General features: G+C 46.6%; 2 protein-coding genes, 2 long non-coding RNA genes and 1 other non-coding gene across 8 annotated transcripts; 2 read left to right on the top strand and 3 right to left on the bottom strand.

The window, feature by feature from the left end:
* Positions 1 to 38,542: 38,542 nt before the first annotated feature.
* Positions 38,543 to 318,044, bottom strand: LOC135914223 (A disintegrin and metalloproteinase with thrombospondin motifs like). 2 transcript variants are annotated; one of them, XM_065446973.2, is made up of 9 exons: positions 317,841 to 318,044; positions 140,090 to 140,176; positions 79,600 to 79,890; positions 75,820 to 75,927; positions 73,154 to 74,045; positions 70,261 to 70,505; positions 68,168 to 68,272; positions 55,262 to 55,568; positions 38,543 to 42,123 (listed from the first exon to the last, which is right to left on the bottom strand). In XM_065446973.2, the coding sequence occupies exons 2-9, from the start codon at positions 140,159 to 140,161 to the stop codon at positions 41,984 to 41,986; spliced, it is 2,160 nt and encodes a 719-aa protein (XP_065303045.1). In that variant the 5' UTR covers positions 140,162 to 140,176; positions 317,841 to 318,044; the 3' UTR covers positions 38,543 to 41,983. The 2 variants fall into 2 exon arrangements, with proteins under 2 accessions (XP_065303045.1, XP_065303046.1); XM_065446974.2 differs by lacking the exon at positions 317,841 to 318,044 and adding an exon at positions 201,393 to 202,001.
* On the top strand, positions 58,397 to 64,115 carry LOC139060777 (uncharacterized). Its single transcript, XR_011515031.1, has 2 exons — positions 58,397 to 60,270; positions 62,098 to 64,115. It is a non-coding gene; the product is annotated as an uncharacterized lncRNA (long non-coding RNA).
* Positions 318,045 to 349,488: 31,444 nt separating the features above from the next.
* Positions 349,489 to 467,025, bottom strand: eya (eya transcriptional coactivator and phosphatase 2). Of its 3 annotated transcripts, none has more exons than XM_070539889.1 (14): positions 466,855 to 467,025; positions 438,873 to 438,943; positions 433,533 to 433,785; positions 432,242 to 432,444; positions 431,624 to 431,733; positions 430,516 to 430,665; positions 429,450 to 429,692; positions 422,954 to 423,031; positions 422,156 to 422,307; positions 395,126 to 395,215; positions 366,314 to 366,372; positions 364,243 to 364,536; positions 362,903 to 363,125; positions 349,489 to 352,760 (listed from the first exon to the last, which is right to left on the bottom strand). In XM_070539889.1, the coding sequence occupies exons 1-14, from the start codon at positions 467,008 to 467,010 to the stop codon at positions 352,680 to 352,682; spliced, it is 2,163 nt and encodes a 720-aa protein (XP_070395990.1). In that variant the 5' UTR covers positions 467,011 to 467,025; the 3' UTR covers positions 349,489 to 352,679. The 3 variants fall into 3 exon arrangements, with proteins under 3 accessions (XP_070395990.1, XP_065303047.1, XP_070395991.1); XM_065446975.2 differs by lacking the exon at positions 466,855 to 467,025 and adding an exon at positions 448,945 to 449,146; XM_070539890.1 differs by lacking the exon at positions 466,855 to 467,025 and adding an exon at positions 447,642 to 447,671.
* On the bottom strand, positions 425,059 to 425,140 carry TRNAL-AAG (transfer RNA leucine (anticodon AAG)). Its single transcript has one exon. It is a non-coding gene; the product is annotated as a tRNA-Leu (tRNA).
* Positions 467,026 to 470,548: 3,523 nt separating the features above from the next.
* Positions 470,549 to 472,441, top strand: LOC135914214 (uncharacterized). The gene is made up of 2 exons (XR_010568252.1): positions 470,549 to 471,265; positions 471,363 to 472,441. It is a non-coding gene; the product is annotated as an uncharacterized lncRNA (long non-coding RNA).
* The last annotated feature ends 53,380 nt before the right edge of the window (positions 472,442 to 525,821 follow it).

Genomic DNA, 525,821 nt, shown 5'->3' with positions numbered 1-525,821 from the left:
AACCGAACCATTATTGCGCGGTTAGGGTAGGCTCACTTTCATTTGACTCGCCCTCGTACATTAGAAATGCAAAGATACAAAGGGATATACAAATGCGAAAATACGGCTTGATAAAGGACAAAAAGTGTCATTGGAAACAAAGTTCACTGCATGTATACACAAAACCTCGCAACAAGATATTTAGGTATACGTATAAGTCTCCAATCAGTCTATGTATGTAAGAAGAAGTAACTGTATATAATGCGTCAAAAAAGGCAAATAAACATGTTGCACAATCATAGATTCACAGAATCCTAGATTCCGCACCCATTCCATTCACTCCCCCCGATGTATTGCGCGCGACGGAAGGCGGCGCGCTTGCTCCCCGCTTTTCTCCTTTGCGCACACAAGACTGAGCCACCATCGTCGGCTCACCCATTCCACCTCCCCTCCTAGGCTTTCACTCGCACATACAGCATGCAGCGCGTGGTCACGATGTTATCACCCTTGGACTTTATACGAAACATGAGGGCGACGGCGATGGCAGGAATGCGCCTGGAGTGTCCATATAATTGCTTTCGCAATAATATAATAAACGTATCCGGCAACTGAAGCGTCCCGTCGCCCATTACTTTCCGCAAAAGAAGTATCAAAATCGAACTTTCACCATGCGACAATTCGCTGCGCCGCAATAATGTATTTTTTTCTGTGAGGCGGAGGCACCGAAATGAAAAAAAAAAAACGCATAGGAAAGTATGTTGGCCAGAATCGAATGCCTACTTCGGGCACCTAATGGGGCTACGGAAGGAATACCGAAGAAAACATGAGACGCTTGGTCCACTGAGAACCATACGCATACTGCTCAGTATCCTACAGCGGCGAAACAAGACTTTCCGGAAAGGTTCCGCTCAAGGAATGCGGTGCAATCCTTCGAGTCCCCACAGTGATGGCGGCGAGCGACCATTTTTTCTTTCTCGTCTGCTAGCCAGAAGGCGTCCAAAACTCTGTCAGGTGAAAATCCACTCGGCCAGAGCAAACCGAACGCGCACCGAAGTGCATCGCAGGGTGGTCGGGGCCATACGAGAAAAACGTATGCGCTCTGGCTGGCTCTGGCAGCCCGCGGGTAGGGTAGCGAGAACAAAAAAAAAATTGAAGAGGCTCAATGTGTCCTTGCGAATAAAAGTCAAAGTAGGAAAAATAAATAAGAACGTAGTAACTTTGGCTGGCTTTAGTGTCTTGACATGGATGTTCTGGCGTAGGTTAAAAAAAATGTTGATATATTTTTATGTGACATGACGGCACAAATGAACCACCCCAACACTTCGTCTCATTGGACATCGCTGCCTGTTTTGTCAACTCGTCTGCTAGTGTGTTGATTTGGCTTGTCTCGTTGTATGTTCCGATGTAAGACTTTAGAAAAGTCAATAGACCTTTGGCGTCATATGTTTATAACAACACTAAACCCACAAAGTTCCGCAATTGAAAATCTAAAGCACAACTTTGGAAATGTCAATGCACCTTTCACATCAAGAGCTTATGAGATTTATACCCATAAAGTTTCGCACTTGATATCCATGCGCTCCATAGATTCCGTGGCCTCAGTAAGATGACGCGGCGAGCCCGCTCACCATCAAAGCGCCCTTGAAACTTTTTGCTCGGATGGGGCTGCTTGGCGTTATGTGACTCCCGGTGTATGGGCGTTGCCACGAAATCCAGCCCGAGTTTGCAATCTTCGCGGTTAAATGTCTTTTCGAGCGTCAAAAAGACATTCTAGACAAAATCCAGAGTGATTTCCGGCGCCGGGAGTCGCTTTGGTCGGCGGTGCATGGACAGCACGAAAAAATTTCGGGGGGGGCTGAAGCCCCATAAGCCCCCCCCCTGGCTACGCCCCTGATATATATATGTTCGAGCCTTATAGACAACCGGACAGTCACATGGTGGCGCCTTAGGTTAGTGCCGTGTGTTATAATTGTACCATTGTACCAAAGACCAATCACTACTTAAGGCAGGTGACTTGTATATATACCAAAATTAAATTCAGCAGAAAGGCACAGAAAGTTGCATATATAAAAAAATACAGCAATAACAAAGAAAACCATTGAAAATTCTTAACCCACATGTCACAATATCAAACGTCAAACAAAACCGTGCATTGATAAGAGTGGCGAAATGGGCTTGTTGGTTCATCTCGAATGGCAGTAGTTGAGCGCTTAGTAAAGGCGATAACAAAAAAGGGGACACATGGGCGCTGCTCATAGCAATGAAGTTTAATTCCTTGACAGAGCCGAACAAAAGTGCCTTCGAATACACGTCACCGACCACGTGAACCACGTTGTCACCGGGGAGCAAGACAAGATAGTGCGTACAAATAAAAAGAATGAAAATTTAATTACACCTGAGCAAAAATTTCAGTCCTTTATCGGACAACGCTGACGAAATCTTGCTAATACAGGAACCACAGTAATAGAAAATCTGCTCACTCTCAAATATTAGACAGTTGATTTCACACTTGCTGCTTCCTACTATCTACGTTTCATCGAAGAGGGACGCACACACGCAAACATGGCAATGAATAACTAGAAAATCACCTGAAAGCGTTTTGCTAACTTCGTAGTTACGCTCCTTAAGCCGTTCATTCATGCACCATCCCGTTTGCCCAATGTAACAAGGGCCTTGTAATTCATCAAAACTGAGAGCTGGGCGAGATGGTGTGGTTTCATCTTAATGAAAAAGTGCGCGAAAAAGACGTAGACGAGAAAGAGAGAAACGACAAACACGGGCGCTTGTGTTTGTCGTTTTTCTTTTTCTCGTCTACGTCTTTTTCGCGCACTTTTTCATTAACATGTAACAACGGTCGCAGCCTAACGGAATGCGATAGACGACTCCCGCTTTGCACTTAACGAACCTCTTTTTGTGCATCTTTTTACAACCTTACCTTCTCCTGTCGGATCAGTTGCCCTTCAAAAGCTACCCAGCTTGCTACGTGCTGAGAACGCAACCTCTACGTTGTCTCGAGCAGCTACTTTCTTTAGATTGTGCGGAACTTGGCGGGTATACGGAATGACGGTTACATTACACTTCTCAAAAGGAGGCCCGACGTTCGGCGAACACGGTGCACACCAAGTCTATCAGCACTCGGCGCACTCTGTCCCCTCCGCAGATCGCTTTCAAGATAAGGCCCGCGCGACCGCTCCGTATACGCAGCCGCCGCCGGAGTAGAACGCCCCCACCCCTTCCTCCCCTCCCCCGATGCCTTGCGCGCGACGGAAGACGGCGCGCTCACTCGCCGCGTTATACGCGCTTGCTGCGCGTGATATCGAGCTACACTCGTCGGCTCACCCTCGCAGGCTTTCACTCGCACATACAGCATACGGCGCGCGGCGGTGATGTTATCGCCCTTGGGCTTTATAGGTAACATCACGGCGATGGTGATTCCGGCTGCGGATAATAAGTCTAGAGTAGCCATATAATTGTTACATGAATAAAATGCTAGAACGAAAAGCACGTATAGCATACCTGATCAATTCAAGCAGGCTAGGTGACTTTATCGTCGCACTGTTTCAAAGCGGACGCCAATAAATCATCATCACCGTCATGTATGCAGTGTTTTCCCCCCGAAAACTTCATTTTAGAGCCAGCGCACTCTCCTGCTGTTTCGTTTCTTCGTGTTTGTTTTCGGCGCTGTTTCGTCATATTTTTCATCAACTCTCTAATGAATTCGATAGAAGTTTCGCCTAGGGGCACCTGATATAGCTTTCTATTCCCGGTGAGTTGCTCAGAGCACATGATGCGCCATCGTCGACACTTTCATCATTACTCATGAAGCGTCAAGCAGTCGTGCCGACAGCTGGTGCCGAGCGGGGAATGTACGAACCGAGACTTTTGACGAGTGGTCTCTCGCGCGTGTCGCCGTTGCGGCATTGACGCCGGTCGGTATTCATGTCACGTTCAGATCCTGAGGCTATAACAGCAAGTTCCGAATCGTTGTTGAGTTGTAAGTGTCGTTTTATTTCGTTGTTATGGATACTCGCACCACGAAGTGCGTGCAAAGGTGTACGAATTCAGCGTCGGTTCACATAGGGCTAGCGTCGCTTTCTTTCTTATGTTGCCATACGAGACACCGCGACTCGGTCACGACAGAGAGCGGGCTACGCCTCGGGACGCCCTCGCTCGCTCTCTTCTGCGCACGTGCGATACGCTTCGTAACCGCGCAGTTGTAAAAAACGAGGCGTCGTTCGATTCGGCCGCATGCAGAGCGAAGGAAAACGGCGCCGGCGAGCAACGGGGTGAGCGTATCGCGTCAGCACTGCGACGGCGAGCGCGTGCCGCGTCGCCCAGGGTCGCGTGCTGGTGGGTCAATGGCCGCACTCGCTGGCTTGCTATAGTCGCACGCCTTCTTGAATGGCCGCGAAGCTCGGCGTGCAGAATTCTGCACAAATATCGCCCGGCTTCTTCGGACCCCTTTTTCTCCGCCCTCTAGAATCATCCCAAGAGTCACGATATTAATAAAAAGATCTCTCTGACTTGAAGGCAAATGCATGCAGCAACATGTTGCGCTGTACTAGACATGTTGTCGCTGCGGATTATCTCGAAAAGTGACATTAATTTAGGCTGGGCCATCGTATCGGTAGCGACGATGAAAAATTAACCTGGATCGTACCATGGAGTTTACATTTAGTAAGCCGCTAAGCAACGTCGCAAATCTTTGTTGTGACGTTAATAATAATAATAATTATTGTTATTGTTACCACTACTACTATACTATTTCGTCTTTAGCGGAAGTAAAAATGATTGCTTACACACACAATACGAGGAAACAGCTGCAACTTAGCGGTGAACCTTATCTTAATTCCTGTCTCGAGTGGAACAAAAGCAGGTTAATCTGACCAATTTTAAGAATTAGGCCGTCCCTTTGTCCCCGTGAACACTGCGCGTGCATAACTGCGTGAACTGAGTGAGAATTAACAAAAAATCTCCTAACAGAATATTGGGTAATAAGGAGAGAGTTCGAAAGGTACTTCGTCGCTGTCCTTCCTTTTTACCGGAATGAGGAGACGAGAGAGCCGACCTGCGCTGCAATTTTCCAGCCACCATTTGATTCGTGGATAGATCATGCATGTGAGCCATGTGTATTACTTAATCAAAGTTTTGGTCTTGAAATTCGAACGTTAACATTTGTACACCAAAATTTGCTTGGCTTCTTAATCTTCAATCATGTACCTGATAAAATTCTGGCAACACAGTTCACTAGTATTTCTGGCTAGTAAACTTGTAAATATTGTGCTAGTTAAACTAGTACTTCACTGATTGATTGATTGATTGATTGATTGATTGATTGATTGATTGATTGATTGATAGTTTGGTTTAGATTGATGGAGCTCAACACCCTGAAGAAACCACGGCATTTCATTGGGGGCCGTAATGGAGGGCTCCGGGTTAATTTTGGTGAGTTGAGTATCTTCAGCATGAATTCAAGCTCACTATGCGACCTTCTTTGCACCCCCCCCCCCTCCCCCCCCAATTTAAGTGCGTGATGTCGTGCTCAGTTGCAGAGCCCCGTAGCAGCAGCGGTTAACTAGTTTTACCCGCCGGGTAATACCGGTTAACACGTTAACGCGGGATAATGCAGCAGACAACAAGTATTTGCTACAAAACGTTGTTGCATCTTACATAGCAAAATAGAACCGGACACCTAGGACTTGCGAAGGATGTGAGAGGTGTTTTACAATGCTTCGCTGTAACTTATGATTAAGTTCCCCGAATTCGGATACATCCGCGAACGATATTTGTTAGTTATTTCATTTATCTCTCTATGGTATTTTATTCCCTTTACCCCTCTTTTCCAGCAGGAGGTAGCCCTTTATTATTTCTATCTTGTTCTCCAATAGATAGATAGATAGATAGATAGATAGATAGATAGATAGATAGATAGATAGATAGATAGATAGATAGATAGATAGATAGATAGATAGATAGATAGATAGATAGATAGATAGATAGATAGATAGATAGATAGATAGATAGATAGATAAGAACGTTTATATATATAAAAAATAAATAACCCGCTGAGATGTTTCCGGTAAGTTGCCTATTTGAACTGAAGAAAGGAATCACAAGTATTTTCTGCTCTGCTCGGCCGTCTAAACAGAGATCGCAGGCACTGTTCTCGCATCACCCTTTGGTGTTACGTAATGTTCGCCTCTGGTGCCAGCTCAATTTCCAAAGCGGGAATAGTTCTGCGTGTAAAACATTTCTCCGTGCTTGCGTTTATGCACTTTAGAGAGAGGATAATTTATTTCAGGCAGAGAAGGAAGCTCCGTCTGAGGTAAAAATCTTATCGCATGCTACTCTGCTTAGAAGTAACGGGAAGAGAAAAAAAAAGAGGCATACGATGGCTATGCTTCTTGCACAGAATAGAGCGCTGCAAAGATAAATATAAAATAATGGAGGGTTGTTTGACCCATTATGAGCGCTAGCTTTCGATTTCTAACTTAGCTACATGATTAAATTAAGGCACTGTATATTGGGGAATGCAATAAATTTTGCAATTTAGAAGACGGAGTTTTTCCTCAATTGCAATTAATTCGGCAAACCACAATTTGGGTGGTGTTAAATCATCTTGTGAACGGAATCGCTACGTATCTATATTTTTATTTTGCCACAACTAACAGGCAGCTGCCGCATTCCGTTGTGATGGTATGGTTGCCCGAACTATAGCCGGCGCTTTGTTAGCGAGGTGAAGCTTCTCGGCGCGACGCTATACTTGAGCGGGAAAAGTTAACTTCCAGGCAGCGTCTAGGCATTAAGAGCGGTGGCGTCCTCTGGAGGGGTGCAGGTCAAACTGGCACAACGCTCCGCAGGCCAAACGTGTACAACTTGAGGTCGGTTTTTGAGCGAATCCTCGTAAAAGTGTACGATCACACGTGCATGTGCACAATAGCTGGTATTTTATCGTCCTAGTAATTGTTATGTATTGGTTTAAAGGCTTTTCTGAACACAAGAAACCGTTCCGTAAATACTGAAGGAAATGTATGAAAGAAGAAATATGTATGCGGGGGCTTAGGACCATGTGTAGGTGCAGGCAACCAGGAAAACGCTCAGGCATTTCGGGCAGTTGATACCTGTTGTCGCATCCGCTTTCTTCTATTGATCAAAATATATGAACTGCACAAGCTAAATTTTTTAAGTTACTTAACGTATAAAAAAATCATAAAGAAAGAACGAGATCTGAAAAGAAACGAAAGGCTGGTACAGCGTTAGTGGTGCAATTTTCGACGCTGCGTAATTCTGTCTCCTCTGATATTTTCGAGGTGAAAGCTACCCTAGTCGCTCCGGAACAGTACGATCTTTCTCTTTATGCTCACTGTTGTGAATTCTAGTTGCTTTTATAAAATAATAGTATGTACTTAATTTCCTGCTCTTATTTCTTTATTCTGCTAACTCATTATTTTTTTTTTGTAACACCTCGTATCTCTTCAGTCCATTCCTTTTCTAATTATGTTCTCCTTAGCCGACGAAATATCCATAAGAAGGCGAGACAGTCAAGATGCCTGCTGCGTCTCGTTTTCCTTTTGACTTCTTAAATAAGAACCAACTGCTACAACAGCTACCAGAACCGACCCATCATTAGCGCATAGCGCCCGCCGGCACTGATAACTCGTACAACGAAAGCGCCACAGCAAAATGACTTAGCGAAAGCACAAGTGGTCACACACGTAGCACATACAACATCAGAAAACATCTTGCACAAATCGCCGCTGGAATTATTAGCTGAACAAGAGAAAATCTTATGTCTGGTCGGAATCATAGGATGCCACTCCCCCATTTTATCTTTGTATTCTTCTTCACCTAGTGTTAATATTCAGAAAAAAAAAACCTAAAGAGAACTGTTAATTAATACACATTGGTGGTGGACGGGTAGGCATCGCTAGAAACGTAGACTAGGGTAGGCCGATCGTGGAAACAGTGCAAGCGTAAACTAGGCTGATTCTGGCTGATCGCGGAGATAACGTTATAAAGAAGTGGTCTGGAGGCAGTAGGTCCATTTGAGTCACCCTGCACTGCGTGAACTGGTTCGGCAGTTCAGTGCCAGTTCTTGTTCTTGCTGAAATGGCACGATACCTTCTCGGCGAACACTGTACTACCTTTCTGATGAGTGCCTGCACGAATCCTGCATTGAGTGGAAGGCGGTAACGACGTGCGGGTGCACCAACGTTGAACAGCGGAAATGAACGGCTAAGTGTAGCACCTCGAGTTCAGATAGTACAGGGGAATCGACTAACACTGTGGCCGCGTGGATCACATGGAACACGTGGTGTCGCTGATTTGCCGGGCAGGCACGAAGTCACTGGGCCACCGCACCTCTCATGCATGTGCCGCAACCGCTGCTGCAGTCGCGCCGGCACCCACAATGCGCGTATCGTTATCACCACAACAGAGCCCATGCAACGTGCACAGGGGCCGTCGCCATACCCTTTCCCCCTCTCGTTATTCGTCAAACAGGATTTAGCGCATGAAGACCAACGTACTATAGTAAGTGTATTTTCTAATTTTATATATATATATATATATATATATATATATATATATATATATATATATATATATATATATATATATATATATATATATATATATATAAACGAGAAGAAAGGGGGTTAACCGAGGGACCCGATAATTATTAGTCATATAATGAGAAGCCAACAAACACTGACACCAAGTACAACGTAGGGGAAATTGCATGTGCTTAATAAATGAAATAAAGTAATGATAAATTAATGGAAATTAAAGTGGATGAAAAAACAACTTGCCGCAGGTGGGAACATCCGGCAACATTGATGCCTTCAGGTAGCATATGTGGGTTTATTGACCAGTTGCCTTCACCCGAAAAGATCACGTTCTCGTGACGCCTGCGGCAAAAAAGACGTTCCACGTCCGCCGCCAAGGTCTGTGAGTGGTGGCGCTGGCTAACACTCCCAGGGTTCTACTAGTACACATAAATACCCAAGAAAGTGGATGGGGAAACGCCGCCGCGGTAGCTCAATTGGTAGACATCGCACGCGACATGCGAAGGTTGTGGGTTCGGTTCCCACCTGCGGCAAGTTGTTTTTTCATCCACTTTAATTTCCATTAATTTATCATTACTTTATTTCATTTATTAAGCACATGCAATTTCCCCTATGTTCTACTTGGTGTCAGTGTTTGTTGGCTTCTCATTATATGACTATATATATATATATATATATATATATATATATATATATATATATATATATATATATATATATATATATATATATATATATATATATATACATATATATATATATATATATATATATATATATATATACATATACATATATGACTATATATATATATATATATATACATATATATATATATATATATATATATATATATATATATATATATATATATATATATATATATATATATATATATATATATATATATATATATATATATTGTAGCGTTCCTAACTAGAACGGCAACAGAAATGACATCATCTAAGTGAGACGGGTGTCGTCCGCCATTTTATTCCAACTTCTTCCTTCTCACTTCTCCCCTAGCACCTTCCTTCGTCTTCTTTCATGCGTCCAGCGCAGACCGCTTCACTCTTCCGGATTTCTTTTAATTACACCTCCTGGGGTAATACTTGAATACGTTTCCAATAGCGGCGCACTCCGTTTGGCCCGAGGCTCCGGTGTACCAGACATTCTTCAATATTCCATGCTGGCATGCAGTCTTAATAACTTGAAATGGTCCGCAATATTTTGAATTTGAGGGCACAGCTCCTTTCCTTACAAGGACATAGTCTCCAGGCTGTATGTCCGGTATCTCGCTACTGTGCCTTTTATCAAAGTTTCGCTTCATGCGGCGCTTGTAGATCTCCTGTTCTTTGACAGTTTTCCTTACTTCCGCAAGTTCGAGGTTCTCTAGGAGACCTAGCTCACGATCTGCAGGAAGTATGGGCGCTGTACCTGAAGTTACAAAATGAGGGCTGCAGCCTAAACTCGTGGTGTATGATCTGTTGTGATGCTTCACAGCGGCCTCGAGACAGCACTTCCAGCCACCGGCAAAGTCTGGATACATCTTCAGATACTGTTTGATGTCTCGTATGGCACGTTCCGCTAGGCCGTTTGCTGCCGGGTGGTATGGAGAAGAATACTTTATCATGATGCCGTGCTCCTGGGCCCACTTTGATAATTTGGCACTCCGAAAAGCCGGCCCGTTGTCGCAGACGAGCGTCTTTGTGTGTTTAAAACACTCAGCTTTGAGGAGGTCTATTACGCTGTTTGCGTCTTCTTTGCCAGCTTTAGCCGCAATCGTCCGTGTGCACTCATCTATGGAGAGCAAGAAAGCTTGCGTTCGCTTGACTCCTTCCCCCTTCTTTTTGAGCTCCGCGAAGTCCAAATGAATTACTTCGAACGGGATGCTTGAATATTCAGGGTTTGTCATAACGTCTGTCGATTGCTTGAATTTAACTTTGTTCACCTGGCAGAGGTGGCATGTGCGGATGTAATGGCTGATGTCGTTTTTCATGCCCGGCCATGTGAATCTCATGAGCAATTTCTTATAAGTGCGCCAGAAGCCATCATGTCCACCCGATTCAGGGGTGTCGTGGTATAGATGAAGAATCCTTGGAATCATAGTTGGTGGTACGTGATACCTTCCATTGATAAACTGGAGCTCTTCTGTACCTTCCCATAGCTTAATATGATTGATTGTATCTGGATTATTGCTTGAATCCTGTACAAGTAATCTTGATAGTGCGTCAGCGTCAGTGAGGAGTGGGCCAGGACGGTGCGAAATTACGAAATCAAATTGTTGCAGATAGTTCACCCATCTAGCAATGCGGCCTCTTGGCTGGGCCATGCTCAGAAGTTGAGTCAATGCTTGATGGTCCGTGAAAAGTATGAATTTGGCACCTTCCAGGTAAGTACGAAAGTACTGCACAGCTTTTAAGACGGCCAGAGCTTCCTTTTCTGTGGTACAGTAATTGATTTCGGCGGGTTTCAGGGTATAGCTGTAGTACCCCACGACGTAGTGTTTGGTTTGATCAGCTTGTTTGGATGGCTTCTGGTATAGAACTGCACCGGTAGCATAATGTGATGCGTCCGTGTTCAGCACGAAAGGCAAGGAAAAATCCGGTATTCGCAAGATGGGGTCCGACGATATTAGTTTTACAAGCTCACGATAGACAGCTTCGCACTTCTCGTCCCAATGAAAAGGCACGTCTTTCTGAGTTAAACGTGTGAGGCACCTTGTTCTCAGTGCGTAGTCTTTGATAAACGCCCGGAAGTGTCCTGCAAGGCCAAGAAAAACGCGCAGGGAGTGCACATCATAAGGCTTTACCAGCTTGGAGATTCTCTCTACCGATTCTTGCTTGGTGCTTTTAGTCTGTCCATCAAACACCCTGCCAAGAAATACTACGGTATCTTGAAAGAACGCACTTTTCTTGAAGTTGACTTTGAGTTGGGCAAGACTGAGGGCATGAAGAACTTTTGAAAGATGACTACGGTGTTCGTCCTTTGTCTTTGAGTAGATGATGATGTCGTCGATGTACACATTGCAAAATGTGCCCAGGTAAGGTTTCAGAATGTCCGTCATAATCTTCTGAAACCACGCAGGGGAGTTTTTCCAACCAAATGGTAGGCGGTTGTACTCAAACAAGTCAAATTGGGTTATGAACGCGGTGTACTTCTTCGTTTCTTCACTTAGTGGAATCTGCCAAAAGCCCTTGCAGAGATCTATTCGTGAAAACCAATGGCAACCACCGGTTTCGTCAATGATGTCGTCGATTCTCGGCATTGGATAAGGTATCAATTCAGTTTGACGATTGAGAGCCCGGCAGTCTGTGCAGAGGCGGAATGTCCCGTCTTCTTTAGGTGCAATAGTGAGAGGAGAAGCAAATGGGGATACAGAAGGCCGGATGATACCTGCGTCTAACATTTCTTGCAACTCCTTTTTCAGCCACACCTTTTTATCTCTGGACATATTATAGGGGGTTCTACGAACCACTGTTTTATCTGCGAGCTCGAAAGGAACGACATGGGATTTCATTGCTGGAGGGTAGCTTCCTATGCATATAAGCTCTGGGTACTTAGTCTTGATGTCTTCGTGGTGAAAAATTAGCCTTGATACACTAGGTTCTTCACCAAGGTCTTCTGTTCTTATCGTGTCTTCGGCCATTACCTTGTCATCCCAATAGAGGTTCATCTTAAGTTTTTTCATGTCTGGACGGGACAAAAGAAAATCGTAGGTGACATTGGGAATGGCCAATACGTCACTGGTAATAGCATTTCCTTGAAATTCAATAGCCAGGGTTACCCATTCGCTATGCATGGTCACTGACCCATCGTAGGCTTGGACACGCAATGTTCTACCAGCGTGCAGACGACTGGCATCCACTCGAGTCTTGTTGATAATAGATACCGAAGCTCCACTGTCAACGAGAGCCTTCACTTCAATGCCATCTACCTTAAAGGGGGCGTACAATAAGCTTGACGACACCAAATATACTGTCTCACTGAAGCTCTTTTTCTGGGGCTTGTGATGCACGGTAGACAGATTATGTGGAAGTAGGTTGCCGTGAACTGCGGTAATTGGTTCTTCACCATCCTCACAGTCATGATTTACGCTTCCCAGAGATTTGTTTATGAAGCTGTGTTCACATTCAGTTGACGGCAACGACTCTAGATTGGAATCAAGTTGCTCTGTTCTACCATCTGGCTGTCTTCTCGATGTAATTCTTGGTACTGAGGTCTGTAGAAAGTTCAGAAGGTCATCAAACGTTCTTGGACCTTTGAGCTGGACATGACAACGGATCTCGATACACAACCCTTGCGTTATCAAAGCTACAACAGCAGAAGACGACAGCTTCGGTTCTGCAGAATACAACAGGCGACGCTTCTCAAGACAGTACTCAAGCAGAGAGCCACCTGTATAATTGAACCGCAGTGCCGCATCCCATCTTTCTACTGCGTTGCCTTCGAAAGCCCCTAAAAAGTTGCTTTTCCACAGTTCCCAACATGTTGTTCCATAATCCATGAGTTGCACGTCATACCATTTTCTGGCTATACCGCCCAAATAGCGGCGCATATGCAAAATCTTTGTGTCGTCGGAATGCCACAGATTCTTGTCACAGGCGTACTCGAAAAAACACAGCCAGTAGTGTGCATTTTGCGATTTTCCTTCAAAAACATCTGGTTCAACAATACTTCGTGCTGACTGCTCTCGACTAAGCGCTTGGACGAAAGTTCTCATTATTTCGATCTGTTGTATAATGTTCCTTTGCAGTTCCATAACACTCAAGTCTAGGCTCACCTTCCCGGCAGGCGTTTCCTCTTTGAGGGTGCCACGTCGTATGGGTTCCAGAACGAGTTCGCTCAGTGTCTGCAGTTGTAGATTCACTGTCACCGATCCTGTTTGCACGAGGGCTTGGCGGCTGATTGCAGCTTGTTGCAGTACCACGTTGATCAGCGCGGCAGAACTAACTTCAAGAGGAAGGTCCGTCGCTGGCTCACCGTGCACTTGGTATCGGGTGAACACAACAGACTCTGATGACGCCTGGTCGACGAAAAACGTCACCCGCATCGCTGGTCTTCGAATCCTGTCGACTGCGCCAAAATGTAGCGTTCCTAACTAGAACGGCAACAGAAATGACATCATCTAAGTGAGACGGGTGTCGTCCGCCATTTCATTCCAACTTCTTCCTTCTCACTTCTCCCCTAGCACCTATATATATATATATATATATATATATATATATATATATATATATATATATATATATATATATATATATATATATATATATATATATATATATATTCCGTCTTCCGTGACAACTGCGCTCCCACGCGGCAGCCGGCGCCATGAAATTCTTCGGAATGAATTGAGGTACTTGGGGTTATTTGTATTTTCTGGAACAAGCTTGCATTTTCGGGTTAAGTGTAGTGCAGTTAATTGCTCAATATGAACAGAACTTATTAACCCTCCCTTGGTCTTACTGTCTCTCTTTTCTTTCGGACTGTTCAAACAGTAATGTCTTTGAATAGAATATGAATATTCGTGAAAAACCAGCTCCGAATATCGACTCGAATGCAGACTATTCTATGAAATTTATAAACAAAGATACAATAACGTTTGCGCCGCGTAATCCGCTTCGTTAAAGCAAATTAGGTTATTATTATATGCATGCATTCAATACCGTTCGCAACTGGACGTCCGGACAACTAAAAAACGTACGAATGAAAAACAACGGTTTTCATTTATCTGGGGCGCTAGAAGAATTTTTAGTAACGAAACAAGAAAATGGCACGTTATCATACGCACCTACGGTGTTGTGTTCGTTGAAGGTGGCAATTGTGATACACTACAGAGCCACATGCTGTTTTAAATGATTGCAAGCATGGCAAGATCGAGAAAATAAATAAAAAGAACAGATTCGTACATAGGCTTCCTAATATCAAGCCGTCCTTGTGGGTTTACTGGCGGGAAATTACTGAACAAAGGTTGTCTGTCTCGTGGGCTCCCTCGAACGCGGGGCCTCAGCGCAACAACTTCTACACTCTTGGAGCAGAATAATTCGGAACAGTCCGCGACAAGTATGGTTATTCCTTATGTTCGAGAGAAACGAATATCCGTATCCGAAAATTTCGAATAGTAAATTCTCGAATCGAAGACGAATCGAAGAACAGAGGCCTATTTTATTCCTATTCAAAATTTCGAATATTCCCACATCCTTACATTTATTTTTTTACCCGCCGTGGTTGCTCAGTAGCTATGGTGTTGGGCTGCTGAGCACGAGGTCGCGGGATCGAATCCCGGCCACGGCGGCCGCATTTCGATGGGGGCGAAATGCGAAAACACCCGTGTGCTTAGATTTAGGTGCACGTTAAAGAACCCCAGGTGGTCAAAATTTCCGGAGTCCTCCACTACGGCGTGCCTCATAATCAGAAAGTGGTTTTGGCACGTAAAACCCCAAATATTATTATTACATTTATTTTACGGTACTGCATGTACCAACTAGCCCGCCAACGTGTTTTAACTGCATGTATCTTTCAAGCCTGAAAGTGTGGTTGCTAGTTTCCGTCAAGCTTATCTTAGCTCACGCTAGCCGCTGACGTGTCGATTTCGCACATTCGCATGAGCTTAGGGGCGTAAGTCAGTGTGATGTATGAATATATGAAAGCTTGCTGTCGAGAATCTTTACGAGCCTTCAAGACACGGAAAACATATCAAGCCTTTCGCCTAATGAAACATCGTCCAATCAAACGGTCAGGCCTGCCAGTTTGGTGGTGTTTGAACGCCGGACAGAGCGTCATTTGGCGTCATTCGGTTTCAGTGAAGACTGGTAAGCACGAATTTGTTTTTTTCCGGCTTTCTACCCACTTTCTCCGGTCTTTCTGTGCAAGCAGCTAGTTGTCTTGCGGTAGGCAAGCGCTTTTGAATAGTCCAGCAGCATTCTGTGAAACCTTGAGATACCTCGGTTCAGTTTTGTCTAACCGTCTTTGATCTCCCCATAGAGACGTCATTCGCCCTTTCGATGCAGCGTAACATAATTGTTTAGTGTGCTCATATTCGCGCTATTTCGTACAAGCACGGTTCACATAACACTGACTATCTTTGTCAGCTTTTGTGCAGTCTTGCAATTTTTTACCTCAACTCGGGAGCATCAGCCGCGCAGCATGTCAGCGCAACACAAAGACGGGAGATCGGCGACAGTGGAATCTCTTATGCGAATGTTTTCTGCAATGTTGTTCGCTTCAGAGGTTCGCACGCCCTGCCCTGGTTATCTGCGAAGTGCCATCGCGCACCGTCACAATAAGCTAGGACACGCAGCGGCAGGTATTCGCAAATACCGCTTCTGTCTTCTTTCTTTAAGGGTATACCTCGCACGTGCTCATAAATTCTTTTTTGTTAATGCGTAAGCATCTCTACGCCTAACTAACGAAGAAACCCGTCCGTCCGTCACGTCAGATGGTCGCTTTCGACATGTAGGGCCCGCAGCAGCCAGCGAATTGACTTCACGCGAACTAAGCGGCGAGAACACAGCGCGCACGAAGCTCTCAGTACTCGGCGCATTGTCGCCATCGCAGATCGCGTTCAAGATGAGGCGCGCGGCCGCGCCGTACGCAGTCGCCGCCGGAGTGCGGTTGATCACGGTTGATAATGATTCACATCGAGCATAGGCAGCGTCACCGGCCACGTGTACGTAGCTTTACTAAACATGGTTCCAGCGCACAAATAAAAACGGACGAGCAGAGAGTTATACAACACGAACGCCAGTTTGTTTCATAATGCTATTCACAACCAAGTAGCCCAGCTGTACGCTTAGCACTTCTACGTACGAGTTCGACCAAGCGTGGCACTGTTCAATAAAGTGCCTTTTACAGCATGAGGGCGAAATGCGAAAACACCCGTATACTTAGATTTAGGTGCACGTTAAAGAACCCCAGGTGGTCCAAATTTCCGGAGTCCCCCACTACGGCGTGCCTCATAATCAGAAAGTGGTTTTGGCACGTAAAACCCCATAATTTAATTAATTTCTACAGCATGCATCGGCCAGTGCTCAACTTTCACGAAGCAGCGGCATCAGTCAAACGACTATCAAATAACATGAGTAACTTTGTTAATACTCGTTTCTTCGTCGTCTCTTGCTGGTCTCAGTAAACATTTCGGTGTTGTAACCACGCTTTTACGTTCCACAATTCTTTTGCGGTGTTTCTCGCGATTATACCAAACGCAGCATCATACGACGACGAAACAGCGGGTAGCGGATGCTTACGCATCGTTTAGATAACTGCCACAGGAGATTCTGCGTGTAATGTTTTTTTTCTTTATTGCCTAGCGCTTGCATGGGTCCTAGTAATTCCAAGAAAACATAGAAAAACGCATCTCAGATGCATGTTCATTTATGTCTGTTCTTGGATCAGCTTTTGTCGAACAGGATTGCGCAGGTAGCTGTGCCAGAGCATGTGTGCTCCTTATGCGAACAACGTACCAAACGATGCCTGCGTCGGAGAATGCATTGTGTGCTTGCGCATTGTGTCGCCGATTCCATCGCCATTACAATGGTTACAAAGCCGCTCACACGCAGAGCGGTCGACGCTCAGGCGATACTATAACAGAATTGCAAGGGTGTACAGCCGTGCAAGTTTTTAACCTGAACGCGCGAACGTCGACCGCACTAGAGTTACTTTATGGGCTCCCTTTAGGGCTCAGCCTACACAATAACTTTAGGCCGCACGGCATGTCAGCGCTTTGTAACGGCGAAGGGTGGCAAGATTGGCGATAGTGTGTGCAGGCACGCAACCTGATTTCTTCTAGTTCGAGTTCCGTGCGCTGCGCTGTTTGCTTCAATAGCAGCCCCGGTTATGGATAGAAGACGTCTGACATGCAAGCCGTGCTGTCGACGCTAGCGCAGTATTAGAAAAAAATTGCAAGGAGTGCTTACCCGGCTGAAAGAACGACAAAGGAAATATCACTATATTCTGTTGTAGAATAGGTTGGTACCAATTCAAAAACCTAATGCACGCGAAGATTTACGCAGAATTTAATTAAGATGTTCGGTGAAGATGCACGAATACTCCGGATCCGGGACAGCCGCTAGGATTAGTTAAACGAAAATAACCTGCGTGTACATTTGTGTCAGGATGACTGAAATTACTTAAATCCGCCACTGTTCCTAACAATAATCTGCATATTGTAAATGCGAAATTCCTTTGCTTAGTCAGAGCCAAGGTCAAACGCGAGGCAGTCCAGTGTCCGTTTGTGGCCGATGCGTGCACACCCAAGTGCGCCCGCTCGCTCAACGCCGCCACTGGCTTGGCGCCGCTTCTATACTCGATGATCCACTTGCCGGAACTGCCATAATGGTACTGCAGCACTGCGCGCCACAAATGGCCGTGGCTCGATTGCGCTAGCTGCGCTATTTTGAGCGTATGGCTCTGTTTGCAGATACACCAATGTGCTATCGAAAATATCAAGCAGAAGAGAGCAAAGGCTCTGCGGAGACGCGTACTTTCAGGAGCACTTTGTCGAAGACGAATTTGTTGCGGCTTGTATAGCGTATGCGTCCACCTTTGGTTCCAATCGCACGTCGTCACGGTATCGCGACCCACGCATGTATTCTTCGGGAGGTCGTCAGTTGCTTGGAGTTTCGCTTCACGTGAAGGGGAGAAATGCATTGCATTGATTTCATCTAGGATGGTATCTACCGTAATTTTATTGTTTGCTTTGGTTGCGCATTCGAGGGAAACACCGAATGTTCTGTGGCAGAAATATGGTACGTGAGCGCAACGGAGCGCTCTGTTGTGTCCGTCTTCTAGATGCTGTATATTTTTTGTGCGCAACGTTGTTTTACAATACGCTTCTGAAGCAGCGCTGAGTATTTGGGCTAATAGGTTCGTAGCTTTCTTCAAGGCGCTCCATGCAGCTGTAATCATTTGACGCCATTTTTTTTTCTCATTATGAGTTGAGCGAACCTGTCACCACGTGAATCGGAGAAATTAACACGTCCGTTCGTCCTTGAAGTCACTTGTTGTGTTGAATACTGGCTGAGCCTTGTACAGGTTCCTTTCAATATTCGCCTGCAAACTTATGCGTCTTCAAATTTCGGTGCTTAGAGTGCGAGCATGGAAAGCACTGTCGCCTGTCTTTCATGCAGCAACCGGTCTTTTTATTAAGAATAGATTTGTCGTGTTTTCTTGAGGATCTCATGACCTAGTTTGTGCTTTGTTTTCGCTTGAGGGCAAATGTTGTTTCCCAATTAGCGGCATGCTATCACCTTGAGCGCTTAGTGGCTGAAAAAAAAAAGACGAAAAAGGGGTGCCCTCACAGTTCCCTGCACACACCTCGCCCTCATCATCAGACCAAAAAGTAGCATATGTATACTCATAGTCATGCAGCACTCGGCTAAGAGGCTTGAATCCGCCATTTTGGCAGGGGAACCCGACTGTATGATTGTCACAGATGAACGCTCAGACATTTCGCATCATTTCGCAGAATGCCAATTACTACACCGGCGACTATCGACAACGAGGTGGCCGATGTCACCCTTTTGCGCTCTGACTCAGTCCTTTATGACCGAGTCAAGGACGTTCTCTTGGACAGCACGGTGTCGTCACCTGAGCGCTCTCGACTTGAGCAGCTCATACCTCGAGCGAAGAAGTAGCATTCTCGATGACTTATCTGGCTTTTGAGGCGTGCGCACTCCGAAAGGATAAAGGAGCACGGCGCTTGCGATGCGGGAACATGGCAAAGGCGACAAGTGCAGTCTTACCGCACCACGACGCTACCGGCATCGTGGCGCGCGTGTTCCCGCCACATCGCGAGAACTTGCTCCGTACCGTTGTTGCGAACAGGGCGATGACTTCTCTTGCACGTCGGTTACGTGCTATCTCGCAACGGGGAGCGCAAAGCCCGTCCGAGAGAGAGACTGCGGAAGCACGTGAGCGCAAGCGGCGCCACACGCACGTACGTGCACTCTCCTTCTTCCAGAGGCTTTGCACGAGCATTGTGATGACTGTTCTGGAAGGGGGCGATGTGACTTGACTTGGCTATAACAGCGTCGCGCAGTGGAGTGCGATACCTTAGAGGCTAAGGTATCATCGATAAACGCTCGGGTTGGAGGATGCAAGCGGCTGAAGCGAGAGGGCCCGTCTGAGGGGCACCGAGGAGGAGGGATAGAAGTCGGAGCAGTGTCTTAGCACGCGATGCGGCTCTTCGGCTTGGCAAGGGAGAGTGTTGTACGTGAGGGCCGGGGTGCCGCGGAGGCCAGCTGAGGTCAGGGAGCGGCGACGGTGCGAGCGAAGGCGGCTGCTGTGGTGTTTCCACCAGGAAAAATGAGGAACCAGTGGGCCATTCTGTGTCGCCGTCGCCCACTTTTCTCGAAGTGGCCCGTCGCGCGTGCACCATATCTCGCGAAGAGACAAAAACAAGAAGAGAGTCTCCTCGTGGCGCTCCGTCTTGTTCTTCGGGGCCGCGCTGCGTTAGCCGTCGCCTTCGCTCGAAATCGCATTCCCTTCGCCTCACCGGTGTTCTAAAATGGGCGCCTTTTTCCTTTTCTGACAGTAGGTGTTCGTTGATATCAAAATCATTCCGAATTGATGGCTTCTGTTGAATCATGCTGATCGTCATGCTATATCTGCAATCGATCCTGCAATCTCTGCACCGATTGTGTATAAGATTCGCGGATAAAACGGAGTAGTAGTAGTAGTAGTAGTAGTAGTTGTAGTAGTAGTCGTAGTAGTAGTAGTACAAGACCTTTATTCAGCCCAAAATTACAGGCCGAGCATATCGACCGCCTGGGTGACCAGTCGACGCTGTTCCTCTTCACCTTCAGCGCCAAGCCAATCGAGCCAGGGGGTGATGGAAAGGGAAGGGGGAGGATATGAGCTTAATTGCTGAGCAACCGGACAGTGGAATAGGCAATGGGATAGGTCTGCGTAAGTAGAGGGGCAGTTGGGACAGGAGGGGTCGGAGCTATACCGATAGAGAAATATGCGGGAAGGGGTAACCAGTGCATGCATTTGGATGTGCCTCAGAAGGCGAGCCTCCGGCACAGTGAGGGATGGATGAGGCGGAGGGTAGAGGCGCTTGTCGAGACGGAGCTGGAGGTAAACTTCCTTGATAGTGCCGCGCAGGGAGAGTCCCCCAGAATCCTCCGAGGGCCTGGACCAGGGGATCAACGGTGCCCGGTTAAAAGCGTCACGGGCGAGCTGATGGGCCAGCTCATTGCCGTCAATCCCCGAATGCACAGGGACCCAACGGAGGAAAACGGTGGAAGGTTGCAGTGGGGAGACCGCTCGTTCGACCTCCAGTTGGAGTGAATGAGGTAGGGTGCGGTTCTGTATGTGGTGTATGGCGGCTTGGGAGTCGGTGTATATCATGTACTCTGGGAGCGAGCGAAGGGAACGGGGCGTAGATACCTTATCTTTCATCTAACCGTACGGAGGCAAATGAGGGCGGGATGCAGATCAGGCTAATGCGTGTTTTGTGGAAAATACGTTCCCAACCCCGCCCACTGTAACCAGGTTGGTGCACATACAAAGCGTTCTGCTGGTCTTTGCTGATTTTTTGTTCCACATTATAGAAGGCGCTGTACACTTTCTCAACCATTTGCACGAATTCATTAGACTGCAATCCATCCCATGTAAGCTACGTGGACGTTGGCTTGCTGCACATGATCGGTGATCAATGTTGCGTCCACGTATTCGTCCCTTTACGCATACATGGTGTGCATTTTTGAAGAAAAGTTCACCGTGGCTCCAGCTTCTTTTCTCTCTCTCTTTCGTTCTCGTTCCTATTCGCATGTGGGGAACCAATATTGTAGCTGCTGAGCACGAGGCCGCTGGTTCGGTTTCCGGCTGAAAGCTCAGCAGTGCTCTGCTTGTGTGTGCACGATAAAGAACCAACGCTGGTCACAGCTTTCACTGCGAGAATCTCAAACTGGGCTTGTGCCCATCCTCTCCGTTATGCTGACAATTACCGTCGCATACGGTTACGCCGCCTCGTCAGCTTCGCCATCTGACGTAGAAAAGTAGAACTTGGCCCACCACATCAGCATTCAAACTCATGCACTGTCCTATCATCGCGTAGCCTTGGCGCTTGCCAATTTATGCGGTGTGTTGCGCCTCACGCATGCTCTGAAATTGCTGGTGTCATGCATGTGTTTTAGAGCGCACAGCAGCAAATATTGTAGCGAACGAGGACGACTTTAGGTATTGGCAGGGTTAGGTCAGATTCAGCTACAGATAGGCTGGAAGCAGTACGCCTTCGGCAACTCCATTTCAATTATAGGGAAAAAATGTTTTTCATAAGGTGGCCGTGCACACTGTGAGAGTGGGTTATATTGTCGCTGTAACTGAATTCAGCGCCGGAGAATTCAGTGCAATTTGCTGATTATTTCCTTTTACTTTTTTTTTTAGCTCCCGTACAGTATCTTCCATACCTACATGTTACTTTTGGACGTTATACCGAGTTAATCAATTAATTGCAAGTCTGCCAATGCACCTGAATAGGTTAATTATGTGTGATAATTATTTATTTAATTGAATACTTAATTATCAAATTACGTAGATTTTCTCTGCATAGGTCGGGCCAATTTGAGTCTGCAAGAGCTGCGTTTGAGTCAACCTTACTGGTACCACTTTAAGTGAAGGTACACAGGGCATCCCAGCTAACTTGAGCCAGAGTTTTAAAATATGCCAATGCCACGTCGCGGGACAGAACCAAGGTACTGTTGTTTGCCGTCGCTTGGAGATGCTCAGATTATTTCTTTCATTCTAGCTAATTACATGATTAGTCCTAAATAATTAATCAGCTTCTCAAATATTATAGTTAGACTGAAATTGTGAATTAGAAAATTGTAGAGTAACATGAAAAACTCCCGATACAGCTTTCTGTTGCTCAATACTTGCTACATAAAGGTGTTTTTCCGAGCGTGAAAGAAGCCCGCAAATGCAGCCAAAGTACTTCGAGCAGCCAGTCGCACATCAATTTTGCGTGCATTTGCGGGATTCTTTCACATCACATGTTTGCGGAGCGTTTCAAGCTACGGCAAGGGCTCAGAAAGAATGGCTCTGGGTAACTGGATCACTAAATGATCGGACAACTAACCACATTCTGGGAACTGGAGTGAAAGGAGACAACGATGCGCAGTATTCTCGCCATCGTCTCGTACCTCATTTCTGTAAGCGTCTGCTCGAAGTTGATTGAACTTTCTGTGCCATCTTGCAGTCATCCAGTTTTCCGTTGTGGTGTAAGCACATTATGCTCGTCTTCTAATTGCTCTGAGACATTCGTATTCCCCGTCAAATGTAGCATATTCATTTGGGACAATGACTTGCTTCGTGCAGACCTTGTAAGGCTCACACAACTTATCTACAAAACTTTGAACGTTCGGATTTTCATCCAATGGGTTAGTTAAATAGGGACGAAAATTTTGCCAATTAGTATATTTTGAGTAGCGCGGGGTCTCTTCACTGTGTATGAGACGTTTTACCAGGACTTGAAAATAATCACTGCCGTACGTTTCTATATCCGTTGACCATTCAATACCATCAGGAAGGTCATGTGAGCATAGCGTAACATCTATACAGCTGGAGTAATGCAATCCCCGCAAGAAACATTAGAGAGCTCTAATTTAACATGGTCAAATTACACTTTTCTGCTGCGCTCTCGATAACGGTTCCGCGGGAATTCTTATGTTCACTAGTCTCCACAAGTCACAAATCCCCATAAACATGCACATATGAGTTTGCGATGCCAAACACATTCACCAAGCTGTCTACAGATATTCTGCTAGAACCTTGTAAAGACTTACCACAGTGATGCATGTATATCTAGAAAAATATCTTGCATGCTATGAACTCCGGTATATCTGAATCACTCGACTGTATGACTGCTACTTCCAGCATTGCGCGTTGATTCATATGTTACATCGTTTGAAAGACGAAAGTCACCCCGTACGCCTGCCTCCTGTATACATAAAACAGGAAGCAAGAGTCTCTACGGTCGCTCAATGGAATGAGCGACCACAAAGTAATTCACACACACACACACTCACACACACGCACGCACATACACACACACACACACACACACACACACACACACACACACACACACACACGCACACGCACACGCACATGCACACACACGCACACACACACACACACACACACACACACACGCACACACACACGCACACGCACACGCGCACACACATCGTAAAGGTGTATCATTTCCTTGTACATTTCGCGCTTCCGTGGTCGCAAAGGAAAAGCGCCGTGAATTACTTTGTGGTCACTCATTCCGTTGAGGTGACGGATGTGTGATAACCTTTCAGAATTTTTGGTCAGTAACCCGCCGCGGTGGCGCAGTGGCTATGGCGTCGAGCTTTATATATGCTCGAGGGCGCGAGATCGAATCCCGGCCGTGGCGGCCGCATTTCGATGGGGGTGAAATGCGATAACGCCCGTGTGCCGTGCATTGGGTGCACGTTAAAGAACCCCAGGTGGTCAAAATAATCTGGAGTCCATCTCTACGGCGTACCTCATTATGAAATCATGGTTTTTGCACGTAAGACTGCAGATTTTATTTAGTTTTTTATTTATGGTTAGTATTAGGTCCAAGGCATTGTATGTATCCTGAGAAACACATGTTGCTTCAGAGAAAAGCTGTATTATATTAATACTTAAAGAGATATCGAGAAAGTTCCTAGCTTCGGTTAGACCTGTCGATGAAAACAAATTGTCAGTGCGCCAGCTTGTTTCTCAGAAATTAAAATCCCTGAATTGTGTGCATTTGGGTGAGCAGCAGTTAATTGACACATGATTTGGTTAAGTTGGGCTACAAAACTTGGTAGTAGCATGGATTGGTTGGTAACAGACGCCTAGTTGTGCGGTCTGTGGACGTTCTTGCATAAACACCCATGATATTTCCAGCGACGATTGCATATTGAACACTGAGCAAGAGACTCGCTCGTGGATTGCACTGAGTACACCGCCACCGTGCGTAGATACGCGGTCATCGCCCGTGCATACGCAAAATTGGCAAGTCCGATAGCCCTTCGTTGTCGCTGATGTCACCAGCGAGCTTACAATTTCATTCGACAAGGGCGTAAGCTTTGCACATGACACGGCCATCAACGAGCAGACCGCTCCGGCTCCCTCTCTTCATCTTGCTTTTTGTCGGCGAAGACAGACTGCGCTGCCGATAGAGCGAAGGCGGCTGCTCTCGTGTCACAGCAGCTGACGCGGTTTTGCAGAAGAAAGTGTGCCGCACGTACACCGATGCGGGGCGTGCTTGCTCTTCGAGAAAGCGAAGGACTCTCGGACCAAATCTGTCCGCCCTAGATCTCCGGCCTCTCGGGCAAAGCGCTGAGAAGGACGCTGTGGTACCGCAGATATGCCTTGCATCTCTACGCCCTCCCAATTTGCTATATATGTATTGTGTAGAACTAACCTTCTGCATTTTTTTTCGAAGTGAACGACGCATCTGTCATCCAAGAGAATCAAGTTGTAAACAAGTTCGCTTGCAGGATTTCACCTAGCTTCGCACATGTACCTGTGAACGCATGACTTCCATGTCATGCTAACTAGAACGCTCTGGTGGTTTTCTTTTCTTGTCCTCCTTTTTTTTGTGTGAGTAGCATCGACGGAGAAAGTGTAAGTAGACGCTTATAAACAAACTACATGTTTGTCAACAAAGGAGAAGCGGCGAAGCGAGTGTAATCTCAAGCGGCCGCCGCATAGAACACGTCTCCGACGTATTTCTTTTTTTACAACGCTTCCCCTAAACTATATATAGTCTGTTTCCAATAATACTCTTTTGTAATATCCGAAATTTTTACATTTTTTATATACGAATAGGATTCTTTGCTAGTTGGCTACTCCACACGGGGAAAAAAGGGATGGGGGATTGAAAAAGAAGGCAAAAGAAGCAACACATAGTCTCCATGAGCGTATATTAATCCTGATAACTTAAGAGAAGTTGCTAGAACTCGGTTAGTGTTTTCGCTTGATGACGGTTGAGGCTAAGCACCCAGGATTTTTTGTCTCTGCAAATGGCAGGCCATTTGCAGGCCAAGAGAGCGCCATCAAACGAGACGAAACAAGGAGCACACAGACATGGCGCTGAACGAACGACTGTATGAATTTATTACCGTGGCCTGCCTTTTCTACATACAGATAAGACAAGGCCAACAACAAAAGACCAAAAGAGAAGGCGCGTTTGGCATTCCCTTCACGCATTCACCTGACTGGTCAAAGAGCAGCCCCTGTGTGTGCCTCCTATAAGCGGCGTATCTTACACTATTCTATTAAACCATGCTTGGCAACGCCATATGCCAACTAGCCCCCTTTGAAGCACTTATGCACTTAACTAGAACCTCGAGTTCCTTTAATGTGTTTCGCATTCTTTGAGAACTGATGGCGACTTCTTGCGACTGTCTAGCCGTTTTCGTGGGCTGATCCCGAATATAGTGCAGACTGATTAACACAGCGGTAGAAGCCTTAAGCGCGGTAGTGTGGAACCACCATACGGTGATGCCGCATGGTGTTAAGGGGAGCGTCCTTGAATACTTTTAATCGCGACAGCTAGTGTTCTAAGACATTCGCGTTCGCAATTGGCAAGAAATAAAAAAAATTCAGAAAACGAAACTTTCAAGTTTACAACTCTTTAACTCAGCAAGAAAAAATATATCACAGTTCTGTGAATTGCATCTGATACATATAAAGGTGACAACATTGATATGTTACATACGAACCTAAAATAACTCAGTAATATAGAAATACAGCTTTTGCAGAACCCTTGTACACAGCGCAACAAATTCACGTAAGATACAAGTTGACATATCAAATTTGTCCTCTTTGAACGATCTAATGGATGCCGTTTACAGAACTGCGGTATCTGTTTTTCATGCAGAGCTATTAATTTATAAACTTCGTGCGTTTGATCTTTCTTTTTTTCGAAGTTCCGAATTTTTGAAAATATTTTTCACTAAATCCAGGCCATAAATCGAAATCCTGCTTCCAACAGTCACTAGAATTTAACTTTCTCTCTCTATTGCAACAAATTTCATTAGAATCGGTCCTAGGGTTATCTCGGAAAAGCATTCTTGCGTTTTACATGTATATGAATAGGCCGCGTCGGAGTTGGACCCGAGCTAAAGCTTCCTCTTAAGGGTTATTGCAGGGCTTCATGATGGACGCTGTTGCGTATTATTTTATTTTCTGCCTTATCTAATCCATATCGTGGTTGTATGGTTCCGAGGATCTGCCACCGTAGCGGCGAGCCGTCACTCGAGGAAATAATGAAGCAAAAGGACAAGTTAAGCGCAACTGGCGTTTTGTCCGGCCGCTCCTCGTTTCTCGTGCATACAGACCAGCCGACTACGAACCGAATACCTTTCCTGGTCGCTGGATCAGTCTAAACAAAGAAGGTTGAACTAACGAAGCAATAGCAATGCGCTTGACCATTGAACAGGTGGTGACAACTGAACGCATCTCGAGTTAATCGCGCTGGCACCGAATCTATGAGAAAACTGGCCTTCACACCCCAGGAGATGCCGATAACTATCGCCATCCAAAAGGAGTGAGAAAGGCAGAAAAATGTTGACCGCCAAATATCTGTCGTCTCAACATTAATTTGGCGGCGCTTTAGGAATGCGTGCGAGGAGTGGTGGCGTGGGCAGGGAGGGGGGGTATGCCGTTTAATTTCGAAGTGGGGGGGGGGCGGGCCCCCCCGGGCCCCCCCCTGGGTACGTGCCTGGTCAGGACACATTGGAATGAAGGCTTGCGGAGTTCTTCATATGAAAACTGCACACAGGTTACAGACAGGAGGATCGACGGGACATGAATACGACTACAACAATGACGCGACAGATCGAATGGTCTTTTAGCAATTTCTTTTTACTTTCTCAAGACAATGCAAGCTTTTTAGATAGTGTTGTATTTGCAGCTGGTCGACGTGCTGCATATTTCTGGCTGACTCACAATTGATTAGCGTGTATGCAGTGGCGTATATATGACAGCCTTCACACAGGATAGAAGTGCCGGGAGATTGTTTCGCCAGGTCGTCGTACTGCATCGTACCTGTTGCGTACATGTATAGTAGTGTTACTGCTAGTACTACTACTACTAATAATAATGATAATGATAATCCTACTTTATGTCCACTGCAGGACGAAGCCCTCTCCCTGCGATCTCCAATTACACCTTGTCCTGCTCCAACCGATTCCGACTCGCACCCGCAAATTTCCTAATTTCGTCGCACCATCTAGTCTTCTGCCGTCCTCTACTGCGCTTCCCTTTTCTTGGTACCCATTCTGTAACCCTAATGGTCCAACGGTTATCCAATCTGTGCATTACATGGCTTGCCCAGCGCCATTTTCTTCTCTTGATATCTATTAGAATATCGGCTACCCGTTTCCTCTCTGATCCAAACCGCTCTCTTTCTGTCTCTTAAAGTTATGCCTAGCATTCTTCGTTCCATCGCTTTTTGCGCGGTCCTGAACTTGTTTTCGAGCTTCTTTGCTAGTTTCTGCCCCATATGTCAGCACCGGTAGAATGCACTGATTGTACACCTTCCTTTTCAATGATAGCGGTAAGCTTCCACTCATGAGCTGACAATGTCTGCCACATGCGCTCCAACCCATTTTTATTCTTCTGTGAATTTCCTTTCATGGTCAGGGTTCCCTGTGATTAATTGACCAATATAAACGTAATCCTTCACAGACTCTATAGAGGATGACTGGCGATCCTGAACTCTTGTTCCCTTGCCTGGCTATTGACCAATATCTTTGTCTTCTGCATAATAATCTTCAACCCCACTCTTATACTAGCTCTCTCTGTTTAGGTCCTCAGTCATTTGTTGTAACTCGACCCCGGTGTTGATGAACAGAACAAGGTCATCGGCAAACCGGAGGTTGCTGAGGTATTCGCCGTCGATCCTTACTCCTAAGCGTGCCCAGTTTAATAGCTTGAATACTTCTTCCAAGCATGCAGTGAATAGCATTGAAGAGATTGTGTCTCCTTGTCTGACCTCTTTCTATATAGGTATCTTCCTACTTTTCTCGTGAAGAATTAAGGTAGCTGTGAAATCTCTTTAATTATTATTAAAGAACCAAATCAAATACCCACATTACCCATGCTACTCAATATTTTCACATACGTATTTAGCCCCGCTGCAACCACCCACCAAGCCCACCAAGTACGTTGTAAAGACGGCCACACCTGCATAGATCACGCCTTCACTTAAGCGCGTAACCGCAAACGAAACTCAAGCACTGACATGTCTCCACCTTTTCTATGAAGAAACAAACAGACAGACAGAAACCTACTCTGCGATCATCCAACCGAGACAACTCGGCGCGCGCAGTGAGCCGCGTGGGTCACACGTTTAGTATGTATATAAAATCGAGGTCGGTTTTCTTTTCGCGCCAACCTCGTGCGCCCCTCGCCAAGGCTGCGAGAGATCCTCTCTATATAACGACCTGACCTCCGAGTGTGTGTGTGTGTGTGTGCGCGTGACTCGACTGCGCGACGCACGAGCGTCGTCGGTGCGCCTTCTTCAAACAGGGGCACCCGCCCGCGACGTTTCGGCTTCCGCGTGCGGAGCGGAGAGCAAGTCTGCTTGCGCTTCGGATGATCTTCGCTGGCTCGCTCTCTCCTTGTGGCGGTCGCGCCGAGTTACAAGTCGAAGAAGAGGAGGAGAAGGCGTGCCAGGTTATGTCACGAGGAAGCCCTAATAAGTCGACCCTCGCCGTACGCGCGGCCCCGTCCTGGAGGGGAACTTTCCCCCATGAACTCCGTCAAGGAGGTCCTTGCGCCCATGCCCGGCCTGAAAAGCCCGTTCCGGCGAGCGAGAGGAAAGTTTGGCGCCATAACATGGGTGTCCCGTGACGTAACGGGGAACCACCACGCCGCCTGCTCTACTGTATATATTTCGACTCTGTTGCTTTTACTCGGTTGCCTATGCTGCCTGGGGAACTTTAGAATCAGTAGCTAAGGTGTTGTGATGTTCGGGCCAAGAAAGCGCTGTTGTACGTATGTTTTTTGAAGACTGAGCTCTACGATCGCCTTTGATCGCGCGGTCAACACTGTTGTGTGAGCGAGCGCGCACCACTTGTTCTTCCTTGCCTCTTCTCTTCTGTCTGCCCGCCTCACCCTGCCCCAGTACAGGGTAGCAAACCAAGTGCAACTTGGTTAACCTCCTTGCCTTTACCTCTCTCTCTTTTTCTGTTGTGATGTTGAACACGAAGTCGAGGCTTCGCTTCCTGCTATCGGTGGCTACGGAATGCAATAACGATCGTGTATTTAAATTTTGGCGTGAGTTGTTTGTCAAATCTGAATATATTTTGGGACTCTCAAACTGGCGCAATAGGTTATGAGAGAGGCGCCACTGGGGAGTACCCCCTGCGGTCCTTAGCATGCACATAAAACACGCTAAGCACCAGAGCTCCTGCATTCTGTTTCAATCGGAATGTGAGCGCCGCGACCGGGAATCGAGTCCTCGACCTCTTGCTCAGCGGTATGTTTGTGACATTTATTCGGAGCCCTCCACGATATGGCGTCTCTCATAGACCGAGTGTTCCTCTGTGACTTTAGTGCCATTGGCTCTTCTTGTTATCTGTTAACATTAGAACAGCGTACGAAGGCAAACTTAATGCCCTTACTTACAGTGCTCAGAGATTGAAACTCGCTGCTAGGAGCGCATGGCAGCCGGCGGTTTTTGCACCGCCTGTCGGCGCTGGCAACAAAGAGCTGATTTGCCGTGTAAAGCACGATAGCGAAGGCCTTTGTGACGCATTGCGACTGCACTTGGATGGATGGATGGATGGATGGAATGACTTTAATGAAAGGTCCTGCGTATGGGGCGCAAGGTCCCAGAGAATGGACTACTCCCACGTTGGGACCGGGAGTTGTAATTCCCTGGCCGCATCGTGGGCTCGCTGGACGGCCCAGACCTGCTCTGCCAGGTCCGTGCTGAGTAATGCTTCTTGTAGCCTGGCGGAGTCTTGATTCTTGTTTGCGTGGGTCCGACCACACGGCCAGAACAAGTGATATACGTCTAGTGTGCCATGGCAATTTTCGCAATATGATGTTGTGTATAGGTCAGGCATGTAGTGATGTAGTCTGTTCTGCGTGGGGTACGTATTTGTTTGAAGCATTCTGAACGTGAGGGCTTGAGGCCTGGTGAGCTTATTGTGAGGTGTGCTGTATATTCTGCGGTCTAGATAAAAGTGCTTTGTGATCTCGTTATATGTGGAGGGAGGGTCCCGATTCTCGCTGGGATGATCACAACAAGAATAGGTGGCGTCGCGGAGGGTTAGGCCTCGCGCGCTCCTGTCAGCTATCTCATTGAGATTGGGAGGGGCGCCCTCGATCTCTCTGAGGTGTGCCGGAAACCAGCAGATGGTGTGATGCTACAGCGGTGCGGATCTATTGATTATATGTAGTGCTTGGCTTGCAACGACTCCTTTCTGACAGGCTTTGACGGCCGAGCGTGAATCGCTGTAGACGTGGGCGGTGGTCGGGTCTGTGAGCGCGAGTGCGATGGCGACCTGTTCTGCTATCTCGGGCTTGTGGGTCTTGACTGTGAGAGCGTTTGTGACTTAACCTTGCTTATTGGCCGTGGTGGCAACGAAGGCCTTCATGGACGGGTACTGTGCCACGTCTACGAAACAGGCTAGGATCTTATCACGTATTTCGCGCAGGATGAACGATCCGCGTACCAGCCTTCTGGGTTGATGGTGCGCAGGGTTCATGTTCCGCGGGAGAGGGCAAACCGTGTAGGAGTTGCGTGTGTCCGTCGGAACGCTTTGATATAGATTCTCGATTACTGTGGTGTCATGACCTAGTTTGGCAAGGATTTCTCTACTGCACTTTGCTTACCATCGATTACCCAGCGATCGATCCCGGTGGCGCAACAAAGCGGTGGCCGCCATGTGGTGAAAATATCGCGTTTGAACCGCTGAGCACCTTACACGAAGAAATTACGTTCACTTACCTGATCTAGCTTGTTCATTAAACAGGAGTATTATTTACCTTTTGTTATTAACAGCCTTGTATTTATTATTATTGCACTGATGTTCTTTGATCATTTTTTTCAGATGTTTTATTAAGTTACCGTAATCACTGTTGATGTAATTTATTTGCTGTCTTGTTCTTCTATTGAAGTTCCCTAGGCACTTCCTAACTTGGGGGGAGGGGGCTCCCTGCGTAATAATAATAATGAATGTACTTGTAGCACCCTTCTCCGTCAGGTTAAGAAGGCGTCCAGAAGTAGCCATCATAAGACGATGAAGAGAACAAAGAGTCGTGGTTCGTGGCGTCACCACAACAAGGCTTAAAGAATAAGAACTACATGGCTGGAAGATAGGTATCCGAGAACAAACGAGTAGACGACTTGTCCTGGTGTGCCGTTCCTACAGTGGGGACTCGGACGCAGACACGAGCGCACCCGATCTTTCACCAGCAGGTGACCTGCAACCGCTTAATGTGCCATTCCTACATATTTTGTTTTTATAAATGTGTCTTCTTTAGTGAATAAACTTGAACTTCACTGCGCATGCTTCGTACTTTATAACTGGTTGCTTAGCTGCGCTATGCTAACGCATTCTGTTTGCGTACGCAAAGGAACACCGCTCGAAAACATGGCGACACCCATGACTTCCACATCAGTGGAAACTGGCGTGATGTGTGCTCTCACTATCGTCGATCTATGCAACAAACGTTGGATTAGTCTTCCGCTTCTTCTCAGATCATCTGAATTGCCAACTATAAGTGGCTAGTCTGCCCAGCTTGAGATAATTTGGCGCTGCCGGCTAAAGAGGTTTAGCCCTGCCTTGCATACAGCTAAGTCGTGCATACGCGGGTCTCGTACACAAATAAATATCCAAGAATGTGAACGAGAGAATGGCCTCTGCCGTATCCCAAAAGATAGTGCAGTGCACACGTAATGCAGAAGTTGTAATGCAAGTTGTTTTGTTGTCCAATTTGATTTCCATTTAGATTATCATTTCTACACTTCAAATAAAAATTTGGAATAATGTCCCGTATGCTTACCTTGGCTTTATCTGTTTGCTTCATATGGTTGTGACTAACAAAAATCTGACTCCTTGGTTCTCGTTCATTGCTGTTCTTGTGCGAAAAGGCGTGTCGATGTTGGCTCCTTTCAACATGACACATACTCACTAGAGGGATTGATCGCAGAAGTGAGAAATTACATGAGTAACTATAAATAAAACAATGTTCTGAAAAATCTAGTAGATAAACCTATTTAAGACAAAATACAATCATCAGCCTATTTTTATGTCAACTGCAGGACGAAAGCATCTCCAAGCGATCTTAAGTTACCCCTTTCTTGTGCTTGCCGATTCCTGCATGCTTGCGCCGGCGAATTTCCTACTTTCATCACCCTACCTTATTTTCTGCCGTCCCCTGCTGCGCTTCCTTTCCCTTGGCACCCATTCTGTAGCTCTACCAGTCGACCGGTCATCTGCCCTATATACGTATTGCATGGCCTGCCCAGCTCCATTTTTTTCTCTCTCAATGTCAACAAAGATGTCGGCTATCCCCCGTTTGCTCACTGATTCACACCACTGCCTTCCTTCCTCTTAACGTTACACCTAAAATTTTTCATTCCATCGCTCTTTTCTCCAGCAGAATACAGATGCTCACTGACAATCATGAATTACTGTTCTCTTGTCAGGTTATTGAGAAAATATAAAGCGCACACACACACGCCCATACAGAACTGATTGCGTCGGTTTATAAATGCATTGGGCTAATGGATTATTTTGACTTGGGCTGGTTAGACATCGAGCCCCAGATCATGCAATATCCGTTGCATGTCTCAGTAATGTATTGACATGGCTCAACGCATTATAATGGCACAAAATGATATCCATTGTAGTCACAACTGTGCGGAAAACGCTGGAGTTCAATGAGTTGAAAGCTGATGGGAGCGTTAACTTATGCATACGGAGTTATGAGCTAGAGACGATTAAAGCGTGAGTAAAAAAATGCTGGGAGGAGACTGAAAGGGATCATCAAGGTATAGGTAACTGTTTGCGAGACAAATCAGCGATAGGCAAAGTTCAAGATTACGATATGTCAACACACAAGTAGCTCACGGAAGCTAGAGGACTATTTGTCGCCACCTCGATGCAAAAGAGTTGACATTAGCAAATTACCACCACCTACTCATCAATTCGCAATTTATCTTTGGGTTTGCGTTCGCCGTGTGTTGAATTAGAAGTCGAGTCGTGCACACCGTAGATTTACGGGTACACGTCTTGCACACCGCAACGTTGAGCGCATACACGAACCCCGGTGCGCTGTAAATATAAATACAGAGTTCTTTCGGAGAGCCTTGGGGACACTGGCGTTGGGGCGCTTCACGAATGCCTGCATTGGCACGTATGCATTCATGATCCTTCGGGTTTTGTTCCGAGCGAATCCTCCCTGACTTTGCCCTCCCTTGTTACTTCAGGAATTACGCCATGTTAATTATCTCTATAAGAGATGATTTCAGGCGTGAGACAATTTCTATAAATGTAAATAACCACCTAGCCTGCTTGAGCTAATCAAGTAATGGTTTTTCATCCATCCATCCATCCATCCATTCATCCATCCATCCATCCATCCATCCGTCCGTCCGTCCGTCCGTCCGTCCGTCCGTCCGTCCGTCCGTCCGTCCGTCCGTCCGTCCGTCCGTCCGTCCGTCCATCCATCCATCCATCCATCCATCCATCCATCCATCCATCCGTCCGTCCGTCCGTCCGTCCGTCCGTCCGTCCGTCCGTCCGTCCGTCCGTCCGTCCGTCCGTCCGTCCGTCCGTCCGTCCATTGCAGTTTAGAAGTTTACTTATTTCTCCTTGATATTTTCTCTCTTCATTCAAAATCTATATCACTCTATTGTAAAGTTACTTACGCATTTAACGACTCCGTGTGTGTCAAATCCTTCAGAGCGCCCTAAAATATTTATCATGGTACTTAACTTTATACGAGCCAGTTACAGTGCGTACGCAGGTGGACATGTCATGAGCTCGGAGCGCATTGGCTCGCTCAGTATCTGCGCACAGCTGCGCCACACACGTGCGCAGTCAGAATAATAAGCGGATGATGATGATGATGATGATGATCCGCTTTAATGGCACGTACCCCCTGAGGTGGTTAGTCCAAGAATCCAATGGGAGTAAGTGACTTAGGATAATTCTTGTTTGAAGAGGAGAAACGGCAAGTTCAAGGGAAAACAAAACAAAAAGAAATATTGCTAAAACCCCAATAGTATGTGAAAAAGCAGTCAGATTAACTGAAAGAAAATTATGAGAGAAGTAACAATGAATGAAAGTATAAAGGCAATGTCAATAAAGGTGTTGGTGAGCGAATTTCTGTGAAATGAGTACTGATCAGAAATTACAATAAAGCTACAAAAGTTAACGTAACAATCATTTCGTTTTAGTTCAGAAACAAACACTGGGCAACAAACATCTTCGTGACTATAGCCGATTGTTGACGCTTCAAATGGTATACCGGAATAGTTAAGCCTAACCCTATCTTGCTGAGTGGCGCTCCGAGTAATCTCTTTGTTTGCTTTTAATATCGTCAGAATGATAAAAACATGTGGTCTATTGATTATATTTCATTACAATAATGGCAAAGAGCTACTCTCTTAAGTGTGTCCCGGAATTTTCTCCCTACAGCCTTAAAGAGAAATATTTACTATCGTACCAGGCCACCGTAATTTATACGTAAACGAAATGGCAGATTTATTAGCCACGACGTCGTTAAGTGGACATGCGATTACTATTTTACCTGATGCAGCTTACGGCATTGCATTGAGATACAGAAAATCTTGCCTACAAAATGAGCAAAACAAGTTATAGCTGGATACATCTCCAGATATCGAACATCTACGTTTTTGCTGGTATAACTTCTCGACAATCCAAAGTTACTTACACTATATTACGCTGTCGTATCCTACAACTGAATTTTTATTATAAAGCTGGTCTGATGATAGTGCCATACCCAACCTTATTGCTACACGGCGTCAACAAATTTCGCTCTACTTCGCGACGCCTCAATAATGCCGATTTTGATAGGCCCAGCGTTTAGGAACCCAATTTAGCGTACGAAACACGCGCTTCGACCAAACGCAGCTACTCGTCCTTCTTGGGGAATTGCTGAGAGTTGTTTACGGGTTACGATGTCCATGCGCAGACTCTGAAGGAATCAGAAACACGTATCAAAGTAAAATGTCTTTTCATGTTTCACGTTCCGCCAAACTTGGTCATATTCTTTAAATGATATTAGTCATCATCATGGTCTTGATCACAATCGTTGCTATATTATTATTATTATTATTATTATTATTATTATTATTATTATTATTATTATTATTATTATTATTATTATTATTATTGTTCCACTGTAGGACAAAGGCCTCTCCGGCCAGCAATCTCCAATCACCCCTCTCTTGTGCCAGCTGATTAAATCTCATGCTTGCAAATTTCCTGATTACGTCTCACCACCTAGTTCTCTGCCGTCCTCAGCTCGGAGGACGGCATGCATTGGAAAGAAAGGATACTTTGTTCGCCGACTATACGCTGAATGAAAGGCCGACCGTAGAGTTTCCTAGTAAAATTACTAGAGGGTCCCATCGTTCAGATGGCATGGGAATGATGGTTAGTACATTTGTTTGTCTGATATTACTGCTTGTGGCCTCAGATGTCTTTGTGGCTTTATTTACCAAGCTTTGTCTGCCTTTATCGGCCTAAATTTTCGAGTTATTCTATACATCCAAGCGCGGAAGGTCAACAATAATTTGCGCACATGCAGAATTGTTGAAAATAGCTGCATTTATAACGTAAAGTTTTTTTCGGGAATGAGCAATTTACAAAGTTACAAAGCAATTTGAAGCCAGAAGGAGGAAGTTTATAAAACTCCATGTATGCACTATCATTTCCACTTTGGCTGGATAGCTCCCACAGACATTAGCACCAGAGTTGCCTCTAGTAATCTGAGTAGGAAATTATATAAGCCGGATAGTTACTTTCTATGGGTCCTTGTTCATTACCTGTGAAACAAGCCTACAAGCGTTACCACCGAGTGCTTACTCGAGAAGACACAAGTGCTCTTACGAACCGAAGCCCGAAACTTTGTGCGCTATATGCGTGCCCTATAGCGCTGTGTTCCCTCTATTTCGTTCGTCCATGTGCTTCTGCGCTTATGTGTAAATAACGCTATATGTTATTTCGTCCCTTTTCCGCGATGATGTGGATTTCGCTTATCTGATGAAATACACTCGCAAATTTACAGCCGTGTGTCCTGCGCTACAAGCCTATAGACATGTTATTTTCGCAATTGCACCATTCATTGCTTTGTCTCTTGAGACGGATGACGAATCGGGCTTGCAGTGTGCAAACGACATCGTAGCTTTGTCAGAGCGTAAAAAAGTGAGCGAACACTATAAATCCTCGAGGACGTCCCACGTATAAATGGATGAACAGCTTTCTTTGTCAGGATTAAAATCTTGCAGGACCTGCGTGGATGGTAGGCGACAGTGACATCTACTCGCTTTAGAGCTTCATCACGTCCACGGCTCAGGGCAGGACATGGTCCTGCAGACCAGGCTCGGAGCTGCCTAGGTCTCCACACTCTGAATCCGGGAGGGAGGGCGGTGGTCGGGGCATTCTAAAGTATGTGATCACAGCTAGCTTAATGGGCTGCGCAACGATAACAGCTGGGATCGAAAAATTGATAGGGTATCGTTTATTCAGGAGTGACGGAATAGTGATGGTGTGTGTGTTTCCACAAGATTTCCAATTCCCTCGAGTTGGGACGAGCGAGAGTGGGTAAAGTACGTCGAGGTGAGGACTTGTAGTGTTGACAGATGTCGCGGTATGCAGTTAGTCTGTCATGTGAGGCCTCAACCCACCCTCGTGTCGTCTGCGTTCGCTTCATGAAACCTCGGGCACACGCCTGGGCGGCTTCGTTGCCTGGCACGCTCTCGTGCCCAGGAGCCCAGACGAGTGTAATTTCTGTCTGAATTACGGATTTGCGTGCGGTGAGTCCAGCCAGTCTGATGATACAACCTGCTCCATAGTTATTGATGACATTGTTGTGGCCGAGGGGAACGCCCGACAAAGCCCATACGATAAAACTGCAGCTAAAGGAATACATAAGTATCAGTACTTGCCTTTCTGCAGCCGACGGAGACGCTGAAGCCGAAGCGTTCGCAGAAATTTGCGAAGCCTAAGTAACAACCGAAATCACTCTACAAATAAACCAAGCAGCTAAACAAAATTTACTTTTTCGTTTTACTTCCAGGAGCCAGTCGAAAAAGAAAAAAAAAGCCGTAAGTGCATTGCTGGTGGCTAATCCTGCTCCACAAATAGATAGCTTACACGTGACTTCACGGGCGCAGTTGCTCGTCACGCTGCTTCGCCAACACGGCGCCTTGGATGACGTCAGCGCAAGCCATCTATATGTGTAGATTCCAGCTATAGGTGGACAAACTTTGGCAACATTTTTTTACACATATCGAACGGCGTTCGCCCCATATATTGGACCTACTTACCTTTAAGGTTCCTGTAATAAGTACGCGGAACTATGTGCCAGTGTATAATAACCACTGTTTTCCAGAGCACTGTTCCATATGTTCTTGAACGTTCTTCCACGCACTTGTAACTGAAACCAAGTTTAGGCATGTGCGAAGTGTACAGATATATGGAACACGGTTCCGTGTAACAGTGCCATTTACTGGAACATAGTTATACATAGCGATTATGTTAATTGAAAAATTATGATTTCAAATACATGGAAAGCCATCCCATATATTTTGCGATCTATGTAGGACGTTGTTTCATTTAAGTGAGCCAAAACCTCTGCAGGAATTTTCGCTTATCACTGGATCATAACTAAAATAAGATTACCACTCTATCTGTCCTCAAACAAAGCAGTTCACAAGGGTATTTTTGGACGTGTGAGGAATCGTTCTTCGAGCACATTGCACAAACATGTAAAACAGAAAAAAAACAAGTTTTTATTCTTCTTTTTCGTGTTTTTTTAAATTTTTTTTCTCGCGTCTTTTGGTAATGGTTTATAAATACTCTTCCGTGAGAGGGAACAGAAGCTTAACAGACAGAAAACATGCCTCAAGGGGGCTAGGCGCGATACGGGCGTGAACACCACGCTTCTTCGCGGCTGCCTCAAAGTACCACGGGCCGCGGAGTTTGTCCCCAAAGATTCTTCTTCTTTTTCTTTTTTTTTATTGCGGGACAAAATCCGCCACCCTGTGCTCGTACGTGTGCAGTGACGTCAGGGTGACGACACAGCGCACTGCACTTTGGCTAAGGTTTCTCGGTAGACGACTCAGTAGATGCGCAGTCGGGTGGCGGCAGTTACATAAGGAGCGCAATTCCTGTACATCGCTCCTTGTCACCTTCCCTGAATCCTGGTATGAGGAGTACACTCAGTTTTCTTGATTACATTGGAAAAAGTTGTCTGCATTGAGCGCAAATAAATAGAAACTTGATAGTGTGTTTGCAGCATGTTCCAAGCTTTCTTCTGGCTTAACGGCAGTAGAATAAGTATTCGCTCTCGGAATATTTTAATCTTGAGGAAGGCTCGACTAAATGCGACACCTCGACGTGCGCCCACAGTCACGCTCCTCTTCTTGAAAACAGTAACGCATGTAGTTTAGGCGTGGAAATTAAACATTCATCATACTTAAAAGGGCAGCTGCACTTGTAGGTGCTCTGCCAGCCTGTTGACGTTAGGGCTAGATAAATATCTTGAGACGACAGGTGCGCTTATAGAAAGCGGTTTGAATTTTACAATGCTCACTACGTACCAGTGCCGTTCCATGTAACAATATTTCCGGTTAACGCCAATTTTCGGTAAACGCCGCAAAAACGTTCACAATGACCAAGATCAGGATTGTAAACAGCGGCGTCGGCTAAGCGTCATCTACAGGGAAGTGAGAATGGTCACTATTTCTGAGAAGCAATGTGCGCGTAAGGTGTCATCGCCCCTGATCGCGCATTCGACGTCTACCGAGAATCCTTACAGAACAACGCCACTTAGATAACGGAGGGAGAAAAATACGCTTGAACACTCTGCTGGCTCACCTAATCACTTTTGTCTAAGGCCAGACGCAACCGACTAAATAAATGAAATTTTCGTGAGTTTGAATGATTAGAAGAAAGAAAACAAGAACAAATACAATGAAATACCATAGGTGATAGCTCACGAAGTGCGACATATGGAGGTGTTGACAGAGGCCTTCTGTTATCTAGGTGGCGATGTATTAAAAAAAGGCCGCTTCGAACATTCGGTCTGGCTGTTTCGCTGCACAGAAGGTATGTACAATATCACTGAACGCGCACCATCCCGTCTCGTTGTCGCAGTTCGTAGATCACCACTGTTGGCCGGAAGTGACGCTGGCGCGTGCACGCGCATGCGCCAGCAGCGAGTCACGCGGGCTGCTCGGGGTCGTCCCATCGCTTTGGCGAAGCAGAATATGCACCGACGAACGCGTCGCTCCGTCCTTTGAATGCGGAGCGCCATCTGTCGCCGCTCCTTCGCTCGCAGGTGGAGTGCAGACGTGATTCCTGCGCGCACTGTTCACAGAGGGAATGAACACGTGGGCGCCGATTCAGCGGTTTCACTGTGAAAAGTAGAAGTGAGTCACTACGACTTGAATGTTGCGTTGGGTTATGGCGCAGTGGTTTCAGTCGTTCCAAACGTGACGTTTTTTTTTTTGTGTCCTTGCGCCGCTTTTGCATTGAGGCGACTTAAGCAGCATTCGACGTTGAGGCTATGCGAAACAAAGTCAGAGCTGCATGGCTTGGAATGGCCAATGGCGCATTTCATTAAACATCACTTCTCTACTGAAGCGAGTCGAGATGTGCGGCCTACAAGCAAAAGGCGGCCTGCACACAATATAGATTTCTTTCTTTCAGAGTAAACATAGTTTTCATTCGACAGATATTAAATATGGAATGCTGCATGAAGCGCGCTTAGAAAGAGAATTATCTTTTTTTTTTTTACGTCACAGGCGGTCTACCCGTCTTACTTAATGATGCCGCCTAAGAACCTGTCGTTATGTGAAAACTTCAGTGTGCATAGTGAGGCCGCGGGAGAACTCAGTTAAGGACCTTTTCTAGTGCTGAGGACAAATCAAAGAAGTCCGGAGCGTGTTGGGACCTTGAAACGAACTATACCTTCCAACATTATCACCTTGAAGTTTCCTTAAATGGGCGTGTCTCAAGTACGGAAAGACATGCGGTGAGGTGAGCTATGCCTTTAACAGTGGATCTTTCTTCATGCATAACAAAAGAAAATAGAGAAAAAGGTCAGCAATGTCTAATGGAATGAAGGAAAAAATTCTGTTTTCTACATTTTCTGATGCTACCGCATCCTTACGCCATTTTGATGTTTGCCTCAGCATTCAGAAGCACGTGTGAAAGCTTAGTAATTACCGTCGCGGAAACACAGATGAAGAGCCAACACTAATGAAATGACGACTGTGTAGCAGCCAAGAGCACAAGATAACAAAATAACAAGAATATATTTGTGCCTTCCTGTCTTTTGCTATTAACTCCGTGAGATTAAAGCAAGACATTCCTGGCTAGCCGAAAGGACGAGCTCGTATGCTGATCCCATTTTTTCCCACTTGAAAGACAAAACTCGACAGAACTTGTAGCCTTGTCCCTCGTGGAAAGCAGCTTGCCTACGAACGACGGAATGCAGACAACTGGCGGAGAGCATATGCCTGCTTCTCGCGTCAGGTTGTCGTCAAGTTGCGTACCTATCCAGGCGTCAGACATGTTCACAGCAAGCAAGGCCAGGCCCACTCAGTCGTTCCACGCTATTGGCACACGATTCCGCAGCTGTGTGTGTTTGGTGCATTCGATCATCTTCGTTTCCCCCGCCGCCGCCTTGTGGGCTGTGAACATTTCTAAGCGCCGACACCACCAACGTTACTACACTATAACACCGTCCTTCGTAACATCTGCCAACGTATATCCACCGGTACCGTGCACGTCGACGTACTGCGCAAACTCCGACGCGCTTGTCGATGGGCTCAAACTACCACCTCTTGCGTCAGAGGTCCACCGTTGAAAGTCCTTGCGAGCTGCGTTCAACACTCTTCCCCGATACGAGGCTGTTCGAGCAGTTCAACAACGTCCGTAAAACAAGTATAAAAACAACAAAAAAACAGGAGGACTCCATCGGAGCCTCAGAACGCTACCAGCTTCTGACTGTGGGCCTTTTCTGCACGGCCACTGGTCTGCGCACATAACGGCTCGTGGAGGACGAAGTGGTCCTCTCCCCTGGCAACAAGCAGGGCTGCCTTCTCCGGTTCCGAGAAGGAAAGCCAGTGCACTTCGTTTTCTTTTTTTTCTTTTGGTGGCTGAGGTACGTTCGCCTTGGGTGCGCGTCACATCACAGGCTGTCTAGGAGCAGTAAAGGCTCTGCGAGTAACAGCAGTGCCTCTGGATGTAGCCGTGGTTGCAGTAGCGGTTGCCGAACTGCTCCAGGAACTGGGCGCACGTCATGCGGCCGGCGATCAGCTCCGTGCTGTCTCCCACGCAACCTGCGCGAAGCGACAATTTATTCCATTTAAATACTGGTTTCAGTCCATTGTCTTATTGGTTCGCTGGTGTGTAGCTAACGAATTATATTTAGTTGCTAAACGTTACTCTGCGGCACATAGGGGCACTTAAATGAAAACGTGGAGGCCCTTTTCAAGTAAGTATTGAAGTAATTATAGAACTTATTGTGCATAAGTCAATGCGTGCAATTGTGTCTGGTTAATTTGTAACTTGGAAGCCTTGCGAATTTTCCATCTTGCTGTGGCCCTCGTTCCTGAACAGAGTCGCAACAGTTGACAATTATCCTTTACCCTTATTCTTTTGTCCCTTTTAGCTGTATTAGGCGGCGTACCGCAAAAGAGCGTATTAAGTTCGTTATTATATAACAGTTATATTAGCAACATCGCTAGTATTCGTGATACTATAAGTTTTGTGGCGTGCTCCTCTCATGAATAGATGTAGATGTCTAAATTGATGAAGTGTAACATGTTACTACATAAATTATTTTTTGACGTAGTGAAAACTTATACAACGTTAATCATTGAAATCAAAAGCTATAATTTTTAAATAAAGATTCTCAGTTAACACAGCTGCTTCGTATGCCACCCAGGAAACTGATATTGTCAGTGAAGACAAAAGTTTGTAACCCTTTCTTCTCGCCTGAGTTAAGGTCAGCATTTCGCCAATGTATGTAAAAAACACTCCTCTTTAGTCGGCGTTCTAGCTCTCTGTCGATGGCTCCTTCGGAGAGAGGTAAATACAAAGGGTTATCACGCCCTGTTCATCTCCGACATGAAATATGGTGGTTTGGAATGTGCAACTACGACTAAGACAAACGTAGCAAAACATCGGTTAAAAAAAAAAATAGTCGTCATATCGCTAACAAAGGTGAGGCGTGCAGACAGGACACAAGAGAAGAAAAGTGGACAACACGAACGCCGTTCGTGTTGTCCTCTTCTCTTGTGTTCGTTCTGCACGCCTCACCTTTCTTGCATAATGAATCCTTACCGATTAGCTCAGCTTCCTGTCGTTATATCGCTAACGTTGATTACGTGTCGTCAACAAAACCTGCATTCAAGAGTGACGGTATACTTTAAGTTGTACAAATGTATGAACAAAATGTGTTTCAAAGTTTGGAAATAATTATAGACTTCAAGCATTGCACTACACCTTAACTAGCATAGTTAATCAGTATAAGGATGTAATAAGTTATGCATTCAATGCTTGTACTTTGTACACATACAGTAATAGTGTTATTGTTTATGTGACGTTTCAATCTATGATTTTATCCTGTTGTACTGTTGTACTTCATTCTTTGTCTTTAGTCTCTGTGGCCAGAAAACTTGTTTCTTCCTTTCCTCTTTACTTACCTTCTTCCTATCTTCAGCTCCCTTTTCTATCCCCTACTTCCTAAACAGTAAACAGGCGTTGTGCCCCTCTGAGTGGCAATTGTCAGTCTACCCAGTCAAAAATTCCATCAAGCTACCGGCTTACATGTCTGATGGCTATACGTAATTTCGGACCTTGAAGGTCTACCAGTCTGATGGTCTACCGGTCTGATGGTCTACCGGTCTGATGGTCTACCGGTCTGATGGTCTACCAGTCTGATGGTCTACCAGTCTGATGGTCTGCCAGTTTGATGGGCTACCAGTCTATTGGTCTTTACCAGTCTACTGGTCTACCAATCTATCGGTCCCTATTAGTTTGTCCATTAATGGCACAAATGCATGATTGCATCAATTTTAAGACATATTGGCACAGCTAGTCCTACGCAGGCTGAAGAAATAACATTCTTGTTGTGCGTCTCAACCACCCAGGCAGCACACCAGCATTGGTCCAACCATGGCCCAATGCTGGCAGAAATTGGTACCAATGTTTGACCAATGTTGGCATATTGGCAAAGTGCAACCCAATCCAATGCTGGCCCAGCGTTAAAGCCAAGATTGGACCAATGTTATGCCAATGCAGCAGCCATCGTAGGACCAGCGTTAAAGCCAAGATTGGGCCAATGTTATGCCAATGCAGCAGCCATCGTGCTGCCAGCGTAGTACCAGTGTTGAGCCATATCGTTGCCATTCTTAATGCCAGCTTTGAGCCAATGCCCTTTGCATGACGAATATTCTAGATATGCTGGCTTTAGAGCACGCACATATTCTTACCGCAAACATTTTGCTAGCGGCATTTTTTGTAGCAATATCCCCTTTCCGTCTTCCTCAATAGTAGCTAGGAAAGCTCGACAAAAAGATGTCAAGAAGCAGAAGTCATATATGATTGCAAATAATAATAAAAGAATACTGAAATTGACGTTTATGACAGTTTATTTGCGAATAAATTTTCACAAACAGGCATTTTTCGTGGACCTAGATGGGTGACGCTCGGTTATCTTCAAACAGTTCATTTACAGGCACTGCCCTCAGGACAGGAATTGGGCAGGGTGTCGAGGACGGTGGGCTGGCCAGGGGTTTCAGGGCAGGGAGCTGACGTCGGTAGGCAGGTTTGTCAGTGCTTGGATGACAGCGGGCTTATCAGGCCCCCGAGGATCACGATAACGCGCTGGTTTCGTTGATATTGCTACAATATCCCATAGCGACTTCACCATTACTTGGAAGCAATGTTTGCACTGTAAAATGAAAAGAAACATCGTCAGAGATGTTGGTATGACAAATGTATGTGGGAGAGTTTTCATTTGAAAAATCGCCATACTGCCACAATATTATAAGTCTGAGCAGAGAGTTCGAAGGGGTGAATCAAGAAACTTTCTTGCAAGAGATTTGTCAGGTAACACTTCTTGATATTTCGACATATATGGCATACCTTGTACAAGGTCTAACGTAATATTTAGAACAGACATAAAATGCGCAGGATCCGTCCGCTTTGTTTACAGCTCACACCTAGTCAGCGTAACACTTTAAAATTAAAAATTGCAGCAAAACCTGCTGCAGCACAAAAAGCCTAGTTTCAGACTGTGTAGACACAATGCGGCCTTCGTGCGAAATTTTTAATGTGGAAACCGAGAAGTTCCGTCAAGAAACACTAGTAAAAGAAGCATTTATTATACGAAAAGAAAGAAATACTGTCAGCTGGAAATGATGCTTGACCTATACCAGTGAGAAGAAGCGCGGTTCCTCGGTATCACTAGCAGGATCAGGCCGCACGCGTGGTTTGATAAAATCACAGTCCTGGAATTTGGGTGAAATTCACAGATTTACACGTGGTTTTACTCCAGGCACTATTCAAAGACTGCAAATAAAAAGAGCTATTTAATTACAGGCACTCTACATTAGCCAGGCCTGTTTCAGTAATATATATACCGCGTGATATTGCTTGGGTGATATAGCTTGGGTGATATTGCTTCTGATAAAACTTATAACATGCGCAAAACAAATGCACTCACCATTGTATGATCCATGCTTCTTTGTATCCGAGTTCATCCCACATCGAAGACGGTGGCCACGAGCGCCGACTTTTTTTCTAATTGTTGTTTCGCCTATATTAATTCTAACACTCACAAAAATTCGTGGCCATATTGCTGCGTATTTCAATATGTAGGCGTCTCAGTAGGAATGACGAGCGCAAGCGAGCATTTTTCACGAGAGGAGTGCGCTGGCAAGAACGGACGGCAAGCACTCAGGCGGTGTTGCACCCAGTCGGCGTGCTAGCGACGCATAGAAGGAAAGAGCGAAAGGAAAGGGTGAACGAAGAATGCGGCGTAAACGCCACTTTCCCCCGCTGAACCTAGCCCGACCGGGTTTTGGGGTGGCAGCGATGGAGGGCGACAAGGAGGACAATAGTGACCCCACGGCATTCCCCCATCCTTCCGAGAGCACCCAATTCGACACAGCAGCTTATGGCTGTCTGAACGCTTGACTGATAGCATTGACCAGGCTCACCTGGGTGCGTGGGGGAGAGGCAATGGGGGGCTGAAGGACGGAAAGCTAGGCCGAAAAAAAAAATCCGGAATGCGCCGTGCCTACTAAAGGCAATGCAAGAGGTTGTTGACACGCAAATGCCAAAACGTGCAATTAATTTTTTTTCTGTCAGGGGCATTCATACAAGGAGCTTACTACACATGCACGAACAAACAAATATATTAGAATAGGAGCATGATGTCGCCGCAACATGCCATGCATGCTAAACAAACAAACAATAGTTTCACTAATGCATATGCGCTCATTCTCGATGCAATATAAAACGGTTCCATCAGCTCTGAGGCACTGTAATTCTCGATTCTCCTCAGAATCTTGACCCACTAAAGCCGCGGAGCGTACATGCAGAAAATACAATGCGCAGGCAAATTCGCAATACCGTTGCTTCTTATGTTAAGCTCAAGTTCTTATTCACGATCAATAAAGCAGCGGCTAGATTTATGCGACTTCCCCTGCTTGCTACGTGGTACACTGGCTTTTCTCTTTAAGGGACACATTTCGGTAAAGGAGAAGTGCAATAATGGCGGTGTACCATTCATGGAGTTGACATGGGAGAACATATTTTTGGTTCCTGCGCAGTGTGCCTGTGATCAGTGCGTTAGTTTTCAAAACACGTTGTTCAATCTCAGCAAGTCGTAGAGCACTAAAAGCCGACAAGGCGAAAATTAGCTTATTACGGGCCAATGTCCTCCAAAGAAATCCAACTAGTAACCCATACTGGCAAATCCATACGAAAGTCGGTCCAATAATTCCCGCCTTGTTGAACGGCAGTGCCAATATTGTTTACTGACTGTGTAAAATGGGCCAACATTGGATCTCTATCAGAATGGCACAGCCAATATTGTTTACTGACTGTGTAAAGTGGGCCGACATTGGATCTCTATCAGAATGGCACAGCCAATATTGTTTACTGACTGTGTAATGTGGGCCAACGTTGGATCTCTATCAGAATGGCACAGCCAATATTGACACCACGCTGTTAACCTTAGGCCAACATTGGGCCAGGAACCAGAATGGCACTGCCAATATTGGAACCACGCTGTTAATCTTAGGCCGTCATTGGGCCAAGAAGTGCCAATATGTTTCCAACGTTGGCCCAACCTGACGTGCCACCTGGGCAGCTTGTATGCCAGTCAGTAGGCAGGCATGTGCGCATTCCACACTCCATTTTTAACAGGACAAATTAATGAAATTGAAGCTTTAATTGCACTCGACATGACCAGTTCGGTTTTGTCGTTACATTGATGAAATCAGTGGTGCAAAAGAGCAACGCATAGATGCATGGTGTACTGCTCGGCAGCCACAAAAATAGAGTACGAGATCTTAATCACCCGCTGAGCTTATGAGTTGATGACAAGTCACCGAAAAATATTGTAGCGCAGCCTTCATTCCGCTTCTAACTGGCCCAAGTTTGTGATGTCGCTTATGTATACTATACATAATATACTCTCGCGGTAGCTGTGCTAAAATAGCGGCAATTAGTTTCTGCTCTCATCGACACTCTTAAGGTAGCGCAACTCATGCTATTGTGTAACCGTAATTAACATGAGGTGAAGAAATATCATTCACCGATGTACTGCGGAAAGCCACTCGGTTGCTAGTTGCCTCATGCATCTGCCGATTTCGGCACCACAAAGGCTAAATAAAAGTAAAAGCACTAAACAAAGACTGATCGCGGTTTCGATTACTGCAGATTTTTCATGAGGTTTTACAGGTTCAACTCGGTTAATCGGCTGCGCGGACGTTTTCGTTTCGGACGGTCATGATGCCCGTAGAAATATATCTAACCTTTAAGCGCCCTACTGGTGTACAAAAGCTACATGTAAAGGATCTACAATAAACGACAAGACTCTTAGTGGCATTGGAGGGTTGCCTGTAAGAGTTTTTACATGACTTTTAAGAGGCCTGTTTGTATTGGGAGGGTGCATATAGACACTCTTGACTGACCTTTAAGAACCCTAATGGTATTGGGAGAGTACCTGTAGGAATCCCTGACTGACCTTTAAGAATCCTATTGCTATTGGGAGAGTGCCTGTAGGAATTCCTGACTGACCTTTAAGAATCCTATTGGTATTGGGAGAGTACCTGTAAGAATTCCTGACTGACCTTCAAGAATTCTACAAGTCCATTAAGATAGCCCTGACGGATTTTTTGACCGGGTACTCCCTCCCTATTACCCTCTTCGCCCAATATGTATGTGGGCTTTCATATCCACTAATAATAATATAGTTGTAATCGTTTCTCATTCTCCTTTCATTTTTAGTTGCCAACTTCGTCTAGCATTGTTGCTATTTTTGTTAAGTCAGTGTATATTGTCTAGATACACTGCAAAGCTACGTATATGTACATTGCAGTCAGTGCTTTTGTTGTTTGTAGTTTGAAAGGCAGCTAGAATAACGCCTTTAATTTTGTCATCGGCCCAGTATGAATTCCCCGGCCCTTTCAAGATCTTGCTAATAGCAGCTCAGAGGTGGCAAACCCCTCAAGAAAGTTTTTTTTTCTTCCTGGGAAGTAAAGCGAATTGAATTGTTCAAGCGCTTTCTGAAAACATAGCAAACGCATGTATCCACGAGTCTATAAGCGAAATGCCAGTAAGGCGAATTATGGTAATGCAACTGTTCAACAAACCAACAGCAGTTTACCCCTTTAGAAAGATAACTGCAGATGAATACGCATAATAATTGCATATGAAGATCATAAATGGTAGCACTTTATAGAAAAAGGCAACGGTATGATTCAAAATATTACATATTTTCGGTGAATCAAATGTGGAAAATTAATACGTGGTAGGCAAAACGAAATACGCGCACTTGGAAACGAAGGTGTCCATAAGAAAAGAGCAGAAATCGAATCATCGTATCAAACATGTTAAGGAGCAATGGCACGTACGCACCATGTGACGGCGACGGGCACCGATGTACTACAAAATAGAGCATTCGTACAGAAATTAAGCGTATAGTTTAATCTTGTAAGGTCATTTTTTGCCTGTGTGTGATCTATACCGGTAAACTATTTCGAATTCATGCTCTCGGCATTCTTTGTTGGGGGAAAGTTGCTAATGTCAAAAGTTTTGTTTCTGTTGGCAAGATAAGTAAAAAATGAACAGATGCAACGGTCCGTCGTACACAAGAAACACACATATTACCTTTGTATTGGTGCAGTAATCACATACACAATATTAGCCATGCACAACTTCTACAACAGATTGAGATGACATTCTTAAAAGAGGAAAGAAAGAAAGAAAAGAGAGCAAAAAAGAAAGACGGATACAAAATATAAATGTAGCGACGACTGCCAACTTGAGTTGGTTTTCTTAAGCTACGCGGAGGAAAATGCACGTGCGTTCGATTAATTTGATTCAACGTCGCATGCCTTTCTAGCAGGACCAAAGGAAATCTCTACTACGAAGGCCCGAGAGGATTCTCCTGCCCTCCTATTGCCATTTTATTCAACATTCCTTCTTCCTTTCCCTATACCTGGGAGAGCTATGCACCTCAATCACGATACCTACGCGGGACGGCTGTCATTCATTGACTGTCACCCACGTGAATAGAAAGACAGAGAGAGAAAGAGAGGTTGAACAAAAAGGCAAGGAGGTTAACCAAAGCTAGTTCCGTTTGGCTACCCTGCACGGGGAGTAGTAGTATGGAAATAAAGAGAAAGAGAGAACATGGAAGAGTGAGAGAGAGAGGGGGGAAGAGGGGCGAGCACAAGCAAACCACGTACACTATAGAGCGACAGAGGGCGGTGTTCTTAGTTGACCATGAGGGCCCGTAGACCGCAGGAATCTTAGTAACGCGAATAAGGTCTTCTGCGTGGATGTTCTTCGGGAGCCCTGACCTAGAACTTTTAGTTCTGGTAGTGGACGATTGCCTAATTGCTACATCACTCTTCACATCACTTGCCTCTCGGCACTATAGCGCGGGCAGACACAGATAATGTGTGCGAGCGTCTCTTCACGGCTGCATTTGTCGCCCGTGGGGCTGTTGGCCATTCCAATAAGGAAGGCATAAGAGTTGGTAAATGTGACGACTAGCCACAGACGGTAGGTACAGCACGGTCTGTTCACGTCGTGGCAGCCCAGGCGGTACGTGCGCCTGTATGTCCTGAGACAACGAATGCAAACGACACATGGTGAAAACGTATGAGTCCCACAGGGGCAAGGTACATTCACGGGACATCAATCGTAGCCCAGCCGCAGCGTCTGTTCGCTAAGGCGGCATCAAGATGCATTGACTCCCTTCATATGCAGATCGGGCGGCTTCGTCAGCATGGTCATTCCCGTTGATGTTGCAATATGTCCTGGAAGTCACTGAAATATTATGTTCTGTTCCGTGTCATGGCTGCATTGACATATCGGTCGAATTCCTGAGGCCACTTGTTCATTGGGTCCATGGCTCATTGGGCTTTGTATGCACTGAAGGGCTGCCTTGGTATCGCTAAAGACTGTCCATTGATGTGGTGGTTCCTGATTAATGAAATCAAGAGTAGCATGGAGTGCCGCAAGTTCTGCACCCGTCGAGGTGGTAACACATGAAGACTTCAACTTGATTTCTGCAGATTCTGCCGTGATGATGAGTGCAGTAGCACAGCTGTTGAGTTTTAGCGAACCACCTGTGTATACGTGTTGTCGGTATCTGTGGACGTTGTAAATGTATTCCAAAGTTGCTTGCTTCGAAGCTTGCAATGCGCAAGTAGAGCTGACAATTCCGGGCATCAAAAAGAAAAAGAGAGAAATGCATCCTGTTATGTTTGTTGGAAATGTGGGCCTGGCCGCACGCCTGGCCGCACGCCTGGCACGCCACTTCTAATGACTAGGCTGCTGGACGAAGCGACATTTATACATATAGTACACAGGCACACAATATACACAACAACACACGATTACACGTAACTTGAGTGTTTAGTCGAGGTCAGTTTCCTGTATAGAAAGACCAAGAGCTGCTCCTTGCTTTATTTGTTAAAAATTCTTTTGGTATTTATTTTTGCAAGTGATGCACTGAGAGAGAGAGAGAGAGAGAGAGAGAGAGAGAGAGAGAGAGAGAGAGAGAGAGAGAAAGAGATAGATAGAGAGAGACAGAGAAAGAGATAGATAGAGAGAGAGAGAGAGAAAGCAAGGACAGGAAAGGCAGGGAGGTCAACCAGAAGAGCATCTGGTTTGCTACCCTACACTGGGCGTGGGGGAAAGGGGAATAGAAAGAGGACAAAGGGAGATAGTGAGCACTGAGTGCGTGTGGGCGGGACACTATGCACATGGACACTATAAACGGTCTCTTAAACCGGTGCACATCAAGTATTGCACTAATGCACGATTCGATTTTCGTGCCAGTGACGGGTGTGGCCACGGTCCGAGTATCTTTGACTCGGTTAATGGTCTTAAGTCCAGTCAGTGCAAAGTTTCCCGCAGAGAGAGGCGTTGTATATCGTAGCGGGGGCAGGTACACAATAGGTGCTCGATGGTCTCCTCGCACCCACAGGAATCGCACATCGGGCTCTCGGCCATTCCCAAATGATAGGAGTATGAGTTTGGGAAAGCTACTCCCAGCCACAAGCGGTACTGTAAGGTTGCTTCGCCGCGGAAAAGGCTAGATGGCAGTTGTAGCCGTAGCGTGGGGTTCAGTTTATATAATCGGCAGCTGAAGGCACCTGAACTCCAGAGATCTTGCGACTTTTTGCCTGCATGTAGGCGAAGTTCCCTGGCAGCGTCCGACTTCGCCAAAGGTATTGAACGTGTCTGGGTATCTTCGTGGGCAGACCGGGCAGCCTTGTCCGCTAGGTTGTTGCCGACGATGCCACAGTGAGCAGGAATTCATTAAAATATAATGGTGTGCCCTCTTTCCAGAGCGTGGTGGTGCACTTCCCTGATGTCAGATATCATCTGCTCGTATGTTCTGTGACGTAATGCAGACTTGATGCTGTGAAGGGCTGCCTTAGAGTCACAAAATACGACCCATTTCTATGTTGGCTCTTCGGTGACGTACATCATAGCGGCATGGAGAGCTGCAAGTTCTGCCTATGTTGATGTAGTCGTGTGCGACAATTTGAATTTAACTGTAACCTTCTTGGCTGGAACGACGAATGCGGCAGTTGAGCTGGCACGTGAGGTCGAACCATCGGTATATATATGTATGCGGTCATGATACTTCTGGTGCAGTAATAGGAGCGTAAGTTGCTTGAGAGCCGGCGATGGATGATTGGACTTTTTTGTAATTCCAGGAATAGCAAAATTCACTTGAGGCTGTCGTAGGCACCACAGGGGAGATGAAGGCTTCGTCGCCGGTGTAAAAGATGACGGTATGCACTCATGATGAGCGTTAACTCTTGAAAAGGTCGCTTGAGGTCTCTCGGCTGGTAGGGAGGCCAAATGATGGTCGGGATCCTTGACAGATGGCGAATGTGCACTGCTCTAAAGTGCTAGTTTATGGTGCTGCTCAACGTAGCTTCCGCGTAAACTTGAAGCAGATTTTACCTTTTAAACAGCATGTCGGAACGAAACTCCTTCGGGTTAAAGTTCATGGGTAACCATGCGCGGGTGAAAAATAAAATGCTGTAAATCCACCAGGGGCGTTCTTGTAGCCATTCGCCGATATTCCGGCAAAAGGCTTGAGGTATATTCCTGTAGCCGTCTATTTACTTTGATTCTTTGAGCGCTGCAAACGAAAAAAGGTGCGATCAGCGATGATGAAGGCAGAAGGTAGGGGTGAATATGTGCAGCCGCGGCGGGTGAAATTATTCGCAGTAGCTATTCAAAGCCTGCATTGCATCAACACTGAAATTAAGAACTGATGGCTCTATAAGTTGCGCAAAGCGAGATGCCGTCTTTAATGATAAGCTGCATTTGTTTACCTGAGTGACAGCTTGGCATGCTGCTCCAAGCGCTGTGTTGTAAAAGATGCACAGGGATAAAAGACACGCAGACACCACCGATCTCCCACGCACAAGCGCACTCAAGCTTTTCGCAAAGTCCCTTAGTTTTCAAAAATACGAGAAGCGCTTTCATTTGCACATGCGCGCAAGCAGTTTTTCTCCGCGAGCCAAGAATGTCTCGCAGTTTCAAGCTTGAGGTCAGGTGTAAATCCAGCGCAACCTTCACAGATTGGTTATCTGATATCAAAGTTGACGAGTGAGCCTGACGAACCTATGTTGGATGCTGCCATAGTCGCCAACAAACCGGTATGCCATCCATGGTTTCTATAAATACCTGCAGATAACTTCCTCATTATTATTATTATTATTATTATTATAAGGTTTGAACACACACACACACACACACATATATATATATATATATATATATATATATATATATATATATATGCGTGTGTGTGTGCGCGTGCGGAGGAAAGGGACAGCTGGCAACTGCCACGGGCCAAGTACAATACCTACCTAATCTTCAGAAAGGAGGAGACAGAAACATAGAAATGAAAGATAGGAAGAAGGGGAGGAACGAGGAAAGAAAGCGGAAGACGACAAATCTAAACTAGTAAAGTAGAACACACACAGCACAGGTCGCACCCAGTAAGGTCGGTCACTGCAGGTCACGCTACTACAGAATGTTAAAAAATAGCATAGTGCCCGAGGTATTGTCATTTGAAAAATAGAAATAGACTACAAACGTGAACCTGAGTTACTTTCTTTTAGGAAAGTAAGAAGAGCGCGATACTCCTGGTCGCGTCGAGACACACAACGGCTGGGCTACAAAGATTTGTGGAGTGTTGTACGCCGCAGGGCAAGGAGATGATAGTCCCTTACCAGCACCTGCGATACATTAGTGGTGCAGGTGGACGCACCTCTTCTTGCTGCTTCTCTCACTTTCAGTCCCTTACCAGTGACATGCGCTGCGCAGTGAAAGCGGGACACTTCAATATCATCAGCTGAAGTGCCTCGCAGTAGCCGGAAGACGTACACGATAGGCTGAGTTCACAGTAGTAAACCATGCTTTTTGCCAACGTCTATGTTTTTGTTTCGATGTTTCAGAAATCGTCTTGGAAACTAAAGAATTGCTATTCGTCCCATTCTCATGTGCCCTATTTGGAAAAATCATACTAAGCGATCCAAAATTCTGCAATGGCTATTTTGCGCCCCTAGTAGACGCTTTGCGCCAAAAGCAAACGGACGTTAACAGCCTTTTGTCCCTTTTTTTTTATCGGCTTCTCCGCATTCTACCTACGGTTGCAGTGAAGCCAGGCTACCCGAGGGATACGTAAATGATCGCAGCAAAATGATCGTTTTCGAGCAATTATTTTGAGTTGGCTCATCCGTAAGTTGTAAAAGTCATTCGAAAATTGGCAGAACCAATTTCATGATCTAGATATTGGCCAACTTGGGACTTTGAACCTGACGTGTACATGTAACCGTCTACCATTACCGTCCCCTTATTGTCCTTCTTTTTAGCTTTCTTTCATTATTTCGCGTTCCTCCCTCAGCTAACAATATCGGAATTTCTCGTTGGTCGTGGGGCTGGTGCTGACGCCAGAATCGCTGCAAGACTCTTACAGCGGTAACCAGCTATTAAGTTTTACATCTCTTGAATTATCTTTTGTGCCACGCACGATCTCTGCTTTTTGATAATTTTAGCTTTCACTTCGATTTTCGTTTCCCGACCAGCAGACTTGGAGTCACGCTTTTATGTCTGCAAGCTTGTCACTAAAAAATACGAGCGCGAGTGTGTAGGGGAGCTTGCTGTCGTGAGTGATATCGGCCACACCCTCTAGCTTATAGTAGCCACAACTATCTTGTTTATAATTTCTTGCCTTCCCGTCATCTGCGCTGTTCTCCATACTGTACGGCGTTAAAGTGTTCAGTCTTATTAGAAACAGAGTTCTAGGCTACTTTCTTTTTTGCTGGTCACGAAACTTCGGGTCAAGTTTGCTATAGGTACAGAAGCTGCCGCTAGGGGCATCAGTGCAGACACGGACTCTACTATGGAGGAAGTTTCCTTCCTCTATGGACTCTACCGTCGACACCGGTGTCGGCTTGCTTTGGCGGTTTCCGTTGCAGTCTCGCTCACGTGATTTCGCGGTCATCAAGAGTGTTAGAGGACTCTGTTAACAGTAAGGGAGTTACGTGCTCCCGATAAGCTCATTTCCCACAATTAATTACTTAATACTTAATTAATTATTAGCTTAACTTATATTTAATTTGATTCGTGCATCAAGGAGGTATGCTGTCACGAGCTCAGCCGCTCAGTCGGCCGGCCAATGTCGGTGCGCACCTTTGTCGTTGGCCACCAGGGCGCGCGGTTTTCTCGTGGTGCGCTGTTGGTGGGCGGGCCTCAGGTGCTGCGGGTGCCGGGCTCGGCTCACGGCCGAGTGGTGCGACGGCGGCGGGGGCGGGGGCGGCGCCGGCATCAGGTGCGGCCGCGGTCCGTCCACCACCTCGGACGAGAAGTCGGCCCGGCGTCGGGCCACGTCGGTGCCGCCTCGCGCCACCGAGCGGCCGCTGGCGAACGACGGCGTCACGTGCGTGTAGTCCGGGATGATGTTTTCGATCTCGGCGATGCAGCGGCCGTTCTTGCACGTCTGCATCGACGACGGACGGTATCAGTAGATAGACAAGTAAATCAACTTTATCTCCTTCAGACACGGGGTACACATTTGCGCGCGCGGTGTGTTTTATGCCATTTCTGCCGAGTCGATGCATGAAAAAATTTAAACGGACATTGGACGACGGGTACCCTGCATCAAGAGTTTGAACAGCTGGGCAAGTCGGTCGGGTTACATTTTTGAAAACTGTGCTAATTAACGACGATAAACTTAGGCGTTAAACACAGTTAGTAGGTGAATATTTCGAACAATCATACTTGCCAATCTTCTTACGCTCGTCCTGTATTTAATTGCGCGAACTTAAAGAATGCAAATTGTACGTCGTGTGTAGTGATTTGGCTCTACTACACTGCTCCGTTCGTATTATTCCTTGACGCAACCACATCTCTGAAGGCAGCACCATGTGTGACGGGATGTCGAAATTCAAGGTGCCGCGTTCTGTCAGTGCCGTAAGAAAAAAAAAAAGCTGTTTCTTTCTCGCAATGTTTGCTGTCACTAATTAACTTGTGCTTGTGCTTCAACTCGACCTGATGATTTAATTATTTTTATGCAAAAACTTGACGCGACTGACTGCACATTACATAGAGCTTTGATAAAATGCACACAAGGCGTCATCCTACCTTGTGGCGTCTTCGACGCCAAGCAGAATCCCACAAGAGCAGGACACACAGCGGCGCTTCTGTCCTTCTAATTTTGTCTTCAGCTTGGCACCCAAGACACCACGATTAATGTGCAATTAACAAGACTCTACAGCTTCAATACAGTCTGCAGCGCCTTAGAATGAATCATTCAGCTTTTGACACGTTTATCAACACGCCACCGTACTTTGTGACTGAAGGGGTTATTTAACCTGAATAAAGGCCTCATTGTGCTCTATGGAGAAAGCCACAGCATATAAAAATAATAAATGCCTATTTCTCAGGACGATTGAACACCTCTTGGCCCTGGCTATCCCTCTGTGAATGTTGCCAAACTTGATAACAAAAACAGCGTTGTGGCGTGACAGCTAGAGCTTGAACTAATAAACATCAGCCTCCGGTTGGGAAAAGTATTTATGGTTTTTATAATCCTACAACAATGTATATATTCACCAGAGTCCCTCTTTGCTACAATATCTTAACGCATGTCTCGTTAACTGTATCTTGCACGGAAATCCGTTTCTTGTTGAACATTGCGTAAGATTGAAAATAATGACAAATGTGCCTAAGGAAACAGTGTAGCATAAACGAATAATATTCGGTAATATGTTATGTTCAAGCCAACAGGCTTGCTGCCGACTCCACTTTATACATCAATTTGCGCAGATGATCTGTGAATATTCGGCTCGGACGAGCACTGCGTAAAAGTGCCGAAATACAAAAATGTCTTTCAGGAAGCCGTTGACATCACGTTCCGTTTTTTGTTTTCTTTACTGAATGTGCCATGGATCTGTGAATGGATGAGTCAGTTGTATTGGCCTTCAGAACAAAGTGTCTGCTCAACCTGAGAATTACAGTAAGACAGATTTACCTGTTGTGTGGATTTTTCTGAGAATTGTCTTGACCATATTCTTTCATGGCGTGCTCACATATATTATCTCGAAGAGCGCATTGATTGAACTCCCAATGCATTACGATACATTGCAGTCACTAAATGGGGTAGCACATCAGACTCCCTGCTTAAAATCCGCGTTGCTATTGTTCACCACATTATCGCCCACTCACTGCCATTTATGTATGGCCTATCTGAGTCCCCTGATCCAATGCTAACTAACCTGATTACTTGGAGCTTAAAAATATGTTTTCGACTACCTCATTTGAAATTGAGCAGCCTTATCGTACTGAGGCCAGCGAACAACCGGTTCAAGGTTTATGTGTTCAGGAAACCCTTCCACATATCATCAGGCTGTCAACACAACGTTATAATCATTTATTGCAAGCTAATCATCTTCAGAGGACTCAACAAATAGGGGATGCATTGAGTTCTGATTATCAGTCGATTACTTCCTAGCAACGTCAATTTTCTCGCCCGGAAATAAATTTTACACCTTGGCGATTAATCACACCCCATGGGGCTCTGAAGATTCTAAGGATTGAGAAAAAGTCATCAACGCATCCACTGGAGGCTGAATTTATGACACTTCTGCACAGGAAACGATTTCAAAATAATAGCACGCTCATTTTTACTGAGGTATCGATGACTGAGAGTAGTTCCACGTCTGCTGTTCTCTCTCCAGTGCACAATGAAAGCAAAAACTACCGTTTCTCGACCGAGGTATCATCTACTTCAGCGGATCTGTTTGGAATTCGCCAGGCTGCAAGACACATTGCTGGCAACGAATTCAGCTACAACTGGGTAGTACGCTCTGACTCAAAAGCACCACTAGAGTAGTTGGCTCAATGTTCTTTTCATGCTAATGTAGTTGCGTCAGAATATGTGGTATCAAATACATTGACAATCGCTTCATCGTCTCGCCACCGAGTTTCATTTTATTAGATACCTACTCGCATTGGCATAACTGGAAAAGAGCTAGCGGATAGTATAGCTATTAGTGCTCAATTTTTTATCATGATTACTCATACGGAATCCATACCATACGACTCCAAAAACGCTCTACGGAAGCTACATAAGACACTATCTGAAAATGTGATTCAACCATCAAACCAAGACTGCACTACGGCATCGAGTATACACTGCCCTATGGTTAACCTAGAAAGGTTACCATAAATTAGATAGCTTTCTACACCATCGACGACTGGACGTAGCCTGCAAACCTCATTTTGAGAAAAACGGAAAAGTAAATATCCAACTTCTCCTACTGAGACACTACAGACGTTTCTGTACAATGTTTGGTTATGAAGTGTCCGCAATACTTTCATCAGAGTTCCCTTGCACAATAACTTGAGGCACATGGACAAACATAATGTGCTTGTGATATGCTAATAAGAGATGTGCGTTATTAGTCCCAAGTGCTTTCCCTTTGGACAGCAATCTAATTAATTTGCTTTGATCTGTGGATTATTGAGAACTCTAATTACAGTTTGTTTGCTTTTAGGACTCCGGCAAAAAAATAACATAAGTGTATGCGTATATAATAATGTCTTTCTTGCACTGTTCGCCTGAACCCCTATTAACCTGAGTGCATATATAATGTTCGTTCTTGTTAGCATTTTTGTATTGTTGATACTGACATACTTTTTTTTCAGTATAAGTATGCAGCTGTGTCTGTGGAATGTGTATGTGGTAAATGGGTTTAGGGATATATTACGCTTTTTAATTGTGCAATGGGATAGCCGGCTCAGATGCAGCCTTCCTTCCCCGTTCTCAACAGTTATAAAGAAAGCGAAAATGTATTCTGTAGAAACTAGAAAGATTAAAAGAGGTTAGCTTAACATCAAGGTGGTATGACTATCTGAACACAATCTAGGCCGCTTGATAACTTTACCTAAATTCTCGAGCACCTTTGAATGCTTAGAATATTGCTTGTGAGGATTTGTTTGCAATATATAGCCTTCAGATAATCGTCTGTACTGTTTCAGCTGAGCCATTTCTGCAATGGCGCATTTTCAGCGACTTGTTTGTAGTTGTGTGCTGGCAACGACCTGTCATACTACAGTCTCTGCTGTGACATGGGAGTGAGCTGTGAGCCACGTAATCCTGGCACTTCAGAATGTACTCGAGAGTGAGAATGCGCATGGTCAATGCTCCAGCGCCGAGAGACACGCAGCGACAGAACACGTGCATTTATGTGATTGCACCCGTGATTGGCAATCGCGACTTAGAGATAGCGCTGCATTGTAGTGAAACGGCTTAGTTACAAGTTCGCTCCATATATAAGGACTCTGCGTGGAGTTTCCCTGCCTCGAACCGGTGCCGCCTTTTTTGATTATCTACAACATTCCTCTTCACCCTGCGCCACCCCACCCCCTACACACTTACACTCAAAAATTTAAATGGAAGAAAGCAGCAATGCGGAGGCTGACCATGTCTGGGCAAGTTGACCAACTAGACACAAGGCAATGCTGATGACGCATTCGAAACTGACAGCTGCCTTCATGAAAGTGCACATTGTCACATTTAAAGAAACTCGGGCAGAACTCTTCTGTGATGACTAAGTATGCGGATAGTTGAAACGCATCATGAGGCGAGTGTTGTATCCTTCTTTCTTGTTTCAGTTTCATTTCTTTCAGTGTACATATCGTCATCGTCATTCAATATGATTTCCTATATAAGTTGCTTTACTGTGACGAATAAAGAGAGTTGCAGACTGCGCTTGCGTGGTCCCGTGTCATGCGTCTGGTCTGAGCCAGACACCACATATTGGCGACGAGGGTCAGTATCGGAGCCATGCCGCTCGGGTGTTTCCCAGTACCGCCCCCTTTCTTGCCTGCACCCGGTGACCCGGCTGTACCTTGGCAGCAGTGGAAACGCGTATTCCTGAATTTCCTGGAGGCCATTGGAGGCGATGAACTGCAGCCGAAGCGTCGCAAGGCAATTCTGCTCAACTCGCTCGGGGTTGAAGGCCAGCGAATATTCTACAGCATCCTTGCACAAGGAGCAGACGTGACCGCGGACGCCAAGGCCGAGGACAAGGTGGACCAGTTCAAGGACGCGCTTGCTACACTGGATACGCATTTCGCAAGCGCTACGAATGATTTGGTGGAGCGGCGCCGGTTTCGCCAAAGAAGACAACTGCCTGGTGAGACCTTTCAAGCATTTACAAACAGTCTTCGGGACCTTGCGTCTACTTTCAATTTTGGCAGTGCTACCGATAGCATGATTCGAGACCAATTACTGGAAGACACTTCGTCACGAACAACCCGTGAACGCATGCTTTATGAAGGGTCTTCGCTTACACTGCAGCGTGCTGTTGACATCGGGAAGCAAATTGAGCAAACGCAACAAGCGCTCGGGGAATTCGCGCATAGCACTGTGAACAAGATTCAAGATGTGCGAAAAAGGTCAGACTCTGAGCAAGGAAGTTGATACAGGTGCGGCTCGTCATCGCATATGGCTAACTCGACTGCATGTCCGGCGAGGAACAAGCGTTGCCACTCTTGTGGAAAAATTGGTCACTTTTCAAGCATGTGCAAATCGAAGAAAAAGAAATATGCCGTTCGAAAGCCCGAGAAAGCCAACGCCGTCACGGTACTTCAGATCGGTGACCGTAATGCGTCGGCGAAAGATATTCGAGCCAACATTTCTATCGGGAAGATAAGATTGTCGTTGATTGTCGACACGGGCGCTACGGTTTCATTGCTCAGTGAAGAGCACTACCACAAATATCTAGCCAACACCTACTCATTGCGACCGCCGACTGCCAATTTGTGTAACTATTCCGGAGAACAAATCAAGTTAAGCGGTTGCTTTCTTGCTGACGTATCTTACAAGGGAAACAGAGCCAGTGTGCTCTTTCATGTCACAACCAAGGGCACTTCGCTGCTGGGGCTTGATGCCGTTCGGAGCCTGGGAATCACTATCAACGGCTCAACCTTGAATTGCTGCCAGGTGACATGCCCTGATTCACTGCCTTCAGAATTCACGCAAGAGTTTGCGCACTTGTTCACGGAACAGTTAGGGCATGTGAAAGGCTTTGTTCACCATGTTAAATGCCGTTCATCTGTGAAACCAGTCGTCGCGAAGCTCCGACACCTGCCACTCACGCTACGGCAACAGGTATCGGTAGAGATACAACGACTGCTGGCCGAAGATATAATTGAACCTGTCGACGCATCGGAGTGGATTTCACCGATCGTCGTCGTTAGGAAGAAGGACGGTTCAATTAGGTTGTGTGTGGACCTACGTGAAGTGAACAAGGCAGTAATTGCCGATGCTTTTCCTCTTCCGCATACAGAGGAACTACTTCATGAACTAGCTGGAGGAACGTGCTTCTCAAAGCTCGACTTAGCGTCGGCATACCACCAGCTAGAACTGACTCCGGAAAGTCGGGGACTAACCACCTTTATCACACACGAAGGATTGTTTCGTTTTAAGAGAGTGTGTTTTGGCCTTGCATCTGCCCCTTCAGCCTTTCAGAGAATGATGCAGCATATTTTGAAAAATTGCAAAGGCGTACTTTGTTACATTGATGATGTGATTGTGTGGGGCAAGACACGTGAGGAGCACCACAAGAATCTACACCAGGTGCTAAAACGCATCAGTGATTCAGGTTTAAAGCTCAACCAGAAATGCACATTTGCTGTTTCAGAACTATCCTTTTTAGGGCATACGGTGAGCTCAAAAGGGCTTACACCATTGCAGTCTAAGGTTGACGCTATTGTCAAAGTGCCTGCTCCTCACGATGTTGCCACTTTGAGGTCATTTTTGGTTCTCGCTGGTTACTATGCTCGGTTTGTGCCGCGATTTGCTGATCTTGTCGAGCCACTTAGAAGGCTCCTGCGGTCTGGTCAACAGTTCACGTGGGATGATGAGGCTGAGCGTAGCTTCCAGCTTGTTAAGACAGCTTTGTCTTCAAGCCCAGTCATACAAATGTTTAACCCAGACCTTGATGTAATTGTTACGACAGATGCTTCTGATAAGGGACTGGGAGCCGTTCTTCAGCAACGCGATGGTGACAGCGTACGCACGGTGGCCTTCGCATCGCGTGCCCTGACTCCTGCTGAGCGGAAGTACTCCGCTGGGGAACGTGAGGCCCTTGCTTGTCTCTTCGCGTGCGAGCGCTGGCACGTCTACTTGTGGGGTAGAAAATTTTTGTTGCGTACGGACCATCAGGCACTAGTGACGTTACTTTCAGCTGCCGGTACAGGACGCCGACCTTTGCGTATATCCAGATGGTCAGCTCGACTTTTGTATTATAACTTCGACATAGAGTACCATAAGGGATCGCAAAATATCGTGGCAGATGCGCTTTCACGCCTACCTCTTGACTGTGATTCGCTGCAGACGATGCAGGAAGAAATTGTGTCCGTTGTATCAGAGTGCCTAACAAAGGAACGGCTGCAGGTGGCCACTGCTGCAGACAGCACACTGCAACAGGTTGTTGTACACGTGGTACATGGTTGGGCGCCTAGAAAAGCTTTGCCAGCAGAAATAATGCCGTACTTTAACGTGCGGGAAGAGCTTTCTTTCGTTGATGGCCTTTTGATGCGCGGCGAGCAGGTAGTTGTTCCGAGTGAATTAACCTCGCTCCTTGTTGGTTTTGCGCACGAAGGTCACCCAGGAATTGTGAGGACGAAGCAGAGACTACGTGATCTTTACTGGTGGCCGCGTTTGAATAAACAAGTAGAAGAAGCGATCCATTTTTGTCATATCTGCCAGGCCGCGGACAAGTCCGCTAAACCGTCGTTTGCACCGCTGCAGCCGCTGACGTTTACAGCGCTACCATGGCAGAAGTTAGCAATGGATATAGTGGGACCGATTGACTGGGCCCCTTCAAACTGTAGGTACATGATATCGCTGATCGATTATCATTCCAAGTGGCCTGAGGTTGCCTTTTCATCTACAGTGACGTCACAGAGCGTGGTCGATTTTTTGCAGACTGTGTTCAGCCGAGAAGGCTATCCGGAAGAAATTGTCACAGATAATGGGCCTCAGTTTAGATCGCAAATGTTCGAAACATTCTTGAGAGAGAGGGGTATTGTGCATCGTTGTTCTTCTCTGTACTATCCACAAGGAAACGGCGCGATTGAACGCTTTAATCGCGTGCTGAAAGATTTCACGCAGGTTGCCCGACTGGAACAACGGCCCCTCCAGGCTGCTGTGGTTGACTATCTCGGCATATATAGGTCGACGCCGCATGCGACAACGGGTGTGTCGCCAGCCAAGTTGCTTCACGGGCGCCAGCCAAGGACAAGACTCAATACAGTGGGTTTGCCGACAAGAGAGGGCGTCCATGCCAGTTCGAATAAGAATGTTCCTGCTAGGGTTAAGGCGAAGCAGACGTATGCAAAGCACTATACGGACAGGAGGCGAGGTGCGAAAAGACCAGCCTTTTGTGTAGGGGACTTCGTTCGTGTACGCAAGCCAGCAGGCGGTGGGAAAGCGTCGGTAAACTACATGGGCCCTTTCAAGATTGTCGGCAGAAAAGGCAAAAATAGCTTTTTGATGAGCGACGGTCGTTGCTGGAACGCGTCTAAACTAGTTCGGGTTCCCTGCAATCAATCGCAGACAACAGAACAATGGGCATGGGAATTGCCTCACGACTACTCGGGTACCGCTGGGGCTGAAAGCCGCGCAGACGCTGAACATGGTGAACTGTTGCGATCGCCGGAAACAAGGGCTGAAGTTAATGAAGAAGTGGTCGCTCCTTTAGAGGATTCGGCGGAGCAACCTTTGCGTCGCAGCACTAGGGTACGCCGACCCGTCGAAAGATTTGGGTTTTCTTTACCTGAACAATAAGTGTTTAGTTCGTGTTATTTTGGTTGTTGCAAATCACTATGTTGTATTTCAAGCGGGAGGTGATGTTGTATCCTTCTTTCTTGTTTCAGTTTCATTTCTTTCAGTGTACATATCGTCATCGTCATTCAATATGATTTCCTATATAAGTTGCTTTACTGTGACGAATAAAGAGAGTTGCAGACTGCGCTTGCGTGGTCCCGTGTCATGCGTCTGGTCTGAGCCAGACACCACAGCGAGCACTGAGGCCTGGCTCCTATCTCGCGTTTCTGATGATGATGATGACGACTTACTGGCATTCCCTTTGAAACGGGGTGGTGACAAACACCTAGCCTGTTTGAGTTACTCAGATACGCTATACATTCTTTTCATTTTAGCATTTTTGCATACACCTCTTTAATCCTTTTTTTATTTTCCTCAAAACTTCTGTATCTACCTTGTAAAGCTACTTATGCCTTTAACTGATCTGGTCGTATCAATTTCTCCCTTAATTTTTTCTCACCGATACTCCAAACGTCTCTTCCTTATCTCGACTGCTGACCGGTTGATGCTTCCGTCCACTTAAAACCCAAGCGCTTCTGGAAAGTGTAGGTTACCTACTGCTCTTTCCCACTTTCCACTTTTCTACTTTTGCTGCAGCATACGCATGTCTCATCTTGTTTTGAATGTTTGTTCCAGTATGTTTTTCTCCTTAGGCAACCAGCTAGAGCCACAAATAGGAAGGCACTTCCTTTCGTGTTATCACACAGGTTTCCCCATTCTACTTTCTTCGTATTCTTGTAAATCTCCATGGTAGTTTTTGTTTCCATTCTTTGCATCCAGTTCACTGTCTTTTTTTCTCTCACTTTCTTTCTGATGAGTCCTGGTTGCCTGTTTATACTTTCAATTACCCTGTACTTGCTTGCCACATTTCTTGACCTCTTCCTCCATTCTGTGTCCACGTTTTTCAGATACAGATACTTGTGCACTTTAATCGTCCATTTATTTTGATCCACACTTCTGAGTCTTTCTTCAAAACCAATCTTGCTCTGCACTTCTCTGACTTCAAACGAGTTCCAACCCATGGCACCTTGCACTGCCTCATTCGTGGTTTTACCGTGGGCTCCCAATGCCAACCGCCCTACTGATCTTTGGTTCCCCGACATGACATCTGAGTTTAAGCACAGAATAGTACTTGCGAACGTTAGCGCTGGCACCATTACTCCTATCCGGATTCCCCGCACCGCCTCAATATTTATTGAGGCTCCAAAGTGCTCCGTTTCATTGTTGCTGCATTCCGCCTCCCCTTTATTTTTGGATTATCTAGGTGGGTGCTTGAGTAAGTCTTTTCTTCGTTTATGTATACACATTGCTTGACTAAGGGTATAATTCTCTGCTCAACTGACACCACGTAATTACTCGTCTCTTCATTGAAGATCATAATTCTCAATTTCTATGAGCTAAACTTAAGGTATAGGTTTGCCGCTGCGTTGTCACACGTATTCGCAAGTGTCTGTAAATATCTTGCATTGTTCGCTAGCACAGTGTCGTCCGCGTACATAAATCCTAGGACCTTCTGTTGCGCCATTTGTCCATTACGCATATATGATAAATCGAACCCTAATTTACTGTTTTCCAGTCGTCTTTCTGTGCCCTTAACATAAAGCATGAACAACAATGCAGACTGAGGACATCCTTGCTTAAGCCATGGTGAATTTCCACCACTTCATTGCATTTTTAGCCTTCCGATACAGTTTGTAACCGGTTATCTCTATATATCTCACTTAGCAGTTCCACGAACTTGTTATCTGTGCCACCGTGCTTGAGAATATCCCATAACAATTCACTGTGTACGTCGTCGCAGGCTCCCTTAATATCCAGAAATGCTATCCGCAAAGTACAAGAATGATATCCACATTATTATAACGAACTCTTCAGTCACTACGGTATCTGTCATAAAGTTGGTGCTCTGGTTATTTTACCAGCGTCTCAATATAATGTCGGCGATGGAGGAGCATTTCTGAGACGTGATGCCATGACACCTATAAAAAGGCTCCTGGAACCCAGGTTCTTAAGAACTGCTCCTGTAAATTGTATTCCGTTTGATATCTCACTTATACCTCACAAACACTAGCTAAAATATCAACGCTAATACAACTGCCTTTAAAAGGACCGCGGTTACCTTCAAATGCGACAATGTGCACCTTTGCAATCTTACTGTGCTCTTGCAGAGTACAGAACAAGAAAAGTGATAAAAATAGCAGCAGGACGCTGTGGGACAAAATGTTACGGCATTGCTCTCCGTAACGCACTTTATTCTACCCTTTTCTTTCCATGTGCCCGACAACGACTTTTAATAAGCACTGATGTGCACATGCCGCTGCGCTTCCTTCCGAGTGATAGATGCTAGAGCTATCAAGATGCTGTGTTGTTTTTTTATTAGCATTCTTTTCCTGCGCTTCCGCCGTCGATAAGGTACCCAAGGTTGTCAGTTCTACGCAGCCCATGGATCGTTAAAGTGCCGGAAGACGGGAAACGGAAGACGGGAGTTCCTTCTCGAAACTCGTGACTTAGTCAACTACTCCTGCATGAGTTTTGTCGTTGGTATCTTTCTAGGAAAGACCAATAATTGTTTCCAAAGTCCCTTGATGACTTATCAAGCTTCTTACTGGCTTCCTTCCAGATTTCGCTAGTTGACGAGTTCGACGGTAAAACATACTGCATGTGCATCTGAACTGGCAGTTTGCTGCAAATGTGGAAATTGTATTTGTGTGTGTAATTTTAGAATGTGGGGTTAGTTTATTATTGGTAATAGAAACAAAGCGTAATTCGAGGTTGCGATCGCTTCTTTTGACAGCCGTCAGCATTGGTGATTGTTCCTCCCTGCTGGACGACGTTCCACGAATTAAACTCATCAGTGGTCTGCCTAATTATCTTGGCTGACTCATGTACGCCCATAAAACACAGTTTGGTCTTTTAATGTATGTGGTTTCCATCGTCTCGAATCTCTCTGTTCTGTCCATATCATTTGTCCTACTCGATATTGTTTTTCCTAAATTGGTTCCAGGCGATGCTTATTTTCCACTCGGCATGTCATAAACAACAAAGTTTATTCAAAAACGTCATTGAAGTCGTCTTTCAGTTATACACCTGACAGCTTTTGACTAGAGATTCACTTCGTGCTGTCTTGAATAAGCTGGCGCAAGTGTTAAACGATGCCTCCAAAATGAAAAAAAAAACAATAAGAACAATTTTAGTGCGTGAAAATTACTCGGACGGTCAATTGGCGATTACATATCAGTATTCGCAGATCGCACCTTTATTTCCATCTGGTGTGCCGCTGAAAAGCAAAAATAAAAAATAAATGAAATGATCACTAGGCTTGGAATGTAGCCCTGTAAGTTAGGGTTGAAAATTTTCGCATCCGCTTCACTAATATCCCTCATTATTCCACGTTAAGGTTTGGGAGCCCTGCCGACTACTGGTGCATTGCATGACTAACTTCTCTAAAAGGTTAAACATTTGCATATGTATTTTCGAATTGGCAGAACTTGTAGCAAACTTGAAATTAATTTTGTATTTAATACATGAAGGATGGCTGGAATAGGTAGCAGTGAAGCAGTTTAATTGACGTGGATTGTTTACTTCGTTAGACTAACTCACACCAATGTGTCTGGCCTTTGGCTTTTTGTGTTTTCTCAAACGTACGCCAATGCTGATTAATGAAACGGCTGTTGATTCAATTTCTTGGTCTCATATCCACAGAAACCACTTCTATGCATAAACAAGATGTTTAAACAATATTGTTTATGCAACTTTTGTATTGTTCTGAAAGGGCGTATTCATGTGCGTGACTCCATCCCAGGCGATTTTCTGTGATGCACCGAAAGGTGATTTCGTGTTATTGAAACTGTAATTGTACTGGGGACGGGGCTTTCATCGAATACACTTTTTTCTCTTCTCACCTCTCACAGCACTAATAGAACCAACCTTACTGTAAACCACAATGTAGTCGATGAACTGTGGCTGTGGTATTTTCCATATCGCGTGCTAACGCCGTTTCCTTTGTTTTGTGCGAGACATGTACAGACCAGCTCAACTTGTTTCTTTGCTTGTTTGTTTACGGTATGCCGAACTTAGCAGACTGCTCACGTGTCGTGTACACAGCTTTGTCGATGCGTCACAGTGTAAATCATAATGGGTCATAACATTGACCACGAGGCTTCCGAGTGTGATCCAGCTTGCCAGCGTGCTGCACTTACTTGACCGTCTCCGCATGGTGAACCCTCGGCAGCTGGTCGATACGAAACGCAGTATCCCGACGAGCTATCGTAGCAAAACAGCTGGGCGCACACACGGGAGTCCTTCTGCAAGTTGCGGATCAACAGACGATAGACTTGAGACACACAGACGCACAATTCTATAAAACACGCATGCCCCACATGCATGAAATCCTACACAGAGATGAGTTTCTTTATTAGAACCAAGAAGGGTGTCGTATCGCTTTCTGAATGAGACCTTCCAAAATAAACGCGAGGCACATTTGTGCTGCTGGACCTCGTATGTTTCCACAGTGAATTTCAGATTGAACATTGGTTAACAAACAAACATGCCCTATTTTAGCAGTTTCTCATTTAAACTGTGGTCTGCTGGTACACATAAGGTTTTAAACATTTGTAGTGGTTAGTATATAAAAATCCGCAATAGTTGCGGCAACTTCAAAATAACAAATTTATGATGTATTGAATTAGTCGTCTGTGCATGCCTACGCTACGGTGCGCAGTTTCTTCGGGCTCTAGGTAGCCATGAGCCTAGCAGTAGCATTGATACCATAACGCAGCTTTACGTATTAACAGAATCAGTACTTTGCATACTGATGGTTAACGGTCATACAGTTCACCTAGAAATGATGCCACAAGTTGATTTCATTCACCCCCATTAGGAGGAGATTGAGCACTGATTGTATTAACCAAATTAATCTGGAAACAAGGGCAGTATGTCTGGTGCGGGTCCTGCTGTCAATAATATTATTCTAGGTTTTATATTAACGATGACAACCTATGTTTCTTCATACCTTTATCAATGCCCCGCATGAGTTCTTGCGATTCAAGTTGGGCCTATAGCGTTCGACTTTTTCCGATAGCAATGCTAATTCCTGTGTCCTGCTTCCCCGCATACACACACACAAAAAAAGTATCACGAAGAGAAAGGTGCCCCACCCTCCTTCAGAGAGGCTGAGAAACCTACAGCTCCAAATTCTGGGCATTTTATACGAAAATTGCGCGAGTGATGTGGGCGAAACGTTGCTGGCATCATTATAAAGTGCTTACTTCGCTAATATCATCAGAAAATGCTAACTTCGCTCTGCCGCTATTTCGGCACTCGCTGGGTTGAAATATTTGCACTATACCTGCACACAAGCCAAGCCCAGTGTAATGTTACGATTCTCTTCGATTCTATTCATTTCGGATTAAGCACCCCCATCTGATCACTGTGATTGGGTATGCGCAGCGCCGCTTGGGCCAATATTGAACCGGTGTGAAAAAATACTTGGAATGGAATCGTTACATTGTCCCTACCGAACTTTCGTCCACTCGGTGATTCACAACGGCGTTTACGCTATCCCGCAAGCAGATAGTAGATTCAGTCTGTGGTGCTGGATTGAGCTTGTTTGTGATATGCGTCCGAAGTCTAGTGTCCTCATCGAGTTAGCATAGAAGCACGACGTAGATAATGTCTCGCTCAATTACATTGCACTAACATAAATGAAATGGCCATTTCTGGCCTGGTCCATTGAAAGCGACCCTTTGGTGTAGAGTTCATTCAATAGCACTTCGTTGATTCTAGCCGCTGTGGAGCTCTTGAGCCAGCGAAAGATCATTCATGGACCTTCCACAAGGACACTTGTTCTTTCACACCTTAATCCCTCAATTACCCTTGAAGGGGCATTCGAGGAATTGATGAATAAATAAACATATAACGCCACACTCATCAAAATGCACAAAACTGGAGCCGCGAGAGCCTAGCTCATGTACTTGAAACTCGCAATGGCTGAGTGCATTATGTGTCCATACGGTCTTCCTTATAACCTAATGTTAGAAATGCGCGTTCATAAGGAAAATTGGAATACTGACACCAGTAGAATTTGAAGGTGGTCCAACTTGACTAATTTTGTTTCTTAATTTGGATTTGGGGAATACAATGAATAAGGACAACTTGACGCGCATATGACGCACAAGAAAGGCCTCGCCGGACTTGATGCTCTCCATAAGAGAGACCACGCTGGACAACGCCAAGTCACTAGAGCGGCCTTCTATCCGCCTTTGTCCTGCTCTAAACGAATGTGCATACGTACGAAGCAGGCGGTGGTTCCCCGATCTCTGCGGCACTGGTCGTCGAGGCTGAGCATGGACCCCGGCAGCATGCGTGCGAGCAGCTGGTTCTCGTGCGGGTAGTTGTAGAGGCAGGTGGCCGTCTCGCCCAACAGGAAGTGACGGAACTGCTGCACGCTGCACGAAGACCAGCGGAAGCCCCGCTCCGTGTGCCGCAGGTCGCTCATGATGAAGCCGTCCTCCCAGGGACACCGCTGGGCGCCGGGACCTGAGCGTGTGCGGGAACTCGCGTTTAATCATCGCCGCACCATCATGGGGTATTCCTTGCCACAGTACGAGTGAAGTGTTTTTCCAATAGATCTCCGAATACTTATACCGTGAACCGAGAATGGCGACCATATGTAGGCGTGGAAATTTCGTCAGTCTACCTCACTCTGGCGCTTGTGACCGCGTATTAAGTTGCTCCAGTCGTCTATACCGAATCGAGACAACTGTTCTCTGCCGAACTATGGCTAGGATGGCTTTCAGGAATACATTTGCTTGCCCATCGGAATGACTGACAGTGCTGCCTGTGACAGTTGCGGCAGCGAGGAAACTATGGAACATATCCTCTGTTATTGTTCTGGCTACATCTCCAGAGATAGTCGCTCGTGACGGCGTTGGCCCACCTCGATATCCGGCCGCTTTCTGAACAGACGATCTTAAAGTTCCGGCTGGTGCGATTTTCACACCAGAAGGCGGTGAAGGTGCTTGAACGACTGTGACACTCCTGCGTTCCTTTGTGTGTGTGTTTTTTCTTTCCCTTTTCCTCTCTCCCACTCTTTTCAGGTGTGTGCACTTTTCTTTCTTTTCCTTTTTTTCCTTTTCTTTAGGATCTTTCTGTGTCCCCTTCCCCAATGCAGGGTAACAAATTGGGTATCTATCTTGTGGTTTACCTCCCTGACTTTCTCATCTCTTTTATCTCTCTCTCTCTCTGTCTGTATGCTCCAATCGTGTACTGGTTGTCTGCGTTGAGTGTAGCATAGCCTGGCCAAATACTCTTTCTTTAATTTCACCTAGAATAATAACCACACTTATGTTTTAAATCGCGCCACCTCCTTTTTATTTTTGACGTTAAGGCAATGATTTTCATCTCCATCTCTCCTTCTTGTGCTCAGCCTTTTTTGAACACTATTTGCTATTCAAGAAAATTCTGAGTTAGTACTTGCACAATACATTTAATACACGCTTTCTTTTTAAAGCTATTGGCAGTTTGCGGCTATGTAGGAGGGTCTGCTAATTGTCCCGCACTTCTTTTCTACGCAAGTTGGTTTACTTCATACGTGATTGTACGCGTATAACATGAAGTTACGTTGTTACCACACGTGTCTCCCGTCTCTCCATAATGTTCCACCAGAACGTCAAACTAGACAACCGCACAAATGGCGTGCCAGTCATTCCTCATCCAGCAAAATTCAGCGCGAAACTGAGGATACTTTTGACGCGTTCGTATGTTCCGGTGCGATGCCAACGAGAACGTCTTTGCGCGAATCGCAAAGAACTAGTGTAAGCGCTGTCAAATGTCGTCGGTAGCATGAACTATAAGAAAGAAAAAAAGACTAGGAAGCAGCGCCACGTGACAATTTTCAAGACGTAATCTTCGCCCTCTTCGACGCACCTCTTCGAGGTCTCAGATCCATGATTTAAACGACGTTCACCACGTTGCAAGGTATTGTTAAGGAGCTCGCTTGACAATGTCCTGCCGTTTTGAAAGGCGAAGTTGCAATATATATATATATATATATATATATATATGTGTGTGTGTGTGGAAGTTAGCCAGTGTAAGTACCAGGTGGCTACCTGCTGCGGAAAGGGGTAAAGGAACAAAAAGTGAAAGCCGCCAAGGCAACCGAAAGCAAGCGGAAGCGCCCACGTGAGAGGTGACCAGGGCGAAACGTAACTGGTCGGCTGGAAGCCAATGAGAAGAAATTTGTAGAGGGTGATTGATTCAAAGGAAAACCCTAAATGCCACTCAGGACAGCGATAGATGACCGGACGGCAATGACAAGATTACGGTGATAACGGCGGCAAAGACGAAAACGACATGACGATGATTACGACTATGAGATGGTGAAGCTGTCACGACGGCTTACCCTATGGACACCGGATCGAGTCCTCCGTGGCACGAAGCAGTGTGTATGGGTGTTTTTTTAGGACTTCTTTTCAGGAAACATGTTAACGGTGATAAAATTATACTTGTGATGGGCGCTTTGAAAATTCCGCAGAAGTGCTCTAGAAGCTATCTCCGTGTATACAAAAAGAAATGCGCGTGAGGAAGATCCAGCAAGGCGCTGGTGAGCTTCCGACCATTTCCGATTATGCGATCCAATCTTCAATTGCCCAGCATTGGGTATCTTGCGGAATCAAGTGTAGGAAACGTCAATATTCGTCTTTCGCCATTTCCTGACTCGTCGTCGCATTGCTTGTGGCACCAAAATATTTTGCCGTAGTGAACAGGGACATCAGTATTCGTATTGAAATTGTTGCGTAGGCGCGACATGAAGCTTTGTTTTCCTTCTCAAAGTCGGATGAGAGTGCTATTTAAGCGATATAACCTCTGAAATGGCATAGAAACCGAAAGAAGCCTACAATAATATTTATCGCGCATAATTTTACTCGCCTAGAACGAGTAAAATTTGAATATATTGTAAGCACTATAGACCTAGCATATGACGCCTTTTGTTTGAGCGTAGAAAAAAACGTTGTCGACTCGAACACACAGACTTTTGAGCAATGTACGGGTGTACTTATACTACAACCGGTAGTGTGAGGAGTAGCAAAAGTTGCGCGCCAGCTGAGAAGAGCTGAAAACATGGTGCGTTATACCACGTCACACGTGCTTTCAAGGCATACATTGCTTTAATATTCGGTCGTTACCTCCGAGGTATCCAGGCGCCGGCGACCCGTCGTGGACGCATCCCAGCAAGTGTCCGACCTCGTGAGCAGCCACGATGATGCCCGAGAAACCTCCGCTGTCTTCGATGATGGCCACGCTGTTGACCTTCTCCAGCCGCTTGTTGACCACGCAGGCGCCACCGACGTACGCGAACCCTGCTGTACCACGGTTGCAGCGGCCACCCTCCAGATGCCGGCGGCACATGTCCAGCTTGGTGACCACCACTGCCAGGTCGTAGGTAGGCAGTCGGTCCTCGCGATACAGATATTTTCCCATGTCGGTCAGCGCTCCGGCAACGTCTATAGCGTCCTCGTTGGGCGCCCTGAGCCGATTTCGCTCCAGGTAGGGCGTTGCGTCGCGGTCCTTGGCCACAATCATGCCCGCCAGGCTGATCTTCACCCGCGGACTGGAGAGCAGCCGATACCGCAAGTCGACGCCATTCCAGAAGCTGACCAGGTAGCGCTTGATGTCCGTGTGGCTGCGGCCGTGCAGGAGGTACGTGTCGTAGTCGACGATCAGCAGGATCTCTGGCCACACCGTGTCCGGGTCGGAGGCCCGCCGTCGCCGAGACTTGCGACCCAACGGTGCCGTTGTGTTCCTGTTTCTCACGATCCTGTACCTGAAGATCGCGTCGTCTAACTGCGCGTAATCGCTGAGTGAGTCACCCTTGCCGTCGTCTCCATTGCCAGAAGTCGACGACGACCCCTTGCTGCCGGGTCGTTTGAAGACCACGTGCCTGGGCGAGCCGTCGTCCTCGTCCAGGAAGCCCTCGTCGTCGGCGCTGCCCCTGACGTCATAGTAGGTCTCGTCCGTGCTCACGTTGAGCCGCGTCGGAAGAGGAGAAATGACCAGGTCTTCTCCGAGTGTCCCTTCCTGGAAGTGGAATCAGTTAGTCGTTCGCGAAAACCAATCATTCCGCTCTAAATATCGGTCGTCCAGCCATATAATAATGCAGTGCTTCTTTGCCGGAAAGACAATCCCCGTACGAGCGCTAGCGGTTGTTTATGCATTTGAGTTATATCTATTTATTAGGGCAACACTGTTTCGCTTACTAATAGAAAACATGTGATTTACTGTAAACAAAAAAATGAGGATATCTTGGGCTTGTAGATCAAAGTAAACATTTGTGTGGGCTGTTCGACACCGTAGAACTTCCGTTAACGTGAAGTTGATATTTTCCTCCTCCTGAGGAAACAAGGTTTTGCAGAAGGGTTTAATACCATTGGTACCCGGTAATTCATAGCAAGCATTGCTGCTTCGTTTATTTCTCCAGCTGGAACAACTGCGCAGCTTTGCTTTTTATTCATTCTTCAATCAGTTTGATATCGGCCACAGGGACTGCCTCATGACTCGCACAGTCACAACGTCTGCTGTGTCCTTGAAATGCATTTCTTACATTAATATGATGCATAAAGCTTATTAGTTTTTATTTATTAGTGTAGAGGGTTACTTGAATAATAATTAACGATTATTGTTCCTTTCATGCTATTAGACCGGAGATTTGTTCGCGAGCTTGACGTTTTTCTAATCTTTGTTTGTTTCTTTAGCGTTGCTGTATTCATTACCATAACGTATTCATACGTCTTTTATTTAGTGCCTTTAAGAATACGTATTTAGGTATGCACGCTGTGAACTGTCCAGCTAAGAGCGCAGGAGCACTGCAAAACGATAACGTTAGACAGCTGGCACAAAATTTCTTGGAAGTTGAGGACTATGGCATAGTCAGAGAAAAAATGATGGGGAAGGTGTTAAGAATACCGACGGTAATATATTTTTGTCTATAGATTATGCGCGCATAAAGCGTTTGTTTTGCTTCTATTTTTCCACTCATTTTCACGACCACCTAAAGGGCCACTTTATTCATCTCACACGTGCCTCTATATTCGCAGAGCTTGTAGCGATCGGGGTTACTGCATTGAGTTTGTAGAGCTAACGATTGATGTTTTTGTAACATTGAAGACCCCGTAAGCGCACCACGCAAGCGCACCACTAGAGCGTAACACTCTACGCCATTGCCTTTCAGATGCGCCATTTCCTTGAGTTGTAACGTGCCGCAAGAGAAGTGTGCATACTCACCGCTACGCGTGCAAGCCTGGCTATGGTGGTGCCTCGTCGTAATCTCCCTCTCACTGGCCTTTCCCAAAATTTACTACGAGGGCCAGCGAAAAGTGGATGCTAAATTGTCATTTCTCACGCAATGGCAGACAAAAATCACATGCGTGACTCACAGATCACGAGGAAAGCTACTTGGCAACGTGACTTATTGGAGATCGTGGTTGACGTTATGGCTAATGATCTATAGTGAGCTCATGCGCGTTAGAACTCGATAAACCTGTTGCGTGATCTCAGCCAAGGGGGAAAATATGGCGGACAGGAATGCAGGACAGCCACAAGAGAAGCGCTTGAAGGAAATCCCGAACGCTGGCACGAGAGGCCACAGGAGCTTCATGCAAGGACCTGTAAGTGGCCAGAACGAGGTGGAAAACTTAATTGAGGGTGGGTGTGCACGAGGACCGTTCTTGGTGGTGGCTTACGCGTGCCACCGTGCGTGCGTCTGTATTTGCATAGCAGCAGGGTGAAAGGTGAGGGTGGTGGCTTCCGTTCCAGCTGGCAGAGTGTCATGCGTGGCGACAACACTGTGTCTCACCATGCGAAGGCGTCCCAGCTTGTCTTGGCTCAGGACGAGGGCGGCCATGTTGGTGTGGTCCTGGTAAGCGCCTGCTTTGGACCAGAGATCATCGGGCACCTCTTCATCCTGCATAACACGCGGACGCCCAGTTCAAGTTAGAAGGAATGCATAAATGAGGTGTCGTCCATTGCATGTTTTGTAGAGAGAAGAGTTTATTGAAACGCCCTATGTACCGTCAAATGCCTTTGCCCACAAACAATCCTCCTGCTTGTAAACAAAGAGGCGTGCTACTGCGTAGAGCAGGCAGGTAGAAAGAGCAGAGGAATATACAGGCACTCCAGTTTTAAAGGCAATGTCTTTCTTAGCGAGTTACCTCCATTTCGTTTTTTTATTGGCTATGTATCTTCATGGCGTCTTTTGTGGGCCGAACGCAAAGGTAGGGCATGCTAAATACAAACAGAACGAAAACAAACTAAAGCGACGATACGTCAATTACAAACTTTGCAGGATCAACATTTATTGAATGACTTTGGAAAATTTGTTACATGGTTTAAATTTTTAAAGTCGACCAGCGGGTAAGACCAACAGCCCAGTGAGCATCCTTTCCATAGCTAGCCCAGTCATGTGTGGTGCATAAAAACGGTCAATTTGCGTCCATTTGGCTCATGTCCCAAGCTGGTCGTGACAGTAGGTGCAAGAAGCACCATCGGTTAGTGGCTACATAGTATAGGTATCGGGAAAATGCGGAAGCTGAGCTTGGACTCATAGGAGAGAGGTCAGAAGAAAAAATAAAAGTTAAAGGATGTGGACCGACTCAGTTTCGCAGCTTCGGATAACACAGCAGTTTCACGAGAAACAGTTTATGGAATTAGAAATGGCTCCACTTGCAACAATTAATTTGTTTACCACCTACGAACGCCCAATAGAGCACGTGGGATGCGTGTGCCGATTCAAGGAAAACCAGGAAACAGGCAAGTGGCGTGCCGCTGTGAGGGCAGCACTTGTCAGGTGGTAAGCCTATACGTAGCATGCTACCTTGGCAAGGCACTCGAGCCGAAATCGCTCAAGTGTGGCGTTTCCGCATTGTGAACGACACAGCCAACTGAGGTAGCTCAGCGTGTCGAATTTAAGACAATAACAGATCTGACATTAATATTCCACCCCTGTTTCATGATCCCTAGCTCCGGTCACTGGAAATTTTTTGGTCAACGCTTGTTCTCAATGGAGCGCTATATCAATTCAACTCGAGGATTCCCGGTATGTTACAGGATTGCTGTGGATTTCTTGCCCGGCTGGTGATTTCGCTGACGATGCAACCGTTTGTCCGAAAATAATTACTCATGTCATTGCAAATAGCATCATGCAAAGATTGAACTTTTTCATTATAATTTTTCATTTAAATCATCGCATGAAAGGTAACTGAAGATCGGGACCGGGTAACTTGTGAGGAAAATTACCACTTTGTCTTTCCCGAATATAATTTCTCCTTTCTGTCTCCGAGTTATGTCACTTGTACGTACCGATGATCAAAGTTCTTGCGACCACAGCATGCTTTCATTTTTGCTGTCTATTGCTTCCGTTGACACCTAAAAAGCTCATTTGCGAAAGGAGTTTGATATTTTAGGCCCCCAGTGCAGTTTGTGCCAAAATATTTCTTAACACCATGTGCACCATTCCCACCTATTTGGCAGCTAAAATTCCCGATCTCCCTTTCTTGCTCCGCAAGGGCTGAGTGTCACGAAGGGCACATTCCTCCGCTGCGTCATTTTGCAACGACGTTATCATGGTGCACCGTCACTGGGCTTTACCCCGCCCCAAGCCTCGTCCTTTTTATCTTATGGCCCTCGTTGTTAACATCCTGCATGTTCATTTCTATTCGGATGAATGGCTTGCACCATCCGGATCCCATTAATTCTTCAGTCGACAATCGATCATTAACCACGCCCCGTCATAAACACATAGGATCAATGAGTGGCGCCAGCCGTCTACAGGCCGTCGTTTTGAACGTTTTCCAACGGACTTGACCATTTATCTTTCATGTCTACTGTCGACATCTTTCATAAATGCATTCACTTTTCTTTGTTTTGGTCGTTATTTACAGTTCAATTCGTCTGCGCTAAAATAACGTGTGGGGATCATCTTTGTGTTCGCCGCTCTATCAGAGCGAAAAATCTATTAGGAGGCCAATTCGCTCCTCCCGTTTCGCCAAAGGCGTTCCCCCTCAGCTCTTATGTTCGAGAAATGCTGCTTCAGCCGCACCTGCTGCCAGCCTACCCAATTGCCTTCTGTCGGTATCTACAGAAAATAAGACATTCAGGGCACGACACTGCAATCCGAGGTATGATGGTTTCTCCCTCATCTTGAACGCCAGCCGGTACTTACACTGGCTAACCTCCCTTCCTTTCCTTCCCTTTTGTCTCTCTGTCTTGAACATAAATGCGTCAGGTTAGGTTGAGTTACGGGAAGGTGCCGTTAGGTTAGGTATAGGCTATGTCTAGTTACGCCGGGTGAGGTGAGATGTAGGTACCATTCCTCTCACCTCTGCAATACTTGTTCTTGTGCATATACGAAGCTTTCAGTAGCCGTACTAGCTCGACTCGCATGAATATGCTGCTCTGTCATTATATAAACATTTTCCCCGCTAATCTTGCAAAGCAACACCTAATTTCAAGTACATGTATTCCAGAAAATGGCATCACTGAACTTTCAGTTGCGGAAACATGTTAATGATAACTTTGAAGATGAAGTATTACGAAAAACTGAAAAACCACGCAATGTGAACTGTAATGTCTTTCTCCCTTTCAGAATGCTTAGTTTATTATCGGCTACCTTTCTATTATTATCTGCTTGCTTCAATGAACTTTGTGTTTGACACTTTTATCAAGATCATGGCACATTCCTGCACGGCGTGTTTCATTAACACATAATAGGGACTCACCAAGACTGGATGTGATTACAAGATTTATGGAGCGTTCATCAACGCTATTAGCTTTCCTAGAGTTACTGTAGCACAAGCTCTTGCGAACCTAATACTTTGCGCACCTGATAACGTGTGCGTAGCCATGCTCTCAAGTTTCAAAAACCAATGAGCAGCTACAGACTCAGAGCAAAAAGAATGCTAGCAACTTCATTTTCCGAAGGAACTGCTCTGTAGTCATACTCAAGTAGAAGACAAGTGTAGTCGTCGCGTATGTGCATGTATTTTTCCATGCTCCACTCGCTCAGTGACGGTTTCTCCTAAATACTGTGCTCCTGTATTCAGTAGGATACACGCAAGAATCTGATGTTCTAGTGCAGGTGCCTATAGTCGTTAGTCATGAATTTATGCCCAACGAAGAATGTCTATTACCTTTGGTGACGTGCTTCGGGGGGGGGGGGGGGGTATTCTGTAAGTGTCCGCCTAGTAGACATATCCATTTTGTCTGATGCTAAAGTGCTCATTGGCCGGGGGTGCCTGTCTCTTTCTGATGCATAGTCCAGACCAGCCAATCAGAACTTCAGCAGTAGACGAAACGGACTTGTCCACTAGGTGGACTCTCAGTATAACTGGCTGCGCAGTGACTTTGTTACGGACCTGGACAGATCTCATGCTTCTCGCTACAATGTGTTTGCTCTCTCAATGCATGAGCAGCACGGACGTACTCAGTCACGAAACAAGCGCACTTCGTTATGGAGTAGGATAACTCTCAAGATGGAGCAAAGTACGAGACAAGCATTCGCTCACGCAACCGGAGTTATCGACACTTTCTTCCACTGTGTACGCTGCAACATCTCGTGGACTGCGCTGCGCGTACATACCTTGCCCTTGAGTGGCGTGTAGGCGAGTCCGTTGGGCGTGCTCTCTGCCGCCAGCACCTGGAGCCTGGCGGCGCGCTGCTCGAAGTCCCGGTTCCGCTTGAGCCGCAGGTCGAAGCGGCGTCCGAAAGCCCGCAGGGACACGGCCCTGCGGTCGCCGCCGCCGCCCACTTCGCGCTCGGAGCGCTGGTGCCTCCGGGCGCGGAGCTGCACGAGCTCGTACTGGGGCACCTCGTCCCGGGACGCCCCGCGGAACACGCGCCGGATCTCGGAGTCGGACAGCCGCTCGTGCACCTGCGTGGCGCGCGAAAGATGAACGGGGGGGGGGGGGGAGTCAGGGGTTGCTTCTTACTCAGTGTTGCCGTTTATGGCTTTCAGCGCACGACCAGGCTGAATATCCACCAGAACCCACTGTCTACGAAAAACGAATTTGACAAAAGCAATCGCAACTTGTAAACACTTACAAGATGACAAAAGAGTCCGTGTGGGCTCCGAAACGTATCTTAGTTTGAGTGCATAGTATCGACGTTTTGGAGCGAGTACGTCAAGAACGAGATGTGACAGGATGGCGCTGGGACAAAAAACTAATATGAGGACGAAAGTAAACTAATAAATTCAAGCGACGGCGTGTATACTAATAGTTGCAGCGTGCTCGGGCAAGCTAGGCACTAAATTTAAGCATTGAAGACGATTAAATTTAAAGCATCGAACAGATGAGCCCGATTTGATCCCGTGTTCTAAGATCACACATCCTGTTTACCTCTTGTCCTTCTGACCCATCACTGGTCCACTCAGGTTGCACTTGTAGCCATGAACTAACTCATCCCAGTTTTGTACTAGTGATCAGAAACTTTCATTGCGCGATAGTCACTTGTAATCATGGATACGCATCAATTCCAGTAAATGGAGAATCGAAGACCTGTACGTGTTTTATTTTTCTTCAACTGTTTTCGTCGACGGCGGGGTGCTTAGAAAATACCTTACGAAAAAAAAAAACTTGCAGCCGAGTTCGTGGCTGTAAATATGTCTCAAAAAAGTCTTCTAGCAGAGGTTTTGGTACTTTTTGGATAAATAAGCTGAACATATAAGTAGGAGCCTCGAGATTAAAGCTGGTTGTTTTTGTCGCATAGAAGGTGGGTACTCAAATAATATATATATATATATATATATATATATATATATATATATATATATATATATATATATATATATATATATATATATATATATATATATATATATATATGTATATATATATATATCCACAGGCTCCTCGACGGTGTACTCAAAGGTGAAAGTAGGAGGAAGAGGAGGAAAAGAAGGAAGGAAACGCAGGGTGGTTATCCAGACGCATGTCTGGTTTGCTGCCCTACACGGGCGAAGGGTTTTAATGTATGATTAGAAATAATGGAGAGGGAGGCAAGAAGGTACTCTCAGTGTGAACACCTGCAGTTGTCCATCACTCCACGCCTGCAATCGGTCACTGAGGCTAGTTCATTTCATGAATCGTAGAAATGACCGCGTCACTTTGTAAGTCAATGACGCGTGGGAACATAGTCCAAGAATCTTTATCCCCTGAAAATGGTCTGCTCTCTAATTGGTTTAACGCAGTCCCAAGAACGTCGCGTTCGGTGTAATAAAGATTACATAAACACAAGGTGAAAGTAGCGTTTGTAAAAATCAGGCAGCTGAATTGTCTCAGAGTGCAAGGGCGCACGGACATAGAAAAACATTTTTCGAAATACTATAATACGATATGGATGAGCGGAAATCTATTGCTCGTAATCGCTCTCACTCGTCGATTTCAATCGCTGATCCCTACAGCGTACATATTTATGTGCATAAGTATGCGCGATGTAGTGATCATGTCACAGTGCATCAATTTATTCTGCACATAATAAACTGATGTGCTGTGATACATGTATACAAGAGAAAAGTAGTAAGGGTGCGCATGTTTTTATAGGTAAAATCTGGAATCTACTGGCGATACTTACTGGCGCTGTGCGCAGCGTAACTGTAAGAGGCTTAGTTGTTTTAGCTAGATTCTTTTCGCATTTTTCGAATATGTATAATATGCCGAAAACCAAGCATGCTAATTAGGAAGGGTACCGAGAAAACAGTGAAGCTTTGCTTCATGCAGATATTCGTGCTTTCGTGCCAACTTGGACATCTTTATGCATACTTCAAATTATTACCCACGCAAAATTGCCACAAACACAAGGCAGGAAAATAAGTAGGCATCACGTTAACCTTCGTGTATATATCACGAGTTCCGTCCGGTCATCCTCACTTCATCGTTGGCGTTCTCGCGTCCTTTCACGGTAGCTAACACTACTATAGAAGAAACTTTCAGCGTTGAACTCATGCGACCCACTTCTCACCGTGATGCCACGCTGAATTTATCAACGTATAACGCGACTAAACAGAGAATACTCGCAAACAATAATTGGGTAATAGAAAATAACAAACAACGAATGTACGAGAAAACGTAATCAAACAGGGCTGAAGCATAGTTGGTTGTGGGGATATCTCGTGTAGTCCTATATTCTGCCCTCGTAAGCAAACCATAATATAAACGCATGACAACGTAATGGCAAACAAAAGGTTTGAAAGATAAGAACGCTGCAGGTGCCTAGCCGTTAACCACGAACTTACGTGCAAGGCAGAATGTCTGTTTCCGTTAGTCATCTGCTGTACTTTCAAAATAACAGGTTGCAAACAGAGTTTGTTGCAGGTTCGCGGGCAAAACAGCGCCCTCGTGTGCCTTTTATTCTGTATGGGGGTGTTATTAGAATGCTTTTTTTTTCTTTTTTGCTGCAAGAAATGACAGACGACGCTACTTAATGCCATTTCTCAGGGCCCATTTTCTTAAAGAAGCAAGTCACCGCCTATGCGCTGGCAGGAAACCTGCCTGGCGATTAAGGTCTCGTTAAAGCGATCTCCGCATTTGGAACACACGGTCACGGACGGCGTTCGCCCGGAGCGAACAGCCAAAACCGGGTTGCGTACGAATCGGGGAAGCGGCGCAGAAGTGGCGAAATCGCCAAGAAACGGGTTACGGCCGCTTTCGACGCCACCCGGTCGAGTTTCCGCTGCAAAAAATTGCCTCGGATTGTCATTGTCCGAGAGAGAGAGAGAGATACGGAAGGAAGGGAGCGGACGTGTGTCCGTTCCTGACTGGGGCGCAAGCAATAAGCGTTTTCTATTTCGTCGGTGCCCGATATACGCGAAGGAACGAACGGGCGACACGCGACCCTCTCCACTCCCGTCCGGCGATTACTCGCTCGACATATACGGCACATGTAGCGCCGGGACAGCGCGGAACATTTGTGAGCGAGCTGTAGCGAAGCATATCGTTCCGCGCGCTATTACAACGGGCCGTTGTCGAGGCTTAATGGCCCCTACCCGACGAAGCTCGTTCCTGTGGCGGCCTTCGAATAATCTTTTCTATTGGTGTTACCTTTTCCTTAGGGGGGCATGTAACTTGCATTATGTGACACCAAGCTGAAATAAGCCGAGCCAGATTGATGGTTCGCACTTTTAAAGTAAAAAGGAGGATCTTACCAGGCGTCGACGCTTGGTATGTTAGAAATGTCACCAAGTATCATACTGAACACTGTAACATGTGTCTTACGCTGCGTAAGTCAATAGTGGGCGAGCGAGGGAAGCCTCAATCTGGAGCCAAAGTTATTGTGACTTCGTCAGCACTCTTCGCCGAAACATTGGCTCCAACTTCCGGCCTGGCTTTCTCTTTCTTTCTTTCCTTCTTTCTTTCTTTCTTTCTTTTTAGCCCACTGCGGACTGTACGAAGTCTCAATCTGCCTGCAAACTATTTGTCTTACCGGTAACTTATATGTCATGCGTTCTTATTTATGCGCGTTGGTTCTTGAATTAGCGATAATAACCGAGACATCATTTCAAAAATGTGTCGTTCCTACCCTTCCATGAGTGGCGGCCAAGAGATGTATATCCGTTAGTCTTGTTACTCTGCTCTTACTTTATGTTATATATATATATATATATATATATATATATATATATATATATATATATATATATATATATATATATATATATATATATATATATATATATATATGCGAGGTTGTGGGATTGTTCCCCACCTGCGGCAAATTGTTTTTTCATCCACTTTCATTTCCATTAATTTATTGTTTCTTTATTTCATTTATTAAGCACAAGTAATTTCCCCTATGTTGTCTTTGGTGTCAGTGTTGGTTGGCTTCTTATGATATGACTAATAAAAATCGGGCCCCTCGGTTAACCCCCTTTCTTCTCGTTTACATATATAAACGACTGAAGAATAGTGCGTGTTGATGAAAGAAAAGTAGCCTGGGGTGAAGAGAAAGAAAGTTGTGAAATAGCGGTTATCTGTGATGACTACCTTTCTTCAAAGGGTTTATGATGGTGCAATGACGAAGCAACTGTCTTTAGGGCGTCTTTTTAACCCAGCCATCCACTTGTTGACCTAATTTACTCTGGCCATCCTGATGGTGTCCAGCGGTGACGAGCAAGTAGGAAGAGCGCTTGGAGCCCGTCCCATTGCGCTGCATGACCCGCGAGTGCTCCGCTGTCGAGAGCGATGGACAAATGCCGTCTCGCGGCGAGGTAGAGGCATAGCCAGGAGCAGCTGGCGGAGTGATACAAAGTTGTAGACTTCTTCCGCCCGCCTGACAGACAAGTCCAGACAGGAGCCAGCGCTTTGGGTACCTCGTGCGGAACACCTGTAGGTCACGTGACCTTTACTTCCGGCACAAGAACGCTACACGATGCCAGTGCCGGGGAATCGCAGTAGCCGGATCAACTTTGACGCGTGGCGCGCGAAACACGAAACGTCATTAGGCGCGTGCCCTCGTGGAAGTCTCAAGACTGCGGAAAAAATATTTCCAGTGACACTTTGATGGGGTCACTTGGCAAACTGTCGCTCTCACGAAGCGCACCTTCCACAGGGAAAGGCCAGAGCAACATTCGTTTCTCAACTTGATGCAAAACGTGGCAACCAAAGCTGTCGCACCGTGACCAGTCAATGAGGCGCGCGGAAGGGTATGTTGAAACTGCCTCCCGGCATCTTGCACTGTTTTTTTTTTGTGTGCAGCGTAATTTCAAACTAGGACCTCGTAAATTCTTTCGATGAGTATTTTTAGTCTACAACAAGTAACAAGAGTGACCCAAATAGTTTACAGTATATAGGCGACAGGCACAAAGAAAGTGCCTTTCTCGCCCCTACAACCGCTGATGAAATAAAATTTTTGAATCTATAAATAACAGTGGCTGCTCTGACGCTGATGGTTTACAAATCAGACCTATCAAATACGTCTTAGACACAGTGTCTAAGACGTATCAGTGTCTAAGACGTATTGCATCACGTTTTTAACTTTGTCTTCACCAATAGCGTATTTCCTTAAAAAGTGCAGATCGCGGAAGTAATTGCATTGTATAAGGGTGGAGACAAGAATGTTTTCTACAACTACAGGCCTGTATCAGTACTTCCGGTCTTCTATGGGGGCCTAGAAAAATTTATTCATGTGCGAATGATTTCTTTTCTTCCTAAACACAGCATAATAACATCATGTCAGTACCGCATTATGAAAGGTCTTTCGATCGAACATGCTCTTTTAGCGCACAAAGAAATAATACTAGAAGCCTTTGAACAAGAAATGTGTGCATTAAGCGCTTTTATTGATTATTCCAAGGCTTTTGACCGGATAAATCATCTGACTTTACTACAAAAAATGAGTCAATATGGTTTCTGCGGAGTATTTCTGGATGTAATCAAATCTTACCTTCAGTACCGCAAGCAGAAAGTAATCATTAACAACCATGCCTCAAATTTAAGATCGATAACGTCAGGAGTGCCACAAGGAAGCATCCTTGTGCCATTGTTATTTTGTATATACATTAGTGATATCGTTAATTTTTACAGGTCTCAAGTTGATTGCCTGTGCTGACGATAAGTCTGTACTAATCACTGTGCGAGATCCAATCGATGCTGTTGTGAAAGAAAATATCGCACTAATGAAGCTGTCAACTTGGTCCACTGCAAATTCCGTTATCATGAATGCAACTAAAAGAAAAAAGCTGTCCTTTTCCGGCCAAAAAACCGCAAAATCTATTTGCAATATCAATTGCAACTTGAAAACTTCCTCATGGAAATAGTGCCTGCTGTTAAATGTTTGGGTGTATTTGAACAGCACATGCCTTGGGATCTGCAAGTAGATGCAATAGGTGGTAAAATATCCCGAGTATCAGGAGTGCTTTCTAAACTGAGACACTACCCCCCTAGAAGCATAAAACTGTTGATTTGTAACTCCCTCTTTATGTCGGTAGTCAGTTATTGTTATTTAGTCTGGGGTACGACCATTTTATCAAACGTTAGTCTATTACACATAATACAAAAGAAAGCTGTTAGAGTGATGATGAATGTTCCATATTTGACTCATTCCGAACCACTGTTCAGGGAATTGAAATCATTGCCACAGCCTGAATTTTATCAACACACTCTAAGAAAGCGCTATCAAACAGAGATTAGAAGAAAAATGAGATTTCTTGAGCGTATCCTCTCTCAAACTAAGCAGAAACATTCGAGACACTCGTTTTCATAAGATTTGGGACGTTCCACGCAATCGCACAAAATATGGTGATCAGATGTAGCGTTTCCTACAAACTAGGACACATAGCGCAAGAATGACACAAAGACGAAGCAGGAACAGGGGACTAGCGCTTCGTCTTTGTGTCATTCTTGCGCCTTAGTGCAGCACGCTAGTCAGGTTGCTAGGCTCAGTGGAGCCCTGGAATAGGGGCCCAACCTTGCCGGAAGCGGCTCCAAGTCGCCGGCGCCTAAGAAGACGACCGAGACCTCGAGACGCTAAATCCTTGAAGGAACCAAATAAAGCTTTTTTCTCTATCTCTCTCTCTCTCCCTGCTAAAGTTGCGTTTCCCACTCGCGAACTTGCTTAATAACTGATTATGCATATATATTTGTCCTCCTGCACTTCTTATGTGTTTACTATTTGTGCACTGCTACTTTTTATATATTTATTGGCCGTTTGTTTGGATGTGCCTTCTTGTAATAATGATATTGCCTTTTCTCCTACGATTCTAAGTGAGTATCTTTATATGTTCTTCGATTTGACACTCTTGTATGCAATCTTTATTTGCACTGCTGTCAAGAAGACGGTCAGTGGACGCAGTCAAGCCCTATCTTGAGGCTTTTTGTCCACTGTCCGTAGCATCACTGTCTGTAGATGTTGATGTTGAAATAAACCGAACTTGAACTTGAGGTGGGAATTCCAGTAGACAAAGTGAATTTAAATGCATTGCACTGCAAGATTAGCTGGAAACGTCCAAGCTCTGCCTCGGCGGAGGCGCGTGGCTTTGATCTTTAGAGCCAATCTGCTTTTATTTTGGGTGGTGCTTGAGAGGCCCATTTAAGTGAGAATGCTGGTTTTGGTGACAGTGAAGGCATATGAGAGGCTTCAAGATTTCTTTTTTCGTTTGCCACCGTCGCCACAGCAACGATAGAATGCCGTCGTGTCGAGGGTGATGAGCAAGCCTTCACGAAGGTGTTGCCCATCTGAACAGCTGCGCGTCTTTATATATATAGGGGTGTGCAGTTTATTCCAGCTGTTCCTACACGTTGTGGTTACCACCCTGCGGCTCCAACATATCAATTTCGGAATTATGGTGTTGTAGAACATAGACATTATAGTATATATAGTTAGAAGCACTGACAAAGATGTAGCGCCAGTGAATGCTTGCAACGTCGTGACGTGTCTTCGCGCGGGTGTTGGATTCGTTCCATTATACTATAGCTGTGCCACTAGCTGTGCCAGAACCACATGCATCTCCACCTTGCTGGGTCCTTTCGTTCATGTACTGCCTACACCGGCATATTTACTCCACCTTATGGACTCCATGTTTTTGTAAATGCCGACATGTTAACGGGAACTTTTATTGCGATAGCAATTATATGGACACTCCAGGCGCATTTGTGATGTCGCCGTCACCGTGATGTTCTGTATAAAATCGAAGGGCGATAAAGTCGCCGCCGTGCGCCGTATGCGGTATGTGCGAATGAAAGCGTGCGAGGGTGAATCGGCGATCGCTGCTCAATCTCGCGCACGAAAGGAAGGAAAGTGAGGAACAAGCGCGCCGTCTTCCGTCGCGCGCAAGGCTCCTGGGGGAGGGTAGGGATGGGTGCGCATTCTGTTCCGGGCGGCCCGGGTGGCCGCGCGCACCTGCTCGGGCCGCTGTATCTTGAAAGCCATCTGCGACGCGTACAGAGTCCGCCGCGCGCTGTGTTTCCGCGGCTTGGTTCGCGCTGATGCGAGAAGCAGCAGGAAGATCATTTCGCTCGCTGCTGCTGCCACGCTTGTGCGCGCGTTACACCATGTTTGTTAATTTGTTTAATATGTCTATCTTGACTGGTTTATGCGATAAAACTACTATCCTTACTTCGTATAAGTGTTCACTAATTTGCTATTGCAATCGATGCTTTGCCTTCCGGGCAAAGCTGCGACTTTTTATTGTTGCGGCTACACATATCCATGATAATTCCTGGCCCCTTTGCATAGAATAAAAAGCTTGCATTGAGACGTACCTTTGGCACCACGGTGATCAAAATTTGGAGAAATGTGCGGTTAGAAATAGGCCAATTTTTTAAAAATGGAAATGCTCTATTAATATATAGGACCGCGTGCGGTGTCTGCGCAGCATAGGCTCCACGCCGCATCCGCAAAAGCTGGGAGGTCGTTCAGCTCATTCGGCGTGGCTTCTAGGCAACAGGATGTGTGCAGGTGTACCAATAAACTCTAGGATGACTGAATTCAGAACTTAAGAAAAAAAAATCATCCTAAATTCTTCTAAGCAGCAGTATCAATGTTTGCCTGCTTCAACTATCCATAAGTCCGTACGTTCACTTTGTAAAATTTCAATGTTAACTGCGCCTTAATTAGCGTATTCACGAAATTCAAGCAGACTCTTTAAATTCGATCACTGCTTGCCGATGCTGGTCCTGCACAAGCTGCACCGCACACAACTGTTCGGACCTCACAGTGTGCTGGTTCAAGGCGGACCTTGGGTATTGCCGGCGAGTAAGCGACGAGAGACCGTATATTACGTCCGGTGTGCCCCTCCCCTTGGATGCAACGCCATGCGCGATTCGAAGCGGGTTCCCGTAATTCAGTGCGCGACCACATCGATAGCTCGTGCGATCAAGGGCTTCCCAGAGTTCGCTTTCGCAAGCGACAGGCGCGTATGTCTCAATTACGCCGCCTTTGTCCGCTGAGAACGATCGGGAGATACGGGTACCGGCTAACATTTGCTCTATTATACTTTCACTGGAAGAAAGAGTTACCAGCACGTATACTTCGACACTCTATCGCAAGTAAGGTCCTAACTAAATAGAATATAGTTAACGTTTTTCTTCTGTCTTAGAGGAAAGGCGTTGAGATTCTCCCTGATGTTGAGCTTGTCAATTCCTGACAGCACATTTTATTTTAATGTTCAATATGCCGTACAAGTATTCCACATGTTTCGATATTATTCTCGTGGAAATTGTATAGCCTTTCTCAAAATTCTGAATATTACACATGACAATTGCACAAAGCGCTTAAGACCCGCCGCGGAGGCTGTGTGGATGCGGATCCCGACCGCGGTGGCCGCATTTCGCTGGGACAAGAAATGCGAACACGCTCGTGTACACCGTGGTTTGGGTGCAAGTTAAAGAATCTCAGCTGATCGAAACTATTCCAAGGACCCCCACAACAGTATCTATGATAATCAATAAAAAAATGAAGGCACGGTAACTAGACGGAATGAAATGTCTGTAAAGTCGAGCGTCTTCTAGGCATTGTTTCCAGCAGTGCGACAGCTCGTCACAATGTTTGCCTGCGCAAAAATACGGAACTTCGTGCACTTGTGTCTCTAGTTTCCTTGCATTTCTGTCCTTCAGCTATCACTACAGGATACCAACTTTAGCATTAACATGAAGAATGACAATTTAAAGAGGAAAGCAAAGAAACAAACAAACAACAAACGGGCAGACAGAAAGTCTGGGCTTATTCAGCGAGTGTACAGGGCGATCGAAGCTTAGCGAAATCACTCAATGTGTATATAAATGAAATATAGTTCCACATATGGCCACAGCGGACGCATTTCTGTGGGGGCAACATGCGAATACACAAGTGTACTCAGATTTAGGTGCACGTTAAAGAACCCTAGGTGGTCCAAATTTCCGGAGTCTCCCACTGCGGCGTGCCTCGTAATCAAATCGTGGTTTTGGCACGTGGAATCCCATATTTTAATTTAATTTAATTTCCCCATTTGCGTAGTTTTCCTGCACAACATTCGCCGATGTATAACATATCTGATACATACGATATCAAAGAAGGACTATACTCTTAGTCTTTGTACGTAGCATTTATTGTTAAAAGGGACGTAATGTTGTTCCCTGTTACTTTGAGTGGTTGTGCACATTTGAAACGGTTACTGTCTGCGCCGAAAGTTTCGAATACACTGCACGAGTTACGTACGATATCTGTCACTGAACTTTGTAAAAGTTCTCACGTGGCACTCCGAAGGCGTTTCAAAAATGGTGAAAGCAACAAGTGCTGTACCTGTCTATCTACGGGACTTTGCAGAACAGAAAAGTTCAGGTGGACAGGACGAGTGTTCGGTTTCTATAGTAAGCGGTGCGACGGCAGACTGAAGGCCGCAGTGAGTGGCTTCGGCAGCGTTCAGAAACACCGTCTGTTATGCAGTGCTAAGCGCAGTAATCCATGCTGAGTAATGCAGTTTTCACCACTAATGGGGCAGTTGAAATTCACAACGGTAGCGCAGATACAGAAATGATGGAAATATGAAACAAAATCAAGGTATGGAGTCAATGCTTGTTGAACGTCTTGCGTGAATAAGTTTGCAGGGCATGGCCTGAGTTTTACAGCTCACACGCTACACCGGAGATCACGATCGCACCAACAGTGCTCGTTGCAGATAAGAACAATTGTGCCGCTGTAATGCCGCGCCGCGCAGTATTCCCATTGACGGCGACCTTCTTTTTAATTGGTTCCTTTTCCTTGAAGTTGAGGCCTTGGTCCCATCATTTCTCCGCTACGGCATTTCAAGTTTCAAGGGCGAACATGCCTGCAGGTGGGAACGGTCTGTACACTGGACGAGTCTCACGTCGTGTGGCGACGTCCCTCGATCGAAAGAAGAAAACAGCTGCGATTATGAAAGCTCACCCGTTGCTCAGCAGAATGGCTGAGACAGGCAGGCCCGGCTATTGCAGGGCCGGTATTTTGTAGCGATGCCTTTTCCGATTCTATGCCTTTTCAGGCTTTTCGCGCTTGGCCACTGGTCAGAGCGACGGTCTGCCCACATTATCAACGCGATCAGGCGGCCGTGTGTGGTGGATGATAAGAATAGCATAGAATAAGGCATAAGGCATCGCTACAAAATTGCGGCCCAGATGTGAGGCGACAGTTAAACATTTCTCGTGGTTAATCTTTACAATGTCTAGGGGACCAACCACAAAACTCTATCTCTCTATCTCTCTCTCTCTTGGCGTAGAAGCTAATCACAATACTTGGAGGTCTAATAAAAGCTGGAAAAAAGCACGCTAATTTCCTGGTATAGGTTACGGACCGGCAAGTGCCCGGTTATTGACAGACGAAACGCTTGTTGAGGAGTATATTTGCGGACGCGGAAATTGTTCGATGTACAAATGATAGAGGGCGCATTGCATTCCCTTCGGGATCTCTTGCTGTGTGTGTGCTTGCGCGCACGCGCTTATGTTGAGAACGTAGAGGCAAGAATAGATATAAATATTCGCTTATGTATCGTCCATGGTCTGGACCGGTGTCTTCTTTTTTTATTCGCCTTGGTTTCGACTCGGCGTGATGTCGGAACAAAATGTAATATAAGCATGGAGGCTCGTTTTGTGCAGATGCTGCACGAGAAACGTGCTGTGCACGAGTTCATAGCCATCAGGTTTGTCCCTCCTCAACTTCACGCCACTAAGCACATTTTCGCAAACTGTCTTTGTCCGAAAGCACGTCAAAGTAGATGACGGGCATCCGCTACAGACGCATGAGTGGAGAACTTCGGACACGTTTTCATATGGTTGGCCACAGCAGGAACAAGTCATGGCTGGTGTAAGCGAAGCCCCGCGGCCCGAAGTTGGTCCTGTCCCACTTTCGATCAATCGATAAAAACTTCTCGAATGCAGCCAACACCGTGGGAAGAAACCCCGACAAAATGCTCGGCGTGCACTGCTTCGCACATGACTGCCCGATGCAGATATAACATGGCACGTATTAGGCCCGCAATAAACGCTCGCAGTAAGGCTAATGAAGTTCCGTGACCGGCGCCGGTAGGAAGCGTGATCGTCGCGTTACGCTCGCGGAAGTGAACTTTATATGGCGATCCATATACGGCGAATAACGCTCGGCTGCGGGCTCACCCGTCAATACAACATGTTTAATTAAATCCGGGCAGCACTGTTGAACCTAAATGCGTCATCAGCCAATATAGGATCGATTGTGCAAGAACTGTTTGCCAGTAAAAATGATTCGCGGTTGACCGACAGCGAGTATCCGTTCAGGCTCCGGCAAACCGCAAAATCAAAGACGAGATGCAAGAAGGAAGGATCACACGAGCAAATCAGCTTTCTTGTATACTTCGGGTATACAGTCTGTGATAGCGCAGTATCTTATAAAGATGCTACACGAAATTGGCAGGCTACCTTCACTCCGAAATACGATTTGCGTTATCACAGGCATCGTCTAGACTACTTTTCCTATCTATACTTACATGTCTTTCCCTTATGTATATATATATATATATATATATATATATATATACATAGCATATCTGCTATAGGCAGTAGTCGAAAAACGCTATGCCACATGTCCACAAACTACCTGCATATTATTTCATGTAAGGGAATGATGTCACCTAAAAGTAGTACTAGTAGCCATACGGCTTCTCTAGAAAGAAAGCTTAACAGTTGAAGAAAAAGTCGTCCCGATAATGGAAATTGGAACCTCTGCCACCTCCTTTCCAGGTTAATTGCCCTGCCATCCACTTAGTGCATTTCCACATAATGTATAGAACTATATATAGACTATCCCTGTGCTGCCAAAAGTCTTGGCCTTATATGAATGTGTGTAGAAATTTGTATATTGCATATCTATATTTACGTGTATATAATAACTGGCCACCAATCAAAGTTGTTCTGTACTTCTCCTTAATTTCATTTTGCCTGCCATGCAACGAAGAGTAGTCGGCACCAGTTATTAAATCATGTAATAAAACTTAAAATAATGGTTTAAGAAATGGAAAGCGATATACGGGTTAATTACAAGTTCGCGCATAAGACAGCCATGTGTAGCCGTCTCCGATCTTTAAGCCAACTACACAGCGTGGGCAATGCTGCACCGCATTACCGAGGCAAAGAATGCATGCGCGTGTTCTGCATGCATCGCGGAGATGGCCCGCCGAAGCGTTCGCTGGGAAATCGACGCCTCGCGCTCTTCGGGCGAGCGGCGAGCTCCTCTGCTGCCTTCGGGCTGCTGCCGCGGCGTGCCGCTCACGACGTGCGTGTTTTCATTGGCGCGCATTTCTTTCCTCGCCAGGCGATTACGCTTAGCAGAGCGCGGGAAAAGGCCGAGCCCAGCCGCCGTCAGGAAGGAAGGAAGGAAGCCAGAGCATCGCGCGCGCAACTCGGAGCCACGCCCTTCTCAATTTCGCGCGCGCGCGAACTCGCGAGCTGCGCGACGCGCTCGCGGGCTCGTCGTCGGTGCGCGCCTTCTTTTTCCTCTCTCGTTTTTTTTTTATTTTTGTTAATTTTTTCTCTTGACCGTCCCGCTGCGAGAAATAAATGCGCAACGCGTTCTGCGCTAAGCGGTCGACCGCGCATGCTTTGCTGCTGTTAAAAGCTCGTTCACGCGTGGCTGCGTCCTGACGAGTTCTGCAGTTTACTCGCGTGAATGTCCACCTTCGATGACGCCGTACTCCTGCCATTACCGGAGGTTCACATAGAACGCATACTGAACTGAGGTTTCGACACACCCGCCGCGGTGGCTTGATATAGCGTTGGACTACGAGGTCGCAGGTGGCCGCATTTCTATGGAATGAAATAAAGAGTGCGCGTGTACTCATATTTAGGTGCGCATTAAAAACCCCCACGTGGCTAAATATAATCGTGTGTCCCGTACTACGGTTCTGGCTTTCTCAGAATCAATTTTAATTATTTTTTTAAACGAACGAAGTGCCAGAGTTCAATGTAGCAATTTCTGCAGGAAATTATAATCTGCATAGTTTTAGTTCGTTTCTTTTTTGTATTTTCAGGTTGTTTTTGCCTTTCTTGCCGCGACTTTGGCTATGTATTCTTAGTGGGTCAAGTTGATTTATGTTATTAATGATTCTGCTGCTTTTCAATGTGCCAAGCAAAAGGTTCTGTCTCCGTTCTGTATTTTCCGTCGCACCCTCCCACTCCCCCTTTTAGCGTCGAATACATTCTAGCACTGTTCTCGTCTAGCGTCGTAAGCATGAGACATAGAACGAATCATGAAAGGCTTCTTATTCTTGCTCGTAGTTTCAGTAAGCATGCTGACGCGTTATGTACGCGTCTGCCAGGCCTCCAGCAAACTTCTTCAGTAATCTCCCCCCCCCCCTCTCACTCAGTGAAAGTATATTACTGTTTCCTGATTGGTCCACGTGAGATTCCCCTCCCACTCCCCCAGATGAAATTTATTGAAGTAAAAGCACACGAAGGCTCTTAGAATGCCTATGTAGGCAGCCTGTGAGCTTCTTCGCTATTTGCGCGTGTGCGCACTACCCTTCTTCTATTCCTCCTTTTCTCTTTCCCATGTGTAGGGTAGCCAACCGGGTCCAACTATCTTTCCCCTCCCTGACTTTCCTTTAATTACGAAAGCATTATAGGCTGACTTGACCCACTTTGGAGATATCACGCTCCTCTGACGAAAACATGGTCCCATCCCGGAAGCAGTGCGGTCTGACACTGCATATCGAAGCGATAGCTGTCACGAGGGAACAAACGTCTGGCACGTAATGCACGCGTCAGACGTTTCAAAGCCTGACTTTGCCACTAGAAAAACATGCGCGCGATTTTAATCAAACGGATAGGGCAATGAGCGGCTGTGCTGGAAGACATACGTTTTATCCCCACTATAGGCCACGCAGGCGGACTTCACCCACTTTGGAGATATCTGAGAGGAAACTCGAGATGTGTCGGGCGTGCGCGACCGCTTCAAAGTGTGCACGAAATCGCAAGTTTGTGCACAAGAGGCTCCAGAGATAGAAACGTCAATTTGATCAATGGGAGTGTGCAAGGTCGCCCGTGACGCACAGGGTACGCAGCTGTCGAGACGTCACAATCACCCCACTTTAGGTACGTTATGGCGTATTGAGAGCTAGCGATGCCAAGTTCTGGCATAGTTTCTTTTTTTCCTCCGCTGACGTCCATACGTACTCTGCAAACAATCCGTTTGGATACAGATGTGCCACATACACACCAGAGGAACATACTTTTTAAGATAGTCCGTTCCATAAACATACTATAGTCAGTGGCCAGAAAGATGTATGCGGATTGTGTAGCTTAAGGACCCTATATAACCCCGATTTCCGACCTGTAAGGAATCAAACAGTTTACAGGAAGTCGGTAGACAGTACATTTAGACTGTCCACATTCGTTTTTGTGCCATTTGGAAATGCTTTCGGAAAGCTTCAGAATATACAACCCAAGCCAGCTAGGGGTGGGCTAAGCTATTCTTCACAATAATCTACATAGCTCGGTTTACACCTAAGCAGCCTAGATTGTTGCGTTGTTGGGTAACTGTTGACAAACGCAAATCACACGACTACGCTGAGACCGGAGAGGACCGGCGCTTCGTCCAAGACCCGTCTTAGTCTTAATTTGTGCTTGTTATTTTTTTGCTCGGCTGGGGTGTGCATGTTTCTCTTGCCGAAAAGCTTCTTTGCTGTTGGAAGCCATGTGCTATAACCGCTATATATATGTGACGGCAGCTGACTATTACCGGTTGCCGTATGCCGTTTTTGTTACTGTTCTAGGCTGTTTCTTTGCGTTAGGCAGCTCACGGTTCAAATAATTTGGAAGCAGACCGGGACTTTCTTCAACGAGGGTCGTAACCAGCGGTACTTATGCTTTGGTGGCGGCCACTGGCTCCAGGGTACATGCCACTATGATCCAATGCATATGCCCTGTGGGAACTGCAGCATTCGGGAAGTAACCTTGAGGTTGTTCCACTCATGTATAGTCAGTTTACTTTTTCTTCACATATTTTAAACAATATTTCACAATGCTCATAAACAGTGAAATGAGTCAAGGAAGGTATCCAGTCCTGATTGATGCTCATATTGTCACAGACAAAGCCACAAAGGACTTCGGTCGACGCTGGAGATCTCTTTATTGATCGCTGTCCTGGCACCTTCGTCGTTCTCTTCTTCTGCGAGCCACCCAACATGCCTAGCATGTGGTACCGAATTGCACCGTGTGGCTGTCAGCTGTGTCGAGGTCGTGGCATTACCCCCCTCCCTAGGAGCATCGTCTCGATGCGGAACATTGATGCACTGGAGATTGCCACGGGGATACTGTTAAGAGAGACGCAGATGGTGAGAGAGGTGCTGAGCTTTGCGTTCAGCGGCTGTTGTATAACTTCAGTCGAGAGACGTGAACGACATCGGACAGGGGTGGGCGTCGGGGACGGTGCGTGGTGCCTTCTCCTTCAGGAATCACTTCGTATGTGACGTCGCCGAGTCGTTGAACGATCCTGTAAGGTCCAAAGTAGCGGCGCAAAAGCTTTTCCGACCGACCACGCTGGCGGATCGGTGTCCACACCCATACTTTGTCACCGGATTGATAAGTGACGTCGCGGTGACGAAGATTGTAGCGGTCGGCGTCATTTTGTTGTTGGTAGCGGATACGCATTCGTGCGAGCTGGCGCGCCTCTTCGGCGCATCGAGCAAATTCGGCAGCATCAGTGACAACATTAGAGCAGCAGGTGGGTAAAAGCATTGCGTCCAACGTTGTGACAGCTTCCCGGCCGTGCACCAAGCGAAAAGGGGTGAAGCCGGTAGTTTCTTGAACGGCAGTATTGTATGCAAACGTAACATATGGGAGAACGTCGTCCCAGTTCTTGTGGTCGACGTCAACATACATGGAAATCATATCAGCGATCGTTTTGTTTAGCCTTTCTGTGAGCCCATTCGTCTGGGGATGGTAAGCAGTGGCTTTGCGGTGAACTGTACCACTGAGAAGCATGATATCTTCTGTGAGCTTCGCTGTAAATGCTGTGCCCCGGTCGGTTATAACCACTCTAGGGGCACCGTGGCGGAGTACGATACCATGTACAAAGAAGGTCGCAATATCAGTAGCGGTGCCTCGTGGGAGAGCTCTGGTTTCAATGTATCGTGTAAGGTAGTCTGTGGCAACAGCAATCCAGTGGTTACCAGCCCTCGACGTGGGGAATGGTCCAAGCAAATCTATGCCAACCTGCTGAAAAGGGATCCTCGGAGGATCCACGGGATGGAGAAGTCCAGCAGGACGCACGGGTGGTGTCTTGCGTCTCTGGCAGTCGCGGCATGTCTTCACGTATTGCTTTACGTCACGGCGAAGGTTAGGCCAGAAGTACTTTTGGCGTATGCGTGAAAACGTCCGTGCGAAGCCCAAGTGGCCCGAAGATGGCTCGTCGTGAGAGGCCCGCAGGATGTCGTCACGTAGTGAAGACGGCACTACAAGGAGGCAGGCGGTTGCGGTCGAGGGAAAACCTAATTTGTAGAGCACGCCATCGCGGAGAAAAAAGGAGGATAACTTGCGCATAAACATACGAGGCGGCTCTGGTAGACGGTTCTCAAGGTAGTCGATGAGCGGCCGGAGTTCTGAATCATCGCGCTGTTGCTTGCTGATGTCTGATGCTGTGATAATGGACAGAAATGCGTCCTCTTCATCAAAGTCGTTTGGCGACGGTTGAAGTGGAGCACGTGACAGGCAGTCGGCGTCGGTGTGTATACGCCCGGACTTGAATACTATCGTCATATCGTATTCTTGCAAGCGAAGACTCCAGCGTGCAAGACGGCCAGATGGATCCTTCAGATTGGCGAGCCAGCACAATGAATGGTGATCTGTCACAACTCGAAACGATCGGCCGTACAAATATGGCCGGAACTTAGTAATTGCCCACACCACAGCCAAGCATTCCTTTTCCGTAGTGGAATAGTTCCTTTCAGCTGGAGACAAAGTGCGGCTTGCGTATGCAATCACGCGTTCGGCTCCATCCTGCCACTGGACGAGGACGGCACCAAGGCCAACGTTTCTGGCATCCGTGTGCAACTCGGTGTCACTGTCTTCGTCAAAGTGTCCTAGAACAGGAGGTGTGCGCATACGTTTCCGGAGTTCACAGAAGGCTTCTTGTTGGTCCTGCTCCCAGACAAACGGAACATTATCCTTAGTCAACCATTGCAAAGGTTCGGCTATCCGTGAAAAGTTAGCCACGAAGCGTCGATAATATGCGCAAAGCCCTAGAAAACGGCGGAGTTCGTGTTTGTTCGAAGGTGTTGGAAACGAAGCAACAGCAATGGTTTTGTCGGGGTCTGGTCGAATGCCCTCGTAGCTGATGACATGGCCTAAAAATTTGAGTTCGTCATACCCGAAATGGCATTTTTCAGGCTTTAAAGACAGACCAGCAGTACGAATTGCGGCAAGAACTGCTTGTAAACGCTGGATGTGCTGCTCAAAAGTTTCTGAGAACACAACGATATCGTCTAAATAGACAAGGCATGACTGCCACTTGAGACCTGATAGAACCGTGTCCATCATGCGCTGAAAAGTAGCAGGCGCAGAGCACAATCCGAAAGGAAGGACCTTGAATTCGTAGAGTCCGTCAGGCGTAATAAATGCGGTTTTCTCACGGTCACGCTCATCAACCTCTATTTGCCAGTAACCGCTGCGAAGGTCCATCGATGAGAAGTATCGAGCATGTCGAAGGCGGTCCAAAGAGTCGTCGATGCGGGGAAGGGGATAAACGTCCTTCTTCGTAACGTTGTTAAGCTTGCGATAGTCAACGCAAAAACGCAGTGTGCCGTCTTTCTTTTTCACCAGAACCACAGGTGACGCCCATGGACTGGTGGAGGGCTGTATGATATCGTAGGTAAGCATTTGTTGGACTTGATTTCGAATGGCGTCTTGCTCTTTACGAGAAACACGGTAGGCACGTTGGCGCACAGGTCTTTCATTCGGATTTGTAATAATTCTGTGTTTCGCAATAGGCGTTTGGTTGACCTTCGATGTTGAAGCGAAACAGTCCGCAAAAGACTGTAAAAGGCTCCAAATGCTAGCCTGTTGTTCAACTGATAATTTAGAATTCACATCAATATTGTTGTTGGCTGGTACGTCACAGTTAGAATCTTCATCAGTGTGTCCTACAGGTAAACAAGCGGGAAAGTCACTGACTGGCTCCAAATAGGCAATGGCAGTTCGTGGGGCGAAGTGCCGGTATTCACGACTGAAATTGGTCACTAAAATCTGAGCAGTCCGTGACGACAGCTGCAAGATGCCGCGGGCTACGCAAACCTGTCGCGCCAACAAGACTGACAGATTGCCTTCAGCGATTCCGAGACGGGGAGGATCATCGTCTGTTTCTACGGTGATCAACGCAGTACTCCTGGGTGGTAAAGTAGCACAGTCACCCGAAACGCGTAACACCGTGGACTGTGGGTGGTAGTCGCCCGAATGAGTTGCGTGTTCGCTGGAAAAAGTGACAAGTAACTCGCGAAGGTTGATGATTGCGCCGTACTCCCGAAGAAAGTCCATGCCGAGTATGACCTGCCTGGAGCACTCTGCCAGTATAATAAATGAACCGACAAATGTGGCCTCACGAATTTGTATCCTCGCAGTGCATTTGCCGATCGGCGTGAGAACATGACCGCCGGCTGTACGGAGTTTAAGTCCCGGCCATGGTGTCGTCACCTTGCGAAGCGCAGTAACCAGTTGTCCGCTCATGACAGAATAATCGGCACCAGTATCGACAAGAGCGGTTACCGGGTGGTTATCTACAGAAACAAGTATGTCGGCTGAAACAGGTTCACGGTTTTCGCAGGAAGGTGTCGAAGGTACGCAGTCGTCGTTGTCGTCATCGTTATCGTCGTCGTCGTCGACGCCGTCGTCGGGGGGTCGCAGCGGAGGATCTTTCGAAGTGCGTTGGACAGCGGCCCCACCCCCAGAGGTCGCTGTTCTTAGTTTCCCCGATTTGGGCTCGTGGCCCGGTTGCCCACGGAAGCGGAGAACGTAGTGTAGCGGCTGGGTGACGCCGATCGTCGAGGAGGTGGTGATCGTGACTGGCGCCTCTGCGGAGACGGAGATCGGGTCGTTGGCAGGGACTGTTCAACCGGTGGGAACTGCGCGTACGGCAACGAAGGTTGACTGGCCAGATATTGCTGGATTTCTCTCGGGCGCTCTCCCTCACGTGGGGGACGAGCGCCGGGGTGATAGCCCTGGAGTCCTATTCTTCGGTAGTAGCAGGCACGGTACAAGTGGCCCGCTTCGCCACAGTGGAAGCAGAGTGGCTGATAGTCCGGTGTGCGCCACACGTCTGACTTTCGCGTATTGATTCGGGGGCTCGTGGACCCGTATATATTTGTACGTGAAGCTTGGCCCTGGAAGTGGCACAGCGGTTCTTCAGAAGAAGTCGGGTTACGGTGGTTCCCGGGTTGCGATGGTAGCCTCACTGCTTGTGCATAAGTCAGTACGGGGGCGGCTTCAGGTCTGGTTTGCACGAATGGCTGTGCCGCCTGGCGGACTTCTTCGCGGACGATATCTGTGAGGGACGTTACGGTCGGTTGAAATCGTGCTCCCTGTAGTCGATCGAGCTCCTCACGCACGACACTACGCACAAGCTCTCGAAGCGCATTGGTGTCATAGGGCAACGAGAGAGAAGACGCTGATCCCAGACTGATTTGGCGATCGTAGGCTGAGGAACGTTGCTGAAGGGCTCGCTCCATTGTCGTAGCCTCACTGACGAACTCAGCTACTGTACTTGGAGGCCTTCGCATCAGTCCAGCAAACAGCTGTTCTTTCACTGCACGCATCAGCAGGCGTACTTTCTTAGCTTCTGTCATGCCAGGGTCAGCACGCTTGAAAAGCCGCGACATGTCCTCGACGAACATGGCGACGCTTTCGTTCGGCCTTTGAACCCTGTTCTGAAGGGCTTGCTCTGCTCGTTCTTTTCTTGCGGGGCTGCTGTACGTATCGCGTATCTGCTGCTGAAATTCTTGCCAGGTGGTAATGGATGGCTCGTGGTTAGCGAACCATGTTCGGGCAGAGTCCTCTAGGGCGAAGTACACGTTCCGTAACTTTTTCTGCTCGTCCCAATAATTGACGTCAGCCACACGATCAAAGTCGTCAAGCCAGTCTTCCACGTCGTCAAAAGGCTCACCATGGAACGGCCGCGGCCAGCGTGGGGTGTGGAGAACCAGCGACGCAGGAGGCTGTCCCGTACCGTACGTCTCCTGTGTCTGGCTTGCGGTTGTGGTGGACATCCTCGGCAGATCTTGCAGGCCGTATTCCGGAGGCAGTCTTTGAAGCCGTCGGCTTTTGCGCAGGTTGTCCACTTCCAGTTCCTGGGGGTCAGAGTACATAGACGCGTACCCAGCACGTCCAGCAGTTTGTCACAGACAAAGCCACAAAGGACTTCGGTCGACGCTGGAGATCTCTTTATTGATCGCTGTCCTGGCACCTTCGTCGCTCTCTTCTTCTGCGAGCCACCCAACATGCCTAGCATGTGGTACCGAATTGCACCGTGTGGCTGTCAGCTGTGTCGAGGTCGTGGCAATATGTACTAACTACAATTTATATGAAGCTTGTAGCCTGTGACAAATATATTTGGCAACGGAGGTTTCTGCACTGTCGGATTCGAACGTTAGTTGAGCTTTACATCCCAAAAGCAGAGTATAGCTATGAGGGACGTCGCAGCGGAGGTTTCCGGAGTATAGTTTAGACCCACAGGAGCTCTTTTAAGACGCGCCCAACTCCCGTGCACGAGGGCTTTTTTACTCCGACCCCGTCGCAATGCGGATACTGCGCATCGGGAATGGGATCCGCGATGAGCTCAGCAGAATACTCTCAAATCGAGGGAGGCATCGCAGTGGCTGCGCCGACTTGACATCTACAGCAGTTTCGTCCGGCGTGAGAAAGCCCTGGTACGTTCAACGAGTATAATCTGCGAGAACTGAGGGAGAGAGATAAAGCGAGAGAGGTAGACATGGAAAAGAAGTGACGTCAACATAGACGAACGTTGGCTCCCCTACACGGGAGAAAGTAGATCAGGGATTCAAAGGAGAAGAAAGCAAAACGGGAGAGAGATCGCATGTGCAAGATAGCTTGTAGATCCTCGTAACGCGCGTAAAGTCTGGTGTTAACAGCGCAAGACGTAGACGGGACACGAGACGAGAAGACGACACCACAAGCGCTGTTAACACCAGAATGGAAAACCAACTCGCTCGTCTCACCGCGCTACGTGTTCTCGGAGTTCCCGAAGACTCGCTCGGGGCAGCCTCATTCCTAGCTCGGGGCGCGGTCGGGACTAGCATGCGACCGACCGCGCAGCAGCAGCAACACCGGCAGCGCACGCGGATCAGCGAAAGCGGCGTTTCCCTTCCGTGACTGGGCGTCTAGCGCACACGCAGCCCCGGTCCGGCCTCACTCTCAGCGGGCCACGGGGTGGCAGGTTAATAGCGGCCGCTCTTCCATTGTGTTCCCCGCCGAACAATGGCCATTCAGTGCGTGCCGCCGCTGGTGCCGGGGGAGGAGAGAAGACGGGGGGGTGAAGCGCCGAGCCTGGCGAGGAGTGGCGCTGTCCAGCGTCTCTGGATCTCGCGTTGCTCGCACCGGCCACGGATGACTATGCGGTGACCCCCGACGGAAACCTCGAGCGTTGTTTTCGTCGTAACGTGTATGCACTGGCCACGGCCGCGCCGCGTTCCAGCAATCTCTGGTGCGAATACCGTGCAGCAAGGTGGGAGCCGCGGCTGCCGGCGTCGGTCGACAGATCGCCGAGACCCCCGTAGTCCCTCTGCATTCAAGTTAGAATCCTGTACGAAAACGTTCGTGTTGCTGGGCAAAGGAAACAAAAATCTACACAAAATTACCCATAAGACTTGTAGGTTGTCTACGGATATGCCATGGCGGGGGGAAACCAATTTAGCCAGTCTGTAGACTTTGTGTACAGTAATTTGTCTTCCTTTGCCTTGTATTTCTATATATTAGCTCTTTCGATGACTGTAAATAATTCTTGAACTGTATACCCCTACATCAATTAAATTTAGAGATTCCGTATGTGGTGTGCAGACTTCTTACCAGGAAAGAAATATAGTTTTCGAGACTGCACTTTGGGGGGGACAGCGTATTCTATGTATATCCGGGAGAAGAAGCCAACACGCTCCCTTTATTCATGTACTGATGAACGGGCCCTTCAGAGAAGATCATCCTGTAGTTTTAAAGATGTGTGCATCCCAAATTCACAGGCTGTTTGTAGACCACCTTAAGATTATCTCCTACCTTTTATGGCCCCTGATAAGATATTTGGGTGGTATGCGACCTGTAATTAAACGTAAATATACAAATCCGCAAGCTAATGATAATCACTCTACAAATGTTTGCATTCTAGATATAATCAATTATTGCGTGTACGATGACTGTTCATGTATGGGTAGAAGAATAACACAGGGAGCCAAAGTATAGAGCGTGAAAGGTGTGTAGAAAGTTTATTGATGATCGAAATCAAGCATTATCGGCACCTTTTATGGTCGATGAGCGTGTGTCTTGAATACATGTATTTGATGGCAAACTGTGCCTTTCGGCCAGGGAAATCACGAGGGAAATCGTATAGTTGCCGACTTCACCCGGCAGTTTAAACCATCCAGACCGTACAGGCGCACGATATGTTGCCTCCCGAACATAAATTTTCTTTTCTTCATACAAAACCTGTAAGCATCTTACAGATCACATTTGATTGAATGTGGAAGCGCAAAAATCCACCGACTTTCTTAGCACAGTCGGTAAAAGTTGGATTAACATAGTCCACGGACTTCGTTGATGTTTCCCTACAGACTCCAAGTATATTGAACAAGCAAACTATATAAATAAGTTCTACAAATAAGTTCTACAGATAAATAAATAGCTGAAATATAATAGCAGATGTCATACCACATTAAATAGCGTAAGAAAGATAACCTATATAATATAGTGGTTATTATGCTTATTTGGCATTTTTGATCTCTTATTAAAAACGGTTATCATTAGGGATTATTTATGTGCTACACGTAACGATTTATATAGTTTCTTAGAACTTCGTAAGCACCTTCGTACCAATGGGCGAAGTGCAGCGTTTGTTACCAGGAGGGCGGGCTTCGTTAGGCAATGAGCCTTCAGCCTACCTGCTGAAGTGGCGATATAAGCTGTATGATGCCGTGTGTGAAGGTGAAACTCACATAAAAATGAGCAACGTAACATTGACTATTGCAATATCGGCTATCGTGCGGACGCGCCGGTTAATCGCGAGCCAGAATGGCTGTTAGTGCAGCCCATAATTGGCGTTGACATCGGCGACAGCTTCAGCAGCATTGCACGGTTCTCGCGTAGTTTGGGACAAAACATGCGACGCCGGTCTCGGGAGCCGCAGTGCATCCTTAGCGCTCACCTCCCGAACCTTACCGGAACTAACCCGACGCTAATGGGAGCCGCCGCAGAGCGAGGAGTCATTTGAGAGTAAATTGGATTACGGAGAAGAAAAGGCTCGCTTGGCCAGATTGACTCTCGTCGCGATGCGGTTTCACCGGGGCGATGCGAGGAGGATTGACCCCACGATCGTCCCGCGCTCCGTGGACTTCGCTTCATTGTGTCCGGCCGCCGCGCTGCCTTCGTGAATGCGCGAGCGGTTACGTCAGAGCGCTCGTGCGCGCTAGAGAAATGTTTATCGAGGAGCCGGTGGCGTAAAGCAACTGCTGTGCCAACAATGGGCCGCGTGTGTGTTTGGCCAGAGGCGAGGAAGCAACGTGCGCGCCTTAAAGTGACGCAGGTACAGAGCCCAGCAACAGTGTATAAAGTTAAGCGGAACGAAGAAAAAAATTTGAGACGTATACCGCTACGATGACGCAGGACCACCTGGCTGGGCTGCGCATATATTGTCTGATACGTATAACGTGACACGTATGATGCATATGTTGGGAGCTGGTCTGTTTATCACCTGTATGAGAAATCCTGAGCCGAGTGCCATCTTTGATTTCTAGAACGCTTGTGTGTACGCATTCTGAAGAGGAATTGAGCGAGTAAAGCGAAATGTGGTCGTTCTTACGTTCAGTTTCTTCTAACGTTACCGTTATTGCGTTACCGTTATTGCGCACAAGCGTGGCGCATACGCACTCCATCTGGCTATGCGAGAATTTCAGTCTGAAGTGCAGTTAAATATGACAAAACCGTTAACTCTCCATTTAAGACTTACAAGCACAGTGTTCTAGGTGTGTAGGCACACCCTACGCGTTACTTTACGACTATATCGTTTACTCAAAAGACCTTGAGCGACGATAAGGCAAAGAAAAGCGTGCTCCTGGGAGGCCCTTATACGTTCTCGTGAACTTATCCACCATCGTCATCATTCATTCATTTAATTTACTTTTGGGATATTTATGTTCTTACCTCAACGCGGAGTACTAACTATAGAACACTAATTGTTCAGGCCCTAACTTACGGCTTTAACAATAAAGCTACCTCTGTACTTCTGTTACACACTAACCGGTATGCAGTTTTTTCTATGGCGTCCCGCAAATACGTCGGGATTCTTGCTTTTATTGAGAACCTGTGGAAGAAAGGCGTGATTACAGGTCTTGCAAGCATCCAGTCGAAACTATACACCCCGATGCGCAATCTCTATACACGTTGATATGCGATGACTTGTAAGGTATACCTCCGCTTCTATGCAGCAACTACATTCTTCGGTATACAGACATTGTACCCCGTTCTTCTAACCTCTGCTCCACAACTCAACCGCGAACATAATGAACCGGGATGTGATGACAAGGCTTCAATGCTCTATTCACCGCGGTCAACCCAAACAATCACATAGCCGCTCTCTTCGGCCTCGGAGCACAATTGAGATCAGACTTGTCCACTTCCCCCAACCGAGGCGGCGTCTTTGGGCCGGCATCACCATGTCATCTGTAAAGAAAGACCAATTTCTCCTACGTACATTCACGTCCCTCTTTCTCCTGCGAGCTGTAATTCCGCCTTTTCGCGTTTCCGAACCGGCTCCACAGCACCCGTGGGCGGTCGACCTTCCTTCTCTTGTCAGAGCCCGAACGGAGCGAGCGACTACACGTTCTCGAGCGAGTGAACGCTAAGAGCGTTAACGCCGCCATCGCAGTCCAAGGCGGTTCCCGTCGGCAGCGGCGGCGAGCGACGCCATCTCTCAAGGAAAGCCAGTGGTGACGGGCGCACGCGGTCCGCTCGCATTTCGGGAAACGACCAGATCCGAGTGGCCTGTGAACCGCTTTTCACGACAGCGCGCTTTGCTTCCGCGGACGGGACACAGCGGCCTTCCTTCCCTTTGTGCTTGTTGCTTGTTGAGCTCTGGCATTCCTGGAGTTTCGTGGGGGCATGGCGCGGAGAGTGAGACAGTTTCAAGAGATGGTGCGCAAAGGCACATAGCACAGCCGAAGAGCGCAGCTGGCGCTGCTGGCGTTAGCCAGTGTAAATGGCGTATACTATGCTTGTCGCCTGATAACGTTGATAGGATGTGATGCTATAATGTCTTTTACACAAACTGCGCAGGCAATGGAACTTATATTGATGACGAAAAGAGGACGAGCAGCATGGACGAAGCTCTGATGGTCGCCACTTCGTGATAACCCACCTTAAGAAGAGGACGTGGCTTCTAGCCCCAGATAGAATGCAGGAACTGAGGCTCCAAAAACGGGAAGGCTGCGGTCTTGGAGCAATCGCACCCTCGAAGTTTGCATAGCAGCTGATTTTCTAGGAATTAGACACGCTTTGCTTTACTTTGTCTCTTCCAAAGCGAGAGGAGCTTTAGTTTTTAGTTATGGCTGCACCAAATGGACTTCAAAAAGCCTTTTTCCTCGGCGTATTGGATTAGCTGACAGTGCAAACGGTTTGTTCCCGAAAAGCGGACCAGGAACTCGTCACTGCTGCGGATAAACTGACCAACCGTCCACAAACTTTTGTAGAAGCAAACACGCCATTTCCTCGCGGCGTTTTCTGAGTAACGACTTCAGTTACGAATGTGATGTGGATATGATAATCTCATCCTAAATTACTTGCCAGATGCTTGCCAAGTAGTCGCCCAACGCGGTCAAATTGTCTCATACGGTGTAGTCACATTGTGGACTAACGCATGTCGTGTTTATTCGCGCCAACACTGCAAACAGACAGACAGACAAAGAACTTTATTTACAAGGTCCTGAGAAGCTTTGTCCTAGGGCAGAGCTGCGGGCCGCTCTCACGTGGGGGCTGGTATAGGCCGAGCCTAACCGCCGCATCGTGGGCTCCTTGGACAGCCCAACTTTGCCGTGAAAGCTCTGAGCTATGGACGGCATAGCTCCAGTCTTCTTCCGTGATGCGATTGTGTCCCTGTAACGAGGAGCATCGCCAGAGCATGTGTGCGAGATTGCTAACAGCCCCGCAGTCGGGACAAGTAGAGCTAAGAAATGCGTAATTTCTGTCTTCACCGTTTTGTGTCCGCTAAGAAATGTCGTCTTCGCACTTAGAGATTGCTCTATTCTGTTGTACGTAGGCTACTGTGTAGAGATCATGTTAGGAAGTATCTCGGCTACTCCATCTGTTATACACCAAAAAATAAAAGAGATAGATAGATAGATAGATAGATAGATAGATAGATAGATAGATAGATAGATAGATAGATAGATAGATAGATAGATAGATAGATAGATAGATAGATAGATAGATAGATAGATAGATAGATAGATAGATAGATAGATAGATAGATAGATAGATAGATAGATAGATAGATAGATAGATAGATAGATAGATAGATAGATAGATAGATAGATAGATAGATAGATAGATAGATAGATAGATAGATAGATAGATAGATAGATAGATAGATAGATAGATAGATAGATAGATAGATAGATAGATAGATAGATAGATAGATAATACTCTTCAGTAACTGAATGAAATACTGACAACGAAATTAATAAAGATAACACGGCAACGAATAATTTACTTGACGTATGTCCATTAACCGAATGATATATACACTTTGTTGCAATCCATGCAGAGCCCTCCATGTACTAAATGGACAGTAGGTACAGACCCATAGCTCGGTTCAAGTTCCGTCCATGGTATGCTGAGCGTAACTGTGTCACTACATACATATTGCTGTGCATGACTACTTATCACAAACGCTGATCTAACTCTGTGTTGACCAAGAAGTCTTATAAGAATATGTTTGCCTTTTACGACAGATGTCCTGCTGACCACGGTCCACGCAGTTCTTGTATTATAAAGGGACACTTGTCCGAAGTTCATAGTTCTTTCCATTAACGTTCTTCTTTTAATGGCGTATGTAATTTACTGATCCTCAAAGGCCTGCAGGGCAAAATAAAAAGACGCATACAAGCGTGTATTATACAATCATTTCCGAAACGAAAATTGAACACTCAAGAAGAACGTGGAGGACGTTCTCAATTTCATGGCCATCTCAGCACTCGGGAGAAATGCAACATCGTAAACTGACCCGAAAGCTGTCTTTATATAACGTTAGCTATAACGTTGTCCGGTATGTTCAACGAAAAAGAAGACAAAGAAATATTTAAGAAACACGGTACAAGATACCATTATAAAACCTACCATGTTCGATCTTCACAGGTCTCGCGACCGAACACTGCAGGTCCTAAAATTATATATATTTTTTTATGTTTTCTTTTTGCTGTTGTTGAACAGCTCAGCTAACGTTAGCTGTGATACCCTATATATTTGCCAATTCGTCCCAAGTAGAAGCTTGTGTATGACGGTCACTATGTGTTGCGGGAGATGTGCTCCTACGTTGAATTCTCTGCGTGCGTCAATTAGTCATAACAGTAAGAAACAGAAAGTGCACAACTCGCGCCTCATTTTTAACGCCTTGCGCGTTGCCTTTCAAAATATGAGAACTATTATTTGCACGTGCCCTATAGGGTCATAACATACGAGTCGCATCGTCCAATTCCGCTGCTGCATTGCTTCCCAATAGTGACGTGAATGTCAATGTTCATTATAACAGCATTTTTCTTCTTTTGCAGATTTGTAGAATATTTAAAAGGCGGTCACGTTCGATACCATTCAATACACACGGTTAGGCTTTGTGACCACGATAAAGTTTGAAGGAGAAAGAAAAGCAGGATGAGCGCTAGGAGGAGTTTCTTTTCGTTTGTTTGAAAACAAACTACTAAATTTTTATTTAAAACAAAGAATTAGATTGATTATTCCCGCGCGGAGGCCTAAAAGAACGCTATTTATCATGTATTTGCGCAGCTAAAACACTGATTATTTCTTTATGCAACATTTTTATTAGATTTCTAAAGATGAACGCGCGACACATCGTACAATAACAGGCCGTGGAGGGTATGCTTATCGCGCCAATGACAAACAGTTCTTACGGGCTAAAAACATCGTGAATTCGGCCCATCACGGCGTATTTATCGTGGTGTCTCTGCTCCACTGTCGATTGGGGGGCAGATCACGTGGCCAAGTTCGCGCACGTGCTCGCGCAACCAAGCGGGGAACCCGTTATCGACCGTCGAAAACGCGGCGGCGCGTTGCGCTCTCCGATGAAGCAGCGAGACCGATGAGACGAGGAAAACGCATTGAGAAGCGTGATGGACGGGTCAGTCACACTACGGAGTGAGCGAACGACCGCTGGTGGAGCCTCAGCGGCAGCGCGGCGGCGAGCAGTTGGCCGGCTCTCCCGGAGCATCGACGGGAAGCGAGCGTTCAAAGCTGTTAGTTGCCGCTGTGGCGCTGTCACTAACTGCCTTTATAGGAACGGGGAACCCGCCAAGCTGCGGATAGACGAAGCGCTTTGTCCCTGCTCCCTGCATTTCTCCTGTACAAAATTCAGAAATAAAGCTGAAGAGTTAAGGAACCAAGGTAGAACACAAACATAAGGATGGTGGAGGGACATTCGGAGAAGAGGAAGCAAAGTACTTTGAATGGGAAAAATGTGGCACCTTGATTGTTTTAGTATTTTCTGTAATTACTTTTTACAGCGACGCTGTTAAGGACTATTTTACCCACTATCGTGTCCGCGTGTAGGGAAAAAACCCGAAGATGCTGCAATGCCGGGCCGACCCGCGGCGGAGGTGACGCAGGCGTTAATCACTCCCCATACGTAAGCTGATCCTAAAGATTGCAATGCCTGGCCGACCCGCGACAGTAGGCGCAGTTCGCCATCAAGGGGCCCAGATACACAGCTTCGCTGGTCATCCTTCATCAGAGAGTGGAAGGGCAATGAGTGTCTTTTTTTTAAAGATCTTGTTCCTTTTTGTCACCTGATTCTTGGCCTATCTCCTGCAATGAATTGCGCCATTTCATGCCAACTCATTTTGCCATTCGGATCCAAGCTTCAATTATTCGTCTGCCCTAACCTTAAGATAACCACTGGGTTGAGTTGTGCACCGTCTTTGTCTACAAGTGGCATATATGCCTGACAGTATTTACGCGTTGTTTCAGCTTCGCAGACGAGGCTTAGTTAAGCTTTTGGACACCGATTGGAGGACGTCACCTGTGCTGGTTGTTTTAGTCTCCTTGCTTCGGAAACAGACGATTTGCGGAAGAAGTCGGTAGATGTTTCACCTAACTCCAATGTCGCCTTTCTTCCGAAGCTTTTGGGCTCATGAACTGATACCTTGCGCAACTTTAAAAAGTCTTGTTCACCTTTAGGAAATGCTCTCTCACTACAAGATGTGCGAGGAGTGCTGGTCCTTCACTTACGATGTATGCATGTGCAAGTAATAAATTGACTTGATGTATATTATGAAATTGCCTGTAAATAAAATATATCCGCGACGCATCTCGGGCGTAACAGCAGAATGCTACAGTACCTTGTAGGAACTACCAATTAAACACCCAGAACTTTCCTGGCTACATCGCTGATGTGTTCAACAGCACTAAAACCTCGGCGAGAGCAGCTAGAATTGACTCTTCCTTTTTGATTGATTATGAAAGGGGCTGGTCAACGAGTGCTCTGGCTCGTACGATGGGGAAGGAGCGGGTGCACCAAGAATGAGAAAGGAAGATATCTGCTGATATCACAACAAAAAACTTGTAATCGACTCTAGCGATCTGGAGTTCCGCAGCCCATATGAATTTAGATTTTCTTAGTTTGTTTTTAGATACACTGTCCAATGCAAGACAATGATGTGAGAGGGTATCATGTATTCTGGTTTTCCTACTGATTGTCTCTTGCTTGTCACGGAATTGAAATGCGGCGGGTTTATTGCTTCTTCACTACCGTGCACTATAGGGCATGCTCACCGGATATTGCTTCTTTGTTGGTTAGGTTTTTCCCCGCAAGAATTCCTTGAAGCACTTACGCGGGAATTCAGTGCAGCCGGAACCCGCCAACGACAGTGTGCGCTGGGCGGCGGATGTCGTCCTTGATATGACGCGACGGTGAAGCGTAAGACTCTTTGCGGCGACAACTTGATTTGGTCGAGTTTATTCACGTTAAAACTGCATTGAAGCAGCTCGATGGAAGAAGTAGAGAAAAAGCAGCCGACAATAACACTGGTTATGATGTTGCTCATGTTTTCTATACTTGTCCCATCGCTGCTTGAATACACCATTTATTTGTCAATTCAGGCTCCCACGTGCATATACTATACAAACTGTGCTTTGCGGCCCGCATACCAAATTTTCCGTAATGTCGCTTATAGGCGTGCAATATCCAGCAAGGAACCCCATGAGCAAAAAGTGCGAAGTTCGTTAAAAGCTTTGGATGCGCCGGTGGCGTCAGCGCGGTCACTACAGATCACTCAAGCAATCGTTGTTGCCTGGTGTTAACAGCGCAAAACGCAGACGGGACACGAGACGAGACGACGACACCATAAGCGCGGTGTGCAGCGCTTGTGGTGTCGTCTTCTCGTATGGTGTCCCGTCCACGTTTTGCGCTGTTAACACCAGGATGGAAAACCAACAAGCCCAAGCTGCTATTCTAGCGAATTGTTCTTGCGTACAGCTTGAGGACATTGCAGAAGGTCTCGCACAAAATTGCTAACTTTGGGTGCAGTGACCAACTGCTGTCATAGCAAACGGTTTCAGAGCCGGAGAAATCCGTGAAATGTGCTCATTTCTTTCCCACTTTCTTCTCTTTAAATTTTACGCCCAACTTCACCATCACCGGCGCAGGACGCTGTGAATCTGCTAGCTTATGCGGACGACCGACTGATTTCGGTACTGAAGGTTTTGGAATCCTGACCTTGCCACACGTCGCAGCAGAGAGTGACGAAGGCGATGTTGCATGTCATCAGGGCAGCAGAGTTGTGCAGGCCACTGTATTACTGACTAATGTCAACTTGTTTCAACGACTGTACGGTGTGTACGCCCGCAGTGTAATTCTGCTATATTTCCTTCTTGTATATCTCCTCCAGCTCCATCCTCCAGTTTGGGGGAGCGGAACGGATGTGTCGACTTTCTTGTATTTTCCCATGCTGCTTGTTTACACAATATAAGCCCACCTGTTGCATACGCTGCTTTTCACAGTTTAGATGCTTTGAAATGCCGTGCCACATTTTACGTCGCAGTATCGTCTATACCTGCAGAGCGACACCTATTCAAGTGCGGGTATTTATAAACAATGCAATTTCCTCTCATATACAGTCAAAGGGTTGACACCGGTTTTCAGTGTGGGCACCGAAATAAGCACCTCCTTTAAATGTCGGAGTCTTAAATTTTTTTGTCATTAGATTCGTATGGAAAGCGGTCCACAATACCCATTCCTATGATCAGCGTCTCGAGCCTTCCGTTCCTAGAGGTAAGATCGATAATGTTGAGCGCACGTGTCTAGTGGCTTTTCACAGTAACGATCATGTATCACGTACAAGAGCACACAATACCTAAATATTGGAAAACGAATCAGTCTCTTCGGATGTTAGCTTCGTTTGCATTCCTATAGGTCGCGAATGAAGCTCTAAATGACGAATGCCGATACGCTTATACAAACGAAGTGTTGCATATAAACGAAGTATATGCGTAGGCGCAAGAAGTTTCACCCTGGAAGAGATAGATGAGACGCTCAGATTGCACTTAAAGGCTTAAGAATTCTGATTCATCGTCCCACGAGGCAAGATGCTTCTTCGCTGCTGCTAATCCTCAAGCAGAGAGGCACAGCTGCTTATGCTGACCGCGTCCACCGTTCAAATTCATCCCCGCATCTTCTGAGGTCACCGCTATCGTGTCCGGTTTACCGAATAATCGATGGAAAGAGAAACGAAGCCTATATACTCTACGATACGTTTTTTTTCGTTATTTTATCAGCCTTCCCATTGGATCAACGGCAAATCTGTGTTAGATCGTACGAGCAGACTACTCGTAGATCGTGCCCGTTTTAACGATGCCAAGCACCGGTTGGTGCCGCTTTCATTTGAGCGCCAAGCCGGTGAGGATAGTGCAGGGCTAGATAGGTATGAGAAAAAAAAATGTATATATAAGGAAGAATGAAAAGTGAGGAAAACGGGATATCATTTCTAAATGAAAATAGAATGAGCAGTAAGTTGGCAAAACAGTAGAGAAAAAAAGAACAGAGAATGTAGACAGAGTAGGGGGAGGGAGCGTATTCCAATATTCGAAATTTCAGGGCGAATCGAACGCTCCTGTCTTTAGCCAAAGTCTCCAATAAAACAATTTGGTAATTGATGTCTTCGAATATTCGATTATAGCCGAGTGTGCGGGGTTACCATAATCACTTGCGCCTGCCTACTAACTGCCGAGGAAGAAAACGCTCACGCGTGTGGATTACTGGCCACTTCGAGGACTCATCGCAAGTTGGTGAGCACCTATGGTATATATATATATATATATATATATATATATATATATATATATATATATATATATATATATATATATATATATATATATATATATATATATATATATATTATATATATATATATATATATATATATATATATATATATATATATATATATATATATATATATATATATATATATATATATATATATATATATATATATATATATTTGTGCGTTTATTTTGTCGTGTTCCTCTCTTCTCCATTTATCATGAGAATTGAAAGTTTTCGAGGCCTGTATCTCAGAAGAATTCGCCTTCAGTTCGATAAAATGTATTACCGTTCGAACGCCTCTATAGAATGAAATTAGCGCACGCCGGAAAGACGAAAAGCAAGGAGGGAGGCACGGCACAATGTGAAAGACGTAGAAAATGAAAAGAGCATAGTGACCATCTGCCCACCAAATGTTGCACCACTGCATTTTCCTGACTTGAGGTCATCACTATGCGAGAAGAGCGGTGGGATATAATCAAGATGGTAGGAAGGCGGCAGAACAAGAAGAAAAAAACACCGCTCGGCTGAGGCCGCAACTGGTTGCACCAGAGGCGCGCCAGGAAGGATGCGTCTGCGAACGGCTTCTCGGCGGGTCATCTGACCTGGGAGCAAGTCGAGGCCAGGGTCGGTCCAGCCGGACCTGCGACAGCGCGCACAGCGTTGCAGTGGGCGACTCAGCACTGCAAGCTGGCGGCCAGCCGTCGCCGCTGCACTGCTCATTCCAATTTGCGGCAGCGCAGTGGTGCTTCAAGTGTGTCAACCTCGTGAACCGGACCGGCGAGAACTGGTTTGCACTCGCTTCCGAATAACTGGCTCCGGATCACCGCTGTGTCGTCCATTTGAAGTTACACGCTAGGGAAAATCACGGACAAGCTCGCGCGGGTCGCATTGTTTACTTGCGCCCATTGTTGGCGGCATTGTTTATCTTCCGGGCATTTCTGGTCGTGGGAAACTTTCTGGTCGCTATAGTGTGAGCGGCCAGCGGCACCGACAGATGGAACGCTGGGATCATCCCTCATGGTCGTCAGTTGATTTTCTGCGGCACTTAATCTGTTAGGCCCGCTTAGCGCATGCGATTGCGAGACAGTTGATGCTGCCGGCGGACGTCATGGACGAGCAGCTGTTTTTGTTTTCAGGACAACGTATTGTCGTCAGAAAATGATCCGACTGACTTACGATGGCACAGGAAGGATCAAGAAAGATCAATTATAGGCTTTAATGATGAAGATCAGCGGTCATGCTGAACAGATAACAAGTTCGAGATTGAAGTTGTAGAGGTGTTGCAGCAAGGGAATGGTTAAAATAGGAAGCTAATTTCTCTGATACGAGTAAAGAAATAAACAGCCGATGCGACGAATACGCGTCATTCTTACCGTTTTTCTTTATTATTATTTTTTGTATTTGCTGGAATGAAGGTAAACATAACAGTCTTTGTCGACATCTCGCGGAAACGACTCGCACTTAATAGTATACAAACGTTAATAAATACAAAAAGGATTTCTCTTGAGATGGACACATCAGGGCCCGAGTTTTTAAAGAACGCTTCCCAGTCGATTAGGGTAGCCAAGCAGACGCATTTCTGGTTAACCTCCCTGCATTCCCTTTTTATTTCCTCTTCCTACTTTGCAGTGGATTATGATAGCGCAAGCACAGGCAAGTGACTAATATCTCTACGCATGAACAGCTTGGCGAATTCAGAGCTGAATTGATTTGGCTCTTAGTTCTTAAGAAATATTAGCAACTTTCCAGCCGTGCTTGCTGATCAACTTTCGTTGTTATGACCAGCCGGTGCCTGTTCTTACGAAACGTGCTACCCACCGATTGCGCTGCGAATGCGGTACGCCAGCCCCATCTTCACGATGGCTTTGCTGCGTAAGAACGTTTCGTGGTGCTTTTGCGCGTTTCTTCTTTGTCCGCGGGCCTATTGAGCGCTGTCGATGCTCATTGTGTAATGCTCACTCGTGCTCAGGATTTTGCAGCAAAACAAGAACGCAATGTTTACCATAGTCCTTTAAATCTATTTTCTGTCCTTAATCCCATTTGTTTTATTTCTTTTTTTTTAAGTGCCAATTAAGCGACTCCAAAACCTAAAAGCGTCAGCATGTACAAGTTAAGTTTTGCGATAGCTGACAATAATAGCCAAGGTATATTTGCAGAAAAAATTTAATCTTCTTTTTATTGATTGATGTACGTGGAAGCGACAGCGTCTTTGGAACGTTGTTTCTCGCCGTTGATGTTTTTGCCACAGGAACTCTTGTCGCCGTTGAGTGACAGACACGGGTATTTCTTGTTTTGGTACTGGACTCAGGTCACCGCTATCTATAGATCCAGTATTCTTCGGGAAAATGCCTTGCTTCTGATGAAGACGTGGTTTTTATAGTTCTGTTTTCCTTCGTATCCTTTTGACAGAGCGGAAATGACGCAGTTTGCCTTTAACGACCGCAAGGTCTGGGAGCCTAAAACCATGTTTTTCTCAAGAAGAGATCGTATCACGTATTCTTGGCTTTCTTCGCCACGTCCTTTCTCTGAATTCAAAGAAAAGCTAGGGGCAGCACGTTACCCGTCCTTACGACACTTTCTTCGAAGTATCGCAGCCAAGGCAAGTCAAGGCCCAATGTTTACGGTATAATGGGAGATAATGCAGCTTACAGATATTAGGTTTGTAGCCGAGCCCAGTGCTGTTTTACATGATGTTTTTCTGCTTGGTATTGCTTCTTTCCACGCCATGGCACAGATGGGCGTGCCACTTCTTAATATTATTTATCTACTTACTAAATTGGACAGGGCTGCTATGTACAAGGTCGCTGGATTGAAGCCCGGCCACGGCAGCCGCATTTCGATGGAGGCGAAATCCGAAAACACCGGTGCACATAGATTTAGGTGCACGTTAAAGAGCCCGAGGTGGTCAAAATTACTTCGGAGTCCCCTCTGCCTCATAATCAGATCGTGGTTTTGGCAGGTAAAACCCCATAAAAATATGCACAGGCCTGTCTACCGGAAATCAAGGTTGCACGTAGTTGTAGAGGCTTCAAATGTAGGCTATGATTAGCGTCAAACTGTGTGCATCTCGTGGAACACATATTTTTGAACCAGCAAAAAGGAAAACAAGCAAGCGAGGGTACGCAAGTGCGGGACCGTGCGAAAGTTCTGAAGGGATGAGGAAAGAAAAAAATCAAGTACAAGTAATCAAAGCATGGGCGCCGACGCAGACAGCCGGTACTGTACGGCAAACAAGCCAACAACGAAATAGGAAAGAAAACATTACAGAGAGACGGGCCTGCTGCAGACGCGTCTAAGCTGCTGCTTAGATCTAGGAGGAAAAGGAAAAAAATAATAGAGTTATGAGGATATTCGATGAGGAGGGACCGCACGGCGTGAAATATTCACCAGTGCGTACCCGGAGGCCCATGCCTCCGACCGATCGAAGCAAGACGCTGACGTCTCGGCTACAGCTGATGCCGCGTGCAGCAAAACGGCCCATCAAGACGTCCTCAGTCATCAGCATAGCTGCCCGTTCGTGTTAAGGAAGCAGTGCGGGAAGACTCGTGAGTAACGGCACTTGCGCGTCTCGTAGAGCCAACGGTATCCGGAAAAGGGGAGGGGGTGAGAGCCAACCGCGTGCATCACGATTCCCGCGATGCACGCAACTCTGAACACACATGCCCCGCAGGTCCCGGAGAAAGGCCAGCTGAAGACGAGAAAGGCCCGACGACGCGTGGTCGGTCACGAAGCGGGCGGCCGCTAATTGGCGGCTCAAGGCGAGCCTAGTCGCACGGATCGGATGCGCCCCGTGGGAGATTGCCGCCGCGCCGCACAGGAGGGTGGGCGGCCGCAGAGCCTTCTGCACATCGTGTCGCCAAGGGGCCGCCACGTAGCCAGCGCGGGCTTTCGTCCGGAGAAAAAGTTGGGGCGTGTGTCTGTTGTCTCGCGGGTGGAGGGGGGGGGGGAACAATGGCGGACGCCTGACAACGAGGACACACCGTCGTGTCGCCCCAGCGGATCCAGAGCGGGAATGCACGTCCTTGGCTCCGCACAGAAGGACTCCCCGGCGCGGCGGCGAGGGATGCAAATAAAGCGCGCGCTGTCCGGAGCTTACCTATATGGCACACCCACCACCACTGTGCCGTCTTCAAGAGCGTGCGATAAAGGACTAGTTGGCAGCGCTTTGGTATGTGGCCGGAAGGAGAAAGACAAGCGTGGAAGCTTACAGAGAGCAAGCAAGCTGGGACATTGAGAGCGGAATACTTTTGCAGGGCCTTCTTTAAATAAGTCGAGCTGTGCAAACTCAGACGCAGGAATTAGTGACAACGGGTACTAATTATGAGGATCATCATCATCATCATCATCATCATCATCCTGGTTACGCCCACTGCAGGGCAAAGGCCTCTCCCATACTTCTCCAACTACCCCGGTCGTGTACTAATTATGGCCATGTTGTCCCTGCAAACTTCTTAATCTCATCCGCCCCCCTCACTTTCTGCCCTCCCTTGCTACGCTCCCCTTCACTTGGAATCCAGTTCGTAACCCTTAATGACCATCGGTTATCTTCCCTCCTCATTACATGTCCTGCCCATGCCCATTTCTTTTTCTTCATTTCTTGATTTCTTGAGGTTTATAGTTACGCTTTAAAATTTTGAATATTGTCTATTGCGACATCCCAATAGATATCAGACAAAATAGCTAGTTATTTATTTTCTTTTGTGTAGAAGAGTAGTGTCATGGTTAGGAATCCTACTATATCTGCTCTTTTGATGTATTATTCGTTGCAAAGGCGCAGTTAGATCACAACAGAGTTGTTACTGCGCGCCTTTGTCGTGCGTCATACTTGTCCGTCTGCGGCCATCAGCCATATGTCATCAGCCATAGCTCCATGGGCCTGATAATGACAGACCAAGAAGGCTATTAAACTTGGTCACTCCTTGGGAGGGATACCACTACGAAACGCTCACTGCTGGTGGCTTGTCTCCAGCCTCAGAACATTTTATTTGTCGAGGGCAAAAGATTCATTCCTACAGCACTCTTAGTAACAAAAGCTCCTTCTCTTCCCCTTCCGATGCAGGCGCCATGCAAAAAACGCTCGTGTACACAGCATTCAGCGCATAATAAAGGACCGCAGGCGATGCATATTGATCCAAAATCTTCCATTGCGGGTCTTTCATAGCTCGAGTGCTGATTTAGTACTCTAGACCCTAAATCTCTGTCTCTCTCTCTCTCTCTTGCGTCTCTCTCACTTTATCTTGCGTCTGTTCATGTCCGTTTTCATTCTGTTTGCGCTGGGCCGTTGTGGCGCTAGCCGTTTCGGATAGCATGCGTGTACTTGAGATTCGGGACTGCAAATGATGCGCGTATGACGTCGTGTTTCTCTATGCGCACGAATTGGCCGCCAGCGCTGAACTAGAGACGTGACCTACGTGCTTCCTAAAAGGGTCACGATTTCCGTGGCAGGGCACATCTATACACGCAAGTCACGGAAGCGATTTCGGCACTAAGATCGATTCTTAGAAGAAAGAACTTGAGGCGTTTCTTGGCAGACGTCGTGCAAACTGCTGCATAGATGAATTTAGGGCATGTAAAGATGTGCACTCGACTCTTACTGTCAACTCCAGCGTGAGCATTAGAAAATGAAAGCATGACGTGCTAACAATTTTAACCAATTTCTACATGAAGTCACTAACGTCAGTTCAGCTACCACGGCTTGGTTAATTCACTGAGTACGAGTTGGTGACATATAAATTGGTTCGACATACTAAGGCAGCAGCGCACGGAGGAAAAAAAAACACAAGAACGAAGACTGACGCCACGAGCGCTGACGTCAGTGCTCGTAGTGTCAGTTCCTAGGTTTTGGCCGGCGTCCTTTTTCGTTCCTGCGCTGCTGCCTTACATCGGTCTTCACTTCGGCGCATTCGAAGCTGAATTGTGGCACCATTTAGTACTCATCGGCACCTTTAAAACCTTCTTGCATGTAAGCATCTAGCGTCCCCTATGCAGCAAAACCGCGCACCAACAAATGCAGGTCATGACGTCCGAGGTCTGGCGGCGCGCTGGGAGATCTCGGAGGCCATGTACAGATTCTTTGTTTTGCCTCAGTCAGCGGTGTGTTGCAGTAGGGTGAGAAAAAGAAAGCATAGGCCATTCTCACTGCTGCTATCTAACTATCTAACCAACTGCCCTGCTGGTTCGAGGACCGTGTCGTTCGTCAGCGTAAGCCACTCAGCGTGTCTTGACTTGTCTCGAAACAGCTGTGCAGATTTAAAAAAAAAATAGAGTCGTGGGTCAGTAGAGCTGTTGGTTTGGAGTCCAACTGCCTAGTGACATTCTCCTTGGGGTCGATAATAATAGAGACTTATACGGGGAGGTGGGGGTATGTCGAGGGGAGATTATCGCGAGGTCCATTCAGATACTATCCGACAACTAACCACCTGCATTTCTCGCAAGTTCCCGTACTCTCCAAACCCCAACCCCTTTTAATGTTGTGCCCAATAAGAATGAATAATCGACTACATTGGGTGCTGCTAAAATTTCCTAAAATGAAGTCAAAACCAACAGTGACTCTAGCAAAAAGAGTCGACCGCACCCTCTTTCCAGAATGCATAAACATGACATTCTTCCTCAGTGTCTATTTCTGGTCGATATGTGGCTTCCAACTACAACAGCATCGCACAAGAAGGAACGTTTCCTGCTTTAACGCAACAGCGGTAATAGTGTACATACGAGGAAGCTAGCGCACCCCTTCAACAAGCAAAGGAGAGAACCGAAGTGGAATGTAAGTTTTTCCTACCGCGCACCTCTAAACTTTTCACCATCGAGTCCGGCCTCTAATCCGCAGCGAAGAAATCTTAGCTAGTGGTCTACGTAACACAACAGCAGTTATGCGATTCGTGTTCCCACGCTGAGATGCGCACACAAGGAAATGAATTGTTTGCTTCATTCAAGATGAGGATAAAGGTGAAGCGTAGAAAATTTTGCCTTTATCTACGCATTTTCAGAGTCTACACCACTCGGTAGTGGTCCATAACCGTGATGATAAAGTGTTTTGTTGTAAGGCAAATATAGCTCTCCGATTTTCTTAGTTTTCGCTCGCGGGCGCGCGCACACACACACGCACACGGACATGTATACGCACTGAAAAGAAAAGAAGACAGTCGAGTTGTGCCCGTTAGCCCTTAGCCAATACGCAGGGGAGTCGGAGACCACATAACCACAGCGTTTCTCTTCATCCTCGGTGCCCATACGTAGCTGATTTCTGGCTCTCAAAAATGTACCACGGAGGACGAAGACACCGAGAGAGAAGGTGGCTACATGGAGTAACGCAACAACAATCAATGGCCAAAACTCGACTGGTGCGACGACCTCGCGTGGCAGGTTGTGCTGAACCGCTGACCATTGCGCGCGCATTACACGACCGTGTCGTGTGCGTTAGCGTGCTTACGTGCGTGCGTGTGCATACCACCGCTCGGTCGGGGATGGCCATCCGTTCGGGGGCGCAAAGAATGGGCCTTTCGTAACATCGCCTCCCCTCGTCCTCCCCGAACGTGTGCGGCCAAGCCGCGTCGTTTAGCATGCCCGTACCGTCGGCGTCGACCTCGAAGGGTCACCGTTTTCCCACACGCAGCTGGCGAAGCGCAGCGGCCTCCGCGGAGGAGCGAGCAAGCGCGATCGCGCTTAACGTTCCGCCGGGCGTATCGGCGCATCTGCTTATGCCCCGTCGGCGCATGCGCAGACTGAGCCGCACCATAATTCTCCGTCGCGGGCGGTCGAAGACGACCACGCATCGCTCTCTTCCGGCCACGGTTTTGCGTTGGCGACGACCGTTTTCAGACTTTCTGGCTTCGTCCAAGGAACGTCTCCTTGGTGCGTGGCCAATGCGTGTGCCCACGCTGCAAATTCCTCGCAGGTTTCCCAGAGAGACACGCGCGAACTAAAGGAGAAACGTCGCGTTGGCAGTGCGCTGGTAGTGTAATAACATTCCGTCGTTGGCTCTGCAGGTGATTCGGACGTTGCTATTTTGTTTCATTTCTGGACGACTGAGAATGATTGCTTCGAGAGAGCGATTGCTGTAGTTTGTCTCTTTCTTTTTGAGCAGCGCGCGAAAAGCTTTACGTAACAGGAAAGCAATGAATTTCCACCGTCTCCTCACGTGCCGCCATTCGTTCGTGCGTTTAGGTATGCTCCAGTGAAGCCGAGTTGGCTCGCGCAGATTACTAACGAATTCAATTATGGACGTGTTGTCTGTCGAAAAGCTATGTCGGCTCTACGTAGCTTCGGAACATGACAGCCCAACGAAATTTGCGTTTTACCAGAGAAGCAGTGCACGTGTTTCCTTGCATTCTCGTTGCGAAAGCGACCTTAATGTGCGCGCTCGATGAAAACGAGAGGATGGCGTGAAAGACATAGAGAAGATGAGAGAGAAGGAGAAAGGAATGGCAGATAGGCTAATGAGGGCAGCTCGGTTGGGTATACCTTGCACTGTGGGAAATATGAACGTAGAGTACGAGATGACAACTAAAGAAAAAAGTCTATTCGTGCCACTAGCAATGACAGGCTGAAACCTGCTTGGAAAGTTATTGGACTTAACCTACTCCGTGAGTTAACAGGCTTTACCATCGCAGGCGAACAGGAACCTTCAACGACGTGCCTGAAACGCTGACTCAGTCGGCTTCACGTTAAAAACATCAGCCGCGATTTTGCGGCTTATTGCGGCTGCGACACACACGTTCCTATGGGATCTCGCTTCTTCTACACAAGGTCACAGATAAGGTGAATGCGTGCAGTGAGAAAGTTCGTAGTCACGCGCATCTGAGCTGATGTTCAAGAGGGAAAACTGATCCGGTTTAACCACATGATCAGATACCGACAGACGATAGATGTATTGACGAGAAGGCGATTCCGATGGAAAGAAGAGACGAAATGCCTGAGATGAATAAGACGTTGTTGAGCAAGATTTCAACACCACGAACTGAGAAAGGATGGTGAAACTGCAGGTGGCGCTGTGGAAATACGCTTATCAATAGCCGTGACCTCGAATAAAAGTGGCAAGCAGAGCGGCACGTGTAAAGGTAATTAAGACAATATCAAGATTGCCTAGAGACATCAAGTTGACTACTCAGCCTTACAATTGCTCTTTTCGGTATACTTTCAGCATGCGTGAGCAGTATACATTGCCTGTAACAAGAGTCGTTTCAAGTTCTTCGTTCAATAACCGTAATTTCCGTTTTTGAATGTGCAGTTCGCATTGTTCAGAAGGGATGTTTGCAAAACGTATACGTGCATTCGTGGACAACAAAAAATGGAAAGGTAAAAAAATCCTACAGGCTATCATACAGCTTTCATATACACGCAAAAGAACATCTAAATATATTGTTCAGAATGTAAAATAAATGTTTAGAGGAGAAGCGTACCTAATTACTCGTACACTTACAGCACTTTCTTTCATATATTCACCCAAGTCGTGCTTTCCCGCAAGACGGGGTGAAGACCCCATTCAAGCTTCCAGAGTGAAAGTGTTGACTGCGCCTTTTCCTAATTCCGTGTACGGCTTTTGCGGACACAATGCGACACGCCTTTCTCACATAGATGCGTTGGCGACTACGTGACGCCCCGCGCTTACCGTACGCCCTCTTGCGTGAGCCGACGTCAGCTTCGATCGGTTCGAAAGTACGTAATTCCTCACGCAGGCTGCTATTCCAAAACTTATTTTAAGCTCCCGCGCTCATTAAGCATAATCGAGTCAGCGCTCGTACACATTAGGTGTACACGAAGCCTTCTTTTTTTTTTCGTAGCTTCCTACAACCTTCCCTTTATTAAACAAGTAGGTCAGAAAGTCCGCGGAAGTAAAGCACTTGCCTGTACAGTGACGTCACCTGATTATTTCCTGGATCACGCTGCCTCTGCTCGGCTAGTCTCTTTCGACCCACGCGGGGCGGCGTACCTGGTCCCACGCAAAGAACTCGCGCACATCATCTACAGGCGCAGCGTGGCTGGATACGGCGCTTGGTTAAGCATAACATACGGCTTGTGGTCAGTCAGCGGTTGCGTGTTCAAAGGCGCACGACTACTGCTGCAGTTGCTACGAAGTAATAAAAAAGAAGTAAAGGCTGAGGCGCTCACCGCAAGTTGGGCGTCGCCTGCATACATCCGCTGTGGCCTGGTATCGCCCGTTCCCTTCCACAGCCCGCTCGTCGGAGAGTCGTGAGCGCGCAAGGGTGGGTGCCACCCGACTAGCCTTCCGCAACAGAATTCAGTTCCCGTATTGTGGCCGCGCGTCTACCTTGGTGGGCATACGGCGGCCCGGATACATGACGTATTTATAGACCTTAAGTGACGTTGTGTTAGCGTCATCGGCGCAATTAGTATGAGCACCACAGCCGTAGTCTTTGCTTTCTTGTTCATCCAGACCCAATTTGTGATGTTAGCACAGTGCTCTAAAGAGCTATTGTTGTGCAAGGTAATGTATAACTGCCATTCTCTTCGTGTACTAAAAATATTCCTTTACTCTTCTGTCTCTCTGTCTCTCTCTCTAAACATGCTTTACATCATTTGTGGTTTATTTTGGCGTCCAACGAAAATGGTCATCAATCTTGTGCTGGCTTCCTTTAAAAACTCATTACTTTTCTGTTGGGAACGCTATGCCATGTTAAAACGCACAGGCCGTTCCTATAACCTGAAAGTACCGGGAGCGCAGTGTTAATGGATGGGTGGACAAAACTTTTATTTGACACCAATTGCTGATGCTTCAGTTGCGGGAGGCGACAGCGGTTAGTCTGCCCAGAGTCCCTGCTCCCTGGCGGTTGCCTCTGCCCGCCCTTCCACCCAGACTTGCTCGTTCGGGTCGGAGCTGAGCAGTGTGGCCTCCCATCGCTGGGTCCTGTGGACTACTAAGGACGGGTATACTTCAACAGCCCCATAGTATGTCAAAGAGGTCGGCCCGGGGGACTCGGCACAGCTTGCACTGATGAGTAAATTTGGTGGGATCAATGCAGGAGTATATGATTGGTGTTTGGAAGGAGCCAGCCTCGAGCTGCTCCAAATGAGCCCCTGCCGTTTGTGTAGCGATTTGTGCACCGGGGGTTTGTAAAGTCTGCATATGTCATAATATTGTGCAATTTCCTGATACGTGACCCTGCGGCCGCGTGTCGACCACCGATTTGTCTGTATTTACTCGTTCTCCGTCCCAGCCTGTGTGGGGCCGTATAGGCCCGGAAGGCTAAAGGTCGAGCCTGTTGGTGGGCGGCCTCATTGTCGGGGAGTGAAAAGTGGGCAGGGCCCGTAGGGATTTGGTCCGTGCGATGGTTAGAGTGTTAGCTGAGACGTTGTTTAGCTATTGGGGAGATACGTCCTTTAGTATGATTACGAACAGCGGATTTAGAATCACTGATAATGTACGTGGTGGGAGTGTTGGATGGCCAAGGCAATGGCAGCATCCTCCGCCTCCTCCAGGTTAGTTGGTTAATTAAGCTTCCCGATGTGGTTTTCCCTGCATATAATTGACCAAGGGGACCGAAAAACACTGGCGTCCCTATATCTCGGCCTCATCGAGGTGCGCTGTTTTCTCATTAGTTGCAAAGCGGGTGTGCAGGGCCTCGGCTCGTTCCACCCGTCTCTCATTGTGATAGGTGGGGCTCATATTACGAGGTATGGGGAGAATTCTGAGATGTTCTCTCTGAACGGGAGATATATTTGTTTTGGGCGTTAAGGTAGGGGTGTAATAAATTGTGGCCTCTGCAAGAGTATAGCGACCGGCTGGAGATTGCGATAACCTCTCATTTCGCTCCATGAGGTGGGCCTCCATCATCTGCTCTAAGCATCGTTAATGTTTTGGGACAACTAAGATAAGTCCCAAAATGTGCGAATTTCGCTTAAGGGTACCTTGCACTTCCGAGCCACGGTAGAGCATCTTAACTATAATCGGTGGCGGTCTAAGAATTATATACAAGCTCCACCAACAAATACACAGGGCGCTTGCCCCTCACCTCTGAAAGCGACCCGTACCAGTTGGAGTCTGCTCGCAGCTTAATGACTTTGCTCTACTAATGTAAATGCTAGGCCAATTGGACAATAAAAGCTAGCTGTTTCGAGCTCAAATATTATCTTTGGCTGAGCAGGATATCAGGGTCATGCATAAAATGTGGCCTAGATATTCATGTTTTATCCTGACACCAGTGACACGGAAACAGATCTGTACGGAAACAACACCTGTTTTAAACACGCAATGCCTATTGGTGTCAATAAGCGAACCTTATGGTTTGTATATCATTTTTGTATGATTTTCATTCGAGTCCTGCTGACTCAGCCCTCTTTCAGAGGAAGGGCTAGCTGCACTGCGCTTTTATGGGTGGAGCTTGCTCGTTACTTTTAAGTTGTCACCAACGATAGAGAACATTGCCTGTGGCGAATATACTTGTACCATTACGACATTCATGTATAGCTCGAAGAGAACGCTCCTGTAGTCGACAGTTGTCAGTGAGTGTTTGTAGACGTCAAGTGCAACTCCGTATCTACAGCTCATTGCTCTCTCTCTCTTTTCTCCTTCCCTCGAATACGCAAACCTTGTTCCGCGGTTTTCCTATCCGCAATCTTAGTTTATAGGACGTCGCGTTTCACCGGCTCTGCGTTGGAAATCAGCTAGGAAGGGACCAAATAGAAAAAAGAAAAACATTTAGCTTGTTGCGGCGCTAAGCCCGCTTACGATATCAGATTGTCGTTATATTATCAGTGTTGCAGCGTCTATCACGGCATAGTGTAGTTATCGTATGTACGCGGTGCCATTTATTTCTGTTATTCCTCGCTATCATTTATAATCGCTGATTGATCTAGAACGCTTGCTGACAACTTATAAAAATATTGTGCAGAAACCATTGGCGATGATTGTCGATGTATGTACGTGAATAGCAAACGCTTCTATAAAAATACATTCGCTTCATTCAGAAAGATGTACTTGAAGGCGCATCATATTTGTTGTAGTGAAAATATTTAGGTAGTGTATGTTTATTTGATTGCGTATTTTCGCAGAGAGCAGAGCAGTTAACCAACCCATCTGGTGTGGCAGCATAGGCTACTATACATATAAACTGACTCGTCATAAATATATCTTGCGCGACAGCATACGTACACATCTCAAAGAGCTATAATAGGTGGCGTACAGCGACGACCGCACCTCACAACTCGGTTGGGCGACAGCGTGGGCCACTTACAATTTCGCTACACTCTAATTGTCGCCTTTGGCAGTGACAGTGCGGCAACCAACCACTGACCACCATGAAAGTGGACGAGAAAGCCACAAAAAAGCTGTTATGCTGGGTTAGTACACTGTAGCTGGGTTCACACGATGAGACGTATTGATGAAGTAGACTGTAGACAAGCGTGACGTGTCGCACCTGCAACGAATAAAAACTGTTACTATCAGCTCGTCGGTGGCGTACCTGTGAGCGACGTGTTTCGTCGGCACCAGCTGAGCCACGTGATGCTCGTCCGTAGGCAGAATAGGTGATGCGACCCTCCGTGTGAACGCTCATTCAAACACCGGCGACCGACAGCGGTCGCGCGACCAAGTTGGTCGCAGATCGGCGCTTTTCTCGAAAAGCGACTATTCTGGGCCAGACGCTCGCTGCTCGATTTTTCAGTCGTGCGACCGTGGTCGCAAAACAGCTAAACCAATCAGCGGCGCGCCTAAAGTTACGCTAGCATGTGTTTTCATACGGCCTCCTCCTGCGTCGCACCAAATACAAAGTCCACGCCACCGTGGCCGGCTACAACAATCTAATTGGTGTCTTGCCTCGTGATGCTGGGGCATACCACTTCCAGCAACGTGCCGAATGTACGTGGCAGCAATCGCAGGAAAACTAGACAGCAGCAGAAGAAAGCACAAAAGCTACGCACCGATTCCCACGCAACGCGAACTGGAAGTTACAACTTACTATCGATATTACTCCTCGTCACGCGCGCGGCGTTCTATAGCAGGATTGCGTGGCTGGCCAGATATCGCGATCGGCGGCACGCACTGTAAAATAACTTACACTCTAAAAAGTGAAAAAAGGTGTAAATGTGTCTATAACTCACACCCTTAGGGTGTCCGTTATATAGATAATACACTAAGGGTGTGTGTTGTAGACACATTTACACCCTTTTTAACTTTTTAGGGTGTAAATTATTTTACAGTGCGGGCGCACACACTACGGCGTCGCTTTTCCTTCGGAGGCTTCCGCACTGCCACAGCTGGCACCGCGCACGGCACAGCACGTCAGCACAGTGACGACGTCTTCCTCTTCGCTCGAATCAAAATCCATGGCTGTTGCCCGAACGCGACAACAGCGAAGTGCGCGCGAGCTGCGTAGATAGAGTTCTCGCCGAGAACGATAACCTGCGGGATTGCGACCTGCAGGTCGCGCTCGCCCGGTATTGCCACTGTGAGCAACGGTCGCGTGCAGTCACTTTTTGGTCGCCAGTCGGAAATGGTCGCGCGACCTCCTCAAGTCCGCCTTAACCAGGACTGTCATAAATCTCTCTTCGTGAGTTTAGTAAATCTCCATCCAAAGGAAGTATCATATAACACAAGAACAACAGAAATATGGAATATTCAGTACTGTCGCACTAGCTATGGTCGTCAAATGCTTCAAAAGAACTACCACGTCTACTAAACGAGTTTAATAAAAACAAATCGATATTCGCGAAGTAAAATGATCTGATTCGTACACGTTGTTTCTCGCCTACTATTGACCTCTAGAGCTGTTTATGATTGGTATTTAATTATATTGTCTCAATGCCATTATTACTGCGCGTACATTGTTATGAAATGTGCTGGCATTCGACGCTGACGTGAAGTTACGTATGTTAACGCATGATACCCTACGTAGAACAGTAACTAATCATGTGTTTAATTTTAAGGTTTTGTCAAAGTGTATGCCAATGTTGTGTTTAATATGATGGTTTTGTGAAAGTGCACGACCATGTGAGCAAAATGTGTGTGCCTGTGCTGTTGTCTTTGCCAGTATGGGGGCGAAGGACTGCGTCAAGCCAACCTTGAATGGCTTTTCCCTTCGCCTCCCATCACATCTATAAGTGATAAACCAATAAAGAATCAATCAATCAATCAATCAATCAATCAATCAATCAATCAATCAATCAATCAATCAATAAATAAATAAATAAATAAATAAATAAATAAATAAATAAATAAATAAATAAATAAATAAATATAATCGATCAATCGACCGATCAAGTCGCCGGTATGATTGAGCCTTAAATCCAGCATTAAGCGACAGGAAGCCCCTTTAAGAGAGACCGGTCTGGTGAACATGTGGTGAAACACCACAGTGATTCTATAAAAGACGCTCGGGTGCAGCAATTGCCGGCTTGATCGCCACGCTAAACCCACCTGTTGCTACAATTCAACACTACCCCCCCCATGCACCAGCTGTGTTGTAATAATAATAATAATAATAATAATAATAATAATAATAATAATAATAATAATAATAATAATAATAATAATAATAATAATAATAATAATAATAATAATAATTATTATTATTATTATTATTATTATTTGTCTTGAAAACATATATATGCACTAGACAGGAAAGGGAAAGCGAGGAGCAGGCTGGCAAATGGCCGCCGGAAGGACTGTTCTAAATATCACCATGTAATTTAATGCAATTAGCTTCAGGAAAATAATTTACCGCTATAGTTGCGAACGTTCACTAATCGAACGTAATTAGTGGAACCTGATGCGTTAAGACCCATCCAAATCGGTTTTGCAGAAAAGCAAGGAAAAACATGCATTTCGTGAACCCCACCCACCATGCTGCATGCGAAGCACAAGCACGACGTGAACTTGTAGTACGCGATTAGCTCAAAACGCCAACGTGGCGAACTTTGAGTCTCCAGAGCAGCGCCCGTAGCCTATTTAACCGGTAGCCGTGACCGATATGCGCCGAATTTAAGCTACAACATTGCGATTGACACCACATCCTATGTGGTGGCACCCACCAATGAATTACCCGCCGTGGTTGCTCACCGGCTATGGTGTTAGGCTGCTGAGCACGAGGTCGCGGGATCGAATCCCGGCCACGGCGGCCGCATTTCGATGGGGGCGAAATGCGAAAACACCCGTGTACTTAGATTTAGGTGCACGTTAAAGAACCCCAGGTGGTCAAAATTTCCGGAGTCCCCCACTACGGCGTGCCTCATGATCAGAAAGTGGTTTTGGCACGTAAAACCCCACATATTATTATTACCAATGAATTGTACGAGCGCTCACAGCACGCGTTGAACCAGTACAAGCGCGTCGTACACGTCACTTGTCATTGCTTACACCTTGAGTAAAAGCTTGTCAGAAACCGATTCAGGCCCGGGTGTGACACACACGAGCGCCGGCAAAAAAGAAAGGGGGGGGGGGGGAGGGGCGTGTTCCCGCCGCAGCCGTTTTCTTCTCCTTCCTGCCTGCCGGCTGTTGTCGAGTCAGCGCGGAAGTGGCCTTTGCCGCGGCGGCGATAATTGCCGGTGGCGTGTGCCGCCCTTGTGTGGACGCTGCACGCGCGCGCGCCCGCCGCTCGCTGGGACCGGCGGCTATGTAGGCCACTGATCGGCTATAAATACGGACCCTCTCCACTCGGACAGCCGCTGCCACGAGCCGCGGCGGACGCTATTTTTAAGAGCCCCGCCGTCGCACGCGCTGCACGTCCATTGTTCATTCGTTTCTGGGGACACCCCCGAACAACCGACCCTCCCGTCCTCACGCGGAAGCTCCGATCGAGCGGAACACTGCGTCTCTCTCGATGGAAGGCCAGCCCTCCCTTTCTACCCCTCTCGCCTTTTCTCTTTCCAACTAGCACTTTCTCTGCCGTGTGTAGGCGTGTCAATGTTTGTGTTTACTGATGGCGGCTCCTGTTGTATCTTTCTCTCTCTCTCTCTTCATCAGGCCTTCCTCTTCATCGTCTCCATTCATACCTTCCTTCCGTGCGTCTTCTTCCTCGCCATAAGGTCTACGCCTCTCATATATTCCCATCTCTTTATCTTTTTCTCTTCGTATCACCATTACTTGCCTCCGCACTTCTTCTTCGTCGTCGCTGATGCAGACGCAGCGCTGTGATCCTACTCTCTGTACTTCTTTCCCTGCACTGTCTTGCACCAACCCATTGTAACGTATTCCTTCTCTCAGTCTGTAATGCTGCAGTCTCAATGGCTTCTCCTTTTTATTCGTCACTCCTTTTTCCTATCGTCTCAGCGTTTCTTCAGCTTCTTGAACCCGGTCATCAAGCTCACAAGGTATTCCTCATCAACTTTCTCCCTCTCTCTCCTCACCTTCCCACACTTCACATTTATGATACCTTCTTCTTCTCCGGTCTCTTTTTCCTCCCTGTTTTCAAGCAGCGTCCGCCGAGCCGGCCTCGCCCACTGCTTACAATGCCGAGCTTCGGCAGCGCGAGCAGCGCGTGACCTCACGCCCATCGCAGCGGCTGCTCGTCGTGCTTCCTTCTGGTGCTACACGCGCGCTAATCGGATTTGCGCGCATGGATGCGCCTGCACGTGGCCGCCGCAGTCATTCCACTCGACCAGAGCCCAGCGCGAGGGATTCAATCCACCGTCGGGTCGTGGCAAGCTATTCACTGCTTGCGACTTGATGAGGAGCGTGATGCCTTGCACTCTCAATCAGTTCGGCGTACCAAGTTATGGTTTTCCATAAGGCGTTGGTCACTTATTAATAATCATTGCTATTCTTTTTTTTTGTATGTACATTAGTTGTTGGGGGAAGGATGGAAGGTGTGAGCTGGTTCTTGCTTTTGCGTATTTGTTAATAAAAATGGCTATTTTGTTATTTTCATCCGCGTGCGATTCTTATATATATTTCTTTCTTTTTCGTGGTAAACCTACTTGCACTCGGAATGACACACTAATTCATACGTGATACTAATTTTGGCAAGAATAACAAATGCTAAAAAGCTGTCTCTATCATTGCTCTACGCAAGGTGTCGATCTGTTCGATGGTGCCGACAACTTGTTTGACATTCTGAGCATTCGTCTGAAGAAATTTATGAGACTTTCAATGCACATTATATTTTCAAAACATATAATGATGTAATAACCCCGTACTAACGCGCTCAATATGAGTTGGAACAACGTATACACACGTCACTTTTTAATTCACTTAGAAAAATGACAGGTGCCGTTTTTCTTGTAAAGGAGGTGCTGTCAGTAGTTGGAAAAGCATTCAGTTGACCAGTGACCGAAGGGGGGGGGGGCGTAGTTCGGGGGCGCTGGCGATGACGACCCTGTTAGTACCAGTAGTCGACAGGCTGTAAGTGCAACAAAGTTTTAAAATATTTTCTAGTCGTACCATGTCGCGATTTACAAGGAAGGTGCAGTAGTTGCCTGGCTAACACGGCTAACAATGCAGATAGAGGTACACTGTGAACCGTTCGGCAAATACACGATCACCTTTATGTTTATGACAATGCAACGGAAGACAAAAGAGAAGAATGTGCTACCGAGATGTCAGGCATTATAAAAAGGAAATCTAGTTTATTGGTTATTGTTGAACAGAAAAAGAAAGAAAAAAAGAAAGGCAATTTAGCCATCCCGACGGGGCAAGCCGGTATTCGGGTCATTCAATCAAAAGTTGGGCCTGTACCGCTCAATTCTGGACGGTTGGCAGCACTAGGTACTGTCACGGATGCGGAGCGTACAACAGTGCTTGCGTGTAGGCTCCGCAGCCTCGGAGTCGTTCGGAAACGGACTGCCATGTTGCAACTCCTATCGAGCGTGACAGTATACGTTGTTTTTTTCCATGGGCCAACAGCATGTTGAAATATTATCTTCTGCTAATGTATCGCTTCCCCAACCCTTCTTTTTTCTCTCATATTGCGACTATAGGACAAGCAGCGCAGCGTACTTGCTTAAGAAAGCTCTTCGCTTATCATACCAAATTTATCTTCTCCCTTTCGGTGATACTGCGCCTTCCCGTCAGGCCGACCAGTTTTGAGCTCTGCTGTGGCCACACTCCTCGCTCGCGTTGTGAACATTGCACGCCCCTGTAATAGGAAAGTCGCTCATGCCGGCCGGGCCCTTCATGGAAGGAACGATTTCCCGGCGATAAGTCGTGATGCTTTTGCTTCTGGGCGTATTTTTGTAGCTGGAAGTTCAAGAAGTGTTGTTTGCCTGGGGGCTTTACAACATATAGAAGTCATAAATATCCTTTATCTGCTTCTGCCATTTCCTTTACTTCCTGCAAATTATATACACACATATATATATATATACTCTTCCCGGAAACAGGAAGCATGTATATGGCGCCAGTGCTTACTCAGTGTACTTCTGTGTTTTCTTCTCGGTTTTTGAGATGACACATGTATAGGTTCGCCAGTCGTCTCGGTCGGTGCTTTCCCAGGCCGTCACTGAAGGATGGCCAGGCCATATCGTAACTAATGCAGTAATGAGCATCGTCAAATGACGCGAACTTGTAAGCATCTAGAATACAATGTGCCAGTATTATACTGTTTCAGGAAGGGAAGTATCTATAGCACGCAGTCTCGGACACAGCCCCGAAGCAGCTATACATCACCTTGTGTATGGTCTTCCCTTACGTCTATTGAACGGACCCTTTCTTTCCCACGATTCCCATGCAGTATACCCCACAATCCTTTTTTGTACATTTCTCATGATCTACGTGAATTTGCATAATTCGCATTTGCTAAAGAAGGGTGATCACGCGTCAACAGACAATACACAGAGCGCAGTCTGGCGGGGCATACAGAACGCAAAGGCAATCCGTCTCGCACCAAGGGAGTCAGCCCGATGACTTACTCCGCGACGTTGGGTTGATATATACAGACCCATCGTGCTAGCGGCTTCAGTCGACACAACGTTTTGTTTCTCGGTGCAAAGTCACGGGTTCTATACGCAGCAGTGGCGGCGACAATCTGATAGCGGTGCCAACACGTACGAGTTATTAAATTTATCGCAGCTGTTAAAAAATCCCACGTATCCAACATTCGTCTGGAACACCCCAACCCGGCGTTCCTCAATGCTGACTATACAACTTGGGAACAATCGTCACCTTAAACTACATTAAGCAAGTCCCCGCTGTATAGACAAAGAGGACAAACAAACAGCCACATTTTTTTCTGCAACTTAGGAATGACAGCTTCACGTTGGGCACTTCGACTCGGCTAAGCCTGAAGCGATCGGCTTTGCGCCGCTTCGGGCTCTCTCTCGGCGCGGCGTCGGCCTTCGAGCCGCGTCTAGACGTATGGCTAGCTGGCAGCGGAGGAAGTGTTCCGCTTGTGCAACTAGCCTCTTCCGCGGAAACGAGAGCGCACTTCCCCGTGTCGCTTCCTCGCTGCCTGTTGTCCGTCCAGCGCTGAGCACGCGCCCTTCTTCTCGCTTCCCTTTCCTCCTGCGGCGCACGTGCCAGGATCGCGCCGGGTCAGCAGGCGCTCTCGCACAGCCCGGTGCGGCGCCCACACCGGCCGAGCCCGCGGTCAGGCTCTGATTGGCAGCAAACGCGGCTCACTTGCCGCCTCTCGCATCGAGAGCGCAGCTCGCCTGTACGCCGAGATTTGTTCAGCATGCGCGGCAACGCCGAGGAAATGTGCCCGCCGATGATCCGAACCGTGTACGCGCTCTCTACATTGTTGCAGCGGCGCGGGCGCACGGTAGACGGCCATGGAAGACCCTTCTCTCAAGCGGCGGGAACGTTCTGAAGGTTGCCCGGGCTCGGTTCCCGTTTTCTTCCTTGCTGCAGCTGCCGGGCCTCCATGGTTAATAAACATAATCTGCTAGTCGAAGTAACCGTTGTATTCGCAAACTGGCCCTCGACTCGAAGCTCCCTCTCTCTCTCTCTCTGTCTGCACCCGCCGCTGTCGCATAATGGCTATGGCGCCCTGCTGCTTAGCCTGAGGTCGCTGGTTCGATTGTCCGGAGCAGTCCACTATACACAATGTTTCTAACAGCCATTGCGGTGATTTGGAAGGCCATTACACTTACGTATACCCCATGAATCCAATTTATATTTCTCCATTTCTCTGTTTAGAGAGGCGCCGTTCCTCTACTTAGGCATTGAGCTCCCTGGACTAAGAACTCGCAACCAGTCCCCCCGAACGTCGTCACGGAAGCACTGCAGTGAAGCAGTGCTTCTTCAGCGACTTCTTATCCTAAGACTCTTATTAAAATGTTACCTTTACTGTGCAGTTAGGAAGCGGCGCTCCTCAATTAGGCGGAGCTGCGGAACAAGTTTCAATCGGGGCCTGCTAGGTAATACGGAGCGAGCGTTTCGAAGTAGGTGTCCGGCCGCCTTTGGACCACGGACATTAGAGGCATATAACGTGCTTTAGTTGGAGCGGAATTTCATTCTCGAGTTCCTGCTGGCCTCTTAACACAGGGAGAGGTATCGTGATGCTGAAGTTAGTGCTTAGGTCTGTGTTATAAATTCAGGATCGTATAGATTTAATTTAGCATTGCACGCACCGCCTTCTCTCCCACCTACCCTCGCAATCGCAGTTCAACTCGGGTTGAGTAGGAGCGATAGCGACAGCTGTAAACTTGTAACGTATGTTGAAACACAATACTGCCATTGCACAGGTCTGTCGCAAGTCGACTACGCCTTTCAGGAAACGGTGGCTTGCGTTACGCACGGTCTGAAAGAGCGTCTTCAGTCTTCCGAGGATGACTGACTCCCGTTTGAAGCAATCTTTGTCGGCGGAGAAAAGCGTCGCGCGCAGTCTTCCAAACGGCGAACGGAGAAAGCTGTTGCGCGACACTCAGGGGTGACAGGCACAGGCGCGAGAGAAAGGCTCCGTTCAGGTCCACGACTGCTACGCAGGCCAGTATACGTGAGGTATTTCTTCACTCGTCAAGACCGGAGGCGACTCTGCTTTGTCGCAAAAGAAAAATGCAACCCTCAGTGACGGCTGCGGGCTTTTCTTGCATAACAGGAACTCCTGCTTGCAGCAAATGCGTTTGTTCTGGCTGCCAGCAGACCTTGAGCCTCGGCTTTTTGCTCCGACAGCGTCCCACGCGTATCGACTGTTTTATTGTACTTTTTTAACTTTGGCATTGTCTACTTGAACGCACTTTCTTTTATTCGGCTATCGCCTGCCTATCCGTCAGCTTTGGAAAATGAGCGGCTCAGTCATGGCCAGAGTCACGGGGAAGTAGGCATGGTTCATCAGAAATAGTCATGTGAGGTGGGCGTATAGGCCGCTATCTCAATACATTACGAAATAAAGATATTGGTTGTGCGCTCCCCCTGTGTCTCTAAAAGATACTTTGGGCTACATTTATTCTAAGTGCACCCATTATTATTGTTGAATGAGGCATCCATGGGAGATGTAGATGTCGACTTGAACGTCTAGTGGCAGACATTTGGTGAAAAAACTTATCTTAGTTGCTTAGTTTTGTTCAGCCACGAAACTTTAGTTAATTCTCCATACTTTTGTCCCAGACCAGTCCTTGAGGATGAGTCTAGTTAATTATCGACCCACGACAACAAATACATTTCTTATGGGTGTGTTCAGAACAGTTCTGCACTTTGCTTCTTTACAACTCATAAGAGGCACGTGAGCGCAACCCCGCACGACCCAGTGAAGTAGAGGACATGCGTGTATGCTTTAGAACAATCTGCCCGTTGCTCACGCTTCTCCTCTATCACTCTCGGTGGCGATGCAATCGGCCATCTGCAGATATGCTTACGTCGACCTTGACGCAAGAGTCCGCTTTAAATCGCTTTTATTAAGTTGCGCTCGAGAATTATTCTGCTACGGACTTACATATTGTCCTCCACGTGAAGGAGACTGATGCCCCATCCTGCCATCATGACTGCAAGCTGAAGATCTCGTGAATGCATAAGTTCCGCCAAATCCCAGCTTTATTGGGGCGGGTATACACGGACAGACAGACTTTCCGCAAACGTCCATGGCGCGCTGCCCTCCGCTCAATAAACGTCGGCGAAGTGAATCGAATGGTCCGAAGGGCCTGGTGGCCAAGCACGCACGAACAATCGCTTTCACGGTTCCCCCAGACCTTGCGTCGCCGTCGCCTCTTAATGAGCACGCTACCCATTCGTCTTGGAATGGAAGCCCATTTGGCACCGACCATGGCGAGGATCATCCTACGTCCCTCACTCTCTCCTCCTATCGCGCGGCACGGCGCCCGCTTCGTAATCGGTTACGGTGCGTCCTTCGGCGACTGTCCAACATCGAAGCCCGCATCCCCGCCGAGCCTTACCTTCGTCACCGGGTCACCGTTGCCTGCGGCTTCCAGATGCGGCAACTGTGTACGTTCGTGCGTGTCTTGCCCGCGAGGTAGGCTCAGGCGTTCGAGCGAACGAGGTCAAAGACGTCCGGCGCATTGTGCCTAGGGCGGTGCTTTCTCCGCTGCAGCCGCCGCCATCCGAGAGACGCACGCGACCGACGGCGCTAGAGACGTGTGCCGCGTAGCCCAAGGTGGTACTTGTCGGCTGTCCGCAGCCAGTGAGCATATGTATGAGGGGTTTGTGCACTCTCTCTCTCTCTCTCTATACGCTAGCAGCACGGTGTAAGAAGTATAGAGAGGCTAGCAGCAGTCATCCGAAGACGTATGCGCTGCCTGGCTTGTCCGTGGAGCATGCGCTGCCGTAATCAAAGGGTTTCCCGACGCGGCAATGGCGCGCCCCTCCGCTAAGCGCGACACTCGTGTGGGTGTGGCGCGTGTGCGAAAACCGTCGCTTGGCGGCGGGCCGACCTTCCAGCCCGGAGGGTTCGGCGGCCCTTCGGAGACTCGGAGGAAACTTCGAGGAGCTGTGAAGTTGCGTAGACGAACGTGGGAGCTGAGGCACCCACACCTGCTCGCATGCAACCGCATTTTGCTGCGTTTCTATTGTACGTTTTTCTGTGCGCTTTAGTTGACCGTAGCGGCGCCTTCTATTTAGCGTCCTTGTCAAGCGCTGTCAAAACGAGGACCTCAGACTTCCTAGTAGATATTTTCAGACACACTTAAACCAGATTTGATTTCAAGTCGGAAGTCTCACAACGGCCTTTTTTTCCTTAATAAGTGAATAAAAATTTGTTATCGTAAGAACGACACCTCTTTCTTGAATTGCTTCATTTTAATATGCATCCGGCAAGGCATGAGGAGTAGTCTTCGTCTAAACATTTCAACTGATTCTGAAAGTAATGAACTAGGTCACTGGGTAACATTGCTTCTCATTAAAGATTCTTATCATTAGTGTTTCTCCCTCTTTCCCTCTCTGAAGCACAACGCCGTAAGGAGTGCTGCTCTGTACAAAAATCTGTGCGTTTTTAATTAAAGAAAGCGAATGTTCCACCGCGGACACATGTGAGCGACTCGACGCGAATTTAGATTACGCGAGAACTGGCTTCGAAAGTTTTAACAATTATTGTAAGTTAATGTATGTATTGATGCTCTCAAAGCTCTGGCATTCTTAATAGTTAAGCGTGAACATTTCTCTTGGGTATCGTATCCACATAAGTTACCGGCTGGCCTCCGAAGCCATTTCTCAACGAACAAGGACTCAGCAGTGTATCATTGCCTCTTAAGTTGCGCAGTAGTCATCAGACCCGCCGTAAGTACGGGCTGCGACGGTCTCTCAAGGACCTCCCTTCAGACGCAGTAGATCGCCGCAAAGAAATGCACGTTCGAGGACACAGCTCTTCAGTGCAGACCGTTTCCCACGGGCGAAGAGACCGTTTCCGTGACCCCGTCGGTGCGTTTGAGCGCCCCATTGCGCAGTCACCGGTGGTTACTGGATGCAGGTTTGCCTCGACCGGCACTGAAGGCCAGCAATCGACGACGAAGCAAGTAATCGAAGGAGAGAAGAAATTAAGATGGAAAACTCCAATGATCATTGCCCCAACCGTATACAAATGGGGTGAGCAGGCAGTAACGTACCTGTACCATATTGACTCGCAAAATTATAACTAGTCACTTATTACCGATTCAGAAGTGGTGATCACTTAGTGTTGGGCGGCCGGTCAGATTTTGTATAGCTCGGTGAAGGTTGCTCTTTGCTGCGCTGCGGAAGTTACCGCGACGACACACTGGAACGGCAGAACCCTTCAGGTGGTTCGAACCAGACAATAATCGATTGCATAAACATTTTAAAAGACACGACCAACTGCATTTATATAATAAAAGCTTAAGCGGCGGTTGCTTCACCTTGATAGGGTCAGCTGAGTTTGACGCTGTCGAAATATTTATTTACGCTGTTGTGTTGCCTTGACAGCGCGTAGCCACTGACGAACGTGCACCTAGGCACTCTTGAATATTGATGTGAAGGGCCATCCACATTCTTGGTCATCAGTTCTCAAGACTCCGTGCGCGAGTCAAGAGGCCGCGTTTTGCAGCAAAATTGTTCTCGGTTTTTTCTTTTGGTATTCTCCCGAACCGGAAGTTAAATTTCCCAATACCACCCCGTGCGCCACGCGAATGCAACGACAGGTCGCGGAATCGCAGAGAGTGCTTTTCGTGTTTTAGTTTCACATGATCAACGTTATGCAACTTGGTATAGTTGCATCTGTAAAGTAAAGTGAAAGAAAATAAACTTTAGGAGGCATGATTAGGTGGCTCTGTGGCGGCTCCTCCCACACGCACTCCGTGTGCAGTATTCCCCTCGTTTCGTCTTTCTGTTCTCCTTTCCCACACCCTCCGGGTAGGGTAGCAAACCGAGTGCTCGCCTGATTGACCTACCTGCCTTTCCTGTCCTTGCCCCCTCTCTCTGTGAAACTCCACGTCCCGTCGTTAGGCCGACGTCTATAGTGCAATCACTGCTTACACAATTTTGACGTAGGGGCCACAACACAGTGGAACGGAAAAGGAACGGCAGGGGAACCAAACAACGACTTTAATCTGTAGCTTCTATAAAGCAAGCACTCGCCTGCTTTGAAGTTTCGAAGGAAACTGCACTTTGAATGCTGCCTGTAGAAAATCATAAGAAGCCAACAAGCACTGACATCGAGGACAACATAGGGGAAATTGTGCTTAATAAATGAAATAAAGAAACGATAAATTAATGGAAGTGAAAGTGGACGAAAAAATAACTCGCCGCAGTAGGGGAACGATCCCACAACCTCCGCATTTCGCGTGCGCGAGAGCATCGCACGCGAAATGCGAAGGTTGTGTGATCGTTCCCCACCTGCGGCGAGTTATTTTTTCGTCCACTTTCACTTCCATTAATTTATCGTTTCTTTATTTCATTTATTAAGCACAAGTAATTTTCCCTATGTTTTCCTCGGTGTCAGTGTTTGCTGGCTACTTATGATATGACTAATAAAAATCGGGCCCCTCGGTTAACCCCCTTTCTACTCGGCTGTAAAAAAAAAGTAAAATAGCGCGCCCCTTGTAGGCAAACTTACCCGCTGGGCGCCATCGCATTGCCAGGTAGCAGCCAGAAGCAGCAGCATCGCCGCCAGGGTAGCGTGGGTCATCGTGGACCGGACTCCCTGAGTACAGAGAAAGAAGAAAAAAACAGACGTCAACTCTCGAGCAGGCTTCCCACTACGGTGACTCTCCCCCTATGTTCGGTGAGCATACCCTACGCATGTAATTTCTCCCTATTATGCAATCCTTCAATAGGGTCATTAAGAAGGATTGGCCGAAAAGCCATACAGGTGTGCAGGCGCAGGATAGGCAGACTCTACACCGACGTTCATCGCTACCGGCTACGCCCTCCCTCCCCTTCCCCTTCCCTCTTGCATGGGCCTTTCTGATCATTGTCGTCACGCGTTTGCCTAGGTCTACCTCGTGTTGTTTTTTCTTTTATTTCTTTTTGTTGTGAGGCTTATAATTTATGATGTAGGCAGAAGGCGGTCGCCCTGGCCCCGCAGACGTCCTCTAGCGTTGCGGCTAGCGTTGGAGGTTAGCATACGTTGTGATTTACGGTAACTTTTGCTCACAGAAGCCTTTTGCAATCGTATACGTTTCCGATACTTTCAGCAGTGTTAGCAGAACGATTGCAAGCACTTTGTGGCCACTGTAGCTCAGCATTTTAATTTCTTCCGACAGTTGTTCGACGAAACGATCTAAATGCAATGCAGTCTCATACCTTTAGTCGTAGGCGGGGACATGACCGGTGTTAACGTAGAATTCAAAGCACAGCCGGCTAGACAAGTCAACTTAACTTTTCGAAGCTTGAAAAGAACGTCACCTTTCTAAAATGTCAAAAGCGAAAGCGAACCGAACAATACATCCTTGGCACGGGAAAAATATTATAAAAAAGGCATGCGAAATGGAACTGCAACCAAAAAAAAGCAATAAAGAAAAAGCCGTATCTAGACTTTCACGGCATGTGGTCCTGTAAGCTCTGGTGCCGACATTGTTCCATGATCGGAAGGTTTGGAGAAGTGCATGGGAGTGCGTGACGACCATGCTTGATTCAGGTGAAGGCTGACACGTACAGGAGTGTGACTGACGACCCTCCGTAATATAGACGTCATACGGCTCGTGGAGAAGGCTGTAACCAGGTGTGTGCCGCACTCGGGTATCAAGCGCCCCCATCATTCGGTCTGACGTATCCCAAAGCGTGCACAAAGATAATACGCGTCGAACTCGGAGAAACATAAAAAAAAACACGTTGGTTATTCATTTAGCCGTTTGTTTGATCAACGGTGTGTTTCTTGCACAGTTTTTTTTTCAGTTTGGGCATAATCAAAAGTCATATCTAAAAAATTAACTGACGATGACGATACTCCCAAACGCGAAATCTGAGCGCACAACTATATGTGTTTTCATTTCGCGATATATTGGCTGGCACGGACAATCTGTCTCGTGCGGGACGTTGGAAACGGAGCGAACTGTGGCAGGATTCCCTCGCTAATCTGGAGATGGCGAGAGGCAGCGCGTGGGTGGCGCGGTTCACAGTAACCGCCACAGATAGACCTCCTAGACGACGCTAGCTACTCTTGCGCCATCTTGTAGCCATCGTCACCGCACTACGCTTTTCTTCTCACGCGTTCGCCAGTTTAGCCATACCCTCCTCCTCCGGTTTCCGCCCTATGGTTCCGCTGCACCTTCCTCCTCTACTTTCCTCTTCGCGTCTTTCATCCCTCGCTGCGCTCCGCGTCGCTCTTTCATCCTTCGCGGTGCTCGTTCGTTTGGTTGCCGACGCCGACACTCACTCACTCACTCACTCACTCACTCACTCACTCACTCACTCACTCACTCACTCACTCACTCACTCACTCACTCACTCACTCACTCACTCACTCACTCACTCACTCACTCACTCACTCACTCACTCACTCACTCACTCACTCACTCACTCACTCACACTCACTCACTCACTCACTCACTCACTCACTCACTCACTCACTCACTCACTCACTCACTCACTCACTCACTCACTCACTCACTCACTCACTCACTCACTCACTCACTCACTCAAGAGCTGCGCTGTACGATGAGCTGTCTATATAAAATTGTGATGTTACATGTTCAGCAGTACTTATACGATGCAGATTACGTTTAGTACAGGAAATACGAGAAATAAGTTCAGGGAGAGGTTCTGTGAATGAATGAAATATGCAATTCGCAATAGTTTAATATGGCTCGAGGGCTTAGTGTGGAGAAAGAATGAAAGGTGCGTGACACATCATAAGTAATGATGACACCGCAGGCCACTTTCGAGGAACGGTTCCATAATGTGACTAGAGAACTGCGTTTGCCACTAGTGAGACGGTATGCAAACAGCCGACTCAGCGTGCAACTCTCTTCTTTTAGGATGTAAGAACTGGTAACGTCAAATCTCAGTAGTGAACGATGTGATGCAGAAGGTGTCATCCAGTTGAGGAACAATCGAAGGAAAGAAAATTTCTGCGCATTCGGCTTATAGCTTGTGGGCCAGAAATTGCAAACATTTTGGTCCGCGCAAACCTCGTCGCCGACCACCCCCATCTGTCTTCTCCTCGCTCGCTATCACGCCTGCTTGGCGCCCGTTATTACAAAACATCCTTTTAAACGATGACTTTGTGAATCCGTGCCCTAGCGGGTGCGAGAGCCAGCAGGTAGACCGTACAAGCGCAGCAGATGCGGAGAGCAGTATGGACGAGTGGAGATGAGGCTACGTAAGTACAAGCGGAAACTAATTACAGCCTGTGGCGACGAGTCTATGGTATTCAAGCAGAAGATTGAGAGTGCTGAGAGAATTTAGCTTGAGAGAATTGAGAGAATTTTACTTGAGAAAATTGGCCAATTTTGCCATGATTAGAGCACATGCGCAGCGGCCCTGCTGGCGCCATATTCACAGTATAGTCCTCGACGCTTTCCACTTGTGTCTGGGCCCAAAATAACATTTAGGGGAATGCCCAAGAGAATGCCTTGGCGTAATATTTCCAGATAACGCAAAAGGAACTTGCCGGGTGCGTCGCCTCAACCCTACATTCGCGTAAGAGTTGAAATTTGGGCGAATTTGTGAGAATGCATACTATTTTATATGTATACATAGGAAATAAGGCCTTGTAGGCTTAGCTTCAATACACAGGGCTATTTTATGTGTTAGCGCTCGTCCTGTCTGGTCCTCCTTTCATCAGTCCCCGTGTTTTACTATTTTTTTTTGCGTTTCAAGTCAAGCCTACATTCCTATTCTAGAATATTATTCTGTGTGCGCATTTTTTAAACCTTTTCCTCTCTGTCCTCTTTCTAACCCCTACATCCCAATTCCAGTGTAGGGTAGCAAACCGGAGCCTAATATTTGGTCAACTTCCCTGCCTTTGCTCTCTCTCTCTCTCTCTCTCTCTCTCTCTCTCTCTCTCTCTCTCTCTCTCTCTCTCTCTCTCTCTCGCTCTCTCCTACCTATATGCCTTTGATTTCGAGGGCTAAGTGCGTTTTTCAGGGTACAAGCCTGAAATCGTTCTTACCATAGTTGACCGTGAGTCCCCTGAAGACTAATATTACGACCGGCATGCTTTGCAGCGGCGGTGGCGCGGTGAACACAGAATACATAGCACAGTAAGGACAATGGCCAAGTCGAGACAGGACAAGCGCTGACTTGTCCTCTGTCCTTACTGCGCTATGTATTCTGGATAACGATGAATTACCAACACGCCCAAACTTATTCCCTTCGGGAGTGGTGAAACTTGTCGTGAAATCGATCTATTATTGACTGATGTAATAACCGATGACCTGATTATACGTGTAGATCATGTCGTAGACGCACTTTTCGTCCAAAGCCTATAGACCTCTAATGCCCATAGGCTTTGGAAGATGCGAGTCAAAATATTTTTTGGATTAACCTTTACCTCAAAGCACTGTTGAGTGCATGCAGTGCGATTTCAGCCCAGCAGTCTCCGCCTCCATAGCAATGTCGCCGCTAATGCCAGAAATCAGGACGGTTCTCGGCGCAGAACAGCGACACCGCTTAGCCGTCGCGACGTTAGTTACTAGGACTTCATCTTGCGGTGTTCGTGGTTCACCAACGATGAAGACGATGGTGGTGATAATGATGTCATTCTCTGTCCATACAAGCGGCTCTGGAAACGCATTCTTAAGTGCTGCACCAACGAAATATGTACAACCATTACGGCCGGTTATGCACACAACACACGAGAGGTATGAATTATTCGCCGCCGATGTGAGCTAGACGGAGTTACTTTACCTACATTTTTGTCGAATTTGCGAGTTCGTGCTATTTACGTGCCGGCGTGTCACTCTTTCCGGACCGCCTCCTCAATGAAGCTGTCATAATCTACCACAGAGATGTTTCCGGCGTCGTAGAAGACGGAGTTAATGATCTCGAGAAAAGAATATAACAATGCAAACTTGTCGCCCTTTGGAAATTAAGGTTGACTAAAACGTCTTAGTAACGGATATCGTTTGCCACGTAGCGTGCCGCCGAACAGAGAGAGACAGAGAGAGAGAGAGAGAGATGCATCTTTATGAAAGAAAAGACGAGAGGTCGGCCTGCCACTTAACGTTTCCCAGCGCCCCCACCACAACTTCTTTCTTTCTTTCTTTCTTTAGAACTTTAGAACTTTAGAACTAGAACGACTTCGAGCCATCCGACGACGTGCTGAACGAAGATACCGACGTACGAAAACAGTGGACGATTTACGGACCGCCAGGCGCACGCAAAAGAAGATACAGCGCCGGTTAGACAAGCTCGAATCGCAACGTTGGAATGCCTTCTGTGAGTCGCTAGATCCACGCAAGCCTTTATCGCAACTATGGAGAACGGTGCGCGCTCTCCGGACACTCCCCGTACAACGATTCCCATTCAAGGCGCTTGCCCTCTCTCAAAAGAGATCGGAGATTGACGTGGCAGAGGATTTCTGCGCCAGATTATCCGGCCAACTCACGGCTACCAACATTCGATCGCCTTCGAGTAACTGTCCGCCACCACGTGATCACCGGATGGATCTACCATTCTCAATCCACGAACTTAAGGCAGCATTAGCTTTGTGTAGCCGCACATCAGCGCCAGGACCTGACGGAATTTCCTACCGAGCTCTGTGTCACCTGGGGGAGCGAGCGAGAGGACTTCTCCTAGAGGTGTACAATGAATCTTGGACAGATGGCACACTACCAACAACCTGGAAGACAAGTCGCCTTGTTCCACTGCTGAAGCCTGGCAAGTCGCCGTTGGAACTCTCATCATATCGCCCGATCGCGTTGGCGAGCTGCGTGGGCAAAGTAATGGAGAGGATGGTCCTAGGACGCCTGGAGTGGTACTTGGAATACCACAACACCTACCCAGATGCCATGGCGGGCTTCCGACGCGGTCGATCATCGATCGATAACGTCGTCGACCTGGTCACCTACGTTCAACATGAGAAATGCCGTAAGCGTCTCTGCGCTTCTTTATTCCTCGACGTTAAAGGGGCGTATGACAACGTTACGCATGAAGCCGTCCGCTCTGCTCTCGCAGAGGTAGGAGTGGGTGGTCGGATGTTTAAATGGATACGGAGTTATTTATCCATGCGATCCTTTTTTGTAAGCACCGAAGAAGGTCATACTTCTCTACATTACAACTACCGCGGCGTCCCCCAGGGCGGTGTACTTAGCCCTGTGTTATTTAATCTAACACTAATTGCTCTCCTTGAGCACGTGCCAACTACAGTCAGGCTATCAATGTACGCCGATGACATCTGCATATGGACGTCTGCAGTAACACGCCTACAGTTGCGAGCGAGAATTCAGAGAGCCGCCACACAAACTGTTCTCTACCTTCGTAATCGAGGCCTGGAAATTTCCTCAGAGAAATGCGCACTAGTGCCATTTACGCGCAAACCCATGGCCAACTACAGTGTAATGATAAATGGCCAAATAATACGATGGGTCCGATCGTACAAGTTCCTAGGTGTCATAATTGACAGGGACTTGTCATGGAGCCCACACGTATCATACATGAAAAAACGGTTGACAGGCATCTGTCACCTCCTCAAGTTTTTCGCTGGCAAGACCTGGGGAATGTCGCCAAGTTCGATGTTGCAACTGTACAGGGTGCTTTTCTTAGGATTTCTGCGATACAGCTTGCCAGCAATGATCAACACAGGTAAAACGAATCTACGCACAATACAAAGTCTTCAGGGTCAAGTGCTCCGGATCTGTCTAGGCCTGCCTAAGAGTGCTTCAACAGTGGCTACGATAGCAATCGCTGGAGATCACCTTGTCAGGACCCACATTGAAATTGAAGTACTCAGGACCCATATAAGGCATCTGACCAGGACTCCTCGTCACCACTTGGCCTCCCTAACAGCGGACAGACCACACACATCTTTCAGCCGGACGATAACGGCATATGATGAATCATTGCCAGCTTGTTTCACCCCGGCTGCGAGACCTTCAATTCCTCCATGGTGCCTCGCTCAGCCAAAAATCAACCTCACAATACCTGGTATCTCGAATATCTCGAAAAAAGCTGATCTATCATCGCCAGCCCTTAGACAGCTCACGCTACTACATTTGTACGAGAACTACCGTGATTCTACGCATATTTACACTGATGGATCTGTCCTTCCAAGTAGCTCCGCGGCGGCAATCGTCATACCAGCGAAAGCTACAACAATTAAATTTAAGACGACCCACGCGACAACATCGACGGCAGCAGAGCTCGCAGCGCTCTTTACTGCCCTTGATCAAATTGGTGATGAACCACCACATAAATGGACAATATTCTGCGATTCGAAGGCGGCACTGCAGTCTCTACTGTCACCTTTACGACGCGGACCACACGAACAACTAATATTCCATATTGCAGAGACGTTGCAACATATAAGTGAAGCAGGCCATGAGATAACTTTTCAGTGGCTTCCAAGTCACTGCGGGATTATCGGCAATGAACGGGCAGATCACGCTGCCCGCTCAGCCCATACTGAGGAGTGCCACGTCCCAATTGACCACTTGCAGAAGTCGGAGCGCCACCTAGCGCGAAAAACAGGAAGCTTGCGCCTCGCCGCTTGGTTGGAAAACACCCCGGCTCCAGCCTTGCTTTGGTACGGCGGCATCGAGTGGCGACGTTGTGTTTGCAGAGCTTCTTTCACGTTTTGTGAAAGCGTCGACGTTCTTTGGTAGTTGCCATATATGACCTGCCTTAAATATGATTGAAGAGGACTTCATTCTCTTGCCGTTTTTGCAAATAGGACGGACAACTTACTTCTCAGAGGGCTGCATAACGAGCGACAATGCGTGGGGTTATCTTCATGCCAACACTTCGTCCGTTTGTCAGGCACACCGCCGATGGGCTTTAAAAAAAAAGAGGGTTAGGTTAAGCACATAAAACTTAACGTAAACACCGTGGACCCTCCACTTGGCCTCATAGGAGCTACGTACACGCCATCCATGAAGTCGGGCATCTACGGGGTTACAGCATAGTTCACAAAAGCCATTGGCGACATTGCCGGAGAGCACTGTGAATGTCTGGCCGGATGTGTGCTTTATGCGTTTCGCATTCCCCGAACTCTTAGTTGTTGCATGGAACAATATATGTACACGTTCTAGCTTGCAAATTTGATATTCATCTCGTGCTGTTTCGCCAAACTGCTGTGTTGCATGATTGTGGTTTACGAAGCCGTATCCCAAATGTCGCATGCGCTATATGTACGCAGTAGGTTATTCAGTCTGTTTTTGCGAGCGCTAAGGCATCAAAGCTTACGCCAACCTATTTTATTATACGTTATATTAGCTTAAATATGGGCAGCGCGTGCGTCCGCAGGCCAGTAAGCTCTCGCTTACTCGCGAATACTCATCAAGGCAGATAGTTTGACGAATTGGTTCGAAGTCATGGTGGAAGAGAGCGCAACACAACTGACATGTAGTACGGAAAAAAAGAAGACGTGCGGAGACTCACACTGGCCGCATCTGTTTGCGCCGTTTTTCACAAATTGCTTAATCGTACTCGCATATAATCAGGGTCACTCATTGACGAGCGCGAAGGAAAACTGCATTCTTTATATTTTACAGCCTCAGCAAGCCCTGCCAGCACGTCGCTGGCCTTCTGTTCAGCGTTGCAGAACTGGCAGGAGATGACAAGGGAATAGAAGTCGCCTGCATAAGCCACAGATCCTAGAATGCACTGTTAGCTGCCACGGCGTGCCGTCCGGGTTCGACCGCTTCACCGCTGCCGTCCACAAACTTCTCCACATTAACCTTCGCGGGCGGAAATCTGAAGAAATTACTATTTCTATTTCCATAATAATACCTCGTGCAGCCGAAAGCGACTCAGTTGGCCGGCATGTCACGCCCGAGCTGCGCAGTTTGCTTTCCAACCACGGAGACGGCGCTCACGAAGCGCCGCCCCGCGGCCGGTTTTGGCGCATGCGCAGTCGTACTTCTGCAAGTGGTCAATTCCTCATTCTAGAACTGACGCAGCACGGAAGCTCCGCCTACTTGCTCGGCAGTGCACCGCGTCGCAATGGAATGAGCCACATTTAAGAAACACGCGACTGTACTCACTTGATCCAACACTAAGTCTTCGAGCGCCATCACAGCTTTGCCGTAGAGACGCCACGCTTTTATATCGACTTTGGTTGGGCGTTGCCTTTACTAAAGCCTATGCATTCCGCATAGGGATGACCGACAGCCCAACCTGTGACCACTGCGGCCATGAAGAATCAATTGGCCATATTTTGTGCACCTGCCCGCAGTACAGTCCACAGAGGGCATGCCTCAGCCAGGCACTTGACCGACTGGACAACCAACCGCTATCCGAAAAAAGAATTTTGCAACATCGAAACGACCTACCGTCACAGAAGAAGGCCGTGCAAGCGCTATTGCGCTTTTTGCGTTCTACCGGCCTGTGTGAACGACTTTAACTGGAACGCCTTTTGTGTGTGTACCTCCATGTGTGCGTGTTTTTTTTTCCCTTTTCTTTAGCGTTTTCCTCTCTGTCATCTTTGTAACCCCTATCCCCCATCCCCAGTGTAGGGTAGCAAACCGGAGACTCATATCTGGTTAACCTCCCTGCCTTTCCTCTTCATTCTCTCTCTCTCTTTCTTTCTTTCTTTCTTTCTGAACCCATGAAGTTGTGGATTATTGCTTGCGCCCAAACGTTAATATATGGCCGGCTGCGTCGAGGGACCTCCATGGAGCAGGTCGGATCTCTCTGTACGTATATAGAGGCTAGTACATGGAAGAATATGTACCTTTTTGTACACCAACACGGCATGGGAGATAAAGGCGTGCGGATATAATACAAACGGCTCACGCGCCTTCGTTGGCAGCGCGCCGCGCGTTCATTCAACGCCATGAAGAGCCTCGGCGTAAATATGTATACAAACGCATACATTCGCATTCACTAGCCGTGCAAACAAAAAGAAAAAGCACGGCTGCAGTGGCAGAGCGACCATCAAGAGATCGCGGCAGTCGTCCGGCGCCAATGCCGCAACTTCACCGTCGCCAGCCAGCCAACCGACTACGGCGAGGCGCGCGCGTGGAGCGGGCACAGCAGTGGCACTCTCCGAGTCCTGCCATTGCACAATGGTTTTGGCTTATTCGAAAAGCCACGCGGGTCTCATTGTGCGTTCGCGCAGCGGAAAGCGAAAGGCTGCGGTCGAGGACCCCTTGCCCATCTTCCTCGGACGCTTCTTTCGGGCTCCGCGGAGAGAGAGACGCGAGGACGGTCTCACTCGCGCCAGAGCGACGCGCGGCGTCTCTTCTGTGTTGCCTTTTGCTGTCATTGGCGTCGTCTTCGTCGGTGCGCGACGAGAAAGAAAGGAAAAGACACGGGGCGTCGGTCTCATGCGGAGATGGTCGCTTGCGGCGAGTGCGGGCGGAGTCGGTGAAACACAACGCACGGAAGGAAACTCCATCAGACCCACTTTTAATTTTTGTTTTCTTTCTGCACGGTCGACACCACTTCCTTCCAAAAGAAGACGACGACGACGTCGTTGTGAACCGCGGAAGTATAAAAAAGAGTAATGTTCTGAATGTGTCTTAAACTCTAAGGAAGAAACAAAAAAGAAGTCTTTTTATTTCTTCCCCCTCCATCGTTTGTGTATCTTTCCGCGTATTCATGAAAGGGCGAAAGCGTGACGAACTCCAACGTCGGTATTCTCTCGGTCTGCGTGTACGCGTGCGGCAGCGCTGTATTATGTCCAGGGTATGTTTGTTGCTTTTGCTAGGAAATGTCAAGGTAGGGCGTGCTTTGAACGAGGAAGTACCCCGATTGACTCGAACGCCAGCGCCAGTTGTAGAGACAAAACAGAGCTGCTCAGAATGTCGGCGGAACGCTTTGCGTCGTCACGATTATTTTTCCGTGTACATTTCATTACAGAGGATTGAGATAGGGCAACACATATCCCATAGGCACCGGCGAGTCATTGTCCAGGCATTGCCTGCCTGGCAGTCTGGCACGGCGTATATTCTTGGTAGTTTCGCTGTAACCTTTAGACTACAATGAAGCGCATATTAACATGGCTACGGAGATTCTATGAAACCATTTTCCTCATTCGCAAGTGCGCTTTTCTGCATTGTACAATTGCCCTACTAATGAGCCACCGGTCATCGTTCAGATAATGATAAAGTGCTAGCTCTGCATGCTGGGGCTTGTCTCTTGAGCGAGGTTTCATCGCGAGAGCCACGTCTACATTTTCTATGTCATAATACACGCAAACTGTGCTCCCATAAGCTGTAGGCAAAAGAAAGAAAAGAAAAGAAAAAGAGAACTAAGCCGTCAATAGTTGAGCAGAAAGCCTCGCAAGAAAGCTAGCTTAAAAATTATGGCATGGGTCTGTTCACTAGACAAGTGGAAAATGAAGATTAATGAGGGCACCAAGCAAGCGAACACACTGCCTTATTAGCACGTTTATATGAAGTACTCAAGACGACAAATTGATAAGGATTGGGTTTAAGGAATAAAGATTACTATCTCGGCGGCCTACAGACGACTTACAACAAATTGCAGATGGCTTGAAATTACCAAGTGGAAGGGTAGATTTGAAGTTTAAACGCATGAAACTAAAGCAATGCTCCCTAGGGCGAGAAACAAAGATTTATTCACTAATAGTTAACAATGTGAAGCCTCTTATTAATGTCATGCTTGACGAAGAAGACGTGTACAAAAGGTCTTCCGTTGCCTGTTTTCTTTGTCGAGGGAATAGTACGTCTGCCCAGGCGAAATTGTTTCAGGAGACTCGTATTCTGAGCAATAGATGTGTCGACACAAATAATTGGTTGGTCTTTGGCAGGTGCATTCCGTAGTCATGAACAGTGGCTTACCAATATCATTAAAAAGCAAAGGAAATCACTAATTACTAAGCAAAGGCCATTACTAAACGATAGAATATATACTTAGATGATTACAAATAAAGCTGAAATAAAACTTTAAGGGCCTCGTAGCGAATGATAAAATGAAAGGAAGACATACAAAGAGTAGACGCTGCCAATATTAGAGCCGTCGCGATAATTTGGTGCGCGAGTTTTAACGTGACTGTGTCACTGATGACCCGAACCGCCGCTTGGGACGAATATGCACGCTTCCAGACGCACAAAGTAACAGCAGTTACCGAACAGTGGACAGCGGCGTTCAAGTGAAGACCAATATAAAGCACTGATTTACATAAGCAGTGTTTATTATTTTAATGTAAGCATTCCTTTGGTAGTATGACCGAGGTTGCTGGATCAGGTGAAGGAGTACAATAGATCTATGAGCACAGTCATTGACTCGGTGCTTCTAACTTTATGAGCGCAGTCATTGACTCGGTGCTTCTAGCTGAGCCTATGTCTGTTCTACATCTCTCTCTTACGACGCGTCACGTTTCTGTATGACTGAGCTGTACGTTATTCCGCGAGTGTAATCTTTTAGTCGACTTTCATGTATTTCTTTAGCTTTGTAAGTCTCTCCGTCTCCTCTATTTTGGCGGGCCATTAAGCACAACACGCAAAGCACAATACGTGCAACTTAGCGCTTTATCGGTAATAAAGTGTGCGATCATTGCTCCTACCTGGCTACAGCGATTTTGAGACGTGGAGTTTGGTTGTGTTAAACATGAATGAGTTGCGACAAAATGTGCCGCTCGCGCGACAAATGCATCATTGAAATGTTGCCAGTGCACGGAAAGAAAGGCGTCGACGAACAGAGGCATGAACATAGTGACCGTTTTGTGCGCGGCCGCGTGTACGTTTATTACGCACCTGGCAGGAAGTTGCCGTTAGCATGTTCTGTGAAACTTCAGGCACTTTACTGTCAGAGTGTCAATATTGCTGAGTGGATAACGCGTATTTATGAACACGGAATGGTGCCCCCCAGTTGGCACGTCGACGTGACATTGAACCAGAAGAGGTGGTTGTTAAGAAATGTATAACTTAACATTGTAAAAGCAAAAATGGTCCCGATAAACCGTCATGGCTTTATTAAATCTGAGTTGACATAATACGGCGTGTTCCTTTATAGGCTGGTTTGTGCATTGTGTTCTTTCCTCACTATGTGCTGTGTTTTTTTCTGTTTCTATGTCCTGTGTCGCGCTGTATAAGAATCTCGTTTTTGACAAGATAAAACACGCTTATTCAGAATAGGTCTCGACACATGCTTGTTGTGTCAACGAGTTCAACAAGCCCTGTCACAGTCTACTTGCGACATTAACCAACGCCTTTACGCCATGGTCGTTGTGGACAGGCTTCATTATAAATAAATGACAAATAGAGCCTCTCTACTTAGCATCAGCAGCATTTAGGACACAATGAAATCCCATGAACTTTCTCAGAACGAATTTCCTTTTTGAAGGTGAGTGCTGTTGTAAACGAAACCCGATGGCGATACGGCGCACGGCTTAAGTTAGAAAGTAGCAGAGTGGTGCATTGCGTTTAAACGGCGCTTAGAGTTGCCGTTTTCGGCCGCCGGCCGAGGAAGGCCAAATAAACATTTCTGCTATTAGAGCGCCTAACGCCCTGCCCCAGACGAGGCTCGAAGACGCGGCTCATAAACGCGTGCCGTTCGCTCATATGCGTGGCCGTACACAGACCGCTTCGCTCTTCGAGACGGCCATTTAACGCTTCCTAAGGCCGCTAATGCGCGCACTCAGAAACGAATCGGACGCGGCTCGGGAAAGTCGAGGAGGAGGTTGAGTTAGAGAGAGGAGGAGGAGAGGACAGCGAGTTCAGCGGGGCGGCCGATCGTTTCAAGATGGTTGAGATGCTCTCCTCTTTGGCGCCTTTTACGCGACCCGAATGCGGAAGGAGCGTAGCCGGAGCAGCGCTGCCGAGTCGGCCGGCCAGAAAGACGAGCGGGTCACTTTCCTCGCGCGCGCGCCGAATGTCTCGCGAGAACCGTGCAGCACGTGTTGAATCTGGAACTGTAGTGCGTGCACTGTATAAACACGGTAACCTATAACAGAAGCGCGCTGTGTCACAATTTTGTGCGCATAGTAACGTAAGTAATAGTTTCGTGTTGCTCGAAATACAGAATATGTGGGGCGCTCGTTAGTGGCTGAAATGTTACACGTCACTTCTGGCAAATTTAGTTACCTTTAGTTTACGTATGCCAGAAGACAAACGTTACTCTTAATGCTAAGCGGTATAAGCCCGAAAAGACATAGAACGCTTTACCTTTCGAAGCTAGGCGCAGACGAACGAATAGAAACAAGCGTACATACTTTGATTTACTCACTGAGATGCTTGCAGATGTGTACTGTATTAAAGTCACTCAACCCTTAGTTGTCACTCTCGGCCCGCACGATGCATTCATATCGGCGTAACCTTTATTGGTGGTACGTAATTTTATGCGTTCTTGTATCCTCCTCCTCCTCCTCCTCCTCCTCCTCCTCCTCATCATCATCATCATCATCATCATCATCATCATTCTGGTTACGCCCACTGTAGGGCAAAGGCCTCTCCCATACTTCTCCAACTACCCCGGTCATGTACTAATTGTGGCCATGTCGTCCCTGCGAACTTCTTAATTTCATCCGCCCACCTAACGTTCTGCCGCCCCCTGCTACGCTTCCCGTCCCTTGGAATCCAGTCCGTAACCCTTAATGACCATCGGTTATCTTTCCTCCTCATTACATGTTCTGCCCATGCCCATTTCTTTTTCTTGATTTCAGCTAAGATGTCATTACCTCGAGTTTGTTCCCTCACCCAATCTGCTCTTTTCTTATCCCTTAACGTTCTTGTATGTGATTTCTAAATACAAATTATGTCACAGTGATTTCTTTTGTGTTCAATTTTTGTCGCGTCTAATGCTAACAGCAACTAAAAGCGAGAGAAACATTGAGAGGAAAGACAGAGATGTTAACTAAATGAAAGTTTACTGTTTACTACCGTGCACTAGGGAGGGGGAAATAGGGGTTCTAGAAGGGACCAAGAACAAAGTGAAAGAGAAGAGAGATTGAACAAAAAAAAAGGGGGGGGGGTGGCAGGAACCAAAGTGTGTGCTGCGTGTAAGCCCTAATTTCCAAGTGCACAAAAGTGCGGGACCGTGCGCCTTAGGTTATTGCAATATGAAGCACATGAGGGTATATGAGAGCATATGAGAGTATGTGCCGAAGCATCGCGTTTTTCTTTCTTGGGGTTGGTTTGCGCACGTGGGCACATACGTCGTTTTCGCCCCGAAACTCGCAGGCTATAGTTTACCAAGTGGCGCACAGACGGATGACAGAATGTGGCAGGCAAAGACTTCGTACCATGCTAAGAGAGCGCCTCTACATATCGGTGGAACGGAATGCGGCACTGCTTTCTCCGGCGCACGTTATACACTGCCTTCTGCGCACTTTCTATGGCTTTCGCAGCAATGCATGGATTTAGCGCCACTGAGCGTAGCGCTGCAGCCGGCGGCGGCGCGCTTCCCCGCTGCCCCGAAACTGGACTTGGCGCCTTCGTAGATTTCCCGATGAGCGATGCGGGGCGACCGTATACAGGCTGGCCGGTCAGTACGTGTCGCACTTCTCTCGACTCTCCGAACTTCGAAGAGGAAAAGCAAAGCGAATCACAACAGGGCAACAGTGGGAGCGTGGAACAGTTCGGCTGGGAAAATAAAGAAAAAGGAGCGCGAATAGCGCCGCTTCTGTGGCTTCGCGGTCCAAGGCCACAGGCGAGAGGTGTCCCTTCGCGACGGTCCACTTTTGCAGGATTGCGCGACGCGAGAACGCTGATCGGTGCGTGTATGGCGGCGTCACCTTGCAGGGACGAGGTCGCGTGCCTCGGCGCTCTCGTGTGCGTGCCTTGCGTGCAGTCCAGATGTATCGGCGGTGGGAAGACGCGCGCATACGTATGCTTGGCTCGGACGGGTTCGCTCGTTATTGGCGATGCAAGAAAAAAAGGGAGGCAAAAATGGAAGCTCAAGGGTGCAGATATACAGCAGAGGTCCCTGTCCAGAGGGTCTCCTGACTACACGTATCTAATCTCCTGGCGCGGACGAACTGCTTCTTAAGACAAAAAAAAATATGAGAAAAAGCTGGAGGGTAATTTGGAAGCAAGAGATGTCCTCACTTTTGACCAGACTCCTTTTTGGCGAAACGGCAGGCGTACTTAGTGATTCCTATGAAGCAATAAAATCACTGCGACCGTATGTTCCGAGAATGCGCACGAAGCGGCATGCATTTCGCTATCGCCTGCCTCGATTCAGAGGAAACAGAAACAGAAGCACAGCCTGCGCGCCGAAGATGTTTCCTTGGAGGTGATGGCGAAATCGGGTCGCTGGCGAGGTGCATTTTGTTCGCGGAGGAAAAAAAAAATGGAGCGCAGTGGGGAGCACATGTTATGCAAACCGAGCTCGGCTCTGACATCAAGGCCACTAAGAACGGAATCCTCGCTCAGTTCTATGAAACTGCGTGGACGATCACGCTATGTGCCTTGCTTTGAGTTGCTAACATTTTTTTTTCTTCCGTTCTTTCTGGCACTCGTGACAGAATAAGGCATTACGCAGAACTCGAGTATAACGGCTGAAACGCGAAGCTTGTGCAACGCAATGGAGGGATGATGACTCATCAAAACCGACCTGCCGTGGTATAGTTCAGTGATTATGGCATTCAGCATTGACTACGAGTTCCGGGGCTCGATTCCCGTCTGCGGCAGCTGCATTGAAATGAGCGCAAATTGCAAAAGCTTTCGTGTACTTATATTGTGGTAAACATATTATAGAACACCTACGGGTCTAAGTTAACCTGGAGCCTCCCAGAACGGCTGTTTCTTATAACGCAGTGTTGCTTTAGAACGTTTGACCCGATAATTTCATTTCATCTGAGTGATGGTCTTAAAGAAATGCTCTGAAAAGACAGCATTATTTGCATGCTTTATCATATCGCTTGGTTAAAAAATTGAATTGCGAAAGGAGGGGGGGGGCGGCAGGGGTGCTCAATATCCCCTCCCCCTCACCCCCCCCCCCCTCCGAGCTTCTCCTTCTACATGTAAACTTCTAAATTTCGATCACAACAATGACTACAGTAATGTATAAAGACGGGCGAATTGGAAAGGATTCGTAGTTAATAATCAGCGCGAGAACAATGGAAGACACAGACGTTGAAGGACACAGAACAAATGCTGTCTAACAACTTGTGGCTGCAAATTTTTCTTCGAAAAAGACTGACATCATCATCAAGCACAAAGACTGAAGGGCTCGTAAACTTGCTGAAGCCTTCCACGAGAAAGGTTGCGCGATGATTGTGTATCTGAGCCATCCTTCGTTTTGCTAGATTGTGACACGCACTTGCTCAGTAAATATTTTCGCGTGACTTAGATTTCCTGAGCACGCAGGTAGTTGGCTTATTCGTGTTTTCTTTTTCAAGCGTTCAATAAATCTCGGTTGTTAGAGAGCGCACGTCCTGTGCCCTTCTAACTCTGTCTTCCGTTGCTTCGCGCTGATGAATAAGTATACAACAATGCTTGATTTAATTTGGGTGCCTCTCTCAATGCACAGCCAGTTAAACTTCGGCACAAACCCCCGGCACCCCCTCCGGCAGAATGCACACGGTACACTTCTGGCTCCACACCACATCGATACATCCCCCGCATATCAACGTGGTGCACAGGCACGGAAGCGTACAGTTGTATAACAGAGAAGTAATGATGTCAGGCAGTTGAAGCGTGAACGCACGATCTGTGCCGCTGGAGGAGTTCGCCATTTTATGCAACTCGAGCTTTTGTCGTTTGTCGAAGTAAAAGTTATATCACTTGACCAAATCTCATCAGGACAATGGACAGAGGAGGTAGTACCAGGATAAGATGGTAACAGCTTTTAATATAAACAAAGAGGTTATCAGGTGGGGCATTAGCCAGAAAGTCGGGAGGACACACACACACACACGCACGCACACACGCACACACACACACACATACACACGCACACGCACACACAAACACACACACAAACACACACACAAACACACACACACACACACACACACACACGTACGCACGCACACACACACACACACTCTCTCTCTCTCACACACACACACACACACACACAAACGCGCGCGCGCGCGCGCACGCACGCACGCTAGAGCCGTGAATCCGGTTACACGTGTTCAACAAGGAACTCGTGCGTTCCAGAGCGCTAACCCTTGAATAACCCAACCACCACTTTACGGCGATGTTCACGAATTCAGTTCTCCTCCGTGGTGACGTCATGAAAATGAGCGAACGCAATTGGCTGGCGCATTTAAACAATTTATCATGTTGGATAGCGGCGCGTTTGCCACTGCGTTCTCAGGTTGTCGCCGACTATAGTTGTGTGTCACCGCTTCAGGAATGATCGTCGCAGAGGCCGAGCAGGACTTAAGAAGCAGAACTTGAAATCTGGCACGTCGTGAGGTCCGTATCGTCTTGATGTGCTTTTGTTTTCGTTATTTCAGGCCGTTTCTTTCACAATGTCAGTAATTCTTCCCATTTCACAGGCGTGTAGTTTACAGAGGAAGTACGTTGCCGTCGAGGCCGGGACAGCTGGCGCGGTTCGCGAAATTCTTTCGCACGCGAACTTCCCCTCCTTCCGCGTGCGTGAGCTCCTTTTTTCGCGTGAGAAGGTACGTCCAACGGGGAAGACAGGCAGCAGTTCCTATACACTCTTGCATGACGCGCCGGGATGCGGAGTTGGCGGATGTAAGCGCAAGGACCGGTATGCGCTCCATTCGAGGAAAGCTTGACCGACAATGCTAAGGAAGATCGCAACATTCAGCCTTCAAAACGATGCTAAGATGATGCGCCCGTGTCTTCGTCGCTGCTTAGTTCGGGCAAGTACCGTATTTACTGAAATGCATTCGGCAACGTCCTTACAGTGGCCAAGCTAGAAGTCAAATCGATCGTTTCACAAGAAACAGAAATTGTTTATAGGATTTGTATGTGCTTATGCGGTCTTGGTGTTAGCGAACACGATGATGGTGCACGGTAAGCAGTTCGTGCTTTCGTCGTGGTGCTTACATATGAAGTGTAGATTTATTTCACTCAGATTGAATGCTTGGCTTATTGGCACTACAGTGCTAAAGGTAAGAATACAGATAAATTGAGATGAAGCTGAACACCGCACCGTTTTTGCAGTGCAAGGTGGTGCTGTGATGTTCAGCAACGTCTGTTTTCCGCACCTTTAGTTTTGCTATTTCACTCGTGTGATTTTCCGGTGCTTGCTTAGGGACTCTGCGACAATTTACTGCGGCCCAATATACAGTTTAAACACAAAGCGAGTGAGCTCACTTCAATCAATCAATCAATCAATCAATCAATCAATCAATCAATCAATCAATCAATCAATCAATCAATCAATCAATCAATCAATCAATCAATCAATCAATCAATCAATCAATCAATAAATAAATAAATAAATAAATAAATAAATAAATAAATAAATGACTTTTTGTAAAATATATGTTGCCAAGAAGGCGGAGGATAAAGTTGTGCTAGGAGCTTGAGAAATTCTGGCTTCCTCAAGCGTGGTCTCCAACATTTCGCGCGAATAGTCACTTGTTTCGTACGCCACCGCATTATGAAGATTTCTTTAACGCTGCGATAAGGTACATGCATCATGTATGTAGTGCGTACACAAAAGGAGCAAATGTACTCCTTGGAAGGAATGAACGTGTACTCACTGGGGAGAGTGAAACTGGAGTTGTATATGGGACGACACCAAAACATGTTACTCTCGCTACTCCCACAGACTTACCAAAGACACCCTTCGTTCTTAAAGTGTGCAGTATTGACAGAAGGGGAGTAAATGAATGTACCAGCTCTGCTCCCTCTTTTTCTCGCATTCTTTCTTTCGAAAAGAGGGGAAAAAAACAACAATAGATGTTGCGGTACAGTCAACGTTTTGGTAGTATTGCCTTTCACGAAAAAACAAACCCCCATCGCTTTAGGCGATATTTGTGAATCCCGTCACAGCTTAGCGTTCAGGTGATACATTTCACGTCGGTATAAACAGCACGCACAAATCTAACCGAGAGAGAGGGAGAAATCACGTGTGCTCTTACTTAATAAGAAAGCAAACTTCTTTATCAGAATTAAATCAGTGGTGGAATCTACATTGGAGGCGCTACAGTGGCGTCCGTGATGTAGTGTTTAACCGTACCATATACGTTTTTCTCTACGATTCAGAATCGATTGCGGTTGCGACCTGAGTGTAACAGTAGGGTAGTGCGATATCTTTCGCAGCATCGCAACATGCGCGACGTGTAACTGAAAGCACCGAACCTAAGCTTTTCAGACCAACTGGCGACGGTGATGCTTTATTTCATCCTGTGCGCCGAGGCGAGTCTGCGCTTTCTTGACGTGTCCCCGATAATTTGCCGGCGAGATAACGACGGCGTGCTCGGCTGCACGAGGTCGCGTGTACCTTGAGTAACGCGCTCACAGCGGAGACATGAGTAACTAAGAGCCGCTCCGGTGCACGAGTGGCGTAGAGTACGTTGCACAACCAGAGAACACTTTCACTTCTTGCTTGAGGGGGCCCGTACCTTTCCTTTGGAAACTTCTTTCATTTTGCATTTCGAGGCCATTTAACCAGCGACTGACGTCACGTTAGGCGTGCATCCTTTGTTACGGCAGAGGCACGCCTTCGGTACGCATGCGCGGGAAATGGCAATCAGTAGGAACGTGGGTAATCACTCGATCGAAAGGAGGCAGTGCACATAGGCACTATACATAAAAAAAAACACACAATAAGAAATGCGCAATTAAATAGAAAAACAAGTGCATAATTCAGGTAATTCATACAGCGTGTCCAAGGCACGGACCACGGGCAGCACGTAGGTAGGCGCTATTGCGTACTCCCTGCGTGACTATAGGCATTGCAGAAAAAAGCCTTTCCTGCCTGACTCTATTCTCTTCCGTTTTCTTGTATTTTTTTTTTTCGACGCTGTGTTCTGTATGCTTCCTTCGTAAGGCCGCATTTACATAATGGCGTCCTTCTTTGGCTGTTTACCTTTGCACCGGTGTTCATTGGCACGAGGCTGCGCCGACAGCCAGCGGAACGGCCGCCAGAAAAGACGGGAAGGCAAGTTATTTTTTATCGCCGGTTTGGCCAAGGTTTGCTTATGGTGTGCACGGTTCCGGCACAACATTAGAAGGGGAAAATAAACAGTCTTACCCGCCGCAGTAGCTCAGTGACTGTGGCGTTCTTATGACATGGCCACGAGGTCACGGGCTCGATTCCCGGCCGCGACGGGAATCGAGGTATAGTGGGGCGCGAAGAGCAATAGAAACACTCGTGTACTTCGATTTGGGTGCCCGTCAAAGAGCTCTAGGTGGCAGAGAATAATCCGAAGCCCACCACGACGGCGTCTCCTCCAGCGCAGTGTTACTCGGACGTTAAACAGCAGTGATCAGCCATTTTCGGAGACATAGGCGAGCAAGAAATAAAACGTCTTTCAGATGTTGCATCAAGAAGGGGAAGCTCTGGGAAACAGTGAGAGGGACGTGGTAACCAACTTGGGTTTATATGAACTAAACAGAACACGTAGGAACCACTCAAAGGTAACAAAATATGTGCGCACTGCTCAAAGGCGATTAATCGAGCCTTTATTTATAAGGAAATTCGTAAGGGCAGTCAGAGCACGTCTCTGCTTAGCGGGAGGATGCGACTGTCCTTATAGATCAAGCTCGTCCGTCTAGAGGTTAAGCCTCTCGCTTAGGTGGCATGACATTCATGAGAGTGGTCCGCGGTGCCGCAATGGAAATAAGCAGCATCAGTTTGATGGGTAAGTCGGTTAGCTGTATTTCTATGTCGCAGTGGCGCACTTCGTTAAGACACGGCAGCTCCGAAAGCGCCTTGACACACCCGCGCGTTGCAAATTTAGACAATGACACTATCTTTACGTCGTGGGACACCGTTAAGTCAACTCGCGGAACTCCAAGCCCGCAAGTTAAGCTTCCGAGGCAAGTGTATTTAAGCCTCGCCCAGCGGCTATCTCGGGGGCTGACGTGATGCTTGCCTGGCACTGTTCGTTGCTTTCTAAAGGCCGAAGTAACTGTTGGGCGAAGCAACGCGGGGCACACTGTGATGGGACGACGATTCTGGCGTAAGCCTTGCGTTGCTCGGCTATAAGCCACGCGTCGCGTTTCCTGGCCCCGCAAGCGTCGAGCGTGCTTCGCTCAAGGCTAACGGCCGGGGACGGGCTCCGCTGCGTCTCCGAGTGTTGGCAAAGGCACGCGCGTGCCTCTCATGTACGTCGGCTTCTGTCCAAAAGAGGATTAGGGGAAGGAAGGAAAGGGAGAGGAGGAGGGTGCGACACTCGGCGGCGGCGGCGTTTTTCTCGTTTCTGTCGCAATCCTGCTATTCTGGAAGCGCCAGGAAACGTTACGTCTGCAGCGGTTAGGTCGTGCGTCTCGCTTCGTGCGGTTTGGTGCTGGCGGTTTACAGCGGCTCCAGCTTCGATTCTAAATGCCTCGCACCATCGCGCATGTGTGTGCGGACTGCTCGCGTTGTGAATCCTTTAATTGTGATGCATTTATTACTTATCCAAACAAACAATACGGAGACTTGTTCGCTGGAATATAGAGACAAAGTGGTCAACGGCGGTCGAACAAACGATGTCTTTGCAGGCTATATTTCGTCATATGTACTTGTCTTCATCGAGGTAAACAAGCCCCTTGTCGAAACGTTGTCTCGAGAGACATCGTTTGTTCAACCACTGCTGATATAACAGTATCTCGTAGAGTGCTCACAGTATAAATGGTGCACTCTGTGTAGAGACCGTGTACAGAGCGTATACACAGAGCGCGCAGTGCCAAAAAACGTAGGAATCTTCATTTTTTGCAATGCCTTGTGAACTCTTCACTGCTTTTAGCCGTTTGCTTGGACATCGATATGCTTTAGAGCAGTCAAATAGTTGCGTTTGTGTCAACCATCCTACGTTTAAATACGCCTCTGCGCTAGCTTTCGGACACGCGTGCAGGTTATACAAAACAAGAAAAGAAAGCCCGCACAGCCTGGGCACAAGTAATGGTTGCTTTTCCTACGGTGGTATTGCTCACAATCACCCCATCTTACAACATTCCAGAGGTGCATGGCATGTGTCGGTAACGATTTTAAAAGATCTCATTATACGAATCGCGGAAGCAGGCTCGTAAAAAGTGAATGTCAGCGTCAAGATTAAAATAAGGGCTTGAGTGTACGTGCGTAAGATGATATTTAACAGAGCGATGTCATGGGGTAGTTGATGTGCGTTCATTGTTATTGAGCTATGTACAGCACAACCTGACGGGGTCAAAATGGTCTCTGACTGGAAGCGAAGACACATTCCGCTTCCTCGTGTCATTTTGTGTCTTCGTTCCCAGTCAGTGTTATCTTGTCCCCGTTAGTGTGTGCTGTACATAGCTCAATAACAACGAACAGGAAAATATATTGTGCAGCAAGTCCTGAGATATCGGCAAGGTAGAACGCTGTTGTAATAGTATGTAATGACGACACAGATGCCAGTAAACACTTTCAAGCACATGGTTATCTGTATCGGTACCACCATCCTGTGATAACAAGTGGCAACATCAAATATATGTCTGCTAGCACGCCGTGATAATTGAATCTCACTAATTATTAACACTCACTTTAATGGTACAATCAGCATTCCTAGAGAACATGCCCCTAACCTCACCAAACAGCACAGTCAAAAGATGATACCACAAATTGTACAGTCTGCACGGACTACAGCTATCTAGTTAGCATACAGATTTCCTCGTTTGCATGACACTTACAGGCTTGGGTCTAATTTTTTTTTACTTTCTCTGACACTGGAAAATACAGGACCGATAAATCGGCACAAAATATCTGCAGCAGTGCTTAGTGAAAATCGGGAGATGGATGTAAATTCCTTGCAAGCCTTTTTGCATTGCTGCCCAAGTTGAAAATTCTGACGACCTTCACGGCTTCGACACTATATTCGAGTCTCCGGACTTGAAACTTATCTCTGAGGCTAAATCATTTAGTGTGAACGTTTTTCATTTTAGATACAGTATTGTTCACAGATTATAAAATGTATAAATTCTGCATTGGAGTCCCTTGAAGGGTTGCGCCCGTGTACATGTACTCTAAAAACAAGCCATGCAAGATAGGCTACCTTGAAATAAGCTCGGCATACATACGTCTTGATACAGTGCCATTGTTTTTTGCAATTCCTTGCAAACGATCAGTCAACGCCTGCTTATGGTGGTACGTATGCAGTTTGAATGTCTGCGGAAGCGGCATAAGCTTGAATCCGGATCCTGCGCGGTAATTAGTTTTGATGGCTCCCCGCATATCATGCTTCCCATCTTGCCGGGTTTCACCATGAGGAAGAAAGTTACTAACGAGCTTGTTCTGATTGAGAACAGGCTACAGGGAAGATGGCGAAATCTCTTTTTGCTTTCTCAGGCCCCCTTTCTGTAACAACCGACCGCTAAGGAACAGCTTCCAATTAAACGAGGGTCAAGGTTATCCTTTGTGTTTTTTCTATGCGAATGAACGGCTGCGAGTCGGTGAAGCCGATTATCGACTTGCGTGTGCTTTCCCACCGGGGCTTTCTGATGCCAGCAGGCTTAGTCGAACACAGTAATGACGACTTCTTGACAAGAGCTTCAACGTTGACGGCATGCTGACGTCCCTGAACAGAGGCCGGCTGACCCGGCAGTAAACCTAATTCCCAGCAGCTTCTCATTGGCATCACGCTGTAGGGACGCGTGCCAAGTGCACTAAAGATTCCAGGACGTTTCGCAAGGACAAATGTATAAAAAAATCTGAACGTGGTTACGTTCAAGGCAAGATGAAGGCGCCATGCGCTGATCGAGAGCAACCACTTGTTTGGTGCTTCTTTTTCCTTCGTTCAGAGAATTACTTAACTTCTGAGAGTTGAGCAAGGGTTTCCACACGCGAACATTTTGATAAGGTTTAGAACGCTGATCTTAATCTTTCCTTACTGAAAACCTCTAAACGGGAATGACAATCATCCGCAGCTTTCTTTTTTCGTTTTTTTCCCCGTCTGAAATGTGGAGTTCGAATCACTGCACTATACGGGCCATAGGCGTAAATCAAGTGATGAAAACTCACCCGAACAATGATACTGCCGAGGATCCTAAGTTCCTTGGTGTCGACAGTGCGGACAAGTTCAGCGCTCATGCGTCTTTGAGAGATCGCTTAAGAGCTCGCGCAAGAGCTTTCGCGTCACGGACGTGGGCGGTCACTAGCATTTGCTTTGGGCAATGCTGTAGAGACACTCGCTTTAGGACAGATGAATACCTGCTTCAGGATGCACAGATCCTTGCTACAGGATATACACGCTGATCCCTCTTGCTTCTGCCAAAGCACGAAGCTGCAAACAGCGAGTGTCTCTTGACAAGACAAACTGCGGTCGGGTGATTACGTCGAACAATCAACTTCAAGATGGCTCCGCCCATCGACGACAACGCAGGCTTAATAAGCGGCGCATTTTTTTTTTTCTCCCGGCAACGATGATGATGTTTGTGCCGTCGTGAAGGTACATAGTCGGCGTCGCGATGTTGCTGTTGCCGGAAGAGGAAATTGGGGCGGTGCGAGGCCTGCGCGTGTAGCTGCCAACGTTTTCCCCCGCCGGTAGCCGTGGCTGCCGCAGCTAACCAGGGAAACCGGCGTGACTCGTTCTGTTGGCCGGGGCTCGCTTCGCTTTCTGCCGTGACTGCGGGCGTCCTTCGTTCGCGGAAGGTGTCGGCAGGGGAAGACCGCCCGTGGTGAGCACGGGAAGCAAATCGATGTTTGTTTAGGTTTTCCGGCAACGGGGAGGTGAGAAGTCTTTTTGTTTATTTGCGGCTCTCGATTGGTCTTTCCGCTCCCACGGGACCGATTGGGAGTTTCGAGCCACCGGATTCGAGAAGCGGGGGTTTTCGAAGTACTCTTCTATTCTGGTATGCGTATACGAAGTAACCAACGTCACCGGTGACGGCGTGCCTCGAATATCTGACCGTGAGAATTCTAGCTAATTTTCAGCTCTCAATGCTTGAACACGCCGAAGCATTCAGATAGAGAGCAAAGAGCCCTCTTTTTTGCACACGTCCTTAATATTTTTTTAATTGTCAAGTTAATCGTCCTATTATTGTCCCCTCGAAGTCCTCGTAAAACATACATCTTTTTTACATCAGTTGCTACTTCCTATGTTTTTGGTTTTTTGTTCAAAGTAAATATGTTTGCGTCTGCTTTTGAGGTTACCAACTGTATGTTAACTCCAATATATTGATAAGGAGCTCTATTGATAAGGAGTTGTATTTTTGTCAACATCGCGTACTTTCAGAGAAGCTCTATTGATAAGGAGTTTTATTTTTGTCAATATCGCGTACTTTCACAGAGTTGTCAAACCGGAGGCCTTCAGACAATTAAAACCTATACCTCAGCTACAAAATAGTAACGCATGGAAACTCATTCGTCGCAGTCGTTCAAATGAGACCCTGCCTGCGGAAAGTTCTTACATAATTCATACATATGTGACAACACGTTAAAAAACCATGCCGATATATGTATTTAAGAAGCCATGCTAATGTCAACGCGCGTTCAGAAATAAGTAAATATGTTGAAATCGAAGCTCATCACTCTCATTGAAAAGAAAAGTGTACAATCATTGCATTCACCCGGTGCTCACATATGGGACAGAAACTTGGTGGTTAACAAAGAAGCTAGAGAACAAGTAAAGGACCGCGCAAAGAGCGATGGAAAGAAAAACGTTAAGTGTAACTTTAAGAAACAGGAAGAGAGCGGTGTGTATCAGAGAGCAAACGGCGATAGACAATATTGTAGTTGACATTAAGGGAGAAAAGATGTAGTTGGGCAGGCCATGTAATGCTTACAGATATAGGGCAGATAACCGGTGGACCATTATAGATACAGAATGGGTGCCAAGGGAAGCGAAGCGCAGTCGAGGACGGGAGAAGGCTAGGTGGGGCGATCAAATTAGGAAATTTGCAGGCGCAAGTTCGAATCGGCTAGCGCAAGACAGGGGTAATTAGTGATCATTCATTCATTCAGTTCATTCAGTTTTTATTTTCCAGAAAAAAAATGCATTTCTCGTAGGGGTACCTGGGCAAAAAGCTGTACTTTGACAGCGTGACTGGGCCCGGGCAACCTGGATTCGCTGGGAGAGGCCTGACGTGTGTCATGAGACCGTCTTACCTGTAAGAGTGGAGGCTGTCTTACCTGTAAGACTGAAATGACTAAGAACTTTTCGTCATGGATAGGTGGTTTCGCTACCATTCCGTTTGCTAACGCAATTTACCGTAGTCGGTTCTCACGAATTAGTTTCGCACATAAAGAGAGAAAGAAAAGGAAAGGCAGGAATGTTAACCACGTCGCACCTGGTTTACTACCTTACACTGGAGAGGGGAAGAAGGCATAATAGGGGAAAAAAAGCAAAAGAAGAGCCAATGATGCGCGCGCGCACGCCGCGCATCAGCGTTCACCGCGCTGCCAAGTCGGTCTCATACTTCAAGCGTATTCAGAATGTGCAGCACTCTTGTGGCCCGGAGCGCGAACGACGGCCGAGGCCATGGTCCAAGTATTTTCTCTTCTGTGAACGGTGTCGCCCAGTCGGGCATAATGCCCCCACTTTCGACAGTGAAAGTTTCGCACATACAATTTGCTTCTGGCATTCGGGTTCGTTTTTGCAGCAATAATAAAGAAAAAGGGCTATTCAAAAGCTTAACGATATGCCGAAGCTAGAAGTACGCATGCGCGAAGCTGGCGGCTGCTTAATACGTCGTCTGGCCTAGCTGCCTATATTTTGCTGTCTCCTGCCAATGTTAAGCAGACGCAAGCACACACAGTACAGAGACAGTGGGCCAGCGCATGTCCTACGGGCCGACTTGGGTTGCCAACCAACGTCAGAAATGTAGACAGCATTCACAAGATGCTAAGCTTCTCGGAAGCCGCAAGGAATCTCCGCAACCATTTATTGCCGCGTGCCTTTAACGACTAAGAAGATGGAGTGGGCATTTTTATTCATTACATACATTAGGAACGAGGCGAGACGCTGCTGCCCTGAGGCACCGGAGTGTTACCCGGCAGCCATCCTCCATCGGCCCGGCGTCGCGCAAGCCGTCCTCTCTCAAAACAACCGCAGCACTGTGCACCGCGCCACCTTCTCAGAGCGCGGCCAAGGATGCAGGATTCCTCCTTCGCGCAGCGCCGCTGCCAAATCTCGTTGGCAGCGTCCGGCCCGGCGGGTCGCTTCTCCAAGGAACAAGCTGCCCTCGCGCAGATACCGTCCGTTTACAGGGAGTACCTGTCGCGCGAGCTGCGCGCGTATTACATTGCTATGCAGCAAATCTCGCATTCCCCGCCAGTCGTTTGGCGCGCTCTAAGGCCCGCGCCGGGCTCTGCCGCTTGCCAAGCGCGCGGCGCTTCAGCGCGGCCTGTGCTCCAACGGCTGCCAGCGGAGAGCTGTTGTATAATGTCGGGGTGGAATTATCGGCGGAGATCTCGTCTTCCGCGGCTGCGCAAACGTCCCGAAGAGCGTCGCGGATGCGAATTGATGGCTACGCTTTTACGGCTTTCTTCCTGCACGCGGAGCCGGCTGTTGCCCGCTGATTTCTCGGTTTGCTCTTCGATCGGGGATATATATTTTGGGCCCTTGGGCCTAAGCCGGTTGGTCGATGTTCCGGGAAGCAATTAGAAGAAGCGACGGCTGTTGCTGATGCGTTAAATGTGAAGAGGAAGTGTAATGAAGACGACTGTAGACGACTGACCAGCAAATGTACCAACAAGCCTCGAACTACGCTATCGACGCTCTAAAGATTTAGCTCTAGCTTTTCTGATAAGCTCGTTTGTGCTTTTGCAATAATGAGCCCTGAAACAGTGAACTTCCTTATAAAACTTGTCTTCATTCATAAACAGCCCTATTTCTTAATATTAGTGTCCTTGAGAAGATAATGGCGCCCGCAAAAGCTAACTATCGGTTACTCCTCTGATTCGAAATGATGAAAATCTTTCTTGGGATCATCTGCTGAGCTAAAGGCCAGGTTTAGCATTGTACACTTATACCATCATCATCTGTGTTGTTCTGCGGGGTCCCTAAACACGAGACGTACTTGGGAGAAAACCCCATTGTGCAATGTGGACCGATGCATGCTGGGACCGATGCATGCCTAGTGTTATCGATTAACCGAATCGGTTATGCATAAATCAGCGAGCAGTCCCTTCCATCAGCGCGAATTCTTAAACTTCGAAGCTTTCTTTCCGCGAAATATGTATATAGGCTTTCTTTGTAGCTAGATAAATGGATGCCAACTTCTCTTTTATGAAGTTCATGCGCATACAAAGTGAGTATTGAATGCTTTTCAGAGACATTTCCTTTCCTTCTTTTTTTTTGAAATCCTAAGAACTCCTGTGTCTTGTTGAAGCATTTCATTTGTAATATCGAGTCAGGTTCTGTATAATGAACGATTCCTACTGAGCGTATTCCTCTAGCGCTGTACACTTCCGGGTTTTCGCCATCGTCGCAGCGTTAAGCTAAGCGTAGTGTAAGTATTTCGTCTGAACACTTTTCCTAAGTAACACGAAGCATAAGCAAAAAGGAGCAGGACCCACTATCAAGCTTTCTGGCACACATCCATCGAATGCTATCGCGTGCAACAAGAAAACCAATACGAGCTCTGGGTATATTTCCAAGCTTGAGGATAAGCTGTTAGAAAATTGAATAAAAAGAAAGACGATATCGATGTTTTTGGCACGTACTGCCAACGAAAGCTACCGAGTATCAAGATAAAAAGAAACGGAACAGACGGATGCTTCCTAGTTTAAAGATCAGTGGCTAACGAGATTCAGTGGACAAGAGCAGACGAAAGTGTGGTCTATATATTCCTTGTTTCGCACGGCTCTACTTGAGGGAAAGTGAGCTGCACGCCCGGTTCGCAGAAGGCTCCTGAGGAAATGCCAAGAAGCTACTCCGATCTGCGAGCAGGACTCAGCGCATGGTTCGCTAATTTGCGTACGCGCGCAAGCCGGCCAAGGTTTCTAATCCGCTCGCGAACTGGCGCGACGCAGTGGCACGGAGACGTGTTGCCGTCACGGTGACCCATTTCAATTTCGCCCGCTTCCCTGCTGTTTTGCACCGGTTATCTTCGACCATTATCGCTCTTGGACCCATTAGCAAAGCAAAGCACCCCAGACGTTCTTTTCCGCGCTACACTGCAGCCGTGTATACGCGAGTTATCCCAGAGGGAGAAAACGGCTTCTCCGCTTTTCTACACCGATTATGGCGAGGCTGATGTCCCAACATCTTCCTTTCAAACTAGTCTCTTTTTTTGTCATGTCTAGTGCGTAGGATAACTATACTTAGCCGACTGCTCAGCCTGGTTACACTTGCGTGAAATCGTGCCCCCTTAAACGATGGGATATTCATCTATATTCCCGCGTTTCCTTTAATTTGTACTAGCCACGAGCTTCCATAAATTGCTTAGGAACGCAGTTTTATTTATTTGTTTATTTAGTTACCTTAAATGGCATGAAATAAAGCGTGGAGGGAAACGAGACGTTCGAAATGTACATACGTAACGCAGGAGCTACGAGAGAAAACGTGGTACAGTTCCGACGGAACGCAGAAAACACAAGAAAAAAATGCTAGAAGCGCGATTGTCTTGCAAATATGTTTGCTGTCTTATATAGTGGCTGTGGCGTTGCGCCGCTGAGCACGAATCCGTGCGTTCGATTCCCTCCACGTTGGCCGCATCTGGATGGGGCCGAAGGCAGACACGTTTATGTGCAGAGCATTAGGCGCACGTTCAATAACTTCATGTGGTCTAAATTAATCCGGAGTCCTCCACTGCCTCCTCGCCCCTCGTAAACCGTTGTGCAGTTTTCGAACGTTAAGCCCCGCGACTTAATCTTTTCGCCGTAGACACATGGGGCAATTCCGGCGGGTTCATAACCAATGACTCCCATCAGCTCACCGTCTCCTCATTCAACTCTATGTGATCCGGACGATGCTGCAAGCGGAAAGTTGAATACACGTGAACAACCATCCTGACTTGATCAACTATTTTAATCTCGGGTCGTGGGCGCGGTCATCTTGGTCTGCTGTAGAAGGAATTTCTCATTTTCGCGCGTATATTGACGTCAAGCTAACGTAGTCCTTGTACAACCATCTTCATGCATACGAATTTACCATAGCACTGCACACTCGCGGTTAACACCCTTTTGAACAACCCACTATTGTGGCATACTACAACGTTTCCGCAAAATAGTCTATACATTCATGTAGGAGAATGAGGCTCATGTTGATTATAGCTCAATTAATTTTGCCTATACTAAACCTCGGCGTCATAATTTGTTATTACAATATGGCCAATGGGTGATCAGCACTGCTGCGCCAAGCCGTTGCCAAACAGCATTCATTTCGCGTTACTTTGCACGATTAAATCTATGTACCCTACCATTCAAAAGAACTTGTTTAGGCACTGCAGAATATTGTCACCTGCGGGTCACGGACGCCCAGTAACAATATTTAGAGACGTACTACTATTATATCTATGGTACCGTCTCATCTATGGTATGTAAGCTACCGGACTTGAGCGACCGTCTGTGATGCGAACTGAGTGACCGTCAGTGGATCTAGAGCAGAAAACTGTTAACACGTCGGCGATATCCACAGTGGACTTTCTCTTCTTCTCTTAATCATTCCCTCCCCTTTCCTCTTCCCCCAGTGCAGGGTAGCCAACCGAGCTCAGTCCTGCTTAACCTCCCTGCCTTTCATTTATCTTTTTCTCTCTCCCTCTCCCCATGTACGGACTCCAGTTTTACCTTGTTCAACTAACGTATATGTAGCATTTCTTCTCCGAACCACGACAGTCTGTAGTGTGCCGTGTGCTATGACATTGCACCACCTCCTAAATTAGCAAACGTTAAAACCTCATTTAAAACCTTTTATAAGGCCTAAAACTTTTTGAAAGTAGCGCTTATGTGCGGTACTCCCAATCACTTATTCAGTCCCGTACAAATAGATCTCGTTTTAGTGAAACGAAGTATATACCCTGGCTAGAATCTGCGCGTATTTTTCTACTTAGTCTGTTTTTTTTTTGTAGATAATCAGATCAATTTTAGCAGTACCACGTGAGCATGAAATTCGAGCGTAAAAGACGTTACGGAAAATTGGCATGTACGTGCGAACTATACCGACATTAGCACCTACGTCGTCAGCCGTACTTCCATATGAAAGTAAAGTCGCAAATGTAACGAACCTGCTAACTTGCCGCAACCGTCCTCAACAACACGTGACCCTTCGGAGTTATATTCGTTCGTGTTGGCTCTACGTAAACACGGAAGACAAAGAGAACATTTTTCTTCAAGCGTCGTTCATCTTCCTTCTCTCGCTGATCACATAGAGGTCGGGACAGACGCAAAAGGAAGAGGCTGCGTACGTTTCCATTGTGAAAGCCGATAATCGGCTTGTGCGATAAACAAGCACACAATGCGTTTCCTCTGCCCGAACGTCACGCGAACGCGGAAGGCCTTCGGAGTTTTCACGAAGCATCACTCGGCGCTTCGGATCGCCAAGAGCCTTTTCACTGCAAAGAAAAGGTACCGAAACACAAAGCGACTCGGCACTAGTACTATTGTGGACAGAGCCAATAAATAGCACTTGCGCTAAACAAGGCGCACGCCGAGTAGTAGTACCACGCAGCGCAGCGCTTACTCCTTCGAAGGTGTTGTCCGGCTGACAGGCGCTGCGGGTTTGCCTTTCTGCCCACCAGAAACGCGGCAGCGAGCAACGAGGAACTACCGCAGCTGCCGGACCATCGCGCGCTCCGCCTCCTCTTTTGTTTGGCGTTCGGGAAGCGGACCGCCGGCGGTGCGCCACGCTTTGGCTCCGATTGCGAGAGCCGCAATCGGGAAATCTGCCGCCACTGCGTCGTCGTTCGCGTGATGGACGGGGACTGCTGCGTTGGCGGCGGAGGGAGGGAGTGTGAGCTGCGCACTGGCATTGTTTGGCGTGTTAACATGCTGCTGCTGTTTTTTTTCGGCAGTCGCTGGTCTTATGTGGTTTTTTAGTTCGAAATGAGCCCGACAAGAGAGAGAGAGAGAGAGAGAGAGAGAGAGAGAAAGGTGTTAGCGCACTATCGGCTCATTACCTTGAAGAGCGGAAAAAAAAAATTCATGAAGAGCCTAAACACTTGTTGAAAGCTATGTGAAGTGAAGCATTAATGAAGTGTTTAATTAAATGATATACAGCTAATGGCGTTGCGTGCAACTGTACTTTCCTTTATCCTATGCGCCATGTAGCCTTGTCCAATGTTTATGTTATGCACTGCACAGCTCGTATCTTTCTGATGTGGTGCAATTTTTATATTTGTGCCCTGCACCGTTCACAAGCTATGCCGAAATGCGAACACGAAATCAGGCGGATGGACAGTGTGCGACATCTAAGCATCGATGTCGCACGGACAGAGGACAGCGATGTATGATGTTTGTCGAGGAAAGGATGGCGCAGCATCGGACGACTGTCAGTGTCAAGCGATAGCTTCCCGCGGGCCACAGTCGCTGATATATATAATCACAACAAAGTGCATTCGTAACTGAAAATCAAATATCGAAGCAAAATACGAGTTTGCCAACGCACTTAGCCATAACCTGGGCACTGGGCCCATAAATCCAGAGCCTGCAGCTTGAGCATATATATAATCCAAAGGATCGGCAGCCACGATGTGCGCTCGGATGAGCTAGCACACGCTGGGCGAGTGGCAAGTGTCAGGGCACGAGGAAGCTCCAATTTCAGCAGTCACGTGAGAGATGTGCTGATGATGATAACCGTCATAATCATCGCCATCATCAAAGGCGGAAAAGGAATGAGACGGAAATACAGCAACGCGAAAGAAACCAGGACGAGCGAGTGCACCCGGGACTGGCACTTCGTGGGCACTCCTCTCGTTCTGGTTCCTTTTGCGCTACTGTTTTTTTCCTTCCCAGTTATGAAACAACTCGCCCACGAGAATATTTTAGAGCGCAGCTCTTAGACGCCCGTTCCTGGGGTTGAGCATCCATCTCCCCCGGCGTAACCGCGCAAACGAGCTCGTGCATGCCACTGCTCGCGCGTTAGTCGTCGCCTTCTTCCACAGCTAGCTCCGATGCCGCTCATAACGCCAGCGTTCCCAGTACTACCCGTCGCGCTCGCGCCACTGCAAATTCCTTGCCTCAATATATCCCGAAGTGAAAGCATGTATACAGCTGCGCTCAAATTTCGCATTAGGGAGCATCGGGATCGGCGGACATTGTTTTGAAAAAATGCATGTCCACTTGAACTGTGCTCAATGTCACATTAGAGACGACCAGAGTTGCTTTGGGCATGCTGCGGGAGGGCTCAAAATACACCGACAAGAGAAAAAATAATGAACAAAAGCATTCATCACTTGAGCATGTGGCTTCAGGATACGTGACTTTCTTTTATCGTGAGTTAATATTAATCGGCGCGCTGCATTTCAGGGCATGCCCCTGGATTTTCTGAAATCGGCCTGGTTTCTCGGCATGCTATGATTTTCCTTGACTCACATGTAACTGTGCCAGACAACTGCTCGCGTTGTTTTCGCCCCCCCCCCTCCTCCCCCGCGCCACACACACGTACACTCTTTCCCTGTTTTCTGTCATTTTTTTTTAATTTTAGGGTGCACCAATGCACCAGCACTGGTAAGTGTATGTAAAAGTTAAGGGCACCTTTTTTTGTGTGTGTGTGTGCAAATAAAGATCTCTTTCTCTCTCACACACAAATACAGAGACGCGAAGAAGAGAAAGATAGTCAATTACGTTTTCAGAACAGTCGCCATCATGGTCAGCTCTGTATGCAGCCGAGTGCACTTTCTCGAAAGGCCGTGCTCTAGTGGCGAAAAACGGACGAGAGATAGAGAGAAAGAAAGAGCAGTGAGCTTAGCCAGGACTGGGCCCGCTTGAAAAGGTTTTGCGACCTGTTGCAGCTGTCGCGATCGCTGCTTGGATCTCACACTGGGGCCCATTTCTTGGAGAGCTTTTCATTGTATCTGCGCTCTCAGTTGCGCAATGGCAAGAAAAAAAAGAAAACTCACTATTCTCCGAATGCCTCAAAATTGGAGCGAAGGCTAAGCGTTCTAGAATCGACAATTTTCTCGTTTCGTCTTCGCGCCCGCTCCATAAAGGAAAACCTGAGCGTGAAGGTTCTGGCGCGAAACAATAACAGATTAGCGATCTCGGTTCCCTTCCTATAAGGTCGCCCTCCCGGCTCGCGCGTGGATCGTTCTCGCGTGCTCTGGCGAGAGCGTTCGCTCGGCCTTTTCCCGTCGCGGAAGCACGTGATCGCGCGCGCGCGCCTGTTCGACGCCCGCACGCGTTCCAGCTCGGGGCGCGCACGCGTGGGAAGACCGATCGCTCACGAGAGGCGTGCAACGCCGGAATCGCGCAACGACATCGCGGCATGCATCGTTGAGCAGCAGCAGCAGCACGAGGCTTTCTTTTCTGCGCTGGAAGCTTTTTTTTTTCTTTCGCACACCAGCCTAGACTGCCCGGATAGTGCGCTCTGGCCATTTTCGCCACCCTTTTGTCTTTTCGCTCCACGTCGTCTTCGTGTCGTGACTGTGAGCCCGACGGGCGGAAGGCGAAAACAAGGCGGCGCATTGGCGAGCAGCCTTCGGCCTCCCGTAAGACCCCGCCAAGGGCGGCGCAGCGCAATGCCATTATGCGTTCTACCACTGCCTCCCGCAGTTATGTGCAGCGCACCCTGCATCGCTACCCCAGTCTGTTCAGTGTGCCTGAGACTGAACACCTCTATTGCTATACCTCTGCTGAATACCTCGACACTTCACGCCACGTAGAACGTCTACGTGAAGTGTTCTACGAAATGTCTTTCAATATTCCATCTATAGAAATCTTCTACACTACTTTGCCTCCATGTGGAATTTCCATTTACGCATGAGTAACGTGCGAAGATTCGTGGAAGTATATAGAGACTTAAGATATGCCTGCATGGCAGCGGGCTTTCCTATGCGTGCCTTGAAAGACAGATAAAACTGAAGGACAGCTTCTAAGCCTGTGCCGAGTGTGTGCCTCGAAACGGCAGCAGAAGGCTCAGCCATGTTCACTTGCAGGGTTTACCTGATGTGACCTGTTGCCGATGACATTTCGATGACCAGATTTTATTACATGTATATCCAAATTACAATGCCTACGCGATGACTCCCGTGAAATATCTCGGGCATTGAAACGTGGAGTACGCCTACTGTGAGTGGTCACTATTCAGCAAGAATGAATAAACGGAAGGAAGATGTGCAGGCTTGGGTTAAATCCACAGCATGCTGCTCATGTACTGCGAGTCGTTGCTTAGCTGCAATGAATCATGATTTGTAAAGAAGCTGCAGGAATGCATCTTAGACGTACCACAGTTCTTTACATTAAAAGCGTGTTTTATTGATATTATACGAATGGTATATTGGTGTAGCTAAAACTACCTCGTGATAAGGAAGTATTACAGACTTCAAAAAGTTTGCACCATTTAGGGTTTATCTTGTCCCACAACAATTATCGTAATCTACCTTGCTTGCGTTTCCTTTCGTGGAAGCTCTGTACCCGCTGATTTCTTGTCAAAAATTCAATGCCCCTCTGACAGCGCTCAAGCCGTTTGTGACTTGCAAGTACTGTGCGCGCAGCGTTAGAAAGTAAAGGCGAGCAAGATAAATGACGATTACTGTTGTGGGACAAGATAAGCTCCAAATGGTACAAACTTTTCTATGCGTATATACGCATACAAGTATGCTCTTATGCATTTCTACACATAGCACCGCTATGTGATTATACGTTTGTTTGGGTAAGGAATGGGTTTCGCAATGAGTGCGCACACAACGCAACTACAACGTAGCAGTCGCAGATAGAGCTCGAATAGAAACACTAATATAATGTGTGCAAAACACTCTGTATAAAGACCCTACGGCTTAGCAGGTAAAGCAGCAGCGGAAACAAAAACTTATCGTACTCAAATAGTAGCCACGCAGCTACATTTTGAATGTGGTGCGTATATCATTGTGAAAAAGAAGTAACTTGGTTCGATTCTTCGAACAGATTTTGGTAAATTTTCAGCGAGTCCGCAAATAACGAATGGCTGAAACGTCTATATCTTTCTTTTTTCTCCACCTGCGACTTCGTTAATCTTCGGCTTTTCTGTGCACACATTTAAGCTTATGATCCCCTGTTCATGGGGAATATGAAAAATGCATCGCCGTGTGACTAACGTTCTCTGTCGTTCCGCGAATCCCGGCCTACATCTGACGCTTGGGAAACACTTCGGAAGCGAGAAGAAACCAGGCCGTGCCGCGGCTGGGACGGTGCAGGCGCGCATCCTGCCCTGCGGCATTCGAGATTCCCCCACTGAAGGATGCAACGAATTCCAACTTACGGAGCGTGCGCAAAGGAGGACGCCCCTTTTTCCGGTGCGACGGAAGACACCCTTCTCGCGGTGTGACTCGATTTGGGCGAGGATTTACAACTTACGTCGGCGCGAGCTAAAAAAGCCCCCTTACTTACGAGTGTCAAATGACATCCTTTTGTGGACGACTCCGACTAGGCAGCAAATTCGACATAAATATTCCTGCGTTGAGTAAACTTGCGCCCGAAAATGACTCGCCTCTCATTGTGCATTAGAAAGAGTCGGCTACTTTTCGTGGGATGTTTCAGTCGGAAAGCCCCCATCAACAGAAATACAGAAAGGCTAGTGATTATCTACGTGCTTTTTGAAGACCGCATTATGTAGTTTGTGTCGTGTTCTTACGCAACAATTTGTTAAGTATTTATATGGGCTCCGGTCTTGTGGACCATCGAACGGATAGTTCACTGTAATTCCGCCGGCATTACTGGACAAAAAAGTGTAGGTCTGTAAGCTGACACATTTTTTAATTCTTCTTTGTGAATTGTGCAAATATATTTTCGCGTGAGAGAGAACTGCGCCTTTCCAGCGAGCTTAAGAAAGAGGACGACCCCTTTTCCCGAAGCGCCCCGCGACACTGCTGTGCCGGCCAGTTTAGCTTTTAACCCGTGATTCCACGCACGCAGGCACACAGCGCACGCACGCACGCACGCACATCGAAGAGACAGCCGGAAACTTCCTTATTGGAGGCAACGCAGAAAATTCCTTTTTTTCCGCTACTTCCGTGGGGGAGTGAGTGAGAAACAACACGGCGCTTTGATGCGCGCATCTTTGCGCGACTATTTTCAGGCCGCCTATACTTTCGATCACAAGTGGACTCAATAGAAAGCTTCCTTTAGGCCCTTCTCCGGGAGACTCGCTTGCGGTGCACACAACTCAGCGTCGAGAATAAATGGGCGCCGGGTGCTGCGGAAGGGAGCAACTCGGCCCGCGCCACTTATCGTGATCGAGTGGCGTAACCGAGTCGGTCGCGTGTGCGCGCACCGGAATACATCGCGGTCTCGCTGGCCTCCCCTTGACGCTTTACCGGCGCCGTCGAGATTGTGCCCGGCCAGCCCGTCGAGCACCGTACGCCGCGGAGCGTGAGTTGTCGAGAACGGCAGAGAACCAATAGGGCGAGTAACGATCGTCGCCGGTTATTGTTGTTAGATGCCCTGAGGCGACGTTTCTTTCTTCCTGCGGCGGCTGGTTGCCTCAGCTGCTGAGAAGAAAGTCAGGGCCGACGAGGTGTATACCGTTCGTCGCTTTGTTGTGGAGTTTTGTACTGCACTGCCCACGAAGCAAAGGAGAGAGAGAGAGAAACGCCTTCCTGCTTGGTCCTGAAAGCCTTTTGAACAGTCTGAAATGTTCGCTAGCTCCCTGATGTTGTTATCGTGGCTTCTTGTATGGAGCGCACCATACGTAACGTTATTGATTCACCAATTGCAGCAATTCGGACGTAGTGGCTGGTTTGGCATAACGAAAGCAGGAGACCTATAAAATTACAAGGACGGACATAGAGTACAACACACAACGTGTGCTGTCGTGACCTCCCGCGTGTCTCATTGTCTTTTTAGCGCTCCAAGTTTTCTAGGATGTTCCTGACTCATTTTACGGCTGCCTTTTCGCTCTCGCTTGCAGCTCTTCTCCGCTCAAAACTATATTTTTTATCTCTCCTCTCATGTAGTAGGAAGAATGTTTTTGCACCACTTAACCAAAGATGTCTTTTGGTGCAAAAAAAGGAGTGTTTGATAGTTTGTACCATTTCTTGATTTGGTCAGGATTCACACTCTCGTCTCGGCATGTCATTTACTTTAGGCCATATTTTGACCACAGTACTTTGGATTACGCGTTCTCGAATGTCTTACAAGCTACGATGTGCCTTTGACAATTTTTTCTAAGACGTAAGTACTTTATCTTCGTGACACGTTAGTTAGCGACGAAATGCCTTAATCGGGAAGGAGGCAATAAACGGTAACGGCGACATTGTTTTTGTCAACAACCATTGCATCGATATTTATGAAGGTTGTTGCATTTAAAAGAAAAGGTTAAAATTTAGTGACTGTAGGAAACGGCATTTTTATTTAGGCTGTAACATTTTTTACAATAATTTTTGAAAATTGCAATATATCATAGAACTGAACTAACCAGTTCACGACTCTGTAACTCAGCAAAAAAGAATGGATATCACATTGCTTGAAACTGCACTTGATATTACATTTAAAGCGGTCAAAACTGATATATTATACACCACTCTTAAATATACCACTAATTTGAGTGCAGGAGTTTTTCAAAGCCCTCGTAAACATTGTGACAATGTTTATTCATTATATCAAATTTGTCCGCTTTAAATGTTTTACCAAGTGCAGTTTACAAAACGTCGATATCAGTTTTCGTTGCTGCGGTACGTATTTGTAAACTTCGTGTTGCAATCTTTTTGATATTTCGAAATTTCAGGCAATATTAGTGAAACATTCCAGGCCCCAAATCAAAATTCCAATAACTGCACTCACCATAAGTTAACCTTCTCTCCCCAGCCACATTTTGATGGTGGCGATATGCAATAACGCCCCTGTACCATGCATTGGGTCCTCGTTAATGAACCCCAGGTGGCAAAATTATTCCGGTGAGGCTCATAATCACATATTGGCGTTGGCGCATAATACCCCAGAATTTCTTTTAACCTTCTTTCTCAAATGCAACAAATTTCATTCGAATCGATCTAGGGGTTGTCTCATAAAAGCATTTAAATGATGAAATCGGAATGAGAGAGCGAGAGAGAGATCGGAATGAGTCCCGAGCTAAAAATTCCTCTTATGGAAATTTCATTCTAAAGGATGAATGAACAGAGAGAGAGAGAGAGCAAGAAAGAAAGAAAGAAAGAAAAAAAAATGACTCGCCATCTCGTCCCTGCGAAAGTGGATGTCCAGCGAAGCTGTTGCAAAACCACCACCACAACTGCTAATGGGGGTATGAAATGCTTTACTGATGGTTCGGAGGCTTGTTTTGAGCTTGTTCTTTATTGAAGCTTATGCTGTTCTGTGTGTTGGTGATTTCAATGAATGTATCCACTGTTTGCTTCACTTTGTGGGGTGCTTATATATAGCCTCTGCGTTACGGGGGTATGAGCCACTGTAGTTTTTGCTTGCTTACGGGGGTATGAGCCATATCATTTTCGCTTGCTTACAGGGGGGAGGGGGGGAGGGGGGATATGAGCTATTGCTGATGATGATAGGTGCTCGTTTTGAGGTTGTTCGTTATTGAAACGTACGCTGTTATGTACCTTGTATGCATGATTGCAATGAATTTACGCACTGTTCGCTTCCCTTTGCTGAGTGTTTGCAGCTTCTGCATTAGGAGGGGGATGATCGATTACATTTTTGCTTGCTTAGGGGAGTATGGGCCATTGCTAACGAGGATAATTTTTGCCCAAGCACGGACACGAAAAAAACCGGCCACCGAGAGGCTAACAGCTTCGCTTTGAAACAAAGAGAAAAGCTTCCTGGGGGTTTTATTACCTCCTGTAGCATTATCTACTCCGCGCCTTCATGCACCTTTTTATTATGTATTAATTTGAAGTGAAGCGGAGTGGCCGGTGCCACTTACAGATGCCAACATGTTCCAGCAATCGCGTCTTTAAAAAAATGGCTTAAGCTTCGCGCTCTGTTAAACTACAGTGTCATTAACAATGCTCAGTGCCCCAAACCTGTCCTCGTTCAACTGTATACAGCACTTCCTAATTGTCGCTTCCAAAATAGCCACGAGCACTACACGCCTCCCGCGTGTAACGCCAGCAGTTACTCCTTTTTCTGTGCGCCCAACTTCCTGTAATTGTCTCGGGTAGGGTCAGACCGACGCCTCCGTTTCTGCACCAGCACAGTTTGCGTTGCTCGCGCTTATTTTTAAGCAAGCTGTACGATTAGACCGTCTAATTGCTGCAGGACTTCGGTCTCTGTAGAGGTTGAATATGTATACACCCACTGTCGCTTTCTTGTTCAGCTCCTGGTTTGTGTGTCCAGCTCGCAGTAGTGATGCCCAGCTTTCGGGCGTGGTTATACCGAGACGCACTGCACTGAACTGTGGGTTGCAAGCGAAGCTTCGCACTGAGCAGCCAGCTCAGTTGAGCGTTCCTTAGGGCTTTTACTCGTTGTTTTCCCTATTTCGTAGCAGAACGAATGAAACCAGCAGATTTTCGTAGCAGAACAAATGAGAAGCAGATGGGAGACAAGAAGCACCCTTTCAGCTGCAGACAGACTAAGCTGAACGTTGCAAAAGACTGCCTGCGGCTGGACAGAGGATAGACTAGGCCGAAGAAAACTATATATATATATATATATATATATATATATATATATATATATATATATATATATATATACATATATATATAATGTGGTATGGTAGAAGTAAGTGAACGAATGAATAAATAAATAAATAAATAAATAAAAATACCAGTGGCAATTTGACGGTATGTGCCAGAGAAATGCGTTAGCATTACATCTCAGCTCTTTGAGGTCCCGGGCCCATAAATTTAACCGCATTCAGCCCACATTATTCAACATTGTTCAGGAGCTTACTCGACGCGCGTTCTTTTTTTTTTCATTTTATTGATATGATATAAGGATATTTTGACGCACAATGTTACAATGCCCTGGCATCCCCTGGAATGCTATTTCATGATCCGCTTGGCTTGCCTTTGTGTGGTCTTTAAGTGTTTCGTATAGTACACTTTTTTCCAGTTTGATGCTCTACCACATCAATAAAAGCGACTATGTGAACATGAAAAACCCATAGTTCGCTTGTGCTGTCCCTCAGTCGGCGAAGTGTTAACTCATCTTCGCACGCCGGAACTGTTTAGTAGTAAGTATAAACTCTATGAGTTTGCACGATAATTCCAGCGACAGATGCAACGCAAACCTGATGAAGGGCCTCTGACAGTTATCTATGAAAAATTTATCTCAATGCCTGCCGGAAGAACTCACGCGATGTACTGAATGTGCAATATGCCCTCATCCGTATACGCACCTTTTCGCACGGTCAAGAAAGTATGCTATTAAATTTCCGCTGCTCGTGCTTCTCGTCCACTTTGATTTTATGCTCGAGTGATCGCGAAGTGCTTTTCAATGACCTCGTCGCATTTTGATAGGCGTGTTTATGGCGTCACATTGATGGCTTCGCTGCTCTCGAGGAAATGAGTTAGGGATTGGCGAGTATGGGCGAAGGACGCGGCCGCTTTTCCCCCGTTGGTAGAAAGCGCGCAGATCGGCGAAGCATCCAAGTGCGGCAATTTCCCAGTCGAAGTGAGGTGATTTCCCTTTGTGTTGATAGTTTATTGTCTTTTGCGACGTGCCATCGTTCCGCGCTACAGTGAGAACCCACGCCTGATTGAAAGCACCGATGGCAGTGAGAACTCGTTACGAATGGCAGTGTGCGAGCTGTAAACCAGGGGTTACGTTAAGGAAGTGTTGCAAGAAGATTTCGTAAATGCAGAGCTATGTATTCCAAATGACACTGACGAGTAGCCACAGTGGTAACGTATGTTATTACCTTATATGTGTGTGACAGCGTGACCATACATATGTCGTTTTAAAGAGGGCAGTAGAGCGCATGGCATCTGCAGTTATATCCATATATGATGTCGTGCTAAGGCCTCGTAAACTGCAATAATGAAAGCGGACGACAGTGTTACTAAACACCCTGCAACTCAAGCTCTAAAGTGTTTGTCATAGACGCTATGAATCGTCACAGCTGGTTGTCTACAAAACTAGTGAGAAGAAAGCTTCAGGTGCACGGGAGAATGTATGTATGTATGTCATCACCTGCACAGGTGATAACGAGAACTGAAGTTTATCTACTCCTGACAAGTCATCAAGTAGTTGTGTGAAAGCGCACTGGTAGCGTATGGCAGCACCACAGGTATGTGACAAAAAGCTTTTTCTGGCAGATCGTTTATTCTTAGATAACCGCGGTCCCAACTTCGGTATTTTAGACCGACTGCTGAGCTAGTTTCAGCAGTCGACAAGAAACAAATTGTTGATTGTATATTTCTGGATTTCAAAAAAGCTTTTGACGTCGTTAAACTGATCGCTAAACTTCGACGTTACAAATTGGATGACGAAGTTATCGCATGGATTGCTGAGTATCTTCACTCAAGACAAATGTCTGTGGCTTTCAACGGATGTTCCTCTGAGTATGTACTTGTGACTTCTGGCGTACTAGAGGGATCAGCTTTAGGTCCACTTTTATTTTTGACGTTCATTAATGACATCACTTCCGGCATTACATCATCATCTAGAATGTTTGCAGATGACTGTATAGCATATAGGGTCATCGTCAGTGAATCTGACCAACAAGCACTACAACATGATTTGGATTTGATTGCCACATGGTGTTAAAAATGGAAAATGTCGCTGAATGTGAAAAAGAGTGTCCACGTCACCTTTACCAGGAAGCGCTCATACGACTGCAATCATTACACTATAAATAATGATACTCTTGAACAAGTGTCAGAATATAAGTACTTAGGTGCATTTTTTTCTGCTGATCTAAGGTGGAACAGACGTGTTACTTATGTTAGGAACAAGGCTGTCATGCATTAGGTTTTTTGAAACGTAACTATAGTAGTTTGCCACAGAAACTTAGGGAGCAACTGTATTTCACACATGTCCGCAGTACACTGGAGTATGCGTGTGCTTGCTGGGATCCTAAATGGATCCCAGAACTTGTAGATAAACTAGAAAAAGCGCAGAACAAGGCAGTTCGCTTTGTCCTTGGCAATTATGACAGGATCCTTAGCATGACCGAAAGAAAAAAAGCATTAAATTGGCATCTTCTTGAACACCGTCGTTGCAATCTCACATTAAAATTACTTCAGAACATATACTACTCTAAAACGGGGATAGCTAGGGGATTGTATTTTCAGCCACCCACATATGCTTCTAAAAGGCGAGATCACAAATTAAAAATACGTGAGATTACTTTTAAGAGTGACGCTTTCCGCTACCCTTTCTTTGTTCGTGCTATAAGAGATTGGAATACTCTACTACCTGACACTGTCTGTATTTGTTCAAATGATGATTTCTTCCATGCTTCATGAATTCAATTTTGAGCGTTTGTTTATATGAGTTGTACCCTCTGCTGTAATGCCTGAATGGCGAAGCAGGTACCCAATAAATAAATAAATGAAATAAATATAGCATGAAGGCGCAGCCCTCTTACGATAGCATTCATTCGCGTTTTGTAAGTGTACGCTTGACCTGCCTTCGGAAGTCATAGCTATAGCTGCGCACACATTCCTTCGCGAATAGCATGGGCATCCGACGAAGAAAAGAAAAGGATATGCAGGATAGAACGCTACGCCTACGCAGCACAGTGTCCCACTTCATTGTCCTTCACACCTCGTCTAACCGTTTCCGGTCTCTATTGAATGGCCACGACAGTGTTCGTAAATGTTCTTGAACTCTGCAAGAAAGCCGCGCATGCGGACAAGAAGAATCCCGTACTTGACGTCACTGGTTTCTGGCCGCCTCGCTGCAAATCGCGTCAAAGACGGAAGCCGAGCCTTGCGGCGCGCGGGTTTTCACTCGCGCCGTGTCGTCTCTCTGCAAGGCGCTGTGCCGCTACAATGGGCGTCAATGCAAAGTCGCCCCGCAGTGCACGTGCGTGCATGCGAGGCATGCAGCCAGCCGACGACGGCTCATTGCCATTCATTGGTGACTTGGAGCGGGTCGGTGTGGCGATCCGTGCGTACTGTGCAAGGAGGGAGAGTGAACGATACAAAGCTGTGCTGAAGGAGAGGGATACTCGCGGGCGCGGTACGAAAGTGACCGGCTGCTGAGTGTCTCCTCAAGCACCCCCCTCCCCTCTTCACGCACAGCCCACATGACCACTGAGGCGTGTAATACTGCCAGTGCCGCAGCTGCTGCGGCAGCTTCAGCCACGAATATGCGAGTCCACGCATCACTGACCCCTACGTTTGGCTGACGCCGTATCGGCGACACCGGCCTGCAAGGAGACGTGCGCGTAGTCTGTTCCTACGATTTCTTTTTCGGCACGGTCTTTCATATGCCCGTTTCTCTGACAGATGCTCTCAATGGGAAATGAGCTTCATCACGCAGCAGTAATTGAGTATCTGAAAGAAAGATGGCTCGCCAGAGAGTCGTGTGTCCTTGTCGTACTCGTGTTCGTCCACAGCCAGTTCCCAGCCAACTTGTCGACGTGAACAGCCTGTGGCACTATACGCCTTAGATCCCACGCTCCTTCAAAAAAAAAAAAATAATCTGAATACCGGCATTGACAAGACGTTGCATTGTTTCAGCGTCGCGCGCTGCAAAGGCCGTTCCGACATCTGCAGGTTTGTTCATATTCCGTACGTAGTTTTCAATACGTTAGTTTATTCTGTGCGCGCGCGTATAACCTGTGTGTTATGCTTGTATTTGCATTTTTTTCTTCATTTCATCATACATCGCGCACATCTGGAGGGCTATTATAGTCCGATATTGTGCTCTGGATAGCCTGTAGCTGTTGTCGCAAACTTGCAGTGTGCCGTTTTGTTTCTGCGGGCATACAGGTAAACGCACATAACATTTACTTCTACGAAGCATGCTTGAAAGGTCGTGCTTTAGTGTGTGGGTGCCTTGTCTGCTCAGTGGTTCGAGAAAGGTAAGATTCACATTCTACATTTATTAAGGGCAAACATTCCATGGAGCGGAGGGTTACTTATGTTGAGAGCTTCGAACTTCCCTTGTTTTAGAAACAAAAGTTACGGCGCTAAGCAGACGAGGATGAAGTGGGATACAAACGACATATACGGGTGCCAATTCGCGCCCATATTGGCACCCGTGTATGTCGCTTGTGTCTCACTTAGTCCTCGTCTGCTTAGCGCCTTAACTTCTGTTTTCAAGTCATGAACCAACTAGCTCAGCAACATGCTTTGTTGAATCGCATCTCTTGTTTCTATCAAATTATCTTAATTTTGTATTCACCGTTGTTTCTTTGTCTTCTGTATCGGTTCTGTAAATAATTAGCTTTCTCATGCAAACGAACTTCTATGCATGAAATACTTTGGGGCACCAAGCCATAAGATAACAACGACGTAGAGCGTTTGACGGAGTGAAGCCATGCATCCGGCCGGATCGCCATTGAACTGGGCCGGGTTTTATTGACTCCTGTCTTCGTTTCTTCCTCCGCCTACGTAACGTCGTCGCGCGCACCGTGAAATGTCAAGCGACAAGCGGTGGCACGGGAAACATCCCTCATGTTTTGTTTTAAACATTTACACGAAAGCTTCTCAAACCTGAAGACTCCAACCACGAATAAATTTTCACAACGTGAAGACGCACGCATGCCATCGTTGTTCTTCCTTTGCACCAGTCGTCAGACACTTTCGAACAGGTTTCTCACCCATCGGTGAAAGCATTTCCCTAAACAAAGTTCGCGAACCACCTCTGCTTCTCCCCTCTCTGTCTCTCTCGCTCTCTCTTTCTCGCGGCTATACGCGTTCGCAAATAAGCACGACCACACCGTGGGCTCCGGCAGTGCATGAGTAGCGTCGGCCGGGACGTCGTTTTCCTGAGCTCTTCCTCGCGCCGATATGGGCCGGCCATAAACGACTCGGGAAAGAGAGACGGGCCATTCTTATTTAAATGTGGGAAGTGACCTCGAAAGCCAACGTCGCACGTGTCCAAGCTCATCCTTATGGCTGCAGGACGTGGCCGGTGAGGTCGGGCGCCGCAGTGAAACTTTGTGATAACGCGAAGGTCGCCGAGTTTGGCTGAGACGGTCAGGCGGCGTTCACGCGCAATCGCTAGCGAATCTAAGTTCCTGCAAACAGTTCGCAAATAGCGGGAAATATGCCGCGCCACTGCAAAGCCTCCACTTGTATCCTTAGAAATCCAAACAAGGCGAAATAGTTCACAGTAGGCACTGTAGTTCACAGGAAGGTTGAGATGAAGTTTCTTGCAGTGGCTTGACAACGGCAGCATCTACCAGAAGCCTTTCCATAACGTTGGCTCTAGGTCGAGGATTCTCTAGCTGATCATTCCTTTAGAGTGAAATTACGATACTTTCCTAGTCGGCTAGTATTATGAGCCACACAAGCGCAGCACATAGCTCCGACGGGACAAATTTCAACAAAACCCTCTCGGCGGCTATGGCTACATGGTCTCTTCTTTTTTTTTTCCTGCAGAAATATTTCTGTAAGATGAGCCTATATATTCTGTTAAGCGGGCGTATAATATTACTGAGAAATTTCTCTGATAGCATGGCAGACGACTGGCGTATAGCTGCCTAAATTACCAAGTCTTGCTTGCGGAGGAGCATTGAGCGTCTCTCGAGCTTACGAAGGGCCAATAAGAGGGTGCACTATCTAAGGGTGTCCTTTGGATTGGCTCTTGTGGTGTGATCGCTGGCTTTCAGCTGTAGTAAATATGTGGCGCCGCAAATGTTTATCGCCCAGATTGTTATCACTACTACATAACAGTGCATTTTGTGGGGCTCAGATACACTAATACCTTCCAGGTTTTCATAAAGCAAATTGAAAACGCGGCAAAATGCTGCCATTGTCACTCGCAGCTGCCCAGAGAATTTGTCACGGCCACACAATTCCGAACTCTCGGGGCGCATTCACAGGTATACAGCCATACGGAACACATAGCGCTAGTGCCACAGATGCGCTATTCGCTCTAAATGTTGTGCAGGGTCACTTCTGGACGACTCCGTTTCTGTCGAAATCTTGAAACGCAAGTACGATGCTGTACTCTCTTGAGAGCTAGGAAGAGTTGCGCCGTCGCCCCGGCATAACTAGACTGATAAAAGTGCGACATTTAAGGGACATCACCTTTTTGTACTTGTTCAGTGCATTTGTTCCCACCCCTGATTACCGGTGTTGGTGCCCGCCAGGCGCTGTTTTCCTATACTGGTGGTCCGCTTCTTCAGATGGGTTGGAGGTTTTATCAGGCGAGGCTGACAGAGGAATACGCGTCCGCACTACGGAAGCGCACATACCTAAGTGCGCCACAAAGAGAGCAAACAAAACGCCGCGTATACGGCCCTGCGACACAAAGGGGAAAGCATTAAAGGGCACGACCACGGCAGCCCCTAGTCCAAAGCGACGCCACGGGCTAATGGATCGCAGCAGAACGACGCCCGTTATTTCGCGTCCACACTGAATGACGGGCCGACGCTCGTATACCGGCGTCTAATCTGGCCCGTACGCGCAGACCCAGCGCCCCCGCGTGGGTATAATGCTACGGGTCGAGCTTTATCTCGGACGCCTGGCGTTGTACGTGAGCTGCAAACGGTGGGATAAAATGCGAGGGACAGAGGCACGGGCTTGTGCACGCATTATGGTCACCTTTCGAGATGTTGTGAGCCGAGATGTGCTCGGTGGTGTGCACGCCCATGCTTGGAGCACTTCCCTGTGACTGGTGATTGACTTCCGCGTTCCCAAGCACACGTTCGAAGCCTCAGAGCCATGGTTCGTTCGACGCAGCGTTCTTCTTTTAATCTGCGTCCCTTGTTTTCACAGCGATGTCTGCATACGATATATCATCTGGCTTTCGCATAGAGCCTCTCATCATGTTCGACAGGCATCATTAGGTGTTATGTAATGCTTATGATCATCGTGTTTCCATCTTCACATAAACAAGCTGTCTGAAAACTTTGTCTTTACCTAGGATTGAATACTATGTGCAAGGCAGGTGAGCCATCGTCAACGTTGGCAACTTTGTCTGCGCTTTTTTGTCATGTCGACGTCGTCATGGCGCTGCCTTCGTTGTCTCCTACCACTACTCTGGCATATAATTAAGACAAATCAAGCCATTGTCTCAAGTGGATCTTCGCAATCCTGTTCTGAGGCTATATCTCAACGGTTTGAAAGACTGGATTGAATGACTTGCTTAACGACGAGCTCTGGCCCAGTGATGCACGTACGCTGCTGTCGATTCTGTGCGTGCACCACCACCACCCGTCCTTGACAAAAGCTTCGAGACAACTTCGCCAACAAGAGCGGACAGCGTGCCTTGTTTCAGAGCTCTTGTAGCACTCGCGGTACTCAGAGGCGCCGGAAAATGGAGGGCACTGTTATCAATCACTATAAGGCCATGGTAGAGTGTATAAGCGCGACTGTACGAGGACGTAGAAAGAAGCAGATACATAGACACAGCGCTGGGCTTTAACCCAACGACGACGAGTTCGCATAACCGCGCAGTGGTCGGAAACCTTCGTGAAATGGTGCACGCGTTTCTTTGTCGTTGTTAAAAGTGATTGATATTCGAACTTCCCGCAGGCTTTGCTGAGCCGTGTGCCGACAGCCACAAAAACATTGGTAGCGTACTTTAGATAGCTTGTGCCGCTAATAGCGATAGTTAACGAATCTTGGTGTGGAGCGAGGATCACAGACAGAGGTATGTTGCCCTTATGCGATCAGAAGAAAGCGCGAGAAGGATGAATCGAAGAAAAGATAGGTACAGGAGCTTACAAAATGTGTATTTTGCTGATGTTCATTCTTTTGATGGCAAGTTTTACTTAACTACGCGTACTTGGCGCTCCGCGGCGTTCTTGTTTTTTGTTGGAGAAATTTTGATGCATTGTACCATACAGCATCTATAAGAAGAACATTTCCTAGGTTGTACGGACTGAGGAGTATTCTAACTGTTGTAGATGTTGAAGCCAAGTTGAAACTGACTAATTGATGAAAATTGTCCTGCTTCCAGCTAAACACGGCTACCCGTGTTAAGTTGCTTGGCGGTAGTTCCAGCTGTGTTGAATAAGTGAAGCCAGTTCGTAGAGACTATGCAGCCAAGGTTAACAAGTCGCCCTGTCTTTGTGCGCGTAGAAGTCTCTAAAGAACCATGTACAACCAACTCGCCAAAAATGTAACGCTTCTGAAGGTTAAGAATGCTTTTGTTGTTTCGGTATAGGATATAGAAACAAATGCGTATGAAACTGTGCCATGTTCCATGTTCCATTTTGTCTCCACCGAGTTTAGGCAAGAAAAGCGGCACATTAAGTTAGAAAAAAATACGAATTTCGTTAGCAAATACTTCCAGTACCAGACATCAAATCAGTCTCAGAGACTACTACAGGCGGTACTGCGAAACCCTCCCACGTTTGCGGTATTGAGTGCAACGAATATAGAGATTCGTAAAAGTACCGCTTAAACAGCGCCAAAGAAATATCCGTGAGATGGAAGGGAAAGTACTGTCGTCCCCCCGACAGTACGTAGCACGAAGCTACAAAGGAAAACCATACATTTGTCTCAGAGAGAAAGCTTTGCAGTTGAGGAAAATATTGATCCGGCCCGACGATCGAGCCTGAAACCAATGTGTTTCCTAGATGGTCACTCTGCCAGCCAAACTAACAAGGAGGCCAGCAGGTTGCAGTGCGGGTGGGACTCAATCGACAAGTCGAAGCGGAGGGACCGTGAATGTGACCAATGAGCTACGCGAACATGCACTTAGGACACTTGCCACCCGTGAAACTAGTTGCTACGCGCTCGGTGGTTGATACAGCGGCAAAATGCATGCGTCGGTAAACTTGAAGTGCCTATAACTGGTTCCACGTCTTCCGTAACTCTTGTTGTGGTAAATTTAACAGTGAGATAGAAACTTTTCTTGATGCTCTTTTCACAACTCGGCAGTGTCTGTAGTAATCCCTGTCCAGGCCCGTTTTCTTTATGCCGTATGAATTCGCAGAAGGAACCGGTATTTATAATCAGTACTATTTTCCTTTAGACCGGTGTAAACGCGACGGAAAACTAGCGAATCTCCTAAAAATATTAAACCTTTTTACAGCGCGGGGAGTTATCGAACAACAGGATATTGCTACAGGCTGCACCATCCATGGAATGCGTATGCGTGATGTTTGCAGTAAGTGCGTTTTAGCCCACTAGAATGCGTTTCCTGCAAGCTATATCTGTCTCGCGTTTTGTTTCCTTTGGTCGACGCATGACAGCGTGCTTGGGATAAAAGTTGTCGCCTAAATGAAACTACGCATTTAAGGACGGCACACAGATTCATTCGAGAATGAGAACGTTCATTCGAGAAAGGAACACTGTACTATTAAGTCAGCTACAGGTGACTGCTCCTACACCTTAATGATTTCGCAGAGGCTGCCTAAGGCGTGTACTTGTTACACCTGCAGCCATACATGGACCACTGGCACATTCATTCAGAGGGGGGTAGAGGCGCTGCTACTACTGTATTAGTGCTTGAGATCAGTTGTGCTTTTTACTGAACAGTTTTCAAAGGGTTTGATAACGTCCTAATTGAATAGGACGCACAGCTTGGCACCACTTTCGTGGTGCATCTATACTCGGTTCTCAAATCCATTTCTAATACGATGAAATGCTTTCTTTTGAAACCCGAATGACATACAGAAGAAGCGCGAGTTTCTTATATTCGAAGACACACACGAAACACATAAACGCACACGCGTAGACATGCGCACACACACGCTCCTCATTATTTAACACTGCATAAGACACGTTATGCTCTTTGCAGAATTGTAAGACATTGTGTGAGCCCGCAAATGTTGAGGAGTGCAGGCACGTCTCAGGCTGTCGCGAAGGAAATGTCTATTGTCCCGAGTACGTCGTTTTATTTTTTGCCCATGACCATTTTATCTGGATTATCACTGTTACCGGGCATGTCTCATACATGAAGGAAAATCTCATTTGTATGAGCTGTATAAGAAATGCGTAGCTGGAAAATCGTGGGGACCGTCCGTGCGCTCCATGTTGCAACTATACACGGCCTTTCCCGTTTTTTTTTTGCGATACAGTCTTCCTGTTTTGTCCGACACATGCAAGACTAATCTTGCACTACAGAGCCCAAGCACTTCGGACATGTCTTGGCCTCCCGAGAAGTACTACCACAGTTGCAACGATTGTCATTGCACAGGAGCACTCGATTACCACTCATATCGTCGGCGAGACGCTAACAGCGCACATTCGGCACATTTCTAAGCTGCCATTCCACCATTTAGCCGATTTGTCAGTGTGAAAACGACAGGCTACATTCTGTGGTATTGTGAACCGACATCATCACTCGATACCATCTGGCTTCAAGCCTGCGAAACGCCCAACATCGGCATTGTAGTGTTTCCGGTAAATTCACGTGTGCCACTCAATTCCTGCGATTGCTAAGAAGGCAGTCTTGTCACCGCCAGCCTTGAAGCAGTTGTCTTTGCTTCTACTCAACGAGTATTATTTTGGCCGCATATATATTTACACGGACGGTTCCACCAATTCCAATTGCTCTAACGAAGCAGTAGTTGTTCCATCGGACGCCGTCTCTTTGCAGTTTAAATATTCGCACAATACTAAGTCGATGGCAGCAGAATTTGCGGCTCTTCAAGGTGCACTTAACTACGTGCTCCAGCAGCCACATAATCGTTAGGCCATTTTCTGCGATTCTAAAGCAGCCCTACAAACTCTGCACTTCGCCCGACGTCATGGGTTACATGAGCACCCAGTGTGCAATATAAGGCACGCTCATCATCGCGCGCACTATAAAAGCCACGACATCGTATTTCAATGGTTGCCAAGCCATTGCGCAATTGTCGGCAACGACTGCGCAGATGAAGCTGTGCGTTCGGCTCACCAAAAACGTAAGCAGATTCCTATACCAGTTTCAAGAATTAATGCTGCGCGACAACTTCAATCACTTGGTCGCCACATCACACGTCTACGATGGAATGCACCGGGTTTCACCAACTCACGCTTGCACCCTCACGACCCTGAATTGCAACTTCGCCTTCCACCTGGACTCTCCCATCGCGAAACCACTTTACTGTGTCGCGTATGGTTCGGCGTCGAATTTACGAATTCCTATTGATTCCTGATAGGAATCGCCAACAGTGCGGCGTGCAATTTGAGCGGGTGCGTTGAGACTCTAGAGCACCTTCTGTGTAACTGCCCATCCTTTGACACTCAAAGATGTACTTTACAAACGAAACTCAACCTGCTACATAATAGAGCGGTCTCAGAAGAGATCGTTGGACCATGGCCTATGCGTTCTTTCATGCAAAAGGCCACAAAAGCCCTTCTGCGTTTCTCGAAGGACAGTGGATTGTATGAACGCTTGTGACAGTGGAGATTCCTCTGCGACTGACTGTGAATGACTGACCAGTATTTTTCTTTTCTTTTCTTATCTGTTCTTCCCTTTTCGATCTTCCCAAGTGTAGGGTAGTCAACCGGGCACGTCCTTGGTTAACCTTCCTACCTTCTTTTTTTGACATTGTTTGCAACATCACTGCTGAAGTTTGCAGTTTATTCAAAATAGGAAAAGCACACAGGAAATATTGTACAGGACATCTGAATCCCTAGCTCAAGGCTAGTTGGGATTCATGCTTTCCTCATTGGAATGGCCAACAGTCCCAGGTGTGACACATGCAACATCGATGAGACGCTCGCACATATTATCTGTCTGCCCGCGATATAGTGCCCAGAGACAAGTGAAGTGCAGAGTACTGGACCAGTTGGGCAAACATCCACCATGGGAACTCAAAGCTTTAGGTCAGTGCTACGAAAGAACAACCGCGTTAAAGGCATTACTCACGTTATTAAGGTTCCTGCGGTCTACGGGCTTCACGATAGACTTCAAGAATGCCGCCCCCTACCGCTACATAGTGTACGCGCTTTGTTCGTGCTCGTCTCTCTTTCTCTCTATCTCCCCCTTCCCCTCTCTTTGTCTTTTTGTTCCCCTTAACCCTTCCCCCCGTGCAGGATAGCCAACCGGAACTGCCTCTGGTTAACCTCCCTGCGTTTCTCTGCATTTTTTTCTCTCTCTCATGATAGATATTATTCACAATCATAACGGCAATACGACAAAGTATAAATAAATCATACATGCATAAATATTCATTTCTGAACAAAATGCACTGTACTTGTAATAGCTACGAGAAATCTACAAAAAGGAATTTGTATTTAGTAACTATACACTGCACGTGAAAAAACCAGCCAGATGAAGCCACCAGTGAGATGAAAACCCTGTGAAGATAATAATAGTGAGTGATAATGGGATTTCAATGATATTGAAAAAAATTTTGGCTTGTTTTACTTCCGATGGTAAGCTGTTTCATATGAGTACTGCAGCTGTTTAACCTTCTCCTTCCATAAACATTATGCATATTTCACAACAGAAAATTTCTCTTAAATGCACTGCGTGCATTAAGAGAAATATATATTACTTGAACGCCGTTAGCACGTATGTTTTAACATTTGTGCAGTGTAGGCTTGCAGACGGTTATAGCGCTAACTTCCAACAATTGTTTTTTATTCTACGAAGCGTTACACGCTTCGTAGAATAAAAACGATTGTCGGAAGTTAGCGATGTGTCCGCCTCGTATTTCGGCCTCTCGTCCCTTTTCGTGCGCTAAAAACGTAAGTTATGGAATACCAACATGCCCAAACTTACGCTCTTGCAGACGGGTTGTCTGTAGAACGTGTATAGATATTTGTTAACGAAAGGTTGACCATGATACCTACGCACATCTTACGCCCAGAGACTGTCGATAGCGAACTGTACACTTCATAAAAATAAATACTTTAAAAATTTCGTACGAAATGTCCAAATCACATTTATTGGATGCAGATAACGAAGTTATCCACGTAATTAACGGGTAATACAATTTTTCATCATGAAACGTTACGTTAGCCATAAGTAGTAGCGAATTATTACTCTGGTATATGATCATATATGCACTAAATGTGAACCCTCTTCGCGCCGTGAAAAAGCAAATGCTACTGTATCTGTTCTCTCGTAGCTTTGTGGCGCCCTACACCGTACGCCAGGATTATTCCGGCTTTGGGACCTGATTTTGCGAGTCTCCGCGGAGCCGCTTCGAATTCACGTCCGCAAGCGCCGGTGGGAACGCGTAGTATGCGCTGACGTCATCGCAGTCGCCTCAATGCAGCCTAGTTAGCGCTCTAACCAACTGCGCGTTATCTCGATCCACTTTTCTCGCTTCAGCGGCGCTGGGAAAACTGCGTACAAGACAGCAATACCGCGTTAATGGCGTTACGTGTGTGTCAGCTCAGCTGTGGTTTTGGATCTACCATCCAAGTTAGTCTGCAGGACTCTTGCGCCAACGGTTAAAGGCTACAAAGTGCATAGTGTACTGTGATGGTGGCGTGTACCGACGTCAAGTTACTTCTTCGTTGTGGCATTATTATATGCAGTACAATTATCTTCAGGATTATGCATTTATAACTTTTTTATGTATGTATGTACTTACTTGTTGCTCTAGAGCATATACAAGTGAAACAGCCGAGGTGCTCTCTGCCTAACTCCCTCTACAGTGAAAGAGAGGGAAGTAGGTTGCATAGAGGAAAAGGCACTACTGCTGCTGCCCTACAGAGAGCAAGGCTCGATGTTTAACAGGACAGAACAAGTGTCACGCGAATGCCTTCTCTTGTAGGCCCTTAAAGCGGGCGAGACCGGAAGCTTGTGAAGAGCTTTGTCTGTAAACACAAAGAAAGAAAATGTTTATAGCATTGTAGGCGACTGATAACCAATAATTAAAGTGCAAGTTGGAAAGACGGCAGGCGTAGGAGCCTTTTCTTCTCTTTTCAGAACAAAGGATAATGGAGTTGCAACTTCGCAGCAAACCGCATAGAACCGAATAATTGATTCCTTGCCGGAAACAAAGCCTGCAATTGCACGTCGCTTTGCGTGGAGTGTGTAGTTTTTTTTTTTTTTTCTCCACCGTTTTCGTGGACTTAGAGTCACAGAAAATAGACAACGAATCGCTGAGCTAACATCCGTGTACACATCGGTGCACGACAATTTCCGAGTTCCTGTTCTCGCACCCCGCAAATAGTCGGCGTCGCTACACACAGTGCGCGTGAGCGCACCCCCCCCCCCCCCCCTTCGCCGGTTTCGGGAGCTTTGCTTTTCCTCCGGTCCGCCGATATTTCCGTGTCTTCAGTTTCGTGAAATAAGCCCGCAAGGAAAGGCGCCTCGGTTTGCACGCCGCGTTACGAAAGCAGAAACAACTTGGTCGATCAAGGGGAATGCCAAAAAAATGAGGAGGATGTTGCGTTTTTCTCCGCTGGGTAGAACAAGAAAAAAGAGCGGAGGAAGGCTTCGATGCAGTTGCTCTACTCCTGCTGCAGTGCTCTTCGTTCTCTTTTCTCTTTCTCGACGTCACTTTCAGGTCTATCTATATATCTATTTATTTATCTTTCCTTCTGTGAACCTCGGAGGAAATAGAAAGAAGAAAAAGCCGCCGCAGAATGCAGCGTGTCGGAAAGTGGCGGCGTGCTTCCGACAGAAGCTATTTTCGCGAGGAGACTGGGACGACGACGTGTTGGCCGAAAAGAAGAGCGTGAACATTTACGTGACAACGCTACATGTCTCCGAGTGTCGTCTTCGCGGTCGTCAGTCTTTTTCATTTTTTATCTTTTAATTTTTTTTTCATTCTAACTGTGAAAGCTTGCGCGCTTGGTCGCACCGCCGGTGGCAAATGCGGGAATCTCCTCGCGTGTTTGCGGTTTTCTTTCTTTCTTTTTTTTTAAATCTCTAGTCAACCTCTCCTCGCTGTCGTGTCTGCTAACATTCCACTTTATGCGAACTCTCCCCACTTATTCTTAATCTCTCCCGTCGCAAACCGTGGCGAACTCGGCGTCCGCGGAAGCTACTGGAATAAAATGCTTCCTCTGTGGAGTGCGGAAGCTGAGACACGCTCCCTCCTTCTCCTCCTCGTTCGCATTTACTTTGCCTGTGTCTCTAAAAAGGTGCAGCCTTGCGAAAGGTGAAACTGAAACCGGTGGACGAACCTCACAAAGTTCACAAAAATATTTGTACGTAAGAACTGTTCGTAAGTGATGCGATGCGACAGAGATCAATGCGGCAGACGAGGATTGGGCGGTGCCACATCTCATGAACTACCCAAAAAAGTTTATGTCGCTATCTCAAGCCCGCCCTCTTATATTGGCGACATATGTTTCTGTCGCCACGACAGGATTGGTGACACCGTAACAATAATGCGTCAGGCCTGCAATAGAAGTTCTTATCACAACGTACAAAATAGATGTTCTTTATTTTTTTATATTATTTTTTTTTGTAACGGTAGGACGAGAGATTTAGGACTATAGCAATTTCTGTGGCAATCAGAAAGTTATCCTATTATGTTTCTCTAGTGACTACTTTACTTCGTTGCATATCCGTTCTCCTATGCACAAACTTGAGACATAATAAAAATATTTATTATAAGCTGATGAATTTTGTGAGCCCAGACATCCATATGTACACCGTATGTATACATGACTTAGCTATCCGATGAATAATATGAGTCACTTGACTGTTTTTAGACTCCCTATGGACACCAAACTTTTTTCGCCTACATATTTCCGATGTATTTTCGGCCTGGCGTCACACGGCGCCGATGCGTCTGTTCTGCGCTCCGTGATCGAATTGGTGACGATAACAGTGCAACCTCTTTTCATGTTCTAAATGCGTATCGCAATGTAGTCGCTGTAATCGACGCGTTTATAGAACATGCTCAGGCTGCTGCTATAGCACGTTCGTCGCAGGTGCTGTATAGACGGGTTGTAGACGCGATAGAAATACGGGCCTTGTGGTTCCCACCTAAAGTCCACGGGTTGTATATAGGCAGTCTATCGAGTCCATGATGATGATCACCATCACCATCAGCCTATCTTCGTGCACCCTGCAGGACGAAGTCCTCTCCAAGCGATATCCAATTGCCCCTGTCTTGCGCTAGCCGATTCCAAGTTCCGCCTGCACATGCCCTAGTTTCATCACCCCAACAAATTTTCTGCGGCTCTTGAATTTTCTACTGAAGTAATGGTACCAGACATTTAATCAGCCCCTGTACTGGGCATTTATATAGCTTATGAATGGTTAAAAGAAAAAAAGTATTTAAGGGGGCAAATCGAGTAACCTATATGTATGAAATATAGTTATGAGTGGTCTATACGATGACCAAATTTGTTTTTATAGGGTTGGCCTCCTTGATTAGTTGATGCCAGCTCAAGCGTGCGTAACGCTTAACGAGACATATTACAGAATCAGCAGTTGAAGCAGCAGCGACTTGTTCGAGAGCGGCAGGAGCTTTCGCCTCTCGGGTGTTTGCTCTTCAAGGAAGCACGCTACCGCGCTCAAACAAGATACGCGCCCGTACTGTTCCTGAGAGGCTCTCCGCTGTCTTACACTTGTTCTGCATTATACACCTGGATGCGTTTTCGACTGTTCAGGCTGTGTTTGATCAGACCAGACGACGAGGACTTCATCCGAAGGCATTCGCCGAGTGCTCACTTTGTTGTCGGGCAAACACACTTGCACGACCCGTCTCCGCTGCTACTTTATCACGTTTCCGTGTGTGTTTTAGGAACGCGGCGGCTACTTCGCTCGGCGTCGTGAAGGAGGATGTGTGCGCCAGTGTCAGACCGCGTGTGTGCTTGTCTCGATCATAACGAGGGAAGGAAGTTAAGTGCAGTAATTGCTGAGAATTCGGAGTGAGCGCTCACTCGTGGTTTCCCATTGCATTCCCGATTCCATCGTCTATTTTTAATTTTTGCCTTTCTTTTTGTGGTCGGTTGGTGGGAGGAGCAAAGAAGTATAAGTCTTTCTCGCCATCTTTCTCACTCAATACTTCATATAGTATTAGGAAAAAAATGACACATTGTATTGCTTACATTATTAACTTTCAAAGCAGTTGTTACTGCTAATCATTTAGCGTTATAGACGTAGGAACAGAAGTAACGAAACAAAATAAATTGTAGCACCGCGTAAAATACTTCCCCGCGAAACAGGGCACTCGGGAGCCGGAAATACTGCTTTTATGCCGCGCTCACGCAGTATGTAAGAAATTGGCAAACTGTTTTACAGCGTTGAAACAAAGTTTGGGTGCATGTAAAACGACTAGTTTTAGAAGCATGCTATTCTTTAACCTCTGGTATATAAAAAGAAGGAGAAAAATAAATTTATCATGCAGGGAAAACAACGACTTGCAGGGCAGTTTTCTTGCATGGAAAGTAATTTTTGTCTTCTTCCAATGCGGTTCCGGATCAGGTTGGGAACAAGTGATAATTTCTCTTCTATCGGCTGTGTTTGGTGCGCTCGGAACGCTTGACAGAACGGCAGGGCAAACTTTACAAGCTACCTTAACTGAACTTATTCAAACTCCTTCCGCAGTGGAAAGCTCTGCGAGGGATCTGTGTAAGTACTGACTGTACGTGGTACGCTTATATCTGACCTCTGCGAGGTGCTGTTATCCATATGAGGTGCTGTTGCCATTATGTTGTGCGTGACCAAGAAGCTAATTTACCATACAGACTTCAGATTGCCAAATTCCATTTGCTTTCCGCTTTTACGCGCTGAAAGGTGATGCATAAATATGTAGGCTTCATCATAGCCGAGGTGCAGAACTAAATCGCTTTGCGCAGATTGAGGAAAACACATTTTAGGTGCACACGCTTTTCCGGTTAATAGAAGTGACTGTGTGTGTAAAATGTAATATATATATAGACCCGTCATAAGGCAAGTTGTCTAAGTGCTTGGCTGCTCGTAACAATATAATCTTTGCGTTTTTCTTATCGATGTTGTTCAATAATTCTTCCCCTTAGCGTGAAAAGAGAGAGAGATAATATGAAGGCAGGGATGTTAACCAGTCAAAGGTCTAGTTGGCTAAACTGCGCTAAGGGTAGGGAGAGAGAGACAGTTCACTCATTCGGTATATAGCCGGAGCTATATGTGGTCAATGTTCCGAATTCAGATATAAGTAACATGACCAGCAATAACAATAAAAATAATGGATAATTAAGCTTGAAGATTGGCGAGTGGTTCTCCCCGAGGCCTACGTCGAGTGATTTTGTGGCCGGTGGACTGAAACGGATTGGCAAATAAACCGATTATAAACGCGAACGTGTGGTTCTCATATATATATATATATATATATATATATATATATATATATATATATATATATATATATATATATATATATATATATATACGCATATATATGTTATTGCATCCCAGTGTTCCATTTACTGACGCAGCGTTGCTGTGAAGTTCATTCACAATATTCAAAATTTTTCATTACTCATATTATTAAGCAACGTGGTTGTAGATGTCGAGTTTAGCTGATAGACGAGTACGATTACAGAGCGGTTTCCCATGTTGCAGCTGCGTTTTGCTTGGAGCCGTGGTTTCTTCGCTGTTAATGCACAGCTCAATCTAACGGTCGCTATTCATCGTACGAACGTAAAGTGCCAAGGCAAACATTTACTACAATTGTTTCCGCACCGTCAACACATTCGTTCTTTCAACGACTGCGCATTTCAATGGATGATCAAATGCACGTGCCCACAGAGGTTCTATATAGAGAAGCCCAAGCACCCGTACGGAGAACATATGTATTTGGCAGTCTTTTCACTTTGAGAGAAAAAAGAAGTAGTTTTAGAACACATACTATAAAGCATATATTGTCCGGTTGTAGTGTTTCTGAGATCGCTCACCAAGAAATACAACAGTCTCTGTTGCAGTTCCAGAACTGCAGCCTGAGCCACCGCCGCCTTAGCCAGAAGTGATATAACATAGTAGCAGTGTTACACGGTGAAAAATGAATAAAAGAACGGCCCCCGGAAAAGATAAACAATGTACGCGTGTCAACATAAACATGAAACGGAGCAACAGCAGGCGCATGGCTTCCAGTTTATCTGTCTGCTATAGAATTTAGAAGACAAGCAAAATCAACCGAGAGTTGCAGCGCGCTAAGGAGTCTGACATGGTTTGCGGGGCTTTGCGACTGAGAAAAATAAAAAATATAAAATAATGTTCCCATCCCCATAAGACTTTTCACGTGCCTATATTTTAATTAGCTATGTTTGCGTTACGTATCGAATTCCTCATCCTCCGGGAATCGATTAGGAATCTTTCTTAAACTCAGTCCAGTAGCTAGGCGTGGTTCGTGGATAGATATTGGTCCCGCGGGACTTATTGGAAATCACTGTCGGCGGCCTTTGCGGAACGTTCGATTGTTGGACCTTTTATTGTACGTTGATTGAAATTGAACATTGATTTAATATTTGATTGAGGAGATGAAACACAGTCAATTTACGCACAGAAAAAGGGATCCAAATGATCAGGAGCTGTCCGTTGACGTTCGTGGTACGTTACCGTCGTCTAGCTGTTCCGACAGTGACTGCGAAGATATAGAAGCGGGCCTCGCTAAATGTCAACCTTGGTGCGTAATGCGAAGAACAAACCTGTATATAAGAAATTGAAGGAACGAGAAAATAAAAGTCTAGATCTATATTAAATTAAACATCAGAGCACTGTGAGTCAGTTCGTAACGGTGCGCATATCACATTGAACGCTCATAAAAGCGAAGACGCGGGAAGAGAACACAAACCGACGACACGCGCGGTGAGGTTACCCCGTGGGTACCGAGTGAGGTGCTGCAGGCAGTGACACTGACGGGCACGTGGCCGCCTCCGACTCACCCCGTGCACCGCGCGATGGGCGGCGGCGGTCCGGCTGCTCCCAGTGGCGGCGGCCTCGGGCCGCTCTCCGTGCTGCTGCCGACGGCGGCTTCGTGCGAGTCGTGCAATCCGCTCGGGCCACTCATATTATCCAGCGGGCACTGCTGCGATGCGCACCCATCGCTGCTGCGCCGAGAACCACCGAGCCGCTCTCGTCGCTGTCGTCGGGCGGCGCACAAACTCTGCCGGAGTTCCCGCTGGCACGAGGTCGTGGGTCGCTTTTCTCCGAGCGAACTCGGCGCACTCGCTATCTCCTCGGCTGCGTCGGGCGACGGCGGCGGCGCGTGGTGTGTGTGCGTGTGCGCGACGTGCTTCGCTACGCGGACGGCGCAGCGTCGGTAGCGTGCGCGGCCGATCTGGTCGTCTTTGCGGAGCACGGCTCGGCGAAACACGGCGCGCGGCGCGGGAGGCGAGCGCTGCAACGGCGGCAGCGGCACACACACACAGCCTGACGACGCTGACCCAGTTCGGTGCTTTGGCCGGGCGGCGGTTGCGGTGGACTTTCACTTGCCGCCGCCTTTCCTAACCCTCCTTCCTTTGCCTCTTACGCTGCTCGGTCCGTCCAGCAGCGCGGTTCGGTTACTCTCTCTGCTCGCACCGTACTCCTTCGCACCCCCCCGTCATCCCTTCTTGCCCGAAGAAAGTGCGCCCTCCCCCCCCCCCCCCCTCCGCCTGTGTTTTCTTTCCCCCCGCCGAGCGGACGCAGCGACGCACGACGACGCGCCACCTCGCTTTTCGACTTTCGCTCGGCCGCCGCGCTTTGCTCGCGCGCCGACGTTTCGGCTCTCAGATTGCCCGTCGCCGGGCTCGCTGCGATGAGCGGCAGCGCGCGCGTATGGGTGCGCGAGGAAGTGGACTGCCGCCCCCCCTGCGGCGCGAGCTGTGCGCTTGCACGAGAAGCGCAGCGGGCGTGCAGTGAAACAAGCTTTCCCAGCTCTGCACGATGCTGCGCGAGGAGTTGGGACAGCCTCGAATACGGGCAGTGGATCAGCGGATGGGCGGCCACCGCGCTGAATGATGTGGCGAAATCGGACTGTTCGGCACACTGGCCGGACGTGTTTGGTGTACTTCGAGCGATGTTGCTTTGCCCGCTTCGACATTACTGTATTGACTTATTTATTTATTTAGTTAGTTAGTTATTTTACTATTGTAGAACTCTTTTTTCGACGTCAAACGTCCTTAAAAGGATCAGAGGGGGTTGCTAGCTGAAATCGATGTAACGAAAACGTGTTATTAGCATTATCGCTTATAAAGGGTGTCCCAGTTAAATTTAGCCAGAGTTTTAAAATATGTGAATGCCACGTAGCTCCACAGAAGCGATGTAATAGTGTTTGTCATCGCTTGAAGATACTCAAACTATTTTTTTCATTCCGCCTAATTAGACAATCGGTCTTAATTAATTAAACAGCTTCTAAAATATTATAATTTGCCGCGCGACTGGCCGCTCGAGGTACTCTGAGCGTATTTTCGGGCTTCTTTCATGCTAGGCAAAACTATTTTATGTAGCACGCATTGAGCAACAAAAAGGTGTGTCGGGAGTTTTTTTTATATCCCTCTAGAGTTTTCTCATTGACACTTTCTATCTAATTATAATATTTGAGAAGTTGATTAATTGGTTATGATTAGTTGTCTAAGTAGGCGAAATGAAAAAAAGAATAATTTGAGTATCACCAAGTGGTTCTGTCCAGCTACGTGGCATTCGCATATTTCTAAACTCTGATTAAAGTTGACTGGGACACCCTGTATGTTTGCAACCGTATACAACCCACGCACCTTACTTTGATATTGTTGTTTAGAGGAAAGAAGCCATTACTCGGCCTTGCATGTTTGGCATGCGCTGATGACGCTGTTCTCGCCTCACTGATGACGTAATCGGAACTAAATTAACCTCGCGTGCGGCGTTCTGAGAGGCGTACCTCGGCAAGAGAGGCAGTATGTTTGTCTATCCAAGCAGGAATGGTCGCGTTGTATAGAGAGCTCGCTGTACCACAGTAGGCATGATTAATGACATTCAAACTGGTGTTCGTGAGGTGTTGTAAGGCCTACAGATGTGCAATATCTTGCAGAAATATCACGCTTGCTCGGCTATATGTGCAGGGTGTTTCAGCGAACGTCTTCAAGAATTCTTTAAGATTGCCTGTAGAAGATAGGATAATTCTACTCCATGGGCTAGTCTACTCGAAGAGGCGGACATTACTTACACAAAACATTAAAATGCATAATCGACAAATTAAGAAAAGTTCACTAATGAAGTCTTCAACTAATTGCCTTATCGCACACATTGCAATTTACAAATTCTAACGGGTGATACTGCAAGGTGTATCCACTAGAAAATAATTGTGAGGATGACACCATTTACGAGATGTGCGCTGTCAAACGAGCGTTAAAAATACACTGTCATTTCACTTACTTTCTTAAGAAAACGTCGTTTTAAGCATCGAAGCGCAAAAGTAACTGGAACTCCAATGCGTTTCTCCGCAAAGTTCGGAAATTAATATCTCGAAACTGGTGTCATCCTGAGAATTTGTTCAAAGTGGATCCGGCTTGCGAACTCCCCGGCTAGAATTCATAAATTGCAATATGTGCCACAAGTTATTTACTTAGAAACTGAATGAGTGAAGTTTTGTTAATTAGTCGATTATGCATTTTATTTTTTGTGCTAGTAATGTCCGCCTCTTTGAGTAGGCCAGCTCATAGAGTAGAAGTGTGCTATCTGCCATAGAAATTGTGTGTGCGTGTGCGTGCGTGCGTGTGCGTGTGCGTGCGCGCGCGCGTGCGTCCGTGTGTGTGTGTGTGCGTGCGTGTGCGTGCGTGCGTGTGCGTGCGTGTGTGTGTGTGTGTGTGTGTGTGTGTGTGTGTGTGTGTGTGTGTGTGTGTGTGTGTGTGTGTGTGTGTGTGTGTGTGTGTGTGTGTGTGTGTGTAATATGAGGTTGCGCTCAGTTGGCCCCGCGCTTAAACTAACATATAATCAGCAAGTATTCATAAAGAAATTTCACTTGGGAATTTTCGTGAGTTTTCTGTGGAATGCCAACAGTTTTACAGTTACACGATGTCAGTTATACGCGAGGCTCAGCCAATTCGCAGGGCGGAGATAATGCAGATGATTTAATCAGTAACTCACTGAACCAATCAGTTATTTGTTGCGGACGCTGTTTATCTAGCTTAAGGTGCGTAACAAAGTGAAGAATTGAGAGCTTGGGATGCGAAGGAGAAGCAACTGTAGTGTCGGAGAAGTATATAACATATTCAATAGGAAGAACAAGATCCTCCCCTCGGGATTATATTGCCCAGATTTCGCGGCACAGCTAATATTTCTTGCAGAGCTATGTTGATAACATATTCAATAGGAAGAACAAGATCCTCACCTCGGGATTATATTGCCCAGATTTCGCGGCACAGCTAATATTTCTGGCAGAGCTATGTTGATAGATTAAAATTTCGGTCTCTTGGTAACCTTTTCCCCATGAATTCGTCACTTCTGGTCAAGAATACACGTCAGATGCGATTTACTTTTCGATCGGTTTCTCTTGATTCAATGGTCGAAGTTTCAACTTGTGCAGTTTAGTCTGAAGGAAGGAAGGAAGGAATGAAAAAGTGGAGAAGGAAAGGCAGGGAGGTTAACCAGTTTAGCTTAACCGGTTTGCTAGAACACAAGATAGATAGGCGGGCCACAGAACACACCGAATGAAATGCACTAAAGGCAGCGCCGTTGACTGACAAGCGACGACGCCTGACGTTGTAACTGAAGCGAAACACGCAATGTATTTCTACCGTTGGGTCTGTGCACCTCGTCTTTCTTATCCAGTGTACGAGGGCGCAGTCAGTGGAGCGTGGACGCAAGTGTTTCTTTGAAACAGTTTCGGTGCCTCGTCATTACACGTGCAACCATCATTTCCTTTTACTGCGTCATCGGCCGGCGCAAATTTGTTGGGACGGGGGCAACCAAGTATAAGTTTGCAAAATACAAAGTACACGTACAAAAAATACAAGTTTTTGTCTTGGAAAAACGCAGTGAAGTAAGACAAATTGTAATTCTTGAAACCTGCGCACTATTTTCCGGACGAATCGCGATTCAAGTTGCTCCTCTCAGTGCCCAGGCGTGCTCACTCAGCTCGTCCTATCGATAGGAGGTTTGCGCACTCTGAGCTGCGACATCAGGAGGAAAGGCCGATAGCTCGTGCATTTAGGTAGAGGACGCGAGAGACGTCAACGCGATCATGTTTGTTCCTGAGGTATAGCGTTCGATGACAGCACCCACCTACTCAGATGGCGTCATATTCAGAAGGCACTTTCCTACACTCACGCATGGCCCACAAGACTGGCAAAACAGGTGTGGGAGAAATTTTGCTCGGCCTTCTCCTGTCTTTCCGGGGTATCACTGTTCAGAAACGCACATCTTCGCATAGATGCAGTGTTCGGAAATTTGATCATAACACGATGTTCGACGTTCTTCCCCTGACGTACACGTGCGCTGTTCGGAAGGGATTTTGTGCTTGCGGAGTTGGCTCCGTAAGGCAGCTCATTAGGCCGCACTAAAATACTCTATTTCAAAGTATTTTAGCTTACCGTTACAGCTTTGTTGCTGATGTTACCACTGTAGACAGGTTGAAGCTATTCGTGTGCATTGTGCTTTGTTTCAGGATAATGGGGCACTGAGGTAAGCTACGAGGCGTTCGCTATCATTCTAGACCGAGCAGACGAGGCTCCTCATGATGGCTATCTCTATTGGCTGATGTCAGCAGTAGTTTCCGTTTCTGTACCAAAGTGTATTGAAGCATAGTTTAGCCGTGTACCGCTACGCATGCACAGAGAGCAACTAGTAGGGATGGTGAATAGAAAAGTAGTTTGTTTCTTTCATGCATCCAATTCCAGAAAAACGTTGTACCTTGTTACAGAGTATAGAACGTAGGGTGCTGAGTATAGAGTATGCTATAGAGATAACCATCGCACTTCCGCACGATTTCAAACAGCGGGACGAGTGTTTATAACAGTGGAGGGCATACACGCGCGTTGATACATTAATGTAGATAGAAACAGCGCGATCCGAAATGCCTTCTACGCAAATGCGAAAACTACTTCCTAAATTTGTTAATATCCACAGCGGAAACAGGTACTCAGTCCTCGTACGCCCATCAACCGTGCCATTGTGTCAGGAAGGGCGCGCGCGAAGGCGTGACCAAAGACATGGTCCACTGTTATCGCCCAGTGTCTGTTTCCTTCCGTGTCCGGAAGAGTAGTCGTGCGTTACGCGAACGAAAAGGAAATGAAGGGTTAATAATAAAAAGAACCTTCTCTTTTCCTTTTCTTTCCTTTTTTTTTCTTTTCCTCCACCCTCCTAGCACCGAGCTGAGAAGGGTGGACAAGGACCCGATCTCTGTGGAGTGGGCTTCTTAGACCGTGGCCCATTTCGTCTTCTCCCGGAAGAGCGTGCACGCGCCAACTGCCTTGACGCTGTCGATAACTACCTCACCGAGCATGCGTTGACGTGCTCTGCTCAAACTGTGGGTTTCGGCCTCCCGGGTGATCCCGATCGGATCTAGTTGAGCTGCGCCGACTCACAAAGCGTAGAAAAAGGAGGCCGAAAGGCGAACGCAGAGCAAGACCGTGCGCGGCTAAATTCGAGGTAGCGTTGTTGTTTGATTTAGGCATGTGCTTCCTTAAACGAACACAAATGATCTTCGTCGCTGACTCGTAGCTGCTGTCGTATCGCCATTCGCCACTGAACCCATTTATACCTATCACTTACTCCTTCGAGTCTCCTTAAGTACTGGGTATATAACAGATGGGACTGTAATGGTCACATGTTTCATGCAGCGGCCGTGAGTAAACCTTGACAAACCACGTATCTCCCGTTATCGACATCCTTTAGGACTTGTCGCTACGGCGCCGAATACGCTCAGCGTTGGTCATTTTCTGTGTGCGTTGTCAGCGCTAGTTTATAAAGCCTGTTGCGTCTTTTCTGCCAGGTCTCTGGGAAGCATGCGTTCACAGTTTGTTCTTTCTTCGCCAAGCACCCGCCCTCTCCACTCCCCCCCTCTACATCTATGGGTGCCGCCTTCCGTCCTTGCCTCCGTTACGGTCCGAACGGAGATGTGGAGAGCTGTTGCCGTTCGCCAAGGGTTGGGCACGGTGAAGTGTTCGGTCTGCTGAAGGCTGCGAGGCACCACACTCAAGCAACCACATATGGCCGGACGGCGCCCCATAGAGTCAGCGGACACATGCCAAAAGCTCCCCGTTTCTCTTTCTTTCTTTCTTTCTTTCTTTCTTTCTTTCTTTCTTTCTTTCTTTCTTTCTTTCTTTCTTTCTTTCTTTCTTTCTTTCTTTCTTTCTTTCTTTCTTTCTTTCTACCTTTCTTTCATTTTCTGAAGGCGCGTTCAAAGCGTATGACAAAAGGAAGGCGCCAAGGACAACCTGCGCATGCGTGATGAAGTGGTGCGCACTGGGCCCTGTTCCGTGTGACATGGAGTGGCGAAAGACGGGAAATGTCTGCAGACGTTCATTTTTCTTATTTGTAATCATAAAGTGGTTTCCAGGGACAACTCTTTGCGTATGCCTTAGCGGACTGTGCCAAAGCAGAGCTGTAAGCCAGATGATCGGATAGCGTCAAAACAAGGCTCCTGTATGAAATCGAAGAAGGCCAATGTAAAACCTGGTAAATATTTCGTAGGACTGCAACCGATGGGTCGCATTGGAGCTTCCTAAGTACGTGAGTGTCGCTGCCAGAGCAGAGTGTCAAAGTTGTTTGGTGAAGATTTAGCCCAACAATATTATACTGTGTCAGTGTTAACGAGAATGTTTGGCAAGTGTATACCGTAATGTATAAGAGAGAACCTTTCTCTCTTCTGTTGTTCGCGTTGTCGCACGCACGCATGCGCAGTGCCCTGTGTGTTTTCTGAGGAACAAACAAACTGCTCTGATTTGCTAGTACAGGGAGTCGTGACGGTCGGATGATCGATATCGACGCCATTTGGCTGTGCTGCATCTCCTTGTGCGTTGCTTTTAACGTTGATAAAACTCTGTGCAGACGAGATGTATCCACAAGTGCATCAACGTAAATGGTGGTGGCATCTAATAATAAAGAGAATGAGAAGTCGCAACCAGGGCCAAAAGATCCTGTGGTCACTATTCCGTCCTACTTCTTTTGATGTGAACCTAAGTCAACGCGCTAGTTTTTTTGCAAGTATATCGGCCGACGATGGACCTTCTGATTATAGGCAACGTGTGAGACTTCGAAAGGAATTCACGAGGAAAATCTCGTAGCACCACTTGAAGCATGGCTGTTTGGAATAATCTGGCAGCTCAGGTTTTCACAACGACAAATTATCTGGGAAGGGTGTCGTCGCTGAAGTGTTTCGTCGAGGCCACCTAGCTGTGCCAAGGTCTCTCCCAAGTTGGTCTTGGCTGCGCCACCACGTACATCACACGAACACTAACGAAGTGAAAAACTGCTCTTCTTCGCCTGCAGCGATTTTTCCTTTCTTTTTCTATTTCTTTTTCAATAAGTATCATTGTCGCGCTAAGGGCTTGGCTGCTCGATGAGTCTTGAAGACGTGCCGTTGAATGTTAAGACGATGAGACTTTCGTATTAAGTGGGTGGTTGTGTTTAACACGCGAATGAATACTAAAGAGCGAACACGGGTGTCATGAACACGAAACTCAATTGTGCGATTTCTTCTCCGATTTACCATGCATGTGCATAAGACATCAGACACTCTTATGCTTAGGGTAGGGTGCGAATGACTTGAACAGGCCACCATCGTGTTCCAGCTTTGAGGCCTTGTTGCTTAGAGCTCTAAAAGCCAACTAGGCTAAGTTGTCTGACGACTATTAAGTACACCTGTCCACCCATGCGAACTTTCATTGTCATCAATATCATCAGTCAAGTGTCTGTCTTTTTTCCATTAGCCGGACTCTCAGTGATCTCCAATAACCCATTTAACCTCATGCATCCACCCCCCCGCCCCCCCCAAATCGCAGCAAAAGATGGAAAATACACTGACCGATGATTCTTGATTGGGTGTTATTAGTATAAACGTACTCGGCCTGAGAATAAATAGAACGCGCTCTCAAATGTTCGGTTAGGTATTACTATAGTTCGTCCGACACAATGAAGCACCCTGCACTCCATTGTTGTTAGGTATTTATTCCAGGAAACTGAACCTAATCAGAAAGTAAGTATCTCGCTCTCCCTTCGCACTCCTGCGTGAAAATGACTTGTCCAACACGTATTGACGCGTCTTCGTCACAGGGGAACAGTCACTGACGTGGAGTCGCTATACTGGCTCACCATGGCGTGCATACCAGCCATTATTCAAGAAGCAACGCCTACATCACAGACAGCATCCCCATGACCTCTAATGTCTCATTACTAGCAGGTTGAGGAACGGGAAATTTAGGACAGCGTCTGAAAGATGCGAGAGGTTTAATTGGTGGAATGACAAGTACATTAGCAGAACGTTTTTGAGGTGTTACAACTAATCCAGGCGCTTACCTATAAATAAGATGACCGACTTTCAGCAGGTTAAAAAAATAAACACAGTATTAGCAGTTAGAAGGTTTACTTGGAAGCCGCTCAGAATTTTCCAGCGTGTAAATTACAAGATTGGCACGGAGGCTGGCGCGCTGAAATTGAAGCACTTTCACTGCAGCACTATTAGCAGGCAAGCTCTCAGACCGTTTGCATGCTCCAAGCTGGCTAAATAGTGCAGTAGATGGCAAATTGGCTGGTAATTTGCGCTCAGAGCTGCCTAGTGCGCAGACTGATAAGCGCGCACGTATATGCTCGTGCGCAGCGGTGCATTTACGAGCGCTCAGCCGTGCACGTTATTCAGGCCGGCTGGGGATACGTAGCTTGCAACAAGAATGAAGCGGAAAGAAAATGCCATGTTGTAAAGTGTAATGCTTTGATAACCGTGCTGATTAATCAAAATATATTGTTAGCAGCTCATAAGCTATTACGAATCGTGTTATTCGGAAGTGATCTTGCGGCCCATTTATTTACCGCTGTCGGTGATATCAAAACCCCGCGCCGTTTAGAGAGAGGGAGAGACAAAAACAAAGCGCCGCCGTAGTTGCAGGATGAAAGTACGTTGCTCCCAACATACCCACCTGAAGGTTTGTCAAGAGTATACGCACTTTACGCACTGCGAGAGCACACACTGGTTAAGTCCACTTAATTTGCTTGTCACTATATTATATGCATTGTGACAGCGCCGGGCGGCTGGACATCATTTCTCCATCAAGGTATTATATTACGCTGTGTTGATTGCGCATGTTTACGGTGCATTCCGCGATCAGTGTAGTTAATTACGGTATGAATAAGACCCGCCGTTATGCCGTAGACTGATATCTCCGCCTATAGTAAATTACTTCGTTCGTATAACCATACGCTTACAGTGAACCTGGACCATCAACGATAAACCATCCTTATCATCGTCATTATCGTTATCTGTAATAATAATAATAATAATAATAATAATAATCGTCAGCATTAACCGCTGTAGTAATCACGTGTTCTATATAATTTCACGTTAGTGGATTAAACTTGGCTCAAATAAATAAACAAATTTCGTTTGCTGGGCGAGTTGGACAAACGTCAGCCTCGACGCATTGCGTAACGTTCCCTAGTGCGTTTTACTGCAGCAGCACGCTTGCTCCCCCGCGCAGTCGTGCCGATAACTTGACAACACGCGGGGTCTCCTTCATCGCTTGTCTTATACGCTCTTACAACAGGCAGGGACTTGTCGCCACTGTTGTAGGTGCACATCCAAAGCAACACGAAAGCCGGCCAGGCCAAGCCGAGCTTTCCGGAGCGGCGCTGTCTGATGTGTCGCGGCTAGCAGACCACCTCGCCGGCCTTGTGTTCGAAGAGGCCCATTCCTCGCGCACGCGTTGATTTTCGTCTTCGATCAGCGAAGCGGTTCGCAAAGGGCGCGCTAAGAAGTCTCGCCCGCCCGGCCCCGCGCGCCGATGGAACGGGCAACTGTATTTCCGCGCTGGTCGAGGCGAAAGCTGCGGAGCGCGCGGCCCGAAAAGCAGTTGCGCCAAACCGCGCGGCCCGCAACGCGCGGTTGACGCCGCGCGCGGTGAAGGAAAGAAAGTGGAGCGTGCAGTGGAAAAGCCGCCGCACGTGGGTAACAAAAACGAGAAGAAAAAAAAGCAAGAACTGGTCCCCCCCCCCCCCCCCCCCCGTCTTGTTCATCGTTTTCTTCCTCTCTTTTGTGCAGCCCGACTCGGAGGCATGTATTCTTCCTCCATTTCAACCGGTGCCTTTCGGTAAAATGCGATATCCTGTCGGACGTGCCCTGGCTGCCTGATGACGGCGGCGTCCTCCGAGCGCGTCGAGTCGGGCGCGCCTGTAAGCGGCGTTGGCTGAACAGGTTGGACCGAGAGAACAGTGCACTCTCCCTCTCACCGCCTTCTCTCTCTCTCCGTCCCTCTGTACCTTTCTCTCTCCCCGCAAGCGTTGATTGTGCGGGTGACGACGGTGCAGAGCCAAGAGCATTTGGCATGCCAAACTTTCTTTTAGTTCCTGTTACTTTTACGCCTTGCGCGTTGCCCCGCAGTGCAAGGTTCTCGGCGTGGCCACGCGACGACGTTGAGTTACGAACGAGTTGGAGGAGGAATTTTCCTGGGTAATCAATTAACCTCTGGGCGCGGCATCACGTATATAGCGGTGAGACGGACAAAGGTCAGGGACTCGAATTTGTCGTTATAACGGTATGACTTTGCCGGTTTGCTCGGTAATTCTAGGCGGCACAACCGAGTTTTTGCAGTCGTGGCGAGTTGTCGAATTCGAGCTGAATGTAGAGGGAAAGGGCGAGGCAGAGAGAGAAGGACAAGATTACTTTGACTCGTTGCGTTCCACTTGTGCGCGACGGGGATATTGAAGTGCTTCGCACTTCGATCGCTCTTTCTGGCAGCTTCGCGGTGACAAAATACGCTGGTGTGGCTGAAATCGCTTGGAATTCAAGGTACTATCCTGATGAGGAGTCTGCAAAACTGTTGTTGGCTAAGAGGGCAGTGGGTGAAGTGACACTCCTTGATGATGAAGTGAAGATTCCATTGTGCCCTACCCAAGGAGTAAGCCTCATGTGACAAGAAAATTGGCCAGGCATCACGAAGGGCAAAGCATTCGTGTACGAAACCATCATGCGAGGCTTGAGGAAATGGCTTTTCTCACGTTATTAGGCAGCGACAAGAAACCAGGAGCCAAATGGATGTGAGAGGGATGGCGGAACAGCTCTTCGGGAAACAAAAAAAGAAAAATAAATTTCGTTGACCAGCCTTAGCGAGAACGTTGGCACTGGTCCGAAGGTCTTCCCCCCCCCCTCCTTGTTGTGACCTACGGCCTATTTTTGTTTTTCTTTTTTGCGCGTCAAGCTCTTCCGGCTTTTTGTGCGAAGCAATGGTGTACACTGTACGAAGCCCTCGGTGTCATTTCGTCGACGCTGGATACGATGTCCTGGAATGCTCCCCACACGATGTGCCGCGTGGTCGCAAGTTGTTGTTCAGCAGCGTCATCTGCGCGGCGGTACTTCGTCGTGTACGAAGCACAGCGAAGTTTCCATGCCTTTCGATGGGAGAATTAAATTACCAAATAACGTCAAATCATCACTGTCTGGTCTTTAACCGGAAAGCAGGTTTAAATATCCTGTGTCTATCCATTTCATTACCATCAACAGTTCCATCAAACCTAATACTGCTTGTACTGCGAACTGTTGTTGCGCAAACTTGGATTTGTAAATACGCGCCTTGAACCTGTATTCGGAAAGCAGCTCATACGCCTGTGTGGTTCGTCAGAAGAAGCGCTGGTCAACTGGAATACCCAAGGCATTACTGGCGAAATCAGTTGGTAATAAGCAGTTTTTATGCTTGTTGCAATTATACGGACTCTCGAGGTGGGTTGTGCTGTAACGGTATCGCGCACGTGTGAATTCGGCTTGAAGTAGTAAAGGCAAGGCGCAGAAGACCAGGACTCAAGAAGAAGAACGCAAACGACAGGACCGGCATTTGTGTTCTTCTTCTTGAGTCCCGGTCTTCTGCGCCTTGCTTTTACTACTTCAAGCATGAACCAACTAGCCCAAGCAAGAGTTTTACTTGAATTCGGCTTATTGTTTCTTGCTTGTATAAGCAGCCCTATACGAAGAAGGAAGGAACATAGTGATGTTTATTAAGGGAAAGCTGACAAGTATGAGAAGTATGAGAGTATGACAAGTACGAAAGCTAACATGTCTGAATCAGTGTGCCCAACTATTCAGCGTTTCCCTGCCGCGGCGGCCACATATCGTTGGAGGCAAGATATTGAGAAAATGATAAATGAAGGGCAGGTAGGTGAACCAGGGCTGAGTCTGGTGGGCCAGACTACACGGGGGGAAGGGGGAAATGCAAGAACGCCCGTGTACCATGCATTGGGTACACGTTAAGAACCTTAGGGGATGATTAAGGTTATGATGCAGAAAAATATGTGCGCAATAACGATCATTCACATGAGAGTGTTACAACGAGTTTGTTCTTTGCTAGAAGATCCGCAACAGCCTTTATTGCCTGGTGAACGCAACATTTTTTTGTCGTGAATCTGTGATAACTCCTCCAGGAACTGGTCGGTCCAAGAGACAATCACTGTACGTATCCTTTGCGAATACAGCATGCACGCGCAATGCGCGTGGTCTATCATCGCTGTCACCTGACTGTACTCTGCCAGGTGTAACATAGCTAGAAGTACTTCGGCATAAAAACACACGAATTCAAAGCGCCCCACAACTGGCCGTTTTGTATACGAGGTGTCGCCTATAGGCCGTCGCGGTGTGCGAGCTGAGTTGTACACCCGAACACGGCAGCTGAAAGTGCAAATGGGACATCACTCTCAACCATTACGTATACTGTTGTGACCGCTAATAGCTTCTGCTCTCACGCTCGCACCTAGGCCTCCCCGCGTGTCACGCAACCCAGGCTGTCAACCAGCTCAGCGACCGCAGCGGCAAAGAACGCAAGAAAGCACCGGCAGCGCTGTCGTCTCACGATTCGGTGCACTCACACGCGCACCCTCTCGGAAAGGTGTTGAGGCGACAGCAGCCGAGCAACAATCCGAAACGTCCCTCCCACCACTCGGCGACCCGGAGACATGCGGGCGCAGGAACCGCTGGACACAAAGAAAGCGCGAAGGACTGCCTGTCGCTGCTTCTGCGGTTGGAGGAAATGGTGGCACTGCCCAATCGGGGAGCGATTTTCTTTTAAGCGCGCTTCCTGAAGCGTGAAAGGTGTGTGTGTGCCGCGGAGGAAGCCTTTATGTTCAATGCCGAGCGCACGGGGTGCGTGTATCGTGCCGAGGTATATGGCGGCACACGAGCGTCGAACGGTCAAAAGCTTAAAGCGTTCTTCTTTCTTTGCGAGCTAGGCCGAAGGGACTAGCGAAGCAGCGGGCCGTGTCCACTGTGACGTGCTTGGTGCGAATATTACTGTCAGGTCGCCACACTCCGTTTAATCCGAAAAAAAAAAAAACATCGAAGGGAAGAATAAATGCCCCTTCCTCTCATCATTTTTGTTCGAACACTCTAGCAGGCTTTACCAGATCGATTTTAGCCATACCAAATTAGTCGTTACAATCCGCGCATGCACGTACTCGACTTGGGGCTGGCTAAATACCTGGCTTGCGTGTTTTGCGTTTCGTTACTACGACCACCTCGCGTGCTCGTCCTCAAAGTACGACTTGCTGACGACTTACCCATACATTGATTCCATAACGATCGAATGAAACTTCCCTTATGCCTCCTCGCTTCCTGTTATGTTTTTCAAGCGTTACGTGCCCTGAAGTTCAGGCGGCCTAAAAGTTGACATGTTCTGATCATTGGGCACACCATGCAAAGGTAATAGCTCTGCACCTCATCTGCATAACTGGAGCCAGTTCGACACAGTATCACTTCGTTTCCTTATGCAGCATCTAACCTCGGCAGAACTTGCGCGCTCTCTGATATCCGTCCGTGGGGGCACATTAGTATCTACATCGAACTGCCTATGGCAACTCTTAGAGAGCAGTGAAACAAGCGGGTGCGCGCGCTTTTCAGCACTGTCACTTTTTATGTCGCGTAGTTTTTTAGAGGCTTGGCTTACAGAAACGGCATTGCGTTAAAGAACACCCGTAGCTGCAGTGAAGCATCGCATGTAAATTTCATGTCATGCAGATGTGTTATCTTTGCCGAGAGCGATCGCACGAGGTTTTGTTGACTGCAATTCAGAATGGGTAAAAAAAAAATTGTCTTAAGAAGAAGCAGAAGACAGGTTAACGCTTGCCTTCCTCCTGCTTGTTTTCGATTTTGAAGGTATATTTTTCTTCACCAATTCTCGCGTTCGCAAAGCTTCATGGAATGCCAACTCGACCAAACTGCCACCCTTGTGGTCGAACGACGATGCCGTTCTCGCATAACAGCAACGAATGCAACTACTTTAACGAATTCCAAAGCACGTGTCAAACTGGGATGCATACAATCGGGAAAAGTTTGCGGTTACGTCAGATTGCCACAGGCTTGACATAATGTTTCTTTTCCATCGTCTAGCGATCGTTTATTCACTTCGCATACTAACTGGTACTTCGTGACCAATTTCAACTAAGACAACGATGTTTTCCTGTTGCTGCGACGTTGGCTCGCAGAAGTAGTCCCTGAAGTGTCCCCGCCCTCCGTAGAAAGACTTGGTGTAGAGGACTCATTAGTTGATTATGTTTTACGCCCGAAGTATGATGACGGTCTACGAAGGGCGATGCCGTGCAATTCTCAGGTATTTGTGACTACTGGGGCTTCTTTAGCGTGAGCCTAGATCTAGGTACACGACAGCTTTTCATTCGGAATACTGCAGCCGCCAAGATTGCTCCGTGGTCCCCAAGCATCCCAGCCACTTGAGTAGAACAATAATTGAGGCGGCAGAAATTATTCGCCTGGGGGTTAAATGGTCAGTGCGGATTCGATATATTGGTTGTCACAAAAAGAGCTGGATTATCTTTGACACGATCCACAGCTAAATAACTATTATTTGTAGGCCCGCGCGGCGCATAGGTAGGTCCTTTGGTGCGTGTCGCTCCTGCCACCCTTTTCATGTTCCATTTGCTTGTTAGAGGTTCCTTGTTTTCACTAACCGGACGCACGTCACATGTGATCTGTGTATACAAGTTCGCCCTTTTCGTCAATAAAACGCAGTGAAAATTTTTCGCTTATTTGTCAAGTCTACAGCCTTCGTTCCCTAGCTTGAGCGCTAAAGCCTACCGTCACTAATTCAATTTCCCCCTTTTTTTAAGTACGAGCTATTCCGTAAGACAGCAGTAGCAGCCAGCAGCACTCAACAGCTGCGGCCAGTGAAGTCCGCGAGGGCTTCCAAAGAAAGCTTCTCTTTAAAAGTAACAGAGAAAAGAACGTTGGCAGTTTTTATTAGCAGTGCGCGCATTACAGAAAGCACTGCTATCGGAAAGGACGAGAGAGGGGGTTGAAGTCGAGTCTACAGACGGGCGCTGTCGAGCCTTCGGCTCCGGGAAGCGCCGCGCCCCCCATCCAGTTCGTGACAGGGCGGCACCGGCCACGCGAGCCCCTGCCGGACCAGGCCCTGCCCCCGCCGTTTTCTCGTCGCGGATGCGCTGTTTGCACGGCGCCCTGCCGGAGACCAGTGTGATGCGCATAGAAGAAGAAGAGGCTGGCTTTGAAGACTCCGGGAGGAAGGACCTTCAGTGACGGCAGTGTCGGGCAAGGAGCGTGCCACGGCGCTTCTGCGCACAGAGGACGCTTTCGGAAGGCCACGAGGAAGGGCGAGACACGCCGGGGCATAAGAACGTGAGCATAAAGGCCAGGAAGAAACGAGCCGCCCGTGTGTTTGCTTTGTTTATTTTTGCTTTGTGTACTTCTACACGCGCACGGCTTTCGTTCGCTCCCCCTTTCTAGACACGCCGCTGCCCCATTTATTCTTGCGGTGTTTCCAGCAGCTGTTGCCTGTTTACTTTGTTATTTTCTTTTCATAGTTTCACTCGCGGCTGCCATTCGCGTTCGGAAGGTCCCGATTAGGAAGTACGGGCCATTAACGAAACAGCACGCCGCTAGCAAACAGCCTGCCAACCTTGGCGCGAAACAATAGTTCGGTGCGCAGTGGCTCGGTGCCCCGTGGTATACTGACCAGGCGACTATTGTGGGAACATGGTGTGGGACCAGCAGCTGGATAAACGAGAAGCAGACGACTGTGGCGCCATTGCGAGGCATTTCCCTTTTTTTGTTTAATTGTTAGATGGCAACGTTGTCTGCTTTTCTCAAAGCACGCAAGTTACCAAGCATGGAAGCTCCAATCGCAGCACAAATGCGAGAGAAGTGGAAGTATACGTAGTCGGGGAGAGTGACGAGTTGACACCAAGTCAAGGGCTATTCTTGGCCCTTTTTATATATGATCATCAATTAAGTTTATTAAACAATTATTTTCTTTTTTTATTCTGTTATTTTCTAACCATCCGCCCCACCGATAAGCCGCCGCTCCCATAATAACGGCGGTGCGTTGGCGTGTCATCCAATGATGAATTCCACAATATTAAACAGAAAAGAAGAGAAACTGACTCAGCAGTCCCCAAGTATGTGACTCGGCGGTTCGCGGTTATTGGTGACTTGGTGAATTTTGTAGTTTTCCAGAACGTCACGCGCACGAGTGAGAAAGAACTCCTCGAAAGATGTACGTCAATAGAATCTGGCTTTGATGGGGCAGCATTAGCCGCCCACTAAAGTAGCAACAGATTCTGGGCGCTATTTGAAAGAGCATAAGTTTGGGCATATTGGTATTCCACAACTTTTACGTTTTTAGCGCATGAAAAGAGACGAAAGACAGAAGTGTCCACGTCGTACTTCTGTGTCCGCGTCGTATTTCTGTCTCTCGTGACTTTTCGTCCGCTGAAAACGCAAAAAATATGGGCGCTATTAATGTACAGCAATAGCTGCAGGTCAAATGTGGCTTAGCCAACTTTCATGCATTCTGTCGCATGTGCCACTGTCACGCTTATCATTGGCACGCTTTCTCGGCAGAAGAGGTCTCCAGGAAAGACAGCACTATTTGGTCAGCGTCGACCAATTGGTCCAGGGTAACCAAAGTGCTAGCCATAGTGCCATATTTTCCGCGTTGTCGTCACCATGGAATCGTCGTCGTACGTCCGGTACATCCTTCCGTCGTCGTTCGTCGTACCGTAGTGATCTATCATATCATAAGAAGCCCGCAAACAAAGACACCAAGGACAACACACGGGAACTTACTTGTACTTAGTAACTGAATTAAAGAAATTATAAATTAATGTCATTGAAAGCGGACGAAAAAACAACTTGCCGCAGATGGGGAACGATATCACGTCTTCATATTGCGCGTGCGATGCTCTACCGATTGAGCTACCCCGGCACCATCTGCCCGTCCACATTCCGGGGCATTTATGTGTTACTACTATAACTAACCCTGGAAGTATTAGCCAGCGCCACCACTCACATACCTTGGCGATGGATGTGGAACATCATTTCTGCCGCAGGCGTCACGAGTACGTGATCTTCAGTGAAGGCAACTGGTCAATAAGCCCGCACGTGCTACCTGACGGCATCAATGTTGCCGGATTCGAGAGCCCCGTTATGTAATGAACGAGAAAGAGAAGTAGTCATGTATAGTCATCGGCATCATTTCTTTTGTTGACGTTTCTCAAATGTGGCGCGCAAGCCCCTGCGGAGAAGGGTCCAAGAATCGAGATTGTTTTCATTGTCCTCGTCGTCGTCCTCGTCGTCGTGCGACTATCGTCACTCTTGCCGTGGTTGTTGCCTGGCTGGTTACCGCTCGTTCCCGTGGCCACTCACGTTTCTTTCTGTGGTGCTCTACAACAACGCTGGCAGTACGGGCCATGTTTGAACAATACGCACTGCCCCTACACTGCACGCAACTCGCGGAAGCTAGTCGTGAGTGGGGAGCGCGATGCGCAGTCTCCGCCCGGGGCACCCGCTTCCTTTCACTGCATAGTAGAGCGGCCCCGGAACAGGGACAGCAGAACTGGGCGTGGCACACCCCGTCCTCCTCTCCTGTCCAGAAGAGCCCGGCACGTTGTCCGCGACGAAAGCGCTCTCGCCTGAGGCGCGCCCATGCGCAGGCGCACTGTTTGACCGCTTGACCACGCCGGTGACGATTGATGCGTTTTGCTCAGACCGTGAAGCTTCTTTCGATTTTGAGGCGCCCTGAGGCGTAATAATTTATTGTGCGTGGTCTCGCGTGCCGAATGGCAAAACACAGACTGCGAAAGAGGTCCGTGGATGATGGCTTCAGACTGGCCGAGAGTATGCTGGGCTTGAAACTTCGGAATACAAAGCTGCAGCTGTGCGTCCTTTGACGAGGCAGGGACGTGCTTCAGAGGGCCGTTTGTGAAGCTGCGGTTTGCCAGCCGTATACAAACAGAGGTGATCGAGTGAGTTAAAAGGGTACAAAGGGATGATGATGCTAAAAATTTCGGCTGAAGGGCGTTTTCTTGGCGCCGCTCCAGCGCTCACCAGATATGTATACTGCCAGGTGCTGCTGGTTTTCTGGACCCTCAAGGGACGCACCATTCTCTAGTGCCAATTGCGGAACGATGGAGCGATACGTATATCAAGGCATTTGCGACGGTCTGTTTGTGTGAAGCGCCATTGACCGCATCGACTGATGTGAAAAAACAAACAAAAGGTGTCACGTGTGAAATTTCACTTGTGTCTTTGAACGGAAAATGCAGTTTGTGGTAGTGGCTCTGGCTAATAGCAGTAGGAGAATATTAGCAAATATGGCGGGTGTTTTACATAACGTTCTTGGGCGCAAAAAGAAACGTAGTGGCATATCTCTGGATATTGCTGTGAGGTTGTATATAAAAGATAATCATGTAGGATTGGCCCTGTCGAAAATACCTCGCCGCCTTTGCCCTGATCACTCTTGCTTGTTTTCGTCCTGTCTTGCCCTCTCTTTAATCTTTCAGGATACTCTGTTATCCCATATCAGGACCACCCTGGAACAATAAAGGCAGCGTGTAATAGATTTTAATGAGGAAAATTTTTATATCTATCTTGACTATATAATAAAGCGTGATTTTGCTTTCTACGACTGTAACTCTATGCACCGTTTTCTAAGGAAGCTAATTCTTTAAAAATTTTTATTCCTTCGAGTACCTGAATGACTGTGAGGGGGTCAGGTGGTCCATGGCAGGTTAAGTTTGAGCACCACTGCCTTAGACTTTCGGCACTGTTCTTTTGCCCATAGTGTCTCGCTCGATCTGTTGACTGTCCTTCATGCATTTAGTTCACTGGCATATGAAGTCGCGGTACCGAAAGATTGAGGGCAATACAGAGAGATTATATAGCCGGGTGCAGAATAAATGTCATTAACCTCGTTGCTGGCTTTCTTGGAGTGCTACATAACTTGCCATCCGAAACTGGCTCGGGAGCTCTCGACAGACCGTTCAAGCTAGTGCCGTTTTTATTAAGTATTTATGTGTGAGAAGACGGCTCGGAAGAGTCATTCCTACCACCTTCTGATGCAGTCAGTTTGAAGACGCTAGGACGCTAGTGCCAGAGTGTAATACATACAGTCTGTTCACCTTTCTTCCTCGGCCGCAGCAATCTCGTACTGCTGGTTCACGAATGGACCTTCACGATTACTGGGGCTCTCGGTTTCTCTTAGATAAAGCACTCGTCCTTTCTGACTCTATTCAAATCCGCGCTTGGAGAAAGTTTCTATATTAACAGCTGGAAATGGCGACGCCACGAAAGTGCCGGCTGCGCATATGTTCGTCTATAGATAGTCGCGGATTAGTGCCGTCGGTCGTAACAACAACCTGTTGGCGGCGGCGCGTTTATTGCATTCGCGTCCCGTGTTAGTAGTTCCTGGCTATCAAAGTACCGTGCCGGACGCACGCCCCGAGCCACCGAAGCACTAGAATAAGAACAACGCAGCCTCGCCCGCACAGTGCAAGCAATCCGGATGAGTTTCCTCGTGCTAACAAAACGGCCGGTATACCGTGCGTACCGGGGCGCTAGCTCGCTGGTATCGAACGGACTTCCGTGCCGGCTGTTTACCTGGTGCCGAAACACCGGAAGCCCCTCCTTAAGCCGGCAGTTAAAGGAAGCGCACGGCAGCGGAACTAACAATGCCACGGAGCAGGGGAATTAGCGAGAGAGAAGAGGCCGCCTTGCATCTGTTTCTATTTCGGAATCCGCACGAACTGTGTCGGTTTTTGGTTAATGCCCCGTTTCCTTTCGCAATAATGGCACGCGTTGTACGACGTCAGAGCGCTGGGTTCGCAGCGAAGCTATAGGAGCGTCGGCGGAAGGGCCTTGCCACCGCGACGGGCGCGGAGCCGAATGAACACGGAAAGCACTCGTGCTCTCTCTCTCTGGTTCAGCTTATTTGTTCTGTCATAATCCCGATTACTTTTCGGATGAATAAATTCACTCATTCATTTATAAAACTGTCTGGAGAGTGTACGTTAAGTATAGACTCCCCAGACATTTGCCTTCATATATCAACTCGTAATTTTGTCCATGCTAAATATATTGATATTATAATGGCTAAAGTTGTTTTGACTTCCTGTAGATAACTATTTATCCGTGTAAGTGCACCTACAGATTTTGGTTCATATAAAAGCTGTTCTTTTTCTTCTTATTTTCTCTTTACAGCAAAGCTGTTAAAGGATACTTTCCCCACTATCGTGTCCTCCAGTATAAAAAAATCCCGAAGATAGTGCAATGCCAGGCCGACCCGCGGCGAAGGTGCAGCTTGCGAAGGTACATAAACAGGTTCGCTGATCGTCCTTCTTCACAGAGTGGAAGGGCACTGAGTTTTTGTCTAATGTATTTCCGCCTTGATTTCAGAATGTGCTTTTGTTCATGTGAAAGTTGTAGACTTTCTTGCAAACATTGGTGACGTGTCCTTTTTTTTGTCTGTTGGCTGCTTTTAATCTCCGAACTAGTTTTTAGTAAATTCTAGACAATACTTGACAAAAAGTATAATCCACAATACCATAGGCTATGTGTAGACAGTCTGTACAATTTTTAGACAAACCTTTGTAGAGTTTCTACAGGATGTCTGAATGAACGTTCTTTAGGGGTACACGCCATTGAAGAATGAAGCAATGTAACTCCAGGGCTCATTTGGGCCGGTTTCTTCAGCGTAAAGCTGGCGAAAGAGCCGTTGAGCACATGTATAAGGCTCGTGTGCTATTATTGTTCACTGACTCGGGAAAATCAGCGGATAGTGTCTGCAAAATAGCCTACTGGCTGCAAAATGCACCCTTGAAAATCCATTCCCAAAAAGCGTTGTATCCCCTCAATATCTGAAACAACATTTTCTGGTGTTTCAATCGTGGTTATCAGCTGGTGCACTGAAGCAGCGCTTGGATGCAATCTAGTGGCGTGATGAATTATGTGCAGAATTTAAGTTATTTATGTGCATAAAAACTTAAGCGCAAACTCCAAGAAAGCCTGATCTGATCAAAGGTGAAGGATCAGGATTTGCTCATAGCTTAGTAACGCCTGCTGCCGGGCTAGTTAGTACATGATTTTTAGAAATGGTTTCAGGCGCAATAAATAAGGCACGGGCAAAAGAATAGTAAGACAAGTGCGCCTGTCCGTGTCTGTTATCCTGTTGTCCATGTCTTACTTTTTTGCGCCTAAAACCATTTCTAAAAATTGGTCATAGCTATTCATGTGACCTTCGCGTAACCTCCCCTCTAATGCTCCATGCTTTCGACCTCTTGGTTCGGCCAAACAGATCGTCAGACACGTGTTCGCAAGCATTAGTGCATTTGGCATCGTCTGATCCGGAATCCTCGCTGCATAAAGACGAGTGACTGCTTTGCGACTCGCCACTTGCTCAAGAAAAAAAAAACAGCAGCGCTGCAGTAAAACTCGGACCATTATCAATCGCTGCAGCAGAAGAGCCACTCACTCGCGTGCTGTACGTATGACATCATGTGCTGCACGGATGATAATTGTCAACGGCCGATGTATTAACTATGAACTACCTCACGAATATTTATAAAATCTGCCGATCTTGGGTGGTGATCCGCTCCTGATATTATTATTATTGTTTGTTTTGAACACATATACACATATACACAGGTAACAGGAAAGGGAAAGCGAGGAGCAGGCTGGCAACTGCCACCGGAAGGGGCACAACGCCTGCCTACTCTTCTGAAGGGAGGTGACAGCAACACAGAAATGGAAGATAGGAAGGAGGGGAGGAAAAAGGAAAGAGGAAAGGAGAACAACAGGACAAATCTAAAGACCAAAGTAGAACATTGCAACAGGACAAATCTAAAGACTAAAGTAGTACTCTGCAGCCGGAATTAAAATGACGCCGCGTCGAACAGCCTCCACAATTATCAACCATATCCATGGCTAGTTCGCTATGCAGCTAATTGTGTTCTCCACGATGAGACGCCAAGTAAAGCTGCACATAATCACCGTTTGACCGTTAGTCGGTTCACAATATACACTATAAGGTATTTGAACCCGCCACCTCCCATCTTCGAAGGAAGAGGCGTTAGGGTACAGTACTGATCACACACAGTAGGGCCGGTCACTGAAGGTCACGCTACTGAATGTTCATGCAACAAACGTAAACCTAAGTTAGTTAGTTCTGGTACAGACATCATCCAACTCGGAGTGAAAATATTTCTCCAGAAGGGCTCCGAACCTGTCATTAAAACTGAGCGTAATTGTTGAGTTGTACATGAAGGGGAACGTTGAAAGAATGAGAAATAGAAGAAACTCCTGGGTATATTACTGCAACTTCTGCCATCCTCATTATCCGTTCATGTATTCGTGAAGTTCTCATCTATACACGGACGTAGGAATCGGCCCCCCATTATCACCACTGGCAAGCGAGCGACTCGACGAAGTTATTATGCCGAGATTAAATGCGCGCGCAAGGAAGAAACAAATTAGTTCCTTGCTCATTCGTCTCCAGGCAGCTGCTGGCTCAAAACATCCGGAGAAGGTTATCGGGTGCGACGGACGAAGGCCTGACAAGTTCACTGCATCTTCTTGAGGTCACGACCTCAGAGAACTTTCCTACTTATTTATTAACTGGATAGACTGAACACCATACGTGATACAGATGCCCGTATGTCGAAACATTCGGCATACGTCTGGTAAATTGCACCGCTGGGGACAAGCTATTACTATAGGTTATTCGTATAAAGCTTACTAAATTATGACATAAAAGTTATCAATGTTGCGTTTGTCCTAAAAACATTTCGGAGCTTATGCAGCGAAAGCAAAATAGCGGTCTTGAATTAAGTACGGAGCTGATCGCATGGCGTTACTGCACGAAGTTGTGCACCATTAGGGTGCGGGGTTTGGTGAACATATCCTGTCGCGGACATTGTCATCACCATCTAGCTCAAGGTGGACAACTGACACCATTCCGCGGCACTATAACAGCCATTAGCCCACGGCACTCTCACACGGTTTCCCCCGCAAGTATTTACCAAGCTGCTTAGCTTCGGTGATCTGCCGAGAACTGGTGCATTCAGAAGGACATGGTCAGCGGCCTTCTCACATTGAATACGGTGGTCCTCGTCAGATCACCGAAGTTAAACAGCGCCGCCCTACAAGGCGACACACGAAGTATTCCATGTCGCTATCGGACGTTGGTGCTCCCTCTACTGTTTTATTTTTCGGATGTAGAGCATGCCATATAAGAATCAAACGTCTGCTTTAGAGGAAAACGCAGGTGTACTTCCTCCTCTCTAGATACAGTTCAAGCGAACCCTGTTACCGGGCTCGCTTGAACTTCAGCGACGTTTTACCGGATGTACGGCAGCGTTTGAGCGCGCCTATTTCATCGGTATCCGCCAGCATGTCCTAGAGTCATGCACGGCATGCGTGGTTGCACTGGCTTTGCCCAGCCGAATTAAGGCACCGGGATGAACGCTGGCTAGAGGGCACCTGATAAACACCAGCCGCTCGCTAGGCTATGTGGACTATATGTCGGCACACAAGCGTGAGCGCACGGTGCCTGTACAAAACGTGGATATTCCCAGTGAGATGGAAATGGTTCTGTGCGGACAAGACGGAAGGAGAGGAGATTCATATCGAGTTCCTCGCGGAAATCAATATACTCGAGGTCCTCGAATGAAGCTGCGGGTGTGACATGGCGCGGAACACCCGACCGTGTATACCGGCGCGAGCGTCGGGGGCGGTGGCCACCGTGGCGTTCAGCCGCGGCGCGTAGCGCAGGCTCCTTTGCCGCCGCTTCCTGCTCCCTTTCTGCGCCCTTCCAGAGCGGGTGGAGCGCCCTTTCCGTGACCTCGCAGGGGGCAGCAGCAACAACAGCAACTCGCACGCATCGCCGAACGCGTTTGCGCGGCGCGATGGCCGACTTTCGGTCCAGCGCCGCCGCTGAGATGCGCTAGCTGCTGGCGGCCGCTGGGGCACGATTCCGATCGCCGCGATGTCGTTGCGACTCCGCGGCAGCAGCTGTAACAACCGCGGCAACAGCCGCGCCGACGAAAAGGCAAGAGCGGCTTCGGCCCTGCGGCTCGTGGCTTCATCGAAACACGACGACGATGACGACGATACTGCTCCTCTTTCTCTCTACGCGCTCCTGTGAGCGGCGTGCGAGTAGAGACGGCTTCACTTCTACAGTCGAAGAAGTGGACAGATACGGGGGGGGGGGGGGGGGGGGGGGGCAGGTTAGGGAGGTTTGTTTCGAGCCTAGTTGGTTCGAGGGTTTTAATTTACACCTGCGAGGCAACAAGAACACTTGGCACACGGTGTACGCCGGATTGACGGATGATGAAACCAGATGTAAGTCTGCGCTGCCCATTTGTCTTACGGTCTCCGCGGACATCAATTTCAATGGTGAAACGAAAAGTATATTTCACAGGCGGGAAGATAGTAGGAACTAATGATGCATCCATCACTCCCGATGATAATAATAACAATAACCGAAAAGCAGCTCAAGAGATCGGGCTGATAACAAATTCATTTCAGCGAATAATTTTTGGGCAAGGCGTGTCAACCAGCTTTTCTGTAACTGCATTTCTACTTTTTTTTCTTGCTTTTTTTGAATGAGGGCTAACGAGGGCCAACTGGGAGATCGGGCGTAGCATATATTTTCTTTCTTTGAGAATGACAAAACCTCTGACAATCCTTCATTTATGAAAAAAAAAATTATGGGTATTCTTTATTTAGTGCGACCTGCCATGAATTTCGTTTTGGTTCCTATACTATCGTGCTTTATTGTTTGTCGTTGTTCTACCTTCAACTTTGCGACACCGAGTTCTTTCTCTCCTCTTTCCTGCTATCCTTTCTATCCTTGCTAGCCCCGTGGCTGTGGTGTTTTGCGGCCGAGCTCGAGGTCACGGCCGCACGTCCGCATTTCGAAGGGGGTGGAAACGCAAAAACGATCGTGCACTGAGATTTTGGTGCTCGTTAAGAGGAAGCTTCAGCTCGCGTGCTCCTATCTAAATACATGTAAAAGGATAGTTCGTTTGTCTAGGTAACCACGGCACTAAATTTGGCGAGGTTTGTTGCGTTTAAAAGAAAATCTTAAAATCTAGTGATTGTTGGTTTCGAACTTTTTATTTAAGTCGTTAATTTTTTATTAACGTTGGCATAAATCGAAAATTTTCAAAAAACGAAACTATCAAGTAACTCAGCACTGAAAAACGGTAACACAATTCTGTAAATTGCATTTAATAGTACATCTAAAGCGGACAAAATTGACATGTTACACATAAATCTGAAAAAAATTAGTAATATCGAAATACAACTTTAGCAGAACCTTTGTACACAACGTAACAAATTCACATAAGCTATAAAATAATATATCGAATTTGTCCGCTTTCAATGATCTAATGGATGCTGTTTACAGAGCCGTGATATCTGTTCTTGATGGAGAGCTATTAAGTCGTAAACTTCGTGCTTCTATCTTTTTAGAACTTCCGAAATGTTAAAAAAATTTTTAAACAAAATTCAAGCTCTAAATAGAAGTTCTGCTTCCAACACTCACTAGAATTTAACTTTCTCTCTCAACTGCATCACATTTAATTAAAATCGGTCCAGGGATTCTCTAAGAAAAACGTTTTTGCGTTGTACATGTATTTGAATAGGTCGCGTCGGAGTCGGGCCCGAGCTAAAGCTTCCTCTTAAGCAAGGTGGTCAAAATTAATCCGGAGTCACCCACTACGGCGTACCTTATAATCACATTGTGCTTGTAGCACGTGAATCCCCCAGAATTCAGCTTTTGAAAGTAATTTAGTTTTTCAATGGTCAATTTGTGTTTCTGTCGATCCTTCCTGAAATGTAGGAAGGTGTTTTGGCAACTGTCACCTTCCGATGACAGTCTCCAGCCTGTTTCTTCCCATATTTTCCTTGTCAATTTCAATCCGAAAGCTTTCAAAATTTCTCAGTCCAACAGGAACGGGCAAGCAAATTCAACGCTTACTCAAACGCAACGCGTGTGGTGACCTCTGAAATGCATGAGCTGGGTGTGGAGAGTGAAGTGCCTGAGTACTATGCTTAGGACAGCTGGTGGGAGGAAGACAACGCCGGACGGCGTACTTTGGCACGAGCGAGCGGGTTGCGACAGAAGTAAGGGACATTGAGAGCGATGCTCTGTTGTGCCTGCTTTGCTCGTTGTTGCCAAACAATTAGGGCAACCATCCACGAGGCTGTTCGGTGCCTTCCTGTAGTTCTTGCGCCTTACAAACTGCGATCTTTTGGGAGCTTAAGGCCAATCTCGAAATTTACGAAAAAAAAAGAAAAACTCATTTGGCAGGACGGCGCCACCTTGGTCAAGCTTTGTTATCGCCCTTTGCCATGCATGTGGCCACATCATGGCTTTACTCATAACCAACGGCAACTTAATTTATGATTATTAAAAAGAAATCTTGAGCATTACATTGAGGCATCACCTTGCATGCAAAAACAAACAAACGTCACGCGATGTCGCTGTGAAGCATCAATGTACGGAACGGCGCGTTATATATATATATATATATATATATATATATATATATATATATATATATATATATATATATATATATATGTATATGTAATCAGCTTGTATAAACGATCCGGTATTCGTTCTAATTATAGAAAATAACTGGTCATTGAGGGAAGAGTTGCCCTAAACTAAATCTTAGTTTCATTGCTGTCACATTTCTTTAGCTCAATAAGAAATACTAATAAATATGCAGCAGTGTACATGAGCTTCAGAAACTAATGTATACATGCATCCCAACATCTCTGACGAGTTATTAGACAGTAAAATATATACGCGACTGTGCGCAAGAAGGGTACACGTTAGTATACACAAGTAACACGTAGCGCGTGCTCAGCCATGCACAAATTTATTCTGCGCATCTTCAACAGCCGTGCCGTAATGTGGAGGCACTTTTCTGCGTGCAGTTATGCTGAGCGTGAGTTATATTAAAGTGGGATGGCAACGAGACGTCGTTCGGCAGACGCAGTAACAAGCGAAGCACTGGAAGGCGAGAGAGAAAACAGCACAGGCAGAGCTGCGCAAACGCGTGGCAGGCGTTGACTCGCGGCTGACAAGTTGCCGACCGGCGCTAGACATGTGTCAAGCGCGCCGCGTCGATCTGAATTAATTTACAGCGGGCTTCGCTGGCGGGGCATTTTTCCTTCTTTATCTTGGAGCATTCATGCGCTCGCTCGCGTTGCAATGGTGATATACTCAAATTGCGTTGCCTACGTCTGGTGACTCTGAACTCAAAGAGCGCGCACCGAATACGCAACGCGAGACGCAAGCGATACAGCAGGGAGATGTGCCAGTCGTCGCTATGGAAACGCGAAACGCTGTGAGTAAGGCTCGGCCAGGCCTTATAAGGTAAAGTAAGGACGGCGCCCTCGCAGTGTGTTTTGGTAGCTACGCGTAGTAGATGTCTGCGATAAATAATCACAAGTTCATCGAGCGTTTTATTTCATGTACCGACCGGTTGACGTGGATATCGGTACCGTTGAGATCATGCTATAGGGTATGGGATGGCACCGATTTCGCTTTGCGCCGGACAAAACTAGTAAAATTAGGGCTGCAGGGCGTGCAGAGACGATTACGTTCATGGATAACATATGCACAAAAGGAAAATTACATCCTGCGAAGGACGCAATTCTGTGAAGGGTAGCCGGCCAGTAGCCAAGGGAAACTACTGGCCAGGCCAGTAGTTTCCGCTGCGAAAGGAAGCCAATCGAAGAATGTTACGGTTAGTGCCACTAATTATGTCTTTATAATCTTGCATTAGAGCCTTCTGTATCTGCTCTGTTTTGTTATACATGGGTTGCTGTGGAAAAATTGAGGTAAAGAATACCTCGGCTGCTCATTTATATATCTCATACAGCGAGAAATGAAGAAATAAATGATAATACTAGAATCAATAAATTAATAAAAACAGCAATGAATGGTTCACTCGACTTCGGTCTATGCCGCTAACCGAACGATATATACACGTCGTAGTCCTAATTCATTGGTGCAACAGTCCTCCACGTACTAGTCGCATGTTGTCGGCCCAAATACCCTTCTGTTTATTGAGCGGTTGTTCTTTTACTATAATCACTTTCTTTCTATTTCTTCTTCATGTGGGCGCTGAAGAATTTTCTTTCTTTCCGTTTATTTACGATTATGTACATCCATTCAAGTTCACTGAAGAACCCCAGCCGGCGAAATTTATTCAAGGACGTCCACCGTGACCTCTGTCCTTGTTCATTTCCCATCTTGTAGCATGGAAACGCGCAAAAATCATACCTATACACAAAAGTGGCAGTACAGCAGAAGTGGCAAATTACAGACCAATTTCTATTACAAGCGCGTGTTCTAAGCTCCTTGAGCACATTGTTAATAAACAATTAGTTTCTTACTTGGACAAATACAACTTGTTTTTTCCTGGACAGCACGGTTTCCGAAAACGGCTTTCAACAACTACCCAACTCATTGAAATTGTACATGACCTCTCTGAAACGTTAAACTCCCGTGGTCAAACAGACATAATCTTCCTCGACTTTGCGAAAGCATTCGACAAAGTGTCCCATCCGAAGTTAATCATAAAAATTGATTCTGTATTTCAGAGCCCCGCAATCACTCAGTGGTTTTCATCTTACCTTTCTTCTAGAGAACGATACGTTGAATTCTGGGGGTGCACATCACGCCCTTCCTGTGTTGTGTCCGGAGTTCCGCAAGGAAGTGTCCTAGGTCCTCTTTTATTTCTGATCTTTATAAATGACTTGCCCAGTAATATTAGTGTCCCTGTCAGACTGTTTGCTGATGATTGTGTGATGTATAATAAAATTCGGGATAGTAATGATCAGGCCAATTTACAGTCTAGTTTGCAAGTAATTAAAAAATGGTGTGACGACTGGCAGATGGAACTAAACGCAGCTAAGTCTGTTGTTATGTCCATAACGAGAAAGAAAAAAAATTTGCGTTACCCTTACAATATAAATAGTATAACTATTAGCAGAGTCGATAAACATAAGTATCTAGGAGTAACGTTCACTTCTGACCTCAGATGGAATCAACACATTGACGCTGTATGTGGTAAGGCCAGCAAAGCGCTCTGGAGCCTAAGACGGAATATAAGTGCGTCGACACCTGAGGTCAAACTTTTAGCCTATAAATCGTTAATACGTCCTATCTTGGAGTATGCTAAAGCTGTATGATCCCTACACTAAATCCAACCAACAAAAGATTGACAGAATCCAGAGGTTAGCATCAAGGTTCATATTTAACAAGTATCGCTACTGCCAATCCCCCACTGAACTTTGTAAGCTTGCCGACTTACCTCCGCTAGACTTACGTACCAAGTATGAGCGACTGAAACTAATCTACCTTATCATTAATGGTCACTTGCTTGTCGACAAACACAACTTCTTCAAAATCTCGACAAATGAAACATCCAGACATCGTCATAGCCAGTACATCACACCCCCTCAGGTCAGAAATGACTGTTTTAAGTACAGCTTTGTCCCGAGAGGCATTACGGAATGGAATGCGCTCCCCGACTCTGTCATGTCGGCCTCATGCATTGAGGAGTTTTTGCAATGTGTACATGTTATTCTTTTTGCCGCTAACTAATATGTATATCATAACTTTGTCAAAGGTGTATCTGTTCATTTTGTTTCTTATTTTGGGGGGGAAGTTTGTAAGGTGCATAAAATCCAAACCGATTCACGTCCCTGCTGAAATGTCTGCTGCTGTTCATTTACTTGCTTTTGTTGTCATACTGTATCCTTGTATGTGTTTGTATTTTCCACTCCTGTAAAGGCCCTTCATGGGCTGACAGTATTATTAAATAAATAATAATAAATAAATAATTAAACACAAATAATGAACCAGTCAGGTACTGGCAGCATCGCGGCTGAGATATTTTTTTCGAAAGCAATAGGTTTCAAATTAGATTATACTTGCTGAAATCCTATGGTAAGCAGCACAGATTTTTTATGCTCCGGACTTTGATTTGTTGTTATGAGGTTCTATATGAGTCTTCTGGACGAAGCGGTAAATAATCTTCCGAAATTGGGAGGACGCTTAAGCTTCGCCTTTAAGACTGGAACGCGCTAGCATTCAAAGATCACCGAGGGCGTCTCGCGCCTCCTGGCAACTGCAGCTTATGAAACGATAATGTTCACCACAAAACGCTGGCGGCGAATGCTATGCACGAAGCCGACTTTTGAGATTTTTTTTTTTTTGGTGGTGTGCAAGGAACCGAGGGGGCCGCGCCGCTCCTACTCAGACAGGCCTCAAGCGGCAGCTGGAAAGCGCTATCGTGTTAAAACAGGTTTGTATTCGAGTTGCCGCGTAACACAATCATGTTTCTTTGTTCGTATATTCAAATTACAATTCGACGTTATCATGTCTGTAGGCTGTGTGTAAGTCTTACTTTACTATTTTTCTATCTATTTTACCCTGAGAAATTAGTTCAGTAATTTTCTTGCGCCACATGGAGGGACTGCGTGGTTGGATATGCGTGGTTCGAAATTCTTTTTGCGAAGCGATGTCCGACGCCGGACGCGGAGATCAGACCGGTCATTGCGACTCAGTGTTCGTATCATCTTTCGTTGAAATAAACTTTTTCTAGACAAACGCCGACGCCGGATTTTCTGCGACACGGGGCCCTTAACGCTCTCGCGTTAATGCTAATAGGTTGAAATGTGCAGATTGTCATGAGAGAGATATAACCTTCACATTCTCAAGTGTGTAACGTACGCCTGCGAATGCATGTATAGCAGGTGCATTCAGGTGCCGTACTAAGAATACTACCCCTTTGAGACAGCCATGAGAATGTCATGGTAAGATACAAAAATCTATTATTACTTATGACTGAAATAATGCAGAAACATTGAGATTAACAGGCATAGTTGCTAGATTGATGCGCGTGAAAAAACCCGCCTGAATATAAGCTTTTTCGAAAGAAGAAAGAAACAGCGGAAGACAAAATAGAAGTTCCGGCGATGCAATGACGGTCACACGTAATATAAGGCTTCCGTCCGAATGACAAGTGCATCTACTTCGAGTCATCTGTACAACCAATAAAGTGAATTTAACCACTTGTTTCAATAATATGCAACCACCCTTGAGGTTGTAACACCTTTGAGACGTCCCACAATGCGACTTCTTTCAGAACCTCCACACTCTGGTGACTTTGGGGCGTCATCTGATGCGGTCTCGTCTTTTGCTGCCTTTCAGCCACTTGGCCTCGAGCGACTACGCAAAAGCCGCAATCTAAGAGCCATCGACGCTCTGTTTGTTTCTTTGATTGTGCGAACATCTTATAAGATCAGGAAAGATCGGGATGCATGCATGGACGGCGAGAGGCTTACGGGCTAACGGTACACGCATAGCGCGCGCGAGACATCTCGAGAGGTTCACTTTTGTTGGCTTGTTTTCTTCTTTAATTTTGCCTGGGGACTCGGGTAATCTACCCTCGCGGTGCACTGGTTTCAGTTTTTCACCCCGCCGCAGATCGCTTATCAAATGGAACACAAATGGCCTGAAGATTCACTTCCGCATCCCATTGTGAGTGGTGCCGGCCAGCCAGCCGGTGATTGCGACTGTCCCCCTAGCGGAACAAATGGCATGCAGATTTTCCCGCCCGCGTATAGTACCTCCTTGCATAACTTTTTGTTTCTTTTCTTTCTTTCTTTTTTCTTATCTCGGATCTCTTGTTTTCTTTGGGTGTTGTGCGCAAGGCTTAATCCAAAGCATACGGGAGCTGACAATCTTCAACCTGCCTTGCCCCGTTTTCGCCCCCTCCGCATTCTCCACGTTCATTATGACGGCCCGCCCGCGTTTAATTCATTTGACCGCTTTGTTGTACGTGGCGTACGATAAGATGGCAAACGCTTTCGAATCGTTTTTCTTTATATTTCTTACCGACCTCGATTTATTTAAATCTATGCAATCATTGGTGCGGCTGTTGGATGAAAATTGTTAGAGAGGCCGTGAAGAGTGAATGAAACAAAGTTTGCGCGTATAGCCTGAGTGATAAATGATCGGAAATAAGGCTGAACAACAACTGCCCGACCTCATTCGTGGCTTATATTTTGATCAGTAATGAATTAGTTTTGCTGCTGTTTATGGCACGAGCTGCTTAAGAAGAAAACTGTAAGTTGGACGTAAATTCTTTTCTTGGAAACTTCACTGAAGTTCATCGCGAATTATAGCATATTGTCGGGACAGCGAAACATTACTAAGGAAGGCAGATCTAGGAATATCGGTGCTTTCTATTGGGCGAACTCAGTATTACAATGCGAAAGGCTGTAAGGGTAGCAGTGACGTTAGAGAGCTTTAGTGAACTGGCGTAGTACAGAAGACGCGAGATCTCCACGCCCTCAGATCGATAATGAACGGGCATGTATATAGCAGCGCGCATTTACATGAAATGCGGTTCCCAAAATGTCACTACATAGGCACGCACTAGGTGTTTAGTGTACCATATATATTCGTAGTGATGTCACTCAAGCATTGGTTGTCAAATAAGGACAGTGCACGCGGATATCGTTGCTCTATAATGACACACAGAGACGCATACATATATGGTGAATGCGTCGTTCTGAATATTTATCTCCCGTTTGATCTTTTATTTATTTATTATTCTGTCGCACATCATCGTGACGTCATGGTGCTTACAAAGCTGTTGCCTATTCGAGGAGAAGTTTATTTTTTTTTTCGGTTCTCGTGGCTATTGGACATCAAATGACTAATGCAACCGCTTTCATGCACCGGCAGCTGCATCGAAACGTCTGATCTTGCGGCGAATGACGCTCAATCCGGCTGGCCTTGTACCTTTGAATTATGTTCGTTCTTATGCTTTATGTGATACCCCATTTTTTTATGTGTATGCATGCGCTACAGGTCTCGTTAACCTACCTAGCTCCTTTCAATCGGACAAAGAGGGAATTACTCCGAGTCTCGCGATCCCCAGAGCAACGCTGCCAGGCTGTCCAACTGGACCTTCTATTCGCTACATGTAAAGTTTATCTTTTTCTTTATTTCCTTTGTCCTTGTCAAGGTGCGCCTCAGATTACGAGTAGTTTCCTGGCAACTAAGTAAGTTATACGTTACAGTTCTCGTTTATTGGTTTTCTGCAAACATCTCACGTGCGGCTTTCTTCTTTTTCCTGCGGATTTTTTGTGTTGTATGTTAAATAATACATACATTCCCTGCAAGCCATAGTTTTTTGTCATGTGCTTCATAGACTTTCCACCGATTTCTTTCGCGAAGCTGCATTAAAATGAATGAATGAATGAATGAATGAATGAATGAATGAATGAATGAATGAATGAATGAATGAATGAATGAAAATCCGATGGAACACAAGAACTTCCTAAGAGTTGTGAATGCGAAAGCATTAACGTCCAATTGAACGCCGCTGAGCGGTCCTTCGAGTTATGACTCCTCGTGGGCAAGCGAGTGCGTTGAGACGCTTGGCCAACACCTGATAGATAGCGCAAGGCCGTTGCACTTCGATCCGTGACGTCATGCTGCCTTGCTCGACTGCCATAGTATCTAAAGGGGACGCTACCGTGTAAGTCACGGTGATTTTAGCGTCACCGCTTTCGTCATACCGGGCTTGCAAAGGAAGAAATTTCGGTACAAGTAGCATTATGGCATAAAGCACAGTGCACAAGCTTGCTGTTCTGTTTTTCTTGTACTTTAATTTCTCTATAGCAATTACCGAGGGGAGATCAGAATGCAGGCGAGAGCTTGCACGGTCAAGGAACGCGCGGGTAATACAGTTGACGTGGCGTCGCGGCGATGCCCTCTGCCTTCACGCAATACTTGGTGCGCCATCGGGGCGTCGGCTGTTCGCTTTCACCCGATTTGCTCAGTCGAGGCGCGCACGTGACGTGGCGTCGGAACCAATGGGAATTTAGGTGCCATTTCGCTGCTACAGACGCCGGCGTTTTCACTTAATGAACCATCTGATGCTTTCGCACCAATAAACAGCGAAAACCCCGATGGCCTTAAGCGTTCTAAGATCTTACGCCCGCAGAAACTTATACTTCCTATGAAGTCAAAAATTATTCCACGGCGGACAGATAGCATAATGATATTGCCTGCAAGGCTTCTGTAGATTATACAGGGTGTTTCAGCGAGCACTTTTAAAAAGTCTTTAAAATTGCGTGTGAGAGATAGCACAATTCTAGTCCATGAACTGGTGTACTCGAAGAGGTGGACATTACTTGCACAACAAATTGAAATGCATAATCTAATAATTAGCAAAACTTAACAAATTATGTTTCTAACTAATTACCGCATGGCAGATATTACAATTTACGAATGCTAGCGGGTGAGGCTGCAAGGAATATTCATTTGAAAAGAATTGTGTGCATGACACCAATTACGAGATATGCGCTGTCAAACGTATGGTAAAAATGGAGTCTCATACCAGTTACTTTCTTTAAAAAAAAGCTGTTTTATCTGTTGAAGCATAAAAGTAGCTGAAACGTCAATGAATTTCTTCGCAAAGTTCGGCAATTAATATCTCGCAACTGATTTCATCCTGAGAATTCGTTCCAGGCGGATTCGCCTAGCGAAAGCCCCGGCTAGATTTTGTTAATTGAAATATGTGCCATAATTTTATTAGGTTAAAACTTTAGTAATGCATTTTGATTTTTAGTCGACTATGCATTTCAATTTTATGTGCAATCTTCGCCTCTGTGTGTAAGCCTGCTATGGACTAGAATTGTGCTATCTACCAAGGCAATTTTAAAATATGTTTGAATGTGTTCGCTGAAACACCCGGTATAGATTAATATGGTAAATGGATTCTTCTGTCGCGAACCTTCATTTCTTTACTAACGTTTTAACTTTGTCCTACAATACATGACCTTGCTAAAATTTGAGTGTCCCATGAAAGATTAGCTTTGTCCTGGCTTCCTAGCTTTCTTCAGCACGTACAGAAGAGGCTCCAATTGCACTATTTTGATTAAGCCGCACGAACGCACGAACGCACGAACGCGCGCACGCACAAACAAACAAGTAAAAAGGAAACACTGCAGAAAAGGATGGGGGAAGCCCTTAGGCCATTCAGGTCCCTCGATGCCAAAGTCTACATCACAACAACGACGACCTTCTGTCCCCAAGAAGTGTATCTTCCGCTATGGCGTCAAGTTCCGCTTCTGCTTTTAGACCATCCCGGTCAATATGGTATAGCCGATGGGAAGGTCACCGTCTCTCAACTGCGTCTCCCAACGAGCTCCTCTCTCGGAGACGGGACGAATTTCGGCACTGCCTCTCCAAGGCCAGTTCAGGCAAGGCCCTTCCCGGTGAACGACGAGAACATAACGACAAACGCAATTCACGGGGGCACTTACAAGCCCAGAAACAACGCGGAAACAGAGCGCAAGATGGGCGGTGACCAATCGCATTGTGCGCATCAGGAACTATAGTCTTTGAATGCTGCTATGGCTTCTTCACTATGTCGTTTCACCCCCCCCCCCCCCCTTCTTTGGCCTCCCGTTCCTCCTCCAGCTGAACTGCACCTTTACGATGATCGACCTCGATTCGACGCCGCGAAACAATGACGTGGTCTTATTTCTCTGCCACACCACGTACGAAACTCTTCCAGACCTAACGGCCCTGATGGCCCGTCAAAACTGGATGGCGGTGCCGGGGAACGTGCTGTGTGCAAATAGCCCGCATCGCTGCTTTTAAGTCAAGCGCGTACCACTTATTCGACTCGCGAAGGTGGTCCTGCCGCACAAGTCGCATTCGATCAATCATAATAAATGAGGCACTGCGCATGATTTAGCTCTCAAATATAGCGCGGATTGCTGTTCCCTTTACTTCGGGCAGCGCTGAGAACGCCGTGACATGCACGGGGTGGAGGTGCACCCAGGCGATCTACGTTAGAATGAGCTTGGTCCTGACTGCGTCCGCGTGTGCTATAGTGGACTGCTAGATTTCTGTCATAATTAATTTCATAACGTGTCACGTTTCCATTCATTAATCATATTTATTGTTGCCGAGGTGCCAGTGAATGTATTATGTTGCCAGCGTTTTGAATGCTCACGCAATAAATCAATAAAACAATCAATCAGTCGTCCGATCGATCAATCCATCTGAATGTTCGAGAAATATTGATGACGGATGTATATAAAACATGGACACCAAGGTATACCTTTGCGAACATCGATGCGTATCAGCGACCTGTTTGTATGTATATGAGTGTGGGCCTAAAGTAAAGATAATGAGGGCGCTTCCACAGTTCACTCTAAATCTTGAAGCCAAGACTAGAAACAGTCTAGTTCACTGATTAACTACATATTTGTTCAATAAAATAACTATTTGTGAAGTACTACCGTAAAATATAACGAGTTAGCGTCATCTGTTCTATTTTTGGATAGTTTTTTACAAGGCTATGCGATAGGCCGTAATGTTCTAGAACTACGAATGATCGAACAATATAAGAGAAATCTCCTGACATCTCCAATATAAGAGACTGTCCTTGACGCCCTCGTATTGTTAATTTATTACTGAAAAAGAAAAGAAAAAAGTCTGGCAATTTTTTTTACATCTCTTTTCTGTTCTCTTCGGTTTTGTTATTTTGTCTTTTTGTGATTTCACCAAAACAATCTGTTTAGTGTTTTCCCATTTTTGTAGAGAAACAAAGAGTAGCAGTTTCGCCCGGAATGCATAGCATCGATTACTATGGCAAATTAGTAGACAGGTATATACGAAGTAAGGATTGCAGGTTCATCGGCCGTATAACCTTGGAAGCATTCGCTTACTAACTGGATCAACAAGCATGGTGTAAGCGCGCACGCAGAAGCAACCATGAACACATCACACTCGATGAACGCGGACGCTCGCTGACAAAACGCTGCTGTGAGCAACCGCAGCAGCTGCGGCAGCGATAGCGAAGTCGTCTTCGTGCGGTCTATTGCTTCAACTCAAAAGCGGCGAAAAACACAGCGCGCCCAATGGTATGAGCAGCCTGCAGGTCCCTTTCAAAATACAGCGCGTGCGAACGCGCGCGGCCGTGCAGAGTGCGCACTCGTTGGCGGAGTCGAAGCCTCCCCCCTCCCTCCCGCGCTGCCTACCAATCTCCATAATCTCTATAATCCTCCATAAATGTCGCGCGAGAATAAGCCGCAGTTGTCAGTTACCCTTGTTCTCGGTCACGAAATGCGCAGCTGCTGCCGGAGCACAACGCCACCACGCCTCCCTATACCCGCCATCTCCCCACGGCCTTTCGCGCGACGGAAGACGGCGCGTTTGCTCTCCGTTTTCTTTCTTCGCGCGTGCCAGATTGAGCCGCGATCGTCGGCATCCCTCACGTGATTTCACTCGCAAATGCAGCATGCGATATGCAGCGATGGTGTTATCTTCCTTGGACTTTATAGGAATATCCACGCCACTCTGCTTTATCGCTTATGGCTAGGGGTGGCTTTCACGAAGTCTTACCCATTTCGCATTGAAATGGCCGACAACGCTCTCTGCAATGCCTATCTTTGCGAGGAGACGCTAGAACACATGCTGTGCGACTGTCCTGAATATAATGTCCAGTGATAGTCCCTGGCATACGTTCTAGTGCACCTTGACATTAGACCATCGTCACTCGAATAGATTTTCACATGTCGCCGACAGAAGACATCGCAGCTGAAGGCGAAGAAGGGACTACTTCGGTTTCTGAAAGAGAGAGATTGGACAAGCGGCTGTGACAGTTATATCACGTACCACGCAAGAGTGATGGGCTCTAAGTGACGATGTGTGTGCTGTGCTATGTGCTCTCTCTCTCTCCCTTCCCCATCTTTCATCCCCCATCTCACTCCCATGTGTAGGGTAGCAAACTGGTTAAGCTAAAATGAATAACCTCCCTGCCTTTTCTTCTCCACTTTTTCCATCCTTCCCTCCATCACGGCGATGGGGATGGCAAAAATGAGGCTCCGTATAATTGCTGTCGCAGTAAAAACTAAATTCTTTCTTCGTTAATTCCAATAAGGGAGTACCTTTACTGCCCTCATGAATGCAGCTTTCATGTAGCACGAAAGATTCAAATGTCGGGATGCCGGTTGTAGCAGATCATACATGTAAAGATAAGCCCGCTACCTAGAAGATATGGGTGTGACCTCCCCCTGACAAGAAGGCATTTGTCGCCAAGATACCCAGCACTACTCGACACATCCAAGTAGCCGCTCTACGAGTTCATATAGCCGTGCTCTGAGCGGCATGGCTCGCCCCGGTTGCAGCTGTTGCTTATTCAGGAACTAAGGGCGTTTGGCTTCGCATACGAGATCTATCTGCCTGCATTTGCGTGGCTGGCGAAGATGCGCATAAATGTTAACTGAGGACAATAAATTAACTAACAAATGTCCTTTCAGTCATGGTATCGTTGACAGAGGTTTCACTTTCGAGTACGGGAACCAACTCTGCTAAAAAACAAACAAAAATCTGTCTGACATACGCAGAAAACAAAGTCATTTTTTGAATTTCTTCCGTTGAAAGATATTTTCTGCAGTGTAGTAAAAATATAAATATTTATTTTTTGTTCTGTAACATTTATTTTTAGCAGTGTACGCTTGCAAATATATAATCGGCTAACTTTTATGAAATACATGTCTCTTTCTTCTGGACGCTGTTCCCGTCATTAGAGACACGGTCATGAGAAGTTTTTCTTGTTGCCGCGCCATCCACGTCGCTCGCAATACATAACCTCACCTAGCTTCATCACGCCTTTTATAGAATAATATGGAGGTTTCCTCTCTCAACGCCCGGCAAGCCCGGTTGCCGTTAACGGCCTCCTCCGCTTCCGCGCTCTGCCACATTCGCTTTCACAACCCTGTAACCGTTCCGAGTTCCGCATTTGCCCGGTACGATCTTCGCGGCTGTACACAATCGCAAGAACGCGGCCGGCGCCTCTGTATGCAGATCTCGTGGCGCTGCGCCGCATGTGGAACACGCGCGGTTCCGTTCAGGACGCACCGGGCGTTCGATTCGACCCCGGATGAGACCGGCGAACGTAGACGGTGGCCGGTGGGAACCCGCGGAGGGCGAGAAAGCAGGGCAGAGCGCGACGGAACAGTATGATGACGAGGGCGAGCCGAGGAGAAGCGGGCGTGTTGGTGTACTGGAGAAGGGCGAATGGGAGGTACGTATACAGGAAGAGTGCAGGCCTGGTCGGCGTATTCAAGAAACGCGAAACCCGGTGGCAGCTTCGGTGTGTATGCAAACGCGTCCTCGCGAACGCACGGCCGGCGCGGGATATCGCGATGCGCGGCGTTATGGCCACGCACCGACGCCTCTTCGGTGGTCGCTGCCGGCGGCTGCCCCCTTCGCTCCAGAAGTGCACGGCGGACGACGACGGTCCTTCCTCGTTCTATTTTCAATTCCCCGCCGCCGACGCCAGCAGCGGAGATGAGGAGGAAGGTCCTTCCTCGGCCAAGTTCAATAGCAGCACGGCCGACCGGCCGGGCCGGCGATACGCGCGCTTCCTTTTCCAGTCGCGGCTGTTTGGCAGGCGGAGGCCCTGTGCGGCGTTATAGGCAGCGTCGGGGTGGACGGGGGGAAAGCGCGGGGAACAGCCTTCTTCTGGGTATTGCTTTTCTTTCCGAGCAGGAAAGGCCGCTTCCCGTTGTAGTACCAACCGGCTTTAGTCCGTCCGGGAACCCCTCCGCTTCCTCCACTTGGTCCTCCGCTCTGGCGACCGTTAATTTCCCGCTTCCGTTTTGGCGCAGCCGCGAGCGATGTGCGCGCAACGAAATCGAAGTTGCATGCGCAGCGCGCGCGATCCCTTCCCGTTCCTCGTCGCCCGACGCCGTGCGCGTACCTCGCTGACCGGCCGTCTCCGCCGTTGAAGAATGAAACGTCTTCGCGGTAGCGAGGTCGATCGTGCACTGTCCGTGGGTCACGCCGGACCCTTTCCTCGCCCGAGGTCCCTCTTCACTTCAGATGACACGAACTTGCGCCACTCCTCACGCAGTGTCGCGCTGTGCCTTCTCTTTTACATCATCCTTGTTACCTGAGAACGCACTAATAACACGAAATTGCATCAGCTCTCTTCTCTATATATATTCTCTGCGTTAACGTATTGTTATAATCGGGGTCGGGTGAGGGGGGGGGGGGAGGTTGCCGTAGCAACAGGTGTGTTTAACCTGGCGATGAACACGGCTAATTGTTCTGCCCATGAGTACCTTACAGTATTATTACGGCATTTTACCACATGTCCGTCAAACCAGTCTCCCTAAGAAATGCAACAAGAGACTGAGCTTTTTTCCGGGTTACGACTGACCCTTCTGGGAACACGGTGTCTTGCAGGCATGCATGCTTAAGGTCCTTCTCTTGAACGTAATACAAAGAGCGGTAATTTCATCTCGTGTGTTTTGGCCACGACCTCAGAAACTCTTCAATGTCTCCTGTCTCGTCCCGTGCAGCACAGTTCGGAGAATCGATACACTCCCCCTTCAATAACCTTGCTGGTGTGTGAGCACATTCCGTGCTTATTCGATACACTGTTAATTTATTTTAGTGGCACGAGCATCGAGTGTACTCTTCCATCTTACGCAGAACTTCCGGTTCACCTCCTGAGACGATCAGGGAGGAAATTCAAAATGAATAAGAAAAATATAGAAAAAATATAGTACAGTACAAAACGTATGGGTTTCGCTATAGATATGATATCAGAGCATAAGTTTAGTTACAAGTTGAGTTACTGATTGCCTGGAATAGTTGGAATTAATTGGAAATCACTGATTACCGCACATCAAAGCACAGAATCGTAATCTTTAGAGACCCGACACGCGAGCACGACTTTCGCGAAATTCCTGGAAACCCAAAAGTTGAAAGCGGAAGTAATGATGTCACTAATGACGTTATACACAAGATGGTGGCAGGATATTTAACCGGATCATTAATGGAAAACAGTTGCCTCCAACTTCGGTTCGTGCGTTGCGTTCGCCTGAAGGTAACCTAAAGAACACCAACGCCGAGGTGCGAGTGCCACTAAGAGACACTTAAGTCAAAAGTTAAGGTCGCCTATACCATTGAGAAAAAAAAAAGGTAAAGTGTCTCATTTTTTATAACAAATCTTTTCTGTTCTCTTTCGTTTTATGTTAGCTTGTTTTCCTGTGGTTTCAACAAAGCAATGTTTGTTGTTTTTCTGTAATTTTACAGAAAGAAGATATTAGATACTTTGTTCAATAAAAGAGTAACATTTACTCCCGAATAGACTGCAGCTTTCATGGGGTACGAAAGAGTCAAACGCTGTGACGCAGTTGTAAGAGATTATGCATTTACAGATAAGCCCTTTCCGTAAAAGATATGATATGGGAGAGTTTGTTCTTGCTTAGTCGTATGATATTTGGCCACGGACAAGAAATCTGGCACCAAGGCACCCGGAAACACGTGGAATATCCAAGTAGCTACTGTACGACTTTATACAGCCATGCCCTAAACGGCATCACTCGGCTGAATATCAACTGTATCTTATTCAGAAACTAATATCATGTAACTTGTGCATACGCGACGTATCTGCCTATACTTGCGTGACTGGTGAAGCTGTACATAAATCATAATTGAGGATAGTAAAGAGACGAACAAATGTCCTTTCGCTCATAGCATTGATGACAAATATTTCACTCTAACATATAAAGACCAATTTTGGTTTTTGGTTTTTTAAAAAAGAAATCCGTCTTTGACCATAAACAGAAAAAAGTTATCTTTTTAGGTAAATTAGATAATCGCTTTTACTTCCATTGCAATAAATGTTGCTTTTTCTTTGACTTTTTTCATTATATATGAGCGGCGACGTGATGCATCCTCTCCGCGAAGTTGCTTGGTTGCGCAGGGCACGTGTGGTGGAACGTGCCTATGTACATATGTGCAACTTCCTGTCTTCCCTTGCCCCTTCCCCAGTGCAACCTGGATATCTATCTTCCGGTTAACCTGCCTGCCTTTCGCCCCTCACTTGTGTCTCTCTCTCGTACTCGTGCATAAGTGAGGGTATTTGTGTGCATACTATTACCGGGATCTTTTGTTTGCGTGTATTGTGTGATTGCTGTGGGTGTTACAAGTTACTCTTATTGGGTGTGTGCCCCGGCCTTAGGCGTAATGAAGGTATTCAGTTTTGCACAGAGGAACGGTCCCTTAGTTACCTTCCAATGGGTACCTGGATACTGTGGCTTGGCCGGAAACGAACAAGCTGATGCGGAAGCAACAACCGTTGTTTCTGAAGCCGTTGTCGCAAAGACACTGTACTCGCGAAGCGATGTTAACTCTTTATTGACTTCGCTCTGCCCAGTAGCTTACTGGGCTCAACCAGACCATCGCTACAGGCGTCTCAGGGAATTAGACTCTGGCAGGACTGTTTGCCTCCCGGCTAAAGTCAAGCGAAGTCAAGCAAGTATACTTCACCTGATTCTTCTGGGCGTCGCCTTCACTCATTGCTACAGCCCTCTTGTGTGGACAGCCTAAAGTGCCAAGTGTCCGAGAATCTATGTCTGTCTAGCGACTGCCCTCGATGGCACGTCGGAAGACACTGGCTTATGCGCTTTTAGGCATGGGAAGGCGAACATTGTCTGAAAGTACTATTTGGTCCGCAATGTGTGACCACAAAGTAACAACACCTACGTGAGACGGCACCAATTTGAAGAGCACCAGACTAGACTCGGGTCCTTAAGCAAGCCGATGTCTTACGTAGTTATTTTATATGTTTTCCGCAGTCTTCATCGTCATCTTTCATCATTGCGTTTGTGTTCTTTGCTCCTTCACCTTTGCAGAGTAGCAGGCCAGAAGCATACTAGCTCAGGCCAACCTCTTTACCTTTCCTATAATAATAATAATAATAATAATAATAATAATAATAATAATAATAATAATAATAATAATAATAATAATAATAATAATAATAATAATAATAATAATAATAATAATAATAATAATAATAATAATAAAGTTATCTCTCCTGTTCTTGATGTGCGTGTATTATATTATATATTTCAGTTAGCGAATAATCCTTAAACATGGGCTTTCTGCTTCTCTATTTCACGATGTGCATTAATGGTCGCATACTTAATTCCTTACAGAAATTGTCTGTTAAGTTAGCAATCGACAATACATCTTCCGGTCACATGAAAGAAGTAGCAGTGAGCACTTTCATTTAGTCATCATTGTGAATACGATGTCCCGAATTGGTAGTTTCGTCCGAACCGCGACAACGATAGTTAGCGAAAATTCGCAGACTTGCCGGCGAGAATCTCGCTCTTTAATTCCGTTCCTGAATGATATCAACAAAGTTCGCTTATACTGTTCAATATTGCGGATCGATAGTTCTTGCCGACGAGCCCGCTGATTCGATCGATTATTGGTGGTTACTGTCCGCACACTATCTATCTATCTATCTATCTATCTATCTATCTATCTATCTATCTATCTATCTATCTATCTATCTATCTATCTATCTATCTATCTATCTATCTATCTATCTATCTATCTATCTATCTATCTATCTATCTATCTATCTATCTATCTATCTATCTATCTATCTATCTATCTATCTATCTATCTATCTATCTATCTATCTATCTATCTATCTATCTATCTATCTATCTATCTATCTATCTATCTATCTATCTATCTATCTATCTATCTATCTATCTATCTATCTATCTATCTATCTATCTATCTATCTATCTATCTATCTATCTATCACGTCCATCTGTCTGTCTGTCTGTCTGTCTGTCTGTCTGTCTGTCTGTCTGTCTGTCTGTCTGTCTGTCTGTCTGTCTGTCTGTCTGATCTCATAATGACCATCATAAAGCCAACAGACAATGAAGGCAACAAAAAAACCGAGCAATGTTGTAGCTGTGGTGGGAGTTGAAATGTAGAAAATAATAAAGGAAATGAAAATGTAAGTGAAAAAGAAAAGTATGTTCTCCATCCGCCTACCATGACTTTGAGTGGCGCTGGCTAGCACTCTCAACCTAGTAAGCATCAATACCGAAGTTATTGGGTATTGATGTTTGACGTGTGGGACGGATTGATGGCCGTCGCTGTGGCGGAATTGGTAGTGCAACGCACGCGTATCCTGCAGTATGTTGCGACCACAGCCTTAGCGGTGTAAGCGGCCTTTACTTTAACTGCCGTGTCATGTAATCTTGTCACTAAACTCACTTGTGACTCCTTAAATTCGGGCTCAGTGTTCGAAGGGAAGCATAGCCTCAGGCAATTGTGAGCGAGAACCGTGCAGGGACAGCCTTCTTTCATTGCTTCCGGCAGTGACCGTTTCAAGTCATTGTCCTGCACGGGAGCCTTAGCCGGCCCTGATTGACTGAAGCGATTCGTAGCTTTGTCTGCGCTGCACAGATTTGGGCGACGAAGTGGCAGCCTTCCCTTTCTGGCTACCCTGCTCAGTGTGCCTTCCATCGTCACTGGCGATGACAGGAGCCGGCTCGAACAGATTGGTGGAGGAGGTAACGGGAAAGAGCGGTTCATTCCTGTCACTCTCGGTGGTCAACGCCATCGCGTGCACTCCGGCAATAGCAGCAGCGCTAGCCGACGCCAGGTATAACTTTTCGGCCCGCACCGGGAAGCTATCAGCGGTGTGCTCGGCGCGCAGCATCTGCCGGCCGTGCTGTCACGAGCGCTCGACGCTGTCGTCGTGTGTGCGCGCTTCCTCGGTGTTCCCAAGTCGATGCAGGGAATCCATAGGAGAAGAGACAGGGGCCGCTTGTGTGGCAGCGAAGAACTATGCTGCTGTGGAGGACTGACGCGATCGCCCCTGATGGTCATCGTGTCAGGTTTCGGACGACACCGGTCAGTCTTATACGACTGCGCAGAGGACAGACGTTGGCGTGTCATCAAAAAAAAAAAAATCAAGGACTCTCAAATATTAGGCATGCGTTCTTCCATTTGGAATGATCGTTGGCGTTTGTGACATGGCGTCTCTCCTGAAAGAAGGCTTACGATGAATGACCTTCTTAATTTTCCGCAACCCGCTGCTGCCTCTCGGAGAGTGTTTGTGATCGTCGCCACTAGTTTCCCTTCTCGTCGCAGATGGGGATGTCTGCAGTAATAGTTTGCAGTGACATTTAGTGGCTCAGCGCTTTTGAACTGTGGAAATATATCATCGCAGCCATGACAAGGGACACAACATAATTTTTTCAGTCGCTTCCAGGACATTGCAGCATCAGCGGGAATGACCAAGCCGACGAAGCCGCCTGATATGCACATGAAAAGTGGTCGACGCGTCTTGATTCCGCTTTTACGAACAGATGCTGCGGCTGGGCTGCGACTGATGTCCCGTGAATGTATACTTTGCCTATGTGGGACTTGAACGCTTTCACCAAGTGTCGTTTGCGTTCGTTGTCTCTGGACATACGGATGTACCTACCGCCTGGGTTACCACGACGTGAACAGACCAGGCTGCAGCGTCTGTGGATAGGCGTTGCCTTTATGAACTCATATGCTAACCTCGTTGAAATGGCCAACATCCCTTCGTACGACACATGCAACAGTGATGAGACGCTCGCACATGTTATATGTGTCTGCCCGCTATATGGCGCCCAGAGACAAGTGATGTGCAGAGTACTGGACTAGTTGGGCAATAGTACAATATCAGAACTCAAAGCTTTAGGTCAATACTGCCAAAGAACATCAGCGCCGAAGGCTTTACTCGCGTTATTAAGGTTCCTGCAACCTACAGGGCTTCACGATAGACTTTAAGCACGCCGCCCCCTACCGCTCTGTAGTGTACGCGGTGTGTTCGTGCTCGTCTTTCCTTCTCTCTGTCTCCCCTTTCACACTCTTTCTCTCGTTATCCCCCTTAACATTTCCCCCGTGCAGGGTAGCCAACCGGAACTAGCTCTGCTGGATCTCCTTGCCTTTCTATACATCATTTTCTCTCTCTCTCTCTCTTGAATTGTGCAAAAAAACTTTTTTTTTCGCATACTACCTCCGAAATGTGACAAAAAGTACAAATGAACGGCAAAAACAGATATTTGCGCCTAAGGATTTACAGGCTTCCTCAACGCCATTTTATGGAGACATTTTCTGGGACGCGGTTGTTTACTCTTAGGACGCGGCCGTATGCACGTTCTGCGCTACCTCTTGTATGCGCGGGTCGACCCAGAGGAACGTGAAAGTGCGGAGAGCGGTTCCCACGCTTTCTGTTTCTGCCTAAAGTAACGGATAGAGGGGCGGTACAGGCAGATCCTCGGAGGTATTTGACCTTCTGGAGGAGTGATGCCCCAGTAGAATTCGGTATTATACATTAAGATATTTGCAATCTTCACCAACAAATCGCTACACAGAAATAGGTGCAAGAAGAACCAAGGTAACCGAGGCGCCCGTTTTTTTTTTTTTTTTGTCAGTTACAAGCTCATGAAGCCAACAGCGAATCAAGTCCGAGAAAGTGTAAGAAAAAATGACTGTCCCTTTAAATGAAATATACAAATGGTAAGGAAACGGTAAATCGAAACTGGACGAAAACACAGCCTGCCCCCGGTGTGAGACGAAGCCGCGTCTCCAGCGTTACTCGTGCGGTGCTCTACCAATTTAACTACAGCGACCGCTTTCTCTCCGTCCACCCTTTTGTGTACATGTGCATGCACACAAGAGTGTGTATTTAGCCCTGGGAGCGTTAGTAAGTGCCACTCATGGCCATGGCGGCCGATATAGAGCATCCTTTAACGCACAAGATGAAAAAATGCTTCAATTAATGTCGCTAATTGTTGCCCTCTATTGCCACTCAATAGAGCTCATTATTTGGGCGCTGCCCATAAGAGTAACCAACAAGAAAGTGCTCCGCAGAAACATATACTGACAAAAAGAAGCGAGTATAAATGTAAATTTTAACCTGCGCCACTCAAGGATCTCGTTGATTCGGTTCGACTACCGTTCATGGGTTTGTGGAAGAACAATGTGGTATGTTATAATGAAGGAAATATGCAACCCATCTTTCGTCCCCCAGAAGTTCAACGTTTATTAATGCACGTTAGGAACGGCCTAATTTGGAATTACTAGCTGACTTTCACCATTAGCAGCGTACTTGGAGTATTTGCCAATAAGCAGATACTTGTTCTAACATGTTCAAACGCATGCAATCGTATACGAAGCAGTTTGGTTACATAGTTCTTTTTCTTTATCTCTATTTTTTTCTTTCTAATATATAACAACAACGTCGAATTCTGCTGGCGTTGCTAATAGAGCGTTCACGTTCAGGACCGTCATAGCAAAAATATATGTCTTTCTTTTGTAATTAAGGCAAGTAGGTTCTCTGTAATGGGCTACGCAGGAATAAGTGGGTAAGTCAGTCCGCAGTCTGCTGTCTTGTTTTTAAACGTCTTTTAGCCAAGCCGAAGCGCCAAGGCAATAATACGCGCAAAACCTTTCCTTTGTCACGCGCAGGGCAGGGTCAAAATTGGGCTAAAAATAAGCGAGACGTCCCTCCTGAAAGATTCGTCGCTTTCCTGTTTCCTTTGCGTCTACGCAATATTGCCTCGAAAAAAGCTACAGGCGCAGTCATTTTCCTCCTGACCTTTCACCACGTCCTGTCACTCCGGACGTATGTGCATTATACTTCCTCTATCGTTTCGCCTGTCAACAGTCAACGAGTTAACATTTCATCGTGATCGCAACTGAGGAGGAACACTCATGTTACCGTTTTCCGAAGGATGAAAGAAACAGGAAACGTAAGTATCTATGTCTTTTTCATTGTTTGTTCTCTCTAGAAAGTCCTGACATCTGACCTGCGAGAATAGAATGCAGGCAATGGGTTGCTTTGTGGCGGTTTATTCCACGCTGGAACTGCTGCTGTCGGCGCTTAATCACAACCCGGCAGACTGTCAGCGATTACTACTGCTTTCCGCGCATAGTTTCTGTCATTACTTAGGCATAAAAACTTCACATCGGACACGCTTCTGCAGATGCTGCTACTACCGCTAGCCAAACAAATGATTAACCTGTTGAATCGAGAGCCTTTAATTGAAAACAATTGTATACGTTTAACGGGATGGGGTAATTTACACGCCCAACGTTTCAAGAGAAGAACTCTGCCTTTAGCCCGGACTTCCCCCTCTGCTCAAAAATGAAATGGAATTTCACTTCGCATTCCACAGTTGCACCACCTGTCACGCCATGCGCATCATGAAGCAGATATTGGGCACCGTAGACATTGCGGCGTTTACAAAATAGCTAGGCAGCAGTGTCGCCTTGCTCGCACTTTAGACTCGTGGTTTCCTGCAACGAAGGAAACCGCGAGTTGCTTGCAGATGGCATGCGATCTACCTATGCATATCTCTAACAGTGCGACCAAATAACTACACCTATGGAAGACACGCTAATTGTCGTTTTCCACAATTAGTGTGTCGTTTTTCGTATGTTTTCTCTTTGTCGTTTGTTCCCAGTTGGTTAGAGAAATAAATCTGTACTAACTAACTCGATTTAACGTACTTCTATGCATATGCACTAAGTATGCATATATATTGCTGCGACAGAATACGATCTATGAAGACCTGCAGACTAGAACTTAACGTTGACAGATACCCGCCAAGCTCCTTGTATCAGAAGGATGTCTCAGATGACCGCTGAAATACAGTGAACTGTTCGACAGGTGGTGAATACCCCAGCGACAATGAAAGAGACGCCCAGGCGGAGTAATCGTCGGTCTCGATCACCGTAACAACACCTTTAAGGGCCACACCTGTAAGATCACCTGTGAGAGCAACAGGTGCTGCAGTGACAGCATCATTGTTTCTGGAAGCACTAAAAGCAGCAGGAGTAAGATGAGCTAAATGAAATGGCAAAAGTCGGATTTCAACCTAACTGCCGGATCTTGGCATGCTTTGCACGACTGGTTGCTTATCCTTCCTTTCTTTTTCTCTTTCTTGTTAGCATCAGGAAGGAAGTACATGCCGCATTTATAGATTTCAAGAAAGGTTTTGATAAGGTTTCACATATCCGGTTACTAAAGAAACTTACACACCTAAACATAAACACGAAAATTTTCAACTGGATCGAAAGCTTTTCAACGTGCTACTCACAGACTGTTTCTGCAAATCATCACCTATCTCACTTAGCCCAAGTGAAATCTGGGGTGCCCCAGGGAACCGTACTTGGGCTGATTTTATTTCTAATATACGTGAACGACCTAAACGCTAACATATATGCTTTACAGTACGATTGTTTGCATACGACTGCGCGATATACAGACCGGCCACTAATACCTCTCATTTTGACACGTTCCAGGATCATCGAAACAAAGTTAATAAATGGCGCGAAATGTGGCAGATGGAAATAAATGTTTTGAGAACAAAAGCCATTGCATTTACTACATCAAACCCCGTAGTTGAATGCCGTTACGCATTAAATAGCATGCTCATTGAACCGGAGCCTAATGATAAATATTTAGGAATTAATTCGACATCGGATATTTCGTGGAATTGCCATATAGACAGATGTTAGCAAAGCATCTCGCGCACTCGGGTTCATTAGGCGCAGCCTACACTCTGCTAACACCGATACAAAACTACTGGCTTACACTACATTAGTACGTTGAAAAATAGAGTGTGCATCTATAATATGGAACCCTCATCAATTATACCTAACGAACAAACTACAATCGCTTCAGAACAAAGCCACTCGTTTAACTGCAAGGAAGTACTCTGGAACATTTAGCCTAACGGAGATAAAAACATCGCTCAAATTAGCTTCACTTGCAGATCGCAGGCATCAAGCACTGCTGTCCTTTTTCCAAATTTAATCACAGTCATTCACGTTTCACCACCCGTTACACCACGCCGGCTTATCGCGTTTTTTTCCTTGACTAGACTATTGTTTTAAGTGCAGCCTATATATGTGCGAACTAAACACTTTTTTACTAGCCACTTCTTGTTGCTATCAGACACTGGAATGAGCTCGCAGAAGATGTTACATGTCTTACCAATCATGATGCATTTGTTAGCCACTTAAAGAACCCTCTTATGAATATTACTGATTTTATTTCCTACTTCTATCACTTTCAGATTCAGTTAAATTGCGTCATGTTTCTGCTTTTTTTTTCCTGTACTACTTTGTTCAGTGAACTTAGTGCGGGGGACCTTGAAGCTGCAGGCCCTGTTATAGGTTATTTGGTCATTGTAATCTCCGCTCCGTAATTGTACATTAACTATAATGTGTATAAGAATTTATGTTGCGACGTTTGCATCATTGTGCATTTGCTTACCGTCTTTTATTTTTATTGATATGGTATGAGAAGATGTTGGCGCACAATTTAAGGTGCCGTTTACTCCTTATCTCTTGAATGGTTCTATCATACAACATACAGGGTTCGAGATTAGATACCAAATAATCCTTTCACACAAGCACCAGGATTTGTCACGCAACGTTTTCACAAGAAGACTATGACGTCAGAAACATATGCTGCATACAATATACAAGGTAAATGTCTCCACAGTTATGTAGATAACAGCCTCAAAGATACAAACGATACTTTCGCCTAATAACAGTCTTTTGTTAACTGTAGTGTGTGTTAGATTCATTGCCTTGTATCGCGCTTTGTCTTCCTCTTTTTTTGCCGTTACGTAGTTATTTTTAATGGGTTACATTGTATTTTCGTTTTGTTATCATTTCCCCCCTATGTATTGCCCCCCCCCCCCCCCCTGGGTCTTTAGGGTAACTGAATAAAGCATCCCACGTGTTGAGTTGTGCTTCACCGCAGCACGTTACAGTGGAGCAAGAAAGCCAGCGCAAAACACAAGAGTGCTTGAAAGCGGGCTTTGTGCCTTGACTCCATGTTCATGGGGCGAAGCCAACTTTTTCCAGATCGCGTGCTAAAGCCAGAAGCTCGCTTCTCAGGGGCTCAGGACGTTGTCAAGTTACGCATACAGGCGGCAGCATAAAACGAGTTGGATAAAAAGTAATTTAATTGCAGACCCGACGAAACGATCCCTTGACAGAAATTGCTTTGGCGTCCTCGACTATAAAATAAAGATATGCGATAAATGAAAATTCGACAGAAAAATTTTGAAGACCGAAAGCTATGTGTGCCATGACTGAAGCAACAAGGCGGGACAGGACCTGTTAAATTTTTTTGCTAAGTATGCTTCATGACCCGATTAGTCATACTACAGGTAATCAAGGTGCCGTCATAACAGCACCCATTCTGCATTCCCTGTATATCGGTTCGTATCAAACCATTACTGAAGTTCAGTTTTCGTCTGGCACTAAAGATGAACCACACTGATCTTGGAAAAAAAGGTGGTCGCTGTTTCCAGAGTTCTGTAGTTTGTTTCTTTTTTTCGCTGTTAAGTTGTTTTTCTTTTCTTGTTAGACAACGTTGTATTGCCAACATTAGAATGTTCTGTACTTGCAGCAGCTAACTAAGTAATGTTAGACCCACTGATGTCCCAGCTTCTCATTTGCCTCGTGTTTCCCTACTTTACGCTCCCGGCTCTTTCCTTTATTCCTTCCTTCTTCCTTTCTCTAATTCATTATGGTGCTCTAAAGGCCCTCTTTTGAGGGCAATAATTAAGGGGAGGGGGCAGCAACAACAAAGTATATTCTGAACTCAAAAGAACAATAGCAAGTAAGAATTATTCATTGACGAAAAAAAAGCCCGAAAAACAAGCAGAAATAGGCTGTATAGCCAACAACCGCCCTTAAAAGAAACTTGAAAAGAAAATGTGGATACAAACAGTAAACGAATGATAAGCTAACTACGACTGAGCCCGGTTGGCTACCCTGCACTACGAGAAGGAAAAAGTCAAGGAAAAGATTAGTACTGATAGACAATGTCCAGTGTTGATCAAGCGCATGAATGTGTCAATCTCGAACGGCATCGACGTGGACGTGGAAGATAAAGCAAAAAATATCACACGATATGTTTGCTCCGGGGGCACAGCACAGATCTGGGAGTCCCTAATGTTCTTATTTACGACCTGGAAAAGTAGAGGTTTTTTTGCTCTGCTTTAATACAGCAGAATGACTTGTCGAAAATGTTGTCAGTACAACAATCTATAAACGTTTGAAGGCTTTCTATCAACAATTTCTTTCTTTCGTTCGACATTTTTTGTGCCATTTGTAGAAAGTTTTTATCAACACAAGGCCTCGACGTGCACATGTCACCTTGGCTCTCTGACGCAATCCTTCCAGGAACAGCAGGCCTACTGTGCCTATGCGTAGCCCGCACCTGCGTTGACACAAGATCTTCCTATATATACACCGATATTGCCAGTAATTGTCCGGCCAGGCTCATGGAAGCTCCCCAAATGTCGCCTTCGTCGTAATGCGGTCATAAGTGACTTTTGTGACAAGGCATGCAGGCATCCTATCTTTCTCAGCGCCAAAAACAATGAGATCTGATCGCAATATTCGAAACTTGGTTCAAGATGGTACAGATGTTGTCATTTCCGATTACCTAACAATTTTATATCTGCGCGATTCACCTTCACGCGGTGGTGGTTTAGCCCCCTTTGTTCACAACAGCCGTGCCTGCTCAGCATTGGCAAACGTGTCTTGCAGCATGCCTGATATCGAAGCCTCCTTTATCAGAATGGACAAATCTGTTACCGTGGCTGTGGTGTACCGGTCCCCCAACTCAGCTGCAGCTTTGTTTCTTCAAAAACTTGAAGCAATATTCTTCACCCTAGTGTCAGAACACAAAGACATATTTAGCGGTGACAACATAGATACCCGCAATTCACACCATAATGACTGCACGTACCTGTTAGAGTCCTTTAATTTTCAAAATTTGATCACTATCTTTGAATGCATAATGTAACCGCGCAAACGACAATGGACGAAGAAGAAAACCCACTGGAATAGCGCGGATTCCACACTTGTCCAGTGTGTTTCCTTCTTCGTCCGTTGTCGTTTGCGCGGTTACATTATGCATTCAAATAGCGACCACGAACTAGCCCGCCTTTCTCTGTTACATTTGATAACTATCTCCACTAGAATAACAAACACATCTCCAATGGTAATTGATCATGTTCTAACGAATTTAACCTTGGATGTTATTGCGGTGATATGCAACGAGTCCATTTCAGATCACCTCCCCACCTATGTCATGGTCAAAAACATCAATAAACCTACAGTAAAATATGCCCCAATGAGTACGAGAATCGACTACGCTTTACTGAGATCCAACATCCAGCCAATCGACACTGGTACCATATACCATGGTGACATTGACACTGATACTCCAATCTAACTGACGCTCTGTCACGCGCTAAAGCTAACAGCTGTGCGAAAAAACCTGTTTGCTCCTGTAGGACGCCCATTGCACCTTGCATGACGAGGCAGACTTTAACAATACTGCAACAGAAGGATTTTGGTACCATAAATGGAAACAGCATGTGGATAATATCTATTGCTTAGGTCAGTACAAAAAATGCACAATAAATTGGTAGCCCTTATGCCTACCTAGAAAAAAGAATACTATACACGTCTAATCGCATAGAGCTCCGGTAACTCCAAAACACTGCGGAAAATTGTGAACAGTGTTTTTGGCAAACCGCGCAAACAGGCATTTCCTGAAGCCGTTGATCAAAGTGATGTAAACAGCTTTAATTCATATTTTGCTACCGTTTGAATTTCTTCAGGTGCCAATATAAATAAGAAAGATATAAATTCTTTCTTACCAAGCCCACTCCCAAATCCCTTCTTTTTGAACGACATTGAACTTTACGAAATACATTCTACACTGGCAACTATGGTCAGTTATAAGGCAGCCGGTGTGGATCACATAACTTTACGTATGTTAAAAGAAAACGAAAATGTTTTGGCTCCTATATTAAACCACGTTCTCAACCACTGTTTGCAAACCGACAGCTACCCAACATTGCTGAAAATATCCTGAGTTGTTCCAATAAACAAGGACGGAGATCGCTCAAACCCTTCCAGTTATCGGTATATACCGACGCTGAGTGTCATTAATATCCTTTTTGAGAAAATTTTTGCGAATCATAATTATAAATTTATAGAAAAGTATCACATAATTTGCCCACAGCAACACGGTTTCCGGCAGCATCATTAACTGCATCAGCAGTGCAATCATTAGCCAGGTCATAAACTCTGCTTTAAACGATAACAAACTTGTGGCTGTAGTCTTTCTAGATTTGAAAGATACTTTCGATACGGTAGAGCATTCAATCCTTTTGTACAAGCTTAAGCGCTACGGGCTTAGAGGACATATATTCAAGCTGTTTGCTAGTAACTTTAATGGACGTGGTCGGATAGCAGCAATGAATGATATCTAATCGTCACCACAACTTGCACATGCACGTGTGCCCCAGGGGTCGGTTTTGGGACCCTTGCTATTTCTTTATATGTTTCCAACCTTCCACATGCCCTACACTTAGGAGATATGCTGACGTATGCAGATGACACCGCTGTAATAATTACAGGAGATAATATCAAGGAAATAGAGTCTAAAGTAAACTTAGATTTGGCAAGCATCTCCGAATGGTTCTCAGCAAACTTTCCGTAAATGTTTTGAAAACAAAATACAGTATTTTTCACTCTCGTAGTAAACATGTAGACGTTAACCATCTGCGCATTAGCACTGAAAATTCTGTACTATAATATACACCTTCTTTTAGGTATCTTGGCGTAGTTTCTGATAGGCACCTGCACTGGCAAAATTATTCGTTAGCGCTGGGGCGAAGATGGCTTCAGGGCGCCATAAGCTGATGCAGGCTCGTGACTTCTTCGGCAAAAGTAAATTGCGCATATTATATTTCTCCTTTTTTCATAACCACCTCTCATACTGTCTCGATTCATGGGGATGATCTTACAATAGTTACCTCGAACCAGTCCGAAAGATACAGAAACGGTGATTAAGAATCATAGCTCATTCTAAGCGGGATCACTCCCGCAAGCCACTATTCGACAACCTACAGATATTAACCTTCGATTCACTGCGCCTGCAAAAAAACCGCAACTGTTGTGAACTGCATCATGAGGTATAACCACCCCTTCCATATATCCCTCTTTTGTACATCATGTCGAACTACTAGAAATGTAACACTTGGTAACTTCAACCTCCCGCCCACACACAACGTATATTGAGAATAGCAGCTCTATTTTATCGGGGCAAAAATATGGAACACCCTTCCGCACCACATACAATATGCTCGAACGTTTGCTCCTGCAGCGAGACAGTTCTTCATGCACCTGCATTCTTTATCTTAAATATATTCTATCTGTTGTGTGCATCCAATTGTACCATATAATGGGAACATGTAAGATGTTTTCTTGAACTGATACAGTTGCCCCTTGTTATGCGTTCATTTTTCTTTTACATGTCTACTCATGTAAATTTCCCTTTCCCCGCTGTTTTATGTTGGTATTTTATATATAATGTTGTGTCTGCATTATTGTGCTTTCCTTTCTCGACCCATGGCTAGCCTATGGCTACTGGTCCGAACAGTGTTGGACAAATTCCTATGGTGCTTTCAAGGATTAATACACAAACATAATAAACAGACAAAATAAACAAACAAACAATTTGAATTTGAAAACGTCGTCAAACTATATTTTGTGCGCGATTGTTTTGGGCGCCGACATTAAATCAAAGAGCGAATACAAAAAAAAAGTGAGGGGGGTGGTTATTGCTTTTTGTAATGACTAGGAATCGCTTTGACTAGGCTTGTGAAGAGTATTGAAAACTAGAATCGCTTCAAGTCGTCTTACTATCATTACGTTTTGCAGGGAACCGATCCCCGCATCAAGAAAAGGCCGTCACGGAAGCCGGCCAGTGGGCAAGATTAAACTTTATTGTCATACTACAGCCATTGCGCTCACGGTACGATCGAGTTCCAAAACGCGCTGCCGTAAGGGTGTAACTTACAATAAAAAGGTTTGTCATAAAAAAAAATGACATTCTATGCACGGCCAATGGAGTTCGGCAATCTCGCAGTTATTGAGGCGAACGAAAAGCGGCCGAGTGTCAGGTCACTAACGCCAGCAACAGCAACGAAACAAAAGCGTAGCGGCGTCGACGGAACCCCGCAATCTTATCAGTATTGAACCGAGTGAAACCACAGAAATGTGGGATCAGCAGCGAACCGGACAAAAGGAGCGCAATATAACGAAAACTCGCTGACGAATGAAAGTAAAACGAACGCCTTTCCACCGAGGCTGAACGCTATACCGAGCCGGATTGCCGCACCGCAGCACCTCCGCCCAGCTTGCACACGCTCTCGCTGCTTTATTTCATGATTATTATTTTTTTTTTATTTAGAACCGATGGACGCCCATTCACACCTCGCTGACCGCCCCCTTCGAGGGCGAGGGTGACACGCTGCGTGCGGGGCGCCTGCTCCGCGCGTAGCGACCTCGATTCGAGCGCGCGTCGTGCGACCAAAAGGGGGCGCGCGCCGTCGATTGACGCCGCGAAAGTTTGGCGGGCACGGCGACGACAATGGCCGCATTGGCGTTTTGCCACCAATGGCCGCGAACGGTTCCGGGCAATGCACGCCCGACTATCGGTGGCATGCGTTTTATGTCCGGCTCTATAGAGCGCGAAAGTGAGATTACATTGTTCGTGCTGACAGCTCTTTTTCTCCGGCTGCCCCGACTGCCCGGTGACCCGATGGGCTTCCTACCACCTCGCGCTTTCTTTTCCTTTTCCCTTACGTGAACTGTGAAACGCTAACGCTCTGCTTCGCTAGCTGAATGTATCTTGTTGTGTTTTGTTCGTTACTACTAATAAGTAACTTAAATAGGCAAATAAGCACAATGATAAATCAGCCTGGACGGTTAAGCGTTCGTTACTTCCTCCCTCATGGCAGGGTCGCCAAACAGAACTACCTTTGGTTAACTTTCCTGCGTTTCTATACAACCTTTCTCTCTCTCTCTCTCTGGAACACTTGAAAAAATGCGCAACAAAGACTCGCATCTGGTTAACCTTCCTGCCTTACCAATCTCTAACTGTCAAATGAAAAACTTCATTTCGACTTTATTAGGCAGTGAAACGTTGAATACTATACTTCAATTGAAAAAAAAAAGAGTGAAGTTCAAACTTTCCTGCCTTGAATTCAGCGCCCGTATCACATTGCTGCATTATAAGTGTAACTCTTCGGGCAGTTACTCGGCAAACAAAGCTTTCAAAGCATGCACGGTTGTATCATCATCATCATCATCATCATCATCATCATCAGCAGCAGCAGCAGCAGCAGCAGCAGCAGCATCATCATCTTCTTCTTCTTCTTCTTCTTCTTATTCTTCTTCTTCTTCATCAGCATCATCTTTTATGTCCACTGCAGGACGAAGACCTCTCCCTGCCATCTCCAATTAACCCTGTCCTGCGCCAACCAGTTCCAACTTGCGCCTGCGAATTTCCTAATTTCATCACCCCACCTGGTCTTCTGCCGTCCTCGACTGTGCTTCCTTTCTCTTGGTACCCATTCTGTAGCTCTAATTGTCCACCGGTTACCTAAGCAACACATTGCATGGCCTGCCCAGCACCATTTTTTTCCGTAATGTCAGTTGGAATATCGGCTATTGCTGTTTGATCTCTGATTCACACCGCTCTCTTCCTGCCTCTTAACGTTACACTTAACATTATTCGCGGTCGTCTGTGACGTAACTTTTCTTGAGAAGGCGACGTTATCTTGCGTTATGGACTAAGTTAACTGGCACTGTGTAGATGCCGGGCGGATATCACAACTCTGTAACACCGCCTCTTACAGTTGCTATATTTCTCTGTTACATTTGTTACATTGTTGGCGTGAAGTTTCCAGAACTCCTGCTCTTAAACTTAACGAGGAGAAGGGGAACCGAGGAGCTCGAATTTTGTTAGTCACAACCATATGAAGCCAACATAAACTATTAGGGCGGTACTTCAGAGCGGCGCATACTCTATCAATTTTGTCCACTTTAGATGTCCAGGTAGATACAGTTTGTAAAATTATGACTGTAATGCTGTTTTATTTTATGATTATCAGCACAGATGACTGATGACCGAAAAAGAGCACATGCTCCCTACAATCGATACATTGTAACTTGTGCTTTTAAAGGCAACGAAGTTTGTCGAAATCAGCACTGTGGATGTCTATTTAGGATGGTTTCTCTGGTCCCATGTATTTATACGGGAACTTTCACGTTAAAGTGTCCTCCGATCAGGTTCCCTCAACGGGGTGCGGCGGAATGTACCCATGAACGTGCGATGCTACCAGGTACCTCACTCAAAAGCCGAGCCAATGCCGCTAACCTTAAGTCACCATGGCATGCTCTCTTGCCAGATGACCGAACTATGAGAGCGCCGTTACACATATGTTAAAAAAGGTTAGAGGTAGGAAAGCATGGAAGCTGATCGCAAGCGTTGATGAAATGCCAACATGATTTCGCGTGTTCATTTACTCCTCAATTTGGGGTCTTGTAAAAGCACGTCAAATTTGATTCTTTCCACCACTTCATTTGGTTGTTGCCGAATAACCCGTGCCATAAGGCTTCTATATCGCATCTATGAGTTCTGTTGTAGAGCCGATTTCGCATTGCTCTACACCTTTACCCGCGTCATAGGTCGCCATAATAAGCGTCTACTCACTCATACTCACACACCAACATTTTCGCAGGCTATGTACTAACTTACACACCCTTACTTACAATGTCTTCTTTCATCTCTTCATCGCGGGTCGTGTGAACAACTAGTGTCGGAGATACGAGAAATGCACCATAGTATGATAGCGAAAGGACACGACGTCGTGTTTCAGTGGCTGCCTGGCCGTTGCGGTATCTCCGGCAACGACCTCGCTGACGAAGCTGCTAGGAAAGCACACGAAGGAGCAACCCTTGTTTTTGTACCTTTATCGCGGACCGACGCAGCCCAACACCTAAGCAAGGTAGCACACCGTATGACATTAGAGAAGTGGCACACACCTGAATTTACCCAAGAACGATTGCATTCCCTCGACCCCTCTATGCAACTGCGGCTGTTACCAGGACTTCTGCGAAATGAGGAAACAATACTGTGCCGCTTACGCTTGGGCGTCGCATTCACCAATGCATATACGTTTTTGATTGGACTGACTGATAGCGCCGACTGTAATGCCTGCGGTGCCGAGGAAACTATAGAACATCTACTGTGCTACTGCCCATCTTTTCAAAACGAAAGACATGACCTCTGCACAGCTCTCAATCATCTAGATAGAACACCGTTCACCTTGAAGAAGATCTTGGGACCATGGCCTCGCATATCGCAGCTGCAAAAGGCCACAAAAGCTCTGCTGCGATATTTGAAGGCTACTGGACTGAGTCAGCGTGTGTGATCCGACCTGAGTGACCGAATGATATCCCCAGTGGGCTTTCTCTTCCTCTTTTAATCTTTCCGTCCCCTTTTCCCTTTCCCCAGTGTAGGGTAGCCAACCGGGCTCAGTCCTGGTTAACCTCCCTACCTTTCCTTTATCATTTGCTCTCTCTCTCTCTCTCTACACACCCATACTCCTTCCCCCCGTGCAGGGTAGCCAAACGGGACTACCTTTGTTTAACCTCCTTGCCTTTCTTTGCACACACTCTCTCTCTCTATCTTTCTCTCCCGGCACTCACTCACGTCCCTACTCGCGCTCGCGCAACTCACAAACACATTCGAAGTCGTAGTCACTTCCATTTATACTTACCGGCACCCACTCACGCTCATGCTTGCATAGAGCTCCCCCTCAGCGGCACTCAGTTGCATATTCACGCATGTCCATTTCATACTAACGTCACTATCTTACTTATTGGAGGAGGAAGACGAAGTGATTCTTTCATAGAACGCTTGTACTTTTGTCTCTGCTTTTTCGCTTTGTTTCCCTGCATTTCTGGGAGCTGCCACTCCCTCCTTCCGGCAATGGATGAAGAGATCTCCGAGGACTTCCCTGATGTGCAACACTCTAAAAACTAAGAGAGTGCCGGGCACTCCCTTTGAGGGAGTAGCGGCTTGTCCCATATTTCACTCTCTTTTCGAGAGTAGATCGACCCTCTTTGAGAGAGAGTAGGTCAATTCCTGTTGACAGAGTTTTGTTACTCCGCCGCAAGGGATTGCTAGTACTCTTCTGCAGAGTGATAATACTCTTCCCACAGGGAGTGCTAGTACTCTTCCGCAGAGTGGTAATACTCTCACCGTAGGGGTAATGGCACTCCACCAGACCGAGTATTTCTACTCCCCCAAACAGAGTGCAACTACTCTTCCCAGTACCCTCTTAGCGAAGTCCTGGCCACACATGCAGGCAGGAAATCAGATCAAATTAGGGTCGCTGATACACCGTTCTCTAGGCGGCTCCTCAGACTCAGTGGCCCGATTCCAAGCGGCCTTCAGAATAGGCGTGAGCAATGTTATGCAGGATTTCAAAGTCATTTTTCCTGGCTATTTGCTGCCTACCATGAGTCGTGACGGCTCGTAATCGGCCTATGCGTATGTGTCCCGAGCGCCACTGCGGAGAAAAAAAAGCTAATTCACATTTAATCCGCAAATATTTTCGCATATTTCACAATCAGGAGACACATAATCTAATTAGAACACAATAGTCGAGGGAATCACACACTTATGGAGAACCACATTGCTCTATACATCACGTGGATTCGAACCCGCGTACACTCGCATCCATACAATTCAAAGCACACATCCTAACCATTACACCACAAAGCCACCACGCTCAGTCGTGTTGTTTTAGAGCTTATATACATAACAAATGTATTTGAGGAATCGGTTGCGGTAGTTGGAGTTTCTCTGCAGTGTGCTGTGCTGTTGTGTACTGGAATACGTTTGCGTTTGCATCATTTCCATTCCTTGCTACGACTAACGGAGGAATACAACGTAGACGACGACGTGAGAACTGTTCGCGGCTTGTCGTCACCCCAGGAAAATAACAAATGTGCCGTTCAGCTCACGATCGAGTGCTTTTCCAGTCCATGCATTATATGTTCTCCGAAAATACGCGGATACAAAGTATCGTGCCAACCATCCACGTATGTGAATTTATGTCGCGCGTATACTGGTGAGCATTTCTGTTTATTTTTTCCGCCAGTTCCATTCGTATGTGGTCAACTGCGATGCCAGTACCAGGCATTTCGACGTGCCTCACGCTGCCGTGTAGGCGTTCTTTTCAGGTGCATTAGTTTAGAGTTTGGTTCAGTCCGCTGTGAGCTGTTGTCCTGCATTAGCAGCGGATCGTTAGCGTTTTGAAGAGCACGCATTCCAGCATTTGGAGACTGCTTATGCCGATAGCCGCGTCACATGCATTGGCACGCATGTTTAAATGAGTAATGTGTCCACTTGTTACGCGTGCACTGCTCGTATCCTGTGGCAGTGCTCGTTCTAAAAGCTTCGAAGACCATCTACATTCATACGTGTGTTCAATATATATGCACAGGATAGACTTGCCGGCTAGTTGGTTGAGCATTTTAGAAGAAACAGCGCAACACAAGGACGACGCAAAAACATGGACAACACCACGAAGCGCTGGTGTGGTCGATGCTTTTTTTCGTCCTGGTGTTAGCGCTGTTTCTTCTTCCACGATACACGCACACCACAGGTACGCGAAAGTTTAGGAGTATAGGGCGTTAACTTTGTTTTCCCCGTTTCCTCTCAGTGTCAATGGCACAATGCGTTGCCCGAAATAGCGCACGCTTACCCCCATATTCAGAAATGCATCATAACTTGAAGCCCATGCTTGACTTGATCTAAATGACGCAAGTCGTGAACGCACCAAAAGAAAGGCAGTGAGCGTCTGGGGGACTTTCGCACCAGGCGTCGTTTATATAAAGTCAAGCATGGGCTTTGTATTAATATACATTTCTGAATACGGGGGTTAGTCATCTACTTCTCACAGAAAATGTCGAAGAAACGCCCACCAAAACCAGGCACATTCGTAAACCTAACTAGGCAATACGAAGCTCCATAGAAAAAGAGTGGTATGAAAAGCTTTCAGTATTTTTCGTTACTCCAAAATGGTTGCGCTCTCGTGGTTTCAATGTACAGAGATGATGCAGCGTTAGCTAAAAAGCATGAATTTCCGAACTCCATGCCAAAATAAGCTTGTAAAATTATTTAGGTGCTAGAAACCAGGGTTTGTAGCGATCCTTGAAAACCCTTTATTTCTAAAATGCCATTTTCAAGGCATTGAAAAGCCTGGAATTTTTAGAAGTACTGGAAAGTCCTTAAATTTGTACACTTGGCTAGACATAGCAGACATTGCCAAGTGTTTTTTTTCCCTTCTGTGACATTCTTCGCATGTCACAGAGAATTGTCTGTGGAGGTAATAGAAGGAAAGCGACATCCTTAAAGTTCAAATTACAAAGGAGCTGCAGATACCAGTTTTAGGCACATGGAACCGGCGACAAATGTACTTGGAGGAGCAGAAGCAGGAAGCTCAACGGTTGAGGCATTCAAAGAAAAGCCGTGATGAGTAAATTGAGAGCTACAGACACAATAAAAGATCACCTTTCTCCAGTGCTGTGTTGTTCCGCGATCTTGAGCGCGCGCGCGCGCGGTGGAGAACTCCGAGTGAAAAAGTAGAGCGCTCGCTACGCGTTCCTTTGAACTGCGGCAGCCTGTTCTCTTAGAAGCAAAACGATGTGTTCTTTGCTCAGCGTGCATGAATGATACATTGCCATGTTCGGGGCCAGCCACCTACGGTTGAAGCAGAAGATCACGCTACGTTTTGTTCTCTATTGCCGCAAGAGTAGAACTACTCTCTCCCTCTGAAGGGGGAGAGTGAAAAGCACATTTCACTCTCTCCTTGGTGAGAGAGTGAACAATGCATTTCACTCTCCTCGACATTTTGCGAGAGTAAAACGACGCTTTGAAGAGTGAACCGGCCGCTTCACTCCTGCGATACCCTTCCTAGTTTTTAGAGTGAACCGTCAGGTCGGCTAGCGTCCAGGAAACGTGGAAGTGCGTCAAGCGATACAGACAGCGAGGCCACTGAGATATATTCGGACAGCTACGACTCGTCGGTCGATGACTTCCAGGTCGTGATGAGTAGATCAGCGAAAAGAAGACTACTGCGCGCATCTTCGTCGCCAAGTGCTTCTACAGTGAAGAGTGCACAGCTGCGCTGGCCGCACAATGTGCTCTTTATGCCAGTGGACCCGGCGACCAATTTGCGGCTCCTCAACAGGCAGGTACTCTCGTCGTTAGTCGAGAGAATCGCACCAAATGAGATTGAAGACGTGCGAATAAACTCGCGGAAAAATGTCCTGACAGTTGATGTCTTACATCGCAGCGCTTTACAAAACCTACGTAATATAACTGATATCGACAATGTAAAGGTGCGATCAATGATCCCTACAGGCGGCGATGGTACTGCGGGCGTCATTTATGACGTCGACGTTGCCATTCCTAATGACGACTTGCCAACGCTGATAAAGCCAACGACAGAAGGCAATTTCATTACAAGAATTTTCAGACTGGGAAACACACTCTGTGTGAAGATTTTGTTTGAAGGAGACAGCCTTCCTTCCCACGTCAAAGTAGGACATGTCCGCAATCCGGTACGACCATTCGTACCGAAGCCCCTCCAGTGTTTCAAGTGTTGCAAGATTGGCCACGTGAAGGGTGTCTGCGTGAACAACGTCGCTGCCCGCGGTGCTCTGAGTCCCATTCAGAAGACACCTGCTGCACTCATGTTCTAAAGTGCACTAACTGCAGTGGTCCTCACAAGGCCTCATCAAAGGATTGCCCGCGGGTGCGGAAGAAATTCGCGATTCTAAAACGAATGGTGCGGGACAATTCAACGCATCGAGAGGCTGCTGCCGCTGTTCAGCGACGTCGGCATCGACACCGAGAAAGGTTCACGAAATTCAGCAACTGCATATAGGACACGCCAGCTACCGTCAGAAGGACTGCCACATCACCGCACTGCGCCACCATGACAGATACAAGGAAAGCAAACACAGCGGAGAGGCTCACCCGTCCTGAAGAATGGCCTGAGCTACCGAGGGCACAACTCCCTGCTAAGTTACCTCAAAACGCGCATACTTCGACGGCTTCGGCAAGTGTTGAAGCGACGCTGGCTGATGATCTCCAGGTCATCAACATTCTGCGGTTGCTCATGAATGCCATTCACGTTATATTTAACAACATAAAGTACTCGTCTGCGCAAAGCGCGCTACAGGTGCTGGACACTTTGAGTCCAGTACTGGCAGCTCTTGGTTAAAATCATGGCTGTCCAGAAGCCGTCGTTTCGTGACGAAGTCCGGAACGCGTCGATATTTCAATGGAACGTCAGAGGGCTGAAGTCACGCATGTTTGTATTCATGTTTGTGTTCACATGTTTCGCATGTTGTTCGTTTCACATGTTTCACATGGTTCGCATGTTTGTGTTCACGAATAAGTTCCCAGTCATCGTCCTCTGCGAGCCCCTATCAGATAACATGAGACTGTCCGGGTATGGGGCTCGCAGAGGACGATGACTGGGAACTTATTCGTGAACGCAAACATGCGAACCATGTCAAACATGTCAAACATGTGAAACGAACAACATGCGAAACATACATGAGACTGCCCGGGTGTGCTTTCTTTCTGTTTCCTCTTTCTCTTCCCCCAGTGCAGGGTAGCAAACCGGACGCTCGTCTGGTTGACCTCCCTGCCTTTCCTCTCCTTGCTATCTCTCTCTGTGTCCGGGTATGAGTGTTTCATGTCCACCAACCACGGAGAATGCAGCAAGATCCTCGTATAAATGGGACGTGATCTTACGTATGCCCATCATCCAGTGTCACCTGACCAAGAAAACCAATACGTATGTCTGACAGTGAAGAAAGGCAAGCTCACTTTCACATTAATTGGAGCCTAAATATCGCCCTCAAGACAGTTGGACTGCGAGAGATTATGGCGAATCACGATAGCGACTCTGCAGCCTTTGGTGATTACTGGAGATTTTAATGCCCACCACCATCTCTGGGGAAGTTCTAAGATAAACCCGAGAGGCAGAAGATTAGTGTCATTTGCCTCCGAACAAGAACTGTGCTTGTTAAATTTTGGAATCCCCATCTTTCTGCGTGGAACTGCCTACTCTAGCTGCCTGGACCTCACCTTTGTTTCACGCTCCTTCAATAGAAAGGTCAGGTGGTTTCCGGATATTGAAACGCGGGGAAGTGACCACCTACCCACTTATCTTAGCGTTGAACGGTTGACACACTCCAGGTTAGCCGGCGTCACACAATGTCTCGACTGGCCAATGTTCAAGTCAATTGTCGAAGACGGCTGTCATGATGACTTGTCCTCTAGCCTAGAGGACATCATAAAGGGTGGCCTAGAGGCTGCGAAACATTCGTTTCTGAGAACGTATACACGCACCAAATACGACATTGAGCTAGAGAAGCTTCGTGCAATTCGTCGTCGTGCAGAGCGAAGATAGAGGCGCACGAAGTGTGTACATGACTTGAGGTTGGCCAGAAGAACTCAAAAGAAAATTCAGCCTCGCATGGACAAACTTGCATCGCAAAGATGGAAGTCATTCTGCGAATCTTTGGATCCATGAAAACCTTTGTCTCGCATATTCGTGGTCTCCGTGGAACCCCTCAGCAGCGCCACCCTTTTAGGTCTTTGGCCCTTCACCAACAATGCAGCGAGATTGACGTAGCGGAAGCTTTCTGCAGGAGGATTGCTGGCGAAACTAGTTCCGCTGGAACATTGACGCTCCACCACTCACCGATTTCACGCGACCCCCCCATGGATAGTCATTTCTCCATGGACGAGCTTGAAGCTGCACCGGCCTTGTGCGAGCGTTCATCTTCACCAGGATCCGATGGTATAACCTACCATGCCCTATGTAATCTTGGCGAAGAGGCTCGGAAAGTGCTCCTGCTCTAAACAGCTCCTGGCAGACAGGTACGGTTCCCCAGGAGTGGAAGACCAGTCACCTCATTCCACTGCTCAAGCCTGGAATGCCGCCTGTAGACACTGCATGATAACGACCAATTGCGCTCGCCAGTTGCATCGGAAAACTAATGGAGAGGATGGTTCTAGCACGGCTAGAATGGTACTTCGAACATTACCAGGTATATCTAGATGCGGTGGCCGGTTTCAGACGTGGCCGTTCTTCCGTAGACAACGTTATCGACTTGGTGACTTACGTCGAGCACCAGAAGTCTCGCAAAATATTATATGCTGCCCTGTTTCTGGATGTTAAAGGAGCGTACGATAACGTAACGCACGAAGCGATTTTCCACGCTTTAGAGGCAGTAGGACTTGGCGGCAAAGTATATTTCTGGATAAGTAGCTATCTACATAAGAGATCCTTTTTCGTACTTACCGAGGATGGCCCGACCTCCCAGAATTACAGTAACTGTGGGGTGCCTCAGGGCGGATACTCAGACCAACGCTCTTCAGTCTAACACTCATTGGACTCACCGACATCCTGCCAGGCACCGTTAGGCTCTCCGTCTATGCCGACGACATTTGCATTTAGACGTCGGCTGTGACGCGACTGCAGCTTCGTGCGCGACTTCAGAAGTCAGCCACTTTAACATCATCCTACCTTCGAGAACAAGGACTTCATATATCATATGAAAAGTGCGCAGTGGTGGCATTTACCAGGAAATCAATGTCTACGTACGTGATATCCGTCGACAAACAACTGACCTTGCACAGCACGAGTCACAGATTTTGGGGGTTGGTAATTGACAAAAATCTCTCCTGGACCCTTCATGTGAATTCTGTGAAAAACACCTGACAGGAATTTGCCATATGTTTAAGTTCCTTGCAGAAAAGACCTGGGGAGTGCCAATACACTCTATGCTGCAAATGTACAGGGTCCTCTTTACTGGATTCCTGCGGTACAGCCTACAGGTCATGTCCAACACCTGCAGAACTAACCTGAATATAACCCAAAGCATCCAAGCCCAAGCCCTCAAGATATGTCTTGGTCTACCGCGGAGTGCGTCAACGACTGATGTTTTTGCAGTAGCTCAAGATTCCACTATTAGAACGCACATTAGCATTGAAACAATGTGTGTGCTCATAAAACACTTCGCCCGGACCCCTACACACCACCTAGCAAGTCTCCCAGTAGATAGGCCCCACACGACATTCAGTGTGACTGTCTTCGCCCACCATGCCTCTTTCAGGTCGGGTTACACACCTGCAGCAAGGCCTTCCATTCCTCCATGGTGTATGCGCCGTACTCAAGTGAGCCTTACAATCCCAGGACTTCAGAAAAAGTCGGACTTGCCATCATCAGCGCTCAAGCAACTAACTTTACTTCTCTTGTACAAGAAATACAGCGACTGCGCACACGTCTACACTGATGGATCAACTACATCAACCAGTTCCGGTGGCGCTGTAGTTATACTAGCAATGAGAATAACCAAGCGGTTCAAGACTTCCCATGTCACTACGTCTACAGCTGCAGAGCTCGCGGTTCTCCACGATGCGCTTCAAGCGATAAATGCTGAAAGTCCTAGAAAATGGGCAGTCTTCTGCGATTCAAGGCCGGCCTTGCAATGTGTGCAGTCGTTTCTCTGACATGGGACTCACGATCAGCTCACGTGCGAAATCGCGGAACTTGTCCATCACTTAAGACAAAAAGGCCATGATATCTCTTTTCAGTGGATACCAGGTCATTGCGGTATCATTGGAAATGATGACGCCGATAAGGCAGCTCGGACGTCAAACCAAGAAGACCACTGCGTCCCCATTCCTCTCTCAAGGACCGACACCGCGAGACAACTTGGCATTCTAGCACGCACGATCTCCTTAGCAGAGTGGAATACCGTACATACAAGGCGCACAAGACTGCCCAGTCTAAACACGTCACTTCACCTCAGACCTCCAGCCGGTCTACACCGACGTGAAGCGTCTCTTCTGTGTCGGTTATGGCTTGGAGTTGCCTTCACGAATGCCTACTCAGCACTAATTGGAATGGCTATAGTCCTGCATGTGATGTTTGCGGATGCGAGGAGAACATTGACCACTTATTGTGCCATTTTCCTCAATTTAAAGCACAAAGACAATCTTTGTCCAACACATTGAGGAAATTAGATGATCGTCCTCTGAGTGAACAGACAATACTAGAGCACCGTCCCGACCGATCATCGGCTCAGAAGGCAGGAAAGGCACTTTTGCTTTTTCTCAGAATTTCTGGTTTGCGCGAGCGGCTTTAACTCAAGTGTTGTCCGTATACGTATCTACACCTTCTCTCTCCCTTCTCTCTCTTCCCCTTCTCCCATCCCCCAGCGTAGGGTAGCCAACCAGACTATTGACTGGCTAACATCCCTGCCTTCCTGTATTCCTCTCGCTCTCTCTCTCTCTCTTTCTCTTACTAATGACCACTCAAAATTACCGAACCGGTCTTTCATTAGTATTCAACTTAACGAGCGCCTACTCCTGTTCACACTTCCGTCAGCTCAAACTCATCCCCGTTAATACTCACGTCCTCGCACTGCAGGCTTCATATCTCACCAACGCTCGGCAGTGATATGGGTGTGCGCCTAGTACCAGTCAGCGTGTACTCGCGAGTGAGTATGCAGACCTACGCCCTTCGCCGAAACGTCTGACCTTTCCATGAAGCTCCAGCTACCAACAAGGCTTCCCCTGCTGCGATGCGCCAGCGTTGTGTCGCTGGGTGCGGCATTCAAAAAGCTCTTAATTGAAATAAGCCAGACACCTTCCTTCGACAGTTGCGGGAGTGAAGAGTCTATCGAGCAATTCTTCTGCACCTGTCCCCACTATGACGACCATCGCTTTCTACTCCGCACCACGTTAGATCACCTGCAATTGAGGTCATTCACGGTGACGAAAGTATTTAGATTATGACCTCACAAGCCCAGAAAGCGATACGTGGTCGCGGGATCAAATCCCGGTCACGACGGCCGTATTTCGGTGGAGGTGGAATGCAAGAACGCCCATGTACCATGCATTGGATGTACGTTAAAGAACCTCATGTGGTCAAAATTAATCCAGAGACCCCCGCTACTACCGGCCTCACAATCAGATAGTGGTTTTAGCGCGTAAAACTCCAAAATTAAAATAAGCGATACGCGCATTACTGCAATTCCTGAGATCGATAGACCTGAGTGAGCGACTGCAGTTTCGATGTGTTTCTCAAGAAAAAGCGACACCCTGAATGTTGTCTCCTCTATATCTTTTCGTCCCTTAACCCTCTTGCCCCAGCGTTCGGCAGCAAACCGTACATGCGTCTGGTTGGCCTCAAGGAATGTCTGGCCCGACAACGCTCTTTGCAATGCCTGTCTTTGCGAAGAGACGCTAGAACACATTCTGTGCGGCTGTTCTGAATATCATGTTCAGAGACTGTCCCTGGCGTCCATTCTAGCGCACCTTGACAATAGACCATTGTCAGTTCCAACTATTTGCACATATCGCCGACAGAAGACATCGCAGCTGAAGGCGACGAAGGGACTATTTCGGTTTTTGAAAGAGACGGACTTGGACAAACGGCTGTGACAGTAATATCACGTACCGCGCAAGAGCGACGGAGTGTAACTGACGATAAGTGTGCTGTTATGTGCTCTCTCTCTCCTTCCCATCTTTCATCCCCCCCCCCTTCCCGCTACCATGTGTAGGGTTGCAAACCGGTTAAGCTAAACTGGTTAACCTCCCTGCCTTTCCTTCTCAACATTTTCCTTCCTTCCTTCCTTCCTTCCTTCCTTCCTTCCTTCCTTCCTTCCTTCCTTCCTTCCTTCCTTCCGCGATTGTCCTTCACCTATTTTCGCTCTTGCTCGCTCTCTTTCTCTGACGTTACAAATGACGTTACAAACGTTTAGTTGACTAGGTTGTATTGTTTTTTATTTGAAGCCTGCATTGTGACAGCAGTCACGTGACATTTCTGTAGGTCGATTTTTGCTCTTGTACACCCATGAATACGGAGCAGACCTACTATGTTGCACCAAAATTTCACTAAGATAGCCGTTATTGAGGCCACACAGTGTGCGGAAGTGCCCTCAATGCAGGTTCTGTAGTTGACAGCCCTGCGAAGTCTTGTTATCTCTTACCGACGTGTTTTTTTCTTTCTCCTCTTCTTCTAAGTCTTTTCCCCATTTTGTGCCCAGTTTCTCAATTTCGTGGGTGCTTTACACGCTGTTTCTATGAAGTGTGCGACCAAACCATGTTATTTAATCGCCATGGGTGCCGTGCCCTTGTGGCCTTAATGAATGTGTCCGCCGCGGCCGCTGCTTCTACGACGTCGGTGCAAGGTGAACTTGCGGTTCAGGAATCTGCACCTTTTGCCATTGGCCTCGCGTAATTGGCGGGCGTGAAGTAGACGCGTGTGTGTTGGATAGGTGCGTGGTTCTGGTTAAGAGGGCCCCATTACCTCGCCTCAAATACAGAGTATGCCACTGAAAGTGCATAGGACAAGAGCCACTCCGAACTCTACGGCACAGGGTTTTGTATAGCGAGGCCAGTTCTTCCGGTTGCCTGACTTCCCAGAAGTGGAATGACATACTTGGGCAATTGTAGAGCCCGGCACCTGGGCTGTATAGAAAAGCTGTGGCTTACCAAACTACGCACTTATGGAGACCTGCGGAATGTCTGAAAGGCAGTAAATGTTCTACAAGGTCCTGGCTATAGTACGGTATAGCCAGCTGGAGGAGTCGGTACATCTGTATTATTATTACTTAAAGCGTGCACTAAAAACGCGGGTGAAGAAGAGAGACGAAAAACGAGCGCCCGCCTGTCTTGTTTCGCTTTTGGTTGAGTGATTGTGTGGTGCGCGGGTGCACGTATGTGTAAGTTTTCCTATTTATATGACTGTTTGAATGCAATAAACACTTTTAGTCGTGAGTCAGCGCTAGTTTTTCGTCTCTCTTCTTCGTCCATGTATTTAGTGCGCGCTGTAAGTGATACTAATACAGATATTGCTATACTTCAATAAATTCAATGTTGCTAGAGAGAGGATTAAATAAAAAAATAATGATGGAAAATTCAGAAAGAAAATAACGTGAAATCCGCGACAAAGAAGAAAACAACCGCCTTTATTATTATTATTTTTTAATGTGGCGGTGCGCGTGCCATGCAATACGTATTTGCACTGAGATATACCACTACAGACGTTTCATCTCAAGCACACCATGTTTAGCGTGTAGACTGCACACTCTATGCATAATCGTGAGAAAAAAAAGTTGGGACCTCGCGTGCCGCGAAGAAACTTTCTCTTTTTCACAGACTGGACATGCAGACTCAAATTAAGCAGTTCAGTGCATCATGCGCGTATTCGACTGATAAAGTGGCCGTCCAAATTCCAGTCTTCGTGCCTCATGCTACAAGAAGTTTACATTGTTCGATTCTACCGTGGTCTCCAAAATTTTTACTTGCGATGGCACATCGGTAATGTTCTGAGAAGGACAGTTAGTTGAAGGCTTAGCTGATCTTCGTCAAAAGAAACAAGGTTGTGACGAGGTATTATCCACGAGCAGCGCCCACCTGAGCGCAACTTTACGTCGGCGAAGGAAAGGTGCCCGCACTTTTTTTGAAACATTCTGGAAGAGGAGTGAAAGAGGAAAGGTAGTAAAAATATAGTGATTAATGATGATAAGGGAGACGGAAAGGAGTGGATGCATATTCTTCGAGGAGTGAAATCAAATATATGACAGTCTAGGGACACTTACACTCCTAAACCTCAGCAGTGTGGAGTAAATTTTCATCATATAAGGACGGAAATTTCGGCATTGAGGTACCAGATGTTACATCAATGGCGAAATGAAATGTTTGAGAATGCGAGAGAAGCATGAAGAGAGAGGCTCATCGCCAACGTCCAGAGGGACTAGGATCAAATTGTTCGTAAACATCGCACATGCATACATGTTCCTTCACGCTCACGTACACCTGCATGGTTCTAATTTGTACGGTAGGAAAACAATGCATCCGGCCGCATATGTGCCACACGCTGCATGAATAATGACGACGTCGTGATGTTGTTTTACCACTCGCGACTATGTACAAAGCCAAGTTCACCACACGACGCAAAGTTCAAATTTCCTGGCAATCTGTGTAACGACTGAGGAACGATTACTCCTGCCACAGTTTCTGCGACTTGGCGCACTTGAAAAGAATCTCTGCTGCCGTGAAATGTGTTTTTTATCACCGCCATTCAGTCGGTGTTGGTAGAACATACTACGACAAGCTTCGGAGACTGGGGTGCAGCAATCGGATGCATGGCATTTAATAAACGAAACTATCACGATGCTGCCAACCAAGACTGCCTTGGCGCTAGCACAGCTGATTGGTAATTGCTCCATGTCATTGCTTACCCTCTCAATTATACCAGCCTCGGTGATCAGCGTCTACGACGTTGTGTTGCTGATGACGACGTTGCGGTACGATTCCTGGTTACAAGCAGCGGCAGCATTTCGATAGAGTCGGTATGCAAAAACGCGTGTTTCATCGATGTGTAGGCACACGTTGAGGGATCTCAGCCTCTCAAAATTAGTTTTGAGCCCTCCACTCTGGCGTTATTTATAGCCGCGACATTTCTTTATGATTTCAAGCCCTGTAAGTTAGCCACCAGTTTTAATTCTATTATCTCAATAAGTCAAGTGGCATAAGATTACTGAGATATGGTAACGAGAAGAGGAACCGAGGGGCCCGATTTTCTGTCAAGCCCCTCGGTTCCCTTTCTTCTCGTTCGTTGTAATATTACTGATAAGACAAGTAAGACAGTTTGCCATCTCGCTGAACTTCGTAGCTTTTGCGGTCTTACTAGCTGTTGCTGTAGTTCTGGCTTGGTTTGACTAGCTCTGGAAGTTCAGCGCGAGAACAGCACAGGGGTGTTGTGAAGGAAAGAGGAAATATTCGCGCTAGAAATGCTGCATCCACGATTGAAACTTGTTGACCTGGGCCTCGGGGCCGTGACTTCTGCACAGAAAGCTCGAATATTATTTTGTACCTCAGCGCTGTCGCTGCTGAAGTATTGTAGTCTTGTCAAATAATCTGATAGTCATTGCAGCTGCTCACGCATTAAAGTAAAGTTAGAGAGTCTGAGAGTCTTTGACATTCTAGTGTAAGCAGATAAATAAATGCTCTATGACTAGACATGATGAATATAATGTCTGTATATCACGTTCTTTCTTTATTTTCCGTAATACTGCTGCATGATTACAACAAAATAATGCGTAGACCCGGAAAAGCACACCCAAAACTCCATTTATGGAAGAGTTTTCAGCTTGTTCCTAATATCTATGTGTTTCTTCAGCATGTACCATACCTATCTAGATTATTCTTTCTTCCTGGGAAGCTGTTACATAAGGATTATAAAAAAAAACGCCGTGTGTTTTGACACAGAAACGATTCCTCTGGCTACACCCCTGAAATGCCGCAAGTGTGTGCATTTCACAATCTTGAGTGCGAAAGGTTGAGCGAACACATCGTTCCGCCCTCACTCCGCCTAAGCATTTTTCCTTTTTTTTAATTGTTGTGTTTCCTTCTCTAGAAAGTGCATGGTGCGCTAGCACTAACTGCGCTGGCACGGGCACGTAACTTATGCTGTTAACGCACAGTCAGGCGTGGCTAGGTCTCAACCCCGATAACCCACGCTGACGCGACAACGATTCGGGTGCAGTATGCTGTCCTGGCCCACTTGTGTCGCGAACACGAATAGGCGACAGCAGCGTCCCCGCGTGCCCAAACACGCACCTTGTTACGAACTCCCAACCGGTGCCACCAGTGTTACGGACATCCCAACCGGTGCCACCAGTGTTACGAACTTCAACCGCTGCACCACGATAACGGCTTTGTGGTCCCGTAGCGCTCGTCACCCGTTTCGTGACAGAGCGTTGGTAGCGAAGACTCCGAGCCTGGCGTCGATGAGAATAACAAAAGGGACTTTATACATTATATACAGGTTATCATACAGGACATGAACGGATCGGCACTGGGGCCGAGAGCTCACACAAACGCGACTGTTCTCGCACGACGGCGTCCGGCGAAAACGCGTGACACATCTCACCCCAGTCGGGAGCGACCCTCTCTCCAGGTGGGGTCGGCGGATCCTGTTTTCGAGCGGCGTGTTGCTGCTTTTATAATCCCCGAGGCCCATTGTCACTCAAACGGCCCAATACAAAGTCAGCACACGACGGTCGTCCGAGGGGTCCAACCAGCGACCGCGCTGGCCACTCGGTTCAAAGTTCGCGCGCGCGGTGACCTCCCGGCAAGGGAGGTGCGGCGCCGGGCCGTCGGGCACACGCGGACACGTCAAAACACGCTGCTCCGCCGAGGCTTCTCCCGCACGAAGGCGCAGCATCTTGACTTGTGAAGGGAGAATTATGGCGCTCGCAGGATAGATTCTGCATCTTGCAGATTCGGGATCCGGGCTTGTGGTAATGGCACAACAGCATCCCCGCCCTCAGATAAGGCGCCGGGAAGACGAGCTGCCTCCACGTGGCTCGGATGCCAGGCGCGCACGTTCGTCAGGCTCGTCCAAGTTCACGTCCAGTGTCGGGACGCCAGGCAACCTCACGTGCCCAGGTCCGACTCGCCAGGACAGGAGCTCTGCTCACCACGTCGTCGCCAAGGCACCTTGACCAGCTCCGCTCGGGTCGTTCCTAAGACCTTGCTTCTCGCCACTGGTCCCGCTTGGTCGTTCTGCAGCTTGCAAAACCGACCGGCAAAAGGCAACACCCAACACGAACAAGTGCCCTCTGTCTCCCGTCAAACACCAGACAAGGCCATAATTCAAATCAACCTAACTAAATTGTTTTCCCCTTTTTTCTCCCGCTGCAACAAGAGGCAGGTGTACGATCTAGCACACAAGGCTTAAACAATCAGTTTTCAAATCATCAACACAACAAAATAGAAACAATTATTAATCAGCAATAATAATTACAAATAGAATGGTCCCCTTGAAATCGCTTGGACCGAAAACATACTTCTGAGGAAGCAAATGAGGTCATTCATTTTTCCCGGCGATATTTTCGCGGAATCCGAAGCTGCTTATATTTGCGACCCTGCTTATCCGTGTAGCGGCGGTACAATAAGCCAGATTCCTTGCCAAATGAAACCCCCTTTTCTTTCACTCCCCGTTTGACGCTCTTCCTCAGATCGGCTAGTGAACAATCTTCCTGTTGTTCGCGAATCAGACTTTTTCTTTCAACTGCAGCCTGCTCCTGCCGGCTGGCGGAAACCGGAGCGAGTGTGGAGCCCGCGTCGCCTAATTGCGGCGTCGAGTCTATATCGCGGCTAGCACTGCACGCGTCACTCCCACTCACTTCCAGGACCCGCTCGTCTAGGCCAGCCTCCGAGCTCTGCCTCTCCCGTGACTGCTCGCCACTCAAGTTACCGTGATCGGTCCGTGTGCCGCACCGCCTTTCGCTCACCGACGCTAAGTCAAGTTCCCTCGACAGCGGGCGCGCTTTGGATCGCGTGGGGGCCATGTACGCCACGTCGGCAAAGAATGATTTGCCCTGATCCCTCAGCAGCTGCTCCGAGCTATTTGAGAAGAGGTAGGAAAATTGCTCCGGGAGGGCGGCTGACACAGCGGCTTCGGTGTTAAGTTTCCCAAATTCTCCTTCAATGCTAACCGTTGCGATCGGTAAACAGACACTCTCCTTCTCGGCCACTTGCCGTATCCTAACGCACTCTCCCGTAAAATCCCTCGAGGAGACGAAAGACGGGTGAACAACGTCCATAGTTGCTGCAGAGTCCCGCAGTGCTCGGCACTTCTTGCCGTTTACCTTAATTTCCTGCACATAGGGCTCCAATAGACGTATGTTTTTGTGAGTTTCCTGTACCGTTGCAAAAGCAATTCTCTCTGGGCAGCTTGCAGCGATGTGCCCTTGCTTTTTGCAATTGTAGCAGGTTAACGGTCTCCGTTTTTCAAAAGAACGCGTCATTTCGTTTCGCTGTTTCGGACCATCGTCATCATTCTGAGATGCATTCTGTCCATCCCTTACAGTTTCTTTGGGAAGGGACTCGTCGTCCCGAAACTCGCGACGCGTGATTTCCTTCCGTTCGTCGGGCTTCCCGTAAAACCCATCTCTTCTATCTGCTTTTTCTATGCGCACTGCCTTGCTGTGCAAGCTGCGGCGGGTGTAATACTCTTCCGCTAACTCTGCTGCCTTGTTTAGCTTAACCTCCTTTAGCCTATCTTGCAGCCAGAGCCGGACATCCTCATCAATGCAACGGTAGAACTGCTCCAACGCGATGCATTCGACAATTTTGTCGCGGTCGTCGTAAACCTCTTCGCCCTTCAGCCATTCCACCAAGTCGGCTTTTAGACGAAACGCGAAGTCAACATTCGACTCCTTACCCTTTTTTGCATACCGGAACCTCTGCCGGAAAGCTTCGGGCGACAATTTGTACTTCCGCAGTAGCGCTTCCTTCACATCACTGTAGCTCTCAAACGCCTCTTTCGATAAGCAAGTTATTACGTCTGATGCCTCCCCAGGAAGCAACGCTAACAGATTCTGTGCCCAAAGGGATCGCTCAATGCTATTCCGTTCACACACGTGCTCAAATTTCACGAGGTATTTGGCCATATCCTCTCCGACGACAAAGGGTGGAAGTTGATCGCGTATTCTTGGAACATTAGAAGTGAGACTAGGCGCTGGCGAGCTATTTCGGGTCTCCAACTCTTTCATTTTAAGCTCGTGCTCACGTCGCTCCCTCTCTCTCCTTTCCTCCTTTTCCTCCTCGCGAAGTTCCTTTTTTCTCCTTTCCTCCCGACGTTCATTGATATCCGCCCAGGCCTCAGCGGCTTCCTCAGCCGTTACGTCCCCAGTCCTCATGACCTCAAGGATCGCATTCTTTCTTTTGGTCGAGCCCAACTCAATGCCCAACTCCTCACAAATTTCGAGAAGTTCCTTCACCTTGTACTTCTCCATCGTTCACACTGTCCTCCTGCTGTTTACCCTTTTTGAATATACCTGCCGTACGCTACTATAACACTACTAGTAAGACATATGCAAGTATTTCACACACTGCCCTGTTTACCCCCTTAGCATCCCCTGGTTTTCAAAACACTCTTACTAGGCTTGAAACACACAAGGTTATCACAATGCAACACCAAATCCTTCCCTAAGCTACTATAACCTGTGTCAAAGAAAGTCTGGTGTTTGAGGTAAACTTCAGGCACTCACCGCGCCGAGGTAGCTGATGCCGGTCAATCCCGTAGCTGCCATCCAGTGTTACGAACTCCCAACCGGTGCCACCAGTGTTACGGACATCCCAACCGGTGCCACCAGTGTTACGAACTTCAACCGCTGCACCACGATAACGGCTTTGTGGTCCCGTAGCGCTCGTCACCCGTTTCGTGACAGAGCGTTGGTAGCGAAGACTCCGAGCCTGGCGTCGATGAGAATAACAAAAGGGACTTTATACATTATATACAGGTTATCATACAGGACATGAACGGATCGGCACTGGGGCCGAGAGCTCACACAAACGCGACTGTTCTCGCACGACGGCGTCCGGCGAAAACGCGTGACACATCTCACCCCAGTCGGGAGCGACCCTCTCTCCAGGTGGGGTCGGCGGATCCTGTTTTCGAGCGGCGTGTTGCTGCTTTTATAATCCCCGAGGCCCATTGTCACTCAAACGGCCCAATACAAAGTCAGCACACGACGGTCGTCCGAGGGGTCCAACCAGCGACCGCGCTGGCCACTCGGTTCAAAGTTCGCGCGCGCGGTGACCTCCCGGCAAGGGAGGTGCGGCGCCGGGCCGTCGGGCACACGCGGACACGTCAAAACACGCTGCTCCGCCGAGGCTTCTCCCGCACGAAGGCGCAGCATCTTGACTTGTGAAGGGAGAATTATGGCGCTCGCAGGATAGATTCTGCATCTTGCAGATTCGGGATCCGGGCTTGTGGTAATGGCACAACAACCTCCTTTCCACGCCCGAGCTCGCAAACGAGATCTGCAGCGCCACTTGTACTCAAGAAAGCAAAGAGACGGTGCGTTGCAGCTGCCCCGGTCACCTTTGCTCAGCCAGGCGTGGCCACGCGTTTTCCGGCGCGCATCCAGCCAGCCGTTGAGACGGCGCGTCGAGGTGGCCCCTTTCAGGCCCGCTACCGCGTCGGAGCAGCCAAAACGAGTCCTCTCTCCTCCGTCACCGAGAGGCGGCCACGGGAGCAAAGGAACGTGTTTATGACGCTCTACTTGGGAATTTACGAAGCGCGAGTTTCGCCCGGCGAATCTCGCTTCTTCGGAGACAGCGGAGGAAAAGAGGAGGGACTAGCCAGGAGGGCGACCGCGTGTTCGCGTCGCATCTGATTTGAACCATCTCATTTTCCCTATTCCCCTTTAACCCGTCCCCCTGCGCAGGGTAGCCAACCGGAACTACCTCTGGTTAACCTCCCTGCCTTTCTCTGCATTATCTTTTCTCTCTCTCTCTCTTCTCTATTCATTGCGCAAGTGAACCAACGCTTCTTTGTGAATGCTACTTATTTTGTATATTCCGGCGCTTTGGTCAATTTCTCGCTTTATGTAGCTGAACACTTATGTACCCATGGTACCGACTGTACATTCGCGTCCATTGTATTGCCCGTAGATTCAAACGCCTCGACGCTATTTGCTCGACATTGTGTGTGTGCGTTTGTTTGATGGTTCTATTTGGTCACTTGCTCTTGTCATTTCCATCTATTCGTTTTGACAATCAATTGTTGTGAAAAAGTGGGCGCTGGAGGCTGCCAACGTTTCTAACATCATCAAACAAATCAACCAGCCGTCACCGTGTTTGTCGCATTAGTTACCACTTGGCGCAGTTAGTCTGGTACGGAACACAGGCAAATAGCCACTTTCGCTGTTCTGATGGCAAGACGGGGTGCCGGTTGATTCACGTGAAAATCAGTAATGACGGGACCTACGGGATCAGAGGGCGTGCAGTAGCAATTGCTGACTTCTGTGCTTGGGGTTGGTGCAAGGAACACACGGCAAAATCTTGCCCATATGCTTTGCGATAGCGATCTTCTTCTCAGCCCTTAAGTGCTAACGTTGACAGATATATATCACCTCCTTCTAGATTGCCCACATCACGATACACCAAGATGCCGACTTAAATCAGCGCTAAGTAAATTAGACCGCAGACCTTTCAGTTTAAGGACACTTTTGGGCCCTTGGCCAACAACGGCCTTGCAGAAGAGCGCTTTAAAAGCACTAAAGACTTTCTTTGAAGACAGCGGCATCGCTGGACGCTATTAGTGCTTTCATTGTTCTGTTCATTTCAATGTGACTCTATATATCCATCTGTTTGGGAATTATGTTATGTTGACTGCTTTGTTGTGACTGTATGTGCTAATATATTTATTATTAGGCAAGTGTTATTAGGCAGCAGTATCGTTTGTACTTTTGAGACTTTCGACTTTGTTGCGACTGTATGTGCTAATATATTTATTATTAGGCAAGTGTTATTAGGCAACAGTATCGTTTGTACTTTTGAGACTTTCGACTACATAAGTGTGGAGACATTTGCCATGTATATTGTATGTACCCGCTGACCCGCTGACTAGAAAATGTGTTATTAGGCGACAGTATCGTTTCTACTTTTGAGACTTTCGACTACATAGGTGTGGAGACATTTGCCATAGTCTTCCTGTGGAAACGTTGCTTTATAAGTCCTGGTGCTTGTGTGAAATGATTATTTGATATGTAACCGTCAACCCTGAATGATTTATGACGGAACCACCCAAGAGATAAGGAGTAGCCGGCGCCTTAAATTGCGCGCCAACATCTCCTTATATCATATCAATATTAAAAAAAAAAAACGTTGACAGAAAAACAAGAGGTGTTCTCGCCATATCACCCTCTTTTTGTTACTGCATGAGTGTTTTGTCGCTTTGAAATAAACTTTTCCAATATAAGAACTTGCCTTATATCATATTTTTCTTCCTGCCCACAAGACATGCAGACACTATCTCCAACAAAAATTATTTATCTGCACCACACAGAGAAAGACTAAGGATTGGGAACGCTCGGGACTGGAGTGCGTTTTTAATGCCAATTGAACGTTTAACAAAAACTCTTGCGAAACATACATACTAAATAAATTAATAATACATCGCTTTTGAACAGAGACCATGTATGCCCGAACTTCTTACTTCGAGATATTACAAAACGCCTGCTGGTTAGACAAATCCAAAAAACAAACCCTTGGAGAATGTAAAGACGATAAAAAGTTGTTTCATCTACCACACTCTCAGCTTTTTGCCACGCGTTCTCGTGCAATCAGGCTGTTTTCTCTGGCCGAGGTTCAAAACCGTATACAGGCAACGACAATTGGACTCCCGCCATCATAAGAACGCCGTGGCTCGGGGGACCAATTTAGAGGAGACCCTGAGCACCAGCTCACTTTAGACTGGTAAGGTTTCAAAACAGTGCCTACAGCTCTTGCTTGCAAAAATTTTACCTTATTACGGTATAAAATTTTGTTTCTCACCCTTTGCGCGGTGTCAAAATAGCGTCATGAATTTTTTGTGTTTTTTCGTATTCCGGCTGTTTTTGCTTATGAAATATTACTGAAATTTGTGAGGCTGAGTTTTATGTTTGCTTTCAAACTGAACCTAATCCCCTCCTTTTTTTGGTAAAGGCTTAATGGTGCATGTATCAGACCCTGTATAAACATGCCTTCCTCCTGTAGAAACCTATGTCCTCACGCTGGTGCAGGAAGTGCAAGCTGGCGTCGCTCCTCACCCTTCGTTTCTTCATCTTTTATCGATTACCGATTTCCTTAAGGCACCTGAACTATGCCAGCGCTTGTAACTACACTTGATCGAACATTCATTTGCAAATGAGAGCAAACAGACTCTCTGTCCTTACTCCATTTACTTCCTTCCTTCCTTTTCTTTTTTTTTTTGCTTTCCCCACGTGTAAGGAAGTAAACTGGGCACGACCATGGTTAGCCTCTCTGACTTCCCCCCCCTCTCTCTCTCTCTCTCTGTCTCTCTTTGCACAAACGGTAAGCATCGCTTTCTTGGTCCTATTTTTTATTTTTCATTTTATTTTTTTCTCCTTTTTTTGTTTATTGGTATAGGTTACACCAATTGTCTTGAGCGCCTCTTAAAGCAATGATTTCGTGCGAGGTTCTGGCGACTGACAAGGGAAATGAGATCAGATCGAGTTTCCCTGCTGGCACGAAGCACTGCGCCATTGTGTAATCGGCCCATGCTGCTAAGTACTGCCCTGTTTTCTTGCGGTCGCTTGTAACTTTCCAGATCGTGACGGGCGCTACTAGTGCAGCCAGCGGCGGCAACCTGTGAAAAAAATCAGTGCGCCGCGACAGCCCTGCTACGGCGGCGACGCTTGAGCGGCCAGCGACGCGCTCCCTTGAGCAGTTGGCTTGGCTCCTGTCTTGGCTCCCCCTGCAGCCTCGGCCGATAGTCTCGTGGCGGTGACCAAGTGGGTCGCACGTCCTGCCGTCTCTTGCGGCGCACACACCTGTCTGCGACAAAGTCTTGTTCTCCGGCCGTAAAAGAAAGAAAGAAAGAAAGAAAGAAAGAAAGAAAGAAAGAAAGAAAGAAAGAAAGAAAGAAAGAAAGAAAGAAAGAAAGAAAGAAAGAAAGAAAGAAAGAAAGAAAGAAAGAAAGAAAGAAAGAAAGAAAGAAAGAAAGAAAGAAAGAAAGAAAGAAGGACGATTCACTTCCACTCGGCTCGTAGCCAGTTCTGTCGGGTCGACGCGAAACTCGATTTCCGCTCGAATCAGGAAAGAGACCGCTGTATAATGTTTTAAACACCGTGGGTAGGAGAGATTTCCCAACAGATGATACACTGTGTTGTCACAACAGCAAAAAAAAAAAAACCAAGAGTGGACGTTTCGCCACGTATAGGCACCACATAGCAAGCGCACAAAATGAATTACGTTTTCATGTGATCGCCTCTTCCGTCTTTTCAAAAACCAACACGACCATGAAGTGGCGGCGAATGTAAGTGACCGGCCGGGTGAGAATCAATTTCGTCGTGACTGAGACGCTGAACGCTTTCAAGTTTTGTTAAGATGTACAATCTACCCATGAAGCAACATTAGAAGTCATTGCATGCCAGACCAGAACTGCCGACGAACAGCGCACGGAGCTGTTGGTGAGGCGACTACCAAATATCAAAAAATATAAAGCTGAAAAGATTGGGAAGAGCATTTCATCTCGATTCATTTTCTTAGGCGTGCCTGACAATCGCTTCTTCGGCGCGTTCACCTCTTTCAACGCGCCTTTTTTGGAAACCCGAACCCGCCCAGTAGCGTAGCAGGATTTACCAGCCGCGTTACCTAACGTTATCATGCCCCAGTTAGACATGTTATCTCACTAAACCGCCAAGCTTCTTCTGCGTTCGCTTAAAGGCATACATATACTGTTCATTCTGTTACGTTAAGTCTCTATCCGCAGTTTGTTTGTTTAAACTTTCTGTGGATTATCTTCCTCTTGGCCGTGTTTTAATCGCACGATTGCAGAGCCCTCGACCAACCGTGCACGAAATGAGCCTAGCTGACTCGCTCTCTGCCTTCACGTTACAGTTTCCAGCGCGTCCTCCATTTCCCAGGCGCTGCGCGAGTAGCGGCATTGTTTCGTGTCTCTCCGGAGGCGTTTTCCTCCCACAGGGCCACCAGGAGCACTCGAACCCAAACCACGGCATAGCTCGCGCAGCCCGCAAAGACAATGAGCATCTTCTCGCGTCCTGCGTTGCCGCAAAAGCACAGCGAGGTGATTGCGAGGCGCCGAGGATAGCAAGTGCTGCGCTTGCGGATGATTCCGGTTCGTCTGGCCACCGTGCATGCACTGCCCACCTCCGCCTTCCTTCCTCTCGTTTTATTTATGCAACCCGCATGGTCCACTTCAAGGCTATAGGCTGTGTGCCCCAGCGCCAATGTGGTGCACTATTTCTTTTTCTCCGTCTCTCTCTCCTTCTTTACCAAAGTTCCAGGACGCCAGAGAAAGAAGGAATCGGCCGGTCCTGCACGCATGAGCGCTAACGGTGCGGACTCAGAAACGACCGACAAGGAAGGCCCGGCTAGCCGCACCACTGACGAAACTTCCGCCAAACGGGTAAAGAAAGACTGCGTCGAAAGAAAAGAAAAGGGTTGCTCGGGCTTGGGTTTGCGGCCTCGCAACGGTTAACGGTGCACGGTGCTGCAGGCGTCCCCGGACAAGAACGGGCACCCCCCGGGCCCGCGCACCTCCTTCCGCATGTGCCCTCACATTTAGTGGTCGCGTTGGAGGCCCAAGAAAAGGCGCGCGATAACAGGTGGATGTGCGCTTTAAGCTACTGCACGCCGAATGCAACGGGACTTGGATTACGCTGCAGTGTACGTGTTCAATACAGAAGTTACCAACTGAAACGTTTCCGCGTAGTCCAACAACAGAGAGAAAACTTTGGCTATTCAGTGTTATCGTACAGTAAGTACGCCTTCCCGTCCTATGAAACGAAGCAGCTATACAAGGCAAATGCTTACCGGGCTGCCACATACGTCTCATACCGAAAAAAGACACGGCTAAGACTTTGCACTACTTAGTTCCAGCCATGCTATACCGTACGTACACGTAACTGGCCGTGCGTTGGAACTTGCCGTCTGCGAAGTCGTGGCAGATGCGATGGAAGCGCAGTAGTGTGTTGATGTGGGTGATGCGGGTACATATCACATATACGAGATCGGGAGAGAAAGAAAGAGAAAGAGAGGAAGAGATAACTTAGATGCGAAAGGTAGGGAGGTTAATCGGAAGATAAATATCCGGTTTGCTGCCCTGCACTGGGGAAGGGATAAGGGGATACAGAAAGATAAAGAAAAAAACACACACGCACACGAAGGACCTCAGAAGTGTCAAAGTCGTTCAAACATGCCGCTTGACTGGAGAAACTGCAGTATATAGTGCCTTCATCACCTTCTGGTGTGAAGGCCGCATCAGCTGGCGCTCAAATCGGCCGGTCTTCGAGGCGTGTCAACTCTGTCGCAAGCGACTGTCTTTCGGAGCTGTAGCAGAGACAATGACCGAGGACATCTTCCATTGTTACCTCCATACCGCAACTATCACAGGCAGTACTGTCAGCCACCCGCCATGGTTGCTCAGTGGCTATGGTGTTGGGCTGCTGAGCACGAGGTCGCGGGATCGAATCCCGGCCACGGCGGCCGCATTTCGATGGAGGCGAAATACGAAAACACCCGTGTACTTAGATTTAGCTGCACGTTAAAGAACCCCAGGTGGTCGAAATTTCCGGAGTCCTCCACTAGGGCGTGCCCCACAATCAAAAAGTGGTTTTGTCACGCAAAACCCCATAATTTTATTTTTCTTTATTGTCAGCCATTCGGATACGGCAAATAAATGCATTCGTAAAAGACACCCCAAGCCACAGTAGGCAGAGAACAGTTGTCTCGATTCGGGAAAGGCCAGATGGAATGCGTTGTCGGAGGGATGGGTCCAGGCAGCGCAGTCGAGTATGCCGGAAACCTGGCGTGTTCCACGTGGATCACGTGGCATAACGCGCGAATAGGCGAAGCTTTGTTGCTGAATCATTTCATCGGTCTATAAACGTGAGAATTATAAATAAGATATGGGATTATCAGACTAGACAGGGGAAACGTTTGAATCGTTTCATTAGAGTACAAAGTCACCTGCCACAAACAACATACCTATAGCATGCATATGCATCATCATACGAGTTCAACTCTGAGGCGGAAAGCGTTCAGTTGGAGAAGACGTAAAACACACAAGGAAGACATGATTGAGGACTTTAACGGGTTGACATGTTTTAGCGATGCCATACTACTCAGGCTGGGGGAAATAAACGGCCGCTTTGTGCTATATATAGACGTCTGGGAATGAAATCTCCACCTTTGCCGCCCCTTTCGCATCTGCTTCAGTGACGTCACTTTGTTGGTGCGCTAATCGGGTGCCTTATTACGAAAGAGTTGTCTGCTAATGGTGAAAATGTATAGAGAGAGAGAGAGAGAAAGGCAAAGGAAAGACAGGGAGGTTAACCAGAGATTATCTCCGGTTGGCTACCCTGTACTGGGGGAGGGGAAAGGGGAAGCGATAGGTGAGAGGGAGAAGGATTAAAAAAAAAACCAAACTACACACACACGCACGTACACACAAACTGTTTCTGTGGGCACTGTCACGCAGCCCGCAAAGGCGTTCCTACTGTGATGCAGTGCACCGTACAATCCTGAGTCACACAGTGAAGTCACAATCTGTCAGAAAGTCCAGTGTCTTTTAAATACCGCAGCAGCGCCTTCATGGCCGATCGCGCTGATGTTCGCGTAGGCCAGTGTCCAAGAATCTTGTTTTCTGACAGTGGGCGCTTGTCCAGTTTGTCTAGGGTGGCTGAGAGGACTGCTCTTTGCGGGTTGAAAAGAGAGCACTCACAAAGAAGGTGCGCGATTGTTTCATTGCACCCGCAGAAGTCACAAAGTGGGTTGTCGGACATTCCGATAAGAAACGAGTACGCATTTGAAAATGCTACTCCAAGCCATAGACGAACTAGAAGGGTACAGTCGCGTCGTGGAAGCTCGGGCGGAATACGGAGTTGTAAAGTAGGGTCCAGGGTATGAAGTCGCGCACTTGTGAAATTGGATGAATTCCACTGAGCTAATGTCAGGTCGTTTGCCAGTACGGCAAGTTTTTTCGCTGCGTCGGCTCTCGAAAGTGGAATGGCAACGCAGCTGACGCCGTCATGGGCAGATCGGGCAGCTGCGTCTGCTCGATCATTGCCGTGTATGCCACAGTGACTAGGCAACCACTGATATATGATATCGTGTCCTTCGTCAACTATGCGATGGTGTACTTCTCTGATCTCTGCGACGAGCTGTTCATGTGATCCATGGCGCAGTGCTGAGAGTACACTCTGTAGGGCTGCCTTGGAATCACAGAAGACTGACCATGCATGCGGTGGTTCCTCCTGAATGAAATGGAGAGCCGCACGCAAGGCTACCAGTTCAGCAGCTGTCGTTGATGATACATGCGACGTTTTTTGCTGTATTTCGATGGATCTTGTTGGTATCACCACAGCAGCAGCTGAACTTGCAGATGTGACTGAGCCATCGATGTAAACGTGTACGCGGCCGCTGTGCACTCATGTATAAGTTGTAATGTGGCCTGCTTCAGGGCAAACGACGGCATGTTAGCCTTTTTAGTGATTCCTGGGATGGTTAGGCGTACTTCAGGTCTGTGCAGGCACCATAAAGGTGTGGATGGTCTTGCTGCAGGCATGTAGTTCATTGGCAATGAGGTGCGATTGGCAACAATCATACGACTGATAGCTGCGTGTGGCCTTTCTGCGGGTAGAGCGGCAAGGTGGTGAGAAGGTAGTCGGGCAACGTGGCGAATATGCGCTCTGAGAGCGTCGGTTACCAAGTACGTTGTTATTGGGTGATCTCGAGCTATGACAATCGTTGCCGCTGTAGACGCACACCTCGGAAGGCCGAGACACGTCCTTAGGGCTCGAGCTTGTAGTCCCTGGAGTACACGCAGGTTTGTTTTGCAGGTGTTTCCAAGCACAGGGAGGCTGTATCTTGCGAAGCCGAGGAACAAGGCGTTATAAAGCTGCAGCATTGATCGCACCGATGTGCCCCATGACTTTCCGCCGAGAAACTTGAGGAGATGTATTATTGTCAGCAACCTCTTCTTTAGGTATGAAACTTGCGGGCTCCATGATAGGTCGCGGTCGATAATTACCCCTAAAAAGCGGTGTTTACGTACATTTGCAACTGCTTGTCCGTTGACACTTACAGAATAACGCTTCATTGCCTTCCGAGTGAAAGTAACAAGGCAGCATTTCTCTGAAGACAGCTCTAAGTTCTGTTTTCGCAAGTACAGTGATGTTAAGGTAGCTGCCTTTTGTAGCCGTGCTCGTACCTGCAGTCGTGTTACAGCAGACGCCCAAATGCAGATGTCGTCGGCATAGATTGATACTTGAACTGTGTTGGGCAAGCATCTGACTAGGCCAACGAGCACTAGGTTGAATAGCGTCGGGCTCAACACTCCGCCTTGCGGTACTCCACAGAACGTTTGGTGTTGAGTCGTGGCGCCTTCCTCGGTCATCACGAAGAAATGCCTGTCAGTCAAATAACTGCACAGCCACTGAAAAGTGCGGCCACCGATTCCTGCTTTAATCAGAGCCTCTATAATGGCATAATGTGCTACATTGTCATAGGCGCCTTTTATGTCAAGGAATAGTGCCGCAGTGAGTCGTTTCATCCGTTTTTGATGTTGAACATACGCGACCAAATCGATGACATTATCTATCGATGAGCGCCCACGCCGGAAGCCAGCCATAGCATCTGGGTACACGTTGTAGCTTTCCAGGTACCATTCCAGGCGCGTCAAAATCATTCGTTCCATTATTTTCCCTATGCAGCTGGCCAGAGCGATGGGGCGGTACGATGACAAGTTTAACGGTGATTTACCAGGTTTGAGAAGTGGAACCAAGCGGCTGCATTTCCATTCACGTGGAACCAAACCGTTGCGCCAAGACTCGTTGTAAAGGTTTAGCAGCATGAGGCGTGCATTCTGCCCAAGATTGGCGAGCGCCGCATAGGTAACGCCGTCCGGCCCAGGTGACGAAGAGCGCCTGCAAGTCGCTAGTGCCGCTTCAAGCTCCTCCACCGAAAACATTACATCCATGCGGGAGTCCCGTGGCACAGGAGTGACACATGGTGTAAGGGCGCGTTGAGGCTGCGAGCTGGCAAGCCTTGAGCAAAATTCTTCGGCAACGTCTATTTCGCTGCGACCTTGTTGCAAAGCGAGGGACTTAAAAGGAACACGCTGTTGCGGTGATACACGAAGTCCACGCACAGTTCTCCATATCTGAGATAATCGCTGACGTGGATCCAACGACTCGCAGAAACGTTTCCATCTTTGAGATTGAAGTGCATCAATGCGGCGTTGAATCTTCTTTTGCATCCGCCTTGCCTCTCTGAGATCATGGATGGATTTGGTTCTCCTGTATCTTCTTTCAGCCCGCCGGCGAACTGCTCGTAGTCGCTGCAGTTCGGCTTCAAATTCTTCGTATTTCGGGAAAGGCTGAAAAGCACGCGTAGTATCTTGCATGGCTTTTTGAATTTCGATTTCCAGACTTGAATGGTTCCCTTGCTGACATACTTCCTCCATGTGCGACCGAAACGCCGACCAGTCAATTCTCCGGAGTGTCGTGGAGGGGCATTTAAATAGTCCCTTGATAAATGTATAAGTGTATAAATGTATAAGTATAAATGTGAAAATGTATAAGCTTTAAGGACTTGCTAACAGGCAGCAATAAGTTTGCGAAATACTGCGTAGCTGCTGTTTGCAAGGCAGAAATTTTCAAACACCTTTTATTAATGTACTTTTGTTGTTTAGCCACGTGTATATGGCGGGCTATTGGGAAGGAAGGAAGGAAAACTTTATTTGGTCCAGCAAGTAGTGATAATTAATCACTAAGCGGGCCGCTTCCACGTCGGGACCGGAAGGCCAAGCCTCACGGCCACATCGTGAGCCTGCTGGACAGCCCAGAATTGTTCATCCACGTCCGGGCTGCGAAGTGCAGCCTCCCACCTGGATGCATCCTTGATCGCCGAGTCTTCAATTCTTTCTCAAGACCAGAGCATGTGTTCGAGCGTGGCTAAACCACCACAATCTTGGCAATAAGGCTCTGTATACGTCTCTGGATAAAACATGTTCAGTCTCCGTGGGCAAGGATAAGTACCAGTCTGTAGTAAGCGTAATGTAAGTGCCTGAGCCCTGTTTAGTTTAGGATGCGGCAAACTGTAAACCCTGCGATTAAGAAGGTAATACTTCGTGATTTCATTGTATGTGGAAGGGGAGTCTCTATTCTCGGGGAGTACCGCCACGCCGTTGCGTGGGGCAGAGCGGAGGCTAAGATCTCGCGCTGCCTCATGAGCGGACTCATTGAGATTCGGAGGGGCTCCCTCGATTATCCCAAGGTGAGCAGGGAACCAACATAAGTAGTGTTGAGGGAATTCACACCATAACAGTAACAATGACTCAGAGGACACGCATGTGCGGTTATTGCGCTGCGTGCAATAGTATTTTATCATATTGTAAGCACATATACAAGATACCTAATGCACTTGCACACAAAGCCGAGTTGAAATTTGTTGCGACAGGTTGCTCCGGGAGAAAAAAAAACCGAAAAAAGAGGAACGGTACTTTCACTGTTTAAGAGCCGTGGAAGGCAAATGGTTGAAGAACCACTAAGTAAGGAAAGTAAATAAATTTAGGTTGACATAATGCTATTTTAAAATTCAAATGCAATCTTTTTCGGATGAAGAAAGTTGTATATTAGTGAAGAAAATGAAGGCACTGGAGTCACTTGTTGAACTTCGAGCCCAAGAATGGGAAACACTGATTTAAATCATCATCATCATCATAAGCAGCAGCAGCCTATTTTATGTCCACTGCAGGAAGAAGGCCTCTCCCTGCGATCTACCCCTGTCCTGCGCCAACCGATTCCAACAAGGTGATTTCACTCTGACGTTACCAATTTCAATGCGTTTGGATTACGTCAGTGGTTCTTATTTAGGAAAGATTCCCACATTTGCCGGGTTGCCATTGCTCGCTTTCGAAGCGATGCAAGCTTTTTTTTTATCATCAGACGATTACCAAGCCCAGTGTAGAGGGCGCCGAAATCAATTACGCCACGGAGTTTGTGCCGAAATCTCAAAACAGTGTCGCCACCGCTCATATAGTTTTTTCCCGCTTTTCCTCTCTTTTTGTGTGCGTGCATGCGTGCGTTTGTGTGGGCGGGGTATTTTAAGTGCGCGCACCTAAGAAGCCTCAGACCATGGAGGGATTAGTCTATTTGCTATTCCTGAAGTCTAATATAGTGACTAGCTTAACAGATACCCCCCTTTTTTTTTCGTCTGTCCCAATAAAGTCTCATTAAGAATGAGGGTCCTTAGCGTACACATCGTCTTCTCCTACGTTCGCCTCACACTTCGCCAGCTGCTACTCTGATCAACTGCTGGTAAAAACAGCCACTCACCTAGAGCAGGAATTAAGATGTTACATGCTAGGTTTCAGGGCAGCAAGAGCTTTTCTTTTTCTTTTTTAAATGAAGCTTACTTGTCTTATAACTACACAAGATTGGTCTTCGGATGATAATTATTAATTCCGGTATAGGCATTTCGGGCTCAGAATACGACTCCAATATAGAGGGAACATTTGAACTTGACCTGGAAAGCGGGCGTATGAATGATATTACTGAGTTTGGAACCTAACATTAATTTGAACCATATTTAAGCCAGAAGATACGTATGTTGTCGCCATCAAGGAGGTCGACATGGCCCCAGCTAATCCAATTTGTTAGTCTTCTATCGATTAGAAGCCCTTCAGCGTCATTTATACGGGCACTAATTTGTACCAGTGGATGAAGCCAGGTATTGCCTGTTTATTCAATCTAAACTCGCTTACCGGAATTACGTACGTAGAATATGGTGGAGATAATACAGGAGCATGAGCAGTTAATAAACCACTCGTTCACTTATTTGCGGGACATCAACTCAGCGACTGCAAATTTTCTGATGTTGCGCTGTTAAAGCAGTCCGAGCCACATTCAGATATGTCCAAACAGAGACATCAAACTGTGTTTGCAAGGGCAGAGGAGAAAAAGCCAATATAAGCGAACAATATGTTCCCCGAAGTCTACGAGGAAGTGCCCCGAAAAGACACGGAACCAATTATAGAGAAATATACGGGGGAGTTAATTACAGGTGCTCGTAATGAGTCCGGGCTCCTCAGCAGCTCCAGAATGAGGAGGAATTATCTCTTCCAGCCACCGTGGCAAAAGAAAAATCACAGTGTCTCCGCCGATTGCATGTTCCTTATCTCCATTTAATTTCTTGGCTCCAAGTCCCGGCTTTGCTTTGTCGCAGGAGCCCCGCCGGCAGAAGAATGGCCGGCCAAAGAAAACCATCCCATTGTCTTTACGAGTCGTCGATGACTGTGATTCGATCGAAACGACCACGAGAATAACAATAAAATAAGAAGGGCATCGACAAACTCGCAAACTCGATGCTAACAAGAGATAGGCACACGAGAGGACAACGGCGGCACACTGCGTAGATGGCGCGGCGCTGCGGCAATAACAGAAGCGGACCCGGCACTGCGAGGTATATATCTTGCATTGAGAAAGAAACGAGAGAGAGAAAAAAAAACAGTACAGACGGGGATAACGTTGAAGCGAGACATTACGAAAAAAGAAACAAGGGCGTAAAAGCCGGCCGCCCTATTTATCCAGCCCAACTGGCCGTGAACACATATACTGCACGTGCTTCAGCCCAAGCGAATAGGTGGCCCTTGTCTTTGCAGCGGCAGCACCGTCATCGATGGGGCCTCCGCTTCCTCGTGCAAGCGTGCGCATGACTGCGTCGATTAGTGACCTGGTCGCGTGCGGCGTCGCGAGGCTGACCCATCTTTCGCCTCCGGCGATGGAGTCCTTAAAGGAGCGATCGCATCTCTGGCTGCTGCCACCGGAGGCGCTGTCTGTCCTTTATCTGCGTGTGCCTGTCCGTGTTGTGATCGGCGCCGAAGAACTGGTTGCGATCGGACTTGCGGGGTTCTTCTGCGCCTGCGTGCTGTGCCCCGTAATGCCTGAAGATATATGGAGCGCGTTCGTGATCGCTCGCCGCTAATGGATGTCCTTTGAAAGAAACGCTTAGCGGTCAGTGCGCGATCGTATGGCGAAGTCGTGAAATAGCGCTCACGGTTAGAAAAGAGAGAAGAAAAAAAAGAGGGGGGGGGGGGAGCCGGCCCGTCGTTAAAAGACGGCTTTTCCGTTTTGGCTGTGGGAGGGCGCGCATGGTCCGCTCCATTAGCAACCTTTCAGCGTGTGCGTAATGTCTTGCATGATCGAACTGAATGTCGTAAAGAGCGAATCAATCGCTAGTGGCTCCCTCACCAGTTTGACCGATCATGTGGGCAGCTTTAGGGTGAGGAAGAGACGGGCCGCGTCTGCCCGAGTTGACCGTCTTGACGAAGCCGCTCGCGGGTGTTCTTTGAAGCCACAGTCACGAACGCAAAAAGCTCGCGGGGAATCACGTGTGCAAAAAGACGCACGAGTTGCACTGTAAAACTTGTGTGCCTAGCTCAACTATTTGAGACACTCTCCAGTGGCTGAAATTGCTGTGTGCATGTCTGATCGTACAGCTGTCCTCGAATGAGCAGTTACAGACGTTTCGCCATTGTATATTTAGCTGAATTCTCACGGCGGAAAAAAAAGAACAACGGCGCATATTCGTTTCCTAACCTTGCGATACTAAACCAGCGGCATCACGTTTTGCTAATACTGCTGATACAGGCCAACGCTGCAGCACGCATAAAATGTTTTACTCAAGGGTTCTTATCTAAAATTTAACACATATTTGCGCTCATAACTATGTTCTTCCCTTACGAAAAGGCAGAAGAAAACTTTTCTTGTCGATCGGATTGTATGGACTGCTTTACTTCTTACTTCAAGGTACAAGTTATCTGCTAGGGTGCAGTTCCCTAGTCAAGCCCTGGCGTATAGGCTTTTTGTCTGCACCCTTACCGACATGCGTCTGGTGCTGTAAATTTTTACTTCATATTGAATTCCTAAATTTTCAACCTTTAGATCGGGTCCGGGATGTATCTAATCGCGCATTTGTGCTTTCATTGCACTATGGTGCTTTCCGTTATGTAAGGTGATGCATGTATATTTAAAACGTGAGCGAACTTATACCATCTCAGCACCAAATAGTTTTGCTGAACTCCCGTTCCGAGCATTGTTCTTCCGATTGCGCAAAATAGCGCTATCTCTGCTTACACATTATTAAAAGCGAAGCTTTTTTCGACAACTCTCCCGGACTTTCCTAACCGTGAATGCTGCTTCTGCCTTGCCGAATAACGCACACTTGAAAAAATGATTGTATTGCGTGGCCCGATCGTACGATCGAACCTCGGTCCCCCAGCACCGCAGCCTAATACGCCAGCCATCAGGTGATAATCGCACGTGTACTTCTGAAGGAATTAGTAACGTATATCAGGTGAATTATCTATCGGCAAAATAATGCAAGTTGTGGTCAGCCTAATATTGGGCCAGCTGAACGCTCACGCTAATTCTCTGGCACAAACGCACGTGCATATTGTGTGATACAATATAAGTCCCATATTATCCCAAACAATATAAGTCCCAAATAAGTCCCATATTATAACTTCAGCGCGAGTGAGTCCTAAAGAGCATTGTGAAACGGCGTATAACGTACGATACTAGGAGATAAGCAACAAACAGATCTGCGCTTTCTTCTGTCTTCTTGCGTTCTCCGCGACGCCAAATCATGTAACCGCAAATCTCACCATGCTTTCTGCTCCACCCTATAGGAGGTCTCTTTGTGTTGCGCTTTATTCGCTACATGACTGTCTGCCAATGCGATGTGCGCACGTATAAACTTTCTTCTGTTATAGATAGAACGCCGTGTCACGTGACCACACAATTTAATTCAATTCAGTCTATTTTTCTCTTGGACAGAGAAAGCAGACAGGACAAAAAGCTCGTAAGCTTGACAGAGGTCCTGCCCCCTTTATCAACTTGGCAGTACAGTACAGAGAGACATTTTCAATTTTCCAAATAGACACACAAACAAAATAACAAAACACTTTGTAAAAAGCAACGCTATGCATTGCAGCACAAACACACGCATTAGAAAAACAAATAACAGGTTATGGGGAAACGAAGAAAAATCAAAAACAAAAACAGGTGTAGCTTTACACTGAGTGCAATATCACGTAATTTTGCTAAGAAAAAATCGCCTAATAGGATCACTTGAATGCTGAAGGGGGTCAATTGATTGTTTAATTTATTTAATAACACTGGAAGTCTATAAGAGACTTCTCGGCATAATGTGCCCTAGGTGTCGGCACTAACCAAATTTCTTTACGTCTAGTCTGCAGGATATGCGTGTTTTTCTCAAGTTTTGCCAGATAACAAATATAATGTTCATCCCTTCGTGAGGAGCGTTTCGGCTTCGTGAAAAGTGAAAGTCGGCACAAGAGTGTGCCGACTTTCTTTTTTTTTTCGCTTAGGTTGTCACTCGGGATAACATTAGGATGAAATTTAATTGAGCATGAAGGCGTGTTTCATGAAGATATACGCTTATTTGTCTAACTTCTTTTTTTTTTTTTTTGGTCACAGCTCGCCATCATGAAACAGTTCAGTGTAAGGAAAGGACCTCAAAGTTAATTCAGATCGCAGGCCTAACTTGTGCCCTAACTGAAAAAGAAAAAGGAAAAGAGATGTCCCGGGTTCCGTAATCCCCAAACCGAACCATCTCAGCTATCCCAAGTAAGATATGTGCGTATATCTGTTTTGTTATCAGGAACTTGTTGAAACAACTGTGTGGTTCATGTGACATTTGGATAACTAGGCCGCACAATGGAACTGGGAAAGAATCTGGGCTGTCGACAGTATGACACTTGTGGGTTCTTCACTAGCGTTGCTGCGCATTGAAGGCACCGAAAGATGTCTGCGACTATCCGAAACTATCTCATCACCACATTCTATTCCATTCCCTACATGTATTAAAATCTTAAAACATCAGAAATTCAAGGTTTCAAGATTGATGGTACTGTTTACTAAGCAGATAAATTTCATGCGTATTCATGCCGAATATTTCAGCCTAGAGATGTCCATTTGCTGCTAAAATTTGTTGCTACTCTAAATGGGGCATCCCGGCAGGATGTTGGTAAGATGTATAAGGTTTGCTTGCATAAACAATATTTTTGTTACCTACCTTAGCCACTATCTGTCTGCTCGCATCGCTTTCTGTCTTTTCTTTTTTTCCTTACGCTAAGTAACAAGGCCCTGCTTCATTAACTCTTGCGCTGTCCTTTTTAGTAATGCGCGCGCGAAAAGCGAAAACATACTTGATGTCAAAGACGCGTAATCTTGTTCTCGCGGACTCAAACATGCATTCATTTCAGTTCACGAAGGCAAATTAGCGTGCACGATCGCACGACCTCCCGCACACACATGCATATATGCACTTATTACGCAGATATGCACACATGTATTGGCATTTCGCAAGCAAGGCGTACATATACCCATTTCCTTGACTAAGGCTCGCAGGTGCTCATGTATATTGACATTGCCAGGACATTATCTCCATGAAAGATCCACCGGCGCCTCGTGCATTCATCTGCGTTCACGTTACTCATGCGTGAACGCAGTCACATATTTCACGAGGACGCACGTATTTAAGCCGCCTACTCGAGTACCCAGGTTATTAATGCGCATTTATTGCACGAGTCTGACGAAAGCAATTCATATGGACATGAAATCACATCCGCCAAGATATGAACCCACAGGCGGAATGGGACACCCCACGATTCGAAGTACGAGCCCTATGAGCGCGTGGTATTGCATGGCATTCAAGTCACCTAAACAAACGTATCGACTACAGTGAGCGTGTGCATCTTACAATCAGCGAGTGCGAGTAAACAAGCAAAAGATCTCACTTGCGCTTATCTACGAGCTTATTTATTGGTGTTTGTGTGCACTGCACAAAGCAGTTTTTCACAAATTTGAACAAGACATGCTCTGAGGAAATCTTGCAGCAAAAGGGCCTCCCAAGACGTCTCGACCTCACGGGTCACAGCAATGACACAGACATCACCCTGATACTTGACTGCCTTATTCTATAGGATCAATGAAACCGTCGTAAAGAACGTGTATCAGAAATTCGTCAAACAATACACGTTACCGTCAGGGGATTAACCACGCAGAATCTATAGAGACGCTCACGCTCGCATCCGCTAATAAATTGAAAAGAGCTCAGACATTCCCGTCGAGTTAAATACCGAACGTATCCGAACCCGCCAAGCTCCAAGTTGTGTGTAGTTGTACAGCAATGTCCCTCACTGATGAGCAGCTAAATGATAAGGAAACCTATTATTGCTGGGCGCAGAGCGAAGAAGAAAGGGGAATAGAACAACAATATTTTATTTAATTTATATATATATGCCGGAAAGCCGCATTAAAAGTTTAGGCCACATTAGACATGAATAAAGTGCGCAATTTGCAGCATTTACAGAAGCTACTGTGACACGGTACGGGTATCATAGCGGTACGGTAGGCATTATTTCTAAGATCGCACATCCACAAAATGAGCTGCCTTTAAAACATAAAAACAATAAACACGCAGTTTAGATTCTTTTTTAAAGAGCAGGAGCGACGAACGAAAGCAAATTCTGGGTTACATAAGCGTGCTGGAGACCGTTCCGAAAACATTGATGGACGAGTTCGCTCTCGAAAAACAATGCGTGTTTGTGCGAGACTTGGCGCCTGGTACAAGGCCGAGATGACATAAACGCGCCTTGACAAGAATGCGCCACACATCCGGTCTTCCACATTCAGACCTCTATACAGAGTCAAATGCAAATCCCGTCAGCTACATGGCTGATGCGATATCTAGGCAAGAGTGAATGAACGAATTCACCCTGATCTACGCAAACACTTAGCAGACTGCATAAAATGCGCCTCTGAGATCACTGGTTGTGCAACGTAGTTAACCAAAGACGTTGGAGTCGGTTTTTAATCAGATTTCAGCCATGCTATCGACATTTACAACTCAACTTTTATGGAATCGGCCATAAGAATCTAAAAATTATTCTTTGAAAAACCTAATGGCAACTGCCAAAGAGAGAGAGAGAGACGATATTATAATGAAAGGGAGAGAGTTTGACGTAGCAGGCTAACTAATCTATCGGCACGAACACAATGAAAGCGTTTCAATACAGCCCCCTTGATTTCAACAACATCGAAGTTTTTCAGAGGGCCGTATAATAATCCTCCGAGGCGCACGCGATTCCTTCCTGCGCAGTCCGAACGCTTGACAGTTCGTGCGGTGTTCGTACGGTGTGCGGCGTCTAAGCGTATACCTCGGAGGCAGCGCCACGCCGTACGCCGACGCAGCTTATACCTCGCGAGGCCTAATTATTGTGAAATGGAATTCGCTGGTGCACGATGTGGAGGATGACGCGGAAACTAGGGACAAGCGGATATGGGAAATTTCGAATACGGAGCCAATGTTGTGCACCAATTATTTGTATTTGGATTCGAAAAGGAACTAGTACTTTCGAATGCTTGAAACCAACAAAATATTTCGGAACAACCTACTGTTAAAGTATTGATCCACTTCTCTGTCTGCAAAACAAAGTGTCGCAAACATTCCGAAGTGAAACAAATACAAAGGTTTGTAAGCGATTCCGATACAAAACGGTAATGCAAGAATTGCTTTCGGCTTCGCTATGGAATCCTACATGACAGCCGTGATTCTTGCTTGTTAGTCTGACATTTAGGGTCGAATTCTAGTCATGTGACAGTTATATATTTTATGCTACTACCGGAGGTGTTTTTCTTGCAACGGACCATTTCAAATGTGTTTACGGCAAGAAAGTCCTTCAGCAGTTCCCTTTGTTTTCTACACTTCTATTTTTTTTTGTCAGCCATTTCTTTGACTTTTGGGGAAAGCCAGCAATACAGCAGCCATTCGATCCTGGAAAGCTTCTTTGCAACGAGGCTTGAATATGTCAAGAGGCTATTCGTGCTGCTTTTTAATTACAATTAGTGATCTAGCGTATAACATTTATCCTTGCTCCCTATAATAGCTGTCCCTCTTGCACTAGAAAGCAGAGGCACGGTACTTAGTTATACTTAAACAAATATTTCTACTGTAAATATATTCTCCTGCGTTTGACTATGCGATATTTGATTCGATATTCTATTCTTAATATTTGTATTGGATTCATATTCGAAGAAAGTTTATAATCGTCCACCTCTTGCAGAAATGTTGCGGATCCAAAGGCAAAGGCGAGGGCAAATATCAACGCAAGGAAAATATACGCACGAAAATGTTGGTTGCCCATGGGATGGCCGAGTTAGTATTGTCACGCAAGTGTCCCAAGATAAATCAGCATGGACAAGGCTGTTCGCCAGATGTCAGTCAGCGAGAGGTGAGACAGAGACCTTTTCCGTACTCTTTTTAAAGACGCGTATTCGTACTCAAAAGGGTTCTACTTAAATTGAGGACAACGCAACGAGTTATGGAAAGAAGAATGATAGGTGTAACGTTAAGGGATAAGAAAAGAGCAGATTGGGTGAGGGAACAAACGCGAGTTAATGACATCTTAGTTGAAATCAAGAAAATGAAATGTGCGTGGGCAGGACATGTAATGAGGAGGGAAGGTAACCGATGGTCATTAAGGGTTACAGATTGGATTCCAAGGGGAAGCGTAGCAGGGGACGGCAGAAAGTTAGGTGGGTGGATGAGATTAAGAAGTTTGCAGGAACAACACGGACACAATTAGTACATGACCGGGGTAGTTGGAGAAGTATGGGAGAGGCCTTTGCCCTGCAGTGGGCGTAACCATGATGATGATGATGATGATGATGATGATGATGATGATGATGATTTGTATTCAATGCTCGTGTTAACATGCACCTAATAATTGTTCAGCACAACCACGCAATAGCGCCGGCGGCTCCCCGTACTTTGAGTACCACCTCTCACTTCGTGTAACGGAGTCTGGCCTCAGTGCATGAAGACATCATCGTGGCCGAGGCCAGTATGGTTGCGGTTCTGCAAAGATCGAACGCACTTCGGCCTCGCGTCGATCGTTACCAGCAGTTATAACACCGGTATGCGTAAATGGGAACCGAGCACTCTCGCCTCGCGCGAACACAATGAGTCAAGTTCACCCTTTTTTTTTCTACGCGCGCCCATTGCACAATGACGCGCGCACGCTCACCGACGCACGAGCACGCGCTGCTCGCATTGCCAGCGCGCTCACGCGCGACGTGCTGGGTCCTCCCGCGCAGCGAAAGGAGACTCCGTGCCTTGCAGGCAGCGGGGAGACCGCAGTTTCTTTCCTCCATTGTTGTGCAGCGACTCGCGGGCTAAGAGAGCGCGATCGACAGAATGCGTGAGGCACGCATGCACGCCACGGCTGCGTTCTCCGCGAGAGTGGCGGCGGCCCGCTTTCCTTCGCAGGCGTGCGACACCTTTTTGTCGTCCCTACAGCTCGCTCGCTCTGTCGAACGGTGCGTTCGGTACTGTGCACCGAGCGCGACACCCCGAGGGGGGGGGGGGGGGGGGCAACGTCTACTGCGCGCCTCGGCTTGTGGTCGAGATTACTGTGGACGCGTACCGCGACGCTGCGTGGTCTGCAGTGATGGAGAGCCGGCTTGGACGAACCCACCCGCGCGTATGGGCAATCGCGAGCGAAATATTGGCCGCGAAAAAATGAAAAAGGAGTCACCGCGAAGAAAAGAAATAATTTTTGCAGCTTGTACACGGAGCCTGAAATGAAGTGGCGTAATGGACGTGCCTGTATGTGCGACCAATACGGTGCACAACCTTGTTTGCACTCTGCACAGTCACATAAAAAAAAAAATGTCAACCTTAATTTTTACTGGTATCATCGATGCCCAAATACTTCTTGCTCGTTATCGAATATTAAGTGCTTTGAAGTTTGTATATCGTCAGCTCTACAACGTTCGCGCTCGGCCGCGCGCGTGTGTGCGTTTGTGCGTATCCAAAAATCAAGTTCGTCTCTTCCAAAAAAGCACTCCCCATTAACTGATGTCCGCTACTCCACCACTCTCGCTACTCTAGAGCACTCCAAAAACACCAGATCCGAAGTACGCCTGCGTTGTAGTCACGGCGACAGGGAGCGAGTGAACAATTTTTCCATTTCGTTTCAGTGAGCGTTATATAGGACCCTTAGCCGGGCGCGACCATGTGTGAATTTGGCGAGCATTCGCAGGTCATGAATGGCAGCCTGCCAGTATCCTTGATGAGAAACGTACTACATTATCACTGTATTGTCCCGATAACTAAACGACGAGGCCAGAGCTTAGAGGGTGAGGAAGAAACTGCGAAGGAAGCTAGAAACATGCTGGTGGAAGCTAGAAACTGGTGATGGAGAGTAAAATGGCATGTGTTAAGAGATGTATATAAATCCGTGTACATGAAATCGTATATGCACACAGCAACGACCGTCGATAGCTTACATGAAATGGAATCCATAGAAGTCAGCGGATAACGAGGCAAGAGATTGCTCCTGGTAAATTGGCTATCCTCTCTCGCAGGATAGGGCTATATGAGGGAGAGTGATTTATCACGTAGCGGACTTGATTAGGTTGGCGCTAATTATGACAACGCTTTTGCGTAAGGAGATCGGATGGGCGCCTTCACTTAGCTACTGGTTTTTACGCCCAAGAGGCACACAATGGCTACGCGAAACGCTGTAGTGGAAAGCTAAGGAATAATATCAACCACGTACGCGTGGGCGTCTTTGCCGTATTAAGTAACACCCAGGTGGAGGGCAACTTCGATGTATTTTCGGTGGTCCCTCGGCCAGCGCTGGCGTGTCCATTTAAAATTCCCTGATCAGAGAACTGTAATTATGGCCATTTTATGCCAAACCACGATATACACTGAATCTGAAACTCAGTCGGACGCATACAGACCGCAATAACAGAGCAGTTATTGCGCAGCACGATTCGGGCGTACAGAAATGCCTTCTATTTGGTTGGCGCCAAACAAAATGCCAGTTTCAGGGAGTTTTCACGCTTTACTCTCATTGCGGCCTGGTTGGTCTGGTCTATAGGGCTGAGTTGGAAGCCGTTGCTTTGAGCCTTCAGCAACAAAAAGCCACCTATTTAGTTTGGATGGAGATGTACGCTTCCAAGTTAACGGAAACGCGCGGATATTTGGAACCCGCTGTTGCACGGTAGACACAGTTGCTGATTTATTCTATGTATAGAATAAGCTACTGCATTCATGAGGAGCTTCACATTGCCCCTTTGGCATTTTTTGGTAGATATCTGTTCAAAGCTAGAAGGAAGTTCTCGCCTGAATTGTAAGTATAGTAAATAATGCGAGCATAATTCCAATAGAACTATAGAACGATTCCAGTAGAACCAGCTACGATCGGCGTATGTGTCGTTTCATTCCTAAAACAAGCTCACGGAGGGGCTCGGTGGAGCGTAGAGCATTGTATAAGTAGGTTGTTCACACCTCAACGGGTATCTTCGCAACGTGCTCTAATTCGGTTCGCTTGCGTTGCGCAGGCTGTTCGTCTACTATAATTAGGCCTTCGCTGTGGGAAGTCTATTTCGGAACCAGCTGGGAAACGCATCGCCGTCGTTAATCAATTCACTTAAGTTCAGTTTACGCTTGTTCGCGATCACTCAGCCGTTGGTTAAAGTAAAACGATTAGTTAGCCGTTTCGGTTCGCGCACTTGTTGCGCATTCAGAACAGCTGTTAAGAATGTCCAAGTGAAGCGCTGCAATTCCGCAGCGGTGTTTCGTTGCTACTGCTGTTTGAAAATGCACACACAGGATGGAGGAGGATGAAAAGGAAGGAAGGAAAGGTAGGAGAGTCAACCTGACGCACGTCCGGTGTGCTACAAATGCAAATTCATATACAAATGTAAATGCAAGTGCATATACATGCATATACATATACAAAAAATCCATATACATGACATGGCATGACATGACATGGCATGACATGACATGTCAAGAACTTTGTTTGAGTCCTGCGGGACTGAGATCTTGGGGAGCCAAACCCGAAGGCTCCCGAAGATCAAGTCGGTGGCTCCGCCCACGATGGGACCGGGAGATGAAGTCCCGCCAAATACGATTATACAGAAATAGAAGGAAGAGAATGGGCAGACTGTCTGTGATGTAAAGGGTCAACGGTAAGACTTGTTCATCTGGCGCTGTGGTTCATCGGCTATGATGTCCCTTTGCAAAGGGCGTTCCTGTGCAAATGCTTGCCGATTTGGCTTCCTGTCGCCACACTCGAATCATAATCACTATTTTGGCAGAATGCTAGAATTCCCCTGTAGCGATGATTTCAGTGCTCGTTAAATTACCCTGGAGTTTAAATTTATCTAGATCACTTCCCTACGGCACGCTTCACAGTCAAATTGCATCCCTGGGACGTAAGACTCTATCGTTCATTACCTCATTATGACTATCAATGGCACTGATTCCATGAAAATGCTGTGGAGCAAACTACAGCTACGTAAATGAGAATTTAACGTGTGTGAAACGAAATCATTGCGAACAAAACTAACACTACATAAGTGAGCTTTGTATCTCTAATGTACGATGCTATGCGCCGTCATCATTATGATTCGACAGCTGTACAATATTCTTCTTGCATTAGATATGCGTCTTTCGTACTGCGGGAGAACATAATAAGTGCTCTTCTTCCTTCAGGTCTGCGGAAGTTCGACTCACGCTCTGAGCACCTTGCTGACCGCGAAAAGCATTTTTCTTTTCTTCTTCTTCACAGCCAACGACTAACCTTGCCTCACACTTTTTTCCTGCACGACCTACATGACTTTAAGAACGGCACCTTGAATGCTACCGTCGAACAAAAAGGACCTGGCATTGTTGAGGTTTTAAACACTTCTTTCCTCTTACGTCTTTGAGCGCGACTCAATTCGCACCTTTTGAAAGATTTTGTGTCGACTTACGCACTCAAGCCACGTGATAAACGTTGCTCCTTCTCGCGTTCAAGGTTTTAACCTTTCTGTTTCTCATTTACCGTCAACGCTACCGCGTAGAACGTGTAAAGTACGATGTGAGCAAGGCGTATATCACAACAAATATGAAACGTTCTGGTCATACACCTTCAAAAGCATTCCGATAACTTCGCAAGACGTCGGACAAGTTGTTGAATTTTTGAGGAAATGCAGTGAAAATGTACATGAAGTGATTATCAGAAAGTAGGCAATATTGCGTAGAAGTTTCTTGATTATTGTAGTGTCAACTTTCTATTGCATATTTGTGATAAGGCACAACGCTTCGGGAAAATTCTGATGCCTTTTTGCGCGTGACAGGGCCTGTTGACGGGCAGCGTTCGGGGGCTCCTCTTGAATTGTGCTTGAATTCTAAATACCTTGAGATGTAAAACGCTTATTGCCTCGCTCCCCAAAGGTTGGAAGCAGCAAACGTGCCGCATGATCCCCGCAAGAGATTCTGGCAAAGATCTAGCTCGTGAGAGGGCTTAAAAACGTTTGAACAATGCTTTATATCACTCCCTCAGGCATCACCTGACATATGAACCCATAGAAATGCAACTGAGGGCAAAGTCAGGCAAAAACTAATGCTCGAGGAGGAGGAGAAGGAGGAGGAGGAGGAGGAGGAGGAGGAGGTAATAAAGAGAGAAGGCAGATATGTTAGCCAGAAATGCGTCGGGTTGGCTACCCTACTCACTCTGGTGGACGGGAAAGAGGGAATAGAGTCATGGGATAAAAAATGAACAAAAAGTATATGCAAGAAAGTTGAGACAACCGAAAAATATGACAGAAACAACTAAATCATTATGTCAGTCATATGCGCTGAGACATGCTAATAAGATTATCCAAATTTTAACTTGCGAATAACAAGAGCTATGCGGAATAGAGGTAGCAAGAAAAACATAGAAAGAAGGATGCGCTGCCCTTCAATTCATCATACACAATTGATTAAACAAGCTGTGCTATCATTTTGCGAAACATGAATTCAATCAGATCCGATTACCATAGGTGAATATGCCATCAGTTACGTAATTTAACGTATTCTCCAGTACTCACCTGAGTCGTAACATGTTGGACATCTGAGCTCTAAGGCCCAGGTCCGTTCTCAGTGCCGCATATGTTGTCGAGATGGTAATCCTCGTAGCCCGCAAAGAATGGTTTCAAGGTCTTTAGAAGCAGCAAGAGCGGACACTTTATGTTGTGAGCGCACCGCATGTCACAGTTCCTAAGCTGTTAATTTCTTCGTGTAGATGTTATGAATTTTCTAATCGGATATCCAAAGCTGCTTATGTTTGCACCACTTTACACATAAGGTTGACACGGAGTACATTCAGCTCGCTCACTGATAAATACAACCTCGGTTGGCCACCGATCCCTCTGCGTCACTTTCCTGCACATTTGTCGCTTCCATCAATCTTTGCTGTTTAAGGGAGCGCAGGATCTACAGTTTGAGCACAGTGGAGGTTGAAACTGTAGCGACGATGTTTTGCACACGGGTTACACGAACACAACACAGAATAACGCACGGCGTTTGTTTTAGGCACGGTATCCGTAATTATGACACGATGTCGGATGCGTCCAACAAGATGAACATGGCATTGTGTATAATGAAGTGACAGCACTTGCAAAATTACGAGCCAGGTATGCATGAAGGCATTTCGTTCAGGTTGTGAAAGCGCTTGGCCTTTTTTCTTTGTCAACATCTGCCCTAACAAAACTGATCACTATCAAGTATCCTAGTCTACAAAGATTCTGATTTCTGGCAGTTTCCGTCGGTCGATACTTTGACGCACAGAGGTTCCACATCACAAAAGCCATGTCGTCGCGGCGATAAATCTATTTTGAGGAGGAAGAACATTATGAAGTTCCATTGGGTGAGTTTCGGCACACATTCTTTATACGGCCAGCAACTGACACTGAACGAAGGACTTTTCTCAGGTCGTCTACTTGCACTCGAATTGAATGAACAGTAAAACGTATGATGATATGTTCAGAGAAGTCGACGAAAATTAAATTTGCACCAGCACCGCACGTGATGGCCCTTGGTAGGCTAAGTTCGTAGTCCACGGGCCTTCAGAGAATAGCTCACGGGCTGCTAGGAGTCAACGAACGAAGCGTCGACCGCTGACCTTGACCGACGTTGCCTCTTCCGCCGTGCACCATACGCCACCGGTCGTCGTGCGCAAGATCACAACTCACTGGCTCCGTCACAGATTTGCATTTCGCGCACTCTCGGCCGTTGCTTGGCACGCGCACGTTCTCATGCAGATACAGGAGGTCGCTTAGGAATCACGGTCACCACTGAAAGTTTCACGCTACTGCTAGCGGCGGCTGCCTTCCAGATATGTGATCGCACGCCCACTGCACAGGTCCTGGACTCTTGTACTCCGGGCTGTGCAGCCGCATCGGATCGGCTGCGCCGGCGCTGACCTTGGACTACTCCGGCGCCGCGCGAAACCACCGTCGATGCCGCAGAAGGCACAGCGGCGCTGAGCCGTTCGCCCGGCCTGATGCAGTGTGCGGAGGAGAGAGGCAGAAGCGGGCGGCGTTGCACTTTTTCCTCTGATCCAGAATGCTCGTCTCCGCCGCGGTGAGAAGAAGGCAGCAGGCAAGTGCGCGAGATGAAAGGGGGGGGGGGGGGGGGGGAGGCTCTAGTCGTGCCGGCTGAGAGGCCTGCTGTCGCTCGCGCGTCCGTCACGTGTTGCGCTCCGCTTTTTCGGGGTCAGCGCGAGCATCAGAGCGGGACCGCGGGCTGCTCGTCTCTCCGCTTCGCCCCACGCTGCGGCTTCCTAGCGGCTGGATGCGCTCTCCACGGCGGCGACGTGATGGAGAAACTCCGTCATCAACCCTTGCCCGCGGTGGTGGCGACCGGTCGCGGCGCGACTGTTGTCGTATGGCTGTCGTCGATGAAGCGGCGCGAGCGTCGTGATTCGGCATTTCTTTCTGTTAGTCCTAGGAACACGCTCCATTTCGTGGTCGCACGCGTTACATCACAGAGGCACTTGGCGTCGACCGTCGCCTTCCGCGGTCGAGGCTCGTCAGGGAGAGCGTGTCGCTCTGGTTGTCGGAGGGAGGGTCATGAAGTAACACAGGGCGTTGGTCCTTGATCTTTGTCGCTGACCGTCGCGAAGGCGTTTGTGTGTTTTTACTATAGTGTTCGCTGGTGTGAATGAACCAACAATGAATAAAATTTTATGCAGTAACAACACTAAACCGCAACCAATGAAGGCTGTTGGGCTCGAGACATGTCGCTCGAAGCTGCATAGACATTAAGTGTGCGCTCATTGCACGGAATGATTCTTGTGGTAGTGATTGTGATGATGACCTCGGAAGTGGTGCTGATACTTAGTCCGCTTAGTTTTGCGGGTGTAATGAGTCAATAGAGCCCCTTCTGTGCCACTTCGCATGCTTCGACGCTCAACGATATACACATCAAGCTAAACTGAGCCGCTTGGATGACAGACCACTCTTGGAGGAAGAGATCCAGGGACCATGGCCTAAGCGTTTTACATGCACAAGGCCACAAAAGCCACATCGAACTTCTTGAAGGCGACTGTAGTATACGAACGCTTTTGACTGCTAGCGAACATCTATCTGCACATGTGTTAACAATGACTGGCTATGGATGACTTTTCCTTCTTCCTACTTCTTATCAATTCTTCCCACTTCTCCTTCCCCAAGGGTAGAATAGCCAACCGGCCACGTCCTTGGTTAGCCTTCCTACCTTTCCCTCTCCATTTCTCTGCCTCCTGTCTCCCTCTGTCAGGCGGTTTGGTTCAAGGGTGGATCGAGCATGGATATTAAACTTTGCAGTCTCTCATCACATATTAGGATGCATTCGTCATTGTGTAGTCTTCTGCGAGCAAATCAAGATGAGGTAGGGGTCCCAACGTTGTAGAGCTCACATATGAGCGTCTAGAGCGCCATCAACTTGTAATTGTGTTGTGCAAGTGTGATCGGTGCAGTGAAGAAGAAATGAGGAGGAATGAACTTGAGCGCACCACTATAGGCACGGCTACTACGTCTTTTGCATGGTCCATGTCGCCAGGCTGAGAGAGAAAGAGAACAAGAATAGGAAAGGCAGGGAGGTCAACCAGAACAGCATCCGGTTTGCTACCCGACACTGGGGGGGGAGGGAGGAAAGGGGAATAGAAAGAGGAAGAAATTGAGAGAGTAAGCCCGGAGTACGTGTGGGAGGGACACCATACACAAGGACACTATAAACAGTCCCTTAAACCGGTGCACTTCAAGTACTGCACTAGTGCACGAATCGCTTTTCAAGCCAGTGACGGGTGTGGCCACGGTCCGAGTATCTTTGACTCGATGAACGGTCTCGAGTCCAGTCGGCGTAAAATTGCCCGCAGAGAGAGGCGTTGGACATCGTAGCGAGGGCAGGTACACAATAGGTGCTCGATGGCCTCCTCGCGCCCACAGGAGTCGCACATCGGGCTCTCGGCCATTCCCATACGGTAGGAGTATGCGTTCGTGAACACCACTCCCAGCCACAAGCGACACAACAAGGTGTCTCGCCGCGGGAAAGGCTAGATGGCAGTTGTAGCCGTAGCGTGGGGTCCAGTTTACGTAATCTGCAATTGAAGGCACTTGAAATCCAGAGATCGTGTGACTTCTTGCGTGCAAGTAGGCGAAGTTCTCTGGCAGAGTCCGACCTCGCCAAAGGTGTTGGACGCGTCTTGGTATCTTCGTGGGCACACCGGGCAGCCTTGTCAGCTAGGTTGTTGCCGACGATGCCACAGTGAGCAGGAATCCATTGTAATATAATTTGGTGTTCTCTTTGCAGAGCATGGTGGTGCACTTCCCTGATGTCAGATACCATCTGCTCGTAAGTTCTGTGACGTAATGCAGACTTGATACTGTGAAGGGCTGCCTTAGAATCACAATATGCGACCCATTTCTCTGTTGGCTTTTCGGGGATGTGCATCATAGCGGCATGGAGAGCTGCAAGTTCTGCCGATGCAGATGTAGTCGTGTGCGACAATTTGAATTTAACTGTAACGTTCTTGGCTGGAACGACGAATTCGGCAGTTGAGCTGTTAGGTGAGGTCGAACCATCGGTATATATATGAATGTGGTCATGATACGTCTGGTGCAGTAATAGGAGCGTAAGTTGCTTCAGAGCCAGCGATGGATGATTGGAGTTTTTTGTAATTCCAGGAATAGCAAAATTCACTTGAGGCTGTCGCAGGCACCACAGGGGAGAGGAAGGCTTCGCCGCCGGTGTAAAAGATGCCGGTACGTACTCTTGATGAGCGTTAATCACTTGTTAAAAGGTCGCTTGAGGTCTCTCGGCTGGTAGGGAGGCCAAATGATGGTCGGGGATCCTTGACAGATGGCGAATGTGCGCTCTGAGAGAGTCGACAGCTACATGTGCTTGGATTATATGGGCTCCCGCCATGGCGATTGTTGCTGCTGTTGAGGTGCACTGAGGCAGCCCTAAACACGTGCTTAGGGCTTTTCCTTGTATGATCTCCAAGGCGCGAAAGTTCGTCTTGGATGCATTTGACAACACTGGCAGGCTGTAACGTAGGAGTCCGAGAAACAAAACCCTGTACAGCTGCAACATAGAATGGGTTGGTGTATCCCAGTTTTTTCCGCAGAGAAATTTGAAGACCTGAGCAATGGCGACTAACTTCTTCTTCAGATAGACGCAGTGAGGGCTCCATGAGAGCTTGCGGTCAATGATGACGCCAGGCTGAAATATTTCTTAAACTCTCTGTCTCACCTACCCGTTACCTTCCCAGCACGTATTATCGTTTCAGGACAAAATCTGGCTAACCTGCCCTCGTTTACTTCCTTAGCTCCCTCTTTCTTTCCTTCTACCCCTGTTCACGCAATCGGCGTAAAGAGTGGTTTCTGCCGATCTTTTTGCACTAATATCTCTGCAAAGGGGGCGGGAAGGGGAGTCCGTATTTTCGGAAAGGGGCATCCTTGAGAGTGAAAGTGATTCCATAACTTTTTTTATTGTGGTATATAGACACCCCAGGCGCATTTTGCCGTCGTCGTCGGCGGTATCACCATCGCCGTGATGTGGCGAATTATGATTATTTATTGACGTCCCCTTTCAAACCGGGCGGTGGCAAATAGTCACGTATAGCCTACTTGAGTTAACCAGATATGCTATACATGCTTTTAATTCTAGCATTTTGTATACATCTCCTTCATTTTTTTTTTCAGTTTCTCAAAACTTCTCTATCTACCTTGTACCGCTGCCTATTCCGTAGCGGATCTGGTCGTATCAATCTCTAGCCTGCTTTTTTCCACCAGTACTTTAAACGTCTCGTACTTATCTCTACTACTGACCAGTCGATGGTTCGGTGTATTTTGAATCCAAGCGCTTCTGGAAGCTCGCGAAATATGAAATAAAACCACGTGGCTGCGCTCGTGCGCTGCCGTATTGCAGTGCTCACAATCGCGCTTCGTGCGAAAGAACCGCGCGCGTGGACCGTGGCCAAGTGAGCAGCGGCGGCTCCAGGCGTAGGCTTCACAGTGCGTCGGCATCTGTGGCGGTGGCACACAGGAAGAAAGCGTCTTCGTCCCTGATGAGCGATAGGCTCGACGCACGGTTGAGAGCGCTGCAACGCGATAGCGCGCGAGCGTAGTCACGTGGTTTTATTTCATATTTCGCGGGCTTTCTGACACGCCGAAAGAAAATCGCCACGCAGCATGTACGTTGCCACAAGAAAAACTGGATCGGTCGTTTCTGAACCCCCTTTACAACAAAACGAAACGCACTTGGCCCTAAAACGAATTTTTAAGAATTTTGCATAATTCATTCATTTCATGAACCAATTAAGTGGAATATAAAAAAATACTCTAAGAAGCGCCACATGACGACAAACCATATGCCGTTGCTTTCATCCAGCTGGGGCTAACCACTTCCTTTCTTTTTAATTACTGGCCCAAGTTAGGCGGCGCTAGAAAGGGGGAATATAAAGGTGAGGAAGGTGAGGAGCGAGAGCGAGGAAATATGCGACGAATGCGCGCACATGCGCCGCCAGCTCAGCTCAGTCAAAGGCGCATGCACGGGCCAGTCATTCTGGCTAAGAGACAGACAACGTTAGTACCAACATTTTGATCATTTTGCTTAAGCTAGTAATTTGCTTCTTGTTTGAAATCTGGAAGTGAAATTGCGCTTAAGACTCAGTTTCTTTCAGTGCGCTGACCCTTGGTATTGCGTATAAATATGTCATATATGAACTATAAAGCACACGCAATTTCGTGTTATTTAATCAGCCCACTCCTGCATGACGTGTAACATCTTTCGACAATCAGTTTCCGAAACATTTGCAGCCCTTTCATTCTTTCTCTTTGGATGTCCTATACTAGCACAAAGACTCGCTCGTGGAGCGGAAAGCTCGAAGACTGACGTGTCAGAGAGGGCAAGATCAGGGTATACAGGAACCGGAACTCCTCCATGCGTGTCGGCAGCTTCGCGAACCGACGTTGAGTGCGCCATGCATAGCATGCACGGCGATACTGATGACAGTCCTTCCATTCACGGTACAATGTGCAGATATATATATATTTTTTCTTTCTGTTTTTTTTCTGTTTTTTTTTTTTTTTAAGAACGCCCACAACACATGTTTCACTGATGGGTAGGTCTCCTCTGGAGTAGGCAGACAGTGTTAGCTCACGGTAACTGTGCTTTAGTGGTTTCTTATCTTAGACTGCTCTCGCATGGCAAACCACTGCGAATCTCACAAGGTTGACGCCCCGGTTGGTCTAACAGTGTTACCTGGGAGATATGGTAGTAAAGAGACCATTTAAAAATTTTCGATCGGCAGCCATCGGAATCGCCAGTCCTCTAATGGCGGCTGCTGGGCATCAGGCTGTCTGCGCCCGCGCCGTGCTGGCGCGGTGGCTGTTGCGTGTTGGTGCCAAGCCCGAGGTCTCGAGTGAGACTCCCGGCTGCGGCTGCCGCATTTCGATTGGAGTGAATTAGAAAAACGCTCGTGTACTTAGATTTACAGGTGCACTTTGGGGAACCCCATGTGGTCAGAGTTAACCCTCACATCCCGACGTGCCTCGTAAACCACTGTGCAGTTTCGGTGCGTTAAACCTCACAATTAAATAAGTTTCCCGTGAGAAAGCGATCAGTCTTGTCATTTTTAACGCTGAAGTAACCGGCGACGGGACTAGGAAACCTGCTTAAGCCTGTGGAGGGACGCATGTCGACTTTGCTTTCAAAGCCATCGACGACAAGGTTTTCTGTCAAGCGTACGTACGTAAACACGGCCACCGTAAGGCCACCTGTCAGAGCCCGGCGCGTCACTTCTCCGTTGGTGTTATGCGCTGTCAGGAAGCGGTCAACCAAACATTTCAGCTTTTCGATATTTACGGCAGACGGCTAGGCTTGGATTGAAAAGGAAAATTGTGATTCGCGCGAGAGTAGCGCGACCTTTCACGGAACCTCCTCCAGCTTTCGGATTTCCGCACAACCAGCGCTAAGTGCGCCCTGTAAGTGCACTCTCCGCTTTTCGCCTTCCAGAATAAATAGGGACGACGGCACGCCACGTCGCTCGCTGTCACGTCGCCCTACAAAGCCCCCTGGTTATATCGTATAGCACAGCGACCTTTTCGGGGAGGTGTTGGTCCACGGTTCGATCCCCTGACCCGGACAATATTTTCTCTGACGCGAAGAATTATTTCCAAAAAACTCGTACATGGTTTTACTGTGGCTTTGTGGTACTCTCAGGAGAACGAAAAAGTTTTCCTTTTGTCAAACTTTCTTTACCTTGTGGATTTTTGTAGAACTCATTTGCCAAGCACTGTCTTTCCTGAGAGGCACCTTACAATATAGGGTAGATTCCTAAAACTGAAGAAAAGATCAATAAGGTCAGTTCATGTATACACAAGGCGTTGCTTGTGGATACACCGTGGAAATAAAGCAACTTTTCGTTGTGGGTATTAGTCGCGGAAAGTGCTAGAGGTCACATACGCTTTATCATCATTGCCGGTGATGTATTGCAACAAAGAACGCGTGAGATCCCGAAGAGGAATAAATCACTGCCGAGATCGCAGCATCTTTCTCGACGTCTCGATCACCACTCCACAGTGCCAAAAAATTTGGCGCTCTCGATAACGAATGCCTGAGGTGGTTCAGTTACGTTCTACATAACGAGACGCTGTGCATGCGATTGTTGTCGCTTACAGGAGCCGCTGAGATTGATTTTCGCTGTTTTAAAGACTGGTGGGGTTTAAGCTACCTAGGCGAAACCAAAAGGCACAAAGTCATCTCATTCATAGTTAAAATTAGTCTACTGGGCATGAGTAGCGTCTGAACTCGGTTGGTTTTAACATTTCTCATGCATACACTTGGCGCGCAGGAGCTTTTTCACTTTTTAAAGGGGAGTCCTGCGTATTTTTCACCATATTAGGCTATGGTCATTTTAAAATGACATTGACAGTCATGTCACCGGCAGGGTGGTTCAGTTTTCTTAGAAATTTATCAATCACTTTAAATAGCCGATAAACGAGATACCAAAACCGAAATGGGTAGCACCTTCGCCTGACGTCACTATGAGTTGATGACTTCAGGTCCTACACTACCATAATGTAAACACGCAGTAAACGTGGTGCTAAGGCCAAACAAGCGAAGCTTATGATGTCTTCTGACGACACAGGCAGCTTTTACAGATTTCCCGAACTAGACAACGACTTCAGCGATGACATCAGTGACGGTGACGATGCAGTCTCTGACGTCGCAAAGACACGGTGGCAAGTAAAACATCATGAGTCGGGAACGCAACCAATATTTAAAATTCATTTTCAGGAAAACTAAACGACTCGCAGCCATATTGCTTAGCACGTCAGAGTGCAAAAGAGAACGCAATTCAAAATCTTATTAGGATCATTGGACATCCAAAAATCGCCGGAGCTGCCTTTTAACTAAATGCACCTTTACCATTTCCCGTCTCCTTTCTCCTCCACTCAAGGAGCTGAACGCAAATTCAATTGAGCCCCGTGCCTGTCCTTTCTCTTTCAATGTGAAGCTTTCTTTTCTTGCCCTCATCGGTCTGGCGTGGTTGGCGCCTGCTATTGGGTCAGACAGATATGTTTGTGGATACGAGGGTTATGTGTAGGACAAATGCAAGCACCAGCAAACAGGCCTATATAACTCACATATGCTTACTGACAAGTTTGTGGCTGTAGGCACAGCTCTGTTGTGCGTAAAAAAAGGAAATCTACTTGAAACCTGCACATGTAGAGTGGGCTCAAAGGTGTCGCTTTAAGCATATCGACCTGTTAGTAAGGTATCACATTGTTTCAACCAATTTATTTATTTATTTATTTATCTCTTTATTTATTTATTTACCCTCACGGCCTTTGGGGCGCTACTGGTGGGGGATTCTTTGATTTACTTCATTTTTTTTTGTTTATCCATTCGGCATGTGTCACAGGGTATGTGCCCATTCATAGTCAATCGTCCGGAATGGGTATGTGCGACTCTGAGGCAAGAGATATAGAATCCTTTTATCTACCAAGATATGTGTTGCACTTCTACATGCCTACACCCGCCGTTACCGCAATTTCCTCCAAAAGCAGCATACGTTGATTTCGTCTTCGTGGCGTCCTTGTGTAGCCGTCTCACACTGTGCATCCGGCTGATCTTGTATTTGCATTTCTGCATAGCTTGTGAGTGGTGTAGTGCACAAACAAAAAGATATACTGAGGATAAAGCTGTGACCTTTGTGGTGGATGAACCTAAACATTACATAAGTATACACTTTGGGCAAGATGAAAGCAAATACAACAGTTACGCATCGAGTTAGTTGTAAAGCATTTACGTATAACCGCTTCGCTTTACACAGGTTGCAGCATGTGCGCCGGATATGCATAATCTTTACTCATGCAAACACACACTCACCGCGTCTCACTATTACCGGCTGACCGCGATGATAATGAGCGCTCGGAGGCGTGTCATACGCTTCGCTTCCTTTTGCAGGCGCCTTTCTCGCCTCAACATCGCTGCAATGGCATCCGCACTTCACTTTAATCAGTGCCAACGAAGGTGAAAGCCTTCTCGACAGCTAGAGTACAGCGGGACAGCTTCGTAAGCGTCAAGACCCTCAGCGTACTGATAAAGAATAAGTATACCGTAAAACATCAATTGCGGCTACTTTCCCCACCTATGCGAGTATGCCTCGTGTCTACAAGGAACTCAGCTTCCTACATGTCAATGAAAGCAAGTTTTTCTTCAATAAAGATAAACGGTAGCTCTAGTTGTCTGGCCAGCGTGAGGGGAGAGGGTAGGAAGATGGAAAGGGGAAGACAGCATTAAGGGAGAGAAAAAGAGAGGATAACAAACGAAGTAAGCCACGTACACTATCCAGCAGTAGCAGGTGGCGTCCTCAAAATCTATTATGTAGGCCTGTAAACCTCAGATCTCTCTCCAAGTTCAACATGGTGGTATAGCCTGTCTCCCTTCTGTTGCACGATATGATGCCACCGCAGATCACATTCAGCATGCAACGAGGATTCGAATGTTGTGACGCATGTCGAAATTCATTCGCATATTGCGCGCTCTCTTCATCGTGGTTCTAGCAGTGAGCAGAGGGGCAGTTGTTCGGGGTGGAAACCGAGTTGGAGTTACGAAACACGTGATCGGCGATGCATATCAAAGCGTGTTTTTTGTGTGTGAAATAAACAACGGTTGCAAAATATGTCCCTACTAGTGATAGCGATGTGTTGTTGTTAAAGACAAACAGTGGCCCGGCTTTTTTTATTGCGAAAGACCTGACAGTCTTAAGTGCCCACTCAGGTGCACTCAAGCGTGAGCCGTAAACGTAAGGGGGTTTTCGACGTAAGAGCTAGAAATTGCGACTTTAGTAGCTTAAAGTTTCAAGCAAGTTGTTCTTGTCACTTTTTTCAACGTGAGCATGTGGAGTTCATTTTGTTGCCTCCTAGCCTCACAACAAATGAAATGAAAGCTACACAGCCCTCTACATTGCAATTAGATACAATTATTTTTATTATCTCCTGTGACTCAATTAAATTTGTTTCACCAGTAGACGGCTTCAAATAATTTAGAGGTTTAAAACAGATGACATGAGGCTTGTTAAAAAGTCATGGGACAATAACAAAAAGCACAAAGCAAGAAACACTCTATGGAGTAGGTACAGCCGATGCTTGTCACTGAACCGCTCCAGGACCATATTGTACATAACGCTGCCACAAACACATTGGCATGATCGATGATGACATGTTGTGATAGGATGTTTAGCTGATGGCATGTTCAGAAGGCTTTGTGTATTTAGAAACACAAGGCGCAAGGACATGGAACTCTAGCTGTACTTTATAAACCACTTTGACAAAACAACTTAAAATGAAGCGCAAATTACAGTGACATGCCGATTTTCACGCCCCTAATTGCAGATTATATTAGTATTTCTGTCTCTTTTCACCAATAGCCCCCTTTCTTTCTCCTCTAAAGGCACAGGGTGTATCAAAGTAATGTTCCCTTGTAAATTGGTGGTGAAACGCATCTAAACTGTTGCCCAGTCACGCGTTGCGAATGGAAAGGAATAAAGTCTAGCTCAGACCACACCGACATGCAGACATTTTGTGGTATCAGTATCTCATTTCTATTCTAAACGTCTCTCTCATGCCTTTCTGATGCCTTCACCCCTTTTCTCTTAGAATAGATGAGTGCGTCATGTTATTTCATATTGCCAGTATAGACTCCTTAATTCGGGAGAGTAACTTTTACTTGTGATTTTCAGCTAATTCAAGCCAACAAGTCTACTACTGGCTCGTTCATTGTTCGCCGTTCATTGTTAAGTTAACTTATATAGACGCGATGTACTGGGATGCAAAAAGAAAACAAGATGAAAAACGACGAGAAAGCTGGGAAAGATGCAAAAAAAGAAAATTATTTTACGCTAAGAACACCTGAAAACAATAAACGGCGATATGCGAACCGATCCTTCCGGGTGTGACATAATGTCTCGGCACGTACTTTGAATTTTATTAGTTAATTTTCTTTTGTGCGTTTTCTCCACATGTAGTTTGGGGGCAGTAACGAAGCAGTGGATCCAGGGCGTTTTCTGATGGAGGAGCCAGTTTCCTCTTGATGAAGATTATGATTACGCACACTTCAGTTTTATGAAAACGTAGATTTTAATTACGATATATCTGTTATTCATGCGTTGTGCGGCACATTAATATGGGACACAGAAAATCTTCTAAAAAAGTATTCGGACATTTCAGTCAGTAATCGTAGCTGGGAATGTCCGTGACTGCCCTCCGAAGAGTGACAACGTCGACTCGTCAAGCTGCGCGAAGCTTTAGAAAAAAGTCTTCTTGCGGACGGAAAATTCGAAATATTTGCCATCGTCTTTTACAGTCCTCTATTTGCCAGAACTCTGGGGTGTTTAGAACATCCCCCTTGGATTTGCGCCTGAATGCCACATCACTTGCTCTGACATAAAAATAGTTAGTTTCGCAGTTTACGTATACCGTCCTTACTTTTGATGTTCTGTGTCCAAGCAAAGCTTGCCTAAATTCAAACCGAATCAAGCCTTTACATACCCGGCCGGGAGAGAGAGCAGTGCAGGCACTTCCGTCGCAGTACTGGGTCGGGGCCTTCTCCTCGTCGGCTGGCAGGCCCCGGCTCCACCGCCGGCGTGGTTTCTCCTTCCGGCGTCAGCGATCAGCAGCCAGAACGGATGATCGTCGACGACGGCGTTCCCGCGCGGGCGCCTCTCTCGTCCGCGGTCGCGAGCGGAGAAAGTGTTTGCCCCGGTGCGGCGATGCGCGAGGCGCTTTTTTGGCGTCCCCAGGTGCCTCCTCTCGCGTCGTCACGCGCCGCGCGATCCATCCCCGCCCCGCCTGCGCCGAGAACCGGCCAAGGCCCCGGGTTCAAGGACTCGAGTGCGTTGCCAGACACGCCTTCAACACCTTCGTGTGGCGCACGCTGCTCGGCACATGTCGGCTTCGCCGCGTATGCTTCAGCAAACGGCGCGTGAAAAAATCTCCTCCAGCGCAGCAGAAATGGCATCAGTCGTCCTCGGTATCCTTTCATCCGTTTAGGCCCGACGTAACACTCCTCTAGTTGACTCTGCCCAGCGGTGGTGGCGCAACGTCTGCTCTACGAGGAATCTGTCTCGCCGAACGTGTCGCCGAATTACCGGAGCTCTGACGACGGCGGGACAGGCGGGAGCACTGAACTCACGATGCGCTCTCACTGGTAGAACTCGGCTATATATGCAGAAGCACGTTCCCTCCCAGAAAAAAAAAAAGAAGAAGCGCTCAAAGGCTTCCTCGTTGTGGTAAGTTTGCATGCGTATGTTGATGCCCCATTTCTTCTAACCTTGCTTGTCTAAACTCCCACAGCGCAAGGTAAAATTTAGCGGCAGTCAGTATTCTCCGGTACCTCTGTGTATTCACCATATGTAGAAGCAAGCTGCCAGCATGTGTTGGGAATGAACTGAGACTACACTATTGAAGTATACTCAGAATATTGAGGCAATACCCGCAAACGCTTGGCTGCGATCCCTGTTACCTGGTCGGGGTAATATTAGTTTCGGCATTGACGAAATACCAGCTGGCCCACATTAACACACTCTTAAACAAAATTACACCCTTTGGGTCCTATCTTGCCACCCAACAATAATCGTCATCCGTCTTGTCCGCATTTCCTTTCTTTGACGCTGGGAGCCCGATACTTCCAAGTCACGAACGACATGCGCGTTATCAGCATGACGGAGCATTCTAGGCAGGAAAGTAGCGAGCCAAGCGTTTTCAAGAAACGCAAGCAACAGACGACGATTATTGTTGTGTGGCATATATACACCCCGAAAAGGTGTACATTTGTTTACACTATACACTCTTAAAACGGTTGCACCCTTTGGGGTGTATATTTGTCCCACAACAATAATCGTCAGCCGCCTTGCTTGCGTTTCCTTTCTTGAAAACCCGGCTCTCGCTACTTTCCTGTCGAGAAGCTGCGTCACACTGATAACGCGCATGCCGTTCTTCACTGGGAAGTGCCGGGCTCGCAGCGTTAAAGAAAGGAAACGCGGGCAAGACCGATGACGATTATCGTTGTGGGACAAGATAAGTCCCAAAAGGTGTAAAATTTTTTAAGTGTGTACACTGTATTTCCGATTGACCGGTACTGCGCATAGTGCAGGCCAGGAGCGGATCTAGTGAAAAACAAAGGCAGCCCACAGGAGGCTGTTCATGCACGTTAGTGCGTACGCGAGCGTTAACACAAATACTCCGTCTTCGTCATGTCGTCGTCGTCGTCGTTGTAATGACCACAATTGATTACAAATGACTAAAAATGCTTAGTAGTCAGCAGTAACGACTAAAAGATAGAAGAGAAAGAGAAGAGGCAAAGAGAAAGAGGCAAATGATAAGATGAGGAAGAATAGGCCTTCAACGTTCACCTCTTAAGAGAGATCTTAAGAGACCCTGTAACTTTTCTATTGTGATCATTCCCTTGTTTTCTTGCCGTCGTCATCGTTCCGACATCTTTACTCTGTCGACGGCCCTGCGTTGTCATGCCGTGGTCAGCACACCACGATGTGAAGCCGTCCTGAACACTTCGTCGTCATTCTGTAGCCGTCATTCTGTCGTCGCCACGTCGTCGTGTCCGTGCACTCCTCGCATGTGCGCAGTAGTCTCACGGTCATCGACACACGGTCGTCATCACGCCGTCATCTTCGTATCCTCATCCCGCCTCGTCGTCATTTGGTCTTCGTCAAGTGATCGTCGTCAATGCGTCGTCAAGAACTTGTCATCGTATATTAATGGCCGTCGTGCTGCCGTCTCGGTCACACCGTCGTCGTCATTCCAGTTTCGTCAACCCATTGTCGTCATGCATTTGTCGTTCGTGCCTTCGTGTTCAAGCCGCCATTTTCACACCATCGTCGTCATTACATTGTTGTCATACCACTGTCGTCGTGCAGTCATCGTATCGCCTTCGTACAGTCGTCGCTCCATCATCGTCATATCTAATTGTCTCGCTTTTATTTCAGTTAAAGGAGGGGCTGTTTTCACCGGGGTTCGCGAGGCTTTTGTTCACGCGGGACCGTGCACGCTGAATAGCCTTCATAAACTGTAGGAACAGCAGCGGTTGTGAGCTTGTTCTGCTTGCAATTCTTCCTTCAGTCCTAATCGTGAATGTCCCGGTCGCAGACAACGGAGGAAGCGGACCTGGCGCTGAAGTTCTCGCGAGAGATGTTGGACCGCCATCGTGCGCGCAACTTAGAATCACTTGGAAACGGACGTAATTGTATTCCAGGACTCTTACCGTGTACCAGAACTACACACAAAAGTTAATCATTGTTACGGAATGCGCTTGCCAGTATGGCATGCCCTTACAAATGTGCGATGATCGTCGAAACCTGGCGAAACCGCACACTTGTCTTGAAAAAGCAGTCGAAAGAATGCACCAAATACCATGAACCCTCTCTTTCAATTGCTTCTCTTCACACGCTGGCCAGGTGGCGGTGGTGGTGAAAACTTTTATTCAAGAGAGAGCGTGAAGCTCGTGGGCTCCACTAAACTAGGTGTCGTCCTTAGTCCGGCACGTCATTGGTTGAAGCCATCGCTGAAGCCCGTTGGACCAGAGCTCATTGTTCATCTAGTTCGGAGCTGCTGAGCAGGGCCGCCTCCGAGTCCTCTCGATTGGGGTGGGAAATAGGGGATAGCTTGGGATCCTGTTGGCAGGCCCAGGCCATGGGATATGTATCCGCCAAATCATTGCATTGCTCGATTGCCCACTGATATTTGGATCGAAATGTTTGACTATAGCTGGGCAGATCAACGTATTAGTTTGGAGGCGCCGTAGGACGCGTTCTAGCTGACGTAGGGTCGACGCCCCACTAACGGCAGCGGCAGGAATCAGGCGGCCGAATTTAAAAGCTGGGGTACGCGGACTGCGGGAAGGCCGTATGCGGCGCGCTGCTACCTGCGAGCGCGGCCGTGTCCAGATACAGCAGTAACGGATATGACTTCATCTGTAATTTCGGCATGCGCCTACCACCCTCTCCATCTCGGTGATATGACACTGACCTCAGCCTTTCTGAACCAAGTTTAGCTAAACCGCCTAACAACGAAGTGATCGTAGAGGCATAATCGAAACCCATGGCATTACGGCCGGTTTTTCCGGCCTCTAACCCCAGCGCCGCTTCCAAGGATTGCTCAGAGTTCAAGGGCTAGAGACACGCCTCCTCTATCAACGCCGCTTGGATCAACATTACCATCGATTTTGAACAAACGTAGCGTAAAGGTATGACCGACGCCAGGCTCACCAAGATGGGTAGGCTGCGTTGTGGCGCAAAAGGCTTTCACAAAGAGGGAGTCCAAAATAATTTTTACAATAGTTAATCAAAAATAAATCCTGGTATTACGTAGTGACACCCCGATCTCATCATGAGGCACACCGCAGTGGAGGAGTCAGGATTAACTTGGACCACTCAGGATTCTTTAATGTGCACCCAATGTAACATACTACACTTCGCCCTCACTGAAATGGGGTCGCCACGGCTGGGATCGAATTCGCGACTTCTAGCTGAGTAGCACCATATTTTGTGTCATTATTCTCCCTTTTTACGCACATTTGTTTTCTTTGATAAGTGACAAGGAGTAACCGATGCCGCCATAAAAGCGCCAACCTCTCCGAATCTTCATTTCAATAAGAAAAAGTGCCAAAAGCCATTGGATTACCGCGAAGGGTTTTCGTGCGAGTTGACAGGGTGACAAGAGGACGCTAAAGCTAAACAGTAAATCAGTTGAATCTGATACAGTGTGTTTGCATAGGTCTATTTTCGTTATTTTGCTGATAGCTTTGTTATATTAGAGAAGGCAATGAAGGTCAAGGTCCCTTTTTTTTTAATTTCGCGCAGAAACATCAGCGTGGGTACCTCAGTCTGACATCACGAGTTTCAATATACTTTTTCGTATTTGGGCCGTTGTGGTTTAGTAAATGTTCCTAAATCCTGCCCCCCCCCCACCCTTCTTTTTTTGGAATACAATGTATTGTAGTCCATCCTTAGCACTAAAGTATTAGCTAAGTCCGTGGAAACGTCGTCAAAATCCATGACGTCACGATGCTCTGGTCAAATAACTTAGGTGCGACGTCACCACCCATCTTTGGTATTTGGGCTGACCGCGTTCCCTCCAATGGTAACAGTGGATTTTTGGTGTACTGTAGAAGGGCAATTTAGTAATACAGTTTAGATATCTCAATTTATGCATTTTTCTTTTGGCATTTAGGCGAGAAAGTAACGCGTGGAGTCACTGGCGCAACATGTTCGAATCAACTTTCTGAAGAAAATTCACCTCCGTAAACTCCCAAGCAAAGGCATGAAAGAGAACGGTCTTGAGAAGTAATACACAAAGAGAAAAAATCGGAATTAAACTTTATGGGCAAAGGCGAAAGGGAGAGCCGGAAAATAAAGTGCTGAGAAGCAGTTTAAAGAAACCGCGCCTTCCCTAGTATATTTTGAAACCATTGGAACGAATACATAAATTAAGAAGACGATCCAGCTGAACATGTTGACAGCCAGTGTTGTGCTTGCAGACAGACTCAAAGCAGCTAAAGGGCTGTATTTGAAGCAACGAAGAACAATGTTTTATGTAGAAAATGACTGCAAGGCAGGAAAACTGGAAAAAAGAGACGCACATCCTACCTACGGAAATCAGCGTGAGATTGCGAAACTAGAGCAGACAATAGAAATAAATAGTAAAAGAACAAAAATAGACTAAGCAGAAGACCGTTCGTAAATATTTAAAACCCGGAATTTAGATACATATTGGCAGCACGGTGACGTTGCTTTCCTTTATTTTTTTCAATGTTGCTATTACTCGGCTATGTTATTATACAGGTTCGTAGCAAGTCCTGCCCCACCGTTAATGTTGGCATAAAACAGAGAAAGTTACGGGCGGCGAGAACGCAAGTATGGATAAGAACATGAAATTAATAAAGGACAAAGATCCGGAAAGAAAAGAATGTGAACGTCAGCTCCTTTATACAAAGGAAAAACACGATATTAAATAACTCTCCGTGGCAGTAATGAAAACTCAAGATTAAGCAGTGGATAATAGTGGCGTGCTTTGAAATTCTTTCCGGGCTTAATGGAGTTTCAACGAGGCTGTTCAGAAGATTTCCAAAACAAGAAGTACATGGACTGGGGGCGCCCTACTACTTAAGGCGAAAAGGTACTAACCGCAGATCGCTATGGATCGCTAAAAAGGCAATAGGTCGTCATGATCAAAAGAAATGGATTATTATTTCACCGGCTCCAAAGTATTCTTTTTCTTCATGTAGTGCTGCGGGCTCGCCACGACCAAGGGGAAACATTTATCCAAGAGCTCCGAAATATCGGGTCAAAGCCCTTCAAATGGGTGCGAAATCTGAACTTTGTCAGTGATAAACCTATTTGTCCACTATACGCATGTTTTTGATATTCATAAAATGTTGAACTCACTGCGGCAGCACTGAAATAACGAAAACAGGGTAAAGCGTATGCATACCACCGACTCTCGCCTCGTCGGGTGTCACGGTGGGCGATAGGACAGAGGGAACGGCAACCTGCCGCCGCAGCTCGTTCTGCAAAGGCGGCGGAATTGCGACACGCATTCCGCACTTCGCTCGTGTCGCCGAATATGCTTGCAGCGCGCCTCACGAGGGCAAAGGTACCGAGAGGTCTTGCTTGGGCTGTCGCTGCAGACTGCGCAGGAGGGCGCGCGCACAGCCCCTTCTCGAGGAGAGTGCCGCACAGCATCGGCAGCATGCTGTCGAAGTCGTGGTTGATCCCTGACATCTCGCTTTCTCTCGCAAAACGGGATGAATACTTGGCACGAGTCCTGTTTAAAGAGAGCGTTGCGTAATGCAACGCTCATGCGTTGCGGTGCCTCGCTGGCTTTGGCTCATATCGCTTCCGCGGCCGAGCGTTGAAGTCACATGTGTGACAGCAGGCACGTTCCGATGGGTGCGTACGCATGAGCGACCCACAATTTGTAGCTCCTTTGCAAATGAAATTCATACAAATAATCATGTCGAACGCATTACCACGCCGTTCGTCGCCATTTACCTCCACCCGCTCTGATGCAGATACGAGCTGTCGATGGAAATATCGATCTTAACATGTGTCGTCACTTTTTTACAGTTTGTTAAATGCATAATGTATAATCAGCGCCTAGGGTATATTGCACCTACTGGCGCACTTGCAGTATTGCTACTGCTATTGCAATGTTACTATGCTATGCTATTGCTACTGGCGCACTTACAGTATCATACTTTCTCCGACAACATCAAGTGCTTTAAGCTCTCCTCTTAGCATCTTCGACACAATGTAACCTACTTTTTACAACCCGGTAGAGCGTGTTGACTCCACCTTTCACCCGTGAACACGGGTACTTCCTGGGATCAGCCAGCCTCGGTAGGCGCGCACGCGCGCGCACGTACTAACTTGCACATACAGCCACACACATGCACGCACACACACGTACAAACACCTCTACACTCACAACCCGCTGTCTGAAGGGGCCACAGCTCAAGAAGACCGTACCCGTGCCTAGGAGCACATGTTTATTCAGCAGTGAACCCTCGCAACCTTCAGGTCGGGCGGCGGCAGCAACCGTCTCAAGGGGCGCGCGCCAAACAACCGAGAAGAGTTACGTGGTGTGGTGATGCGGGAGGGGGCGGGAGGGGGGGGGGGAGGGGGGGCTATTCCGTAAGAGTTTAGCGCGCGAAGGCGGCGACTCCTCTTCTTTGTCTAACGCTGCCGTAGAAAGTAAACATGCTCCCCTTCCCCGACATCCCTCGCCTTCGTGATCCCTGGTGACGGTCTTGCCTGGAAGCGAGAGGAGGACGCGCGATGATGCTCTTCGACGACGACGAGTTCGGAGAGACCTCGACGTCGAGCCAGAAGGAGCCGCAGAACACCCACCGCTGATGACGCCTCCGACGCGTCGTCGGGATGAGCGACTGGCAACGGAAGGTCGCGCGACCTCCCTTGAGAAAAGGTCGTGCGACCTTATCGCGACGTCGGATGGTGAAAGATGCGCAGCTCTTAGGTGCTCTTCGTTGCCATCCGGTGGCCTTTCCGGAGCTCGCAGAGGCTATAGGCTTTAAAGTAGCGTTCAACGGCTTTTGCGACTATTACACAACACGTGTTATACAACAGCGACGAAAGTTGCGGTGCTGTTGATCGTTTCTTCACCTGCCTCGAAAGCGTTGAATTTTTCAGTTATACGTACGGCAAGATAGAACCCTTGCATGCATCAAGAGACAGCCACACGTATCGCTGCGTGTGCGCTCTTTCTTTACCTGTGTGTATTTTACCTAGCGTAAACCTTTGCTTGAAGTGTTGCCCTCCATCGCTATGCACAAGGGCAGCCGCCACAGTGGTCTGGTGGCTATACGGCGTTCAGCTGCTTAGCGTGGTGTGGCGCGTTCGCTTCCGGGCGTAAATAATTCTACAGATAAGCGTTTTATGCCCCTATTAAGCGCTGGATTTGTGCTCTAACTAACAAAAAGAAGCATCCACATCCAACGCACATCTTGTAATCCGTACGAAGCAAAGCCTAAGTAAACCAGTTAATGAAATGATTTCCAGCTAATGGCAATGCGTGTAATTAAGTGATGACATGTGCATGCACACAAATGTACGACAGGTATCAAGCAACATGAAGGCATTCTGTGTCGCAGTGGCACGTACCTATTCTGTAGGATTGGACAAGAACGGGCGTAACCCCATTGGCACATACCGAAATGCTAAATACAAGAAAGCAGATTAAACCAAACAATTTGTGAAATATAATTGAGGATTCTATTAACAGATCGGTGTGTTTGAGAGAAGCTGGTGAACCGACATTACATCATCGCCTCTTACGTAATAATCGTACGTACATATATAGTGGGGCATGCTCATTCTGGAGGATTCGTCAAGAAACCAATGGCATATAATGAACGGCTGAATCAAATAACATTAATTAAATCGAAGAATTCATAAATATAATTTACCATTCCATCAATAGATCGGTGTGCTTTAGAGATGCCTGTGAGTCGACATTATAGGCGCAGGTTTTGTGTTCGAAGTAATTTTTTGCTACACATCACATAGCTGGAAATATGTGGTCAACATCCTAGTTTTAATGAGCCATTTCATGGGTACTCGAGACCTTTCACCGAGGCAAAGATACTCGGACCGTGGCCACACCCGTCACTGGCTCGAAAAGCGATTCGTGCACTTGTGCGGTACTTGAAGTGCACGGGCTTAACAGACCGTTTATATTTACTCTCTCCCTTTCTTCCGCTTTCTATTCCCCTTTCCCCCACCCCAGTGTAGGGTAGCAAAGCGGATGCTGTTCTGGTTGACCTCCCTGCCTTTCCTACCCTTGTTTTCTCTCTCTCTCTCATGGGTACCTTCATATAACCTTCGTATATATACCCACAAATATACTCGGCAAGGCAACGAACTCGGACACTGAAAACGTGCCGGGTATACAATGCTTCGTACTTTACATATGTTATCGTCCTAGCGGAATTGTGCCGTGATTGTTACTCAGTGTTCGTATAGTCTCTTGCTAAAATAAACTTTTTTTCTAAACAACAGCTACGGTTAGAAAAGTCAGGGATGGTTCGAGAATAAAGCTCAGATTTAAAATGGCGCGCTAAATGGTTCGCCAGTGTTCCCACAGCTGCTGGCCGCCGGTCCTCCACCTTGCGCAAATGTTAAGATGACAACATTTTCTTTCATTGATTCAACAGATACTGGTTTGTAATATACCTGAACGAGACAATTATAATGTTAATGTGTCCCGAACCAACTGTTACCAATGAATGCTACAGTTTTGTTTATCTGCATTGCTAAATGGCTGCATTGATTAGACCAGCTGGCATGGGCATTCCTATACGCTCCCACTGAGATAGCAGCACGAGTGGTTCTCCGTTGAATTCGTGATTGTAATTCGTTATCCTGTACGAGGCTTTCTTTCACTTGTACGGTTTTATTTAAAAAAATCAGTTATTTCCAAGTAGTAAAATACCGTTTCTGTTTTTTGTCAGCAGCTGTGAAACCATCCTGTGTATGAAGGGGCCAAGTTGTCCACAAGCCATTGCCACGGGATCGTTCTTTTCTTTTTTAATGCTTTGTCTTCCTCACAGCGTCGTCTTGCGTGCTAAATTACATAAAGTTCAGCTCTTCAACTTTTTTATGAGCGCAAGAAATAAGATGTTATGTTTATGGATACAATAGCATGGAGCTGGATGAAGCGATGCAGAGTTCTGTTATGATGAACCGCCATACATTCCTTCATTCCTAAAATGTAGGATGTCAAAAACCCGTCATTCGTTAGCATTGGGTTAAAATCCCACACATGCGCGTAGTTTTGGACGTAAAGTGGTTGCGAACGACCTTCTGACAGCTGGCAGTGCTTCGGGAAGGTCGATTTCAGACAAGGTCGGTTTCCTAATTACCTCCCGTTATGGTTCCTTTCTCGCCCACGCTACGTGTTGCGCCCATTGAAGGGACGAGGAAAGACGGCAAGACAAAAAATGCTGAAAAAAAAATGAAACAGGTGTTGAAAATCGCCTAATGGCCTGCCAAGAAGTAAAGCTGAGAGGAACGCCGAGGACGTTCGCTGACAGGCTGATGAGACTCCATTAAGCGGGAGGTGTAGCTCCTGTCCTCCCCGTTCAAGTACATATGAAACAAGCAGAAACAAAAAGCTGTTATTAGGCGACCGCTGATCAGGAAGGAAATTTGTTGCACCTGGTGATAGTCCAATTTGTTTTGTGTAGAATGTTTTCGTTATCCTCTAATCGCCTGACGTCTGCTGTCTCTGCTCTTTTCTTCAGACACTGCAGTAACTTTATCTTTACAGCTGTACAAAGGAATGCATAAGAATATGTATGTGGTGGTTTTCTGACATCTTTATGGAAAACGTACGTCATTTGAAGATTGTATGAAGCCATACCCGCTTTGCGCATAATTTGCGTATAATTTACACTACCATTTTCCGCTAAGCTACTATTATATACATGCGTTCGCTCACAGCTTGAATAAGCGTCAGCGTTATGGTACCCCCCCCCCCCCTTATGTTACATTAACCTAAACATCGAGGCAATACAAAACCACGCCACTCGTTTTATCTTATCTAATTACCATAGAACATCCAACTTAACCTCCATGAAAGCATCATTACAACTTCCTTCACTAGCCGCTCGCAAGAAATATTCTCGCCACTGTCTTTAACATAAGATTTACTATCATAACACATATCTGTTTTCATTGTTGATACATGCCGCACCTCTCATATATGAGCGCTTCGACCACCGTCAGAAGGTTCACGTTCCCAAAAGTATTACCCATTCATTGTCCTTTTTTGCCTAAGACTGCAAGATATTGAAAACACCTTCCTGGATCTATAACGGGCATCCGCGACTCGACGATATGTTTTAAAACACGCCTTTAAAAACAGTTGATTAGCTGGTCTTTAACCATAGTGTAACTTTATTCTCTTTACTGTATTTCTGCGTGTTGTCTTATGTATTTATTGTACATATTATTCTAATTCATTGCGTACGTGCTTATGTATTGCTGCTATATTGTTTAACCCATGTTATTTTCTCAATTATTCCTTGCCCATTATCAGACTGATATATTCATGTACGATTGCCCCCTCGCCTCTAAAATGTACTGTGTACCCTGAGCGTAAAAATTAAACAATGAACTATTAATTAATTATTAATTAAGTACTCATTAATAACTGTGGTGCTTGTGCCTCTATGCATGCAAAACGTACACATTATCTTCACTACTTGCCTCAAACGTTTACGCATTCAACTCTGTTCCATTTTTGAACCGTTCCTGTGCTCCATGCAAGAATACGCAGACGCCGAAAGAAATTGCGCGAGTGGACGTGGAAGGATCGCATGACCACTTTCAGCGACATCACGTAATACTACAGGCTAAACAGACACAAATACTCACCACCGCATGTCAAACTATATATACAAGAAACAGGCGGTTACCTGGAGACGATTGCAGACACACGTATTTGAACCCGGCGATCCCTCGCCTCTGCTATCCCGACCTTTATTCATCCAACGCGTGCCCTGTCAACCCCCACGAACGGGGTAGACACGGCAGTCTCGAACCGCGGGGCGCGATGGGAGGCGGCCCTGCTCAGCCATGACCTCGCCGATCAACTGTGGGCCGTCCGGCACGCCAAGGAAGCCGCCCGTGTCCAAGGACTCGATGCCGTCACCTAGGCCGGGGTGCCTATGGCCCTACTTCGGCCAAATCGCCGGACATTTTGAATAAGCTTTCCACTGGCTTGAAGTCAGTAGTGCATTCACTGTGATGGTAGTGCCACCTGTTCACGGGAAAGCTGATAATCCGGTTGATTCGTCGTATAGTCCTTGGAGGCACCAACGCTGTGCATACACTGCCACTCTGTTAACAAGGATGAAAGGAGAACCGAGGATGCGATTCGTTTGACAGAGATCTCGTTTCAAGGTAAGCCTAATTGACGTGGGCCGTTGTACGAGCAACCAACTAACCGGTGAGCCGTTTTGACAAGATTAACCTTGCACGTCAAGAAACGGAAGTAGCAGAAACGTCCTACGCAGGGTGCAGTGAGCTCACGTAGCTCCCCCACTGACATCAACGTTTGTTGTAAACGTTATCTTGTTGAATGTGTTTTTTCTTAATGTGTAATCTCACAGAAGAAAGATAATAAGTTCTGAAAAATGCAATGAATGATTTATTTGTTCGAAATGTCCTGTTATTGACCTGTATATATCAAATGGGCTGTATATATCACCAAGCATAAACGATAGTGTTGCTTTCTTGCGAATTATTAACTTGCATTTGCAGCCCCTAAATTCGTTTGATTTTATATAGTGGCAATGCCGTATTAGGTAAACGTTACTCTTGCGAAAGCAAGTTAAGCATACAGTCTGTTTTTTGGCAAATTTCTCTTTACCGAATTTGACCTTGATTTATCGCAGATAAGACCAAATCACAGGACTACTTTTGAATAGCCATGTAAAAGGAAATCAGCTGCAGCAGTAGTCCTAAAGAGTTAGGGCTGCCTTCGTTATAGTGAATCAGTGAGAGCAGTACTACCGACTGGATAACTCCAACTATCCGGGAATAAAGTGGCGTGCATAAAATTATGAAGTTGTGTCTTGTAAGCCACCGACGGTTGTTTACGTTACTGACGCTTTTAACTTTTCATGTAATTCATGCAATTAAAGCCGGTGTATAGTAAGCGAAATACGAGTTACCCAGAATCTGAGCACATAGATCCGTTCGTTCCTTATGATATTTATCACCCAGTGGTACACATAGCCATTACACTCGGTCACTGAAATCTCTGGACTTCACGGACTGCAGGAATGCACCGTCACTGTTTTCTCTCCCTCATTCCTTTGTTTTCAGCCCTTATTCTCTCCGTGAGGTAGCAAACCGGACGCGCGTTTTTACTTTCCTTCAGTTTTTCTCTATCTCTCTATCTCACCCTCTATAACAACCATCAGACCAGCTAGCTGTTCTCACAGGGCCATGGCTTACTATCCGCGCGCTGTTTGTAAGCTTGTGAATTTGCTCAGTCATTCTCATGTGCGTGCAGTGAGGTGGCATGTCAGCGATCTATATACGCCGGATAAAATAGCTGCCTTTCATTAAAGGGTTCTCCCTCTCAGTGAGGTGGTCTGTTCCTCGTTACTCACATGTGCTTGACGTCACAGCTCTTTATTAATGGCCGTAAGTGCCAAGGACGTCTACATTTCTTTTCACCGGAGACGAATCAGTGGTAGGTCTCATTGCAATAAAGGTGGCTTAGGCGATGGGTGATGCTATTACAGTACATTCCTTCACACGCGTACAGAATGCCACTAAACAACCTACCTTTGTTGATTGGTAGAACCGAGACGTACGATACGCTCCAATGCCAAATAATATGCTTCTAGCGTTCTTGGCATGGTTACAAGGTGAAGAGCCTGCAGACGACCCTGACTGTTTGGCGGAGAAGAAGCTTGTACATGCACGAAGCATTTCACCACGCACTGAGCCATGATTAGCACCTGCCCTCGGCTCTTTTTTCCGGTGTACCTCGTCGCCTCCCCTTATTGACGACCCTATTAACAAACGGCATTCGTTCGTGCCTCACGCATTAGGCACATTATTCGGGCCAGCCGGTGCTGCCAAGGATGCACCTGCAACTTCTATCAGCCCTTAATTGCGTGCACTGTACGCCTTAGGGATGCGACAGGCCCGGAAAGAACAACGTCCATACATCATGTATTGCAATGTTGCAATGTTGCAATATATGCAATGTTGCTATTCTGTAATGACGAGGTTTTAAAATTGGCACCCTTACAGCATCACGTGTTTGACTTGGCATAGTCAACCAAACCTTCGCCGTTGTATTTTGACTTACTTAGACATCCTGCAGCTTGCCTTAATAATGACTACTTGATTTCTCTTGCAAGTGGTTTTCACGTTCAAAAGCCAAAGGTAAACAAGACATTGCGAATCAATGCATGCATATTTGAATGTCCTCCAGAAGAAGGACTTGTATAGATTGCACTCGGAGCCCTTCGGCCATGCTTTCTTCCTGTCATCTCATACGGGACGTCATAAAAAAGCGTTCTGTACCAGGAGGAGACATGCTGTAACAGGTCGTTCTTCAATAACCATGAAAGAATGCACCCGCTCTGTCACTGAGGTGAAACGAGGGGAGCAACAAATGGGCACAGAGGCGTTGAAAGCACTTCAGCACAATGTTCAAGCGCTATAAATAAAGCAAAATTGCATTTGCGATAGGCTTCCACGTTTGGCACTAAGGTTCCTTCACTCATAGTTCAGACGAAAACGCGCGTCGTTTCTCACGTCCAGCTTTGGTGGCACTGCAGCGAAATGGTGAGACTCGCAGACGCAGGATCCTGCGAGAAGTGTCAGACTCAACGCCCACGTGTATCGTCTCGTGCGCAGGACCTCGTTTCTTCTTTCTTATCAGCGAGCACTGGGAGTACGGTAGCAACGGGCGTCGTCGTTGAATATGCATGCGCGGATGCTGCGAGCCAGCCCGTGCGCCACAAAAAGCGGTGAGTGCCTTGGCGCGTCCTTCTTGGAAGCACCGAGCCGGCGCTGAAGACTCGGCCGCAGAGAAGGGCGGCTTCTGTTTTTTTTTTGACCCCTCACGACGCCGGCGAAGCCTTGTCCGGCTGTGTGGCGTCACCAGCGCAGCGTTTTGAGTGCTCGAACACACAGTATGGTTGCATGGTTATGTGTGCCACCTGCGCTACCAACCACGCCGAACGCGCATGTCGTTTAACCTTAGTCGTACGGGCCCCTTCGTCACGGTTGAAACGGGAAGGTGAAACGTCATTTATGTATTTGCTGCCACTTCCCTGACGGGCAGCATCAGTCCTTATGTGAAAGGTGCCGAAGAGGAAACGTCCAGCCAGAAACTCTCTCTACATAACTTCTCTTTCTACAATGTCTTGATTTTCGCCGTTGCTAATTTATTGCCCTCGTAATGCCTCACCTCGACGATTTGCGGGTCCAGCACAGCTGTGTTCTGGCAGCGGTGTTGTAAATAACTCCTGCGTGCCTTATTTGGGAAATGAAATAACGTAGCGCTGGAACTGGCTCGTAACGTATACAATGAAAAACAGAAACAAAACATAAAAAGGCTTTCCAGGGCCTTGCAGATAGAATATCTGAAATAGGACAATATAACCGAGTTGAATTTATTTATTTATTAATTAATATATTTATTTATGTATATTTTTATTTATTTATATTTTATTTATTCATTTATTTTTATTCGTTTGTTTGTTTGTTTGTTTGTTTGTTTGTTTGTTTGTTTGTTTGTTTGTTTGTTTGTTTGTTTGTTTGTTTGTTTGTTTGTTTGTTTGTTTGTTTGTTTGTTTGTTTGTTTGTTTGTTTGACTTACAGTCACGCATGAGTCCATAAAAGCCGAAGAATGGTTACATGACAAAGCATATTCGAAAGCAAGAGCGTTATACCGAGACTACAATCCAGTAAGATGAACAAAACAACTCCTATGATTGTTGTAGAAGCAAACAACGCAATGTAATACGTAATTAAAACCCACATCATAATGTGAAATACACCCGAAAACATTGCCCGTTTTTTCGTCTTCGTTGTTTTATCTAACGTTTGCCGAATGTAGTATATCACCAGGTGAAAGCTTTTAACTAGGGGCCAACTGCTGTTTCTCATTTGAAACGCAGAAAACATGTGCGCTTATTGACTGTAGCTAATGTTGGTTATTATTGGCTATTATTGACTAATATTAGGGCTGTAGCCATCTGCAACCTTCTACGCACCGCCTCCATCACCTTTCTGATGAAAATAACATGCTATTGTACTGTATTATTAGTCAAATTTTCGTATGATTTGCGCAAATATTACCGCATTTAAGACACAAGATGAAATTCTACTGATTGACGGGAGAATACTTCCTGTTTAATAGACCAAATAATAAAGAAATTGTCATTAATGAGTAAATTTCAAAAATACAATAAGCACTGACTGCGGCTAAGAGATTGCACTAGTCTACCCAACCTATACGTATAAGGGTGTCTACAGCGCACTAGTATGAAACAGTTATTTTGCAGCTTACCTGTAGTTATTACGTCATTCAGGGTAATCTTGTGAAAACCCTATTCACGATTCATTGTCATATGCCAGAGTGCCGTACAAGAAACCCATATAGTCTGTTGTCCACTTGCTAATTTTTGCAGCTCACAGTATTATGGTGCTTATCATCGGTGTGGAGTTGAAGAATGACAAGCTGGATTCTTCAACAGTTCTTCCTAGTATTTATTTATTTTCGACTACATTTAAATCTATATGAACACTGAATCAAGCTTTCTTTTTTCTAACAGCTTTGATTTTTGCCCTAAATCCAACAAATTTCTACCTGTGTGTGTGTGTGTGTGTGTTTTTTTTTTTTCAGCTGCAGCCGGAGGATATCATGTATGAGTATCTCATGTGTTCTAATAGGAAAATACGGGTTGAGTCCTAGCTAAACTTTTCTATCAAGAGCATTACTTGAAGAGTTGAAACTTAAACTTGGGCCGATTTCAAAATTTCGACACATAATCTACAGGAAGAATCTGCACCCAAAGAATTTGTGTGAGTGACACAACAAATAACGCAGGCTCAGAATTGCAATTTTACTCTCCGCAACACGGAGTGCTTGGAACAAAACGGGAAAACAGTACCACCATGGTAAAAAACAACAAGAGGAAGCGCGAGAAACAAGCACAGGGCGCCTTGACCGGCACAACTCCGCAGCCAAGGTCTACCGTGGCGGAATCGATGTCAGCGTGAGCCGCATAATGCACCGGTGCGGCACTGCGAAGCTCGGCGTGTTCAGACATCATTGGCGAAAGGCGGCCAGCCCTTTCGACCCAGCCAGCATCAAACCCTGGGCTCGGCTGCGCCGCGCAGGGAAGCGGGCGGACTGGCGCGGCGTTAATGGAGGGATCACCGCCTTCGCCCTGGTCACTTAACTTGGGGTCACGTCAGGCTCTTTCGTGCACCTCGTGTACAAAAGCGAGGAAGGAAAAGACCTGTACGCTGCCCGTCCGCCGGTAAAGCGAAAGTGGGTTCACTGCCGAAACCTGTTCTTCGCGGGCGAAAACGAGCCAGCGGTTGTGGTTCAAGGCTCGACGCCGAACAGTACACGATAGCGTTGCGTGGCCTGCCCACTTTTGATGGCTGGTCATGCGTGCGGCCTTTGACATCTTTTTTTATTCTCTTGCAGGCTTCCTATCTTTCCTTCACCCAGAAGGTGTTATATGCCGGTCTCGGAGCAATTTGCTTTTTTTTTCTTACTTGTTCATTCGCGTGTACCCTTCCTTTATGTGTAGGGCCTTTCTTCTTGGAAGGCTAGAGCTCTTAAGCTCTTTGTCGAGGAACAATACCATGAGCCATGATCACCGTTGCCTTTGTTTTATGCATGGCCATCGTATACTCTTGAAGGCCTGCCGCCTCTCGGCCCCGCCGAAGACTTTATGTCAAGCGACCCACCTCTGTCCTAGTGAGTGTGAAAATGACCTTGGCTCTATAGGGCTAATTCTGATTGACGCTTCGCACTGTCGGTGCAGCGAAGTTGACGAGAAAGATTTGTGTCAAGAAAAGAGAGGGGAAAAGATTGGGCTACCTTCAGAATATTGTAATCTCGGCGAGCCTGAGCGCCCGAACTGTATTGTCGGTCCCATACCACCTCTCCCTACTCAGCCGATGCCTAGTATCGATGGAAAGTTTCTCGTAACGCCTGGAAAGCTTCTGAGGTTGGCGTCTTCCAAGTGAGAATAGGATAAACCCTTACCATTTCTGCGTGGATTGCCGGGTTGCCGCGGTGGTTTACTAATTACAGCAGGTTATCGTTGATAAGGTTGCCATAGGATGCAGAAACGACAGTTTACGTCGTAAAAGTTTACGTAATCAAATTACGAGGTGTCTCGTAATCTGTAAGAGTTAATCCAAAGACCTCCTCTATTGCGTCTCTCATATCCCTTGTATTATTCCGGGACGTTAAACCCCATCAAACTACCAATGGCGGCACAATATTTTCGACAGATGTGCTGGTTTCGCAGAGTGGACGAGCATTAATCTGAAATTCGTGCTTGTACAGCCCGGCTCCCTTTGCTATTTATTGCAAACTTATCGGCAAGCTTAAAGAGACTAATCTTCTTGGCGTACCAATCGCATGGATAGAATAATATTTGGCAGAACTTGTTCGGTTTGCTTCACTTAATGAAAACAATTCGAGTTGTCTTTCTGTCACATCATGTGTGTCCCAGGACAGCGTTCGGGAAGCATGTATCTGTATTCTACATATGTATGTGGGCATGTTTGCCACAAACGGATGTATGTCACGTATGCATCTTATATCTATCTAGCGATACTATGGGAAGGCGGGCGATGGAAATAAAAGACGACGAGCAAAACGAGAACAAGGTGAAAGCAGGAGCCAGCGCTTCGACAAGCGGACTTGTCTTTTTCCTTTGTCCAGACAAGTGCACTTGTCTAAACGTCGGCTCATGATTTCACCTAATTCTCGTTTTGCTCATCACATATGTATGTAGATATGTATGGGTATAAAACTGCTTGATCATCACTGAAGCAGCTTGAGCAGCAACAAATATTTATATTTAGCAGTACCAGTTGCTTGGATAGTGCACATCAATCGCATATGTCTTTTCACCTTCTGTAAGTTGCGTTACTTCAAGAACGAACAAAAGGATTGTTCATAAAAGTACTTTGACCCTCCAACTAACTCAAACGAGCATATGCTTCAGAGTTGTAAAATTTTCATTTTCTTGCATATATTCAAGTATCCTGTACGCAGTTCTTTAATTTTAAGATAAAGCTCAATGTTAAAATTAAATTTTATTTGGTATGACCATCCAGAACATGGTTGTGTTATGTGGGGTCCTTATACTAAAATGGGTATAAGAAAACTTAAAGCAATCGGAAAAAAAAAGATTTCAGGTTTATTTATTAGAAGTTTAAACTGACTTATTCAGCAACTGAGCTCATCACGGCCAGTAGTATTGAACGATCGGAAATGCAAAAAAAATGTTGTGAAGTTGGGTGACCGTGCGGCCAAAAAAGGTTCCATGGATGGCGCCGGGAGAAAGAGATGTTCCGAGGGGCGGTTAAGAGATGAGAAAAAGGATTATATTAAAAAAAGCGCACATGATTCACTTTTACAAGTACGGCTCCAACTATCGGAGCACACTACATGCTAGAGTCTTTGCATGTCCGAGAGTCTCCTCACAGCCGTCCGGATCCGCTTTTTATGCCGTTTATTTCGCTCTTTCCCTCGTCGAGGGGAATTCACTGTCCAATCACAAACGCCGAATCGTTCGCCACCTCCCGTTCCTCAACGTCCCACCCCTATGGTGGCTATCCTGTCTCCAACGTTGCACAATACGACGCAACCACGAGCGTGGCAAACTGTGAACCGGCCGTCGACGACTTTCTCCGGGAGTTCTCGACAATGACCCTGTCATCAATCAGTGGCCTCTTCGTGACGTTCAAGAGGGGGCGACGTTGTCTTGAGGCGAGCTGCCTTGAATTAACGATAAGGCGTTATCAGCACCCATCACAGCCGCATGTCTGCCGGTGAAGCATCCTTTGTTCTGAGGGATCGACAGGCACAACAACGAAGAACCGTCTACGTCTTCTATATTTGCTGCTTTACTATTAGTTAGTCTTTGACCCATGAATATATTTATCTCCTGCGTCCGCAAGACATACACCATTCATCCCACTTTTTAACTGCATATCTTGCTATAACTAACAACCTTTAGTTTCTCTTGCTTTCTGTCGGAGTTTAACCTATTATATGTAGAATGCAACGAGTTTATTTTGACCAACCGCGGTAGCTCAGCTGGCTATGGCTATGGCTATGGCTATGGCGGTGCGCTGCTGACCTCCAGGTGGCGGGTTCGATGCCGGTAGCGGCGGCGCATTTCGATGGGGGCAAAATTCAAAAACTCTCGTGTGTATAAATTTATGTGCGCGGTAAAGAATGACAGGTGGTCAAAATTAATCCTGAGCTCCACACTACGGCTTTCCTCATAAATCATATCGTGGTTTAGTCACGTAAAACCCTAGAGTTTAAGTATTTGTCGTTTACTTTGGCAACTATAACACATAACTTTTGTTTACGTTTCTTATCGTATTTTGTATTTATTTCCACATCATGTTGTTAAACAAGCCTGTTCTGTTTGAACCACATTGCGGATCACAGTATGTAATAAATAAAAGAAAAGGAGAACTTGTTTGCGGGCTTTATGTCTTACCACTAATGACCATGTATGTGCATAGTGTGTTACATCAGCTTGTGGTGAAATTCTATGCTGTGCTAAATTTTCAGTATAATTTTCTAGGTCCACTGAAGAGAAACCGCTATTCTCTTTTTAATTTAAAGCTAAATCGCCTGTTTTGTTTGCTTTTTTGGGAATTTACCACTTCAATCTACCGAAAAAACATATATTACGTCCAGTCGACCAATTCCTGCAACCGGGCTTTTACCTTTTCGCTCGAGACCATACGAAACAACTGCTCCAAATCAAAGCATTATTTTCAACTGATTGTTCTTTACACGAGTGCGCTCATGACCTACATTCGTGCGTGTGCAGGTGGACCTGGAAAGAGGCACGCAGCGATTATTTCCTACAAAAGGCAGAGAGGGCAGCCTATAGGACGGAGTGACGCCGCCAGAGATTCCTTGTTGGGCAGTCGTTGTACTCGTGTGCGTGCGTGCGTGCGTGCGCGCGTGTGTGCGTACGTGCGTGCGTGCGTGTGTGTGTGTGTGTGTGTGTGTGTTTGTGTGTGTTTGCGTGTGTGTGTGTTTTAAGATAACGTGAAAACAATCCTTAACGCCCTCATAACCGTCTTGTTGGCTGCTATGTTGTGCATGAACATGCCTAAATTGTTTTACCGGATATTGAGACGTCAGTTACACGAACAGTGTCAACATTGAACGCCACTTCAGCGATACAAGAAAAAAGAATTTGGAGGACACTTAAGCTTCACCTTTAAAAGAGGAACGCGACAGCATTCAAAGATCCTTGACTGCTTCTCACATTTCCCGGTAGCTGCAGCTTACGTAACCGTAATCTTTACCAGGAAACGCTGACGGTGAACGCTATGCACGAAGGCGAGTTTTCTGGTAGAAACGCGGCTTCTTGCGTGAGCCGCGATGGATGGATGGATAGATGGATGCATGGATGTATGGATGGATGGATGGATGGATGGATGGATGGATGGATGGATGGATGGATGGATGGATGGATGGATGGATGGATGGATGGATGGATGGATGGATGTTATGAGCGTACCCTTTGGAACGGGGTGGTGGGTTATGCGGGTTATGAGGTGGGTTATCATGCGATGCGGCGTAGGCGAGCGCCATCTGGTGGTGTTGCAAGGAAACGGGGGCGTGGCTTTATGGCATTAGAGGATACACTATTGAACAATTAGAAGGGCATTTACAAGCGCATTTATACACTAATATCTGCTATCAGAATTACTATCCACAGAACATGCTGATCGGCGCTCGACAAATCTAGGAAGTTCGATTCACCGCGGCTGGATATAGAGCGAATATGTTCACCCCATGCTGGACACCAACGCCTGATCGTTCTCGTGTACAATCATGCGAACGGTAGCGCGTTCGAACAGTCGTTGTTTGTCCATTCCACTGTCCTGCTACTAGTCCTCTCGAGCCGGTCTCGCAGAAGCATGAATCGGTGCATGCGCGGGACGTCCACGCCGATCGCCAACCCGAGCCAAACAGGAAAAGCCTACTCCCTGTCGCGACCGACGAACCCCGCCGTTAGGCGGCGTTAGAAGCGCAACACTCGCGCCATCTCTCGTAATATGTTGCAACCACACCGACCGCTACCAGCGCTAAGCTACAAGGAGAAGCCAGATTACAGGAAACACAAGAGCCATGCGTGGAAAACAACATCAGGGGACGCGTGAGAATCAAGCACCCTCAGAACGTCGGCGACCAGTGGCATACATCGACAACCAGTCGACACGCCGCTTGATTCCGCTAGATTTTACTTGAATGTCCACCGAACAGGACATGCCCATGAATCGCGCAGCAATCACTCTTGAACGTAGCTGCCGCGATGTACTTTCTCACGAAGACTGCCGATGTACGGATGTGGTGGTTTTAATTGTTAAATTCAAACTCAAATGTAAAATTCCACCGAAGGGGGGATGGGGTCGGATTGGTTTTGGCCACTCGCGAAACCCTAAAATGCCGTTTGCGGAACGCCCCGGTTACGCGGAACCCAATTCGGGAATCGCTGGTATATGTCCTATCCTTGAACAATCACCCGGCCTAGTCGACCAGATAAACAGTAGAAGGGTGTATGGGTATATCGGAGTCCTGACCAATGTAGTGCGACAAGCGAAGTAAGTATAAATAGGCTTCCGGCTCTCACCGCATGTTGAACTAGGAGACCAATGGTATGCCGCGGCGTTGGATAGCACGTGCGAAAATATGAAAAGATGGCTGCTGGGACGGTTTACACGTGTTGAAGTTGTGAAGTGCGTTCTTCGCATACCATCGCTTGTCGGGATGGCCCACTTGTGCCGCAAAAGCTCGTCGTTTATGCCCCTCGTGTATCGAGGACAAACGTTTCAGTAGGCTGTTATTGGTCACGTTATGAAGTGTCCATGAACAGCCTTTAGACATATATCTTATGCTAGTCTTTGAAGCGTGTTGATCTGACATGAAAAAATTCAGTTCCATTCCACTCTGTGAAGGTGTATAGTGATGACTATATTGATTTAATATATGGTGATCACTATATTGATTGAATAAAAACACAACACGTGACTTCGTGATTATACCGTCTTTCATTTTATTTTGTTACAATACTGATAATCTATTTATGGTATATGGTAGATGACCATGGGCTGAATGACGATGCTGGAAAATTCTTTAGCAAACGTCAAGCCTATACATGACCGATGACGCCTAGTTGGTACATTGACATGTGTATAGCATTGAATGTCGAACCTATCCTCCTCGCGGTATTCGGGGTCCCGAGGGGAATCGCGCATACGCTTGGCGTTGACGGCCCGCTCGTCGTCAGCGGTCTCCCTCCGCCGTCACAGTGCCCATTCCCGTTTGTGTTCGTGAAGGCGATCTTCACGGGCACACTGCAGTTCTTCGACGGACGGAAGGCGGCTATGCGACGGTCCAGGCCCGTCGGCATACGCGCGCTGGGCGTTAGCGCCTTCCCGCCGCCTTCGCGCCCATTCCCGCTTCTGCTTACGCCGTCGCTCTTGCAGGGCACGCTGCTCTTCCGCGATGCGCACAATATGCGTCCTACCCATAGCGCGGCCAAAACGCAACTGCTGATGATAGTAATCTAAAGAAAGGAAAGACGCTTGATTCTGCAACCCGTGAGGGATAACGTGGCTAGGCGATGATGACGTCACAGTAAAGAGGCGCACACATGACATTGGACTATAAACGCGCCTGTAGCATTTGTAGTACGAGGTTATCGGCGCAAGGGCGAGCGTCGCTCGACGCCGGACGTGTCGGTGTGCTGGAATTGGCTATCTCGATTTCTTGGTCTCCGCGAACCTCTTTTACGCACGCAGAAAAAAAACGGAAACCCAGCCATATACAGCTTCGCTGTAAAATACAAACGGTAGAAGGGAAACTAATGGCCCCATAAGACGTACACCGACCTCCTCACAGGTGCAGGCCGAACCCTAATTCCGTGTGTCAATTACCGCGGTGTTATAGAGAGCGCTGTAGCCAACGCAGATGATCCGTGCAGGTGATCGTAGCATAGCTTACTCTACCAGGTTCCAGTAACAGTCCTCACACAATGTATCGATTGCGATAATTATTCTCGTACGTGAAGAACAGAACGCAAACGGCGGCTATCGTTAATCTGCTCTCCAAAACTCGCTTCCGTAGGGCATATTTTTAGATATTTATGAAAAAAATGGACCGTAGATATATTGCCTACATATAGAAATACCAAAAGTTTCTGCCAATAAATATTACCAGTGGTTCCCGTCTTGCGAAGATCCCCGAAGTCACAACTCTCCTATAGTACACATGTAGGTGCCACATCCGTTTCTGTGCTTTCCATGGTGACATTTTGAAAGCGCGGCCTTGAAAGCATCCTGCGAACCATTAAGCTCGATCGGAATGTAATTACGGGGGTCATTATGAGTTAATTATAGGTTACATCATTTCCTTTTATAGAAGGTAATTGGCCTGCTGTGTGTTTTCTTTCCCGGACGTCCTGGTTTTACTTATCGGGCATCGAACATCTGTTCTTTGTTTGTTTGACATGGCGCTTTCGTTATCACCTGAGCTGTAGGAACTGGCTTCAGATGTTTTCAGAAATAAATATGACTGCGTACTTGCGTTGCATCGGGTGAGTTTGTGAGTTTTAACCGGTTACTTGGCACCGCTGCCACGAATGCGAGGCGTATGTAAGCCGGGGATAATTGGGCTGAAGTAGACGTGCCACTCTCGCGTACTCGCTAAATTGTCGCGTAATCAGAGAGCGGTGTCTTTACATACATTGAAGCAAGCTGTCTTAGTCAAGGCGCCTGCATTTTATCTCAAAGCTGGCAACGCCAATGTCTCTTACGATAACTTAATTGTCGCAATAACCTGAACCTTACCACAACTGCAATAAGGCCAGTTTCTTTTACGGCTGAACAAGCTATATTCTGAAAACCATAACTACAAGACGCCTCGTCGTCGGTGGTACGATGGCGTCCCTTGTTATTTCAGAGAATGAGCTCAGCATTTAGTGAGCTTAGTTCATATGACGCATTTTATATTTGCACGAGCTTATCGTGTGGCAAACACGGGACGCCTTAAGACTCAAAATGTAGACCTTTCAGTTCGGACTCGAACGAAGCAAATCATTACATCGATGGGTACTGAAAATAAGACTCAGCTGGACATTGAGTCATGGAAATATCGGACGAGGGACTCAACGAGACTCAAAACATCAAAAATAGCTTGTTTTCGGGAAAAGTAGGACAGTGTAACGGCACTCAAGGTACCAAGAGTAACCTGTGTGCCACTAAAAACAATTGTTGACACATGCGAAATAGACAGGCAAACTCTCGCGGCAAACGCTGTTCAGAATCGTTCGCTGTTGGGCCAGTTGGCGCATCATGTTGTCTCGTTGAGCGAAATAAGGGCGGAAAAAAAAAGATGCTTCCTGTCAGACAAAACAACCCAACAAAACACTGTTCCGGCGGGTCCCTGGTAATATGCGCGAATCCAGCTAGTCGTGGGCGTCTGTCGTGCTTACACTCTTCCCGTCTCGTCAAGGCAGAGCATATCTGGGCATCTTCATTATCTTTGTTGCAAAGTGCAAGGGTGGCCTCTCCTAGTATCCAGCTGAAGAAGGCGCACGACTTTCCTTCCGACCGAAGGAGGCAACTGAATCGAAGAGGCATGAAACGACTCGAGGCAAGAACCAACCTGCCGCAAACTGTCTGCCATGAGCTCTGTATTCTCAAACGATTCTCGACTCGAAGCTCTGTACCGAACTGAGGCCAGCGCCGTTGAGCGCACTCGCGACATCATGCTGACGGAATGTCTACGCTGTCTTCGAAGGAAATCGATTACCTGCTAATTAGCAGCAGGCAGCGTTATGGTTGAATTCCCGCACTAAGTAGGACAGATCCTGTGGCAGATGGTCTCGCTCTTCGGACTCTTGCTCTGTTCTGCTTTCTTTTTTACCAGATTCCATAAATGCCCAAGCAGATTCAACGTTTCTACAAAAACATCCTTCATTTCGGCTTTCTGCCTCTCGCCACGTCAACGCCGAATGGCACAACGCCAGCCAACGCCGGCAGAAACGCTTAATTTCCGTCATCTTTAACAGTGTGTCCCGGAACAGCGCGAGGAATAATGAAGTTAAAATTATAAATCTATTGCGATCACTTGAAGCAGCATTCGAAGCAGCAAGTCGCAGAGCTTGTGCACTGCCGTGGCAGTCACCACTCTCCCAATCGCTGCTGTCAAGTTGACGGCAATGGGATACCGCTGCGAGGAGGAAAAAGGAGGAAAGAGAAAAGAAGAAGGCAGGGAGGTTAACCAGAATAACGTCCGGTTGGCTACCCTACACCGGGGGAATGGGAAAGGGGAAAGCAAAGATCACAGGGAGAGAGAGGAGGGAAGGAAAGAAGGAAATTGCGGCAAGTTCGCTGACGCGTGTGGTTTTACAGAAATTGCCTTAATAGTCACAGGCGGTCGCACAAACCCGTCGTCCTTAAGAAACACAAAAGTGCCTTCACCGCTTTATGGGCCGACGGGCGATGGGGGCGGTGTTCCAGCAGCACCTGCACAGAAAGCGGCCGATTGTCCAGTTTATGGAAAGCTTTGGCAAGTTCTTGTCTCTGTAGGGCATATCTTGGACAGTGGCACAGCAGGTGGTCGATGTTTTCTTCGGTGCCACAGACCTCGCATGCTGCACTGTCAGTCACTCCAATTAATGTAGAGTATGCCTTTGTGAAGGCCACTCCTAACCAAAGGCGACAGAGAAGCGTAGCTTCACGTCGAGGAAGTCCGGGTGGAGGTCGGAGCTGCAGGGAGGGGTTTAGTCGATGTAGTCGTGTCAGTCGTAAGTTTTGTGAGTTCCACTCGGTCACTGTGAGGCTGCGTGCCAGGTGTCGAAGCTGCCTTGCAGCGTCAGTCCTTGAAAGCGGAATCGGAACGCTGTGCTCTTCTTGATGAGCTGTGCGAGCAGCGTTATCGGCGGAATCATTGCCACTGATTCCACAGTGGCCAGGTACCCACTGAAAAACGACTTCGTGGCCTTTTTGTTGGACGTCATGGTGAAGTTTCACGACTTCGTATGTCAATTGGTCATGACATCCGTGTCGGAGAACTGACTGCGTGCACTGTAATGCCGATTTTGAATCACAGAACACAGCCCATTTTCTGGGTCTTTCCGAATCAATGAAGTCCAGTGCTCGACGCAGGGCCGTTAGTTCTGCCGCCGTTGAGGTCGTGACATGCGATGTCTTGAACCGTAGTGTCATTCCTCGCGTTGGTATAACCACGGCACCACCAGAACTGCACGACGTAGTCGATCCGTCGGTATAGATGTGCACGTGGTTGCTGTACTTTTCATGCAGAAGAAGTAAGCTCAGCTGTTTTAGAGCAGGGGCCGGTAGATCTGTCTTCTTCTGTAGTCCTGGAATCATTAGATGCACTTGTGGACGGCTCAAACACCACGGAGGAAACGCTGGCGTGGCCGCAGGTGCGTACCCTGAGGTAAACGACGCATGATGTGCACTAACAATACCGCTAAATGTCGAGCAGGGCCTTGCAGCAGTGAGGCTCGCCAAGTGGTGGGAAGGGGTCCTAGCATAATGCCTGAGATGCATACGCATTGTCTCAACGGCAATGTGCGTCGTGATCGAGTAATCCTGCGCTAGGGCAATGGTTTCAGCCGTTGATGCACTGCGTGGTAAGCCAAGGCATATCTTAAGGGCTTGGGCTTGAATGCTCTGAATTGTACGCAGGTTAGTCTTGCAGGTGTTGGATATTGCAGGCAGGCTGTAGCGCAGGAATCCAACGAACAACGCCATGTACAACTGTAACATAGCGTGTATAGATGCTCCCCAACTTTTTCCTGCAAGGAACCTGAACAGGTGACAGATAGCAGTCAGCCGCTTTTTCACGTAATTGACGTGCGGAGTCCAAGACAGGTCTCTGTCAATTACGACTCCCAAGAACCTGTGACTTCTTCTGTATGGTATAAGTTGTCCGTTAATAGATACGCCGTAACCAGACATTGGCTTCCTCGTGAATGCCACCATTGCGCACTTTCCGCATGAAAGTTCAAGTCCTTGTTGACTAAGGTAGCAAGATGTCTTTGTGGCTGCCTTCTGAAGCCGAGCACGAAGCTGAAGTCGTGTCACACCTGATGCCCAAATGCAGATGTCGTCCGCATAGATGGAAAGTCGTACGGTGCTTGGCAGGTTGTAAACTAATCCACTGAGGGTGAGATTGAAGAGAGTCGGGCTAAGCACTCCTCCTTGAGGGACTCCTGGGCTACCGTAATGCTCGGACGTCGGGCCATTTTCTGTGTGCACGTAGAATGATCTCCTCTGTAAGTAGCTGGACACCCACATATACATCTTGCCACCAAGTCCGACGGCTTCTAACGTGCTAAGGATGGCTTCATGGGTGACATTATCATAAGCTCCTTTAACGTCTAGAAACAGAGCAGCAGATAGACGCTTACAGGCCTTTTGTTGTTGCACAAAGGTTATCAAGTCAACAACGCTGTCTGTTGACGAACGGCCCCGTCTAAATCCGGCCATAGCTTGTGGATAGATTTCATAGTACTCTAAGTACCATTCCAGACGTGTTAATACCATTCGTTCCATTGTTTTTCCGACACAGCTGGCAAGTGCGATCGGACGGTATGAGGAAATGTCCAAAGGCGACTTGCCAGCTTTGAGAAGTGGAATGAGGCGAGTTGACTTCCACTCTTGCGGAACCGTACCCGTCTGCCAGGAGTCGTTGTACAGGAGCAAGAGTGCCTTCCGAGCTTGGTCTCCTAGGTTACACAGGGCACGGTATGTAATGGCGTCAGGTCCTGGCGCTGAAGAACGCCTGCACAAAGCTAGCGCAGCTTCTAGTTCCTCCATAGAAAAAGGGAATTCCATGCGGGGACCGCTGCGAGGAATCCTAAAATGCATCTGCGCTGAGCCACCACCTATTTTATAGGCTCCTCCATGGAGCCACGCCTAAAGCGATTCAAAAGTTCCAACTGCTCGCATCACTCACTTTGCCGCAATTTTGCCAACTATTTGCCGTTCTCACCAGCAACGCCATCTCGCGAGAACGCAGAGCCCACAAAGCTTGCACTCAACGCCAAACGTCGCGGTTATAGTCTAGGCATGCGCGCGCTTGATGCATAGTTAGCTTGCGTATGCGAGGACGTCGCATATGTTAAACTAAATCTTCTTGCGCATGCATATTCTCCTGCATGCGCATTGTTGCGCATGCGCATCCTAAATATCCTCAGTGCAACAAATATCCTCAGTGCCTTTGAGTCCGTAAGGACAACCACATTCTGCAGAGGAAAAGTCTTTAGATTGCGCAGAGCAGAAACTATTGCTACGCCTTCCACAACTGTCGACGAGGCTATACAGTCCAGACGGCCAGACCACGTATATCTTAGAGAGGGAATATAGAATGCAGCTGCACAGCGGTCTTCGTCTGCCTTGACACCCAGTGCTCGTCCGGTGCTGTGGTTGTCGCAAGAAGAGCCCAACGACATCGACATCTGCGGAACTAGCTGCTATTCGCGCTGCACTTTGTTTCGTCAATCGGGAACCACCTCGACAATGGTATATCTTCAGTGACTTAAAGGCAGCCCTACAATCTGTACTATCAGCTCTGCGTCGCGGGCCATACGAACAGCTCGTATTCGATATTAGATGCCTACTCCATACATCACATGAGAAAGGACACCACGTGACGTTTCAGTGGCTGCCAAGTCACTGCGGCGTCATAGAAAACGAAGACGCCGATAATGCCGCTCGGGCAGCTCTTGAAAACACACAAGAGGCCATACCACTTTCCCGGTCCGACGCAGCCAGCAGACTTCTAATGCTTGCACAGGAGATCACGTTCTTTCTGTGGGACACACAAATCAGCCAAACCAACTGGAGTAATTGTCAATACCACCTGCCCTCTTTGATGCATCTCTGTATGCCAACTGAACACCGCCGAAGAGAGGCCACTCTGCTTTATCGCTTATGGCTAGGGGTGGCATTCACGAAATCTTACTCATTTCGCATTGGAACGGCCGACAACGCTCACTACAATGCCTGTCTTCGCGAGGAGACGCTAGAACACATATTGTGCGACTGTCCTGAATATAATATTCAGAGACAGTCCCTGGTGTCCGTTCTAGCGCCCTTGACAATAGACCATTGTCAGTTGAAACGATTTTCACATGTCGCCGACAGAAGACATCGCAGCTGAAGGCGATGAAGGGACTACTTCGGTTTTTGAAAGAGAAGGGATTGGACAAGCGGCTGTGACAGGAATGTCACGTACCACGCAAGAGTGACGCACCGTAACTGACGATATGTGTGCTGTCCTATGTGCTCTCGCTCTCTGTCCTCCCCATCTTTCATCCCCCCATCCCGCTCCCATGTGTAGGGTAGCAAATGGGTTGAGCTAAACTGGTTGACCTCCCTGCCTTTCCTTCTCCACTTTTTCCTTCCTTCCTTCCTACTCAACGATGCCATCCACACAATTATTTTCAGACAGATATGCCTTGCAGACTCGCCCGCTAGAATTTTAAATTGCAATACGTTCCATAAGGTAACTAGTTAATAAGCTAATTGGGAATTAGCGCCTTCTCCCGTCCTTTTTCCCCCGTGTTGTGTCCTATTGATGCACTGTGCAGTTATCTTAAACAGTGAATTCTCTTCAAAAAGCACAGTCATAGGTAACAATGTCATTCATTCGTGCTTGTCCAAACTAAACCGTTCCATACTTCATACCTCCTTATTATACGCGACATTCTGTCGAATGGTGTCAACCTTTATGTCGCACCAAATATGGCAAGTAGTCGCCATACGTTCTACCGAGGTATCTTAATATTCTTGATGAAAATACTATTTCAGTTGAACAGATCTCAAATGTGATATTGTTTAAACAGCTGTCTTTATTTGAAAATGTCTAGTAATTAGTATGGTGACCAGTTTACTAGAATACGCTACAAATGTTATAAATGCTTCTATTGTACTATTGTATAAATGTACTGTTGGCCTACTGAAGACAGTAGAACACCTTAGAAGTGTCTAACATAACTGTTTCATCTGCTTTTTACGCAGTTTGTTTTTGGTATATGAAAAAGCCTGATTCACTGAAACTCAATCACTGTCGTCAAGCAATCGTCGGTGGTGCAGCTTTGTCATTCGTGTGCATCATGTACCTGGGTCCGAATGATGTGTAACCCGCGAGCGCAGGATGGTTTTCAGGCTGCAGAAAGCATCTCTTTTGCTCAACGTCCGCGCTTTGCGATACTGGAACTCTGTACCATGGAGATAAATAAATCTTAATCTGTATATAAAAGAGAAGGTTTCCATGCCTTCTTTCCCAGGGTTTGACGCGTATGCTTCGGTCGGCATATTGCCAAGTAAAGGAGACCGGCCCTGGGGATCGTGCGGCAGTGAACTGATTTGATTCCAGAGGTGTGCGATTGAAAGTGGGCCGATACCAGAGACATTGTAACGCACGGTCCTGTGAATCGCGTGGTTGGCAGGGGGATATGCGTCTTGCTGTATTGTCAGGGCAGGCACGTTAGCGCTATGCACGTTAGGGCAGGCGCGTAGCGCTAACGATAGCGTTAGCGCTACGCGTTGCGGAAAGATGAACAGTTACAGAGAGAGTGTTTCACCGATTCAAGAAAGCCTCGGTACGCACATATTGAAAATGTGCGTTGTATCAGCATTATTTGGAGGGGGGGGGGGGTAGGAAATATTACTATACTTCATTTGTATTATCGCGGTTGTTAACAAGTGTGTGTTTTACCGCCTAGGTCAGCTTCTGCAATCGAACTGTCCGTTCGACTTACCACCCAGGTAACACAAAATAAATGAGTCAGACAGAAAGGTCTCAATTTTATTGGTTCTTGGTTACCAGGACAGCAGCACATAAAAGCTACGGTCACTTGATCCATATTTTCTTCACTCGTCTCCTCTGACGAGCACATCTTTGGCTTCGAGCTGTTCGGAAAAAGCAATCGCTTCGTAGACCGGTGGTGGCTTGTGCCGCTGCATGCACCAACGGGGCACCGGCTTTGAGGTTGATTCACACAGTGGCGACCACCATAGTAGCGAACGAGACATTCGACACTCCAGAAAAATCATGATACATTTATAATTTACGCGTATTTATAGCTCGCAGGATTCAACGTTCTCTGCTCTTTCGAACTGAATCTTGAAAGTCTGCAAGAAATAAAGATTTTTTTATAAGCGTCAAAATATCGGGCGCAGTCGCCAGGAATTACCTTCTTTGTTTCCAAGTGATGTGGCAACGTATTTTCGTAGTTTATGTAAGGTAGTACGGATGCCTTTGACGTTTACTTGCTCCAGATTACCCAAGGCTTCGCTATTTTTTTTTTTTGTTGTAGACACACCTGAGCTCAAATCTAAAAAGTTCTGAAATGTTTAAGCTCTATCACGGTACCATTGCCGATAACATCCTATACAACTACACACAGGTGTCACTGGCCTTAGTAAAGAAAAGGCAAACAAAGCATTCAGTACTGAGAAAGAAAACTATCAGGTAGGAGATGAATTTAAGTACTACGTGCACACAAACTTCAACTGCGATCCGAAAAACGGATTTTTCCACTTGTTCCCACGTTATTTCGCCTGCATGCAGAATTAGAGTAGCCAGTACGGCACCTTTTAATAATTCCACATGAACACAAGGCTAACACAAGTATATGAGTCGGGTCATTCAACGGCTTCCTTGTCGTGTGTTCATGGTTCAGTTTGTACAAGTGTGCAAAGCGCACATTCGCCGCAGCTTCACGTGTTCACAGCTCAAAACGTAACTTTGCAACATGACCGACATGGCTTGTTGGAAGGGCGCTTTTGTCCCGTCTCGTTTTCATCCCCGTATTGCCTCTCGCGCTATACAGGCTCAAAACGCAGCGTCATTTTGCTGTGTACTGCAACGCCGGAATGAAAACCAAACGGGGAATAGGAAAATAAGCTGGGCTGCTTCTAACTGTTTTGTGTAAACTTGGGTAAATCAGGCGCTGAGGGCATTCTAGCACTGAAACTAAACGTCCGTGAATAAATCCCACTACTGCATCTACCAGGATTCCTTTTCGCGGTGTTTTCATTTCGTTGCGGCGTGATAGTTCAACGATGACTGTTTCCTGACTTGGCACCCTACTACCGCAAATTTATGCCGTAATGGCACATTAAAAAAGACATATCTTAGAGCCGAAGCTAAATGCTAGCACGTCTTGTGCAGCTGTGCAAGAGCTCTGCTTTATTTTCACGTTTTGTTTAGGGAAGCGCTTTTCCCAAGTTAAGTCGAATCAGGATAATCGGCCTCAATCCTACCCCGCTTGATTTCTCTGCAAATAAACATTCATTCTCAATCTGGCTGCCAACTTTGTGTCAACGAAGCATGGCACGTCAGGAAATGCCAACTATGGTCCTCAGCACCCTTGATAATGGCCAATGGTATCCTTCTGGTTCCACAATCAATGGACAGCCAGACGGCTTCTTTCAAAACTTCCACATGACGACTAAAGGAAACCCAGACGTTCCTCGGCGGCTGCAATTTCGTGGCTTTAAAAGGAACATAATATAAGCGAAAGAGCCCATCCATTCGTGTCGACATGCACATATACACACAGAGAAAAAGAAAGAATTCAAACATAAAGGATGTTATCCGCAATACAACGATAAGACACGAAATCAAATAGATTGAAATAATAACAACCAACAATAAGCTTTTCCTGGATTGATTATCGTACGTTCTCTCACATAATGATCGCGACTGTACAAGGGCCATACGCTCCACTGTCTGCAGTTCTAAGAAGAAGTGTAAGGGCTGAGTGTCGAAATTATACGGTAAATACAACAAACGCATGTCGGAAAAGCCTATCGAACGTAATTTTAACAGAAGTAGATGAAACCTTGCTTCATATCGACGCCGAAGAAGCCGCAAATGACGTAACGAGTGCGTAAGCACTAATATAATATATCTAAAACGATTGTGGTTCATAGGACTATAATCAAATGCCAGCTGAGATTTGAGAGACGAGCAGAAGCCATTTGGCGCCTGTTCTAGTGCGATTTCGTTATCTTACTATAAATTTTCTTAAGTTCTGAAGGCCAGAAGTTAATTTTTTATACTACGGACAGTGCATTGGAGCACAGATGACTCTGTTAGCGGCGTGACTTTTTTTATATTTCATTCCATATTCGAAAATTTTCTAACCTCCATTGACTCATGTTCTCTCTTATCTGATGCAAACAGAGTAATAGTACTTCCAACGCAGAATACGAGAGCCCTCGAGGTATTAGGGAATTATAAAATTTGCTCCCTCATAGAAGTTACCAGCGCTGTGTCCTTATAGAAAGGATTTAATGAGCAGCCCTTGCAGCGTCTCCTTGGAAACGCATCAACGAAGCCTAACGTATACCAACGGCACGAACTCATCGTGATACAGCGGAGCTGACACAGGGAACAGCGCCAAGGAGGGTCACAATGCGGACGTATAGTTTTTTGGCACCTGTCTTCTGCACACGCGGATGCGTGCGGTCGGGGCTCTTTGTCAGGTCACCTCGCGTCACTGGTGATCCAGTCACCCCACACGCACAGCATCCCCCCATCGCTCACACACAACACCGCGGCGGGCGAAGCAGCCCTTCTTTGCACACACTACAGGCACCATACCCGTGCACTATTATAGGGACTAGGGCGGTTGCTTCAGGTTAAGGGAAAGTGCGAGCAGACAAGCACCGCCGGACGCTCACATTTCGCACGGCTGCTTGTCTATGCCTTCTTTCTTATCAATAGGACATCCGAAAGAACTACTTGGAACAGTTCGCGACCGTGCGACACACTCTGGCACGTTGTGTACTTGTGAAGCCAAAGGTGTCGGCGGCCAGCACTATATATGGGCAGTCCATCGTGTGGGAAGCGGGGCGCCTTCGGTCCGTGTCTCCTCTTTCCCAGCGCGGGACGTCCCGCTTCGGAATGTGGTGGTCGTGGTGGTCCCCCTCCCGTGCTTCCTTTTGTGGTTTTATCCGGAGCGGCCCCCGCCGTTCACAGATGGCCCAGGTCGAGAGCATGATGGAGCGCAGCCAGGTCCGAGTGGCTGCTCACGCGCCAGAAGGGAAAGCCCATCTGCGGGAAAAAATTCAGCGTGCAAAAAAAGAAAAAAAGAACGCACAATGATGCATCTGGGCTAGAGGTAACACACATTGAGACGTTGGCGCCTTTAGATGGCATCGACTACGCCTTGTCGCATGGAAAATACAAGGAAATAAAGGAAATGTGTTTTGCATCTACAAAACCGAATTTGATGAACTGTGTTTCATTTAAACAAAAACATTAAGGGTTCTGATATGGACTTCTTGGCGCATCTTCTCTGCGCTTAACCACATTGAGTATTTAAAAACACAGCCTTAACACTGTTTGAAGCAGTTACTTTCCGAATATTTTTTTCGGGAATAGCCGGAAGTCGGGAAACATAATATACTGCTAGAGATGAGACCACAGCAGCTCGACAAAAGATGCATAGAAAAATATTTCTAAAGCAACTACGTTATACAGGGACTAGAATCCAATAACACTGACAACGTAATAAATATAATCACTTACAATACACGTCATTGTGTGAAATACATACGAAAACATACCAATGTATGTATATATATATATATATATATATATATATATATATATATATATATATATATATATATATATATATATATATATATTACAGAAATAATTAAACCATTATGTACAAATGATTGCAACACGATACAATAGTGCACACTACTATATAGAAGTGATAGTTAAACATACGAACATATATTTTCTATACAATGAACAGTAAAGTAACAAGATGGTTAAGTTAGAAATATTATCAGTCACTATTAATAACTTTGTCTTCAATTAAATTGGCAAATGCCTGCAATGGCTCAGTGTTTATGATATACGGATGAAGTCGGTTCCGTTCTCTAATTGTGTGTGGAAAGAATTAATATTTAAGGTGTAGTCGCGATAAGCGTATCAGTAAGAGGATTCAGATAGCCACACCGTGAAGTAAGAGTCTTTGAAAAGGAAATATGCTTCGTCGAAGTAAATCTGAAACGGCTGTGTATTCAAACTGGCACAAAAGGTTCTGTCGAGATTGACTTGCTCTTTCCGATAGAATGGTGACTTCCCCTTCGCTAGGAGGTCAGTGGCTAAATCGGTGCGTCTATACTTGTTGGTAAAGTGTAAAAGTAGTAAACCGAAAAATAATTGCCTTTTCGAGCTGTTCAAGCTCGCCCTCCCCCCCCTCCCTCCCTAACCCCCCGTAGTATTATATACTGTTTTATCAAAGCAAATTTACAATGTCGCAAGTTTTTAATGAAAACAGACATCGCATTACTTTGGATCGTATCAACTGGAATATTCAAACGCCAGATTGATTTTTTTTTTCGCCACTCCGAAATATATTCCTTATTTGTGAACAAAACTTTAAGGAAGCTGACGTAAGCAATAAACAGTCAGCTTATGTAAGCTGTAAGCTAGTACACTATATTTGCCTGCTTTAGACGTTTCGACGGGAAGACGAAGAAGTGGCTCTTGTGCGGAACCCCGTTTCCTACTGCTCTCATTTTACGAGTATTTTTGCGTGCTTTCGGGAGACGCCGCTCCCGAGACCTTCGGCGATGGAAGCGGAGTCCGCTAGACGTCCGGAGGGGACAAACGTCACAGCGTCAAGCGCTCCTAGGAAGCGCAATCACCTCATGAGCGACACAGGCAGCGAGGACACCATGCTGGACTACTCTGCTTCAGACAAGGATCTATCGGATAACGGTGATTACTTGACAGTTGTGAGGCAAAAAGGGAAGCGGAGAATCGTCACTGCTTCCTCGTCTTCAACAAGGGCGATGGTGATGGCAAAGAACAATGACATGGCTCATACCATCCTCTTCTTGCCCGAGGCGCCGACCGACGACCTGAATCGGTTAAACAAGCTAGCCATATCTGTCACACTGGAGGCTCTTGTTCCAAATGAGATTACGGATATGAGAATCAACAGCCGTAAGAACATCCTCGCGGTCGATGTCAGGGACAGAGCCGCGCTGGATATTTTGAGAACAGTAAAAGTGCTGGGAAAGATTAATGTTCGCACCATAGTACCACAAGACAGCGATACTCCCTCAGGTGTGATTTATTATGTCGACGAGTCAATAAATGACAACGATCTGCCTATATTGGTTAAACCCGCCACAGCAGATGTCACTATTATTGAAATCCGTCACCTAGTAGAATCAGGTTGTGTGAGGATAACTTTCAAGGGAGGAAGCTTGCCGTCACACGTGAAAGTTGGATTTTTTCATCATCCAGTGCGACCGTTTGTTCCACGACCACTTCAGTGCCGTAATTGTTTGAAGATAGGGCATGTCAGCGGCATATGCAAACATTCGACCGTGCGCCCAAAATGCTCTGAGCAGCACAGCGCTGATGCTTGCCGTGCGACTGATTTCAAGTATACGAATTGCTCTGGTTCTCATGAAGCATCGTCCAAAGACTACCCGAGACACAAGACAGAGCTGAAAGTCCTAAAACAAATGGTGAGAGACGACTCAACGCACAGAGAAGAAGCCGCCAAAGTGCGATGGCGTCGTGCCCACCGCAGATGATCTTCGTCCACTAGAAATACTGAGACCTTCGTAAGAAAGACGCTACTTCCAACAGCTAGTGCTCCGAAGACGCTGACCCACACTAGCAACACGGTGTCTGGTGACGCATTGAATAGGTCTTCTGCAATAGGCCTGCACTTCCGACATTAAGTCCTCCAGCAGAACAAAGAACGATGGTGGACTACCAACGCACCAACGACGGCACAGATCACGTGCGAGGACAAGACAAGCAAGTAATCGCTATAATCAAGCCTCTAATGAAAGTCATTCGCGTGTTGATAAATGACATGCAGACGTCATCTGCTCGGGGTGCACTGCAAGTGCTGGACGATCTGGATCCGGTTCTTGCGAGCCTCGAGTAGCAAGCGCAATGGCTCTACCACGTCAGCCGTTCTTCAGACAAGTCAAGGAAGCGTTTATTATCCAATGGAATTCCCGTGGACTGAAATTTCGTATTGCTGATTTTCGCCATTACATTTTCACCAATCGATTCCCCATTATTGTCATATGTGAACAGACCCTACAGAAACCCGTCCCGATCTCAGGCTATGAACCTTATGTGTCATCTACTTGTAATGAAATTAGCAAGGTGATCATCTACATACGGTGGGAACTGACTTACATTGTTCATCCAGTGCTGCCACATGACAGTAATCAGTATGTTTGTTTGACCATGAAAAAGCGCGAACTGTCATTTACTCTAGTGGGCGCTTATCTTTCTCCATTAGGTCGTTTCGACAGACAGATACTGAGCGGCATTACAGATGCGAGTCCAAGGATTGTTGTTGGGGTCTTTAACGCACATCATTTACTTTGGGGAAGCGCCAAGGTAAATTCCAAAGGAAGAAACCTCGTTTCCTTTGCCTGTGACCATGAACTTTGCTGTCTAAACAATAGCAGTCCCACGTTTCTGCGCGGCCGGACGTACAGTAGTTGTTTAGACTTGGCTTTTGTCTCGCGATGCTTCAATTGCCGCGTCCTTTGGTTCGCAGATATAGAAACCCACGGCAGCAACCGCATTCCTACCTACCTGAAGATAAAAGGCCTCACCAAATTCGTCCCATCCAGTTTTAAACAAACAACAGATTGGCCCGTGTTTAAATCACTTATGGAAGATGCGTGCCACGAAGGCTTTCCGTTCATACTAGAAATTCAGATCGCCAAGGCTGTGCAGGATGCTATGCGTTCATTTCAGCCATTGGAGAAATACACAGATTTTGATGCGTAAATACAGAGCCTCCGTACAATCCGCCGGCGAGCGCAGCGGTAGTACAGACGGACTAAATTGGTTTAAGACCTTAGAGAGGCGAGACGTATTCAGAAGAAACTTCAACGTCGTCTTGTTATGCTGCAAAATCAACGCTGAAAATCCTTTTGGGAGCCTCTCGATCCGCGAAAACTTCTATCACTTGTCTGGAGAACAGTCCGTGGACGTCGAACAGCTCTTCAACAGCGCCGGCCATTCAAATCTCTAGCCCTCCATCTAGGACGCCGAGAAGTCAACATAGCCGAAGATTACTGCGCAAGGATCGCGGGTCCGGCGTTCACCCATTCAACTTGAGCACCTATTCCTATTATTGTCCCCCCTTGCTCCCGAGATCCTCGTATGGACGCTCCTTTCTCCATCGAAGAACTGGAGGCTGCACTTGCTGGGTGCAGACGATATTCGCCACCAGGACCCGATGACATCACATACTCTGCACTTGCAAACCTTGGTCGAGAGGCCAGAGATGCACTCCTTGGCTTATGCAACGCATCATGGCGTGAGGGCCTGGTCCCTACCACGTGGAAATCCAGTCGCCTTGTTCCACTTCTCAAGCCTGGCCAGTCTCCATTGGAATTGTCATCTTACCGTCCGATAGCACTGGTCAGATGTGTCGGCAAGGTAATGGAGAGAATGATCCTTACACGGATGGAATGGTACTTGGAATTTTCCAACGTCTATCCAGAGGTAATGGCTGGCTTTCGACGCGGACGCTCGTCAATAGATAGCGTTATTGACCTTGTAACGTATGTACAGCACCAGAAACATCTGAAGCGTATCACTGCGGCCTTATTCCTTGATGTTGAAGGTGCGTACGACAATGTCCATCATCATGCGATTCCGGACGCCTTAGAAGCTGTAGGGCTTGGTGGACACGCCTTTCGCTGGATACGCAGCTATTTGAATGGAAGATCTTTCTTTATTTTGACTGAAGACGGACCAACGCCGTCTAGCTATGCCAGTCGTGGTGTACCGTAAGGCGGAGTACTCAGCCCGACCCTGTTCAACCTGGTGCTCGTTGGTCTCACCGATTCGTTACCGCAAACCGTTCAGTTGTCCGTATATGCAGACCACATTTGCATATGGGCTTCAGGAGTGACACGTCTACAAATCCGCGCACGACTCCAGAAGGCTTCAACAGCAGTGTCAACATACCTAAGGAGGCAAGGCCTGGAGCTTTCAACAGAGAAATGTGCACTCGTTGCCTTTACTCGCAAAGCAATGACCCCGTGTGCTTTGCAGATTAATAATCAAACTGTACGATAAAGACGAACGCGCCGCTTTCTTGGCGTCATCATTGATAGGGACTTGTCTTGGAGCCCTGACGTCTCGTAAATGACAAAGCGTGTGGCCGCCATCGTGGACCTTCTTGCATTTCTCGGCAGGAAGTCCTGGGGCGCTACAGTGCCATCAATGTTTCAATTATATGAAGGACTGTTTTTGGAATTCCTGCGGTACGGCTTACCTGTACTAGGAAATACTTGCGCTACAAATATCCGCAAACTTCAGAGTGTGCAAGCACAAGCACTCAGAACTTGTCTCGGTCTCCCCAAAACTACGTCATCGATTGCGACAGTAGCCATTGCTGGAGACACTCCTTTGACAGTCCATATAGAGACAGATATCCTGAGAGCCCATATCCGACACCTGACTCGGATTCTCTCACACCATCTTGCTTGCTTGCCAGCAAAAAGGCACATTCAACCTTTGCCAAAAGTATTGTAAGACATCAGTCCTTCTTGCCATCATAGTTTACGCCTGCTACACGATTATCAGATCCATTGTGGTGTCTGCACAAGCCGCAAGTACAATTGACAATTGCAGGAATCAGAAAGAAAGCCGGAGCGCCGTTGCAAGCTTTGAAACAAGCAACTTTGGAACACATTCACAACGTACACAGATTCCGGCAACATGTCTACACAGATGGTTCTGTAAAACTCAACAACTCAGCTGCTGCAATCATCGTCCCGGCAAAATCTGAAGAAATCAAATTAAAAACTTCATGTGTGACCACATCAACGGGTGCTGAACTTGCGGCACTACGTGCTGCACACGATTTCATTAATCAGGAACCACCGCAACAATGGACAGTCTTTAGTGACTCTAAGGCAGCCCTTCATTGCATACCAAGCCCAATGCGCCACGGACCAAATGAACAACTGGGCTCAGAAATTCGACACATGTATCATCGTAGCCATGACAGGGGCACAACATCATCTTTCAATGGCTTTCAGGACATTGCAGCATCAGCGGGAATGACCAAGCCGACGAAGCCGCCTGATATGCACATGAAAGTGGTCAACGTGTCTTGATTCCGCTTTCACGAACAGACGCTGAGGCTGGGCTGCGACTGATGTCCTGTGAATGTACTTTGTCTATGTGAGACTCGAACGCTTTCACCATGTGTCGTTTGCGTTCGTTGTCTCCCGACATGCGGATGCACCTACCGCCTGGGTTACCACGACGTGAACAGACCATGCTGTACCGTCTGTGGCTAGGCGTTTCATTGACGAACTCATATGCTTTCCTTGTTGGAATGGCCAGCAGCCCAACGTGCGACACATGCAACAGAGATGAGATGCTCGCACACACCATCTGTGTCTGCCGGCTATACAGCGCCCAGAGACAAGTGATGTGCAGAGTATTGGACTAGTTGGACAATCGTCCACTATCAGACCTCAAAGCTTTAGTTCAGTACTCCCAAAGAACATCATCGCTGAAGGCTTTACTCGCGTTATTAAGGCTCCGGCGACCTACGGGGCTTCACGATAGACTTTAAGCACGCCGCCCCCGACCGCTCTGTAGTGTACGCGGTGTGTTCGTGCTCATCTCTCTTTCTCTCTGTCTCCCCTTTCACACTCGTTCTCTCGTTATCCGCCTTAACATTTCACCCCATGCAGGGTAGCCAACCGTAACTAGCTCTGGCTAATTTCCTTGTCTTTCTATACATCCTTTTCTCTCGCTCTCTTTCGCTCTCTTGAACTGTGAAGAAAAGAAATACGTTTTTTTTTTGCGTACTGCCTCCGAAATGTGAGAAAAAGTACAAATGAACGGCAAAAACAGATATTTATTCTTATGATGTCAGCGTGTCGTCATTGAAGAAGGAATCCGGCTTGGTTAACCTCGCTAATTGTCATCGCATCTCAACCCTCTCTCTCTCTCTCTCTCTCTCTCTCTCTCTCGTTGTTTCATAAGTTTTATCATATTTCACTTCACCACCGTACATTACTCGCGCTGCCCGCATATCACACCGCACTCGGCGCACGCAGCAAGTTGACCGCACTCGCACTCTTACCATCACCTTTTCAGGCTAATTCTTTTTTCGCGCAGCAGCAGATTGGAACAACCTGCCCCACCAAATGGCCGCCATAACATGTGCACTTACATTCATGCAAAAACTAACAGACCATTTTTCAGAATAAAAAGTACGGGATATGCTATTCACATTAAATACTTGTACTATCTATGTGTGTACTTGATGAATTCATGTACCCACTTCATTCACGTGTGTTGTATTTAAAAATTGTATTCTCTGATCTTTAACTGATTTATAATGAATATATGTATACCCATCCCTTATGTAATGCCCCTTCGGCGTTGTTAAGGCAATAAAATAAAATTAAACGCATATTTTAGAGGTTGTAGAAACTATGCCGTTTCGCTCTCGAAGCAAAAAGGATCGCCCAATCATTTAAAGATACCTTAATTTGATAGTAAATTTGGCCTCGAAATGCCTGATCTGGCGTCATCGACATTATTGTGACGTCATGACAAAGAAAAAAATTTGCTGGCGTCGTGTAGCAATAAGGCTAGGTATGGCAGCGCTGTTTATATAAGAATAAGAGTATACGGGGCACTTGATTATTTTTTTGGAGGGGGAGGGGGGGGGGGGGGCGTGATGTTCGCGTGTGGCTGCTGCCGCGATCCCAAAAACGGAGAGATCCAGTGTACCGTGACGTCACGGCGCACCTACCCCCTAGGTAGCGAAGCCGAAACTGGTTCAAAGAAAGAAGAGAGAGAGAGCAAGGACAGGAAAGGTGGGGAGGTCAACCAGACGAGCTCCCGGTTTGCTGCCCTACACTGGGGGTGGGGGAAAAATGAACAGAAAGAGGAAAAAAGGTAGAGAGTAAGCACTGAGTGCGTGTGGGAGGATGCACAGGGATACTATAAACGGTATCTTAATCCGGTGCACTTCAAGTATTGTACTAGTGCGCAAATCGCTTTTCGTGGCAGTGACAGTTGTGGCCATGGTCCGAGTATCTTTGACTCGGAGAACGGTCTTGAGCCCAGTCGGTGTAAAGTTGCCCGCGGAGAGAGGCGTTGTAACATCGTAGCGAGGGCAGGTACACAATAGGTACTCGATGGATTCCTTGCACCCACAGGAGTAGCACACCGGGCTCTCGGCCATTTCCATACGATAGGAGTAGGTGTTCGTGAACGCCACTCCCAACCACAAGCGGCACAGCAAGGTTGTTTCACCGCGGGAAAGGCTAGATGGCTGTCGCAGCCGTAGCGTGGGGCCCAGTTTATGTAATCGACAATTGAAGGCACTTGAACTCCAGAGATCTTGTGACTTTTTGCGTGCAAGTAGGCGAAGTTCCTTGGCAGAGTCCCACCTCGCCAAAGGTGTTGGACGCGTCTGGGTGTCTTCGTGAGCAGACCGGGAAGCCTTATCAGCAAGGCTGTTGCCGACGATGCCACAGTGAGCTGGGATGCATTGAAAGATATTGCTGTGCCCTCTTTTTAGAGCATGGTGGTGCACTTCCCTGAGGTCAGATATCATCTACTCGTAAGTTCTGTGATGTAATGCAGACTTGATACAGTGAAGAGCTGCCTTAGAGTCACAAAATACGATCCATTTCTCTGTCGGCTCTTCGGTGACGTACGTCATAGCGGCATGGAGAGCTGCAAATTCTGCTGACGTAGATGTAGTCATTGAGACAATCTGAATTAAATCTGAATCTAATCTGAATCTGAATCTGAAAACCTGCTTAGCTGGAACGACGAATGCAGCAGTTGAGCTGGCAAGTGAGGTCGAACCATCGGTATATATATATATATATATATATATATATATATATATATATATATATATATATATATATATATATATATATATATATATATATATGTGTGTGCGGTCATGATACGTCTGGTGCAGTAATATGAGCCTTGATGGATGATTAGCCTTCTTTGTGATTCCGGGAATAGCAAAATTCACTTGAGGCTGTCACAGGCGCCACAGGGAAGATGAAGGCTTCGCCGCCGGTGTATAAGAGGACGGTATGCACTCTTGATGAACGCTAATCACTCTTGAAAAGGTCCCTTGAGTCCTCTGGTCTGATAGGGAGGCTAAGTGATGGTCGGGGATCCTTGACAGCGTCTCAGAAAACTATTCAGGGTCCTCTGACGCTTGCCAGTGTTTCTTCTTAAGGTAAGAGGTAACACAATATTTAAATGCAACACGCGTGAATGAAGTGGGTACATGATTTCATCAAGTACATACATAGATAGCACAAGTATAGAATGTGAATAGCATGTCCCGTACTTTTTATTCTGAAAAGTGGTCTGTTAGTTTTTGCATGAATGTAGGTGTACAGGTTATGGCGGTAATTTGGTGGGGCAGGTGGTTCCACTCTGTTGCTACGCGAAAAAAGAATGAGCCTGAAAAGGTGATAGTATGAGTGCGAGGGTGGCCAACATGGTACATGTGCAGAGTGCCGAGGGTGGCTTCATTAAGCAAAAGGAAAGAAAAAAAGAAACACTGCCAGGTTGAAAATGTACTATCAGTACTCATTTTAATTGTAGCTCTTTCTTTAAAGCGTATTTATTTATTTTTGGTCACGCAAGCTTCTCGGTATCCGCATACAGCTCCTGGTTTACAGTAACGAGTATTATAGTTAATAACTTATGGCGATGTAATTCTTGTAAGCATACTTTTAGAATTTAGGGGGCTTGCTCCTGACATAAAGCAATAAAAATTTAACAGATCCCACGAGTTTTGTGAGTGCATAAAAATGCCGCGGATGCGCGACTTTTTTTTTTCTTTCCCTGACACGGATGCGCGGAGGCGAACTCCATCTAGTGGTGGTTCAAGGAACCCAGCGTCGCGCGTGCTCCGCTGTGATTGGTTGGCTTATTCGGCAAGATAACAGCCAGGCCGCAGCCACGGTCACCAAACCCGGCGAGGCTCGCAAATAAAAGCTTCGGTTTTAAAATTGCAAGTCTCAAACATCCATAGTGCTCCAAAGGGGGCTCTTCATTCATAGCGTCTTCATTTATTTTCTGACCTTAACGTTCCTGGGTACATGCACGAACTACCACATGTAGGGGGCCGGAGTACATAGGATTAGGTTAACCTGTTTGGCGGCCGCCTCTTCGTCCTTTCCGTCTCCGACGACCACGTAGGTGCACTTCTTGCCGAAGCGGGCCACGATGCGCTCGAAGCACGACTCCTTGCCAATCTTGGTGGCGCTGTAGACGCTCTCGATGGGGAACACACCACCCAGGCCGTACAGCAGCACCTTGGCCAGCGCGGGCACCAGCTGCGTCGTCGTCACCAGCACGTTGGCGCACGTCGACCTGCGAGGAGAACAGACCAGTGACGTGAGCAGACCGCGTGTCTCGTTTCCCAATTAGCGCGACGTACAAGGCCGTCTTGTTGCTGTTTTGTTGCATCAAAAATTGTGGCACGAACACACACGTAGCGATTGCCCCGGTTGATGCAAAAAGACAGACTAAGCAAAGTCACTTTAGAACAAAGATGTAAAAATGAGAGACAGGAACGCATGGACAAAACAGATCCCGCCGTGGTTGCTTAGTGGCTATGGGGCTGGGCTACTAAGCACGAGATCACAGGTTCAAATCTCGGCCACGGCGGCCACATTACGATGGGGGCGAAATTGAAAAACACCCGTACGTGTACTTAGATTTAGGTGCACATTAAAGAATAACAGGTGGTCCAAATAATTCCGGGATCGCCCATTACGGCGTGCCTCATAATCCGATATTGGTGTTGGCGCGGAAAACTTCATGATTTCTTAAAACTTACATGTCGGCCGTTTTAGGTGCGGGACTATTATAAAGGCTTTCAGTCTCGGAATGTTTATGGTAGCGCCTGATGATCCCTTAAAGGCCAACTGCCACGAAATCTTGGACCGCGTATACAAAGAGCGTACACACAGTCCAGCCTCCATGCAAAATTTAACGCTTGAAATACCAGTGGATGCGTCAAGAAAAGCCAGCAGAAATAGAGGTTTTTGGCATGAAAAGTGCAAAACAAATGTCGCCGCCATTACCACTATTAAGAAGGTACGCATGACCCAGAGTGCGTGACTCCTCGGCATGACCTCCGAGATTATGCGGCAGCCGCAGCTGCCCGGGGCGTGCTGAGGAGTCTCTGGGGCGACCTGCTGGGATTTACGTCACATCTGGTAGCCACCAGGTGAAAGTGTTGCCTGCTTAGCTGCTGGTAAAAGACTGTTAATGAGAAAATTAGGTACTTGCTGGTCCTGCAGCTTTGCTTCAGTAATGGAAATTGCTCACATAACCAATTTAGTCGACGGGAAATTTCGTTGCAGATGGCCTTAAAAGAAGTCACTTGCAATGGTCCTCCGAGAATGGATGTTTCGCCGTGCGTGCCCGCCCGAGTGGTGGGGGGGGGGGGGGGGGGGGGGCTCTTTAGCGCCGCGTCGCGTACCTGGAGTGTATGACGGAGAGGCATTTCATGGCGAGCGTGAGCCAGCTGTCGGTGTGGGCCTCGATCTCTCCTCGCAGCTGGAGCCATTGGTCGCGCTTGGGTCCCAGCAGGCCAGCCACGTTGGAGCGGTACTGGTTGTAGATGTCCTTGATGCGCCGGTAGCGGAAGGCCAGCTTGCGCATCCAGTCCACTCCGCCGCGCATGCCCCCGGACGAGAGGCACAGCCCGCCCGCGCCACCCGACGTCCCGACGCCGGTGCCGGCTTGGAAGCCGTCGGCCGCGAAGTTGTAGTTGCTGCGAGGAAGCGACCGACGGGGCGTCACCATCATCATCGGCATCGTGGGCGTCGTCTCTACATTCAATCCCTAAAGCAAGACAACGGTCTCGCGCATCTGGCACTTTAAATATCGATAGAAAAAAAAACATCAAGAGACTGTTTCTTTAAGCGAACCTTTCTTTGTGGACCCCGCAGGGTTTTGGTGCAGCGTTCGTTGGACTGTGAAGAGGTTAAATGCGGAGAGAGTGAATGCGGAAAGAGGGGATGAGAAATCGCTTACGCCTATCCACCTCATTTCTCTCTCTGTCCGACACAAGGGAAGCATGCGACTTTGCACGTTGCGACTCGCATGTTCTGCTGTTTGCGAACGGGGTTCACGCACAGCCGCACGTCTCCCTTTTACGCGTGCGTGGGGCTGTGAGGCGCAGCCACGCAAGATTCGCTGAAAAGCGTGGGTTCTTCAACTAGACAAGAAAAGAACACAGCGACAAGCACAGTATGATTCAAAAAAGCGCAGGCTTCACTTACTTTGACAATCATCTTCCATGGTTTGTGAACATTTTTCATGTACTTATACTACATTTCTGCTCAAAAAAAAGTTTTTCATTGGAATAGGTTCATAATTCTTGGAGAAAACTAGTGTTTCTTCCGACTGTTGCGTGGCAAAGACATACAACAATAGGTCAAGCAATGGGCATCGTCATCCAATGCGGAAAACGATATGGTGAGAGAAATGATGGACTGAAGCATTGAAGCTATAGCGCCCGAAAGAAAAAAAAAGCATATGTCATTGCTACACAGAACGGCAAAACGCTGACGCATCAATTCGGAGTATAAAAACTGGGTTACGTAAGTTATTCTACGCAGGCGGCTCTTTGATTTTCACTTTAACGTATCTAAGTATAATGAGCAACGCAGTTAAGGTACTGATGTATGGAGTGCACTGGGAAAATATGAATGAGCTTAATGACAAGTAGTTCCATTTAATAATATAACAAAACATGTGCTTTCAGCAAACGAAAGGTTACCTGCATCCCAGTTATTGGCGCCATCGTAAGTTGCTTGCAAATAAAGATATGCAGGAAATCATGAGTTTGACGAAATCTCGTCTGGTCCAGAAGTAACGGCACAATAGGAATAGCAAAAAAAAAACGCCGACCAAAATGGGATTGCCTAAAAATTCTTATACGTTTCGGCTTCCACGCGGAAGCCGAAACGTTTAAACATTTTTAGACAATCCCATTTTGATCGGCGTTCTGTTGTTATTCCTATTATGCAAGCACGTGCAGCTTCTAGCAAATGTGAATTTAAGGGCCAGGCACTGTTCTAATACGGTTTGTAACTTAACAGGTCAAGTTCAACGAAGACCCTCGTAATGAGTCATGACACCCAATGCAGAACTTTCATTTTAGAATGTTATCACTTAGCTTCTCGCGTTCTCCGCCTTCACAACAGTCGATGAGAGCTAGCATGCCTAAAGAGGGAGCTTAGAAATTCTGATCTCTTGTTTTTTTTTTTTGCATTAGCATCTGTTCAAATTCAATTTTCTCACCCATTAACGTGAGATAATAAGGGAGGATGGCGCTGCCAAATAATGTAGGCTCTTCTTATTTGATCAACAGCAAAGCAAACAATTACACTTTACATTACACTTATCGCTCCTCCTCATAAGCGTCATGGCACGGTGACATATCGCGATATGAGCAGCAGGTTGACTAGCCTTCCGACAGAAATATTTGCGACGAATTTCGTACCCTCGCCGTAATCTATAGATTCAGCAAGGACGCTATTTACCTAAGGTCCTGGCCATTGTCGTCCGACGCCACATCGTCGATATGCGCCTGGTCGCAGTCCTGCGAAATAAGAATGCCCAGTGAGTCCGACGTCATTACCAACGTTTGGGAAGGCCAGTAGAAAAGTGCACATAACCGGCACTTGAACAGAAAACGTAGCCCGTTGCCGACACAAACACAAAAAAAGTGACAATCCCTCGTCCCGCTTCGTATCACGCGCACGGGAAGCAGCGTGCCTGCACCCACATCTTAGCGCCCAACGAGGGGCTCCGACCCACGACATTGAGATGAACAAGAACGTGCTTTAAGGCAAAAGGCAGCGTTTTGATTGGAAGATTATGGCTGAAATCTTCAGCAATAAACATTTCCTGCTACTCATTGGCCATGCGGACAAAGCATCGCCACAAATAAATGTTTTCTTCTTCTTACCACTCGTTTTTCTTTTTTCTGATCCCCGAAGGGTAGGTTCTCATCCTCGAATTTCTAGACCACGCTCTCTTGCGCCCATTGGAAACGAGGCACGCGTCGATCGCAAAAAAAAAAATAATAATAATAATAAAATCAGCAGCCACGCCGGCCCACGCGCGAATTCGCCGCCGGGAAACTCGAAAACGTCCTTCGTCACGCGCCGCATCTCCCGCCATTTACATCCCGCTCTAGGCGGCCCGCCGATGTTTGGGGCGCACGGTTTTTCTTCCTTCCTTCCCTCCATCTTTTTTTGTGGGTTTGCTATATCCTTCCTTTCCTCGTCCTTCTCTGTACGACGGCTCCTAAAATTTCGCAAGAAAATGGCAAAAAAGAAAAACCGAGGAGAGCGAACACGAAACGCTGCCGGCAAAGTCAGCCAAGCGACGCAAACGGAGCGCTAGGCTGCTCGGCTCTGCTGACGGATGCCCGCCGGAATGCCCGTTCCAGCCCTGTTACGTAACGGCTAGCGTTTCCCTCTGCGTTCGGTAGGCAAGGTTGCGCCGTCGGGGCGGCGTTACGCAATCTCGTATCTCGCCCCTGAGGTTAGAGCGGTCAGATACCCGAGGCACCGGAGGAGGACTGGGCTTCAGACAAGCCGCGCACTTGCAAATGTGATTCACGCGCACGCGCGATAACGGGTTATGCTATGTTCAGACTACGTTCGTAAGGCGCCGATTTTTCGTAACATACGTAAGCGGAAGCGCAACAAGCGTATGCGTCTAGTTCAGACTGCGAACGTAAAGGTACCAACGTGCGCAATTCTCGCAAAAATCGTGGGTGAGAGTGTTAAAGGGTCGGCAACATTTACGACTGTTATGTTACGACCGTTGCGACACAGCCAATGACCGATAAGCTTTCGGCTTTCAACAACCGGTGACGACACTTCCGTCCTCCCGTCTGCAGACAGCTCCGGGCGCGGGAAGTGCCATTCCGCCATTCCGTGCGCACGATTGGCTGTGTTCGTGAAAATTTTTGCAGTGCGCCTTGCGAGACTGTTTTCAGTTCATCTTGTTTATCCGCCGAGGAAATCGATGGCCGCAGATGCGTGCTCCGAACTTCGATGAGTGGTCTCATTAGGTTTTCAAGGAAGCGGAACTGCTGGGGCAACATGCGCATGATGTTATGAAACATCGCAGCGTCACCAACTCGGAGCTTGGCGAAAAGGTTGTGAAAATCGCCGTCCACGGCCCTGTCGAGAAATACTTGCCGCACCCAAACCCTTCTGCGTCGCCTTCGTCGTCTTTGGGCGTTTGAATACATGACTATAGGTTTGTTTTGAGCGTGAATTTCTTCGATCTCGGCCAGCGCTCGCATGAATGGCAGGAGCCATATTGGACCGCTGGTGACGTCGATTCTGCAGCTCCAAATTTGATTGGCCTGTTGTAAAAGCCGTAATTTAAGCAGCAGTAAATGTGAACAAAGGTGCCGGCTTAACTGCCGTAACGTTTTTTACAGCCGTTACGTTCGCCTGTACACCCAAGACGGAAACGCAATCCCCAAAGTGAACAAGATCAAAATCCTCGGAATGATCATTGAGGCCAACGGAGCTAACGGTGAAACCGTGAGGAAGATCGAAGGCAAAGTCATCAGCGCCACGAGACTCATAAAGAGAATAACCAATAGACACGCGGGCATGAAGGAAGACAACGTCATTCGACTGATCCACTCATTCGTTGTCAGCCACATCGCCTATGTAGCCGCCTACCACAACTGGTACGTCGCGGAAAAGAACAAGATTAACACGCTCATAAGGAAAACGTACAAGATAGCCCTGGGCCTACCGGAATCGACGAGCACCGAGCTCCTGACTCAGCTGGGCATATACAACACCATAGAAGAAATAGCCGAAGCACAACGCATCTCGCAGCTCGAACGCCTGTCGACCACCACGACGGGAAGACACATTATGAACACGCTCGGCATAACGTACCACAACCAGCACGGCCAGAAAATGCCAATCCCCAACAAAATCAGAGAGACCATTACGGTGGCAACCATCCCAAGAAACGTGCACCCCGATTACAACCGAGGTAGACGAAAGGCAAGAGCCGAGGCTCTGCTCCGTTCATTCGGCAGGGACAGAAACGCGCGCTTTGTCGACGCAGCCGAATATGCGAACGGCCAAACATACGCCGCCGTAGTCATAGACGCAGAATCAAAAATCAGAACCACATGTAGTGTATACACCAAACACTCAGAAATAGCGGAGGAAGTAGCGATTGCGCTAGCCCTCACAGAACAGGAATGCGAAGTCGTACTAAGTGACTCGCAAACGGCAGTAAGGAATTATGCCAAAGGTCGAATTTCCAAGGAAGCCATGTCCATTCTGGCCAAAGCGGGCAGATCCAAAACCGCGAACTCGAGGATCATATGGTTCCCCGCGCACGTCACCACGGAAGGCGACGCGCTCCCGAACCTAAACGAGACGGCGCACCGGACGGCGCGAGACATGACCCGCCGCGCCGAACAGGGAAACGCCTCTCGCACGATAGCGAACGCTTCTCGAGCAGAACGGGACAGGCTCACAAGATACAACGACATCACCAGTGCATATTTGAACGCCAGAAGGATATATCCCCCGCCGAGTCCCAAATTGAACAGGAGGCAGGCCGTCGCCTGGCGACAACTCCAGACAAACACGTTCCCTAATCCATTCCGTCTCAAACGCATCTTCCCAGATAAGCATCAGGACGACACGTGCAAATTGTGCCAGGAAGGACCAGCAACACTCAGACACATGCTGTGGGAGTGCAATGTAGTTATAGGAGGGATGGCAGTTACTCCGGAGACCCTGTCGTCGAGGTGGGCCGCCGCTCTGCGCAGCTCAGACCTCGGAATCCAGACGTGGGCAGTCCAGCAAGCCCGTGAGGCGGCGTTGAGGCAGGGCCTTGACGTTCCTCCATGGGAGACCTGAGCCCGGGTCGCGTTAAACCTTGCCGGACGTACAAGAAAGTTGTATCCATCCATCCATCCATCCATTACGTTCGATACGCCAAAAGAGCTGTTACGCGCGTTACGACCGTAGTGTGAACATAGCATTACAAGCCACGTCGAAGTATCGTAATGCTATGTTCAGACTACGTTCGTAAGGCGCCGATTTTTCGTAACATACGTAAGCGGAAGCGCAACAAGCGTATGCGTCTAGTTCAGACTGCGAACGCAAAGGTACCAACGTGCGCAATTCTCGCAAAAATCGTGGGTGAGAGTGTTAAAGGGTCGGCAACATTTACGACTGTTATGTTACGACCGTTGCGACACAGCCAATGACCGATAAGCTTTCGGCTTTCAACAACCGGTGACGACACTTCCGTCCTCCGGTCTGCAGACAGCTCCGGGCGCGGGAAGTGCCATTCCGCCATTCCGTGCGCACGATTGGCTGTGTTCGTGAAAATTTTTGCAGTGCGCCTTGCGAGACTGTTTTCAGTTCATCTGGTTTATCCGCCGAGGAAATCGATGGCCGCAGATGCGTGCTCCGAACTTATATGAGTGGTCTCATTAGGTTTTCAAGGAAGCGGAACTGCTGGGGCGACATGCGCATGATGTTATGAAACATCGCAGCGTCACCAACGCGGAGCTTGGCGAAAAGGTTGTGAAAATCGCCGTCCACGGCCCTGTCGAGAAATACTTGCCGCACTCAAACCCTTCTGCGTCGCCTTCGTCGTCTTTGGGTGATTGAATACATGACTATAAGTTTGTTTTGAGCGTGAATTTCTTCGATCTCGGCCAGCGCTCGCATGTTGGCAGGAGCCATATTGGACCGCGGGTGACGTCGATTCTGCAGCTCCAAATTTGATTGGCCTGTTGTAAAAGCCGTAATTTAAGCAGCAGTAAATGTGAACAAAGGTGCCAGCTTAACTGCCATAACGTTTTTTACAGCCGTTACGTTCGATACGCCAAAAGAGCTGTTACGCGCGTTACGACCGTAGTGTGAACATAGCATAAGAAGGACACTGCCACAAGTTAAGCAATATAAGAGATATGAGGTGGCCGTTGTGGCTCACAGAGCGGTTTGTACGAGTACATTGCGGTTTAATGCGGATTACGACGGTTGTTGCACCAGTGTTCTTTCGAAACAGTCCAGCGACTTGTGATCGCACCTGCAGGTATCAACGGGTCACTGCGCAGGAGAGAGGCACTCAACGTTCTGCCTTGTCGCTTAAAGTGTATATCATCGACAAATGCTCAAAATCTGATTACTGCACGCACGCGTTCTATAGACCACACGCATTCTTTGCAAGACAAGGTTTGCCCGCGATCACCAGCCACGTTGCCTCTTTAACCATAAAGCCAGCTTTCAAGGATTCACCTTACTTGGAATTTCATGTTCATATATATTAAACGAGTGGCAAATTTAATGCTTGACCGAGTGGCGAGTTTTATACGCTTAACCCCGCATAATCAGCACCTAAAGACAACGAACTGCTCGAAGCCCCTTCGTGTGAACATTTACGTATGCCTTCACGGCGTCCGAGACCACGCGGCGCAATCTCGGCTGGCCATGCTAGATTTCAAACGCTTGTTGTGTTCTCCGCCGGAGTGCGCTTGCTCTACTTGTTCCCAATATGAGTGAACGTTCTCCAACCTCTATAAAATGTTTTCCATCATGGTAAATGCAGTTACTCCTACAAATGTAATTGCTACTCCTTTCTTCGTAAAGTGTCCGTACAGGTGACACGACTCGCCACTAGCAACAACGAATCAGGAAGGGATCGCCAGCTGCAGCATTTGTGAAGAACACCGTTGTGCTTGAATAAAAGCCACGTATTCAAGGTATCGCACTTGAATCACGTCTTAAAATGTAAAATGTTCAGTTTAAGTCGGTGAAGCGGGCGTTCTCAGGGCACTTTTCCGACTCATATTTTCTTAGTTCTTAAAGAGCACCTCCCTCACCACGCTCAAGTACGGCAGACAAAAATGCGCGGTGTGAGATCACGCAGTGACGTTCGCGCCGGCTCATGATTATACCATGTAGCCGTTAAAACAGCTCAGTTGAAGGAAAGCCTGCGCGCTGTTATTCTTGGAGCGACTATTCTTCTGGTCGGCAAAAGACGACATCGCATGTCTTTCTAACCCCAAGGTGTCTGATTGCAGCGCACATATAACCATCAGAAAGGTGAACACAGAGAGTGAGAGAGAAAAGAGAGAGCAAGGAGAGAGAAAAGGCAGGGAGGTTAACCAGACCCACGTCTGGTTTGCTACCTTCCACTGCGGATGAGGGGGATACAGGGCCTCAAAGAGGAGAAAGAACGGAAGAGCACTCGTTGCGCGCGCAGGTGAAGATGCGCAGCGAGTCTATAAACGGTCGCAGAGACCTGTCTACTTTCGGCGCTGCAGTAATGCTCTCGGTGCTTTCTGCGCCCGCGACGCGCAAAGATTCCTCTGAAACGGAGAGCGCGCTCTAATTACCGCCGAAAATAGACGCACAAAAACAAAGGAAAAGGAAAGGGGGAAAATGCAAATAAAAAATCAGAAAGTGATGGCTCAAGATTTCCTAAAATCTCGATAAAATACCTATAATAGCTATCGTTGCAAAGAATTAAATTCACGCCGTCGGTTTCAGCCTCCGGGAAGCGCGCTTCGCCAAAGTGCGCATGATGCCGTGAAGTCCCCCACCTGCGCCAGTCGCTTTTAGCACTCTAAAAAACGTTTACACGCTTTGGAGTGTATATTTGCCACGTAACAATAATCGTCATCTGCCTTGCTTGCGTTTCCTTTCTTGAAAATGACGCGCCCGCTACTTTCCTGTCGTGAATGCTATATGTCATGCTGATAACGCGCATGTCGTTCGTTACTGGGAAGCACCGGGCTCGCCGCGTTAAAGAAAGGAAATGCGTACAAGATGGCGATTATTGTTGTGCGACAAATATACACCCCAAGGGGTGCAACTCTTTTTAGAGAGAGCGCGAGCGCACCACGAACGCGCGCATGTTCTCCTGTCTCCATTGCGCCGACTTGTGCGGCCATAGTATTCGCATCTAGTCACCAAACAAACAAAAGGGGGCATGATCAGACGGGGCCGTCACACGTATCCCCATTGCACAACGTTTCTCTTCTTCATCTTCATGCTCACACACCGACAAGAACTTTAGCCCTGAACGTGCCGAATTCTGCTTTAATTTCCAGGTCGAGAATTGGTAGCGAATTGCAGCGCCTCGAGAAGTAGTTCAAAAATTGTAGGCGAATCGAACAGACCTACTGTAGGATTAGAGACAACGTTCACGAAGTTTCCCATGCAGAAAGCGCGTGATACGCCAGAGTGATGAGCCGATGACAGCGATAGGCGAATGGCAAAAAGACAACGTGGTGCGCCATTGTTGCTGTCTTTGTTGCTGCTGTTGTTATTGCTTTCGGTGGTGGAATTATCCAGCCCTCCTGCTTCTGCTTATGTTATTAACCCGGTGAACCTGTCAAACAGAATTATTAGCCCAATAGCCTAATATGATTTTATCAGGTTCTACCTATGTCATAAAAGCCCTATTATCATATGATGGTACTCTTCATATTCTATGCGGAATGTAGGCTTCTTAAGAGAAGACGATAATGATGGCTACCGCAGTTCAAGCTACACAACAAACTGTAGAACTGGCAGGAAAGTGTTGCCCATGAAGGTCAATAGCTGGATATGCAGTGTGTCACCCCTGAACGTAAACTTTGACGAGTTGGTTCGAGTACATTATGACGGCAGCTCAAAGGGGACGGCGATAAGGATGAGCGCTGAACTAACAACTGATGCTTTACGGAACTCTGAATACGAAGAGCCCGTCTGCGTGCGCAGACGCATCCCTCATTCTACGAGCGTAGGCCCACAATTGTCAGCGTCAGTGCTCGTGTGTGTTGGTGTGGAAAGGAGGAGCCCTGCCTGGATGGGTCGCGCTGATCCGAAGCAGTGAGAGATGGCTCGCCGCAACATTCTACAGAGGGGCAGTGCCGGAAAAGATTGCACGAAGCAAAGCGCCAGAGTGGTTTCTCTGTTATGTGTCACCGCTACGAAGGCTCCTGGTGATGACGTTTCCTTCGGGCGGTTTAATCGAGAAAAAAATAAAAAGGGAGCAAAAAAAAAAAAAACGCTGCCGCGAACGTGCTATTACATCGAAAACCGGCTTGCCCCGTAGCAAGGGGCCCGGTAAGCAAAGGTTCCCAGTGATTTTTCACAGGAGTCGGACTGCACAGAAAGAAGCGATAGCATTACTCCTGCCTTGCCAAATGTATAATAATGCTAATTACATCAACTATGCAACGGAACTAGTCGCGCTTATGGCTTTTATTTGTTGTTTACCTTAACAACCGTAGTTGTGACCTTTATTTTCGCATGATATAGCTTTTCTTTTTTTTTTCTTCACTAGGAGGCCCACGCGATAGCTCAAAAAATTATACATATATATATATATATATATATATATATATATATATATATATATATATATATATATATATATATATATATATATATATATATATATATATATATATATATATATATATACATGTTTGCGGAACAATCACAGTTCTTTTGGATTCCTTGTTTACTGCTCTACCAGTTTAAGTGCCAAAACCGACCCGTGTTGCTATTTGGGAAGTTGCGTAACGATGCGTGGGCGCCGGTCCCGTACAACCGCGTAGAGCGCAGGACGCTGCAGTTCGAGACGTACTGCACCCACCGCGGAAGGTTAGAAAAACATTCACATTAGCACAGCAGCGAAGAGGCTATGACAGGCGTCTCCACTGATAACTGTAGAAGCGTGATTCAAAGCACACGGAATTATTCTCCACTTCCGGCGGCCTTTTCTCTACTTCCTTTTTAGGTAAAGAGAAGTTGCTCCATAATATTTTCACAAACAACAGTTAAATTTGTTAATTTCCGCCTTTCCTTCATATTAGGCTGTTGCCTTTGCTCTCTTCCTTAGTAGATCACTTAATTTCTCAACTCTTTGCGACACTTCATTCCAGTTGCCAATTCTGCATGAAAAGTGCTGTACAATTAGGGAAAAGACAAACGAGGTAGCGGGTGACAATCATATTCTTTATACTTTTACCGGTTATTGCAGGGTTATTGCTGGTCGGTCCGACGGTAGTGCAATGCTGCGCCCACACTCGGCGGAGTTGAAGCAGGCGTTTAGCACTCCCCATACGTGGGCCCATCCAGAAGATTTCGAAGGGCGAGTTACAGGTTCCCGAGCACACAGGGGTAGGCGCCATTGAGCTTCGACCCTTTTAGGACTATCACCAGGATCGGCCCACATGATGAATTTTTCTGTCGACGGATGACGAAAAAGCTATGTTTAGTCATATACAGCTCTCGCTGTTAAAGGCATCAAAATGTTGACAGCCGAATAGATTGATTTGTTAGCGCTTTAGGAATGTGTGTGAGGGGTGGTGGTGTGAGCAATGAGGGGTAGGGGGGCGGGCCCCCCCTTCCCCCACGCCCTCCTCTGGGTACGTGCCTGGCATCCATACATCCATCCATTGCGGAGGCATGAGCCATTGCTTAATGGGGTATGACTTTGAGCCATTCATTGTCCTACGTCACGGACAAATTTCTCGTTGGGTATAGGCTTAGAAATGGTTACGCTCTAAAAGAAAAAGACCTGTCTCGCGATCGCTATATGTGTGCTTCACTAAGCACGCAATCTTTCTATTCGGATCCCGTTGCTTTGTTTTTCTTTCCTTCTTCCCGGGTGTTTCCACAACCCTAATATATTCGCACAATTCCGGCTCTCGATCTGAAGGAAATACGCTCTTCAACTTGTTTCAGTGCAGCAAAGTTATTTCCATCGTGCTCCCCCCGGAGTTCTTCCCGACTTAAATTGCCCCCTAGATAGAAACGTTGAAAAACAACGACAATACAAACAGCGACACTCTTAAAGGGCATGCTGATATCAACCGTTCAGCCATCCATACGTGTCCATCTGTTTGTTGTAAGACACCTTAAGGCTTATGCTATCCTAAATGGTGTCTGGTCGACGGCACCGGCACGAAGCTACTCAACTTCCAAGATTGGCGCTCGAACCTTAGCAGGGAGAACGCCGGAGGAAGGCGAAAGACATCCTCCATAGGGAAATAAATAAACGAATCCGAGGAGCTAAATTAAACTTAACAGTTAACGTCATCTATACTTTTTCTGACTTCATTGTATGCTACTTCGCAGGGTTGTGACTTCCTAGATAGGTAGTAAGCATTGATGCCAAAGCCACAATCATAATGCTGCACGGTGAAAAGCTGCGCGTTATCACCCCTGCTGCTTATTTCTAGCTTGCTCCCACAGACGCACTGTGGAAACCGGTGAACAGAACAATTTGACATCAGTGACATCACGTGAAAACTCCCATGCGAACGAGACCACCCACATAGTATTTCCTACTTCAATTACCAGAGATAACTCTGGAGCTGCGATTGTTCAGTTGCTTCCAAGGAAATAATTGGTTTGGACACGGAGTTGTCTCATCTTCGTGCTTGTAGCTTGAAGCGTTCTTGTGGCTTTGTTTACCGCGCTTTGTCTGCCTTTAATGATCCAAATTACAAAGTATTTCCCTGCTTTTCAAAGGAAGAATGCAGCAAAACTGCGGGCAAATGCACAATTATTGCGAATTGATACAGTTAGTTCTTGAAAATAGTTTGTTGAAGATGATCAACTTGCAAAGTCGCAAAGCCATTTTAAAACAGAAGGGCGAAGAATAAGCCAATCCATGCACCACCCATCAATGCAATGCTGGCTGAACCGTCCTGCCTGCAGCTCCCGCAGACAATAGTGCCGCAGTTCCCTCTAGTAATTTTTGTAGGACATTTTATCGCCACCGATTCGTGAGAAAGCCCGCAAACTAGCACCGCAAACGAATACAGCGTGAACGTTTTCGATACGTCTGTCCCAGTCAGTGGCCGAGAGATGGGGCTAGCGTCCTCGACGCGTGCGGCCTGAAACCGTGGCTGGCGGCGCTCCGTGAAACGTGGGCGGCGATTATCGACTGCCCGGGGTTCCCGCCCTTGGATAGGGGCCCAGTCCCAACAGCGGGGTGCCTCCCCCTTTGCGAGCGGCGTTCTAACTCTGGCGGTGTCGTGATTGTGCCACGCCCTCCGAATCCTGCTTTGAAATGTACACCCTCCTCTGATTCTATTATTTCTCTCTGTGTTCCTTCAGCATGAAAAGCGCGAAGCTGGAAGAGATTCCGTGCTGTATCCGGCCCATTCGATTTTCCTTCTGGCGTGTTTGCGCTCGACTCTGCAGTGAAATTAAACGAACCATTTTTGTAACGGTAGCGAAAATGTGAAGCTCTCCGCTGTGGGAATGGAAAATTATATTTTGCTGCTAGTTTCGCAAAGTGCAACTGCAGCAGCCCGACGAAGCTGTTGTCCACACGTTCAACGAATCGTATAGGGCTTGGAGTATAATGGAATCTTGCAGAATAATGAAAGAGCCCGTTTGAGCAAATAGCAGCGCGCATTTTTCTAATTTCTTGTAGATGTCAGGGAGAATACTCGATGTGGCGAGCTGAACGCAGTGAAATTTGTTTCTGTAGACAAGGTTATTTCTCTTCGCGGCCACTTGCGTACAGCCAGACGCCGACTTGCTGTTCAAAACGCTGTCTTGCCGTTTCTCGTGTTTGTGCCGGCCGTGTCCGTTTTATGCCGGAGTAGAAACTGTGACTGCAACCCATGGGGCATAAAAGAAACACATCGGACGCAAGCACACATCGCATTACGCCGCGCCGTCAGACATGTTCGGTACGTACGCATTAGGCTTCTGGGCAAAGCAGCACGAAGAAAACATGACGAGGTTGCTTGCAAGAAAATAATGCGTGGTTGTATTAAAATGTTGTTTTGGGCGTTGTGCGTACGAATAGGCGTTGAACTACACCACAGAGCAGCGGAAGGAAGTTTTCGATCGAGTGCCGCTACGGCTGCTCCCACCATTTAATGCATACGCAAAACAAATTCGCGGAGACTACGCATGCGGGTTCCAATCATAATGGAGCCGAAAATGACAAAGAAGGCAGCAGTCGGAGGAGGTGGGGTAAAGAAGAGGAACAGAAGAAATGTTTCTTTACCGGTCTGCACTCGGTGCTATTTATGTATTTCCGCGATCAGTGATTGTTCCGCCAGTTGCATTAATGCGCAAAGAGCTGTCGGCTCGCTCGAACGCACGGAACGGGCCTCACTTCCTCGGTGCCCATCGAAAAGGCGGGTGCTGCATAATTAATCATTTCCACGTTTGGTTGTTGCCCTTGTCCGCGTCTGTGCTATTCGCTCGCAGCAGGTGAGCCTTCGGGTCAGTCGCGGGCTCCGCTAACCGCGATTGGCGGATAGAGGCGGACTATAGAAATGGTCCGGGTTTGTCTGCATGCACACAGGAGGTATTGCGATGTGAAAACTCAAAAGCGAATACCGCGCGCTTTTTCCTCGCTATGTGTGAGTTTTAACACAAACAAATTCTCCATTGGTCCTACTGACTATTGTCTATGACATGTCTATATACAAGTCCCATCAACCTGTCCTTAACAGTCTAAGAATTTGGGGTCTTACACTTTTGGTCAACTATTGTGGATGTAATCTCTATACACAGATGTCTGTAGAATTTTTAAAGGCTTTACATATCCTTATAGCCGTTACTTTTTATCAATTATTGTTTATGGAATGTCGTAGGAAAAACCGCATAGATTGGTATACAAACTGTCTATATACGCTTGTCTAGCACTTTTTATCGACCGTTAACGACAGTGCCACCGTACGACTGCCAATAGAGAGAAGTAACCTAACTAGACGACAACGGTTGTTGCCCTTGGGGAAGGTTTCGATTAGAAACAGCCGTGGGCGTCCTCCACGTTTTATAACAGTGTGTCCGCAGTAATTGCAGCCAACAGCCGCGCTGCTGAACCAAGGGCGACAAAACGCACGACCCCGCAGGCATTTGCGTGCTCGCGTGCCGAAAGCGGCTTTGCTGGAGTGAGTGTCCACACAGCAACACTGCGAAACCAGTTCCTGTTGGCGGCTCCGCTTTGCTGGCCGGACACAAATTGGTCCAAGGGCGCAACGCCGCTGTGACTGCTCGCGCCGCGGGGCGACGACACCGCTCATTCGCGCGCTCGCACACGCGTGTGACGTGTGCCGCTAGTTGTGTGCACTCGAGCAGAGACCGTAGGCGAACTTTGTTGAATAAGGTGCCCGCTGCGAATTCGCTGTTGTTGTTGTTGTTGTTGTTGTTGTTGTTGTTGTTGTTGTTGTTGTTGTTGTTGTTGTTGTTGTTGTTGTTGTTGTTGTCGTCGTCGTCGTCGTCGTCGTCGTCGTCGTCTAAGAGCAGGGCAGCGTTCAAGTTTAGACTAACTGGTAGGACACGATTACAGCTAACAAAACTTAGAATGGACTAAGACGAAGACAGCATTGTCAAGTGGGCTGACACGAGGCAAAGCTTCGAAGGACCACAAGAATTAAATTGTGGGGTTTTGAAAGGTTTTGCAGCTGGTGCAAACAGTGGCAGATGGCCATCAACATCAGCAAAACTCTCCTTTTATCATTTTCAAGGCGTCGATCTATATCCCACTTCACATACTCCTTTAACAACCAAACCCTAAACAGAGTTATAAATATTTGGGAGTTCTTTTTTCGCGCTGTATGTCTTGGTCCTCGCACATTGAAGCAACATGCGAAAAATCCCTTCGACGCCTCGGTTACATGCAGCGAACGGTCCTCTTCGCACCAAAACACACTAGACTGTTAACCTACATAACCCTAATACGTCCGATATTGGAGTACGCCTCTACCACATGGAATCCCCATCATAAAAAGAACGTCAAATTGTTAGTATCAGTACAGCAAAAGGCTGTTAGGTTTATCTGTCGTCGTTATGATAGATATTTTTCACCCTCTTCCAACCTGTTTAAATGAATCTAATCACACTTCAGAAACGTCGCCACTTTGATTGTTTGAAGTTTTTGCATAATTATTTAAATTCACCACGTTGTTCATGTCAGCAATATATCTCATACTCAGCCCCCTCATTTGCTCGTCTATATCATGCTCTAAATATTGTTCTGTATAGTTCTAGTTCAGACTTGTTTTTGTACAGCTTTTCTCTCATACGATTCAGTGCTGGAATGCTTTGCCCAGGAACGCAAGCCAATGCCCCTTTAGATGAATTTCCTACTGCCGTTTAATAGTTGTAATATGTGTGTAAAATTCATTGTTCTTTTCCTACTCCTTCTATAGCCAAATGTTTGGCTGCAGTGTCTAAAAATAAAATTAATAAATAAAATAAACAAACATCCCGAAACTGCACAGTGGATTATGAGGGACGCCGTAGTGGCAGACTCCGGGTTATTATTCACCGCCTGGTGTTCTTTCACGTGAACCAAATGCACGGTACCCAAGTAGTGTATCGGGAAACGAATCCACGACCTCGTGGTCAGCAGCAGAGGTACTGCAGCGGGTAGGCCACAGTAAGGGAATATTTTAAGAGTACTGACACCTATTTTCGGGAGAGTTGTACCATACGCTTCCTGCACACTTAGCAGGTAAAAATTTTTAAAATACTTGGCAGTTATCTTTATTTTATACTAAAGTTGGTGTTCCGAAACGCCACACCTCCTGTCATCGGTGATATCGTACCGTCACGACATAGAGTGAAATTTGCTGGCGCCGAGTAGCAATAGGTAGCGTCCAAATCTAGCGCCAGCGATCGCTTCCGTGGTGTAACAGACATATATATTGAAGGCGATGCATTTGCTGATTGGATGCGCCGGAAGCAGTTGCAGAGACGGAAACACGTCATAGCAGCCACATTTTGTAGATTGCATATAACGTAATATGATGCTGCATATCAAAAGTAAACCAGAGTGCTAAGCGCGTTTCTTTCTAGGTGCATATTTGAAGTAGTAGCTTAGCGCAAATAAAACCACGGACACAAGGAAGACAGACAAGGACAAGCGCTTGTCCTTGTCTGTCTTCCTTGTGTTTGTGGTTTTATTTGCGCTAAGCTACTACTTCAAATATGGACGACCAACTAGCCCAACTGTCAACTCTTCTAGAATTCCTTTCTAGGTGCGCTCGCGCGTGGCAGCGCAGCAATTGCAGGAATGGAGTGAGCTAACGTATCATGACGTCATGATGCATTCACGTTCACAGGTATTGAAAGCAAAACTTGTTCGTAGAAATAACTATTGCCGGAAATTATTTAAGACGCTATGGCGCTTGACAGTATTTGCTTCTTTCTTTCTTTCTTTCTTTCTTTCTTTCTTCCTTTCCTTCCTTCCTTCCTTCCTTCTTTCTTTCTTTCTTTCTTTCTTTCTTTCTTTCTTTCTTTTTTTTTCTTTCTTTGCTTAGGTTTAGAGGGTTCGGATCTGGCCGTAATGCAAAAAAATGCAAAGACATAAAAAAAGACAATTCGGAAATGTCATAACAGCACTTCTTTAATTTGAACCAGATCAGTAAATTAGGTTTCTCGAACTCAGCCTTCGTAAGCTACAAAGGACAGAAAAACGGGAGACTCAGCGTTCATATTTGCGCATCATCTTCGCATGACGTCATGGGGTTACAACACCTTCTGCTCAGCCTTATGCATTTATAAGTACTTGATTACGAAAAAGGGTTACATTCCAATTGAAAGTGAACACACGCTTAACATGGCACATTTTGATAGCATTTCCTGCCTAAAAAGGTAGCCCAGGTGTGCGAGAACTGCAGCGATATTGATGACGTCACGCTATCGTCGCCCAAACCGCGGTTTAAGGAAGTTTGACCCACTGTTGTATTAGCTAAACATTAACCTATTGAAGCTGTAGAAATGGAAACAAGGTATTAAAACACACTGTCAGCAGTAACTTATTTTATTTTTGTCACTTATTGTCCATATAAAGTATTAAGGTGACAATGGTGAAGAATATGGCAGTAATTAAATGACGTGGACTTCGTCAAGATCCTTATTTTTCAGAAGTGTTTGTCCTTTCCGCTGTATACATGTGTACTTTTCTACACTGTCGCAGCAAAGAGACTATCATCATCGTGTCTTCCTGGCAGAAGTCTAGTTTGAATAAAAGGTTTATTTTTATTTCTTACTTTCTTAAATTCGGAACCCTCCCGTTAGGTATAATAAAATATATGGTTACAAACACAGAAACAGAATACCAATTACTTTGGGAGAAAGTTAGATTACTTGAAGCCGCCCTTGAGGCCGTTGTCGTCTTTGTCTTATTTGGTGGACTAGTTAACTGGTTTAGGACAGCGGAATCGGCGGGCTAGTGCAGCGTTATATGCACAACAAAACAAGTTCTTGCACAGAGTCTGGCATACTGGCACAGTTATTGAAGATAAAACCATCGCGCAAATGACATTTACAGATGAGGAAAGATTTAAAAGTTAAGAGGAGCGCCTCGTTTTATGCACCTCTTTCAAAACACAGGAACCAGCTTCGCGCGCTGCACTGCATTTGTTTCCTTGTGTTTGTTGATATCCTTCCTTTTTTTCTTCCACGACGGTAATGGCGACCGTCTTGGCGTAGTCCAACGTTACTCTGGCAAGCAGGCGGCAGATGGAGCGGACAAGCAGCGGTTACCTGCAAAGTTTTGCGCATGTGCAGCCGTTTCTTGTTCTGACATACCATGACGGGTTCAAAGGTCAAGTGCGATTCGTGCTCGCAGCCGTTCTTCGGTCGACAACAATTTATCCCATGCTATGGGCCTTGTGGCCGGCGGTTCCACCGCAAGTGCTTGAGCATCTTTGATGAAGAGTACGAGCTGTACATGTCCACGGGGTCGAGCACGTACAAGTGCTTCCAGTGTACTAGACGCAACGGGTGCGACAATATGGGGCTCCCGATGCCCGCTGTAAGTGCCCCGCTGGACCAAGACGTCACCACCTGTGATGGAGCCTGCGGCCAACTTCGTGTCGTCGTGCAGGCCCTGTGCGACAAAATCGCGTCACTTGCAAGTGTGGTTCTTGATCTGAAAAATGACAACGACAGCCTTCGCTTGCACCTGGCCCGGAACACAGAGCTATTGCGGAAATGTATGCCGCAGCAGAAATGTGACGGAAACGAGTGGCCTCCTTTGGCGCCTTCACCGACGTCCCTTTGGTCACACGCCGCAAGTCTACGTGTCCTATCCACCGACTTCGCGTCGGTACGTGAACAACATCCCAGCGTCGAATGGGCACCCGCTCCGGTGGGTGAGTGATCGCGGGAAGCAAATGCACGTCTGGGCCTACAACTTATCCAGTTCCGTCCCAAGACGAGGGCAAATCTTTCGCTGGGGTCACGGGCAAGTACTTCCAGGCCGGGAAGGCGTTCGCTTTTCATGTCGCGCTTGGGCCCTTCGACAACTTGCGAGGAAATCTGTGCTATGCAGGAAAAAGTTGTTGAGTGCAACAATGTTGAGTGTCAAAAGCTCAAAGCGAAGCACGAGAGTTAGGCTTCTTTCCGGGTCGCAGTGAACGAGAACGACTTTGAAAAAATAAACTCGATAGACATTTGGCCGAAGGGTTGCCTTTTCAGGCCTTTCTACGGCAGGCATGATGCATCCAGGGATGCCAGCAACAAAATAACGTAATTTCTTTTCTAACCTTATTAATGAAGTGCTCCGTTTTTTACCAAGACGTTCGTGGTCTACGCGCGAAATCCTCCTATTTCTGTGAGAACGCGCTAGCCAATTCCTACCATGTGATATCGTTAACTTAAACTTGGCTTTGCAACGACTTCCTGTCCAAGAATTACTTTCCACCGGAATACACAGTTCATAAATGTGACCGCGCGCATGATGCACGTGTTAAATATGGTGGTGGTGTGCTAATTCCGGCCGCAACAATCTTAGCGTTATAAGGCGTGCGGACCTTGAGATTGTACCACAGACTGTGTGGGGTGAAATTCCTGTTAAAAGTGGCGAGAATTTGTTGCTCTACGCACCCTACTTCCCTCCTAGCATGAGTAACGTGCAGTTTTATGAGCATATGAACAACCTAGTTGAAGCTATTGATGTTGCAAAATATAATGTCCTGGTAGCTGGCGATTTCAACGCTCCGTCTATTGTTTGGGATCCTTCACGCACGACATCCGTGCCTTAACCATCCCCTCGCTGTGACGCGCTGTTCTTCTTTATCGAATTTCTTGGATTAACGCAGTTTAACACGGTTCCGAATTCCGCTGGCAATGTTAAAGATCTGATTCTGGCTAATTTCTGCGTCGCTGATTTTTCTGTTGCTGTTAGCGGTTTGGTTCCTATTGACCATTGGCATGCCCCGCTCAAATTCTCAATTTTTCTAGCGGCGATTCACGTGTTCAGCGAGACTGTTCGCGCTTTTGTTTTTCCAAACGGCGACTATCTAGGTCTTTACCATTAATTGAAAGATGCCGACTGGTCTGAATTGTACCGTGCCACAGATATCAACAAAGCAGTTAGTATCCTTACTGATAATGTAAAGTGTGCTTTGGAAGCCTTCATTCCCTGCAAATAGCTTCGTCCTGCTCGCTATCCTACGTGGTTTTCTAAGGAATTACGCGATCTACTCCGTAAAAAGCTAAGGTGCCATAGGAAGTTCAAAAAAACAGAATCATCGGAGTGGTACGAAAAATGTAGTGTCTTGTGAAGCCAGGTGAAATGCGTAATGCGTAGAGACAGTGATGAACCTATTAAGTTTGTCGAAGAGCGCGTAAGATGCGATCCAAAACGTTTCTGGTCCTATGTAAAAGATTACAGTTCTGAGCGAGCTAAGATTAATGTCATAAGTTACCCATCTCGTGGCATTCTTAGAAACTGCGCAATATCGCCAATGCATTTGCTGAACATTTTTCCTGTTTTCCAAAATACAGCACATGCACCTAGCTCTGGTGACTGGCAGTATGGCTTCACAGACCATTTCAACTTTTCAAGTTTTACAGAACACGATATCGCGGCGGCTGTAATTAAGTTGAAACGAAAGCGTTATCTTGCTTACGACCGTATACCTCGTTTTGTTATCAAAGCTGTTCTTCTATTTTGTTCCACTCCTTACGCACATCTTTATTCTTGCTTTGAGTGCAACTGCCTTCCCTTCTTTTTGGAAGAATGCAATAATAGCATTTTCTACGTGAATTCCTCTTGCACCTATAGCGCTATAACACGTATTGTAACGCAACAAAATACCTTGCGTCATGATCTTGATATATTCAGCTCTACTACTTCGTTATTATTTGACTGATGTTTTTGATTAATTCAATTTTTGTTGCGCTTTGTACCTCTGTTGTTTGAGATATTTTGTTTTGTTTTTCGGTTTTGTGTTCTTTGTGTAACACAAGTGCACCAATATTAAGGCGTAACGCTGTTCATGGGCACTTTCAGAAAATAAATAAATGAAATGAAATGAAAGCTGCAGACGTCGTGACCCCATTAAGCATGACAGAGATCGCAAACAGACGTCACGATAGCAACCACTCGTCACGATAACAACCACTCGAACGCATACAACGTCAACCCCAATATTGTTTTCCGCACCGATGATTAATTGCAGTAAGTGTGTGTACTGCGAATAAGCGTTTCGGAATGAAGAGTACATCAAAACGCGTGTTAAATGTGAAATAACTAATTGCTTCAGATAAAGATGTGTCGTTTGTAGCGCATGTGTGACATCTTCATATCTTCTCTTTTCCGTCGTCTGGTTTCCAGTAGTAATCCATCATGTATGACGTAAAAAGATATACAGCTCCATTTCTTTTCACCAACCGGATGTATACCTGCACGTACAGGCCTCGTTCGCGCGACTACTCTCTATACACAGAATCGATACCTGTGCTGTCCAGATTGTTAAAGTAAGATTTCTGCTTCTGAAGCTGAGTTAGTGTAGAGCTGCTAGCAGAATTAGAGTGCTGCAACCTTTGTGAGCAAAGAGAGAAAGATCTTTAAAAAATGGCTGTGGCTTAGGTAAGGTTAAGCCCAGGATGCGAAGCATACTAGCCTTTATTTTAGTTGTTGAACCACTGTTTAGCCTGGTGAACTGCTGTTGCTTGGCTATATTTGGTTCGGCTAGACGAAGAAACAACTCATGCATTACTTCTTCGCCTTCAAGAGTGGAACGCGACAGCGTTCCCGTCGACCCGCCAAGGGGTGTAAGACAATGGGCTACAGGGCAGCGACTACGCGCCCCGCATTGGACGCGGTGAGCGTCGAGCAAAGCAGCGTTCGGCGCGGCAACGAAATGTGCGCCTGAGCAAGAGACGCACGCCTTAGAAACAGCGCGTTTCTAAGGCAACACCGCATTCACTAGAGGCGCTTTTGTACCGCTTTGAAGCGTTGTACTCGTGGCTCAGTGGGGTCGCGTCTTGGCTACCGAGGTGGAAGGACGTGCTACCATGTGCTCCGAAGGAGCGGTCTCAGCGGCCCATTTTGGCCGCGGAAACAGGAATGTTATTGAAGACAGCCAGGATTACCAAGTGATGCTGCCCCAACTGCCGAAAGGTCGGATTGTTATTAATACTGTCTTTTTGCATGGCGATATCCGTGCTCGGCCGTACAGAGTTGAGGACTACCGTGACGCCCTGGACAGCTTGAAAGTGCTCCCCGAGGTTGTCGCCTTGGGAGCTTTCCAAATGAACCACGTGTGGGCAGTAACAATGAAAAGCTCGGAAGCCGTCAACAAACTGCTAACAGCTGCAACAATTACTGTCAAGGGCCGGCGATGCCTGGTGGTTGATCCCAACAACCAAGACCTACGTGTTAAGATGCACTGGGTCCTCCATAACGTCAGCGATGAAGATGTACGCGAGGCCTTAGCGCCGTACGGCGAAGTTACGGAAGTTTCACGAGAGCGCTTGCGCGCACAGGGCGTGACAGACAAGGGCTCCACTACGCGTCTGGTGAATCTAAAGTTGAAGCCTGGTGTTAAAAGTGATGATATCCCGCACCAGCTGCGTGTCGCCGGAGAGCCTGCTTTATTAGTGGTGCCTGGAAGACCACCGCTTTGTTTGCGCTGCCACGGAAAAGGTCACGTTCGCAGAGAGTGCCGGGTGCCACGATGCTCGCGCTGCAAACGTTTCGGTCATGACGAAAGTCAGTGTGCGCCTACATACGCGAACGTCACAGGGCCCATAAGGAGTATTGACTCTTCTGAGCTCGTCATGGACGAGGCAGAAGCTGAGGAAACGGCGACAGTACAACACGCGAAGTTGGAACCACAACCAATGCCCCCGGCAACGGCCTCCGCCCCCTTGCAGCGAGCCGTTACTTCGGTGCCTAGCGAACAGCAGCCACTGCAAGAAAGGCAGCCTGACCTGTCAAAGGACGCGCTGCACCGGTCGAAAAAAGCCAAGGAAGGCTCAGCAACATCGACGGATCCCGACGCGCCGAGCGCAATGGAGACCGACGTGACTTCATCATCGAATAAGCGGGCGCACATCGAGACGGTGAAAAGCGACGACCCGGGTGGTGGCCTGAATGCCGAGGAGCCGCCTGCGAAAGCGGCACCGGTACGACGCTCACCATTCGGGCCGAAGCGCAGCGTTCCCCCAGATAAACGCGAGGCGGACGCGGCGCCGAAGTAGGCGCTGGGGTCTGCACTTCACGGATGCCTGTTCAACATGTCGCGCAAGTTTTTCAAGTGCACGGATGGCAATGGATTGTCACGCCGGCAGCCATCCGTCGAAGAAGGTTCAGCTGTGCCAGACATGACACTGCAAGGAATGGCCGTCTGCAATGATGCGAACGCTGTGCGGTCATGTACAGAGGTGAGCGCTGTGCGACCCGTTTGCTCCTCACATAATATGCACGGTGAAACTGAAAAGCCAATGCGAGTAGCCACACTGAATGTCAGGGGCTTAGCGGCCCGGAGAAGACAGTACCAAGTGAGCCGCCTGTTTTTGGAAAATGACTTAGATCTAGTCGCAGTGCAAGAAACTAAAATCGAGAGTGAGGATCAGACGGCCCGCATGGTGGAAACCTTTCGAACGCGCTACAATGTTTGTATTTGTCATGCTATGGGCACATCTGGTGGTTGCGCGATATTCATTCCTAACAACATAGGCATCTCTGATGTGAGCATTGTTATCTCGGAAGCAGCACGCTTGCTTATTATAGACTTTTTATTTTCTGGTCACCCCTGGCGAGTGATCTGTGTTTATGCACCGAATAGCGCGACTGAGCGCGTAGCCTTTTTCGAAAGAATCGAGTCTTATCTGCAGTGTACGAAACGTATTGTTATGCTTGGTGATTTCAATTGTGTGCTGATGGCAGAGGACAGAGCTAAAGTTGTACTTTGCCGCGACAAAAGTGCAAAGGTACTAGATGCACTAATCCAAGAGAATGATTTGGAGGACCTGGGCTGGTTGCTTTCAAATGGAAATCGACCCGTGTTCACACACTTCCAGCGTGGCAGTAGTGCGCGGCTCGATAGAGTGTACGCCACGGTTGACTTTGCGAGCATGTGCACTAAGTATGAGGTAAAGCATGTCTCTTTTAGTGATCACAGTCTTGTAATGGTGACAATTGGGGGCAAGAGAAAGAAAACGCAATTCAATTGGCAGTTATGGAAGTTTAATGTTAAATTACTGGGGGACGAGATATTTAACGAAAAAGTAAAGAAAAAAATAGAAAGCATGGCCGGCATTGCAGCAAAGTCGCGTGCGGCTGAATGGGACCAATTCAAGAACGACGTAAAATTGATAGCTATCGAAAGGGGAACACTGCTCCGCCATAAAGAAAGGGAAAAAATCGAAGAATTGCAATGCCAGCTTGATTTTATGATCAGCATGGAAGCCTCAAATCCCGGGATATACGGTAAGGACATCTGTGAAGTTAAGGGTGAGCTCGAGGCTATGGACGTCGAAAAGTATCGATCCGCAGTAATAAGGGCGCGAGCTGAGAAGATATGGTTGGGGGAAACTCCTAATAAGCGCGCATTGTGTGACGAAAGGAGATACGCAACACAAAATGAAATCAGAGAAATTACGTATCAGAACACTATTACCAGCGACATTGAAGAAATTGAACGTGCATTTGTCGAGCACTATGAGAACTTAATAGGTGTACAAAGAAGTGGGAGCATTCCGCTGACACAGGATACCCTTGATTTAATGCCACGGTTAGATGGTGATACTCGAGCCCTTTTGGAGAAACCCATTAGCGTAGACGAAATAAAACAGGCGATAACTGAACTACCGCTGGGGAAGACACCTGGGCCAGACGGCCTCGGTGCCGCATTCTACAAAGCTTATGCCGATGAACTAGCGCCCATTTTACACGCAGTCATCACGGAGGCGTACGAAACGAGAGAAATGCCGCTCTCTTTCCGTGCTGCTCACGTGGTGCTGATTCCTAAAACCGACGACCATGCTACGCTGCTATCTGTGGGCGCGTACCGTCCGATAACGCTCACGAACACCGACTACAAAGTTTATACGAAAGTGCTAGCAAAACGACTGCAGAGTGTCATCACATTTCTAGTCGGACCACACCAGACATGTGGCATAAAAGGTCGCTCTATCTCTACAAATGTGCATGTAGCCCGTAGTATTCTTGAGTGCTGTGACATTTTTGGCGGACGGGTCGCTATGTTGCAGCTGGACTTAGCAAAGGCATTTGACCGTGTGTCGCATGAAACTCTTTTTTGTATCCTTGAACACGTTAACATAGGCACAGTTATACTCGATGGTCTAAAAATGATATACAATGACTGCATAGTAAATATCGTGCTGAATAAGACACTAATTGAGAACATTAAACTCAGATCATCAGTGAGACAAGGTTGTCCATTGTCACCGCTGCTCTTTGCAATTTATTTAGAGCCTTTCTGTTTATCTCTAATAAGTAACGAAAAAATCAATGGTTATAAGCTTGAATCGTCCCATATTAAAGTGCTTGCATATGCTGACGACGTCGCAATCTTTTGTACAGATCGCCAAAGTGTACTAGAGGCGATAAGCGGTGCTAAAAGATATTGCAGGCAAACCGGATGCGAGATCAATTGGAACAAGAGCATCGGATTTTGGCATGGAAGTTGGGACAACACACCGTCTGTCTTTGCGGAGTTACAATGGACCGTGTCTCCTCCGAAATATTTGGGGGTGCCGCTTGAGCACTACGAGAGTGCCGCGCAGTACTGGGAGGATGAGACGTCGCGCGTAAAAGAGAAAACCGGAGGATGGCAGGGTCGTGATTTGTCAATGTTTGCAAGGGCAACTGTTTGTAATTTGTTTTTAATTGCCAAAGTGTGGTATGTCCTCCAATTTTTGTCGATGACCCGTGTGAATGTACAGAAAATACACAGAGTCTTTGCTGTTTTTATCTGGGGTTCCACTTGGGAAAGGGTCAGCCGTACCAACTTGTTTCGTCCTGTTCGACATGGTGGACTTGGATTGTCGCATTTGTTCTTACGACAGATTGTTTCTCGTTTTGTCTTCTTACGAGATCAAAGGGATTCATTCTTGCGTACGATGATCCAGATCCGTTTGAAAAGCGTTTTGCCTGAATTTATTGTGTCTAGTGCACAGCCTGTACACTACCGGCTTAAAGGCTACTTGCGAGAGGTAGTCGACTCCCTTCGAATATTAAAAGCTCGGTTTTCCCTTCAGTACCTGAGCACAGTAACAAGAAAGAAACTTTACAAGGATTTAGTTGACGTTATGATGCCAGTGCCATTGTACCGAATGAAATACTATGGAGGCCCAGGACAAGATGTTTTAAAAAGAGTTAAAAAGATGCCAGTGAGAGCAAGCGTAAAGTCGTTCTTCTTTAAATTGCATACATCTACCCTTCCGGTCAAAACATGGATAGCCGACAAAGGAATATCTGTACCATGGACGACCAACTGTGCGCTATGTAACAAGCCGGAGACCATTGAGCACGCTTTCATTGAGTGCTGGGATGCAATTTTTTATTGGGATGTCTTGCAAAGAACTCTTAAAAAGGAACTGCCGATAACAGCACAGGGTATACGTTTCCTGCCGGTAGACAGCCATCAGGGCTTTCCGTATGACATGATAATGCTCCTGGGCCTCCATAGTCTTTGGAAGACACGGATGGCGGTAACGCACGCCGATGTGAATGCGCGCCCAGCGCGAGAAAATTTTGTTGAAAGCATTATTTTCATACGTGAGATATATCGTGTACAGGCAGATCCGCCTGACTGGTTGGGTAATCTTGATGAATTAGTGAATTTCAAGAAATTCTAGCTTGTCACGTTGGTCCAAGTAGTCCAACGTGTTTTTATGTATGTCATTTTGTGAATAAAGACAAAAAAAAAAAAAAACTCGTGGCTCAGTGGTAGCGTCTCCGTCCCACACTCCGGAGACCCTGGTTCGATTCCCACCCAGCCCGTCTTGCAAGAGTTGAGCCAAAGCCACTTCTCCTCTGTCGTGACGTCACGGTGTCACGTGATTTCATGGTCACCGCCGCGCCTGAGGAGCTGGGTTGAGCCCTCGTAATATGCTTCGCATAAAACGAACAATTTTAAGCAGCACCGATAAGCGATCGAAGAATATTAACTGCCGCTGTTTACAATTTAAAGCTGATTTCGCCGCAGAGAACGCCACGTGCCGTGTTAATGAAGCCAAAGGTGCGGCGAAGAGCGGGTGACACTGAAGGAGGAGAATGCCTCGGCCAGCGTCCATTTCTGTGCACTGAGCTCAAAGACGTGACCGAAGAGGGCGAGAAAGGAGACATCTACGTTTGCCGTGGCACGTGCTGCTTCTTGATGTGACAAGCGTAGCCTACATTACGGAGGCGCTTCAGAAGCGCAAATGAATTAATAAGGACATAAACCAACCTAGGCGCCCTTTGCGACGCGTCGGACATTTGTGTCGGCCGCGCGGAGAATAGGTACGTGCGACCTCAAAAGCGACAGGGTTCGTAGCAGTCGTGTTGGAAACATCTGGCGTGGGTCCCTGGTGTAACCGCTAAAAGCGTACGCTTGTCAGGCAGAGCCCACTACACGTGTTTCTTGATCGCGGAGACGGACCCCACGCAACAAATAAAAAAACGCGAGTGCACGAAAGAAAAAGAACAGATAAATAAATAAAATAAGCAGTCATGTGCGCTTTGGGCGAGAGAAACCAGTTATTGCAGTGCGTAAGCCGAGATTGGAACCAATGTGAACACAGCGAAAACCACAGGTCTTCAAAGTCCACATTGACGCGTATACCGGGCGCTGTTTCTTCTTCTCTCTTTCTTTATTTTTTTCCAACTGCAAAATAACGAAAAATCGTCTGTCGCAGATGCAGTTCGGGTCCTTGAGGCGGATTACTCGGAGAGAGCTTTAATTTCATGACCAATTGAAATGCACACACTAGTATACATAACAAAGTTGCAGTAATTAAGTTTTACCTGAATACTTTACTGCGCATATTGCAATTTATCTTCGAACCAATTTTCAGGATGTCACCAGTTTCGAAACTATCATTCCCAAAGTTGGCGACGAAATACATTTACGTTCCAGTTACTTTCGAGGATAACCCAAAAACCGGATTTTCGTTAAAGAAGTAAGTGGAACAACAATGAAGTTTCACCGGAAGTTCGACGGTGAACGCCTCGAATCCGCTGCCATCATCGTAATTCGTTATACGGCAGATTCGTGGCCCTTGTTAGATCAATGTCAATCGAAGTTGTCTTACCAGGTTCCAATTAAAACCTGTGCAAATAGACGCGTACATGTTATGGAAAGAGTCCGCTTTGATGCTCTAACAGATGCAGCTTACAGAAGTGTGATTTTCGCTTTTGTAAAATTTGTGCTTTAATTTGTTTTTTAGCTTGTCAACATTCAAGAACGATAAAAGAAATACAGGCCCTTAATCAAAATCCTGTTTCCTCGAGTCAATAACAATCAACGTTCTTTCTCAGATGCAACAAATGTATTTAAAATCAGTCCTGCAGTTGTCTGGTGAAAAGACTGCGTTCTACATGTATTTGAACACGGAAATATGAGTTGACTTTGGACTAAAGCTCCCTCTTACTAACATAGTATTATACTAACAAGGCGCTAGCTTAAAACGGTGCAACTTTGCCACTAACGCGGCATTCAGTGAAGAAGCGTACATTAGTTGGATGACAATCAAACAATAATTTGCAATCAATAATCGGCAATATTAGAGTAAATTACAATTGAATTATTTATATTATTGCATCTGCCACACCGAAGCCTGTCAGTGCCCGAAGCACGAGTTGAGTAAGCATATCGAATCAAGCCACTAGCAAAGTTGCCCCAAAATATGTGGACGCACCAACGCATTGTTTTCCAAAAAGCATTCTTAGGTATTGCGGCCAAAAGCTGCATCTTGATAACGGCATCATTATTATCATGAGCTCATTGTAATAAATATCATAGATCAAAGCAACTCATTTAACCTTCCCTTTCTCTTTCTGAAAAGAACGCCGATTCCGCAGTTGAGTTTAACACGACTTGCACACTGACCAAGCTTCACCACAGTGCCAACCTTTGGCTTCACTGCAAAATAGCAGTGCACTAAAAAGAAACAGCATTTAAGGCAAAACTTGCAGAAAGCAACCACTATGACACGAGTAATTTGCATTACCCTGTTTTTCCAATACGCTGTGAGCGCCAGTCTCGGTTTGTAACACTTCCTGAAGTATAGTCGGAGCTTTCAGTTCAATTTTTCTTTTTTTCTTTTTGTTATATTTTTCAGTCTCGAATAATAACTGATTGTTCGGTAATATATAACAAATGTATTTTCATGGAAGCCCGACAATTGGGAGGTCCTTTTTGACCTCGCCTTATATTTAGAAATGGCAATTACAAGCAGAAAGCATATTTAGCACCAGCAAACAAGGACGGTAAATATGCGCTAAATATGCTTTCAGTTTACCAACACGCCCAACAAATGGCAAGGCAATTACAAATTGCACTGCTCAATGAGACCTACTAAACTCTTTGTTGAAGCGTACAGTCTTATTGACTATACTTTATAAGATAACGCGGCTGGGTGAGCTAGTAGGTGCATATTTTGGAAAGCAAAAGCGCTAAAAGGAAGACAAAACAAGAATACACAAAGCATATTCGTACACAAAGCATATAACACAAACTTACAAGCATATAACACAAAGCATATAACACATATGCTTTGTATTCGTACACAAAGCATATAACAGCAGCAAGCAAGTTCGTCGGAACAATACGATCGATCTTCCCGTGTAACAGCGTAGTGTGCTTCGTAAGAATATTTCCCCTAATTCTTTCCACCCACGTGGCTTCATTTTGACGGCAGTGCTGATAAAAGCCAAGCAATTTTTTTCCCTTACGTGCTTAGATCCTGATACATTTCGTTCTGTCGCTCTCACATTAGCTATAGCATTGAATCTTGGTGACTTACATATGTAGCAAACTTAACGCCTTTACTGCGCCTTCAAAAACGGAAATTAGGCATGCTTATCTCCAACCCATTCTGCCTCTCAAATACAAATTATCTTGAAGAACTTGGTATCTTATCCTTTGTCACTGCGAAAACATGAGATCTGCATCACGATAAGCAACATAATCCAAACTAATTCTATATTACCATTGAGTATCTTCTTTTTCCCACGCCGTATCACTAGGCAAGCCTCTAATTTCAATTTAACCTACCAAAATGTAGCAACTTGTACGCTGAACGATTAATACAGTTCGTAGGTACATAGATTAATACGTACATAGAATTGTACGTTCCACTGCATCTAGCACAAACTCGTTGCTGTTAAAATTTGTTTTAGTGTGTTTTTCAGTGGCACACGTGAAGGCACGTTGGATGCGAGCGTGCGTGTTTTCTCCCTAACGCATAACCTATATGCATAGTCGATATTGGGCTGGCTACTAGCTTTTAAGCTGTCAGTACAAACAGCGCTTTGTAAATTTCTTTTGAGTTTTAAATAAAGCGCTTCCTCCTCCTCAGGAAACAACAACGCCTAAAGAGAATCACACAGGGCAGGCGATCACCTCGCGCGTGTGCAGTGCCATTATACCATGAGTGTAGCATATTTGATCGATTTATTTTACTTATTTATTTATTTATTTGCTTCTTGGTTTATTAGTTCATTTGTTTATTTACTTATTATGCATACCTTCATCGCCCACAACACATTACTGTAGGTGGTTTTAGTTATAACCCGTAATTAACCCATTTCTTTAATATCGATACAAACAACAGATTAAACCTCATTCGTTCGACAGTAATACATAAAAAAATAACAAGCAAGCACTCATAAAAGGAAACATTGACAATTCAGCCATATTTATCTAGATACGCGATCAAACTATCGTAGCCTCCGTTGTTTGAGCATTCCACTTTCACTTTTTTGTGTCTAATCGCACGCTCAAACTGTGCTATTTTTCATCCTCTCGCTTCATCGCTATTGGTTAACCGCATTATCCCGCACAGCTACGTTGATCTGACTATGGAGAGGCAAGAGAGACCAGCTCTCACCTCGAGGTCGTTGAAGAAGAAATGAGAATCTGCCAGGTTGAAGATCATCTCTTCCATTCCGAGTCCATATTGCACTGAGGATGGGGTATCCTGTGGGTGGGACAGAGACGTATTCAGTGTAAAACGCTGCCTTCTAATCAAGCCATTGTCACAAGTGTAAGAGAGAAGCAATAGAGACTTTGTCGTAAGTGCTAACACGACTAAGGCAACAACCAAGCACTTCACTTTAATGATGTAGTAGGCTTACACTCGGTGCCACCACACTTTACATTTGTCAGCGCTAGAATACTCGGCCAAGTCAGTGCGCAGATGCACTTCTTTCTCGGTGCATTCGCACTGTAAGTGCATCTTTCCCAAGTAACTCTGAAGTTCTAGCATGTGAACAAGCCGGCTACTCCAGGGATCAAGTTAGGTCTCAATGAACACTGGATGCTTTCATGTCATCCGTTTGACACACGTATCATTTACTTCGAACGCTCAGAGTGAGATGACCGCTTAATGGACCCAAAAGAAATTACTTCCAAAAAGTTAATCTCCCTCCCCCCTTCACACACATACATAGGCGAAAAAAGAAAATAAATATAATACAGCGAACAGTTCAGGCCAGTAGTGATTTGTGACTGCATTAATACCACATGGTCGCTTTGCTGTATATGAGTGTTTAAAGTATTTGAAGGGAGATGTGACCGAGCGAAATGCGTCAAGCAAAACGAACAGCAGCGTATGTGAAGAGAAATGGAAACAAGCATGTCAGCCCGCCAAGTCTTTAAAACTGTAGTATCTGAGCTTAACGTGCGAACAAAACAACACACGCGCATCATTAGAATGCATGAATGTGATTGCTTGAGCGTAATATTAACGAGAGGATTCTATGAAGGTGCGGCTACTGTGTCTACATTCCAGAAAACGTGCTGCACATGTCAAGAGAGAGAGAGAGAGAAAATAATGTAGAGAAAGGCAGGGAGGTTAACCAGAGGTAGTTCCGGTTGGCTACCCTGCGCAGGGGGAAGGGTTAAGAGGGATAAAAAGAGAAACAGAGTAGAAGGGGGAGATAGAAAGAAAGGGAGACAAGCACGAACAAAGCGCGTACTCTACAGAGCGGTAGGGGGCGGCATTCTTAGAGTCTGTCGTGAAGCCCCGTGGACCGCAAGAACCTTACTAGCGCGAGTAAGGCCTTCAACGCGGATGTTCTTTCGGAGCATTGGCCTAAAGCTTTTAGTTCTGAAAGTGGACGATTGTCCAACTGGTCCAGCACTCTGCACATCACTTGTCTCTCAGCACTGTATCGCGGGCAGACACAGATAATGTGTGCGAGCGTCTCGTCGATGTTACATGTGTCGCACGTGGGGCTGTTGGCCATTCCTATGAGGAAAGCGTAGGCGTTTGTAAAGGCAACGCCTAGCCACAGACGGTAGATCATAGTCTGTTCACGTCGGGGTAATCCAGGCGGGAGGTGCATCCGTATGTCCGGAGACAACGAACGCAACCGACACATTGTGAAAACATTCGAGTCCCACAGGGGCAAAGTACACTCACGGGACATCAATCGCAGCTGAGCCGCAGCGTCTGTTCGTGAAAGCGGAATGAAGACTCGTTGACCACTTTCATGTGCAGAACGGGCGGCTTCGTCGGCGTGGTCATTCCCGCTGATGTTACAATGTCCTGGAAGCCACTGAAAGATTATGTTGTGTCCCTTGTCATAGCTTTGGTGATATATGTGCCGAATTTCTGAGGCCAGTTGTTCATTGGGTCCGTGGCGCATTGGGCTTCGTATGCACTGAAGGGCTGCCTTGGAGTCACTAAAGACTGTCCATTGTTGCGGTGGCTTCTGCTTAATGAAATCAAGTGCAGCACGGAGCGCCGCGAGTTCTGCACCCGTCGATGTGGTCACACATGAAGTTCTTAATTTGATTTCCTCAGATTGTGCCGGGAATATGACTGCAGCAGCAGAGCTGTTGAGTTTTACCGAACAGTCTGTGTATACATGTTGGCGGAATCTGTGCACGTTGTGAATGTGCTCCAAAGTTGCTTGTTTCAAAGCTTGCAATGGCGCTCCAGCTTTCTTTCTGATTCCTGGAATTGTCAGTTCAACTTGCGGCCGGTGCAGACACCACAATGGATCTGACAATCGTGTAGCGGGCGTAAATCCTGATGGCAAGTACGATTGATGTCTTGCAATAGTTTTAGCAAAGGTTGAAAGTGGCCTCTTTGCAGGCATGCAAGCAAGATGGTGTGAGGGAATCCGAGTCAGGTGTCGGATGTGCGTTCTCAGGACGTCTGTATCAATGTATACTGTCAAAGGAGCGTATCTGGCTATGGCCACTGTCGCAATCGATGACGTTGTTTTGGGAAGACTGAGACAAGTCCTGAGTGCTTGGGCTTGCACGCTCTGTAGTTTGCGAATATTCGTGGTGCAAGTATTTCCTATTACAGGTAAGCTGTACCGCAGGAAGCCCAAAAACAGTGCTTTATATAGTTGCAACATTGATGGTACTGTTGCGCCCCAGGACTTGCCGCCGAGAAACGCAAGAAGGTCCACAATGGCGGCCAAACGCTTTGCCATGTACGAGATGTGAGGGCTCCAAGACAAGTCTCTATCAATGATGACGCCAAGAAATCGGTGCGTTCGTCTATATTGTATAATTTGGTCATTAATCCGCAAAGCATACGGGGCCATCGATTTGCGAGTAAAAGCAACCAGTGCACATTTCTCAGCGGAAAGCTCCAGGCCTTGTCTTCTTAGGTATCTTGACACAACCGTTGAGGCTTTCTGAAGTCGTGCGCGAACTTGTACACGTGTCACGCCTGAAGCCCATATGCAAATGTCGTCTGCATATACGGAGAGTTGTACGGTTCGCGGTAACGAATCAGCGAGACCAACGAGCACCAGGTTGAAAAGGGTAGGGCTGAGTACTCCGCCTTGCGGTACACCACGACTGGTATAGCTAGATGGCGTTGGTCCATCTTCAGTCAAAATAAAGAAAGACCTTCCATTCAAATAGTTGCATATCCAGCAAAAGGTGCGTCCACCAATCCCTACAGCTTCTAAGGCGTCCAGAATGGCATGATGATCTACATTGTCGTACGCACCTTTAACATCAAGGAATAGGGCCGCAGTGATGCGTTTCAGGTGTTTCTGGTGTTGTACGTATGTTACCAGGTCGATAACGCTATCTATTGACGAGCGGCCACGTCGAAAACCAGCCATTACCTCTGGATAGACGTTGTAAAATTCCAGGTACCATTCTAACCGTGTAAGGATCATTCTCTCCATTACCTTGCCGACACAGCTGGCCAGTGCTATTGGACGGTAAGATGACAATTCCAACGGAGATTTGACAGCCTTGAGGAGCGGAACAAGCCGACTGGATTTCCACGTTGTAGGGACCAGGCCGTCACGCCATGATGCGTTGTATAGGCCAAGAAGGGCATCTCTGGCCTCCTGACCAAGGTTTGCAAGCGCAGAGTATGTGATGCCGTCGTGTCCTGGTGACGAAGATCGCCTGCACCCAGCAAGTGCGGCCTCCAGTTCTTCGATGGAGAAAGCAGCGTCCATACGAGGATCTCGGGAGCAAGGGGGCACAATGGGAATAGGTGCGCAAGGTGAATGCGTGAGCGCCGGACCCGCGATCCTTGCGCAGTAATCTTCGGCTACCTCGACTTCTCGGCGTCCTTGATGTAGGGCTAAAGACTTAAATGGACGACGCTGTTGAGGAGGTGATCGAAGTCCACGGATTGTTCTCCAGACAACCGACAGAGGTTTACGCGGGTCGAGAGCCTCACAAAACGATTTCCAGCGTTGATTTTGCAGTGCAGCAAGGCGACGCTGAATTTTCTTTTGAATGCGTCTGGCCTCTCTAAGGTCGTATAATGATTTAGTCCGTCTGTACCGTCGCTCCGCTCGCCGGCGGATTGCACGGAGGCTCTGTATTTCCGAATCAAAATCTGTGTATTTCTCTAATGGCCGATATGAGCGCATAGCATCCTGCATAGCCTTGGCGATCTCAAATTCTAGTGTGGATGAAATGCCTTCGTGGCATGCGTCTTCCATAAGTGATTTAAACACGGGCCAATCTATTGTTTGTATAAAATTTGATGGAACGGATTTGGTGAGGCCTTTTATCTTCAGGTAGGTAGGAATGTGGTCGCTTCCGTGGGTTTCTATATCTGCGAACCAATGGACGCGGCGAGTGAGGCACCGCGAAACAAATGCTAAGTCTAAACAACTACTGTATGTCCGTCCGCGCAGAAACGTGGGACTGCCATCATTTAGACAACAAAGTTCATGGTCGCAAGCAAAGGACACGAGGTTTCTTCCTTTGGAATTGATCTTGTTGCTTCCCCAAAGTGAATGATGCGCGTTGAAGTCCCCAACAACAATCCATGGACCAGGTGTCGTATCTATAATGTCACTCAGTCTCTGCCTATCGAAACGACTTGATGGAGAAAGGTAAGCGCCCACTAAAGTAAACGCAAGTTTTTGTTTTTTCACGGTCAAACACACATACTGATTAGTGTCATGTGGGCGCACTGGATGAACAACATAATTCAGTTCACACCGTATGTAGATGGTCACTTTGCTAATGTCAGTAGAAGTCGATGACACATGAGGTTCGTAGCCTGAGATCCGGACGGGTTTCTGTAGCTTCGGTTCACAGATGACAACAATGGGGAATCGATTGGTGAAAACGTAATGGCGAAAATCACTGCGGGATTTCAGGCCGCGGGCATTCCATTGCATAATAGATGCTTCCTTGACTTGTCTGAAGAACGGCTGACGCGGTAGAGCCATTGTGCTTGCTACTCGAGGCTCGCAAGAACCGGATCCAGGCCGTCCAGCACTTGTAGTGCACATCGAGCAGATGGCGTCTGCATGTCGTTTATCAACACGCGAATGACTTTCATTAGAGATTTTATTAAGGCGATAACTTGTTTGTCTTGACCGCGCACGTGATCGGAGCCCTCATTGGTTCGTCGGTAGTCCACCGTCGACCTTTGTTGGGCTGGAGGACTTAATGTGGGAAGTGCAGGCCAGTCGTTTGCAGTAGAGGTATTCACTACGTCATCAGACACCGTGTTGTTAGTGTGGGTGAGCGCCTTGGGAGCACCAGCCTCAGGAAGTATCGTCTGTCTTGCGACGGTATCAGTATTTCTAGACGAAGATCGTCTACGGCGACGGCGGACACTACGCCGTCGTACTTTGGCGGCGGCCTCTCTGTGAGTTGAGTTGTCTCTCACCATTTGTTTTAGGACTTTCCGCTCTGTCTTGTGTCTCGGGCAGTCTTTCGACGACGCTTCATGGGGACCGGAGCAATTGGCACATTTGAAGTGAGTCGCACGGCAAGCATCTGCGCTGTGCTGCTCAGAGCATCTTGCGCACACGGTCGAATTTTTGCATGTGCCGCTGACATGACCGATCTTCAAACAATTACGACACTGAAGTGGTCTTGGAACAAATGGTCGTACTGGATGACGGAAAAATCCAACTTTCACGTGGGACGGCAGGCTACCTCCCTTGAAAGTTATCCTCACACAGCGTGAATGTCCTAAGCGACGGATTTCAATAACAGGTACATCTGCTGTGGCGGGTTTGACCAAAATAGGCAAATCGTTGTCGTCGATTGACTCATCGACATCATAAATCACACCTGATATAGTATTGCTGTCCTGCGGTATTATCGTGCGAACATTTATCTTGCCCAGCGTTTTCACTGTACTCAAGATATCCAATGCTGCTCTGTTCTTGACGTCAACTGCGAGAATGTTCTTGCGGGTGTTAACTCTCATATCCGTGATCTCATTTGGAACAAGAGCCTCTAGTGTTACAGATGTGGCTTGCCTGTTCAGCCGATTCAGGTTGTCGGTGGGCGTCTCGGGTAGGAAGAGGATGGTATGAGCCGTGTCTTGGGCCTTTGCTGCCGCCGTCGTCCTTGTTGCAGACGAGGAGGCAGTGACGATTCTCCTTTTTCCTTTTTGCCTCACAACGGTCAGGTAGTCGCCGTCATCCGACAGATCTTCTTCTGAAGCAGAGTAGTACAGCAAGGTGTCCTCGCTGCCTGTGTCGCTCATCAGGTGATTGCGCTTCCTCGGAGCGCTCGACGCTGTGACGTCGGTCTCCTCGGGACGTCTAGCTGACTCCGCTTCCATCGCCGAAGGTCTCGGAAGCGGCGCCTCCCGAAAACACGCAAAAATACTCGCAAAATGAGAGCAGTAGAAAACGGGGTTCCACAAAAGAGCCACTTCTTCGTCTTCTCAGAAATGCTAATCAGAAATGCATGTCAAGAAACACAATGCGGTGAGTAGGCACAAATGCACCCGCGACGATGTGACTACAGGGATGGTTCGACTTCGTGCGAGCTGGTTGCACGATGAAGAATAGTGCACTAGAAAAAATGAGTTTGTGCAGCACACGCAGATAAAACATACAGGGAAACAGACGACGTAGGCGGGCGCTGACGAACGAATTTTGTTATAACAAATTTATTCTGAGCAAAGCAATAGAAGAGGGTAGTGCACGTCATGACGCTGTTGCGCTGAGTTTTACGCTAATAAAAAGAAAAAAAAGCAAGGCAATGAATAACGTTGCAGTCCGTCTACATCCTTGTTCCTTTCCTTGCTATTATTATTATTATTATTATTATTATTATTATTATTATTATTATTATTATTATTATTATTATTATGCCCGGCTAAAAATCAGCGCAACATAGTTATGAAATCCCTTCTGCATTGTGCCCTTTTCTAGCTCGGCAAAAGTTCCTTTGTATCTAACTCGCGAACTAACCTGCAAATAATTCTTTTTCTTTTTTTTTTGTAAGCGCACTCAACGTGCAAGCCTGCTAGCAAGTACTTTATTGGCTGCTGCCGCAACCCTTTCGTACCACACCCTCTCTACGTTCATTACTCACATCTTACAAAATTTCGCACCTAGGTCACCACAGCTTTGCGTTGCAAGCTGTTCCTTCTGTTTGCGTACTTTCCCGTTATATATAGTTTCTTTTTTTTTTTTCACACGGAAGCAGTAGTGTGCGTCGAGTGCAAACCGACGCACAGCACGCCACAGCGCGGTCTCCGGGGCTTCCAGCCGTGTCTCCGTTCCTCCGCGCGAGCCCGCCGTCACCACCTGTTTCGACAGGCCTTCCGCTTCCCTCCTCCCATTCTTGCTAGGAGCCAAGGGGCAAAACAAGATGGCGCATCGTCCTCGTCGTCGAGGCCCCGGCCCCCCCTATCGTAGAGGTGGTGGTTACCCCCGACGGCCATCTTGAACTCCGTTTCCTTCCCCTTTCAGCGAAGGGACGCCAATACAGATATTTGGAGTGAATAGAGAGAGAGACGAATTCGAGGGTATGTGCAAGAGGGAAGAGCAACACGTTGTCAGTAAAGCTTGCCTGGCACTCCCCCCACCCACACGCCCTTTTATCGGTGGCGAAGGACTGCAGTGGCCATCTTGAAAGCCTCTGTTCCGTCCTCTTTCATAGAAAAAGTGTGTGTGTGTGTGTGTGTGTGTGTGTGTGTGTGTGTGTGTGTGTGTGTGTGTGTGTGTGTGTTTGTGTGTGTGTGTGTGTGTGTGTGTGTGTGTGTGTTTCAATTGGAGAGAGGGAAAGAGATGGACAGGAGGCGGAGAGAAAGAGAAAGAAAGGAGATTTGAGGAGGCAGTCGGGGAGGAGACCAAGCCCTGGCTGGGAAGCAGGAGGGGGAAGGCCTGCGTGCCTAAGCGGCGGCAGCGACAGCGGCTGTAACCCGACGCTGCCCGGCCGAAACCCGAGCCGCGCCGGGACGGTCCCATCCCGGCGAGCGGCCTGCGTGCGGAGGGGGGTTGTGTGCGCGCCCGTGCCGAGACTGGATCGGCGCGCGCTTCGCTTATTCTCCCAGCGGGCGCCAGTGGCAGCGAGCGACGCCGAAACGCTGCTGTCCTCTAGGCGCATACCCCCTCACCATCCCCGTGTATACTTCTCGCCCTCCCTCGCTAGGTGAGGGCAAAACGGGCAGGACAGTTCGGTGCAACGACGCTCATACTGCACTTGAAGAGAAAAAGAAGTCACCGCAGTTTTAGAAGTACAAAGAAAATCGAAGCACGAAGGCTGTAAAACGTGAGTCAGGGCTGTCAACAATAATATATTGAAAGCGTACCAGAGCTGGAGCATTGCCGTTATAGTGAACACATTAAGCGTTAAGCGGAGGTATGGGTGTTTACGTGAAGTGTGAAGTATGAAATAAAAACAAAGAATCCACTGCTCTGCGAGGAAAAAACAGTACTAGCTAGTAGCTCTTGTCGACATCATAGCCGGCTATTCGCATTGTACCCTGGACATAGCCCTTGCAAACACGCAAAAGTATATAATTTCCTAAGGAAAAAGTGATTTTTATAAGTTCACTTCAGCTTCAATTTTTTTTTTCTATATCCTGGAGGCTCCAACAGATGTTTGTGAAATCTTGTAAACCTTGTGCGCTTTGTATTGTAACATTACTCGTCAGTTGGCGCCGAGACAGGGACTTGCGAACGAACGTTTTCGTGTGTCGCTTGTTCCACGTGCGCATTCTTGTAGTCATTTGTAAAGTGAAGACGAAAACTGGCCGTACAACTCGATCGCGGAAGTAGAGGTAAGCATGGGATAACACATGCGGGGAATAACAAGCAAAATGCATTCACAATAAAACCATAACGTTATTCTTTCCTTATGAAATAGCAGAACGTGCTATAACTGCTGCGTCGTCTCTCAAGTTATATCTAGACTTATCTATAAGTCTCAGATGTAGCGCATTCTTTGCGATTACGATATCTTCTCAAGTTGCTGAGCTGATACAATTTTCTTTTTTACTCCCTCTGATGTATTTGCCCAATTTCGCCATTTTCGCATTCTTTCGACATTGTTCTCGAAATGTCGAATGTATAAGAATTTGCTTATATCTTGGTTAATCGCTTTTATTCGACGTTTACGCATTCTCTTCCCACTTGGTTATATTATTTTTGGATAGCCGATGGTTGCCGTAGCTTTGTCGTACCCCTATCGAGGCATTTATGTGCCTTCCTCATGTCCGGCTCGCTTAGGGGAAATACTCAGCTGTCGTCATCCTGTTTTTTAGGGCGCGTCTCGTAGTTGTGTGGTCACTATTGCTATACACCATCGCCACAGTCTAGGCCACTACCACAGAGGGAGGGCACCGAGATCATCGTCAACATTCGCATTCACATCAATTCTGCTCAAGAACAAGGAGGTCCCCTCATCTTTCTGCATCTGCAGCGGTAGATGAAGCAAGATTTAAAACCGGGCAGAGTGATAATTACGTTTTTATAAAGGAGCCACCAGAAGAGAAAAACCAAAGTGCTTAAATACTGGGTATCCCTAACCTACACTTCTGCCATTGCAAAACTACCACTCGTACAATGACAGATATGGGGCCTGTTAGGCCTGAAAAGACGCATACACGAAAGTTGCATGGTGACGTCCTTCGGAAACACGCTGTGACGTCACAGATTTTGACATCGTCTACGCTGGTCTAGTTAGTCGTTTATCAGTAAACACGGGATACGTTGCATTCTAAAGTAAACAAAACAATAATCTATCAAGTTTCTAAATCATTCCTTATGCTAAAGTGGCCCAAATTCAAGGAAGTACATTAAAGTCTGTGATGTTACACTGAGGTTCTAACGTTGACGTATTGGCACGAAATTCCATTAACGAGAGCTTGGCCTCTGTTTTCGATTTAGTATACAAACCTTCATTTTTCAAGTGAACAAAAACAGGGCTTTGAAGGAGTACTTCACCAGTCTATACTTATTCTCCGTTGCTCTTTGGTGCCTATTAAATTTATAATAATAATAATAATAATAATAATAATAATAATAATAATAATAATAATAATAATAATAATAATAACTTCTTTATTTCCATCAGTGATGGAGGAGACTGCGGGTAAAAGTCGCTTTAGAGGCAAGCGACTTGACTAGAGCCCGCAGCCTCCTTTACAAGGCAAACAGCGACTGAACAGGAGATATATATCCATAGCAATTGACTACATGTGAAACATGCACAAAAAATAAACGCAAAAACACAAATGACCTGAAAAACGCTCTTCAATTATTTAAGAAAGACTGAGTGACAAAATCTTCACGTAAACCTCGTACATCAGTTATATAAATATCAGGACTTGATTTCAGAAACAAATTTAAAAGTGTTGGTAGTGTGTATGATATCTTTTGTGTAGAATAATTGGAACGCGGAGTGACTACCTTCCACTGTTCCGTACACCTTGTGATGTAAGAATGTGTGTTCCTGGTGAGATTAGATAACTCATGCAGAAAATTTAAGTTCTCTTTTACCTCCCGTTTGAAAGCTTGACTTAACTTGTAATTATAAGGGTTAAACACGGGTATTATATTTGCTTTCGGAAATAAGTCTGATGTGTGGGCATTGTAAGGTAGGTTAAATAGTACTCGCAAAACTTTTTTCTGAAGTATATGTATCTTTTCTAGATTCGTACGTGATGTGGTAACCCACACGAGCAGGCAGTAATAAAGTGTAGAAAAAAATAGTGTTATAAACAAGAACCTTGATTCTGTAAGGTAAAAGAGGTCTCAGCCGCACCATCATGCCAACTACACGAGATAATTTGCCCAATATCGATTCTATGTGCATGTCCCAAAGCATATTTTCTGTGAAAATAACTCGAAGTATTTTAAAACCATCTACAATCTCTATGTTTACATCGTCATAAACAAGGTTGATGGAACTGATTATTTGCTTAGATTTGGTCCTAAAGATTATTTCTTTTGTTTTGTTTATATTGATTTGTAGACAATTTTGTTTTGACCAAACATGAAGAATTTTCAGAGCAGTGTTAGCTTTATTCTCAAGGCTACTAGAGTCAGGTGATGAAATAATATACTGGCATCGTCTGCGTACGTTACCTATTTCGCATCTTTATAGATATTTACTATGTCATTTATATTATACGATAAACAGGAACAGGCCAAGAATACTACCCTGAGGAACGCCTCTGGTGATATGTTTCCAATTTGAGCGGCTATTGTTTATTTCAACATATTGATAGCGATTATCAAGATAAGATTTTATAAGGCTTCCACAGTGCCCTCGAATACCGTAGGTTTCAAGCTTATCAAGTAGAACCGAGTGAAGGATGCAATCAAATGCTTTAGTAAAATCAATATAGATACCAAGGACAATGTTCCTAATTTCAAATTGCGATAAAATAAATTCTTTTTGATGGAGTAGTGCTAATTTTGTATACCGTCGTTTTCTAAATCCAAACTGGGCTGGAGAAAGTAGGCTGTGCTTGTCGAAAGACTTCGAAACCTGCATTAGTATTAGTTTTTCTAGACCCTTCGAAAAAACAGGTAATATAACAGTGGGTCTGTAATTTTTAGTATCATTGACGTCACCTTTCTTGAACAATACCGACACTCTGGCTATTTGCATCGGTTTAGGAAAAATAGCGCTTGACACCAAAGACAAAGAGTAAATCAGCCTAGACTCAGAAAGTATTCCTTCGAAACATCACTTTCGTTAACTTCGTGGCAATAGGTTGCTTAGTAGAAAGGAAAATGAAGGACAAAGCTTTCTTTTTTCGAATTTCCCCCCCGAAGCTCCAGCGCCGGCACATTAATATGACGTCACGTATTTCAATCGTTTCTTTTTCTTTGGGGGCTGCTGAGCACGAGGTCGCGGGATCGAATCCCGGCCACGGCGGCCGCATTTCGATGGGGGCGAAATGCGAAAACACCCGTGTGCTTAGATTTAGGTGCACGTTAAAGAACCCCAGGTGGTCTAAATTTCCGGAGTCCTCCACTACGGCGTGCCTCATAATCAGAAAGTGGTTTTGGCACGTAAAACCCCAAATATTATTTTTCTTTGGGGGGGGGGGGGGGGGAGTAGGAGGGAAGTTATGGCTTAGTAACCTTACCCAAACTTGCTGTTTCTTTTGTGAGAATAGTGTTCTTTTGTGAAAATGGATCATGGTCTGAGCACACTGACAGCATTGCTCGTAGAGCAGGTGCTTCAGTTGAGTTACCTCAGAGGACCCTCAAATATGCATGGAGGCACGTTATGAAGGTGACTTATAAAGCCTGCATTATGCCAATACTCGAGTATGCCTGCACTGTGTAGGACCCATCCAATTCTGTGCGCATTATAACATTGGAGATAATGCAATCTAATGCCGCAGTATATATTGTGGGGCGGTACAGATAGTATACGATAGCGCAGCAAATATGAAGAAAGAGCTAGGCCGGGCTCCTCTTTGCGAATTTCGCAAAAAACCCTGGCTTAAAGCTGTTATAAAAAATTTATAATAGCCAAAGTGGAAGCCTCATTACATATTTGCGCGAATAGACAGCGCTTTCAAAATTCAGAAGTACCTCACCAGAAAATATTTTAACTGAATAAAGAATAAGGAATCAAAATCGGTCAGTTTAGCTCCTTTGAATAGGCTGCAGTCCATCTTTACTGCCAAAAATTTTACTATGCCACAGCAAATGCCGTCGATATCGATGACGTCACGGCAAGCTGCTGCGGAAAATTGACGACGATGTCTGCCAACCATCTATCCATCTGGCGTATATTCAGGCTCACTGACCGTCTTCTAACGGCGAGAGTGACCTTTCCGATATGATAAAAGGGTTCCTAACTCATGCAGCTCAAATCACTTTTTTCTTTGGGGTCCCTTTAATGACTCAAATGAAGTTTTGCGACACACGCCATCCCTAATGCTGCACACAATTCTCGAAGGCGCCGGTTGCGGAATGGAGCGAGGAAGAGCTAGGACACGGAAAGGGGGTGCACAAAGTGGCAGAAAGGGAGAAAGCAGAGCGCACTGACGGCTTCGGGGGAGAGAGGCAAGGGTAGAAGGTGAAGAAGAGAGCACAGCCTCTTTCATGTTCCTGTACGCGGCGTGGTGCTGGAGAAACCGAGGGACCGAGGTGCTTAAAACTCGCCTGCGACGCACTTCTGTCAGTGGTTGTGCCCCGGATAGCAGACTACGCACTTCCAGCGTTGTGTACACACGTCGCGCAGCGATGGCGCCTCGACTGAAAGGCGTTCTGGAAACGAACTCGCGGTCTGGAGAAGCAAACTACAAACACGGACAAAATGTAACGGCAAACGCACATACGCCATTGTATAAAGAGGAAGAAATAAAAAGAACACCCCCAGTTCTTTCATCTTCCCTCTAGTAAGAAAGAGAGAAAAGGCGAGGAGCCCCCGTCCCCTGTCGCGGCGATTTTCCGCCGGGGGGGGGGGGCGCGGGGGCTGGAACCACGGCCGTGGGGGAGCCTCTCTCTCGTCCCGCGTCCTTCCCTTCCGGCTCCACTCAACGCTAGCGCTACGCTACGCCTCAGCCACTGGCTGCTTTGTTGACTGTGATTCTGGCTGCCCGCGACGCTGCCGCGCTAGGCGCCGTGTACTGATCCTCGTCCTTGTTGAACCGGGCGAGTATTTCGGCGAGATTGCGAATAAGCGCCCCCCCCCCTGCCCTCCCCTTCCTGCGCCCCTCTTTAATCGTGGGCCCTGCGGAACTGCCAAGGCCTACCCGCTGAGCAGTATCGGCAGCGCTGACAGCGTCGTCTGCTCCGGAGAAGATGCGATGCGCAGCAGTGGGGTCGACTCTGCGGCGGATGCTCCAAGGCGCGAAGCACTGAGTGCGATTAGATAAGAACTCACGCGCCTAAGCGAGGTTGGAAGGGTATCAGGTCTTTTGGCCATTCCATTGACGGCGGACAGCTGGCGAGAAAGAAGGAAAGAGAGACAGCAAAAAGGCGACGACTCGTGAACTATGCAGGGATCCCAATTGTTCCTTGCAGGGTGGTTTGAAAGCGGTTACGTGCAGCCGGCGGGATATACGTTGCAAGACTTCGATAATTCGAGGCACAAATATTCTGCGATAACTGTGGCGTTAACATCGACGAATACGCGAATCTGTTATCAAGCGGAAAAAAATAATACAAGAAGGTGTGCTCATTTTTCCCCCTCTCTCGTTTAAATACAAGCAATTGCATTAATAATAATCATCATCATCCGTTTTTAATCCGTAATTTACAAATACATTTGTACCGGATTAGTGTGCGACCAGAGGTCCAAGAGAGGAAATTGCTAGGGGGACCTCCTAACAAAACATAGTTAGGTGATAAGTACATTGGTCAGCAGGAAATCACGGGTTGCGGGAAAATAAATGCATCGTTCAAGATCTACATGAATAATATGGTAACAAAGAGCATAACTAAATGATGTTTTAAAAAGGAGCGTAATCACTAACGCAAAGATATCAAAGCCATAAATTAGCTAAAAAGTGAATTTTAAGACACTGACGAGGTGAGTGAAATGTACATAGTCGCATGTTCCAAAGTGGTATACATAAATATCTTGCAGTCATTCTGTCGTAATTAGTACCTAATTTTGGTAAGTGCGATTATTATTAACGCAACTAACGTTATGAACTATTAATGAATAGAAGCACTGCGTAATCATCAAGCAAAGAGGTCAAGGTTGTCGTCGAAGTTGCTCCCAACATGACTTTTTTTTTTCTTTTTTTGGCTACCAATGTCAGATAGACCACAAAACCGCATCTCTTATCACGGTCAAAATTGTGCGCTGTTGTTAAGTGGGATGACCTATTAAAGGACCATAAATGTATGTCTTAATTAATGTCACTTGTGTTCAGTTAAATTATATAATTTTTTATCGTCTCTTATTCTGCACGTGCTTTAATTATCACGTTCAATTGACGACCCACAGATTAATGTGGCTTCTGCCCAAGGTAAATGGCGGTTCACATTCGATACGTTTCATAAATTGTTACTTCAAGTACTGAGATTATAGTATACCATTGTCAGAGGAGTGTTCCAGCGACTGCGTCACAACAGTTCCCCTGCGGATAGGGGTCGCAACAATATCGAACGAGCGGGAAGAGTCTGCATGTAACCAGTTATTATATAAAAGCGTGACACCTACGAACATCCCTAGGCTATCATGAAATATTAGAAGAAAAAAAGCGCTATTCAAGAATATCTCTGAATACATTTAATTCTATCGTAGCAAGCATGACCCTCTCCGTTACAGGGAGATTTCCTAGAAATGAGCAGTACCATAGGGCCGTGATGCAATTCTAAATTAAGAAAGAATAACGCCATTAAAATTAAAAATTCTATTTCGTAAATATCCCTTCAAAGGCCCGGTACCGCTATGTCATTGTGACATCACCGATTTCAATGTATTTTCTCGTATTTGAGCTGCTGTGGTACCGTAGAAATTCTTGAAATTTGCAACGAGCAGTTTTTAGCTACACTGTCCTGCACTGCACTAACTCCATCCGTGTGAGTAAAAATAAGTAATAATAAAAAGGGCTGCGGTCTCCTATGGGCCGGCGCCATAAGGCACCGTAATACCACAAATGGTTTTCTAACCTTGGCTTGCGAGTTCTTGCGGGCCTTCGAGGGATACTGGAGAGAAAAGTAAACTGAGCTGTATTAGTAAGTCACCCTCTTGCAATACCAAGAAAATCACTTTCACCGTTGAGGTAAGCTTGGTATAAGCTGGAAAGGATGAAGATAGGTGACGATGCCTCCTTGAGGTTCCCGCACCAGCCCAGTGTGACGTCATGGATTTTGACGGCTTTCTCGCTGGCTTGGTTCTTTTTTTTTTTTACTCAAAGATGAACTAAATTGCGTTCCAAAGGAGCCAGTGAGTGAACTTAGCGAATGTCAACAATTTGTACTGCGGCACTACGACACATGTAGAAAAAGTACTTTGAAATCTGTGACGTCACATTGACGGGCCAGTACTGTGGTTCCGGCGCGAAATTCAAGAAATGATAGTTAAGGCTTCATATTTTTGTACTTCTGGTAAACAAACATCTCACCATGAAATTACCGAAAATTTAGTTTTCATGTCATCATCATCATCAGCCTGGTTACGCCTACTGCAGTGCAAAGGTCTCTCCCATACTTCTCGAACTCCCCCAGTCATGTACTAATTGTGGCCATGTTCTCCCTGCAAACTTCTTAATCTCATCCGCCCACCTAATTTTCTGCCGACCCCTGCTACGCTTCCGTTCCCTAGGAATCCAGTCCGCAACCCTTAAAGACCATCGGTTATCTTCCGTCCTCATTACGTGTCCTGTCCATGCCCATTTCTTTTTCTTGATTTCAACTAAGATGTCATAAACTCGCGTTTTTTCTCTCACCCAGCTGCTCTTTTCTTATCCCTTAAGGTTACACCCATCATTCTTCTTTCCATAGCTCATTGCATCGTCCTCAATTTAAGTAGAACCCTTTTCGTAAGCCTCCAGGTTTCTGCCCCGTACGTGAGTACTGGTAAGACACAGCTGTTATACACTTTTCTCTTGAGGGATAATGGCAACCTGCTGTTCTTGATCTGAGAATGCCTACCAAACGCACCCCAGCCCATTCTTATTCTTCTGATTATTTCCGTCTCATGATCCGGATCCGCCGTCACTACCTGCCCTAAGTAGATGTATTCCCTTACCACTTCCAGTGCCTCGCTACCTATCGTAAACTGCTGTTCTCTTCCTAGACTGTTAAACAGTACTTTAGTTTTCTGCAGATTAATTTTTAGACCCACCCTTCTGTTTTGCCTCTCCAGGTCAGTGAGCATGCATTGCAATTGGTCCCCTGAGTTACTAATCAAGGCAACATCATCAGCGAATCGCAAGTTACTAAGGTGTTCTCCATTAACTCTTCTCCAGTATTCTTACGAATCCTGCAGGTCTCTGAATACCTCCTGTAAACACTCTGTGAATAGCATTGGAGAGATCGTATCTCCCTGCCTGACGCCTTTCATTATTGGGATTTTGTTGCTTTCTTTATGGAGGACTACGGTGGCTGTGGAGCCGCTGTAGATATTTTGCAGTATTTTTACATACGTCTTTTTACGTACATCCTTATTCCGTATATGCCTCCAGGACTGCTGAGGTTTCGACTGAATCAAACGCTTTCTCGTAATCAATGCAAGCTATATATAAGGGTTGGTTATATTCCACACATTTCTCTATCACCAAATTGATAGTGTGAATATGGTCTATTGTTGAGTAGCCTTTACGGAATCCTGCCTGGTCCTTTGGTTGACAGAAGTCTATTCCTGACAGTTCTATTCTAGCTGTAGGGTTAGAGGCTTTCATACATTGGCGTCTGATCAAGAAACGCCAATGTATGAAAGCCTCTAACCCTACAGCTAGAATAGAACTGGCAGAACTTTCTAAGTTAATCAACAAGCGTAAGACAGTGGACATCAGGAACTATAATATGGATAGAATTGAACAGGCTCTCAGGAACGGAGGAAGCCTAAAAACAGTGAAGAAGAAACTAGGAATAGGCAAGAATCAGATGTGTGCGTTAAGAGACAAAGCCGGCAATATCGTTACTAATATGGATGAGATAGTTCAAGTGGCTGAGGAGTTCTACAGAGATTTATATAGTACCAGTGGCACCCACGACGATCGTGGAAGAGAGAATAGCCTAGAGGAATTCGAAATCCCGCAGGTAACGCCAGAAGAAGTAAAGAAAGCCTTGGGAGCTATGCAAAGGGGGAAGGCAGCTGGGGAGGATCAGGTAACAGCAGATTTGTTGAAGGATGGTGGGCAGATTGTTCTAGAAAAACTGGCCACCCTGTATACACAGTGCCTCATGACCTCGAGCGTACCGGAATCTTGGAATAACGCTAACATAATCCTAATCCATAAGAAAGGGTACGCCAAAGACTTGAAAGATTATAGATAGATCAGCTTGCGGTCCGTTGCCTACAAAGTAGTTACTAAGGTAATTGCAAATAGAATCAGGAACACCTAAGCTTTCATATAATACTTTATAATTCCAAATTGATGTAGTGTTCCTCTTTAGTGTGCGTTTAACTGACCGTATCTCAGGCACGCTCGCTTGACAACATGAATATCTAGCATTTCTATACAACTTTCGGTAGCTAAAGTTTCTAGCGGAAAATTCCTCCTATGCTGCCGCCTTGATTCGGCCACCGAGGGAATTTTATAGAACGTGGACTTCACATCAGGAAAGAAAAAAATTCGCAGCTTCACCCGAAAGGCGAAGCATCGATTGAGACAGCAAATTAGTACACAACTATCCGAAGTAAAGATAGCAGTTTTATCGGCCGTATGAACTTGGAAACGTCCGCTTACTAAGCGAATTAACAAGCTTGGTGTCAGCGCGCACAAGCACACGCGAACACATCACACTCGATGAGCGCGGACACTCGCTGTCAAAACGCTGGTGTGAGCAAGCGCGGCAGCAGCAGCGAGCGAAGTGACCTTTGTGCGGTCTATCGCTTCGACGCAAGAGCGATGAGAACACAGCGCGCACAATGGCATGAGCCGTCTGCAAATCCCTTTCAAGATACGGTGCGTGCGCCAGCGCGCAGCCGTGCAAGCCACGTACTTGGCAGAGTCAAAGCCAACCTCCCCCCCCCCCCCCCGTCCCTCCCGCGCTGCCTCCCCGCTTTCCTCCGTATATGGCGCACGACATGGAGCCGAGATCGTCAGTTCCCCTTGGGCGCTTGGTCTCGAAATCCGCTGTTGCTGCCGGATCATAACGCCGCCCCACCCCTCACTCTCTCTCATCCCCCGAAACACTTTCGCGCGACGGAAGACGGCGCGTTTGCTTGTAACTTCGCGCGCGCCAAATTGAGCTGCGATCTCCGGCTTTCCTCTCGCGCTTTCAGTCGCACATACAGCATACGACGTGCGGCGACGGTGTTATCGCCCTTGGACTTTATATGGAACATCACGGGGACTCCTACGGCAAGAATGCGCCTGGATTGTTCGTATAATTGCTATCACAATAGAAAACAAAGCATAGCCTTTCTTGTAGCCAGTCGGGCTGAAAGCTTTGAGAGTAATAAGTGTCGGCTTACTGAGCCACGGTGAAATTTTAATGAAAGTTATTCGCGTTTCTGTCAAGCTGATAGCAGACTCACCGATTCAAGCTCAGGGATATCGCAGCGCTCTCTACTTCTGAGAAAAGCTAATCTAAAGTTTCCTACATTGTGGGTTCAGTCCCAGCAGGCGTTTCACGTTTATTTCACGTTACCTTCTGTGTTGTCTGTAGATAGTATTCCTTCCCCACCTAAAGCATCTGAATAACGTCCTTGCCTTTAAGGACTATGGTTTCTTCGCTAACTCGACTAGACTCAAGATAACCACTATTTTCCTTAATTACTCAGGCTTGTTTTCTTCTTCTTTGTTAACTTATTTTGTTTGAGTCACCTTTGTTGGCATATTGTTGGATGATAGTGCTGAAAGAAGGTGAGCGCGTAAATATGAAAAACTGTGATGGTCAGGTAGCAAGGACGCAAAGGTAACCATGTCTCATCGTCGTTTTCCAATCAGGTTAGCAACAAAAATTTTTGATGGTGTTTTACTTATATCTTACATATCGGCTGTGGTTTTTCTTCTATTTTCGCTATAACACGAGTATGTTTTTTCATGTATCAACATAGGAGGTCCCGCCTGCGGTTTGTAACCTTGGGATCTTCTTCTGCTTGTTTCCCTGTGCGTCACTTCTGTTCTGTCACTAATAAAGATTGATTGATTGATTGATTGATTGATTGATTGTGATTGATTGATTGATTGATTGATTGATTGATTGATTGATTGATTGATTCTCAAGCTTATTCAGCAGTTCTTCATGCGTCATTAGTGTCGCAAATCTTATCAGCATTCTCACCGCACCCGGGTATCGCAACATCCTAAACCGCTTAGCTACCTGTGTTCCACGCCAGTGGTTCCTCCTGGATATCGCAACGCCAACGACTACGACTAATCCGCCTTAATCGATCGATCGACACGTCATCGTCAACGGCAGGGCAGCGAAGGTGGGGGGGGGGGGGCGGAGCTGAGGGAATTACGTCACAACGATGGCGACGCACACGCGAACGTGCCTACTGCGCAACGAAACGAGACGCGAGCAGGGAGACGGGAAAGGATGACGGGTCACCGGTTGGTTGTAGACGTTGACGCCGTCGCGTGCTCGTCTTGTCCGCACCACCACCACCAGAAGCAGCAGCAGCAGCAGCAGTGCAAAGACGAGAGGGTTTGGCGCCTGAGACTGAAACTAGAAGACGGTGTCCCGCAGAGAATACACACAGAGACAAAGACGAAGACAAAAGGAAAGGGACTGTGATGGGAAGCTCTCGCACGTCTTTGTGTGTGTGTGTGTGTGTGTGCGCGCAACTCTCCCTCACGCGACGTAGTGGTTGAATCGAGAAGAAAGGGGCGACGGTGCGGGGGTGCCAGCGTCGAGCCGCCGCCGGAACATCCGGGCCTCCTGCGCGCGCGACTCCGGTTACAATCGATGATAGCGCGCACGCGTTCACCGCCCAGGCCTGCCTGCCTGCTTGCCGCGAGGAAGACACGCCGCCCGGCCGTACCAGAAAGCGATGGCGCTTCTCTCCTTGTTCGCCCCAGAATGTCTACTGCTGATTCTTAAAGGGCGGCGATGGAGAAAGGAGCGAAATTAGGTTAGGCTGGTAGCAGCACTGTCACAAAAGACAATTTATGTTTGATCCGATTACGTTGGTCAGTAGAGGGAGAAATAACAAACAAGCGAACCCAATGTTCAAATTTTCGCGGTCACAATGTACCACGGTACTGATAACGTAAGTATAACGTCATGGATTTAACAGCGTTTTAGCGTTTACCGGTTATTTTCGTTTAGGAAAAGCTTACTTAAGGGTGGTCACGTTCACTCTCCTTAATATTTTATGCTCCGATTACTTCTTTCTTTATATAAAAAACATTTAGCAGCGAGCAGACCCCTTTAGAATCCGTGGGATAAGCACATGTAGCTGTTCAACTATTAAATGATTCTATTAACCAATTGATTGACTGACTCATTCATTCATTCATTCATTAGTAATACTAAACAGCACATGGGCCATGGTATACGTGGTAGTGGAGATCTATTCTTTAACGCGCGTCCAAAATTGGCAAGTGCATTTCTTTTCACCCTCGACGAAATTCGGCCGCCGCGACATGGACGCGAACCCGCGACCTTCTGGCCACTCTTCATAGGCCGACAAAGTTTTCCTTCCTCCCAAAACTGCGTTGCGCAAGCGCGCGCGAGGCTCGGTGGCATCTAGGAATTAAGAGCAGACTTTCCAGAAAGCCTCGCGTTGAGCGACATTGCACGTGAGCGACGCTGAGACGCCTCGTGGAAAACCGACAACAAAGGACAGTGCGCGTACCGAGGAAATGACGACAACGCTCTTTCGGCGCGCGCACGGGGAACAATCACGATTGTCTCTCGGCTCCCTTCTCGGCTTACGCCACGGCGTCGGTGAAACTTCCTTCGTCAGGCGTGGATGTTGTGGGTCCCTCTCGCGAAACACAGCCACGCGGTTCAAATCTCAGTCTTGAAGGGACACTAAAGGTTAATATTAAGTCAAAGTGGACTGTTGAAATACCATCCCAGAAATCTCGAAACGCTTCTTTCGTGTGAAGAGACTTACTTTAAGAGAAAATGCCTTCTGAAGCATCCGCGTACCTCTAGCGCAGTTCAAACCACCCGCCCTCCGATCGAGGAGTAGTGACGTCATGGTCACGTATTGGCGTTGCACCGTCGGTGAGGAAAACGGCGAGCCCGCATACGGGGCTACGGCTTTTCTGCACAAAACGCAAACGCGCGGACAGAAACAGAGCCAAGACAGAGCCCACAGCAGCGCGAAAGCGGAACTATGGTGGCTAGTGGAAAAGAAAGCGCACGACGATAAGGTGGTTCTTTATTTTATGACGCCAACTTCGACGCTCGTTGCTCACTGACAACGACACATTAGCTCGCGATGCTGGGCTCGAGTTCAGCGATTTAAGCACTGATGAACGTGACCTGATGTTGAGGGCTCGCGCTGCCGGCGTCGTTGCGTAGGCACTGGCGTTGAACTCGTAATCCTGTGGACGAAAGTACAGCGAGCACACTACATAATTTTTCGGCTCTTTACCAGCGCATTGTGGCAGAGGTACGGCACTTAACCACTTCGAACGGAGAGGTTCACTCGATGGCACACAGTGATAAGTAACGTTGGATTCGCCGCTGCAACTGCCTTTGGCCAAGTTCCGCGGACCGTTCGCGCATCCCAGGACATCACATGGACGTGGCATTCTCGCTGCTTGTTCCAAATGCAAGTTTCGCGAGCCAGCAGGACCCCCGCAGCACGACGCGATAAAGAAACAACTGAAACTCCAAAGCGCGCGCGGCGCAAAGTCGAGCGAAAACGAAACCTTTCGATCACCCATACTACTCAAGGGTAACGTCAAAATGTTATTTTTTTTCTTAGAATCCAATAGAAGTAGACAAGTAGCATTTTCTTCCGTCTTATAATCTAATGAAATGATCTTTTTAATACGAGTAGTTGAGTACTAGTGACATAAATTATGATGAGTAGTGCTTTCGTCATCGGGCTAGTACCGGAATGTCGCTGGGGTGTCTCAAATCGTGTCATGCATTTACCTTAACTTCTCGGTTACTAAAGCTCTGTTCGCGATTATATTGACGCCTTAGACGTTCTAGAGCATTGCTTTATCACTTTAACTTGACCTTGTGGTAACCTTTAGTGTCCCTTCAACAGCCGGGCATGTTCGGTCGGAATGTATACCTTTGCTTGGAGCATTCGTTCTGAGCTTGAGGAATTGAGCTTGAGGCTCGGTTTTGATTAAAAACCATGCCAAGCCAATACTCGGCTGCCACTAGTGGCCACAGTAGTCTTTCGTAGCACTTTTACCTCTCTCTTTTATATTATTATTATTCGTTGTGTATACAAAATTTATCGCAATATCACCCTCGATATATATATATATATATATATATATATATATATATATATATATATATATATATATATATATATATATATATATATATATATATATATATATATATATATATATAGCTACATGCATATTTCTGCTTTTCTTTCTTTAGCTTTGTTGTCTATTGGACATGGCGCGGTACGTTACAGATCTAACACGTGCATTTCTCAGCTTTCTCATACCTAACTGCGAATTTATCAAATTCTTTTTGTTCTTTATTTTCGTCATTTTCCGTTTTTCTGTTATGTTCTATCATGAACGAGTTCATCTGAGAAGGTTCAAATTGAAAATGCCTTGGGGCTGAATTTCGGTCTTTTCGGAGACAAAAAAGCACCAACAACTGCAGCAGCACGAGAAACCCCCAACCTAAATGGTCTGAAACATATATACCTAATTGATGCGCATGCCACCGCACAATACTGGATTTAATTAAAACTCACGTTTAAGAAAAAGCTAGTACATTTTCACCAATTACATCTGAGAGGTCACGCGAATGTCTGAAGTCTACAACAGTCAGCCTCTGCACACGGTCTACAATAGTCTAAGCATGTATGTCTACCTGAAGCTTCATATTGTTGCGGGGAGATCTGCGAGAGCTGCTCGGTTCAATACCTTGCACCTCCATCAAGACGTTACGGGGAGATCTGCAGTAAAGAGGGTTTATTTACACTACATACGAGGAGTCTAAAAGTGGGGTCGAAACAACAAAGATGGCGGACGATAGACACCACTTCGTCCACCTCTTCAGCACCTTCTTCTACATCTGAACCACAACTGACTTATGACACAATAAAGCGCTTTTACTCACTAAAGTTGAAGAATTGTTCCCGTTATGTTCACCATTCGGTTGTTCCCTGTAAGAGCGGACAGCATAGTGTACGTTGCAATCTTCAACATGTGCCTGGCGAGTCGTACAAATAAGCGAAAGATGCTCAGGCAGGTGAAACTAAAGCGGAGCGTTCCTGATGACTTCAATCGTTAGATAACAGATTAAAAAGACGCTAATTTATTGCTGCAGAACCTGCATGAAACAAGACTGCATACATTTATTTGATGCCATTTTGCTGATATCTTGGCGCACATGCCTTGCGGCAAATCCCTCGAATAATAAAAGTCAAGTCCTGCATGTACTAACTCTAAGTACACAAGCTATGTAGTACCATTTCACGAAAAAAGAAAAAAGAAACGTAATGAACACTGTATTCATTAGCTATTACTTCAGTGTAGTTGTCTTTTGTTGCAGTTGAGTAGTCGAATACGTTATAGACGAATATGCATAAATACTTAGAGGAATATGTTTTCAAACTCGGCTGAAAGTTTACGTAAGACGAATAAAGCAAAAAAGACGAGTGCTAAAATTGTTCACTCGGTAATATTGAAATATCTCATTTATGGTGATGTGTTCTGTTTGAGCAAGGCGAGAATGAAAATCTATTCGCACTGAAAAAATACTCAGGCCAGTTTCTTGCATGTCAGATACATGAAGATCTGCGACTACTGCTGCGGGCATTGTCGATTTCAAAGACCCGTTTATATCAACGCAAAATGCCTCATTTTATTATCTGGGCAAAGTGTAATGTAGTTTTCATATATATTGCGGAATGCATGAGCTTTCCAGTTACTACTTTTTAAAGAGACGCTGTTTTATGCATTGAAGCAGATCCGTCGTGAGTGCTTAGTTGCTCTGGTGTTGCGCTGCTAAGCCCGAGGTCGCGGGATCAAATCCCGGCCACGGCGGCCACATTTCGATGGGGGCGAAATGAAAAACACCTGTGGTACTTAGATTTAGGTGCACGTTAAAGAAGCCCAGGTAGTCAGAATTAATCAGGAGTCCCTCACTACGTTGTGCCTCATTATAAGATCATGGTTTTCGCCCGTATAACCCCTTATTTCATTGCACGGACGCACAAAAGTAACTGGAACGCCAATGCATTCCGTCGAACACTTTGAAAATTAATATATCGAAACTGGTGCACTCTAGAGAAGGCGTTCCAAGTGGACACGCCTTGCGAACTCAGCGGCTATGATTCGTAGATTTAAATGTGTGCCATAAAATAATTAAATAAAAAAGTAAGTTAGGGTAATTCGGTTAATTAGGCATTTTGATGACTCGTAGAAGCAACGGCCGCCTAATCGAGCAACTTAGATCAAGGGTTAGAATAGTGCAATTTGCCACAGGCAATTTATAAAAACATTGGACCTTGTGAAAAACACATACGACAAGATCCCTTCACATGTTAAACCAAGTAAAGGCCGTCGGTTTGGAAGCTATGTGGCTTTGCCATGTGCTTGATTGGCGGCATTAACTGCGCATATCTTGCTCCACGTATTCGACAGCCTCACTTTAGCGAATACAACTTGTTATTTTGAACATGTATACGTCGTGCTTTAAAATATGCCACCGTCGTTTTGCGACCGTTCAGGTTCTGCAGCAGCTACCCTGTTTTCTGTATCCGAGTTAGTACGTAGAGCGCAATCTAACCCGCATCGACCGGCAAGCAGAAGCACCGCACATTCTCACACAGTGTGTAAAAGTCCCATGATCAAAATAAAAAATCTCTGTTGCGTAAAGCAAAGTTCTGCAACCAATGGGAATTCTGTGATGACGAAAAAATTGGCAGTGGCTTAGCTCGGCTATGCCAGGATATATGTAGCGAAAGATAAGGCATAGCATGGTTAGCCACGGTTAATCTTGATTGCAAGTCCAAGTTAGTCTGGTTGTCTAGCTATGTTGCGGCGTTTATCCTGTCATTCGGCGCACTGTTCGTCTGTTTCCTGGGCGATTCGTTTTCTCTTCATACCGTTCCTACGTTGATTCCAGGCCTCCTCCTGCTTATCACAATTGTCGCCGTCCATACTGCCGCCTCAACTGTGGTTGCGGCGCACGCGAGCTCTCCTTTTCAATCCTCCGACATGTTATCAGGCATGGACGCAGCTGGCGAAGCGAGCGGAGGCGAGCGCAACGCCGAGGAACGCGGAGTGACGAGGAACGCGGAGAGACGTCATGTGCCTACTCGGAGCACGGCCATGGCGAAACCGCAAGTTCGCGGCCAGTAAAGCTTTCGCTTTAAAAACGAAGCACGCGGCGGCACTGTAGCACACGCTCCTGCAGGTGATCCAACTTCACACGTCATTCAGACGCACCGAACCTTAGGTAGGTAGGGAGCACCACGGTATGTTCTCGCCTCCAATATAACTTTCATATATATAGAATTGGTGTAGTTAGAAATAAACGATATGCGCGTTATACTATAGCATCCAAATGCTTTTGAAGTCGAGGAGAGCGTGTTGCTGCATTCATGCTCTCTTAACAGCACCCTGAGAGACTAACAAGTATCTGTTGCAATTTTTAGCTCAATCAAATCAGCAGATTATATTTCAAGCGAAAAAGGTCAACAGAAATGCAAGTCATTTGACTCACGCGGTCGATTCTTTATCTTACGGTTTAAATACAATGCTCACAGTTATGATAATGATCAGCATTTAGGGTAAATTGTGTGCGACAGCTGTTATTCTCACGAACATGGCACCGATAAGAGTTCTGTTTCCTATACAGGGTCCTGAGTATTTCGTTGCACCTGTTGGCGGTAAACGAAGCTTGTCCTGCATGCACCTGAACATCGTCCCGGTTATGTAACCCGCAGGTAACGGTGCCGCATTGTTTCGGCCTCCCGCTGCCCAGCTCGGGATCTTCTCGTTGCTGTCGGATTGACTGAGATCGGGTGCCTCTACCAGCTGGATCGGCGCTCCGACGGCGAGCCCTTTCACGGACGAGTTCTCGCCATCGCTCGTCGAACGCTGCCCGTTCTTCGGGGGAACGCAGGCCGCGTGGCCGCCGATCCGTTTTCCGAGAGTGCACTGAACGAAAGCGAAGCTGGCGCAGGGCGCGCGAAGCCCTTTCCTGCCCTTTCGCTCCCCGACTGATGCAAAACGGCTCTGATTGGTTGCGCGCGTGGCTCAGCGCACACCTATGCAGCTGGAATACTTGCTAATGCATCGCACTTTGGCGCCGGCGCAGCTGTCAACTCGTCAAACCGCCCTTTCCCGCAGCTGCTCTGCTTTGGGAGTGACTAGGTTTTTTTGCGTGACCACGACAACGTCACTTGCGAGCCAATACAAGCTTCGCTTGAAGAAGAAAGCAATCGGTATAGCTTCTCCGAATGAGACAGCGCTTGTTAATACCGCGCGTACCTTTCCGTATCGCCCGGCGAAGGTACCCGTGAGTAGGGAGTGGAAAATGATGATGGTCTCGTCGAGGTCCCAGATGAACACCCGCTCCAGGCTGTTCTCGGGGTCTGGAGACGGGTTCGCCTGCCGCCGACCGCGGCCCCGGCCGCTGCGACCTGCGGCGGAGTCGACGCCGAAGCCCTATTCACACAGATATCAGGTGTGAAGCACGGCGTGACCTATTTACCTCGAATGCCTACCTACCCGCGCTACCAACGCTGCGCCACAAACCAGCATGTATGTCTGTGGCTTGAAAACGCACGCGCCATTGTGACCCTCTCTCTCTCTCTCTCTCTCGTAAGCGGACTGACGGCTAGGGCTCCAGAGGAATCAACGCGGTAGGTTGGGCCTTACTTCTAAGCGAATCCAGGCTCTCAAAATGGCCTATGCTACAACTAAAGTGACATATGCAGTTCACTATAGTTTGACAGGGCTGAAGGTTAAAAGTAATCTTTTTCAACTTACTTTTTTTTTGCTTTCGCTATATGCAAATGAACTCCATCCCTCCCAAGGTCAACGTGACTGTCACAAAAATAATAGTGATATGCGTTGCGTGCATTTCCTTTATTATGTGTGCTCGGTACTCTCCGGTCGTTATTCCCGTGCGGGTCTCCGTTTCCCATTGCACTCCCAACGATAGAGTAGTTGGCGCGTAGCTTTGACGATTTATGACGATCACTGTTGTGTGACAGAGTTACAGCATAAATAAATAAAACATTTTGAGAGTTGAGGCAACAAAGAGTGCAAAACGGGTACAATCACCTTTCTTGGCTCCTCCAGTGACGGGGTCGCACTTTGCGGGAGGGGAGGGGCTGCCGTCGGCGCCGTACGAGCCGTCCACTGCGAAAGATGTATACGAGGGGCGCGTCCACTTACTTCAAACGACTAGGGCACCGTAGCGGACGAATTCCGCGCGAAGGAAGCATTGCAGACAGGCCGTAATCCTAAGCTTTTCACTGACGAGTTCTTAAGTACAACGCTCTCCTTTTTTTAAGCTACAAACGGTAGAACGACTTTACATCAACGGAAATAATATCTCTATGCAGTTACGTAAAGTATGCGAGATTCTGCGTGCCGGAGAAAAGGAGCGCAAAGCGATGAAGTACGCACGTAAACGCACACATAGAAGTGCGAAAACAGCAATTCATCAACTACGGCATATGACTGTTATCTTCCGGTTCTGCTCACGCAACAGCACATGCAGGAAATCCAGGGAAAAGAGACATAGTTTCGCCACTGTGCATTCACGTAACAATATGAAATGTCCTGCACGTGGCTAGAACTAATTCTGCAACAACTTAGCATTCAACCATGGGTGGGACCAATACCTCTTGTCCCGTTTCCCACGAGGGTACGGTGGTCCACATGACCGTGAAAAGCCACCAGTACCGTCTCATTCACTTCAGTGGTCATTGCGCGGTTGCGAATAAAACAGCGAAACATTTTTCGAACACAGTTCGAACACAAAGAGCACACACGGTGTGCAGTTATTTAGGCGCTACAGGCGGAGAAATAGCCAGCCTCGTCTGCTAGGCTATAACAACCTACAACATCACAACCACCGCCATCTTTTGTCGACTTTCTTGTGCACGCTCTTTTTTGGCACATAGGTTTGGTACCTATATCCTAACAAGAATCCAGCACGCGCTTAGCTATCAGAACGAGAGTGGGGCAGGTCACTAGGCAACACTGTGCTTGTTGTCGTCAACGAGCGCTGCACATCCAAACAAAAGAACGAATGAAGGCAGCACAGTAACTGACAGCATCTTCTTTTCTTTTTACAGAGCTTAAAGAAATTGTTCCACTTTTAAGAAAACGAGTCTCAGAGCTGATAGATTTTATTAACTCAGTCTACTTCCTTCTTAATTTACTCTTTCTACCCAGTGGATATTCTAATGATGTAACTCTTCAATTATTCAGTGGTACAACCAGAAATGACTGAAAACCCGGAAATATAGGCCCATGTAGAAATTGAACTGGAAGCTCGCCACGTCCCATGAATGTCGTTTGTGCTGGTCAAAACACACTCATGCCAGCGTAAGATGTAGTATCATATTGTCCACTACACAGAGGTTTGATATACATTTCGCTTCCACGCGCAAGACCTGCCTTTCGAATAATTGTTTTGCAATCAGCAGCCTCAATTGAAGAAGTCTACGTTTTGACAGGGGGTTCCTCTCATCCCTTCCACTCCTCCTCTCTATATTTTTTTTTATTTTCATCAGCGTGTATTGTTGCATTCTGCTGCATTCCATATAGCTTCTGGGTCGTTCTATCCCGACCTATAGCTTTCCCGAGGAGCCAGTGTCGATCTTAAATGTGTCTCCAACATCATCGCCAGACTCTGTGGATCGTTCTCTTCGAATTATCCGGAATGTTGAAGCACAGCTGCAGGGCGTCTTCGGCAGTCAGCTTTATTCTTCCCCTGAAAGAAGAGGTTCGTTTTTCATTAAAATTTCACAACGAAGAAAGAACAACTCACCAGACGCGCTACAATTAGCAGGCTAAATTGCTAAACGTTAGCAAATGAACTCAAGTTTACACGATGTCTTCAAAATGTAATATTGCTACTGCGGCAAAAAAACTAAAATTTGCACAAACAGATTTAATCACTGAAGAAACATGCAGAAAATGAACAAGCGTAAACGTACTTGCCATGGGGATTGTTTCGCCATCAGGCTGCTGGAGCATTCTTTTCTTCCACACCAATTCAAGAGCTCATACAAATATGGTGAATGCTACGGTCCGGAAGGAAACAAAAGTTGCAATGTGTCTTCATGAGGTCGAACATCTCGAAGGCCCCGCAGTATTCTAATACCATCTCAGACGACTAGGACGAAAGAAAAAAAAAGCAGCCGCAAAAAGTATGGCAGCGGTGGGATTCGAACCCACGCCTCCGAAGAGACTGGTGCCTTAAACCAGCGCCTTAGACCGCTCGGCCACGCTACCGACCGAAGTTCACTGAACACTTTCTTCTACGCAACACAGATACTCCAGTTATTTGACCTTCAAAGAAGCGCTTTGACAAAGTGGAGTCCTAATCGAACGCCGCAGGCTTTATCGCGAACCGTAGCTACTGTTAACGCGCTTTTCCGTGTGTATTCTGCAGTGGCTTGCCCAGAAGCGGTCTCAGCAATCGTATTGATAATACAACAGTACTGATAACGCAACCATGCTCGACCAATGGGGCTAGGAGCAGGTAGGTTACTTAGTATTCTTGTTTTTTACTCCAATGATTAGTTACGGGATAGTCCATTTTTATTATTTCTTTCTATACATTGCTCTTCAAGTAGCTATTGTCAGCCTGTCTGGGTGTTGTTTCCAATACATGGCAATGACAAGCACAGATAAAATTTTCTCACAGTGCTGGCCTTCAGCAGCACATGCACTGTCGCGTGAGCTTGAAATTAGATGAAGCTTGGCTGTTCAGGTGATTGCCACCTCATTGATTACCTGTATTACTAATTTTCTGCAGCGCCAACGCGAAGCTACGTCACTACAAAAGGATAGACAGTTGGGCGAGTTGGTACGGTAACATGATTTTGGCTTCTAGCGCGAAGTGAAACACGGACACAGAAAGGAGCAGACAGGACGAGCGCTAACTCTCAACTAAATGTTTATTGAAACGAAGAACATATGTATAGGTGATTGCAAAAACCGTAGCATAAGAGCATGACAATGTAAAAAGCATCAGTTAAACATGTCAGTGGGTATGGAAGTCAAAGAACAAAAATTATTTCAGATTAGTACACGTATTGCGAAGGTACTGGAATTCGCAATCTAACAGAGACAACGAAGCATGACTGACGCAAGTGTCTCCTAATCTTTTTATGTGGAAAGCCTCGATAATTTCCCTCGTGGTTTGGCATCTGTGTCTAGAAAGAATTTTCGTGTCTTCAAAGAAAGGTTTGCATCCACAATCGAAACAATGTGCAGCTAAATGTGATGCATTAGGGTTGTTTAGTGAATGTTTGTGTTCTTTTAGTCTAATGTTAATGCATCTACCACTCTGTCCAATGTAAGCTTTCCCACACTCGAGTGGAATCTGAATTAGTTGAGAGTTAGCCCTCGTCCTGTCTGCTCCTTTCTGTGTCCGTGTTTCACTTCGCGCTAGAAGCCAAAATCATGCTACGTCACTAGCCAACCAGATGCCAATATGCGTCATCGGATTGCCGTGCGGGCTGACTGTTACATCACAGAAATGACGTCCAGATACGTAGACCAGGAACTTCAGAATGCGCAGTACCCGAAATTACAATTAAGTCGGAAAGGTCGATCGGAAGTTCTGGCGCTGCTTACCCAACGCCCACGGTCGCGGCAACTCGGTCGCGGCAGAGCGTTATTGCCTGGGCCTCTTGCATAACAGCCGCACGTCATGTTAAACCTTCCAGGCTTGCAACCTTTTCGGGCGTTACGTGTACCGCTGCACAGGACGCGTTGCGACAGCAGTTAGGAATTCGAAACTGGATGTGCTGTGCTAGCTGTCCATCCTTTCCATTAAGCCACCGTCGACGTCAGGCCATCTCATCATCGCCACATCATCAAATGGCTAAGACAGGGTTCGAACTCTTGCTTCAGTGTGCAGTTGCGAGCCGGATGCGCTTAAAGGGAAACTAAAGGAAAATAGTCAGTCGAGGGATTATTCGTCTAAAAGTATGTTAACGTTTCCCGTCTGCCAATACATCAATTTGTTGCATAGAGACAAGTGATGTGCAGAGTGCTGGACCAGTTGGACAATCGTCCACTTTCAGAACTAAAAGCTTTAGGCCAATGCTCCGAAAGAACATCCGCGTTGAAGGCCCTACTCGCGCTAGTAAGGTTCTTGCGGTCCACGGGGCTTCACGACAGACTCTAAGAATGCCGCCCCCTACCGCTCTGTAGTGTACGCGCTTTGTTCGTGCTTGTCTCCCTTTCTTTCTATCTCCCCCTTCTACTCTGTTTCTCTTTTTATCCCTCTTAACCCTTCCCCCTGCGCAGGGTAGCCAACCGGAACTACCTCTGGTTAACCTCCCTGCCTTTCTCTACATTATTTTCTCTCTCTCTCTCTCTTTGTTGCATAAAAAAAAATTACCACCTAGGTTGCCGCTGCAGCTCCTCAATTTGAACCACCCGTGCCAAAACGGACGAGTAGAAGTAGCTTCTATGAGCTCCCTTTATGCCGCTGTCTGTGAATCAGCCAGTGCTGATGTCACGTGAGAGGCACTTTAATCAACATGTGGCGCCACTCCAAATTTTCATTTTCATCTTTTTCTCGCTTACAAAAGCTTTGTTCTCGCTACAAATGACGAATTCGTTGTTACAGAAGCCTATCTTTAAATCTAGCTCGACTTTATATTTTCCTTTAGTTTTCTTTTAACCACTGAGCTATCGTGGAACACTCACGCACGGAAATTTGTGCGTTAGAGCGTGGTTTTGTGCGCTGCGCGGACTCCGAAATTGGTGAAGTCAGCGTAAGTATTGCTGAGGCCACAAAAGCCAATAGCTTATGTAGCGGACGAAGTCGACGTTGGCTGCATTGCAGTTGTTTTTACGGAGTTGGCGCTGTCTGCTTCGAGGATCTGCCGCTGTGGCGTTAAATGTGTGCAGAGCCAGGGGAAATACCCGAAGCCTGGTTATCTTTCTCATTCAAGAATTTCCAAGAGTATCAATGTTGCACAAGATCCTGTTGACATTTCTTATTACTTGCGTGTAAGGCACCATACCAAGCCACCATTCTCCCTCACCCATTAGGTAAACTGTTATAAATGTTCAAGTTTTACCGGAACAACTTTGAGACATTGCAGGCACTCTGCCAGGCAAATCAGTGGGTGATAAATGATCGCGCTCCCTTCCGTTATATGGTGCCAGGTAGCCGCCATATACACTTTCTGCACTTCCTAAGAAGTCAGGAACTACTTTCGTCTCCGAGTCACCTCTTACAACACGTGATTTATTGCTGCCGGCAAGCGCAAAATCTGGAGAAACTGTATTTGCGAGTTTTGAAATCACGAAATTTCTCCATTCAGCGGTTAAATTGGGTTTCTTATGGCCAAATACTTAATTTACAAAATAAATCTGGTTAAGCAGTTAGGTATAATTTCTTCCGATCTAAAATGGAACAGACACGTGTCATACGTAGCAAAAAGATCACTCTCAGAGCTTTTTTCCCTCAAGCGGTCCCTCAGATACGCTTCACCCAATACCAAACTACTCGCGTACACGTCACTCAATCGCTCCGTTATAGAATACGCGTCGCCATATGCTGGTTCCCGAACACTAAATGTGCCATAGCGAAGTTAGAGAGCGTACAAAGAAAAGCAGCCAGATTAATAAATAACGTCGTCATGATTCTCCAACTGAACTTCTACGCTTAGCCGGACTCCCAACAATTAGCGACCGTGCAAGATATCTGAGACTAAAATTCCTGTTCATTCTCCAAAGCAATGCTCTAAAAATAGACAAAAACAGGTTTTTAGTACGCTATAACGCTAGAATTGCAAGAACGAAGCCCAATAAGTATAGATTTCACAATGGCAGCTTCAGGTATTCATACTTCCCACAAGCTGTCAGAGAATTAATGGAATCTGTTACCAAAAGAGGTTGTCGATTGTACGACCCTCGATTCTTTTTTGTGTAAGCTGTCTGATCACATCTTTGTTGCTACGTGATGAACTGTGGTTTTCACATTGTGTTCTATTGTCGCCAAGAAGTGCATTGTCTATGTCGCTGTACGCGTGTATGAATAAGCTTGTTTTTAAAAGCAAAGCCAAGGCCTCTTGTAAGCGATTATCGTTGAACCCTGCGTGAATGATGATGTATTTTCCCCTTTTATGAATGTACCCTTCCCTGCCAAAGCCTTAGTTAAGGCTAGCATTATGTACCAAATAAATAAATAAATAAATAAATAAATAAATAAAAAGTTGAGAAGCAGTTAACTGCAGAGTCAAACTGATATGTGAAGCCAGCGCCACTGCCTGCCGTAATTGGCGGGGCAATTGGCACCGCCGTTATAGGCTCGTGAATACAGAAACCCTAGCTTTCCCTCAAATAATTATTGCATAACTGTATCTGCTATTATTGATTCCAAGGCTGCACAATAATTACACTTCGCGAGCTGTACGCGCTATCTAGCACCTCCGTGTCGTCCCCTTTGAACGAGCGGTAGATTCGATTTCCATTTTCGTAACTGATGCTTCGCACGGCGACAATTCCAAACGAAACACCTGTCCAGAATGGCGGCACTTCTTTCAGCGCGTGCGAGAGAGGGGGCGCCACGTACCATGCTGCTGCTGCGACGGCGGCAACTGGGCCAGCTGGTAGGTAGAGGGCGCCAGCGGAGAGGCGCACGCTGCCGCCGCGGCCGCAGCTGCCTGGACGTAGCCGTAGCCCTGGGCGTAGTACGGGTAGCCCTGCGCTCCGTAGCCGCCGTAGCCGGCCGAGTAGTCGAGCGCCGTCTGTGCAGCGCTCGCGCCGCCGCCCGCCTGAGCAGAGCCGCCAAACGCGCCGCCCGCGTAGCTCGAACCTGTTCAACAACATAAACACAGCGTGAATGGCAGCGCCAATTTAGGACGCAATAAGATAAAAGCATGTCATGCAGAAATATTAAGTTAGAACAGATTAGTAAGTCGCATTTATGAAATAGAATATATGAGCCGAGGGTTCGTGCGTCAGAAAGAAAATAAATAAATGGTAAAAAGAAGACGGGTGCATGGTGGCGACGCTACCTTGAAATAGCCGCACCATGCAGCTCCACCATTACCGTGACGCCGAAAACTTCAACAACGTCCTTTCTGAACTCTGAAAAATGTTACGCACTGTTAGAGTGTGAGCAGAGGCAGGACCTTCCTGCAGTAGCTACACTCAGCTCTTGGTGCCCCGTCGCGAGCTGAAGACTGATAACCGCGCTGTATTAAGAGATGCGCGGACGTCAAGCGACCGTCAATGACGAGCATTTATGTGCGTCAGGAAAGCACGTTTCTGTGAAAGCTGATGCTTACACGTGGATGGGAAGTTATGCTGCACATCTCCAGCGAAACGCTAAATAAGATACACGATCACACATGCAGGATGATAGTATTTCTTCGTTTGTCGTGTTAAAGCTACGCAGCGCAACTTGGCACCCATCATCAATAACCAATTAGAGTACGCGCAACTTTGAATTTATGCTTCTATAGACTGCTCTCTGCAGAGTCAATAGGCACCACAAGAAACAGACGACACAGGCACTGTATGCATGCGTCGACTGTCATCTGCATCGTTCGCGGCGTGTTCCGCACTGCACACGGCACGGCTTCGAGCTTGCCGAGTGGCAGAACGCCTGTAAGCGGCAGGAGGTGTCACCGTACCGTAGGCGTAATGTCCTTGGGCCGCCTGTGCCGCAGGACTCTGGGTGCCGTTGGAGGTGGCGAACCCGCCAGCGCCGTACAGGTAAGACTGGGCCAGGTTCGACTTTCCTTGGCCGGCCGATGCGTTCGCCGACGAGCCTTGTCGGGAGCCTGCGAGTCGCTTACATCAGAAGGCGGCTACTTCATGCGCTGCACGGCAGCAATCTGGCGAAACTCCAGCTGTGCTATAGGTAAGTACCATTGTGTCTCGGGCTTAGGTAGTATTACCCTGTGCGGTGCACGTGTCTGTTCCCCTTGGTCGAACGAAGACATCAGAGAAATTAGGCTGCCACACACCAAGAGAAAAAGAGCTAGATTATTGCTGTATAGTGGTCTCACGTGGACGTTGGGATGAAAGAAAGGTTGTGCGAAAAAAAAACGATAAAAAACATATGAACCGACTTTTTGTAGAAACATACCCCTGTTTCAGCAGGGCCTTGTCCTTATTGGTGTAGTCGGTAGTGAGCACAGAGAATATGGTTTCCGAACGAATTTTTATACGGTCCCTTTCCCATGTTCTTGCGCATCTTGCATAGTCGGTTCTTGTCACTATAATACGACTCGTGTACCAAAAAATAAAACGCAAGAGCGTCAGTTTGAGTGGGTAGCTACGCCTACGTTCGTACATGCCCATCGACATTCTGGACCAGGAGCTATCGCGAATAACCTTGACCCCATAACCCTGACCCTGACCCCGTAGTCCATGTTGCATTAGGAAGAGTCATGTTTCTATGGGCTGTACAACAAATAAACGAAAGCCAGTCTGAGAGCGGGGAATTCACTTATTTCCCACTTGTGCTTTCGAGCGAGCTGAATTTATTATCAGCGCATGACGCCTTCTTCGGATTTCATGCGAAAATGCGCAACACGTGGTAAACACACATGGTAGCGCCAAAGACCTATAACGAGACGCGCTATCGCGCTCAGTATGAGCGACAACGCGAAAGCGTGCGGGAAAAGCGGCCGCGCGTTGTAGCTCATATACTGAGTGCGCGATATACACGCTTTACGTGGAACACAGTGAGAGAAGTGCGGACAACAACCGCGCAGGAGGAAAACCGGTACCGACCGTATGAGGAGAGGACGTCAGAGCTGTAGGCCTGTGCAGACTGGGTGCCGTATAGACTCGACGCCGGCATCGAGTAGGAACCACTGTTCAGCTGGCTGTACGCCTGCATGCTGTGATGAAAGACAGAGGTGTTGAGGAGTTGAGGGCAGCATGTGTCCAAGGTGCACCGTTACAAGCGTTGGCTTTGGACGTACAAAATACGCAGAGCGGTCGCGAACAAAAGCCAAGATAGGGACGCGGCAGCAAGGGCAGTCAGTCTCGCTAAACACAAACTATAGAGCATTGCGTAAAGTACACGCTTATTACGTATAATTACCAGCCTACATTTAAGGTGCAGATTTCCGCGTTTTCTTTGAACCTACGAATTACGTGCTACGTTCAACAACTACCTCGGCCGCCACTTACTATTTGCTTTTCCTCGTTACATAGAAGTGAAAGAGAAATAACTACTGGGTGGGTAAACGCACCTCTCCTTTTGTTTATTACAAGTAAATATGTGTACCCTTTTGCTCAGAAAATAGCTATTTGTTTAGAGCCCAGTGTGAATTGAAGTTACGCTTAGGAAAAAAAAAAAAGACAGTTGCGAGCTGCCTCGGTCACTGAATAGCAACGCCTAACCTGGTGTAATACGGCGCGTAAGCGGCGCAATCCAGGGCCGAAGCCGCGGCTGGGCTGTTCTTGGAAGGCAGCGGGTCGGCGTCCGTAGGAGACACGGCTCCCAGTCGCCCGGCTCCGCAGTGCAGCCTCTCGCCCAGGGAGCCGTCGGTGGCGTACGGTGCGGCCACGGGACCCAACGCCGAGTCCGCGTATTCCGCAGACCCCTGTGGTGCAGGCACCGCCCAAGCGGGAAGCAGAACACTGCCTAAGTCCTGAAGGAAAGTCTACAGTTTGCGAAACTTATTTTGAATGGAGGCTAAGATGTAAGCAAGCGCTTCAGGTGCGACTGTGTGCGAGTGCCTTCTTATTGTGTGCCCCTTGAATTCTGTACTATTTCTCATTAGTAACTTGTTCTACCTACCCCTCTGTGATGTTCGTTAATACTAACTGTAACCAACTATAACCTAACCTTGTACAACCAACAGGTAAGAATACATCCTGCGTTCCATGCAATTTTACAATACGAATTATGCCATGAATTACCCTTAACCCTCCCCATCCTTTCCTTGCTTGGTTGCTCTTTTGATGCGGAAAAGATTGCCATCGCAGGCAGCACATTGAGAAACAGACTGGGTACACAACTCAAGGCGCATGAACGAAAATCGTCATGGGTCTTCGCTCGCCAATTTCATAGGTTCATCCATCTCATCACCTGCATATTAATTCATGCCCCCTGTACTCATCGTCACTCCTCATGGCCATATTTATCTCCCCTTACCGTTCCATTCATTATCATTGAGGACCTTAACCCAAAATGTGTACGAGTAGGGTTGAAGATTAAGATGGAGAAAACAAAGGCATTGTTCAATAGCCTGGCAAATCCAGTCAGTTTCTAGAATCTGTGCATGGGGTACGTTAACCTACGTCGATTGCTCACAGGAGATATTGGTCATGAAAAGGAAATTTACAAAAGAACAAAAATGGGTTGGAGTGCATAGGGCAGGCATTACCAAATACTGACTGGTAGTTTAGCACTGTCGCTGAAGAGAAAGGTGTACAATTATTGCATTATACTGCTGCTAACATATGAGGCAGAAACATGGAGGGTAACAAAGAAGCTCGGGAACAAGTTAACGACTGCGCAAAGAGCGATAGAACGATAATATTAGCCTTAACGTTAACAGGCTAGTGGAGTGTACCTCTCAACAGTTTCCTCTCTCTCTGTCTTTTTTTTCTGCCTTCCGTAGCACTGCACAGAACTGACATGGCGTGGGGAAGAACGGACGGCATGCAGCAGAAGTCCCCCACTGACCTGGTGCAGTTTTCCAAGGGCGTCCTGGTTCGGGGCGCTGCAGAGATTCCAGGCAGTGGTCGGGTATGGCTCGGTCGGCTGCTGAGCCTGAGCTTGCTGCTGACTGGGCGGTGGAGGCGGCTGCTGGGGAAGGGAGCCGAGACCATTCACCACTCCCCCTAGAGCGTCGTCGGCGCCCACAGGCGAGTCCGGGCCCGAGTTGTCCGAGCCAGCGCTCGAGCCGTTCTCGGCGGGGCTGCTCTGGCTGTCCTGGCTGCGGTAAAGGCGGCAACAAATTGTGTGCGCTGCATCTGCGACGTCGTCCTGTCATCACTGCGCATTGTTCAATCACCAAAGGTAAGCTACAACGAAGATCCGCAGCACCAGTTGTGTATCTTCAGTGGCTACAGCTCCTCTTGCCCCTTTTCCCTTTCCCCAGTGTAGGGTAGCCAACCGGGCTTAGTCCTGGTTAACTTCCCTACCTTTCCTTTATCATTTGCTCTCTCTCTCTCTCTCTCTCTCTCTCTTCAGCCAAATGTCTCTATGAGTAGGTTACAACTAAGTGTATCTGACACGGCGTGCCAGGCAAACTAGTGGTGGCGCCCGACAGCAAAGAGAGACAGGTAGTGCTTATTTAACCACTTGACCGATGAAACATTAAAGTCTTGGAACATGGTTATTGTATATACGAATGTTATAGCGCTACTCTTCCTCCGCGTGCATACACGAATGCGTCCACTGAATGCCTTCGTTATAAGGAAAGCCACAAGTACACATAAAGTTTTCTGAAAAGCATCCACAATTTAGCTTGCTCTTCAAGCTGTTCGCTCGCTCGCTCGTTCGTTCGTTCGTTCGTTCGCTCGTTCATTCGTTCGTTCGTTCGTTCCTTCCTTCCTTCCTTCCTTCCTTCCTTCCTTCCTTCCTTCCTTCCTTCCTTCCTTCCTTCCTTCGTGCGTTCGCCCGAGAAACACAATAGTACGGCGAGTAGAAATATACAGGAAGGGGCTACAACGTACATGAAAAAAATAAATTGAAACATAAAACAAGATAGATTGATTGTGAAGAGGGAGAGGCACTATATTCTGCAACCTTTTACGGAGCACGGCTCAGAGCCAAACAAGTGTAGCTTACTTCAACCGCCTAAAGAAGATAACCTTCCAACCTGCTTAAAAGATAATCCTTTCTAAATATTTGCTTCCAATGAGCGATAGCTCCGAGAAAAAAAAATGAAATCATGTTTGCGTTCCTCGGCTCGTGCGAGGAATTAATCAACGCCCTACATCTCATTCTCGACCTCAGATTCCGTCTCAGACTCCGTCTCAAGAGTACTCACCGTACTTTTGAACACGACCGTTTAAGACCGCGGGCCCACACCGTGTACTGAGGTTGAAACATAGGCTATATATATATATATATATATATATGTATATATATCGTCGGCACTACGTGTAGCAGCCGTGTCGCATCCGCCATACCAGTTGAAAATAAGAGCGCCTCAAACGCGACCGTGTAGCTCGCAAACGCATTGCGCATGCCATCACACATGCTAATTTCGGTTATGTTGAAGTCGTATAACAAACATGTGTTAAGCAGATGCCGGAAGAAGCTGGAATCCAAGCACTAAGGGAGAGCGCGATGGTAAAGTTAAGCGAGGGGTAAAAGGAGGGGACATATACAGACGCAGATTTATTAGGATGTCCTGAAACATTAGTCATCTGATATAGCGAGGCTGCTCAGAAACAAATGCGGTTTCTTCCCAGATGCATCCGACATTCTTCTATGTTATGAAAGTTGTTCATGCTGTAAACATTACCGAGAACAGGTTCGTAGGGCCAATTATACAACAGTGTCGCAGCACAGCTTTCTAAATCTGGAGCATGCTATCTCTCCTTTTAATCAGACGTCTGGTTTCGCAGGTTCTCCGCACGGTGGGCAGGCGCATACTTCTCTGTTAAACAACTTTAATCAAAGAACATGGATGAGGATGAGCTGTGGCGCATTTTCTTGCGAACATGAGGACCGTCTTATGGATGTCGCACGCATTTGATGACTCGAGATCACACAGTAGGCTGGTACGAAGTACGACACACACATACACACACACACACACACACACACACACACACACACACACAAAAAAAAAAACGCGCGCGCGCGCACACACACACACGCGCGCACACACGCGCACGCACGCACGCACACGCATATATATATATATATATATATATATATATATATATATATATATATATATATATATATATATATATATATATATATATATATATATATATATATATATTAGTGCGTCGAATGCATTATACTTGTGCACCGGCAGTGACATGCAACGCTTGGCATCACTGATCACATTGAACACGTGAGCACAAACATACTCAGTATTCTATGCAATTCAACTTGCGTCGAGTATTCGAATTTGATTCGATTTGCAAAGCCACAAAAAAAAAAGAGACCAACACAAGAAGGACGACCAGCACAAGCTCTCACTTGGAACTAGTTCTTCATTGTTCACGGTACGTCAACATATGCACCATTGTCAATCAGACATGCGCAGTTGCCTTTGTAAATCGATAGTGTAGATTTAAGAAGTGTGCTGACTAAATCAAATTCACTTTTTCCTAGTCTAACTGTTTACGCGTATATATAAATTGCTGTGAAGCTCTTTGCCGCACATTGTCCGTGGCGTATTTCTTCTATTTGTTAGTGCTCGTTCTTCCTTTCTCATTTCCTGTTATGTACAGGCAAAATCAAAAAGTCGGTTGCCGGGGCTGCGGAACAGTCTAAATCAGTCAAGTTTAGCTTGTAGTCGTTAAGGGAGTTAAACACTATGTTGGTTCGTGCACAAGTACACGCATCACATTTGAAATTCATGCTGGCGCCCAGGTTCCAAAATATTCTGCTTTTTCTCAGATCTCGCATTCCGTGAGCTTTTGACCCTGCCTGTACATTCCAAATGTTTACTACGGGAACATTCCTGATAAAGTATTTAACGATATGCATCACAGCGATATTTCATTTCATTTCATTTTATTTGTGCCCATTTACAAGCAAATGGAGGGGGGCCAAGGTAAAAGCTGCTTATTGGCAGCTTGAGTGGTCCCTGGCCCCCTTTACATATTGGCAGAACGGTGGCAAAGAACACTTTCAGAAATGAAAAAAATAAAGAACAGTGGGTTACATCAAAATAAATTACATTTCTTTCATTGAATGCATATGGGTTTACGGAATCATGGCGATTTAAATGGTAGTTTTCACCAGACAGATGAGCTCCGATAGTGTCAAGGCATGGATGTCAATGCCGGCTTCTAGGTAAGAATTTATTAGCCGGCCTGGCATTGTCCGCAAAGTCACTTTTTGTTTGGCCTTTTCATGTGTGTTGCTTTCGGTTAGTAACTGAAGCAGTACGAAAAGTTTGACTACGTAGGAGCCCGCTATGCCAAAGTCGTAGGTGTAAAAAAAAAAAGAAGAAAAAGAAAGCTAAACGAGAGTGCAATATAAGAAGAAAAATGGAAATAATCGAAAGCGTTCAGAATCGCTTAGACTTAAAGGAGCACCGTATACGCACACTCCACAAATAAGCTAGGAACATGACACAACGTTGTTAATCTGTGCAAATCATGCGTATTTCAGAGTTGGCGCATGACCTGCGACACGCATGAGTAGCATTTACTGAGTAGTTGAGGAGTCCGGGGCAAAGCGCATGGAAAGTCACTGACGCGGAAAAGTCATCGTGCACTGTGTCCGTGGCCTGCACGGCGCGTAAGTTGGATTTCGTTTGACCGCATGGAATGCGATTTCAAAAGAAGCTGACGGCGCTTTCCGTTGTTCTTAGCACGCTGTGTCGCTAAGAGCGGGACTTGTGTTCCCGGACTCCGGTCGACAGATGGTCGGGGATCACTCTCCCCTCTCGGTTCACGCGGTGCGTCACGGCGACCCCCTCGCAACGCTGGGCGTGTTTGCTTTGGAGATCGCGCGTCGCACGGGCGTCTTCGGAAGCCGCCCGCTGAGACCGCTAATCAAGCCTACCTCGAGCCCCCCCCCCCCCCCCCCCCCCTTCCGCAACCTCGGTCACCGCGACTCGCGCCGCATTTTCGCGGCCCTCCCCGACGCCGGTGGAGGCTTATCTTCATTCACGCGAACCGAGCCGTATGCGCCTCATCTGATGCGCCAACAATTTATCACCGGCTTTAAACCGTGGCTGCTTATATATATAATCGGCGACCGCTTAGAGTGTGAGCGAGTTTCAGATGGAGGAGCGAAGAGGAACCTATTTCGAGGCTCATTTCTATTTATTTAGTTCTCGGGCCAAATGAAATGTGTCGCCAGCCCGAGTCCTTCAGTTCGCAATTTAGCACAGGGGCCGGATGACCTGTTTTGCCTATAGATCAGCAGTCAGAACAAAAGTAGAAGAAGCGAGTAAATAAAAAAGTAAGCACCAAAATAAAGCGACGGAGGATATCTTTGTCCCGAAAAGAAGCCGGTCAGCCCCAGAACAAGATAAGAGAGCTGACAAAAGTTGCGGAAAAAAAGAAGTCAACTGCGGGCACCGAAAATACGCCACACGCTGTTTCGTTTCCAGCTGCGCTGGGCTGTCAACGACTGCAGCGACGGCCGTGTGCCGAGGAGCAACCTTCGCAGCGATTCTATCTTCCTCCACTCTTTTTCTGTTTCTTTCTTTCTTCCCGAAACGACCGACTTGTCGGCAATGTTTACTTAACGCTTAAGGTCACTTGCGCAGTTGTTTGGTCTAGCAAATTTCTCGGTCTACAGCTCAAGGACGCTATGCGATAATTTCATTTATCCTTTCACTCCACTTCTCCCTTTATAACGCAGTTATTTAGAGCAAACCGTGACCTCCAAGTTTACGCAGAGCCAAAAGCCTTTGGTCAGGACTAAAACACTGCTATAATGCAGCACCAAGTGCTGATGAAGTGCTGCAAGTGCGAAAGAATCACCCTTATACTCGGTCTTAACATATGATGTCTAAAATATGATCTTAAAATATGTCTTCAACATGCTGTCAATTGAACACGCTGGTGTATTGCGGGGAAATTCAACAGATTGTCGAAGGTGCACCTTTAAAGAATGCAGGGCATGCAAATGGAGTAAACGTAATCAAATTTGATGCAGTGAATGCCGAGCGGCACGATTTATCTGTTCCTGTAAATTTGTTTAGTAGTTCCTGAGTAAACTATTCTCTTAATAATTAGCCCCAGTGACCAAATTTATGTCGCCACACACACAGGTGAGAACGCGAATCGCTCACCGCCACACTTTCCACAAATGCGTTTCGCGTAACCGACCAACAGATCGCACGACAACCGCGCAAGGCGATCCGCTCACCTCGACTCTTGCAGAGCATGCTGGCCTCCGACGGCGAGGTCCGAATCACTGTCCTGCCGTCTGCGTTTCGCCTGAAACAAAATTAAAACAAAACTAAGTCCACCGTATATGTTATTAGGTTTTGCGCATTACAGTCACTCAGTTTCACTAAAGCCGCGGTCACATGCTTCTGAAGCGTGGGAAGCGCGTGCATTATTACTGCAGTTCCAGAAGTCTATAAACCCCAGTGACTGACTGCAGCTCCAGTGTAGCCTACATCTCTCGAAGAAGCGACAACCTTAGTGCTCTATGTCTATCTCTCTCTCCTTTGTTTCATTCTTTTAATCTTCTAACCTATCTCCCCTGCTAAGTATACTAAACCGAACGCGCGTCTCGTCGATCTGCCGCCTGCTTTTCATTCACTTTTCTCTCTATCTCGACTATTGTGCCGAAACCATCGACGATGATTGTCAATGTAACCGAATAGCCGAACGTCTCAAGAAAGGTGTTTCAGTAATTAAAGGGATGATGCGCTAAAACCCGCATGCTTGTTCTAGTGAAGATATTCAGCTGTCGTTTGTTGTTTCGTTGCACAATTCCGTAGACAAAACAGAGGACTCGTCATAAGCGTGTTGTCTCCAGTGGCGCGAGAGCCGGCGTGGAAGGCGACCGTCATGCTCCTCTCCTACCGCCGCTACAGGGGAGAGAAGGCGGCCAGGGGAGAGGTGGTCTGTACTTCCCGAGCGCTACACCACAATCCTCCAGACACCGCAAAGCTGTCCCGCGACGGCACCCTAGTCTCGAAGAGCTGCGATAGCTGGCGCGCCCCTCAATCGCGGTTGCGCAAGGGCAGGTGCTCTTTACATGGACCCCAGGAAAACGGACGGAAGAGTGAAAGAAAAAACTATTATCTTAAAATTATTTCAGCTAGCGACGACACATAGATACAGTACCAGGTACTGTGCACTGTCACGGCCGCTCGATCAAAAAACACGCACATGTGCGTTTTGATCAAGCAGCCGTGGTACTGTGCACGTAGCTGTGCTCTCGGAAATGCGCGGGGTCGACGTTGTGCAGTACGTTGCCATCTCGACTAACAGTAAGACATTACAAAGGGCTATAGTCACGCTGAAGAAACCAAGCACTGCGATATAATCCTAAGCAACCTCGATCGTAGTTTCGGCAAACTATATGTGGCCTCTGCCTTGTTTTTCATTCAGGGTTATTGAAGACGACGTGAAAGAGAAGCCCCGGTGACGCACCTCTTTGACGCACGATACTTTTGTATCTCTAATAAATACGTGTAAAGGCAAAGAATCAGATCCGACAGGCTGCGCCCGGCGACACAGTGCATATATGGTGAGCACTCAAAGGACTCTCTCTCTCTAGGAATGCCAATCAGCTGGCTCAGGAGATTAACCGCCTGACGCTTTAATGCAATAGTAATTATACAGATGTTCGAGGCAGGTTCGCGCCGTCGGCGCCGTCGTGCTGTAATGGTATCCAAGCACACTCGCGGCTCGCGCGTGCAGGATTAGGAGGTCTCCAGAGAGGCGCAGTCTTGACTGCAAAAACGACAAAGCCAAGCGGACACACCGTCCCGCTCCGCACAATCGGCTATGCCCCAGCCAGCTATATGGGGCAGCCTCATGACGATCGCTGCTGGCACGAGCGTTGTGTGCGCGCACGCACAATAGGCGTTCTCGCTGAGCAGCTGTGTTTGTATATAACACGCCATCGCGCATGCTCGTCTGGTCTCAAGGGCCAGTAAAGGGTCCAGCTAAATCTGTATAACCTTTCCTTCTCTTCCTTTTTTTTTTTTTGACGCTGTTAGGCGCCGACAGTTCACTTTCGGTCTCACCTTTTCGACCATCGAGGTGTGACTCCTGCAGCCCCACTGGTGGCGCTTGCAATCACGCCATTGATCTGAGGCGCCTGTTAGCGCAATGCTAAAACATTGTCATCGGTTTCGATGCTTCGCCTTCGGCTGAAACTGACATCATTTTTTTTTTCATCACTGACGAAAGTTTACAATCCCACATGACGTGCTGAGACCGGTTACCTACTTGAAATGTGGGATGGTCCAGTTTGGACCCCGCAGTTTTGTAATAATATTAGTAGAAAGAAATCTGTAGCGGTAGTTGTTCGCACAACTTGGGTACTACATGTAATCCGTGAGTTTTTGTGCTGTTTTTGCCCGGAATCGTTGAGGAAGCACATTGCACCTACGACTATTCCGCGCTGTGGTTGAACGGGTGATGTTAAAGAAAATGGAGGCGATGTCGTCAGCGGTCGCTTCTGGCTTTTGCAGTTGGCGAAAACGTAGGCTTCACGGTTGGTTTCCATCACTATGTTGTTTCATTACTTTCTGATGGACTCACCTGCTTTCACTTCTTATCGTGGTTCATTTCTTAAAGTGCTTCACTTGTTATCGCACGTCGTAACAGAGGAATAGTCGGCATCTCCACGAGGCGCCAATATTTCGTCACGTACATTTAATAACAGTTATAAAAATCTTTATTTCATTTTATCTTATCTTTAGTAAAGGCAGAAATTAGGCTAGTTGTATAATGTTTAATTAAGCGCATTACAACGTGTATTATTATTATTATTATTATTATTATTATTATTATTATTATTATTATTATTATTATTATTAACTAACATCCATATCCTACAGAGCATTCAAGGCCAAGCTCTTCGAACATGTCTGGGGCTACCTCGATATGCTTCAACCGTGGCAACAATTGCCACCGCGAGAGACCACCCAATAAGGACCTATATAGATATCGACGCACTCCGGGCGCATGTTCGCCATATATCCAGAGTCCCTGACCACCATCTCGCTCGCTTTCCTGAGAAAAGACCCAAGGCAGCGTTCCCCAGGTCAATTGCGGCTAACCGGCACTCTTTGTCTTTGAGGCACTCACCCGCAACAAGAACGCCATCCCCTATGTGGTGCTTGAAGAAGCCTCCTGTGTACCTTGCTGTTCCAGGAATAGTGAAGAAAGCTAGCATTGGATCTTCTGCATTGTTCATACGCTAACCGAATTCATGTTTACACGGATGGTTCCGTCTCGGAAAATTCTACGGGCGCCGTTGTTCTACCATCTCAACCGGTCGTCATCAAGTTTAAGACTTCACACGTAACGACATCTGCAGGTTCCGAACTGGCCGCTCTTCGCGCTGCTGTCGAATACATTGAAAAAGAACCGCCCAACAAATGGGCAATATTTTGTGACTCGAAAGCAGCCCTCAAGAGGTTGCGAAGTTTACGACGCGGCAATTATGAACAGCTGGCGTCACAAATCAACGAAACCTGTCATTGCGCTTCTGAACGAGGACATGATATCATATTTCAGTGGCTGCCGGGACATTGTGGCACCGTTGGTAATCACCTCGCCGATGACGCTGCCCGACGTGCCCAGGCTGGCTCACCGACACTCCTTATACCTTTATCCAGAGTCGACGCTGCAAGAGAGCTTCGCAGTCTTGCTCGTACCATCACGTTAGGTTGCTGGCATACACCACAGAACTCTAAGTCTCGTTTATACAGCCTCGAACCATCACTGAAAATTAAATTACCAGCGAACCTTCCACGACGTGACGCAACACTGCTGTGTCGGCTGTGGGTAGGAGAGGCATTCACCAACTCCTACAGCTATCGTATTGGAATGGCGGATTCACTAATGTGCGCTAAGTACAAGTGTGAAGAGACCATCAGTCACCTTCTGTGCCACTGTTCTCGCTTCGATAATCAACGTGAGACTCTCCAGTGTGCCTTAGACTGGATGACAGGCCATTTACGGAAGCGAAGTTCTTGGGAGCCTGGCCTCCAGTTCAAAAGCCCAGAAAGCAGTCCGAGCGCTTTTTCGCTACCTGAGGGCAACAGACTTGAGTGCCCGACTATAGACATCCTACACCTAAGTTCTCTCTCTCTCTCTCTTTCACTCCCCATTCCCCTCCCCACCTGTAGGGTAGCAAACTGGACTCAGTCTGGTTAACCTCTCTGCCTTTCCTTCTCTCTCTCTCTCTCTCTCTCTCTCGCTCTATATATATATATATATATATATATATATATATATATATATATATATATATATATATATATATATATATATATATATATATATATATATATATATATATATATTATTGCTACGTTTCTCACTTGTGAACAGTACGTAACAAGTTTTTAAGAAATTTCTTTAAAAGTTTTGCTTCAAGTTCACAATCACGCAACTTCGGTACAAAACGAGGCGTGCGAATTCTACAAGAGAGAGTGAGAGAGAGAGGGATATAAGGAAGGCAGGGATGTTAACCAGTCAATAGTCTTGTTGGTTACCCTACGCTGGGGGAATGGACAATGGGAAGACAGAGAAGACAGAGAGTGTAGATACGTGCACGGACAGTACTTGACTCAAAGCCGTTCGTGCAAACCAGACGGTCTGAAAAAGCACAAAGTGCCTTCACTGCCTTCTCAGCCGATGATCGATGGGGACGCTGCTCTAGTAGTGTCTGTTCACTCAGAGGACGATCATCCAATTTCCTCAGACAAAGATTGTCTTTGTGCTTGAAATTGAGGACAGTGACACAATAAGTTCTCAATGTTCTCCTCGCATCCGCAAACATCAAATGCAGGACCATCAGCCATTCCAGTTCTACAAAATCCACAGAACAGAACGCATTAAGCAAACGAAGCTAGCAAATCTTACCTAGTTCCGAAACATTGTGCTATCTTGTGAATATAGGATTCTCTAAACTCACAAGCAAAGTAACAATTTTTAGTAAAGCGTAAAAAAAAACACGTTTATTTCGCAGATAAACACGACAGAAGAGGACCGCACCCTTTCTCTCTTCCGTCCATGTCACTTCTCTAATGTAGATTTGCGCCACGTGGAGCGCGACAATCGTGTTTGCGGTAAGTGCGCTGCAGACGTCCCGCTCAAAAGCACGTTTTGCAGCCGTTTCTAGTTACAGAAAAAGAGAAGGAATTCATCAACCGGAAATTAGGCAACGGTAGAGGTATGCGCCATCCTGTACAGCCATGGCGTCACAGAGGGCGAACTTCACGCGCGTTCTTTGATGAGTCAGTTTGAAAACAACTCGTGCAACAGCGCTACGCCACCGCGAGCCCACAACGCTTCACTTCTCGCTTTGCACACGGACGGGCAGTGTGTCTGGAGGCAGGCAATTGAGCCACGAGGACACGAGGCTCAGTGCGCTTCGTGTGATTATACGCTTTATTTTCTGTATAGTGCATTTAAGCTATAAGCTATAACCTACATAAAATGCACACTAAAAGGGGCATTAAAGGGACAGTGATAATGTATTTCTTCATAGCTGCCTTCTCGTAAATCTTGCGGTGATGGATTTATATATTGAAAGACGATTAATGACTGTGGAAGTTCTATTCCTTTCCATATAACTTTTTTCTAATTTCGCGTCAAAATTTCAGGACCGGTATGACTGTGTGGCATCACGGATTTCAAAGTGCTATTTTCGTATTTGGGAGGTTATGGCGGTCAGTAAAATCTCTTGACACTTGCTGCGTTCAGTTATCTTTTCTTTTTTTCTTTTCTTTAAATGCAATGCTATCAATAACATCCGAATACATTGTTCCCGATAGAAGTTTAACTGGGCCCGTGCGTACGCCATCAAAATACATCACGTCACAGCGAGCTGGCGTGGGAACTTCAAGGTGGCGTCGCTACCCGTCTTTCCTTCTTGCTTCTTTTCTGGCTTTCCAAGCCTCTCCTCCTATGGCAAGATTGTTTTCTTTGATAACGTAGCAGAGTAATTGACATATACAACTCAAGTTAACTTTCTATATACTGCCACTTTAAGAATAAGCACCAAGGGAAGCTACTTTATTCAATTATACACGTATAGAATACGAAATACCTCATTCTCACCATCCTTCACTTGCGGGCACACCTTGTATTTCTTTTGCCCAAAAAAAGAGAACTTGCACTCTCCCAAAACTAAGATTTGGTGAGCCCGAAATTACGCAATAATGGAAGACGGCATTGCGACAACAGCTTGAGATTTCCGCACAATCTCTCCGTGACGCTATAGCAGTGGCGACGTCTTATAGTAAATGTTGAACACTTTTTTTTAATACAGACTGAATACATTGTGTTCGAAAGTGACAATAGCGCAATATAACAAATTTAGGAGCTGTTCCAGCGCAAGAACATCCTCAATACGCGAAAACACAGTCAGAATGTCGGTGTTACGGGAATGTTAATTGTCTCCAGCGCCGTGTACAGTCTCGGCACCGTTGGTTTTCAATTTATTCAGCTAACCACCAGATATTCTTTCCACGGTGAGAAGTACGAACGCATGGAGCATGCACCAGTCTAAATTAGTTGGCTGTTCTCCTTCCTATTCGTTCGGTAGGCGCACGTGACTGAAATGATGTCATGACGTAACCACATCATATATTTGAATGAAATGTGTTGCTTTTAAAAGTTAATTTCAGACTGTAAGGACTGCTTGAAGCCTAGCTTTGACTTTAAAGACATACAAGTAGCTAAATAAGTGGGCAGACGCGCAGCCACCCCGGTAGCTCCATATGCTAGAGCATTGCACGCATCATTTCGAGGTTCCCACCAGGCTCCCATTGGCGGCACGTTGTCCTCTACTTTTATTTCCCTCTTCATTTTCTTTAGATGCTAATGCTTTAGGTGTGATGCGTTAACACATCAACTTTCCCATACACAATAGTGGGTTCATTATCTGCTGGCTTCAAACATTTTCGGCGTGTCATGTGACTGTGGTCTCGCCCGCCCGCTTGATGACCGCATTAGTTTCAAAAGTCTGGGGGCTCTTCGTGTGCCTTCAAATCATAATGCTCAAGAGAAGGGCAACAAAGATCTAGCCGTCTCGGGGAGTCATACGGTTAAAAATTGTACACACTTACGGATCTGTCTACAGTTTATTTGAATAAATATAGGAAACAGTAAAATCTTCAGAAAACAATATTCAACAATACATCATCTCAAAGCAAATCAAATCAAATTTATTTCACATCTATACATGATGTAGGCGGCACCGACAAAAGCCAAAATCAATTTGGCTTGACAAGGATCTGTGCCGCTTTCGAATTTGTGTACAAAATTAAGGAATGGCAATATGTCAATTATCAGGTTATAAAAGAAATCTACGAAATGTGACAGACGCTGTGTGTGGAGACCATAGATTACGACGTGGTGTTGTATTCAGTGGAAACGTCTGTCCTCGTGAAAGTATTGAACGATCAAGAGACGAAAGAGGTCCTCGCGACTATGTTAGAAAACGCCTGCACGGGTTGCACACCTATCGTGCTTCCTCACAAGAAAACTGTGGAAATATCAGTTACGAAATGCTGTCATAAATGGAGGTAGCAACTCTCCGCTCTTATTCGCTGCCACCTGGCTGAAAGTTGAGAATGACGATTTTACGGAGAAACAAAAGTCTGCGGAACGCAGATGACATTGCCCTTTTAGGAAACTCTATATCGGTTGAAACGAAAAATTCGAGACTGATATGAAAATTATTCCCATGCTATTAAGTCAGAAATAATGCTCGTAGCCTCATCAGGGAAACCGCCTTACGAGTAGAGTATCTATATAAATGCAGTGATAGGTTGTCTAAGTCACGTTGCCATGGAGGGGCCTGATCACGGGAATGATGTCTACATGTAGAAGATTAGTACTTAGTTGCGATGTATTTGGCGCGCACCCCCAAGCCATGAAAGAAGCCTGTCGATATCGTTAGATATACCAACACATTACCACTGTCTTCTGCCGGTTTGAACCTATGGGGAGGAAACTCGATGGCTGAGGAAGCAGCTTGAAAGAAGCTGTGTATGTACCGTGTGTCGAGCCAGAGAGAAAAAGAGAAATAAAGAGAGGAGAAATAAAGGCAGGGAGGTTAACCAGAAGAGGAATTCCGGTTTGCTACCCCACACTGGAGACGCATAGAGATAGGAAAGCAGAGATAAAGATAAAAGGAGCACAAACACGCAATCATAGCCGGTCACTGTAATCACATATACACTCTTACAACAAGTGCACCCTTTGGGGTGTATATTGCGTCACAACGATAATCAGCATCTGTCTTGCCCGCATTTCCTTTCTTTAACGCTGCGAGCCCGGTACTTCCAAGTCACGAACGGCATGCGCGTTATCAGCATGACGAAGCATTTTCGACAGGAAAGTAGCGAGCGCAGTGTTTTCTAAAAAACGAAACGCAAGCAAGACAGATGACGATTATTGTTGTGAGGCAAATATACACCCCGAGGGGTGTAACTGTATTTAGAGTGTGCTATCCCCACACAGATACACCTGTAGCACTGCGAACACCCATTCAGGCTACACGCGCTTGTGCAGATCTGTTGACCTTAAAAAATGCAATAGAGCCCTCCTCGCCCTCAGCTGCAATGGCTTGTGTGGTCAACATTCTATAATGATGTCCTCCGTTAATGGCGTTCTGTCAAATCACGCTATCGTGATTGTGGACGATTGTCTGCGCAAATTATCATGCAGTGCAGTTATGAATTAGTAACTCGAATTGATAGATAGTATGTAGTGAAGTTTGGTAGGTCATGTGATGGCTTGAACGGATAAGGCGCGGTCGTTTCAAAAGACAAAGTCGGTGTCAAGCAAAGGGAAACGCGGGCGACAGCAGCAGAGAATTAGATGGGGGGAAGTGGTTAGGGAAATTCGCGGGTTGAATGAATAAAATGTGGGGTGGCATCGTGAATCTGACACGCGAGCACGCGTCCGCGCACGCACAAGCACCCACCTGAAAGATATCCATCTCGAGTGGGCGACGAGGTAGCGAATGCGATTGTTGCAGAAAATGCACATTGGAGTTCAGTGTAGGCTCGAGGGCATTTCTTTATTTATAATGGGAAGGGCGCGCATGCCTGGCGAAAGGGAAAGAAGGTAAATAACCACAAGCCTGTCGAGAACTCGAAAGAGCTTCCGCGATTTGTGAGGTACAAACTCTGCGGTTGACACGAGCACTACCGTTATACCCGCGTACGTCCAAGGCTACAATCGCAAAGCTAAACCAGCCGGACTACGAGACTGACCTACATATCCCGCTGCGCAGATTTCAACCAAATGAATTGCTATTTTTATCTCACGTTGCCAAGTTCACCATTCGCCTGGAGAGTGCTTCGACAGGGAGAGTTGGACTGGCCGACTGGCCGACTGACTGATTGAAAAATATTACGAGAAAACTGGGGGCGTAACCTGCGAGCGCGCTGATAATCGTAGGCGGTAAGAAGCCGCTTCGAAGGACGGATATTATTTCAAGTAAATCATTCCTATAAGTTATTTATCTCAAAAGTCTATACAGTGACCGATCCTTAACAGCTACATGAAGTGCGAGCGCACTTGGAAACGACCACCTGTCCGATGCGAAAAAAATACTCCAGCACCTGCCGTAGGCAAGCGGACGCTGAACGTCTGTCTAAATCGCGTTGCGCAACTGTCGCTGCTTTCCGATACATCGTTGCACGTGCATAGATTCAAAGTGCAATGATGGGACGCGGTCATCTTAGACTTTTTCATGTGACCAACCACCCCCGCCAACTCGTGGTGTGTTGTGTGAACTTCGCAATAGTGAAGTGGTTGCGCAGATGGGCTCGACGTTGGAAATGTAACCAGGCGCCACAGACCAGCCGCGTTTCCTATTATGAGCCCGGAGTACGTGGGATGGCCACGCGAGCGAAACTAACTGCTCCACATCAGCAACTCGCCCGCGTGAATCCCGACGAGGCCATTTCCGAAGAGGAGGGCCCCGGATCAACAGGTGGCACAGGAGTCCTGGCGGACATTACGGAATATCCACCGTCCGTGACCGCAGTAGATGTGTTCGACATCACGTTTGCTTAATACCACTTGCAAGCACACGTATAAAGAAACCCGGGCCACAATGTGACGCAGGGTTTTGTGCGGTGGGATAGTGTGGGTGGGTGGGGGGATGGAGGAAGGGAGAGAGAGAGAGAGGTCGAAGGCGGAAGAAAGCGAGGGTGACAAAAACGAAAAGAAATATGATGACGTGTGAGCCCGGCTGCCCGCTGCTGGGCTTCTCTTACCTGCGGTTCAGATTCCTCCAAATCGACCATGTCCCGCCTGTGGACGGGTTCCGTTGACGAATGCGCCCTCAGGCGAATGAACGCTAGCTCGCCGCCGAAGGCTCGGCCCCTGGGCAGGCTCCACTTGCCGACCGAAGGGGAGGACGCCAGCGGTGGAGGCAACGCGACGTCGATGCTGCTTCGTCGGCGCGCCGCCGCTGCTGCGTCGTGCGATGATCGCGCGCAGCAACACAGGCTCAGCATCGGCGGAGGCGACGGCGGCTCCCGCTTCACAACAACCACTGCTCCACCTCCCGCCGCGGCGGCAGTGGTTTGCGGTGGCACGGCGCACTTGCTCGCCATGTCGAGCTTCACTGCAGAGACGGTCCTCTTGGCTTTTCTTCGCCTTTCCCTTCTATCTCACAAACTGCTGGTGGGGACGTTTGAAATACCTCTGCCCTTGGACGGAGAACCTCGAAGCTTCACTTTGTCCAACGGTCGGTTCAAGCTGCCAGTGCTGTCTTGGAGGAATCTGCCCGGAACGTTTGTTATTTACCGAATGGAGTTCAGGCCAGCTGTCTCAATACAAGTCATCAATGTCTTCTGCTGAAGTCGGAGGGCTTCTCGTAACGAATTGGCTTATGACGCTCGGTATTTCCTGCGTTCTTCGTGTTTGGTCGGAATACCTGACGTGGTCTCCAACATACCCGTAATTCGCAAAACAACCATGTCATGTCAAGCCAGCATCGCTATCTGTAAGCCATTAAGACCTGTTCGTGCTTGACAACTGCCCTTCGGGGGCTTGACGCTTCCTACCTCGTGGTTTAGCTTTCTGGTTGTTTTACTCTCATGTATCAAACTCTCCGTACTCAACAAGGATATCAGAACTTTTCGTGCACTACCAGTGGAACGACGGTCATATCGAACGTATCGACTTATGGTGCCATTCGATAACCCTCTCGTACTTCGGAGGTTCGGAGTGACCACGAAGGTGCTTGACGTAGTCCACTTGCAGTTACCCGTGTCGGCGATCAAAAGACAGTCCAAAGATGCCCTACCACAAAAGTAAATGTGGGGATAGTTTACATGCACATCATCATTTAGAGGAACCACGTGGAACAGCTGCATTGAAATCGAGCTAGAAGCCGCATTTTAGACTAACCACAAGAAAAATAATGTATAGTGCAAACGGACCTTACCGCTAAAAATGCTCACCCAAGGTGTAGAAATTCACGCCTCGTGGACATAAAACCAAGCGACGCCAGTAGCACCTGGCTACTGAAACTGCAGGGTCGGTGTCCTCACAAACAATGCCCACAAATGAATCTCGAATGCCGCTCTCTAACACAAGATACACCAAGGCTTAGATACTGCAGCGCAACCGCGATGATAAGCAACTAGCCTGTCAAGCCCTGAAATAGGGATCACGAACACTTGCGTCGTTGCCGCCGTGCTGTTGATACCCATTCAACACGGTATAATGTCATGTCATACATTCGACGCTCCTGTATATATATACGCACAAACCACGGCACACGCACGAAACCTATAGCGGAATCGGTAAACGAAGCGCATTCCCAACGTGCGCCTCAAGGCGGCGTAATGCAGGAGGACCACTGTCACCTTGATAGGCTCCTCACGTGATAACAGTCACCTCGCTGTCTGCACAGGTTATGAGTACTCCAAAAGATTCGCCGTCATCCACAGTGCGCCAAGGAGACATGACGTCGCCAATACCAAGGCGTCAGCATGGTCTTCTGCCAAACCCGCCTCACTTGATTGTCAGGCTCCGTCTCCAGGCTCCGTTGGCCGACGCGCACAGTGTTCAAAGCGAAAAGAACTGTACTGTCACGGTACCGTGCAGGCCCCGACTGAAACTGTGGGTGCAAGAAGGAGCACTGTCAGGAAGAAAGAGGGTCGCTCTTGTCTTCACTGCTTTCTAAGCAAGGAAGAGAAGGGCGAGGAGGACATCGCTAGTTTTTTTCGGAATCTGCCTCACATCCTTTTCACTGCAGCAGCCGGAGACGGTCTGCTTTCTCGGAGCTCCGAATGCTCCCTCAGGGTCGCACCAACCACCCTGTGGTCTTTCAGGCAGCGCGGACGAGCAAAACAGAGCAGCGAGACGGTGATTCCCGCCACCTCCTCGTTGTGCTCGCGCTTTCGAGCACACGCAGAGGATGAGCGGAGTCAGTGGGGGAGAGTGAGGGAGCGGGCACTCGCTGGGCCCTGGCGTTTCTTCTCAGCCGGCGTACATGCACCTCGCGCGCAACTCACTCTCGGTTGTCGACGGCCCCTCGACGAAAACCCGTGCTGAGGCCCGCGGCTTAGACGAAGGCATTTCCTTCCCTCTCGCTCGCTCGCTTGCTTGCCTGCCGCGAGCATCGTTCTCACTAATGGCCGTGCCTTCCCCCAGTAAGCCCTCTCGCCTCCTTCTCTTTCGTTCTCCTTCGTGGAAAAGAGTGAGAAAAAAATACATCGTGCTCTTCCTCCGAGGCGGCGACGACGACGACTGTGGCAAGTGGTAAAACTCCGGGACCCTCCTGAGCACGCGGATGCGAGCGCACAGCGGAGTGCACCACTCGCGAACATCTGGACGAGGCGGGAAGAATGTGTTTTTGTTTTCGCCTTTGCCCTCAGTTCCTCTGTTGTCGTGCCGCGTCCTTTGCGGGGAAGCTCGGGAGGAGGCGCTGCTGCTGGCCGCGTCCGTGTGACTCCCCCGCTGGACCGCTTTTGCGCAGCTTTTCTTTTGCCTTTTCTTTATTTCTTTTTATCTTTTGCGAGATATGTTGACCTTTAACGAGGGGTCTGTGTGTCACCTACTTCCACTTCCAAGAGCTAAAACAGCTGCACACAATGAAATCACCGTCCTGCTAGTATGGACAAAAAGTTCTGTCTTTATTGGTTCTTTTGAAACAAGTGACCACTTCTCTTACCTTTAACGTTTCGGGTGAGTTTTCTGGAAAGACTCGAAGTGGCAGAGTCGACGTTTCGAAAGACGTCGAGATCGGCTGCGCCTACATTCCCTTTTTCCTTTTACCTATATTATGACACGGCAACGTGGAATGGTTCTACATAACAGACAAACAAACAAGACTAATGAATTAATTAACTAACTAAATTATTTTCCACAACGTGTGCTCTTTTATCCGACGAGCATCTCCTCTGGCTAAACAAGACATTCGAAAATATTCACTATGTCAAAAATTTCACATGAAGTAGAGCGAGGAATATGGGCTGGTTGGTTCACGTTTTCGCGCTATGTATTTTACACTACACGCCGTGGTTGCTCAGTGGCTATGGTGTTGGGCTGCTGAGCACGAGGTCACGGGATCGAATCCCGGCCACGGCGGCCACATTTCGATGGAGGCGAAAACACCCGTGCACTTAGATTTAGGTGCATGTTAAAGAACCCCAGGTGGTCGAAATTTCCGGAGTCCTCCACTAGGGCGTGCCTCATAATCAGAAAGTGGTTTTGGCACGTAAAAACCCATAATTAATTTTTTTTTGTATTTTACACTGGCAAAAAAAAAAGAAAAGAAACAAAGGTCTGAAGGACGCACACGATTCCCGCAACTGTCGTCATGGGTACAGTTGTTTATTTACTCGCGGCACAGGGTGTACATAAGGTGCGCGCTTCAGTCCTCATGATCTCACAGCGTAATATACATAGCCCACAAAGCGCATACACCATGCTCGTGTACACTTCTGGATTTAAATGCATCAAATCGCTTTCAATTCAATGTTCTCCTCAATGCAAGCTAGCGGTGCAGCAAAAGAAAGAAGAAAAGCTGCACGTATTAAAGCCCGGCTGACGGGTGTGTCTGGGAGCTGCGACCGCGACGATCGCACAGTTTGTCGCGCCACCTACCCGGCACCGCGTTCTTCAACCAGGGTAATTCACACGGGTAGTCACCGAAAGACTGATGGGGGCGCAAAATCAATCGCCCATGTGCCTTAGCTTCCATCGCAGCATTCCGGATGCCGCTGTCCTTGAACATTGATCTGGTTTCAAGTCCCAAATCTTAAGAATAGGCCATGAGAAATGTGGTATAGTAGTCGTCACCGGATCAATTTTGGTTGCCTAAGATTCTTTAAGATGGACGTCAGTCTAAGAAAGCACGGGACGTATTTTGCATTCAGCTTGCGACTGAATGCAGCAACCATCGCCCGGAATCGCGCCACGTCTAGCTCAGCAGCATAACGCTGTAGCTGCTGATTCACTGTGGCAGTTCCACTATCGTTACTTGTGAACGTATATCTCGAGCTGTGGGTTTGGTGAATTGGACACAATAAAAGAAAATTGATAAAATGGAAACAATAAGGACCGCGTGACGAGACAGGAACAGAAATCACACAGGAGTCAGGAAGACAGCAATGTAAGCTAGAGAGGTAAAGGGTGCTGCTGATGTACGGATGCACAGTAGATGACCTCAACTAGCTGGTTATATTGCACTCTGCGAATAGCGTGAGAATTGCGGAAATGTCTTTGTCCAAAAAGCAACTCGTGTACCTATGTACCAGTCCGCGGATTTTGAAGGCCAGAAAATGAACAAACAAGCACAAACGCAGTCGACAGGATTAGAACATGCATGGAAAGATTAAATTTGCATTTACGCTCTATCACCTTAGCCATTCGGGCGTCCGCAGCGGTAACTTATGTGCCTGTGCTGTTGCATTGCTGAGCTCGAGGTCGGGGAAGCGCTCTCCCGGCCGCGGCTGCCGCATTTCGATGGGCCCGAAATTCAAAAACGCTCTCGTATTTGGATATAGGTGCACGTCAGAATCGCACGGAGGCACAATTAATTCGAAGTCCCCCACTATGGCGCGCTTCATAATCAGATCGTGGTTTGCGCACGTAATTAAAACCCTAGAATCCACCCTGGCACGACAGTCATTCTGTAGTGTACATGTGTGCCTTACGTGGTATCTTCTACACTGAAAAAATGCCTTTCTTTTTTTTTTTCATAGAAGAACGAAAACAAATAACTTATGCTCAGAGACTTCGGAATTGTTCTTCAAGAGGGGGTGGAGGTGGGGGACGGGGGCGAGGGTTAAAACACTTGATGAGGCTGCAAAGGGAGCTGACTCCTCTTTCGCATACGTATAGCGAAACGCTCGCTGTGTTCACGATGAAGCATAATACAAAGCAGCGCTTTGCCAACTAGCTTGACAGCAGTAGTAGACTACAAGAGTGGAAGAGTGTAATACCTTCGTCGGAACAACAATTTGCTACCCATATTTATTCTCTAGAACTGAAGAAAGGGAAAGCTCAGTGACACAGCCCCGCAGCAAGCCCATTTAGCGCAAACGCATACGGGGGTGGGGGGGGTGGGGGTGTTAACAGAGCTCTATAGGTCGGGTGAGGAGAAGGCTTGCTGCATAGCGGGTAGAATAGAAGGAGGAAAGGAGGAAACGAGAAGGGAAAGAGAAAGAGAAGGCGGGCCTCCTCGTTTGCCCGCCCTTCCGGGCATGCGTGGCATCTGCCGAGAAAAGGGGAAAGGATGGAAGGAGAGGATATCGACCCTCCGGCTGAAGCCTTCCGCCGTCTCCCTTCGCCCCGGCGTTTCGCTCTCTCCAGCCATTACAGCCTTGGCGTCAGCCTCGCGATCAACGCGCGCACGCACACCGCAAATCGGGCGGAGGTTCTCAGACACCTCCGCGCTAATTGGTGCGAGCAAAGCGGGACAGCGTTAGGCTGGTAGCCGTGTTTTTTAACGGTGCTTTTCCCTGCCGCTCAATTTTCTTATCAGCTATCGCATCGAGTGGTCTATCCTGGGTATAATGGCGTTGCGGTGACGTGCGATCTAATAGCGAAGGAAGAAAAGGACTTAACTAGAAATGAATTTAAGCGCTACTGTGGCGTGTGCTGTCCCTCTCTCCTTGTGTGTGTGTATGTGTGCGCGTGCGTGCGTGCGTGCGTGCGTGTGTGTGCGTGCGTGCGGGAACAGTCACATGAGAATTCCGCGCGGAGTCCATGCTTGAGAAAGCAGGTCGACGAGCCCCCGGGGACCGCGTTAACACATGGCATGATAAAGCCTCACCGCGTTTGAGCTTTCCCGCCGGCTATTTCAGACAGTTCAAAACGAGTGCGTTACTTGAATGTCGCTTGCGTGCGCATCTGGATAGAGGTGGCTAACTAGATATATATACGGATAAAGGTGGGTTACTTGTAAAACGCATCCTTCTTCTGTGGTGTTTCTGTCGTTTCTGTAGGTTCCACAGGCAAAGGGGCCGACGATACACATACTCAAACATGGCTTATTCTAATGTTGCAGCAACTTAGCGGCTAAAAAGCAACATAATGATAGACAGGAGGTTACTGGATGAAGTGCTCTCACCGTCCTTGTGTCAGGCGGTGAGAGCAGCGGGATATTGCCGCGGGAAACAGAAGAATGATGCTTAACGTTACCGTGAGCGCACGTGTTCAAACATGCCACAGTTTCCGAGGCAAAAAGCAATCGTAACGTCTAGATTGAAAAATAAAGCCAATGATTCACAGAAATGCGTCGAAAGGGCTGTGTTCATGTTCAGCGCTTGCTGCGTTCGAGTAAAATGCAGGAAGTATAATTTGCCCCTTCTACACGGAAAGTTGTCTCCGCCGTCCGAATAGAGCACATGAGGAGAAGCCCACCGTAAGTACTCCCCAGCTGTGTTGAATCAAGCGAGAGCTTGTTGAGCCGAGACCCACTCGAAAACCGGACGCTCCGCCGTATGATTCCCAAGGATCAACGGCAGCACAAAGTGGCAGCGTGCCCGCAAACAACAAGCATCGCTACCACTTTATTTTTATTTATTCTTTTCTTTATACGAAACACATATTTGCTTCTTCTCGGGCAAACACAGAATACAGTAAACGGGCCGATCACTGAAAAAGTCCAGTTTCTCATGAAAAAATATATATATATTGACAAGTTCTTTCTTCTTTGTTATGTGTCTTCCACTTTCTTACGGAAGCCAGCTGCCCTGTGGACGATTATTTGCCTGCATAGTGACTGAGGAGATGCCCACTGACAGTTTTATCTTACAACTTTTATACTATACTAATGCACAACTGCATCACTGACATCTTGACAGCAGAGCAGTTATAACAGGAATCTTCGTCCCGGCTACCTTGTGCACAGTTTGTGGACACCGGATGTGTCCTTCATTCGTGTTCGGAAGATTTATTGGCCCTGCAGACTTGAACAAGCAAGTCTGTCAGCTCTTGCAGGTGCATTTATTCCTGCACTTAGATGCCGGCAATGCTTGCTGTGATGACATGATTCAAGCAAACTTCTTGTTACAGCATGGAAACTAAATCAACGACCTCCAAGAGCGATATACGCGTGAAACATTCCCGTGTATTTTTAATGTGCGTCATAATTTGGCCCACTAAAATGGCACATTCATTTTCCCAGTCCGTAAGTTTTGGCTGCACACGAAATAGACAAAAATGAAACGGCGCTCTACATGTGCTTCTAACATCAAAAACGAATCCGCAAGAGCATTACTATCATTTTTTACGGCCAACGATGGTGTGAGCTGCAGCAATCAAAACGTTGTTTCCCCCTATACGCACTCGTGAATTAAAACTACATGTAACTTCTAACGATTCAGCAGCCCTCTGCGAAAAATCACGCTAGATGGCTAGAGAGACAGAAAAAAGTGGAGGAAAGACAGGGAGGTTAGCCAGTGTAAGTACCGGTTCGCTACCCTGTGCCGGTATCACACAAAGAGGAGGAAGGAGAAAGAAGGAAGGAAAGGTATAAAGGTCAATCAGACGCACATCCACTTTCATATGCACTACATTGGGGAAGGGGTGTAAGAGATGACAAGAAAGGAAGAAGATGGAGGGAAGAACGTACTCTTAGTGCGAACACGAGCGGTTGTCCATCACTTCACGCCTACAATCGGTCACTGAGACCAGTCGATTTCATGAATTGTAGCAGTGCCCACGTCGCTTTGTAAGCTTGAGACGCGTGGGGCCATGGTCTGAGAATCTAGTCTCTGAGAATGGTCTTCTATCTAATCAATTCAACACCATCCGAAGAATGTCGCGTTCGATGTCATAAAGATTACAAAAACACAACACGGGCTCGATCGTCTCTTCACAGTTGCATGAGTCACAGATCGGTATGTCGGACATTTCAATAAGGAATGAATAGGCTTTCGTAAAAGCTACCCCTAACCAGAGGCGGCACAGTAAAGTTGCATCACTGCGGTTCGATGGAATCTGAAGAAGTTCGATAGAATCTGAAGCTTCAATGTAGAGTCCAGCTGGTGGAGACGGCAGTTGGAAAAAATCGGGATGTTCCACAAAGTTTCAGTCTTGTTTCGAGCAAGCAAACGAAGACACCTTGCAGCGTCTGTCATTGATAATGGCATAGGAACTATCAGGATTTCTTTACAGGCTGACCGGGCGGCATCATCAGCAAGGTAATTACCGACGATGGCTCAGCGCCCCGGAAGCCATTGGAAGATGTCATGTCCGTGTCACAAAAAGTTTGCGCGTTTCCACGGTTGTACACCTTTATCCATCGCCAAATCTATACCTGGCCGAAGAATAACGCCGAATGATAACTGTCTCCGAAGAAACTGATTCCTGACACGCGTTGGTTGGCGTGCGACAGCTTTCCTTGTCTATGGGCCCTGAAGCACCTAATTTGCCAACAGCATCCGCGAAGCTGGCTGACGAACGCCTAAAAATATTCACCCTTTACGTCGCTGGCAAGAAAATCCCATCTCCGGTTCCTCAACGTCGCTCAGCAGCTCTTTCAGCGCCTCCGATTCATCACCTCTCGAGACTCCACGTCAGGCACCGCCCGCCGCAAAATCCAAACCACACCTCCTGTATGCGTATGTTGCACAAACGGCATCGCTAAGCTTTGCGGCTCGTTGACGACTCTTTCTTCTTCATAAAAGGGACACGCACGCCCCTCATGCCCGAGCATTCCGAGCACATGCTTCCTACTCCGCGGCGAAAGGAAAGCCGGCACGTTTCCAACACTGTGCGCATAGGAAAGCGCAGAGAAAACGGCTCCCATTCGGGGTCGCTTCCCAAAGCTCGCGGCAGCCGCTTCGCGTATATAGTCGTCGTCCTGTACGTCCTTGTCGGGAAGCGTTCCGCACGCTCAACGCGGTGTTCGCCTTCTTTGTGCCGAACGCGCAGTCGTTTTCCGCCGCGAATTGTGCACGGCTGCGTCGAGACCGGGTGTGTGTGTGTGTGTGCAGGTTCGCGCAGCGGGGGTTCGGCACGGCCGCCGATTGTGCGGTCCCCGTGGGGCGTGTGAAGAGCCCTCATTAGACCCGCCCAGGGCGCAGAGCAAACACCGGCTCACTGGGCTTCGCCGCCTTTGTGTATTTTTGTGCGCGTGCGCGGGTGCGTATGTGTGTGTGTCCCTCTTTTAGGCGCGGCTTGGGCTCTTTGTGCGCTACGCGCAGAGTGAAAAGAACAGCGGCGCTGAGCGATTGAGCCGTCGAGCCTGCGAAGTCAATGGCGACGAGCTCGAGGGCCGCTGCTGGGGATACGACGACCGACCCTCGGCCGAGGCCACGGAGTTTCCTGCAAGAATTACTGTAGAGGGAGCTGTGACGCTGCAATCGCTCTGCTACTAGGGGAATCATCGGTAGTGCACGTATTTGTGTAACTTTCGTGCTTGTGACTGAACACTCGCGTTATTCCCTGCACTTTATCTTCTTTCTAAACATCAAACCAATCATTTTCTAAACGCATGAAGTCAATAAATGTCTACGCACGTGCATGATCATTGCCAACTGCTGCATTTATTGCGAATATTCTGTGGGAAACGATCAATCGGCAAAGTCGCAAAGCCGTTTGCAGCCTCGAGGACAAAGTTTAGACATACATTCGTGGGCTTTATACCTTGTCATTCCCACGGTGGCTGAACCAACACAGTTTCAGCTCCCGTAGTGCCGCAGACACTAGCGCCGGAGTTAACCCTCTGATAATTTTTACAGGAATCTATGGTCGAGGGGGGGAGGGGGGAGAGACTCGTAGGGCACAGGAATTTCTTACAGAAAATTACTACGAAGAGCTCTGGCACTAGTGGGTACGGGACTTGAAAGTATGGCAGTTCAGCCAGCGTAGGAATGACGTGGTAATCCGAACAGGCTATTGGAGGCAACACCAGTACGACACCAACAATGGCCAGGCGACCACAAATGCCATAGCGATGCATACGATATATATACGGCCACAAGGGTGCGGTACCGCGCAAAAGTCACGGCGACATACGGCAATGCCTCCTGACTATCGTCACGACTGCGTCTCTAATTACTCGTTATCCAAATACCCTTATCAGAAAGAATAGCAATCTACAATAAACCTATACCTCGATTACTTCCCATTTTTTGTTCTTTCGTTTTTTTTCTTTTTTAAGAATACGTAAACAGTTTCATTCGTTACATCCATGCTTGGTGGACAAGTTTGGAGGACAAGGTGGACAATGTGGACAACTTCGTTGTTCTTTTAGTTTAGTTTATGATTTAGTTCATGATCAGCGACAAAGGTTAGGCTTGCAGCGAGGTCATCTTAGAACGCACCACTCGCGAAGCACCCCAACATGACCCTGTAAAACTGCTGACACGACTGAAGCGGAATCTGCCATCTTGCGATGGTTCGCCACCGGAGGAACGATTCGGGAAACTCAGGTTATGTTAACCTCTCTGTCTTTAATTTGTTATCCTCTTTATACGTACCACTCTCTCAGATTGGCCCACGTTGCCATCTTAGCTAAACTAATTGGCTAAAAAGGAAAGTGCACGTTATTGATGACAGCAAGGGAACAAACTGCTAGTACTCCTACCAATAAAAACTTAGGGCACTAAAAACACGAAAGACGTAGAGAAAAGAACACACAGCACACGCGCTCCAGAGCCCGTGTGGTGTGTGTTTCTTTCTCTATATACGTCTTTCGTGTTTTAGCGCTCAAAGTTTTAATTAATATGCGTTACCAACTATTCCACCTATCCATCCTTTTGCAATGTACGCATACCAAGGTAAGTTGTTACATTGCAAAAAAAATCTTTGAGCACCACTGATTAACGTAGCCAATTACTGCGCGAATGCAAAGAAAGAGACACCCCGAAAGAATGCATATGGAAACATGTGTAAGTGCGCGCTACTAACTAGCCCCTTGAGATGTTCTTATCAGGTGACGAAATTGTAGGAGCACGTTCGATGCACTGGAACACCGTGGAGACCCCGAGAAATGGATTCCCAGTGGGATGAATAATAAGCCTTAACCTGCACACCCCCTGCATGGTGCTACAGGTTTTTGAAATTAATGAATAAGGCGTGAAATTTAGTTAAAGCCTAAACTCAAATAACAGATATTAGTAATGTGGCAACTTTTGTCATAGCTGTAGCTGGATGCTTTGTTTGTTAGTTTCTGAGAACAGTTCCGAAACATCATCCCAAAGTGAACAAGAAAGCAAAATCGAAGGTCTATATATAGGTTTCCCACTAGTTGCTACAACATTTGTCTGGAATGTACGGATCAATTAGCCACTGCTCTCGACCCCACATCGCTCTAAAATTTTATGTTTCACTGTTCTCATCCTTTCGAGCAACCGCCCATTTAAAAATTGTCTTTCACCCGCCGTGGTTGCTCAGTGGCTATGGTGTTGGGCTGCTGAGCACGAGGTCGCGGGATCGAATCCCGGCCACGGCGGCCGCATTTCGATGGGGGCGAAATGCGAAAACACCCGTGTGCTTAGATTTAGGTGCACGTTAAAGAACCCCAGGTGGTCAAAATTTCCGGAGTCCTCCACTACGGCGTGCCTCATAATCAGAAAGTGGTTTTGGCACGTAAAACCCCAAATATTGTATATTGTAAAATTGTCTTTCGTTATTTACGGTAATCTTCCTTACTGAAAAAACTAACTCCCTTATCTAATAACATCAGATGACATATAGGAAAACCGCGTTTTTGTATGGCATCCAATATGTTTCATATCGGATTATTGGATATGGGAGTTCTGGGGCATATGGATTTTTTTTTAAAAGTAGGGTTGCCCCGTTGATGCACGCTTGCTAGCGCAGGTCATAGAAAAAAAATTACCTAGGCAATCTAAATTCATATCTTGGTCCACTTCTGAACTAACACGACTATTCTTTTTCTTCGGGCGCTGAAGAGAGCGAGCAACGATTTGAATAGACGCCCTCCAAGGGACTTCCCCCACAATCTCCGATCCCCGTCCATTCCACTTCAGACCACTTTCTTAACCTTCTCAAGGCAACGTTCTGGTCAGGCGCACCGAACCACAAGCGCGGGAGAACATCGGGAGAGAGGAAAGAGAACGACGATATGAGTGACAGCCGTTCGCACCCGACTGGCCAGACATGGCCAGTCTTGCGTTGCGGCCACGCACTCGAATCGCGATGACGCGAACTCAGGAAGCCGGGACCAAGCGACAACGACCGACCTCGGTTATCTGCCTGTCGTCTGTTATGTTGCCCGCGTCGCAACAGACCACAGCGCAGCACGCGGGCTGGTTCACTGGAAGCAGACGACAATGGCGGACGAAACGGGAAAGGTGGTGGCGGGGGGACGAAAGGAACGACGCTGTTCCATGCCGGTTTGCTCGTGTGTGCGCACCGTCAAACCAGGATCGCGCCCCCTGTTGGCCTGCCTCCCTTTCAGCCGCGGCTGCCTCCGGACGACCGAGAGCACCGGCGAAGAGCACCCTGCCCTTCCCTCTCTCTCATCTTCCTTCCGCCCGGCTGCCCTTGTGACATCCACCGATTCGAACATCGTCAAAGATTATTAACCGAACAAACACACAAAAAGTGGACCGTGTGTCTCTGCGGCTGTAGAGGGCGCTTCTGACCCCCTGGTCCTACAGCTCCACGCCGCGGGGTTCTCTTGCGAAAGAAAGAGGGACAGAGTGAGACCGGCTGTGTCCCTTCACTCTCCTGCCTCCCTTTGGAAGCCGCCTGTCGTCCCCGGTTTCCATTGTGGTCGCTTTTCGGGCCACCGGTTCCCTTTTTGCCGCTTCTGTTATAGAGCTGCAAGCTCCTCTCGACGGGAACGCAGCGGAGAAAAAGCAGGCACTTTCCACTCCCCCAAAACGTAATGACTACCGATTGAAACGCCCCCTATAGAGCTGGGAGCCGCACTTCATTAGACGCGCCCCCATAGGTCTCCATCATGGGCCTGTGCGCCAAGCTAAGCCAAACCAACAGTGATGTGCTTGCAGTGGACAATGGCTTTCTTTTTTCTTCTGTTTTTGTCTGCATAAGCACAGACTGACGTAGCATACTAGAAGTCGGCTGAACTAGCCAGGAATGTGAAGTACATCAACTCAGCTGTACCATTCCCATCCAATCGCTTCGCGCCCGTCCTTCTTTTTATCCTTGTTTTTCTTTTTCGTTCACGACCGTTTTCTAAGAACGCCGTTGGTAATCTCGTCTGCATCAACTCGCCCTCACAAAATAACCCCTCCTAAGTCACGGTGATTTGCAATCTGTCTCGCTCTCGACGTCTAAAGCAGAACAGTGCACTTTGTAGGACCTGTGCACAACGACGCGGCATTGGTGATCGATGTATGGTATAGCTGGGCGTTATTCAGTTGAGCCAGACATATCTTTCATTGCGCTGAAGCGAGTTGCCCAGTGTCGACCACTGTAGTCGCAGTTGTCGACGCACTTTAGTGGTCGGCCACTGGCGCACGAATCCTGCGTCACCTGAGCTAGCCAGGAATGTGAACTGCATCAACTCAGCTGTACCATTTCCATCCCATCGTTTCGCACCCATCCTTCTTTTTCTTTTGCTTTTTTTGTTCATGACCGTGACCCGCAACGTGACTCACAACGGCCAAGCACTGCCCTTGAGAAACCCCAAAACACGACCTCTCTCGTTTTGGTTTTATGAGTGACGTTTCCTGCTGCAAGAAAAATGAATAGGGCAGCTCCACTGCAAAAAAATAGACTGAGCTCACTCATTTCTGTCAAGTTATTGAAAGGAGTATGAGAAGGATGGCCATGATGGCCATGAGCCGTTAGTGTTGTAAAAACTAAGTTGAACAGCGTACATATTCTCTATAAGGTTCATACACTATAGAGCATTTCGCTTTCTTATGGAATTTACCTCTTGATTGCACGAGATGAAAGAGGAACACGCTCGCCTTTGTCATGAGTTTTTAGCTGAAGCAGTGAGAAAACGTGAAGTATTGTAGCAAACGAAATCCTAAGCTACTGAGGATTTTGTATGCACGAAAATTGTTAACCACATGACAGTGACCTTTACTTACGCTTGCGTGATTCAACGACAATATTGACTCCGCAGAGAAAACGAAGACGATGGTTTGACCCATGGAGTGCGCAGCAGTCAGTGAGTAACTGCGAAGAAAATGCGGAGGAAGTCCGCGAAGCCTTATATGGCCTTATATCGTCCAGTGTAGGGGTCGGGAGCTACGCAGCAACCACGACACAAACGTATGATTCTTAACGGGAATGTTGACAAGAAGAAAAAAAAAAAAGGCTGTCAACGTTTCTGGCAGTCTGCCCTTTCCTGGTGGCAAAGCATCACCCCACCCGGCTTGGAAACTTAATGAGTTCCTAGCTAGACAGGGATCTTCTGGATCAACAGTTTCCTGTATTCACGTCCAAAATAAAGATATGCATTGAAAGAACAACGTTTTGAGAACGCTGAGAAGGTTAAGCAAGCCAGGCAACACACAGCTAGACTTCTGCTATAGTGGACAACCCATCAAAAGCAGTGTTCGTCGACTGCTGCTTAGCAATCAAGATTCCGCATAGAACAGCAAAATAAATAAATAAATAAATAAATAAATAAATAAATAAATAAATAAATAAATAAATAAATAAATAAATAAATAAATGAAATAGATCGTCGTGATTGCATACCAGATGCGTTTGCCTTATAGCCCAATTTCTCTTTCGTGCAAGACGGAGCGCAAAAGCTTTATAGTCAGACAGTACGTTTTATACTTGGAGCGATGCTCAGGCAAAATTCCTTTTATTTTCAATTATACTGAGGATATAATAGCGAAAATAAGAATGCCATATTAACATCATTTATCCGCTGCTCGATATAAAGACGAAATCGCAACCGACTGGAACTATGCATACGAATGCACATGAAGCAGAACTGCAATTATCCAGTCGAGCACTCATCAGCGCAAGTTCCTCTGAACGTGGTGGTTTAAGTCATTGTGACTCTAGACCATAATATTCACGCATAACCGATCACCATACGCTGTTATTCATACACGTTATGTGGTGCGAGCTATGAAATGAAAATGTTGCAAGAAATGTAAGAACAGCGGAGCAGCTACCAAGTTGCCAATATGAGCTGGTAGATGCAGGGGCACATAAATTCGCATAAATGTCCACACATGTATACAGCTGAGGAGAAGTGGCACGCAGTCTCTTGTGAAGCGATATTTTCCCGTTCATAATGTCGCGTAGATGCGTCAGTGCGCACTAAACAGGATTCTGTGACCGGAGTGGTGATTCGGCTTGTTGGCATTGCTGAAGCCAAGAAGGTCGAAAAACACAGACACGGAGATTGTGATGTGTAACTGTTGATTTTGGCAAGAGTTCTATGACGATAAACCTTAAATTTTAAACGTACCTGCACAGTGTGTCTCAGTTTCTATGAGCCGCTGATTAAATTTAAATTAACTTTGACTTTGAGTTTATTTTATTTAACCATACGGTCCATAAGAAATTTGCATTTGTGGTTGACGAGGAAAATGCTGCATGAAAGCAGTTTGATCCCCACCCATCAGCCCTGAAACAAATCAAAAGCAGCAAGCACCGGCAACAGAAAACATCGGTACGTAAAGATGCATATACATATGTGGTTTTTCTCGACAAAGAATGAATACAACATTCACATAACAAGAAAACGAGATGTTCTGTAATTATTGAAAGAAACACGTCATATTAAATAACGCTGTTTTTGATGAAACACTTAAGTTCTGCATTGTTAATTTCCACCACTTTAGTACGTTTAGAAGACAGAAACGAAGGGTTTGAAGACCATAATTAGTTCGAGGACATGGTACATACCAATTTTCTGTATGTCGAGTTAGACAACAGTTTGCAAGTCAGCTAAATTACGTACGTATGTACTGCCTCTGTGTATTTTAGATTTAAAAGCCGACAAGAACTGGCATTCGTAGCAATAATCAACTCTCACGATTCCGAATTTCTTAAACAATGCGGGGATGCGCGCGTTATAAGAGACACCTTCAACAAGTGACCTTATTTTATTTTTTTTTTGCAGGAAGACTAAAGTATTTAAATATTTTTAGAGCCTCTTGGTCAAACAAGGTAACAATGATGTAGATGAGAAAAAAAAAAAGGCCATTGCACGCTAGAATTTTTCGAGGTACAGGTAGTACATGTTGACACCTTCGCAGTATGCCTAAGACTCTGGAAAGTTTATGATTTATGTGCTGAGTATGACAATTCCATAACAAGTATTCATTACAAATAACACCAAGTGTTTTTACGGATGGGGAAAGTTGGATTTCATTACTGTTGAGAAATAATTTTTGAGATGGTTCACAACATTTTGGTTTCGCTCGAAACAGTACAGCCTGAGACTTAGATTAATTTATGTGTAAGCAGTTTCTAACAGTCCACATGCATATTTTCTTTAGTACTTCATTAGCAAATACAACAAGTTTGACTGATTTAAAAAAAGAAACAGCCGGGTTTTTAATGTGTACGTGGGTTGTACGTGACTACGTAACTTCATTTTCTTGATTCGGCCATATCCATTTAATTATTGCATTCAACACTGTATTTCTTAGAGCAACGGTCTGCGATCTTATACCAGCACATAAAGCCATATTTCTGCTTTGCTGGTCGCTTGTGCGAAGGAGCCACCAAACAAGCTTCGTAGTCATTCAGCCTTGAACCTCGCATTTGTGGTACGGCACACCCTTTGCTCTGCTCTGCAACGTTTTTTAGTGAGTCTAAACAAAAGTTTAAAAGTGTTCGTGCACTTCTGGCTCTCAAAACAGAAGGCGTACACATGAAACTGCTGTGCAGACTTCCCTGGCGGCACTCGTTGGAGTCTCTTTCTATGATTGAATATTTGAGAACAGTCACACTTCTATTTCATTATTCTAGTACAGGTGAATCTGAGCCGTGAATTTTTCTATGTCTGCACGGAGTTTTGCGCCTATCATTACCCCTTGAATAATGTGACAGACCGCAGTGTTGAACGTGTTCGCTAACCATTATAACAAGACGAAGACTTATCAAAAAACAAAATGACCAAAAATATGTGTCAGTGTCAATATTTTAGTGGGATTGATAAATAAGATTACGCAAGTGACGCGCTCTATTGAGCGATATTGCTTGTTTTCTGTGCGTTGCTCGCACGCTGCCTTTGCCACAGCAAACCACAGAGTAAAGAGAGTTTTTCCAAGAGTGACGCATATGGCGGTCCACGACTACTGACGTGCTCTTCGTGCCTATTTAAAGTTGGAAACATTGTCTGAAGTTCCAAAGCATGACATTTTTGCAGCATAAACCATAACATTTTTGCATTTCCCGATATAATACCTATCGTCACACGTTATTTTCTGGGTTTCCACCCTTTCTAGCAATTGCTACGAACGGGTAGATGTCTGTTTTTCTTTTTATTCACGTTATGCTATTGCCCTCTCTTTGCTATACCATACTGCGCTCAAGAGTCAGTGCTCTAGACAGATGGGTCGAAGTCTGTACACTATACCGGCTGCCAAAGGAGACGAACTGCTCTGGGAGCAGCCGTGCAAGGGATGCACTCAAGGCCACCAGTTTCATTGCACGTCCTTCAGACCTGCGCCACCAATACAGACGATAATAACAGGTTTATATCGACTCGCCTCGAAACGCACTGCTTAATATCGCGTGTTCGCACCTTGTACGCGCGTTCGCGAGACCAGCGCGTGTAAGTTCCTGACCTGCTGATTGGAGGGCGCCAGCTGAATCCTGGACGGTGCGCAGCGCCCGCCGGCGACGCTCCTCCGGATGACGGCGCCGCCGCAACCGTGGTGACTGTGGTGACTCGGCGGGTGAGCGGTGGCGACCGAAGCGGAGTGCGCCACTCCGTAGAGCATGCTACGACATCCGTTCCGCCGCGGTTGTTGGGAGGCCCGAGAGACCGGCGACCACGCACACGGGAAAGTTAAAAAAGAGATCGCAACCCCGTCTAGCGGAGAGCGAAAGACCGACAAACTAAGCGGCCCCCAAGCCACGACTCCGGGCGTTGCCTCCGCGGTGCTTTGGCAGCGGCTGGGTTCCACGCCGCGAGAGAAGGAGAGCGTCCACGGCGAAGGAGAGGAAGGACACGCTGGAGGTTCGGTGCAGCGCCGCGACTCAGAGAAAGAGAGAGCGAGAGTCATGGGAAAGGAGAGCACGGAACGTATGCGAAGCGCTAAGACAGGCAAGCCGCCTAACTTGTGAGGAGCGGGTTACACACGCGGGCAGCCGCGCTACTACCGTGCGAAGCAAAGTAAGATCGGATTGCGTAAAACCGCTGATACGAACTGGCGCCGGCTGATGCCATATGCGATTAGTCGCGTTTGGGGATGTTTAACTTACCTTTTCATTGTTTTCAGCGCTGCCATTCATTTCGTTTTATATTTCAATTTCAGATGCTCCGTGGTTCCAGTTAGGCGTTTTCCAGCACCGTGAGCATTTTCACCCACTTTCGTTCTTTTGTATATTGGGTATGATGATGTACTTGAGATTCAAGAACTAATACTTCATCTAAGGAAGGCGCTGGTAACGAGATAGTCGGAAAGTGCAACTGAAGTAAATGGCGTGCGTGCGTGCGTGCCACAGTCTCTCCAGAGTGCCTAAAAGTTTTGAGTCTGCATTGAGATGCCGCAAAAGCGACATCTGATGATGAATGTTACGCGGGAAATATTGAAGTCATGAAATCGCCCGAACCGGAACGGAAGAACAAAGCCTGTCAACGCACCGACGCCACGCTTGGGCTCTCAAGCGATCATTGGGACAGAACAAGCCGAAAGCGGCAAGCTACTTTGATACTGCACGCAACTAGCGCGGTGGAGTACAAAGAGCCGGCCTGGGTTCAAACACGGGGGAAGGCGGTGCCTACTGACTCAAAAGCGGGGGGCGTCGCCTCCAGGAAACAAGCTCCGCCCTCGCACAGGTGTGTGTGCGTATGCCCGACAGCTTTCCGCAATCTGCCCTCCTTCCCCCCACCTTCAAGCGGGAGTCGAGTCGATGATCGATCGATTAGTTTCCAGCGGCATTCAGCGGTGGTTGTTTGCTACCCCCCACCACGATGCCGCCGTCGCGTCTGTGCGATCGTGCGTCTGCCACGGTTTCCCGTCCTGCGAGATGCGCTTCGCCGTTGCACCCAAGTGAACTGCTGGACAGGCGGCGCTCGAGACAGATTGCTCCGTTCTCGCTGGCGGAGGCTGCGCGGCGGTCGCTTTCTATGGTCGGTCGTTGTTTGGCGTACCGCCGAGCATTGCCATTTCGCGTGTTTGTTATTTGACTGGCGTGTTTAGGTTCAGGGCGGTAAAGGGGTGAACGTCGGACGGATTATGTACCCAGTGTTGACTTTTGTTTCCGTGTGTCTCGCGTCTTGTTCGATTGAGCTTCGGTTATGATTTGAGACTGCGCCTCCAGTGTTCAACGGAAAGCTTCTGAACGGAGCTGATTTTCAAACAGAAAATAAATAAATAACCGTGAGTAGAATATGGTGCTGGGTGAGTCCGTTCTAGTCTAGGGGGTAGATATTGGCGCGACGTGGAAAGAAAGACGCAGCAGGAAGGAGTGGGAAAGTTCTTTCCTGTACTCCCTCCTGCTAAGTCTTTTTTTCCACATCGCACTAATATGTACCTCCTAAATAACCAGGGTAGAAATACCCAGACATAGTGTCATACCGCTCACAGGTTCCTGCGTGCATTGTCGGTGTTTGGAGTACTTTCTGTACAGCGTACTGCTTATAATATCACATGCGCGCAATACGAAATTTTGAGGCGTATAGCAGCGTTTTTCTAATCATGCTTGTTATAACTCGCATCTTCATCTTTATAGAGAGAAAACGTCCGTTCGGCTTTCTTAACCACGTACCGTATAGATGCTGATATCGCGACGGGAGCGATCAAAGCGAAAGTCGGTGCGGTCCGATTAAACTCAACGGCGTCGTTGGACGTGTTCTGGCAAGTCTACATGGACAGTCAACCAGCCTTCAGCAGCCGGGGAATGTGATCTGCTATGTTGTCCACTCTGGTCGACACGCTAGCGCAGAGTCCGACATTGTCACTCAGATTCAGAAAATAAACAAGTTGAAAAAAAGGTAAGGTTGACCGACAGTACAAGGGCCACACAGTCTCACTTGGGTGCATCAACCATCTTCGGCTGCCCAACGGTTGTTCTCTGCCCGAAGCAGGGCGCTGCTATCAATCTGCGAGAACTACTAAAAGGCAAAGAACAACAGCAAGTTGTATTTTACATTTTACGAACAAGTCGTACAGGCACCACCGCCTGATTCAATGACAAGAATTTGGCGTTTATCAAGCTATCGTGTTTTGCGTTGGCAGCGCTAGCAGGCCGTGCAATAAATGTAGCGATCCTGCCATATTTTCAGGGCCTCTTTCAGAAACGGATGCTTCTGCAGTGTTCACGAGCCTCAACAATAGCAAATCCCTAGATGGTTCAGGAGTTCAAATAAAACCGGTGAAGTATACTCCAGTCATACAATCTCGGACTGCTTAGTACATATTTATAACCTTTGTCTCTGTGTTGGAATTTTCCCGCGATACACGCAGTTAGCCAAAGTAGCCGTCCTTTACATAAAGGGCAACAGAAACGGGTTATCAAATTATCGTCGGATTTCAATTTTGTCGATTTTCTCTAAAGGTCCTGGAAGGATTATTATCAAACTAGGTCATTCGCCAAATGTTATGACATAATAAGTAGAGAGTTTTAGGCAGAATTCCAACTTGTTTCTTGCATTTTTAGAGTGTCCATTTAACAAATAATCACGAACTACGTGCACAAATACATTTTAGTGGATTGTGCTTATAAATGTATATTTCGATGTTGGTTCCTATATAATGGATTTTCAGAGCCTAGAAAATGCATTTTTCCGTGTTTAGTTCTAGCCTTGTTTTGTTTATAATGTTATCACCAGCTGGGGAACTTCGGTGAAGGCAGCCGATTAATACCACAAACACTTTGCCGATGTAAAAGCTGTTATTAACAGCTTTGCTGCAGACGAGAGCATCGCTGTGAAAAGGTCTCAAACTGAGCTACGCGACGATTCGCTGGAAAGTTACTTAGCGCCCTTCTATTTGGCACATACGTACCTTAAATGAGAGCTTTGCGCCTGTCACAAGTGCTTAAAACAGTAGTTTCGATTTAGTTACTGAACGTCCTGTCACTAATAATACGCAACTCCTTATACGGCTCTTGGAGGAACAAGTAGACAAAGCTAGCACTTCTCGATGAGGAGGAGCATACATTAGAAAACTCTGAGAATCAGGATTTAGTGCGTGTCATTTTCTGGACATTAACAGAGCTTTCGACTGCGTTAGCCATCTTATCTTACTTAACTCTTTCGTTACCACGCCTATTCAAATCGATCACCGGTGATCGATGCTTTAAACAGCCGATTTCGACATGTTGGAATCGTTTCTCGTGCAGCTAGCGCCATCCAGTGGTTAGTCTAGGCAGTGCACTTGTAGAACCAGTTTAAATTTTCCCGCTCTGGCGACGTTCTGATTTTTGATGCGCCTTTTTGAGAACTAATGTGCGCGTGTTGTTGCAAAAGGGGGCGTGGCGGCCGCGCTTGAGAAAAAATACTGCCACTCGTGGTAATTCAGCATTAGCGTGAAATTTTTGTGATCAAAAGGCTCCCAGCAAGTCAAATATTGAATCATATTGTCGGCTTTGTTATCTGGCGGCGTTGAGTGGGGATAATTACCCGAAAATGACGCCAGCTATTCACTAGTGAGCTTTGACTTGGAGTTCGGGTCGTTTTATTCCACGAAAACGCATTCCTGAAGGTCCGCCTCATGTCCAACATGTATACCTAGCCTTTACAGCCAGTTTGCAGCAGTTTTGGTTTCGCTTCTCTTGTTAAATCCGCCAGAGGGCCGCATCCGGTGTTACTATCGCAACAACGCCAGTCGCTCCGGTCTCTGCCATGGCGTCGTCGTCGGACGCAACTGCGCCGCGCGGAAAGCGTTCTGCTCGAAAGTATTCTTCACCCGCACCTGATTTTAGTGACGAGGATTCGAGCTTCGAGTCCGAAGATGACAGTACTTCTGCTTCAAGCTCTGACGGCGACGATGTTTCGAGTCAGCCCGGGACATCCGCAGCTGCTCACCGGTGAGTTACCTTTACGGCCTTGAGCAGTCACCGGCGTCGCGCGCGCTTATCTGCCGACCTTTGTGCACAAGCTTAGAGCTATTCTTGCTATCTGCAGGGTCCGTACGTCGCTAGGCCAGGATGTGCTGCCACCGGCTGTGAAGAAACTTCAGTTCACGCCAACAAGGCCGCCCGGAGCACATCTCGGCCCAGCACTTCGGAGCAGCGCAAGACGCTTTACAACGGCGCGCGATTTTTTCCTCCTGTTCTTCACCGCAGAAGTAATAAATACTATCTGCAAGAACACGAATAAATATGCTTGGATGCATATTTTGGAGCTTCCAAGCTATGCTGAAAGAGATGGGTCGTGGAAGGAAGTGACTCCCGACGAATTAGTGAAGTTCATTGGACTGCTCATTTATAGGAAAGGAAAGAGAAGGAAAGAAGAGAAGAGGCGGCGTGTGGACTATCATCCCAATCGAAAAGCCGGTGCTGATTGACGACTATAATTCCGGGATGCTTGGAGTTGATAAGTCGGATCAGCTGATTGCATCCTATAACGTTTTGATGAAGTGCGTGAGGTGGTGGAAGACGCTCTTCTTTCATTGTATTGACATGGCTGTTGTGAATAGCTTCATTCTTTTTCAAGAGCACCGCCAGCAACACCTCTCAACACCGGAATTGCAGAGGAGCGCCCACTTCGACCAACTTTCTTTTCGGATGGAGCTCACCCAACAGCTGCTCGAGCTTGATGATGAAGAGGTTCCCAGAGTGCATCCTGTCCCAAAAGAAGTGCCGCACCATCCGCAAAAGATGCCGAAAAGGCGAAACTGAAGGATGTGCTATCAGGAACGCAAAATCGAACAAAAGACAAACGTTTTCTGCGAAAACTGCGAAGTGCACCTGTGCCTCACGAAAACGCGCATCTGCTTCACCGCATGGCACGAGCGCTGAAGCTGTTCCCGGTCTTTACTTTTTTTTATGTAGCTGAAGAACGGCGCGGTACAGAGAATTAATTTTTTTAGACAGTATTCCTGAGTCATTGATCTTCAAAATGTATATTCTAAATTTTCTTTCTTAATAATGTGTATGTAGATATTGTGCCTTTTCTTTCTTGTTTTTATCAACTCGCCACAAAAATGGCACTTTTCCGAATTTTTTGTATGTTCCCTAATAAATTGTTTGCTTTGTAACTTATGTTTTTGGAAAGAGCATTTCATTATGTGCAATTTGGCATGCTGCAACGTGTTCTGGAATATTATTTGTACTGGCAAAAAAATTTCTTCCGAGACCTATGAAAAACGGCCATTTTCTCGCGGTAACGAAAGAGTTAAGCTACAACGCCACGGCATTCGCGGAAAGTCTCGCACTCTGGTATTATCTTATCTAGCCTTCTGGTGGTAGCGCAAGGAACCCAGCGGTGCGCGTCCTCCGCCTGTGATTGGTTGGCCCATTCGGCAACGGAACAGCCAGGCCGCAGCGACCACGGTCCCGAAAACCTGCGAGGTTCGCAAAGGAAAGCCTCCCTTTATAATTTTGGGGAACTGTTGACCTTACGCAGTACCATTTCTGACTTTTCCCGTAGCAGTAAATTTATTGCTTTATAATTCGCTGTTTTCTTCAACCTTAAATCGCCTGGGAAACAACAACACATGTTAACATTGCATAACTGCTAGTGCTGCAGAAGCGTATAATTCGTAGTTTTCACGACGTCTGCCCAAATCACGACGTCTGCCTGACGTCGTGATTTGTATTCGGAGTAACCTGGGGCACGCCGGTCTGCTGCTGCTCTCTCTTCTTCGGCGCTCTGCGCATGCGTCATTCCTCCTGCGCTGATGCTCCTTCCGTCGTTGAACCAGCAACGGGAGTGGATTATTATGGCTATTGATTGCTTCACCTGGTGTGCCATCTTCTCTTAAAAAGAAACATGACAAAGCTTACTTTCGGAAAGTTCCTCGTATTATTGATTCCTTGTATGATATCCGGCTTTGTCGCTGCTATAGGCTCAGCATTTATAACAAGGACACTTCTTTGTGAAAGCTTGCTAGATTATAAAGCAATGACTTCATATATAATACCCGCGAAACGAGAACTGGCATGTTAATTGCCGCAGGACAAACTATGGTCAACCAAACGCTCCGTATTCGGCTTACATTAACGAATAAACTCGTGCTATACTAGTAATGTGCGTGTTGATTTAGATTGAGTTTCATGTAGAGAACTGCAGAATGTGTTCTTGTGAGTATTTTTCATTTAACTAACCATTCCTCTGGTATTCCTAACTGGTAATACTAATCAGTGGTAACTCAAGAAAATAGCCGGAAAGGCAAATGAAGGAATGTCTCTACTCATAATTTGTAATTGCTGTCTTTTTAATATTTTGTATTTATACGTAGATGGAGCTGAATTTTGGACGGTAAGTGCCATGTTTTGTTTTTAGTCCTTATTTCTGAGTGTTTCAACACATGTAAAAGAAAAGACTTGATGCCACGTGATGTAGGGAGCACAGATTTCCGTCAAACTGCTACATTTTGGAACCTTTTGTTTGTGCCCCTGGCACTGTGACATGATGCCGAATAAAACTGAGATGAATTTAAAAAGAAAGAATGACGTAACCAAACCAATAGCCTACGAACGATTACTTAGGCTTCGCATTAGGGCTCCTCCAAGCCACTTCTATGCTTTTTTTTCCCCTAGCCTCCCCCATCTTTTCATGGAAACAATAACGAAAGAAAACAACTCCGGAGGCTATAAAGAGACGCCATACATATTAGAAGGCTCTGGATTAACCTGGGGTTCTTTAACGCACACTTAAATCTAAGTACACAAGCGTCCATCTCTCTCTTTCTCTCTATTTCTTTTTTTTCACTTCGCTCTCATCTAAATGCCGCCTGGAATCCGACCCGCGACCTCGTGCTTAGCAGCAGAACTCCATAGCCAGAGCCACCACGACGGATGCTGACATATAGCTTAAACCGGCACTGACGTCAAACAATGGACCGATTTAGAATCTTACAGTACTCGTTTAAAACGTTCCGACGCTTGTTTTATGCCAACGAGTAACTTATCCTCAGAAAAATCGTGGCAGAACGGACCGCACAAATTTTCCTCAGTTCACATCGCCTGCGACAAACGGGGTCTTCAGAACGATGATTTGGGCGCATTACAGTGAAACTAAGTCCCGTCAGATTTAATAGCCGAAATTCCGCGATGACGCAAGCAGTGACATTGGCGCACCATATGCAGTATACAGGGTGTCCCAGCTCATTTTAACCAGAGTTTAAAAATGTGTGAATGCAATGTAGCTGAACAGAACCAAGGTAATGTTGTTTGCTGTCACTGAAATTTTTTTCAGTCCACTATAATTAGATAACCTGACTTAATAATTTAACTAGATAATATTTCAAATATTAAAATAAGATGAAAATTGGCAATGAGTAAATTCTAGAGCAACATGAAAATCTCGCGGTACAGCTTCTTGCTTCTCAGTCATCATCATCATCATCACCCTGGTTACGCCCACTGCAGGGCAAAGGCCTCTTCCATACTTCTTCAACTACCCCGGTCATGTACTAATTGTGGCCATGTCCCTGCCAACTTCTTAATCTCATACGCCCACCTAACTTTCTGCCACCCCCTGCTATGCTTCCCTTCTCTTGGAATCCACTCCGTTACCCTTAATGACCATCGGTTATCTTCCATCCTCATTACATGTCCTGCCCATGCTTATTTCTTTTTCTTGATTTCAACTAAGATGTCATTAAGTCGCGTTTGTTCCCTCACCCAATCTGCTCTATTCTTATACCTTAACGTTACACCCATCATTCTTCTTTCCATCGCTCGTTGCGTCGTCCTCAATTTAAGTAGAACCCTTTTCGTAAGCCTCCAGGTTTCTGCCCCGTACGACAGTACTGGTAAGACACAGCTATTATATACTTTTCTCTTGAGGGATAATGGCAACCTGCTGTTCAGAATGCCTGCCAAATGCATCCCAGTCCATTCTTATTCTTCTGATTATTTCAGTCTCATGATCCGGATCCGCGGTCACTACCTGTCCTAAGTAGATGTATTCCCTTGCCACTTCCAGTGCCTCGCTACCTATCGTAAACTGCTGTTCTCTTCCGAGACTGTTAAACGTTACTTTAGGTTTCTGCAGGTTAATTTTCAAACCCACCCTTCTGCTTTGCCTCTCCAGGTCAGTGAGCATGCATTGCAATTGGTCCCCTGAGTTACTAAGCAAGGCAATATCATCAGCGAATGGCAAGTTACTAAGGTATTCTCCGTTAACTCTTATCCCCAATTCTTCCAAATCCAGGTCTCTGAATACGTCCTGTAAACACTCTGTGAATAGCATTAGAGAGATCGTATCTCCCTGCTTGATGCCTTTCTTTATTTTGTTGCTTTCTCTATGGAGGACTACGGTGGCTGTGGAGCCGCTATAGATATCATTCAGTAACGGCTCTTCTACACCCTGATTCTGTAATGCCTCCATGACTGCTGAGGTTTCGATTGAATCAAACGCTTTCTCGTAATCAATGAAAGCTATGTTAAGGGTTGGTTATATTCCGTACATTTCTCTATCACCTAATTGATAGTGTGAATATGGTCTATTGTTGAGTAGCCTTAACGGAATCCTGCCTGGTCCTTTGGTTGACAGATGTCTAAGGTGTTCCTGATTCTATTGGCGATTACCTTAGTAAATCTTTTGTAGGCAACGGACAGTAAGCTGATCGGTCTATAATTTTTCAAGTCTTTTTCCCTTTGTTATGGATTAGGACTACGTTAATGTTCTTCCAAGATTCCGGTACACTCGAGGTCATGAGGCATTGCGTATACAGGGTGGCCAGTTTTTCTAGAACAATGTGCCCACCATCCTTCACCAAATCTGCTGTTACCTGATCCTCCCCAGCTGCCTTCCCCCTTTGCATAGTATCAAGGCTTTCTTTACTTCTTCCGGCGTTACTTGTGGGATTTCAAGTTCCTCTAGACTATTCTCTCTTCCATTATCGTCGTGGGTGCCACTGGTACTGTATAAATCTCTATAGAATTCCTCAGCCACTTGAACTATCTAATCCACATTAGTAATGATATTCCCGGCTTTGTCTCTTAACGGATAGATCTGATTGTTGCCTATTCCCAGTTTCCTCTTCACTGCTTTTAGGCACCCTCCGTTCCTGAGAGCATGTTCAATTCTATCTATATCATACTTTCTTATGTCAGCTGTCTTGCGCTTGTTTATTAACTCGGAAAGTTCTTGCTGTTCTATTCTAGCTGTAGGGTTAGAGGCTTTCATACATTGGCGTTTCTTGATCAGATATTTGTCTCCTGCGATATATATCTTACTGGTATCCTGTCTAATGGAGTTACCACCGACTTCTATTGCACACTCCTTAATGATACCCATAAGGGTGTCGTTCATTGCTTCAACACTAAGATCCTCTTCCTGAGTTAAAGTCGCTCAATACGTGCTGCTCAATACGTCCTACATAAAAGTATTTTTCTGAGCATGAAAGAAGCCCGCGAATGCACGCTAAATTGCCGTGCGACTGGCCGCTCGAAGGACCTTGCGCGTATTCGCGGGCTTCTTTCACGGTAGGAAAAGCACTTATGTGTAGCACGTATTGAGCAACAGAAAGCTGTACCGGGAGCTTTTCATGTTGCTCTACAATTTACTCATTGACACTTTTCATCTAATTATAATATTTGAGAAATTTGTTAATTATTTTTGATAATTATCTAATTAGGCGGAATGAAAAAGTCAGTTGAATATCTTCAAGCGACGGCAAACAACATTACCTTCCTTGGTTCTGTCCAAAAACGTGGCATTCGCTTATTTTTAAGCTCTGGTTAAAATTAGCTGGGACACCCTGTATATACACATACTTCCAAAGTATACTTTTTTGCATTTGGGCTGTTCCTTTCTTGTTCTTTACAGGTGGGGGGCGGGTGTTCTCAAGACTATCAAGATTGAATTCTTAATTGAATCCTGTGTGGTCATGGAGGCACCATGACGGACAGCACCGTTCATGTTCCGCGTCCCTTGCGCGTTACAGGTTTCTGTTGCTGCCTTCCTGGCGCTGTTTCCGCAATGTATCCACCGGACGGGATCTTCAGCCATCCAAGCCGTCGAGGAATAAAGTTGCAGCTATCTGCACCTTGTTATACCTACGCGCGGACGTGAAATCCGCCTCTGGTACGCGCCAGAACGTCACAATTTCCTGTGCATCTACAGCGTCAGTGTCGACGTCACCTTACCTGGCCAGCATAAAGCACGGGAAACACGACGCCTAATTACTTCAGCGGGCATGGAGACACCATGATGGACAGCACCGTTCACGTTCTGCGCTTTTGCGTGTTACATGTGCGCGTAGGAGTTCTTCCTTGTATGTTAAAAAAAGTGACAATCGTTGTCTGCTCGTACTTCCGTGTCCACATGTACCATTGTTTGACAGTGTGCGATTGTTTCTCAATATTGTTATTGCTTCTGTGTAGCGCCGATGTTTTAGTGAACCCAGGACCACACAGATTTTCTACGGCACGTCATGAAATTGAGTCTTTGCCTCAGTATCCTTCCGAGCAAAGAAATGTTAGTTTTGCAATTCCTAAAGAAGGGCCTAGAGGCTCGTATGACGCAATCTGCCAAGTGTCAGTCCGAGCTGGCTTCTATTGTCAAGGCAATCAAGAAGTGCCAGACCCGCCATGGTGGCTCAGTGGCTATGGTGTTGGGCTGGTGAGCACGAGGTCGCGGGATCGAATCCCGGCCACAGCGGCCGCATTCCGATGGGGGCGAAAACACACGTGTACTTAGATTTAGGTGCACGTTAACGAACCCCAGGTCGTCAAAATTTCCGGAGTTCTCCACTACGACGTGCCTCATAATCAAGAAGTGGTTTTGGCATGCAAAACCCCATAATTTAATTTCAACTTTTTTTTTAGAAGTGCCAGAAAAGCACTGACGGAAAGATCGGTGCCATTCATGCCACCCTAAATGAGCTGGAAGGTAAAACGAAACCTATTTACGAACTTCAGCAGGCTACACGAAACAGAAAGCTCAGTTGGGGGGGCTGACGTTCGGCCTGCCACTGTAGATTCCCGACATGGATGAGACGGACGATCAGTCACGACGCAGCAATCTGTTTTTTGTAGGACGCCTGACCTATAAGAAACAAGGGTGCAGTCCGCAACAGAAATTAGACAATGTTTGGGAACGGCTCTTGACGAACTGCGCAAAAATTTGATTGAACGTGCCCACCACCTCAGTGTTTATGCTTCAGATAAATGCCGCCCTATAATTGTCAAGTATTTTCTAACTATGGCATCAAAAACACAGTGCTTTCCACTCGACAGAGACTTAGGGAACAAATAACTGCAGACAGTGAACACTTTTCACATGACACATGCCAACTTCGCAGAAAAGCTTATAGATTTCGCCTGAACTCTATCAGCCCGGTATGCCTAGTTTTCAGTTGGGATATAAAACGCTTCTTATCAACAGGAACGCGCCCGACCCCACAACTGTAACCCTAAAAGGACATGCCGCCATACCTGCATCTAACTCGCTATGCGTTGGTAGGCGCACACGCGTGTCAATATCAACCAATGCCAGTCAGGCGTAGTCTGCGTCACGCGTCAGTGAAAAGCGTCTTTCCTTTTTTGTAACATTCGTACCATCATTAACAAGCGCGACATTTTATCAGGTATAGACACATGTAGGATAAATGTTACAGCCTTAAACGAAACGTTCGAATCAGTTCGATGACATTTTTCTTGATAATGCAAAAATTAGTTCCACATCGTATTTTTTTCGTCATTGCGACATTTGCGCATTTGTAGACTACAAACACTAAAAGCTGAGAAGGTTTAGCTAGCCTATCGGTGGAGCCTACTCTTGATTTCATTTGTGCGTGTGTTCTCTGACTTGCCCAGTGACATGCTTTGCCTCGTGTAAGTACGTTTACGAGCTTCGAAATAAACGTGCCATGTATTAACTAACGCCGTGTGTGCCTAGTCTCACTTCGTTTACCTCATTAAAAGTGTCATTATCACATGCGAAGTATCCGTTCACTACCTACAACATAGCACATTAGCACTTGCGTTCCCGTGTACATCGGGGTTCTTTGAGCATCGAGATGCGTCAGAATGTCACCAATCAACCGCCGAGGGCAACTATCTGAATTCCTTTTATGAGCAGACCCAGGTCTCCCTTTGACAGAGAAAGTGAACAGCATCAAATCACCGCACATCGCAGCATGTCACAGCGCTACCAAACCGGGTCACGGGTGTCCAAATCGAAATACAATTGAAGCGTTTCTAACGATTCGGCATCCACTAAAGGCGCGCAACGCACGCGCGCTTCAACCGCGCCGCAGTTACACTACGCAGCTGCAAAGTGGACGCTCTACAGTCTAGCGTCATCACGCAACAAGCGTCACTGGTGGCGTACGGCCCATTTTAGCGGGGACAGCGTGGGAATAGAGCACGTCCTATCTCGTCGCCAGAATAAACTGCGGGAACGTAGTCCACTATGACGGGCAAGCTGGCCAAGCTATTGGTCGATGAGGCAACGGCTGTTGCTTGTGCTGTCCCGGTAGCCGAGTGGCTGAAGTGTTCAGATCGCACCCGTAAGGACGGGGGTTCGAATAGCGGCGCCTGCCTCACAGGAAAGAAAATATATAAGATAGAGGTGACAGCGACGTGGGTGTGCAGGCACGAATTGTCTTGATGAAAGGCCGAGCCGGATACGCAGTGGACACATGTATTCCAGCATTGGCGTCTGCACCGCCAATTCGATGATTAACGGCGGTACGGCTGTCGATACCGAGACAAAGGTTTTTCCGGATAACATAGGAGACCAACTGTACGCTCGGCCACCGCAATGGGGTTTATTGAACGTCGCTGAAACGATATTTTCATGGGCTATAGGATTAGTATTTTTATCATTTTTGGGAGAAAATTATTCTTCGCCGATTCGGTTACTTATCGCGTAAAGAGGCTTCAATGCACGCACGAGAAGTGATCTATGCGAAGAAACAGTGCTTTAAAAAGGATTTATTGAATCTCGCTGAAACGATATTTCACCATTTTTTTCCATTTATCAGGAAAAATTATTCTGTGCCTAATGGTATATTTATCGCAATAAACGGCATCTGCGCAAGCCCGGGCGGGGACTGATATATGCAGAGAATCAGCACTTTTCAGACACTTTATTTTTCTTCGGAAAAGTGATATCTTCATGGGCTTTCATGCAAAATTATTCTGTGCCTAATCGTTTATTTATCGCGATAACCGGCGTCTGCGCAAACCGCTGGACTGATATATGCAGAGAATCAGTGCTTTGAGACACCATATTTCTTTGGAAAAGTGATATTTTCATGGGCTATAGGCTTACCATTTCTCTCATTTTTCGGGGAATGTTATTCTGTGCCTAATGGTTTATTTATCGCGATAAACGGCGCCGGCGCATGCACTGGGACTGATATATACGGAGAACGAGCTCCTTAAAGTTACTTTATTTTTCGTCGGAAGAACTATATTCTCATGGGCTATAGGCTTACCATTTTCTTCAATTTTAGGGGAAAAATTATTCTTTGCCTAATCGTTCATTTATCGTGTTAAACGGCCTCTGCGCATGCCCTGGGACTGATACATACGGAGAACGAGCTCCTTCGAGGTACTTTATTTTTCGTCGGAAAAAAAGATATTTTCATGGGCTATAGGCTTACCATTTTTTCAATTTTAGGGGAAAAATTATTATTTGCCAAATCGTCCATTTATCGAGTTAAACGGCCTCTGCGCATGCCCTGGGACTGATATATACGGAGAACGAGCTCCTTAGAGGTACTTTATTTTTCGTCGGAAAAACGATATTTTCATGGGCTATAGGCTTACCATTTTTTTCAATTTTAGGGGAAAAATTATTCTTTGCCTAATCGTTCATTTATCGCGTTAAACGGCCTCTGCGCATGCCCTGGGACTGATATATACGGAGAACGAGCTCCTTAGAGGCACTTTATTTTTTGTCGGAAAAACGATATTCTCATGGGCTATAGGCTTACCATTTTTTCAATTTTAGGGGAAAAATTATTATTTGCCAAATCGTCCATTTATCGAGTTAAACGGCCTCTGCGCATGCCCTGGGACTGATATATACGGAGAACGAGCTCCTTAGAGGCACTTTATTTTTCGTCGTAAAAACGATATTCTCATGCGCTATAGGCTTACCATTTTTTCAATTTTAGGGGAAAAATCATTATTTGCCAAATCGTCCATTTATCGAGTTAAACGGCCTCTGCGCATGCCCTGGGACTGATATATACGGAGAACGAGCTCCTTAGAGGCACTTTATTTTTCGTCGGAAAAACGATATTCTCATGGGCTATAGGCTTACCATTTTTTCAATTTTAGGGGAAAAATTATTTGCCAAATCGTCCATTTATAGAGTTAAACGGCCTCTACGCATGCCCTGGGACTGATAGATACGGAGAACGAGCTCCTTAGAGGTACTTTATTTTTCGTCGGAAAAAAAGATATTTTCATGGGCTATAGGCTTACCGTTTTTTCAATTTTAGGGGAAAAATTATTATTTGCCAAATCGTCCATTTATCGAGTTAAACGGCCACTGCGCATGCTCTGGGACAGATATATACGGAGAACGAGCTCCTTAGAGGTACTTTATTTTTCGTCGGAAAAACGATATTTTCATGGGCTATAGGCTTACCGTTTTTTCAATTTTAGGGGAAAAATTATTATTTGCCAAATCGTCCATTTATCGAGTTAAACGGCCACTGCGCATGCCCTGGGACTGATATATACGGAGAACGAGCTCCTTATAGGTACTTTATTTTTCGTAGGAAAATTCTTCAATTTCAAATTTTTCAATTTTCGGGGAAAAATTATTATTTGCCAAATCGTCCATTTGTCGAGTTAAACGGCCTCTGCGCGTGCCCTGGGACTGATATATACGGAGAACGAGCTCCTTAGAGGTACTTTATTTTTCGTCGGAAAAAAAAGATATTTTCATGGGCTATAGGCTTACCGTTTTTTCAATTTTTCAACTGATATATACGGAGAACGAGCTCCTTAGAGGTACTTTATTTTTCGTCGGAAAAAAAGATATTTTCATGGGCTATAGGCTTACCATTTTTTCAATTTTCGGGGAAAAATTATTATTTGCCAAATCGTCCATTTATCGAGTTAAACGGCCACTGCGCATGCCCTGGGACAGATATATACGGAGAACGAGCTCCTTAGAGGTACTTTATTTTTCGTCGGAAAAACGATATTTTCATGGGCTATAGGCTTACCGTTTTTTCAATTTTAGGGGAAAAATTATTATTTGCCAAATCGTCCATTTATCGAGTTAAACGGCCACTGCGCATGCCCTGGGACTGATATGTACGGAGAACGAGCTCCTTATAGGTACCTTATTTTTCGTAGGAAAATTCTTCAATTTCAAATTTTTCAATTTTCGGGGAAAAATTATTATTTGCCAAATCGTCCATTTATCGAGTTAAACGGCCTCTGCGCGTGCCCTGGGACTGATATATACGGAGAACGAGCTCCTTAGAGGTACTTTATTTTTCGTCGGAAAAAAAAGATATTTTCATGGGCTATAGGCTTACCGTTTTTTCAATTTTTCAACTGATATATACGGAGAACGAGCTCCTTAGAGGTACTTTATTTTTCGTCGGAAAAAAAGATATTTTCATGGGCTATAGGCTTACCGTTTTTTCAATTTTCGGGGAAAAATTATTATTTGCCAAATCGTCCATTTATCGAGTTAAACGGCCTCTGCGCATGCCCTGGGACTGATATATACGGAGAACGAGCTGCTTAGAGGTACTTTATTTTTCGTCGGAAAAAAAGATATTTTCATGGGCTATAGGCTTACCATTTTTTCAATTTTAGGGGAAAAATTATTATTTGCCAAATCGTCCATTTATCGAGTTAAACAGCCTCTGCGCATGCCCTGGGACTGATATATGCGGAGAACGAGCTCCTTAGAGGTACTTTATTTTTCGTCGGAAAAAAAAGATATTTTCATGGGCTATAGGCTTACCATTTTTTCAATTTTCGGGGAAAAATTATTATTTGCCAAATCGTCCATTTATCGAGTTAAACGGCCTCTGCGCATGCCCTGGGATTGATATATAAGGAGAACGAGCTCCTTAGAGGCAATTTATTTTTCGTCGGAAAAACGATATTCTCATGGGCTATAGGCTTACCATTTTTTCAATTTTAGGGGAAAAATTATTTGCCAAATCGTCCATTTATCGAGTTAAACGGCCACTGCGCATGCCCTGGGACTGATATATACGGAGAACGAGCTCCTTATAGGTACTTTATTTTTCGTCGGAAAAAAAGATATTTTCATGGGCTATAGGCTTACCGTTTTTTCAATTTTCGGGGAAAAATTATTATTTGCCAAATCGTCCATTTATCGAGTTAAACGGCCTCTGCGCATGCCCTGGGAATGATATATACGGAGAACGAGCTCCTTAGAGGTACTTTATTTTTCGTCGGAAAAAAAGATATTTTCATGGGCTATAGGCTTACCGTTTTTTCAATTTTCGCGGAAAAATTATTATTTGCCAAATCATCCATTTATCAAGTTAAACGGCCTCTGCGCATGCCCTGGGACTGATATATACGGTGAACGAGGTCCTTAGAGGTACTTTATTTTTCGTCGGAAAAAAAGATATTTTCATGGGCTATAGGCTTACCATTTTTTCAATTTTAGGGGAAAAATTATTATTTGCCAAATCGTCCATTTATCGAGTTAAACGGCCTCTGCGCATGCCCTGGGACTGATATATACGGAGAACGAGCTCCTTAGAGGCACTTTATTTTTCGTCGGAAAAACGATATTCTCATGGGCTATAGGCTTACCATTTTTTCAATTTTAGGGGAAAAATTATTATTTGCCAAATCGTCCATTTATCGAGTTAAACGGCCTCTGCGCATGCCCTGGGACTGATATATACGGAGAACGAGCTCCTTAGAGGCACTTTATTTTTCGTCGTAAAAACGATATTCTCATGGGCTATAGGCTTACCATTTTTTCAATTTTAGGGGAAAAATCATTATTTGCCAAATCGTCCATTTATCGAGTTAAACGGCCTCTGCGCATGCCCTGGGACTGATATATACGGAGAACGAGCTCCTAAGAGGCACTTTATTTTTCGTCGGAAAAACGATATTCTCATGGGCTATAGGCTTACCATTTTTTCAATTTTAGGGGAAAAATCATTATTTGCCAAATCGTCCATTTATCGAGTTAAACGGCCTCTACGCATGCCCTGGGACTGATAGATACGGAGAACGAGCTCCTTAGAGGTACCTTATTTTTCGTAGGAAAATTCTTCAATTTCAAATTTTTCAATTTTCGGGGAAAAATTATTATTCGCCAAATCGTCCATTTGTCGAGTTAAACGGCCTCTGCGCGTGCCTTGGGACTGATATATACGGAGAACGAGCTCCTTAGAGGTACTTTATTTTTCGTCGGAAAAAAAAGATATTTTCATGGGCTATAGGCTTACCGTTTTTTCAATTTTTCAACTGATATATACGGAGAACGAGCTCCTTAGAGGTACTTTATTTTTCGTCGGAAAAAAAGATATTTTCATGGGCTATAGGCTTACCATTTTTTCAATTTTCGGGGAAAAATTATTATTTGCCAAATCGTCCATTTATCGAGTTAAACGGCCACTGCGCATGCCCTGGGACAGATATATACGGAGAACGAGCTCCTTAGAGGTACTTTATTTTTCGTCGGAAAAACGATATTTTCATGGGCTATAGGCTTACCGTTTTTTCAATTTTAGGGGAAAAATTATTATTTGCCAAATCGTCCATTTATCGAGTTAAACGGCCTCTGCGCATGCCCTGGGACTGATATATACGGTGAACGAGCTCCTTAGAGGTACTTTATTTTTCGTCGGAAAAAAAGATATTTTCATGGGCTATAGGCTTACCATTTTTTCAATTTTAGGGGAAAAATTATTATTTGCCAAATCGTCCATTTATCGAGTTAAACAGCCTCTGCGCATGCCCTGGGACTGATATATGCGGAGAACGAGCTCCTTAGAGGTACTTTATTTTTCGTCGAAAAAAAAAGATATTTTCATGGGCTATAGGCTTACCATTTTTTCAATTTTAGGGGAAAAATTATTATTTGCCAAATCGTCCATTTATCGAGTTAAACGGCCACTGCGCATGCCCTGGGTCTGATATATACGGAGAACGAGCTCCTTAGAGGTACTTTATTTTTCGTCGGAAAAAAAGATATTTTCATGGGCTATAGGCTTACCGTTTTTTCAATTTTAGGGGAAAAATTATTATTTGCCAAATCGTCCATTTATCGAGTTAAACGGCCACTGCGCATGCCCTGGGACTGATATATGCGGAGAACGAGCTCCTTAGAGGTACTTTATTTTTCGTCGGAAAAAAAGATATTTTCATGGGCTATAGGCTTACCGTTTTTTCATTTTCGGGGAAAAATTATTATTTGCCAAATCGTCCATTTATCGAGTTAAACGGCCTCTGCGCATGCCCTGGGACTGATATATACGGAGAACGAGCTCCTTAGAGGTACTTTATTTTTCGTCGGAAAAAAAGATATTTTCATGGGCTATAGGCTTACCGTTTTTTCAATTTTCGCGGAAAAATTATTATTTGCCAAATCATCCATTTATCAAGTTAAACGGCCTCTGCGCATGCCCTGGGACTGATATATACGGTGAACGAGGTCCTTAGAGGTACTTTATTTTTCGTCGGAAAAAAAGATATTTTCATGGGCTATAGGCTTACCATTTTTTCAATTTTAGGGGAAAAATTATTATTTGCCAAATCGTCCATTTATCGAGTTAAACGGCCTCTGCGCATGCCCTGGGACTGATATATACGGAGAACGAGCTCCTTAGAGGCACTTTATTTTTCGTCGGAAAAACGATATTCTCATGGGCTATAGGCTTACCATTTTTTCAATTTTAGGGGAAAAATTATTTGCCAAATCGTCCATTTATAGAGTTAAACGGCCTCTGTGCATGCCCTGGGACTGATATATACGCAGAACGAGCTCCTTAGAGGTACTTTATTTTTCGTCGGAAAAAAAGATATTTTCATGTGCTATAGGCTTACCGTTTTTTCAATTTTCGGGGAAAAATTATTATTTGCCAAATCGTCCATTTATCGAGTTAAACGGCCTCTGCGCATGCCCTGGGACTGATATATACGGAGAACGAGCTCCTTAGAGGTACTTTATTTTTCGTCGGAAAAAAATATATTTTCATGGGCTATAGGCTTACCGTTTTTTCAATTTTCGGGGAAAAATTATTATTTGCCAAATCGTCCATTTATCGAGTTAAACGGCCTCTGCGCATGCCCTGGGACTGATATATACGGAGAACGAGCTCCTTAGAGGTACTTTATTTTTCGTCGGAAAAAAAGATATTTTCATGGGCTATAGGCTTACCGTTTTTTCAATTTTCGGGGAAAAATTATTATTTGCCAAATCGTCCATTTATCGAGTTAAACGGCCTCTGTGCATGCCCTGGGACTGATATATAGGGAGAACGAGCTCCTTAGAGGTACTTTATTTTTCGTCGGAAAAAAAGATATTTTCATGGGCTATAGGCTTACCGTTTTTTCAATTTTCGCGGAAAAATTATTATTTGCCAAATCATCCATTTATCAAGTTAAACGGCCTCTGCGCATGCCCTGGGACTGATATATACGGTGAACGAGCTCCTTAGAGGTACTTTATTTTTCGTCGGAAAAAAAGATATTTTCATGGGCTATAGGCTTACCATTTTTTCAATTTTAGGGGAAAAATTATTATTTGCCAAATCGTCCATTTATCGAGTTAAACGGCCTCTGCGCATGCCCTGGGACTGATATATGCGGAGAACGAGCTCCTTAGAGGTACTTTATTTTTCGTCGGAAAAAAAAGATATTTTCATGGGCTATAGGCTTACCGTTTTTTCAATTTTCGGGGAAAAATTATTATTTGCCAAATCGTCCATTTATCGAGTTAAACGGCCTCTGCGCATGCCCTGGGACTGATATATACGGAGAACGAGCTCCTTAGAGGTACTTTATTTTTCGTCGGAAAAAAAGATATTTTCATGGGCTATAGGCTTACCGTTTTTTAAATTTTCGCGGAAAAATTATGATTTGCCAAATCATCCATTTATCAAGTTAAACGGCCTCTGCGCATGCCCTGGGACTGATATATACGGAGAACGAGCTCCTTAGAGGTACTTTATTTTTCGTCGGAAAAAAAGATATTTTCATGGGCTATAGGCTTACCGTTTTTTCAATTTTCGGGGAAAAATTATTATTTGCCAAATCGTCCATTTATCGAGTTAAACGGCTTCTGCGCATGCCCTGGGACTGATATATACGGAGAACGAGCTCCTTAGAGGTACTTTATTTTTCGTCGGAAAAAAAGATATTTTCATGGGCTATAGGCTTACCGTTTTTTCAATTTTCGGAGAAAAATTATTATTTGCCAAATCGTCCATTTATCGAGTTAAACGGCCTCTGCGCATGCCCTGGGACTGATATATACGGAGAACGAGCTCCTTAGAGGTACTTTATTTTTCGTCGGAAAAAAAGATATTTTCATGGGCTATAGGCTTACCGTTTTTTCAATTTTCGGGGAAAAATTATTATTTGCCAAATCGTCCATTTATCGAGTTAAACGGCCTCTGCGCATGCCCTGGGACTGATATATACGGAGAACGAGCTCCTTAGAGGTACTTTATTTTTCGTCGGAAAAAAAGATATTTTCATGGGCTATAGGCTTACCGTTTTTTCAATTTTCGGGGAAAAATTATTATTTGCCAAATCGTCCATTTATCGAGTTAAACGGCCTCTGCGCATGCCCTGGGACTGATATATACGGAGAACGAGCTCCTTAGAGGTACTTTATTTTTCGTCGGAAAAAAAGATATTTTCATGGGCTATAGGCTTACCGTTTTTTCAATTTTCGCGGAAAAATTATTATTTGCCAAATCATCCATTTATCAAGTTAAACGGCCTCTGCGCATGCCCTGGGACTGATATATACGGTGAACGAGCTCCTTAGAGGTACTTTATTTTTCGTCGGAAAAAAAGATATTTTCATGGGCTATAGGCTTACCATTTTTTCAATTTTAGGGGAAAAATTATTATTTGCCAAATCGTCCATTTATCGAGTTAAACGGCCTCTGCGCATGCCCTGGGACTGATATATGCGGAGAACGAGCTCCTTAGAGGTACTTTATTTTTCGTCGGAAAAAAAGATATTTTCATGGGCTATAGGCTTACCATTTTTTCAATTTTAGGGGAAAAATTATTATTTGCCAAATCGTCCATTTATCGAGTTAAACGGCCTCTGCGCATGCCCTGGGACTGATATATGCGGAGAACGAGCTCCTTAGAGGTACTTTATTTTTCGTCGGAAAAAAAAGATATTTTCATGGGCTATAGGCTTACCGTTTTTTCAATTTTCGGGGAAAAATTATTATTTGCCAAATCGTCCATTTATCGAGTTAAACGGCCTCTGCGCATGCCCTGGGACTGATATATACGGAGAACGAGCTCCTTAGAGGTACTTTATTTTTCGTCGGAAAAAAAGATATTTTCATGGGCTATAGGCTTACCGTTTTTTAAATTTTCGCGGAAAAATTATGATTTGCCAAATCATCCATTTATCAAGTTAAACGGCCTCTGCGCATGCCCTGGGACTGATATATACGGAGAACGAGCTCCTTAGAGGTACTTTATTTTTCGTCGGAAAAAAAGATATTTTCATGGGCTATAGGCTTACCATTTTTTCAATTTTAGGGGAAAAATTATTATTTGCCAAATCGTCCATTTATCGAGTTAAACGGCCTCTGCGCATGCCCTGGGACTGATATATACGGAGAACGAGCTCCTTAGAGGTACTTTATTTTTCGTCGGAAAAAAAGATATTTTCATGGGCTATAGGCTTACCGTTTTTTCAATTTTCGGGGAAAAATTATTATTTGCCAAATCGTCCATTTATCGAGTTAAACGGCTTCTGCGCATGCCCTGGGACTGATATATACGGAGAACGAGCTCCTTAGAGGTACTTTATTTTTCGTCGGAAAAAAAGATATTTTCATGGGCTATAGGCTTACCGTTTTTTCAATTTTCGGAGAAAAATTATTATTTGCCAAATCGTCCATTTATCGAGTTAAACGGCCTCTGCGCATGCCCTGGGACTGATATATACGGAGAACGAGCTCCTTAGAGGTACTTTATTTTTCGTCGGAAAAAAAGATATTTTCATGGGCTATAGGCTTACCGTTTTTTCAATTTTCGGGGAAAAATTATTATTTGCCAAATCGTCCATTTATCGAGTTAAACGGCCTCTGCGCATGCCCTGGGACTGATATATACGGAGAACGAGCTCCTTAGAGGTACTTTATTTTTCGTCGGAAAAAAAGATATTTTCATGGGCTATAGGCTTACCGTTTTTTCAATTTTCGGGGAAAAATTATTATTTGCCAAATCGTCCATTTATCGAGTTAAACGGCCTCTGCGCATGCCCTGGGACTGATATATACGGAGAACGAGCTCCTTAGAGGTACTTTATTTTTCGTCGGAAAAAAAGATATTTTCATGGGCTATAGGCTTACCGTTTTTTCAATTTTCGCGGAAAAATTATTATTTGCCAAATCATCCATTTATCAAGTTAAACGGCCTCTGCGCATGCCCTGGGACTGATATATACGGTGAACGAGCTCCTTAGAGGTACTTTATTTTTCGTCGGAAAAAAAGATATTTTCATGGGCTATAGGCTTACCGTTTTTTCAATTTTCGGGGAAAAATTATTATTTGCCAAATCGTCCATTTATCGAGTTAAACGGCCTCTGCGCATGCCCTGGGACTGATATATACGGAGAACGAGCTCCTTAGAGGTACTTTATTTTTCGTCGGAAAAAAAGATATTTTCATGGGCTATAGGCTTACCATTTTTTCAATTTTCGGGGAAAAATTATTATTTTCCAAATCGTCCATTTATCGAGTTAAACGGCCACTGCGCATGCCCTGGGACAGATATATACGGAGAACGAGCTCCTTAGAGGTACTTTATTTTTCGTCGGAAAAAAAGATATTTTCATGGGCTATAGGCTTACCATTTTTTCAATTTTCGGGGAAAGATTATTATTTGCCAAATCGTCCATTTATCGAGTTAAACGGCCACTGCGCATGCCCTGGGACAGATATATACGGAGAACGAGCTCCTTATAGGTACTTTATTTTTCGTCGGAAAAAAAGATATTTTCATGGGCTATAGGCTTACCATTTTTTCAATTTTAGGGGAAAAATTATTATTTGCCAAATCGTCCATTTATCGAGTTAAACGGCCTCTGCGCATGCCCTGAGACTGATATATACGGAGAACGAGCTCCTTAGAGGTACTTTATTTTTCGTCGGAAAAAAAGATATTTTCATGGGCTATAGGCTTACCGTTTTTTCAATTTTCGGGGAAAAATTATTATTTGCCAAATCGTCCATTTAACGAGTTAAACGGCCTCTGCGCATGCCCTGGGACTGATATATACGGAGAACGAGCTCCTTAGAGGTACTTTATTTTTCGTCGGAAAAAAAGATATTTTCATGGGCTATAGGCTTACCGTTTTTTCAATTTTCGGGGAAAAATTATTATTTGCCAAATCGTCCATTTATCGAGTTAAACGGCCTCTGCGCATGCCCTGGGACTGATATATACGGAGAACGAGCTCCTTAGAGGTACTTTATTTTTCGTCGGAAAAAAAGATATTTTCATGGGCTATAGGCTTACCGTTTTTTCAATTTTCGGGGAAAAATTATTATTTGCCAAATCGTCCATTTATCGAGTTAAACGGCCACTGCGCATGCCCTGGGACAGATATATACGGAGAACGAGCTCCTTAGAGGTACTTTATTTTTCGTCGGAAAAACGATATTTTCATGGGCTATAGGCTTACCGTTTTTTCAACTTTAGGGGAAAAATTATTATTTGCCAAATCGTCCATTTATCGAGTTAAACGGCCACTGCGCATGCCCTGGGACTGATATATACGGAGAACGAGCTCCTTAGAGGTACTTAATTTTTCGTCGGAAAAAAAGATATTTTCATGGGCTATAGGCTTACCATTTTTTCAATTTTAGGGGAAAAATTATTATTTGCCAAATCGTCCATTTATCGAGTTAAACGGCCACTGCGCATGCCCTGGGACTGATATATACGGAGAACGAGCTCCTTAGAGGTACTTTATTTTTCGTCGGAAAAAAAAGATATTTTCATGGGCTATAGGCTTACCGTTTTTTTCAATTTTCGGGGAAAAATTATTATTTGCCAAATCGTCCATTTATCGAGTTAAACGGCCTCTGCACATGCCCTGGGACTGATATATACGGAGAACTAGCTACTTAGAGGTACTTTATTTTTCGTCGGAAAAAAAGATATTTTCATGGGCTATAGGCTTACCGTTTTTTCAATTTTCGGGGAAAAATTATTATTTGCCAAATCGTCCATTTATCGAGTTAAACGGCCTCTGCGCATGCCCTGGGACTGATATATACGGAGAACGAGCTCCTTAGAGGTACTTTATTTTTCGTCGGAAAAAAAGATATTTTCATGGGCTATAGGCTTACCATTTTTTCAATTTTCGGGGAAAAATTATTATTTTCCAAATCGTCCATTTATCGAGTTAAACGGCCACTGCGCATGCCCTGGGACAGATATATACGGAGAACGAGCTCCTTAGAGGTACTTTATTTTTCGTCGGAAAAAAAGATATTTTCATGGGCTATAGGCTTACCATTTTTTCAATTTTCGGGGAAAGATTATTATTTGCCAAATCGTCCATTTATCGAGTTAAACGGCCACTGCGCATGCCCTGGGACAGATATATACGGAGAACGAGCTCCTTATAGGTACTTTATTTTTCGTCGGAAAAAAAGATATTTTCATGGGCTATAGGCTTACCATTTTTTCAATTTTAGGGGAAAAATTATTATTTGCCAAATCGTCCATTTATCGAGTTAAACGGCCTCTGCGCATGCCCTGAGACTGATATATACGGAGAACGAGCTCCTTAGAGGTACTTTATTTTTCGTCGGAAAAAAAGATATTTTCATGGGCTATAGGCTTACCGTTTTTTCAATTTTCGGGGAAAAATTATTATTTGCCAAATCGTCCATTTAACGAGTTAAACGGCCTCTGCGCATGCCCTGGGACTGATATATACGGAGAACGAGCTCCTTAGAGGTACTTTATTTTTCGTCGGAAAAAAAGATATTTTCATGGGCTATAGGCTTACCGTTTTTTCAATTTTCGGGGAAAAATTATTATTTGCCAAATCGTCCATTTATCGAGTTAAACGGCCTCTGCGCATGCCCTGGGACTGATATATACGGAGAACGAGCTCCTTAGAGGTACTTTATTTTTCGTCGGAAAAAAAGATATTTTCATGGGCTATAGGCTTACCGTTTTTTCAATTTTCGGGGAAAAATTATTATTTGCCAAATCGTCCATTTATCGAGTTAAACGGCCACTGCGCATGCCCTGGGACAGATATATACGGAGAACGAGCTCCTTAGAGGTACTTTATTTTTCGTCGGAAAAACGATATTTTCATGGGCTATAGGCTTACCGTTTTTTCAACTTTAGGGGAAAAATTATTATTTGCCAAATCGTCCATTTATCGAGTTAAACGGCCACTGCGCATGCCCTGGGACTGATATATACGGAGAACGAGCTCCTTAGAGGTACTTTATTTTTCGTCGGAAAAAAAGATATTTTCATGGGCTATAGGCTTACCATTTTTTCAATTTTAGGGGAAAAATTATTATTTGCCAAATCGTCCATTTATCGAGTTAAACGGCCACTGCGCATGCCCTGGGACTGATATATACGGAGAACGAGCTCCTTAGAGGTACTTTATTTTTCGTCGGAAAAAAAAGATATTTTCATGGGCTATAGGCTTACCATTTTTTCAATTTTAGGGGAAAAATTAATATTTGCCAAATCGTCCATTTATCGAGTTAAACGGCCTCTGCGCATGCCCTGGGACTGATATATACGGAGAACGAGCCCCTTAGAGGTACTTTATTTTTCGTCGGAAAAAAACATATTTTCATGGGCTATAGGCTTGCCGTTTTTTCAATTTTCGGGGAAAAATTATTATTTGCCAAATCGTCCAATAATCGAGGTAAACGGCCACTGCGCATGCCCTGGGACAGATATATACGGAGAACGAGCTCCTTATAGGTACTTTATTTTTCGTCGGAAAAAAAGATATTTTCATGGGCTATAGGCTTACCGTTTTTTCAATTTTCGGGGAAAAATTATTATTTGCCAAATCGTCCATTTAACGAGTTAAACGGCCTCTGCGCATGCCCTGGGACTGATATATACGGAGAACGAGCTCCTTAGAGGTACTTTATTTTTCGTCGGAAAAACGATATTTTCATGGGCTATAGGCTTACCGTTTTTTCAATTTTAGGGGAAAAATTATTATTTGCCAAATCGTCCATTTATCGAGTTAAACGGCCTCTGCGCATGCCCTGGGACTGATATATACGGTGAACGAGCTCCTTAGAGGTACTTTATTTTTCGTCGGAAAAAAAGATATTTTCATGGGCTATAGGCTTACCATTTTTCAATTTTAGGGGAAAAATTATTATTTGCCAAATCGTCCATTTATCGAGTTAAACAGCCTCTGCGCATGCCCTGGGACTGATATATGCGGAGAACGAGCTCCTTAGAGGTACTTTATTTTTCGTCGGAAAAAAAAGATATTTTCATGGGCTATAGGCTTACCATTTTTTCAATTTTCGGGGAAAAATTATTATTTGCCAAATCGTCCATTTATCGAGTTAAACGGCCTCTGCGCATGCCCTGGGATTGATATATAAGGAGAACGAGCTCCTTAGAGGCAATTTATTTTTCGTCGGAAAAACGATATTCTCATGGGCTATAGGCTTACCATTTTTTCAATTTTAGGGGAAAAATTATTTGCCAAGTCGTCCATTTATAGAGTTAAACGGCCACTGCGCATGCCCTGGGTCTGATATATACGGAGAACGAGCTCCTTAGAGGTACTTTATTTTTCGTCGGAAAAAAAGATATTTTCATGGGCTATAGGCTTACCGTTTTTTCAATTTTAGGGGAAAAATTATTATTTGCCAAATCGTCCATTTATCGAGTTAAACGGCCACTGCGCATGCCCTGGGACTGATATATGCGGAGAACGAGCTCCTTAGAGGTACTTTATTTTTCGTCGGAAAAAAAGATATTTTCATGGGCTATAGGCTTACCGTTTTTTCAATTTTCGGGGAAAAATTATTATTTGCCAAATCGTCCATTTATCGAGTTAAACGGCCTCTGCGCATGCCCTGGGACTGATATATACGGAGAACGAGCTCCTTAGAGGTACTTTATTTTTCGTCGGAAAAAAAGATATTTTCATGGGCTATAGGCTTACCGTTTTTTCAATTTTCGCGGAAAAATTATTATTTGCCAAATCATCCATTTATCAAGTTAAACGGCCTCTGCGCATGCCCTGGGACTGATATATACGGTGAACGAGGTCCTTAGAGGTACTTTATTTTTCGTCGGAAAAAAAGATATTTTCATGGGCTATAGGCTTACCATTTTTTCAATTTTAGGGGAAAAATTATTATTTGCCAAATCGTCCATTTATCGAGTTAAACGGCCTCTGCGCATGCCCTGGGACTGATATATACGGAGAACGAGCTCCTTAGAGGCACTTTATTTTTCGTCGGAAAAACGATATTCTCATGGGCTATAGGCTTACCATTTTTTCAATTTTAGGGGAAAAATTATTTGCCAAATCGTCCATTTATAGAGGTAAACGGCCTCTGTGCATGCCCTGGGACTGATATATACGCAGAACGAGCTCCTTAGAGGTACTTTATTTTTCGTCGGAAAAAAAGATATTTTCATGTGCTATAGGCTTACCGTTTTTTCAATTTTCGGGGAAAAATTATTATTTGCCAAATCGTCCATTTATCGAGTTAAACGGCCTCTGCGCATGCCCTGGGACTGATATATACGGAGAACGAGCTCCTTAGAGGTACTTTATTTTTCGTCGGAAAAAAATATATTTTCATGGGCTATAGGCTTACCGTTTTTTCAATTTTCGGGGAAAAATTATTATTTGCCAAATCGTCCATTTATCGAGTTAAACGGCCTCTGCGCATGCCCTGGGACTGATATATACGGAGAACGAGCTCCTTAGAGGTACTTTATTTTTCGTCGGAAAAAAAGATATTTTCATGGGCTATAGGCTTACCGTTTTTTCAATTTTCGGGGAAAAATTAATATTTGCCAAATCGTCCATTTATCGAGTTAAACGGCCTCTGTGCATGCCCTGGGACTGATATATAGGGAGAACGAGCTCCTTAGAGGTACTTTATTTTTCGTCGGAAAAAAAGATATTTTCATGGGCTATAGGCTTACCGTTTTTTCAATTTTCGCGGAAAAATTATTATTTGCCAAATCATCCATTTATCAAGTTAAACGGCCTCTGCGCATGCCCTGGGACTGATATATACGGTGAACGAGCTCCTTAGAGGTACTTTATTTTTCGTCGGAAAAAAAGATATTTTCATGGGCTATAGGCTTACCGTTTTTTCAATTTTCGGGGAAAAATTATTATTTGCCAAATCGTCCATTTATCGAGTTAAACGGCCTCTGCGCATGCCCTGGGACTGATATATACGGAGAACGAGCTCCTTAGAGGTACTTTATTTTTCGTCGGAAAAAAAGATATTTTCATGGGCTATAGGCTTACCGTTTTTTAAATTTTCGCGGAAAAATTATGATTTGCCAAATCATCCATTTATCAAGTTAAACGGCCTCTGCGCATGCCCTGGGACTGATATATACGGAGAACGAGCTCCTTAGAGGTACTTTATTTTTCGTCGGAAAAAAAGATATTTTCATGGGCTATAGGCTTACCGTTTTTTCAATTTTCGGGGAAAAATTATTATTTGCCAAATCGTCCATTTATCGAGTTAAACGGCCTCTGCGCATGCCCTGGGACTGATATATACGGAGAACGAGCTCCTTAGAGGTACTTTATTTTTCGTCGGAAAAAAAGATATTTTCATGGGCTATAGGCTTACCGTTTTTTCAATTTCGGAGAAAAATTATTATTTGCCAAATCGTCCATTTATCGAGTTAAACGGCCTCTGCGCATGCCCTGGGACTGATATATACGGAGAACGAGCTCCTTAGAGGTACTTTATTTTTCGTCGGAAAAAAAGATATTTTCATGGGCTATAGGCTTACCGTTTTTTCAATTTTCGGGGAAAAATTATTATTTGCCAAATCGTCCATTTATCGAGTTAAACGGCCTCTGCGCATGCCCTGGGACTGATATATACGGAGAACGAGCTCCTTAGAGGTACTTTATTTTTCGTCGGAAAAAAGATATTTTCATGGGCTATAGGCTTACCGTTTTTTCAATTTTCGGGGAAAAATTATTATTTGCCAAATCGTCCATTTATCGAGTTAAACGGCCTCTGCGCATGCCCTGGGACTGATATATACGGAGAACGAGCTCCTTAGAGGTACTTTATTTTTCGTCGGAAAAAAGATATTTTCATGGGCTATAGGCTTACCGTTTTTTCAATTTTCGCGGAAAAATTATTATTTGCCAAATCATCCATTTATCAAGTTAAACGGCCTCTGCGCATGCCCTGGGACTGATATATACGGTGAACGAGCTCCTTAGAGGTACTTTATTTTTCGTCGGAAAAAAAGATATTTTCATGGGCTATAGGCTTACCATTTTTTCAATTTTAGGGGAAAAATTATTATTTGCCAAATCGTCCATTTATCGAGTTAAACGGCCTCTGCGCATGCCCTGGGACTGATATATGCGGAGAACGAGCTCCTTAGAGGTACTTTATTTTTCGTCCGAAAAAAAGATATTTTCATGGGCTATAGGCTTACCATTTTTTCAATTTTAGGGGAAAAATTATTATTTGCCAAATCGTCCATTTATCGAGTTAAACGGCCACTGCGCATGCCCTGGGACTGATATATACGGAGAACGAGCTCCTTATAGGTACTTTATTTTTCGTCGGAAAAAAAGATATTTTCATGGGCTATAGGCTTACCATTTTTTCAATTTTAGGGGAAAAATTATTATTTGCCAAATCGTCCATTTATCGAGTTAAACGGCCTCTGCGCATGCCCTGGGACTGATATATACGGAGAACGAGCTCCTTAGAGGTACTTTATTTTTCGTCGGAAAAAAAGATATTTTCATGGGCTATAGGCTTACCGTTTTTTTCAATTTTCGGGGAAAAATTATTATTTGCCAAATCGTCCATTTATCGAGTTAACTCTGCACATGCCCTGGGACTGATATATACGGAGAACTAGCTACTTAGAGGTACTTTATTTTTCGTCGGAAAAAAAGATATTTTCATGGGCTATAGGCTTACCGTTTTTTCAATTTTCGGGGAAAAATTATTATTTGCCAAATCGTCCATTTATCGAGTTAAACGGCCTCTGCGCATGCCCTGGGACTGATATATACGGAGAACGAGCTCCTTAGAGGTACTTTATTTTTCGTCGGAAAAAAAGATATTTTCATGGGCTATAGGCTTACCATTTTTTCAATTTTCGGGGAAAAATTATTATTTTCCAAATCGTCCATTTATCGAGTTAAACGGCCACTGCGCATGCCCTGGGACAGATATATACGGAGAACGAGCTCCTTAGAGGTACTTTATTTTTCGTCGGAGAAAAAGATATTTTCATGGGCTATAGGCTTACCATTTTTTCAATTTTCGGGGAAAGATTATTATTTGCCAAATCGTCCATTTATCGAGTTAAACGGCCACTGCGCATGCCCTGGGACAGATATATACGGAGAACGAGCTCCTTATAGGTACTTTATTTTTCGTCGGAAAAAAAGATATTTTCATGGGCTATAGGCTTACCATTTTTTCAATTTTAGGGGAAAAAGTATTATTTGCCAAATCGTCCATTTATCGAGTTAAACGGCCTCTGCGCATGCCCTGAGACTGATATATACGGAGAACGAGCTCCTTAGAGGTACTTTATTTTTCGTCGGAAAAAAAGATATTTTCATGGGCTATAGGCTTACCGTTTTTTCAATTTTCGGGGAAAAATTATTATTTGCCAAATCGTCCATTTAACGAGTTAAACGGCCTCTGCGCATGCCCTGGGACTGATATATACGGAGAACGAGCTCCTTAGAGGTACTTTATTTTTCGTCGGAAAAAAAGATATTTTCATGGGCTATAGGCTTACCGTTTTTTCAATTTTCGGGGAAAAATTATTATTTGCCAAATCGTCCATTTATCGAGTTAAACGGCCTCTGCGCATGCCCTGGGACTGATATATACGGAGAACGAGCTCCTTAGAGGTACTTTATTTTTCGTCGGAAAAAAGATATTTTCATGGGCTATAGGCTTACCGTTTTTTCAATTTCGGGGAAAAATTATTATTTGCCAAATCGTCCATTTATCGAGTTAAACGGCCACTGCGCATGCCCTGGGACAGATATATACGGAGAACGAGCTCCTTAGAGGTACTTTATTTTTCGTCGGAAAAACGATATTTTCATGGGCTATAGGCTTACCATTTTTTCAATTTTCGGGGAAAGATTATTATTTGCCAAATCGTCCATTTATCGAGTTAAACGGCCACTGCGCATGCCCTGGGACAGATATATACGGAGAACGAGCTCCTTATAGGTACTTTATTTTTCGTCGGAAAAAAAAGATATTTTCATGGGCTATAGGCTTACCATTTTTTCAATTTTAGGGGAAAAATTATTATTTGCCAAATCGTCCATTTATCGAGTTAAACGGCCTCTGCGCATGCCCTGAGACTGATATATACGGAGAACGAGCTCCTTAGAGGTACTTTATTTTTCGTCGGAAAAAAAGATATTTTCATGGGCTATAGGCTTACCGTTTTTTCAATTTTCGGGGAAAAATTATTATTTGCCAAATCGTCCATTTAACGAGTTAAACGGCCTCTGCGCATGCCCTGGGACTGATATATACGGAGAACGAGCTCCTTAGAGGTACTTTATTTTTCGTCGGAAAAAAAGATATTTTCATGGGCTATAGGCTTACCGTTTTTTCAATTTTCGGGGAAAAATTATTATTTGCCAAATCGTCCATTTATCGAGTTAAACGGCCTCTGCGCATGCCCTGGGACTGATATATACGGAGAACGAGCTCCTTAGAGGTACTTTATTTTTCGTCGGAAAAAAAGATATTTTCATGGGCTATAGGCTTACCGTTTTTTCAATTTTCGGGGAAAAATTATTATTTGCCGAATCGTCCATTTATCGAGTTAAACGGCCACTGCGCATGCCCTGGGACAGATATATACGGAGAACGAGCTCCTTAGAGGTACTTTATTTTTCGTCGGAAAAACGATATTTTCATGGGCTATAGGCTTACCGTTTTTTCAACTTTAGGGGAAAAATTATTATTTGCCAAATCGTCCATTTATCGAGTTAAACGGCCACTGCGCATGCCCTGGGACTGATATATACGGAGAACGAGCTCCTTAGAGGTACTTTATTTTTCGTCGGAAAAAAAGATATTTTCATGGGCTATAGGCTTACCATTTTTTCAATTTTAGGGGAAAAATTATTATTTGCCAAATCGTCCATTTATCGAGTTAAACGGCCACTGCGCATGCCCTGGGACTGATATATACGGAGAACGAGCTCCTTAGAGGTACTTTATTTTTCGTCGGAAAAAAAAGATATTTTCATGGGCTATAGGCTTACCATTTTTTCAATTTTAGGGGAAAAATTAATATTTGCCAAATCGTCCATTTATCGAGTTAAACGGCCTCTGCGCATGCCCTGGGACTGATATATACGGAGAACGAGCCCCTTAGAGGTACTTTATTTTTCGTCGGAAAAAAACATATTTTCATGGGCTATAGGCTTGCCGTTTTTTTCAATTTTCGGGGAAAAATTATTATTTGCCAAATCGTCCAATAATCGAGTTAAACGGCCACTGCGCATGCCCTGGGACAGATATATACGGAGAACGAGCTCCTTATAGGTACTTTATTTTTCGTCGGAAAAAAAGATATTTTCATGGGCTATAGGCTTACCATTTTTTCAATTTTAGGGGAAAAATTATTATTTGCCAAATCGTCCATTTATCGAGTTAAACGGCCTCTGCGCATGCCCTGGGACTGATATGTACGGAGAACGAGCTCCTTAGAGGTACTTTATTTTTCGTCGGAAAAAAAGATATTTTCATGGGCTATAGGCTTACCGTTTTTTCAATTTCGGGGAAAAATTATTATTTGCCAAATCGTCCATTTAACGAGTTAAACGGCCTCTGCGCATGGCCTGGGACTGATATATACGGAGAACGAGCTCCTTAGAGGTACTTTATTTTTCGTCGGAAAAAAAGATATTTTCATGGGCTATAGGCTTACCGTTTTTTCAATTTTCGGGGAAAAATTATTATTTGCCAAATCGTCCATTTATCGAGTTAAACGGCCTCTGCGCATGCCCTGGGACTGATATATACGGAGAACGAGCTCCTTAGAGGTACTTTATTTTTCGTCGGAAAAAAAGATATTTTCATGGGCTATAGGCTTACCGTTTTTTCAATTTTCGGGGAAAAATTATTATTTGCCAAATCGTCCATTTATCGAGTTAAACGGCCACTGCGCATGCCCTGGGACAGATATATACGGAGAACGAGCTCCTTAGAGGTACTTTATTTTTCGTCGGAAAAACGATATTTTCATGGGCTATAGGCTTACCGTTTTTTCAACTTTAGGGGAAAAATTATTATTTGCCAAATCGTCCATTTATCGAGTTAAACGGCCACTGCGCATGCCCTGGGACTGATATATACGGAGAACGAGCTCCTTAGAGGTACTTTATTTTTCGTCGGAAAAAAAGATATTTTCATGGGCTATAGGCTTACCATTTTTTCAATTTTAGGGGAAAAATTATTATTTGCCAAATCGTCCATTTATCTAGTTAAACGGCCACTGCGCATGCCCTGGGACTGATATATACGGAGAACGAGCTCCTTAGAGGTACTTTATTTTTCGTCGGAAAAAAAAGATATTTTCATGGGCTATAGGCTTACCATTTTTTCAATTTTAGGGGAAAAATTAATATTTGCCAAATCGTCCATTTATCGAGTTAAACGGCCTCTGCGCATGCCCTGGGACTGATATATACGGAGAACGAGCCCCTTAGAGGTACTTTATTTTTCGTCGGAAAAAAACATATTTTCATGGGCTATAGGCTTGCCGTTTTTTCAATTTTCGGGGAAAAATTATTATTTGCCAAATCGTCCATTAATCGAGTTAAACGGCCACTGCGCATGCCCTGGGACTGATATATACGGAGAACGAGCTCCTTAGAGGTACTTTATTTTTCGTCGGAAAAACGATATTTTCATGGGCTATAGGCTTACCGTTTTTTTCAATTTTAGGGGAAAAATTATTATTTGCCAAATCGTCCATTTATCGAGTTAAACGGCCACTACGCATGCCCTGGGTCTGATATATACGGAGAACGAGCTCCTTAGAGGTACTTTATTTTTCGTCGGAAAAAAAGATATTTTCATGGGCTATAGGCTTACCATTTTTTCAATTTTAGGGGAAAAATTATTATTTGCCAAATCGTCCATTTATCGAGTTAAACGGCCACTGCGCATGCCCTGGGACTGATATATACGGAGAACGAGCTCCTTAGAGGTACTTTATTTTTCGTCGGAAAAAAAGATATTTTCATGGGCTATAGGCTTACCATTTTTTTCAATTTTAGGGGAAAAATTAATATTTGCCAAATCGTCCATTTATCGAGTTAAACGGCCTCTGCGCATTCCCTGGGACTGATATATACGGAGAACGAGCTCCTTAGAGGTACTTTATTTTTCGTCGGAAAAAACATATTTTCATGGGGTATAGGCTTACCGTTTTTTCAATTTTCGGGGAAAAATTATTATTTGCCAAATCGTCCATTAATCGAGTTAAACGGCCACTGCGCATGCCCTGGGACTGATATATACGGAGAACGAGCTCCTTAGAGGTACTTTATTTTTCGTCGGAAAAACGATATTTTCATGGGCTATAGGCTTACCGTTTTTTCAATTTTTGGGGAAAAATTATTATTTGCCAAATCGTCCATTTATCGAGTTAAACGGCCACTGCGCATGCCCTGGGACAGATATATACGGAGAACGAGCTCCTTATAGGTACTTTATTTTTCGTCGGAAAAAAAGATATTTTCATGGGCTATAGGCTTACCATTTTTTCAATTTTAGGGGAAAAATTATTATTTGCCAAATCGTCCATTTATCGAGTTAAACGGCCTCTGCGCATGCCCTGGGACTGATATGTACGGAGAACGAGCTCCTTAGAGGTACTTTATTTTTCGTCGGAAAAAAAGATATTTTCATGGGCTATAGGCTTACCGTTTTTTCAATTTTCGGGGAAAAATTATTATTTGCCAAATCGTCCATTTAACGAGTTAAACGGCCTCTGCGCATGCCCTGGGACTGATATATACGGAGAACGAGCTCCTTAGAGGTACTTTATTTTTCGTCGGAAAAAAAGATATTTTCATGGGCTATAGGCTTACCGTTTTTTCAATTTTCGGGGAAAAATTATTATTTGCCAAATCGTCCATTTATCGAGTTAAACGGCCTCTGCGCATGCCCTGGGACTGATATATACGGAGATCGAGCTCCTTAGAGGTACTTTATTTTTCGTCGGAAAAAAAGATATTTTCATGGGCTATAGGCTTACCGTTTTTTCAATTTTCGGGGAAAAATTATTATTTGCCAAATCGTCCATTTATCGAGTTAAACGGCCACTGCGCATGCCCTGGGACAGATATATACGGAGAACGAGCTCCTTAGAGGTACTTTATTTTTCGTCGGAAAAACGATATTTTCATGGGCTATAGGCTTACCGTTTTTTCAACTTTAGGGGAAAAATTATTATTTGCCAAATCGTCCATTTATCGAGTTAAACGGCCACTGCGCATGCCCTGGGACAGATATATACGGAGAACGAGCTCCTTAGAGGTACTTTATTTTTCGTCGGAAAAAAAGATATTTTCATGGGCTATAGGCTTACCATTTTTTCAATTTTAGGGGAAAAATTATTATTTGCCAAATCGTCCATTTATCGAGTTAAACGGCCACTGCGCATGCCCTGGGACTGATATATACGGAGAACGAGCTCCTTAGAGGTACTTTATTTTTCGTCGGAAAAAAAAGATATTTTCATGGGCTATAGGCTTACCATTTTTTCAATTTTAGGGGAAAAATTAATATTTGCCAAATCGTCCATTTATCGAGTTAAACGGCCTCTGCACATGCCCTGGGACTGATATATACGGAGAACGAGCCCCTTAGAGGTACTTTATTTTTCGTCGGAAAAAAACATATTTTCATGGGCTATAGGCTTGCCGTTTTTTCAATTTCCGGGGAAAAATTATTATTTGCCAAATCGTCCATTAATCGAGTTAAACGGCCACTGCGCATGCCCTGGGACTGATATATACGGAGAACGAGCTCCTTAGAGGTACTTTATTTTTCGTCGGAAAAACGATATTTTCATGGGCTATAGGCTTACCGTTTTTTTCAATTTTAGGGGAAAAATTATTATTTGCCAAATCGTCCATTTATCGAGTTAAACGGCCACTACGCATGCCCTGGGTCTGATATATACGGAGAACGAGCTCCTTAGAGGTACTTTATTTTTCGTCGGAAAAAAAGATATTTTCATGGGCTATAGGCTTACCCTTTTTTCAATTTTCGCGGAAAAATTATTATTTGCCAAATCATCCATTTATCGAGTTAAACGGCCTCTGCGCATGCCCTGGGACTGATATATACGGTGAACGAGCTCCTTAGAGGTACTTTATTTTTCGTCGGAAAAAAAATATTTTCATGGGCTATAGGCTTACCATTTTTTCAATTTTAGGGGAAAAATTATTATTTGCCAAATCGTCCATTTATCGAGTTAAACGGCCTCTGCGCATGCCCTGGGACTGATATATGCGGAGAACGAGCTCCTTAGAGGTACTTTATTTTTCGTCGGAAAAAGGATATTTTCATGGGCTATAGGCTTACCGTTTTTTCAATTTTAGGGGGAAAATTATTATTCGCCTATTCCGTTATTTATCGCGGAAAGAGGCATCTGCGCATGCGTGAGAAGTGATCTATGCGAAAAAACAGTGTTTTTAAAAGGATTTATTGAACCTCGCTGAAACGATATTTGTGTGAATCAGCGTCCAGCACGTGGATTAGCATGGAGATTGAATGATTTGATGGATGGATGCGAAACTTTAATAAGGTCCTGAGGTACGCGACTCAGCGCGCTGCGGGCCGCTCCCACGTTGGGACAGTCAGGCCTTGCCTGACCGCCGCATCGTGGGCCCTCTGGACAGCCCATAGTTGCACCCCGCCATCAGGGTTCTAGATTGAATGATTGAAAACTTTATTATTGCACCGAGCTGGGGTGCCCACCTTTCAACCTACACGCAAGTAGTGGGGGGGCGGGGCAGGAAGCAGACGGCGCGCGTTGCGGACGTTGAGTCTTCACGGCCTAAACGGCCAGGCGGATTCTCGGCGCTGGTAGTCTTCAGCCTCGCTCTATAGCAAGGCCTCCCATGCTTCTCTTGTGTCAATGTTTGCCTTGGCCCCTGGGGAGCCAGCACACTCCCACATTAGATGCTGTAGCGTACCTTTCTCCTTGAAATTTTTGCAGAGGGCGTCGTTATAGTCCCTCGGCTGAGTTAAGTAGATCCAATATGATGATGTATAATTGTTTCCCTGGAGGCGCCGCCAAATGCGAGCGTCCTCCAGAGAGAAAGACCGATACGGAGGCGGAAAGATTCTTTTTTGGGCTTTGTAATGATCTACAATATTCCTGTACGTGATGACGTTATCTTTTATGCCTGGAACTGGCTGCTCTAGAGTTGCCCGGTGGTAGAGTGCTCGGGAGAGCTCGTGAGCGGCTTCCTTACCAGGGACTTCATGTGTAGGAACCAAAATAAAAGTTATGTCCCTCCTAGGAGGGTTTTTGAGTAGAATTTGGAGGCCCTCTTCCGAGATTCTCCCTTTGCTAAAATTTCGTATAGCTAATTTTATATCGCATAATATGACTCCCGCTTTTCTACCCGTACTAGCGAGTGCTACTGCAACCTCCACGGTCGTATAGGCGCCCCTCGTGCACGTGGAGCACGCTATTTTAACGCACCCGTAGCCATCAACCACCGTCGATACCGCAACTCCGTCTCTGCAGCAAGCAGCGTCCACGTACGCTACTTTATGAGCCAGTGTTTTTAAGTTTTTTTACTAGAGCCTTAGCCCTGTGAGCTCTCCTCTCTTTGTTGTAGATAAGATGCATATATTTAGGTAGGGAGCGGGGGGGGGGGGGGCAATTCGGAAGCATTTACGCACGTCCAACGGAATGTCCTTCTTGCCAGTCAGGGCACTCCTGTCGCATTGGATTCCTACCCATTCCACGATTTTTCTCGCTGTTTTAGAGTGGCTTAATCTTTCCAACTGAGGCACTCGTACTGCCTCAGTGAGCTCAACTAGCGTGTTGTGAACCCCCATTTTGAGAATGAGGTCTGTCGAGGTCGAGTCTGGGAGCCCTAGGGCTCTGTTAACGCTCTTCCTAATGATCGCATCTATTTTCTCCTTTTCTTCTTATTTAAACACAAGATATGGTGTGGCATACGCTATTCGGCTAAGAATGAAGACTTGCATGAGTGTGAGGAGGCTGTTGTTTTTAAGGCCCATGCATTTGAGTGCAACTCTCCTATAGATCCCCGTGACCTGCGCCGCGTCTCCTTTTCACTTCTTGATTGTCGTGAGGTTGCATTCATTTCTCTGGATATACATGCCCAGAATTCTCATTTCCTCCACCTTGGGAACCTAATTTTCGTTTACGAAAACATTGATAGGTCTGCTGCTCCCAGCGTGTCCCCTTTGATGTTTTGGCTCAGTGATTAATTGTTTCGATTTCTGTGGCGAGCACGCCAAGCCTCTTCTGGCCGCATACTCTTCCACCATATTCGCCGCTATCTGTAGTTTAAGTTCGATGGCTGCGTCACTCCCACTGTTAACCTAGATGCTGATATCATCCGCGTACATGTTAAATTTTATCGATTTAATGTTATTGAGTTCTGCCGGGAGACCCCTCATCGCTATGTTGAATAGGAAGGGTGATAGCACCGACCCTTGCGGGGTCCCCTTGTTCCCAAATGTGATGGGTGGGGATTTTACATCCATAAATTTTGTATTTGCCACCCTCTGTGACAGAAAGTCTGACATATGGGGAGTGACTTACGCGTCGAACCAGCAGAAATCATTCGACCGCCATGGCTTCGGCGACATTTTACTGGATGTCCCTTTCTTTTTTCTGCGAATCTAGCCAAATCGGTTTATTCATCATGTAATCAGCCTCAGCTAGTGCGTTTGCATGGGGATTGATGTATACGTCCAGCCCCTCGCTTTCCAGGGTTGTGAGGGGACCTGCATGGATTCGCCAACATTTAGGCTTACCTTTTTCTGCGAAAGTCAGTCTGCCTGTTTCGACGTCAGCGAATGAATTAGCATGGGTCGAGTCTTCACGTTCCCGAGAAGTGAGTGGACCTGGAGCTGCTTGTAGGAACATTTAATAACGAAAATAATGAATTTAAGAAAGCGTTCCTAAACGTTCCCTAGACGATTCCTAGTCCGAACTAGAACGAGTTCTTCAATTCGTTATTGGATAATCGTGTAAGCCACCTATGGAATTGCTGACATTTTATCGGGCTATGTATGCTGATCCTGTTTTCCTTTTTTTTAGCGGTAGTCATTTCGGGCAATTCCGTTTATTCGTCGTGTAAACGGGCGTCAGCACGTGGATTATCATGGGGAGTGATTTATGCACCGAATCAACACATTTAGGAGAAGCTAGTTGACCTGGCTTCGCCGACATTTTAATGTCCGAAAATACTATCTGGCCTTTTTTTTTTCTTGTGAAAATAAATCTGGACAAACGTGTTTATGACATCGTGTAAAAGGGCATCGGCACCTGCAGAGCCCAGGGGGTACTCTATGCGCCGTACCAACGCTTTCAAGGGAAGCTAGTAGACCTGGCTTCGCTCGCATTTTACCGCATTATAGACTTACCTTTTTTACCGCGGAAGTCAAACTGGGCGAATCAGATTATTCCTCGAGTGAAACGGCATCAGCACATGCATTAGCACGAGGAGTGATTTATGCGTCGAGCCATCGCTTCCCATAGAAGTGAGTGGACCTGGCTTCACCAGCATTTTAATGCGTTAAAAGGGGGGGGGGGGGGGAGGGCTCCAACACTGGAAAAGTTTGCGCCGCCGTCGGTGTGACGTGATATGGGGATCACGTGGGCACAGCGGCCGCGTCGGCTGCTTCGGAAGCGCCGAAGCAAGCTGTGAAGTCCCACCTGCGATGCGGTTCTGATTAAGTGGGGAGATTTTTCCATTTCGGTTGTCTGCATGACAACATTTGGAAACAGTATATTAGGTGGCGGCTGTCTTCGAAGGTGTCCAACAAGGTAGGCTACTGCTCGCTGCCACAGTGCCGGACGTACGCAACGAAGCCCGCGGTGTCAGCCTTCACACGTGGCCGCAGGACAAGAAGCTGCGTGAAGCTTGAATCGTGAAACTCAGAACAGGCAAGCAGCCATCGGCTGCAACTCGGATGTGCAGCAAGCACTTCAGCGAGAAAGATTTCTGCTACGGCGTCGGGGCTGCGATGTTCGGTGCGTAGCAGGAAGCACGCACGCTCGCCCGCGCGCGCTGCCCGGCTAATGTGATGAAGCTTTTGGTCTGTGAGCTTGCTGATGCTAGATACTGGCAAGTTCACTGGAATGGAAAAAAGAATGGTAAGAAGCATATTAAAAAATAAGCATGACATAGTAAATGACATAAATAACGACATTGAAACTTCCGAGAAATTAGAAGAAAAAGATGCTGAATCATCGCGACGGCACATCACAAGTCGTCGTGGCCTCGAAGACCCCAGTTATAACGAAATTATTTTTGAACAGCTCTGATGGCGTCCACGCAACAGTTGGTTGTGTACTGCCAAATGCTAACACGCTGTGGCACGGTGCGAAAACGCGCTCGCAGTGAAAGCGCAACATTGTGCACGGACCGGGAACACGGCGGGAACGGAACGGCTCTCCGCAAGATCATCGCAAAGACGGACAACGCTTTCCGCCTCGTTCGCAGAATAGCAAACCGGCACCGAGGAATGAAGGAAAACAATCTCCTCAGGCTTATCAATGCCTTCGTGCTATGTCACTTTGCGTACACAATTTCTATGCACAACTGGCTCAGAGCGGAGCGAGACAAGCTCAACGCTCTCATCCGCAAAGTGGTCAAGAGGGCTCTCGGGCTACCCATCAGGACCCATACCGAGGATCTCCTCAAGCTGGGGGTGCATAACACTGCCGAGGAGATTGCCGAGGCCCAAGAACGTGCGCAACTCACTCGCCTGAGCACCACAGCGGCAGGTAAACACATCCTCGAAGAGTTGGGTTACCACCCTGCGGGATTCCCGATGGTCAGTACCCCGATCCCTAGGTGCATTCGAGACAAGTTCGAAGTGGCCCCTGTGCCCCGAAACGTCCATCCCGTCCATAACGAGGGCAGACGCAAGGCCAGAGCAGCAGCCATCCTCAAACAGATAAAGCAACGAGACATTAGAGCAAGCTTCGTCGACGCCGCGGAGTACAGCGATGGGAAGACCTTTGCCATCGTTGTGGTCGACTCCAGCGGCAAGATTTCTAATTGCGCCTCCATTCGCACTTCAGACCCCGGGAGTCGCCGAGCAAGCCGCCATCGCCCTCGCCCTGCTAGACGGTCGTGGGTCCGAGATATATAGCGATTCCAAAACGGCAGTTAGGGCTTTTCAGAAGGGTTGCATCGCCAAGCAAGCTGCTCGTCTTCTTAGCAACTCGAATCGATATGCTCTCACGCATCATTCAATCCACTGGTTTCCAGCTCACGTAGGGTCGGTCGAGGGTGCCCCCCAGAACCTGAATGAGTCTGCTCACGAGGCTGCGCGTGACCTCACCGACCGCGCTTCCTCTGCAAGAAGCACCGACTCCCCTCCTCCCTACGGCCACAGGGATGCTCCCGCTACTCATAACGAGATTATTAAATTCTTCTACATGTCTAGAAGGGTCTTTCCACCCCCTCACCCCAGGTTGAATAGGGCGCAAGCCGTTTCTCTTAGGCTTCTGCAGACTAGTACGTATCCGTGTCTGTCCGTTCTCCACGAGGCTTACCCGGACGTGTATCGCGACGACGCCTGCCCCTCCTGCGGGCAGACCTCTACTCTAGCGCACATGCTGTGGGAGTGCGGGTCAACATACCCTAAGTTCATCAAGGAGGAGTGGGACTCGCTTCTGCGTAGCCCCGCTCTGGAACAGCAAATCCTGGCTGTCCGGCGTGCCCGCGACCGGGCCGGTGGGCTAGACCTGCCGGTCCCGACGTGGGACTAGCCGGGTGCGCGACGAGTTCGCGTCCTCGCCGGACCTACAATAAATGTTTCTTCACTCACTCACTCACTCACTCACTCACTCATTGTGCACGGACACATTCGTTCCATATATATATATATATATATGGAACGAATGTGTCCGTGCACAATGTTTCGCTTATATATATATATATATATATATATATATATATATATATATATATATATATATATATATATATATATATATATATATATATATCATAGGAAGCCAACAAACACTGAAGGACAACATAGGGGAAACTACTTGTACTTAATAAATGAAATAAAGAAACGATAAATTAATGCAAATTAAAGTGGATGAATAAACAACTTGCCGCAGGTGGGAACCGAACCCACAACCTTCGCATTTCGCGTGCGATGCTTTACCAATTGAGCTACCACGGCGCCGTTTCCCCATCCACTTAGAACCCAGAAGAACCCTGGAGTGTTAGCCAGCGCCACCGCTCACAGACCTTGGCGGCGGACGTGGAACGTTCTTTTTGCCGCAGGCGTCACGAGAACATGATCTTTTTGGGTGAAGGCAACTGGTCAATAAACCCACACATGCTACCTGAAGGCATCAATGTTGCCGGATTCGAGACCCTCGTTATGTAATAAACGAGAAGAAAGTGTATTAACCGAGGGGCCCGATTTTTATTAGTCATATCGTAAGAAGCCAACAAACACTGACACCAAGGACAACATAGAAGAAATTATTTGTACTTAATAAATGAAATAAACGATAAATTATTGGAAATTAAAGTGGATGAATAAACAACTTGCCACAGGTGGGAACCGACATGTGAAGGTTGTGGGTTCGGCTCCCACCTCCGGCAAGTTGTTTATTATATATATATATATATTTCTTGCACTTAAAGAAACTTCGTGTTACCTCGAAGAATTGTTCACTGAAGTGATGGCCTTATATGAGAATTTACAAGACCTCATAGTAGGAGACAGTTAAATTTCACAGCCTAAGTTCTCTCCCAACGCCAAGTATCTGGCGTCTCTGGGTGGTGTAATCTTCCTTCGTGTAATTGTCGTATATTTCGCTACCACTAATACTGCATCGCCTTTCAGGCGAAACTGCAGCCTTTCTCTGTCTTTTTTTTTTTCTTTTTCTGTAAGTCCGAGTATAAGTGCTCCTGCGCATGATTGCTGTTGATTCTGATTTCGAGTGAATCGGGCTAGGCCTCATTTCGGTTACTGAGTGAATTATACAGTGTGCCCCAACTATCACGCACCAAGTCTTAAAGAAAGAGCAGTTGCGTTACTTGAAGAAAACCTAATGCATATTCTTCCCAATACAGTGGAGTAGCCGCCAGTAAGTATTTCGTTCTTAAAATTTCACTCGACAATTGAAATTAACTATCCAGTTCGAGAAGTACTGTCTTAACTATCAAAGGGTCAATGAGACATTTGTAGGCACCCCATAATGACATCTAACTGCTGTGTTTTCAGCGACGTAGTAATTGCGCGCAATTTTTTCCGACTGGCAAACAAAACTCCCGAAATATGAAAAATACCACTTCACTACGCTCCCACCCGCATCATAAAGCAGCGCCTTCAATAAACTGATTGAAAGCAACTGCTTTGCCTGTCGCAAACTCGAAGAGACGGCGCCTCACCTTGATAATGGTACGGAAGGAGCACCAACAGCAGGTTTCGAGGCTTTGCAGCTAGCTATTCCTTCCTCTCTACGTCACACTTGTTATCCGTCTCTCAAGGCCGACTGATCACATTGATAACAAAAGCCCGTTGATAACGCTGCCGAAGCGCCTCTCTAACCACGCAAGAAACGCGAAAAGCAATGGAATCGGCACAGAATGTTTCAAAAACTCGGCTCTGCTCGCACCGCATCGAAAGAGTGTGCGCGCAGCTATATTTCGCGCCAGAAACTTGCTTCGGACCAAAGCCAAATTAAAGTGACGGTTTCATTTTTTTTTTGAGAGTGTATACTTGCTTTAAAAAACAAGCTCGTGGCAGAAAATAAAAGCAAAATAAACAGACTAGGAAGCGACCCACGTGTTGAGAAAAAGAAAGCCAATGCGTTTAATAAAGTAAACAGCCACTTCTATATGAGCCGAATTGGCAATCGGGACGCCTGACCAAAAAAACAAAACAAAACATACATCAGATTTCAGTGTGCCCTTATTATCTATGAATCGTAAGCGCCGTTGAACACCATCTGCTGCCTAGAAGTGTTCGAATAAGTCTCCTACAGCTACGCAGTACTGAGTCCGCGTTATCACACCTTCACTGGCTTCCTTGGTGGCTGGTATACTGCTCGAATTCTACAGCAGACATCCGTTATCCTTGTCTTAAGCAAATCTGACTTCCGCTTCGATCAAGTAAGCAACAACTTTCACATTACCCCAAAGAAAGAAATGGAGTGGTTGGAGGTCAGGTGACTTAGCCGGCCAATTTACAGACCCACGCCTTCCAATCTAATGCGCATGAAAATTCGCATTCAGCCAGTTTTGTGCCCGGCTGCTGCAGTGTGCTGGTGCTCCATCTTGCTGATACCACAAATGTGGAAAACGTGACAGGGGCACTTCGATAAGAAACTCATCCATTACTCCATCAAGGATTTTGTCCACGTAACGCTGTGGAACCAGTGTGTGATCGAAGAAGGTGGGACTGATTATAGCACTGGCGTAAATTCCGCACCCCACATTGAACGACCACTGGTACTGGTGCCGGTTGCGCTTTACCCAGTGTGCATTATAGGTACACAAATAGCCAGAATTATGCAAATTTACCGGGGCGTTTCTGTGACAATTGGCTTCATATGTGCATATCATGTTGCTCAAAATGTCCGGTGACTCATCGGCTTTTGTGAGGACTCAATTCGATAAATCTAGACGATTCTACAGGTCCCTATGTTCCAAGCATTAGTGCTAATTAAGGTGATACGGGTGAAAGGCCGTCGTTTAGACTCCTTCAAAGTGTTGACTTGGAAGTTGGTACCTGGGCGCCCACGTTCCGCACGCTAGCCTGGGGGTTTAAGGCCTGTTACGAACGGCCTGCAGGGGTGCCGACCTGCAAAATTTTCCCAAGCCCGCTGCAGCTGCGGGGCTGGCGAACTAGAGAAGCGACCGTCGAATCCTGCCCGGCCCGCAGCAATGACTTGTTTTGGGAAAACAACAATGCGCCGTGTCAGCAGCCGATCGGCGCCATCATGTCTACTGCGACGACTCGCTTTGTAAGGACGACAATAGAGTGTTTTAGTTGAGCGTGTTTACGCTCCGCTAAGCTGTTAAGCGGAGCGGAAGCGCGACTGCGCATGCGCCATCCGCTTAGCCGTAAGCGGCATAGCGGAGCGAGGAACACGGTCCGCTTAGAAGCTGCCTGAGCGGAGCGTGCCGCGCAGCACTTTGGCTAGCCTTGGCGTCAAAACGGATTGGATTGGATGCAGAAAGCAAGCGCGCTGGCTAACACGTGGCGTTCCCCAAAACGGCGCTTTATTTTCCATTGGATAAAATGGACCGGTAACGCATTACAAGCGCAAGTCTAGATACTTCATGGAGAAATAAGTTATGTATATACTTATATACGTTTTACGGTATAAGAGAGATCATAAAGCGTTTTTATTTTCTTTCAATACCCTGAATTTAGCCAGGGGGCGCTGCAACTACGAAAGGTCCGCTCCACTACGCTAAACGTATAACTAAAACGTGAAAATCGCCCGCCGCTCCGCTGTGGCTTAGCGGGGCCGCTCGGAGCGGAGCGTACCGTAAAGACGCTCAACTAAAACACTAATACGACAGTCCCCAACCGAACGGCGCCGCTATGTCTGCACACAGTCGGCGGACCAGGTATTGTTAGTGGATTCGCCGTCACCGTCACGGTATGATTGGGGCGGGGGAACTCCTGGAATAAGAAGTTTTGTGGCGCCGTCTCACGGGCCTTAGAAGTCATCAGTCAATGGACAGACGCGGCGGCCACTGACTGCGGGATCAAGAGGCGTCTGCTCGGGGCAGGACTCGTGTCTGCGAGAACCTGTCACCTCGGTGCGATCAGTGAAACCTGTGCGGAAGTGATTGTATAAATCCTCCCCCTCAAAGGCGGGAGGGCTAGAGTTCTCTAGAGGGTGTTGGTTGGCTACGATGACTTTGGACGCTCCGAACTGGTCGACGGTTGAACGGACGTTTCCCCTCACATAGGGATCTATGGAGGACAGAGTGTTTATAAGCAGCTGTTGCGCAGCTGCTGAGTGTGCATTCCTTTTTCAGTCATGTTAGACAGGTGAACTGTAACGTTCTCATGTAGATACCGTAAATAAATGTCATATTCCTCGTTCTCGATGAGAACAAGTCCCTGATTTCAAACACGTCCTCAGCGTGGATGAGTTGGACGACGGCATGGGCCAGCTATCATCTATTTCATGCCCGACCTCAACCATTACAGGCCATAAATGCTAGAACATCCGTGCGTAGGCTAGGACTCAGAGATGGAGTCCTACGCCGCTGTTTCTTGAAGCTGCTGGTCTGTCTCAGTTTTTCATCATTTCTGATGATAGTCAACGCGTTTCGTCCTCCGCCACACATTAATGAGTGTTATATATTTGTGACCTTTCTCTTGTCATTTGCAGATTCCAAGTCAAGGAATATTTTTATCTTCTGTTTATTAGAGAAAGACATGGCGACGGGGACGAAACAAAACGCACCTTTGAACATTTGCACTGACGTTGTCAATTCGCTTTTGTGGGGAAAGGTTTTATGACAAACTAAAAGAACCATCCGTGCCCTTTATCTCTAAGACAACAGCTATCACAGCTTGTTTCCAACACCACACGCAACGTGTTACTAGCTTGATCATGATGTTTTACAACAAAGCTGTATATGGCTAGCCGATTCGTCCGTCCGTCCATCTGTCGCATGTACGCCGAAAACTCTCCCGGCGCAACCTGATGCGAATGTACGAAAAAAGAAGCGAAGGAGAGGCGCGATTGGCTGCGCCAGTAGAGGCGTCGTTGCTCTCCGTCGCAGCCGTGCGGGCGCGCTGCAGTTTCTGTCCGGATCCGAAATGGGTAGGCCACGCGCGATACGTACTGCTGACGATCAGGCAGCTTTCAATCAGCAACGCCGCGAGCAGAACCGGGAACGAGCTCGTCTACACCGTCCCGATGTTGCAGCCCGGGCACAAGAACAGGATCATGCAGCCGAGCGCAAGCAACGACTGCGTATCGAGGACCTGGCAGCCCAATAAGTCGTCGTTTAATGAACCGTCGGGATTAACCCAGTGATAAACACCGGGTCCGTACATTTTAGATTCGCTGGTTAACCATCTGTAAGGAGTGCTATATTTTCCCTTCATTTCGTTCTGGCTAACTCAGCAGGAGCCTGTTCGAGGACGCTGCTTTGTGATGCGGATGGGAGCGCAGTCACGTGGTATTCGCCACATTTCGCAGGTTTTATTTATCAGTCGGAAAAAAATTTGTGCGCAATTAGTAGGTCGCTGAAAATACCGCAGTTAGATGTCCCTTGACTGTGCCTACAAATTCGTCATTGACTCTTTGGTAATTATGACAGTATGTCTCGAGTTAAATAATTAACTATGTTTGCCTAATTAAATCTCAGTAACGGAAAAATTATTGGCAGCTACTCCACTGTACTGGAAACAATATGCACTAGATTTTCTTCGAGTAACGCAGTAACACTTCATTTGGGCCTAGTTGGTACAAAATTCTGAACCTAAACTTACAGCGCAAATACATGTAGATAGAGGAGCGCACCTTGTTGCGCATATAAAATCTTGCGACAATTGTGGGGCGCGACTTGATGGGACGTCGATTCTTGGCAAAAGCAAGACTGAGCATGCGCGGCTTGCCTTAGAGGCCTACCACATAAAAAGACAAAGCGATAATTGCATCAGTGACACATCTTTGTCCCTGCACCCATCTGAATTTGACTTCCTACGTTTGCGTATGTGATGATTTGGCAGATCTCTGTAATGTAATCTGTGCACCTGCGCGGCTGTGTGACCTAGGGTTTATATATGCATCGACGACAAAGAAATAAAGAAGCCGTCAGCCAGGGCCAGTGTGTGTCGTATCTTCCTTTTGTGGTCCGTCTTAGGTTTTGCGCTGCAAGTTTCAGTTCAGAATTCGAGTAACGCATTGCTGTTTTTAAAAGTCTTGGTGCATGGTAGGAAATTGGGACACCCTGTATATATTTATGACTTATGGAAGTGACGATGTTTCCATCCCTAATAAATGTTGTAAACAATTAGAAGTGTTTTTAATGAGTCATTAGTTTTGCTTACTGGAAAGAGAAGCGATACTGAGACATACCATTCACGTGCATTTCACACGCCGTTGATAAAAGACTCTGCCGGAGGGGTCACTATAGTCTACAGGTCCTTTTTCAAGGTCAAAAAAAAAAGCGCGCAAAGCATTTCGAAGCGAGGTCAAGATATAGCAACATATTCACTCTCTATAAGCATATGCTATCCATACCTTTAGAAATAATTGTTAATTGGCTTCCTCCTTATCTTTAAAGATATAATAAACTTTGTCCTGTGTATATATTTAAATATATTCTGTATGCGCATGGTGTTTACAGTGGACATCCAACATGTTTAAAATAATAAATGTTGAAGTGAGAAAATACAAATGAGGCAACCGCCACTGCTACTTGTAATTTGTTTGTTCTCCTATTGTCAGGATTTGCAGAAACAACACAAAGTATGAATTCAAATCCGTGCACGTTCGCGCCAACAATGATGCAGTAAGCTATTAGCCACAATAAAATTTTAAGTGATAAGGTCGAGGCAAGCGAAAGAAACCTCAATGATGTGGGTGACAAAACTCTGGCAATGACGCGTTAGGTTGAGCGGAGGGTAGGCTACAGGGAGGGTAGGGATACATCGCTGGTCTTCCATGTTCACATACTGAAAGGGTTCTGAATTTTTATTGAGCGCCGACAGCCAAACCTATGAGAAGCGCGCCGCGTTATCCTTCGTACTATACGCAAGCGAGGAGCTTCCTATAAATGGCGAGACTCCGTAAGTCCTCGCCACCAATTTGCTTGCCTATTTTCCCACGAAAGTCAGTCTGGGCAAATCAGTCTATTCGTCGTGTAAATCGGCGTCGACAAGTGGACTATCGCACGGGTAGTGCTGTATGCGTCGGGTGAGCTTTCCAGAGAAGTGAGCGAGTGAACCTGTCTTCGGTGACATTTTATTGGACTATGACCCCTTTCGTGGAGCAGTTTGCTCCGGAGAATCGCGATGACGCTTTAGGCGGTGCGCCGTCCACTGCCTCAGCGAAAGCGCACGAATACGAAACCATTATAACTTCTGTCCTGCCTCTGTCCAATCAGCTGTCGGAAATGCAAGTGGGTGTTCGCCATTGCTTTGTGCTCCATTCATGCTGAAAAATGTGGAGTGCATGGTAGATAGAATACGTGTGCTGCAGTTAGCTGCAAAAATAGCGACTGGCGTTCTAAGAAATGAAATGAATCTGTGTAACCAAGTCCACGGACTGCTGCATAAGGACTGCCCTTTCGCTACCGTCCCACCACGATACACAGCTTTCCCGGAGGCAAAGAAAAGAAAGGGAAAAAAAAACTCTCATCCGCGAACGTTGCATCGCTAACTTCCAGAGAAAGGACTTCAAACCTGGAACTGCGAGTGACTACCGCTCGTTACACAGTGACTAAGAAAGTAGCGCCGCTTCCTGGCATAGTAAAGCTTCTGACACGTTATCTAAACACATGTACTTCGACTCACACGCAAACTTGTGCCTACTCTATCGCCAATGTATCAAGAATAGGTGAATGGGCGCACACTTGACTGAACGGGTCGAAGCATGGGTGACGGCAACTACACCGACAGCACACGAATGTTCGAAGGTGAATGTTCAGCGACGGCCCTCAGAGTAAGCGAGTGACTAGCGATAATACGTCTTTCCTACAAGCCATTACGAAGTACGGCACATGCATCTACGTTCCAAGCATTGTGCGCAGCAGGAACAAATTTATAGTAACTAAGCAGACCCGCGAGTGATTAGGCAGAAAATAAACAATCAGCTAGTGACCTCTCCGACGAACTGTACTGAGTCAGAAACGTGAAAAGTCGCTGCTTCAAAGTGTTTGCCAAATAAAAATTGCTTGTGGTTTAGCTCTGGTTAACCCTAGTTGAATTGCGAAAGCAAGAGCTGCAAAAGCGCTCTCTTCCGCAGTTGAGGAGTCACTCCGGGACGTGGCAAGACTTCTAGCCGCATCTTCGTTACGACGCTTCTCAAGTCGTGCGGAGCGTTCCTCGCTTCGTTCTGTCGTTGTTGCGTCTCTTTCGAGGCGAAGCGCACCCCCGCGAGCCGACACCTCCTCTCCCTCTACTCCAGCGGAGCACATTTGGTGGAGCGAAAACCCCTTAAACTTCGTAAAGTATCGACACTCTCCTCCTCCGCCTTCACTCCTCGTTTCTCCTCTCTTTCGCGCTCCCTCCTAGACCGTGGCGCCGCCTGCACTGCTCGAACTTAGCAATGGCGCCAACATGTGCTCCTCGCCACTCCGCGTAGACGCTTCTGGAGCAAAAATGGCGCTGATGCACGGCGCGAGGGCCCACGTGATGCTATTCGGCCAATAGCGACGCGGCGTCGGCCTAGGCGAGGAGGAGGCGGCATTCTTCAAAGCGTGGCAGTGATTTACGAAGTTTAAGGGGCTTTCGGTGGAGCGAGCGGTGACTGCGGCGCCATCTGTTGGAGCGCGGTTGAGGCGTTGCTAGGCAACGGCGGCTCAGGGTCGTTCGTCGGCCACGGCATATGGCATACGGCTGCCTGCATACGGCATTCGCTTTTAAAAACGAGCAAGACACTGTGATCCTGCATTAATTCATAATCAGGAAGTTCGTACAGCTTGAAATTCATTTCTAGCCCGCTTTTAGTACAGGCTCCGTATACGCTGCTCGCGCTGTTTGCACAAGGCGTACTGCATGGGTTCAGAAAGCGCTTACATGCCCTCTGAAGTTGTGGTCAAAGCTTCGTGTCATTCGCCCAATCAGCGCCCGCGGTATCCGCCGGAGCAGAGGTGTGCTGAACCACACCGGGTCGTCATACACATCCATTGTACACACGGAGGCAACGGAGGCTAGCAATGGACGCGTCATCACGCGATAAAACATGGCGGCGCCCACGGGATTAAAGCGAAACGGGTCTATATGCTGAAGTTTGTTCGGTTTTTTCCCGCGAAAGTCAGTCTAGGCAAATCTGTTCATTCGTCGTGCAAAAGGGCGTCGGCACGTGAACCAGCATGGCGTTTGCTTTATGCACCGAACCAACGCATCTAAGAGAGCTTAGTCGACTTGTCCTAGCCGACATTTTAATGTGCTATAGGTTTTTGTTTGTTTGTTTGTTTCGACGAAAGAAAATCTCGACAAATCTGTTTATTGATCGTGTAAATCGGTGTCAGCACGCGCAATAGCATGGGAGTAATTTAAGCGCCAAACTAACTAAGGAAGTTAGTGGAGCTGGCTTTGCCGACATTGTAATGGGCTTTAGGCTTACTTTTCTTTTACGCGAAAGTCATACCGAGCACAAGAATCTACGCAGTAACCCTATTAATTGCCGCCCTTCCTAGACGCCTGTCGCGTGTCGGGGAAGAAATGTGCGGAACAACATGTACCACCTAGAAGCGACTTTAGTGCTTTCCCGCGAGACTTCACGCGAACAGTGGGCAGTCCTCGGGAATCTTCAGCTCTCGCAAATGTATTGAGCCGCCTCATCCCACCTTCCTCCCTCCCCACTTGAAGTAATCTTCCGAAGCCTCAGGTGTATCGACATAATTAGGACGCTGTTAGTAATGCTGCTGATTACGGTGACGATCGCGAGCGGTGGCGATACGACGACGACGCTGATAGGCAGTAATGCACAAATTCCGCTGTCAGCGGCCGCATCGTAGTCGTTGCTTGCACTCGAGTCGGCTGGAATACTTGAGAACAGCCGGCAAGGCGGTGAAATGTCCTGCGGTGGAGACGAGCCAAGCAGGCGTGCCGTGCCGGTAGTTCTGCTTGCAGCGCCCTCGTGCGCGGCTGGTAGCAATGCACAACCTCTCGCGCGCCGTCGCAAAAAGCGAACGGTCCTTATCGGCACAATCTCGCAAGACCCGCTGCGCTGTGCCGTCCCCGTCGGTCGGGGCACCAGCTGCCGCCGTCGCCGAAGCGAGCTTCCTCGCAAGCGATGCGGCAGAGAGGCTGCTTTCCGAGGAGCACGAGCTCGCGCACAAGGGGACTCTTTCACGCGCGCTGCCCGAGCGGCAGGGCCGAACCGCCGCGATAGCGATCTGACTCGTCGTCGTTTGTCGTGGTCCGAGCAATGCGTGCACCGCCGTCGCACGACCCTCTCCTCGCCATGCTCGCCACACAGGTACCGTATACTCCGGCGGATAACGGAACCTGACTTCGAGCGGAACGGCTACACGCCGCACAATACAGCTCGTCGAGACAGCAGCCGCGGCGGCTTTAGCATGCACAGATACGCCGCGCGGCTTATCTTGAAGGCGAGGTCACCGGTTCGACTCTAGGTGGAAGCGTTACGATGAAGGCGGAATTCAAAAATGCTCGTGCACCGAATTTCTTTAGCGCACGCAGTGGCGTAGCTAGGTCGTCTGGCATCCGGGGCCCATAGGTCTTCGGTCACCCCCCCCCCCCCCTCCCCCGCCGCACGCTAACGAAACACAGTCCGTCAAATTTCCTTCCGAGCCCTTCACTACGGCATGTTACAAAGCCCCTACTTTGCTTTGGGGCATCAAACCCCGTCAATAATTTAGACTGAACGCGGTCGACATCTTAGCTGGTCGTCAGGTTTGCGGTTCATGGCAGCGCGAATTTTTTTAAGAAGTTTAAGAAAGTTTTTTAAGTATGAACTGCTCTTGTGCATCGGACGCATACTAAAACAATACGGTGAACCGTGATCGTGTGCCTTGGATCTGCTGCGTCTGTGACAAACGGAAGTACTTACCGAACGGCAAGGTGCTCGGCAGCGCAGTTTCCGGCCAGTTCCACACGGACAAGCCAAACTGAGCAGCCGAAGAGCGCAGCTGTCAAGCCCTTTGAAAGCACCCATCCGTGAGTGACGTGACTGCTTGCGACTCACTGTCGGGCAAGCATGAAGCTATGGAACGATCGCGGCTTGATAAGGACGACCCACTGATGCTCGCCCAATGATGAGGCGCAAGCAGTCACGCCATTCACGGATGGGCGTCTACAAAGTGCATGTCAGTTGCGCTCTTCGGCTGCTCAGTTAGGCTTGTCTGTATGGAATTGGCCGAATTACGCTGTAAAAATTAGCAGCGTCAACTTTTTCATTTCTGAAGCGGTTATGGATTCCTTGGATGGTTAGAGTAAAGTCTTACATTGTGAATAACCGCATGGCTCTTTTGATTAGAAAGTAAATAATCTCATTTGCATAATTGTTGCCAATTACCACATCGAATCATTTTTAAATGTGTATCTCAGTGGTAAAAGTAAGCGAGAGGAAATCATTTCATTATCTCAGCTTCCCTAATTTCAAGGATTTAAACGCGTATTTCGTCAAAAACCCTGTTTTTAATTTAATGCTGATGTTATGCCACGTGGCAGCCCATACGAATAAAAAAAATCAAATTATGAAACACGGAAACGCTACGCACAATGTGTGTCAAGTTGCACAATGTTTGGTACAGCTATTCCATTCTTCGTAGCCTATTTATGTGCCAGGGTGATAAAATGCGAATACAGCAAGCCAGCCTTGAATGTATCAGTTATATAACGCTGGCATGGCGCTATTTGGTCGTACCTGGCCCTTGCGCCACTAAACACTCCACATTCATTCGTTCATGTATCAGTTATCAAGTATTTTAGTAGCCATGAGGGAAAGAAAGTGTAAAAAATGGAAGTAAATGCAGATTATAAACTCTTTGCTTAAACTTTTCTTCTTCGCAAAAAACGAGATACCGCTAATGCTTGTGAATGACTATAAACAGGGCGTCGCAGCTAACTTTAGCGAAAGTTTACAAATATGCAAATGCCACGTAGCCACGTGCCACGTAAAGGTAATGTTGTTGACCGTCGATTGGAGATACTAAAACTATTTTTTAACAGCGGAGCAGTTTAAGCTTTTAGTTCCGCCGTGGAGCGTTACCAGAAAACGCAGTCCAGCTGTGCGCCGCCTCGCGTTTCCTAGCAACCACCTGCGAGAGAAGGATCGACATTTGGGCGAGTTAGTACTGGTTCAACATCTTGAAGGGGCAGCGCAATATGACGTAGAAGGCTGTGTGTTCCTGCCTTCTATCTTCGTCATATTGCGCTGCCCCTTCAAGATGTTCACCTGCGAGAGCACCGAGCCACGTAACCTCCTCGCACCCCACGCGCGTATGACGGAGTCGTGACGTCACAGGCAAGTAAAAGCGCTGAACAGCCGGCACGGTGACACACCTCTCGCCTCCTCTAGTCCGTGCGTACGTGCTGCTGCCATGGGAAAACCGAAGAAAGTCCGGACGCCCGAAGAAGAAGCGGCTCACCAGGAAGAGCGTCGTACTGCCAAGCGAGAATCAATGTGCCGCCGCCGAGCTGATCCGGAACACCGCACCGAGGCTGCGGCTGAGAAGACGCTACGCCGAGTCGAGGATCACTAGTTTCAGTTCAGGGAACGCGAGAGTCGGCGCCTGAACGCTCGACGTAGCCGAGAAAGTAATCCCGTCCTGCCACCGCTCAAAAACTTCCAACGTCAAGCCCGCCGGGACAACAACTTAGCGAAACCTATAGACAACTTATCCAAGCCTACCATGACCTCGCAAAACCTAGAAACCACTTAGCCAAGCCTACCAACAACTTAGCAAAACCTTGCATGACCTCGCAAAACCTACAAACAACTTAGACAAGCCACGTAAAAGCTGGGTTATCACAAGCTCCGCTGTTGACTCCAGGCTTGCACGACTAGTGCAAGCTGCGCACGTTTTTTTTTCATTCCGCCTAATTAGACAATCAGTCTTAATTAATTAATCAAACTCTCAAATATTCAATTAGATGAAAAGTGTCAGTGAAAAAATTGTAGAGCGAGGCGAAAAACTCCCGATACAGCTTTCTGTTGCTCATTATGCGCAACATAAAAGTGTTTTGCTGAGCGTGAAAGAAGCCCAAAAATGCACGCAAGATTGACGCTCGACTGGCCACACGAGGCACTTTGACAGGCAGGTTAACTTTCCTGTGTTCTCATTAAACCTAATGAAACTGTCTTGAATTTCTGGATAAAAAATATTCGCACTTTTCTCTCTCATATTTTGATCTAAAGCGATTCCAGTTTGGTTACCTTAAATTTGTTAAACTTAAGCCCAGTGATTCCCATGGCTGGCTTCCAGCTAATACTGTAACTGGAGTATTCACATAACCGTATACTGGTGCAAGTAGGCTACTCTCTTTGTAGCCTACTAAAAGGCTACCGTGATTCCTCGACAAAATTTCACCGACACCCCCAACCATAACGCAATCCTGGATGTGCTAATGGACAAGGAAGCTCAGCTTCGTAATGACACCAGCTGCTTTTCATGCCATGGCAGTGTGACACTTTGACAGACTGTCTCTGTCAGCGCTGACAGATAAATGCGGCTGGCTGCCTATTTGCTTTACGTCTTTTTCTTTCACCTTTTGCACCCGTTTTCCATTTCGTCTTCTGGTTGACCTCCCGGCTTTTCCGCTTCTTTTATTCCGCTCTTGAGCAGGGGGGTCGCGGTGGCAGCATTTTGATTGCGACAGAATGCGAAAACGCCCGTCTACTGAAATTCAGGTAAATACCAAGGGACCTCAGATTGTCTAATGCGAGTTTTCCAGAGGGGGCTGACATCCACGTTTAATTCGAAATTCTTACTGAGAGCCCAACATTGGCGAATTGGTTGATACTTTATGAGAACGCTGTGCGACTGCGACAGCAACGCAGAGGGTCTGCTTCCATACTAGCCATCCCTGAAGCCTGTGTACACCTTGACGACTATACAAGAAGACCGTGTCGGTCCCAAGTATTGAAACTCATTCAAGAGTGGTTGTGGCTTATCGCTACTTCGCGTCGACAAAAAAGAAATATGAATAAATAGGACAACGTGGATAGCCTGCCAAGTTCTTGTGCGCAGACGAACTTTCCGGCGAGCTTTAGGCAGACCGTTCAGTCTCAATCTGGTTTCGACAGCAAACTAAAGTGCATCGTTACAGAATTCCGTGATCTCTTGGCGAAGCTGCCTTCTTTGTCGGCTCCGTCAGAAAGGGAGCGAGACTTAAGGGGGTCGCTGCCCGCTTTGCTGCATATTTAGCTGTCAACAGTGAGTATTGGAAAACCGCCAGAGACACACGATTAGCGTTGACCTACAACTTGTAAGTCGATTATGTCTGGTTGGAAGTCAGAGGGTTATTTTATTGCTTTTTTTATTCGCTTAATTAGGTTTCCCCGCGGCATTATTCAGCACGAAATTAAATGCAAGCCCGTTTCGCTTTTCTCTACATGGTGCAACAGTGACTTATTGAATGTGTTGTCCACAATCCATTGTTCATCGCAAGTCAGAGTTGTAAGACAGCACTATACCTGTTCCTTCGTGTTCTTCCCCCCCCCCCCCCGCTCCTCGCGCTACGTCCCAGCTACTCAGCCCAATTAGATATATGGCGTAACTTTTTGCGTTTGCATGCGTGTACTCGCGAGGAAGGGAGCGTTATACGTGAATAAACGTGGTATATGCCAGCTACCAAAGCGACGAGACCCGTACTTTCAGACGGGCGCCCGTTAAGGGTTCCTCTCCCACTTCCCTTCCCGTTATTGCTTATTACATTCGCCGTGCTTGATTCTTTTCGCGGCTGATCTCGGCTCTGGCTTACTAATTGCCCCCTCGCGTCACTCGCGCCACCGGGCCTCAACGCTTGGCAACGCTGTGGCGCCGTCTGCGGATCCCTCGTGCCTGGCATTCCACGGTCCTTTCGCCGGGAGTCAAGGTCCCCCGTTCCGTGCTGATGGACTCGAAGCTTTGCGTGACCCGGGAGGCTCCGAAATGGAATCTATTTGATGGCGCAAGGAAGACGACGCTGGCGCTTTATTTCGTCTCGGTTGAAGAAGTAATGAAATGAGATTTCACGCAAGTCCATTCTAAACTGTACAGCAAAGCGAAGCATCGCCCTTTCCAGCCTTAAGACGGCTTTAACCCGGTCATGCCAGCAGCAGACGGGAAGTACAGTTTCCTAAAACAAGTGCAAAGGCTGCAGGAAGCGGGCTTTCTGATTCCTCTGCTGACTTCGATAGCGGAAGGGCTGTCAGCAACCTTCAAACGGCAAAATAAAAATAAAAGAAATTATAAAACCGATTTAAAGAGTCCGCATTCTAGCACGACCATTATCCCCTAGCATGCATGAGGAGCCACAGGGAATGTGTAAAGAAACATATGCGATACTTCCTTGAATGCGTGTGGGCAGTTGTTTACTAGATACTAGATTCATGCAGGCGCTGCAATATTAGCCAAACAGGTCGATGTATCAATGATCGTCTGCGGAAGCAAACGTGTGCTTGGGAACCTACTTTTTGAAAACTGCACATTTTTAGGACACTGTGGAGAGAAACTAACTCGTGAGATTACGAGTCTTTTCAGATACACCAGTGCAGTGAATCTTTTGTTAGTGTGCCTTCAATATTTATGCACTGCAGCGAAATACGCCAGCTATCGCATGCGTTCAGTGGCGTAGCAACAGGGGGGGGCCGGGGGGCCGTGGGCCCCGGGTGCAAGGGGCCAGAGGGGGGGGGGGGGTCATATACGCCTGAAGACACCCGGAAATTGTCGATATACTCGCTTTCGTCCGACTACACCCGAGGGGGGAGGGGGGGTGACAGAAGACTTATGGGCCCCGGGTGCCAGACGACCTAGCTACGCCACTGCATGCGTTATAGCCTGCTGACAACAATACCTTGAGATGATTTCGTATATTAATGTTCTCAGCGCAGTTCCTCCTTCCTATATATTGCAGTTTATATGCAATAAACACC

The sequence above is a fragment of the Dermacentor albipictus genome, chromosome 6, assembly GCF_038994185.2.
Source record: "Dermacentor albipictus isolate Rhodes 1998 colony chromosome 6, USDA_Dalb.pri_finalv2, whole genome shotgun sequence".
Lineage (NCBI taxonomy): Eukaryota > Metazoa > Arthropoda > Arachnida > Ixodida > Ixodidae > Dermacentor > Dermacentor albipictus.
The sequence above is the reverse complement of the archived record's forward strand: the minus strand, read 5'-3'. Positions and strand labels throughout refer to the sequence as shown.

Bases quoted from the DNA above. Each gene is read 5' to 3' on its own strand.
- LOC135914223 (XM_065446973.2), bottom strand. From the start codon at position 140,161: ATGACCCACGCTACCCTGGCGGCGATGCTGCTGCTTCTGGCTGCTACC. The intron at 79,891-140,089 runs GTAAGTTTGCCT...CGCGCCACGCAG, and splicing joins AATGCGATGGCGCCCAGCGG to GTGCACGAGCGGCTGTCCGA. The intron at 42,124-55,261 runs GTGCGCACCGAC...CGCTTCGCGCAG, and splicing joins CCTGGTGGCCAACGACAAAG to GTTGCGTGGGAGACAGCACG.
- eya (XM_070539889.1), bottom strand. From the start codon at position 467,010: ATGCTCTACGGAGTGGCGCACTCCGCTTCGGTCGCCACCGCTCACCCG. The intron at 423,032-429,449 runs GTACGTGGCGCC...CATCTTTCGCAG, and splicing joins GCCGTCGCAGCAGCAGCATG to TGGACGGCTCGTACGGCGCC. The intron at 366,373-395,125 runs GTGAGAGCTGGT...CTTATTTCGCAG, and splicing joins TCTTCTTCAACGACCTCGAG to GACTGCGACCAGGCGCATAT.